Below are 576716 nucleotides of genomic sequence, written 5' to 3' on the forward strand. Positions count from 1 at the left end.
GACTTCTCGTTCGCCCCTCCTTATCTGCTCTCTGGGGTGCTCAGATCTTGATGGTACCCCGTAGCAGTTCTGAGTCCTCTGTGTGGGAGTTTCCCACTGGCTGAGAGAGCCTGAAGAGCTATGGTTTCCCTGCAGAGGGCCACCCCTCCCCCCTCTCTGGGAGCCGCACAGACCTGGATCGCTGATCTGATGGGGAGGGAGAGAAGTTCTCCTTACCTCTCCTCACTTCCTCTGGGGGCCCAGCATGTTCCACTCTCAGATGTGCGGCAGTGTGGATCTTTCTGATCTTGCTTTTCACTGTCTAGGATTCCGTTGTTGGTCTGTGACTGTTCCTTTTGTTGTATCTTATGGGGGAAGAGTTTACGGGAAAGCTCACTCTGCCATGACACTGACATCCTCCTCCCTGGATGTATTTTAAAAAAAGATGAGAAAATTCCTTATTTACGTGCTGCAGAGGTGATTCATGCATCTGACAATAGTTGGATTAGAGAACTCCTAAGGTCTGAGATTCTGAGCCATTAGGAGAATTCTCATGGATTCCAAGGGGAACCCATTTTTCTGAAAGCGTCTGCTGTGTTAAGAGCCAGGATGCTCAGTGTTCTACAGCCTTGACTTAACCAGTGTAAAATTCAAAGGCAGCCTCTCAGAGGTTAATCTTTGAACACACTCTTAGGCTTACTTACACTTTTCAGGTTGATGGATGAGTTTTTGTTCCGCAATGTGTCCAGTGATGCCTAAGCTAGTCATTGTGCAATTAGCATTAAATTAGTTATAGGATAAAATAAAACAAATTTGGCTTTTTGAAAAGGAGGACTTTCATACAAGGCCAAACTTGAGGAAAAGAAAGCTGGAGAACATTTCAACTCAAAAAGCAATTTACTTTGCAAAAGGAAGTTGGAAAATTACAGCCCATCATGCCTAACTACTGCACACATTTCCATTTGAATGCGAGCTCTCCCTCCAAGGAACTGTCTCCAAGTTCCTTCCACTTCACCTCTCAGCAGCCAGATTCCATCACTAGTGGCAAAACAGTCATCAGAGCAACATGATATTGTCCATTTCCTAACACGGTCGCAGGAGGTACTGACAGATTGAGTGTTGTAGAAAGTTCTGTTCCAGCAAAGTAATAGGCATCTGGTTGTGAAAAATAGGATGGAAGAGAATGTAGATATTCCCACAAAAGCTGAGTGAACTGAATGTGTTTCTCTCTTAAATGTCAAGGATTTAAAGAATATATGTAGATACCCTCCCCTCTAAGAGATGGGGTTTAACCATCCCCCCTCATCCAGTATAAGCTAGACTTAGTGACTTGCTTCCAAAAAAACAGAGTATGGAAAGGGAACAATAGTAACTTACATTGGAGGAAACCGGCAAATGTCATTTTACCCACGTGTTGAACCAAGTGACAACATCCTCAGTGATATCATCTGGGTGTCATGCTCCCTTGATATGTGATAGGAAGGGTACTTCCTCTCTGAAACCCATAACTCCAGTCTAATAATGAGAAAAATATTAGACTAATCCAGATTGAGGGTTATTCTACAGGATACTTTCTTAGTTCTCTTCAAGACTGTCATGGTCATGGAAAAAAAGGAAAGACTGAGAAACTATCAGACCAGAGGAGACTGGGGAGACATGACAACTAAATGCAATGTGGTACCCTGGATAGGAACTTGGAACAGAATGAGGACAGTAGTGGAAAAACTGGTGGAATCCAAGAAAGTCTAGACTTTACTTAATAGTGTACCAAAGTCAGTGTCTTAGTTTTGACAAATGTACCATGTTTTTTTTTTTTTCTTTTTGGTGAGGAGATCAGCCCGGTGCTAATATCCGCCAATCCTCCTCTTTTTTTTGCTGAGGAAGACTGGCCCTGGGCTAACATCTGTGCCCATCTTCCTCCACTTTATATGGGACGCCGCCACAGCATGGCTTGCCACGCAGTGGGTCGGTGCATGCCCGGGATCTGAACCAGCGAACCCCGGGCTGCTGCAGCGGAGCACTTGCACTTAACCGCTTGCGCCACGTGGCCGGCCCCAAGAAATGTACCATGTTATTGAAAGATGTTAACAGTGGGGAAACAGGGTGATGATGGTATCTTTGCAACTTTTCTGTCAATCTAAAATTATTCTAAATTAAAAAGTTTATTAAAAATGTTCAAGGATTTGGTTTTTCTTTTCCTCTGTGCAAATATCTCTTCCATGTCACTAATGGACTTGATCTATGCCTATGATTCTGACCTATCAAGTAGTTTTAAGGAAATCAGTATGTTCCTCACAAAGGAGGTCTACACTCCCAATTATATGGCTCAAACACCAAACTTTTGAATTGTATTTCTTAAGAATAAAAGGTTAGAGTGATCATTCATCTTCAACTGCTTGAGAGTTGACCATGGAGATTCTGAAAAAGAGAAGATCATAATGCTTAACCTAATTATATATAAAATCACTCACAACAGTCTGTATAATGGCACGATGCAATTATAATTACCTTTGGTAAATGCGCATAAAACTGGTTGATGTTAAAATGGTCGACTTCTTTTTGTGCAGGAATGAATAAAAGGGGCTTTAGATCTAATTCGGTCAAATATCCCTCCAAAGTGCGATAATGCCTTTGCAGCATCTCTGACTGATTGGAAGGCTTTCTCCTTTTCCTCATCTAACCAACTCACATCTGCCTGGTGAAAGGGAACTATGATTTTCAATCATGGTGAAGCTAGTGCTTTATTTACATGATTCATTGACCTTCTTCAAGAAGATAGGAGCCCAAACTGAAGACAGAGTCAGAAATAATTCATAAGATTTTTGGAAGAGGTTTCTACCCTGAAATTGGGATAGCCATGGCTAACCGAAATAACTGTTGCCTCTATTTGGAAGGAACTTCCCACTTCCTCATTGTCCATCTCTATTAACTTTATGTCCATAATGAAGCTTTTTATGATTAGATTTTCCCTCTCTTCTCATACCTCTCCCTGATCTCTCATTAACCATTCTTATACATTAAATTCAGTTTGAACTTGATTGTGATAACTTGTCAATATTTTTGTGTCCTTTTTGGCTTGTTTTGCAGCTGGATTGAGAACTTCTATACTGGTGGCATCCTTTGAGTCTCCCTCACCCATGGCTTAATGTATTAATGAGTATCAAATAATTTTCATACACGATTGCATGTGTGTATAGAAGGCTGGATAAATGGACATTCTGTCCAATTATTGTTTACGAGGGAAATCATGACTCTCTGTGACTGTACTTCTTGGTGACTTTCAACCACTAATTTTCATTGCATCCTGCTTTAACCTAGGCAGGGATGTGCCACTGGATCTCTGAGTATTGGTGTCCCAGCCATGTCTCTCAGATTCAGAGAAATGATTGCAGTCAAAAGCAACTTCCATCACCATGACATTTACTTGATAATCCAACATAAACCTGAATTTCAGAAAGGAGAATTGAAACAAATCTGTACTGCTTAAGTGGGGGCATTGAACTAAGAGCTTATTGAGTATCTCCTTAGTTCTTGGAATTCAGCCCTGGCAATAGAGGAGAGTTGCCTGATGTCCTCTTTGTGGGTTATGTGATCCTACACAGCTGCAAACACTTTTCTGGACTATTAAAATGTGACTTAACTGGCTAATTGCCAAACATTCAGGGCTTGGTTGCTGAATCTTTTAATAGACTACTTTTTCTCCCACTGTCCCATTATAATCTCTGACACTTGAAGACTTGATCCATAGTGAAACTACCACCTCTGCCCTTTCAAGCTCTTTTTTTCTCTTATCTTTCCCATTTATTTAACCTCTTGACTCATCAATTTTATAACTCACCCTGCTGACATTGATTTTCTGGAATCTTCTGGTTTCTTGGGCATGAACAACGAAAAAGACAAAATGTCATAAAAGTTTGTATTGAGCATATCTTCCTCTAAAAACAGTTTACTCTCTCTTACCTGCTCCTTATACTTCATCAAATATAGTCTGGGTTCTTGAAGAACCTAGTGTGAAATTATCAACAACCAGGAGGCATTTACTTCAAGTTAGGCAGTGTCCCTGGTAGAGTTCTAGGGTGACATCTGTGGGTCTTTATGGCTCCAGTATGGCTCCAGTATGTTCACATTTCCAAAGAGGCATCTAGGATATCCATAAATAGATGGTAGAGTCTATGTGAATTTAAGAATGCATTAAACAGAAGTTCCTATTGGTGAGGGATGAGCCTTCTCTGGGAGTGTGGTTTACAAAATACTCTCACCTGCACATGTTACCTAGCGATGGTTAAATTTTGAACACCTCCGTTCACTAAAGAAGGGATCAGCAGGACCTGTAATAGAGATACAGATGAAAAATAAACATTTATTTTTACGTCTTTAATTACTGGTAGTAACGTTACAGAATATTTGGAAAGATGAATAGGATGATTAATTTATTTCCAAACTGCTGTTTGTTTAGCAGTTGCATTGTGGTTATAATTAATATAAGAAATCTTGTAACAAATTCTTATTGCAGCTGGCCACATAGCACTGAGGTTCCCAGATATATTTGGTTGGAAACATTTTGCTTTGAAGATGAGAATTACTGGAATGGAAATCATGGTTGAGGTTTCTCAGAGGTGCTTGGTATGGGCCAGCTGGTCCAACAGGCTCAAGATATGGTTTGAAATACTTCTGAGATGTGCCTCATGAGATGAAGAAGGCATGCTATTTAGACAGGATGAGTAATTTCTTTTCATAGAAACTTAAAGCTGAGTATTGACAAGTGTTTTTCTGAGATGCTTACCAGCTATCTGGCCTTCAAACAAGGGAATAACTATAGGAATTCTTAATGTTTGATACTTGGTATCTTTAACCTTAGCTGTTGATGACTATATTTATATGAGTTAACTCACCCAGAAGTATAAGGGCTTTGTGTTTTGAATCTTGGCCATAGGTAGTGTGATATATTGACTCCTTCTTGTTACTGTTTGAGTTTTTTCATATGTAATATTGTGCTTATTATTGAGGTTAAGGTTTGGTTCCTCCTGACAGGTGTAATCAATGCCAGGGTAAATCTTTCACGAATGAGGTGGATCCTTGTACAGGAAATAAGAACATGGAAAGTTGCCATAGATGGCAAGCTAGTAAATCCAGTGTCTCCTGAATTTGCTTACTTTGGGCTGTAGTTTGACAAGTCTAGACATAATGGAGAGTGACCCCAGGTGGCAGAGGAAAGATGGCATCCACCAGAAGGAGGCCGACCAAGGGCATGGTGGGAAATCAGATCTTTTGGGAAACCCTAAGTAGAAGATGAGGAAACTGTACTATATCAGAGCCAAGCTAGCCATTTACCAAACCCACTTCCTCTTCTTTTAACACAGCAACTGGAGTCATGTGTAAAGTTTATGTCCTGGTTCTATAATTTACTCTCTGAGCAGCTCGGGAGGAAGGTGAATCCCCAGGAGCAGAGAATCAATCTCTGAGCTGCAGCTGCCTCTCTCCATGAGGTGATCCCCCAACCTTTCCCCCTAACCCAACCTCGCAGTGTTTGGGCCTTATTTTATTAATGGAGGCAAGAAGTTTCCACATAGGTTATGCTAACTCATCCATATGCCCTTTCCTTTTCTCTGTCTCTCTTTTTAAGCCAAAGGAGCTCATTATATTAGCTTAGTGCTTTCAATATTAACTCAGTGTTTTCAATCATGGGCAAATCAGGGAGAATATTAGCAATAAAACAAAGAAGAAATCTTTGCCTTCTAGAATGTGCTGGATGTTCTCCTTCAATATAACAGCTAATCACTGTAGACGGAGGAAGAATTAATAATCGTTCAAAAATATACATAATGTCTCATGCTAGACCAAAGCCACACCTTTAATTTAATTCATGGTTGTTGATTTATTTTCAAGCAATTGAGTAGATGGTGGACATAACTATAGAATGAAATATGCTACATGCAACTAGTTATTATTTAACCTATGTGTGAGTGTGTGTGTGTGCATGTGAATCTGATTGATCATATGTCTGATCCAAAAATCTAGTGCTAGCTTTGAGTGAAAGTGGAAAGCAGGCAGTTGTCTGGGAGAACTAATTTGTGGGATGAACAAAAAGATCCAGGCCCCAAAATATCTCTCTGACTTGGCTTTCACTGATCCCTGAAACAAGGAGACGTTTATTCCTTTGATTTATGTCATTATCCTCATTAGATACAATGGGAGGGATAACACGTTACATGGGTATTAGTCACCAATACATTGGTATAGTGGTTCTCAACCAGGGCCAATTTTGCATTTGGCAATGTCTGTAGGCATTTTTGGTTGTCACACTGGGGGTGGGGTGGGTTATACACTGGCATCCATCGGGTAGAAACCAGGGATACTGCTAAACATCCTACAATGCATGGGACAGCATCCCCACCTCACCTCAACGAATAGTTATTTGGCCCAAAGTATCAATAGTGCTGAGGTTGAGAAACCCTGCCTTAGTCATTGACAGATCATTTTGAGAAGGTAGTTAGCAGAGTGGAGGTTTTGAGAGAGAGTAAGCAGGGTGGACAGAAAAGCATTAATAGAAAATTGTGAAGTTGGAAGAGGAATGATGGGATATTTTCATGCCCCGAAGGCTGCTGGCTAACATCTGTGAACTGAAAGGGAAAGAGTTACTCCTTCCTGGGAAATATGCCAAGTATAGAGCTGTTCTTTTAAAATGGCACAGTGCTGTCTTAAGTTAACAAAGGTCAGGAGAGGTCACATGTTGGGGGGAAGAGCAGGGATCATTGACCTGAAATCAACACTGGCCTCTTTTATATGTCTCTCACTCTGTTTATTCTGGATCCCAGGGATACCTTTAGAAGAGCTTCATGCTCCATCTTAGATCTCTGAGGGCACACCCGAACTCTGAGACTCTTAGGCCTGTTTCCAGCAGGAGAACAGATACCACCACTCTCTCATCCCTCATTTTCAGAGTCTGATGCACTAAACAGCCACCGCTGGCTCACAATACCAAAATTAGAACGTTGGCTTCTTAGCATGAAGATTTTCTGTTGACCCCAGACTGACCTCATTGAATGCCAGAGGGTCATGGAGCTGGAAGGGGCCTGAGAAATCATCTCTTCTTATTCCATTAGTTGAAGCATGAGCAAATCAAGTAGAATCCAGAGAAGGTAAATGATTTATCTAAAGTCATATTGGAAAAATTGGGTTAGAACTAGGTTTACTGCCTCCAAGTCTGATGTTTTCTCTACTCTATATCATGTTGTCTTTTGCAAAAATCAGTAAGAGAGAAGCTCAGCAAAATCTTTGTGATATTTTGCAGTTTAAATCATTCGTCTAGATCCTTGGTTTTTTTTTTTTTTTTTACTGTCATACATTCCAAATTCAGTTCTTAGAAATCAAATTTTCAGTGCTTTTTATTGATTGGTTTTGAGATTGGTTTGTGTTTCAGTTACTATTGCTGTGTAACAAATTATCCCAATCTCAGTGGCTTAAAACAACCATTTCTTTTTCTCACAATTTGGAAAGGACTCAGCAGGGCAGCTCTTGCTTGGTGTCTCTCCTGTGATTGCATCGGAAGTTGGCTGAGGCTGCAATTGTCTGCAGGTTCAACCAGTATGGACATCCAAGATTGCTCACTTTCATGGTTCACAGCTGATATTGAGTGATCTCAACTGAGCTGAGAGCTTAATTGGGGCTGTTGACCATAGCACCATATGGGTCTTTCCATATGGCCTGGGCTTTGTTATAGCATGGCTGCCTTAGTGTAGTCAGTACTCTCACACTGTGGCTCAGAACTCCAGACGTCAGTATCTCAGGGGTCTGGGCATGAACTGCATTGCTTTTTATGGTCCAGCCTTGGAAGCTAAGCAGTGTTACTTCTGCTATATTCTATTTGGTAATAAGAAAGTCACTGGTCAAGATTCGAGGATACAGGCCGTAGATTCCACCTCTTGGTGGTAGGTGTGACAAAGCATTGGCAAACATGTTTTAAAATTGTCACAGTTTGGTTTCTAGAATCAAAGAATTTTCACTAAAGAAGCATTAGTTATTTTATAATGTCCTAAATTTTTTTTTTCAAATTTACTAGCTTTCAAAACTAATTCAGAAAATATGAAGAAAGGTGACTCTTGCTCTTGAACAAATTATTCAACTTCTTTTGGCCTCAGTCTCCTCATCAGTACAGTGGGAATAATGATACCTAAATTGCAAGGTGGTTTTGAGGATTAAGCACTAAATGATCTGAAACAAAGTGGACACTCAATGATAATAATCACAGTATTGTCGGCTGTATGGGTTGCTAATTCATAATCTGGTGCCTATGTCTTGATTCTCAAACTGTACAGAATATCTCTGAAGAGCAGCTTTTCAGAGTGGGCTGGGGAAGGCCATTACTTGCTAGGTTAGAGAGTATCCAAGTAGTGGAGCAAGGCCTTGAGATAACAGGGGTCCCTGAAATGGCAGACTTGAGGACACCAGGATCAATATTTCTTGCTTCATAATTGTGCTTTAGACCAGCTCGCTAAAAATTAGTTGGGTAGATAATCTGGAAAAGGGCATCTTGTCAGTGTTTTTGGAAACTGGTTGGTTCAGTGGCCTCACAGAGGCAGGGCTGATCCTCTCTATCACGGGTGCTTTTAATCTTTTATGTATGTTTTGGAGGTTGATGGATTCAGAGAGGATGAAGGCAGTGAATGGCAGCTGCCGGTTGAACAAGAAGGCAGCGGCTCACTTCCTTAACATTGGTGCGAGCCTTGGGTGGCAGGCACCTGGAAGTGTTATTTACTTGCTGTGTTTAGAATACATTCAGAAAAGCTGAAAACTGTTTGACACTTCTTTTCAATAATCCTTAATTCTAACCTGCAAGTTTTGTGCTGTAATTTGTCAACCGTGCTTTGGAGAGACTTCACAGCCTTCCTAGAAATAGAGACGGAGCCTGCTTTCCAAGGAGTGTCATTTAAAAGAAATCAGAGAACCTTTCAGGGAAGTGATGCTGTTGATTGCTGTCATTATTATTATAACTCGGAAACTTTATCATTTACTGAGCGGCAACAAGCGTGCTGGATGTTGACAAAGTACAGGATTCCAAATTGTTTCTGCCCAGAGGACACAACTTCACCATTTTCATATATTTTATTTATTGTTCCCCCTCCTCGAGAGTATTCTGCTAAACTGGGAACATCGTGATCTGGGTGGAAAATTGATGCAGACATATGTATCTTAAAGGATCTTTAGATCTATTTTTAGATTATCCACCTTTTGTTAGGCATGGCCATGACATATATTTATCTACCAATAGTTTGTTGAGCGTTTATTGTGACCTAGGAAGAGAGCTAAGCATTTTACATCCATTATGGTGTTTCTAACCCAGTTGTACCCATAAGTTAGGTACAATGATTAGTCCAATAATGTGAGTGAGGAAATTAAGTCTTACAGAGGTTACGGTAACCTATGTCTATCTGAATTAAAAGTACAGTCATGCGTCACTTAATGGTGGGAATATGTTCTGAGAAATGTGTCATTAGGTGACTTCATCATTGTGCCAACATCATAGCGTGTACTTACACAAGCCTAGATGATATAGCCTACTATACAGCTAGACTATATGGTACTAATCTTATGGGGCCACCATGGTATATGCAGTCCCTCGTTGACTGAAACGTCATTATGCAGTGCATGGCTGTACATCCTTTTAACTACACCCTTCCCTTTCTCTACCCTGGCATCACTGGCCTTCTTTATGTCCCTCATCTTTGCTATGCTTCTACCAGGAACAGGATTCTGTACACTACTCTCTTTTGCCCTATTTTGTCCTGAGCATTCTTCCCTCCCATCTTCACCTAGTTAACTCTTACTTATTCCTCAGCTCTCAGCTTTAGTGTTGCTTCTTAAGGGAATCCTTTTCTGACTCGTGTCAAATCATCCTATTTTATGGTCATATGGTACAATAACCCAGGCATCTACCCCCAGTTGCAATTTTACATTCCTTTGGGTGACTGTTTAGATAATATCTGCCTCTCCAACTAGCCCGGAAGCTCCATGAGGACAGGAACTGTGTGAATTCATGCTACCCATGATATTCCTGGCACCTAACACAGTACCTGAAACATGGTAAGTACTCAACAATATCTGCCAAGCCAGCCCCGTGGCTTAGCGGTTAAGCGCGTGCGCTCCGCTACTGGCGGCCCGGGTTCGGATCCCAGGTGCGCACCGGTGCACCGCTTCTCTGGCCATGCTGAGGCGGCATCCCACATACAGCAACTAGAAGGATGTACAACTATGACATGCAACTATCTACTGGGGCTTTGGGGAAAAAAAAGAAGGAGGATTGGCAATAGATGTTAGCTCAGAGCCGGTCTTCCTCAGCAAAAAGAGGAGGATTAGCATGGATGTTAGCTCAGGGCTGATCTTCCTCACACACACACAAAAATAAACAAACAAACAAAAAACAAACAATATCTGCCCAATGAATGAGAAATGGACCACGTTCTATCATGACCACGTGCTGGACCATCAATACCCTTTTACCAAGGAGGACGATCATTGATATTGTTAATAATTAATTATATAAGACCCATTATATGACTGGGACATTTGTCAAATTCCAGGATCCGAGAACCATGAGGAAATATCCTAGCAGAATTGTTTATTATCAAGGATCCATCTAAGACATTCTAGCCAGAAAACATTACATGCCCTTTTATTTTATTTTTATTTTGTAACATTTTGTTATGAAAACACATTACTCATCATCCAGCTTCCATAATTATGGCAAAATTCTTTCCTCACTATTTCCACCCCAACCTCCATCATATTGAAATAAATCTCATTTCATTTCATTCATAGATGTTTTAGTCCATATTCTTTTAAAACACCTCTTTCTTTTCAAATGAACCCATTTCAACCTTGACAGGAAGTTTTTCCTTTTACCTAAACTAAATTTCTAATGATGCAGCTTTTTCCTGTTTCCTCTTGTGTGAAGGTGGAGAACTGTTGGTCACCATTTTTGGTATAATAACGATTTTTAGTAATTGAAGTTTGTGATTAGTGCTCCCTTCCATCATTCATTACCAACTCTAAATTTAATAATGTCTTTTATTGAACCAATGGACCATCTCTAGGGAGTCTTCAAACTGCATGACTGGAAGAAAAAATTTATTTTTGCCAATATGGTTTTCTTGTGCTGTGAGCTGTGTCCTGCATTCTTGGCTCATGAGTTTGGAAGAGATTCTGTCTTATTCTTTAGAGATCAAGAATTAGAATTTCACGGGCTTGTTCTTTCAATCTGTGGGAACAGAGTAGCAGAGGGTAAGCAGTCCATTTCTGTGACATAAGGTGTTACACAGAAGGAGATGGGGATGGACTGTTTTTTTCTCTGTCCAGTAAAATTGGGCCTTGACTTGAGAAAACTAAAGAGGGACATAGGGTACTTCTCTTCCCTCCACTTTAAATCTGTGATGATATTGATGTTCCCTATTCAATGAGACAGTGCTTGGTGCATAATAGGCATCCCATATTTACTTGCTCAGTTGCTGGATTAACAGAAAACTTGAGTTGTGTATCTCGTAAACTTCATAACAACCTCATAAACCTTGTAACAATGTTCTCACTGGAATATACTTTAAGGTAAATCCTGTTATCAAAGAGAATAGGATAGCAAGGCTTTAGCAGATTGCATATTAATTTCTATTCCATTCTGTTCCATTCCATTCCATCCCATTCCGTTCAGTTCCGTTTTGTTCCATTCTGTTCCATTCCATTCCATCTCATCCTATTCCATAGCTTACCAAGTGCCTACTTTGTGCAAGATCCCATGCCACAATCTGGGGATATGCCAAGAGGAACAAGACAAAATACTTGCTCTAGAGGAGCTCACAGTCTAAAGGGAATGTGGAAGATTGAAAATGGCTGCAAATTCTTTTCTACTTCTCCAACTGAGAGGTAGAGCCTAACTCCCTTCACTTGAATCTGGGATATCATCAGTGGCTTGACTGATGAATAGAATGCAGCAGACATGTTGGTTGGACTGCCGAGGCTAAATCAAAAGAGGCCTTGCAACTTCCACCCAGTTCTCTTGGAATGCTTGGTCTAGGGGAAACCAGCTGCCATGTAAGATGTCCAAGTACCTTATGATTGTCATGCTGGAAAGTCCACATGTAGGCACCCTGGTTAACAGCCCCTGGTGAACCCAGTCCTCCAACTTGCCAAGATGACACCATCCCTGCCAAGGTGTCAGACGTGCGAGTGAAGCCACCATAGACCCTCCCGACTGGCCAGCCCATCTGCTGGCTAAGTGTCACCCAGTGACCTTAGTTGACACCATGGAAAGTCAAAGAATCTCCCAGCCAAGCTCTGCCCAAATTCCCTAGCTACAAAATCAGAGATATAATAAAAAGGCTGATTTTTTTTTTTTTTTTTGGTGAGGAATATCGGCCCTGAGCTAACATCTCTTGCCAATACCTCTTTTTGCTTGAGGAAGATTGTCCCTGAGCTAACATCTGTGCCAGTCTTCCTCTATTTTGTATGTGGGACACTGCCACAGCATGGCTTGACAAGCAGTGAGTAGGTCCGTGCTGGAGATCTGAACCCATGAACCCCGGGCCACCAAAGCAGAGTGTGCAAACTTAACCACTACACCACTGGGCCAGCCCCAAAAGGCCGCTGTATTAAGCCACTAAGTTTGGGGGTATTTGTTACCCCACACTAGACAACCAGAACAGGGAGGTAAGAAAACAACCAGGATCTAGTACGAATTCTAATAAAGATATGTACAAATTGGGTTGTGGGAAAACAAATGTAGAGCAAATAATTCTGTTCTCAGAGAGGTCAGGCCACTGCCTTGCACCACTCCAGGGGGTACCAATCATGTCATAGTCTATATGAATGGTGCCCCCTGGAGTTGTGCAGTGCCCAACGTGTGCAAACCTGTGGAAGTTTTAGGTAATGAGTGCTGGGAAGGCAGGTTATCTGGGAAAACGATATAGAAAGGGACCTTGAGTTTGGAATTGAAATATAAGTAGGTTTTGTGGGCTAAGGAAGGAGGAAGAGAAATAGTACTCTAGCAGTGAGGAAGGCTTTGAAGGCGCGCGTATCTGTAATGGGGTTGGGGTGTGGTAACTGGTCCTGTGTGGTTGGTCTGCTTGATACTGGAATGGGGGAGTGGCTGGAGATGAGTCTCACAAGGCTGAGCATTGTGAAGGGTCTGATTTACATACCATCATGAGGAGTCAGGAGGAGGAAGGCACCAGGGAGACATAGAAGATTTCAAAGCAAGGGAGCAAGAGTTCAAAACAGTATTTGAGAGAATTGCCGTTCAAAACCCCGCAGACTGTGAAAGACACTGTTTGTTCTTCTCGCTGCCTGTCTCTCCCTGAAACCTTGGCAGATCTGTTTTTTATAGGAAAGTCTTAAACACCAGGGGATTACTCAATGATTCGTTTAAAAGGATCATTAAAGGAAAATCGAGGCACATCGCATCTTGCCTTCTTTAATTGCTCATTTATTATTACTGTGGGTGAGAGAGCGGCTTTGTGTTATTCTTCTAAATAGAAGTAAAATATTTATTGGTACATATAGCAGTGCATAAATTAATGCCAGTTGAGATTTTGTGGAGTATTTTTTTCTCCACTGATAGCCATAATTTTTACTTAAAGAAAAATAATATTGTGCTGATCCCTTCTGGCTTAGTGCTGAGTGAGAGCATTATGAACTCAAAATCTGTATGATGATAGTGTCTCTCGGTTTCTGTGGGATGGCAGGATTCTGTTGGTGTGCTGGCCCTACAGTCTGTTTGTGGAATCAATTTCTTTCCTGTTTATTAAGACCATAGTGTTTGGCAAGAGGGCACGTGGAGGTGTAAAATTTTCTTCTTTTCTCTGTCACATCAGAATTCAGCAACAAAGTACCCAACTAAAGGCAGCTCTGTAAGTGAGGATATTTATTAGTATTTCACTTATCTGCAAGTCCACAAGTAGGTGTTGCATAGAGTTGGTTTGGTGTCTTAACCAAGTCACCAATGACCCAGGATCATGTCCTCATACAACAATGTCCAAAAACAGGAAAGAGAGCTTTTTTTGCTTTTTGTTTTTAATGTTTTCTTTTTTTAAATCCTGAAAAAAAGTCCTGTCTGGAATCTCTCAGCAGACTTCTACTCAGGTTTCCTTGTCCAGATCTGGGCTCATACTCACCTTTAAACCAATAACCCAAGAAGGAGAAAGGCTTAGGGGAGATGAACTGAGGCCCCTTCCCTGGGCAGGGGGAGTGTAAGCGCATACTCCATCAGCACATGACCACCCCATCCTTGAAACAAATGGGGTTTTCTTGGAAGCAATGACAGAGGAATGGCTCATGTGTGTGCAGCCAACTGTGTTTGTCACAGGTTAAACCAGCTTAGAGGTGGTGACTTAGTGCATTCCATGTGTCCAGCTCTAGATCCCTGTGGGCAGGGGCAACAGAAGCACATAAGACAATGGTTGTTCTCAGGGAGTTTTAGTGGGCATTGTAACAAAGCAGGCAATTCCTTAGCTTGAGAAATTGATTTAATAATATATATGGATTATCTGTTACACCTTTGGAGATGGGAAGACAGAGATGAAGACCTAGTTCTTGCCCACAGAAGTTCACAATTCCCTTCATCATCTGCTTCACTCAATCCGGTCACAGTGGGAGCAGTTTCATCTGCCAACGTCACCATGCTCTGTCATGCTTTCCCCTGAGAACACAGGGCTACAACATGCTGGAAGGCTCCCCCACACCCTTTCTGCCTGGTGTCTCAGATTCATCACTCCTGGCCCTGGCTGGGTTAAATGCTCCTTCCCTGGATTCTCCCAGCATCCAGGCTTACCTTCGTCACAGTCCTTACCACCTGGGTCCTAATTGTCTGCCAGCTGTTCCCTTTAGCCGGGCCTGGAGCCCCATGAACGCAGACTGTGTTTAGATCAGTGTGTATCCTGACTGCCTAGCCTGGTGACTGGAACATAGATGATTTCCACTGAACGCTGGTGGGATGAATGCATGAATAATTGAATGAAAGGAAATTAAATCTGGATCTTTTATTCCTCTTCCATCAGTTTCTACTTTATTAGTTTTTCTCTTTCCCTGTCTCTCCATTTCCTCTCTTATTTTCCTTTTCCTTGTTCGTTATTCATAATTAACTAATGAATGCAGCATTCTATGAGTTACATAATATTGCACAGCTTTGCTTTTATCTTTTACCGCCTCCCTCTTCTCATTCAGAAGAGCAATTATAGGGGTGCTAGAGGTGGATCCAGAAACGTCAGAGTTGATCAGAGACAGCATTCCAGGGACTTCGTTTTTTACTGAGCCATCTCTGAGTCCGCTTTCAAAGGGCTGGAGTCCTGCTATGATGTTGTGATCTATAATAAGATTATAATATATAATAATAATGTTATGGTCTTCATCCTTATTTCTGGCACAGAGCTCCTAAAACCCTTCGAATTTCCTAAGTGATGAGAGTGAGAAAGGTGTCTTTTGTTATGTTAACGAGGTGACTTTTGGACCCCACGTAAGGATGGGGGCTGGTTGCCAGGAGAATGAACTATGTGATTAGAAGTTTGGAACTTTCAGTCCCACCCCCTACCTCTGGGGAGGGGAGAGGGCCTGGAGTTTAAATCTATTGATTATGTAATGAAGCCTCCGTAAAACCCCAAAAGGACAGGGTTTGGAGAGCTTCCGGGCTGGGGAACATGTGGAGATTTGGAGAGAGTGGCACGCTCAGAGAGGGCATGGAAGTTCTAGGCCCTTTCCCCATACCTTGCCCTGTGCATCTCTTCTAACTGGCTGTTCCTGAGTTATATCCTTTTATAATAAACCGGTGATCTAGTAAGTAAAATGTTTCTCTGAGTTTTGTGAGCTGCTCTAGCATAGTAAGTGAACTAGAGGAGCAGGTTGTTGAACCTCTGATTTATAGCCAGTTGGTCAGAAGTGTTACCGAACCCCAAGGGACCAGTGACATGCAAGTGGGACCTTTTGCCCGGAGCCGTCTATGCCAATAGAACAAGACCAGGTTCAGAATAGCAGAGCAGAAACATTATTCCTTGATCAATGAATGGAGGAGGCAGAGCTTGTGCTCTAAAACACCTTCTCCCCGAAGGGAAGGTGAGCAAGGTTCCTATGGGATGTGAAGGAGGAGGGGTCTCTGTGTCATCGCTCGGGGCGGGGGCATTTGGGGCGTGCACAGATCTTCCCTTCTTGCACATAGCACGTTTTGCACACATTTCCTTTTGCACATGGCACCCCTTCACCATCTTGGACCTTTCTGGTTTGGACTGGTTCTGTGGTTTGGCCATCTGGCAATGTTTTGCCTTGGTTCCTATAAGCAAGCACAACTTAAAAACAAAGCATTAGGCATGGAAAACGTTTTTGGGGACTTCTCTGGGTGACAAAATCCCTCCTATGACTATGTCCTGCTCCTCATTCTTAAGGGGCAATGGATGAAGTTCTGTCTTCTGTAACTACTTTCAGTTGACCAGAGGTGTTGATATAGGGGCCCATAGAGGAGCAGAACTTATTCCTAGCAACTTTTAGATATGTTTGGTTGTCATCTGGTTGGACTCCCAACCTCTTGTATTCCTGGTTAATACCATTTGAAATCTAATAAATCTTTTGCTAACAAAGGAAACCAGATAGTTTAGGATGCAAGGTCCAAAGAGTAGAAGAAGCAGAATAGCTACCAGAGGCCCCAGAAAAGTGGTAGAAACCAAGTCAGGTTGGGAAAGGCCTGTCCGACCTCATTCCAGATCTGTTTTGTTAGGTCTGGTTGACCTTTTTCATTTAACCAACTGATATCTTTTCATAGCCTACTGGTGCTATAGATATGGGCACTCCAGGGGGAACACAGGTCAGGGTGAGGATAAGTACAGTTATGAGAGATGACAGAAGAAGGAGTTGTAGCCCTGATCCCTTAAACTTTACCCCATACCTTGGAGAGGCGAGACAGATTTGAGAGCTTGGCCTCCTGTCTCCTTGCTGATTGACCTCGCAATAAAGTCTTGCTTCCCTCAAAATCCGGTGTGCCACGGTGTTGGTGTCTGTGTGCATTGGGTGGTGAGTCCTTGCTCAGTAACAGAATCTGATGCTGTCTCCGGGTAGATAGTGTCAGAATTGAGTTGAATTGTAGGACACTCAGCTGATGTCCAGAGATTGTTTGTTGGTGTAGGGAACTCCCCCATCAACACACTTTGGAATTGGTGCCAGAACCAAAGACCAGCAAACTCCCCAGAATGATAGAATAATTGCTGCGCTGCTCCTTGGTTCCTATTCCAGATTTTGGGACGCTAAGGAGGGGCAGGGAGCACTGACATTGTGCACGTGTATGGATGATATTTGCTGGAGGGTGGCGTAGACTTGGGGACTCGAAGAATGGTGCCTTCTGTTAATGTTCAGTGCAGCTATGATGGAGGCATCAGCAAAATGCATGCTGAGGCTGCCCTCTCAGCAGGTCAAAGCTCCCAGTGGGCAAGGTATCAGAGCAAACCCCAGTTTTTTTCCTGGGCAAGTGTAGATATCAAGAGCCTAGGGATCCCCAGATGTCTCATCACATCTGAAATACAAGTTAAAAAGTTAAATTTTGGTCTTTTGTTCATCAGGAATTTTTTTGTATTAATTTTGATTTGTAAAACTATAGCATGAAAATATTATTTATCTTGATTGTTGCATTTTAAATTTAAAATTTTGTGCCCAAGCTAGTGCCTCACTCACCTCACCCTAGTTCTGGACCTGGCTGGAGTGTTGAAGTGTGACTTCCTGGAGGGTCTTAAGCCTGGGACCGAAGAAAGTGTAAGTGCCAGTCTGCCTTGGAGTGTAGTGTTGGACTTCATGGCTCCCTTGGAGTTCTTTATGGTTCAATTTGGTTCCATTCTGGAAAACATTTATTGGACACTTTCTCTGGAACAGCCCCTGTTCCAGGTGCTGGGAATACAGATATACACAAAACTTGGTCCCTTCTTTAAAGATTAATATTTAGTGGAGGTGAGGTGAGAAGCAAGATTGCACCCTACTGCCAATACCATGTGATAGGTGTGCTGTCAGAGCTGAGCCCAGAGTGACGTGGAGACAGGGGAGACCCCAAGCTCAGCTTGTGGGTGGGATGGGAATCTTATGGGAACCATAGTGCACTTGAAGGATGCGCTGGCCTTGACCAGGCGTCAGGAAGAGGAAATAGTGTGATCAAACGTACAGAAGCAAGCAACTACATGGTTTGAGCAGGAAATTATGAGTAGTTCCATGTTGCTGAAGCATATATTTTGGGCAGGGTTGTTGTAATGAATAGTGAAGCTGGAGAGATAAGCAGGACAAGATTATGAGGAGCTTTGGAAATCCAATTAATGAGCTATGGCTTTATCCTATATGTAATGGGGAGTTATTGAGGTCTTTGGAGCAGATGAGGAACAGGAGACTTACTAATGGGAAGATTAAAGCTTTGCCTTAAATAACGTACCTAAAAATACCAGCATATTTGAGTTTCCTTTTCTCCACATCCTTGCCAACATTTGTTATCTCTTGTCTTTTTGATAAAAGCCATTGTAACAGGTGTGAGGTGATATTTCATTGTGGTTTTGATTTGCATTTCCCTGATGACTAGTGATGTTGAGCATCTTTTCATATACGTATTGGCCATTTGTATGTTTTCTTTGGAAAAATGTCTATTCAGGGCGTTGGCCCATTTTTAAATTGGATTATTTGCTTTTTTGCTCTTGAGTTGTATGAGTTCTTTATATATTTTGGATATTGGTCCCTTATCAGATAAAAGATTTGTGAATATTTTCTCCTATTCTATAGGTTGCCTTTTCGGTTTATTGATTGTTTCCTTTGCTGTGTAGAAGTTCTTTAGTTTAATGTAGTCCCCCTTGTTTATTTTATTTTTTGTTGCCTGTGCTTTTGGTGTCTTAGTCAAGAAATCATTGCCAAAACCAACGTCAGAGATTTTTTTCCCTATGATTTCTTCTAGGAGTTTTGTGATTTCAGATCTTACACTTAAATCTTTGATCCATTTTGAGTTAATTTTGGTGAGTGGTGTAACGTAGGACTCCTGGGTCTATATCCAAAGGAATTAAAATCAGTATCTCAAAGAAATTATATGCACATTCATGTTCAGTGCAGCATTTTTCACAATAGCTAAGATATTGAAGCAACCCAAGTGTCCATCAACAGATGAATGGGTAAAGAAGATATATATATGCCTTATATATATAGAAAATCTATAATGGGATATTATTCAGCTATGAGAAAGAAGGAAATCCTGCCATTTGCAACAACATGGATGGAACTTGAGGGCATTATGCTAAGTCAGATAAATCAAAGAAAGAAAGACAAATACTGTATGTGGGATCTAATAAAGTCGAATTTGTAAAAACAGGGGTAGAATGGTGGTTACCAGGGGCTGGAGGGGTGGGGGAATTGGGGAGATGGTATTTAAGGGTACAAACTTGCAACTAGTAGATAAGTTTTTGATATCTAAAAATCAAATAGCATATTATAGTGCAAAGACCACTGGCCTGATTTTTAGGAAGCTGGCCTCAGCTGTACTTCAGGCTTTGCCCTATGGGTCACCTTAGGGGACTTGAACAAGGTCTCTCTGAACCTTGGTGTTCTGTATAACAAAGGGTAAAGTGTCAAGCATTGCAAGGGTCCCATAGAGCATCTACATAAGAGATTTGGTACTACCCTAGGTTTCTCTTGAGAAAATAAAAATTCATCCTTATCAGTCAGGGAAGTCTTTCCACCAGAACATTTTAGTGGATTTCTGTTTCTACTCTCTTTCTTGCATTTAAAAATAATCCAAACCCAATGAAATAACAAAACTGTACTAACTTGGCCCACAAAGATCCTTTCACTTGCTGTTTCTGTGTAAATTATCAATGCTTATTCTTTTGCCCATCTTGCTAATGTTATTACAAAATGGGTCCCCAACGAGGGGTCCTGAAGGGTAAATATGGAAGCAAAGCCCTTGGGAGCCTTATCTCAGTGAGTCCGCTCATTGTCATTATTGAAGGAGCACCCTGCAGCTGTTTTTTCTTGGAGGAAGTCATTCTCAATGGAAGGAAGCTCAGCCCTGCCATTTCCACGTACATCCCTGACCACACCGCCTCCCTCCTTTTGCATTTCTTCTTAAAGATGGCTGCCTGTGTTTTCATTGCAGAGCTCCTCTGACAGGGAGTCCACCCTGACCATCCTCCAGGTCCTCGGAGATCTGCTTTCTGTTGGTGAGTAGTCCATGCCCTCATCCCTCGTATAGTGGACATGGGGCCATGCAGCTGTGGTGCCTCCCAGGAACCTGTGTGTCCTGGGGGTTTGCTCCAGCTCCAGTTTTCTGTGAGAGACAGAATCACCAGCCCATCTGTTTTCATTGAGGTTAATAAGACCCAGAGTAAACTGGGCGGATTATACTTTGGGCTCTTCAGTCTTGTCACCCACCCAGAGGAAATTGGCCTCTGGGTGGTTATTCTATGGTGTCTCTTCTGTGAGGCCGAGGACCTCCAGGGGTCTGTGTGTGTGCTCAGAGAGAGCCAGCCCCTAGCAATTCCACCCTTCTTCCTCTGCTCCCTTCCATTGTGGCTGGGCTAACAGGAGCATGCCTCTGTTAGCTCATTTCCATGTAAGGGTCCTGTAAATACGCCTTCTTGGACATTCCAACAGTCACTCAGTTTTCATTTCTGTGTATGCCAGCCACATTGCATTAGAAAGAAATATTGACACCAAACAGACAATACCAAAATGAATGTCACTCCAAAGCTACAGAGCCTCAGATTACAGTTTCAGGAGGAAGGGTCCATTCATATTGAGGTTTTCCCATAGGCTGTGCTGCCCTCCAATGGCAGGGTGACTTCCCTGCAGTCTTCTGAGTGAGGTTCCCTCTGTAGGTGAAGACGCTTTCTTCTGGGGTAGTGTCATCTTCAACTCAGAGGTGTTTGAAACCCTTAGAATGAAACCTTGGCATTCTCCTGATATAGGTGCTGGTAACTGCTCCTTTAGTAGAGCATGCTACTTTTCATTAGGGTGAAATATCAGAGGTCTTATTTGCTGATAATATCCCACCCTGTTGGCTACATTGGTTAGGTCAAACACGCCCAGTGCATAGAGAAGCACCTACATTTCCTTCCAAGTTGAAATGTAGTCACTGCTGTTGAGCTTGTCCTGGGCCAAGGTCGGGGAGGTCCCTGTTGAAAACTGTTCTTAAGTAGAGAGACCAATATACCTTATCCTAGCCGCAGACTCTTCAAAACTCCCTAGATAGGATGATTGGACATTTGTTTCTCCAAGGATTACTCTGGTTATTTCCATATTTTCCTCTCATTGATTACTGAATGCCAGCACCAAAAAGTCATTGTATCATCAATAAAATTATTCTAGATAAACTATCATCCCAATCCTTGTTACAAATGATTCAAACCTGTAGCAGAGGGACACTGATATTTTCCCTTCTATTAAGTATGTGATTATCTGTAAGCCTATATGCATATTTATATACATGCACACACAAGTACACGCACATACACTGCGACTCAACAGGTTCTCAGGAAAGAGGACTTTAGGCTCCATTTATTATAGCTGCTGCAGAGGAATACACCTAGGTTCTTAAATATTCCATTATTTCCTCACTTCACACACAACCCCCACCCCACCCCGGCCCCTTACCTGATAGCACAATTTTACACAAGTTGCTTCACAAACTACACAATTTTGGTTTCTGGGGTGAAATGAACCAATCCTTGCTCTGTCTCTAGCTGTGAGACCTACTTTCTGCTCCAAGGAAATATAGGTGGTTATTTGTGGCTCAGCTCTCCTTTGCTTTCCCCTCAGGTACTGACCGGAGGATTCGCTACATGATCAGCAAAGGTGGCAGTGAAGCCCTTTTGCAGACCCTGGTGGACACAGCGAGGACAGCTTCTCCAGACTATGACATTCTCTTGCCCCTCTTCCGACTGCTGGCCAAAGTTGGCCTACGAGGTACCCACACCCACTGTGCCAAAGATGACTGAAAAGGCACTTCTGGGGTGGTTTCGTGAGAGTGATTTGGGATGCTCTTGTGGCGAAGTACAGGGAGGCAGCAGCAGGGAGGGCCTGGACCCCTTGGTGGTGATGGCAGGACCAGCCCCATAGGAGAGGTCATTGTGTTGTCCCAGATGTCAGCAAATCCAAGGTACGGTGCTTTGGAGAGGGCCCAGAGCAGGCATGGGCTACATGGGGCATGGGGTACACGTGGGGCAGAAGGGAGATACTCCAAAGCAGTTTTAAATCACTTAAAAAGTAATGAAACATTTCTACAAATACCATCTTACATGGAAGTTCGTTATATAAGTGCATTAGTTTCCTAGGGCTGCCGTGACAAATTACCACAAACTAGGTGGCTTAAAACAACAGAAATTTATTCTCTCACACTTATGGAGGCCAGAAGTCCAAAATCAAGGTGTTGACAGGATTAGTTCCTTCTGAAGGCTCTGAGGGAGCGTCTCTTCCACGCCTTCTCTCCCGGATTCTGGTTGTTTTCAGCAATCCTTGTTTTTTCTTGGCTTATAGGCACATCACTCCCATTTCTGCCTTCATCTTCACATGGCCTTCTACTTTGTGTGTCTTTCTTTGTGTCCTCTCTTCTTATAAGCACATTGGTCATTGGATTTAGGGCCCACCCAAATCTGTGTGACCTTGTCTTAACTAAATCCTCAAAGACCCTATTTCCAAATAAGATAACATTCTGAGGTTCCAAGTGGACATCAATTCTTGAGAGACATTTTTCAACCCAGTACTATAAGTCACACAGAAGCGAAGCTTCTCTAGCTGAAGGGAAGAAGGGGCCTAGAATTCTTTCCACTCACGCTCCATAACCATTTCTCTTTCATCATAGAAGACCCTGAACCACCTCCCTAAAACCCTAGAACTTCTTGGAGCACACTTTAAAAGGCTTGGGCTCTCAGGATGCATGTAAACATTGGGAACTAGTCATAACAGTTAAGCTCCAATTGTGTGCAGTCTTATATAGGTCACAGTCGAGAAGCTCAGGGCCTCTGAAAGGTGGACTCTTGATGTCCAGTGCAGGCAGTGGCAGCCAAGGGCACAGGGGCTCTGGGGTACTCCTTCCTTTCCATGTTTGGATCTCTGCTTTGAGTCCATTCAACAGTCCACAAATAGTGACTGAGACTGAGGCATCAGCCAGCACCTGCATGAGCATGTTTCAGACAAAAGCCAAAAAATTCATTCATTGGATACTCAATAGGTATTTGCTACATGTCTCCTAGGTGTTCTAGGCACTGGGAACACCATGGTGACCACGACAGATAAGGGGCCTGCTCTCATGGAGCTTACATTCAAGTGGGGAAGAGCAGAAAGTAAATAATTAACTAGATGATAACAGACTATGATAGTTAACTAGATGATAGCTATAAGGGAAAGAAAGGGTGGTGCTCCTGTAAGGTGGTGTAGTCAGGGAGAGGTGACACTGAACCCAAACTTGAAGGATGAGAAGAAGTCAGCAAAGAGAGGGCCAAGTGAACTCCAGGAAAAGACCCAAAGAAACATGATATATATACCCTAGTTGTAAACGGTGTAAGCTAGGAAGTCAGATCTGGGTTTTAGGCCTGGCCTTGACACTTATTAGCTGTGTGACCTGAGCAAGTTACTTAAACTTTCCGAACCGTTGGGTCCTCATCTGAAAATGGAGGTATCAGTACTTAATTCCAGGGCTGCTGTAAGGATTAAGTGAGGTTGCATGTCACCTGCTTAACATGTGAGGCCAGAGGTGTGACAAACAAGAGTTATGTAGGTTTCATAGGAGAAAGAGAGATGCGAGATGCACCAGAGCAGTGATTTTCAAGTTATGGACCTCGGTAGTACTATTGTCATAATTACGTCACCACAGCTTCTGCCGTTGAAAGATTGTATTCCTTGACGTTGACATTCAAGCTGTCTGGGGCTGACCTGAACAGAACAGAAATGAGGTTGGCTCCTCATGAATGAGGCTGGATAGATATCTCTTTTTATGAGGAAGGTAATGGGTCATATGAGTTTAGTCACAATCTCCTTGCTAGTGTCCTTTGGTCCAGAGGCAAATATTAGTATACCAGGTTTAGAATATTGTCTCTGTTTTACTCATTTCCATCTGCGATGACTCTGATAGTGATTATAGTCCTGCGAAAGCAAACATGATAATTTGGGCATTGCACTTTGGAAAGGACACAAACAAATGTGACAGGTGGCACCGTCACCTGTTACCATAGTGGGAGCCAGGAACATAGAATAAAATGTACTTTCCCCTTATTTTTTATGCTTATTTACTAATTATTAAAATGATAATGACTTACCTGCAACACTAAATATCAGGTTATTTGGATCAATAATTTAGAGAAATTTGGGGATAAAATTTTATTTTCTTAAATTGTATTTTCAGTTTTTATTATAAAGTTCTCTATCATATAGAAGGATGAACTCTTATATACCTATTGCTTAGATCTAACCATTGTTAACATTTTGCCATATTTCCTTCACTTATTTATTTTTATTTTAAATATTTTAAGGAAAATTACAGATAGCATTTTGCTCCTAAATACTTTCCAGTGCATTTCTTTGAAAAGAGACATTTTCCTGTATAACTACAATACCATGATCACAAATCTAACAAAATTAACAATACATGCATAATTTATGCAAATACTTGCATTTGGAGAAACTCATACCAGTTTCTCCAACTGTTCCCATGTCTTTTACAGACATGTTCGAAGAAGGATCCAATCAAGGTCCATGCACTGCACTTGAATGTTATGTAATTTCAGTATCTTTAATTCTAAAACTGTCTTAAAGGAAGAAGTTTATACTAAACTGTAGTTCATGATTTAGGACAACCAGAAACATCCTTACATATATGGGATGTGAGTCATACAGCCCATAAGGCTTCACATAAATATTACTTGAAGAATAATGGACCATACCTGTACCCTGAATTAACTCTTCTGAGCCACCTGGTTCAAAGGAGGACAGGATGGGGACATACTTAGTAGCATTTCCTACTAGATCTGAAAAGTCTCATTGACTATGGTTATCTTCCTCCTTCCTCCATCTTTACCTGCCTCTCCCCAATGTGTTGTACAACATTCAGAATTAATGTGTAACTAAGAAGGATTGATTTGTGTTTCTAGACAAAAAGTTTGGACAGAAGGCACTGGAGTTGGAAGCACTTGATGTGACATTGATTCTGGCCAGGAAAAACCTGTCGCACAGCCAGAACCTCCTCCACTGTCTCTGGGCTCTGCGTGTGTTTGCCTCTAGTGGTAAGCGACTCAACTGTGGCTCTCTGGGGTGGCTTCCAGATCCGGACTGGGACATCTGGAAACCATTTGGAGGTGTGGTTGGAAGTAGGGTTTGGGTGGAGCACGTATGCGGTCCTGACAAAGTAAATAAACCATGAGGAACCTCTTGTTCTAGAGGCGGTGGCAGTGAGAAGTTTTTTCTTCATCTCCTGCTCAGCCAGGGAGAACTCTTCAGCCTGTTCCTGAAGTTAGATGTCAATATTGTTTTCCCTTGGGAATGATGCATTATAGTACTCTAGGCCTCTCTATTAGTACTACAAGGTGAACAAAACCTATGGCAGGAGAGGGCAGACTTTATTTAGTCCTTATACTCAAGGTGCAGTGCGATGTGTTACACCTATCGAGAATGACCCTCACATCACAAAGCTCCCCACTGTATCCCTGAGATTACTCCTTGATCACAACTTCCTTTATCAAATTTTATCTCACAATGTTCCTCAACATAGTCCTTCAGGTAACTAGATATATCGTAGCATATGGGTTGATGTTTATTTGCCGTCTCCTGATTTGGATTATTTCTGATCATAAAAATCCTGTATTTAGACCTGCCATTTTACAGTGAAGAAAAAGAAAATGAAGCTTAAAAGAGTGAAGTAATTGCCTGAGTTCATACAGATAAGTCATGGGGGCTGAGTTTTAACTCCAAAATTCATGTTTATTCTACTCTTGATACGGAGATGGTTCTTTTTAATAGATTAGATTCTATTCTTCCTCTCTCACATATAATGAGCACAGACTTTTATTTCTTCTTTCTGAGTCCTTTCTTGCAGAATGAGAGCGACAATTATTTTGATATAATGCTCTCTAGAGGAAAGAGAGGGCTTAGAGCCAGGAAGACCTGGGTTTGACTCTGATTTTATTCCTTAAGAGTCATATGACATGGGCACTTAACCTGTTTAACGTCAATTTCTTCCTTTGTACCATTATAGTAGTGATAAGAGCTCATAGATGGGATGAGTCAGATAACGATCACAGAGATGCTGGTCACATAGTAGTTGCTCAATAAGTATCAGTTTCCTCTCTCTGCTCTACTCTTTTCCCTTAGTCCTCTGAAATAATAAGAACACACATGAAGGGAGTAAGTAGGTGACTTCTCCCCTAACTATCCTCAGAACTACTAAAATAGTAGGAACGTATTTTATTGGTTGATTCCATTAATAAACCTGGAGGACCCATAATGAGAGGGTATTTCTAGGGAATAATGAGGTAGAGTCTTGACTCCATGTTCACAGACAGAACCTCCACTCACCCTCATATATGTTGACCAGAAAATCAGAGAGTGTTTGAGAAAGGTTGAAAGGATCCATACAAACCTATCTTTAATAAAACCCATCTCTAAGTGAGGAGCTGTGGCTTTATGTAAAGGACAATTCTTATTAACGAGTAGCCAGGTGTGCTAACCCCATTTGGAGCTTGCCAGCAGCACAAGATTTGAAGTATCTCATTTTGGTTTCCTAAAGAATAATTGGGCTGAATAACTTACCTTCCTTATTATGTATATTGGTTATAGAGATCTTGAAGAATCCTTCAGCAGGGGGCTCTGAAAAATGCTGGGATTTGCCTGTGGATGCGAGGAGGTGGCCATTTGTCTCATATTCTAAGACGACATTTATTGTACCAATTAACTGTTTCATAGGATATTTAAAAAATTACACTATCACTCTCTATACATTGACTTTACTGATGAGAGGCAAGCAGAGTTCACAAAGCCTATGAAATGCTCTTTCTTTGATCAATTATTAGCCACTGTTGAATGTTCTAGCAAGCTTTCTAAACAGCTCCTATCTGCAGAAGGAGTTGGCTGCAACCATAATGGCTCTGTGACAGCCAATGAACACTTAGGCAGCTCTCTGATGGTCAATGGGGATGTTTAAAGAGCTGCCAGAGGTCTAACCTTGGGCAGGCTCCCAGCCTGGAAGAACGCAGTGAGGATTTCTTATTGTTATCCTCTCCCAATTCCAAGTCTAAAGTCTTCCATGTTATAATCCCTGCTCTTAAAACTATTTCTTCCCTAACTCTACTTCATACTAGAATTTTGCTGAATTCTTTGTCAAGAGATTGCTCCAGCGTGTTTTCCCAATTTAGAAGTAAGGACTGAGTTAGTAGCCACGAGAGTGGAAGATTGATGGGAAGGACTAGGATGCCAACCCCCGAATTTTGGGCCAGGCAATTACTGCCTGTACTAGCCTCGGGGGACATCTGCATAGAGGATGTTTTAGGAACATGCGCTCCTTGTAACAGCTAAGACATCAGCCTCAGTCTCTCTCTGGTGGACTGTACTGGGATGAACTATATTAAAGTCTTCAGATTTCCATTTATCCTCCTTTCCCAAGGCTTGGAGCAAGCCAGTATAAGCCTCCCTTGTTTCTCTCTCTCTTTGCTTCTCCATGACCTCTTTGTTCTCCCTTATGTTTCTGGGAACAAAGCAGGCCCAAAGCAGAAGGCATTCCTAGGTCTCTGTTTTTTTTTTTTTTTTTTTTTTTTTTTTTTGTGAGGAGATCAGCCCTGTGCTAACATCCGCCAATCCTCCTCTTTTTTTTTGCTGAGGAAGACGGCCCTGGGCTAACATCTGTGCCCATCTTCCTCCACTTTATATGGGACGCCGCCACAGCATGGCTTGCCAAGCAGTGCGTCGGTGCGTGCCCGGGATCCGAACCAGCGAACCCCGGGCCGCCGCAGCGGAGAGCGGGCACTTAACCGCTTGCGCCACCGGGCGGCCCCCCTAGGTCTCTGTTTTACCACATCAACGCAGTGGAGGAAAGGGAAAAGAGAGTCATACCTTGGAAGATGACTTTCTTTCCTTCTCTCGCTGAAATTTTTGCCCCCTGCCGAACTGCCTCTATTTTGTATCCTGTGGATTCCTCTTTTTTTTTTTTCCGACATGACCAGAGCTCTTCTTAAAGGGATCTGAGTGCAGTGAGGTACTGGGGATATTGCAGAGAGGCTGGAGCATCATTGCAGATGAGAGCAGCATCCAGAGATTTTGTGTCCTAAATACTTATCTGAAGCCACTGGCTGACCAGATACCCCTTTGAGTTTCTTTCTGTCATTCAAATCTATGACTATGTCTTAATAACCATCCAATTGGGCAAAAAAGTAAAAATTTCCCAGGCTAGTTACCTCTGAGCAGGAAGAACTGATTCTTCCTTTGATATTTTAATTGATAGAAGCATAGTCAAGTCTTAGCCTCAGTCATGGGAGGTCCAAGTACAAAATTTGTAGGGGAACTTGGAACCAGGGTGGAAAAGAAAGGGAGCTTTCTTCTTTATTAGGTTGCTCCTTAAAGTTTGAAAGGAGTCAATCCAAGTTGTATTGAACCTTAACTCATCCTCTTGTGACTTTTCTTCATTGTGAAGTCTCCAGGTGGCAGAATATGTCTAAGCAAGTGTTTTGTAAGATACTGGCAGTGTGTGTGCCTATGTGTGTTCATGCGTGTATGTGCATGTGTGTATGCATCGTTTGGGAAGCTGGTGGTGGGTGAAACAGCTTGGATTGAAGTCATTGCCAGAAACTCAAAGATCTACAGAAAAGGCTTCTGCTCAGTAACTGCCTTGACTATTCTAATTAAGACTACAGTGGAGAAGTGTAGTGGGCCATCAGAAAATGAAAAACATAATGTCGTGGCTGGGGCCCCCTTTGAGAAGAAGACGGTGTAAGAAGATAATGTGTGCTTTTCAGGTGATCGTAACTTCCAAGCCAGGGACAAAAAGACCACAGAGTTTTTTTGCTTTTAAGTTGCCTCTGGCAAGGATGGTCACGGACCTCCTCTATCTTTTAGGCTCACCCTGTAGCGCTGAAAATAATGCTTGGTTCAGATGGTTCACTAACTACTGTGCTTTTGTCTTTCTCAGTCACCACGGGAGCCATGCTGGGAATTAATGGAGCGATGGAACTGCTTTTCAAGGTCATCACCCCTTATACCCAGAAGCGCAGCCGAATAATCAGGTACAGAGCAATTTTTAAAGTACATTTGCCCTCTTTGTAATAGATACAGAAATGGAGATGGCCTCAAATATATTCTCATGGTGCTTCCAGTTCAGCTGAGTGATGACTTCCCCCTTGTATATATGGCACAATGACTTTATCCTACCTCAACTTGCGTCTCTCCCCACCCATGCGTCATTTCCTCTAATCCTCACAACAACTCTGAATGGGTATACTATTATCCTCATTTTCAGATGAGGAAACTAAAATGTGGAGAGAGCCTTATCCAAGGTCACAACAATAGAAAATGGCAGAGTTGGGATTTGAATCCAGATCTTCCTGACTCGAAAGCCTATGTTTTTTGCCTGAAGACCTCAGATCTCCCCTTTACTCAGAGCAACTCCACGATAGTGAGTTTAGTCCTTAAAAGACAGTCCAGAAATGATAGGGAAAGGTGATGCTTCTCACTCAGGGTCTCTAAAGAGTCAGCCAATTAAATTTCTGATATGAAATCTGGGCTTTACAGTAGTCCATCATGGTTGTGTGCCGGTTTTGAAACGTATTTTTGTGATTGGAAAATGAAACTCAGCCCATTCTCTCTGGCTCTGTTTGCTGGAGCGGAGTGAATCACAGACTTAAAAAGGGAGATGGTTAGACATGAAAGCTTTAGAGATATTCAGAACCATTAAGATCTATCATTTATGGGAGTGACTCAGCTAGGACCTTGAAAGAATATTAGAAAAAATTCAGCCAATTTCCAAGATATATGGGGTCGTTTGGCAAAGTAGAATTTCCATGCCCAGCCATGATATTTTCTGCATTCCAGCATCAATCTTAGGCTCATGTTCCACCTGATTATTTTTCTCTTGGGTCACCACAGTAACGCCATTATCATCCATTCTCACCTGCAGCTCTCTGTGCCAGAATTTCTTAGAGTGAAATGTGTTACATCTCAGTAAAAAAAAAGTTCCTCATCAAATATATTGAGAAGTACTGGGTTAAACAAAGTTAGGTGGATTTCTTTACTATACGACTTCTCAGAGCCTTTGTAAAGCCAACACACATTCAGAATATCCAAGATGGGTACATAGCATACTCTGTTCCAAAATGGATTTGGCCAAGGAACTATTTTTGTTTGGAGACCATCTTTTTTGGGGAGTCAGTATTCTATGTACCTCATTTTAGAAAACTCTCTTCTAGAGTGCAAACATATTGGAAAATGAGATTCAACTAAATTCTACCAAAGGATCCTCATCTAGTAAGGACAACACTTCAGTCACAAACTCAATGACAAAAAATTAACTTTCCTGATTTTTCTGTAATTATACTTTATTTCCATCTTAAACTTCCATTTATATCCATTTGGATATGTATGATTTGCATATGTCTGGTTTTTAGCATAGGGTGGAGACCTTAGCTGCTCACATCTACAGTCTTAACATTTTTTTTGATCACCAAACCATGAACTTTATCTTTTTGCCCTATTCACAAGGCCTATTTTAATCTGCTGCTGTTTCCATTCATCTGTTTGGCAGCTCAGGAATATGTGGTTATTCCTCCTACATTAAGTGAAAATCTATGTGATGTCTGTAGGGCCCATCCACATATGAATCGCACTCAGTCATCTCTTCTTTGCCACTCGGGTGCCATGTTATTGGAGGGCTTCTCTAGGAAGCCCTTGCCAGCTAACCTTGGCAGGAGGCCCCTCCCTTCTGGAGTCCTGATAGCTTTTATTGTCTTCCCATTCAGTCCTAGCTAGGGGGATTAAGCAACAAAGCAGAGAAGCCCTCTTCTCAGAGCCTCACGCTAGTTGCTATGTCTATTGCTCTTTTTCTCCTGCAAAGGGAGCTGAATTCAGGCACAGAGCTGATCAAGCTGCCATGGGAAAATGGGAAAGAAACACCAGGGATTAACAGAGGTGGATGTTTCCAATGACAAAAGGAACCTTTCAGGGACCTCAGATATATTTCCGCATTTCTGGTCTGTTCTGTAAAATTTGGGCAAGTTGATTCCCCTTCTTGGGCCAAATGCCAAGTTAAAACCAAACCTCCACAGAGGAGAGGCTTTCCCACCAGCCATTACAACATAGCTGTCATTGCCGTGATGTTTATTATGTGCCCTGTCCTGTGCTAAGCTCTTAGCATGCACTATATCATTTGATGCTCTCGTCTCCTCTGTGAGGCAGGTGTTATTTCTGTCCCCAATTTTACAGGGAAAACAAAATTGGAGCTGAAAGAAGTTAAGTAACATGCTGGGATTTAAGTGAAAGAGCTGGGATTTAAACGCTGTCTGATACATGAGCCTTAGCTCTTAAAGCACCACTGGAGTGTCTTATACAGTCACTTTCCAGCATTTTATTTCTAAACCACCATATGTAAGACAATCATAAGCGGTTAAAGTTTGTTTAAATTTCTGTTACCGTCTAAATGGCTCATACTCATGGAACAATTTGCTTAATGATAGGGGAGTCTTTCTCCTCAATTGAATGGCTATTTCCTCTCAAAGGCTAAATAAGTGTCTGTTCCCTTTGCTTTAGAATTCTTTCCCAACACTGCCTTGTTTTCTACCTTGGTCCCAGCCTCCACAGGCAAGATAAGAACAAAGGGGCTGAAATCGGAAAATCTGCATTGTAGCCTCTTTCTAACTGGTTCCTTGTGGAATCATTTAACCTTTCTTAACTGAACTTTCACATTTCTCAAAGTGTGACTATCAAGTTCTACCTCTTAGATTTGTCACGGGCATTAGGAAATAATGTGTAAAAATTGTGTAAGCTTTGATGTATTAATTGTTAATCATTATTAATACAAATTCTACTGGATACTTGGCTGCCTGCCTCAGATCAGGCAGCAGAACTAGAGGGGAACATGCAGATGGGAAGTTTTTGCAGGTACTCATCTTCTCCCATGAACTCTATCCCTCAAATGGTAACTAAGATGTCCCCAAATGAGTCCTACTCAACTCCACTTGGGTACCAGAACCTGTGGGTTTGAAGGGGTCTTCCAGAAAGGGGATGAAATAACATTTTAGGGGACATGAATAACTCTACTGAGTATCATCCTCCAAACACTAGCAAGCTATGGGAGAGTTATTCTGCATGCCTTTGTAGGAGCAGATGCCCAGTGTTGTGTCACTATGACCCCTCCTTGCCCTGTAAATTAAACCTGCCCTACTTCTCTAGCACAAACCTAAAATTAGTTGTGCAGCTGTCCTCCGATGAAGCCTTCTCTCCAGATAGTACTCAGGGCAAGATTTATGACAGAAGCCCCAACTGCACACCTTCTAGGGAGAAGGGGCATGCAGAACAATGCCACTAACCCTCTGTGGCCTTGTGCCAGCCCTCACTCCCAGAGGAGGCGGTTATTTCAGGCCTTCCTCACTTCCCAAATACCCACCATGCTGGCACAGTTTTACTGTCATATATTTGTATTGGCTTGCACCTGTTCCCTCATGACTGTCACCTTTGTCTGAGCAGTTCTTCTCAGACTTGGACTGCTCCCACAGCCCTCTGACTGGTCTTCCCTGACTTCAAAGCAATCAAGAATGTGTCCCAAACTCCATTTCCATCCCTATCTTTTATTCCTCCTTTCATCTCTCTAGCCAACTATCTCTGCAGGTGGCCTGCCTTATCTTGTGCAGATCTTTCTTCATGTGCTTCCCTTCGTCTGGAATGGCATGGCTGCCTTATTGAATGGTAGACATTCTCCCCATTCTTCTGGCCCCACCTGGTGATGCCTGCTCCACCTCACCAGACAGAAGAAATCTTCCCTCCTCAGTGCTTCTCTGGCGCTTTGTTCATATTTTCCCTTGGCATATTTCAGATTTAACTCTGTACTATATTGATCTGTGTGTTTTCTCTCTCCTCGCAATTCTAACCTTCCTAAAGGTAGAAATCAAATTATATTTATCTTTCTGTTCTCCATAAGGCCTACCCAAGTGCTTGGACAATGATAGGCTCTTAATTCAATTCAAAAGAAATTATTCAGTTAAAACATATTTTGTAAATAAAAGCTAGCAGTTACGGTGTGCAATAGTAGGTACTTCGTATTTATTACCTTATTCTTCCTTTATCCCAAGCCAACTCCACATATGAGGTTCCATCATGTCTAGACATGTTTGGGAAATGATGTGACAGGCCAACGCGGAATTCTATTGCATGAGGGACTGAGGTGCCTTCTGGAAGAGAACTCATTGTAAGAGAGTGAGAGGCAGCAACCATCAGCTTGAAAGAGAACAGTCTCACTCACTGGAGGGAAGGAGAACTTAGAGTCTTTTGTCTCTTAGAGTTGTATGGGGAACTGACCAAGATTGGCAAAAGAGAAAGATCTGAGTTCGAGGGGGTGTGAGGGGCAGCATTCACACAAAAACTTTGCTTATTATTTGAGATAGGCTTTCAGTATTTGGTTTTGTAATTGTTTCAGCTGGGGCTTCGGAATTTATGGGGGAGCTTTTTATAGACATAGGGAGGGAGAAATGACCCTGGGTCAGGGTGAGCTAGCTGTGGCTAGCTTGTTCTACTGTGGACAAGTTTGTTTATCTGCACCAGAGCTGTCTTTGAGCTGTCCAGATTCACTAAGTAGGAAAATTTATTAAGGCAAAGATGGATTGCTTGTCTGTGACTGACTCATCCTGTAACCTTAGAAAAGCTTGTGTTTGTTCCATGTCTCAAAACCTTCTGCTAGGAGCTGTACCTTTGTTCCCTCATTTCCAGGATGAGCCTCAGGGTTTTGGCAATAATAATGGCCATTTCCACTGTGCGTCCGCTTGACCATTTCTAAGGCATGGCCAATTCCCTCTGATCCTGTTGGATCCTCACACCATAATATTTAACCTAACATTAGAAGCTGAGCCATCAGTTGCTGTTATCAGCGTATCTCCTAGGATTTTACACTCTGCTGGCTTGCCTTGCCTCGCCTCAAAAACATCAGTCAGTCAGAAGTCGGTTGAGTCTCCCTAGCAGAGGCTGGTCCTTCAACTTCATTGTATTCCCTGACCAATGTATCACACTTTGAAAAAGAGGACTCAGGACTGTCCACAGGCTGAGATGCTTCCTTCATTCCTCACCTTCAGTTTTTCGGAGCTTTCCCAAGAACACAGGAAGTCAGGAAGTGTGTTGTTCAGGACCATGCTAGTCTCACCCTCACAAAGGACAGCATCTCCAATATTCCCACCCCCTCAATGTCCTGTCAGGTTTTCAGCAGGGTTCTCATGCTATGATTTATACTCTTCAGGCTCAGGGGTTCTGGGGGCCTGGGCTGCTATTGTGCCGTGGGGTTCAGAGACTGTGTGATCTACTTGGGCTTAAACACCTTGGCAACAGGAGGAGATGGATGTGTTGGGTCTTTACCAAGCCTCATCAGCAAATTCTTCAGCTTAGTCTCGTGTTGTCTGTCCCAGTAGCTCCTTGTGCTTGGAATAGTTTTAGGTTATCTTCTCCCTTCAAAGGCCCGATCTCAGGGCATGTCTGGCATTTGAGCTTTGCCTGAGTGCAGGATTACTGGGCATTGCTTCATTGGCAGCTCTTTATGGTGATTTCATCTTCAATTTATGAGCTATAAAAAATGTCCTGCACTTCTTTTCCCTCCCTACATATCACTATGTTTTCCCAGAGCCAGGCCTTCTGGGCTTTCTCCAACCATCACACCATTCCACTTTATCTGATCCTAGTAGCTGATAGATGAGTGGAGACTCAACCAAAGCTAATGGGTTCCCTGAGATCACAAGTGATTGGGTGACTCAGCTACTTTGTCACTGAGACAAAGAAGCAAATTTTTCTATTTCTCAAAATAGATACTGAATTTCTCCCTGGGTGTTCAGTTCCCTTTATTCCTCTATTAATGGCTTCGTGACTTTTGCAGCTCTTTATTCAATATAATTAGAATCTGTGGTCTCCAGGGCATGGGCTCACATTGGGGGTTCAGAAGCTGTGTGCTCCAGATCACTTGGACTCAAATACCTTGGATCAGGAGCAAAAAAATTCCACCCCAGCCTCACAAGTACTGATATTGGAGTGGACAACACAGGATCAACTTAGTGACAGAGTGATTAGTGCCTTCGCCACCTGACTCCAAGCCTGTAGCTATGGAATGAATAGTTTCCTACGTATTAAACCTTGGGCAAATAGGTTTGTGGGTTTAAATCCCTTTCATCTTCTTAAGAAGCCAGTGATCTCTCCCTGATTAGGGCCAGTCATAGATATTCAAGTCATAGGATCTAAAGTTGGAAGGTCCTTAAGGATCTGTTAGTCTAACTCCTTTAGTTTAAGATGACATCATTGAAACCCAGAGAGGTTGAACTAAGCCTTCTATCCTAATTTCAAGATACTATTCATTTCTCTAAGGTGCTCTACTGCATAATGCAAATCAAACATGCCCTGAACTAGAACTTTTAACATTTATTTGACAGCATTCTATGTGTCTGTCTTGGTGCAGGCATAGCGGTTTGAAAACAACAGAAGGTGGGCCCTGTTCTCAAGTTCCTAACAGTCTATGGCAACAATAACAATGCAGTGTGGTAGGAACTTTCTGACCCAGTATTGGGCTTGTGAAATGGGCCAGCTTCCTGTTCTATGGAAATGTTCTCATAATGCTTTTATCCAGAAATGCCCTTAGAGTTGAAGCGAGAAGGGCCTCTGCTCTGGGCCCTGTGCCTCAGGAGGCCCTGCACTTTGGAGACCTTCCTTGAAATGTATAAAGTCCTCCTCTGGTGCCTGAGATGGGCTAGGGTAGGCAGTGCCATCCAGGCAGGGCTCCTGGTCTCTGTTTCTCCCCCTAGGGGTGCTCTTTGAACCCCTGCCACCTGAGTGAGGTGGACCAGATACCTTAAGGAGGAGGACTCCAGAACACATGCATATGGGGTTGTCCTGAGATTCCACGGCCAGTCATTGATTCAGGGAGGACAGCCTGGCAAGCAGATCACTTTGTTGTCTGGTGCAATATTGCTTCCTCAGCATGACACGAGATGATAAACAGAACATTGCTGACATGCTGATTTTGGGTGCATCAAATTATTTGTATAGACAGAGGCTCCAAAAAAACAAAACAAAACTTCCTGGGCCCTGCATATCCTGGGATGGCCCTACATGCACCACTTCGATCTGGTGAAGGTTCTCTACAGAAATTCCACTTCCATCTTTATCTGCTGAAGTCTGCACTGCCCATACCTCTCCACGGACTTGCCCTCATTTTCCCTCTGGAGACCGGAGGCAGGCTCTTTGGAACTTTCACTTTCCATAGAAGTTAATCTTCTAGCTCAGCCTGACTCAGCAAAGAGCCTTTGCAAAGAAGTTTCTATCTTCCTGTACATCATACCCTCCTTACAATACTGTAACTGCCCACAAATATGTGGGAGAGGGGATTTGAAGAATTGGGGGGAGGCGCAAAAAGACTTATCAGTAGAGACCTTTTTGACCATTACCCTTTGCTTTGAGGGAAGTGATATTGCTAATAGGCCATTACAAAATTCTTCAAGGATTGATTCCACACTCAGACGCCACAAATTATAAAGCACGTGGGAGGAGGAAACATATTCTGCTTTTTCTGTGGGGTTGTGAGGGGGTGCCGTGTCTAGGGATGTGCTTATTTAGCAGAGAAAAGCCAATATATTAGCTGGAAAGAAAAGGGTCAAAAGGAAGCCATTACGCAGATGTGTAGCCATGTAAAGCTGGCTGCTTTTAAGAATTTAGGCAGAGATTGCAGGATGGGAATAGATTGGAGGCTTTCTGTCTAAGTTCAATTAAGTACTATTTTAATATTACATCTTATGTGATCATTAATTATATTCAACAGATCCAGTGAGAAAAATGGCTAGAAAACAATATACTGCCATTTAAAAGAAGTGAATTATTATAAATTAGGTCTGAATTTCTTTCAGGTGGTACATAGTAGGTATTCAATAAGTGCCAGCTAAATGAATGAACACTGTTGTTTTAGTTTGTCTGAGTTGCACTGTTTTAACCATTTATTCATTCAGTAAGTATTTTGGGGCATTTATTTTCAGCAGAGATGTGTGGGCTTTGAGATGAAAGTACATAGTCCTTGCCCTCAAGGAGCTTACAGATCTATGCACACATCGGCATGTAAACCAATAAGATAAATACTATAATGGCAGGATGTTCAAAGAAGGAAGATCTTAGTCTACTCAGGATTTGGCAAGAAGGAATTCACTGAGAAGGCAGCTTTTGGTTTGAAATAGAGAAGGTGTTTCCAAGATGTTAAGGTTGTAAAAGGAGAACCTTCCAGGCTGAGGCAGAAGCAAGTGCAAAGACAAAAAAAGCATGAAAAAATGGTGAGTTCATATATGGCTGGAGTATACTGTAAGAGAGTGAGGGCAGGGAGCTCACCCAAATTAATTTGGAACACTCTAATATCTTACTAGACAAGAAAAGAGTGTGAATATATAATTCACAAGGAGGAAATAGAAAAACTGATAAACTCATAAAAATATTCAACTTGCCAAAAATGAGAGAAACACAATTTAGATCAAGACACCAATTTCACAAATCTGAGTAGCAAAGATTTTGAAAAATGATATTGTTGGTAAGGATTCCATAAGATGGGCACTCATATATGCTGCCAAGAATGTACATTGCTAAAACCTTCATGAAAACAACGGGTGACGTATATCAAGTTTTTTCTTAAAAAAAGTTTCTATTCCTTAACCCAATTTTTTCACTTCTTGAAATCTGTCCAAAAGACTCATTGAGACATGTGGATGAAGATTTGTGCACAAAAATATCAATCAGTATTATTTATAATTATAAATATTATAACCAGAAAACATAGTAAAAGTGATATATTTATACACCATAACATTATGTAGCAACACACAAAAAATAGATTAGGAATGTTTGCCAGTGGTAATAGCTTATGATAAAATATTGACTAGGAAAAGTAAAGTTCAAAATTCAGTATGATCTCAACTATGTAAAAAACATGCACAAAACTTCTGCTTCAGACCAAGATGGAAGAACTGGGATCAGGTGTATCCTTCCACCTGAAAGAAACAAGACTACAGATAAAATATAAAACAATGTTTTTAAAGATACTAGACATTGGACAACGAAGGACAGTTGTCCCTGAGAGATGAACCCTTAAATTACCCCATTAATGTCTTAAGAGAATTTCCAGGTTGCAGTGCGGGGAGGGCAATCCCAGGTACAGCCTAGGATATGATCTGAGTTGAGGAGACAGAGTTGAGGAGACAGGGCTGAGAGTTTGGAGACACCAAGATGCCTAGCATTCGTAGGACAGAGTACCGAGGGAAGAGAGCTGTACAAAGAGAGAGAACTCTGGAGATCTTCAGAGGTTCTTCCTTAAGCATTTATCTGGATGTTGATCAGTGCATACTTCTGGGGAAACTACTCAAAGCAAGGGTAAGACCTTCTGAAAGGAATGGAGAGAACAATGCCTCATATTCACATAGGGCTGGAAGTAATGCTTGGTTCTACAAGGCAGACTGGAAAATCTTATGATTCATAGGGCATTGGGTAGTGTACACAGAAGAGTCTTGCCTCAGTAGTGGGGAGTAGTTAGCTCTACACTGAACACGGCTCTGGTCCTGCCTATCAAATATTAAAAGCAAGACCTGGAAGGATAAAACTGTTTCCAAGTAACTTAACTGCATCTCAGGACAAAGCTTCAGAATTCTTATAAGAATACAAAAATATTCAGCACTCAACAAGGTAAAAGTCACAAAGTCTAGAATCCAACAAAAATTATCAGGCAAGCAAAGAAACAGGAAAATACTACCCATAGTGAGGAGATAAATCATTAAACAAAAACAACCCAGGACTGAGGTAGAATTATTAGGCAAGAACATTGAAAAGTTATTCTAACTATATTCTGTATGTTCAAAGGTTAAGACACAGAAGATATTAAAAAAGGACCCAAATAGAAATTCTAGAGATGAAAGCTAAGTATGCAAGAGGTAAATTCACTGGATTTAATTAAGGCAACTTGGAAGAAGAAAAGATAAGTGAACTTGAAGACATAGCAACAGAAAGTTTCCAAAATGAAGCAGAGAGAAAAAAAGAGAATTAAGAAAAAAAAAAATGAGCACACCAGTGAATCATGGGGTAACTTCAAGCAGCCTAATATATATATATAATTGAAGTCCTTGGAGAGAGGAGAGAGAGGTGAGGACAGAAAAATATTGGAAGAAATAATGGCTTTAAGCTTCAAAATATGACGTAAACTATAACATCAGAGATCAAAGAAGCTTAATAAACCACAAGCACAAGAAACGTGAAGAAAACTCTTCTAAGATAATCAAATTGCTCAAAACTGGTGATAAAGAAAGAATCTTAAAAGCAGGCAGAGGGGCCGGCCCGGTGGTGCAAGCGGTTAAGTGCACTCATTCCGCTGCGGCGGTCCGGGGTTCGCTGGTTCATATCCTGGGTGCGCACCGACGCACTACTTGTCAAGCCATGCTGTGGTGGCGTCCCACATAAAATGGAGGAAGATGGGCACGGATGTTAGCCCAGGGCCAGTCTTCCTCAGCAAAAAAGGAAGAGGATTGGCAGATGTTAGCACAGGGCTGATCTCCTCACACACAAAAAAAAACAGCCAGAAAATAAAAAGACACATTATGCACCCAGGAACAAAAGATAAGAATACAATAGATTTCTCTTGGGAAACAATGCAAGTGAAAAAACCAGTGGAACAGTATCTTTAAAGTATGGAATTCTATACTTTCTTAAAATATCTTTCAAAAATGCAGATGAAATATAGACTTCAAAGATACAAAAGCTAAAAGATTTAGCAGCGACTCTCATTACAAGAAATGTTAAAAGAAAACCTAGTGCAGAAAGAAAATGGTACCAGGCAGAAAGATGTATTTATTCAAAAGACTGAATAATGCTGGAAATAGTAAATATCTTTGATTTTTAGTTTATTATTTTAATCTCTTTATTTATTTTTCTTTTATTTATTTATTTTGTTTATTGCAGTAACATTGGTTTATAACATTGTATAAATTTCAGGTGTACATCATTATACTTCTATTTCTGCATAGATTACATCATGTTCACCAACCAAATACTAATTACAACCCATCACCACACACATGTGCCGAATTATCCCTTTCACCCTCCTCCCTCCCCCCTTCCCCTCTGGTAACCACCAATCCAATCTCTGTCTCTATGTGTTTGTTTGTTGTTGTTATTATCTACTACTTAATGAGGGAGATCGTACGATATTCGACTTTATCCCTCTGACATATTTCACTTAGCATAATATCCTCAAGGTCCACCCATGTTGTCACAAATGGCAAGATTTCATGTTTTTTTTTTTATGGCTGAGTAGTATTCCATTGTGTGTATATACCACATCTTCTTTATCAACTTGTCCCTTGGTGGGCATCTAGGTTGCTTCCAAGTCTTGGCTATTGTGAATAACGCAAGTAGCAGCCTTATGTAGGAGATGTCCCATGGGGCCCAGAAGCATGATTCCCCCTGGCCACTAGAGCTGGGCACTCAAGGGGTATCCCCTGTGTGGGCTGTGCATTCCCATCTGCTGTGGTGGGCAATGTCTGATGTGCAGGGATGAGTGAGACTATCACGCAGTCCTGCTGCAATGCACAGCTGATGTATGGGGGTAGATGAACACACTTTAAAGACACAATTAGGTTAAAAAGTATGAAAAAGATACACTGAGCTAATACTAATCAAAATAAAGCTAGAGTGCCTTTACTAATATCAGATAAAGTAGATTTCAGAGCAAAAAATATTACCAAGGATAAAGAAGTTAATTTCATAATGATAAAGGATCAATTTATCAAGAGGACTTAAAAACTTTAAATGTTTATGCACCTAATAACTGAGCTTCAAAATAAATGAAGTAAAAACTGATATAACTGAAGGGAGAAATAGACATACCCATGATTGTAGTTGGAGATTTTAACAATCCTCTCTCAATAAATGATAGAATAAGTGGAGAGAAAATCAGTAAGGGTATAGAAAATTTGAATAATTCTGTCAACCAACGTGACCTAACTGATATTTATAGAATACTTTACCTACCAACAGCAGAATATACATTCTTTTTAAGAGCACAGGGAATATTTACAAAGATAGACAATATTATGGACCATAAAACCAGTCATAATAAATTTATAAGAATTTAAGGGATATAAAGTATGTTCTCTGACCACAATGAAATTAAGTTAGAAATCAATAACAGAAAGGTCTTTTGAAGAGCCCCAAATTTTGGATATCAGATAACACACTTTTTTTTAATTGCGGTAACATTGGCTTATAACATTATATAAATTTCAGGTGTAAAACATTATATTTCTATTTCTGCATAGATTACCTCATGTTCACCACCCAAAGACTAATTACAACCCATCACCACACACATGTGCCTAATCATCCCTTTCACCCTCTTCCCTCCCCACTTCCCCTCTGGTAACCGCCAATCCAATCTCTGTCTCTATGTGTTTGTTTGTTGTTGTTTTTATCTTCTACTTATGAGTGAGATCATATGGTATTTGACCTTCTCCCTCTGACTTATTTCACCTAACATAATACCCTCAATGTCCATCGATGTTGTCACAAATAGTTGAAGTTTTTAGTCTCTATTTCATTTATTTCTTCTCTGATTTTTATTATTTCCCTCCTTCTACTGATTTTGGTCTTTGTTTGTTCTTCTTTTTCCAGTTCTTTTAGGTGCACTGTTAGATTGTTTGAGATTTTTATTTGTCGAGTTAGGCCTGTGTTGCTATAAACTTCCCTCTTAGAACTGCTTTTGCTATATCCCATAAATTCTGGCATGTCGTATTTTCATTTTCATTTGTCTCCAGATATTTTTTGGTTTCTCCTTTGATTTCTTCATTGACCCAATCGTTCAGTAGCATTTTGTTTAATCTCCACATATTTGTGGCTTTTCTGATTTTCTTCCTATAGTTGATTTCTAGTTTCATATCATTGTGGTCAGAAAAGATGCTTGGTATTATTTCAATCTTCTTAAATTTATTGAGACTTGTTTTGTGGCCTAATATGTGATCAATCCTGGAGAACATTCCACGTGCATTTGAAGAGAAGGTGCATTCTTTGGTTTTTGGATGGAATGTTCTGTATATATCTACTAAGTTCCTCTGGTCTAACGTCTTGTTTAAGGCCAGTGTTGCCTTATTGATCTTCTGTTTGGATGATCTATCCATTGGTGTAAGTGGAGTGTTCAAGTCCCCTACTATTATTGTGTTACTGTCTATTTCTCCTTTTATGTCTGTTAATAATAGCTTTATATATTTAGGTGCTCCTATGTTGGGTGCATAGATATTTACAAGTGTTATATCCTCTTGTTGAATTGTTCCCTTGATCATTATGTAATGCCCTTCTTTGTCTCTTGTTATAGTTTTTGTTTTAAAGTCTATTTTGTCTGATATAAGTATTGCTACCCCAGCTTTCTTTTCATTTCCATTTGCATTGGAGTATCTTTTTCCATCCCTTCATTTTCAGTTTGTGAGTGTCTTTAGTTAGTTCTGACGTGTGTCTCTTGTATGCAGCATATATATGGAGTCTTGTTTTTTTATCCAATGAGCCTCCCTATGCCTTTTGATTGGAGCATTTAATCCATTGACATTTAAAGTAGCTATTGATAAGTATGTACCTACTGCCAATTTTAAACTTTTTTTCTGGTTTTTTTAGTAGTTCTTCTCTGTTCCTTTCTTCTTCTCTTTCTCTCTTCCCTTGTGGTTTGATGGCTTTCTTTAGTATTATGTTTGCGTTTTTTCTCTTAGTCTTTTGTGTATTTATTATAGGTGTCTGGTTTGTGATTACCATAAGGTTCATATATAATAACCTACGTATATAGCAATCTATATTAAGTTGACAGTCTCTTTAGTTTGACCTCTTTCTAAAAGCTCTACTCTTTTACTCCCTTCCTCCCACATTTTTTTTTTTTTGATATCATATCTAACCTCTTTTTTGTGCGTTTGTATCTGTTACCCTTTTATCATGGAAATAGATAATCTTTTCCTATTTGTGGTCTTCTCTTTCCCCCTTAAATTCCTTTAATTTTTGCTTGTCTGGGAAACTCTTTATCGCTCTTTCCATTCTGAATGATAACCTTGGCAGGTAGAGTATTCTTGGCTATAGGTTTTTTCCTTTTAGCACTTTAAATATTTTGTGCCACTCTCTTCTACCCTGTAAGGTTTCTACTGAGAAGTCAGCTGATGGCCTTATGGGGTTTCCTTTGTAGGTAACTGGTTGCCTTTTTCTTGCAACTTTTAGGATTCTCTCTTTAATTCTGGACATTTTAATTATGATGTGTCTTGGTGTGGGCCTCTTTGGGTTTATATTTTTTGGTGCTCTCTGTGCTTCCTGCACCTAAATGTCTGTTTCCTTCCTTAGGTTAGGAACGCTTTCATCTATTATTTCTTCAAACAGATTCTATGCCTCTTTGTCTCATTCTTCTTCATCTGGCACACCTATAACATGCATGTTAGTGCACTTGATGTTGTCCCAGAGGTCCCTTGGACTGTCTTCACTCTTTTTAATACTTTTTTCTTTTATCTGTTCAGCTTGGGTGATTTCTTCTAGTCTTTCATCCAGCTCGCTGATCTGTTCTTCTGTATCATCTACTCTGCTTTTGAGTGCCTCTAGTGAAATTTTCATTTCCGGTATTGTATTCTTCATTTCTGATTGGTTCTTTTTTATATTTTCCATTTCTTTGCTGACGTTCTCCCTGAGTTCATCCATTCTTCTCCCAAGGTCAGTGAGCATCCTTATGACTCTTTGTTTGAACTCTTTGTCAGATAGATTGCTCTTTTCTGTTTTGTTTAGTTCTTTTTCTGGGGTTTTATCCTGTTCCCTTACTTGGAACATATTCCTTTGCCTCCTCATTTTGCCTCTTTCTCTGTGCTTGTGTCTATATATTAGATAGGTCAGCTAGGTCTCCTGATCTTGGAGAGGTAGCTTTATGTAAGAGATGCCTTGTGAGGCCCAGCAGTGTGCTTCCCTCTCATCACCAGTTCCAAATGTTCCAGGAGTGACCCCTGTGTAGGCTACGTATGTCCTTCTGTTGCTCTTGCTGTAGGTGCCCAGGGAGGCTGAGCTGTCCCTCTGGCCAGCTGCTTGTAATGCTCCACTGCATATGGTTGTTGTGGACCCTTCAGTCTCTTTATTGGGTGTGGGGAGCCCCAGCACAGTTGGCTGCAAGATCTAATAGCACTTTCCTGTTGCAGTTTTTCTGTTAAGTGAGTAGGTCCCCAGGGTGGCTGATTGTTAGGCTCCAGGGCTTATAATTGCTGTAGGCCTCTGGCCTAGAAGGCTCTTGTCAGCTCTCTGAGGATTGCAGCTGGGTGGGGCCAGCCCCAGGCAAGGCAGCACACAATTGTTTCAGGTGTCAGAAGGTGGGTGGATCCCTTATGTGGCTGTTTGAGAAGCACAAGTCTTCTGCAGCTGACAAGCCCCACTGCCCACAGGGCCACACACATAGTCAATACAGTCCTGCCCCTTGTGTGTGCCCCAACTCACTGAAGCAGACCCAGTTGCACTACGGCAGAGGCCCCACACGTTCCACAAATGCCCCACACACTCCACCACCTCCTCACACACGCCCTGCCCCACAGAGGTGGACCCACTCACCTGGCTGCAGAGAATCCAGGCACCTAGCCTACGCAGGCCCACAAGTTGCCTGAGGGCTTGTTGTTGGGTGGAGCCAGTATCTAGGGCAGGCTGCTTGCCTTGGCTGACCTGGATTAAATTGGTGTAGTAGTGGGTGGGGCAGACAGTGGGATAGCAGGCCAGGGGGAGAACTCTAATGGCATCTGCCATTGTCTGCACCAGGTCACAACAATGGCTGCCAATGTCTCAGTCCTTGGAGAGGTCTCACCTCTCACTGAGATGCACCCAGAAACTATCAGGTAAGTCTCTTTTCACCAAAGGACTGTACACCGTTCTTTCTGGTGATTTTAGGTTGCTTTCTGAAACAGGTTAATCTGTGCATGGGCCCTTTAAGAGCCGGCTTTAATTTCCTTATGTCTCAGCTTTTCTGGGGGTATTTCTCGTTGTTGTTAGTAGCCAGCAAAGCCAGATATTATGACCCTCGTCTCAGTTGTGCTGGGTCCAAAAAATGCTTACAATGGCAACACTCCCTGTCTCAGGTCCCCTACTCCTCCAGGGAAGGCTGTGTACCTTTGGATTGCTCCTGGGCAGCTGTGAAGTGCTGTGGCTTGTGAGAGTGGCTTCTTTTTCTCTCCAGAAGGGAATTTCTGCTTCTTCCACCTTAGTCAGGACTGTCCTTTGTTGCAGGGGTTCCTCTTATCCAGTTTTCAGTTCTCTCTCAGGGGTAATAGTTAAAAGAGTAGTTGTAGGTCTGTTGTGTCTGTGGGAGGAGGTGAGTTCAGAGTCTGCCTATGCTGCCATCTTGACTTCTCTCTCTAAATAACACACTTTTAAAGAAACCATGGGTTAAAGAAGAAATGAAAATAGAAAATATTTTGAACTGAGTGAAAAAGTTCAAAATATTTTCTATTTCTATATTAATACAGCATATTAAAATCTCTAGGATGCCACATACTTGGGGGAAATTTATATAACTATAGGCATATATTAGAAAAGAAGAAAGTTAGAAAGATGTCTACTGAATGGCCTTAGATTCCACCTTTAGAAACTAGAACAAGAAGATCAAACCCTAGAGTAAGTAAAAGGAAGAAAATAAGAAAGATCGGATGGAAATCAATGAAATAGCAAAAGAACAATAATAGAGAAAAATCAGTTTAATCAAAAACTGATTCTTTGAAAAGATCAATAAAAGCGATAAAATCTCTATCCTGACTGATCAGGAAAAAAGTGAGAGAAGACGTACGTTACCATTATCAGGAATAAGAGATGAAAGTGCTACAAGTTCTATAGATATGAAAAGGATAATAAGGGAATATTATGAATAACTTTATGCTAATAAATTTGACAACTTATATGAAATGGAAAAATTCCTTGGCAGACATAAGCTACCAAACTCATTCAAGAAGAAATAGGTAACCTAAATAGCCCTATATTTATCAAATGAATTGAATCCATAGTTAAAATAATCCCCACAAAGTCCAAGTTCAGATGGTTTCACTGGTCAGTTCTACCAAATGTTTAAAGAATAGATATTAGCAATTCCACAGAAACTATTCCAGAAAACTAAAGAAGAGGGAATACTTCCCAAGTTACTTCATTTCAAGACATTACAAGGAAAGAAAACTACCAGCCAATATGTCTTATGAATAGAGATGCAAATATCCTTAACCCAATTTTAGAAAATTGATATCATGTATAAAAAGATCAAGACCAGGGATTTATCCTAGTAATGCAAGGTTGGTTTAACACGCAGACATCATTGCATATAATTTATCATATAAAAAACTAAAACAACCAACAATGTATTATTATCTCAATAGACACAGAAAAAGAATTTGACAAAATTCAGCGTCATTTCCTGATGAAAATTCAACAAATTAGAAGTAGGAAAGAACCTCCTTAATGAATCACATCTGTGAAAACCCTTAGGTAACAATATACTTAATGGTGAAAGACTGCTTTCCCCCTAAGATCAGAAGCAAGACTAAAATGTCCACTTTCACCACTTCTATTCAACATTGTATTGGAGATTCTAGTCAGGGCAATGAGGCAAGAAAAAATAGAGAGAGACATTCAGATGGGTAAGGAAGACGTAAAACTTACCCATCTTTATTTATTTGCAGGTGACATGATTGTCTGCATAGAAATTTTGATGGGATCTACACACACACAAAAGCTACAAGAACTATTAATTGAGTTTATCAAAGTTCTACAATGCAAAATCAATATACAAAAATAAATTATATTTCTATATAGTGCACCAACCCTTGGAAACTAAAATTTTTCAAAATACAATTTACAATAGCATCAAAAATATGAAATACTTAAGGATAAATCTGACAAAAGATGCCAAAGATCTGTACACTGAAAACTATAAAACGTTGCTGAAACAAATTTATGAAGACCTAAATAAATAGAGACATAGAGTTCATGGCTCAGAAGACTCAATATTGTTAAGATGTCAATTTTCCTTAAAATGGTTTGTAGATTGAATGCATTCTCAGACAAAATGAGGATTTTTTGGTAGAAATTAAGTTGATTCTAAAATTCATATGAAAATGCAAAGGACCTAGAAAGCCAATGCAGTTTTGAAAAAAAAGAACAAAGTTGGAGGACTAACAACACTGTATTTCAAGACTTTTAAAGCTACAGTAATCAAGACAGTGTGGTATTGATGTCAAGACTGACAAATAGAATAATGAAACAGAGTGGACAGTTCGCAAATAAACTCACATATATAGGGGCAATTGATTTTTGGTCTAGGCAAATTCCATTGAGAAACAATAGTCTGTTCAATGTATGATCCTTGAAAATCTTGATATCCATATGTAAAAGATGAATTTCAGCTTAAACATTACAACATAAACAAAGATTAACATAAAATGGATAATAGATCTAAACATGCAACCTGCAGCTATAAAATTTCTGGAAGAAAACATATGGGAAAACCTTGTGACCTTTGGCTAGGCAAAAATTCTTTAGATACAGCATTAAAAGCACAATCCATAATGTAACAAATGGGTAGATCGGACTTCATCAATGTTAAAAACCTCTGCACTTTAAAGACACTATTAAGAGAGTGAAGATACAGGTCACAGACTGGGAGACAATATTTGTCAATCATAGATCTCATAAAGGTGTTTCATTCCGTATATATAAAGACACTCAAAATTCAATAATAAGAAATGAACAATCCAATTAAAAAATGGGCAAAAGATTTAAACAGATATGTCACCAAAGAAGAGACACAGGCAAATACGCATATAAAACATGGTCAACATTAAAATTCATTAGGAAAATGCATATTAAAACTACATTGTGAAACCAGTATACGCCTATTATAATGGTTAAAATGCAAAAGACTGACCATCACAAAGGTTGGCAAAGATGTGGAAGAACTGGGACTCACACACTGTGTTGGTGGAAATGTAAAAATGGTACAATCACTTTGGAAAACAGTCTGGCAGTTTCCTAAAAATTGAACATATACCTAAAATATGACTATTTCTTTTCTAGGTATTTACTCAATAGAAATGATAGTATATCTTTGCAAAGACGTGTGCAAATGTTCATACCAGCTTTATTTGTAATAGCTGAAAACTGTAAACAATCCTAATGTCCATTAACTGGTGAATGAATAGAAAAACTATAATATTTTAATACGATGAAATATTAATCAGCAATAGAAAGAATGAACTATTCATCTATGCTACAACATGAATAAATCTCAAAATAACTATACCGAGTGAAAGAAGCCAGACAAAAATTTGCATGCTGTATGATTCCACTTATATAATAGAATTATATATTGAATATATATAGAATTATGTTAAATGCTAGAAAATGCAAAATAAACTATAGTGACAGAAAGCAGATGAGTGGCTATCTGGAGATGAGGGTTGAGGGTAAAGGAAGGGGGAGAGGGAGGGATTACAAAAAAGCATGACGAAAATTTTGGGCCATTATTTTGATTGTGGTGATGTTTCAAAGATGAATACATAAGTCAAATTTTATCAAATTATATACTTTAAATGAGTATAATTTATTGTATTCCAATTATATCTCAATATATCAGTTAAAAAAACAAAAAATGTTCTCTTTACATAAAAATATGTACAGTAAAATCTTTAAAGAAGGATACCAATAATTCTAGTTATTTCTGAGTGATGGGACTATAAATTAAAATGTTTTCTATAATTATTAAGCATTATGTTTATAATTATGAAAATTAAAGCTAAATGAAAATAGTAGCAGTAATGTCTAGTTTACAGAATATTTTATTTGATTGTCTGGCTACAGATACATGCACTGAAGCTATCAACACCATCATTGATCATTAGATCGCTCATTTATCCATTCATTCAAAAGACAGTTGAAGAGCAGTTTTGACTGATAAAGAGGGTTTAGCCCATCAGTGTTGGGGATGGGGAATGGAGGGAACAAAGCAGAGGATGTTTTTTCTGGGCAAAGTGAACCGCATTAGAAAATGCAGAGAAGCAAGAAACAGATTGGTTTGGGTGGGCGAACAGTTAGTTGGATGTTAATATAGGTGAAGTTTGAGATGGGTGGTAAGGGGAGAGAAAGATAGGAACCAATCCAGGATCTTTTCTCTATATCTTGTCTTCTCTCTTACCCTCACCTTTCTCCCTCCCACTTCACTTTCTCATCTTCATTTTTTATTTATTTATTTTTGCATGCTAGGGAAATTCTTTGCATTTTTTTTCAACTTGAATAATTCAGTTTTCTGCTATATCCTGTCTGAGGTTCATTGCCTCCAACAAAGTTTCAAATTAATAGCCATGTATTTCATATATATATTCAATTCTTTATATTCTTAGATTTATGGCCTCATGACAGTTTGCTCTAGGCTTATAGACGCAAATGTCCTCTAGAATATTCTTACCAGAAATCAGATATTTTAGAATTCATTTTCCTTTTCTAACTTACATTTACTCTACATCACAGCGAGGTAACCCTTGAGTATTAAGAAAACTGATTACCTTCTTCCTTTGAACTGAAGAATAGTTTTCTTTGCTGTTTCAGCCTTACAGAGACACTTTTATTCTCTTCTCAGTATTAGTTTGTAGTCAGTAGCAGTTGAGCTAGATTATGTTGGTGTTGGTGTAGGTCTCTACTCAAATATTTCAATTTTTGGATTCAAGCAGGATATTCAGGGTCAGATTAAAGAAGGGAAAAAAAAAGGTAATATTACCATTTTGTAATAGTAGTTACTATTTTGCCAGCTTAAAGATCTGACAACCTAAAGAAAGAATGTAGTGGAACAGGTCCAAAGCCATAGCAACAGGTTTTGCTGTTTTATTTCAGTATCATTGAGATGATGCTCCCTCTCATGGATAACTCTCCAGTTTGTGTGATCAAGAGCAAACCTTGGGGCTTCTGAGCAGGTGCGCTGGGAGGAAGGTGGCCACACTTGGGCTTGTCCGAAAGACTCCCATGTTGCTTTCACCTTGCATTCTCATTTCTCAGGGATAGAGGCTTTCTCCAAGAGTTTACTAGGGTCTCTGTCAATTTTCTTCTGGTTCAGTTATCGGAGATTCTTCTAAATATTTTACTTTGGGATATTCTCATTCCTGTTTTGAAGTACTGCTAAAATTTTTGCAATTTAAATATTTCTACAATACTTTTTAAAGGGTAAAATAATTTTAGACTCCGGGACATAGCAATAAGTTTTTAATTTCCATAGAATCTTTAAATGTTTATGCAGAAGGGAAAGTAGAAGGTACTCATTCCAATACTCTCACTTGATAAATAGAGACTCTGAGTCCAAAATAGGTGATTTCCTGTAATTGACACAGGTAGTGGGTAGAAGAGGTAAGGTAAGATTCCAGCTCTCCTGATAAGAATATCCAAGTCTATTTTCACCACACTGTGCTGCAATTTTCTCAATATTTAAAAGCAGAAATTATTAAATGACTAGAATAAATAAATAAAACATGTGCAGTGGACAGTTTTACTAGCACCTGAGGGCTCTAAAAAGGAAAGGGGTAGCCTCAGGCTTCTGTTTCCTCAAGGTTGAAATAATTTGTCTTTGAAAATGGCCCACACTAACCATGTAAATCATCATCACACATAGTAAAATCTCATTTTATGTGGCATGTTTCAGGCCAAATGAATCCCCCCAAAATGCTTTTCAGAGTTAATTTCAAGGCCCCCCAATTATATGATGCTGTTATGGAGTTAAATAATACAGTGGCAGGGTAATAATAATAAAGCATAAGAGGGAAAGTGGGAAATGATCAGGCAATAGCAATGGAGGAAAGCAATGTTTCTGAAACAAGATCAAGACTCAATGAGGCAGAGAAACAGGCAAGACAATTCCAGATGGCAGCAACCCACCAATCCTGAGCACATGTATAGCCCACCTCCATATCTTGGTAGCATTGGGTAATACAGCTCCAAGTTGCTTCATCCACTGGCATATATTTCTTAAGATATTAGGAGTATAAACTGTTATAGTGAGATGACTTCATATTTATAAAGATGCTATGTCCAAGAAACTCAAAGAAAATAGCTTTTAAAGAACTTAAATTCACTATTTTATTCTTTCTGTTTTTTGGAAAACTGAAATATTGACTTCCTGAATTTTGTTTGTGCTGGGGGTAAATGTTCACCCCAAGTAGTGTCCTTAAATTAGTATTCTTTTCTGATCCGCTTTACTGGTGAAGGCTGAAATGAGTTCATTGAACACTTAGTTGTTAGGTCAATATGATTCTGTTTTTTGAATCAGAAGTATAAGAGTATATTTTGGAAAATAATTATTAAATGCTTTTGATTTTTTTGGGGGGGGAGTTACATTTTTTAATAATGGAATGCTAAACAAAAAGAAAAATAAACTACAGCCACATTAAAAAATATGTTTGAAATTTGCAACCATAATGAAAAATTGAGTGGTTTTTGATTTTTGATGGAATTTATACATATTCTATTTTTGTACTTTTTGTTTCAAAAGGGCAAACAGCTTAAAAAGGGAATTCTAAAATCATTTTTGTTTTCTTAAAAGGGAAGCTCTAAAATAAAAATATTTTCTCTCTCTCAGAGTCAGCTTCTGTCCCTGAAAAGTACCCTTTAAGGGGTTCCTGTAGGGTGGGACCTCTTGACTGGAAGTGGTTCATGGGTGTCCAGGCCTTGGACAATTGAGTTTAATCAAATCTTTGGAAGAGGGTATATCTGACACGTCTCAAGATGGGTTTGAAAATATCATGCTTTGCAGCACAAAGCTCACCCTCACATAATGCTCAGTAAAAGGGAAAAATGGAGAAATTAATGACAATGCAAAGATTGCTCTTTTTTGCTATAGGCGCTCCAGGCCTTCCAATCCACTGTTTCAAGTGTAGGGCTAAATGTGAGGGCAAACCTGCTGTGGACGTGTCAAAATGTTTGCCATGGCAGTGGTTATTTTAATCTCAAGAGCCAATCTGACATGGAACCCTGTGGCCTCCACAAATGCGTAAATCTCACAGACGGTATCATTACCATGGGCTTTCAAGAATTTGAATCATCAGTATTAATACAAATGGAATATTAATTGGAAACCTGAGATGTGCCAGACATTTTCATGTACATTGTCTTCTTTAACTTTCACAAAATCACTGTGAAGTTGGCATTGATGCCTCCATTTTACAAATGAGGAAACAGAGTCTGAGAGATATTTAGCAACATGTCCAAGGTCTTACCAGAATGAAGATTCAAGTCAGAGTATCTGACTCTAAATCTCAAAGTCTGTTCATTATCGAATGCATGTTGGCTTTTCAATTCATTATGCCCCAGGCTATGCTCATTTCCAGCTATAATTTGAGAATCACTAGTCTATTATTGATACTCTTCTGTATCAAATAAAGCTAAAGCCCTTACATCTGCATCTACCTTTTTGCTTCTAAGCAAAAACATCCAAACTGCTGCGAACTCATATGTCCCTATGAAAGCTAACACACACCCAGGACCACAAATGCGTTAACCAGGTCTTACATAAGGTCGGGAATAAGAAAGGATATGGGGGAAGGAAAGACATTGTTTTACATTTTTTTTTTTTTTTTTTTGTGAGGAGATCAGCCCTGAGCTAACATCCGCCAATCCTCCTCTTTTTTTTTTTTTTTTTTTTTTGCTGAGGAAGATGGCCCTGGGCTAACATCGGTGCCCATCTTCCTCCACTTTATATGGGATGCCGCCACAGCACGGCTCACCAAGCAGTGCGTCGGTGCGCGCCCGGGACCCGAACCAGCGAACCCCGGGCCGCCGCAGCGGAGCGCGCGCACCTAACCGCTTGCGCCACCGGGCCGGCCCTGTTTTACATTTTAAAGTCTGATTTCTTTACAAAGCTTTTCTTTTTTTAAGTGGAAGATCCCTGCCCCCTTTCCCAAAGGATGGCTTACATGGAACTTCAAAATACAACACAGATAAGAGCTATCCTGTTGAGAGTGATGATTGAAAATCTGGAGTTCTGCCTTCTCTTTGCACACTAAACGTCTCTTCCTCATAACATTCTCTGGGACTCCAGGACTTGAAAGAACATGTATTGAAAGCCCTCTGAGCTACTGAAAATAATGTTAAGTTAGAAGTCATGGTTTTGGATTCAAGAGTTGGCTCCCCCTCTTTTGGTGACCTTAATCAAGTTTCTTAATTTTGTTGAGTCTCAATTTGCAGATTTCAAAATGGGTATAATACTTCTTTATCCTATAGGGCTATTGACAGATTTCAATGGGATGATGCATATAAGGGCCCAGAAAAATGGCTGGAACATAACAAGCCTCAATAAAGCATATGCCCTTCATTGCTCTTTCTCAGTCCCTTAGAACTGTTAAGATTATATGCAGGACACGTGACTAAAACTTTCACTTCTCAACCAATGCACCTCAAGATGTGTCCAATCCTGTTCTTTGGTTTGCAAATGCAACTATCTGTATTGCCATTTGGATTCAGCATCTCCCCTAAGCTTTTGCTCAAAAAGCAACTTCATTTTAGATTGCTTCATCTCCCTGTGACTTCAAACATTCCTTTAACGAGCAGTTGTTAGTGGTGCAGGGTTTTTTGGCAAGATGACAATTTGAGCCAGGGTGTTTAACTCTGCTGCTCCAAGATCATTATGGACATGATAAAGAAATAGACGATTAAGGGAAAATGTTGCATCAGGGTTGGAAATTAAGTAAGGGTATAATCCACATGCTAGAAGCTTCAAGACATTTCTAATACATATAGTACAGAAGGGTCCAGATTGAGGAAAGGATGCAAGGGCCACCTCACCACTCCCATTCTCAGCAAAACTGCTCTCATCCACTAATGTGGGAGGATAGCTGCCAAAATGAAGGAGGATAAAGGACAAGTGGAGAATAAGTATTAAAAAAAAAAATTTTTAATGGTGAAAATTTAAAATCACACACCAAAGAAATAGAGAACTAAGATGGATTGGTGGGATGCAAATTTATGTTAATTTATTCATTTTATATGTGGGAGGGGTCATTAATTATTTTTTAAAAGTCTGTTACAGGTTTTCTTTCTTCTTTTAAAAACAGTAATACACGGGGCCAGCCTGGTGGCATGGCAACTGGGTTTGCACGCTCTGCTTGGGTGGCCTGGGGTTCGCACGTTCGGGTCCTGGGCATGGACCGGCCCACCACACATCAGGCTGTGCTGAGGTGGCATCCCACATAGAGCAACTAGAAGGATGTACAACTCTGACACACAATTATCTACTGGGGCTTTGGGGAGAAAAAAAGAAAAAAAAAGGAGGAGGATTGGCAACAGATGTTAGCTCAGGGCCAATCTTATTCTTCTTCTTCAAAAAAGTAATACATATGTAGTGAATATCTCCTGAAATTCTACTCTCCAGAGATAAACTTCTTTGAATAGTTCCATATAAATGCTTTTGAATTATTTTATGCATACATTAACATGCATATATTTGTAATATATGTTATTACTATTTTTATTTTACAAAAACAAGATTGTCCTGAAACCATCACTCTTCTATTGCACTTTTTATTTAGCGATACAACACGAATATTTTCTGAGTTAGATCATAAACATCTCTTGCCATCTTTTTTTTTTCTAATTGAGGTAAAATTCACATAACATAAAATTAACCATTTTGAAGTTTACAATCCATTGGAATTTAGCACATTTCCAATGTTGGTAGTTCCCACCCCTATCTAGCTTTAAAATATTTTCATCACCCTAAAGGATGTTTTCATAACCACTAAGCAGTTATTCTCCATTTTGTTCTACCTCCTAGCCCCTGGCCACCATTAATCTGCTTTCTATCTCTGTGGATTTACCTATTCTGGATATTTCCTATAAACAGAATCATATAATATGCAATTTTTTGTGTCTGGCTTTTTTCATTCAGCACAGTGTTTTCAAGGTTATCCATATTGTAGCATATATCAGTATTTCATACTTTTTTATGGCCAAATAATATTCCACTGTATGGATATACCACATTTTGTGAATCCATTCCTCAGTTGATGGACATCTGGGTTGTTTTCACCTTTTGGCTATTGTGAATAGTGGTGCTGTGAACACATGTATATATGTATTTGTTTGAACATCTGTCTTCAATTCTTTTGGGTACAGTAGTCTCCCCTTATCCACAGTTTTGCTTTCCACAGTTTTAGTTACCTGTGGTCAGCCGTGGTGTGAAAATATTATATAGAAAATTTCAGAAATAAACAATTAATAAGTTTTAAATTGCATGTTTTTCTGAGTAGTGTGATGAAATCTTAGGCCATTCTGCACCATCCCATCTGGGACGTGAATCTCTTTGTCCATTGTATCCACACTGTGTATACTACCTGCCCATTAGTCACTTAGAAGCCATCTTGGTTATCAGATCGACTGTCATGGTATCACAGTGCTTGTGTTCAAGTCACCCTTATTTTATTTAATAGTGGTCCCAAAGCACAAGAGTAGTGATGTGGCAATTTGGATACGCCAAAGAGAAGCCGTAAAGTGCTTCCTTTAAGTGAAAAGGTGAAAGATCTCAACTTAATAAGGAAAGAAAAAGAATCATATGCTGAGGTTGCTAAGATCTATGGTATCTTTTATTACAATATATTGTTATAATTTTATTATTAGTTATTATTGTTAATCTCTTACTGTGTATTATAAATTAAACTTTATCTTAGGTATGTATGTATAAGCAAAAACATAGTATGTATAGGATTCAGTACTATCTGCAGTTTCATGCATCCACTGGGGGTCTTGGAATGTATCCCCCATGGATAAGGGGGACTACTGTATATACCTAGGAGTAGAATTTCTGGATTATAAAGTAATTCCCTGTTTAACTTTTTAAGGAACCACCAAACTCTTTCCCACAGCAACTGTACCATTTAATATTCTCACCAGTAATGTATGAAGGTTCCGATAATTTCTCCACGTCCTCGCCAACATTTGTTATTGTCCACTTTGAAAAAAATTATTTTTATAGCCATCTTAGTCTGAGTAGATGCTGGATAGAAAAAGCAACAAAGGTCCACAACATTAGGTAAAAACATAAGGCAAGATTCTCTGAGGAGCCCTAGGGGAAGTTTCCCATAGTGTTGCAGAATAATAACTCTGTAACCCAAACTCATCAGTTTTACCTAATATTTTTCTTTCCCTGGATGGGAAGTCATTATAAATGGCTGCTGGGGAGAAGTAAGTGGAGTGGGAAAAATGAACTCCTGGGGTTGATGATTTCTTTTGGGTTCCATCCTCTATCAAAGGGAGGATTAAAAGCTCAAAGATTCTTCCCATGTGATTAATATATGCTCTTACCCATGTGAAATGACCTCTGTCATCAGATTTCTAATAAATTCTAAAAGAAAGGGTGACCAACCAAACTGGTTAGACTGTGACAGTCTCAGTTTTGCATTGAAAATCTCGTGTTCTGGGAAACCCCTCTGTGAGATGTGAAAGGTCTTGGTTTCTGGCGATGGGCATGGAAAGTGGGAGGAAAACTACACAACTCATATGGTAACCCCCAAAACAGGGGCTGAAAGTAATATTGTTTTTAATACCAAGTGGATATGGCATAGACTGATAAATGGATAAATGAATATCTTCTGTAGTCACCATCGTCTCCTCTGACTGGTGATGTTGGCAACCATGATTTGTGTGTGGACTATCCATTGTTGCACCATTCTGGGTGGTGAGACTTAAGTGTGAATTTAAGTGCATTGTAATTGTGAATATTAATAGTCTATCTTTTTCAGTTTAATTTTAAACATTGTGAATATTGTGACTAGGTTTTCTAAGAGTCCAGACAACAAAAAGAGAATGATCACAATACCAATACCAGCATGACCCAGATATCCCTGGAAAAGAAAGCTAAATGATTGTGGAATTTCAATGACAGATGGAAGGACACATACCCCTGGATTAGGGAGGTAAAGAACCAGAATTAAGCATACTGCGCAATACGCAGAAAAGAATTTGGGATTGTGAGTGCTGGAGAGGGGGATGTAAAAACACATATGGTGCCTGAATCTTACAAGTCTGGAATGAGATAGTCAAGTGCTTCTAAGTCAGTGTAAAGATTTTTCATCTCCCAAAAGATACCAATGCTTACTTGAAAATAGTGGCCTCTGAATTGGCTTGAGCATACTGCACGAAGGAATACACATTATTGTGTTCTTTCCTTGAATGTTCTGTGAAACTAAGTAAAGTTACATTTCCTGATTCAGAGACTGCAATTAAAATATTCTGTGGTTGAACAAAAGGGGAAATTTGCTAACTGATCTGTTGTTGGCCCTCCACAGTGTAGAGCTGATTCTGTTAATTCTTATTAACAATCATGCTTTCTATAATATTGAGTAATAACAGGAATAAAAAAAAAAGTTCTCCCTAGCTTTTAGGTACTTTGGTTTGAAAAAATGGAGTTTCCAACCATCTTGATTTCTATGAGGAGTCTAATGAAACTGCAGAAAATATAAAATGAAAGGTTGTTGATAATCTTGTCCAGATGCAAACTAGACTTTACCCATCTATCTTCACATTTGGCAGACAAAGCTAATGTAAATTTTGACAAATTCAATTTAATCTATAACTCTTCTTACCAAAGAAAATGAAAAGATTTTACCTGCTAAATGTCCCATACATTTTGCACACAACATTGGTAAAAAGGGGTGTGTTTTGCTTACTTGTGTTATTGAGAATTTCAAAATAAAATGTTCTTTTTTGGTCACTTTTAAGTTTCTTCAAAACAGGCAAAAGCAATTAATAAAATTTTTGACTTTATAGAAATGGAAAGAGATAGCATCTTACAGAATGGCACATTTTGATACATTGTAGATGGCAACAAAAAAGATTTTAAGATGTTCGCCTGCTGTAAGACATTTTCAAATGCGAGACAAGAAGAATCTCCTCCTCTAATTTGGAAATACTTTGAGGATGAAAATGGGGCAAAGGATTACTTTAAAACAGAGATTTATATGCTGTTTCTTCAAAGCTGTTTGCTGATCTTTGAAGAAATATTAAGGAGCCTAGAAAAGGATGAAACAACAGCACTTGAATTGTTTCAGGTTGAGACAAACACTTATATGGAAAAAAAAAGACTCATTTTTTTGGAAAGAAGACTGCTTCAATTCATAAAAATGTCACCAGAAAGGGCAGCCAAATTACACAAGACTTTCTCAGTTTCTTTACTAAAATTGTAACTTACTTGAGACCCAACTTTGATTTCACAAGTTCAAATTACTTCTATGCTTTAAAACCATTTTCCCTGGGAGAAGTTTAACTTTGGAGTGTTTCAAAATCATGGACATCTTAGACATGGAAGATCAATTTAATGAATTTAAAGATGCCAAGGACCTCATGGAGAGACAACTAGTCTACCACAACAAGCTGGTAGTTGCGATGTGGATGGACATTTTTAGAGGACTGGAAACTAATTCCTACAAGTCTAAAAACCTGCTTTTGCTAGTAAATAAAATCTTAAGCATTCCATGCTTAAATGCTTCTGTGGAGAGGATATTTAGCTTGATATCGTCAACACCAGAAACCAAAGTAATATGGGCTTGATGAGAGCAGAGCTGCAAGACAAAATAACCTTTACATTTGACTGTTTTTAGTTTCACTACTACATAGAAGAGAATGTCCTAAAGCTTGCAGGCAGTTCAGAGAAGTATTATTAGAGAAGGATTTAGACAGATTACAACTATCCTATTGTATCATTGGACTGAAAGAAACGTGTTATTGTTACTTCTTATTAAATATAGATTTAAATATCTATTTAAATAGTCCTATTATATTTATATTTTCTTTTTAAAAGCATTATATTTATGTGTCTTAAGAATACACTTTAATATATATAGCATTATGTATATATAGCATAATTCTGTAATATCCAATAGAGAGTTTTAAAAGATTTAAATGAGTTGTCCTATCAAAGGGCAGAAATGAATATCATAAAAAAATTATTACACTTTTCTCATACACATTATTTGTTTAGACCTACTATTAATTACTACTAATTACAAATTTGTCTCATTTTTTGCTTAAATATTAGCATTTATATGCAATAATTGTGATATCTAATAAACATCTACTTTTCATGTTTTTATAGGAAAGTGATAACATATATTTATATAATTATTATGTATTATATTATTATGATTTTTTTCTTGTTTGGTATGGCTGTGTCCTGGTTTGGCTTTCTAAAATGTTGGTAATTCTACCTAGATAAATGTACTACAAACAGCTTCAGCCCCACCTGGGCTCCCTCCCTCTCTTCCTGTAGGATGCATAAAAACAGATAACTCACGCTGTGTAAAAACAGATAAAATTACAACACCCAGACTCCCAACTGAACCTCTGAAGGGAAGATTCAGCTATCAAATAATGTGGGGATGTACTAGTGGATAATTGAACCACATCTATATAGAGCCAATAAAGTATATAGAAAGGACTGTCTGGGTTAATATGGAAAGTAACAGTGTGGGGGAAAACCTCTAAAAATGCAAGAAAGCAGGCATTAAAAAAACCAGAAGAATCTAAGCTCAAGAAAACAGGACCCAAATGTTCAGTGCAGCATTATTTACAATAACCAAGACATGGAAGCAACCTAAATGTTCATTGATGGATGAATGGATAAAGAAAATATGGTGTGTGTATATATATATATATATATATATATATATATATATATATATATATACACAATGGAATATTTTTCAGCCTGAAAAAGAAGAAAATTTTTCCATTTGAGACAACACGGATGGACCTTGAGGGCATTATGCTAAGTGGAATAAATCAGACAGAGAAAGACAAATACCATATGATCTCACTTTTATGTGGAATCTAAAAACAAACAAACAAAAAACCAAACTCATAGATACAGAGGACAGATTGGTGGTTGCCAAAGGCGAGGGGTTGGGGGAGTGGGCAAAATGGATGAAGGGAGTCAAAAGGTACAAATGTCCAGTTATAAAATAAATGTCATGAGGATGTAATGTACAGCATGGTGACTACAGTTAATAATACTGTATTGCATATTTGAAAGTTGCTAAGAGAGTGGATCTGAAAAGTTTTCATCACAAGAAAACAAATTTTTGTAACTATGTATGGTGACACATGTTAACCAGACTTGTTGTAGTGATCATTTTGAAATATATACAAATATTGAGTCATTATGTTGCACACCTGAAACTAATATAATGTTGTATGTGAATTATATGTCAATTAAAAAAAAAACCCATGACCTATGAAACAAATGAAAATTCCCTACAACTGCTTTGCAGTGTAGAAGAATTTAAAAAGAGCGTGAATTCAGTTACTCAAGAGCTTGAAGATAAGTTGCTAAAACAGAATGAGCTGAAAAGGAAGATTACTGAGGAAGAAAAAAAATTAAGAGCACAAATCCTGCTTTTAAATGGAATAAAAAGAATGGGAATAGGATAGACACAGAAGAGAAGTGAATTCATGACTCAAAACAAAGGCTTGTAATAATAATCCTGAATACAGAAAAATAATCAGAGAGATTGATGAAATTAGAATGACATTAATAGATAAGAAGGTAAGAGATGATGTTTTAAATTAAGAATAAGTTGTTCCTCCTAAAGTAGAAAGTGAAACGATGGAACAGTTGTGAATGATGGAAAACCCTACCATGTGGCCTCAGAAATCCTGGGTCAGGCATCCTGGGACTAATGGAATGACAACCGTATGTCATCAGGAATCAGGCTCTTTCTATCTTTATGCTTCACCATCTTTAGCGTGTGGCTACTGAGCCTTCACGTACCGCTTCCACACTCCAGGAAGGAAGATGGATGAAGGACATGGGGCCAATTGTTTTCTACTAGTTTGTGAGTTTTGCATTTTTATGTAAGAAGGAATAAGCTCTCGCAGGGACTTCTGACTATATCTCATTGGCCAGAAATATGGCCACACCCAGCTTCAAGGATGTCTACGAAGATCTTCTAGTTTTTCACCCTCTATAGTTGAGGAAGGCAACACAAAGGTTATCTGTGGCTTTTGGGAGGCCAATCCAGAGCCATCTACCAAAACAGGAATTCCATAGACGTTGTCTAATTTTGATAAATCAATAAGTAGTAGTATCAGCATATTATTTATAAGCTTGGTGGTAAATACTAGAATAAACAGAAAAAATATTTGGAGAATTTGCTTTAAGGGAGTAAGACAAATATAGGGAGAAGTGTGGCACTGTGTTGTTGATTTCTGCATGTCTTTTAATGTTATCTGAATTTAAAACCATGTGCTTGTATTTCTATCATCTAAAAATGCAAACATCTTTGGGAAAAATACAGGAAAAAAGGGAAATAGACAAAATCATTAGATATCTTCCCTGTTGAACTCCTTGTCTCTCTCAACAAAATCAAAAGTACATATACAAAAAAAAAAAAAAAAGAAAAAATGTTTCTGTAAGTAAAATTCTAACTGAATACACTATTAGGATCTAATTATGTGTATTTAAAGTTCAAGATAACTGATAACTACTAGAAAAACAGAAAAGAAAAAGACTAATTTTTAAACCAGTAGAGGGAAAACAATGAAGCACAGAAATTTTAATCAATCAAATAAAAGGCAGGAAATAAAATAAAAAAGAATCAAGGAAAAAGAATACAATACAAGTGAAAAATACAAAATAAGGTAGCAGAAGTTCAAACATATCACAACAAATGTGAATAAACTCAACAATTGCAACAGAGAAAAAAAGCCAGCTGTATGATATCTATAGGAGACAGTCTGAAAACAATGTGATGCCAGAAACCTGAAAACAAAGACATGAAAACAGATAGATCAAGGAAATTCTAATGATGATGGCTACAGTAACAGCAATAGCATCAACAGCAACCACAAAAAAACCAGAGGAGCTGCCTCTTGGCCATTTGTATGTCTTCTTTGAGAAATATCTATTCAGGTGCTTTGCCCACTTTCTAATTAGGTTAATTAATTAATTTTTTGCTATTGAGTTGTAGAAGTTCCTTATATATTTTGGATATTAAACCCTTATCCAACATATGGTTTGCAAATATTTTCTCCCATTCCATAGGTTACCTTTTCACTCTGTTGATTGTTTCCTTTGTTGTGTGGAAGCTTTTTAGTTTGAGGCAATCCCATTTGTCTGTTTTTGCTTCTGCTGCCTATGCTTTTGGTGTCATGACCAAAAAATTGTTGCCAAGACCAATGTCAAGATGCTTTTTCTCTGTGTTTTCTTCTACTAGTTTCACAGTTTTAGATCTTACATTTAAGTCAGTAATCCATTTTAAGTCAATTTTTGTATATGGTGTGAGATAAGGGCCCAGTTTCATTCTTCTGCATGTGGATATCCAGTTTTCCCAACACCATTTATTGAAGAGACTTCCCTTTCCCCTTTGTGTATTCTTGGCACCCTTGTCGAAGATCAGTTGACCCTAAATTGCCAACAGCTTGGTGAAGAGGTGCTCAGCATCACTAATCATCAGGGAAATGCAAAGCAAAACCATAATGAGATATCACCTCATATCTTTTAGAATGGATATTATCAAAAAGACAAAAGATAACAAGTGTTGGCAAGGATGTGGAAAAAAGAGAAACTCTTGTACACTGTTGGTGGGAATGTAAACTGGTATAGCCATTATGGAAAACAGTATGGAGATTCTTCAAAAAATGAAAAATAGAACTACAATATGACCCATCAATTGAACTTCTGGGTCTAGAGCCAAAGGAAACAAAATCAGCATTCCAAAGAAATATCTGCACTCCCATGTTCATTGAAGCATTACTCACAATAGTCAAGATATGGAAATAACTTAAATGTCCACTGATGGACAAATGGACAAAGAAAATGTGGTATATATACATAATGGAATATTATTCAGCCTTAAAAAGGAAGAATATCCTGTCGTTTGCCACAAAATGGATGAAACTGGAGGACATTATACTAAGTGAAATAAGCCAGACAGAGAGGTAAATACTGCGTGATCTCACTTATATGTGGAATCCAAAAAAGTGGAGCTCAAAGAAGCAGAGAGCAGAATGGTGGTTGCCAGGGGCATGGGGCGGGGGAGAGGAAAGAGAGGAGATGTTGGTCAAATGGTACAAAGTTTCAGTTATGCATGATGAATGAGCTTTTGAGGTTTAATGTACAGCATGGTGATGATAATTAACAATACTGTATTGTATATTTGAAATTTGCTAAGACGATAGATCTTAAATCTTTTCAACACACATACACACACACGCATATACAATGGTAGAGGTGATGGATAGGTTATTTATCTTGACTGTGGTGATCTTTTCAGGATCTTTCTCACAGTGTATACATATGTCAAAACATCAAGCTGTACATCTTAAATATGTACAATTTTTATGTCAAAGATATCTCAACAAAGTTAAAAATAAAAAATAGATGGTGTGGTGTTAATATCAGACAAAATAAAAGTCAAGGCAAAAAGTATTAAAAGGGCAAAGGAATAACTTATGTTGAAAATAAGAATACACTAAGAAGATATAATAGTCATTAATTTTTTGCACCCTACAACACAGCTGCAAAATATGTAAGGCTAAAACAAATAGACCTACCAGAAGAATATGGTGACTTCAACAAACCTCTCTTAAATGCAATAGATCAAATAGAAACAAAATAAAAGAAGTTAAGAGTACTTAAAGAATAAAATGAACAAGGTTAATATAAATATATATACACATAATTTTCTGCTCAAAGAGCAGAAATTACACTTTTTTTCAAACACACAGAGATTACTCATAGAAACTTACCCTGTACATAAGTTCCTGCTATTATCACTGGTATTGAACACTGCATATGAAATTCTAGCCCATATACTGTCATAAGTGAGGGAGTTAAAATTATTGGAAATGAGGAGAGAAATAATTATTTGTAGATGACACTATTATCTGCCTGGAAAATTCAGAGTATGCATGTTCACTGGATGAGCTATTAAGATTAATAAGAAGTTTTGTGATGTTTTGTGTAATAAGATAAATACACGAATATTGATTGCTTTCTCATTTACCAAAAATAATCCATTAGAAAACAGTATTGGAAAAAGGGATTTAATTCTAAGTGGTAATAAAATAGTAAAACATCAGACCTGATGTAGCCATCTCTGCAATAGAGACCTATGTATCTATTGCAGGATGAATGGACCTCATCTTTGGTTCGGGGTAGCCTTACCATTGCCCAGTGTTTCTAGGGGAATTTTTCTAATGTTTGTTCCTGGAAGTCGTCTTTTTTTTTTGATAACAGTGAGACTAATCTTTATTCTAGATTTGTTAATACATTCAATCCATTTACATTCAAATCTTGTTGGGCTAGAAACCATTTTCTCTTTTAAAGATCACTTTGCCTATCTGCTCTGAACTTTTCTGTGTTACCTTTAACATTATATATATTAGGAAGTCTTATTGGTAGTATTACCTACCGATATTGGGAAGGTAATTTTTTAAGTTTATAATAAAATATAAATATTGTAAATGTATAATTTATAAATATATAATAAAATACTTTACGGTATAATTTATAAACATATATTAAAGCATTTTATATATTTACACAAATATATAAAATATATTATATATTAATATATTCTAAAGAGATCATATATATAATAAAATATAAATTTTGTAAGTTTAATTTATATAATCTAATTTTAAAATTAAAGCAATAATGATATGTACAAACATATGAGTGTGTACATACACATACATTTGGTCTATCACGTGGACCATTCTAAAAAAAGATAACATGAGTTTTGGTGAGGGTGTGGTTAAACAGGTCTGTTCATGCACAGTAGCTGTCAATGTGAATTAAAAGCCATAAAGTGTTTAATTGCTTTGATCTAGATATTCCACTTTTAGAATATCTCTTAAAGAAATGATCAGAGATCTAGATAAATTAATATTGAGACAACATTGTTTCAAATAGTAAAAGATTACAAGTAACTTAAAAGTTGGAACCATAGAGTATTGATGAAGTAGGTAATGGTATACATAAAATATATATACCATATTTTAGGAAAATGCTGAAAGTATATTATTAGGTGAAGAATGCAGATGTAGGTTATAAAATAGTGTGTATATTATGTGTTCATACTGTATGTATATGTATCCATATATACCTATCTTCTTGTTTAGAAATCTGTTGGTTCATCCATCCATTCCATCCATCTTTCTATCTATTGAAAGCTGGATTGATAGATACGAAAAACAGATTTTATTTTACACTTAATTTTTTTCACATTTTCTTTAGCTAAACAATATTTTAAATAAACCTAATATAGTATTGTTTAGAAAGATAAATAAATAATTCTGAGCACAGGAATAGTAGCACTTGGATTTATTTCTAATTTTGATCACACCATCTATTGTGATGGGAGTCTAAGGACTCTTTGGGAACCCTTTTCACCCCTGATGGGAATACTTTCCCTGGCTCTACTTAGAGATGTCACTGAGCGGAAGGTGAATTTGCCCCTTATTATTGCCCAGCTTCCCCAAAGCATTCCTTTTCCAACAAAGAGGAAGTGACCAGATGAACGACTGGTGGACTTGATGGAGCGTGAGCACAGAAATGGAGGCCAAAGAATATGATCATAGAAATGGGAGTTTGTGGTCTCTTAGGTGAAGATTTTTTCATTTCCTTGGAGTTCAGAATGATACAACAGAGCCATATAACCACTTTTTCAAATTAGAAGGGGGCAAACTGAGGGTGTCGCTCTGGTCCCTCATGGCTTTTCCTGATCTTGACCCCACAGCTCACTTGAGATGGGGCCACCTCTCCATTCTGAGTAGCTTTTGCTTAATGGCTGAGTTGAGGTGCTCAAGACTTGCATGTAGGCACAGAGAGAGTGACTGGTTCTGTGAGTCTCCCCTTCAGGGTGCTGGAAACCCTTGACAACATGGAGAAGTAGTTGGACATCAGATTAATGGACTGTGTTTCTTAACACAGTGAGAAGATCATTGTGTAAAGGATGATGCCTGAAACACTCTCTCAAGTGTACGTCACCATTTTAGCCAGATTTTGAAGGTTGTTCAAAACCTATTAATTTTGGAATATTTTCTATGTTTATTCTGACCATACCCCATCATAAATACAAAAGCTGTTTGCTTTAAGCAGTCACACTAATCAGAAATGACAGTCCCTTCTGGCCAGCCTGCCAAGCAAGGGAGGGGCATAGTAGGGAGTAACTGGGGTCTGCTTCCAAGTCCTCTATCTGGAGATGAGACTGCCGGGCATGGGGGAGGATTTTTACAGAGTAACACATCGTCCTGACACTGGGTCTTGATTTACCCATTTTTTATTTCTTTCTTTCCCTCCTACTCACATCCTCTTGGAACAACTCATTTTGTTCCTAACCTGCTCTGGAGTTTGTTTCTAAGTGCAAACCAGAAGTACATCTGCACTTTCTCAGCAAACTCATCGTTTGGCTGGGTTGCTTCAAAATTAGATTTTTCAAAAACCTCTCTCCTCATATATCAATTATTCCACTCCCTTAATCATCTTCCTCAGTGTTTTCCATGATCCTACTCATTTTTCAAACTGTCTGGGTCTGTGCTTCGGCATTTGCAAAAAAGGAAAGAGTGGTACATACCTAATATGGTGCAGTGTCTACTTGGCTGTAGTCTTGGGATCTTTCTCCCACATTTTTCCTTCTGCTCCTCATTTGCCCTGCCAGATGATAGCATTTCTTTCAGTTTAATGTGCTTTTGGATTTCTATGATGATGGTTTTAGAAGTAGAGCATCCTAGAAATCGATGGTCTCTGTGTCTATGTCCCTGCGTACCGGAAGACCTAACTTCCTGAAGCGCTAACTAGTTTTACAACTAATTAACCTATAACAACTTTGGTGATAACCCAAGAGACCAGATGAATTATACAATGAATTCCTGATCCCATGTTGGATAGTTTGTATGAGGGGAAAATGTGCCAGTACTCGGGCACAGAACAGACAGCCTTCTGTTCTAGTGGGAGTGCCAGTGGCTGAAATTTTACCCTATAATGATTTAACTCTCATCACAACCCCATCAAAATAGGCAGGAAAGGAACAAGCTAGCAAGATCTTAGACTATAGACATATATAGGGAAAGATATATTTCTATAATTTGTCAGTTAAGTCTTTCTGCAGAACCTGATACAAATATACTGTCTTTGGTATGTTCTCTTCCAGTTGTAGACATTATTTTATGATGGGGATAATTTTATTGTTTATTATAGTCACTAAACATGAGTGATTCACTTCTTCCATTGATCTATGTGGGTTTTTAAATGTCTCGCTCACTGATGGATTCTTTCTTTCATCACGCATTTATTGAGAGCTTACTATACGCTGGGAACTGTGTAGGCACTGGGGATGGGATAATGAGTAGAAATAGGTATGATCTTTGTCCTGATGGGTTTTATAAATTAGTAGGGAAAGATAGATGTTAATCATAATATCCTACAAATACTTGTAAAATCACAGTAATGATAACTGGTATTTGAAGGGTACCTCAGTGAAGGGCATGTGGGTAGGGTGTTCTGGAATTCTGATTGGTTGAATTTGCTTGTGGTCATCCTGGACCAAATGAGACCCACATATACAAATGTACTCTTCTCTGTGACTGCTCTGAAGGTGAGGTCATGTTGCATTGTCTGTTTTTCATAGGATTTGGTAGTTTTATTTCCACTTTGTACATAATTATCATTGTTTAGTTCATGAGATTCATCATATGAAAAGTCCACAAACATAATTCCCCCACTAAAATGATGCCTAGAAAAATTTTAAAAATATCGTAATACATGGGTGGCTTCTTGAAGCTCTGAAAATCATCTGTCTTGCTGGGATCCCATGTCCTTCTGATTAAAGAGCAATTCGACTCCAAATCTGGAGAGAAATCAGCATCCCTTTACTCCTAGAATTCACCAATAAATGTCCGCATGGCAAGTTTTCACTAAAGACTTCGGGCAAAGGTGGTTGTGATGGTACTTAAACCACAGGGCAGCATAGCAAAGAAAAAAAAAAGGATATTGGACATCCCAGATTTTAAAAGTCCCTCAAGCATTTCCTTCTGTAGGGAATTTTTGCTGCTTTTTTCTGTAGCTCAGGCTTTGTCATTTTCCTGTACGGCTAAGTCTATCCCAGCTACGCCCTGGGGGCGTCTTTCAACAACTATCTTCTTTTGTTGGGGATAATAGGGCTTACTGAAGAGAAAATCAAAGGATCCCATTATCAAATAAATTTGGAAAGTTCTGATTCAAATAAAATAGGGTTTTTTTTTTTTTTTTAAATAGTAGACTTGTCGGAGTCTTTAATACACGAATATATGTTGTAAATTTCTAGGACAGTGATTTTAAGTCTTTAAAATCATCTATTTTAAATATTTGTCAGAAACTGTATCTTTTATGATGACTTTGGCTACACATAGCACAAACTCTGACTTATAATGATTTGAGCAACAAAGAATTTTATTGCTTTCTGCAACTAGAAGTTCAGATGTAGCATGGTTGATCCCATGGCTCAGTAATGGCATCAAGGGCTCAGGTTTTTTCTCTCTTTGCCTCTGCCATACTCAGCATTGGCTTTATACTCAGACTGGTAGCAGTACGGTTGCAGCAGGTACAGGCCTCAAATCTAGAATGACAGTATCCTTAAGAAGAGGAGTGACCATTTCTTCCTAGGGCTTTTTCTTAGAAAAGAAGAGACTTGTTCCAGAATCCCCCAACAGACTATCTCTCACATGTCTTTGGCTAGAATTGGGTGTTAGCTTTATTCCTAAACTAATTCACAGCAAGGAAAACGGTTGAGCCCTCTCTTATGTACCTGGCTACACGTGGGATAAGTAGACACCTGCACAAAATTGAGGTTCTGTTTGGAAGGAGTTATGTGGAAGTAAGTGCAGAGCAGGCTGCTAATAATGTCCATTAAAGAAATACGTTGCTATGGACTGAATTTTGTCCCTCCCCAAATTCATATGTTGATGCCCTAACCCTAATGTGACTGACTGTGTTTGGGGTTCTAATATGATAAGACTGTTAGCCTTATTAGAAGAGGAAGAGGCAGAGATAGAGAGTGCACATACCCAGGAAAAGCCTTGTGAGGACATAGCAGGAAGGTGGCCATCTGCAAGCCAGGAAGAGAGCTGTCAGCAGAAACCAACCTCTTCAAACCTTAATCTGGGACTTCTAGTCTCCAGAACTGTGAGAAAATAAATTTCTGTTGTTTAAGCTACCCACTCTATGGTATTTTGTTATGGCAGCCTGAGCTGACTAATACACACATCAATGTGATATTTTAATTAAAATAATACAGAAATGTTCCTTCTCTATGCCTATTCCATCCCTGGAGATTGATGCTGAAAACAGTTTGTAGCATACTTTTCTAGCCTTTTTAGTGCTTACCAAATGTATGCATATGTTTGTGTGGATATATAGGTCCTTATATCATTGTACACACACACTTTTTGGTCATTTACTTTCTATTTTTTAACATTGACATTTTACTCAATGTTATGCAAGTTGTTTATTTTCACTCAACAAAATATATAGCCCTACCTCATTCCTTATAAGGGGTTGCATAGCTATATGGTACAGAGGTATCATAATTTCTTCAACCATCTTAGTATGGGAGGAGGTTGTGTGAAGTGGCTCCCACACTTATCTGAACACTGAACATCTCCTGGGATTTGTATTCAGCACAACACACATTTGGCCCTGCTGATCTAGAATTATAGGTTGTTTGTTGTTCTAAAGAAGATTTAACTTCTTGAGGCTCACAACATTTGACCATAGCAGAATGTAGTTGGCTGAGGTACCCAAAGGACATGATGACATAGGGCACTAATGAATGACCATGGGCTGGACAGTCACTATCTGGCTCCTGTGCATCAAAAATGCTGACTTCCCATTCTTTAGAGGACCAGGCACTTTGTTCTTTCATGTATGACACTGTACTGTTATGAAAATTGTGACATTACTCAACAGCTGACTTATTCCATCTTGGATGAATAGAATAAATCTGACTAATGAATTTACAGATAGGATTTTGGCAAAATAAAAGATTCTGGCCTTCCTAGAAAAGTTTTCAAATTTGTCTAATGTTTACAAGGAAAATTATTTCTCATAATTGATGTTATTTGAATCTAATTTTATTTATCAACAAACACTTTGCAAATGGAGAAAACCCATACTAGTAAGGTCAATTAAGCTTTAAACCCCTTTAATCCTATCAATGGACTTGTTAAAATAAACATGGGTGATTCTAACATGCCTGGGCTTTTACACAATTGCCCTGTTTGCAAGAGCCAAGATATTGTTGTGTTTATCATAGACAAAAGATGACCTTCACTTGTGGATTGGATTGATTTCCAACAGAAGGATTATTCTGTGAATCCAATTCCTATACAAATGTTGTTAATTGTTATACAAGTTGACTCAGTTGTTTGAGGGTCCAGATGCCGTGTTTTGGAAGGTTTCTCTAACAATTTAATTTTTCATTTCTTCATTTTTAAAGCCTCATTTTGGCTTGGATTTATTTTGGGTGACAGCACATATAAGTAGGGCAAAAGAAAAAGAACTAGAGTCATTAAAGTGATGGATCAGAGACTTAAATTTTTTTTAATGAACTTTCTCTCTTGATTTCAAAAAATTATGAGAAAAAATATCTTTCTCAAGTCCACTTAATCTTTAGCACCTCATTTATGTCATCTATGGTGTCTTTCTAGACAATGGTAACTTACAAATTACCCAGATTTCAGACACTGGAGGCTGAGATATTCCCCACGCTTCATTGTTTAAAGGTGTTTATTTTATAGCACTGTTTAGCTTGATTATATTATTTTTCTAGAGTAATAGCCACCAATTTTTCCATTAGCTCCCATCATGATGTTGCCTCAAAGAATCATGGATTATTTAAACTGGAAAAAAAAATAGTGTTCTTATTCAAACTCCTATCCAAACACTTTCATATATTAAAAGTGCATGGCATATGACATTGGTATAATAAGTATTATTATACTACTACAAATAATCAAAAGTATATATCAATCACATATAGTATGTATAAATACTTATATATGACAAAAATGCATATCTATTATTACCATCACACTTCACTTTGTTAACATAATTTTAATAATACATAGGCATAGTCCAGTCTATAGGTGTTCTAGAACTACTGTCGACTTATCTATGGGTCAACCGAGACCAGGAAAGATATTGGGGAATTCTATGTAGGATATTATGACATTTTTCAAATCTTCTCTTCTCAGCTCCGCACCTATAAGTAAAGGAAGAGTTTCTTGTGCTCTTATATTCAGGAAGGCTACCTTGGGTAGGGTGTTGATTAAAGATGTCATTTGACTATTATTCTAGTCTTTTAATTTGGATGTGACTAACAAGTGCGCACAATCTCCTGCAGCCCACATCTGAGACATTTGACCACAGAGTAAGAGCCTTCTTAAATGGAAAATGCCTTTTAGAAATCTTTCAGTCCACAAAGATGATGCTATCACATAACACTGTGACTCAGCAGGTTGACAGATCCTTTCCCTCGAAACATGCAGTCCGTGTCGTCCATCTTTACCGAGAAAGCTTTGCCCAGGGATTGGGTGGTGGCAGGTAGTATTTGTCTCCAACCGCATGGTGTATATTTGGTACCACCAAAGAAACCTCATGGCTGGAGGGAGGAGAAGGAAGAGAAATGGAGAGGTGCAGCATTTGAAAATATCAAGATTCCTATCTGAAAGTACAGAATATGTCCAACTCTTGGGCCACCCTGCGAATCTTGGGCATCCTTTTCATTTTCCAAAATCGTTTACGTGGAGCTTCAGTAACTACTGTCCTATCAGTTACTTCAGTAGGCTGCATGGGTCCAAAAGGGTTAGAAGCTCCTTCTCTTCTAAGAGCCTTTATAGGCAACTCACACCAAGACAGATAGACCTGGGCATATGTAGGGAGAGGTGCTGGCAGACAAAGAAGGCCAATTCGAGTCCATCAATTTAACTCAATTACAAAATTTTGATACAGACAATGTTAGAAACAAAAGGAAGGGGCACTTTCATATGACCCTATTTCCTTACTTCTTCCTTTTCTCTATTTTTCTTTCTTAATTGATTTCTTAGAAGAAAATTGTTGTGCTGTAGAATCGGCACCATAATTGGAATCAAGATCTGGGTTTAAATATCTGCTCTGAGAGAGATAGTTAATCTCCCCAATCTCAGTTTCTTCATAGTAAAACGTGGACAATCTCAGATATGAAAAAATTTGAAACGAGTAAGTAAGGGCTTGGCACAGAGCCTGTCACATTGTGAATACTCAGTGGATTCCATTGACTACCAATTCACTTTCAAAACGGGGAAGAACCTTCTGTTACGTGGGGGTAACATTTTATGGTCCTTAAAATAGCAAAAGTCCAATGTTTTTATCCCCTATCATGTTACTGAGAACCCAAGTAAAGAGGCTGGCCTATCATATTAGAAAAATTGCTCTCCACCCTACACATTTGGAAGTTGTGGGAAATTTTGATTCAGATAACATCCATAGAGACCTACCACATGTGAAGCCTTGGTGTTGGGTGTTGCGAGAGTTACCAGGGTACATCCTTTCCTTGGAGAGGATTAAGATTGCATAAGGGGTCTGAGGCAAGTGCATAAATTACTATTTAATAGTTACTATAAAAGGCACCAAGATGCTGAGGGGAATACAAAAGTGGGGAGCTCACACCTGGATATGAGAGTCAGGAAATGCTTCATGGTATATATCTCGGTTTGTCAATCAAGTATCAACATATTCTCAAAAGTCTGAGATCTTGACACAACTAAAAAAAATTGTACTTACACTTGAAAGTCACAATGTACTATCTTACCTAAGATATATACAAAAAGCTTGTCTTTTAAGTGATAATTTATAGTTGAAAATATTTTCATAAGACTAGCTTCTTAGGTCCTTGTTTCCCAAGCTGGCAGTCGGAATATTGTTTTCCTTTGCAAGGTATTTGTATATTACTCAAGAATAAGAAACTGTGGTGTTTCAGATAAGGGTGGATGGTTGGATAGAATTTTGACCCACAGCCTTCCTGGGTTTCTGATTACAGATTGACCCTTACGTGTACTTCAGCATCCTTTCTACTCCACCGCAGCTATTTCGGGGCTGTGGCTTCCTCCACTTTGTTTCATTTGTCAGTGGACTTCCTCTATATCTTGTCTTCCAAAAACGTATTAAAACTTTCGGTTGGCTGATGAATTCCCCCTTCCATTACCCCCACTGTTGTGAAGTTATTTGTTTTTGTATTTTCACGGTGAAATTAATGGAGTTTTGGGAGGAAGGGAAGTGAATTCATGTTATCAGTTTACTTTGAATGAGAAGCCCATATCTCTCATGCTACCTCTCTTTCCTTCCTTCCATCCATCCATCCATCCATCCATCCATCCATCCATCCATCCTATCTGCAAAGACTTGCTTAGGATACAATAGATACGAATGATTCAGTAATTCCAAGCAGAAAAGAAACAAAACTATGTAAACAGAAGAAAAATTTCTTCACCTTGCAATCTAGGAAAGCCACTAACCTTTTCATGGCGCTTCGTGATGAAGAATGAAAGATGAGACTTATAGTGGATGAGGGGTCTGGGAAAATAGCCAAGGTCTCTATAGGGAATCTGCAAAAGCAGGTGGACTCCACTGGTGGCTCTGGCAGCTTTACTACAAGCTTGTTGACCCACCTAGATGAATCCACATGCTACGCCCAGTTCTCAGTGGAGCTGAGTGACCTGCCCAGCACCACACTCCCTTACCCACTCACCACCTTCTTTGCCCCCTGCCCTTCTTCCCACCATTCCAACTCACTTCTTGTATTCTTAAAAGAAAAACAACTCTTCCTGGTGACACTTACTTTATGTGGTAGTGTGGGGTTAAGACTGAGGTATATTTAAGTTTAGCAGAAGATGTGGCAACCTATTCACTTATTAATTTATTTACCCACCAAACATATATTTAAAAATTACTATGGAGCAAGTGCTATGATAAGTGCTCAGACTTCAAAGATTGTAATATAGTTTCTGTCCTCAAAGAGCTTCTAGTCTAATGTGGAGTTAGATATATAAATAGATGATGTCCATGTTACGTGAAAATGCTGTACTAAGAGAAAGTAGAAAATGTGATGAGAACTCAGAGGAAGAACTTTACAGAGGCTGGAACTCAGGTAATGGGGGAGCTGAAGTTTGAGCTGGGTGTTGTAAGATGGGTAGGAGTTTGCTAGATGGAAAAAGACAAAGGAGGGAAGGCTTTCTAGAGAACGAGAGAACTGCTTGTTCAAACCTGTGGAGAAATGCAAGACTGTGATGTGTTGAGGGGAATTTCAAGTAGCATTATGTCTGGGATTCTCTGTGAAATTATGACCAATGTTGGATTTTATTGGTAATAAATCCAATCCTTTAAAGAAGTGGGATTGGCATCTTTTCTCAAGTCTCCCCTATCATCTGAGTTTTAATGAAGACACTGATTTCTAAAAGAGATAAATACTCTGCAGATGCTGGGAATCATAGGCATAAGTCCTGTCAATCAAGGAATGAGCACCAAGTCACTGTGAGGCTTTGAAATGGACACAAATTAATAACTTCCTTTGCTGTCTGGAACCTTAGATTCTAGTTTGGAGAGTCTCTGAAATCTCATGGGTCTCTTGTTAGGTGATAGCCCTTAATTTTAGTTAAGAAAGAGGAATGTGTATGAAATCTTTGCTTGGAGGTCCAGCCATCATGGCACTGTTGCGAGGCATCTTTGAGGGTCCTGAGCATTTGGCCTGAAAGAAAAGGCTCAAGAGTGTTTCCCTCACTTCTTTTTTTTTTTTTTTTTTTTGGTGAGGAAGATCAGCCCTGAGCTAACACCCATGCCAATCCTCCTCTTTTTGCTGAGGAAGACCAGCCCTGAGCTAACATCTATTGCCAATCCTCCTCCTTTTTTTCCCTTTGTCTCCCCAAAGACCCAATAGATAGTTGTCTGTCATAGTTGCACATCCTTCTAGTTGCTGTATGTGGGATGCCGCCTCAGCATGGCTGGACAAGCGGTGTGTCGGTGTGCGCCCGGGATCCAAACCCAGGCCGCCAGTACTGGAGCGCGTGCACTTAACTGCTAAGCCACGGGGTCGGCCCCGCTTCCCTCACTTCTTACTGAGAAAGTTCCTCAGCCAAGTCTACTGAGCACTTACTGCCTAGGTCTGTGTTTTGTAAGAGTGATTTGTAGACCAGCAGCAAAACCTGAGACGTTGTCAGAAGGGCAATTTCTGAGGCCCCAACCCTCACCTCCTGAGTCAGAAACTTTGTGTGTGTGTGTGTGTGTGGGGGGCTGTGTTTTGACCAGCCCTTCCGGGGATTCTGATGCACGCTCCAGTTTGAGGATCACGGGTCTGGGTGGTTGGTGATGAACTTTCCTGGTGCTATTCCCATGTCCTGCCAAGTGAGGGGGCACTTTGCAGGACTCTGCCACTCTCTTTACCCTTCTTTCCTAAAAGACCTAAGTGTGTTTTGAAGAGATGACTCATCATCAGCTCCAACGACAACTTTATTTGTAGTAAAATACCCAAAACATAAAATTTACCGTTTTACCCATTTTTAAGTGCACAATCCAGTGGCATTAATTACATTCCCAGTGATGTGCAACCATCACCACCATCTATTTCTAAAACTTTTTTATTGCCCTAAACAAAACTCTGTAACCATTAAGCAATAACTCTCCATTCGCGTTCTCTTCAGCTGGTGGTTACCTCTAATCTACCTACGTCTTTATGAATTTGCCTATTCTAGGTAGCTCACAGAAGTGGGACGAATCATGCACTATTTGTCTTCTTGTGAACGACAGCCTTTTGAAGTGCTGGTTGCATTAGTGCTGGGGGCTCTCAGCCTCAGTACCAAGTATGGGGCCGTGTTATACCTCAGCCAAACAGGCCGAATAATGATCAGGCCTATCTTTACTCTGCTGTTTAACTGGAGCAAAATCAGATATATTTTTGTTCATTCATTGAGTCAGCAAGTATCCATTGGATGCCTGCTCTGTGCTATACAATGAGATAGGGTACCACACCTTTTCTTTTGTGCTTCCAGATATTTCCAGAGAGGATTGTATCATACATAGCATTTAACTTATAAGAATTCAACTAAATGTGTGATACAGCAACTATTCTCCTACGATAATACAGCAAACATTCTGTAACATTTTATTTTGCATATATATGCATAATTATCTAGTATACTCATTATACATTTACATATACATATTACAATATAGGATTACAGTCACACATCCATGTATATTGTACTTCATGAATAATTTAAGGAAACCCAAGTGCTTTAAGTGCTAACTCAAGAGTCACACCCCTATATGGAAGGAGACTCCCCTGTTTGTGAGAGCTGATTGGAATCCCCACTCTGCTTCCCACTGCCCTCCCAGACATTAGCCTTTCCCATCCTGGTCTTGGGGATTCTCAAAAGCTTTTGTCTGAGCCCTTGGTCCTGATGCTGTTGCCCGTGGATTTGGAAGTACTTCAAACCCATTTTCCCTTTGCAGAGTTGCTGCTTCTGACAGACGAGGTGGGGTGTGGTCCTCCCAGCATTGGTTGCAGAGCTGTGCTCCTGGTTCCCTGGCTCGGGCAGGAGCACCCTCTCTCACAATCCCTGCTGAGTTTTACCAGCCAAACCAGTCTCAGGTCTAGGTTTCAATTTCTCTTATAAAAATTTCCCTCGATTCCGTGATTCATGACGACTCCCACAAGCTGTCTTTGACAGCATCTGGATAGAGTTGGGAGGAGGGGGGTGTTTCTTCTTCTTCTTTTTTTTTTTCTTTCCAGAGAAAAGTGGACAAGTTCCATGCTGGGCACAGGATCTGATTCGACCTTTGCGCCATATGTTCATGTTATTTTTTTCTTTCACCATGCAGGAGCCATCTCAGTTTCCATTTCTGTTTTCTTCTTTTTCCCTTGAAAATGGTGATTAGCAAGATCCATTTGTCATCTATTTTCCGCGGTAACCCGGCCTTGTGTGTGTGTGTGTGTGTGTACACTTTTATTCATCCTGCTATGTATTCCCTCTCCAGCCAGGCAAGAGGCCGGGCCTGAATCAGATGGCATTCTGAGCGCCTGTGCTCTGCAGGCAATGCGTTCTAGCCTTCATAAAAGTCCTCCTGCGTTATCCACCTGTTATTTAGATAACCTCTTTTTTTTTCCACTTTCTGTTTCTGCTGCTACACCCCTGCATCCCAAAACTCTAGAGAGGGTTAAATTCTAGGGCCACCTTCTTCCTTCTTTCTGAAAACTCCCTGAAGAACTTGCTGGCCCCAGTGCTCCACTTCCTGCTGGCGGCAGGGGGGAGGTGCCCAGACGGTGGGGTCAGACAGACTCGAGGCCAGGTTCCAGCTCTGCCACTTTCTAAAGTTACTTCAGGCAGGTTCGTTTACCTTGATTTGTCCCTTCATCTGTAAAGCGCGGATTCTTATGAGAAATAAGTGAGCTGATGTTACTTCTCATAGCAAGCTGTCAAAAAATCCTGTTAGCTCTAAATTCAAAACGTATCCATATTCTTCTTGAAAAGATCACTCCAGTTGTATCCTAAACAACTGTTTGAAGGGGACTTAGAGTGGATACGGATGCATTAGTTCTGGGGCTACAGCGTTAGTTAGGTGGCAACTGACATTTAGGTGATTTCTATTCGTTTAGATCTTTAATTTTTTTCAACAACGTTTTCTAGTTTTCAGTGTAAAAGCCTTAGGTATATTTTGTTAAATTTTTAACTAGGAGTTTTATTCTTTTTGCTACCATTGTAAGTGAGATTGCTATTTTAAATTTCATTTTGAACTATTCATTGCTAGTAAACAGAAATATAATTGATTTTTGTATATTGATCTTTTATCACGGCCACATTGCAGAACTTGTTTATTGGTTCTGATAGTTTTTAAGTGGATTCTTTGAGACTTTCTATATACAAGACCAAGCCATCAATAAATAGAAATAGTTTTTCTCCTGCTTTTCCAATCTGTGTGTCATTTATTTATTTATTCATTCATTCATTCCTAAATGCCCTGGCTAGAACTTCCAGTACAGTGTTGAACGGAGGTGGTGAGAATGGACATCCTTATCTTGTTCCTGATGGTAAGGGGAAAGCATTCAGTCTTTCTCCACTAAGTATCATGTTAGCTGTGGGTTTTAAGTAGATCCCTTTATCAGTTGGAGGAAGCTCTCTTCTATTCCTAGTGTGCTGATTGTTTTTATCGTGAAAGTGGGATGGATTTTATCAAACTCTGTTTCTGGGTCTATTGAGATGAATGATGTGGTTTTTATCCTTTATTGTGTTATTATGGTGGATTATTACTTTGGTTGATTTTCAGATATTAAATTAACCCTGCATTCCTGGGGTAAATCCCACTTGACCATCGTATATAATCCTTTTTATTTGCTGCTGTATTTGGTTTTTTCCACATAGCTTTCTACAAGTTTCCACTCTGGTTTGTCTCTGGTTTCTACTATTGCTTCCCTAGAGTCCTTTTTCTTTTTAAAGAGTAGAGTAGCCAGAGAAATCTTCTTAGAACATGTTAGATCAGTGCTCAAAATCCTTCCTTTGGAGTGAAGCGAAAGCCTTTATGGTGCTTTCCAGGCCCTCCACAAACGGTGCCCTGTTACTCCTCACCTCACTCCTACTCCTCTCTTCTCATCCTTTGGCTCCAGCAGCCCTGTCCAACTTGCTGTTCCTTGAACAGATCAGGCCTGTTGTCATCATAGAATGTCTGCACACGCTTCCTCCTCATATTCATATGGCAACTCCCTTCCCTCCATCACATCTTTGTTCAGATGTTGCCTTCTCCATGTGGCCTACTCTAGCCACCCTTTTAAAACTTGCAACCCATCCTTGCACATCTGATGTCTTTACCCTGTTCTTACTTTTTCTTTTTTCCCATAGCATTTATCACATTTTAGGATACCAATTTAATGTATTACTCAAAAATAATTATTGTCTATTAACTATTTCCTTTACCCTAATCCTTTGGAGTGCAAGAATCTTTGGTTTATCAGTTTCTCCCAGCACATAGTAGGCACTCAATGAATACTTGTTGAATGAATGAATAACATACATAAAACTCTTGACCAGAGCCTGATTTTTGGAAAAGGTTCAACAAATATCTGATGGTGTCTTGTATTAAAATACTATTAAATGGTGGGGTAGAATAATGCAAAATGAAATATTTCCTGTTTTCTGGAATTTGCAGACTAGAAGAGGAGACAGACATTAATAAAATAATCCCATAACTAAGTGAATAATTACAATTTGAATTGAGCAATGAGAAAAGGGGAAAAAAAGGATGAACACACCAATAAAGGACCTGGACCTAGACTAAAGGTCAAGGAAGTCATTCCTGAGGAAGTGACACCTAAGTTAGGATGTGAAGGGTAAGGTGTGTGCTCAGGTGAAGGAGGAGGGGAGGGCTGAGAGCATTTTAGGCTGTGGCATTAGCAACGACAAAGGACAAGTGACAGGAACATGTTTCAGGGCTTGGCCAAAGGCCAGAGGGGCAGAAGTAGAGACAGTATGAGAGAGTGGTATGAGACAAGGCTGCAGAGAGTGGCAGCAGGCAGCCTTGGTAGAGCCTTCTGGATCATGTTTCAGATTTGGATTTTTATCCAAGAGCAAGAGTGGGTGTGGAGGTAGCCATGTGAGGGGCCCTAATCAGATGTTCTTCTTGAGAAGATCACTCTAGTTGCAGCCTGAGGAACAATTTGAAGGGGACCTAAAGTGAATATGGATGGATGAGTTCTGGAGCTATTGCAGTAGTTAGGTGAGAGAGATTTGGGTGGTTTTAATTTATTCCATTTTTTATGCTTAACTGTATTTTCCAATATATCTAAAATAATTATGCAGCTCATATGCATTTATTATACGGGAAATTAAAATGTAAATTTCAACCAAGGACCAATAACTCTAGAAATTACATTTCTCAGTGAAGTACCAGACCCCCTTGTGCCTGAACTAGGGTGAAAACAGCAGAAAACAAAAGGAATGGACAAATTAAGAGCACTCTAGAAGTTAAAATGGGGGTGTTTGAGTATGTGGTGTGATCTAGATGGCAAAGGCAACTAGATGAGAAAGATGCATGCTCAGTCTCTGGGAAAGTGGCAGTTCCATTTTCTAGGAAGGGGAAGCCTGGAGAGTATCATGTCTTGGCAAGCAGAATATGAGGATCCTGGTATCTGAATGCTAAAAATTTCGAGAATCTTTGGGTGGTTTACAGACTCTAAGGTGGCCCCCCCATGATCCTCATCTCTTGGTATTCATGCCTTTGTGTAATCTCTTCCCCTTGAGTGTGGGCAAGGGCTGGGACTTATTCTATGGCAAAAATGAAGGCATGTTCCCCCCATGATTATGGTATGTTATATAAGACTTTGTCTTTTATACATATTTGCTATAGAAACTCTCCTTCTTGATCAACTAAGCAGTCATATTGTGGAAGCCCACACTGCAAGAAACAGTGGGTGGCATCTAGGAACTGCAGGTAGCCCCTAGGTGCTGTGAGTGGTCTTTAGCCGGTAGACAGAAAGAAGCCAGGGTCCTCAGCCCTACTGCTGCAAGGAAATGGATTCTGCCAACAGCCTGTTTGAGTTGGGAAGCAGACTCTTCCCCAGCCGAGCCTTCAGATGAAGACTCAGCCCTGGCTTACCTGGGTTGCAGCCTTGTAAGGCCATAAGCAGAGAATCTAGCTAAGCCATAGGGTTCCTACCCCACAGGCACTGTGAGATAATAAATATTTTAAGCTGCTGAATTTGTAGTAATTTATTACATAGCTAATATAGATGGCAATTGCTATATTTAGGCCATCTGGGCTACAGAATATTTGACTTCTAAGAGGTAGTTTGGTCATGTACCTGGGAATAGGAATCCATTTTTCTCCAGGGACCTCTCCTGACGGGCAAGTGACAATCCTGTAGGCTCACCATCTGCAAATACATATACGGAGATGAGCCCTCACTTTCTCACTCAGTACTGGTTCTACCAATGATGCCATTCAAGTTAATGTTATATTTCAGGGACTATGGTAGACTTTTAATTTCATTTAATTTTTCTTTACCTCACTCTGTACACTGTCCCTTACAGTTAGATCTTATTGTATCCACTTTACAGACAAGGAACTGTGAGCTTCGGAGGGATTAAGTAAACCTAGAACCTAAGATCACAAAAGTGGCAGCTCCAAGCTTCAAACCCAAGCCCTCTAATTCCTAATTTGGTAACTCAGCCCTGGCATTCAAAGACCTCTGTGGCTTGCTACCAATTGAGTCCTCTCTCCTTGTCTCCATGACTACCTCTGAACATCAAATCCTCTCAAGCTTCAGCTAAACTGTTCTATATAGGACTCTGAGTCAAGCTGGACTGGACTCAAGCTGGAGAAGCTGTTTGTTTCATTGGCTCTGTGACATATTGATCCTATGATCTTGTACCAGTCACATAACCTCTTGAACTGTACAATCCTTATTTGAATGATAAAGAAATTGCACTGAGAGATATTTTAGATTCTTTCTAGAACTATGTTAAGAGTAGAGAGAAGAATTTAAGAGCACTAGATCTAGAGTCAGACAGACGTAGACTTGTATCTCAATGCTGCCTGTTGCTAGCTACTGGAACTTGGGTCGGTTACTTACACTTTGTGGACTTCATCATTACCATTTGTAAAACAGGACTAATAATTTCACCCTCCAGTATTCCTGTGAAGATGAAATGTGATGTATAATCATGTATGTGGGACACTTAGCACAGTGCTTCGCATTTCTGGGGCTCCCCAGACAATGGTGATAATTATTAAAGACTATTATAAAAGCTCTTAAAATTTATTTCTACTTGAAGAAGTAAATTGAATTGTTGCAGCTCTGTGCCTTTTTGCTAAATTCTTGACAAGACAATATTTATAAATTTGCCAATGGTTTAAGCTTAGCTTTTTTTGAGGAGGAGAGTAGAAGTGACCTGTGACCTCTAGAATCTTAACTGAGTTATCTCACCACATTGTGAAAATGGATAGGATGGAGGCTGTTCTGCTTTGCCTTTGGATGTTGTTGTAGCTCTCTGGAAGCAGGATGTTCTTTAAAAATTTATTAAATGACCCATTCAGTGATGTAACCTCAGGGAAAGTCAATGGAAGAGGCATTTCTACTTTCAATCCTACATAGACGTCCCACTAGGAAGCTCAAACAATGTGGGATGATGGTATGGGTTTAAACTTTAAGAAAACAGTGCCCTTTCAAAAAGTCTTCTTCTATTGAATCAATGGAACTACCAGAACTACAGCTGCTAGAGGTTCATGTCCAGCAGGGAGCAGCCTAGCACCCCAAAGGCACTAAGTTTGGGGTCCTAGTTCACTCACTCAATGCAGTGGACTTGGTTTCTTGGAGTGGAATTAACTGAATATTGTCTTACTCGTTTAAACTTTAGCTGTATAAATTTTTGCTTTTTGTAGGTTTGACCAGAGGTTGACAAAGTAGTTGCCTCAGTTCTGATGGGTTTTACATTCTTAGTGTTATAAACTGGGGAGCAGGAGAGGAGCAGAGCACAAGCTTCTTGGTGACATTCACATGAGTGGCCCGGTGCCTGGATCCCAGCACCGTGTGGGAGATCCAATGCTTTCTGTTTGCTCATTAGTTGATTCCAGATGTTTGTTCTTGTTCATATCTTATATGGACGCTACACCTTAAACAACATCTTTACAAGCTTTTTTTTTTTCTTTTCTTTTCTCTATTTTTTTTATTTTTGTGAGGAAGATCAGCCCTGAGCTAACATCCGTGCCAATCCTCCTCTTTTTGCTGAAGAAGACTGGCCCTGGCCTAACATCCGTGCCCATCTTCCTCCACTTTATACAGGACGCCGCCACAGCATGGCCTGACAAGCGGTGCGTCGGTGCGTGCCCGGGATCCGAACCCGGGCTGCGAGCAGTGGAGCGCGCGAACTTAACCACTATGCCACGGGGCCGGCCCCACAAGCTTTTTTCTTTTTAAGGAAAACATTTACATCACCTTCCCAGTAGACACACATATGTGTGTATGTGCCTTGAAATAAAAGGTTCTCAGATCACTGCTAACCTTTCTAGATGAGATGACTCTGATATAGTCTACTCCATTCCCATTTATTCAATTTCATTAACAAAGCTAGTCAATACCTATTAAATTGATTTTACAATCCACTATTGGGTCACAATTTGCAGTTGGAAAAAAACTGTGCCTAGAAAATCGAATGACTTGCAGTATCAAAACTGAAGCCCCCCAGGTCTCTCCTACTTCCTTGACTGCACGTTCTCTAAGTCCTTTAGGTGTTCCTTCCCACTGGTGTTCATTCCCAGATGCTTTCCTGGGCCAGCCATCTATTTTGCTTTTAATGGAATTTCCTCACAGATATCACCTATTCCCGTGGCTACAACTATCATTGCTACTGCAGTGATTCGTAAATATATATCCACAACTTGGGATGCTCTCCAGAATTCTATATCTATGCTTCCTGCAGCATTCTCAATAGTTCCATGTGGCTTTGTCCCCATCATCTTGAGCTCAGCATGTCCCAAATCAAAATAATCTTCCTCTCTAGACACCTCAATTTTCCTCCTTAGTCAATTAACGGCTTTCTTCTTCTCCTGTTTACCTTGGCTAGAAATTTTAGGCTATCGTTGACTCTTCCCATTCCTTTGTCTTTCATAACTAGCCCGTCATCAAATCTTGTTAATTCTTTGCCCACAACCTTCCTTCACTTTTCCATCCTTGCCGCCATACCCCCTTGATCAAAAAACTTGAATGACTTCTTATTTCCTAGGGAATTGAATCTGAACTCTTTAGAATACTGGGCTATGACCTCAAACCTTATGTCCATCATTGTCATAAATGTGCCCTCTCCTGACTGCACATTGATCCCCCAATTAGGAGCTGTAAAGAAATAAATATTTTCAGGTTATTCAGGAATTAACCTTACCTCTTTGACTAATATGACACTATGTGTTTTATGCCATATAATGTCGCAGTTTGGATTAGTGTTTGTTATGTTATCATGTTATTAGGTGCTTTCTAGAGGGTTGAGATCTGGGAGTCACCTTGATCTTCCTCTCAACAGCAAAGAGTAATCAAGCCATATTGATGCTGTCCTCTAAACCAATTATTCTCCAACATTACTGTGCATATGAATCATCTGTTAGAATAAAGGTTCTGATTCAGCAGGCCAGAGGAGGGCCTTGAGAGTCTGCATTTCTATTTATCTCCCAGGAAATGCAAATCCACTGGTGGGAGACCCAGCCTTTGAGTAACGTGTCTCTAAGCCTCCCTTTCACCATCTCTCTCCCTTCTTCCTCCACACCACTCTTTTGGTTGGGACCCTTGTCACTTCAAATCTTCCTAACTGGTCTGCCTGCTGCCTGTCTCTCCCCACCACTAGTCTACCCTCATAAACCTATTATCTAATGGATCATTCCCTCATTGGTGATATCCCCAATGCAAAAGTGCCATGCAAACCAGAAATGCAGGGTTGCCCTTATAGACCTGGCCTGTGATCTAGGACGGAGCTAGGCACTCTGCTTGGTACATCCTCATTCTTTCTGTTCATGCTACCATGGTTTCCTTCTTCTCTGCTAATCCCCTTTGATGAACTTAATGTGGCTTCTCTGCTTTTCCCAAAAATGCTGATTTTCATTTTGCGCCAGCCTAAGCCAGTCCCTGTGCACTGTAACTCCTAGATTTTCCGCACTAGCTTGGACTCCCAGCAACACCTTCCGTGTGTTCCTTCTTAAATTCACTGTTGCCCAACTATGCGGGGTATAAAAGAGTGGGGCTGAAGAAGCGGAAAGTTGGTTAGAGGAAACCGTGGTTGGGAAGGATAAATGAAGTAGTCTATCAGTGGAAACCAGCCCTCCCTTCTTCTTTTTTTTTTTTTTTGTGAGGAAGATCAGCCCTGAGCTAACATCCATGCTAATCCTCTTTTTGCTGAGGAAGACCGGCTCTGAGCTAACATCTATTGCCAATCCTCCTCCTTTATTTTCCCCAAAGCCCCAGCAGATAGTTGTATGTCATAGTTGCACATCCTTCTAGTTGCTGTATGTGGGACACGGCCTCACCATGGCCGGACAAGCGGTGTATCGGTGCGCGCCCGGGATCCAAACCCGGGCTGCCAGTAGCGGAGCGCGCGCACTTAACTGCTAAGCCACAGGGCTGGCCCACGCCCTCCCTTCTGCCTTGCAGTTTTGTTGGTCCCACTGAGCTGGGGGTCTCCCAGCCGTGGGTTTGCATTGGGGCCTGTGAGTTTCAGGCCACTGCTATTGTAGAACTCCCTTATAGGTTATGGGAAATGATGATGTCTCAGGTGCCTAGTTTCTATTTTATTTGTATTCATTCATTTATTATTATTATTCTTTTTTACTGCTGGCTCTATTGCCCAATACTAGATAATATATCACAAAGAGATCGTCTCTCATCAACTGGGCGGAGGCCAGGGCAGGGCAAGTGTGAGCGAGATTCTGGAGAACAATAGATGGAGAGGAAACAGAGGTGGGATGTGAGATTCCTGGGTTTGGGGTCCCAGCTCTGCTCACACGTCTATGTAATCTTGGAAGGGTGATCCAGCCTCTTTGGCCTCAGAAGGATGCTGGGAACAGATTGTTGTTTAACAGGCTTTAAGGATAAGTTACTAGGGCTGTGCAGAATACTTCTATACTTAAAAAAAAAAAAAAGCAAAAAGAACTCTCTGTCCTAGAATCACACCATAGTGTCCTCAATGTCTTGAAGATTTCCTCTGCCCAGTGAGTGGGTCTTTGTGTGACCTTCCCAGGCTCAGGGAACAGACTGAAGGTCACTAAGACATGGGCCAAAGGCATTTTCATTCATATATGCCTCCCATTGCTACAAAGGCTGTGAAATTCCTCCATGACAGAAAACAATGAATTTGGAAGAAAAAAGGTGACAATCATTTTTCACCCTAAGGAACCAACCTCGCTTTGCAACGTGTGAACGCTGTCCAGTGTGTCTCCAGGGGCGTGAGTGTTTCAAGTTTGCACTGCACCGTTGCACTCAGCCTCAGGGTCTCACATCCTCCCATTCCATCCTCCAGAGTCTCCAGCGTTTCCAGGTATAAATCAGGACACTGACAAGAGCTCTGCCCAGTATGAGCAACAGAAAAACAAGGAGCACAGTGTAGGAAGTTGGTGGAAGGTGGGAGCAAGAGGGGGAGGGGAAAAAATTTTCAGCAATAGAAGGGACTCCTGAGACCTGTTTGCAAGACGGACACTTCACTCAGTGCAATGTCTACATTGATGCCTCTTTAATGGCCAGTGGTAGAATCAATAGAATGCCTGCTACCTGGTTAATAACGGAGCAGTTAGGTGGCAGCAATGAGCAAGCCGGCTACGGGATCCATGGGCTGACAAAAAGACCACTGAACATTGACTTTTTCACTTTTCTTTCTTTTTCCCCAGGGCAGCCACTGAAGTTCTGGCAGCATTGCTGAAATCCAGTAAGCACCTCTTTTGAAAAGCGGTTATTTCTTTCCCCTCTTAGTTCAGTGAAAGATATTCTTCTGTCTCCAGGGCTCATTTTCAACCTGGAAGGCAACAGAGCCATTCCGGGATCTTTGGGGTGAGATGGAGAATATTATGGCTGTTCCAAGCACAGGGCTGCGAAGGGAGAGTTAATATCTCTCTTCATGTGTGCGTGCCCGTACATAATGTCACCAAGACATTGACTGTAAAGGAAGTATGCTGTGTATCTCAGACCTGGGGTACTCTAGTTCCTTCTAACAGGACCAGCAGCCATCAAGGACTGTTGGAATAAACTCCAGGTTCGAGTGCACAAGTCCTATGGAAGAAAAGGTTATGACAGTGGGTGGGAAGTAGGATTCTTGCGTTTGGTTGCCAACTCAGCTCATGACTCTGTATTCTTGGGCAGGGCTGTTGGGAATTGCTTGGAAAGTGTAGATGCTGGTAAATTTATATTAAAAAGTTGGCTCTTTTCTCAGTTACTTGAGTGATTGCAAAAGAATAGCTCTGGGGCTCTGAATAATTTGAGGATTTTTTTTTTTTTTGCCTAGTAGACCTAGTCTAATTATGTTGGGAGTCAATTTCCTGTGTGCAATATAATAGAAGGCACAGGCACTTGGGAGTAAGGAAGTCTTAATGTTTTTATTTTTTTCTCCTCCTTACCTCTTCATCTATTTTAATTTGGCACCTTGGAAACCAGCCGCTTCAATTGTGATATTTCTTTCTCTATAGGGAGCCCAAGGCCTGTGGGTAATAGGTGAACTTTAATAAAACTTATAAATAAATAAATAAAAATAAAAAATACCTTCTCCTCCCAACCATATATCTCTGTCAGCTATAGGCACAGAGAAAGAGCCATATCACGTAGTGCGTCTCTTTGTAGATGGAAGAAAAAAAATTGTACCTTGGGTTCATTTGTTTTATTGGAACTTGATACCATATGCAAGTCTATCCACAGCTTTCTGACCTGCAGGTGGAGTCAAGGTGGTTAGAGAGGTTGGGGGTGCAGAGTGAGAGGTTATGAAGCCCTTGAGACAGGAGGACGTGGAAAAGTGTTACCTGTGGGTTATGGGGAGAGAACAGTTCATCCTTAAGACTGAACTTGCCTCAGGTTTGACGTCTTGATTCTTATTATTTACCTGCTCACTCTGGCTTCTGATTGTAAGGCCAGGTGTTTGACGAAACAAGGTGAGGGAGTTCTTGGGTGGCAGGAAGTAATGTTGCTGAGAATGGCTGGGTAAGCCAGCCTGTGAATGCCGTGCCTTGGGAAAGGAGCTCTCCCCGTAACGCCCCAGCCCTGCCTTGGCAGTAGAGGCCTTGATGTTTCAGAAGAAGAGAGCCCTGAGAGCTGAGAAAGGCTGGCTTACCTTCTACATGCACACACACCTTTCTCAGTCTGTAAGCTTAAAGTTGAGTGTCCTGATATACAATGTACCTGCCATGTGTAAAAATCTGAAAGTAGTCACATGCCATTTATTAACTATTTCCACATGCAATGTGATGTGTGGGCCCACAAGAAACCACCAGCCAGTGCAAATACTGACTACTTCAGGCTTAGAACATTTAGCTGGGTTTTCAATGCACTGGCTGTGCTTAGCAAACTAAGCATGCTATGCTGGGGCTCGGCTTTTAGAGTTTCTGACTTCTCCTCTCCCTTTAGAGCTCAGCTCAGATGCCATTTCCTCTGAAAAAACTTTCCCTGACTAGAAGACCAGGTTGGATGCCCCTCCTCTGTGCTCCCATCGGCTCTCCCATCTCAGCATTGATTACACTATATTAAAATTGCTGTTGTCCATCTCTCTTAGCCGACTGCAAACTATCATAGGAAAGTGTCATCTTTGTTGATCATCGTGTTACTTGCATCAGCACAATAAAGAGCCTGAAATATATATTTGTGGACTAAACTTTCAGATGAATGAATGATTTCTAATATTTACATGTATATAAATGGCAATACCACTCCCTAATACCTAAATCCAACAACCCATGCATAGAACATTTGTAGTTCTAATCTCTATTTGCTACACTAATAGACTGTTAGGGAGCTGATAGCCTGCTGCCTTCTGCATATAAGACAGGTTTTATTGTCCCATTAGAAGGAATATCGGGTTATTTGCTGATTATGCTGAGCTGTCAACACAGACTTTGGTCTGGACCTTATGTTCTTTACAACAGGAGAGAGCTGGATGAGAGGTTCTTTAACATTTTTTCTACCATGAAATACTCAGCCTTAATGTTTACCAGGGTTTCTCAACCTCGACACTATTGCATTTTGGACTGGATAGTTCTTAGTCGTTGAGGACTGTACTGTGCATTTCAGGATGTTTCAGCAGCATCCCTGGCCTTGACTCACCAGATGCAATAGCAGCCCCAGTTGCAATGAACAAAATTGTCTCTAGACACTGACAAATGTCCCCTGGGAGGTCAAAACTGCCTCCTGTTGAGAATCACTGATGTACATTTGACCACACACATGAGCTGAAGCCCATTCAAGGTTTCAACTGACCACTCCCCAAATACCTTTATTGGTATTTCATAGAATGCCCTTTTTGCATAATTGATCTTGAAGCTTCCCCAGTGCTGGCATCATTTCTATGGGTTCAAAAGAAGTAAGAAAGTCATTATGAACACGCAGCAATTATTTGAGAAGGAGCAAGTTCTAGAGATCTAGAGGAGGGCGAATAGATTCCACTACAAATGCCAACTCCCATGTGTGGGTAGAAGGATTCTGAGATCATATTTGAGCTCAGCAGGAAAGAGGGCTGTGTTTAAATAGCAGAATCTGTCATGGATTTGGGGAGGAGCAGTTACAGCACAGCAGGCAATTGCCATCTTTGTTCCACCAGCCTAACCAAAATGTTGCATGGCATGAAGGATCTGGGTATGGATGGTACCACTCCACTTAGGCTGGGATTGCTGGGGGGAGATGAGTGTCGTGGAATTCTCTAGTTCCTTTCTATTGTCTTCATGCAGAGTTAAGACCTGACGTGGAATGTCTGTTAATTTGGATCCCAGATAAGTTCATGTCAGCTGAACCAAAATGCAGGAAATCAATTTCTGTTGAAAATTCAAAACCTCACCTTCTGGCACTGATATCTGGGAGTCTTTATATGGACCTTTAGGCACGTTAAAGGCACATTCCTTTTAGCTGTTGATTATTCTGGCCTTGATGCTTGCTTGTCAGTATAAAAGTTGGCCATTGTAGTAGATCTCTGTAATTGTGTTACAAAAGGAAAGCATTCTGCAGTCAAAATAAAGCCAGAAGGACATATCTATTACCTTGGAGACAGTCAGTATTCCTGTGACAGTAAACAGCGGTGGGCTTGGAATCTGAAGTCAACAAAGCCCTATCAAGTAGTGGGTGGTTGGGGGCAATCCCCACCAGTAAGAGGAAAAGCAGGACTGAGAGATCTGGGAGACTTGAAGCCCTCCCTCACCACAAAAAGAAAGAGCTCCTGGTCACATTAGGACGATTTCGTTATTTTGCCTCGGTCGTTTCTTCCATCAAGTAGCTACTGCACAAGAAGCCAATGGAGGGTGAGTGGATGGCAGCAGGAGAAAAATGAACCAAAAGACTTCTCTTATCTCTTTCCCTTCCTGAGAAATAGCAGCATAAGCTTAAAAGTTCCAAGCCTCTTTCCCAATATTCTTTGCAATTTAGGATCCTAAAACTCATTGCTCATTCAAAGGTCATTTTTGTGTGTACACGGGCTAGAACGGTCTAATCCAAATCCCATACCTTCCATCGTATCAGTTCCCCTCCTCTCTACTCACACATCTGACTTACATTTGCCTGTATTAAAAGTTTTGCCCTTTTATGCTTTACCCTATGCAAAAACATTTAGCTTTTTATTACTGAAACTTAATAAAGCTTTGATTAAGAAATAGTGCTTCTTCTATTGCAGGCAATTTTTTTCTCTAATAAATCAAAACGTATTGTCTTTTGTCTCTATCCCTCTTGCTATCTGCCTCCACTCTGCCTTTCTCATCTCTGTCTCTATCTCTGCCTGTATGTCTGTCTCTTTTTCTTTTGTCCTCATTTTCTTCCCCTTTTCTCATTGTCCCCTCCACCTTTCCCCCTTTCTTTTTGCTCCCTAATACCTCTTCCATGAGCATTAGGTATAAATGCAGTTTAGAAAAATTGCAGCCTGGAAGGGCCACGCGAATGAGTGTGTGGCGATGGGATTATGCCTGATTCGTCCTGGCTCCAGTGATGAATCTTCAAATAATGCCTTGGTAGTAACCTTGCTGCCCAGATTTAAAGGTCATATTCTTGCAACAAGGAAACACCTGACACACCTTTTGGTTCAGGCCCTAAATCTTAATAAGGGAATGATGGGTCTACTTCAGACTACTCTCCTACTGAAGAATTTGCATTTAGAGGAGTCTGGAAGTTTGGAGAAGTGGGGGGATGGGGAGGGAGTTGGGAATAGGAGTAAGTTAGTAAAGGAAGGGAGATAGAGAAGAAAGGAGGAAGGGAGAGATGCAAGAGAGCTAATGGGAAGTTTGGCAGGAAGAGGAGACTCCTCACTGATCTTCCTGGATAATGCTCTGTCTGGCTGGCTCTCGGGGACAGCCATCAGCCTGTTGCTGTGGGAGAATAGCAAGGGAGGGCCTCCCAGTGCTACAGCCCTGATCACGTACAGACATCCTCATGTTCTCAGCGGTTGTGGCCTGGCACACAGCAATGCAGTGACCAAGAGGGCATGATGGCTAGAGAGTTGCTCTACTGCAAAACGTCAAAGAATGGGCCATTTCTGAGATGCACCAAACTGAGGCTTTTGTAGGAATTCTAGGAGTTCCAAGGAATTCTCAGAAAGGCAATTTATGTTTTAGGATGGTTGGCATTGTGATTCCTGTAATCTTATGACCATACACAAGTCGCAGTAGGTCAGCACAGCCTTCACGGGACTCGCATGTACAACCTGTGTTCCCACAAGGCCTGGAATCTGTCCTCCTGGCTTCAGGGCCTCTGACCTGCTTTGAAAAGCATGGTGCCCCAAGGTTCCGTCCACATAGTGTGTTTCCCCTTCAGTGTCCAGATGAAGGCCATGGAGTCAGACTATTAGAGTTGGAAAAGACCCTCAGGGATCCTTAGAGCAGTGGTATTCAAACTTTTTTTTTTTTTTGAGTAGAGAGCAAAGAGCCCTGTCTGTCCATCTCCCATTGGTTCTCCCCCAAGGTGGCCTCTGAGACACATTTACAAAAATATAGGGCTCCTGAGAACCCAGAAAACTATTCATCTTTTTTCAAATGGAAATATATTTGATATATAACATTGTGCAAATTTAACAATGCTGATTTGATACATTTATATATTGTAATCTGATTGCCTTTATAGTGATAATTTGCACCTCTATCATGTCACATAATTATCATTTCTTTTTAGTGGTTGGAATAATTGAGATGTAGTCTCTTAGCAAGTTGGATGTTTATAATACAATGTTGTTGTCTCTATCCCAGAAAACTGTTGGTCTTGTCTACCCCCTCCTCATTTTCACATGCAGAAACTGAGTCAGAGAGAGGGAATGACTCACCCAGACCTCTGAGATTTGAAGGCTTCCTGTCCAGCTAACTCCGGCACCTTCTTCAGGTCTCAGCACAATTATCTCTGTCAGAAGTCTTCTCTGAATACAACCCAACTCCCCTCTCTGCCCAGCATTAGGTTCCTTGTTAAACTTTCCACAGAACCCTATATTTATGCTTCTAAGAACTAACCATACTGTAATCAATGACTCCTGTATTTTTGCATATGTGTCCGTATATATGCATTTTTGTGTATGTATGTATGTATTTGTCCTACTGGGTGCAGCTCCACCAGGGCTGGGGTCCCTACCATATCATTGGGCTCTGCCCGGAGGAGCTGCTGACACACTCGTGTTGACTACGGAAGGATTCCAGTTTCCTGACTTAAGCCTCCTACATTTACTTTCAATATGCCTGAGTGAGGAAGCCAGCCTAATTTCTGTCCCTGGAAAGAATCATACTGTGGTTTGATTATAGATTTCTCTTTGTCCACCATAACTTCTGGAGAAGCATGCAGTATATTTCTGTGATGAGCTAAAAATCTGCTTCAAGTAATATTGATAGTTTTTTGCGTTTGTCACACGGGGACGGGCTGCTGTGATTGACTTTATATGAATGTAGAATAGCAAGCTACATCCGTCACACTGTTGGATTGAAATGACAACACAGCATCTGCCGTTCACTGAGTTCTTAGTGTGTCTGCCACTGTATATACATTTAGCCTGGCAAGGAGGTATTATAACCCCTATTTTACAGGTGTAAGAACTGAGGTTTGGAAAGCTTAAGCAACGCACACAGCTTGCACAGGCTGCAGAGCTCTCTGCTAGTCTCCAGGTGCCTGGGGCCCGAGCCCTGTGCCTGCCAAGAAGAGATTAACGAGGGTGGGTTTATTTAGCCCAAAGAAGATAAGGCCAAAAGCTGAAAGGAAGCTGAATAAATACTTTCTAAGTATCAAAAGGATTTTTTTTTTGGGTGGGAGCATCTGTCATTTAGTTCAGAAAAGAGCATTATACGGTCCACTCCATATAAGCATCGGAATGGGACCTGGTGAGAGGTGCCCAACACACCAGCGTGGCTGCGCGAGGGGCCGGAGCCTCTGCTGTGCGGCTGAGCATCAGGCGAGGCTGATGGATGGTGGGGTGAGGGAGAGGAAGGGAACAGGCACCAGAAGGATTACAGAATTCTGTTATGTCATGCCACGTTCAATTTGGCACATTGCATTTTTTTCTTGGCTCAAAGTTTAGTCCTCTCTGCCAAATACTTTTGTCTTTCACATGAGTACATAAAACATTTTAAAAAGTTTGAGCTAAAAGGATACTACCTGCCCGCCTTGCCGTGCTGCCCTGCCTGCTTTGTCAGACCGGTGGTTGGGCGGGCTGACTGAGAGTGGCCAGACAGCAGCACATGTAGTTCCTCTTCCTGCCATGTGGTGGTGCTGTTCTTTCAGTTATCTTGGCCGCACTGAGTCCAATATTTATTTTCGGTGAGTAATTTGTTTATCAGGAGGTTATTTTAATCTAATTTTGGCCATATTTGCTATTCCACACTATCTGTGCTTCCCAGGGTTAGCAGCTTGCATGTCTTGAAGGAAATTAGCTGAAGATGGTCTCAGAGGCATTTGCTCAGCCATTATTTAAGGGAGTCGGGAGGAGGCAGGGTGAGGGGAGCCCGAGGTTGGAAAAGCCGCCAGAATGGGTTGCATTCCCAGTGCTGTTAGCCTGATTGAGCGGGACTCACGGAGGGCTGGGAGTATCCCGAGCAGCTTTTTTGAGGGCTGCCTCTGGTAAACAGCAGCAATCTTGCAGGTACCTTTCCCCATCTCCTTTGGACTCTTCCGATAACCTGTATCTTCCCCGTCTTCCTGCCAAGACCAAATACTGCACCACTTAAGGAAGGTCTTCCCGCAGCCCACACGCATCCCTCACCCCATTGGTAATATGTTTCATGAACTGTTTCCTGCGAGCCCTCAAGAAGTGGCAAGAAGGGTGGGGAGTTGGAAGAGAAGCACTGTTCGTTAGAGTACCTTCACTGGATAATGATCACGACTATTAATTACAGAGCACTGGCACTTGCCAGGCGTTTACATTCCCATTTTATACACAAGGAAGGTGTAGTGAGGGGAGGTTAATGATCTTTCCCAAGGTCCCACGAGTGGTAAGTGGAGAGTTAAAATTTGAACTCAGTCGTGACTGTCTCCAAAGCAGAAAGCTTTCCTATTTCAAAGATGATTCCCACCCTCCACTCAGAGTCAGGAAGCCTGGACTCTGTTGGTGGGCTCTGTGACCTTAAAGTAGTTCTTTGTGACTGCACTTGACTTCAGTTTGGTTTTCCAAGAATGGGAGAGCTGCCCAAGATGGGTAGTTTGAGAATTCTTTTGTAGAAGAACTTTCCTTAAAACAGTGAATTCTTATGAGGAAATGACGCATCTAAGGTAGCAAAACTGAGAGCAGAAGTGGAAGACCCCAGTGAATGACAGCCTGGCCTTTCCCTTGCCACCTCCCTTTTCCCCTGACTGACACTGAGAAACTTCCATAGAAGTTCCTTGGGGCTCCGAGGAATCAAGTCTGAAAACCTCTGAAATAAGTATTCTCATGGGACGCTTTCAGAGTTGTCTGTTGTCTGAGATTATAATTTACAGATGGGCAGATGCATCTTTAGGAGGTTTGAAAAATGTGCTTGTTTTTACTATATGGTGACCCTAAGGAAGAGCTAGTGAGGTTTGACTGAGTGAGAGATCCAAAATGTTGTATGCATCCTCGAGCCCTAGTCAAGTAACTTTTGAGTCTCTTGGGATTAAGAGGCCTAATTGAACAAACTGAACCTAATTAAATGAGGGAAGTCAGCTTCCAGTGGGGATTATGATGGTTGGTAGTAGGGGCAGGATGATGAACCACCTTCCCGAGATGGCCAGGGTGTTCAGAGGCACCCACATGGGGTCTAACAGCTGTGGACGGTGGTGTTGAGTTTTTCCTGCCTGACACAAAACTGTTGGCTACATAAAATATTGTTGTAATAAAATTGCAACTAATCCTGGTTGTTACATCCAAGTAGGATATTGTCTTTTACCTGGGATCATGATCCTGTTCTCTGGTGCTGGTTTAAGACTGAGTTCTACTCTGGGGCTTTCCCTCTGGCCTGATTATCTGCCTGTAGGTCTGAGCCATAATGTTGCTTTGACAACAGTGTGAATGTGTTCAAGGAGGCTCAGGATTGTGCATGAAGGTGGTGTGTGTTTGCTAAAAGCTCAAACCTCTTACTCTTTGAAAGGACAAGACCTGGTGCAGAATGGTGTTTGCACAGTGGTCGCAATGCTGGCTCTCAGGAGACTGTGGATTCACATCGTGGCCGTGCTGGGCGCGTTCCTTAATGACTTTGTGCTACGGCTTCCCCATGAGTGAGGCAGGGAAAACGACACCGTCCAAGGACAGCTAGTAAGATTTGAACAAGATGATGGGTATGTAGTGGGAGTACAGTGCTAGATCTTAGTAAATCTCTGTGAGGATCAACTCTCCTTTTATGATTGCCACCACTTGGAAAATCCTGGGAGTTTCAGGTTTTGGTCGTTCAAGGGCATAAAGCCTGTTGCCATGTAAATTCATCTCCCGACATCTCCCTGAGCATTGGATGACACAGAGATAGTTGTTTTCAGTGTCTGTCTTCCCTCTAGAAGCTTTTTCCGTAAAAGGGGGAAGTAAATCAACAAATGCAGCAGATTCCTTCCATTGAGTTGACCCATGTGCACTAACATTGTTTTCATTCTGGGGAATCAGAGGTTAACATCCAGGATTGCTGAGCTCTAAATGTTTTAGATTTTAGACCTTGTATCATCCTGGCATAATGAATGACTGTCTATGGATTGACAAAGATAAAGTATCACAAAGATTTAAAGCGATAGACAAAAAGATAAACATCTTACGGGTCTGAAGGTGCACGGTAGCTTCTTCATCACATTCAGGATTGACTGTACAATTATTTGTTTATGTCAAGTGTAAGCCAGGTGCTTCTATAGACTTCTAGTCATGGCAGTTTACAAAGCACCTTTTCATTTATTATCTCATTTAATCTTCACTGTAGCTCTGTAAGACAGGTAAATATTTAACCATTCTATAGCAGTCGTTCTCAACATGAGTGATTTTGCTGCCAAGAGAGCATTTAACAAGGTCTGGACACATTTTTGGTTGTCACACCTGCGGGGATGGGGGTGCTCCTGGCATCTAGTGGGTAGAGGCCAGGATGCTGCTAAACATCCTACAACGCACAGGGCAGCCTCCCTCCCACCCCAAAATAAGATCCAGCCCCAAATGCCAATGGTATGAGTTTGAGAAACTGGAAACTGTTCTATAGAGAAAACATTAAGGCTCAAAGAGGTTGGCTGACTTGCCCAAGATTGTGCAATATGTACTTGGCATATTGGGACTAAAATCCATCCTTTCATTTCACTACCAGAGGGTTTCAAATCTTTAATTTTTTTTAAAGAAATAAAACAGTTTGTTTTAATTTTTAGATGAAATCCTTTGCTGCGCCATTGCATGTAAACAGATGATGGTGTGGCTGCTCTGGTGGCAGCGGGGTTAGAGACCCCACTCGCCTCTTCCTCAGCCCCTCCCCCTCATCCCAGGGGCACACAGCATGGCAACCACTACCACCCCATACAATGAGGCCCAGGGGACACTAGACCCCTCTTGGAACCCCCCCAGACCATCCAGATTTCCCTGGAGCCATTACAATTTTTTGAGGAGGGCATGACAGCATCGAGTTGTGCTTTAGTAAGATGTGTTGAGCAGTGGAGGAGAGCAGGAGGCATAGGGGCCAAGTAGAAGGCTATTGCTAGCACTGTTTAGGTGGGAGGAGAGAGGACTGGAAGGATCATGAATGACAGGAATCGAGTTTACGCAGGGAAGCACAGGCTCACGTTTCTGTGATTTTGTAGTGATGTGCTATTGGATGGCAAAAGGCCAGGGGACAGCAGGCCAGGAGCACAGGGGCGTATGCTCTTTGCCTTTCTCCGTGCACACTCCAGGCCTGGAGGCATAATGCAGCATGAACCAATTTGCACGTGATGTTTGCAACACTGCAGACCTGTTTTCCTGCAGTGCATATTTGCTTGTCTGTACTCTGGCTGGAAGCAGGGAACGCCACCGACAGACACGTGTCTCACATTTCAACTGACAGAGACAGGCAGGTGGGGAAGGTCTCGGTTCTCCCTCCTGGTGTAAATCCTGGCATTCTTCTTGAAGTGTTATCTTCTGATGAGTTGACCTTGGAGTCAGCAAAGTGAAACCAGGTGATGGTTTTCTACAGGGACCCAGAAGGGATAGTGGCTTGTCTGGGGGCTTAGCAAGTGCTTCTTTCCCCACAAGAATCTAGACTTAAAATAAGACTCTGGATGGATAGGAAAACTCCTGGGAAAATTTAGTCCAGGTAAAGATGATCATTCCTAAGGGCTTTCTTGCAGAGATGCCAAAAACAAATAACAAAAAAGAGAGTGGGGAAATCTCGGCCTGACATGTCCCCCAGCTTTCGGACAACCCACTGCGATGGATGTCAGAGGGGTTGGGGGTCCTGCATTCTGATCCCTGCCCTCCTGTTCAATTATCTCCTACTGCTCTTTCCTTCACTTTCTTCACCTGGCTTTAGCTCCCAGACCTCTTGTTATTTGCACTCACCAAGTTTGGGCTTTTCCACTTGCTCTGCTCTCAAGATTTCTAGAATTTTCTGCCCCCAGATCTCTGCATCCTGATTCCTTCCTACCAAAGTCTCAGCACTAATGCCCCCACCTCAAAGAGTCTTCCCTGACCACCCAATCTAAAGTAGCTGCCCTACCTGGTCACTCTGGTATCACTATTTTATTTTCACCATGGCACTTGTCATTACATGAAATTACCTTATTCATTTATTTTTGTGTGTGCCTATTTGGATCTGCATCTCTCCAGCTGCCCTTGGGAATGCAACCTCCTTAACAGCAGAGACTTTTTCTATCTTGTTTCCTGCTGTGTCCTCAGTGCCTACAACAGTGCCTGGCACATACTGGCACATAGCAGTTGCTAAATAAATGCTTGTTGAATGAATTAATGGTGGCGCCTTGGGTTTGGGGTGTATGAGCGTGGTTTTAGTTGATAATTTACTGTGTGCCTAGCCACAGAAGGATCTGGCTCTCAGGAAAAAATGTCTCTGCTTATTTGCATATGGAGAGCAAACCTCTCAAGTGATCACCTCTGGCTGGGAACCAACTCATTTTAGAGAATTATCAAACTAGCAATATTGAAAAATTAATCATATTTCCTCAAATCTGAGATGTCATTGACTATAAGATGCACCATCTTTTATGTGTCACTAAGAGTGAGAAAATGCTGCCAGTTATAATTGAAACATCATTATTGGTAAGAAGCACCTTAATTTTGGAAATGCTAAAATGTAAAAAAATATATGCCTTAGAATTGATGAAGTACAAGATGAGATTGATTCATCCTGTTGATGCGGAGTGCTGAATTGGAGGAGTTTGGAGTCTAGAGTATGTCTCTGTTAGTGGTCCCTTGTCTTGTAGCATTGCAGCCTAATGCCCTTCATTACATATCATCACTCTAAGGACAAGAGGACGAGCAGGGCTGTGCAGACGAAGAGGCAGATGTGAATTCTTAGGCTTTCCTAAGAGGAGAAATTCCTACGGTTTGGGAGTATATCTGTGGAAAGGTATTAGAAGGGGTTGGTGATTAAAGAACAAACAGTAGACGAGTCTAGATTTAAAACAATGCTATGAAGGATAATCTCTTGCCCTTCTCAGTCACTATTTCAGAGCTTAGGAAAAGCATCTTTAATTTTGTAAAGGCAGTCAATGGGAAAACAAGATTTGCTTGCAACCAAAATTTACTTTATAGCCAAGTTTACTGAAATGTATCTATTCTACAGAGAGAAAAAATACCTGCAAGCTAATTCAGTATCATTATTCTTATTTGAGCTCATGGTAATCGAGCATAATTTCCATCACTGATGACATTGAGATTAGTTATGTTTCAGTAGGTATGTTGCTGCTCCTCCTTTGTGAGCGAGTGAGCCACTACTGCAGCTACGGGGAGGAAAGGGTGAGAACTGAGTCATCCTCTCCTGCTCAGCGGCGTTGCGCTCTCGTTCTGGGCCTCACTTCTGGGCCGGCCTCATGGAGTCACTGGGGTGTCAGGGAGGCTCCCAACATCTCCTGCAGTGACTAAAGAACCATAGGCCATTTATTTGGGCCTTTAAACCTTCTCTAGTTTCCTGTTTAAAGTCAACTCTCACCATAGTTTAGGGCCTAGGAGGGAGAGGAGAAGATGGAGGGGAATTGGGTAGAGGGGCTGAGCCAAGTTAAATCTGGCTGAAAGCCAAGCACCTCAGGGCTCAGGTGTTCCCTGGCTTTATCTCCATTAGCCTTTCAGAAACATTCCTCAAGAAGCTGGTTCTCGGGCTACAGTTCAAGGTCTTTGGGTGCAAAAAGGGTAAACTATACTAACCAGCTTCAAGAGCTGCGGGGATAACATCATGGGATGTCGGCTTCGGAGGCAAATGGAGGAATCCATCTGAATCCTAGATATGCCATTTACAAGCTCTATGGACTTAGATAAGTTGTTTAACTTCTCTCAGCCTGTGTCTTCATTTGAAAAAGGAGGAAAATAATGCTTATCTCCAAGCATTTCCATGAGATAAATGAGATAATCATGTAAAATGATTATCCCAGTGCTGAGCATACAGGAAACATTCAGTACATAAATACCCTGTAATTGTAACTGGTGTTACTATGGCCGAGTAGGCAGCTCGTGGTTCATATGATATGATTTAGAAGTCTTGATAAAAGTCTATTTTGTCCAGAAATATCTTCTAGATTGACTCCTTGGAAAGACCACCAAAATAATCTGTTGCAAAGTGTAACAAGTGTATCGCTTGCTGAAGTTAGGGTCATTGTTATTTTGAATTTTAGTAATGTCTCTGAAGGGGGAGTTCAAGGTTAGACTATTACAGGATTTGAGTGCTGTAGTTCAAAGTAGGTCTCTAATATGGGATCCTGATGGAGATCAGACAATGTTTGTGATATGATTGCTCAGGGTTGGGGACACAGTGAAGGGAGGGTTTAGAAGCAAACATTGGAGAGTAAATGGAGTTGGATAAGCCCAGCTGATTGGTCTTCTGTTCTGAGAAGGGAGCTACTATCCTGAAAAGGACTAGCTGAATTGTCAATAGTTCATATGAATGGATTTTCGTGAAGTTCCTGAAACAGATGATAATGCTTTTTAATTTTCCTGGGCAAGTATTTCTTGGGATAGTAATGTCACAGTACCCTGTGTGATTAAAGATGATTTCTGTTCTCAGGAATGATGGGGGCCTGGAATCCTTATATTTACTCTTACTCATACACACCTTATCAAAAGCAAGGGTGGGCTATTAAACACTTAACCATTATCCACCAAGAGGATCTTAGAGCTCTAACCAGTTTTCTAAAAAAGCTTTAGTGTAGTGGGACCCAATAGAGGTAAATTTTGCCAGAGAGAGGAACTATAAAGGTCTACACTATGGACGCTGTCTGTATAGGCACCTACCTGGGATAAAATGGGGTGTGATCCTTATCGTGTGTATAGGAGGGTGTTTAAGGACAGATGGGGGCAACATAAAACTGGTGGCCATTTTGGGATGAGAAGTCAATTACATTACACGAGGATTGAAGAACTCTGATTATAAATTTTACTTATTTTGAAACTTTTCCTTGGGCTATTCCCACTGGTGAAAGGGTGTGAAGTTTTGGAGAAGGGAATTATCATTTATTGCGTACATACTTTGTGTCAGGTGCAATGCTATGCATTCATTCCTTATAATGGACTTGTAAGGCAGATGCTTTAATTATCTTTATTTTTTTAAATCTTGCTTTAATATTTCAGATGATGGAAATATAGTTCATAATGGCTAAGTAACGTAACCAAGGTTATACAGCTAGTAAATGGTAGAGCCAAAATTCAAATCTACAGCTATGTGACCCTGGAGCTCCTGTTCTTGCATGATGCTGTCAAAAGGAATATATTCATGTCTTGAGCATTCGGCATTTTGTTGTCCATAACAATAGAGGGGAAGTTGGAATAGTAGATAGATGATGCTTCCCATGAAGATGATGACAATTATAATAGACACCAGGTACTGGGTGCTTGTTATGCACCAGGCATCAAGCTATCTACTTTGTATGTATTATCTCATTTAATTTTCTCAACAACCCCACCAGGAAGGGATTATTGTTAGTTTTATTTTCAGATTAAGACGGCGTGATAGAGCAGTGAAGAAACGTGCTCAAGGTCACACAGCTAGAAAGTGGTGTAGCTCCTGGCCATGTGCAAGAACTCCAGAAAGACAGGTGACAGCTGAAGGGTCTGCCCACGGAGCAGCCCAGCAAGGCAGTGAAGGGCACTGAGTATGGTAGAGGCGAGTTGAGAGGCCCGCACTAACTTACACATCTCATTCCTAGAGCTGTGCTGTCAAAATGTCCAGCTCACTACTCTGCTGCAGGTTCCCACACTTCCTCTGCATTAGGTCATCACTTGACCCTAAAAGTGGTGGTGAAATTCCGAGATATGGGAAATAAAGTGTAGTGATGAAAATTTCCTTCGGTTTAGCTAAATAACAGGGGCAGAGTAGTAGGCTGCTTGCAGTATAATAATCTGGGTCTCCAAGCATTTCTCCCAGCAGGCTGTCTTGGGGCTGAAAATTCCCCCTGAGAAATTCAGTCTTTGATTCTTGAAGGCATCTAGGCTTTCCTCTTGAGAAGACAAACATCTTTATAGAGATGATCATGATCTCAAATGCCTTCAGGGGCTAGGCAGGTAATTCACTTTTGAAGGGGATGGGGTAAGACGAAAAAGGTGAGTTGGTTGCTATGGCAACCTGGAGACTGCTGCCTTGCCCATGGCCATTTACAACATGGCGTGCGTGGCCAAGAGTCTGTGGACCTCCAGTCAAAGGATAATTTTTTTGTCCTCCTGTTTATCAAAGTTCATTGTAGAATATGTGGGAAATAAAAACCTACAGGAAAGTCTAAATTAGCAAATAGAATCATCAAAACCATCCCCCAACCCCCATAAGTATTATTGATATCTTGGCATATTCTCTTCCAGTTTTTTTTATTTTTATTTTTACCTGAGTGTAAAAATCTGCATCGGTGGGGTCTGCACTAAAGAAAAACATTTGAACCTCAGTGAAGAGACACCTGGGGTAAAAATAAGGATATTGCTAGATCACATTTCAGACTGAGAATTAGCTACCAATGAGAACAATCCTCAGTGAGGATATAATCTGGAGAGAGAGAGGTAGAAATAGTGGAATATAAGAGGGTAAATCGGGGGTCAGGACAAGGACAAGTTCATGGATTTGCCAAATAAATCTGGCCAGAAAAGATCTTCAGCAGGAGGCCTCCAGGGAGGGGCTGATGGGGAAGGGGGCACCGGGAGCACCTTTAAGATGGCCGTATGGGTTGGGGGTTAAATTAAACACCCTTAGAACTCCTCTCTATCCATCCCACCCCCATCCTCCACTCAGTTTAAGATAAATCAATCTAATTAGGAAATTAAAAAAAAATTAATCAACAGGGATTTTTTCCCAAGAAAATATTAGGGGGAAGCCATTGATGTAAAGTGCAGCCATCTGTTTTGAGGAAGGTTGAGGGACACAGAGCCCTCCCCCTACCAAACCCTGAGCCCCCGCCCCCAAACAGTGTTCGAAACCCCACGTTTTCTCCTAGCTATTTGGCCTCCCTTGGAGAAGCGGTGTTTTCCTCTCAGATCTTCTAGAACTCCTGCAAGTTGCTGATCCCAGTGACCCTCATTTCATCCTTGGGCTCTCCTCTGCATTCGCTCTTCCTCAGTTTGACGAATCTCCTCTTGTTGGGTTTTAGATACCTATTGACTTTTGCAAAACTCCCCTAGCCATTCTCAGAGAAAGACTGACTGATTCAGGGTCGAGGGGGAAGGAGGTTTAGCTATTTTAGCTGTTAGTAAACATGACAGCTTGTTGAGGATTAAGAGGAAATCATGAATAAAATCATTGGGATTTGATAAGGGATTTTTCTCCCAGACAATTAAAGATTTTTTCCCATTATCTCCTCCCCTTCCCCCAAAAGAGACTAGAGGAGGAAGGTCATTAGGATAACATGTTATTAGTCTCATACCCTTAAAATAGATAAAAAACAAAAGTCCTTAACCCCTTCCCCACTTCCCCCGGGGCCTCTGTGCACTGTTCTGGCCAATCTGGCATCTTTTCAGCAGGCAGTACTTTCCTTTACTACCTCCTACTTAATCCTCAATTTTCTTTTAAACATCAGGTATTGGCTAGGCTGGAACCTCATTCAGGCAGTAAAGAACTCTAGTGCTTTGTGGCCGGGACCAGCCAAGGAGAGAAATATTTTTGATACAAAAGAATAATTCATTAAAGGAGGTAATGAAGGCGATTTAAACCTTCCACAAACACTTGCCGGATGAATAAAGCTCGTCACTCCTCAGTTCAGGGTCATGGCTGAATGAAATGTGGTAAAAAGAAAAAAAAATTAAACCAACTGCACAAATGGGTCAAAAATCTCAGGGGGGCTCAGTCAAGCCTGACAATTTGGAATTTGACAAACAAGCAGGAAAAAAAAAAAGAATTCCATTAATATTATGAGAAAACCCCTCTGGAATAGAGTGCTAAATTTCCATGTTATTTTTTCATTCATGTGCACTTACATGGTCTTAGGGAAAAATCTGACTTTGAGCTGAAATTTTGTTTATCCAATTACAGCTCAGGGGATCTCTCTCACACACACTCAGCCAGAAGCTTATGTTGTCTCATGAACCAGTGTGAACAGTTTGGATAAAGGAGGAACGCAGTAGTGAGAGGGCAGAGCTGCAAGATTTGGGCGTTTGTGCCTGAGAGGCAGCCGGTTGGAGTCCTGCAGTGCCCCTGGTCCACAGGAGTGGAGAGGACCAGGCATCTACTGGATAGATCTGAACTGGTACACATTTGTCCACCAACTTTGTGGCTTGAGGAATTTAACATGAAAGTGGCATGTGTTAACTGTTGAGAGAGGTATCTTGGACTATTCTTTCCCCTTTATTTCTTATGGAAATCTCTCTCTCTCTTCCTCTCTCCCCACACACAATTATAATTTTTTTCTGAACTATTCGAGAATAACTTACAGACATTCACATACTCCAATTGTGAATTTCCTAAAAACAATGACATTTTCTTACATAACCACAGTTTATCAACATCTAATATACATGGATATAATACTATTAGTTAATCTGCAGACCTTATTCAAATTTTATCAACTGCCTTTTGTAGCAAAAGAAAAAAATTGCTTTCTGGCTCAGGATATAAATTATAATTATATTTTGTACTTACATATCATGTCTTTTAGTCTCCGTTAGCTCAATTCCTTGGTGTTTTTACCTTTTTTTTTGCCTCTCATGACCTTGGCTTTTTGTGTGTGTGTGTGTGAGGAAGATTAGCCCTGAGCTAATATCCATGCCAATCTTCCTCTTTTTGCTGAGGAAGACTGGCCCTGAGCTAACATCTATTGCCAATCCTCCTCCTTTTTTTTTCCCTCTTTTCTCCTCAAAGCCCCAGTAGATAGTTGTATGTTATAGTTGCACATCCTGCTAGTTGCTGTATGTGGGACGCTGCCTCAGCATGGCCGGACAAGTGGTGCATCGCTAAGCCATGCTAAGCCACGGGGCTGGCCCCAACCTTGACATTTTTGAAGAGTATAGACCAGATGTTTTGTAGCATGTCCCCCATTTTGAGTTTGCTGATTTTCCTCCTGGTTAAATGCAGGTTATGCGTTTTTGGTAGGAGTACCATAGAAGTGATGCTGTGTCTTGCTCAGTGCCTCATATCTGGTGATGTTGACTGATCACTTGATTAAGGTGACATCTGCCAGTTTTCTCCACTGGAAAGTTATTATTCCGTTGGTAACTAATAAGTATCTTGTGGGAGCTACACTGGGACATCCTCAGGCAGGTGTGGCCAGGAGAACCTGTGACTGACATTGCCTTTCCCCGCTGGTTTCAGAGTCCAACAGCCGCAGGGCGGTGAACAGAGGCTACGTCACCGGCCTGCTCAGGCTGCATCAGGACTGGCACAGCCATGACATGGCCAATACCTGCGTGCTGACCCGCCGGGCACTTCTGCTCTGCCTCAAGCACATTGCTGCCCTCCGATCTGGCAGGGAGGCCTTCTTGGCAGCTCAGGGCATGGAGATCCTCTTCAGCACCACACAGGTAATCAGCTTTGGGGTCACCTCTGCAGCTGATGACATCTGGATGATTCCTGAAGCCCATCACTTAGGAATCATCCTGAACAGAACTGGGAAAACCTCAGTATGTTTCTTGCCTGCTATGGCCAGATGTTCTGGATTCAAATCCTCATTCATTCATTCACTCCTGCATTGATTGATTCATTTATTCAATATGTATTCATTGGGTACACACTGTATGGTGCTGTGGTTAAGTGTTGACTCTAAAGCTAGAGTACCTGGGTTCAAATGCCAGCCCCAGCACCTACAGCTGTGAAACTTTGGAGAAGTCGCCCAACTTCTCTGGGCCTCACATTTCTTCTTCTTAAAAAAAAAAGGAAATAATAAAATCTAGATTGTTGTGTGGCCTAAGTAAGTTAATGTAGAAATGTTTTGTGCTTAGCAGAGTACTTGCCATGCCTTAACTGCTGTCTGATTGTGAACAGTTATTGGAATAATTAGCACTGCGGAATCTAGTGGGGAATATGACATCGAGACCTCTGATCTTGTGGGGCAAATGTTCTAGCAGGAGAGTCAGACACTAAGGAAGCAAAGACTTTAATGAGGAAGATAATTTCGTATTGCTCTGTGAAATCGATAAAGTGAGGGCAAAGGTCTATGGTGATTCCCATAGGTGCACGGAGAAGGGGTTCTGTTAGAGAGGTCAAGTCTCCTCTGAGCAGGTGACACTTCAGCTGAGACCTGAATTATTGAAGGAGCTGGTCGTGCTGGGTTTAAGAGGAAGAACAACCCAGGCAAAGAGAATAGTACCTGCAAAGGCTGTGGCTTATCTGCACCCCAGTGGAATATGTGTCTAGAGTTTCCTGGATTTCAACCCAAATAACAAATTCCTTAATTTCACTCGATTAGGGCTAATTTACACACCATCATGCAACGCCACCTACGCCCTTGCTGCTGATGCTGTGAACATCTCCCATATATCCATCATCTGCTCACCCACCTTCTCCTGGGGCCAAGGCAGCCGTGTTGCACATGCCTTATGTTCCTTGCTGTCTTCATATTAGTCAGTCTCTGCACTTTCTTCCTCAGTCTCGTTGCTCTTCTCTGGACAGCCTCCAATTTTTCCTCTACCTGAGTACATCTGAGGTAATGAAGCAGTCAATGAGAGTGCTGTTTTCCAACCGTGGTATCTGTAGACTTTTCTCATTAAAAAAAAAAATAGCCTTTTTTTCCCCCCTCCTCTAAACAATAACATAATACTGTGCTGCAAACCAATATCTAATTTTCTGTCTGCTGTCACCTCTGGGTTTCTCTCCATCATTACAGCTTTCAAAGCTTCTCAGTCATGAAATAGCTGCATTTTACATTCTATTCCTCTGGATGAGGAAGTGCTTTGAATTTTTCCAAGCTTCATCTTACTTTGTAAGCTTGTGTCCCCCAAGTCTCTAATCTCTCCCAGTCCTAGTGAAACGCCCCCTGCACTGCTGATGCCTAACAGCCCCCTACTCCGGCTCGTGTGCTTCAGCCCGTTCCTCTGCTGTGTGCATTGTTGGTTGTTTCTCTGTTCTGTGTTAAAAAAACAATTAAGGGGCCAGCCCCATGGTGTAGTGGTTAAGTCTGGCGCGCTCTGCATTGGCGGCCCGGGTTCTTGGGTTATGATCCTGGGCGTGGACCTATATCACACTTGTCAAACCATGCTGTGGTGGCGATCCACATACAAAATAGAGAAAGATTGGCACAGATGTTTGCTCAGGGCTAATCTTCCTCAAGCAAAAAATAAGGAAGATTGGCAACAGATGTTAGCTCAGAGTGACTCTTCTTCACCAAAAAAAAAAAACCAAACAAGAAGAACAACAACAAAAACAATTAAAAGGACAATAAAGGAAGAAGATGGTGATCCCAGAGGTACATGTCTATGATAAGTAGAGAGTGGAGAAAATACCAAGTGAAGCCCATGCATGAAAGGGGCTGTGAGCCTAGAAGGAGGATCTTAGAAGCAGTTCCTCAGCAGGTCAATGAAGACCTCATCTGCTCTACTAAGCAAATTTACAGCAAGCTCCCAGCCTCCAATTACTGTGGGGAATGGAAGCAGAGTGTGAGTGGAGGTGGAATCTGCATTTTGTAGCCAGGTTTCCCCAGCCTGAAGAGCCTCCAGCGCCTGGCTATGAGCACAGATGCCATCGCAGCTGTGCTGGAGTTTGAGCTGCCCATAAATCCTCTCCCCTCTTCTGCCAGAGAAGGCTTGTGAGTCCGGGGTGGACAACTTGAGAACCTTGGCTCTACTGATGTCATTTAAGTGGCCATTTGTGAATTATAATGATGACGATGATGAGAATGGTGATGATGACGATGCTGCAGCTGAGGTGATGACAGAGATGGTGATGATAGTGATAATGCAGAGGAAGGAGGAGGAGGAGGAGGAGAAGATGAGATTTGTATTGAGTGCTTACTCTGACCTGGTTTAACAGTTTACACAGACTTTCTGATTTCAACATTTTAAAAGATTTGAAACCAGTGGTCTCACTCAAGAGTCCATGCTTCTGTCCACTGCACCAGTGGTTACAAGTTGGGTGTGCATCAGTCACCTGGAGGGCTGCGAGGGCCCCATCCTCAGAGTTTCTAATTTGGTAGGTCTGGGGTGGAGCCTGAGAATCTGCACTTCTAACAAGTTCCTAAGTGATGCTGATGCTGCTGGTCTGGGGATCACACTTTGAAAACCACTGTCCTGTACTATTTTTATTGGTGTTTATGATATAATTACAAACGTATGGCACATGAAAGTGACTGAGAAAGAGCTATTTTTGAGTCTTTCCCACAGCCTTTGCCCATCATGTTGTTCTTTGCCTTTCTGCTGAGGCCACTGCTTGCAGTCTCTCTCTCTCAATGACCCCATCTCTTTGCTGGGTTGCACATTCTTGCACAGATCCTCTAAGCATCCCTTAAATGTTCAGAGGATCAGATTGTCCATAATGCAGTGAGGGTGCTACGTAATGTAATGGGATTTTGTGGGAGCTTTGTATGAGGAAGGAGGAAGAAGGATGACAATTTGAATGTAAGGTCAAAAAAGAATCCCTACAAGGATGTCCTGAAACAGTTTGAGATAGTTATCAATTTGGAGAAATGGGTAATTGCAGATGCAACAAACTTGTATGAAAGAACGAGGTAAAGAGGCCACTCTTTGGAGCTAGAACAGTTTAAGAGACCTGAAAAGTTGCTAAAATGGGTGGTTTTCAAACTTGAGCATGCATCAGTACCTAGAGGGCTTGTTAGTATACAGATTGCTGGGCCCCTCTCCTGGAGTTTCTAATTAGTAGGTCTGAGTTGAGATACAAGGTTCTGCATTTCTAACAAGTTCTCAGGTGATGTCAATGCTGCTTGTCTGGGTACTTCACTTTGAGAACCACTAAAATAAGCAGTTGCATCTCTTGCCATATGCTCAGAAAGAGTGGCAGGCCAAGCCTTGATTCACCGGGACCCTTTTTGTCCACATGACCAGTTACCCCAGCATTGTGAATCTAAGGAAGGAAGGACTGAAACCTAAAGGGAATGTTACTCATTTAGAATCAGGAGCTAGACACTCTGGAGGTCAGATTGACTTGAGATCATTTACTATTTATTCAATAAATGTTTCCTGAGCCCCTACCTTGTGAACGGTCTTGGGGTTAGCTTATATAGGGAGTTCAGAGATGGTGGTAAAGTTCCTATCCTCCTCAGGAAGCTCACCATCTTATAGGGAAAGTCAGGATAACAGCAGTATAGGTAGCAGGTGAGATGTAAGAGTGGAATTGACAAAGCCGTGCAAAGGAAGGAGAGCTCCACTTGGTCTTGGTTGACCAGAGAATGCTTCGAGAAGGAAGTCATTGACATTTGGGTCAAGCCAGGAGAACACCTTGAAAAGCCTGAGAGAAACACAACTTGGTTTGTGCACTGTCCAGAGAAGTGCAGGGAGGTAGCCAGGAGGTAAAGATGGGAGAGAAAAGCAGTGTAGAACTAGTGGGACAACTAAGACATTCTGGAGAGTCAGGCAGAAGGAAAGACCTGGGCAAGAATGATCCAGAGGTCTCAAACCAAGAGTGTTTCCATGTACGACGTTTCTAAATTGAAGCTACACCGCATCTGTTCTTGACCTGAGAAATTGCCTATCTATGTTCAAAGAGTTTCTGGAGAGAGAGGATGGAGAGGGGCTACTCCCAGCTGTGGTCAAAGCGCAGCTCTCCGAGCTGAAACCTGAATGACAAGGAAGAATCAGTAACCTGGACATGAGGGATCCAGGGAGAGAAAAAAAAGGAAAATGTTAAGGCCCTCAAGTAGGGGGCTGGGGTGAGAGGTGGGCAAGCCTGAGAAACAGAGGAGCTGGTGTGGCAGCAGCATGATGAGGAAGAGCGGGGAGGGCAGGAGATGAAGTTGGAGACATAGGCAGGACCACAGCATCTAGGGCCTCCTGAAGCATGGCAAAGAATTTGGGTTTTGTTTCCACTCATTTTTAATTGCGGCAAAATTCATATAACATAAAATGGCCCATCTTAGCCATTTTTTTTTTCTTGAGGAACATTGTCCCTGAGTTAACCTCTGTGCCAGTCTTCTGTTTTGCATATGGGACGCCACCACAGCATGGTTTGATGAGTGGTGCGTAGGTCCGCACCCGGGATCCAAACCTGTGAACCCTGGGCGGCAAAAGTGGAGCGTGTGAACTTAACCACTATGCCACCGGGCCGGCCCCAATCTTAGCCATTTTTAAGTGTACAGTTCAGTAGTGTTAAGTATATTCACACTGTTGTATAACCAATCTCCAGAACTCTTTTCATCCTGCAAAACTGAAACTCTATACCTATTAAACTGATTTATGCTTTTAAAGGACCATCCTGGCTGCTGTGTGGTAGGGATAGTATCACAGGGCTCAGGAGGAGGGCTCAAGGGGTAGAGTTAGACTGTGGGAGTTTAGGTGGGACGTGCCCATGGCTTTGGCTAGTTAGAAGCAGAAGTGGAACTTAAACCCAGGACTCCCGGCTCTTAGTCAGACCCCTTTTCCACTACAATGTCTCATTTTGTTATGATGAGGGCTATTACCAGGACTCTGCCCTGAGTAGCAGTGGCTCCCTAATACTGCGTCCGGATTCTTATGAGATTTTATGAGCCTAATGATGCTTACTGAGGTCCCACTAGCTAACACTCACAGAGAGCTTACTATCTGGCAGGCACCTTGCCTACTTTTACTCTAAATCACACGCAGCCTGATGAGAGAGGTTCTGTTACTATCTTTGCTTTACAGATGAGGAACCTGCAGCACAGAGAGGTGTAGCAACTTGCCAGGGTTCTGCAGTTAGAAATCTTCAGCCCAGGATTTGAATTCAGGTAGTCATGCTCCAGGATCTGAGCTGTGTGTGATTACTCTGTCTTGCCTAGGTATCATGCAAGTAGGGTATTTATTATCCCAAAGCTAAGTCAAAGATGTTAACTGTGAATTGAATATTTTCAGCTCTCATATTTCATCATCTTTGCCAAGTAACAGGTGTCTTATTGGGAGTGATGGAGAAAAGTGAGCCTAAAAATCTCAGCTTTGCCCCCAATTCTGAGATATTTGTCCACAGGGATCTTATTTCTTGGAGTTTTTTCATCTTATGATACACAGCACAAGCTCCAACCCTGCACTTGCAGGGGCCTGAGAGTGAATGCCCCTTAAATTTTGCATCCTGGGCCCCTCACTAGCCTCACCTTAGTCCCGGCCCCGCACAGGACCTACCCATTAACACTAGGAAAATGTTGGTAAGTGGATCTAGGCATTTCTATTACCCTGGAGCCAAGAGTCACCTTTGCACTCATAAATGTTTTCCCCAGAGTGTAGCAGACACCAAATATAGCATTATTTCTAATGCCTTGGTTTCTGTAGATTTTCATATCCCCTCTATCCCCCACATTCAGTTCATGGTGTGGCCCAACTTGTCAGGACACTTGAACTTGCCTCCATCTTTCCACTCTCTTTTCTTCTGCACCATCCCATGTGAAGTAAAACACATTATCATCATTACCATCATCAACAACAATACTGACGATAGTCACAGACAGACCTGGCTGCCAAAGTGCTGGCGGTTTTGACTGAGTTCTCTGGCTTGTCCTTGGCTCTATTTCTGCTAAGTTTGGAGCTCAGAATATTACCTCTGATCACCCGTCTACCTCCTCTTTCTTCCTCCTCCATGCTCGGTTCTCTTTTTTTCCAATATTAATACTTTTCACTAAGCACTTGACACCACCTGACCAGTCCCAGGGATGAAAGAGCCTCAACTAATTCATTTTCCACGGAGAGCATTTCCTGCTGTTGGTTCAGGACACCTGATGGTACCATTTGAGCACACAGAGGGGGAGGTAGCATTCTTGATTGTATTAAGACATTTCTGGTCTGAAAGTTGGCTTACTTTAATTATATTTTGGAATCATTTGGGTAGTTTGAATTCATGGCTAAAAGTTTATTAACTCTTTTTCTCTGTGTGCTTTCATGTGGAGCTACCTATAATGTGGGCCTGAAGATACCATAGTGTGACATCATCACAGACAGTCGCTCTGCCCTGTGGCAAGTTCTCAGCATCCCCCATATCTACTGCTGTGACTAATTGGCCACAGAGCTTGCTGGAAATCCCTTAGGAATATCAGACTGGAGGCTCACACTGGTCGATTTTCTGTACCAAGTCAGTAGACAAAACATTTACTAAGAGACTGAAGAAAATGACCATGTTTTTGCCAAAGAGATATGCAACTACTCCCAACTCTCTCTCTCTCAATTTAGTAAGCTTGTTCTTACATTTTTCACAGTGTCTGAAAAGAAGGGTGTTGTCATGTTCCATCAGTATCAAAATGTTAACATTTGCAAACCCAATTTTTCTTTGCTTTGGGTAGCTACCAACAGGGATCAACACTGGGTTTTGAGAAGAGGCATGTTATTTAATTTAGGTACTTGGGATTCACTTAGTCTTTCCTTCTGACTTCATATTTTATCTTTTTCCTTTATATTTTTCTCTTCAGATAAGAGCTGAAAGAGAAAAGTAAGACTTCTATCAATTCAGCTACTCATTCTCTAATTTAGGCAATAATTCACAATGACTCATGGATGGCTGAAGGAAGATGCGCACCTCCTCCTCCCCTAGCTCTCCTGGATGACATCTTCCCTTAGGTGCAGCATCGTTTGAAAGACTTTCAAGTCTATTTTCAGACTAAATTCATTCCCATAACATATGAGCTATGAAAAAGAAATAAAAATGTAGATTATACACTGGACCAAAGCAGATTCTATATTAGACAAAATTCTACATTAGAATGTTCAAATTAGACATTCTACATTAAGGATGTTTACTATCTGTTTAGGCTGTGTGTAATTCATTATCTGAAATACTGTTATAACGGAACTCTCTACAAGATTTCAGTGTCTGATATTGTCTTCTCTTTGTTCAGAACTGCCTGGATGACAAAAGCTTGGAACCTGTCATCTCCATCGTGCTTCAGATCCTGAGGCAGTGCCACCCAAAGAGTCCTCTTCCCTTGGTCACAGCCAGCAGTGCTTACACCTTCCTTGTCCCAGGGATCATCGCCTCTGAACCTCCAAGTGTTCTAACGGAAGGTAAAGTAAGTGGGTTGCTATGAGCTTTATGAGGAGTTTTTACATTTTGGCAATATTTCAGAGAAATGTGGATGAAAGTAGAATCAGTTCTTTAATAGGCCAACCGTGATTGTCCAATATATGTATGAAAAAGCAAGTTTTTCGTATAGAACCTGAACAAATGCCACGCTCACTTATTTATTTATTTTTATTTTTTTGTGAGGAAGATCGGCCCTGAGCTAACATCTGCCAATCCTCCTCTTTTTTGCTGAGGAAGACTGGCCCTGGGCTAACATCCATGCCCATCTCCATCTACTTTATATGGGATGCTGCCACAGCATGGCTTAACAAGCGGTGCGTCGGTGCGTGCCCGGGATCCGAAGAGGCGAACTCCGGGCTGCGGCAGTGGAGCGCGAGCACTTGACCGCTTGCGCCACCGGGCCAGCCCCCCAAGCTCACTTATTTTGTCCTTAATTATTAACTGTTGCCACTTTGCCTGGTGGCCATTGAAAGCTGTACGCTCATCTCAGCTAATTAAAAAAAATCTTCTCACAATCCCATGATTAAGTTTCTCCACTGTATGCACTGGCTCTGGAATTAATTTGCCCTATGGATGCAATTGAAATAAACCTACTTCTGTTTACAACCCTATGTTAGTCATATTAGAATATTTGAAAGTATTATTATCCAATCTCCTGGAAGATTTTGTTGTCAAAAGACTGTAGTGCCTTCCAACCCCATCCTCCTTCCACAGAACAGATTTTCCATAGGTGTCATCTTGCCGCAATGGTACTGGATGATTTCTATGGACTTTTGTTGTAAACAAGTTCCTTCATATCAAAATTAGGGAGTGAATCAAAGTGCTAAGTTACAGCGAATTTTGCATGGATGTGATCTCTAAACTTTGCCAATGTTAGCTGCATAAACACTTCTAAATTGAGTGGAGGAAGCCAGAATGGTATTCATGTGTCATTTTATTCTGCAGTCATTTTGTATTCAATGTGGGACATCAATTTAGACTTCATGATATAGTGCTCTCATGTGCGTATGTGCACATGATTTACACATAGTGATAAATAGTAGAGTGTTTTGGGATATTGTACACTTAATAATGAGCCCCTTATTTGTGAGAGGAAGAAGTACTAACCACGGTGTGGTGAGAATACAAATCCAAGGCACAGGGGAAGCCTCACCCATTTTACCTCTTTTTCCCCACCCAGAGGATTTTGAAGATGATGGTGAGGAAGAAGTGGATAAAGATTCGGATTCTGAAGATGTGAAAGAGGAAGTAGGTACACCAGCCCTTGCTTCTAGTGATCGCCACATTGGCATCTTACAAAGGAAAATATCACTTTCTATGTTCAGCTAAGACCAGTGTAAATTTTAAGGACCTGCTTTTGTACTTCTACTCTAGTGCCTGGCAGATAGTGAGGCTCAGTAAATGGCTGCTGTTACTGATTTCCAAGTTTTCATCTTGGTAGGCCCAGTGCGATGTCTCATTGCAATGTCAGAGGCTATCCATTATTAAGGCATTAAGATTCCATCAGAATGAGCCTTAGGTAGATGCTTTATGCTTAAGGTTGGTATATTTAATAAGTCTGAATGACGTTCAGGCAAAGAGACAGTGGAAAGATTTTCTAGGAAACTTTTTCAAGGAGATCTCACTTATCTTCGTAAGTCACTCTTCTTATCTACCCGCTCTGCACAAGACCACTACGTTGTACAGTTCCATTTCCCTCGGAGTCTATGTGAATTTTGTTCCTTTGAGTTGCATGGTATACACTCTGGCCAGCCGCGAAGTGGTATCCTTTGGTCTCTATCCCATAATGACCTATCCTATAGAACAGAGATTAGCAAACTTTCTATGAAAGGCCAGATAGTAATTACTTTAAGCTTTGTGGACCATACAGGCTCTCTCACAACTGCTGAACTTTGCTGTTGTAGCACAAAAGCAGCCATCGACATTAGATAAATGATAGGGCATGGCTGTGTTCCAATAAAACTTTATTGACAAAAATAGACAGTGGGGCATAGTTTACTGACAGCATTTCTAGAAAAGGGTTTCTAAACCTTGGCACTATTGGCATTTTGACTTTATTCTTGATTGCGGGGGACTATCTTGTGCATTTTAAGATGTTTAGCAGCATCTCTGACTTCTACCCACTAGATGTCAGTAGCACCTACCCCTTTGCCATCCCCCCAGCCAGTCATGAACCAAAAATATCTCCAGGAATTGCCAAATGTCCCTGGGGGGTAAAATCACCCCTAGATGAGAACCACTGCTCTAGAATAATAATTTATTTATGAATTATAATTCTGTCTCTGTTTCTGTTGGTGGACATGGACTTGAACAAGCCCCTTCAAGTTAAAACGCCTTAATTTTGTCATCTGCAAAATAAGACTGGGAAGTAAATGCTACATTTTATGATATTTCTGGAGATGAAACCTGAATTAAAAATATCTGTCTCTCTATCTATTTATCTATCATCTGTCTATCCATCCATCTCCCTTTTTGCATCTCTCCCTTTCTTTCTTTTTCCCTCCCCTCCTACCTACCTATCTCTGTAGGGAGAAAGAAACTTTTTGAGTTCTCTATCATAATAATCACTCACTTTACTGATAGTGGTAGCAGACACATAGGGATTACCTCCTAGTCAGGTCTCCAGGTTAAGACTGCTATTGACTCTCTGGTGTTCTCAAGGTTTTGTTGTTAAATAGAATCATTTCTGAAGTCATCAGTAGTAAATTGGTTCTTTGCTGTGGCTCGGTGGTGCGGGCCTATGGAGTACCTGCTGAATTATTTGAATAACACTGTGCTGCAGCAGCCATTCATCAATGCCACTTTCCCCTCCCCTCTTGCTTGCTCTTTGATAACTGACTGTCTGATGCAGAGTGTCAGTCGCCTCTTGTATCTGATGTGGAGAGACAAGCTGCATGCCAGCGTCTGACTTCACACAGCATGGGGGGAGAGCTATTGGATATTCTCCTTTGTCCCTACTCTGCAGATGATGGTGGGTTGGGATGGAGTAAAACTGAAACAAATAAACAAATCCAGCTGGGGAAGAAACACAAGACAAATTGGTGAGGGTCTAGAAACTATTCATCAAAAGCCTTCAAGCCAAGAAGAAGATGAGAAATCAGTGCATAAGCATGAGTCGTGGAGAAACAGGGGAGCATTGGAGTCGGCTTAATTCTGGGAGGTCGCAAAAGCAAGGGAACTGGTGCTCCAGCAAACTGGTTTTTCTGTGGTGAACCCAGCAGCATTTGCTGCAAGACATGTGGGCAAGAGGCCAGGAGCGTTTGTTTGAAATGACCCAGGCCTTTAACTTGTGGCCTTTTCATTTGAAAATCTTAATAATTGAGACCAACCTCTTAGAAAGAAGGATTAAAAGAAGCTTATATCTGTATAGGGTCTTGAGAGTGGAAAGTCAGGTACTGTTCTTTGAAAACTGTCAATGTCAACTTAAGAAAAGAGAAACTTACAACAAATACAGACTAGATATTGGCCATGTTTTTTCTTCATGAACACAAGTATTAGATTTGGACAAACTCTGAAGAAGAGGAGGATAAACAGAGTGAATTCAAGCTCTCCCTTCCTTTCCTCCCTTCTTTCCTTCCTTTTTTTCTTTCTTTTAGATACTTTCTTGGATATGATCTATGCGTGAGGCAGCATGCTAAATTCTTAGGGATGGTAATGTGATACAAAAGCAAATAAGACAGTTTTCATCTTCAAAGAGTTCACATCTAGTGAATGTGAGGATTGTCCCTACCAGAGTTCAAATCACCACCTTCAAAAGGTGGTAAACTCAGGTCTAAGCCTGGGAAAAGTCAATATCGGAAGGGTCCAACTGGAGAGGAAGGGCCACAAAACACTGTCTGGATTAGGTGGGTACCGAATCCTAGATGATGAAGCTTGTCTGGGTTGCTGTGAGGACATAGAAGCAGGTCCATCCCTAAATAAATATAAATGATATTTATAAGACTACAGAAGGAAGTGAGAACCTGCCTGAGTGCCTGGAGATTCACAGACCAAGATTCAAACCTTTGAGGACAAGAGATGGTCTCTGTTACAACTACTCTACTTTGCTGTTGTACTGAGAAAGCAATTATAGACAATACATAAATGAATGGGTGTGGTTGTGTTCCAATAAAACTTTATTTACAAAAACAGGCAGTGAGCCATAATTTGCCAACCTATGCTCTAAGGCTAAGTAGGTCACCTAGCCATGTGGACAATGAGTTAGGCTGAAGCTCATGGGTTATATGACACTGCTTACTCCAGACACACCAACTTTACTAGCTGATGGGGAGCGGCTTCCAGATGCCTGCCAGGTTGTGTTTCCATTGGCACCACCCTGGGGCATGGCTGAAGCTGTGGTCAAGATGGTGGAGGCAAGGAGGAACTGAGAGATGAAGCTGGAAAGGACAAGAGTGTTGGGATCTCTAATACCAGGCTAAGGAGTTTGGACCTGGTGTGCACTGTATCTGAAAATATCACTAAATAAACCTCATGGGATCTGTTTTTCTTTTAAGTTGAAGTTTGGAGGAAAATTGTGGAAGATGAATGGACTATTGCATTTTCTTTTTTCCCTGGATCAGAATATAAACATTTATTTTGCACATTTATTTGATTTAGGGAAGAATAATCCAGGCCTTCAGGACTGCTAGATTTTTCCTTAACTAATCAAATACACTCCTAAAACATAGGGTAGATTTTTCTCCCCTATTTTATTAGGGAAACTTGATCTAGGAGAGACATGGAAAGATGAAGAGACTGGACTGTTTGCTCTGTAAGATTCTACAACTTTTGGAAAATACAGAAGTGTTTGGAAGAGGGTCACTATCACTGTTCAACTATTATGAAATGATCTAGAAGAAAAAACAAAGGGTCTGGGATTGTTTAGCCCAATGAAGAAAAGACTGGTGGTAACTTAGTAGACTTTTAAATGAACAACGAGATAAAGGTCTAATAGGAGGCTGCAAACTCCTCCCCAGAGCTCGTAAGGCTCTGCATAATACCTGCTTCTCGAATCTTCCTCTTATTCTCTATGCTTCAGACACCTTCTTTCTGTCAGCAAATTTAACCAGTTCCTTCTGCTAGTAACTCCTTTCCAAAGTCTTTGCATAGTCAGCTCTTACTGTCATTTAGGTCTAGTTAAAATGTTACGTTTTTCGCGGGGCTTCTCAGATCACCCCATCTAAATAGCTTACCATACCCCAGTCTCAGTCACAATCACTTCACCCCCTTTCATTATTTCCATGGCATTTATCACTGTTGGAAATTACCTTATTCACTTGTTTACTTTCTTATTTACTGTCTTCCTTCTCTCACTAGAAGGCAAATTCCATGGGCACATGGACCTTTGTCTGTTCCCCTATCACTGAGTCTTCAGTACCTACAGGAGTATCTGCTCATAGTAGGTGCTCATTAAGCATTTTTCAGAAAAGTGAAGGACCTAACAGCAAAGGTCAATAGGTGAATAGGTCTGACAATATGATTATGTTGATGAGAGTGGTGATGAGATAAAAAAATTTCTTTTATATCGTGCTTTATTGTTTACATAGCTCATCTCATTTTATATAAATTATTATTTATTTATGATGAGGGCTGATAAATACTGACATAAATGCTGAGAAAAGTTGTATATCTTCTTTCTTTTTATTTTAAAAATATAACCCAACCTATTAAATTATCCTTTGTATAGGCTAGCACTGTAATTTGGAGGCAAGGGAACCATGTCCTAGGATTCTGAAGAATCACATATGTAGCTTGTCTCGATGCTTCTCAGGGTGGCTTTCTTGATTGTAATATTTTTTGAATATTCCATTGTAGGATGATGACTTGGAAGCAGATGTGAACAAGCTGAGTTCCAAACCTGGTCCTGACCGGCCTGAAGAGGAACTGATGCAATATGAGGCGATGTGTCTTGAGCTCTCCTGTAGCTTTGAGGTAGGACATATGCCGTGGTTCTGCTCCTTGGTGATGCTTAATGGGGTCTTAGCAGAACCTGGGAGGCCAAACAGAGGTGTCCAGATGGAAAGCATTGCTGCTCATTAGCAATCTGCTTCTAGGATCTTTCTGAGAGAAGTGGAAGACTAAGCAAAAATGTGAAGAAGGTAGCTGAGCTAGGATGCATGCAAGGGTCCCACAGTCTGACACCTGACACCTAGGATGGAAGTTGGATGAAAGTACACATTGCTCCCTATTGTCTGGGGGGCAAGGTGCCCTGCCCCACACGCCAGAAAAGCAAGTAAAAATGCCTGATGATTTAATTGTTCCCTTGTCAAAATGCAAAAGTTGTACTAGATGGCTTTCTGATGGTGGCCAGACTGATTCCAGGGTTTCTGTGTTAGTAGAAACAAATGGAGAACCTTACACCTGGTGACGTTAATCTGGTTGCTAGTTGCTGCTGCTACTGCTGCTGCCACCAAGATTTTACACTTGCTTTTTGATCTCCATTATTATGACGCTTAATAAATCATGAATTTGGCCACCTCTAAAGGTACAAGCTAAGTCACATGTAAAAGGGAGTTAATATATTCTATTTTACTCCAGAAAGCAAAAGGGGATCAGTAAGTAAATTTTCAGGGATGGAAATTTCAATTCAGTGTAAGGAAGACTTTTTTTTTTTTAAATAGTCAGAATGATTCTCAAGTGAAAGGCTCTGCCTTGGTCTGCAGTGAAAGGCACCACCTTGGGGTGCAATGAAGTCCCTATGAATGAGGTTGTTCAACCAGACTGTAAATACTGGTGGTATTGCAGAAGGCATTCATGTACTGTATAGAATTTTACTAGACCCACCCAAACCCCTTCCAAACACGAGTTTCTACGATTCTGCCATTTATTTCTGACTCTTAAAGTCAGACCCTGGCTGACCTTGGAAAAAGCTTTCCAATTCACAGGATTTATGCTTAGCTCTGTGCCAGGAAAGTGAGGACAGGGATCAAATTGTATTCTATACCTGGAAGGAAACACTGACTGTGCTTTTCCCCTTTAAACCTGAAGGAACTGGAGTCCAAACCTGGAGATGATTTGAACTTTGAAGACACTCAGTATGCCAATCACCACCACATTCCGACTGCTGTCTTCCCGAAGAGGCATTCCTTGAATAAGGACCAAAGCTCGTGGGGGCGAGAAAGAGAAGACACAGTCCAGTCTTCCCTTCTGAGCATGGTTAAGATGGGGAGGTCCTCTGTGCATCTAGCCTCCAAAAAAGGCCCTGGAATGAACCCATACCGAAATGCACAGTCCAATGGTCTTGGAATAGATTCTTCTGGAAATGAAATCCCTGACATTCAGGCTTTCCTCAAAGAGGATGCTTGGGAAATAGATGTGATTTCCCACCCAAGGATGAATGCCTCCTTTTCCAATTCCACTAGGCCTAGAGATACTGTGGAAGTGATAGATAAGCTTCTGCAGACGCATCCCCAGCATGTCCCCTTCCATGATCCCTATCTTTACTTGGCCAAAGCGAGAAGAACCAGATCTGTGGCTGGCTTCAAGATGATGGCATTTCCTGATCTCTGGGGACACTCTCCACCTCCCTCTGCCCAGTCCATGTTGGAACGCAAATGTGGAATCCAAAGGTGATGGTGCTACTGATTTGGAACTTATATTTTTTTCTCTTCTTTAATACATTTATAGGTGGAATGGTTTGTACAGATAGTTCTGCTCTCTGTAGGAAAGTGAGCATCAGGCAGGGACATGTTGAAGCCCTTTGGGCAACTTTTGCCAAGCACACAAGCTTGCTTCCCTATTAGGACATTTCAGAACCATTGTAGGGTAGTGACAAGGATGTGTTTCCCAAAAAAGAATTCCTCGGATGATTCTAATGCAACCCCTTACCCCATATCCATTGCAAACTACTATGACAGGGAAATATAATCCAGTTTCTCTAAATACGGGGATCACTTCTCAAAGGAAAGTTCTCAGAAAAGACAAGTGTGGATTATTTGGGATCTCTTTTCTTGTTCACTGCAAATTGGTATCTCATCTCCTGTTAATGAGAGGAGGTGGTGTACCTCCATCCCACAGTCCCAGCCTTAAAGAACCTGGCTTGGCTAGGAGAATAGTTTTGCTGCATCACTGAGGATTGGATGGAAAACATGCATTCCCCAGGGAAGAAACATTGGGTGATGGATTATTCCCAGAATGCAGGAAAGGGAGCTTTGCCTTTGGCTCAGCATAGTGAGATTAAAATGAAAATTACTAAAGCTAATGAAAAAATTATTTTCCCTGAAAAAAAAAAAATTGAATATGCATTCACTAAGTTAGTGGAGTGAGTGTGCGTTCCAGAAAGTTTCCTTAACTTGTTTTGCATTTCATCAGCACATTGATGATGGATCCCAAGAGCCATTCCCAGTTGTGCTTCTGGCTGACATCTCTGACCTCACGCCCTGCACACTATCTACCATGTTCAAATTCCTGAGAGACACCCCACAGGGGCTGGCCCAGCAACAGCTTTCCCTTGGACAGAACGTGTTGCCCCTGAGTCCAGGCCTCTTGTCTACCTCTCCCTCCCTCTTCTCCCACCCCACCCCTGGATTGGAAATTCAAGGAGAGAATCTGAAAGATCCCTTGGGCTTACTTCCTCCCTTTTACTTAAATCTCCCAGATATTGCTGTTTCTCAGACAGAAGATTGACCTTAGTCTTCTAGAACAGACAGAGCCCAAGGAATATGAATGACATAAGAGTTCAAAGACTTATTGGATCCTCCCAGATCTCAAGGATGCTAACAGTCAATAATCCTAATGTCTCCCTCAAAACTGTCTCAGTGCAAAGGACCCTCTTATTCACACAACCAGAAACTTCCAAAGTCCCTTAGCTTCAATGCTGTTAACAAAATTCTCCTTCGAGCCAAGAATTCTTTAATGAAAATCTACATCACTGATTCCTACATGCCTGCTGCTCAGTGTAGTTTTATTTATTGATAAAGAAGAGAAGGAAGGAGGGCCACACTTTTTGCACCCTTTCAGCTCAAAGTTGGGGCATTATTAAACTTTTCTTTCATATTTCTTTGATGACTCTCAAGGCCCTTCCCATATGACCATAGGATGAGTGGGGGAAGGAGTGAGGGCCAACTCTTAAAATATTTCCAATTTTCCTTTCCAGGATCAAGATATTTGAGGATGTCCGGAGGCTCATCCAGCCAAGTGACGTTATAAATAAAGTCGTCTTCAGTTTAGATGAGCCTTGGTAGGTGGTCTTGAGCATCAGTGGAAGGGGGAGGTATGGAATATTCTGTTAATGATGGGAGAATAAGAGTGTTTTATGTTATCAATCCAGCCCTACTCCAAAAATCAGCATGATGAAAATTCGGGTTAAAGATCTATAAGAGAAAGCTTATCTCTAAGAAATGTCAAACTGTGCCCAAGAATAGCTATAACTCATATGTTCACATGTTTCTTATTTCATTACAGGCTTTTGCAAGACACTGCTTCCAATTGTTTACGGTTCTTCTCCAAGTTTGAATCAGGAAATCTTCGCAAAGCCATCCAAGTGCGTGAGTAAGTAAGGAAAGCCACAATGGGTAGCTCCTGGCAGCTCAAGAGAGCAGGTGGTGACCGTCTCTTCCCTATTCTCTTTTCAGTGGCATCACATTGGTAGCTTGAAATCAGCCATGGTGGGAATGTTTGTATGATGAAAACTGGCAAACACTACAAATGAAGGTTTTTCTCTTACAGAATCACTTGTTAAACATGGACCAGCATACCACTAGGGGACTCACTTGCTGATGTCGTAGCAAGGTGGAGACTAGAGATGAAATGTTATGAATATGCCTATGTTCCAAATAATGGGTCCATAATTGTGTGTGAGAGCACTTTGATTGGGCCGTTTATACTTCTGTTGATGCCAGGGCTGGTTCTGTTGATATGGCAGGGTCCCTTATTCCTGTACCTTCTCGTGTCTGTTGCTCCCATAGCTATGTATTTAGGTGGTAAAAACGTTGGGGTCCCCATAGAGAGGTGAGCCATCCTTCGTTCAAGGGAATGCTCAGTGCCATTCCTCTCTGCCAGAATCTATCAATGAGCTCTTATTAATAGAAAAGGATTTCACAGGCAAAGAAAGTCTAGGGCTGCACAAACTAAAACGAGGGAAATAAAACAAAAATTTCCAGTGACAGAAGAGACTGCTGTTCTTGCTATGTTAGAATTCTTTTTATTATAACATACCTAAAAGCAAGATATATAATCCATCTTGTATGGGTGTACTTCTGAAATCAACAGTTTAGAATAGTTAATGGTGTGGTGCTCACAGACTTTGGAATCAGACTTCACCTCTTTCCAACCAGGGGACTTTGAGCAAGTTACCTAACCCCCTCCATGCCTTTATTTCCTCACCCACGCAATGGGGACAGTCAAAGCAGCCATGTCACAGGGATTTTATGAGAGTAAGATAACACACCTAAAGCCCTTAGAATAGTCCCTAGCTCATGGTAAGTGCTCAGTCAACATTAGCTCTTACTCAGGGATGCATATTCACCGTGGCTAGAGCTCAGAACTTAGTAAAGCTCAGATTGGTTTTGTATCTACTTGAGGAGTCATTTCTGAAGTTTTCGTTTTGGAGGGGAGATGAGTGGACATCCTTTTTTTTGTACAGGGAATATTTCAAGGAAGCCCAACATATAAAACCAGTAGAAATTGAACTATTTGGGCTGGAGAAGGGAAAGGTAGTCAGGTGAAGATTCCTTCTCAGCCTTCTTCTCTTTCTTGTTTGCCAGCTCAGCTTCTACTTCTCATGGCTCTTGCTTTTATTATTCCTTCTGTCCATATCTCATGTTCAAAGCATCCAGGAGAGAAGACTTAATTAGGAGTCTCCCAGTGGGACAGTGATCAGTCCAGGAAGTGCCAAATCTGCTGGCCTTGCTCGGGTCTCTTTCTCCATGTATCTGCCTTTGGCCAGAGTGTGGAATCCTAAACCAATTGGTTGTGGTCAAGGTGACACCAAATGACAGAAAACAAACCTACTTATAGGCAAAGAATTTTTATGATCACATTTTGGACAGAGCATTGTGGGCATAGCAGACATTATGAATGGGGGTCATAGACTTTCCAAAATTGTCCTTGTGAGTACCACTAAGTGGGTTATGGTTCATTCGTTATATGATGAGCTCAATGGTTAGAGTGCGATGCTTATAGTGAAAGTGTGAGGGGTGGGACTCCACCGGTTAGCTCTACTCTGCTCTGATATGTCTTATACAAAGCTCTACCTTTCCACAAATCTCATTGTAGAATGCCATTTATCATGGGTCCAGAATGGGAGAGTATGAATGGATGAGGGCAAAACCATTACCTTTTCTAGAAGAGCATCTCAAAGAACATGCCAAGGACATGGGACAATAATATTTTCGAAAATGGAATATCCTGATGATGTTTCAAAACTGCGTTGCTGATTCTGTTGCTAAAGCTCCAAAAAGTCATTACTTTTGGAGACATAGTGACTGGGCGAGGACATGAGAACCTCCTGGGGTTCTGCAAATGTCCTATATATTGATTTAGATAATTGTCAAACAGGTGTATCCAATGAATTTGTCTAAATTCATTCAGTTGTACACTTAAGACTTGTGCTCTTTACTGCATGTAAATTAAATCAATTAAAAAGGGAGAAAACAAACACACAACTCCTGTATTGCTAGCCTAATTCATGTTTGTCACTTTGCTGGGGATTTACATATATTATACTACTTAATCTCTACAAACAGCACTGCAAGTTTAGACACTATTTCCATTTTCCATGAGGAAACTGAGGCTCAAAAGTAGTCTCTAGCATCAAATAGTACTGGTATATCCAATCAGATGTGATCGAATTTTCTCTAGGATATAGCGCACTTGCATTTTTTTAGCTGGATAGAAAATTCATTACAATTTTATAAAAAGATCTGCTACAGTTGTGTAACTGACTCTTCTAATACCAAAAACTTGCTCCCCCCATCCTCTGAATTTCCAAAGCCAGTGTCTAATTTTGTCAGATAAGGGTGACAACTATAACTTACCAGCCACCTGAGATCCTGGGTCTTAGATCTGTCATCCAGGACCAGAGATGTGTAGATTCTCAGTGTTGGAAGTGACCTTAAAAACTTTAACTCTCCAATCTTACTTCTGACTTTGCAGGTTTGAGTACGACTTGTTGGTCAATGCTGATGTGAACCACACCCAGCACCAGCAGTGGTTTTACTTCCAGGTGAGCGGTATGAGGGCTGCTGTCCCTTACCGCTTCAACATCATCAACTGTGAGAAGCCCAACAGCCAGTTTAATTACGGTATGAGCTCCTGAGGAATGGAGACTTTCTGGATGACACTAGGAATGATGTTACTTTGTGAGTGTTTGGATTATTACCAGAAGCCCTGCTTGGGTTCCTCAAGGGCTTGAGGTTGGGCTGACATATTTTGGTTGCCAGGAGTGGCAGAAAGGTGACCAACCTATGGGAAACTGCTTCTGTGGAAGGGGAGGCTGGAAATCCTTACTGTGCCGTGGAATGTTAATGCCACACATGACATTCTGCTACTTCCTGACTCCTCTACCCCACCTTGAACTTTGTGTGGTCGGTGAGCCCTCTCATTTATTCCTTCTCTCCATCTCCTAAATCCACAGTGGCAAATGTATTGACAGAAGAACAGCAAAATCCAATTGGACAACACTGATTTACGTTCTAAGAAACTCTGGAGAAAGTTTAAATTCTCCTGAATATCTGTGGCCATTTTGGAGGAGACATTCAAGGGACAAAGACTGACAAGTAGCCCATATTTATTTTGAATGTTTTTAGGAATGGGAAATTCTGCGTGCTCTTGCTGGCTCATATACCAATTTAGTGGGTGGCTTTGTGTAAGGAGTAAGTTATTTCTAGATCTCTAGGTCCAAGCACATGATATTGCCTTTATTTTGTACTGACTAAATAGACTCCTGCGGGTGTAGAAAGAGAAAATATGAACCTTGACTTTTGTATTCACTTTGTGTGGCTGCTGTAACTAATTGTCACAAACTTGGTGGCTTAAAACAGGACAAATTTATTCTCTTACAGTTCGGAGGTCCACAAGTCCAAAATCAGCTTCACTGGGATAAGTCAAGGTGTTGGCAAGACCATGCTCCTTCTGGAGATTCTAGAGTTTCCTTTCCTCTTCCAGCTTTTAGAGCTATATTCCTTGTATTCCTTGGCTTATGACCCCTTCTTCCATATTCAAAGCCAAAGCATCTTCAAATCTCCCTCTGCTTCAGTCACATTGTTTCTCCTCTGTGATCAAACCTCCTTCTGTCTCCCTTTATAAGAACATTTGAAGCGCATTTAGGGCCCACCAGGATAATCTCCTCATCTCAAGATCCTTAACTTAATTGCATCTACAAAATCTCTTTTGATCTAAAAGGTAAACATTCACAGGCCCCAGGAATTAAAACCTGGATATCTATGGGGGCCATTATTCAGCCTACCACAACTCTCCTTCCCTTTTCTCTCTCCCTCATGGATTAAGTCCTGCCTTTATTTTGTGTAGGGATGCAGCCAACTCTGTATTCTGTGAAGGAGGCTCTTCTTGGCAGACCCACCTGGATACGGATGGGCCACGAAATCTGTTATTACAAGTAAGTTAGAGTGTTGTTAGCTTCCTTTTCTCTGATCTTTCATTCTCTCTCCATTTCCTGCTTTTCCATGTTGATCTTATAAACCTTAGCAATCTGTGCTTGTCTGCTGTACTTGTTGTCATTCTGTTCCTACGGCAAATGCCCTGCCCTTCAGAGGCATAAGCACATTAAATGGGACCCACAGTAAGTAAATTCCAAGAAATATTTTTTGATTTTTCTGAAAAATCATCTATCCACATTTAAACACATTAAAACCTTCAGACCTTGTTGTTGGATATTAGAAGTCACACAGACTCAACCTGTGATTAGTGCATCAAGCCAGTTCTAAACCTCTTCCCATTGGTTCCAGTGAACAACAAGTCTGAGATGTTCTGGCCTATTCCTATCCATTCCTAGCTTCAGTTTTCCAAAGTAGATGAGAGTGAATATATGACAAATATACTTAAGCAACTGTTCCTATATGGCAAGATGATTTTCTGGAAAGAATAAAAGGGAAGGGTTTTCAAAATTGATCTTCAACTCTTGATCAGTAGCCAGTTTCATCAGTTTATCCTGTAAAGTTGTAATGAAATTTAAATTATCCATATCTTTTGATAAAAGAAATGGATTCGAGATCCATAAATTGCTTATGTGTGCATTTTCTTTTGATGGAAAATAAAATTCAAATTCATAAGAAAAAAAGGATAGGAATTGTTAGGAGAGATAGAAATTATGTGGTTCATTATTAGCTCATTGCTAGTTTCTTATAAAAACTGATAGGCTAGGATTTATTTTCTTGGATAAAATAAGTCTTATCTCTTTCTGAGATTACAAGAGTCCCCTTAAAAACTATCATCAGACATTCTTGAGTCTAGGATTGTTATCAATATCAAAAAGAAAGAGAGTATATACTATTATGCCTCTTGGCTTTTGAGACTGTGAGGACAAGAGCATTGATAGATAGAAAAGGTCAAAAATCTTGTTGCTCTATCAGACACAAAGGCAAAAATCACCATAGAGATAACAATAGTCTACAAAACACAGGGCCAGGCTGAATAACAATTTGTAGTAAAAGAGTTGGCAGTCATCAATCTTTGATGTATTAGGATATGGACTTGGATAGTAATTTCATTGTATTCTTTAGGACAGTAAGAAAAGATTACATTTCTGTTGGTTTTCCATTTACCTATATGGCTATTACTCTCTGGCTTCCCTGTCTTGAGACTCTCAGGATCTTTTTATGGTCCAAAGAGATTTAGACTAAAATCATCTCAAGGTGATAGAAGCCACATCAGCAGGAAAATATAATGAAAACCTAAATTTGGACCTTGGCATGTCAAGAATAACTTTTAGTGTCCTCCGGAAATAGTAACCCTAAATAAATGTGAAAGACCCGGCTTGCAGCCGGCTTGCATCCGGAGCTTAGGAAGAGATTGGGCAAACATAGCGTTTAGCATCCTTTCCCAATGGGATATTCCTCTCTCTGGAGGCTGCTCATCTTGGAAGTGGAGAATAAGGAGCAGGTTTAAGGGAACTAAGCATCTGCCAAAAGGAAAAGGAAGAAGAAGCCACATGTCTAAAAGCATAGCCGTGGCCTAAGGAAAGCCAATGTTAATGTTAATAGCTTTTAGATTCATTAACAAGACAATTGTTATGTGATTAAAGAGCAACAGAGGGGTAATATGAAAACCATGAATGTGTAATGTAATTCATTTTTCATATTCCAGTCATGAATACAACAGAGATGAATGGATAAGATTGTTACATTGTAATGTAGTTTGTTTTACAATTATTCACCACATTATGTTAACAAATTTCCAATAATGTGATCTCACAACAGGGTAGATATGTGTATCTCTATTCAAACACAAATCAGAACACCTCTCCCTACTGTAGAGTGCCTTAGTTTACACAATATATTTCTCCCTTTTCACCCATCACAGTCTTTGAGTTGATCTGCTTTAGAAGATTTCGTCGCTTCATTCTGCCTTTATTCTCTCTGGTGTATTAATCTGGAAGAGCTTTACCTCCTTATTTCTTTGTCTCCAATATGTCATCAGAAACTCAGAAGTTCTATTTCTATTATGCTGTTAAATTCCCGGATTTAGTGCCATGTTCTAAAGGGGTGCCAGGGTGCTCATGGTGGAGAGAACCATGAGCCATGGCACCTGAGTATATATATGGAGGTGAAATCAAAAGAGACACTTGGAAGGAATGGGATATTCATTTCCTTCAAAAAGTGACAGCAGTGATGATCAGTTAAGGAGGTGGGCTGACTGCTTTATGGGTCTGATCATCATCAGTTAGAAAGTGGTCTCCAAACTATTTTGATAAGATATATTTATGCATGTACCTCTAATATAGATTTGTTCATAAATTATTTTTAATCAATTATATGTACATCGCTATATTATGTTTAATCATATGCACATTACTATATATTATGTACATTAGAAAACACATAAAACGTTAAGAATTTTAAATGATGAGAAAAAGATGAAACAACTAATAATTTTAAATGTCTACCTAATTGTTAAATTTTGTATTATTGATAACTCAGGGCATTCTATATCCTTAGAGTTTACCATGAAAAATATAGTTGTAAATAGTCTTTTGGATAATTTTGAAAAATTTGTGTTAACTTCCCTGGTCCAGTTAGGTTATTTTTACACAAATAAGAATTGCTGACAAACAGCTAGTATTAGGAGCAGGAGGTAGGTCATGTGCATGCTTCCATTTTCTTAGTCATTTGTGCTTGAAATTTAATATTATCATCAATCTATGGCTTCTATGCAGAATTAAAAAAAAAGCGAATAGTCTATATTGCAAAGTTTAGTTTAATTTAAATAATATGATCTGTAAATCTGCTACAGTAGGCTTCTGCAAACTTAAATGCCTTTCCAGAAGCTAAAAGCAAAAGAATGAGGGAGGTGGTGAGCTATTTCCACTCGTCCCTCAGGAAGCCTCCTATGTAGCAATCGATACTTAACTATCTGACGTATGGAAACCACAGATGTAAAATGTGATGCATTTTTTATATTTCAGCCCTGGAAAACAACAGAGAAGAATAGATAAGATTGCTGTACTGTAATCTAGTTGGTTTTATAATTATTCATCACATTAGGTTGACTTGGACTGCATAAGGGCCGTGGTGTTGATCCCCATATTAAACCTTAGACAACTTGATTTCCTTCTTATTACCTAGCTCATAATAAATTTAAGGAGAAATTCTAATATGCTCTCCCTGTGCTCAGTCAATCATCTTGCCTTTCCCCTGAAGACCCTCCTCTCCTCTGTCCCACCCCCCTCTCCCACCCACCTTGCAGACCACTAGGCCGGAAAATAAAAAGTGAGGGAGGAACATAAATGGGCAGACTCGTTTTTCCAATCCTCTCATAAAAGTAAGCAAGGACAGTTTTAGTTTCTGCTTTATTTACTTCTCTGTAGTCTGCTTCTCTCTCTAACGTACATACCTCACACCTTTTCGAATTCTTTCCCAGCTCTGGTGTAAAGTAATTTTGGTGCTGAAGGGCAGAGGGAGGGAAGCTGCATGCTCAGAGTGGCCATGTAATACACAACGGCTGATCTCTTCTGACATTTATCTTGGCTCGTGAGAGGAGACGGAACAGCTCACTCATGAAGATGAATGTCATACAAGAGGTCTGCCATCATGCATCCTTCCCAGGGATCTCAGGAGAGAGATTTGGTGTTATATAGAATATTAGAAATGCTGCAGACACAGGGAAGCCTGGTGACTTGGCTGCTCTGCCTTATTAGATCCTGTTGAGTGAAATGATGTACCCTTGTTAAACAGAGCCATCGCCATTATAAGATTATCTAATTCACTCTCTGTCTTGGCATTTGCTTATTTCATGCACACATAGAAAAAAAATGACTTCCCAGCATATTTTTAAGTACAAATGGAAATAGATTGAATTCATAACTATGCATTTGTGTACTTTGCTCCTTGCTTCACTGAAGGCTTTATGATTATAAAAGTGCAGATTCTTCTGAAGATAAATGGTTCAGGGAATGGAAACACAAAGGAGAGCCTTTTAACTGTGGAATGGCTAGATCTAACCAGCCTGGGTCATCTTTGACCCAAGATAAACTATTTAGGATCTGGCAAATCTGAGAGCACACTTGATTTTCATCAGCCTTCTTCTCCACCTAGAAGGGTAGATTGAGGAGAGAAAGCTCTTGGAATCAAACCTCTACCACTCATTAATGGTGTGATCTTGGGCAAGTTATTCTAAGCTTTCTCAACTTCATATTCCTCATCTGTAAAATGGGATAATAATAGTATCTACCTGATAGAGCTGTTCTGAAGATTAAATGAAATGAGATAAAACACGTGGAAAGCTTAGAACAGTGTCTGGTACATAGTAGGTGTTCAATGAATGTTAGCAATTATTATTAACAATTAGTGGAAACATTTAGTGGCATCAAACACCAATGGCATAAAGAATCGTAATGGTATGGATCATTTTCACCAGCTCTCACCTGGATGATTTTACATTCTTTCTGTTATTTTAGACTTTATAGGCATCCCTGATTTATGAAGACCAAAATTTCAAATTCTTACTTGCTGATTTGGGCCAAAAGACCTCTTGTCCTTTTATCCATTCCTAAGAGAGGTGATTTAATGAAAAAAATCTTGGTTTTGGAGTAAGCCCACACCTGGGGTTGAATCCTGCTTACTGTGCTCATTGTGTGGAGTTGCTCAAGACATTTAACATCTGTGAGCCTCAATTTCCCCATCTGTAAAGTGTGTGTAATAATACCTTGAAAGGATATCATTAGGATTGGAGATAAAATACATTAAGCATTCTAATTGTTACTCCTGGAGTCTAAGGTCTAAAAGAGGAAATGCTTGAATTGAGTCTTGAAGGAAGAAGATGAGTTGGCTGAATGAGGAAGAAGGAAAGGGTTTTCCTTACAAAGGAAGAACATGGGAACCATTTAAAATATGAGGGATAAATGTTATTGCCTTGCAAACATCCCTCAATATGTTCACGTCATAATTGGGAAAACAAAAATAACTTGTTGATGGGCTCTTACTTCATCATGGACAAATTGAATTGTAGCAAGCCAAGTGTTTTCCTTTAGAGATATATCAAACATTTCACTTTGAAGAAGGTGATCTTGGGAAAGTTTAAAAGTCTCGGAAGAGGAAGGTTTCGCTAGAGTAGAGTTATCTGGATCCTCCTTCTACAGTATGGCCACCAGGATACGCCAGCGGGGAAGCCTGACACTTGCTTTCGGTTCAGCTAGAGTTTAGACCCTGGACTAGGGTTGTAACTGAATCTCCTTTAGCTGAACCTCATCCTAAATGAGGTGATAACCATTTTTCTTAAACTCCACCAGACTGCAGCCATCCTGGAGAAGGCTGGCTTTTAAGTGGGGAGATTTTAGTCTTGCCCATGAGAATCTTGCTCACTAAGCCACAGCAGGTATGTGTGTGTGGGTTGGGGATGTGAAAAGATAGATTTCATATAGCTAAAACTACCATTCGAATTCTTTACTCTTAAATCACTAGGACCTGGGCCCACAGAAGCTCAGAAGCTAAGGATTGTCCCATTTAACTTCTCTTTCCGTTTCACTGTAGCTGCTCCTTCCCTGGAGTCCAGGTTTGGTTTGAATTGCAGCAAGAGCATAGGGGTGGGGATTTCACATTCTTACTTTCTCTCTCTTTCTTGCTTTCTCCTGTGGCTGGTGGGGTAAGGTTGAGTTGGCTTAGAGTGAATGTGCCTGTGATTTCAGTGTCTTAGTAGTAAAGAGGCAAGGCTCAAGTCAAAGGAGAACACTCCCATGGGCCCTCAAGGGCATCTATTAATCTTGAGGAAAGGTGCAGGCTCTGTCTCTACTGTTTGTAGGTGAAGAACTTGGGGATGGTGAGGCACTAGATGTGTGTTTCCCCCTGCCTTTACGTTCATGAATATGTACATGTGGGGTGTGTGTGCGTGAGTGTGCACATGGATGTGTGCTGTCATACATGTATGCTTACAGATGAAGCTCTCTTCCATATTTTGATTGGTTGTCAAAATTTTGAACATTTTGACTGGCTCATTTCATTTCAGTTGGCTCTTCCATTGTAGAAAGTTGTAATTGATTAGGTTCAGCTAGGTGTAAACTGAATGTGTGTTTGCAGTGGAGCCTTCACTAGTGAAATCAAAAAGAGAATAAAAGGTACAGCATATGTGGCTTGCATGCTTTCTGACCTACCATCTGCTTCTTTATGTACTTTCTAATAACCAGAGTGCTAGCCCTGGAGAAACTACAGAACTTTGGGGAAATCTGGAGAAAGTAGACTCAATTAGGTATCAAGATATAGATGGCACCACGGGTGAAAATGCCTTTTTGAAGTTTCTAGTTCTGTAGTCACAAAGGAAATGAGTCCTATTAATGTGAGGCTGAAAAGCTGGGTGAGATAGTCACTTGGGGCTTACACTGTGGTATCCTTCTTTCCCTAGAATGAGCAAGGCCCCAGGACGCTGTGTTGGCAGAAACTGAGGCAAGAGAAATATATCAGGCCATAGTCCATGGGACAACCAACATCTCTTACTCTCATTCTTAGTTTTATAAATATTAAAAACTCACAAAACCACAAGAAACAAGACAGTAGATTTCTATTTCTTCCTCTCTTGCTTGCTTGATTGTTTTGCTTTGGTGGGGTGGCACGACGGCAGCAAAAAGTCAGAAAAGAATAATCCATATCTTTTACATTTTTTTTAATTAATTTTTTTTGTGAGGAAGATCAACCCTGTGCTAACATCTGCCAATCCTCCTCTTTGCTGAGGAAGACTGGCCCTGGGCCAACATCCGTGCCCATCTTCCTCCACTTTATATGGGACGCCACCACAGCATGGCCCGCCAAGCGCACCCGAAATCCGAACCCGTGAACCCCAGGCCACCGCAGCAGAGCATGCACACCCACCCGCTTGTGCCACCGGGCCGGCCCCCATGTTTTTTATATTTTTGAGAACATACAGAATAATTATGTTATTTTTCACCTCTCCTCACCCTTTTCCCCAATAAAACCCAGAAGCACAATGGACCAGTAAGCCAATGTTGTAAATGTTCAAGGTGGAATTACATCTTTGGTGTCCGGGTTGATTTTGCATTATAATGTAGACTTGATGATAACATTTCTCAGGAAAGCCTGCACAGCTGTCTCAGCATCAACAGGCAAAGCGAGAGCATAACTGGCAGTGTGTGGGGAAAATATTGCTCAGAACATACTTCTGGGTGCAATTTACTTTGATACTGTTCTCTGAAGTATCAAAATTGGTTCTTCATCTTTGACAAAGGAAAATGTGCACTCTCAAGCTATAAGAAGCCAAATCACATTTGGGGTGACAAATGTGTTCCTTTGGGAAGCAAGTATTGTGTAGTGAAAAGAACAAAGGCTTTGCAGACAGACAGATCTCGGTTCGAGTCTTGTATGGACCACTTACTAGCCTTGCGACCTTTGACAAGTTAATTTTTCTAAGCTTTTGTTTCTTCATCCACACAGTTGGTTCTTGCAATGATAACATAACATGACATGTGTTAACTGTAGAGTTGGAACTCAACATATAGTAGTGATGGCTTGAGTTAGAACTCAGCATAGTAGTGATTGCTGATAAACCCACTTGGCAGGTGGAAGGGAAGGATGAGCTGTACTCTGTGTGATCTGGGGAGAGGGAGGGGTTGGAGGAACCCGCATTTGGATAATAAAGGGTATGTCTGCAATAGACTCCCAGGAAAAGCAGAATTATTCACATTTTCCTCTATTTTCTAGCTCAGTGACTCTATAGCCTTCATTTTCAGACACAGCAAGGAAAGGCCTATGGCATATATGCCACAGTTGGAAGACAGATGGACCAGCTTAGATGTTGCTGATCTGGCTCATGACCTGGCAGTGAGCTCACTTGTACATTTCTCTGTTTTCTAAATTTCACCCAGTGTTTCGAGTGAAGAACATTTTGCCAGTATATAACACCAGAAGTGTATAGCACCTCGAACCCCAAATGACTATTCCCCCACCTCTCCCTCATTCTCCTCTCTTCTCCTTTCTCTTCTAGAAATCATTATCGCCAGAGTGCAGCTGTCACAGGGGGAGCGTCTGGGAAGTGTTATTATACCCTCACCTTTGCTGTCACCTTCCCGCACGATGAAGATGTCTGCTACCTGGCCTACCACTATCCCTATACCTACACAGCCCTCATGGTAACTTCCTCTTTACAGCACTACCCCAGGCTCTTGGAGGTTTCCCTGGAGACATTCAGGAGATATCCTGGTGGGGAACTATGGCCTTCCTAAGGGAGCCAGGGCTTGTTGTCACTGACTTGGTGGCTTTATATTTGTCCCACCCCCTCCCTTGAACAGAGCATGAGGCTAAGGCAATGACCATGACATTCAGAAGGCCCAAGTGGCATGTGGTGCTCTCCATCAGCAGGTTGAGTGTAGGAGGCATGGGAATTTCTTAGGGGTTCTATAAGATACCCTCAAGTTAAACATGAAGTAGGAGCTTGGAGTGGGATTATCAAGTTGAAATGGTGTAAAACCATAAGGTAAGATGAGATGCAGATTTGAAGGACATCAATTCACTAAGAGGAGGGAAACAGAAGGCAGAAAGATGAAGCTTGGAAAAACTCCCTGGGTCTGTGTGCAAGCAGCCACTTCAGCTTTCCAGTTGTTCCCATGACCATGGGCTGGAGGCTGCCAGAAGGTTTGAGGCTGGACAAAAAGTGAAAGAATAAAACACCAAATCACTGCAAATGAGGGCCACAATCTTTTTATGTGAGGAGTGGAGTGTACGTCAGTCCAAACTGAAAGTTACCATTCCTATGTCTGTCAGGCCCTGCAAAACATTCGTTAGACAAATTTGAGCAAACTGCATAAACCATGCAGTTTTCTGTCATTTAGAAAAGTTCGCAAACTGTCCCTTTCCCCTAGCTATTTCATGGATATCCTGAGGATTAATGAACTAAAGTATCTTTTAGAAAGCGCTTTCATCCTCTGTGTTAATGCAAAATGTTATTAGCATATTTATAATAATATGTGTATATATGAATGTATATATCACTTAGCCTGAAGGATGAACATTTTCATTTTAAGTCTGTGATAAGGAGTTGGAAAAGATAATAACCAAGAACATTTTTGCCTTCAAAAGGAATGTTCAGGTATAAATGAAAATTTTTCTCCATCAAGAAGGATTATCTTAAACCACTTGGCTAACTGCTTCGTGAAAGAGCATCTGTCCTTCTCTTCATATGTTGTCTTGCCTAAAGAGAGATTTTTACTGTTTCCCAGATTGAAAAAGATACACAACTGGTATTATTTGTGTATCACACTTAGAGATCTCAAGAAGTTAATACAAGAAATGTGCATCACAAGCTATGCTGTAACAAGTCATGTTTGTTAGAAAACATGCTTGTTGCCTTTAGGGACCCAGAACAGGACAGATTCATGATCCCCTTCAACAACTGTTTTTATTGTCTTGCCTGTGAAACACTGCACGTGAAAAGTCTACCAGGGAAGGCAATTCCTTTTTGAATGTGTCTTTGTCTTTTCCATTAGGGGAATGATCCATGGGTCCAAGACATTGATCTTTTCACTTGTTAGAATATCTTAGACCTTGCTGAGATTCTCAGTAGCAGTTAGTATATAAAACTTTAGAATGCAAGGGATTGGGGAAATTGTCTAATTCACCCTTATTATTTATAGATGCAAAAATTGGGGTGTAGCAATCTCACATCTAGCTAGTAGCCAAGCAGGGGACAGAGCACCAGCCTTTGACACCTCTTCTTGAGCTCTTTCTACTTTACTGCAGAGGAAGTGTAGAAGAAATTCAGAAGAACTTCTGCTCTTGGATCAGATCAATGTCCTTGCTTGCTGTGACATACAATAGCTACTACAACTGCAGTCCACTTTTATAGGCACATGTCGTCATCAAGTTGTGTGGTTATATAATCTCTGACGGTTAAGTTCAAGTCATCAACCCGTGGTTTTTATCTACAGTGCTGAGTGCCATGAATATGGTTCATCTGGGTAGTATTGTTCACCAAACATGGTCCCATTCTTATTCCAAAATGCTCTGTTGGGTTCTAGCTAGATGCCTACAGCTGAAACTCCTTCAGCCAGGCCTTGACTGTATCTGGCTTCTTACTTTGAATTTGAGGCTTTGAATAAGATTGTAGGCACCTAGCAAGAACCCATCAGAGCATTTTGGGATAAGAATGGGACCATGTTTGCATGTTTGGTGAATAACACTATCCAGCTGAATCACATCCATGGCACTCAGCATTATGGATGATAACCATGGGTTGATGACTTAAACTCAACCACCATCAGAGATTATATAATCACACAACTTGATGATGACATGTGCCTATAAAAGTACCTACTGCAGTTGTAGTAGCTATTGTACATAATAGCTTGTGCCTCTGGGATTCACTTATTTTTTGTGCTCGTCAGACCAGAGCACGAGGTCTACAGTATACAATCAACGAATAGCTCAAGAGCCACTGAGTTCAACGTAAGGATAATTTCATCTGGAGGGGGAACAAAAACATAAAAAGGCAAACCCCCTTCCCCCAGACACTTGGTCTCTATGAGAGAGAGAGAGAGAGAGATCTTGTTAATTGATGCTTATTGGCTTGTTACTTAGCCTATTGACTGTGAATCTCTTCCCACTAGGGAAATTTGAGGAGAGTTAATGAGAAAGAGAGACAGGAAAAGGGATACCTTTTCATTTCTCCTAAATGAGTAGAACAGAGTAAGAAAGACAATTTGTTACTTGAAGGTGAAAAATGCATATACTCAATTTTAGGTTTTACATTTCCAATAACGCATGGTCTTTTGTCTTCTCTAGGTTTAAGACAATAATTGACTCTGTGACTTCTCTTAGAAAACCCTTCTTCCCATCGTGGACAAACTGAGTACATTCTGTAATGTACACTAGTCATTTTTATTTTTGGACATGTCCTAAGGAGAAACAGTTTTTCTTCCAACATATCAGTGATAAATTAAATGTGAATGATACCCCAAGGGCAGAATTAACTGTATGTTACTTGGGGGTTATGCTGAGGGGTGGAAAATACATTTCTATGTGGAATTCACAATTTGTAAATCTCATAATAAAGATTATGTTTAACAGTTACAGACATTTTTATAGCAGAGGACATGTATGTTGGATGTTTTTCAACATGAATACAATTTTGCAACTTTAAAAATTTCATTATTCTCTTATAATAAGAGAATTAGTATTTGGTTCTTTCGAATTGATATCTTCCAGATGCTTGCCAGGAACTCTGCTGGATAATTGTCCAATTATAGTATTAAAATAAAGCTAAAAGAAAGAAATACAATATTATTGTAATAAGGAAGCAAACAAAAGGAGTTCTATTTTAATCATCCATATCAAGCTATCAGTAATTGTAATGATTGTTAAAGTGTTGTTAGCAGTACTTGTTAAAGTATTTGGGTTATGTTATGGATTGCCCCTAGGTAGCCAGTAGTATTGGTTGAAAATGGGGCCCCAAGAGAGTTTCTCATGGACATTTTAAAGGGTAAGAAAATGAGATCTCACTGAGAATTATAACTGTATGAGTTGGCAACAGACAAGAAAAGTGATCATAAGTAGATTCTATACGTTGGGAGAGCTTAAGGCTCTTAAAGGGTAGAGCAGGGTTTTTCACCAGACATATATACACCTACTGTGGTAGATGCTACCACCATTATCTGTAGATATGAAATGGAGTGTAGCGTAGGATGAGAAAGGGAGAGAGGGAGAGAGAGAGAAAGAATAGAGAATTAGAATGTCATATGCACAATCTCTTATGAAGGGCTCGGAATAAATGAAGAGTTTAAAACATGTCAGTTGAGAAATGTTGACTTACGTGTGGTAGATCAAAGATGCAATGAGCAAGTCATAAATCAGTGCTGTCAGATAATCAATAGACAGGGACCTATCCTTGTATGGGCCAAAGCAAAGGACAGGCACCGATAAAGGGTCCTGATGTGAAGGAAGTGAACAGGAAAGGCCATTTTGAAGGAGCCAAGATGTGCATGAATGGTGAAGTCATTGGTCATGAGGACCCTTGAATTCCAGGGTCTTGAGCACAGTGTAAGAACAAGTTTTGGAGTCAGACAGGCCTGGATTTGAGTCTGAGCTCTCTGTTTTCTTGCTGTGTAGCCATGGGCAAGCTATTTAACTTCTCAGTGCCTTGTTTTTCTCATCTGTAAAATTAGAAACATAAAAGCAATTACTACATGGGTTGTTATGAAGATTAAACACATGACATGGATTTGATATGTGGGAAGTGTTAGCCAAGCATCTACATCTGGCAAGCAATACTAGATAGTAACCAGTAGAGCATTTATTCTCTTTTTTATGATGATGTGTGATCATTTTCTCCATTTGACTGATTGGAAGATACCCATTCCAAAATATAATAAAATAAAAATTATGTAAAAAAATCCAAATAAAGGACCAAAAAGAAATAAATACATAGGCTACTGATGGTTGTAAAAAAATCCAAATGAAGGACCATGAAGAAATAAATTCAAAGGCTACTGATGGTTGTCTTAGGATGGCTGATTATAATTATTTTTTCTTTACTCTCTTTTCCAAATCATCAGCAATATAACTTCATTTATTTTTTATGGAAAAAGGATATTAAAATAATCTTTTCTTTGTAATTGGCAAATCTGTGAGTAGACACCTAGAGACTAATCATTTCTCTCACTTAAGTAAGTCTGCTTAATGTCAGGAGAGTGCTATTGGCAGACTGGAGCAGTTTGAGAAAGCTCATTAGAACCCGCTTACAGCATGTTCTCTTGCTTTTATTTAGCTTAAAGGTGTCATTTGTTCTCTTGTGATGAGAAACCTTCGATTCTCTGATGAGTGTATTCAAGTGACAACTGAGAACTAGGCAGTACACAAATAAAATAGGCCATCTTGTTGGGGGTGAGCTTTCTTCTGAATCAGGGGGCCAGAGAGTGCAGCAGTTTTGGGGATAACAATAAGAAATGAACGATTTTGAGAGCATAGTGCTTCTCACTTTATTGGTAGCCATCAGAAGGGTAACCTGCTGAGGTCAAGTGAAGTCTTTTATGGAAGTTTTAAGGGAATAGCTGATAAAGGGGAGGGTCAGAAGACTCCTGCGGAGAGGCACCGGAGAGGTTGCAGGCTAAGTTATCAGCCTGATATCTTTCATGAGTGGGTAGGATTTTCTTTTAAGAAGACAACCTCTCTGGGGGTTTCCATAATTGCCTTGAACTCATTCCCATTTTTATAGAGAAACCCAGCCCTGTGGCTTCTGTAGGGCTGTAATTACAGTTGGTTGTTGGCACACGCATTCAGAAGTCCTGCTTCTCTCATCAGTGATCCCAACAATATCCAATTAGACCTGGCCTTGCTGGACCTGAGCTGGGAGCATTCACCTAAAAATCATTTTCAGGAGAACAATACAAAGCCATTTTTGCAAAAGGAAATCCCACAGAAGTTTATAATTGGTTTACTCCTGGGAGTCTTCTGTATGGCTGGGGACAGAATAATGCCCTAGGAGTAGAGAGGTTACATGTTTGGAGCAGGTGGAATGGGGCAGAGATTTCATTGGGAGGGGCAGGACGATGGTTACATGAATAATTTCAGTTTACAGAAAATGAGCTTAAGTTAAAAGATGTTAGGCATTTGTCGAGTTGTAATTTTATTGATCATAAAAAATGTAATAATAATAAAATAAATTAAGAGAACTCATAGAAGAAGAAAACTTTCAAACTTTGCTTTCTCCCACATTTGCCTCCAGGGAGCACATTAAGGTGACACTGTTTTCAAGGACAACGTTCATGGGCACAATGATGCTTTTTTTGACTTTTTTCGCTTGTGACTAATTGTGCTTGATGACTTCCATAGACAAACCTGCTTCCCACATCTGAGTTATAAAATCTAGATTTTATTATTTTTTAAGACTCGACATCAGACACCAAAGAGCCATGGCCTATTTGTAACTTTGTGACATCACTGAATGATGGCCAGGAGTTTTCTTGAGAAGGCTCTCCACGGCCTCCCCCTGCCACGCCACGCCCCGCCTAAGGACTCTTGTAGCCATAATAAAATGTGAAACAAATAGCTTTGATGGCAAAAAAAAAAAAACCTTCATAGAAACAATTCAGCAAAGACAGTGCTTCCCCAAGCATATTCTATAGCACTCCAGTGTCCTGAGATCTTTAGAGAAAAAGGGTTTAATGGTCATATAAATTCATGAAGCGCTGTGCGCTGGTTTTCCTTCTAAGAGTTCACAATGCATATTGGCATATTAATGACTCTGAAAAGTTCTGCAGCCATGGCACTGTTTTCGTTTTCCTTAATTCCCATGTTCCAAGTGCTTGGGCTGTGAATTTCCCGCCCTTCACCTCCCTGTCCACACCCCAGCACTTAGTAACATCTGCAGAATACGTTTTGGGAAATGCTGTAGGAAAGAGTATTGATTTCCTAGTTTAGGGGCCTGGAATCTTGATAGTAGTTGTGAGGCAGAGTCCCCTTAGTCTGAATTTCAATAATAAATGATATCTGTAGCAGCTTTCACCTAGAAATTTATGAAAGTGATTAAAATAATTTATTTATGATCACAGAGAGTATCATCTCTCCAGGACTTCATTCTCTTAACTAAGGTGCTGGATTTTCTCTCTACCAGGATGGCTGAGACATGGCTGACATTCTGATGGGGGCATTTCCATTCTCATCCTGTGCCGTCTCTCCTGGGATCCCACATGTGCCCTTCCTCTATCAGGGCTTTAATTACACTGATTTTATATTGATTTTCTTTTTAATACATGACTTTCTTTCATGAGCTCCTCTTGGGAGGATGTTTTTCTATTCCCTAATGGTTTTATTTTTGCTGTTTTTACTTAAATTTAATTTCATTTAATTGTTGTCAGAAAAAGTGGTTTGTACAACTTTTACTTTTTTTTTTTGAAAATTTAATGAATTTTTTTTATAGCCCTGCACATGATTAATTTTTGTTACAGTTCCATGGACGTTTTCTGTAAAGACAAAATTTGACATATATCTACAGAAAACAACATTGTTCAAATACTCTATATCATTATTTTTGTGTGATTGATTTACTCAAGACTGAGGTACTGCCTAAAAGTCTCCCACTCCTGGTACAATTTTTTCCCTTCTGCCATTTTTGCATTGTATATTTCAATCTTATGTTATTTGATTCTTAAGATTTATGAGTTTTATATGTTCATTGTGAATTGTGCCCTTTATCAAAATAAGATTTTTAAATCCCATTTAATGCACTTGGTCTTGAATATGACTTTGTCATATATTACTATTGCCATGCTTGCTATAATTTATGTTTGCTTATCCTTTTAGTTTCAATATTTCTCTTTTAAAATATTTTAGTGGAGGCAAACAAAATAAAGAGATGATTTAGGAGTGTTTTTCATACATATCATGGCTTTCTTTTCTTCTCTTTAAAAGTACCTCTTATATACAATATGCAGTGGGATTTTAAAAAACTAATCTGAAAGTTTTTGTCATTTAATAAGGCTGTTTAACCTACTTATAACAATTTTTGGTGTTACTTCTGTCATTTTGGTTTTATGCTATTTTCCATGCTTCATTGATTTTCTTTCTTTCTCTCTACTTTCCCTCCCTCCCTCCCTCCCTTCCTTCCTTTCTTTTCTTTCTTTTTCTCTCTCTCTCTTTCTCTCTCTCTCTGTTTCCTTCCTTCCTCTCTCTCCATCTCTCTCCCTCTCTCTTTCCCTACCTCTCTCTCTTTCTTAGGCAACATGGAATGACCATATTTTCTTTTATTTTTCTACTCAGTGTTTACAATTCTACTAGTGTTTCCCTTTTAGTTCTTAAACATATATGAAATAAACATATTTTCCCATCAATAATAACAGCTAAAATTGAATGATTCTCACATAACAAGCACTTTTCACATATAGTACATGGCTAAATTATAGCAAGCACTGAATGAGGTAGGTAATGCTATTTTTATGTATGTTTTAAAGAGGAGAAAACTGAGTCACAAAGAGGTTAAGGGCAGAATTTACATAACTTTTCCAGAATCCCTAGGGAAAATTTGAACCCAGGCAGTTTCACTCCAGAGCCTGCCCTCTTCGCCATCTTGCTGTACTGCCTTTCCATTCTCAAGAATTAAATAATATTACCATGTCCACTTAAGTTGAAAAAAATATTTTCTTTTACTTTATTCCTCCCTTACACATCTCTTTTTAATTTCATTTTAGAACTAGATGATGACATTAAAATTTGATAATATGTATTTTCTCCCTAGAGAATTATTTTTTATGTTTGTATTATGTAGTAACCATGTTTTCAATAGTCATTTAGACTTAAATCTTGTTTAACTGTACTGTCCTTTTATATTGTTCTTTAGTTTGATTTGGGGGCAGTGAAGTATCTCTCCAAGTTATTATTTTCAGTAAAGATAAGGTTATATGTTTTCTGAGCTCTTGCATATCTGAGCCTGTAAGCTACATTTGCTCATGAGCAAAAACTTGTCTGGTTGTAGGTTTACTGAATTATAATCTTTTCTGCTTTCAAACTCTAAGCAGCACTCCATTTCCTCTGGCCTCTAGTATTGCAGAAGGATATGACCCAAGAATGATTCTTTGTGTATATATATATATGTGTATATATATATATGTGTAGATGTATAGGTTTATGTACACACACACGCTCACTTTTTAAAACTAAACATAATTGTAGGGTGCGACCCCCATTCTGCTCAACAAGGAGTGGTAGTGTTGGGTTTAGATTGGCAGTCAATCACACAAGACTAGGCTTTACACAAAACCAAATGTACTCATCTTTGAGAAAGGATACATGGCAAGTGACAACACAGCATGCAAGGAAGGGGCTTAGTGATGGTCTCTGGACTCCCAGGCACAGCTTCCTTTGTCCTAGTCACTCTTCACTAGGGAAGTGTGTGGTCATGAGTGATGAAACTGAGTGCACATGGACCATCTTAGCCTGGGAAAGCCATCAGCCCTGGGGTTTCTTCAGCTTTCATACTTAGCTAGTTATGTAGGTCCTTTGGTTGTGTGTGATTATGTATATACAATCAGTTAGTCACCTTGTCTCCTCAGGGGTATGAGACTGCCTCCCAATCTCCAGTTCAGGTGCTCCTCATCAACACCTAGTACTCATGAGCAATGAACAATCACAAGAAAGAAGTACAAAGTTTTGGTCAGATACCTGGGCCTTAGCTGAATTCTCATTTATTTGTCTGGGGTAGACATGCTCCTTACAATTCCTTTACTTTGTATTGTGCCAAATGCTGAGTTTCTAAGACAGAGCTGAGTTTCTTTCTTACCTTGGTGTGCTGGACAGAATAATGGCCCACAAAGATGTTCATATCCTAATCTCTGGAACCTGTGAAGATGTTGCTTTACATGACACAAGGGACTTTGTAGATACGATTAAGTTAAGGATCTTGAGATGGGGAGATTATTCTAGATTATCAGGTTGGATCCAATGTAATGACAAGGGTCCTTATAAGTGAAGGAATGAGACAGAAGAGTCAGAGTCAGAGAAGGAAATGTGACCATGGAAGTAGAGGTGGGAGTGATGTGATTGCTGGCTTTGAAGGTGGAGGAAGGCACCAGGAGACAAGGAATGCAGGGGACCTCCAGAAGCTGGAAAAGGCAAGGAAATGAGGTTCTTTTGGAGCCTCCAGAAGGAATACAGCACTGCTAATACCTTAATTTTTGCCTAGTAAGAATAATTTTGGACTTTTGACCTCCAGAACTGTAAGATAATAAAATTTGTGTTGCCTTAACCTACTAGATTTGTAGTAATTTGTTACAGCAGCAATAGAAAAATAATACACAACAAGGGAGAAGGTGACAGAGTCTTGATAGTGTCTCAAAGGGGGAAGGGCAAAGCTGGGATATTTATGGAGATAAATATATTTATTTAAAGTCTTGTTTAAAGGCAGATATATTAATGTGGGGGTTGATTAGCATTGGGTAAAGATCATGATATAATGCTTTAAGATTGGTGGATACTGTAAGGCAAGGATCTTGAGGAGAGGGGTTCCAAGGGTTTTGATCGAAGACTCAATTGATGCTTTCTATTGAAGAGTTGATGAGATGTTTCTGGAATGAACAATAAATTTATTTATAATTTTTGTTTTTCTCGGCAAGAGTTTCCTAGAATAGTAAAGTTATATTGTTGCAGAGAGGGAATAATAAAGCCAGTGTTAATGTAGGCCGTTGGCTGTGTGGGGATAGATGATTTGGGGTCTCAACTGTAAGGAGGATATGACTCAGGGTCACACTTTCAGGTATCCCTGAGGCTAGAGGAAAGGCCACAAAATCATCTGGTAATCTTTTCTTTCCTTGGAACTTTTTTTTTTCCTTGCAACTCAAATATTTCAATAGAGTACAGGTAGGTTTTAGTCTATTTCTTCCACAATGCTAGGACTTTTACTTAGTCTAGGAAGTTCTTTTTCTTGTTTCCTGGTGTATTTGTTTTCTATTGCTGCTGTAACAAATTATTCACAAACTTAGTGGCTTAAACAATAAAAATTTTTTATCTTACAGCTCTTTAGAAGTTTGACATGGGTCTCATTGGGCAGAAATCAAGGTGTTGGGGCTGAGTTCCTTCTGGAAGCTCTTGGAGGAGTCTTTTCCAGTTTTAGAAGACACCTCATTCCTTGGTTTTTGACCCTCTTCCTCTGTCTTCAAAGCCAGCAACAGCAGGCTGAGTCCTTCTCATGCTGCCGTCTCTCTTGTTCTCTGCTGCTGGGAAAAGTTCTCTGCTTTTAAGCTCTTGTGATTAGATTGGCCCAAACTGTATAATACAGGATAATTTCCCCATCTCAAGTAGACCTTAATCTTAAACATATCTGCAAAGTCCCTTTGCCCTGTAAGGTAACGTATTCACAGGTTTGAAGATTAGGGCATGGACATCTTTGCAGGAGCCGTTATCCTGCCTACTACTTCTATACTACATCCTTTTCACATGTAAACACTTCCACTACCTTTTGAGGGCAGCACTCCCCTTTTCATAATATATTTTATGACTATTTTATAAATATTTTCATAGGATTCTTGTTTGTTTCATTTATCTCACAGGCTTATTTGTCACAGAAACAAGCTGGGCATTTTCTCCTTAGCCCTATTAATACACCTACTTGATTGCAGTGAAACTTTAGATCTTCAGCTGGAAGGAAAATTTTTGGTCACTAATGTTCTTGTGTTGGAGAGGGGCAGCTTCTCTCTCTCTGGTTACTGAGGTCAGTGTGTCACTGTTGTCAGGGTATGCAGTGAGGGTGGCAGGGAATCTCTTAACCACTTTCTGACTAATCTCACTGTTTGAGTTAGTGAAAATATCTTCAGAGGTCTTAAAGATTGTTGACCAAGAGTCCTAGTTTCAATGGTTATTCCATTTTTGTATCTTCTGTGTTTTAAATGAGTGTTTAAATGGGAAAGTAGGGTAGGAAAAATCAATTGCTACTAGTTAGTTATCCTCTTTGCTTAGCATTCCCCCTGGATCAATTGCTTTCCATTTTCCTTCTGTACGCTTACAACTCTCCTTACATTGCTGGGTTCTAATGTGCTATGTGCTACTGAAGCTCTCTGTCTTGTATTTCTGAGCACCCTGGGTGTGCTCTCTCTTCATGGTAGCCACATTCTTTATATGCCACAGTGATGGGGAGGATGCTGTATGCCCCTCCCTCTTGCTTTCAATGCAACTTAAAAACAGATATTATATTATGCGGACATGTGGGAATGATGCTTCCTGTTCAGCCTCACTGAACTTCTCCTAGGTGGTAGGAAGAGTCCCCTTTACAATCACTTACTGCCCAAAATAGGGCAGATTAGTTTAGCAAAAATACTTCTAAACTACAAGGAGTTACAGGAATAGAAGCTTTGTTGCTGTTTTCTGTAGCTGTTATCATCAAAAACTTGAATAGTATGCACTTCTGCTTCACCTCTGCTCCAGACTCACCTTGACATCCTGGAAAAAAGTGTGAACCCCAAGCAGGTCTACTTCCGGCAAGAGGTTCTCTGCCAGACGCTAGGAGGGAATTCGTGTCCACTGGTGACCATCACGGCCATGCCCGAGTCGAACAGTGCTGACCATCTGGAGCAGTTCCGTGAGTAAAATGAGGACCCTCTTCTCTGAAGGTCTGATGGTGAGGGGGCGTCCTCCCAGTCTTGGAAGCACTCTGTCTCTTTGAGATTAGAAGCTCCATAAAGCGTTGTGAGTGGTCTATCTTTATAGAAGTACACCCCTAACTCTTCTCGGCATGACACAAAGGGCAAATGTTAATGTTGCTCTGTTGTTAAAAGGAGAAAAAACAAATTGCAAACCATCAGGGAGATGAAAGACTCATTGGAATTGAGAGCAGTTTACTAGTGACAGTCACATCCTCTTCTAGAACAGAACCACGGCTCTGAATCACATTTCCAACCTCTAATCCTGGGACTTTGTCACCGTGCTTACTGCCATTATACGACTCCCACAGTCAGTCAGGTTTGGGAAGGAAGGAAGTTGAGCTTTGGAGCCCTGGCTGGAGAATCCATTGGATAACCTGAAGACCATTTGGATCTGAAGGGCTGATGGTGTGGAGGAGGCTCTAGCTAAGAACTGTAAAACCAAACCAAAACACACACCCACCCACCCACACAAATGCCCTTTGCTGTTAGAGCCTGAGCACGAATGTGACTCACCTGTAATCAACCAGCTTTTAAAGTTGGCTTCTGATGTAATTTTAGAACTTAGGCAAGAAAAACCAAACAGAATGATGATGCTTTGCAATACAGAAAAGTTTGGGAGATGAAAGAAAAGAGTGGGGAATAAAAATCCAGTTAATTCCTCCCCAGAAGATGCAGCGTTACATGATGAAGTGCTAACTGCTTTCAGGTGACTCTATGGTGGATACGAAATGTAATTTCTCACAGCCCATCAGCATCTGACAATGGATGCTTAACAACCTGGCTAATCAACAACTGATTATCCCATCTGAATTAATGAGGCCCTAAAATGCTTTAATGAATAATAAGGGATTTTCCAAAAATTCTCTTATGTGTGTTATGCATCTAAGAGCAATTTCTGTAACAGTCATGGAGTCTTTCACTCGCAGATGAGCAGTTCTTGGAAGTTAGAGACAGTAATCCTTCCAGTGCAATGTTCGTTGAACAATTATTTATTTAAGAAAGTGGATCTATGTAAGTGTGTGTTTTGCAGGTGCAATTTCTAGATAGGAGCTGAGCAGAACCCAATGCATAATTATGACATGGAGCTGCCTCTGGTTTTGCATTTTTGTTTATGGTGACATTGATGCTTTTGTTGATATTATAACTACAGAGATCATTCTTACTTTAAGGAGAAGACTTGAAACGTGGTAAAGGCCCCTAAGTAGTTTGGCACTTGGAATAGTTCAGTTAAAAAAAAGAGAGAAAAGATCTCTTAGCACACCCTTATATGAATCGAAGGAGGCTGGTTTCTGCTTGCTTTGTGAGATTAGTAATAATAAATGTACACTTTCATTTATCCTTACTGTTTTCTCTCTTCAACGTGTGCTAATATGTCAGCTGTTGTTTATCTCAAGAGGTGTCCTGGGCAGGTGTGGAGAGGGCCCATATAATGGTGAGATGACCCTGTTCATTTTCTTTTTGGCATAATAGACTTGCAAGCACCATCATTGAGCTGGATCCTGAGGAAACCAGGGCTCTGCCCTAGGAAAAGGGACTAATTAGGGTCATCTTCATAGGTGTGCCAGCTATACAGCGTGCAGGTCCCATGCTTAGAAGGGCCTTGCACTTTGTTTAATGCTCTTCTGTTACCATCTTGAAATTCTTAAAAAAGTTTTTTTTCAAGGGCCCCTGTATTTTCATTTTGCAATGGGCCCTGCAAATTGGGTAGCTGGTCCTGGGATTAATCTAAGGTCATGGAGCTAAAAAGTGACAAAGGCTAGTGCCCTTCCTAGGATACCCTCCTCTATTTCCAAGTCATGCAAGAAGAGTTCCAACCTATTTTGCCCGTGCACTGAAAGTCTGCTTTGTATGGATCCTTTAGCAAATTGGTATCTTTCATAATGGGGGTTGAATTTAGGAATCTCCATTTTACAGATGAGGTAAGTAGGACTCAGGAAGTTAAATACTATGGTCAGTGTTGGTCTCCGATTTCTGATTTTGTGACTCTGATTACAGAGTCCATACACACAGCAAGTGTGCAACAGAGTCGTCAGAACAGGTGTTCAGCATCACCATTTGGGCTCCACTCTGTGAGCCAGAACTTCCTCTCCTCCCTGTTCTATGTCCACACATTATTAGAAGCTGGCTTAGTTGCTAAAGCAACTCACACTAAATTGACCACAAATAAATATATTATCCTCTTCCTGCTCATAATGAATTTTATTTTCGTTTTCTAACCCAATGGAAGCACTTTCATGGTGGATGTTTCAGACTGTGGCAGGAAGGAAGGGGGAGAGAAGATTCATACCCCTCAGATTCCAGCTCAGAGCTGAGATTGCATGGCCTCGGCACAGTGATGGGAACATAGTCTCAGACGGGCTCCAGAACAAAAAATTTGCTCTGCAGGTTGCAATATACGTATATGTGAACACATGCCATTGCTGTGCTTCTAAAAGAAAAAAAACACAGCACAATATAAACACCATTTACCCTTGAAAATGCAATTAACCATGCCTGTAAATCAGAAATAAAACCACTTAACTTCCTTTAAACCACAAAATGTGATGCACTGTTTTCGGAGGAGAAAGTAGCTAATGTGCCAGCAGCTCAAGACTCTCCTTCCTCCAGGCCTCCCTCCAAGTGAGCTTCAGTTGTCTTACCTGCTTCCTCCCTCCCCGGAACTAGGCCAGCTTGGGTGTGCAGTTGTATTTAGCTGTGATTTGGCTAGTTTCTGGTTCAGCGGCTGCCACTTAGCTCTCACAGGGAGGTATTTGTGTACTGAAAGACTTTCTTTCCACTGTGTAGGATTATCACTTCAGTCTTGTTTTAGAAACCCAAGAAATAAGAGAATGGGTATGAGACCCAGGGAGAAGGCCCCTGCTCGAGACTGGTTCCCCTGGTGGTCTGGCCTAAAGTCCCGGGGCTGGAGATTATTCAGGACAATTTATTGATTACTTTTGTTCTTCCCAGGGTCTGGGCTCCAGAGAGTCTCCTAGAAGGCTTAATTTGGGTTGATTTATTTTTCAAAAGCATTTTTTTTTTTAAAAAAAGCTATTTTTCTGGAAGCATTTAGCCTTACTTTCTTGATAAATATATTTTCAGTTCAGTGGTAGCCAGATTTACCTGGTGTATCCTTTATCGCTATCTGGAGAATTGAGGATGGGTGCCTTCTCACAATGCTCCCAAGAGAGAACACTCGCTACTTTACAAACCTTGAGATTTGAGCCCTCAGAGCCAAAATGCTGCAAGATCTCCAAAAGCAAAGTCACTCTCTGCCCTTTTCAGTGGGACAGTGAACAGGGAATTTCTCTGAGAAACTGTCACTGAAGCTATTATGGAAGACACAGACTTGAAGAGAAGTTGGTGATGAAAGGGAGCTGTTACAAAAGGACAAACAGCTCATTCTGCATCAGATACTCTTGGTGGATGAGGCATTGGGGAACGGGAAAGTCCAGGCCCTTCCTAACTGGTAGGATTCTAGATGTCAAAGGAACCCTGGACGTTTGGGGTTTGTAGAGCAGAGAATGAGTGAGGACGAGTCAGCAGAATCCACGAGAATGGGACAAAGGCTCCAACAGGAACAGAAGGCATCAGAAGACCAGATCTGGGGATAGGTTTGGTAGGCAAGATCAATCCAGAAAATTGTTACTAGTGCTTTCTGAGACCAGTCTCCATTGGTTAATGATGTCCTGGCATAATTACACTCAGCCTCGTTGAATCCTTTAACACATTGTATGTTAATAGGTACTTTGATTAGCAGATACTTTGAATATGCAACTTCCAAGCAGAGAGCTGAAAAGTCCTATTTTCTTTAGTCTGTGTACTCTTCAGGAACAGGTGTGTGTGTGCGCGTGGGCGCATGTGTGTGTTATATGTTGTCTGCTTTCTTGAATTGAACAGAGAAAAGATGCTGAATTTAAGCAGAGCTAAAGAGCAATCTGGAGTGTAAAGAAAATCTTTGGGGGTCCTTGGGGGTTACTCAAACTCTAGTGGAAGTGAGTGAGAAACCCAGTGAGTGGAATGGTTCTGCCTCTTCCCAGGCTCAGCCATTCCCTCAACCATGCCTGCTTTCTGCTTCTTGCAGAAGCGCTGCCTGTGCTGTCATGAGCCTCTGTACTTGTCCTGATCTCCATTTTGCAGATGGCGCAGTTAAGGCTCGCTAAAGGTAAATAACCAGCCTGAGGTGCAATGGCAGTGAGTGGTGCTCAGGGAGGAGCGCCCAGGCCTCTGTCCTGCAGTCCGGGAGATCACCCTCCTTTAGGCTCTGCCCTCACGGGGAAATTCCCCAGAAATGCACGTGATCAAAACACACTGCTTATTCAAGACCCCCATCATTTTGATAACTTTTCCATCTTCTCCACATTTCCTCCATAACCTCCTATTCCAAATTACCGTTTCAGCCCAGAGAAAATTGGGTCCCTTTTTGGTTTAGGGAGCTACATCTCGGTGATGGATTCTTCATTTTTCTCAGGAGCTTTATTGCTGAATTTTCCCCTTTGGACATCTATCTATTCAGACCCTACAGCAATATTGTCTTGACTGTCAAGAGCTAGCCAAGAGGAGGAACTAATGGGTGGGAATTTTCTGAGGGAAAATGTCATTCTCTTATTAGAAACTCTCTTTCTCCAAGTGAATGGTCACTGACTGGTGAGAAGTCGGAAACAACAAAAGTGGATGGGAGGGGATGGATCTGCTTTTTTGCAATCAGAGACATCTCCATCCTGCATTTATTATAATCTAAAAGAGCAGAGTCTACCCTGTAGATGTCTCTGGAGGTGAGACAGTCTCACTCCACTGCCACAGTCTCCTCTGGCTCACACACTCTTCTTTCCATGGGCCTGAAGTGGGGGAAGCAAGAGGCTGCATTTACAGTTGTTAAAGAATACCTATCTCTTTTTCTTTTTCTTAAAAATATTCTTACAAAAGGAATATTCTATTCAGCCTGCCATTATGCTAAAAGCTTTTCCTTGGAAGACAATAGCTGTTCTCAGAAAAAAGATTTACATGGGGTCCCGAGGGTGTAATGAGCTACCACAAGGCACCTGCCTCATGTTGGGAGTTGTCACTTGTAAGTGGTTTTAAATTAGAACAGAGTGGAAAAATACACAGTTACAAAATTCCCCTTTTGGCTTCTTTGGGAATCATTTTCCATCCTCGCTGGCCTTTGTCTCTTTCTGAGACACCTGATCAGGTATGAAGAACAGAGCTTTCCGCTGGGAGAGCTGGAAGTGACAACAGTGGTCCAAGGAAAGCAGAAACTCAGGTGAAGTGAAAACCTCTCACTTCTGGAAATTTCTGGATTTTTTTTCCCCCTAGAGGCATGTGGGGCCAGATATTGCTAAGGGATCACTGAATTTTAGAGCTTAAAAATCCATAAAGAGGGGCCGGCATGGTGGCATAGCGGTTAGGTCTGTGTGCTCCGCTTCAGGGGCCCAGCATTCCTGGGTTCGGATCCCAGGTGCAGACCTATGCACAGCTCATCAAGCCGTGCTATGACAGCGTCCCGCATACAGAATAGAGGAAAGAGTGACACGTATGTTAGCTCAGGGACAATCTTCTTCAAGCTAAAAATAGGAAGATTGGCAAAAGATGTTAGCTCAGGGCCAATCTTCCTCACCAAAAAAAAAAAAAAAACTCCGTAAAGACTGCTGAGTCTGGATTTCTCAATTGCTAGTGAGGGACTGACGCTCACGGGCATGAACTCATCCCTCTTGGTAACCTAGCTGGCTAATGGCAGAGGTGGCTCTGGACCTCAGACCTCTTGTCTCCCAGGTAAATCATCTTCTTTTCTTTTTCTATACAGCACTGCTCCTGACAAATGTTAGGACTGAAAAAATGAACTATGAGAACGTAAAGACTTCTCTCTATGGAAATTTTTAGTAAAAGGAGTTACAGTTAAAGAAACTGAACTATGCCATTTTCTTGCCTTGGGGTTTCCTTGTCTTCAGGCAACTGGGGCTAAGAACCATGGTAGATATTAGGAATATAAAGATAAATATTATTTACTCCTTCTCATTGAGGCATTCACAATCTACAGGAACTGTGTGTATGTGTGTGTGTGTGTTTGTGAAAGTCATGTAAACAGGTCATTATGATATAGCAAGTTCTACCAGAGGGATAAACAGAGTTCAGTGGAAGCACAGAGAAGAAAGTGTTTGTCTGCATGGTAGAACCAAAGGAGGACGTATACCCACAAGAGTGAGCTGTATAAATCCCATGCACGTGGTCACAGCTTTGCTTTCAAAGAAACCTCAGTTGAGCATCCAAAAACTATTTGAAGAACAATTTGGATCTTTCTTGAGAAGACATGAAAGGGAGAGTATATAAAAACATCCAAACCATCTTAAATTTGTTTTTCCTCATCTTTCTTACTGTCATTTATCAGCACATACGTAAATAGTGGTTCACAATAATCCCACTTTCTTTCAATACAAACCCTCAAAACTCTATGACATTTAGGCCAGTGGAATATCTCCTTTCTGCTTCCCATTTTGGTCTGTTCACTCCAAGAAAAGAAAGGCCAAGAATCCTTCTTCCTTCCAAGGCTGGTTGAGGACATGGGAAAGATTGTAAAATCTAGAGTTGAAAAGCTTTGCTTATACCGTTTCGTGTACGTATTTTACTCTTACAAGGTTTTTACATAATGTCATTTGGTCCTCATAATTCCCTTGTGAGTTGAGGAAGAAAATAATTTTTACACTCATTTTGTAATGATAACACTGAGATTCAGTGCAATTGCCTTTTGATCTGCATCGTGAAGTCAGAGTGCTACATGCAAAGAAATGGGGGAGTGTGTTTTCAAGTAGGAAAATAGCATTTGCAGAGGCAGGGAGGCCTGTGAAAGTCTCAGGGTGTCCGGACTATACGATGGTGGATCGATTATGGGCTGGAAGATAAGGTGGGAAAGGTAAGTTGGGCTGAGTGATAAAGGAGCTTATTTTTCCTGCTGGGAAGTTTCTCCCGAAGGCAATGATGAGTTAATAGGATGTTATTCAAAGCAGAGAAATGACAAGATCAGATTCATTTTAGAGGCAAATTTTGTGGCAGTAATGTGAAAGGAAGTCTAGACTGAGAATAGTGGGGCCATGGAGCCCCGCATGGAGGATTTCTTAAGCATAGACCCTAGATCCAGACTCGCTGAGGTTTTCTAATCTTGGCTCTGCCATTTATCAGCCTATGACCTTGAAAAAGATGCTTAAACACTCTGTGCCTTGGTTTCTCTATTTATAAATTGCGGATAATAATTGTACATCCTCTTTGGGGCAGTCTGAAGATTGTAGAAGTCTTGGAACAGTGCCTAGCACATAGTGGCTGTTCAAGAAATAACCGCAATTGCTTGTCATCTTTATGGATGATGAGGTTCTCAAGGAAGATAAGTCTATGGAAATGGGAGGGAAGTGTCTAAATTTAGGAGACAGTTCTAAGTTAGAAGTGAGAGGTCGTGGTGGTTGATGGGGCGTAGGGATAAAGGGCAAAGAATTGAAATATTTCTACTTTGGGGGATGGGTGCACAGTTTCAGGCCAACAAAGAAATTCATGAAAGAGTAAGACTGTTGTGGAGGGAAAATGAGTTCAGTTTTGGAAATGTTCATTTTCAGAGGCCTGCAAATTATATAAGAACTTAGTCTAAACGTAATTATAAAGACAATATGCTATAAAATATAATCTATTTCCGAGGGAAATAAAACAAATTTTGCATTACCTGAATAATTTTCTCAATTAGCAAGAATACTAAAAGTTGACTATATGTGATTACTGTAGCAGAAACACGTAACATATTTCATCAGAATCAATCCCAGAATGTTCTATCCTATAAATGTGTTCATGAGGTATAACAATTTATATATTTTAATGTAATTAACTGTTTGTAGAGTGTTTACACATGATTAATTGTTCCACACAACAGCTCTGTGTGGTAAAGAAAAAAAGAGAATTATATTTATGATCTCCATTTTTAGATGATGAAGTTGAGGCCCTGAAAAGCCATATAATTAGTAAGAGCTAGAACTCAGATTTATCCCAAAACTGTCTGAATCTTAAGCTTCATGACTCTAAACCTCTGCACTCTTCTGCCTCTTCTAGCTGTGCAATAATGGAGAAAATCCTTTACCTTCAAGATGCAATTCCCTGTGTGTAAAAATAATTGTTTATACTGTAAGTATTATGTTCTAGGCATCTCCAGTTTGTGGGTCCATACGTGGTCATGTTAGCATTAATAACCCCTGTAATTTTAGTAAAATCTAAATTTTACTGCCTCTACAAGACTCTGCATGCCTTTCCTACCTGTGTCCTACCCTTTGTCACTCAATACCCTTCAACCACACTAATCTTCTTTCTATTGCCTGAACACAGCAACCTAACTACCTCCCCTGGGCTCCTGCATTTGCTGTTCCTTCTGAGTGGAACACTTTTCCTCCATAGCTCGGCATGGTTGATTTCTTCTTGTCATATATTATCTTAGCTCAGGTCAAGGAAGCCTAATGTTCCCCCACTCAGAACCTCTTGCTCACATGACTTTGTTCTATTTTCTTCATAGCCCCTATCACTGAGCTCCGTGAGATCACAGACTGTAGGCTGTATTTTTTTCCCCATTGCATCTCTAGGAACTAATGGTCTCTGCACAAAACAGGTGCACACTAAATATTTTTTGAACAAATAAATGAGATCCTTGCATCTATTCTTGCTCCCACCCATAATGTAAGGCCTTTAACTCCTCTTGAAATGTTACTTGTTTCCTAGTATTTCTTGGGGGACCCAAGGGTGGCCCTAAATGTGCTCATAAAGCAGACATTGGCTATAGTCCCCCCTTATGGGCCACTCCATTCTTCCCTGATGATGGGGCTTCTCTTGATAGTTGTCTGCTGCCCTTGTAGCTACTAAAAGGACTCTTACCACTGTCATTGCTGGGTTTTCAGAGAGTTGCTGGATTCCATGTAAAGATGAGGGGATTAACACTCTCCAAAACTCTATGCCATACCTCAACATTGCTTGGCACCAGTCTCCCCAAGTTTCCTGTGAAAACACCTCCTTCTTCACAGGCTAGGCGGGGACCAGATGGCAGCCCATGCCTCTGTCATCCAGATGTTTTTCTCTCTCAGGGTCCCTACACGTAAGACACAAAAACTTAACTCAAACTCCTCATTTGTCTTCTAGCCCCAAATGCAAAGGCTCCCATACCAAACAACACATGCTCTGAAGGGTGGGACATCACCATCCTACCAGTTCAAACAATAGTCCAACTTAGACTACTAGGTTGGGCTAACCAGGTGATACTGATTTGTATATTTCATGGAAGCCTCACAACACGACCGTGACTTTGTTATTAAAATTTCCATTAAGATACATTGTTTTTATATAACAAAACAATACAATTTATTGTTTATGGATACTTATGTGCATAGCAGAAGTATAAAACCTTGCTGAAAAATGATAACACCAGATTCAAGACAGCGATTCCATCTGAGGATGGAGGGAGCAGAAAGGGAAAGAGAAATGGGTCTTAAATCTATTGGGGAGTTTGTATTTCTTAAATAAAATGAGTTCTAAGGAAAATATGGCAAAATGTTAACAACTTTTAAATCTGGATGAGTAGGTACATGGGTCTCTGTCATATTTTCTGAGTCTCCAACTATATTTATATTTCATATTTAAAATTTTTTACTCTTTTTTTTTTATTGGTTTATAACATTGTAAAAATTTCAGGTGTACATCATTGTACTTCTATTTCTGCATGGACTACATCATGTTCACCACCAAAATACTAATTACAACCCATCACCACACACATGTACCAAATTATCCCTTTCACCCTCCTCCCTCCCCCCTTCCCCTCTGGTAACCACCAATCCAATCTCTGTCCCTATGTGTTTGTTTATTGTTGTTATTATCTACTACTTAATGAAGGAAATCATACGGTATTTGACCTTCTCCCTCTGACTTATTTCACTTTGCATTATACCCTCAATGTCCATCCATGTTGTCACAAATGCCTGGATTTCATTGTTTCTTATGGCTGAATAGTATTCCATTGTGTATATATACCACATCTTCTTTATCCATTCATCCCTTGATGGGCACTTAGGTTGCTTCCAAGTCTTGGCTGTTGTGAATAATGCTGCAATGAACACAGGGGTGCATGTACCTTTGCAAATTGGTGTTTTCAAGTTCTTTGGATAAATACCCAACAGTGGAATAGCTGGATCATATGGTAGTTCTATCCTTGATTTTTTGAGGAATCTCCATACTGTTTTCCATAGTGGCTGCACCAGTTTGCACTCCCACCAGCAGTGTATGAGAGTTCCCTTTTCTCCACATCCTCTCCAACACATATTGTTTCCTGTCTTGTTAATTATAGCCATTCTGACGGGCGTGAGGTGATATCTCATTGTAGTTTTGATTTGCATTTCCCTGATAGTGATTTTGAACATCTTTTCATGTGTCTGTTGGCCATCTGTATATCTTCTTTGGAGAAATGTCTGTTCAGGTCTTTTGCCCATTTTTTAATTGGGTTGGTAGTTTTTTTGTTGTTGAGATGCGTGAGTTCTTTATATATTTTGGAGATTAAGCCCTTATCAGATGTATGGTTTGCAAATATCTTCTCCCAATTGTTAGGTTGTCTTTTCGTTTTGTTGATGGTTTCCTTTGCTGTGCAGAAGCTTTTTAGTTTGATGTAGTCCCATTTGTTTATTTTTTCTATTGTTTCTCTTGCCCGGTCAGATGTGGTGTTTGAAAAGATGTTGCTAAGACCGATGTGGAAGAGCGTACTGCCTATGTTTTCTTCTAGAAGTTTCATAGTTTCAGGTCTTACATTCAAGTCTTTAATCCATTTGGAGTTAATTTTTGTGCATGGTGTAAGGTAAGGGTCTACTTTCATTTTTTTGCATGTGGCTATCCAGTTTTCCCAACACCATTTGTTGAAGAGACTTTCTTTTCCCCATTGTATGTTCTTGACTCCTTTGTCAAAGATTAGCTGTCCATAGATGTGTGGGTTTATTTCTGGGCTTTCGATTCTATTCCATTGATCTGTGTGTCTGTTTTTGTGCCAGTACCATGCTGTTTTGGTTACTATAGCTTTGTAGTATATTTTGAAATCAGGGAGTGTGATACCTCCAGCTGTGTTCTTTTTTCTCAGGATTCCTTTAGCTATTCGGGGTCTTTTGTTGTTCCATATAAATTTTAGGATTCTTTGTTCTATTTCTGTGAAAAATGTTGTTGGAACTTTGATAGGGATTGCATTGAATCTATAGATGGCTTTAGGAAGTATGGACATCTTAACTATGTTAATTCTTCCAATCCAAGAGCACGGAATATCTTTCCATTTCTTTGTGTCTTCTTTAATTTCTTTCAGAAAAGTTTTATAGTTTTCGGTGTACAGATCTTTCACCTCTTTGGTTAAGTTTATTCCTAGGTATTTTATTCTTTTTGTTGCAATTGTAAATGGGATGGTACTCTTAATTTCTCTTTCTGCTACTTCGTTGTTAGTGTACAGAAATGCAACTGATTTTTGTATGTTGATTTTGTATCCTGCAACTTTACCATATTCGTTTATTACTTCTAAAAGTTTTCTGGTGGATTCTTTAGGGTTTTCTATATATAAAATCATGTCATCTGCAAATAGTGACAGTTTCACTTCTTCCTTTCCAATTTGGATCCCTTTTATTTCTTTCTCTTGCCTGATTGCTCTGGCTAGGACTTCCAATACTATGTTAAATAGGAGTGGTGACAGTGGGCATCCTTGTCTGGTTCCTGTTCTTAGAGGGATAGCTTTCAGTTTTTCACCATTGAGGATGATATTAGCTGTGGGTTTCTCATATATGGTCTTTATTATGTTGAGGTACTTTCCTTCTATACCCATTTTATTCAGAGTTTTTTTCATAAATGGATGCTGTATCTTGTCAAATGCTTTCTCTGCATCTATTGAGATGATCATGTGATTTTTGTTCTTCATTTTATTAATGTGGTGTATTACGTTGATTGATTTGCGAATGTTAAACCATCCCTGCATACCTGGAATAAATCCCACTTGATCATGGTGTATAATCTTTTTAATGTATTGTTGTATGCGATTTGCTAGTATTTTATTGAGGATTTTCGCATCGATGTTCATCAGTGATATTGGCCTGTAATTTTCTTTTTTTTTTTGTGTTGTCCTTGTCTGGTTTTGGTATCAGGGTAATGTCAGCTTCGTAGAATGAGTTAGGGAGCTTCCCCCCCTCCTCAATTTTTTGGAAGAGTTTGAGAAGGATAGGTATTAAGTCTTCTTTGAACGTTTGGTAGAATTCACCAGGGAAGCCGTCTGGTCCTGGACTTTTATTTTTGGGGAGGTTTTTGATTACTGTTTCGATCTCCTTACTGGTGATTGGTTTATTCAAATTCTCTACTTCTTCTTGATCCAGTTTTGGAAGGTTGTATGATTCTAAGAATTTATCCATTTCTTCCAGATTGTCGAATTGGTTGGCATATAGCTTTTCATAGTATTCTCTTATAATCTTTTGTATTTCTGAGGTGTCTGTTGTAACCTCTCCTCTTTCATTTCTGATTTTACTTATTTGTGCCTTCTCTCTTTTTTTCTTGGTGAGTCTAGCTAAAGGTTTGTCTATTTTGTTGATCTTTTCAAAGAACCAGCTCTTGGTTTTATTAATTTTTTCTATTGTTTTTTTGGTCTCTATTTCATTTATTTCTGCTCTGATTTTTATTATTTCCCTTCTTCTACTGATTTTGGGCTTGGTTTGTTCTTCTTTTTCCAGTTCCTTTAGGTGCATTGTTAGATTGTTTATTTGAGATTTTTCTTGTTTGTTGAGATAGGCCTGTATCGCTATAAACTTCCCTCTTAGAACCGCTTTTGCTGTATCCCATAAATTCTGGCATGTCGTATTTTCATTTTAATTTGTCTCCAGGTATTTTTTGATTTCTTCTTTGATTTCTTCGTTAACCCAGTTGTTGTTCAGCAGCATTTTGTTTAATCTCCATGTATTTGTGGCCTTTCTGATTTTCTTCCTATAGTTGATTTCTAGTTTCATACTGTTGTGGTCAGAAAAGATGCTTGGTATTATTTCAATCTTCTTAAATTTATGGAGACTTGTTTTGTGGCCTAATATGTGATCAATCCTGGAGAATGTCCCATGTGCATTTGAAAAGAACGTGTATTCTTCGGTTTTTGGATGGAATGCTCTGTATATATCTACTAGGTCCATCTGTTCTAGTGTGTCGTTTAAGGCCAATGTTTCCTTATTGATCTTCTGTTTGGATGATCTATCCATTGGTGTAAGTGGAGTGTTAAAGTCCCCTACTATTATTGTGTTACTGTCTATTTCTGTTTTTATGTCTGTTAATAATTGCTTTATATATTTAGGTGCACCTACATTGGGTGCATAGATATTTACAAGTGTTATATTCTCTTGTTGGATTGTTCCCTTGATCATTATGTAATGCCCTTCTTTGTCTCTTTTTACAGTTTTTGTTTTAAATTCTATTTTGTCTGATATGAGTACTGCTACCCCAGCTTTCTTTTCATTGCCATTTGCGTGGAGTATCTTTTTCCATCCCTTCACTTTCAGTTTGTGAGTGTCTTTAGGTCTGACGTGTGTCTCTTGTATGCAGCATATATATGGGTCTTGTTTTTTTATCCAGTCAGCCACCCTATGCCTTTTAATGGGAGCATTTAGTCCGTTGACGTTTAAAGTAGCTATTGATAAGTATGTACTTACTGCCATTTTTTATCTTTTTTTTTTTCTCAGTGTTTTAGTAGTCCTTCTCTGTTCCTTACTTCTTCTATACAGAATTGATGGTCACTTTAGTTTGACCTCTGTCTGAAAGCTGTACTCTTTAACTCCCCTCCTCCCTCCTTTTATGTTTTTGATATCATATCTAACCTCTTTTTTGTACATTTGTATCCATTACGTTCTAATCATGGAAATAAATAATTTTTCCTATTTATGGTCTTCTCTTTTCCCCTCAAATCAGTCCCTTTAACATTTCTTGTAGCACTGGTTTCTTGGTGACAAACTCCTTTAATTTTTGCTTATCTGGGAAAATTTTGATCTCTCCTTCCATTTTGAATGAGAACCTTGCTGGGGTAGAGTATTCTTGGCTGTAAGTTTTTTCCTTTTAGCACTTTAAATATATCGTGCCATTCTCTTCTAGCCTGTAAGGTTTCTGCTGAGAAGTCAGCTGATAGCTTTATGGGGTTTCCTTTGTATGTAACTTGACATTCTCTTGCGGCTTTTAGGATTCTCTCTTTATCTTTAATTCTGGACATTTTGATTATGATGTGTCTTGGTGTGGGCCTCTTTGGGTTTATCTTGTTTGGGGCTCTCTGTGCTTCCTGTACCTGGATGTCTGTTTCCTTCCTTAGGTTTGGGAAGTTTTCATCTATTATTTCTTGAAATAGATTCTCTGCCCCCTTGTCTTGCTCTTCTCCTTCCGGGACACCTATAACATGGATGTTAGTGCGCTTGATGTTGTCCCAGAGGTCCCTTAGACTGTCCTCACTCTTTTTAATTCTTTTCTCTTTTACCTGTTCACCTTGGGTAATTTCTTCTAGTCTTTCTTCCAGCTCACAGATCCGTTCTTCTGTATCCTCTACTCTGCTTTTGAGTCCCTCTAATGAATTTTTCATTTCCAGTATTGTATTTGTCATTTCTGATTGGTTCTTTTTTATATCTTCCATTTCTTTGTTGACATTCTCACTGAGTTCATCTATTCTTCTCCCCAGATCAGTGAGCATCCTTAACACTCTTAGTTTGAACTCTCTGTCAGGTAGGTTGCTCATTTCTGTTTCACTTAGTTCCTTTTCTGGGGTTTTGTCCTGTTCCCTTACTTGGAATGTATTCTTTTGCCTCCTCATTTTGCCTCTTTCCCTGTGCTTGTGTCTATGTATTAGGTAGGTCAGCTACGTCTCCTGCTCTTGGATAGGTGACCTGATGTAAGTGATGCCTTAGGAGGCTTCCAGCGTGCTTCCCTCAGTTCTCAATGTTCCAGGGGTGACCCCTATGTGGGCTACGTGTGTCCTTCTATTGTGGCCTGTTAGCTCTCCCTATAGGCACCCAGGGAGGCTGAGTTATGCTCCTGGCCAGCTGTTGTTATGCTCAGCTGCTTGTAGTTTTGTGGGCCCTTCAGTCTCTTTATCAGGTGGGGGGAGCCCTAGCACAGTTGGCTGTAAGTTCTAATACCACATTTGTGTTGCAGTATTTCTTTTAACTGAGTAGGCCCCCAGCGTGGCAGGTTGTTAGGCTCAGGGCCTTACAATTGCTGTAAGCCTCTAGCCTATTAGGTCTCTTGTCAGCTCTCTGAGGATTGCAGCTGGGTGGGGCTGGCCTCAGGCACAGGAGCACCCAATTGTTTCAGGCTTTGGAAGGTGGGGCAAACCTCCTATGTGGGTCTTTGAGAAGCACAAGTCTTCTGCAGCTGACAAGCCCTGTTGCCCACAGGTCCACACCACTGCCAACACAGTCCTGCCCCGTGTGAGCGCCCCGACCTCCCCAAGTGGACCCAGTCTCTCCACGGCAGGAGCCCCACACACTCCGCCACCGCCCCACACTCTCCACCCGCTCCTTGTGCACACCCTGCCCGCTCAAGTCGGCTCAGTTGCCAGGCTGCAGAGAATCCAGTCACCAATCTATGCAGGCCCACACGTTGCCTGAGGGCGTGTTGTTGGGTGGGGCCAGTCTCTAGGGTGGGCTGTCTGCCCTGGCTGAGCTGGATTAAATCGGTGCTCTAGTGGGTGGAGCAGACCCTGGGCTAGCAGGCCTCAGGGAGAACTCCAATGGCGTCTGTGTCAGCACGCTCACACCAGGCCACAACAATGGCCGCCGCCAATGTCCCAGTCCCTGGAGAGGTCTCACCCCTCACCGAGATGCACTCAGGGCCTATTAGGTGAGTCTCTTGTCACCAAAGCACTGTGCACCTTTCTTTCTGGTGATTTTAGGATGCTTTCTGGAACGGGTGAGTTTGTGTGCGGGCCCTTTAAAAGCCAGTTTTAGTTTCTTTGTGAACCGGGTTTTCTGGGGGTCCTCCCCACTGCTTTAGTAGCAGGCACAGTCAGATATTATGCCGCTGGTCTCGATTTTGCTGGGTCCACAAAATGCCCCCAGCGGGGGTGCTCCCCGGCTCAGGGCCCCGCGCCTCCAGGGAGGGTGCGTACCTGTGAGCTGCTCCCGGCAGCCGTGAAGCTGGCGGCTTGTGAAGGCGGTGTTTTTCCTCTCCGGAAGGGGGTCTCTGCCTCTTCTACCCCAGCTAGGATTGTCCATTGTTGCAGGAGTTCCTCTTATCCAGTTTTCAGTTCTGTCTCAGGGGTAATTTTTCCACGAGTAGTTGTAAATTGGCTGTGTCTGCGGGAGGAGGTGAGTTCAGAGTCTGCCTACGCCGCCATCTTGACTCCGCCTCTCTCATATTTAAAATTTAAAAATTAAATTAAAAATGCCAAAATGTCATCCTTGTTCTAAAAAATTGATAAATTAGAGTAAAATGTGAAAATAACTCCGTATTTCTCCTATTACTACTTCTCAAGCAATTGCTGTTAACAGTTTCATGTTTATTCTTCAGTACACCAACACACACACGTACACACACACACACACTCACTCACACATAAACACATGAACTCATACATATCGAGTCTTGAAATTTAGATAAAATGGACTTAAATTACCCTTCCTGACAATTCTGTCCTATAAGAAGTCCAAATCTCTTCCCTGTGAATTCTGAGAATTGACGACCTCACCAAATTCTGTGCCACCAATTTATACTCCCACCAAAAGCATAGATTATTTTCTTCCATGCCCCAATCCACAATGGATTTATCAGTCTCCTACATTTTCCTACCTATTAGTTAAAAAAAAATTAATCCCCCTGCCTCAAAACACCATTTCAATGTTATTTCAGTTTAAATTTCTTTGAGCATAACTCAGATGGTCCATATTTTTAAATGTCTTTTATATTTCTTCCTTTTAAATTGCTTACTTTTAAAATCATTTGTCTATTATTTCATTAGATGCTTTGTCATTTTCTAAATGATTTATTAGGAGCTCTTTGCATATTAGAAATATTATTCTTTGTTAAACATTAATTCATTCATTTAGCAAATATTTATTGAGTATTGATCATTGTTCTAAGCAGAGGGGATAGAGTGTTTGGCTGGTGTTTTCTCCTAGTCTGTCACTTCTTCTTAAATTTGTTAACTTTTTTGCTTAATTTTTGTGGAGTCTAATATAACAGTCTTTTCCTTTATACTTGTGAAAGTAATGTATTAGGGAAAAAATTTCCATTTAAAGGTAATGGAAGTAAGACGCTGTGAGTTAAAGTGACTTGTGCGTGGTTCCATAGCTATTAAATAGAGAGCCAGAAATAATTAAAATTCTTAAAATTAAAATAATTAAAATTCAGGTCTTCTATAATTAGACAAAGTACTTTATTTTTAATGTAATACTTATAAAGGAATTCATATAGCATATAGGTCTAGATTAAACAACTACAATAAAATGGACACCCAAGTATATAATACCCAATTTAAGAAACACAGCATTATCCATATTTTAGCCCCCTACGTCTCCCTACTGTTTCTGCTTCAGGGAAACTACCATCCTGAATTGTGTGTTAAATGGTCTCTTGCTTTTCTTTATATTTTTTAATCACATATTTATATATCTCTAAACAACTTACTGTTGAGTGTACATGTATATATGTATACAGTACATATTGTGATCAGCTTATTCTTTTTGTTAAAAACATTTGAGATTGAACCATGTTGATATGTTTGAGTTGACATCTAAGTCGTTTATTTTTCATTACTGATAGTACTCCTATGTGTGAATTGAAGTCAATCTATTCATTTTACTGTTGATGGCTGATTGGAATGTTTCCAGTTTTTTTTCTCTTACAAACGGAATAGGGTATCTTCATGTTCAACTTGGTAATACCAGTGTTCTGTAGGATGGTTGTGCCAATTTACACTCCCATCAGCAGTGTGTGAACATGCCAGCTGCCCCACATCTCTCCTAACACTTGGTATTGTCTGACTTCAATTTTTGCCAATCTAGTCATGTGAAATGGTATCACACTATGCTTTTAATAAGCATTTACCTTATGACTAGTGACAGTAAGCATCTTTTTATATTCTTAGAAGTCATTTGTATTTTATTAAATATCTATTTTATCTCAATTTTGTGAAATGACACTTTTCCTGCTGGGTAAGTTACATTTATAAATTTGGTATAAAACATATGTATGTCCTATTTAGTACTTAATCTTTCTCTCTTTTTCTTTTGTTGAGATTTTTGATATTTATATTGTCATTTTTTTAGGATTAGGTTTATTGTATACTTTAGAGACAGTAAAGCAGAGTTTTTAAGGTGTACAATTTGATGAATCTTGAAAAAACTTATACACCACCACTATAATAAACATATAGAATATTTTCTTCACCTTGAAATTTTCCTTTGTACCCCTTTGTAGGCAATCGCCCCTCTCCCCTGTTCCTAGCCCTTGGCAACTATTGACCTGATTTCTGTCCCTATAATTTTGCCTTTTCCAGAACGCCACATAAAAGGAATCATACAGTCTGTAGCCTTTTGTTCCTGTCTTCTTTCGCTTAGCATATTGCTCATGAGATTCATTCACATTGTTTGTGTGTATCTGTAGCTCATTCATTTTTATTACTGAGGATTATTTTGTTGAATGGGTGTACCACAGTTTGTTTATCCATTCACCAGTTGGTAGACATGGTTTTTTTTCCAGTTTGATTATTATAAATAAAGCTAGTATTAACATTCACATATAGGTCTTTGTTTGGATATATAGTTTCATTTATATTGGGTAAATAAGGTAAGTGTATGTTTACTTTTCTAAGAAACTGCCCAATTATTTTACAAGGTGGTCATTCTATTCTGCGTTCCTACCAGCAATATCTGAAAGTCCCAGTTGCTCGACATCCTTGCTAGCATTTTGTATTTTTTTTAAAAAAAATTTACTATTCTAGTAGGTATGAAGTAGTTTTTCATTGTAATTTGCTTTGTATATCTCTATTGATTAATGGTATTGGAGTGTCTGTTCAAGTTTTTTGCCATTTCTTTATAGGACTATTTGTCTTATTGAGATATAAGGCTTCTTTGTTTATTCTGAATACAAATTCTGCATCAGATATGTGTTTTGAAAATATTTTCTCCCAATCTATGACTTGCTTTTCATTTTCTTCATAGTGTCTCCTAAAGAGTGGAAATTTAAAAATTTGATGACATTTCATTATTCTTTTACTTTTTTTTTTTTAACTTAGGGTTAGTGCTTTATGTATTCTAGATAAGAAATATTTACTCAACTCAGTGGTTCTTGACTGGGGACGTTTTTGCCCCTCAGGAGACAATTGGCGATGTCTGGAGACATTTTTGGTTGTCACAACTTGGGGGACGCCTACTGTCTTCTAGAGGATAGAGACCAGGGATGCTGCTAAACATCCTGCAATGCACAGGGCAGTCTCCCTGAACCCACCCCAAAATGTTAATAGTGCTGAGCTTAAGAAATCTTTGCCTAAACCAAGGTCATAAAATTTTTCTTCTGGAGTTTTATAGTTTTAGATTTTACATTTGTGTCTATGTCAAGTTGATTTTAGTGTATATTATGAGGCATGGATCAAGAATTGAGGTTCTTTTTAACTTTGTTTTTTTTAAAAACCTTGATTCACATGACCTTGCTATCATTTTTACTTTTAGTAGCTTTTCAGGTAGTTTTTTCTTTGTTAATTTTCAGCATATAACACATGCATGTCATCTGTGAATAAAGATAGTTTTATTTCTTGTCCATTTTGATTCTTTTTCTTTTTTTTTGTCATATAATGCTGCCTAGGAACTTCAATATAATGTTGAAGTGGAAAGACCTTGTTCTTGATTGTAGAGGGAAATTATTTAGTCTTTTACTATTAGCTATGATGTTATTTGTAGGTTTTTCATGGATGTCCTTGAGAAAGTTGTGTTCAGTTTTTACTTTGCTGAGAATTTTTATCATAAATGAATCACAGATGAAAAATCATGTGATTTTTCCTTTTTAATTTGTTCATATGGTGAATTATATTGTTTGATTTTTAATTGTTGACCCAACCTTGCATTTCTGGGAGAAACTCCCCTTGGTTAGGATATATTTTGCTCTATGTTTATAAGGGATATTGGTCTGTGATATTTATTTATTTATTTATTTATTTATTTATTTATTTATTGTGAGGAAGATCAGCCCTGAGCTAACATCCATGCTAATGCTCCTCTTTTTGCTGAGGAAGACTGGCTCTGAGCTAACATCTATTGCCAATCCTCCTCCTTTTTTTTTGTTCCCCCAAAGCCCCAGTAGATAGTTGTATGTCATGGTTGCACATCCTTCTAGTTGCTGTATGTGGGACATGGCCTCAGCATGGCCGGAGAAGCGGTGCGTTGGTGCATGCCTGGGATCCAAACCCGGGCCACCAGTAGTGGAGCACATGTACTTAACCGCTAAGCCACAGGGCTGGCCCCCTGTGATTTTCTTTTTTTCTAATATCTTTGTATGGTTTTGGTATCAGGGAACTACTGGCTTCAGAAAATGAGTTGAGAATTGTTTTTATATTGTGATAGAGTGAATAATGGCCCCCAAGATGTTCATATCCTAATCCCTGGAACCTGTGAATGATACCTTATATGGTGAAGACTTTGCAGATGTGATTAAATAAAGGGTTTGAGATATGAAGATTATCCTGGATTATCTGGGTGGGGCCTTCACAAGATTCTTTACAAGAGAGGCAGGAGGAGGTTACAAATAGCAGAGGTCATGGGGCAGAAGCAGAGGCACAAAGATAGATGCTACACTACTGTCTTTGAAGATGGAGGAAAGGGTCATGATCCAAGAAATACAAGGAATGCAGCTCTAGATACCAGAAGAGGCAAGGAAATGGATTCCTTCCTGGAGCCTCCTGTAGGAGCATCACCCTGGCAACACCTTGGTTTTGGCCCAGTGAAACTGATTTCATACTTCTGGACTCCAGAACTGTATAAGAGAATAAATTCATGTTGTTCTAAGCCACCAAGTTTGTGGTAATTTGCTACAGCAGTCATAAGAAACTAATGCATATGATCACTCTCAATTTTACCCTTTCTGGTCTATTTTATTTATGTTTTTTAGATCCAAATTTTTACCTGAAATCTTTCTTTCTGTCTGAAGAACTTGAATATTTCTTGTATTACTGGCAGATATGCAGGCAATAAACTCTCTAAGCTTTTATTTTTATGAAAAGGTCTTTATATTTCATCTTATTTTGGAGGATATTTTTTCTAAGTATGGAATTCTAGGTTGACAGTTTTTTTTCCTTTCAATATATTAAAGATGTTGCTACAATGTTTTCTGGCTTGCATAGTTGCTGGCAAGAAGTATGCTGTAATTCTTATCTGTGCTTCTCCTTCTGCTGTGTTTTCTTTTTCTCTGTTTGCCCTCAAGATTTTTTCATTATCTTTGGTTTTCAGCAGTTTGACTGTGATCTATGAAGGTGTGATGTATGTATGTATCATTTATCCCGCTTAGAGTTCTCTGAGCTACTTGCGTCTGTGATTTATTTTTCATTAACTTTTGAAAAATTTCAGCCTTTATCTCTTCAAATATTTATTCTTCCTACCAAGAGAATCATATCTGATATAATTTTAAAAAATTTATAGCATTTCCATTTGACCCTTTTTTAGAGTTTCTTTCTTCCTGCTAAAATTCCCCATCTGTTCATTCATGTGTTCTTTCTTTTGCATGAGATCCTTTAGCATATTAATCATATTTATTTGAAAGTCCCTATTTGATAATTTCAACATTTGAATCTTCTCTGAGCCTGTGTCTGCTTTATCTCTTGATAGTGTTTTTTTTAATTGAGCGTTGGGCATTCAATATGTGTAGAAGAATATTAGGAAATGAGATCGATATCATTCACACTCAGTAACGGATCTGCCTCTTCTTCTGTCAGTGTGGGGTGTAGTGAATCTGGTCAGGAGTGGGTTTTGTTCTTCTCACTCACAGGCTTCAATTTCCTCTAGTGGTGGCTGCTAGTCTCACTTAATTAGTGTAGGGCCTAGGGTGCGGGGGCAGTGGTTCTCCATGTTCCTGCTCCACCCTCAGCTTTCAACAGCACGTCTGCCTCATGGAGGACCTATGCCTCCACACTCTGTTTCCTCCCCCAGGAGCAGACAGCTTTTGCATCTACCCCTCTCCCAGAAGCACTAGATAGTAGTCTGGGCCCTGAGAGCCCTGGGTGAGAGGGTTTGTTGCTCCTCCTACAGCAGTTATATGAGGATCCAAAGAAGCAGGTGGTGTTTTTGCCGGTTCATCAGTAGCAGCTGACCACCTTCTGCTTGCCTGTGCCACTGTGTGTGTGTGTGTGGGCTCCTCCTGTCCTCTTGCTCTGCAACTGATCCAAGGAGAAGATCTTGAAGGTGAGTGTGAGCTCCCCTTGTATAGGATCCATTCCAGTTGACACACTATCCCACACATGGCTTTCAGGAATTTCTTAAGATTTGACCTGCTTCTATGCAGCCCCTTCTTCCTCCTGTGCTCCAGCAAAGGAGAAAAGTTTGTGTCTCTCTCCTTGTAGAGACTTATTACTTTTTGGAATTCAGTTCACTTGTCTGCTTTGTGACATTAGCCCCTGATAGGTTCAAGAAAAGTTATGAGGAAGAGATTATTATATTTTTTGTTTCATGGTTAGGATGGGAACAGCTGTCTCCAGTGGCTTTCTAAATGTTTCCTTTGAGAAGGGTGTTCAAAGTAGTCTGTTATTCTTCTGTTGATGGGGATTCTCACCCCTTGAGCTCTCTACTTAACATCCCCCACTCTATTGACTTTTTAGTTTCAATTATTAGGTTTTTCACTTCCAGAAATTTATTTAATCCTTTTCTACATCGGTGTTTTGCTTTTGTAAGCCTCGTTCTTTGGTCATACCTCAACTTTCTCTTTCATTCCTTTAAAAATTAAACATAATTATTTCATATCGTTTCCCATAAATCTAATATCTCACGTCTTTGCTACTCATAGATGCCTTTCTGTCTCTGCTGCTTCTCACTCATGGAGCCTTGTTTCTTGGTTTGTTCTGTGAATTTTGACACTAAGCCATTCATTTTACTTGGAATTTTATCTGTGGGAAATTTTTGAGGCCAGAATTGAGACTCCTCTATTTAAGAAAGTATTTGTATTTGCTTCTTCTAGTCATCTGAGGATGCTAGCAAACTGAGATGACTATAATACCTACTTTAAATTTGGAGGACCACATATGGATCATGAATTCAAATGTAAGTGAGAATTTGCTTGTAATTATACATTCCCAGGGAAAATTTGAGATAAAGAGACGTACTTGCTCTCCCTTTCTGTGAATTGAGAATGAAGACCTTTGGGGTCTCAGCTTTATGCAAGTTATTGGATACCCTACCATGGGTGAGCCCTCTGCTTCACTTCTCTGTGTCTCCTGCAGCCTTCAAAGGAGAAGCTCGAGGTCTCCGAGGCTTGGTAGAAACCTTCGAGGGGAAAGTATGCTTTGATGCTTGCTTACCTTTCAAAGTTTCTTTGGTTTCACCCTGTTTTTAGCATCTATGGATTTTGTCTTTTCAGACCAGCTCAGCAATGCATTAAAAATACTTTTGAAAAAAATATTTTATTTTAGCATTTTGGTTGTTTCATTTGGAGGATTGTTAAGAATATTTAGTCTATTATTCTGCTGGAAATGGAGTTTCTCACTCCTTGATCTTTCCACTTTACATGCTACTTCTTTCCATTAGAAAGGAAAATGAAAGTCTATTTTTTTGTTTACTATAATGGATAATATGAATTTGAAAGTCTTTTTGTGAATCTGAAATTGTGTATCTGCTATTCTATATTTAGAATTGACATTAGTCCTGCTGAAAGGATACTCTTTCTTTTCTGATTCTTGGAATACTTTTTTTTTTTCCTTAGCAGAAAGTAAGAACCTTAGTAAAGAAGTATTTTGGAATTTCTAGATTAAGAATCCAACCAAGGACAAGGTTTTCTCCAGTGCTTCCTGCCTATTTTGTTTGACATCATCAATATCAGCAAAAGAGTGGTGTTTTGGTTTTTATGTTTCTTGCCTTTCAGATGAGTCATTCACATAGAGGCACCTCCTCTGTCTGATTTCAGTCACCCATATCCAACATCAACACCACAAACCTCAAAAAGACAAGTTATTTGATCCATCCCAGTTGTTCTGCTCTGTGAGGCTGGAGGTGTCTCCAGCTGTGGGAGGAACTCCTCGTTCCCTTGCAGCTGGTGGAGATTCTCTTGGTCCTCACGGTGGAGTTTCTAAATAGTAACTTCCAAGGTAGGTGTACTTAGTGTAATTGGGACAAGGAATGATTCTCAGCATAGCTGATCAATGTTCCCTATGCTCTCAAAAGACCAGGATAGAGGGATACAATTGAACCTGGAGATGGATCCTAGCTGTTCTTCCATAATCAATGTTCATGGACCCACTGGGATCCTTTATTCCACTCTGTTAGAGGTGAATGATCAGTAATTATGACAGTAGGGACTCCCTCCTACCCCAAAACAAAGCATACACAGTCACACCGCAAGCCTGACTTACAGAATGCTGAGATTGTATTATTATACTTTTTCTCTCTTCTTCTTGAAAGTAAGGATTGGATTTAGTGGAAGAAAACTGATGCAAATGATATGGCATTTTCCAGTTTGTGGTGGTTTCCTACTCTCATTCTCCCAAAATTGTAAAAGGGAAGTAGCTGGCCAGACAGGCTTCTGTAAACAAAAGACTTTTGAAGCTATTACTGGGAAATCACTTCACTGATTCCAGTTGCAGGAGAGATTCAAGAACAGGGGTTACCGACTGAGTCACTAGGCATATTAGTTTTCCGAAAGGCAATAATTAAAATGTATTTCCATAGCCACCTTGGTAATGATCGAGTGATGGAGTTCTCCCCTCAAGCTGGTGTGCTCAGTGTTGCCTTTCCCCAGCAACAGACGAGTGCGTTAAAAGCTTGCATCCACAACTCAGAGGGAAATGCTGGTGCTCCAGTGTTCCATGTGCACTTTCCCCGCAGCTGGTTTTCTGTGGCTCATTGAGCATTGAGTCTAGGTGGCAGCTGTGGATTTTGACATCCCAGGATTTTATAGGGCAAGGGCATCCTCAACATGTAGAGATGTGCATCTGGGTTAGAAGTGGCTATTCATGAAACTGACAGGGTAAAACCCTAATTAGAAAGACCAGCAGGGCTCCCTGTACCCTAGGATGCTTCAACAGAGCTGTCACTGTCTCCCTCAGGCGGGATCATCGGGCTGGAACACTGAGCAAAAAACATTTTGTTCCATGTTCAGCATAAAACTCCCATCATTAGCAATGTGACAAGTGAAAGGAGGACCTGCATGTCAAAGGGCGAGGATTCATGCATTGTGGTTGTGTGAGTGATTCTGAAAACTTTCTGCTGCTGGAGAAGCAGCTTTTAGCTTCTGGAAGATGCCATTGGACGCTTGTAGAGTAAAATGGGTCTGCCTCTCTGGTTTTCAGCAGTGTGAAGCTTAATTCAAGGTTTTGGAAACACTTTAGGCTGGGAAAGGGATCGGAGGGCACTTGAGTTTGAATCATGATTTTATCTTAATATTTTGCAGGGCTTTTTCATTTTTTTTAAAACTCAGTTTTTGGTCTTTAAAATGATGGATTGTAAGCGACCAACTTCTTTGTTTAATATATAATGTATCCCTGTTTATATAATGTCTGAACTCTTTGGAAAAAACAAGGAATTCCTACATGCCAAATTGCACTCTGAGTACACTTGTGCAAACAGCATTTATTCTTATAACTGAAAAAAAAAATAGCCTGATCGTACGGCAGTTTCTTAAGTTGTTATGAAAAGCAAGAGTCCTTATCTTAATTTCTTTTCAATCAATACCAATTCCTAATTCACAAGGAAAAGAAGCGGAATAGAAAGTGTCCTCCTTTGAAGGAAGCTGTGATGTAGTGATTTGGTGGGTAGCTTACACAGTTTAATTAAGCACTCTGATTAAATCAATATGTATCCAATAGTTGAGCCTGGCAATCAGCTTAATCTCATTAAATGTTGTTCAGGCCCCAATAATTGATTAATAATACATTATCGTTTATGAATTTGTGACTTCAAGTTATTATAATTGTGTCTGCTTTGTTCACAGCACCTGCTGCCACATGTTAATTATGAAATGCTTAAGCACTTTTCTTGGAATAACTTTAGAGATAAAGCTGATAGGGTTTTTAATGAAGTAAGATTATCTTAAGTTCAGAGCTAGTCAGTATGAGCTAGGCTTTTTCAACCTTGTATTGTTGAATAAAATGGAGTGGCATTTGGCTTTTTAAGAGCCAAGGCTCTAAGAATTAAAAGACAGAGTTGGAGGGCAACATGCCTGAGTTGGATGGTGAGCGAAAAATGAGGTGGGTGATGTCAGAGTCATAAGCTAGTGGATTCTGCTTATTGAGCAGGACTATGCTTTAACCAGTAGGGAGTGGATCACCTGAAAGAGATGGGTGTACCCATTGTCAGTTGTCTGGGGCAAGAGGTAGGTCCTCAGAGAAGAAATTTTATAAATATTTTTTTATACCTAATATATTAAATAGTCTAAAAATAAAGTGTAAATAAAATTGACAGTGTGCAAGATCATCCTTGGACCTTGGGAGAGGAACAACACTTTGGGACTTTTAACATCAAGGAGATGTGTTAGTCAATCAGCAATTGACACTAGGGACAAACTTCTCTTTCAGCTGAGATCGTACCAAAAAGTTATGCAAAAAAAGATGCCTACTATGTGCCACTAACTGAAACAGGCACTGGCTGTATAGACTTAATTCCTGCCCTCTTGGAGTTTAGTCCATTTGTCTTTGAGGTTTGTGTATGCCCAAGGGTATTTGGAGATTCTAGTGGAGGGTTAGGCCTCTCTTGGCTAGAGATAGGAAGCATGGGAGCCATTCAGGGAAATGTCCTTTAGAGGAGCCTTGGGCTGAGGAAGAGGAGTTATCCCACCTAAACCAGGTTAGTCCTCTGCATGCTACTTCCCTCATCTGGCTCCATTTGGTTATTTTTGCTGGGTAGTAAAATCTTGCTTTAGCACTCCAGCAGTCTCAGCTGTGCCAGAGAAGTCAAGACAGGAGTTGGTAATGAGTCGACACTTGAGGTCAAGCATAAAAGGAAGGGACAGTGTCCCCAAGGCCAACCTGGTTAAGGCAGCACAATGCATTCGTGTTTGATGCTCAAGAGGACAGCAAAATTTGGGAGACAAGATGAAGTGAGAAGTCCCACGGCCCCATCCCACATTGTGAGTCTCTTCCCACAGCCTTCCTTGAAGGACCTGGGCTTGATTTTACTGAAGACCTCTGGGGAGGCATTGTTATCACCGCCTCTGATTCCTGGCACTATAGGAGCTCTTTGCTCCAGGATGAATGGGGGCCCCCACTTAGAGCAGCAGCTGGCTCTCCTGAGAGATTGCTCGCCCAGTGGGATGTCCGTTTGATCCCAGCACCCAGTCCAGAAACCAGAAGAGTAAGAAATAAGATCTAATCTTCAGGCTCCATCTTTTCTTTTTGTGAAATCTACTAAAAGCTGCATGTTTTCAAGTGCATGTTTTTCAGGAAAGAAGACATTTTGATAGAGTGGGAAAACAGGTTTGGCATCAGACCTGGGTTGGAATCCTGGATTTTCTGTGTGGATTTTGGAAAGTGGCTTAAACTCTCTGAGCTTCAGATTCCTCATCTGTAAAACGGGGATGATATTGTCACCCTCATAAGGTTGTGGTGAAGGTTAATGCAGTAAGGTATATTTTCTTAACCCAGTGTCTAAGAGAGGATGCTTGTTAAATGCTCACATTCATATTCTCTCACTCTGCCCTCCTTGTCTATTGTAAGCTGAAGTGTAATCATCCATTTTATTTGGTGCCGTGTTAACATTCATGTTAACCCACAGCCTTCCCAATTGAAGGGCCCAGGGTGAGACTCAAGTGGAGAGAGAAGCTACTCAAATGTAGTGTCAAGAGCTATAGCCCACATGTGGGTTTTGGAGTCATTCTGATCTGCACTCAAATTTGGGCTTTCCCTCACAGTAGCTGGGTAGACTATTGTAAAAAGGTTGACTGTGGGCAACGGCTGAACTGAACCAGCCTCAGTTTCTTCATCGGTAAAATGACACCAGTAATATTTTTTCATACGACTGTGGTAAGGTTGAAAAGCATCAGTGCACATAAAGCACAATGCCAGGCACACAGTAAGTGCTCAGTAAAAATCAGTGCTCCACCTCCTTCCTGCTCATTTTGTATGGGCATACTACAGCTGGTATTTAGCTCCAAAGTGGCATTGGTCAAAGACGAGAGTATAACCTTTCTTATTTGTAATCTCAGACAATATCAGTGGGCAGGAAATAGCAAAGCATTACGAAGCATCCTATCTCAAACAGCCTAAGGCTCCCGGGGATAAAAAAAACAAACTTGTCTATTTTTGATACATCAAGTTAAGAACACCTTTTGGCAGAGATTGAAGCACTATCTTATTCATGTTGTCCAAATGAACCCACACGTATTCAATTTTAGTTTAGACAGTGGATTTCCTTCCATCCCTGACCCTTTCTTTATATCTAGCTTGTCTGCCATGAGTGGACCCATGGAAAGTGCCTGAAAGGGTCCCATTACATTAACTAAAGTGTTTAGATGAAATTACAAGGGAGAAGTGTCCTGAGAATACTGATTGTGTGGAAGCAATCTCTTAATAGATTCAACTGCTGTTTCTGAGGTGAAATAGATCCCAATTCATCTTTGGAGTGAAGGGCTTCTCCAGAGACCCCAGATAATTCTGTAGAACTTTCTTTTTTTTTTGAGTTGTACTTGGTTCATCTTTGTTAGATTCTCCCTCTTTTCCTCTCGCTCGGTTTATGCTAAATAACCACACCTATCCTTGCTGTGGGCACATAGGCACAAGCAGTAAAATACAGGGATGAACAAAGTGGGCTCTGAAGCCCAACTGCCCTGATTCTCATGCTAGCTCTTCACTTTGTAATTTGAGTGTCTGTTAGAGTTAGGTCTTAGTGGAAGTGATTCTGCTTCAGAGGATTTGGGAATCGGGGGGTTGCTCGACATTCTGCAGGCTGAAATGCTCTTCCTATTTGATGGTATTTTATCTGTGAAGTTGGAAGCATGTTCCTGGAAAGGAGGTCATGGGTTGGAGGATGTAGAGATGACAACATCACCTTTTCCATCTCATCCTGATTTTTATCTTTCTTCACTGTGCTGATAGTGCCAGTCGGAGCTCTACTTTGTGAATCTCGATTTGGTCAAGTCACTGTGTGTCCTCCTTGATCTCAGCTGGGTGCTGGGTCCTGATCTCTGGCTTCCTCTTCTTCTCTTGGAGGGAGAGACTAAACCCTGCCAGAAGGATGCAGTCCCTAGAGAAGGAGCTGTCTTGTGTAGGATGTTGGTGGAAATTCGTGCTGAGACTTGCAGGGCTATGAGCTGTCCTGTGGACAAGCAGAAGACGTCAGCCTCCCTGGCTGCTAGTCTGGCATCTTTCACTGTTGCCATATTCATTCACAACATTTATAACATGCAATTTGGTACCTCTTGCCTCTCATCTGCTTCCTGCTTCTCCCTCCTCTTGATTTTTTCTTTCCAAGGAGATTTGCATGAATTCAGCCTCTCAGTACTTTTCTTAATGGAAGTGTCCACAAAACACTTTAAATCAACCTAGTGTCCAGCTCATCTGTTTCCATAGCAACCGATCATGAAGTCACAAACAGAGGGTGATGACTTGAGGTGGGAATTAGGTGTCAGGAGAGCAGATGGGGTTTTGGAAAAAAGAAAAGAGAAACAATATCCTCTCCACACAGAGATTTCCTTGGTAATAAAGAACAAGGGAGAGATAAATAAAGAAGCAATGAGAGAGAAGAAGAATCATTTCCAAACGGTGTCAGAGAAATTAGGGGTGGAAATTACCAACACTTGGAGCAGTGTTTGTTTCCTTTCAGGCATTATGAATGATGAATCTGCACAACTCTCCTGGAATGATGAACTACATTCAAGATGAGGAAATCGAAACTTCGAGAGGTTAAGGAACTTGACGGACTGTGAAGGATGCCAGGGACAAGCTTTGAGAGGAGGGTTGAGCTGGTGTCCATAATGAAATGGAGCAGGGATCAGCACACTTTTTCTGTACAGGGTCAGATAGTAATATTTTAGGCTTTGTGTGTGAGATGGTCTCTGTCTCAACTACTGAACTCTGACTTCATAACACAAAGGCAGCCATAACCAATACATAAATGAATGGGCGTGGCTGTGTTCCAATAAAGCTTTGTTTATAAAAACAGGAGGTGGGCCAGATTTGGCCCAAGAAATCCTTGAAATAGAGGATTATCAACAATAAACTCCACATTTAAATGGAGAAATTCTTGATGGTAATACAGACACCAGACTTATTCCTGGGACTTACTGATGTGTGCATTATACTGTCATGAGTGGAAAGAATAGATGGGTACTAAATAGATGGGTCCCAGCTTCTCCACTTAATTCAGCACACATTTGTTGTGGATATGCTTCACAAAATATTCTGTTCTGGATGTTGGGAATGCAGCAGTGCATGAGTCTCTGTCATTAAAAATTTTATGTTCTAATTAGCTGTGCTAGCTTGGGTCAACCATTTACCCAACATCAGCCCCAATTTTCTCATAGGGAAAACTCTCTAATTTTTTTAAATCGTGAACCATATTATATGTACAATACAATCTATAATATGTATATGTAGAGCATAAAAGAATAAAATAAACACATATTTTCCCACCACCCATGTTTAAAAAAAAAGAACATTACCAGTACCTAAGAAGTCCCTTGTGTGTCTTTCCTAAGTCTCATTATCCTTCTCTTTCCCACAGAATTTTGTGTTAATTATTTCCTTGCTTTTCTTTATAGTTTAACCACATAGCTATATTTCATTTAAAAATGTATAACTTAATTTTGCCTCTTTGATTTTTTTTTTTTGTGAGGAAGATCAGCCCTGAGCTAACATCCGCGAATCCTCCTCTTTTTTTGCTGAGGAAGACTGGCCCTCAGCTAACATCCATGCCCATCTTCCTCCACTTTATATGGGACGCCACCACAGCATGGCTTGACAAGTGGTGTGTTGGTGCGCACCTGGGATCCGAACTCCGGGCTGCGGCAGTGGAGCGCGCACACTTAACTGCTATGCCACCAGGCCGGCCCCCGCCTCTTTGATTTTTTAATTATTGGAAACATGGCGTGGTACTCTCCTTTGACGTGCATCTTTTACTTAAGGTATTTAATTTATTTATTTACTTTTGCTGAGGAAGATTGGCCCTGAGCTAACATCCATGCCAATCCTGCTCTATTTTGTACGTGGGTCACCACCACAGCATAGCTGATGAGTGGTGTACGTTCATTCCCAGCCTCCAAACCCGTGCACTTGAGCCACTGAAGCGGAGCACCCCAAACTTTAACCACTACCCTACAGGACCAGCCCCTTAAGGTGTTTTTTTGAGATTCATCCATGCGGATGTGTATAGCTATTGATAAAACCTGGGGCCCAAAGATCACTAGAGCCAGACCTGTAGACAAACAATGTTAGATTTATTAAGTTGCTGCAGCAGGGGAGCATCATTGGGCATTTCAAAAGGGGAGTCACGAGAACCTATTTGGAGGGTTTGGATGCTGGAGTTGGTCATAGATTATCTCAGCAGGGATTGGTCAGAATTTGTAAACCAGGTTGCTGGAATAGTCAGTGATTGTATCTTTAGAACACATGAGTCTATGTAGAGATTCTGGTAGATCAGTTTATTTGTGGTTTTATCTTGGAATATATGGATCTGGATAAGGTGGTATTAGAAGAGTTTGAGTTTATAAGCTCAAACTGGGATGCACATCATGGCTCAGTTGGGCACAGTTTATCTTTCTTGTGAGTCAGAGTGTGTTCTGCAAGTCACAGTTCCTGAGTAATTAGTTTCCCCCTTACAGCCTGGCTGCCAGAAGGGGCATTAAAACCATTTTATCACTGTAGTTTATTTTCATTGCTGTATATTATTCCATGTGTGAATATATCCACAGCCACTTATCTCTTCTCCTGTCGATACATTTGGACTGTTCCTGGATATTTGCTGTTATAAGCAATGCTGCTATTGATTTTCTTGATGTGTAGGAAAGCCTTTCTAGGCTGGGCATATACCTGGAAGAGGAATCAGTGGAGATAGGGATAGGCAGACGTTTAACTTTACTGGGAAATACCAAACTGGTTTCTGAAGTGGTTCTACAAAGTTATCTTCCTGCCAGCGGTAGATGAGAGCTAGTGTTGCTACATGTCCTTGCTAATACTTGGAGTTGTCAAACTTTCCGATTTTTGCCAATGTGATGAGTATGTGGTGTTGTCTCATTGTATTTTAATTGATATTATTTTGATTATGAACAAGGTTGAACATCTTTCCAAATGTTCCTCAGGCCCTTTGAATTTCCTCGTTTGTGAAGTGTCTGTTTTTCCTTTCATTTTGCTATTGGTTTGTCTTTCTCCCGCATTCTATGTGGAATCCTTTCCTGCACTCAAGTGCAATGCCAGCTCTGATATAAATCACACTTTTAGAGGGATGTGGGCCTGTTTCTGGTACCATATTTTTGATTCATTGCTCTATTTGTCCATCTCTGTGCCCATATCATATTACTTTAATTTCTATCACTTTAAATAAATCTTGGTCACTAATAGAGAAGTCCTGCACATTGTTTTGCTTCTTCAAGAATATTTTAACTGGTCTTGGCCTTTTTCATGTCTAAACAAATTTTAGTATCAGCTTGTCTAATTTGAAAACAAAAATATAAAAACACTTATTGGGATTTTATTGAAATTATATACCTATCAGGGAAAAAAATGACACTTCTTTGATAGCAAATACTCCTGTCCAAGTAGGTTCTAAGGACATGTTATATTTCTCCATTTGGGTAAGGTTCTTCAGTAGTTTTTCTCAAGTTTCATGTTTTTTGTATTAAGAGCTTGCTTATACGTCATAATTTTATTTTTGCCTACTTTATGCACTTTTGGGCTATTGTAAATGATATATTCTTTTAAAATTCCTTTTAAAAATGATTGCCACTGGGGCTGGCCCTGTGGCATAGTGGTTAAGTTTGATGTGCTCCGCTTCAGCAGCCTGGGTTCGTGGGTTTGGATCCTGGGCGCGGACCTACACCGTTTGTCAGCCATGCTGTGGCAGTGACCCACATACAAAATAGAGGAAGATTGGCATGGATGTTAGCTAAGGGCTAATCTTCCTCAAGCAAAAAAAGGGGAAGACTGGCAACAAATGTTAGCTCAGGACCCGTCTTCCTCAGCAAAAAAAAAAAAAAAAAAAGATTGCTACTGGTAAAAAGAAATTAGATTAACTTTTATATATCTGTTTTGTATTCAGGAAATAGAGTACTTTTAAAACTTTAATAATTTTTCTGCACATTACTTAGAGTTTTCTATGTGGATAATCATATCATCTACAAATGATAGGGTTTTTTTCCTCTTCATTTCTAAGTGTCATATCCTTTATTTTCTCTTGTTTTTAATACATTGGCTTGGACTTTCAGAACAATGTTTTGTAAAAATGATGATAGTGAATGTCTTTGTATTTTTCTCACCTTAAAAGAAATGCTTTCAACATTTCAGCATTAAGTATGATGTTTACTGAAGGGGTTTGTGTGTGTGTTTGTGTGTGTGTGTGTGTGTGTGTGTGTATGTATTTCATTTATGAGGTTAAGGAAGTGCCATTCTACTCCCCATTTGCTAAAAGATTTTTAATGTGAATGGATGTTGAATTGTATTAGATGCTTCTTTCGACATCTATTATGATTATCAGATAGTTTTTCCCCTTTAATCTCTTACTGAGATAAATCACATTAATTGATTTTCAAATAATAAACTAAACTTGCAATTCTGATGTAAACTCATTTGTCATAATATATTATCTTTTTAATACATTGCTTGATTAACTTTGCTCTTATTTTATTTAGGATTTGCATATATGTCCCTGGTTTTGAAAGGCTTGGAATTTTCTTCTCTTTTGCTGTCTTTGTGTGCTTTTGGTATCAAAGCTGTGTTTGTCACTTAAAATGAGATGAAGGCATATTCCTTTTTTGTTGTTTGTTTGTTGTCCCTATTCTCTGGAAGAGTTTGTATAACATTAGAATGATCTCTTTCCTACATGTTTGGGAGAATTTGCATCTAGATTTCTCTGGGTCTGGTGCTTTCTTGTGAGAAGCTTTTAACCTATTGATTCAATTCCTATATTGATGCAATAATATTTTTTGGTTTCTCTATTTCTTTTTGAGATGTTTGGTAAGCTTTTTTCCTTGTAATGTGTCTGTTTAATCTAAGTTTCAAAAATTGCTGGTATAACTGATCATTTGTCTTTTTATTTATCTGTTTAAATTCTTCAGCTTGTTTAGTTGTCTTTATTTTTGTTGTTAACATTGTTTATACCTTATTCTTTTCTGATATAATCATTGAAGGCAATCCATTTCCCTTTAAATACTTCTTTAGTTCTATACCACTGACGTTTCTATGTGGTATTTTTATCTTCTACCAGTACTATATTTTTTCTAATATCCATTATGATTCATTTTTTGAATCATGAATTGAACCATGAATTGTTCAGTGGTTTCTTTTAAATTCTTAAATATATGGAGTTTTTCTAGTTATCTATTTGATATTGATATTGAATTAACTTTATTATGAACAGAGAATTTCATATGCCTGTCACTCATCCTTTGATATTTATTGGGGCTATCTTTATGGCCTAGTGTGTGGTTGAGTTTTGTAAATATCTCATGTGTGCATGAAAGGAATGTGTATTCTTTAAGTATTGGGTGCACTGTTCCATATATATGCTTTAAATCAAAGAAATTATTTGTGTTGTTTGAATCTCCTATATCTTTAATAACTTCTTTTTTTGGCTGCTTGACCTATCAGTGCTTGAGAGAATTGTGCTAAGATTTCCCATTACAGTGACAGAGTTAATTTTTCCCTGTTTAGTTAACAAATTTTGTTTTACCTGTTTTGAGGCTATGTTGCTAGTTGCATATAAACTTAGAATTATATTGTATCTTCCTAATTAATTGAAACATTGATCATTATGTAGTGATCTTTTTTATCTCAAGTGCCTTAAATAGAATATTGTGTCATAGTAATAGCTCTCCTTTAAATTTTCTTCAGGTTTATTTTTATATTTGACTGCAATATCAATTTCCAATAGTGTATGTATTTGGAGTCTATTTTATTATGTCAATCGCTTCAGCTAGTTTTTATTTGTAATATCTCATTTCTAGTATGCTTTATGAATATTGATTATAAGATGCCCATTTACTTGGAACCTCATCTGGAGGAACACTTTGTAATTTGGATTGAGGTTACTCCTGAGAGAAGTTTTTCTGGCAGTCACCCAGCAGCATTTTCAACATGGGTCCACTTTAAGTTAAATTCTTGGCTTGGTGGCTTTCAAACCATGTAGGTAGTATGAATTTGGACTAAAAACCAGCTATCCATGGACGCTTTCCCAGATTAGCACCAGAATCAAGTCAGGTAATTTTTCTTGCCATCCTCTTTGCAAAAGTTCTTTGTTTCTGGTTCGCTTTTGTATTGTGTGTGGAGCCCTTTTGTGTACTAGCTTTCTGCTGTGGTCTCCTGTTAAGTTCCCTACCTCGACCAGGCCTTGAGCTTCTTTTTTCTCCTGGGCCCTGTGCAGTTGTCAAAGCAGAAACTCAAGTTCTTTAGGGGTGAGCAGGAAACTCTCAGGATCAAAGATGGCTTTGATACTCACTTATTGCTCAGGTTTTCTGGTTTAATTCACCGTGGAGCACAGCACATTTCTTTTCCCAGGCCAGGTTGGTGGTGCTTTGTATTTTATCCACCTGTTCAGTTGCTTCTGTGGAGAGGTTGAATGAGGGTATCCCATCAACCATGTTGCCAGAAACAGAAGTCTGTTTGACAAATATTTGTGATGTCCTATTTTCAGGGTGCTTGTGGGGATCAAGAAAATAATATGTACTTGGCTTTTCCATAGTTACATAAATACTGAATAGCATTACCATTTGATTTAAAACATGTCAAGGAAACTTCATGCCTGGAAAGAAAATCCAGATCAACTCACTTCATTGTAAGGTGGCTGTATGAACTTCCATATTGCCTATTGTAATGTTCAAGAGCCGTATGATAAAGCTCCATCCACTGGCAGGAAAGAGAATCATTTGATTGGCAGATGATGCCAAAAGTAATCTGACTAGAGACAAGGGCATCCGAGGTTAAATAACTGCCAGTGCAAAGCCCTGCTTCGACCTTCGTGCTAAATGTATTTGGATCTCTGGGTTTAATAGTGATACTCCTCACTCAAGCATAGAATTAATCTCTAAAAGGCTAATGCCTCTGACTCCACCTTGCTTGGCAATCTCTATATCCAACACAGTCAGTGTGACCTCTGAAACTACTCCTTTTACTCAACTAAGGTCATGGACCATTGGTGCTCAGTTTTGTGCAGTATTTTGCAAACTTAATGGACTTACTACTGACCTCTCTTCATGGTGTTTCTCCTTTTCTGTATGCAGTCTGACATATCTTGCTTTTTGGAAGGGATGTAATTTACTAGGTATTAACCTATATGTTACACTGTCATACATCTTGGGACCCCAGGTAACGGATGGTGATGTGCACAGAGAAGATTGTCTGATAATTTCTACAGTGAGATGTTTCATGTGTTATAAGAAAAAATAGAATCATAGCATGTCTCATTCAGTCCTTCATTTGCTAATTCCAAAATAATTATAAGAGTGCTTATTTAGAGCCAGGCACTGGGCTAGGGATTATATACATAGTGATGATTAAGACATAGTCCCCTTCCTTAAGAAATTAATGTTTTCTTAAGAGGAAATACACAAACAAATAGTACATTTAAGTGTTGCAAGCACTATGATAGAAGTTTATGCAAATTAGAGGTGAAGTATAAGGGAAGTAGTTGAATACGATACCCGGGAGGGAAGTGAGGAAGTCAGATAAGGTTTGAAAGAGCCAATGATGCTAGCACTAATGATGCTAATGATGGAAGCAGTGTAGGTGTTTCCCAGCATGCTGGAGTGGACAAAGGGCCTTCTCTGGGCTGAGAGATCATAGTGAGCAAAGGTCCACTGGTGGGAGGCAGCTGTGAACATGTCACAGCCTTCATTCATTCATTCATTCATCATTCATCATTCATTCAACCAGTTTGTATTGTGTATCTGCTAGGTGCCAGGTGTTAAATATATAGATATGCTCTCTGATCTTTTGCAGCTTTTAGACAGTCAATAAAGCAGGAAACAAATAAGTGAATAGTCATATAGTGTGATAATAGCCATAAGGAAAATAAATAGGTTGTAGTGATAAAAAATAAAGTGGGGCAGTGATGGAAAATCATTTAGATAAGGGTGTCTCTTTGAAGAGGCGACAAAAGCCAATACCCTAACAGCAAGAATTTGCCATTTGAGAGTGGGGGTGAGGTGGGATGGAGTGTGGGGAAGAGAGTCAGAGGGTTACAGGCAGAAGGAACAGCATGTGAAAACCCATGTGGCAGGAACCAGTTTAGTGTGTTCCAGGAATGAAAAGGAAGCTAAGGTGGCTTCATTAAAGTGCCCAAGGGGGAGAGTAGCAGTAAATGACGTTGGATGGGTAGGCAGGGGACAGATCTCGGGGGCATTGCAGACCAGGCCAAGCAGTAGTTTTGATTTTATCCTCTAGGTAGTGGGGAACCTTTGAAGAGTTTTGGATAAAAAAAGTTATCGACAACTACGATTTTAAAAATGCTACTCTGCCAGCAGTGGGAAGGAATGATTGGAGGGCTAGAAGAGCAGAGAGAAGGAGATCACTAAGTGATTCTTGTAAGAGTATGAACAGGAAATAATTAGTGTAAATGGGATCAGAGAAGAAGAAACGTGTAAGAATGTTTGGGTAAAGAATGAAGAGGGATTATAGATAATATCCATGGATAGATGCTGGTGCTATTTTTTAAATCTCTAAATTCAGCAGGAGTAACAAGTTTTGGGGGAGGACAAATGAATAACTGTTAGATGGGTAACCCTTGAGGTCCTGAGAGTGTCAGGGAAGAGAACAGCATTCAGTGGACTTGCAGAGCGATTTGGAGCTTATGAGAGCAGTCAGGGCTCGAATCAGAGATGAACACAGGTTTGCCAGGACCCCTCCTTTTCTGTAACCTGTTGACCTACCTGGTGGGGAATCAGGTTCCACATCTGGGGAGACCTCACCTCCGCTGCCAGCCAGGTATTGCTATGCTGCTGAATCAGCCAGCCCTACAGCCCAATCTCTGTCTGTATAGCCCTCTCCCAACCCTCTGGCAAGATGTACACAGATCAGTTAATGTCCCTTTCCTTAGTACCTCCTGGTTTGTTTCACCAGGCAAAACAGTGGCCTGTAGTGGAAATCCAGGAGGATATTTTTTTAGTGGATCGTATAGAGCTCACAGAGTGGTGCAGTGTTGGGGTGGTGGGACGAGGGAGATGTTGTTGTTTCATCTGGTTTATTTGCTCTTTTGCGTCTAGATAGAAAGCACTTTATAGACTTATGCCTTTGAAAGAATGATGGCTCACCAGAATGATCCCTTTCTTCAAATATCACTTCTTAATTCCTTCCAATTTTCTCTGCATCTCCTGCGCTCAAGCCCCCAATCCAGTACCCCTCTTGCTCCCTGAGAAAATCCCAGCCCTTCTCATATGAGCAGAAAGTTCTGCTCCCTCAACTCATCCTGTATCTCCCTAACTTGATCACATATAGTTTCATATAGATGCTAAAGAGCTGTTAGCACAGCTTTGGTCCCGTGAGTGAAGGAAAGAGATGCTCCAATTCTGGTTCATTCTCTCCATCAACAAGTGATTTCCTCATCATTATGTAGGAAGCAAGCACACTTTGTCAAGGTGAACACTTCTTCTTTTCTTTTGTCCAGACAACACAGTTCAGTCTCGTATGAGCGATGGCCAGCTCTTCTGTTAAGAAGACATTTTCCTGCCTCCTTGTGAAGGAAGAAATTCAGAGCTGTCGGGCTACACTGGCTGTGAGTGCCTCTCTCTTAGCCATCTGGGGTGGATGAAAAACAGTTCTATTAGGTTCTTTTTTATTTATGTATTTTTTTTCCAAATAGAAGGGAGAGGCATATAGAGGATGGTTTTCGGTTTATTCCGCAATGTAAATAAAGTCGTCAAATATTGCAGTGAGGCAAAGTAAGTTGAGGATGGAAAAGAAGAGGAGATTCATTTCCTTGGCTAGGGAAGTTTGACCCGTGGGAAAGAAGACAATGGGTATTGTCTTATTTTGAGAAACTTGATTGTTAAGGGAAAGAGACATTAAGGCAATAATTAGAGAGGATTTAGGATTGAGGGAGGTTTATATTGGCTTTTTGTTGTTGTTTTTCCTTGTTTTATTTAAAGACAGAAGCATTTGAGAAACTTCTAAAAACTTCTGGCTGGAGGGGAAGCGAGTTTTGAGATAAAACGATTTAAAGCACAGCCCAAACTGGGCATGATTGACGAGGAAATGTTCCAGAGAAGCTAGAAGGGAATTAGAATAGATTAATCATGAAGAATTGAAAAAGAAACTCTACCTTGAGACTGAAGGAAAGAAGGTGAGTTTTAGAAGGAAAGGGAGACAAGTTTATGGATACGGGAAGAGGAAGTAGAAGGTCACGCTCCATAGCCTTGATTTTTTGTGTGAAATAGTATGAGGTCATCTGCTGATGGGTAGTAAGGTGGGAGAATAATTTGAGGAAAATTGTCAAAGTAGAAATGGTCATTCAAGGGAATGTGGGAAAAAACTGACCAGAGATGAGTGACAGAGAGGGGCTTAAGGACCAGGGAGACCATGGATTTGTGTGGGTCCATTCTATGTGGATGGGTACTTTTCTCCAGCAGTACTCAGCAGGTCTGGTGGAGTTGAGAAAGTCAATGGATGGACTGACCCAACGTTGAAAGTGTGTAGAACAGGAAGTGGAAAAACTGGGGAATAAAAGGACATTTAGGTCATAAACTCCTTGTTGTATAGAGTTGGAGCCAACTAAGTTCTTATCTGATAAATTTGTGATATTTCAAACAGTAAATAACAGATTTTTTTTTCTTTTTTCACTGAAGTATAATCACTCTCCTATATCCTGTTAGTTTCAGGTATATATCATAGTGATTCTATATTTGTATTCATTATGAAATGATCACCATGATGTCCAGTTACCATCTGTCATAATACAAAGTTATTACAATATTGCTGACTATATTCCTTATGCTGTACATTACATCCCATAATTTATTATTTATTTCATAACTGGAAATTTGTACCTCTTAAGCCCCTTTACCTATTTTGCTCCCCCCTCCCCAGTTTTCTCCTAACTCGTGGTAGCTAGACATGTTGTCCTTTACTTAGAGGGCTGAAGGTTACAACACTTCTGACTCATTCCCTGATAATAAATTTTATTCTTTGGATGCAGAAATTCTGGTCTGAATACAAATGTCAACGGAAATTAGTTTAGTTTTGCTTGTTTATTCCAAGAAGTGATGGAAGCCACATAAGAGAAGATAAATCTCAGGCATATATGCCCAGGAGAAATGTTTGTATACTTAGTGTTTGCTTATGTTTTCCTTGAGGCGTCAGCTGCTTTTTCTATACATGTACCTTTGTAAGCATATGGCATTTTGAGGTGATTCATAGAAAATTCAGTTGAGTCTGTTAATTGCCAAAAGAGACAGTTATAAAACTCAGAAAGGAGACAGAATGTATCTGCAAATGGACTTCAGGCAGGTGTGGCTCGCCTAATTACTTGCTGATGGAAAAAGCATGCCTATTCTAATTTATTTGCCCTCTAGTCATATGATATGAGGAGTCTCAGCCACTGTCAAATGGGATGTGTTGTGGTCTGTCTCTCTGAGCAGCTTCAGGCAGTATGTTTTAAAGGAAAGAGTGATATGGTTTAGAATCCTGGCTTCATAGTTAGGTGGACTTCAGAGCTACATGAATTTGAGCAAGTCTTTGTTTTTAAGCCTCAGTTTAAAAATGAGGCTCATAATACAGAAGTTTTTGTTATTCTGACGACCAGATAAGTCAAGTATTAAAGCACTGATCTTGGTTCATGGCCTATGGATATTTGTTCTCCTCATTTCCTCCCTCTGACCCCCACCTATAGAACTTCTAGCCCTAAATATGGGAGACCGAGTTAATGCTCATTGTGGTTCCTCTAGAACAAGAACTAAGACAATAAGATCAAAATATCACAATTTAACAATTATAAGTAGATAGAAAGAGAGTGATAAAACAAGTGTAGTAAAATGTTAAGACTTGGGAGAATCTAGGGGAAGAGTACACAGGAATCCTTTGAACTATTTTTGAAACTTTCTGGAAGTCTGACATTATTTCAAGATAAAACTAAAAAAAAAAACAAAAAAATCACAATTCAGAAGGAAAACACACCCAAACATAAAAGAAAGGAAAATGCCTGAGTGTCAGAAATAAAGGAGAAATAGTGGGCCTGTTTGACTGTCTTGCAGGCAGCTTGTGAGAGATGCATGGATATGAGAACAGAACCAGGTCACAAGTGGAGATCTGTGGAGACAGGCCACGGGCTCTGTGTGGCATGCAGTAAGGACAAGACTAGAGGCCTGTGTGTAACCAGGATGTGAGGCTGGTAGGAATGTCCCCCTCATTGATAGCACAAATAAAAGGACCCTGCCCTCCACCTTAAAGAAGCAAAAAGGACGATTCTCTCTCCTAGAGCTTAGATGGGGAAGAAAAATTCTCCTGAGAGACACCAAAGCCCCAGACTTCTGCCGCAAGAGCATAATACCAGCTTGGTATGAAGGAAGTGGGGAAATTAATTTAAAGACAGATCCTGGTAAAACTCATTTTCTACCCAGAAGGAGGCACTGCAAAACTACTTTTTAGCAATACTTTCACAACCCAGACCTACCTAGCTTCTGCTGCTGCTGATAAAATGTACACCCACAAAAGGAAATGATGTACCATGAAGGAAAATCCAAATCACAATAATCAGGACTATTGGCTCCTAAAGAACTTGAGATGATAGAACAATCTGAAAGAGGCTTCAAGTCATGCACCTTTAAAATGACCAACAAAATGAAAGAAGGAATAGAAATCATGATGATAGAATAGGAAACTATGAAAATCAACAGGCATATTTAAGAAAAGAAAGCAAATACATCTTTTAGAAATAAAAGAAACATATTCAGTGGAATTAAAACCACAATTGAGAAACTAAGCAGCAATTTAGACACAGTTGAAGAATTTAAGAAAATCAAAAACATATTTGAGGCCATAACCTAGAATACATGACCTAAAGCAAGGGGTGGATGCTGGGAAAGAGAGGCTGAGAGACATGGAAGACAAAATGGGAGGGTCTAAGTAGCTTCAGAAGGAGAACAGAGAGTGGGAAGAGGCAATATTCTAAACATATTGGCTCGTGGTCTTCCAGAACTATGAAAACAATGAATCCTTAAATGGGGGATAAAAATAACTTTGCCCTTGGACACACTAAAGTGAAATTGCAGAACACCAAATATCAAGGGAAATTCTTAGAAGCAATCAAAGAAAAAATACATAAAATGATATAATGCCTGGTAATTATTTTTTAAAATTCAGAAGTTAAGTAAAGTGTTATTATGAGAAAGTGGCAGAAAACTATAGAGGGAAATGGTGAAAAAGAGAGAGAGAGAAGAAAATGTAAAAAATAAAAGAAAGGGAAAACTATAAGCGTATTAAATAGAGGGATCCACAGGACTTGGGTTAGGAGACCCTACCTCCTGGTTGGTCACCATGGGAATTTGGCTAAGTTACCTATTTCTCTGATTAAGAACATGCATGGGGGGCTGGCCCCGTGGCTTAGCGGTTAAGTGTGTGCGCTCCGCTGCTGGCGGCCCGGGGTTCGGATCCCGGGCATGCACTGATGCACCACTTCTCCAGCCATGCTGAGGCAGCATCCCACATACAGAAACTAGAAGGATGTGCAACTATGGCATAGAACTATCTACTGGGGCTTTGGGGGAAAAAAAAAGGAGGAGGATTAGCAATAGATGTTAGCTCAGGGCTGATCTTCCTCACACACACACACACACACACACACACACACACACACAAAAGAACATGCATGGGATATTTTCTGTTTTCGTTTTTGTTTCAACAAGCCTCAACCATCAGCCATCTACTCGTCTTACACAGTGATTGTTCTTTTCCGCCAGCGTCCAGTGTGCCTGTGTTGTGAAACTGTTGGCACAGAGAGGTGGGAAGGCATGAAGTCAGCTTGTCATACGGCAGGGAGAAAGGGTGGAGAAATCAAGAGTCAAGGGAGCCATAAAAACTAGCTTCTGCCTGCTGCTTCAGAGCGCCCCAGATGTCAGGGCCCGACTGAAGCTTCGAGATCAGCGCAGCAGTGGTTTGTGCAGAGCAGCAGTGCCCAGCTGATCTCTCAAACTTAAGATTCTTTCTCCTTCTGCTCCAGGCTCTTTCTTCAGAGCTGCCTTTTGCCCCATGGGGCTGGGTTCTGTTTCTGGAGGTCTTGAACATGCTTCCGTTTTGAGTTGCTAATCATCACTCTCTGTATCTTGCAAGAGATGCCCCTGAGGTTTTGCCGATTCAAGTAGAACAGAATATAAACTTATTATGGAGCATAAAACATGAGAGAATAAAACTGAAACAAGCTCAGAAAATAAACTGCATTTAGAGCTAAATGAATAATCTCCACTTCTTGGACTGACTGGAGCAAGGGGCTTGTCTGGAATAACAACTGTTACATGTGGTTGGATCGGATTGTGCTTTTATTACCCAGTGGTCTGGCTTCAGCATGAAGAGGCGTTAGGGGTGTTTAGTTAGTGCAGGGTTGCTGGGTTGGCTGGACACTCTCCAGCTCTGATCCATGATTTATACCAATATGAGAACAGCAGGCAAGACTCTGCCCATTATCAGGGCCCTTGCAGATGGATGAAAACCTATCCCCCTAAACCTCTTGGCAGAGACTTAATGGGGACTTTTCATAGTTCTGAAAGCAACATCAGACTGGCCACTGCCTTAAGAGAGAGATTGATGAAAGGGGCCCCAGGCAAACTGCTATTTTGACACATGATATTTGCAAACCTTTAACCTAAGCAGGAATTACCCTGCCACTCACCTCCCCATGTATGAATAGTCCTCCAGAGCAGAGAAATTGTCTAGGATGTTGGGAGGCACTCCCAAGGACTCTGGCTGTCAGGGAATGGGGACAAGAATTATCATTACTCTCAAGAGTGAAGCATTAGGTGGACACACAAAATAATTAATTTAGAAATCCTGAGAGTTTTGTGCTCTCAATGGTTCTCTGTTCTTTTCCCTGCTCATTTCCATAGTAAATTTGCACAGATTTACACTAGTAAACCTTTGTAACTGAGTTGCCATCTGCTTCTCATGTGGTGTTTTGTTTACGTGCCTGGATGTTTGCAGAAAGCAGACAGACCTATTCATCCATGTTTTGCAAGAATCTATTGTGCTGCCTGGCACTACTAGTAGGCATTTGTATGTTTGTTTAAGGAAGGAATGAAAAAAAAGAGAAGGAAGGAAAGAGGTAGAAAGACACATGTAGGGTATTATTTTAACTTATTCATTTATTTAGCAAATATTTATCAAGTGCCTGGTATGTGCCAGATACTATTCTGGGCAGTGGAGACAGAGTAGTGAGTAGGAAGCAAAATAGATAAGGTCCTGCCCTCTGAGAGCTTACATTCTAGAGAGGGAACATAGACAATAAACACATAACTGGATAAATGATGTGTCAGGTGGTTCTAAGGGACATGAAAGAAAGCAAAGCAGGGTAGGGAATGGGGAGAGCCAGAGGGACATGGGCTCTGTGTTGTGAGAGGTGGTCGGTGAAGCCTTCTTGAGAAGGTGCCAGTTGAAGAAGGGAGACTTGGAGACCCATTCCTGGCAGAGGAAACAGCAAATGCAAAAGAACATTAGGAAAAACATATTTTAAACCCTGAGACAGGAGTGTGCTTGGTGGGTTCTAATGAGGGAGGCCAGTGTGGCTGAACGAAGAGGTAAGGTCTGAGAGGTGGTGGGAGCTGGCTCCTGCAGGCCCTTGCAGCAGTTGTAAGGATACCAGCTTTTCCTTTGAGTGACGTGGCACCATTGGTGAGTTGAAGTAGAGGAATGATAGGGTCTGATTTATACATTAAAAGGATCACTCTGGCTGCTTTGATGACACTGTGAAGGGGTAAACATGGAGCAGGACACTGCTGAGGAATCTATTGCTTTGATCAGGTCAAGACATAGTGGTACTTTGAATAGAACAGTGGAGGTAGGGAGGTGGTTGTGTTTTGGATCCATGTTGAAGGCAGAGCAACAGATTTTGCTGTTGGATTGGATAAAAGATGTGCAAGAAAGAGATTCACCGAGGATGACTCACTCTCCAGGTAAACAATTTGGATGGGCTACCAAGCCTGGAGCTAAGACCAGTATAGAAACTGTCCTCAGCATCCAGGTGAAGCTGGAGCTTCCAGTACAATGTTGACTGCGAGCGGTGAGAGTGGATATCCTTGCCTTGTTCCCAATCTTAGAGGAAAGCATTCAGTCTTTCATCATTGTATATAATGTTAGCTGTAGGCTTTTTGGAGGATGTAAGCCTCTATTTCTATTTTTCTAAGAGTTTTTATCATGAATGGGTGTTGAATTTTATCAAATGCTTTTTTCCTGCGTTAATTGATAGGATCATCTGATTTTTCTTCTTTAGCCTGTTAATATGGTGGATTACATTGCTTGATTGATCCTTCACTTTTGAAGGATATTTTCACTGTGCACAGGATTCCAGCTGACAATTCTTTTCTTTTAGCACTTGGAAAATATTGTGCCACTTCCTTTTGGCCCCTATGGTTTTGATGAGAGATCCACTATCATTCAAAATGTTTTTTCCCTATAGGTAAGGTGTTGCTTCTCTCCCATTGCTGTCAAGATTTTTTTCCCTTCAGTTTTTAGAAGTTTGATTATGATACATCTTGCTGTGGATTTCTTTGAATTCATCCTGTTTGGAGTTTGCTCAGCTTCTTGTAACTGTAGGTTGGTGTCTATTGTCAAATTTAGGAAATTTTCAGCCATTATTTCTTCTAATATGTTTTCAGCCCTGCCTTCTTTCTCCGCTAATTCTGGGACTCCAATTATATGATTGTTACATCTTTCATTATTGTCCCACAGGTTTTAAGGATCTGTTCTTTTTTTTTCAGCCTATTTTCTCTCTGTTGTTCAAATTGGGTAATTTCTATTGTTCTATCATCAAGTTCACTGATTCTTTCCTCTGTCCCCTCTATTCTGCTGTTTAGCCCATCCATTAATTATTTTTATTTTGATAATTGTATTTTTCAGTTCTAAAATTTCTATTTGGTTCTTCTTTATATCTTCTTGTTTGCAGAGGCTTTTTAATTTTCATTTGCTTCAAGTGTGTTCATAATTGCTCACTAAAGCATTTTTATGAGGGCTACTTGAAAATGTTTGGCATAAAATTCTCATATCTCTGTTTTCTTGGTGTTAACATATATAGATAGACCTTTTTCAGGACAATCTTCCTGTTTTTTTGTGCGATGAGTGATTTTTGACTAAAACTTGGATGTTTTGAGGTATTATGTTATGGGATTATGGATCTTATTTAAACCTTCTGTTTTAGCTGGTGTAGTGGGTTAAATCATGTATCTCCAAAATTCATGTCTATGTGGAACCTCAGATTGTGATCTTATTTGGAAATCAGGTCTTTGCAGATGTAATTAAGGGTCTTGAGAAGAAATCATCCTGGATTAAATCCAATGACTGGTGTCCTTATTAATAGAGGAGAGGATACAAAGAGACACATGGAAGAAGGCCATGGGAAGACAGAGCCAGAGGTTGGAGTTATGGTGTCATAAGCCAAAGAACACCTGGAGCCCTCAGAAGCTGGAAAAGGCAAAGAAGGATTATCCTCTAGAGCTTTCACAGTGAACGTGGCCCTACCAGCACTTTGGTTTCAGATTTCTGGCATCCAAGAGTGTGAGAGAATACATTTCTGTTATTTTAAGCCACCAAATTTGTGGCAATTTGTTATGGTAGTCCTAGGAAACAAATAAAATGGCTTCCTCTGGCACTGCCTAGGCAGAGGAAGGGATGGGGGTGCCACTTTGTAACTACTATATAAGTGTAAAAGTCCCAGTTCCCTGCTTGACCTTTGTTGACCCTGAGAGGAGGGGGCCTCTGCATTACTGTTGGTTGGGGGTGAGAGTTCTGATTCCACACTAGGCCTCTGCTGATGCCATTCTGGCTGGGAGGGGCCAGGTGCCTCATTACTGCTCCCCACATGGCCTTGTCTGATACCATGGGAGAGGGTGGCCTCATTACTATTGGGCAGTGGTGAAGGCCCTGACTTTCATTAGGCCTCCTCCAACACCACCCCAGCAGGGAAGGAGCAGGAACCTCAGTACTGCTGGGGTAGGAGTGGAAGTCCAGTCCCCCCATTTGGTCTCCCTGACACTACAGGTTGCCTACCTGGCCTTGTCTGACATCACTGAGGGGTAGAAGGAATGGGGGTTTGGGGTGTCTCATCAGGGCCTGTCCAGAGTGGAAGTCTAGTCTCCCCACTTGGCATTTGCTGGTGTGCGTAGGGCCTCAGTGTTTTCTGTGGTGTTTGGCTGGAGTAGAGTGGTTATTATCTAAATATTTTCTGACTTGCTAGACTGCCCTTTTCCTGATCCTTTGACTAGACAAAGCAGACTTTTGTTGGGGCTTTTTCATCTGTCCCTGTTGGGTTTCTGGGTTGCTGACTTGTTTGGCTCCAAGTTTGGGAAACAGGAGGCAAAAAGAAAACCTGGGGAAATTCCCTCTATGTTGTTCCTCAGGTCCTGAGGTCCTTAGCTGATCTACCTTCTCTCCCTTTTTCGGAATCATCTTATGTTTGTTTTATACATCATGACCAGAGATTTTAGTTCTACTTAGTGGGAAGAATAGAGAAAGGTACACCTACTGTTTATTCTCAGAACTGGAAGTCCTTAGGATACCTTTACTCTTGCCAGATGGTAGAATTTATGTTTTGTGTTCTTTCTTGGTGAGTATCATCCTCAGACCCTACAGAAGTCTAGGGAATCGTGTTGGATCAGAATGTTAATTACGAGCCCATAGACCAATCAAATCCCCCAAACTTAGGAGGGCCATGAACCTTAATGGAATTCTGGTCAGATATTTCCTTTGTCCTTTGCTTTTACTTGTGATTTTGCCACTTGAGTCATTGCCTTCAGGAAGAAGGGAAATTGATAGTAATTATTATTATTTTTTTTAAAGAGAGCCATCATTTTAGAATTTTCTTAAGCATAAAATTTCTCAAAAAAGCTAGCCCTTCCAGTGTGAATAAAATATTGTTTAGTTTATGTGAATGTTTTCATGAACACAGGTGTTAAAATCAGTGATTACTTATTGAAAGCCTGGTTTGTGAAAGGCAGGGGCTGGTGCCCTCCTCCATGCTTTTCTCATGCTAATAAAAGTCAGTACCTTAAAATGGGCCCTTTCTCAATTGTGTTCTCAATCCTGGAATCTAACGTCCTTTCTTTTTTTTTTTCCCCCAAAGCCCCAGTAGATAGTTGTATGGTCATAGGTGCACATCCTTCTAGTTGCTGTATGTGGGACGTGGCCTCAGCATGGCTGGAGAAGCGGTGCGTTGGTGCACACCCGGGATCCGAACCCGGGCCGCCAGCAGCGGAGCACACACACTTAACCGCCAAGCCACGGGGCCGGCCCTAACGTCCTTGCTTTACTGCCACTGCTCTGTCTGCCCAGCACTCACTGTGTTCTTGAGCATTGTTTAAGCCTTTCTTGGTGTGAGCATTGGGGAAACGGCTGAATTCTGGTCATTCTCTACACACTGTTCATAGTTGTTTGATTATGAACTTAATTATGTTCCTTGACTTGTATATATTGGGACAGCTTTTCTCAGAAATATTATATACTGTGTGAAACCAGAGCTATGTTTCCTATTTCTCTTCTACTTTTTGAAATGATTAAGAAAGTGCGGGCCAGATAATTGATTGTGAAATGAGTTAATGAAGGAAGTCAAGAGAATCTGACCTAGGGGTTCATAATGGAGACTGACAATCATGTTTTTATTCCATTAGACTATAGCCATCCATCCATCCATCCATCCAACAAACATATGGAAGCCTGCTGTGTATTACATACCTTACTAAGCATTGTAGAGATTTCAAAAATGAATAAGAGACAGAGTGACATAGCGATTAAAAACTCGAGTTTCAGAGTCAGAAGGACCTGAACTTAGATGTCTGATCTGCCCCATACTAGCTGTGTCACTTTGTGATTTATTTGATAAGCTTTGATTTCCTTGCCTATGCATTTGTTATGAAGGTTAAATGAAATAACAAATGTGTAGGATACCTGGTGTAAGTAGGTACTCAATTTATGTTGGTTATTAACAAATCATGCCTTTCTGCCTCCAAGGAGTTTATATTATAGTAGACAAGGAAGGATATACTCAAAGTAATTAGAATATTTTTAGATTTACCATGAGAGCAGCATTTTGTGAATTCAAAGGAGAAAGCTCACTTCAAACTGGCAATATGCTGTATAACTTAATTTAGTGTACTGCTGCACACCAATCAGACTGGTGCACACAGACAAATGGTCTTCACTAAATTAGAGGGAGAACTGGGCATCAAGGATAAAGGTGGGTTTTACGAATGTTTTTGGTGTGCTGGACATTTTCAAGTTACCCCCTCCAACACCCTCTGTCTACTCTCTAACCCTGAAGAATGACTTTACAAATTGGAAGGCCGATCTTTATGGTCTACACCAATGGAGTCCTTTGCGGGAGTGGCTTTGGCTTGGTTTGGCCAATGGGAGATTACACAAAAGATTGGAGAAAGGGAGGAGAGTGAGATCAGAGTATTTATCCTCCCACCCCCCTCTTTGGCTGTGGGTTGGCTGCATCTCTCCTCTGAAGGACTCCTGACAGGCTCCCCTCTCTATACCGGTACCCTCCCTAGGTTCCAGTGATGGCTCCCTCCCCTTGTGCCTTCAGGCTTAGGGGTGGTCACAGCTAACTCCAGGATCCTGGACCATCTCATGCTGATTCCTCCAGTTTCTCTTGCTGTTTCCTACCAACTCCCTAACTGATACCCTGGTCTTCTCAGAAATTATTCTTGCTCTGCATGTCCTCACAGGGCAGATGCCTCATCGTAGAGTAGACCAATTCAAATATCATCGAAGTCGTATCTGAGCTCAGAAAAGCATGGATTAAAAGGGCCTTGAGAAATTTTCATGGGAAGAATTGGAGATTAGAAGAGGAAGGGAAGGTTGGAGAACTTTTTTATCTTAAATGAATTCACTGGGGAAATTTGCACCAACTTTTTCAGTGCCTGTGGGTTCTTAAGTTTCTTCCTTTTTAGAGAAATCCATCTCTTTCTCTAGAATGTGACCAGCAGGCCCTGTAGTTGCTGCTGCTTTCAGGGCTTCTAATCACCTGTGTGAACGTCTGATAGGGCTATGAAATATGGGCCCTGAAGGCCTCCGAACTGCCTTTTTCCTTCCTCAAATGGTGAATAATCATTGAACCGCTCCACAGTTTCTGATATGAAGTTCAAATCAAGCCATGAAAAAACCCATATTTCACAAGGTAGCATATTTTTGGTTCCTGGCAGTAAATTTTCCTCACTCTCACCGTGCTGTGGGAAACATTTGGAAAGGTCAGTTTGGCACCCTGTAAATTAACCAGAGGACCATTGGAGTTGAATGAAATCTATTGTAAATGTGTATTGATGGGCATAGCATGGGGCGGGGGACATGGCTCCTGTGCCAGAGTGATTTGGACAAAAAAGCAGAATTGCACCACGGGCCTCAGAATCACTGTTATTGTCACGCTGAGTGATCACTGGACTGATGTGATGAGACAGTGGTGGGAACACTCTTTTCAAAGCTTCCTTTGGAAGGTGAGTATTGAACTTCTGCCGATGATCGAACTGATAGCTCGGTGTCATGCGGTCATATTATCTCAAGTGTGAGTGTTGTTGCTTTGTTGCACAAATCCAGAGGTGAATGGAGCCCTGGTGTTGTGCAGTGTACAGCCTGTGCATCCATATTGGGTGGCCCTGTAGTCATAACACTCTGGGTCTAGAAGGAGGCAGCATATTCCAGTGGCTAAGAGTGAGGGCTCTGAGGTCAGATGGACGTGGATGGAAGCACAGATCTTCTACTTGCATGCTGTGTGGTCTGGGGCATGTCTGTTACGTTTTCTGAGCCTCAGGATCTTCTATCACTATTCAAAAATAGTGGTAATAACAACACCTCCATGTGTGGTTTCGATTATGAAATCAGATAATGCAAGTAAGGCTCTTTGCTCAGCATGATAAGAAATTCCTAAATGTTTGCTATTGATGCCCATTCTATTTAAATTGTAGGCTCGTAATGGGACTTCAGACCCCAATATGGCCAGAAATGATAATGATTAATGGGAGAACACAGAAGGGAACCTGATCTGCCGTTCCCTGCTCAGAGTCCTTAGTTCATACTTGACTCTTTCTCTTTCCTCAGGCATATAATGCCATCAGTGAGCATAGAGGGAGATGACTTTTCCATGATCAATTAATTATTTATCAATCTATTCATCCATTTATTCAAAGCATATTAATTGAGCACCTCTTCTTTCTCAGGCACCATTTTAGGCTCTGGGGAGCAGCAGTGAACAGAGAAGACAATACACATGTCATGTCCAAAGCCCTTTACGCAGTGCCGGCCTGCCTGCTGGAGCAGTGTGTTGACCATCTCCAATGTCCCTGCTCTCATTTTACCTGCAGGGAAACAAGTGAGAGAGAGAGAGAGAGAGAGAGAGGGTGGGGGGGAGAGAGAGAGAGAGAGGGAAAGAAGAAGAAGGAGAAGGAGGAGGAGGAGGAAACACTCAGAGAAGACTTATTACGGACAATAAAGCTAGAATTGTTAGTCAAAGGCCTTGACTCTTTCCTCCCTTTCAGAAGACTGCTGCTGTCAAGCCATCCCATTAGTGGTTGCCTCTTAACAGTTTGTGGTACCAATAGTCAATCAATCAGCAACAATTAATTTCACACCTGCTACATGCCAGACACTGGGCTAGGCACAAGGATTACTGTGGTGAACACATCCGAAGTTTACAGTTTAGTAATGAATACAGATGTTAAAGAAAAATTGAAAATAATGACTTAAATAATAGCAAATGTGCAAAGAAGTACAGAATGCTATGGCACTTAAGACTGAGAGGAAAGAGTCAAGGGAGGCTTTCCTGAGGAAGGGATATTTAAGCTGAAACTTGAAGGATGAGTTGGAGTAGCAGCTGACGGGCGGGTAGAGGGAGAGCAGCTTCTGCGATCTAACCATTTCTAAAAGAATAAAGATGTAGGGCTATTTTTCAAAGTAGTCTTTTTCCATCAAAAGGTCTGGCATGGAGCCTGATGATTGGTTGGCTCAGTAAATATTTGGCAGGTGACAGAATAAGTGGATGGGTAAATCAATAAATAAATGCATGCATGCATGAATGATATCCTATAGTGGAAACAACCCTGGAAGATTCTCTGGATCAGGGTAACTGGGATCTCAATAGGTTGAGGGGAGGAAGTTATTTGCTATCCTTACTTCTTGGCCTTGGCCCTCTTCTCGTTGCTTTTTGCCTGTTGTACTTTCTCTCTTCAACCCTTCCTTCCTTTTTCGCTGGACATGAATAGCACCTCCTTTTAAAAAGCACTTAACTGATACAGGATGTGATCTCATCCTTTATGGTCCAGTGAATAGCAACATGGTAATCTTGCATGTTGAAGAGGAGGAAGCAGAACTCCTTAAAAATGGACCTCTTTAAGTTAGTTGTGGCTCACTAGCCCACAGGAAGAAACTTGTGTAAACAACACTGCTATCGCAAGAAGCTTTAAGAATCGATGCTAACGATGTGCCATACAGCGAGACTCTGCCTTTGGGTCTGAACACTGGCTGGTTTGTGTTGATCTATTGTAGGCCAAGTTGGAAGGCAATGAAAAATTACCCCATTTGGTGCCTCATTTACACAATATGGATCCTGGTGGAGCTTTGAGGGCTTTATTAATAATAGCATCTGATGGTTTATTGGACATGTGGTGGCCAATTACGGGATTTGACAGTGCGAGGTATATATTAATGACTTATTAGGGTGGACCTGGCTGGTAATTGATCACTAATGAGGCCGACTGGCTTGCATCTAGGCAAAATAAGATTTTGAAACTCTTTTAGCTGGCCCTGCATGAATGCCTTTGGAGGAGTGATCTTCTAAATGGGTGATAAATATTTCATAAAGAACATTTCACAGCACCCATTTTACTAAAATTTTTAAGGATAACTAGATGGTTACTGGAAAGTCCCAGTTGGTGGTTGCCTTTGCTGTTCAAAATTCTCGATGTGCAAGATTGGCACAGAGTAACTGAAGTCATTCCTGCCTTGATTTTGCTACCCATGACAACAGGGCCATGTCTAAATGACTGAGAGTGTTTTCCCGGGATGAGTGAGTTGCTGGCAAGCTTTGTTGGGTTCACAGAGACAAAGCATAGTTTATGCATGTTTCTCAAATGTCATAAGAAATGAACTATTTCAAGCTACAGCTATGATTGCTCATTGATGTGAAAGTGAAATATTTTCCTTCCTTTTAGACCCCAAATTAAATAAATACATGAGTTCTTAAAGATGTTGCATGTGTATGTTTTCTATAAAAATGCTCTGGGTCTGTTTTGTAAATTTTAATTTTCCACCTGACCCTTTTCTTCTTTATATTAATGAATTTCACCTAATTGAATCAGATGCCACAACTGACAAGTGTTCTTTCTGATTTTGAGTTTCATATCCCCAAGAAGGCATTTTCTCAGTAACACTTAGCAAAATGATATCTATCAAATCACTGGTGCAGTTAGAATTTAATTTGCTCTATCAGCTACCATTGTCATGCTACTTAACCTTAAAAAAAGTAATTTTCTTCAAGACTTCATAATTCCTTTTACATTTCTTCTTTTCTCACTGAATTAATTTAAAAAACTCTTAAAGAAGAAAGGACTGGGTAAGAGTCGTTCTTCACAAGGTGACAGGGGAAGGGAGCCTGTGTGTCCCCTTCTTTTCCAATTCACCCTTACCTAGCTTTCACCTACCAGCTGGAATCCAATGCTTTCCATGGCACCTTTCCTCCTGGTGCTAGCCTACAGAGTCCCCTTAAGGAAGGGGACAGGAAGGTACTGGCAGGGAATAGGAGAAAGGAGGGGAAATGGAGGAAAGGAGAGGCAGACAAGATAAGAAAATAAAAGGATAAAAAAAACAAGAGGGAAGAAATAACAATGAAGAGAGAAGAAAAATCAAGAGGGAGGAATAGCTCTGAAAAGTCAGAGAAACCAGATCCCCTTGACCCCTTCCTGGTCTGTTAAAGCCTTTACTAAATACTCAACCCACATTAATTTCTTCCCTTTTCTGATCTCTGTACAATGATGGTTCTCAACTACAAGTGATGATTCCCCCCCTAGCGGACATTTGGCAATGTCTGGAGACATTTTTGATTGCTGTAACTTGTGTGTGTGGTGGGGGCAATATAGTGGATAAAGAACAGGTGTGCTGAGTTGAATAGTGTTTGCCAAAATTCATGTTCATCTAGAACCAGTGAATGTGACCTTATTTGGAAATAGGATCTTTGCAGACATAATCAAGTTAAGCTGAGGTCACACTGGATTAGGGTGGACCCTAAATCCAATGACTGGTGTCCTTATAAGAAAAGGGAAATTTGGACACCGAGACACAGACCCAAAGGAAAGACAGCCATGTGAAGATGGCAGTAGAGATTGAAGTTATGCTGCCACAAGCCAAGGAGTGCTAAAGATTGCCAGGGACCACCAGAAGCTGGAAGAGGCAAGGAAGGATTCTTCCCTAGAACCTTTGGAGGGAACATGGCCTGCTGATACCTTGATTTCAGACTTCTAGCCTTCAGAACTGTGAGAGAATAAATTTCTGTTGCTTCAAGCCACTCAGTTTGTGGCCTTTTGTTATAGCAGCCCTAGGGATGCTGCTAAATATCCTACAATGCACAGGATAGCCCACCACAACAGTGAATTATACCGTCCAAATTTTTGATAGTGTCAAGATTGAGAAACTCTGCTGACGAGCTTCACTCTGTAGCTCTCATTTAACACTTTATTATATATGTTTTGAGGCAGTATTTATGTTTGCAATTTTTTACCTGATTCCTATGTTGTTTAACTTTTTGTGCCTTTATGTGTCAGCATGTCAAGTAAGTTGTTAACTCTTAGATGGCAGTGGGTATGCATTTCCTTCTTTGATTCCTTTACAGTTAATTGATATGCATATAGCAGGAGTTCAATAAATGCTTCTTGAATAAATGAATAAATGAACAAAGATTGTTAGCACATGATCGAGTTATAATAGCAAAGGTACACGCAAGTACAGAATCCTATGGCACCTGTCTCCACTCATGTCAACAGAATATGTTCTGAGGTTTTCAGGTTGTACTTTCTCAAGTTGTGATTGATGTTCCTTGCGTCTGAGAAGTCCAGGTGGAACCTGTCAACCCAGCAAGGAAGTCCTGATGTGGATGAGATGTAGAGGAGGCGTGGTCTGTGGGAAAGAGCTCTGGATTGGAAGGCAGGAGAAGGGTTAATTTCCAACTCCTTGGGCATCTCACGTGTTCTCTCTGAGCTTAAATTTTCCCATCTATGAAATGAGAATAGTGAAATCTAGCATATAGAGTTGTTGTGAGGATCAAGCAGCTTCAAACATAAAGAGCCTGACGCAGGTACTAAATATATATTTTATTTTTTATCAGTGCAAAACCTGGGACAAGCATCTTTCCCTGCTTCAGGAAAGTAGCACAACCAGGAGATGTAAACATATGCACGATGGAGTTGTGAGTTTTGCCTGGGAAGAAGAAAATGTGGAAGAGTGAGTAATACTGAGGACTGAGTACCTGCTGCGTGCCAGGCGTTTTCACGCTTTCTCATTTGATTCTTAGGACAACGCTACGAGGTCGCTATTCTTAGTTTGACATGGGGGACGTGAAGCACACAAAGAGCCACAGTCAGTAGTGACAGACTCACATTTGGTTTTAAAGCCCATGATATTTCAACTGCACTTGCTGCCTGCCAAGCTTACATCGAAGGTCCTGAGTGGTCGTTTGATAAATCAAAGAGAGGTGATGAGCCCACGTAGCACTGAAACAGAGGATATCAATATGAAAGTAATATGAAGTGAGCATGTGCTTATAGGATGTCATCTCTGTGTGAAGACAACGTTCCTGGCCCACTCGTGCTGTGCCATGTATCTGGGCTGTTTCTCTCTAACGGTAGTAGTAAGTTAGTGCTGACCACTGCCTGGTCCCTAGCATGCACCTGCAATAAGTTAGGTGAAGGTTGATAGTAATAGTGTGGTCTTACAGCCATAGAATAAAGAGAACATGACCGGCCTTGGCCCCAGGGGTTCCACAGGGCACTCTGCTGAGTTGGTTGATCTCAGAAGTATGGCTAACAGAACTAGAGCATGACAAGGTTAAAGGTCTGGGAAAAGATATTGGGTATCAAGTGGCAACCCTCAGAAGAAGATTCCAAACCTTCTAGTTAATGCTCATATGAGGATTTATACCCTGGCAACTTCTCTATGAAAATGTCTAGATCCTGGTGGGCTATGTTGTGATGGAAAAAATATGTGGATCCATGGGAAAGTTTTCAGCAGAACATTTCAAAGAAAAAATAAACAGGTGCATATAAGTGATATCCAGTGAATAATTTTTATATAGAGACCAGAATTGAGACAAGGGAAAGCCAGTCTGATATTTGACTTATCTGAGTTAAGCATATTCTGCATGATTATGGCAGGTCTGCTATCCAGGAAATTTATGTTGGAAGCCCATGTGTAGAGGAAGCTGGGTTTTCTTCTATCACTGATAGAGTACCAGTGGTACTCTGGTACCAATTGTACCATTGAAGGTTGAAGGTCACACCTGACACACATGATGCTGTAAATCTTGCCTTTGTATGGTCCAGCTTTCATCCCTCAGTTCATGTGGCATCTGTAAATCTGATCACATGTGGATACTGAGGATTACACTTGACCGTTTTTAAAGGGCTGACAAGGGATGGGTTTATCTTATGATGATCATCACTGAGGACTTTTAATAGTGTTTTTCTTTTGCCAAGGTGCTACAAGAGCAGATGTTTGATCATTAGAGGAAAGAAGGTTAACTTCCTACTACCCTGTTATCAAATAATTTAGTAACTGATGTCTTAATTCTAAAAGTTTAATGTTTCTAGATTTTTTTTAAGTTTATATCCCAAAGGGTCAGATATAAATATATTTCAAAATTTACTTCCAATGGGAACAAATGGCCTTGGGATTCTTCTTCCTTTTTTTACACCTTCTGCCTTTTCTCCAAGGTGAGACCATTTATTTCTGTATGAATGATGACATCAAAAATATTTTCACACTTTTTTCTGGTTTATCTAGTTCTGACAAAACACACATGAAGGGTGTTCCTTGAGTTTTTAACTCCTGTTAGAAGTAAATTCCATTGTACCAGACACAGGACTTATGGATCTCCTCAAACATTCTGCCTTTTTCCTGTGGGAGGTGCTGCTCACCTTCTGGACAACATTGCAGCCACTGCGGGCTGACCAGTCATTTGTTCTGGGAAGGCCAAGCCCTCTCTTAGGCTGCTCCTGAGCAGCTAGGCTAACCAGCAGTAAGCCTGGAGTTTCCGATTTTTCCAGCCGTTTATGGACTTGGATCAAATCCCACAAGGAAGGTGTGTGTTGTGGTATCTTAGGACATTAAAGCAACAAAGACATAGAGGAGGGTTTAATACCCTATGAAGTGAACTCTTAGCAACTGGAAACAGGAGACAGGAGGGAGATTGTCAGACAAATTATCCCCCATTCCTCCTTTCTTTGACTACTTGGTCATATGGTTTCTCTTTGCAGCTTGTCTGTAGACAACCTGCATGCTGAGTGACCTGTTCTATATATTCGTAGAAGGCTGAGAGTCATCATGGTTATTATGAACTCAATTGTGTCTGACCCAAATTCATATGTTAAAGCCCTAACCATCAATATGACTCTATTTGGAGATAGGACCTTCAGAGAGGTAATTAAGGTTAAGTGAGGTCATTAGGGTGGGGATCAAATCTGATAGGACTGGTGCCCTTATAAGAAGAGGAAGAGACGCCAAAGATCGATCTTTCTCTCTCTTTCTGCATGAGCACAGAGGAAAGGCCATGTGTGAACACAGCAAGAGGGTGACCACCTACAAGCGAGGAGAGGAGAGCACTCACCAGCAAGTGAATTTGTAGGCACCTTAATCAGGGACTTCTAGCCTCCAGAATAGTAAATGCCTGTTGATTAAGCCACCCAATTTTTGGTATTTTGTTACGGCAGCCCAAGCAGACTAACACAATGGTAATGCAATATTCTCCTTGCTTCACATATTTCTTTATGAAAAGAACTTTAATTCTTACCCATCTCTATTTTCTAGACCTCAGGCTAAGACAAACCTCTTATGTTGAACAGAAAATGGCTTAGTAGTCATAAGAAGATCATGCATTGAACTCTGTTCTATAAATGTCAGAAAAAAATGCAAAGTTTCTGTTTTAATTATAAAAGAATAGATGTTAAAATTTTCCTCTTGGGGAGTATGTCATTCTTTTTATGAAGCATCTGTTGCAGTATTGCCAGTTGAAAGAAGCTCAGGGAGATGCAGAAATGATTGACCCAAAAGGGTCAGATGGGATTTTTCAATTATTGCTCCTTGGTCCAACAATATGTCATGCATTGTAGCTTTTCCACCATACTTTGCAGAAGAGCTGAGTGAGAGAAATCAGTTGGTTTGGCAGTGGGCTATTTGAAAATACTCAGGCTGTTGCCAGGAAAAGAATAAGACAGAGTTTCACAAAACTCTTTGTGAAATTAAATTGGCCATGATCAGGACAGTCTTACAGCTTCAATCTGGTTGCAAGCCTATAAACAAAGACCATCAATACAAAGCACTGTTCTTAAATGTGAGGATGTATCTAATGGGCTGCCACCAAGGTCAGCTCTAGGTCAAGCTTCATTTACTAATGAAAGGAAAAGTGAGGACTATGGAGAACATTAGCGAAACCCGTCATGATTCCAAAGAGGAAGGCCCTTCCTTGCCAGGAGAATGAAATAAACGTCATTCTGATTTCTTCACATTTAGAAAGCTTTGCCAATTATTTTCCAGTATATGTGGTTTTATGATAAAATCGGTGATAAGGGAAATAATGAAATGGCAGAGAAATGCAGGTACAAGAGAGGTTTATCTTGGAAACTACAAGACGTATCATCCAGATGAAAGTCACTAGAATTATATTTTGAGGGAAAAATACATAAACAGCCACAGAGAAAAGATTTGATAAAGAGAATATCCAACAACCGAGTCTAGATTTTTAGGGCAGTATGGAAACAAAATTAGAAACAAGCAACCAGGTGTCCCAACACACACCTGAGAGATGACAGTCACATGAGAACCAGACCATGCAGTTGTGTTGGGCAAGGAAAAACTACAGTAGTGGTAGTTGTTATGATAAACTTGATGCAGCCTTGACAAAGCAGCTGCTTTTTTATTTCATTCATGGTTCTAGACAGAGTGTACTGATTATATCACAGAATGATACTTTAATTCCAGAGAGGGGGGCTCTGTGGAGGATATTAATGAGGCAGATGATCTGTGCTTAACTTCCTCATAGAGGCAGACACTAAACAGCATGGCTGTCTTGAGTTCCATAGGCTTGAGCAGGGGATATGCCCAGACTTGGCACATGGAACAACAGAATCTGCCCTTATCCTAGAATCTGATCCCTGAGGGGCATCCAAGTAGACTGAGAGTTAAGGTAAAATTGCTCTAAGATGTGGTTCAGGTAGACATAAATAAGAAGGAGGTTCATTTGGTGATTTGGAAAAATATATGGAGAACCCAGGGGAGGGCCAATATAGTCGTCTGATTGACAATATGATGATTCTGAGGCATTAGATAGTTGATAGTTAGATTCTTGTTAGCGGATGAGGTACAAAGATGAGTTTTTAACCTCCTGGATGAGACACACCAATGGCCACAACCCACTCATGTTGATTAGATTGCAGCACAGGTCTTTGGTCTTTGCCATTGTCAGTAATGTTTCAGGAATTGAATGTGGATGAGGGGAAGTCATCAGGATAACCAATGGCTAAATAAGGTTAAGAGGATTTAAAAATGTGAAAGATGATATCAAAGAGAGAGACATCTTCAAGTGATGTGCATAGTTCTGGATTATTAGCTAATATTCCTGAAATGTCAGTTGAAGTTCAGTGTAGAAAGGAATTTTGATTATATATTCACTGTGGTAGGCCAGATAATGGCCCCTCAAAGATGTTCTTGCCCTAATCCCTTGATTCTGTGACTAGGTTACTTTACATGGCAAAGAAACCTACAAATATAATTATTATAGATCTTAAAATAGGGACATTATCCTGGATTATTAAGGTGGGCCCAATCTATTCACATGAGCTCTTAAAAACAGAGAACTTTCTGTGGTGGAATCAGGTGTGGTGGAAAAGGAGGCAGAAGAGATGTGGCAGAAGATGTCAGAGAGACTGGAAGAGTGAAAAAAACTTGATGTACTGTTGCTGACCTTGAAGATGACGAAAGGAAGCTGAGGGAGGCTCCTAGATGACAGCCAACAAGGAAATGGGGACCGTGGCCCTAAAACAGCAAGGAACTGAATTCTGCCAACAACCTGAATAAGCTTGGGAGTGGATTCTTCCCCTTAGTCTCCAAATCAGAGCCCTGGACAGATGACACCTTACTTTTGCCTGATGAGACCTATGTTGGGTTTCTAACCTATGGAACTGTGAGACAAATTGGTTTTGTTTTAATCCTCTAAGTTTGTGGTAATTTGGTACAGCATCAATAGAATGCTAATGCATACTCATGTCTATGTTTACATAGATATATGTATAATTTTTTAAAATGTGTGTATACATACAAATATCTTGGGAAAAGTGCCATATACTGTATGACATACTAGAATAAATAGAGTTCATGAGTATATGCAGCCTTGTGGTCAAATGTTTCTGGCACTCACGGCCAAGGGTTGGTCTGGGAATGTGACGCACTTTGATCATTTTTAACTTCTTCAGTCTTTGAAGAGAGAAATTCCATGTGTGAGATTATCATACTATCCGCTTTTGAGAGCTACCGGCTCACAAAAATTGTCAGAAATTCAAACTCAGCTTCAGCCTTCCCCCAGGCCTTTGCCAAATTTGATAAATTTTCCAGCCAATATACATGCATGTGTGTGTATTTGTGTCTACACAGTGTATATGCATGCAGATATATAACTCGCATTTCCCAAACAATTTTTTAATTTGTTAAAAATGGAACTGGAAATCAGCCCTACTGAAACACTGAAATCTTTGCTTCCTGTGGCCTGGGGGCATAGCAGGTGAAGGAGGATGTGAGGATTTTGTTTCTATCAACACTGAGCCTGTCCTTTTCCTAAAGTGATATCTCTTGCAGGATTCCCTTGTTCGTGATTCTCTGTGCTTTGAAAGCTCACCCATGAGTTTATGCAGAGAACACAGCTTCTGCTGCTTTCTTCTCAAACATCCTGATTGTCAGACTTGAGTGAAACGTTCATGAGAGCCACCACTCTGCTTTTCTATCTCCTCTTCAGCACCAGCCTGGATGGACAGCCCCCCCAGGTGGCTGGGCAGTTGGTGTGCGTTCCTTATGTAGTCAACAGAGGTGTATTCTATTTTTTAAATCTAAGTGTGGATGCTGAAAAATGCTAATTTATCATAAGCAAGAGCTGGATTGACAAGAAGCACGGCAGCAGAAGGAGAGGCCGTTTGGTGAGGCAGGGAAGGGGGAAAGGGAATGGAAGTGAGAAATACAGAGACTGATTGAGAATTAAACCAAAGAGGTTAAATTAGAAATTTTGGGGGTTAACGCAGAGAGGGGCTTGGATAGAACAACTTGCGAACAGCCTTGTAGATTTATATCTAGGAAGATAGATTATGTATAGTTTTCTTAGTTAGATAATAGGGAAAAGGAAAAAAAAAAGTAGTTCAGGGAGTCACATGCCTTCCAGGAAGATCAATTAATGCCCAAACCTTGGCTCTGTGTCTTCAGGAACAATAAGGGTAGCCTTTGTTTTTCTGAAGGTGAGGAGCAATAAAAAGGCAGCTTGCTCGCTCTAGGCTAGAATGTACGTGGAACTTAGAAGCCGAGCCCAAGTTATCTCTGAGAGTGAATCAGATAGACTCAGCACAGATGATCTGCAGAGACTTTTTACTCTACGAGTTGCACTGGGAGGATGTGAGAAGGCAGGGCTACAGTTCCCATGACCAGGGCTTTCATTTGGAGCAAGAGTTGGGGCTTACCTTACCCAATGGTAAATGGGGAGGTGCTCTTTTTGTCGATATCTCTGGCATTTCGTTTTGCAGCCTCTTCTTGGAGCATGATGGAGAAGTAAGGTGATATTGATTCTTACTTTACATTTGAGGCAGCTGAGTCCCAGCTGAGTGCTTCAATTTTCCAACATCACACAGCACCATCCACCCCAACTGACCCAAGTACTCTTCATTTTTCTTGAGTCCTATAACCTATTTCTACTCCCATATTCCCTGAGGATAAACGCATTTCCTGTTTTCTGTGCAGAAACTGTGAGACTATCAATGTAGAGCTTATTCATGGGTGAGAAAACATTTGAGAACTCAGGGAATATTTTAGCTAGAACCAAGCAACTCAGTTGGGTGTAATTGCTATCTTCAGATATTTGTTAGAGAGTCATGTAAAACAGGGATTTACCTAAATCCCTCTGGTCCCAGAGGGCAGGTGCAGGATTGAGGTGTAGTAGTTATAGGAAAACAGATTTCAACCCAGGATAGAGAAGAATTTCTTTCCAATTTGAGCAGTACAAAAATGGAATTAACTCATTTATGCAGTAATGAGTTCTGTGTCCCCTGGGGTAATTAAGTCAGGGCTGAATGATTGTTTTCTGGGCATACCGTACAGAGAATTATAGAACTGGCATAAGAGTGGAGTGGGCTTGTGCTTAATAACTCAAATATTGATATTTGTTGTTTCCCTCAAAATTAAAACTATTCCACCCGAACTTCTTTACCTTCTCTTCCCTATTTTTCAAATTTACTCTTCATTTCTACTCTCCATCTAAGCTTTTGTTCCCATATGGAATGATAAGGGACCTTTTGGTTGCAAAGTCCAGCTTACCTTTCTGGGCTCAATCCTCTCTTCTACCATTTCCTTTTTGATGTATTCATCAATTTGTCTTTCCTCCTTTTCTAATATCTCCTTCTCCAGTGGGACTTTCTTCCTTTTAACTTACTACATACTTCTTTCTTCTAGAACAATATTCTCTTTTTTGTGCTTCCCCTCACATTTCCATTCCGAATCTTTTCTTTGCCTTTATTGAGGTAACATTGGTTTATGACATTATATAAATTTCAGGTGTACATCATTATATTTTGAATTCTGTGTAGACTACAACATGTTCACCACCCAAAGACTAATTACCATCCATCACCATACACATGTCCCCTGTCACCTCTTTCACCCTCCTCGTTCCTCCCTTCCCCACTGGTAACCACCAATCCAGTCTCTGTATCTATGTGTTTGTTTGTTGTTGTTCTTTTTATGGTCTATTTATGAGTGGGATCATATGGTATTTGACTTTCTCCTTCTGACTTATTTCACTTAGCATAATACCCTCAAGGTCCATCCGTGTTATGTTGCAAATGGCAAGATTTCATCTATTTTTATAGCTGAGTAGTATTCCATTGTGTATATATACCACATCTTCTTTATCCGTTTGTTCCTTGATGGGCACACAGGTTGTTTCCAAGACTTGGCTATTGTGAATAATGCTGCAATGAAAATAGGAGTGCATATATCTTTATGCATTAGTGTTTTCATTTTCTTTGGATAAATACCTAGCAGTGAACTAGCTGGACCATATGGTAGTTCTATTCTTAATTTTTTGAGGAATCTCCATACTGTTTTTCATAGCGGCTGCACCAGTTTACATTCCCACCAGCAGTGTATGAGAGTTCCCTTTTCTCCACATACTCTCCAACACTTGTTATTTCTTGTCTTGTTAATTATAGACATTCTGATGGGTGTGAGGTGATATCTCACTGTAATTTTGATTTGCTTTTCCCTAATAATTAGTGATGTTCAACAGCTTTTCGTGTGCCTGCTGGCCATCTGTATACCTTCTTTGGAAAAATGTCTGTTCAGATCTTTTGCCCATTTTTTAATTGGGTTGTTTGTTTTTTTGTTGTTGAGATGTATGAGTTCTTTATATATTTTGGTTATTATCCCCTTATCAGATGTATGTTTGCAAATATCTTCTCCCAATTGTTAGGTCGTCTTTTCATTTTGTTGATGGTTTCCTTTGCTGTGCAGAAGATTTTTAGTTTGATGTAATCCCATTTGTTTATTTTTTCTTTTGTTTCCCTTGCCTGGTCAGACATGGTATTTGAAAATAAGCTGCTAAGACCAATGTGGAAGAGTGTACTGCCTATATTTTCTTTTAGAATTTTTATGTTTTCAGGTCTTACATTCAAGTCTTTAATCCATTTTGAGTTCATTTTTGTGTATTGTGTAAGATAGTGGTCTACTTTCATTCTTTTGCATTTGGCTGTCTAGTTTTCCCCAAACCATTTATTGAAGAGTCTTTGCTTTCTCTGTATTATGCTCTTGGCTCCCTTGTTGAAAATTAGCAGTCTAAGATGTGTGAGTTTATTTCTGGGCTTTCAATTCTGTTCCATTGATCTGTGTGTCTGTTTTTGTGCCAATACCATGCTGTTTTGATTACTGTAGCTTTGCAGTATATTTGGAAAACAAGGAGTGTGATATCTCCAGCTTTGTTCTTTTTTCTCAGGATTCCTTTAGCTAATTGGAATCTTTTGTTGTTCCATATAAATTTTAGGATTCTTTGTTCTATTTCTGTGAAAAATGTTGTTGGAACTTTGATAGGGATTGCACTGAATCTGTAGATTGCTTTAGGAAGCATGGACATGTTAACTATGTTAATTCTTCCAATCCAAGAGCATGGAATATCTTTCCATTTCTTTGTGTCTTCTTCAATTTCTTTCAACAGTGTTTTACACTTTGCAATGTACAAGTCTTTCACCTCTTTGGTTAAATTTATTCCTAGATATTTTATTCTTTTTGTTGCAATTGTCGATGGGATTATATTCTTAATTTCTCTTTCTGCGACTTCATTGTTAGTGTATAAAAATGTGACTGATTTTTGTATGTTGATTTTGTATCCTGCAGCTTTACTGTGTTCACTTATTGTTTCTAATAGTTTTTATATGGATTCTTTAGGGTTTTCTATATATAAAATCATATCATCTGCAAATGCTGACAGTTTTACTTCTTCCTTTCCAATTTGGATCTCTTTTATTTCCTTTTCTTGCCTGATTGCTCTGGCTAAGACTTCTAATACTATATTAAATAAGAGTGGCAAAAGTGTACAACCTTGTTTGGTTCCTGTTCTTAAAGGGATAGCTTTCAGTTTTCCTCTGTTTCCAATGATATTAGCTGTGAGTTTGTCATATATGGCCTTTATTATATTGAGGTACTTTTCTTCTATACCCATTTTATTCAGAGTTTTTTTCATAAATGGATGCTATATCTTGTCGAATGCTGTCTCTGCATCTATTGAGATGATCATGTGATTTTTTATTCTTCATTTTGTTAATGCGCTGTATCTTGTTGATTGATATGTGGATGTTGAACTATCCCTGGAATCAATCCCACTTGATCATGGTGTATCATTTTTTTAATGTATTGTTCTATTCGATTTACCAGTATTTTGCTGAGGATTTTTGCTTTGATGTTCATCAGTGATATTGGTGTGTCATTTTCTTTTTTTGTGTTGTCCTTGTCTGGTTTTGGTATCAGGGTAATGATGGCCTTGTAGAACAAGTTAGGGTGCTTCCCCTTCTCTTCAAATTTTTGGAAGAATTTGAGAAGGATAGATATTAATTGTTCTTTGAATGTTTGGTAGAATTGAGTTTCATTTTGGGGGAGGCTTTTGATTACTGTTTTCATCTCCTTACTGGTGATTGGTCTATTCAAATTCTCTATTTCTTCTTGATTCAGTTTTGGAGGGTTGTATGATTCTAACAATTTGTCCTTTTCTTTTAGATTATCCAATTTGTTGGAGTATAGCTTTTCATAGTATTCTCTTATAATCTTTTGTATTTCTGAGGTATCTGTTGTAATTTCTCCTCTTTTGTTTCTGATTTTAGTTATTTGAGCCATCTCTCTTTTTTTCTTGGTGAGTTTAGCTAAGGGTTTGTCAATTTTGTTCATCTTTTCAAAGACCCAGCTCTTAGTTTCACTGATTTTTTTCTATTTTTTTTTTGTCTCTATTTCATTTATTTCTGCTATGATTTTTATTATTTCCTTCCTTCTACTTATTTGGGGCTTTGTTTGTTCTTCTTTTTCTAGTTCCTTTAGGTGCACTGTTAGATTGTTTATTTGAGATTTTTCTTGTTTGTTGAGATAGGCCTGTATTGCTATAAACTTCCCTCTTAGTACCACTTTTGCCGTATCCCATTTTTGGCATGTTGTATTTTCATTTTCATTTATCTCCAGATATTTTTTGATTTCTCCTTTGATTTCTTCATTGACTCAATAGTTGTTTAGTAGCATTTTGTTTAATCTCCACATATTTGTGGCTTTCTTGATTTTCTTCATATAGTTGATTTCTAGTTTCATAGTGTTGTGGTCAGAAAAGATGCTTGGTGTTATTTCAGTCTTCTTTAATTTATTGAGACTTGTTTTGTGGCCTAAGATGTGATCTATCCTGGAAAATGCTCCATGTGCATTTGAAAAGAATGTGTATTATTTGGTCTTTGGATGGAATATTCTATGTATATCTACTAAGTCCATCTGGTCTGATGTGTCATTTAAGGCCAATGTTTCCTTATTGATCTTCTGTATGGATGATCTATCCATTGATGTAAGTGGAATGTTAAAGTCCCCTACTATTATTGTGTTACTGTCTATTTCTCCTTTTATGTCTGTTACTAATTGCTTTATATATGTAGGTGCTCTTTGTTGGGTGCATAGATATTTATAAGTGTTATATCCTCTTGTTCAATTGTTCCCTTTATCATTATGTAGTGCTCTTCTTTTTTTTTTTTTTTTGTGAGGGAGGTCAGCCCTGAGCTAACATCCGTGCTAATCCTCCTCTTTTTGCTGAGGAAGACCAGCTCTGAGCTAACATCTATTGCCAATCCTTCTCCTTTTTTTCTTCCCCAAAGCCCCAGTAGATAGTTGTATGTCATAGTTGCACATCCTTCTAGTTGCTGTATGTGGGACGCAGCCTCAGCATGACCGGAGAAGCGGTGCGTCGGTGCGCACCCAGGATCCGAACCCGGGCCGCCAGTAGCGGAGCACATGCACTTAACTGCTAAGCCACTGGGCAGGCCCTGTAGTGCTCTTCTTTATCTCTTGTTACAGTTTTTGTTTTAAAGTCTAATTTGTCTGATATAAGCATTGCTACCCCAGTTTTCTTTTCATTGTCGTTGCATGGAGTATCTTCTTTCATCCCTTCACTTTCAGTTTGAGTGGCTTTAGGTCTGAAGTGTGTCTCTATATATGCAGTGTATATATGGGTCTTGTTTTTTCATCCAATTAGCCACCCTATGTCTTTTGATTGGAGCAATTAATCCATTGACATTTAAAGTAGCTATTGAAAAGTGTGTACTTATTGCCATTTTGTTACTTTTTTCTGGGTGTTTTAGTAGTTCTTCTCTGTTCCTTTCTTTTTCTCTTGCTCTCTTCCCTTGTGGTTTGATGGATTTCTTTGGTTTTATGTTTGGGTTTCCTTCTCTTAATTTTTTGTGTATTTATTATAGGTTTTTGGTTTGTGATTACTATGAAGTTTATAAATAATAACCTGTGTAAATAGCAATCTATTTTAAGTTGATGGTCTCTTGAGTTTGATTTCTTGCTAAAAGCCCTACTCTTTTGCTCCCTTCCCTCCACATTTTATATTTTTTATCCTATTTAACCTCATTTTTGTGTCTGTGTCCATTAACCTTTTAAAATAGAAATAGATAATTTTAATACTTTTGTCTTTTGACCTTCATATTACTTCATAGGTGGTTATCTGCTACTTTTATTGTATATTTGCCTTTACCAGTGATTTTATTTACTTATTTATTTATTGCTGAGGAAGATTCACCCTGAGCTAACATATGTTTCCAATCTTCCTCTTTTTGCTTGAGGAAGATTCACCCTGAGCTAACTTCTGTGCCAATCTTCCTCTATTATGTATGTGGGTTGCCACCACAGCATGACCGTTGATGAGTAGTGTGGGTCCTCCCCTGGGAACCAAACCTGGGCTACTGAAGTGGAGCGTACCAAACTTAACTACTAGGCCTCGATGTGGACCGCTATGTTTTGATAATTTTCTCATTCCTATTTGCGGTCTTTTCTGTTCCACTTAAATAAGTCCCTTTAACATTTCTTGTAAGACCAGTTTATTAGTCATAAACTTTTGTTTTTGCTTCTCTGGGAAACTTTCTCTCTCCTTCCATTCTGAATGATAACCTTGCTGAGTACGGTATTCTTGGCTGTAGGTTTTTTCCTTTTGGCACTTTGAATATATTGTGACTCTCCCTTCCAGCCTGTAAGTTTTCTGCTGAGAAGTCAGCTGATACGCTTATGGTTTTTCCTTTGTATGTAACTTGTTACCTTTCTCTTGCAGCTTTTAGCATTCTCTCTTTGTCTTTAGTTCTTGACATTTTACTTATTTATTTAATTTTTGTGAGGAAGATCAGCCCTGAGCAAACATCCATGCCAATCCTCGTCTCTTTTTTTGCTGAGGAAGACCAGCCCTGAGCTAACATCTATTGCCAATCCTCCTCCTTTTTTTTTTTCCCCTCTTTTCTCCCCAAAGCCCCAGTAGATAGTTGTACGTCATAGTTGCACATCCTTTTAGTTGCTGTATGTGGGACGCCGCCTCAGCATGGCCGGACAAGTGGTGCGTTGGTGTGCGCCCAGATCCAAACCTGGGCCGCCAGTAGCAGAGCGTGCGCACTTAACTGCTAAGCCATGGTGCTGGCCCGTAGTTCTTGACATTTTAATTATAATGTGTCTGGGTGTGGGCCTCTTTGGGTTCACCTTGTTTCGTGCTCTCTGTGCTTTCTATACCTGCAAGTCTGTTTCCTTCCTTAAGTTAGGAAAGTTTTCAGCTGTTATTTCTTCAAATGGATTCTCTGCCCCTTTGTTTCTCTCTTCTCCTTATGGGACACCTATAATATGGTTGTTACTATGCTTGATTTTGTCCTGGACGTCCGTTAGGCTGTTTTCATTCTATTTAATTCTTTTTTCTTTTCAGCTTGGGCGATTTCCCCTAGACTTTTGTCCAGCTTGCTGATCTGTTCTTCTCTATCATCTACTCTGCTATTGATTCCCTCTAGTGAATTTTTCATTTCCATTATTGTATTCTTCAATTCTGATTGGTTCTTTTTTTATATTTTCCAATTCTTTGTTGAAGTTCTCACTGTGTTCATCTATTCTTCTCCCAAGATCAGTGAGCATCATTATGACTATTAGTTTGTACTCTTTATCATGTAAATTGTTTATCTTGTTTCATTTAGTTCTTTTTCTGAGGATTTGTCCTGTTCCCTTATTTGCAACATATTCCTTTGTCTCCTCATGTTGTCTATTTCTCTGTGCTTATATATATGTATTAGGTAGATCAGCTATGTCTCCCGAACTTGGAGAAGTGGACTTATGTAGGAGATGCCTTATGAGGCCCAGCAATGTGCTTCCCTCTTGTCACCAGTCCCAAATGTTCCAGGAGTGTCCCCTGTGTGGGCTACATGTGTCTTTCTGTTGTGGTGGAGTTGCTCTTACCGTAGGTGCATGGGGAGGCTAGGCTGTCCCCCTGGGCAGCTGGTCATAAGGCTCAGCTATGTGCGGCTGCTATGCTCCCTTTAGTCACTTTATTGGGTGGGGAGAGCCCCAGCACAGCTGGCTACAAGGTCTCATAGCACATACCTGCTGTTGTTTTGTTGTTAAGTGAGTGGGCCCCCGCATGGGTGGTTGATAGGCTCAGGATCTCCCAATTGCTGTCAGCCTCCAGCCTGCAAGGCTGTCATCAGCTCTTTCAGGAGTGCGGCTGAGTGGGGCCGGCCCCAGGCACGGCAGAACACAATTGTTTCAGGTGTTGGAAAGTGGGGTAGGTCCCTTGTGTGGCTGTTTGTGAAGCACAAGTCTTCTGCAGCTGACAATCCCTACCACCTGCAGGCCCACACACCCCATCAATGCAGTTCTATAGGCACACATGCTTTGCCCCACTGAAACAGACCCACTTGCTCTACTGCAGAGGCCCCACTCATTCCATCAACTCAGGCCTACCCTTGGTACATGCCCTGCTGCACCAATGTGGACCTCCTCACCCCGCTGCAGAGGTTCCACACATCCCACCTATGTGGGCCCACAAGTTGCCTGAGGGCTCACTGGTGGGTGGGGTCAGTCCCTAGGGCGGGTTTCCTATCCTGGCAAAGCTGGATTAAATTGTTGCTCTAGCAGGTGGGGCAAACCCCTGTGCTAACAGGCAGGGGGAAGAAGTCCAATGGTGTCTGCCAGTGTCTGTGTCAGCATGCCTGTACTAGGTCACAATAATGGCTGCTTCCAATATCTCAGTCCCTGGAGAGGTGGTCCCAGCCACCTCCTGCCTCTCTGAGATGTACCCAGAGCCTATCAGGTGAGTCTTTTTCATCAAATAACTGTGCATCTTTCCTTCTGGTGATTTTGTGTTGCTTTCTGGAACAGGTGTTCGTGCGTGGGCTCTTTAAGAGAAGGCTTTTCTTTCTCTTATGTTTGATAGCTTTTCTGAGAGTATTCCCCGATGTATTTAATAGCCAGCAAAGCCAGATATTATGACACTCTTCTCAGCTGTGCTGTGTTCAGAAGCTGCTTATTGTGGCAAAGCTCTCCCGCTCAGATCCCCACTCCTCCAGGGAAAACTTCATACCTTAAGGTTGCTCATGGCTGTGAAGCACTATGGCTAGAATGTGGCTTTTTCCTCTCCAGAAAGGTATTTCTGCCTTTTTTACCTCAGTTAATGCTGTCTCTTGTTGTGGGGGTTCTTTTTATCCAGTTTCCAGTTCTCTCTCAGGGGTAATTGTTCCAAGGGTAGTTGTAAATTGGTTGTGTCCATGGAGGAGGTGAGTTCAGAGTTTTCCTACACTGCCATCTTCCCAGCCTAAAACCCTCCACTCTGAATCTTTTCATGAAGCAAGAATTTGTTTACACTTCATACCTTCATTTCCTAATTCATGCTCACTCCTTAAACTCTTGACATATGACTCTTATCTAACCATTCTACTCAATGGTGGGTATGTAGGTGTTTGTTTTAATATTTTTTTTAACTTTCCACTTTTTTAAAAAAATTATCAAAATAATAAAAAATTCCCTCTAGACATCCTAATTGCTAAATCCAGCAGCATCTTAATCTTTGTCCTCTTTGAATTCTTCATGACCCTTTGGTACAGGCGAGCATTCCCTCACCTTCTTGAAGCCCTCTCTTCCCTTGACTTCTAGGGCAGGATTATGCTCATTCTTTTTCTATTCCCCTTCCCATTTCCTAATTGTGGACTCCCCAGAGAATAGTCTTCACCCATTTTTTCTCTCTCTGTGTTTTACCCCTCAGCTATATTATATGTTCTCTCAGTTTCAGCCATAGACCTGTATGTAGATGGCTCTCAAATTCACTAACCTAAGCCCTGACTTCACTTTTATTTGCAAATGCCTGCTGGAGAGCTCTCACTGGTTCCTGTAGGTATCTCAAAGCTAGCCTGGGAAAACCAAATCGATAACCTTCCCCCTGCTCCCTAATTAGGTCCTCATACTCATTCCTTAATTGCCCTTCATGATACCGCCATTATCCACACTATTCAGGTCCCAAATTCTGTAATCAGAGTTGGTTCTTCCTTCCTCTAACTCTGTAATCAGTGCCCAGGCTGTATGTCCTACCTATGATTCCTTTCAAGTAAACATCCTCCTTTTCTATTCGTGCCACCTCTACTTTAGTGTGGAGTTTCTTACCTCTCCTCTGAACCTTTGCAATATCTTAACCCATGATCTCCACACCTACAGTCTCTGTTCTCTCCAGTTATAATTTACATATTCTGAAATGACCCTTCTCCTCTTCAAACACCGTCATTGGCTTTCTTTCATTGACAAAATTACATACGGTCTGAAATTCAAGGTCCTCCACAGTACAGGACCCAACTCTACATATCTTAATCACGGCTAAAGCAGCTATTAATAATAGTTAACATTCATGAGTGATTACTCGGGGCCAAGCATTGTGTGAAGTGATTTTAACAACCTTATGAAATAGGTGCTATTATTATAATTTAAGTAATTTGTCAGTGGTCATGGAGTTAGTAAGCATTTGGGCCTAGGTGGGGTGATTCTAGAAACTTCAACCATTCTGATGTCCTATTGGCTTTTGGCCTGCTTGCACCACATGTAGTGTTATAATCTGGAATTTTAATGCATCTGTCATTGACTTTGACCCCTCCTCGACTGGTATGTTTTTCTACTGATTTTGTATTAGAATGTATCTTTTCTCCCAAGGACTCTTTACTGATTCCTGCCCGCTACTTGAAATCCCAGATTATTTACTTCGTGCTTTTATATACAACTTCTGTAAAATAAAATTTATGGTAATGTGTATCTCTAGCTTCTCAGCTCTGATATTTATCGTCTCCTTAAAGACAGAGACTGTTTGTCAATCACCTTTTTTATTCTTTAAGTGACTTAGCAGAGCACCTTCCTACAACATAGTAGGATCTTCATTTAAATGGAATTGACTGATAGCACATTAACTAGATATCAGATCTTGTCCTAACTCAGGACAGTGCACCTTTCATGCTCTTATGATTATTACTTCTAGCACTAGTGTTTAGACAACCTGAAGTAGCCTCATTGATTTATATGTCACTGATATATATACATATATATCATTGATTTATTTACACTTCAAGAACTGCCCTTCTAAGTGAAGGAAAGAAAAGTCCCATTTCTACAACAGACAAGTGATCATACCTGAAGCGAGAGCCACATCAATGTCCATATGGATGGAAAATTAAGAAAAAAATTGATTAATTAGAATGAATAGCCTAATTTTGATCTCCTACATCAGACAGAAGAGTTTCATTTGAGCTATTCAAGTTGACATGTAATGGTCTGAACTTTTTACAGAGGAGTTCATTTTGAGGAACTAATTTTGAGTTCCCTGAATCCTTCTGATCCCAAAATCTTGAGAGGGGAAAGCTGACAAGGAGGATACGATGGGCACTTGGCTATTTGCTGTAGATCTCTGTGTCTCAGCTACCCAAGAAGGAGGGATGCTGTTGTCCCAGCAACTGTCTGCACGGGTGAATTGGAGTGGACCATTTGGGTAGCCCTGTTTTGGAGAGTGGGTGATGAATTTTTGCCTCTCATATGTGAAACTCATGCTTTTGGTCTCTTTCTGCACCCATTCTTCTCATTGCAGAGCTGCCTAAGATTATCAATATTTCTGATTTTTTTTCTTTATCCCTTTTCCTCACTCAACCCTTTGATTTTCTCTCAGTCACACCTGTTATTTGTCAGTTCTGCTTTCTAAGAGCCTTTAAGTTTGTTTGGTGTGTGATGAATAGATTTTTTTTAATGTTTTGTGACAGAAAATTTCTGAGGTAAAGGAGTGATAAATATCAAATCAAGTGGAGGCCAGAAATTTAATTTTCCCTATCAGGGCCAATCTGTGCTTCATTTTATCCTGACAAAAATTGATATTTTATCCTTGTGATAATGGAAGACTGATTGCAGTGCCTTTTCATAATTTTCAAAAAAAAAAAACCTCTTTCTTCCCCCAGAGAAGCTTGAATCAAAGCAGAGCAGATTCCGTGCACAATGTGAAGAAAGTCACCTTATATTCCTTCAGGCCTTTGTGTCCCCAAGCCTGGCAGCAAGTATTTCCATAAAGTTGCTCAGGTTCTTGATTTAATGTGTTGCTTTCGGGTTTTATCTCTGGTTCTTTTCAAGAAATTTATCTAGCCACGACAGGGACATGAGCCTCTCTCACTTTCTTCATCCAGCTCCATTTCATAAATTAAGGAAGACTTGAGAAGTCTGAGATTATGTCTGAGAACTGGCCTTTTAAGTTAACTCATTAGAACTCGGCTAAGACTAGAATGGGACAAAGCAGTACTCATTAAACAAATACTCATGGTTTTTCACAAACACTCATAGGTCTGAGTCAGATAACATTCCAAGGGCTCTTTAAATATTAATTAATTTAATGATTATAATGATCCTATGATGTCAATCTACTTTTTATACCCACTTTACGTATGAGGAAACTGAGGCATAGAAAGGTTAATTAACATGACTAAAGTTACTAGCAGAGGGTGGAGCCAGGGTTCAAATGTGGCAGGCTGCCAGGATCTGGGCTCTTAAATCACTTGACTATGCTGCCTCCATATTAAATTGTTCAGTTATCTTCGCATCTCCCTTAGCATCATCTGTCTCTCACAGATACCTTTTCAGTTCTGTGTTGAGTCTCTGGACTACTCTTTTAAAGAATGTTGCAAACTGTATTCTTCCAACTAATTTTTCCAGAAGCATTCAGAATATGTTGATTCCCAAATTCTAGAATAACTTCTGCTTGAGAGATGTAATCTCAGCTCTGTCAGAAACTAACTGTATGGTCTTGGGGAAAACAACTACTCCACTGTCTTGTCTGTCTGTAAAATAAGGTCAGACTGGGCTCAGTTATTGTTTCTGCTCTAACAGTCAGGTGTTAGGATCCTAAACTTGACCCATATTCTTTGGGGGCACCCAGGCTTTATAGACCATGCTTAGAAATCGATCTCAGATTTGGAATTTAATTTCTAGAGGGCTGGAGTCCCATTAAAAACCTTCTCCCAAGTCTGCTCTATAGAACCTATTAGTATACTGACTGCCCTACTTTGGTGGCTTATTAGGCTATTCCTTATGTCCTTTTGATAGATACTCTTATGGTGTATAGTTATATATAATAATATATTCCATTAGGACAAAGAAATAGATGCCTTATGCAGTCATCAGAGACTAAATTAATGGGAGGCTAAGAAGTCTTTTGGGGGAAACCACTAATAAGTTGGTTTTTAATTTCCTACTTTGAACAAAATACATGATATGAAGCATGGTCCTGAGACAGAGCACCTTGAATGGTTACTTAGTGTAGTGCTTTTGGTGTGAGAACCGTGGATGTCTGAGGCTCATAGCATATAGCTGATGCCATGCCCCCTGATGGCATTCTCTGAGGAATCGCCATCCACATAACCTGCTTCTTTATAGGCTTTATCATCTGGAGTAGGACTTATGAGGGGAAAATGTGTTCTTAAGTTACATGACTTCTTATTTCTGATTACTATCTCATGTTCTCATAAATCTAAGTATCCTTATGCAACAGATTATAGATCAATGGGTCCATGATGGGCTTCATTCATCTGTGAGTACCTTGAAATTATAGGCATATGATGTGTATGTGTGTGTGAATTCGATTCTGACTCCTAGCAACCCTGTGTACAGCAGAGTAGAACCCTGCCCAGTTTTTTGGTGCCATCTTCTCATCTTCCTCTGCTGTATCAGAATGCTCCAGCTCTAGTCACAGGGTTTCATGGCCAATGTTTTTGGAAGTGGGTGGCCAGGTCCTTCCTCCTAGTCTGTCTTAATCTGAAAGCTCCATTGAAACCTGTCTACCACAAGTGACCCTGCTAGTATTTGAAATAGTGGTGGCATAGCTTTCTGCATCATAGCAACATGCAGCTGCCACAGTATGGCAACCAACAGGTGGGTGACGTGGTTTTCTGAAGAGGAAATGAACCTGGGCTGTGGCAGTAAAGTGCCAAATCTTAGTCACTAAACCACCAGGGCTGGCGTGTGTGAATTTCTGCATTTTAAATTTCATCTCATTCTATGAAAATCTGAGCATTAGTTAAGAATTCTTTTGGAACCAAGTAACAAAATTCAGTTCAAATTGGCTTTAGCAAAATAGAAAATGTACGGGCTCATGTAACTCAGAAATCCAGGGGAAGGGAATCTTTAGGCATGGTTTATCCAAGGACTGGACAATGTCATCAGGATTTATCTTTTGCCTTAGTCCCCAGCGGTGCTCCTCCCTGACTGGGATTCATTTTAGGAAGGTTGTTTCTGCTTAGTGACCTTCCTTCACCCCTAGAGCTCCAGGCTTATATTCTAATACTTAACAATTCCAGTGTCGAGAGAGCCTCTTTCCCAATCGGTTGAGTACAAGTCCTAGAACTACTTCTTGATGGATTGATTTAGGTGCTAGTTTTTATCCAGTCATGCTGGAGAGGTGGGGTGATGAGAGAATATGCAAGTTTCCCCTGCCTGCAACCCAAGGGTGAGGTCATACTCACTGAACTATGTGGACTGAAAGTGGGGAAGCAATGGTTCACCAAAGAAAATCAGGTTTCTATTAACAGAAGAAAGAGGATGGATGGGGAGGGGAACACGCAAAACCAAGATATGTCATCCATAGGATGTGATGGTCAGCCCCTTCCTCCTGTATTTACAAACACCATCTAAGAAAAAGGCTTTTAGGACACGTTTCTCACGCTCTAAACACATGACATTGATAAAATATAAAAATTTAGCAAACAAAAGAACATAGGCTCAAAAATAAGAAAAGTATTGACCACAAATAGATCAGAAATTCAAAACATTAAGGAGGCCTTAAGTCAATGACTTGCTGGGCTCTGAGGATGGAAAGAGAGAGTAGCAGCCAGCATTTTACTCCCAGGCTATTTTTGCTAAAATTGCTCCACGTGAATTGGGGGCCTAGAGCCAGGCTCATACTTGATCACAGAGGCTGAAGCTGGGCTCTGCAGTCCTCCCACAAAGGAAAGTGTATTGAAAAGAAAATAGTTGCTGACTCAGTGCTTAGGGATTTGGCTTTTCAGGATTCTGTGAGCCTAGAAAGCCAGGAGGATAAGCAACCAGAAACAGCACTGAGATGTGATAGTCCTAATATCACCATGGGTGAGGAGCCCCCAATGCTTCCAGACTAGAGATATGGTGGTGAGCGGAGGGAAACATAGTCCTACTAGATAGGAATGGTGTGCATAGAAGGAGAGAGAGAGAGAAAAATATAAACAACAACAAAACACTCTCAAAGTAAGTCTACAAATCAAAATTTGAAAATATGTGATAAGAAAGATAGCCAAAAAATCAATAGAAAAACCACAAATTCACCCCAGGTGATATCAAATATACGAAAGTTTCATATTGATTTTAAAGTTACTATGTTTAGGATAGTAACTTTAGAGTGATAAATGAAGAAATAATGCCAGTTAAGAAGAGCAAGAAAAATGAAATGAAAAATAGGCAGAAATGAAACAAGAATAGGTAGATGTGAGAAATCACTAATTGGAAATCTTGTAAATGAAAAACAAATATAGTTTATTAAAAAAAGTAAATGAGACCAATTCAATCCTAGACACAGTTGAAGAGAGAATTAATGAATTGGAAGAAACACTCGGAGCATAAAGAGAGAAAAGGATAAAATATCTCTCTGAAAGAACAGTTAGAGACATGGAGGATATACAGAGGGGCCCCAACGTATGTCTAACAGGGCTTCCAGAAGAGAATGGAAGGAATGATGGAGAAATAATATTTGAAGAAATACTAGCTTAGAATTTTGCAGAATAGAAGGAAGACTTGAGTCTTTTAGAAGTGCATTATGAATAACAAACAGGAGAAATAAAGATAAACCTACACCTAGAAACACCACATTTAAACAACGGAACGACAGGATACAAAGAAATTTTAAAATATTATCCAAGTAAAAAAGATGGATGACTTTCAAAAAGACAACAATTGGGGGCCAGCCTGGTAGCATAGTGGTCAAGTTTGCGTGCTCCACTTTGGCAGCTGGGGTTTGCAGGTTAGATCCCGGGTGCAGGCCTATGTACCGCTTATCAAGCCATGCTGTGGCAGGCGTCACACATATAAAATAGAGGGAGATGGGCACAGGTATTAGCCCAGGACCAATCTTTCTCAGCAAAAAGAGGAGGATTGGCACCAGATGTTAGCTCAGGGCTAATCTTCCTCACACACGCATACACAAAAAGATAACAATTAGACCAAAAGAAACTGATCAGCAAGAATATACAATGTTTTAAAAGAAAATGAAGTAAATACAAATATTTTAAATCATAAAAGAGGAAGAGAATTTACCAACCAGAGCTTCAATAATAGACCAATTAGCAGATGTACTTCAGTAAGAATAGTGAACAAGAGATAGGAGGCGTGGTATATAAGAAATGATGGTGATCATAGAAATTGACAAATTTTATAAGAAAACTACAATAAAGATTGGCTATAAAAACTAATTTATTGTTTAATATGATAAAATAGACTCTAGACAGCAATAACAAGATGAGAGATGGTATTTAATGGGTACTTATAATATGCTAAAATTCCTGTCATATTTTTGGGGAGGGACTACATTTTGGATAACTTAAAATTTTGTTCAGAAGATTTATAACATAAAGATAACCACTAAAGGCATAAACAAAAAATTTTATAACTTTGAATCTAATAGAAAAAAAAAAAGAGTGCAGACCATGTTAAACTCCATTAGTCTAAGCATAGTCTGGGAAGTCGAGGAAAAAGCATCAAAGAAAAAAAGGATGTAAACACAAAATAAACTGGTTGAAAGGAATGTATATACATATCGGTGATACCAATAAATATAATTGGATTAAGTCAACTATTTTTGACATCAGATTGATTAAAAATGAAATTTATCTCCATCCTGCTGACAAGAGACATACTTAAGATGACCCTCAAAGAAAGTTTGAAAATATAAACCAAAAGCAAGCTTGTGTAGTAATATTAATATCAGATGAGAAAGAATTTAAGGAAAACTTATTAGGAGGGATAAAGAGGGCTACTACAGAAAAATATAGTCATTATGTACTACTATTGCCCTACCAACAAGCAAAACCAGACAGAGTTACAAGGAGATGATCCATACTGTGGGTGATTTAAACAAATATATCACATTGGTATATATAGAATTCCACCCCCAACACGTAGATTTACAAAATCTAACCATAGTCTAGGTCCCAAAAGAAATATTCTCAGGAAATTTTAAAGACATTTGTTATGTTGTGTTATATCCGTTTGTTATTGAAACAGACCAGGTTTTATGAGCAGAGGGCAATTTAATTCCATATCAATCACACAAATATTTACAAACTTAATTCTTCATTAAGAAAATCACCCTGGAATTTTAAAATGTCTTGAACTGAAGGACAATGAAAATACTACATATCAAAGCACGTGGAGTGTAGCTAAAGTGGTCATTGAAACAATTTTTCTGCCCATTACGGTGCTATTGGACTCTGGGTAATATTCCCCTGTGGCCTGGGGTGGAGATTCACTCTGCAGCTGCCCAGTAAGTTTCATGAATCTGGTTTATTCAGTTTCTCCGACTGCTCCTCGTCTTCTCACTATTCCCATTCTTTAAGGGCCAGATAAGCAACACCTGACCAGAATACAGCCTCTGATCCCCAACCTGAGCTGGTTTATACTCCTTTATCTCTACCTGTCTGCTCTCACAGCACATCTCAGTCTGCCTTAGTGTAGACCTTACTCAATCCTCTCTTCTTTCCACTAGCTGTAAGTCCTTGAAGGAAGAGATCTTTACTTTTCCTGCCATGCTCATGTTAGGGGACTTGTGTGTAGTGGGTGTACACATGGTAGAGTTCACAGACTTGAGCTGAGTACTTCATTGACCAAGGAAGGCATATATATATTGTTCCTCTACATGTGAAGGCTGTTGGCTATGTGGGTCTGGAATTCAGAGCAGAGGTCAAGGCTGACCTTAAGAGTCATCCGTGTTCAGATGGTATTTAAAGCCTGGGGATTGTATAAAATCATTTAGGCATTGACTAGTGTGAGCAGAAGAGAAAGCCTGGGTTTAAGCCCAGAGGAATGGCAGTACAGCGCAGTGGGGATTAGGAAGAGGGACTGGCAAGGAGGATTGAAGAGGAGCAGCTGGGGAGGTAGGAGGAAAACAACAAACTTGGAGAAGAGCGTGTTTTAAGGAGAGATGAATTGAGCCAGATGTAGCTGATGGGTAAACAACAATGAGGCCTAAAAGGAGTCCACTAGAGTAAAACAATGGATGTCAATGGGGACCTTAGCAAGGTCAGTTTTAAGGAAGTGGGGAGCAGAATACTAGATTGGATTGAGCTGTCTGCATGACTCTGTGCAGAGAGTCCACTCAACCTGGAGTGTCTTTTCCCCCACCCTCAAGATCTGGCTCACAGTAGCCCATCCTCTGTATATACTTTATATATATTAAATGTATTTTACATATATATGTACATGTATACATATACATATATAAAACATGTATATGTATACAGTCATGCACTGCATAATGATGTTTTAGTCAATGATGGACTGCATATATGACAGTGGTCCCATAAGATCAGTACGATATAGCTCAAGTGTGTAGTAGGCTGTACCATCTAGGTTTGTGTAAGTACACTCTCTGATGTTCACACAACAATGGAATCTCCTGATGATGCATTTCTCAGAATATATTGCCATCGTTAAGAAACGCGTGATTATATATATAATCATTATTACATTGCATATATGTGATTTATACATACATATAAGATCATACACACACACACATATATATAAATCTTTACATATGTATATAAGTCTTTAACACACCACATTGCATCATAGTTATTTATGTATTTAACTCCTTCACCTCATCCTGGCCAGGAGTCTGAGAATTTGGGGTCAAAGACCATTTTGCGTGTGTGTGTGTGTGTCTCAGGTTCCAACACTGTATATAGCCATCTGGCTCTAAAGTGTGTTATCTTTCCCCTAAAAAAAAGCTTTTTGTGCGGGTGATGCCATTCCAGGCAGGGGATGCTGAAGGGAGGTGGTGTGGAAGGAAGGAGAGGTTGAGGCGATGGATACTGCCTCTTTCCATGCTTCCCCGGCTCCAACATATAAATCTGTTTAGCACAACCTTGGTTGGGTCTGTTGGAGACGCAGACAGGGGCTGTGTGTATGGGGGGTTGGCAAGAGGAAAGGGGCACAGAGCCTCTTTGTCAGAGTAGCACCTGCCTGCACACCTGCAGTGGCCCCTTCCATCAAGAGGAAGGGTCCCAAGCATTCTTCAGACGTTGCTTGTGCTCTTCTGCTTCCCCCCAACATTTCCCAGGAAAGTACAGTGCTAAAGGAGCCATAGCTGCTGGGATTTGCAACTGAGTGGGCTTTCATCCTGATCTAATGTGCCTGGGGTCAGGGCAGTGCAGGCCGGCGGGACCCACCCTCATCTTCAGCCCTTGCCTGGGCACTACAGGAACGTAGGTTCTATGCACGCTCCATACTGTGCTTTTCCAGGGTTTGAAATGACAATGTCTCAATCAATTCAGTTAAGGGCGGCATCCACTCGATTTGCTTGGTTCTTGGCCTCCAGTGTAACAGTAGCTAAGGTCGAATGTAGATTTTCTTTTTTCTTCTTTCCCTCCTTTATTCTATCCATCCATTTCTCCCTCTGTGTCTTTTCTTTCTTTGAGTGTCTGTCTTTCAATCTTCTTGCCTACCTCTTTCTCTCTCGCGTTCATCTTCTATCTGTTTCTCCCTATTCACACATACACACCTTTGCATAAATGCAAATATATGAATATATAGTTCATTCAGGTTTGGAAGTGAAGACTTTTGGCTCTTTCTCTCATAATTGCAATTTTCCTGGCTACCTCTGCTCTGTCAGTTAGGACCATATCTGAGACATGTCTCCACAGGGGAGGCTGCTCTCTCAGCATCACCTCCAGTCTGGCTGGCTGGATTCTAGATGCTGCAAAGGTTTCTCTGGAGAAATTAAAAAGCCAGGGAGTAGGGCCCACATGGCTCTGAACAGAAGGTAGCAAGGTAGTCAGGTAGTCATGAGAAGAGAGAGATCCCTCCTGCCCCCACAGACCTGGGAATCCAGCTGCTACTGGGTGATAAGAGGGAGATTTGTATCCCAGAAGAGTAGATTTGGGTCAAAGTACTGGGCAGAACTGATCTAACCCTTCCAACCCCTTCTTTTCTTTCATTATTCTTATTCTTATTTTTTGTTAAAAATCTCTGACATGTAATTTAATAGTCTAAGCAATATGAAATTTTGAAACTGGTCCCACATCTCTTTCAAATAGCATGAAGCCTAAAGGATCATTATCTTTATAAATATAGCTCATCAACCCTCACTTAATTAACTCATTGTGGTTTAATCCACACATCCCAAGGAGAAGTTTGGTGATGTTCTGCTTGAAATTCTCTGCGCTGAGTTTTTATATACAATTTGCTTTAAAAGTGTGCACCTCTTTTAATGTGATTAAATACTTCCCACAAAGAGGCCTTGGCACCCTTCCAACATTTGGAAGCTCTGATGTGACGGGCAGAGAAAATAACCTTGACGTGCTGGGGCCTGAGATGTGACAGAACAGAAATGGCCCAAAGTGGAGGTGAAGGTGGGATGGTAGTGGGCTTGCCTCAAAGGCTAGGATCAGTGGTTTGGCTCTATGGATGGGGGTGTTGGGGAGTCCTATATGTCAGAGATAAAATCTCTGACACTTAGCAGAGCTGAGAAGAAGGTGCTGCAGGGAGGCAGGTAACTCAGGGAGAGCAGTTAGCAGAATGGGAATTCAAGTCAGAAGACCAGGCACAAAAATTCAAGACCCAGGTGGAGATTCTGGGCATCGTAAGGTCGGGAGCCTTTAGTCACAGATGTTGGTAATGGAGAAATAGTCGGAGACAAGGCACTGCACGGCACGGAAAGACCGGAGGCTGCTAGGTGTCACAAGTCAGCTCTGGGTTTAAGTTCTTATTGCGCTATTTGTAAGAAGTCTGTCCATGATCATGATTAGCATCTGTCAGCTATTTATTTTACTTAAAGTGGAGCCATTAAAACCCCTTTGCTTTGTTATGGTGAGAATTAAGTGAAATTATGCTTGCAAAGTGCTTAGTACAGGGCTCGCTGCATAGAAGCTCTAAAGAACCGATATCTCCCTCCTGCCCAAGGCAAGGCCCTCTGGCACGAGCTCTAGGAATGGAACTTGACTCTCCATCAGAGTTCTGCATGGGAGTTCCTGCGGGTCTCCAGCCCAAGCATGACTTGGTTTTAGGTTTGGACAGAAACTAAAGTCCAGGGTGGTTACTTGAATGGTGAAGGTTCTAGCAGTTTTTAGAAGCAAAGCCAGAAATATAACTCAGCTTTTCTAAATTCTAACCCACAGGCATCTCCAATTAAGCACCTAAATACTTACTGATATCAATTGGAATTTACAGTGAAATAAGATTTGCATCTTTGTGAGGAAACTTCTGTTGATTTATTACAGAGCCTATGAAGATTAAGTGTAATTTTATGTCTTGTGAATACATTTTTATGGATGCCCTAGAGGTCTACATATTTGACTTTAATGCTTGCATTTATCCAAATATCATAAAAGTAATAGTAAGAACATATGAAGGAGAAGATGTGATCCAGGTGGCACCTTCTTCGGGGCATGTGACTTGTCTTGTTTATACACTGGTGATGATGAAATGTTCTGATTTACGCACTTTTCCATCCCAGTCCCTATGGCAATGACAGCGATGACTGGAGTTATAGAACAATCTGGCTGTGGAATGGAGTGAGCTATGCTGACTGTCGTAAGCCTATGGGTTGGGATCACCAATCATACCCTCGCCTCATGTGTCTGTCTGGTCAAAAAGGAGACCCTCAGAGTCCTTGACTGTCCTTCCAGTCCCTCCTTGCTCCTATGTCAGTGTGCCTCCAGTCACGGGTATACCTCTTGTGAGACTATCCCTTTGGAACTGGCTTTCACATAATATGCAGCAGAGCTTAGTTAAGACTGTAGGCTCCGGAGCCAGACTGCCTAAGTTGGAATCCAACCTCTATTACTTGCTTTCTGTATGACCTTGGCCAATCACTTAACTATACTGAGCCTCAGTTTCCCAACCTATGAAATGGTGTTTACAACGGCACCTTCGTCATAAGCTATTTTGAGGATAATTTGCATTAAAATAAGCAAAGTGCTTAGTTAATGATGGACACATGGTAAGTGTTCCTTAATCTGTTATTATTCTCTGATCCTAAAGCTACTGATTCTTCACTTTCCTTCATGGAATCCTCCCCCTACTCAACCACTTGAGATTCAACCCTTTCCCTTGTTTTGTGGCCAAATCCAAGGCAGCCTGGTTGACCCCTAGTGAGATCAGAGCTGGGCATGGATTTGCCTTGAAAAGTGCGGAACTTAAGATGATGATTTGTAGCACCATGTTGAACTCCCTGAACTCTACTCTTCCTTATGTCATGTCAACATTTTCACTAATCCATCTCCATTGCCCTGCACCATGCCTGATGCAGAGAGAGTGCTTAGTGAGTATGCGCTGACTAGGTGGACAAGTACATATGTGTCACTATTCAGTGAAGAAGTGCGGTCTGCTGTGTAGCTCTGAGCTAGTCCTAAGACAGTGTATTTAGCATTCTGGTTTCTTCTGTGTTATTTTCCTACTAAATAGTTCACTATGTGACAGGAAAGGGTAAGAGACCTAAGTTTGTGGGCCGTGGAGGAAGGGGAAGTGGAAGAACACCATAACCAACAAGGAAATGTGCTAGTTTGGGCCCTGGCCAATGGCAAGGCCAGGCACATGTTGGGAACAGAAGGGCAGAGTCTTATCTGACTTATTCACATTCTCAGAGTCTGGTGAAGCCAGGCGGCCATACTGCTTGGGACAAGGTAGTGGGTCCTGCATCAGGTTGAATCTGAGCAGGTGTTTATCCAAGGTGACCCATGGTTGTGTGAGCAGATGGAGAACAGAATCTTGCTAGAGAGATGCCACAGTTTTAGCCGGGGATATGGTATGTGTTTTAAGCCTGAATACTAAGCCAGGAACTCAATGGGACAAAGGAGAAGAAGGATTGATGTCAGAATCAGGGAGGATCATGAGCTGGATGAGAAGTGGGTCGGTGCTAGATGAATGTTATCACTCAGAGTTAGTGAAACCTCAGAATCTGAAGGAAGGGTCCCCACACTTCTGATAACCACCAGTAAGTTTGGGGGTTTCCCCAAACCACCTGCAGTTTGGATAACTTACTGAGGACTCAAAGAACTCACTGAAAGTAGTCCAAATGCACTCTCTGCTTGTCTTCTCCCTGTGGAGTCATGGACAGCAGTACCTCCTCCCCGCCGTGGTGTATGATGATACGCGTAAAGTATTGCCAACCAGGGAAGCTCACCTGAGCCTTTGTGTCCTGAGTTTTTACTGGAGCTTGATCACTTATTGCACATGTGGCTGACCTGTAGTCTCCAGTTCCTCTCAAGGAGGTGGGAAGTGACACAGCACGGCCCAAAGCCCCCATCATAAATCACATGTTAGACTGTCTGGTGGGCAAAGTCCCTAGGCAAACAAAGACACTCCTATCAGGAAGGATGTTCCAGGGGCCTAGGGATCACCTCCACGTAGTCAAGCGAAAAGGCCAGACTTCTATTTGGGTAAAGTTAATTCTTCACTTCAGAGTTATTAAGTCTTCAGTTACCCTTTCCTGAAATCATCCCGTGGATGTTGGCACAAGGGCAGAAGCAGATTTAGAGACTATACATATCAGCTTGTGACCTTCTGTAGATGGGAAAGCCAGACAGGGTAGGCCTGGTCCTTACATGTAAAAATTATAAATTATTATGTCATGAGAATTATGTTGGCTGGTTTTTTCTGGCCGGGCCTAATGGGGGATGAACCACCATGAATCCAGCCCTAGCCTTTGCAGTCTGATAAACTTGACTTTGTCCATTTATCCAGGTAGATTGGATTATATGGGTCAAAGTCACAAAAAATGGATTTTCAAAAAATCACAATCAAATTTATTAATTTGTAATTAAATCACTCACTCATGTATGTGTGCATACCTTTACTGAGAACCAGAATGGGTCATGCCCACAGGGGGTCCCAGGGCTAATAAGTCATTCACTCAGGACATCAAAATATGCCCCAGAAGGCAGCTTGGTCAGCACAGAATCAGAGCAAAGAAAGTTGCCATTAAGGATATGGTAGTTCTCACAGCCTGACGGACTGGCCTTCTCCTCTCCAGCAGCATATTTGGTCTAAATAACTCTTCCAGACTTCGAAAACCAGAGCACAATTTCTCCGGGTCAGTGCTGACAAGTCCTGAGTTTCCAACTCTCCGTTTTCATTATTTCTTATCGGGTCCCAAAGGCTTCTCTCATCACATTATTTTATATTACAGTTTACAAGCTTATTTTATATAAATGACATTTCAGAGTAACTGGTTCCCGGCATGTTAATTTCGCTGATGAGCTAAAATCTAAATCACCTTGTGGACTGGGTTAGTACTGCTTTCATCCAGCCAGGGGCCGCCGTGCTCACTAGTCCCAGGGAGCCAGACTTCCCCCCCAGATGCCAGGACTTGGTGATTTGGAGCCCAACTTCAAGCCCTCCATCCTCATCCTCCTTAGATACGCTGGCAGGTGAGTGCTTTGTATAATTGCCTGGGGGAAAAGCTCACACTTATGAGATGTATCTTCTACTGTAACCCTCTCCTCCTTCCCATGGTAGAATAGAGACCATGAAAAAAATAATAATAGTAAAAAAATAGATTGTTATTTCTGGGTGGGAATTTCAAGTTCTTGTGTAATATCCAGGCATTACATGCTTAGGCTTCATGCTTCACTTTGCCTATGGGAAGACTTGGCATCTAAATGGGGCTCACACCACAGTGTGTACATATGTCTTTATAATATAAATATATAACAGTCTACATAATACAGCAAAGAAACAGTGGGGCAAATTTCAGAGTTTAAAATACAATATCATCATCTTTTTAGAGCCGGAGTCACCTTAATGTGCTGTCTGCCTCACTCAGACAAACTTTAAAATAATATCATATTTCATGAAACCCTATTAAACTGTCACATAAATTCCCCTTATTTCCTTTTCCCGTCAATGCTGATTACCATGGAAGATATTTCTGTGTCAGTGGAAATTCTCTCCCTTCCCATCAGCCTCCTCCTCTTGCCTCTTTCTTTTGGGGATCTGTCTCCAGAGGGCAGTCTCCTAGGGACCCCCTTGCTTCTCCAGAACAGAGGGAAATACAACCGCCTCGCCAACCTTGGTGACCCGGGGCTAGGTTTCGCATAAGCTGTGAACAGCTTGAGCTTCCAACTGGGCTTTGAAAGAAATGCTGACTTCACAGGGGCTTACAAATAGTTACCATTTATTGAGGACTTACTAGGTGGCTGGCTCAGACTAAGCTCTTTATGTCATCTCCTTTAATTCTTACAACAACATAATGAGGTGGGGTTACTATTAATATCCCTATTTGATAACTGAACAAATTGAGGCTGCATGTAAATAACTTAAGCAAGGTCAGGTTACAAGTGAAGTGCTAGGACTAGGATTAGGGGTGACCAACTGTCCCGGTTTGCCTGGGACTGAGGGGTTCCATTGGACAAGGGACTTTCAGTGCTAAAATTGGGACAGTCCTGGACAAAATCAGAATGATTGGTCACCCTAATTTAGATCCCAGTCCATTTGATGGCTGAAAGCTCTTGGTCTTAACCATTATGGACCCTGACTCCCCTGCATGGAGCAGAATATAATATAATAATATCACATGAATTAATACAACAATACCCACTCTTCTCTATTCCCATCTTTCTGTATTGTGTTTTAGACAAAAGTTTTAAAAGTCAAATCTGAATGATTCTCATTCATACTAGATGTGGCCACTCAAATAATTCATTCATTTGATTTACTGTAGCCTGAATAATAATATAATTTTCCTTAATTAATAATTATGCTACTTAGCTAATTACTTTTATTGAGCCATTAATGTGTGCCTTATACTTTGCAAAAGCTTTAAATGCATTATCATATTTAATTTGGACAGCAATCCAATGATGTAGGTACTCTTTTTTTTCCAACTTTATTGAGATACAATTAACATATAACATTGTATGAGTTTAAAGTGAACAAAGTGATGATTTGATACACATGTATGTTGCAAAATGATTACCACAGTAAGGCTAGTTAACACATCCATCATGCAGTATTCTTTTGTCCCGCAGTTTTGCAGATAAGGCCCTGAAGCTCAGAGAACTTAAGTGACTGACCACAAGGAGCACGCAGACCTGGGATTCTAACCCAAGTCTGAGGCCAGAGAGCTGGCTGACACATATTGGAGCACAGCTTATCTGCCCTACGAGCTTCAGGGCTGTCTTCAAGTGCTCTGCAGCAGTCCACTCTCACCCATGTAGCTGTGTCTCACTTCAAAAAACAACTGCAAGGATGTTAACTTTGCAAAAAGATTCATAGCAGGTGGCTTCAAAATTGAGAGCTCTCAAAGTAAATTTAAATGATGACTTGATTTTTTAAAATATCCATTTACATGCAATCTGCAAAGCCCACCTCTGACACAATCCCTTGGCATGGCCTGGGAGATTGTTTTAAACCAAGGCACTAGTGGGATGTCATTTGGATTGTATTAAATGGCTTCCTGGGGACCTTTAAATCTATATACTGCTTAGGAAAAACTGATGACCAAAGATTCTCATGTGAAAGCATCTTTCTACTTTGGGCACACGGTCCCCTCCTCCCTCTCTCCGTCACTCCCATCCATCTGTCCATGTCTTTCTCTCTGTTTATTGAGTGTCTGTCTGTCTTTCTCTCTGTCTCCAAACCTGAAAGAGGAAAAGAAGTAATTCATTAACTTCCTTAATTCACAAGGCCATCCATGCACATGCATGGTTTAGAAATCTACTTTGGAGCCATGTCTCGATGGCTGCTCAGTAGAACTTTTAAAATTCTTGCTTTGAGTGCCTGCCTGATTCTCAGACAGGGCGATGTTTCTCTCACTAGGCTTTGTTCCTCTAATCCATATTTTTTATAAAGTATGTGTATGCAAATGTGTATAAATGTGTGTGTGCACATGTGCATATCTGTGTATATACCTGTCAGTCACTGTGCTGATTTCTAGTTCCTGGGGAAACAAAACTGAATTAAAAATACCCAGGGCCATTTTAAGATCTTTTTGGAAATGAGGCACTTTAAGAGTTGGAGGCCACATCATATATCATACTAAAAATAATAAAATGCACTCACATCTCACATTAAGTATCTCTTTTCACTGAATTTGAAATAATCTGATGTTTGCTTTTGCAATTATTTGGCTGTGGGTGATTCTTACTTGACAGTTGGCCGTGGCTCCTTAGCCATCGTTGTCGGTAATCGGGAATTCCTGCAAAGTGTGAAAATCTTACCTACAAATTACTTTCAAAGATAAAATTTTTATGACTACTAAATTTAACAATTAATGAAGTTGACATAATCTGCTATTTTTTGGACAATTAAACATTTATTTCAATTTAATAGTTCATTTTCATATTTTGGAGGCAACATATACATTTTTTCAGGTCTTGAATACTTTTCTGAGATTTACAAAGCATGTTGGCACCAGGCATTGTGGCTAGGGGCCCGTAGGGTAAAGGATCCCACACATCCTCCCTGCCCTGAAGTGTGTTCCAGCTACAGACAGATATGAAAGCAAGAAGTGTAAGGCAGGGTGGACTCAAAGGGTTCCTGCTATGGGAGAAATATGTGCCAGGTGGCATAGGAGCGCAGACTCGGAGTATTTAATTCAGACTCTGAAAGAGGTAAGAAGGAAGGTTGTCTTGAAATGAGTGCAACTTGAGCTGAACTTGAGCTGGTCCAGCAGAGAGGGCGTGAGAGGGCGTTCTAGCAGAGGGGAGAGCCTGTACAAAGACACAGAGCAGAACAGAGCACACTGAACTGGGAGACTGCAAGTGGTGCTCTGTGGGTGCGTGCGGGTGCTGATGTGGGCGTGGCAGGGCGGGACAGCCCCCCATTGGGAAGGCAGATCATGAAGGGCCTTGTGGCCTAATAAGAAGTCTTAGTTTTATCCTAAGGGCAATGTTGGAGTGGCACTGAATATTTTGAATGAACAGGACTAGAGAGGATGGGAAATATCCCAAAAGGTGTATTGGAGGCAAAAATGACAGGACTTGGTAACTCGCTGCTTGTGGGGTAACTCTGTGATGTGGATGTCTGGTGAGACTTCCCCTTTTCTAGTTGAGTTGACTGGAAGGACAGGGATGCTGTGCCCCTTCACCATCTCAGGACACCCAGGGCAGCTGAGTTTGAACCCATATGCAGGGGCCATGTCTCTAACCAGTTGTCGCAGGCAGCTGCTGCCTGTGCCACAAAGACCTGCAGGGGGGTTTCAGGAAGGCGGAAGGAACATTGAAAAGAGGGGCCCAGAAATAAGTGTTTGATCCTAACAGAAGCCCAGTTTGGAAGCAGCAAAAGGCTTTGTATGCTGATCTTAATTTCTCATTTTCAGGCCTAAAGGTATCACTAATATTCTGTCAGGCTCTCTGACCAGACCCACACCTCACACACTCTGTTGATTCCACACATTCTGGGAGCTCTTGGCCTGCCAGTGGCTTTTTCTTGTTGCCCAGTCATCTGTGAATACACCTAATTCAGAAGGTGAATACATTTAAATGGCTTAAACATAAAAGGCAGGTTGCCAAGCAACTGAGAATCTGAAATGCCCTTGTCATGTTATGTAAGTGAAGAACTGGCAGGTCACCACTGTAGTCATTTTGATTGGAACAGCAATAATAATCCGCTTTCTCTTTCTTTTTTCTCTTATTTCTTAGCTCACTCATTCTTTCCATCTCTTACTATAAACCAGCAGCTCAGCCTTAATTTTAAAATATAATCGCTCTATTCCAACCAACATGTCCTGTAACAGCTCTTGGTTCTGTTTGTGGAGTAACTAAGCAGCAAGATCACTTTCCTATTGCTGACTCCCCCCATTCCTTAAACACCTCCAGGCTCCCAAAACAACCTGTACCACGCCAACCTTTGCAAGAGTAAAAATTTCCACATCTCAAAGCAGGTAATGTAGCTATTAAAATTTCCTGGCACTGTTTCAGTGTTAAACTGCTCTGTTCCAGTATTGGGTGGTGACATATGTTTTGGGCTTAAGACTCTTAAATTTTATCCTCCTACCTTATTGGTCCTTATGACTCACTCCCGTAATTTATTCATCGTGCGGTTTGCACTTGGTGGTTTTTTTGCTGTCTTAAAGAGCTGGAACTGGAAAGGGTTTGGGGGAAGGCTGAGATTCCTGAAAGATACTGCACTGAGGAGAGCAGGCTTTCTGTTTGTAATTTATAATTTAAAAAGAATCATCCTGTTTGCCTATTTAAAAATGTCCATTGCACTTGAGATCACATATTTTTCCCCTCACTCTTCTCATCTTTTTCCTTCCCTTCTTCACGGATGTGTAATATCCTGCAACAAGATCGCCCGAGCAACCCATTGTAACACTGTAGGGCAGAAACTTTGCTTCTGGAGGAAACTCTGTCTTTGGAACCAAGAGCCTGTTCCTCCAAGGACTTTGGATTCTTTTCCCATTCAAATACGTTCAGGCAAATAATGTGGGGAAGAGCAAAGCAAGAAACCCATTGTATGTGACCTGGGAGCAGAATTATTCACTAGAGTATTTCATAGTTTTCTGAGCAAAGCCAATAGCTCTTTGATCTCTTTCTTCAAGATTCATATCTTTTGGTGCCTTATAATATGCCTAAACCTGGCGAAAGCAATGCAGCATAACAAGGTGGGATGTGTTGGCTAAGTCTTCATGGAGCATGAAAATGTCTACTTCCCATCTCATTTTGGTTATTTGTGTTTCTCGAGGTTACTGTGACACAGTTCTGTCGAGGTAGAGCTCAGGCCAGGAGTTCTGGCAGGAGATGACTTGAGCCTTGGCTGTGTCTTTACAAGACATCTGTTTGGAAACAGCTGGAAGTGCTTTGACCCCACCTTCAGTGGTCTGTAGGTGCCAGAGCCCTCCTGAGACCTCTTGGAGCTTGGGGGAATTAGCTATTGCTTTCCTCCAGGCAGGATTAATTCTGCTAGGGAGGTGGGAGGCCGAGGAACCAGTACCCTGGGGCACCAGTGAGCCACCAGGGCCCAAGCAGAATTGCAGACATCCCTAACTGAGATCAGCTGATGGATTGGTGGGGGAATGCAGTAGCATCTGTCTGCAATTTTCCTGATGCGATTACACACTTCTCCCAAGGGACTGTGGTTTCTGTATGGAGTAAATTTCTCAAACGCAATACCATATTACACTGTATATGTTATGTATCATTATAGCACAGATGTATTATTTTTTATTCCCAGCATATTATACTATAACAAAATCTCTCCCCAAATCTGTACAGTTTGATGCAGATGAGGAAATGCAGATGAATTTGCTCATATTTATGCAGAGTCTAAAATTGTTATCTCAGCCTCAATTACACCACTTCCTCTTGGTTATCTGAAAATTGCCCAGGAATAGATTTCTTGATTTTCTTTTCATTTATACCCGTATCCAAGCTCACTTTCTTATAGTTCAGAGACAGAAGAGCACAAAATAGGAAGAGATTTCCCTTTGCAAAGAAATATGAGTTTGTAATATTTCAAAATTGGATTGTTTCAGGGGAGAGAAGGCAATGAAACAGAATGTTTTGTTTGGGGGTGAAAGCCTTATACTTTTGTTCATTTTCTCAATGTCTCAACTATATTCCATTGGAGTATAATAAATTATTTCTATTAAGTGTGGTGAAAGGTTTCAGTTAGAGAGTTGATGCAGGGTCTAGGGCTGTAGTGTTCAATTTAGTAGTCACAAGCCACATGAGGCTCTTGAGCAGTTAAAAGTGGTTAGTCCTAATTGAGATGCTCTGACACTGTAAAACACACTTCTGATGACTTAGTACAAAAAAATGTAAAATGTATCATTAATAATTTTTATATTGATTACATATTGAAATGGTAATATTTTGGATCTATTGGGTTAAATAAAATTTATTATTAAAATTAATTTTATCTTCTTTTTTATTTTTTAAAAGTGTGGCTACTAGAAAAAATAAAATGACCCATGCAGCTTGCATTATATTTCTGTTGGGCAGGGAGAGCTTTGCTGCTCGAAGTGTGACCTTCAGACCAGCAATGGTAGCACCACCCAAGAGCTTGGTAGAAATGCAGGGTCTCTGGGCCCACCCCAGACTCCCAGAAACAGAATCTGTATTTTAACCAGATCTCTGGAGGATTCACATGCTCAATACGGTTTGAGAAGCACTACTCTAGTTGAGGGAAGTTTCTAAAAGACCAAAATTCTTTCACACCAAATAAATACCTTTCTCTGGCGGGAAAACTGGGAGTTCTTTGAGGACATGCACTCTGTCTGAAATGCCTTGGTATCCTCAGTGTTTGATATAGTCCTTGGCACACAAAAGGTACTCAATAAATGTTGAATAAATGAATGGGCACCTAATCCTGCCTACCACTTCATGATGGAAACTTTCTTAATGGTCACATAAAGTGAAAGAATCTGAGGGGTGACCACTATTGAGGGCAAATAATTGAAAGTGGTCTATCTTCCATGGCACCATTTTGGTATCGGAAACAGAACAATGTGTTATTGTCATATGTGAGGAACCTAACTGGCCTCCTTCTCTGGACTTTGAAAACATTACTCTGACTATGGTATAGAAAATCATCTGAAATCCTACAAAAGTAACTATATTATGGTACTGCCCTGCTTAAAACCTCCATGATTTCCCGTCACTGCTATGGTATTTCTCTGTAAGACTTACGTAATCTGGCTCTTGTCCACTTCTCACACCCTATACCAGCCCAGTTAACTTTATTTCTTGAACTGGCGAAATTTCCTCAATCCAAGGAGGTCTCTACTTAGATGTCAACTCCTCAGAGAGCCTTCTTTTGACCATCTTTTCTGAAATGATGACCCCACCCCTCCTCTGAATTCTCTGTTGCCTCCTGGTGCTTTATTTCTCTTAATAGTCCTTAAATGATGTTGTTGTTTGCCTTCTCCATAAGAAAGCAAGCTCCTGATGGCTAGGATTTGGACTCTTTCACTATTATAGCTCCAGTCCCTATTATAGTGCCTGGTGCATCTTAAGAGCTCAAAAAATACTTGTTGAATGAATGAATAAGTGAATTTTGAAAGAATTAGTGAGATATTTAATATGTTGTGACACAACTACGCATGGAGGCATTAATTACAGGAGCTAATTATAGTTAATTACACTCATCTACTCAGCAAACATTTTCTGAAAACCCGCAATGTACACAGCTTTAGGAACAGAGAAATAAGGTAGAGGAAGCAGGCAGGTAGTGGAAGAGACCGAACGAGGAACTGGATTATAAGGTCACCTGGAGAACTGCATAGAGATACGTGGACAATGTACATCTGGATAGTACTAGAAACACACATATGTCATAGGACCTAGGAGAAGGGAGTATTCTCTCTGCCTGGGGGAGTCAAGAAAGCTTCAGGGTGAAGGGCAATGAGTTTGACAAGCAGAGAAGTGGGGAAGGATTTCCAACTGGAGGGAATAGCATGGGCAACAACACAGGGAAAAGACATGCTGTGTTTTGGGAACAGTAAAAAGCAGAGTGAAGAATATTTGGTTTAGGAGTGACAGAAAATGAGACCAGACAATCTGGCTGAGGCCAGCTGGTAGGGACTTTCAATGAAGACTCTATAAGGAATGTAGACTCTACTACAGTTTATTACGTGGAAGGTGATGCAGTCAGATTTGGGTTTTTCCATTTGTTTTTAGATCTCTTGGGCTACTGCGTGGCTGGACCAGATGGTGAGGAAGAGGTTGCATGCATGTGGTGAGGAAGAAGGAGGGATTGTGTGATTGCGAGAGGAGGATTGAGAGGGGTTGGGGCCTTGAAGGTCCTGGGAATTAGAGAGAAATACATTTTACTTTAAAATTGCCCTCCCTGCTGTGTGTATTTCTTACAATTTGTGAAAAAGTTTAAAAGAGTTAAGAGAAAGAATCATGGGCTGCCAATTGGAAGATCATGATCCTCAAATCAATTTCTATAGCTCATCATTACGAAGGGCCCATGCCTCATGGCTTCCTCCCTGCTGCCCCCAAGAATCCTCAGTGAGGAGAGCGGGGCCGTGAGCATCTCCTTTTCCCCTCTGTCAGTGCATAAGCACCCATGTCTCTTTGATGAAAACCAAGAAATCTCTTCACAGAAAGACGTTAGAGCATCTTGAGCTACGTGTCATTCATTTGGGGGTCTGGAGGTCACACCTCAGTCTTGGAGAGGAAGTCAGATGGCAAAGATCTATGAGGGACAAGATCTGAGGCCACTTCTTGTCCCTGGAGGAGGGTAGGGATGAAGATGAGCAATTCGGGGTGAGCTGAGGATTTTACCTCAGCATTTGGAGCAACCACGAATGAGAACAATTTGGAAACTTCAGTCTGGTCAATTTCTTATTTTGATGGCACATGGGCCAGAAAGATCAGAGCTTAAGAGTTTGTAAAAGAGGGCATGTGAGCAGACAGACCATCTTGATCTGGGAAGGAATTGTGCCCCAGTGGTCGGGAGCAGCAAGAGGGATCCAGCCCACCCTGGTTGTTCTGAAGCTGATTATTAGCAGTGATTACCTGCCCTATTTTCTTCTGCTACCACCCGACTTCTGACTACGTTACTACTTAATAGCACTTGCCTCTGAATACTGGAAAAAGAGAAAAAAGAGATGAAGCTTCATGTAATTTTGCTTCTTGTTAGGAGCTCTATTAAAAGAATACAGAAGAATATAATGGAATCAAAGAGGATTGAAACCATTGACTAAAAAGTTTTATTTTTATTTACCATAGTTCACATTGCCATTGATAATCACTGAATTTAGTGCTGCCAAGACCTAAGAGAGCCTTGCTTTATAGGACAGGACCTGAAATTTCAAGAGTTTAATTTTCCCAAATCCATTCAGTTAGCATGAGGCAGAACCAGGCCTCAAACCCAGCTTGCCTGATTCATAATTTACATGGCACTTGTTTTCCCCTCAATATATCATCCTGTTTTGTCAAAATAGGATTTGTTTCAGCCTTCCTCTTAAGTACACACACAGAATAATACATGGTCAAATGAAAGGAACGCTGGATTTTGATTCAGAATACCTAGATTTTTCTCTTGCTTTCTCTCCTTTCTAACCTTATGAACAAGAAACGAATAATCCCTGTTTTGCCTGCTTCACAGATTTACTCTGAATACTACAGGAATAATGTAGGTGAAAGTGCCTTCTCAGCTGCAAGTTTCTATAGAAATGTCACGAATGAGTTTACATATAATCCCACACATTTTAAAAGAGCTGGCCAAAATTATTTGTTAATCTGTCAGAGATCTACCAGTTGTGATAACATTGAATGAATTTAAAGGACTCTTTTATTTCATATTATTGAGGAAATTTTAAGAAATTAGAAATGTATGAGGAATAAGTGATATAACCTTTGGAGAGAAAGGAATGCTTCATTATTTGCAGATGTTAGGATTGTCTATCTGGAAATTTCAACATAATCAACAGAAAACTTTAAAAAAAAGGAGTCTAAGAAAGTTCAAGAACTTGGAAATTCCAATGAATTCCATTCTCCCTTCTTTTGGAAATCATGGTAAAAAGAACATGTATAATAGAAAACAAAACACAAATTCCTATTTCTGCAAAATGAGGCTATAAACCTCTGAGAAATTGTAAGGGCTATTAAAATCATCCAAGTTCTTGCAAGATCTATTGATGGAAGGAACATGGAAAGAAATGGAAAACAGAGAGTTCAGTACCAGAGATGATGTGGTCCTATACTCGGCAAACCTATTATTTAAAACTGAAGATAAGATGAATTCATTTCCAGACAAATGAAGGAAACACAGAAAGGGAGAGTACTCACTGCGAGCAGACCCATACTTCTAGAAATACTAAAGGGTGATTTTTTAGGCAGAAGGAAAATGAAACCCAATGGAAGCTTGTAGATGGCAATAAAGAGTGAAGAGTTATTAAAAGGGTAAATATATAATGTAATTGAAATGAAGATAGACTTTATAACACAATAAATATAAATGTTTTGTGAATTTTAAGATTTATAGTTGGAATTGAAATATAAATATAGTAGATTATGTTATACTATGATGCAAAGGTACATGTTGCAATCTCTAAAGTAATAATTAAAGAAGAATAAAGGGATATATTAGGATAACTACCAAGCTAATAGAGGAGAAAAAAGGACCGAAGGGAAAAAATACCCAATCAATCCAAATGAAGACAAAATAGGAAAGAAAATAAATTATGCAATAGTTAAGATGAATGAAGAGCAAATAATAAAATGATAGTATTAAACCCCAAAATGTCATTAATTGCATCAAATGTAAATTGACTAAATACGCCAATTAAAAGAAAATAAAAGAATGTTAGACTGAATAAAATACAATATCCAACTACATGGTACTTCCTAGAAAATAAGTACCTACTGAAAAATTATGGAAAGGTTGAAAGTAGAGGGATGAAAAAAGGTACACATTGTAAATACCAAGAGAAATGCAGGCTGGCTGTATTAATACAGACAAGGGAGAAGCTAAGGCAAAATTCTTTGGTAAAAATAGAGAAATACGTTATAACAATAAAAAAGTCTAGATAGTTAGGACAGCATGACAACTCTAAATCTGTTTTCAGTTAATAACATAGCTTTAAAATAACGAAAGAATTGACAACATTATAAGAGAGAAACAGACAAATCCAAAATCATTTTTGGAGACTTTTAATATACCTCTCTCAGTAACTCAGAATAAGGAGATGTAATATCAAGCAAGAATATAGAAAATATGACTAACACACCTGATCTAATATTGGTGTATATGGAACATTGCCCTCAACAACATTCTTTTAAGCACATGGATAACATTTATAAAATGCCATCATATGCTAGGCCAATGATCTAAATATCATTTCAAGTTCTTTGGAAAAGAATAAAAAGATTAAAATCAAAGAAAGTGGAAGAAAGGAAAAATAAAATTTAGGAGCATAAATTAATGAAAGAGAAAATAATTGCAAAGTAAAGAATTAGCTTTTAGAAAAGGCTAAAGATGATATGCTCTTTTTGAGACTAATTAAGAAAAAAACCCCTCTATATCAGAAATAAAAACAAGAGACCATCACTAGAGATTCTTAAATATAATAAGAGGGATTTAAAAGCTACTTTCTGCCAACAAATTTGAAAATAGAGCTTTAAATGCAAAATTACAGAAAAGTATAATTACCAAACTGACAAAAGATGAAATAGAAAATCTAAATAGTTGGATTTTTGTTACATAATTTGACTATGTTTTTAAATAATTGGGATTTGTTATTGTATAAGTTGGGTCATTATTAAAATCTTCTGAGAAAGAAAATTCTAGGCTCAGATGGCTTCACTAGGAAATTTTACCATAAATTAAAGGAAGAAATATTTCTAATCTTTAAAAATATTCCACAGAAAAGAAAAGAAGTAATGCTTTCCACTTCATCATAACCTTGATACTTAAGTTTGACAAGGACATTACATGAAAGAAAAATTACAGGCTGATCTCTCTCATGGGACACAGATGCAAAAATCCTAAAGAAACAACTGAATCCAGAATTACATAAAAAGATAATATATAATAATTAAATTGATTTTATTTCAGGAACGTAAGGTTGGTATAACTTGAAATAAAACAGTCAACATTGAAATAAAATGATGCCTGAGATTTGTTTCAAAATAATCCTGTGAGAAGTGGAGAGCATGTGGGAGTGTAAATGAAACAAACATTGCTGTGAATTGATAATTGTTGTAGCTGGGAGACAAATACAGTTGTGTGTATTTGAAGATGTGTGTATATAGATGATTATAACAGCTTTATTCATAATAGCCCTAAACTGGAGATAACTCCAATGTTTATCAACAGATGAGGGAATAAAAAAATTGTGGTGTATCTATTGCTATGTGGTGCGCTACTAGAATATAAGTCAGTGGCTAAAGGAACAAATTATTGATGCATGCAACAACGTGGATGACTCCCCAAAGCATCATGCTAAGTGAAAGAAGCCAGACAGAAAGGTTAGGTGCTGTATGAATCAATTATTATGAAATTCCAGAGAAGACAACACTATAGAGACAAAAAGCAGATCAGTCGTTGCCAGAGGCTAGGGATGGGTGAGGGGATTGCCTGTAAAGGGGAATGAGGGGAACTTTTGTGGTCATGATCATAGTGGTTTTACAGCACTGCATACATTTGTCAAAATTCATTGAATCGTAAAATCAAAATTGGTAACATTTATTGTATATAAATTATACCATAAATAAAGCTAATTAAAAAAGAGAGATGGAAGAATCTTTATATATTGATGTAGAAAGATCTCCAGGATATATTGGTAAATGAAAAACACACAGTGCAGAAAGTGTATATAGTATGCTATCTTTGGTGGGAAACATTAGTACAATGTATATTATACAATGTATAAAAATTTTCCCACCACACCTCTTTTCGAATTTTGTCTTTTCTCAGAATCTTCTTTCATTGGTATTTGCTTTTCCATTTCTGTTTCCTTGTCTCTTTCCTCACCCCCTTGCCCTTCAGTCAGGTCGGTTTTTACCCACTGTCTTCCAGAGTTAGGGTTATGTTAGCTGATTTGACCTTGAAATCACAATCTGCTCTTTTGGCCGTTTCTCTCACCATTTAACGCCACTATCTGAGTCTTCAGCTCCAACAATAACTTGCATCTAATCACATCCTTGCATAATGATTTTCCATAGTGCTTCTGTACTTTACAAGATTGTTTCCAAACTCTTTAGCTGGGTTACCAGGCCTGCAGGAACAGGTACAAACAGCTTTGTAGCTTCACTCCCATTCTTATATTCCATAGACTTAGTGCTTCTGTCATATGAAATCACTTTGCTTTTCCTCAGGAATTTTGTGCTTTATGGCCTTGTTATTTTGCAAATACGTCTACTTAGCCCTTTTCTATCACCTCCCTCCTTTCTTTTCTTCATCCGTCAAACTCAAACTAGATGAACCAGATCAAACATCACCTCTTCTGTGCAAATTCATTTTTTCCTTTTTCTCTTCTGTGGTTTACTACTATTTGAAAATATTTTGCCTTTATGAAAATTGGCATGATTTCTGAAGAGGCAAACATTCTAGATAGGGATAAAGAAGATAAAAAATTTGCTCAGATGACCTCCACTCACAGATGAGTCTCTATGTATAGATACCTCCAAGTAAATGTTAAAACTACACACAAATAGATCCTTCTGTGATAGAACTCTGCCTATTTTTTTCACTCATTATGTCACAGATATCTTCTAATGTCAACAGAAAGAGATGTGTGTGCCATTTTTAATGGTTGTGTAGTATTCTGTTTTATGTACCATTTCCTTAACTAGCTTCCTGTGGATGCACATTTAAGTTATCAGTTGCTCTCATTATTATAAATAATGTTGTAATGAGCATTCCACTGTGCTTTGAAAACGTCTTGACAAATGTCCCTGATCACATTGGATGATAATCATCCATGTGCCTGTCTTTTCCACCAGACTATTATTAGTTCCCTGAGGCAAAAACCATTATTTCTCTTGGAATCTCCAGAACCTTGCAGAGTGCCAGTTGGAGCTTAATATATGTAGTTGAAAGAAAGCAGGAATAAATGGATGGATGTTTGTATAGTTGGGTACACATGTGTGTCATCACACATGTCTTAGGTTCTTGCTCAGCTTTTCATTGGCGTTGAGCCTGATATCTCTTAGGCATTATATAATCCTCTACTTGTTTCTAACCTCTTTTTACAGATGTCATTACCACTGACATAAATTCAATATGTAGCTTTAGGAATTAGAATACTGCCAAACCACGACTCCCTCATAGATTTTGGTGGCCTCTGGAATAGATTTTATAAATTGCAGAGAAAAATAACTGCAGGCACCTGACACTCTTTGCCCTACCCTAAGCAGAGATTAGTTATGAAAAATAAAATTGTCAATTACAAGAAAAACACATGATATGTGTGTTGCATACTATTTACAGCTGTTGTCTATTATGGGATCTCTGGACCATCATTTGCTGCTACAGCTGAATGGTCCCATAAGTTTAACTCACCAATGCGACTGCAAAATTGTCTTAAATCACGGAAAGGAATAGAGGAAAATCCACTAGAAATGGCTAAAATGGTGCTTATGTCTTCATGAGCACTCACAGTTTTCCTCATTTGCTTCTTCAAGATGCCCAGAGCAGCCTATTAGGTCTTGTGGTGTATTACAATGTAGCAGATTATCAACCTGACTCTCCAAAGGAAACAAACATATTGTTGATGACTCTTTGCAAGGGCTGCATTTGGCTTATTGACTAATGCACTACATTGTACTGGGTGTCGGGTAATGGGAGCCAACTGGCCCAGACAATGAGAGTGTTCAGTTGGTGTTGCAAATTTACAAGAGCTTAAGCTATTTTTTATTTCTTCTTGCTGGGCTGGGAGCACTTACTATTGTTGTTCAATATGCTGTAAATGAACGTAGTTCAAAAATCACAAAGAGAGTGATATGGAATTATAGAATTGAAAATAGCCTACTGATTGGGTACAAATTCATCAAGCCTCTTTATTTCTCAACAAGCTTTTTATTGGCATGCCAATAAAGCTTGCTTTGGAAGGAGTGAAAATGATTGTAAGCAAATGATATAGTGGGAAAGTTGACCTTCAGTTAACTTCAGCTGTGCTCAGCTAGCTAACTGTGTATCTCCCCCACAATATGCTTATTTATTAAGTTCTAGTTAGCAAATCATTAGTCTTACATGCAGAATACCCAATCCAATACTGAATTTCTTCAGCAACATATGTAATTTATCAGGTAGAAAATGGTGAGACTGGAATTTGAACTCTGGAAATACAGCTCTAAAAGTTGTTCTCTACTCCAGTAGGCCATACTGTCTCTGATGAAACAAATCTACAATAATGACCTATAATAATGTCATAATTATTTTCCTTTGGCATATCTTTCTCCTGCTGAAAAACCACCCTTGACTCTCTATTTCTTAAAGTAGTGGTTCTCAACTGTTCTTTTATGGACAAATATATCAAATATTTTCATTACAACTCTATCTTTCACTCTTTGCTTCCAAATCCAGAAAGCATACCTGAGTTTATGCCATCCCAGGTAATATTATTATAGGGATGACTTTAAATCTATTCTTATAGTCATGTAAGTTAGACTAGAGTTTAGCAGGATGTAACAGAAATGTGATTACATTTGACTAGCCAAATAGTGGTTTATTGGCCTCAACTATCCAGAAGCATTGAAGAAACTAGTGAAGATGTAATGTAGCTACTTAAGGACTTTTTCAAGAACCCAGACTCTTTCTACCTTTAGAGACCATCTTATCATGTGACTTTGATTCTCAAGTTGGCTTCCTTACCTGAAAATATCATATCTATGCTCAACGATGGAAGAAGGGCAAGGATGAAAGAAAAAAACCAAGAGGGCATTTGCCAGGTGATATTATGCACTTTAATCAGTTTTCCAGAAAGACTCACCTCCTGCTATCATTTATATCTCATTGGCTACCACTCTATCACATGGCCACTCCTACCTACAAGAGGATTCACAAAGCTGGATGTTCTTTCTTTCCCTCGACAAATCAGGGATTCTAGTATTAAGAAAAAGGCTATTGGACAGGCAACCAGCAGTTTGTGCCATATGTGTATGTGTATATATATATATATGTGTGTGTGTGTGTGTGTGTGTGTGTGTGTATATATAATGTGTATTACATGCCATCAAGTCAGCTTTGACTCCTGGTGACCCTATGAATGAGTGACGTCCACAATGTCCTGCCCTCAACAGCCCTGCTCAGCTCCTGTAGACTCGTGCCTATGGCTTCCTTTTTGCAGTTAATTCATCTCATATTTGATCTTCCTCTTTTCCTGCTGCCTTCTACTTTCCCCAGTGTTACTGTCTTTTCCAAAGACTCCTGCCTTCTCATGATGTGCCCAAAGTAGGACAGCTTCAGTTTTATCATTTTTGCCTCCAGTGTTATTCAGGCTTAATTTGCTCCAGGACCCACTTGTTTGTCTTTCTGGCAGTCAGGGCTATCTATCTATCTTTCTTTCTTTCTATCTATCAATCAATTATAACCAAACATTTACACTTTCTTTAGTAACCAATGATTCTTCAATAGACCCCATCACTGACCATGGCATGCCAGTGAGTAAATCCCTAAACAAAACACACACGGAGATCTTACCAGTTTGACAGCAGCCTACTTTTCTAAATTCATGTGCCACATCTTCAGTCCTTTGCTTCAGCCACTTATAGCTTTTCTTTATTCTTGAATGCACCAATTTTTACTCTTCTGTGTTCTTTGCATGTATCTTTTTCTTATCTTCTCTCTCTGGTTAGATAGCACTTATTCTGCAAGACCCAGTCCAAATAGCATCATGTCTCTGGAAATGTCCTTACCTCTCAGTCATATCTATTTTTGGTGCCTTGTATACACCTCCACTAGCTCACTTGTCATTCATTCCTTGCATGTTTGTCACTACCAACAAATGCTTTGGCCTCTTACAGAACAAGGACTATAATTTATTCAACTTTTTCTACCAAGTGCCTCCTGCAGTTCCTGGAATATGCCCAAGACGCCTGCTTAAGGAAAAACAAAACCGAATATTATCCCCAACATACAAATGATCTACCAGGAGCTGAAGTGACCTGCTCTCAGCATAGTCAGTAAAAATGCACTGATCCATGCCCCTTAAACCTGGAGCTCAGTGGCTGTCACCAGAAAGAGTGTTTTTTGTCTTAATTGATGATAATAGTAATATAATTATTAATTTAAAAGTTTATTTCTTTGTATCTTCTGTTACCTGTTCATTAGCTCTGTTATTGACTGTTATTCGGTTTTGTCTTTCTTTGTACAGATTTAGAGACACAGTTTATTCCCTCAAAAAGACTACTGTTTAAGGGAAGAAAAGACATATTTAACTTATAGTGATTTGAATGATATGGAAAGAAATGACTAGTTTAACTTTTAGGCTGTTTAGTGGCTGGGGTATTTATACTTGGCAAACACTTAGTTCTTGTCATTAGAGTGGGTTTAGGAGTGATATGGAATTGGGTTAGGATACAAAAGGAAGACAGAGTAAAAAAACACAGAAATTGGACCGGGGTAGAGCAGACATGTTGAGTTGCTAGTGTGATGTCACATCTTCCCCCTCTTTCCCCAAGTACATGGGGGACAGACATCACTAATCAATCAAAACACGTTTTCCACCTGAGCCAAGGCGCGGTCTCAGAATACGTCTCAACACTATGATGCTTCAGATGTCTTCCATCAACAAAGGAAGGAAGACTAGCCTATCCTTAGCTCATCAAAGCATTCTCCAGGTCTACTCATGTCAATACGCTCCCTGTGGTTGGGCAGAGAGTGTTCTCTTGATTCCTTTCACAACATGAAGAAAGTATGGCAACTCCAAGATTGAACTTCCAGGTGCTTCCCTCTTTTGTCAAGTCTCTCTCAAGGATTGGATTCATTGTCTTACAATCATGAAGTTCCCAATACAAGTTCTGTACTTGACTCCTATTTCTACTGGAAAATGAGAGGGACCATCCTATCCATAGACTTTATAACTGAGAAAGGAGGGAACTAGCATGTATTCAATGGCAAGCAATATGCCAAGTGCTTTATATTTATATCTTTTTGTTTCTATAACGATCACACGAGGTGAGTATCACTGTCACCATTTTACAGATGAGAAAATTGCCTTAGAGAAATTAAGTAATTTGCCTAAGATCTTACAACTGGTGAGTGATGATGATAAGATTCAACCTCAGATCTGTGACATGCAGCGTCATGCTATTGGACTCTGGAGAGTTAATTGATTCTTTATGGTCTTGATGAAATCTTCTTCTTGGCTTCTTTTCATACCACTAAGAACTTATGCTTTTGATAAAAGCCTTGAGATTTAAGTTTATACTTTCTTGAACCTTGCAGACTGTAGAGGCAGATGGAAAATGGATAAGTGTAGATCAGATATATATTAGAAACAATCAACCTATTTCGGACTTCATGACAGTCAGGTGTACTTCTGGGTCCTGGAGATTGTCTTGATGGAAATGGAAAGTGTAGTTAGGTTTAATTTTCTTGTGTCCCTTTTTCTGCAGGGAAGCGTCCATACCAGGTGATCACCGCCCGAGTTCATCCAGGAGAGAGCAATGCCAGCTGGGTGATGAAGGGGACCTTGGAGTTCCTGGTCAGCAGTGACCCTGTGGCTAGGCTCTTGAGAGAAAACTTCATTTTCAAGATCATCCCCATGCTCAACCCAGATGGTGTCATCAATGGCAAGTATGTCAGGCACACGACTCGACCTGGCCCTCATTTATGTCACCGTAGTAACATGTTGTCATTTCGCCCAATGGATGTGATTGGAGAGGCCTTGGTGCTCTGGTAGAAAGAAATTCACTTGGGCTGCTATGAGCTGGTACAAATAACAACATACTCTCCATACACATTGATGTCAGTCTCATTGTCTTTTAAATAGAAAGGCATAGGTTCATAGGCAATTAATACCAGAGGGGTGCTTAGAAATAATCTAGCCTAAGAGTCCTTTTAAAAAGGAGAAAATACGTGTCCAGGATGATCAAATGACCTGCCCAGGTCACATAATTGTTTAGCAGCAAAGTCAGGGCTCAAACTATGATTTCTTCACAGCTGAGAAGTTGTTATTTACTTACTAACGTTTACTGCGGAGAAATCTTTATTTTCAGTTTTATTTTACTGGATTCTGGATACAGCTATAATAAGGGTGTCACCTCATCTAAATGGAAGGGCTGAAATGGTTGAAAAATGGCTGTGGAATGGCTGAATGTGGAATGACTAAAAAATGGTTGGCTGCAAGAGAGAAGATAGGGGTGGTGCTTCTTGTTGCCTAGCCCCTACATGCCTTTGGATTATATAACGGGAAAGATGAATTCCAGTGATCGATGAGGTATGTTGGAAGGGGTCAGCGTTTTCAGGGTTTGTGAGCTGAGGTCCAGATATCAGAGCAGGTCCCTAGGGTCCCACGGCCAGTGGGTGGGGGTGGCAGGATTAACATTCACAAATACCTGTCTCAAACTCTGTGGAAAGAGACTAAAGCCCCTTCCCATGGTAATAGATAATTCTTTTTACTATAGAAATGGATGTTATCCTATGGAAAAAACAGAATACAAGATAAACAGAAAAATTGAAAGAAAAAATAATTCCCAAAGCTAAAAATGGAAAAGAACTTACAATTTACTGAGGAAGATTGATCCTGAGCTAACATTTGTGCCCATCTTCCTCCATTTTGTATATGGGATGCTGCCACAGCATGGCTTGATGAGTGGTGCGTAGGTCCGTGCCAGGGATCCGAACCTGCAAACCCCAGGCTGCTGAAGCGGAATGTGTGAACTTAACCACTACGCCACTGGGCTGGCCCCAGAACTTACAATTTAAAATATCAGTATTAAATAAGCAAAAACACAAGTTTAGAAAACTGAGAAAATACAGCAACAATAAAAAAGTGAAACAGAAGAGATAAAATTAGAAATATAAAGATAAAAGAAAGAAAACAAAAATTTCAAAGAGAAAATTACAATGACTTAAGAGAATGTTTTCAGAAAAATAAAACGGTAATGAATTTTTTTCAGAAAAAAACTAAGTAAATGTTAAACAGCTGAGAATAGGCTAGCTTCAAAGGATAAGCACACAAAAGAATAAGTTAAAAATATAAAGATGATAAAATATAAAAACAGGATCAGCATAAATTCCTAATGGTAAAATATGTTAAACTATGCCAAAATGCAAGCAAGTCAAAGCTGTAGACTGTAAAAACAAAATTTCAATAGATACAAAAAAAAAAAAAGAAGAAGATAAGTAAGGCATGCATGTGTTCCTAGTGTTTCCTAGTTTTGTAGCTCCCAGACTCCATGTTTTTTGGAGGAGGTTTTTGATGGGCAGAGAGCAGAGTCCTTCCTCTTTGCCTATGGTGACTGGTTGGTCTTCAAGCGCTTGTGAGGAGTAGGAGGACAAGTCGCTCAGTAAGGAGCATCACTTAGGCCTCTGGCAGCAATTAGGCGTCTTAGATCTCAAGCTGGACAAAGCCCTAAAGCAGTGTTCTTTCCCGGTCCAACAGAACTCAGCTGGCTCCTGCCGTGTGCTCCTTTAGCTCTGGAGAAGAGCTCTAGGACATAGTGAACGGCTCCTCCCCGCTTGAGGGGCCAAGCATTTTACTAACAAGCTTTCTCAGCCCAGATGGATGGAACACAACCATGCAAGCCATCTTGAGGCACATGATCCTGTTTCAACATTTTCTCAAATGAATTGGCTCTTTTCTGAAGTTTCTCCTTCCATTAAATTGTCTAGGGTCTAGTAGAGAGTGGAAGGAGCATTGGGTTCAAAGTCATAACTCTAGTTTGGAATTCTGGCTCTTCTCCTGACTTACGTGTTTTTTTCTGCTGTTGGAAGATGAAGATAACAGGCTCACTATTGACCTGTCTGGGAAGAGATCTCATAAGCCCAAGGCAATATTTAAGCTCAGGGTTAAGTATTGTAGTTTCTTCCGTTTCAAGTGCTCATACCTCCAAATTAGGGGCTTGATCCAGGTCTTTGGTTGAAAGGTTAATGTGGTCTCAGTCATTGAGCATCCTTCTGGCCTGGATATAGTTATTTCCAGCTCACAGCTGGTTGCTTTGGACTCCCTAGTGGCAGGCCAGCTTCTTCTCAGTGACACTGCCATTCATCATCATTACTATTATTTATTATGACTAAAATTACTCTTTTTATTTGTATAGCATCTTTCATCATAGAGCTCAAGGCACTTTGTAGATCACTTGAATCACCCAAACAATTTTGGAAGGGACTTGGAGATCATAGTGTTATTCTACTGATAGGAAAATCCACAGGTCATAGCACACCATCATCAAAAGAGTTGAGACTGCCATGGATGCATAACATCTCATGATAAAAGAGCTTGTAAGTCTCAGCTCATGAAGTCTTCTTAGAATCTACCTCACATATGGTTTATGTCACTAACTTCCACTTGAACTCTTTCTGTGATTGACATTCCATTTCAGGGCATGCCTATTCCATTGTGCATAATTAGGTGGACTTGTGTTTTTCTGTGTTTTGATCTTTGCCCTGTGAACTTCACACATTTTAGCCAGTCTTACCTTGGGGTACCCCATGGGCAAAATCTAATCCCCTTTTTATATGCCTTAACTTCCCCATGTGAAGTCTTCTCCAAGTTTGATACAGTTCCTAAACATTGCTTATGTGATATTGTTCCTGAAGTTCTGATCTTCATTGATTTTCTCTGGACACATTCTTCTTAATAGGCTTCTTAAAAGTAATAGAACTGCCCTGTGTGTGGTCTGATCAGCAAAGAGGCAATCTTTGCATAAAGATTAGAGAGCCTAATCTGAACTCGGTATTTAACTTACTAGACCAGTACTCTTCTTTTACAAGTAATCATGGCCCCCCTGGAGTTCGCAAGAATGTGTAAAAGTAGAGTAGTTTCTTTTCGTGGTGATGGTAATGGAGCCTCTGAGGATGGCTGGGAGGTTTTGATAACTGTGGTCAGGGAGACAAAGCCAGGATTTTCTAGCAAAACTATGGTGGGTCTTGCCAAGTCAAAGATCTCTTAGCAACACATGTCTGTAGCAGGAAAACAAAATACAAAGGTGGTTTCCAGAAGAATCAATCTACCATCTTGCTGGCCTGGTAGTTTGTATTGAATTGGGCTGAGTTCTAAATAATCCAGGAGGACCAGTGCAGTGGTCCCTTGACTCTTATAATTCTCTCCAACGTGGGCTAAAAGAACAGGAAGTCAACAAATTGAGTTAGAGCAGAAGTGATAATGGTGGCTTGATTAGAGTGGAGAGTGGGGAGAAGGTGGTGATTCCAGAACTGTTTAAAAGGTAGACATGACATGAAAGTGAGGAAGAGGAACAAATCTAGCATGATTCCCAATTTTTGGACTTGGGTTGTTGGGTGGATGATAGTGACAAAATAACTTTTATAAAGTCAACACACAGCCCAACATTTGATTCACAAGAGAATCAGAGGATATTGATTCTTAGTATATACTCAACTCTACAAACTTGATTATCTCCTTCCAAGGCCATTGTAGAACAGAAACAAACAACAATAAAGAGAAAGGGGCATGCTATTTGTAAATACACCACGGTATTAAGAGGTAATAGCTGAATGCTCTAGGGAAAACAAATAAAACTATAAAAATCAGATAAATAATTGTGACAATTTTAACTATCTGGGACCATTTAAAGTTAGTGCCAATAGTCTGTTACTCCGCTGTGGGTTGTGAAGGCTTTATTTTACTACAATAAAGGCACTCATAGACTTGATCTAAAAAAATTTATTCAGCACCTTTTATGGGCCAAGAAAGAACCTTGCTCTTTTACATATATTTTCTCATCTAATCATAACTATGGCCCAACAAAAGTAGATCTGTCTTATTTCTAGATAGGAAAACTTGAGTACACAGGGGTGAGTCTTGGGTACAGTTTAAATAGGTGGTGTTACAGAGCTAGGACTAGAACTTCTGTCTATCCTCACTACTTTTCTGTGGAGATTTAAGGGCATTAGAATAAAAGAACCTTAAAATGTTCTACCTGGGGGTGTTCTTGTATATTATTTAGCCCCAGTCCTTCAAATGATAAGGAACCTGAAACTAAAGGGGTAAAATGAGTTATCCAAGGTCACATAGCTAGTTTAAGACAGAAATGGCATGAGAAACTGTCTAGATAATTAAAACACTCAGGCACACCCATACGCATACACACATACCCACGCCCAAGGTTCTAAGACTAGCTTGTGATAGAGCTGGGATTTGAACCCAGTCTGTTTAGCTCCAAAGCCCATATTAAGTTTAGTCTATCAGTTCTTCCCAGCCTTGGATGGAGATACAAGTAGAGCCTCAGCCCCCATCAACAGGCAGTCTCTGAAATTAGTCTTGTTGACCCAGACCTTCACATTTCCTGGGATGAACCAGGAAGGCACAGCCTTTCCAGCTTTTTGTGATTTTGGCCAGGGATGAATGAACTGGTTCATCCTCAGTCTTTTTTCTTAGAATTTGAATTCTCAGCTTGGCTTGGGCCTCAACACTCTCCTTTGTCCTGCCAGCTTTCTGCATTGGAGAATACATCCTTTCCTGTGGCTGCCAGCTTTTGGCTATAAACAGCACCCAGCTGACTTTGAATATTTTTTGTCATGGGGCTCCCATTCCACTGCCCATTCTGTAGTATATTTTCATTCAACTATCAGAATCAGAAAGGCTTATGAGTATCTCCATTGGGCTCATTTCGCCTTTAGGCTGGGCCATGCCTCTTCCTGTTTTGATATGTTCAGGTTCTCTGATTTGGCCTCAGCTCTGACTTTTTAATATATTTCAAATCTCTTCAATATAATAACATGTAACAGTGGTTCTCATACTTTTGGATTTCACAGATCAGTTACATTTGAAAAAAATGAACTGTAATAAATATGTATTTTCTTTTTTTTTAAATTTGCACAAGTAACAATGGAAGATACTCTCTGAGCTCCCAAACAACAGACTGGTGAGATTTTCAACATTAGGTTGCTTGAGCTGCCTCCCCACCTACATACAATCACACAAGTAATCCAGGGGTTTGTGCTGCTGGATCTCTAGGTCATGGCAGTGAGCACACTTGCCACTTGTACTACGATACATGGCACTGCTGTCCATGAAGGCTTCCCTGTGGGTAGAGAGCAGTGTAGTCATTGAATGGGTTGGTTATTCCCATTGCCAATCATCCTGGAAAGGAGCAGATCCTAGAACTAGAAAAGATGCCTGAAAAATAGGCCTTAAGGGGGAAGAGATAATTCTCCTGAGCTTGAAATTAGAGAAACTCTGGTCTAAGCAGAGGGGTCCCCCAGGTCATAGAGGAAAGATGGCACCTGCCACATGGAGGAGGCCAGAAGAGGCAATCCCTTAAGTGGCCACTTGAGAATGAGAACAGCTATACCAATAATCAGTTTTAAATTTTCTGTGAGTAGTTATCTTCTGTTGTATCATTTATTCTTTAATAAAGTATTAATAAGCCTTTCTATCTTGTTTTAGCTGTGCTATTAGGATTTAAAGTATCTATGCCCAAGATTGATGAAGGGGATAAGGGGCACTTGTACTTAGAGAAATTCCTAAGGAAACAGTGAACAATAAGTACTATAGCTAATATGTTTTAAAAAATGTGCTGGGACATTTAAAAAAGTGAAATAGCTTTATTGTTTTCTAATTATAAAAATGATACATAATACAGCTGTGATAATAGGTGTTTCAAAAGATGAGATTTGGTTCACATAGGTGGTAGAGTCAAAGTTCAAAAAGGGGATGCAAAAGAAACCAAGAGAGTAATACCTGCAGAGGTGGGTATCGCCTACAACAATGGGGGAAGTAAAGGGAAGAGGTGGAGTTACCAAAACCCGTGAGGCTGGTATTTGGAACTCTGAGAAGGGAGTCGGACCTGGAAAGGGCTCCAATGGGCCAGGAGGCATAGCTGCGAGGGTGAAGGAGTGTAGAGTGGCCTTTATCAAAATGGCAAGGAGATGCATCCCACCTGCTGCCGGCACCTGTGAGAAGGTACGGCAATGCTGGTGCTGTGTATCTAAGATGCAGGGGTTGAGCTAATCGCCTGCTGTTGCTCTAGTCTCATTAACTGGAACTGGAAAACAGAAAGGGTGTCCTTTTCTTCCTCCTCCTGCCTTCCTATCTCCCTCTAGTGCCTCTTGTTGGCAGAACCTACCAGAAAGCCAACTGGCAAGGGAATCCGAGCGTTGTAATTTGCAGAGTTTTAGCTGCAGTGTGACAGAGCAGAGTATAGGATTGTAGGCTGAGAGCTCAGAGACAACTGGTGAAAGACAAGCACAGAGCGTCCCTTTACTGAGTGCCCAACACTCTAGCATCGGGCTTATTACTGTGTATATGCGACTTCTTTGTTTTAAAACAATAAAATGGTTTTATTGTTTCCAATGGAAAAAAATGGTACGTTTTTATTGCAGAAAATTCCAGTGTAGATAAAAAACTTAAAGAAGACTTTAAAAAGCGCCCAATTCAGGGCTACTGCATTGCATTACTCCAAGGGGCATCATTCGCATTATAATCTATGATAATTACATAGTGCCTCCAGAATTTTGTAACATAGAGGCCCTGCCTGAATCAGGCTGCTCAGAGATAAACACTATTAGCAAGATGAAGAAGATTCATTAGCCATTTGTTTGTAAATCGACAGCTTCAAGTATATCAGCTATTTCTTTAAATATATTTCTGTATGTATACCCATTTTAACTTTCATAAGACAATATATTTTATAGTACAGTTTATAAACTAAGAACATTTTCCTTTGGCAAAGAATACAAATGGCATTATTAGTTTTTAAAATAGCAATCTCATAGTATTGATAGGCCATAATTAATTTAAACAATTCTCCATTATAAACAATAGGTGAATGTTCTTGTTATTCTCTTGGTGAGTTTCTCTAGTCATTTCTTTAAGATAAATTCTCAAAAGTAGTCTTTTGATCAAATGTTATGTGTATTTTATGTTTGATACATATTCTAGATTACTCTATTTAGAAAATACACAGATGTATATTCCTATCATCGATGGATGAAAGTGCCTGGTTCCCATACTCTTGTTAATACTGCACATTATCAATCTTTTTATTTTCTGTCAATCTGATAGGATAAAAAGATGATTTTAACTTTATTTTTTAAACTTACAAAAAAAAGTAGATATTTTACTCCCATTTGGCAGATAAAAAAAAAAAAAACTGAGGCAAAAGATTGGGTGACATACACGAGGACAGCCACCTATCTGACATTTCAGAGTCAGGAATTAAAGTCAGGTTTGCCTGGTTGGAGAACTCGTGTTCTTTCCTCTTGGCTATGCGGCCCCACTTAAGTCAAAGCTTCCAGACAGTCATCCTGGTGACTCACCTCTTGAATGTTTTTGGCGTAGAACTTGAGAAGTGGTAAGTGCTTAATACATGTTTGTTAAGTCTAGATCTTGGTGCACCTGACCGTTCTAAAGTCTCTTAAAGTGTGGCCCTCCAGATAGGTCATTCCAGACCAGAGCAAGGGCTTCTAAATGGCTTTGAGCCACCTCTGTTGACAATGAACTGTTGGTTACATATTGAGTTTAATATTAGTACTTTAGTATTGGAGTACCACTGATAATGTCTTACTACAGGTTAGATTGGAAGGGAAAATTTGTACCCTACACTTTTGAGGTATGTTTTTTGTTGACCCTGTGGGCATCATAATTACTTAGCATTCTCCATTTCGTTCCCCTCCTTTTAGTCAGCATAAGCTGTCTTGAAAGAACAACTGATGACACATCAGGGAGCCCCATTTTATGTCTGGGCAGTCTCCAACAGGCTAGGGAATACTAAGTATGGGGCCTCTGGATCCTTCCAAGCAGGAAGGATTCATGCCCTTAGGGCTCCTATTGGATCACGTGGGGAGTGATTCGCTCTTTCATGGACTGGCTGTCTGTATTTGGCTTCTGAAGCACGGATTTTCTGTATGCCTCTGAGTGTGAGTTCTGCAGTGTTTTCTGCAAAGCAAGGGCAGAGGATCAGGGCTCCTTTGTGGGGGAGAGACGGGGCGAGGGGCAGGAAAAACCAGGAGAGACAAATAAAGACAGAGGGAGACTAGCTATCAGATGGTCAGCCTCCCAGTAAGTCTCTCCCTCTTTCTCTCACTCAGCAAGGGACTGTGTCCCCCTCTCTGAAGGCTTAGATGATCACAAGCTGAAGAGCCAATCAGGAGAAAGTTCTACATGCTCTGTGGCCTCTGGGAAGCTGAGTGATTGAGTCCATATTGTCTGTAGAAATGATGCCAATGGTCATGATGACATGACATGACATGATATGAGAGTAATACTCCCCTTTGAACTTTCGTTCCAAAGTTTCACTCCAAATTCTCCTTTCAGAGAGGCTGGGGGAATCCAGAGCTCCTGCTGTGGAATCTCCCTATGGGATGTTTGCTAGCCAAAGACCATGTTTCTTAGTAAATTAAGCTTCGCCTATACCGGTCCTCTGTTCCTTCAACATAAAACTCAATTGCTCTTCCTTGGAGCTGACAAAGGAACTTAAACTTGCAATCACGTACTTTTAAAATTTAGATTGTTTTGTTATTTGTACTGTTTGGAACAGAGTTATCAGTGGATGGTTATTTTTGCTTTATTTGTTTTTAGGAAAATTAAAATCTTTTTGGACATGGAGCAAAGGTTGGATATTTGGATGGAGATCAGTCTGGGTCTGGTCCTACCCTGTTAGAGTGTCTGTGTTAAGAGGCTTTGGGCAGAGGTGGGCAGAGGGTACTCAACTCTTTCTCTTTGCTTTACTTTTCTTATATTGGAAAATGGAGAAAAACGTTATTCTGATCCAGAAGGGATAATCTGGTTTGAAGAACTGTAATTTTCTCTGTTTACCTCCTGCCCTCACTGGAAAAAAAGAGGAATGGAAGTCTTGGCCCATTTTGAATGCTAAGATATTTTCCTAGACACAAAAAGGGAACAGTTATAGGACTATTTTAATCTCATCAATTTTTTTACAACTTTATAAACTGAAAGACAGATACATATTTAAAACTCTTTTGAAAGATGCAGAAGTAACTGTTTTCTGTCTTAAATTCTTTCCTTGTAAATGTCTGTCAGTAATTCTCAAATCATGGTCTGTAGGGATTTTGTAGGACATCTGTGCTATTTCTTCTAATAGATGGAAGGAGGTAGAGGGGCCCATGAAGAACATGGCATTTGGTGTAACTGTCCAAACCTCTGTACATACACCGTAGGAATAATATGGGCTAGAAGAACATTTGAGGGTCCTGGTTCTAGAGGGAAATGCGACACACTCAATCTTGCTAATGAACTTGTTCATAGAGATCAAAATAAAAATTATTTGCTCTGGGAATTCATAAGGTCCTGCTGCTAAGTCATTTGCATAGTGTTAAATGATGCATAGTACTGGGGCTGAGAGTTCTCTGGGTGTGTTCCCAAGGGCTTCCTTGCCCACACCCAGTTCCTGCCACAACCTGCACACACAGAGGGAGTCAGGAGCTTGAGTACTCCATTGGCCTTCCTCAGACGTTGCAGTTCTGAATAAATATTACTATTTATTATTCCTAAATTTAGGGTTATTAATTATATCAGCATAAACCTAATTTATGCCATCATAAACAGCGATAATAAATGCTGCCAAATGCTAATACCCAGCTCTTGCCAACTGTGCCTGTAGTTGATGGGTTCCCCCGCTCACTTCCCAGAAGCATTAAATTAAAAATGATTCAATGTTACAGAATCATCGATCAAGTTGAGACTGAGGCTCTTGGGGAAATGCGCTTGTTTTGTTAAATGCTTTGCTCCCTCATTGGATGGGCAACTTCTGATGTTTGTCTGCACTCCAGTGTTCCTCTGTTCCTTCCCCTATAAAAGGAAGAAATGGGGGCAGGGATGCAGGCGGCGAGGGAGGTGATAGGCATCTGTTCTTTCTCAATTTCCCCTTTAGACATCTCTCTCCTTCGCATCCCCACTCCTAATACTTTCTTTCAACATACACTTAGAAGTCTTTATAAAGCAAACCCTTGGGTATAATATAAATGTGTTATTTCTCAATTCCCATCACATCTACCATGTTTTAGTGATATATGTTACATGGCTCTCTAAAAATGCATGAAAGTCTATAACTGGAAAATAGGAAGCACAGCCCTGGCAACCCCCGCCAGCACGGTGGGGGCTTTTTCTTTTGCCACTTACTCTAGGAGTGCTCTGCTTTTGTGAAGGAAGAGGGAGAGCCTGTCCCCTTGTGATCAGAGCTATAATAAGATCTCATTGCCATTCTCAAAACCATGTGTACTTTTCCTGCATTCTCCTTGGCTCCTTCTTTTTTCCATCTGGGATGATTGTGATGGTGATGTAGTACAAGGATTTCCCACCAGGCAATCAGAAGACCCGGGGGGGGGGGGGCCTCTGTCAAAACTGGCTTCTTTCCAGCCATGTGGCTTTGGATAAGTCACTTAACCTCTCCACTACTGTTTCTTCAACTTATTAAGGGGCTCGTAAGCTCTAACTACTGTACCACACCTGATTAGTATCGTAATCAAATACCAAAGTACTTTGAAAACTGTTAAGCACTGTACGAAAGTACAAAAGTAAAGGTTCTTCTGATTGTGTTCTGATGCCTGAATTTCAGCGGTGGGCCGTGCAAAGCTCTTCCCAACGGCCAAGCCCAGCGGGCTTAATGACCTCTTTCCTGCTTCCATTTCTCAGTTTCAGATCCAGGATACGATATGGCAGTGGGATAGAAATTCTGCAGAGGGAGGGACAAGGTCAAAGGTGAGAAAGCCTCCTTTATACTATACATATATATATATATTTTTTGTGTGTGTGAGGAAGATCAGCCCTGAGCTAGCATCCATGCCAATCCTCCTTCTTTTGCTGAGGAAGACTGGCCCTGGGCTAACATCTGTGCCCATCTTCCTCTGCTTTATATGGGATGCCGCCACAGCATGGCCTGACAAGCAGTGCCTCAGTGCGCACCTGGGATCCGAACCCAGGCCGCCAGCAGCGGAGCACACACTTAACTGCTACGCCACGAGGCTGGCCCTACACATATTATATATATATTATACGTACCTTACCGTCTATATATTATATATATACGTATATATTTTATATAGTCATGCATCACTTAACAATAGGGATGCATTCTGAGAAATGCGTCTTTAGGTGATTTCATCATTGTGCAAACATCATAGAGTGTGCTTACACAGACCTAGATGGTATAGCCTGTTACACACCTAGGCTATATGATACTAATCTTATGGGACCACCATTGTATATGCCGTCCGTCATTGACTGAAATGTCATCATGCAGTGCATGACTCTGTGTGTGTATATCTATATCTATATCTATATCATCTATATCTATATCTATATCTATCTATATCTTACTAAAGCTTTGATTGTCCTTGTGATTGTGATTTTAAATTACGGAGTGGGTGTAGGATTGAATAAATTGTATAAAATATACAGCAGTAGATAAAGCTTGGAACTGGAGGAATTCAGCTAATGTCTTTTTCCCTCCTTTGCTTACTCTTTAAATAGATTTAGTTGTTCCATTGGAATGGGCAAAAACCTGGCTTCTTGCATGTTAGAAGCCAGCCTATAATCAGCTTCAGCCTCCAGCAGGGCATCTCCAAGAGCTTTTCTTGGTGTCTGTAATGAGCAGTGTCTGTGGTTGTGGAGTCTGTCTTCCCCAGCCTGGGGAATGCCTCCCTGGTGTGCCCAGCCTGGGCATCACAGCCTCTTTGCCTACCCACCCATAGAAGCCTGGGTTCCTATGAAAGTGCGCCCCATCAGGAAACAGAAGGAACTGCACCTCCAAGGCTGGCACCGAGGAATTGCCTGGGAGCCTTATGCTCTGGGTCCTTCTGCCTGACAGGCCAGAGTTTATAAAGAGGAAAGTCAAATGCAGCACATAAACCTCAGGAATGTGGATCCACCATCCCTGCCCTGACTTCCAGGTTGCCTTTTCCTTGGTTATTTATCTCTCTGAGCCACCTAGCTCTTTTGAATTATTAGCCTTATTCCTTTATCGCCCTGCTTCCTTCTTGCAAATATGCTCCTATACATCTTCACTCTGCAGGAAACACTTTTTTTTCTATTTACAGCCTCTCCGTGCTCCTCATCCCTCCCCCTGGCCCAATAACGGCCAAGGAGATAAATAAGAAACATAACTCTTTTTGGCTATTATTTTTTTTTCTTACTTTGCACAGTAATGTATATAATAACAAGAAAACAAATCTTATTACTAAAGTAATTACAATAAATAAAAAATGAGAGTGGAGCTTAAGGAAGGGGCGTGTCACGGGAGTGATTGCAACAGGATTTTTAAAATTTAATTTACTAGTGACACTCTCACTGCTCTGTGGATGCCTCGTTTAGGAGACTGTGTCCAATTAGAGAGTGTTGTTATTGCTCTTTGAATACACCCACCCCTAGCTGACTTATACCTGAGGTCTTTAAGGAGGAATTTGGCTCAAGGAATCCCTTGAGAAATATCCTTGTCAGCAGCCGTGTGTTGGGAACGGCAGCATTTAGCATGTTAAGTTGTGTAATCATCAAAGCTTGGGAACTGCAAGCAACTGCTCGGCATCCTTCCCTCTGACTGTAGAGACTCTTCCCCCTAACCATCCAGGCAGATGGGTATTTGTGAAGCTGTCACTTGTGAATCCCGGAGTAGAGGTCATAGTGCATTCTCTAGCAAAACATGTCCGTGCTAAACAATTCTTAGAGTTAAAATGTTTTTCCTTGTAGCCAATCTAATTTTATCTGAAAGCAATTTATGTTCATTTGTTCTTGTATAGTCCACAGTGGGAATGGGAACAGATATTTTTCTTCATTAATTATGACTATTACCCTGTTTATGATAGCCATCTTTCCAAGTTTTTTGGTATTTGAGTCACTTTTCTTTTTTAACCTAAATCGTGTGTGGTCTGTGTTTAGTCTCAACATGTGGTATTTTTTAACTATAATATAATTGTCACTGGTTGGTTTCCTTAACCTTCTCCAAGTTATTCTTGAGTGTGGAAGGCAGATTAGGCATGGCGTAATAGCTTTGCCATGCCTCTTAGCATCATTTTTCAACATCATCATCACAACAACAAACACACTTATTAATTCATTATGTAGGTATGTGCTCTTCTAACTTATTCTAGCTGATTGGTCTTAGTCATCCGAAATCTAGGACAAATGCGTGGTTTAAACAGATATTACATCACCTCCTCTCCTAGCCATCACCACCACCACCATCTCCACAGTCACAACCAACAGCAATGACAAAAAAATGGCAAATAATAATCAAGTATTTAACGTGTGATTGACAATGCTAAACATTTTACATGCATTATCTCTTTTAATCCTCGCAACAACCCTCTGTGGTAAGTACCAATATGACTTTATTCATGAGGAAACTAACATTTTAAAGGCAAAATAAGTGTCTAAGGGCCTACAGAACACAGATAGTAATTGAGTGAAGAGGTATTGAATCCAGGTGTATGTGTATGTGTGTATGTGTGTATATGTGTGTGTGTGTGTGTGTGTGTGTGTGTGATTCTAGAACCTGCCCGCTTATCAGTACGTTGTACATGAAATCAGAAGTTAATAGAATCCTATGTCAGTGTTGGAAGGTCTCTTGCGTTTCAACAAATCTAGTCCCACCTCCTCTTTATAGAAGAGAAAAAGGACGCCCAGTAAAGTTCAGTGGGTTTTTAAATCCTCACAATATTAGAAGTGAATTTAGAGGCCAGGCCTAAAAATTCCTCCACTTGAATGGCCATTGCATACAAGGATAACATATTTACAAACTATGAAGACATTTATGCATAATTTTATGCATAACCTGATGAAATTTAGGCATATAAATCAAAAAGAAGTACTTTCTTAAGACAGAGAATGCAGAGAGTTCTGCACAGAAAAGGATAAAATGTTAGAACCCTTCAGCCTGTCTAAGATGGCTTCCTAGAAGTGGTCAGACACCAAAGAAAGTTTAAAAAGGAGAGGCAGAGGCCCTTGGAATGAGAGTGAAGATTTTTTTCAGGCCAGCATTTCCTAAACTGGGTCTGAGGGACACTAGTAGACTGGTGATGGTATGGTTGGAAAACATGTTTCAGATTTCATGTAAATAGATTCTTTATTGCATAACTTACCCATTTTATTGAAATATTAACATGCATGGAGACTCTCCTATAGGGGGTAAAATATATGGCATTTACTGAGCGTTTTTTGCACAGGGTCACATTTGTTGATGTATACCTAGAAGATCTAGAGAAATATTAGTAATCCCTCAACTTGGGAAATGTTGCTCCAGGCTTGTGACTGAGATGCAGACATAAAATGAAGCCTACTTATAAAGGAGGACATTAGCATAGAGACTGAGAACATGGATTCTGGAGCTGGATTGCTTGGGTTTACCACTTATTAGCTGTGTGACCTTGGACAAGAAACTTGTCATATGTTGGCTTATCTGGGAAACAGACTCTGAGATGGAGATTTGCTGAAGAAGGTTTACTGTGGCATGTTCTTGGGAATGACGCCTGCGAGGAGGTGGGGGTAGCTGGGTCAGGAATAGGGTAGAGTCGAATTGTGATGCAGTTATTACAGAGGCCTCAGGTGATCAACAGGGAACTCCGTAGTGGGATGGCCTTTTAATGTCCTGAATTAAGCAAGTGGACTGAGCCTTTCCTTTGGACACCCCACCAGTGACCAATCATTGAATGTGGGCTGCCTCCGGGGAGGGGGGTGCAACCTTGGGAAAGGAAGATTCCTTTGGCTGAGGGTAATTTCTATGGGAAGTACTCAGCTGTGAGCCTCAGCAGCCAACAGCAGCTGAGGAATTGAGTTCTTCAGTACTAAAGGGGCCCTCTGAGGGACACACTGCCGTATCCACTGTGATTTACTTTCCTTATCTGTAAAACGGGGATAATAGTAGTACCTTATTAATAAGGTCATTATGAGTTAAACAAGTTATTGTACAACGTGCCTAATATTTACTAATGCTGTATAAGTGTTAAAATAATTAAGATAAAAAATAATATTTAAGATACATTCTTGTTTATCATGCAATTCACATTTATAGTTAAGACAGCGGAAACCGAAAGACCAAAGAGAATGTATTTTTTATTCCTGGTGAATCGAAAATTTTATTGCCTGTATGTTACCATATATTCACACCAGTAGGCCTCTTCATAGCTTTCTTAGGTTGGGACAAAGAGGCTATTATTACATCTTCTGGTGTATTCTTTCCCTAATAACGTAAATCTCTGAGATGAGAGCAGTTCACTTCTTCAGAAGGCACTCCCTCGGGCAGTTCATGTATTTGGCAAAGAAAACAAAATTCAATCCAGGCCAAGATGTAAGTTGAAATGAGGTTACTAGATATTGACTAGTGCCTAAGAACTTGATTGTGATGTTGACCTCATCTAAAAAGAACTGTATCCATGGAAGAGATGGCCTGTCCTAAAATGATGTCAGAAGATTTGAGGCTAGATGAGCTGAGATCTTTTTCCAAGTGCAGTGTTAAGTGAAAATGTCCAAAGTTTGGGCTGTACTTTCCAATGTCATGGCAAAGAATTCCAATGTTTGTGAGTCCTGATTAGGCTGGGCCTGTCTCCAGAAGGAGACTGCAGCACATTAATGCCCATCATTTGTAGTAGCAATTCTAGACATTCAGACAGCAAGACTCCCTTCAACAGTAATCAAGGCCATTGAAGTCCATGAGATCTAATGTGGGGAAGAATTTTTTTTAAATGTAATTCAATATCTAGCTATTAATCTAGCTATCTTGACACTGAGTTATTGGATGTTCTAACTCAGTGGATTTGGCCACTGAGAGACTTAGCACATAATGCGTATAATGTAATGGATATCCTCTGAGAAACAACTTATTCTCCTTGGTTAGGTCATTTAAAGGCATTGCATAGCATAAAATAGATGATATATATCTAGAAGAATATTCAGAATTATTTGATTCAACCCAGTATTTCATTGTACAGATAAAGAAATAAGCTTGGAGATTTGATGCCACTTATAAAAGGTTACCCTGTTCCCTAGCATAGATGATATCAAGTCAAAAGACAAATTACCCTTCCATTCTACTGATATTTCCATGAATGCAATTTCTCTTGGACAAACATCTTATCCCTTACGGATTATTCCACAGGGGAAGATAGTGTGAGTTATAGGTGAATATATTTCTGTGACTTGATCATACAACCGTGGAATCTTAGGGAACTTAACATTTAGTCCAACTTCTCATCCCATGCTTGATATTCCTTTATGGCATTCCTGCCATGTAGCCCAACAGTCTGTGCTTTAGCATGTTCATAGCATGTGAACTTATTTTCTCTCATGGGAACTTATTCCATTGTTGATAGTCCTTTTAGGAAGTCATGTCTTGAACTATGCTAAAATATCTCACCTTGAAACTTCTACTCCTGATGCCATGTAGAACAATCTGAACCATTCCTCTTTGGACCTTTACATAATTGAAGACTGCGCTCATACCACTGCCATGAGTCTTCCTTTCTCCAGGGAAAGCCTCTCTAGTTCCTTCCACTTCTCTTGTGATGTGTTTTTGGATTATTCCACTGGCTGATTACTCTCTGAATTACCTCACTCATTGATTCGATAAAAGTTTATTGAATATCTGGTAAGAGACATTGATAAACCTGTGAATGTAATGGTGAACAGAGTAAGCTCTTCACGGAATAGAGATGGAAAAAGACAATTAAAAACAGTATAATATAGGATTAGAAGTGATTTTATAGCTGTTAGCTATAGAGATGCCCAGAGGAAGGATGCCTAACTTAATCTTGGGATCAAGGGTGACTTCCTGTGGTGTCTACATTGAGAGCTGAAGGAAGAGTTAGCCAGAAGCAAAGCATGTGTGGGACAGTAGAGGTAGGGAGGTGTGAGAGTGTTTTTTTTTTTTTTTTTTTGGTGAGGAAGATTGGCCCTGAGCTAACATCTGTGCCCATCTTCCTCTATTTTGTATGTGGGACACCACCACCATGGCTTGATGAGTGGTGCGTATGTCCGCACCCAGGACTCAAACCTGCAAACCCTGGACCACCGAAGCAGAGAGCGTAAACTTAACCACTATGCCACTGGGCTGGCCCCTGTGAGAGCTTTTTAAAGGAGAAACCAGCATGCTCAGGAGTCTAGGAATATCTAGGTCTCTATTAAGGTGGGATTCCCAGAAGACCACCACTATCATTCTGAAAACCCAACTGCTATTCATGAAGCCTGAAGCATGAAGCCTTAAGCTCTTTTGATGGCCTAATCATATTGCTAACTCATTTTCAGTTTAGTGTCTAATAAAGTCCCAAAGTCCTTTTTTATGCTAATTGCCATTAGAGTGAATGTTTCCTGCTACATCACCGTGTAGTAGATCTGGATGGACCAAGTGCTTGAACTCACACTTATCTCAATTTCATCTGATTAGCTTCCATTCTTAAGAGACCGCTTTGGATCTTGAATCTGCCATCCATTTCATTCGGCTATCTCCTAATGTACGTGGAGCCTTCAGTGCTGACAAGAATTTCTTTCATCTTTTTATCATGTCATCAATACATTTGTTGATCTTGAGTAAACCAAGTACAATATACTAGAGTACATATCACCAAAGACATAGATCCATTTGGTTATGATCATTCAACCACCTTCTAATCTATTTTAGTGCTGCCATCAAACCTATCTTTCTTTATATAACATGCAAGGATATCTTGAGAGACTCTTGCAAATTCCTCACTGAAGGCCTGTTAAACTCTGTCTCCTTATCTAATAACCTGTCAAAGTGTGAAATGAAGTTGGGCTGGCACAGCTGGAACAATTCACTAAGCTGTTCTTGGTGATAGTTGCTGGTTTCTACAATTTCTGCTTCCTTTTCTAGGGGGCCCCAAACTTCCCCGTTAATATCTTCCAGAATTTTGCTGAAGATCAGTGTCAAGCTCACTGATCTCATCTGCCTTTTTTCCTTTTCAAAAATGGAGGGGCACTTGCCCATCTCCAGTCTTGTTGTTTAGAATTCTCTGTAGATCACTGACGTCGTCTCAGGGTAGGCTCAGCCACAGCCTTTGAAAAGTGAATAGGAGACCTCAGCTCTCGACTGAGGGGGACTCAGACTTCTTAGGGGCACCTCTGATAATTGGGAGCTTGTAGTTGTTCGTCTTCCCTGTCTCCAGAACAGACCATTCACCATGCTTGTCAGGATGATTTAGTCTGGGGGCGTGAGAACTGCAATTCTCTTGACCTTCATTCACTGAACTGACATGATACACATGGGTCAAAATCATTGTGGTTTCATGTGTTTTAATCTAGAACATTATTTATTTTACTTCTATTGACTTAATACTCTTTGGTACCAATAGAGTTCCCTCTTGGATATGATTAGATCAAAGATTGTAAAGACTGAGCATTTTTGATAGTGTAACACATTATGAAAAATATGTCCTGCATATCTTAGGCACTTTTTAATGTGAAAATGTTATCCACATGTGGTAAGCTTGAAGGAGTTAAACAGCAAAATTCTAGACTAATAATATAACTTGGGAAGTGACTTAAAGTCAATGATTCCTACATAGCGGGAGAGGCTTTTTCTACAAAAATTGTTTCCTTCTTCACTTAAAATTCCGGTAAGTTGTATCAGTGATTTTCAAATATGGTTGATCATCAGAATGCCCTGAGAAGCTTTCTAAATGCACAGAGTACAAAGTCACCTCCTAGAGTTTCTGATTTCTGATTCAGGAGGGGGAGGTAGGGTCTAGCAGTCCGTCTTTTTAATATACTAGATAATTCTGAAAATAGGCTAATTGTATGCTACTTGTCTCTATAATCTTTCTGACTGTCACACTGTCAGGATTATGGAGAGAGGTTGTGAGTATGGGCATATATGTGCGTGTGTGTGTGTATCTATGTGTATCTTGTGTGTGTGTGTGAAAGAGAGAGAGAGAGAGAAGAAACATAAAATAATACATATGAATAGAACTCACCAGGAGAAACAGGAAGAAGCCATCTCCATGTGAGAGGCAACAGACGTTTTTCTCAAAGCATCCACTAGAGATGAGTTTTGCCACATTTCTGCTATCCAATAGAACATATGTAGCAGAGCATGTGTAGTAGAAAATAGAAACCAACATAAAAATAAGTCAAGCTAAGACTCTTTACTTAGAGCTTGAACATGGAAGATTTGTAAACAGAAAGACTGAGAATTCTCTGAAGTTGGTGTCAAAGCCCTCATAGAAGGAAATATCAGTTTTGCAACTGGCCAGTATGTGACAAATTAGCATGGAGTACGAAAAGGTTTAGTGGACAACCTAGAACCAACTTCAGCTTCAACAAAGAAGGGGATTCTGACAGATCCAGGACAAAGAAAATCTCCTTAGCCAGATCTGTCAAAAGATTTTACCTACTCCTTTGTAAAGCAGTATGGAAGGTCAAAGAGTTCCTTCAGGTAATATCAACCTCAGCCAGCTAGAACCAGCTGATGACTGAAGCCTCAAATATGGTGGGCAGTGTGAACAGTGGGAATGAGCTATGTCCCTGCTTAATGTAGCCCGAGGGAGGCCTGTTCTGCTCTGAGAATGCAGTGCAATATCAATGCACACCTCAGTTGGAATCCTCTATGGATCCTGTACTAAAACTGCCCAAGTGGGGCTACTCAGTTATTTATTTTGTCTGTTTTGCTATGTATTTTGTATTTAGTTTATTTAGTTTGGGTCAACTGGTGATCATTTAAGGAAAGAAATTTGTTTCATGTTTTCTTTGTCACTGAATTACTCTGTTTTTGACTGAATTGATAAATCATTACTGGGGTAGACACTGCATAAAAATATTTTTCATGGGGAGAAGGAAAAAGAGGAACAGTTCATGGAATGAAATTATAAAAACTTCATTTTATAAGGGTGATGACAAATGTGCCAGACCTTTTTGTAATACCCATAACCAAGAAACAGAAATTGCATAGGATGAATATTAGTGCCTTTCGTAAGATATTTTAGTGCATACTGGATGTCATTAATTAGGCAATATTTCTACGAGTTTGAAACTAGGACATCTCCAGAGTCTTAAATGACATTTCCAGCTTTATACTGCCTTTCAGTGTCTTTTATGTTATTTTATTTTTTTCAGTCTATGTTAAGCATTTAGACCCATAATTTATCATAAAATAAGCTCTGCAATTTTCGTACATGGTTTTAAGAAAACACTCATTGGCATTTTGCAAGAGTGATCATTCATATGTTTTTGACAATTTATACCAGTTTTCTCAGGGCAATCCCAGTTTATATCTGGTTTCCCAGTGTAATTATTTAGTGGTACACCCTTTTGTTCTCAAAAGAGTGGGTGGTATTTTATGTGGCCGCCTAAACGGGGTTAATTAACTAAGTCACAACTTATTAGACTTTAACGTCAGCATTAGCGGATTCTCTGCTTGATTGGACCTATTTTTCCCAGCTGAGTCTTCTCCAAGAATTGAAACTCGTGTTCCCAAACTTTTTTTGGAGTCCAAAAGTGGTGAACATCAGAGAAGTTGGCAAAGCATAAAGGCAAAGACCTTCTTGCTTTTCTTTTCTTATTCTTGACCTGGTAGAGAGAAGAAACATACAAAAAAAAAGGAGTCTGCAAGACTCCAGGGGTCTCTGCCCTCCATCTTACAGATGATGACACTGGGATTCAGAGAGGGTGTGTTGCCTGTAGCCAATGGATGGCTTGTCCCCCAGAGCAACATGCTTTTCAATTCTATCAGCATAAGAAAAGGTCCTAAATAAATTCATTAAAAGAGAGGGATCTGAAAAACTGAACCAACAGGAAAGTAAAAAAAACAAATCCAAATGAAATTCTGGGCATTTGGAATCCTTATCAAGGGCAACTTTGGGTAGAAAGCCTTTAAAACAGAGAGGAGGATAAAGAGGGAACTCCTGGCATTCTCCAGCACCAAAAGCAGGACCTTGGATTGAGGCACCATATTCATCACAGCACATTAAGTATCCCAAAGTCGGGGGATATGTTCAAGAGAAATACCCTAGGGAAGGTCAGATCCAAATCTTCCTTTTGACATTCCCTACTTTCCTTCTCATCTTTTTTCTATATACACTGGGTTCTTTAACTGCTATAGTTAGAAATAACCTATTTTTTCATTTTCTGTTCAGGGACAATATCCAGAAGAAGGTACACTTTGTGTTTTTAGTATGTGCTTAATCGTTATTTTACTAGTTGATTTGAGTTCTATGTTTCTTCTGAGAAAACCAAGTAGAGAAAATCTGTAATAGGGAAGACTGCGAGTAGAACTAAGGCTCATATATTCATCACAGGCCTTGTCGGTCATGAGGCTGGACTGACAGCAGAGTTCACAGAATAATATCTGAAGGTCATTAACAGTACCGTGGATTCCTACTGCCTGGAATGAGTTAGGGATGAACTAAGTTTTTCTAAAAGCAGAGGGCTACATGAAGCCCTTTCTTACCCTGTGATTAAATAACTTTGCCCTTTTGGAAGTTCCTGTCCTCAGCTACACTGAAAGAAAAAAAAATAATTGAAAGGTTCATCTCCTAGGCAGTAGTTTCTTTGAGAACAATCTATGGACAAGTGAAGATTGAGAAACAGAACAGACATGAGGGGGGAATTATGGCTGCTGACTTCATAGAGGGTTATGGAAACAAGTATACAGTGCCCTTCCACTTCACTGCACTCCCTCACAGAGGCATTGCAAAGAGCACCCATCCCCTGGGTCATTAGGTCATGAGAACCTTAGGTCTGGAATAGAAAGCTAGGTGGTCTTTCTGTTGGGAGGTTTCCGTCTTGCTCTGGGACTGTGGGAAAACAGATATGCACCTGTAACTCTAAGCTGTGGCTTAAAACATGTCAGATGCGGAAGCTTTGCCTCTGCCTTCCTCCAGGGCCAACCTTGTGGCAAAGCTATATGAGATGGCCTAGTCTACCACGCTGAAATTGAAGAAAACTCTAAAACTCCACCTTTGCAACACATGTATGATGAATAGAAGAGAATAGGAAAGCTGTGATTTTTCTTTGAAAGGAAAAGTTTAAAAAAATGCGTTGAGCATAATGGACTGTCGACCACACTATCGAACGTGAAATTATAGCTGGGCCCAGCAGACTCAGAATGAAAATTTGACAGAAAGGGCAACAGCCAAGTGTTGTACAAATGCTGCCTGGGATCATAACTTCAATTCATCTCTGAGGAATCAGCATGAAAGTTCTACTCTCCCGGATACTCATGGCCCTATAATTTCAGGCTCTGTTCTCACCATGTGGGTGAATACAACCTTGAACCATGTCTACATTTTTCATTTTATTTCTGGCAAATGAATTCCTCACAGGACATGTTGTTTGTGTAATCAGGCATCCTTATCATTGCCTTTGAGCTTTGCTGCTTATGATGCCAAGATAGCTAGAGACATAAATAAAAAGGAACCGAAGAAAAATCCATGTTGCAACAAATAGCAACAATATATTGACTTTGATAAATATGCTTTACTCTTGCCCACACTGGCCTGGAGTTCAGTCAACTATTTATGCTTCAATGACCGAGGTTGGGGCTGCTCTTCTAGGAGATCAGTGCAATGAAATCTAGCCTATTTTGATTCCAGCACTTTGTACTTGGAAATAGAGTATCTGCTTTGACTTATCCAATCTTTGAATTTCCAAGACACTGCAAACTAAAGCATAATATTAATATTATTGTATATTTGGAGAGTACTTACAAAATGCAAGTCATTATTTCAGTGCGTAGACTTTAGTTGTGATATATAGGATTTTCTTAACACAGAATTTGCTCAGCACCCCAAGGCAGAATTAAGTGATTAAAGAAATATGTATATATATATTTTTTTGCCAAGTGCCAGACACTGTTCTAGGTCTTAGGGCAGCAGATACATAATCTCGTTTTAGAAAGCACACAATCAAGCTTGAGAGACAGACCCAGAAGAACTAATCCCACACATCATAATGCATGTTTTAATGGATACATCAGTAAGTTGTTGTGGAAGCAAAGAAGAGGCACACAGAGAATTAATTTTGCTTCAGAGGAACAACAGAAGTATTACAGTTTACAAGTGGTAGTTAGGATTTTAATCTGGACTTTGAAAAAATAAAGACTTTACAGAACTTGTGAGGAAGTAAGGTTGGATTATAGTTTAACTTTGTGTTATATGTTTTTAAAAAAGGATTCTTAAAGTGAGTGTTTACTGTGTGACAGGAATGGTGCTAGCCACTTAATACTACAAAAGCCTATTCTCGTGACAACTCTATGGGAGAGGTAATATTAAAATCCCTATGGAGGTAAGAAAACTGAGACTCAGAGAGGTTAAGCAACTTACTCAAGGTTACACAGATACCAAGTGGTGGAGCTGGGATTTGAACCTGGTCTGTCTGACTCTGGAGTCCCAGTGTATCATGACAGCTCTGCAATGAAGACAGAGGTATTTCACTCAACAAGTTTAAATGATCAGTATTTTAATGGGGCCTGTTTGCTTATAAACAGTGATCTTATTAATCAGCTAACCATGTGTGAGACCCCACTGTGAATCCAATTTCCAGACCTGGGCCTGGCATGACGTGCCTGACTTGGAAGCTGGGACTTTCAGTTTCAGTGTCAACTTCTCTACTCAAATGATCTTGGAAAGGTTACAAAAAATCAGAGAGCCATATCTCCTCATCTTAAAATGAATATAGTGATTCCTCTGTTATGAAGTATTTAGTAGGATTAAGAGAAATGATGCATATGGATGGCTTAGCACAGTGCCTGGCACATTCATGAAGGTATCGGTTACTATATGTCACTAAGTAATTTGCAATCTAGCAATTCAAATGATCCTAACCTTTGCATTAAAGCCATCCTCAACGTTTGCTTTTGTCTCAGTACTAGAAAGTAAAGGAACTGCATGTAAAACCTTTCTGTAACTCAGACCGACCTTCATCCTAATTAGTCTTAGTTAATAAGATTTTGTTTTACTTTATTACTAATCCTGGGTGTTTATGCGGTGTCTGACAAGCCATAGGATTCCGCATGCATTTTGAAATGTTAATGCTTACCTAATAGACTGTGTCAGCGTGCGGACTGAATTGTGGTAATTACATTAGAGCCCCACTGTGGAGCTAGGGGGTGTGATCTCCTTTGAATTCCCCGAGTCTACCTTCCATGATGCCATCAGTTGAGACTCCTGGTTGCCCTGACTTGGGTATTTTAAATAACTTCAATTCTTTCTCTCCCTGCAGCAGCTCTGAACATTCCAGGGCTCTAGGACTGGGCACGGAGTCCATGACCGTTGTGAAGCTCCTTTTCCACCAGCCATCTCTGAAACTCTGAGACTCAGCTCTTACCCTCCCCTCCTTCCCCCAAGTTGGGGTCCTCAGTGCTTCTCAGTGCCCAGAACTGACCTTCAGCTTGTGGCTCAGGATCTCATTTGCCCAAGACCCAACTCAGATGCTTGAGCGCATCTTGCCCTGGCATCCAACCTTCTGACAAACGACTACAACAAGCCAAATTGCCATTAATATAAACTAATTTTAATACATTATTATTAACTAAAGCTCATACTTTATTCAGATGTCCTTAGCTTTTCCCTAATGTACATTTTGTCCCAGGGCCCCATCCATGAGACCGCATTACATTTAGTTCTCATTTCTCCTTAGGCTCCTCTTGGCTGTGAGTTTCTCTAACTTTCTTTGTTTTTGATGACCTTGATATTTTTGAAGAGTGCTGTTAGGTATTTTGTAGAACATTCCCTCATTGGGATTTGTCTGGTGTTTTTCTCATTGTTAGACTGGGCTTACAGGTTTTACCACAGAGTTAAAGAGCCATGTTCATCACATCATATTAAAGGTACTTACCATCAACATGACTTATCACTATTGGTGTGCACCTAGTTGAGCTGGTGCTTGTCAGGTTTCTCCACTGTAAGATTACTCTTTTTCCCCCGATTTCTATACTGTACTCTTTCTGACCAACCTTTTTCACTTAAATAATATCAAGTCACCACCAAGGATAGCAGAGATAAAGAGGAGCTTAGATAAAAGCCTGAAGGAGGTTGGGAGATCTAAAGCCTGAGGCTATTCTGTTTTGGGTTTAGTTTTTGCCTGGGTCCAGTGGCTGGGAAAATTGACATAATATTTTTTGAGAACAATGAGGAGGGGGCCCCTGGCAGGTGGCTGTAGGCCAGTATGTCAGCATAGGGACAGGCACACTGACTGGAGTGACTCCTATACTCCGACTCCCTCAAGGTGCTGGCAGGGCCAGGCTGCAGGCCCGCTAGGGGGCCGTGCTGGAGGTCAGTCCTGGTGATTACATCAGGGCTGGCTTTCACCTTGACCGGGTGCTAGGAACAAAGTGGCCAAGGTGGTTCAGCTGTGGCTCAAGCCAGGGGAAGTCTGACAGGCACCAGCTCAGCCAGGTCAACATCAATAATGGTAAGTCATGGTAAGACTGAGGAGAAGTGACCCAGCTGACCTTGGAGAGATAAGGATTCTCAGTGAATTCCTTGAAAGAAGATGAAGTTCCTTTCACTTTCTTTTTGGCCATTGGCCACATATTTAATGGACAGGTAGAAGAGCTTTAAACAGAGTTCTGGATGGATGGCATCATTCTAAATGAGCTTGTTTAACTTATTCCAGAAGAGAAGGGTGGCAGCTCCTGTTCAGGGCTGTTCCATGGAAATTAAGTCAGTGTTTATAGTGGGAGGAATCTCAGAGAAACATTAAATGGAATACAGCCATCTGAGGAAATCAGTCACTCCAAAATCCTCCCCTTGACACACAGATCAGCAACTTTGAGTGTGGTTCACATTGTGAGAGCCTCTACATTGAAGGCTGGGTAGGGGTGTGTCTGGTGAGAACTCTGGCATGTACTGTGTGGTCATTGGACCCTCCAGGGAGGGCACCTCTCAGCCTAAGCTGCCAGTGACAACATACACTCAGTCTCCAGGCTTCAGCCTTTCTCTGTTAGATTTGATGAATTCATTAATGTCATTTAGTGGATTCATGTATCCACTAAAACAATCCAGAAACCAATACTAAGTGAAGGAGGGAGGAGGGGGTGGGGATATACAGACCATCTGTCTTGGGTAACTCTCTTCCTTCTCCATCTCTGTAGCCCTTTCTCCTAAGAGACAATGATTTACTGAAACATAAGCCATGCGACTCAGTTTGTAAGCTTTCCCTGATTGTATTCCACCATCTAAAGTGGGACAAGTGCAAGTCATTCTAGTTGATCCAGACTGTGGAGGAATCTAAAGGCATCTTAAGACTTGTCCACATACCCAATCGATCCTTTTATTGTAGCTGAAATATTTGGTGGTTCACTTACCTAGTCATTTCAGCTTTTAAACAAAATGGAGTCTAGGTAGTTACTTGACAAAATTAACCTTTTTGATGACTGTGCTAACCATCTGGATCAATCACCACCGTGAAACCAGTTGTCCACATAAGCAGAGTTTTATGAGTCTTATTTCCTTTGACCTTTATTCTAACTGCCCAGTTATCTGACAACATGCGTCTAAAAAGTGAAGAAGGTCCACTTGCTTTACACTGAATTCAATAATATCTGACCTTGCTTCTCAGCTGTAGAGTATATTGTTTAGATCATGAAATTGATGAGGCGAGGAGGAGAGATGCTGAGAGGAAAATAACCAAAAGGCAGTAGGAGCATAGGAAAGGCCTCCTAGTGCAGTTTGCTTACATTTAAATTAACTGATGCTAATTTATTTACTTATTATATTTATGGGATGCACCCATTGCTTATTAGCCCCTGGATACATTTTAAGAGGATCATAAAAAGAGACACTCCTTGTCATTATGGCTAATTAACATTCAAATTGGCTAACTAACTAACATTTAAGCACTAAGAATAAAATCCGTCATGGGCCAGTCAACATTTTCATCAAATGTCCTTAAATAGAATCCATTAGTTGGTCCCTTCTCCTCTACTTTTCTACCTGCTGCCAAAATATCAGGCACCAGAGAATGTTGGATTTGATCAGGGGAACTATATTGTTACCATTGTGACAATTAATATCCGATGTGTTTCTGGGTGCATACAAGGTAGTATGCAAAGCTTGATTAAATGGACATGGCTTCCTCCCAGAAGTGGTTTATAGTCCGGCTGTAATAGATACAGAAAAAATGAGCACATAACATTCAGGGTTTATATGTCCTATTGTTCTGGATTTGTTTTGCTCACACAGCCACAACAATTACTGAAGCTTATAAATTAGGGTGTGCGTCCAATAGTAAGTTTTCTTGATTGAATATATATGCTGCAAGGTCCTTGAGCTACTATAAATCCATTCAGTTGAAACATATGCAGGACAGAGAGAAATACTGATTGGACAACTCAGAGGGTTCTTCTCATAATTTCTAAGAGGAGAGGAATAGAAAGGGAAGCAAATTCATTTTTCAGTCATTAACCTACCCAAGTAAATCTCTATATAAGCACAGATGAGTCCCACATTAAAAATATGTCCATATTAAGTTTTTCTTCCTTTCTCCTATTTGTGTTCTTGACTTTTTTTTCATTGTTTCAGCTCTGAGTTGAGGTTATGCTGAAGGCAACTCGGGGAAACCGAGACCAGGCAAGGAGAGGATAAATTTTGAACTATAAAGGTTTTTCACTAAGTATGGTGGGCAGGCTTATTCTTGCTGGGTGAGGATCAGGCTGATGTCACCAAATGAGAGCTAATATTTTCACCTTAATCAGACTTTGGGTAGATTCACATTTTTAAAGAATCTTAAGTTTTAAGACATTAATGCTGATCCATTTAGGCTAATTTTTCAAGAATCATTTCCATGTGAATCATAAATTCAAACCAATTTACAGATTTGTGGCCCTGTGTCATTTTATTAAGACTCAATGGGCTTCTTTAGAATTGAGAACATCTGAAATTGGTTTTCAGGTTGGTCACTAATCTAGTGTAGCCTAGAGGTGAAGCAAAAGGGCTCTGGAGCCAGAATTCTGAAATTCCCAACCTGGCTGGTAACGTTGGGCACATTAGTTAAGCTCTCTGAGGCTCAGATTCCTTACCAGTAATGTGGGGTAAATAATAGAACCTATCAATTAAATGAGATAATCAAATTAAGTGCTTAACCCTCTGCCTGGTATATAATAAATGCTCAATAAATCTTAAGATATTGTTAATATAGTTAATTACCAATATCATAACAATGTAATAATAATTAACAACAACTATATTGACTTCTTATTGTAGCTAAAATTTATTCTCCCGGTAGTTCATCAGATTTTAAAGAAGCATTTAAATTCAGTTTCTTCTCCCAACTTGGTCCTTTGAGTATCTCCTTGGGTTGACTGCAATGGAAGCTTCTTAGATTTTTCTTCCAGTCCTTCCTTCTCTCCCCTTTGCCAGCCCATTTCTTATGGAACTCCTTAGTTCTTAACCTTGCAAGCGTATAGACAATTATTAACCTCCCCCTCTCTGTGATGGTGGAAAGAGTGGATTTAGGGAGGGGGGAATCTAGTGGTATTCTATTAAGGCTATACTTGGTGGAAGTTCCATCTCCTGTGCGTCACTAGAGTCAGATGGGGTGGAGGAGAAAGGGGAAGGCTGCAAAAAATGGTAAGCCAAAGAAGAAATTCAAAATAAGTTAGTAAAATAGGTAAATATGGAGAATCACAAAATTAAGTTAATGAAAAAAATAGACACAAAATGGGATAAGTACAGGGCCAGCCCTGATGGCCTAGTGGTTAAAGTCCAGCGTGCTCCACTTTAGTGGCCTGGGTTTGGTTCCTGGGTCCGAAACCACACCCTGCATCTAACAGTAGCCGTGTTGTGGCAGCAGCTCACATAGAAGAACTAGAAGGACTTACGACTAGAATATGTAACTATGTACTGGGGTTTTGGGGAGAAAACAGAAAAAGAGAGAGGAATATTGGCAACAGATATTAGCTCAGGGCAAATCTTTCACAGCAAAAAAAAAAAAAAAGTGATCAGTGTGTCCATTGGGTGTGTGGCAGCAAGTTTCTTGTTGAGAAAGATGGTCTCGTCCAAGATTGGCTTTATATGCAAGAAGAGTTTGGAGGCCAGGAAATTCTGGCTAGTTTCCATCCATTCAATGAATATTTAATGTTTTCCTACTAAGTGACAAGCACTATGGTAAGCACTGTATAGAGTGACAAATACCAGAGGCATGGCCTTTGCTTCAATGGCCGCTACACTAAGTTAATGGGAAGAATTACATAGGTAATAATTAATATTAGTTGGCAACCATGATCTCAGAATTATTATTTTACAAATAAAGCAGAGCAGCAGCTGTTAATACGGAGTAGGTACCCAAAGTTAATTATTTGTAATGAACCAGCTAAGGAAAGACTGAGGAGGGAATGTATGAATAGTTTTAAGAGAGAGTGCCTAAGGATTTGCTTATCGTTCTGGAAAATGACTATGGGGGAGTAAAGAATAAATAATTACCAAAGTTAGGACTTCTAATCTTTTCAAGACTCTGCAACTCCACCAAAATAAAGCAAACTGGCCTTGTCAAATCTTGAAATACCGTCATCATGCAGAGAGGCCTGAGCAAGTTTTTTATTTTGTTTGCATCAAATGACTTGGAACTTCTTAGAGGTTTTCCATTGAAATCATCTTTAAAACAGGCTTTCTCCCTAGTTACTATCACCAGAGAGGAGGACTCTGAATGGATTATTGTTTGTATAATTTTATAAATTTGCTCAATTTAAGGACACTGAATTTGTGTGTTAAAGTATGTACTAGAGAGGTGAAATGAGAAACATTGATGATAAATATTGCTGTCAAGTATAGAATTCTAGGTATCTTGGTGCTTTGACCTCAACTCTCCTCCCCGAGGCCTGGTATTTATAGAAATAATATTGGCTTTCTGTGGAGCACTAGCGCAGTGATCAGCTACTTCCTTTCCTCGATGGAGACAGGAGAGAGAGCTGTAAATCAGAGAGACAGCGGTGCTCCGGCTCCAGGGCTTCATTGTGTTATCACTATGAGACATTTATTGAGCACCATAATTTCAAGAAACAGAGTGAGGTGCAGTCTCTTCTCCACAGGCCAGGGCCTTCATGGGACTACCTTAACCTGTCCTTTCCATTCCTTTCTCTCACAATATTCACCTGATAACCCCAACTTAGCTGGGTCCTGCTACCTACTCTGGCACAAGCTCAAATGATCCTAATCCTGGTAAGTGACTAATGAGACTGCCCATTTTACAAGAATATCAATAATAACTTCAACTAATACTAATTGAACACTTTGGGGTGGTTAGAGGGTCAGGTGATAAAAAATTGAAAAAAGTACAAATCCTACTCCTAAGAACTCCCCTTCTCTTCATCTGTTTCCTCCTACCCTTCTGTTCTTATTACAGGTGGCTGGATAGAGTGGGGGTTAAGAGTGTGAACTTGAGCCATCTGTCTGAGGTTAAATCTGACCTCCCCATTGCCAACCAACAGTCACTGGACAAAGTATATAATCCAGTCAAGTCTCAATAAAATGCTTAATATTGGGGAGCTCAATATCTGAGCCCAGTGCTCTCCAATCACGTGCTCAGAGCCAATTGGCACACTCCCTCGCACAGGAACATGCTTTGTCCCTTTCCCTGCTTTTTTTTATACCACTCACTTTATCAAGAATGACCTCCTAGTCCCCCATGCCCCAATCATCCAGGGTTACCAGATTTAGCAAGTAAAAATACAGGACACCCAGTTAAACTTGAATTTCAGATAAATGACACATAGTCTTTTAGGATAACTATGTTCCATGCAATATTTAATGGGAAATACTTCTTCTAAAATTTTATCTATTTATTTAAAATTTAAATTTAAGTGAGAGTCTCTATTTTACCTGGCAACTCTCTCTCCCTCCCTCACTCCCTCTTGCTCACCAAGTCACAAGTGTTATTTAAAGTCTTGCGTGGAAGTGGCAAACTTAAATGTCTTAGTGGCCAGGCTGGGAATGCTCAGGGGTGAGAGGAGCCTGGTGAGGGTGTCATAACTGGGAGGTGCGTGTAGAGCAGAGGCATCTCATCTCCAGCTCATTTTTTCTACGTATGAATGTGGAACTCGTGTTGCTAGCTGTTCCTAATTTTCAAGATTAGTTGGAAATTAGAAAAATAAGGTATGTGTTATCTGCCAATATTTAAGTGTTGAGACTAGTTAGGTATTTTAATAATTAGCCATGGGTCACAAATGTGCAGACTCTGGCCAGGACAATTACATTCTCTCCATGTAGACTTGCTCTGATGCCAGCCCTAGAGGTGGCATCTCTTTCAGCTGAACTCCATGGGTGGCTCCATTTTGATGGCTCAGGATTTACGGCAGTATATGGTAGATCTCGATTTTTTCCAAGAAGCCTATAAACTCGAAGATAGTAGGGACAATGTTCATCTTTGATTCTCCAGGGCTTACTATTTAATGAATTATCAGTTGAAAGAATGAGAGAGTAAGTGAATACATAAACAGGTAAGTCAATTTCAGTTCAGCCAGATTCAACTCAGATTGTCAACAGGGCCAACAAAAGGAGTAAGAAAAGTGCAACACTGAGCAAAGCACAGAAATCTATAGATTCTCAGACGATGACCAGCCAGTGCAAGTTGATTCCATTATGACGTGGCTCTACTTTATACACACTCTCTTTAGGCGTGGTGAAGTGAGTGAATTTCTTCTCTCTGCAACAGCTGCATTCCTCGGACCTCAAGCAGCCCATGGCAGAGAGGTTGTATAAACAGAAGCATGCCCAGTTTACTTAGGGAGGATCTTTATGTCAGTTCACACAGCTCAGGTGAGAACAGCCAATGGGACCCTGAAGGGGCCTCTAGTAGGTGCCCTAGCCAGCTTTATCTCTGGAGTTTCAGCAGTAAATCTTGCTCTGGAAAGAAATTAATTTTAAGTTCCTCAATATTAATAAAAGCATTAAAGACTGGTATAATAAAAGTTTATTGACTAATTTCCACCATAATTTGTCTGTGATTCCTGTGCAGCCATATTATATTTTTATGAAATGGAAACAGTGTGTTCGTAGGCTGCATAATAATGACAGTAAAAGAGCAAATGATACTTTGAAAATCATTCATTGGGATCTGAGGCATTTTGGGTGAGGAAATTTAATGCTATTTTCATGGGGGATACATAGAGTAATTTAAGAAAAATAATAAGTGAAATTGCCCAACTGGGGAAATGCTAAAAAGTACATAATAAACTCGTGGTTAGTTCATATATTATTTGGTTATACTAAAAAGTAGATGTCTTTGTAAAAGTCTTCTAGATCACCAAGAAAGGAGAAGTTGAGATTTTGATCAAGAATCTATCATCAAGGCCTAAATTGACGTGTGTGGTTGTCCTACCCCTGCCATGGGGTGGAAGATAATAATAATAATGATAACAGGACTTGTAATAGTGAATGAGAGTTGACTGCATACTTTATTTCAGGCACTGTGCAAAGAATTTTATAGTTATGATCTCATTTATTCCTTGTGACCACCTGATAAGGTCAGTTTCCTTATTAGACGAGGAAACAGGTTCAGTGTTTTGCCCCAAGACACAGAGCTAGTGAATGACATCATTAATACTCTAACCCAAGATGGAGCACTTACTCATCAGGCATTTAATCCAGCCTCCTGCTATAACACTGCAGCATGGACATGATAGGAATGGAGCCAGGAAGCAGCAAACTCTGAAACACTCTCATGAGTGACAGTGAGGCCAAGGAACACAGTTGGAGTAAAGTACCTTTCATCAGGACATGAGATACCAAGAGTTAAGTGGAATGAATATTCGAGTCAGAATCAGTATGGGAAACAAGCTCAAGAAACGTCACCATCAAACACAGTGGCAGGATGGACAAGAGTCGGAGTCCCACAGTAGAGTGAGGGTCAGGAGAACTTGGAGGAAAGCCCTAATCTTTGCAATTAGAGACGTGGTTGATGAGCAAAGCCAGGAACCATCCGACTGCAAGGACTCAAGAAAGATGACTTGCTCAAATCCAGCAGAGGAAGCCTTGCTGGCACAGGACTGTTTTGTAAAGGGCTATCAGTAGTCACTGTGCCATGTGACTGTCTGTATTAAATAGCCCTGAGAATGATGGCTGTTCATACAGCAAATTGGGATGTCTGGATATGACTGTTACTAATCATTGAAGAATCCTTTAAACTAGTGAAGTCCGAATCTGACTTTTTTTTTCATATTGACCTAATATTTTGCCTTTGGAACTAAAATCTTCAACATCTCGTGCTATGGAAAGGAAAAAAAACATTCCAGCAGCTCTCTCCATATTCCTGCTTAAATAAGGTTTATGGCCTTTTGAGCAGAGACGAACACATAGAGTGGACTGATCCTAATGGCTAATTCTGTTTAATTAATGACTTTGAGAACCATAGATGATGATATGAGAGTGGGTGTGGCAATAATATAGCTATCCTTCTAGGAGACTATCCAGGTACCTGTGCCAACAGGTCCATGCCAAGGCCCCACCATAAACCTAAACATACTAAATGACTAAATGGCAGTGTTTACACTTCTGCACGGGGGCATTGTATCCTCGTAGAATAGATTGGGCAGCTTCCCTTCCCCAGAATCTAACAGTTGTCCAACCAAAGTGTCAGTTCACTGGGTTGAATGTAATCATAGTAGAGTTGGCAGGTGGAGTTAAGGCAGCCCCTTCTGTGAGCCAATGGAGAGATTAGCCTAGCAGGACACCAACCCAGCAGCCCAGTGTCCAGCAGGGTTATCAGGCACTGGGATGAGATCAGTTTTTGGAGAGGGCAGGATTAGAAGAGGTTAAGGATAAGTTCCAGTCATGCTCTGAAGAGCTCTGAGCCTCAAAAGGAAAACAGTCAAACCATAGGAGCAGGGGGCAGATGGTAACACAACAGATGAAGTGTGGAACATTAGGAGCCCAGTAGGCTCAGGAACTGAGAGGGGAACAAAAAGCAAAGGTAGGCGGGAACAAAACCTGGGTTAAGGCAACTGTTTGCATGGAGCCAGGAGGCTGTGCCTGGTTGTCACAGGGTACCAGCCATGTGGTGCGTAGTACTCAAATGGATTTAAGGCACATGGTCAGGTCAGAAAAAAAACATCTCTGTCTTTGAATCTACAGGAGCAGACTGAGAGTGGAGTAGGTGATATTTTGCCCCACTCCTAAATATATCCAGGGCCACATTGTAATATAAAGAGTTATCTGAGTAGAGTATGGTGGAATGAGCATGAGTTCAGAATCAGAGCTGCTATCAAATCCTGGTCTCATTTGTTGCTGCCTCTGACACTTTGGACATATCCTGTCTAGACCTCACTTCTTCATTTGTAAAGTGGATATAATCACATCTACTTCGCAGTGGTTTCTAAAAATTGATTGAGAATGTAAAGCACAGAGTCTGACCCAAAGTATATTTTTAATATTGCTATTAATCATAATCATAATCGTAATGATAGAGGATCATTTTAGATCTTTCCTTATTGGTAAGCGACTTTCTCCTCCTTCATTCAGTCCACCATTATGCCTCTGGGAAATGGGCCAGGCTGAAGGTGACTTTGGGTAGGAAAGAGATGTAACAGTGGGGGGGCCAATGCTAGAAAGGAAGAAAAGTAAAAAGCCCCCCTCTTGCAGCCCTGGTGGATCACAAGAAGGAAAAGAGCGACAGCAAGAAAGGCAAGTGGTTAGTCATATGCATCCTGGCCTCCACTCTGAGGACTAAAGATTTTTTTTTTTTTTGGAAAATATGTTAGAGAGGGGTGAAGAGGAAGCAGAGGAGGTTGTGTTTCTCTCTCTATTTAGAATCTGAAAGAAAAAGCAGAGAGCTGAGATTGCTGTGCAGGAAGGTCCCTCAGCAAGGCCAGGTAGCTGTGGAAAAGTAAAAGTGATGGGGCAGTGGAGTGGGTGCTGTTGCCACCCCATTCAGATTGCCTTGATTGGCCCATGCACCTCTCTCTGGATACTGTGTTGACTGATAACAAGAAACCGTTGTCCCTTTCTCCTGAGAGTTGCCTTCAGGCAGACAGGTCGCTGAGCCAGGGAGCATGAGTAGCTCCCTCTCCTCCCTCAGCCCCGTGGCCCTTGGCTAATGACTGGCTGCACAGGGCGTGCAGGCCTCAGCTGGGACTCATGACCCTCAGTCAGTCTGTGGCCTTCACTTCCCTGTGTGATCACGTGATGTGAGTCTCCTGATGAGACCACATTCTTGCTAACTCTTTTCTTTAATCTGTCTGGCTTCCCTCACTCTCCTTTTCTCCAAAGAATCTCCCATCCCAATAAATCAGTTGGATAAGAATCCTTGCCTCAGGCTCTGCTTTTGGAAAACCCTAGCAAAGACAAGCAGTGGTTATGAGAGAGAGAGCCGAAGTTAGCCTCTTCTGATGTCCCTCAGCTTCCATGTGGTGGGAAAGGATCTGCAAATTTCCACGTGACTCTCAGCGAATGGAAAGTTCCTGGGGATATAGATGGAAAGCTTGCCAGAAAGGTTCACCACAATAGTATAAAGTGAGCCTGGGGCAAAAGGCTACCTGGGGGCAGGCTGTTTGACCCACAGCCTGAGTTGGAGCTCCGGGCACGCAGAACGAAGGTGGCAATTAGGATCCTTGAAAACATTGTCTACGCAGCAAAAACAGAGTGTAAGAGAACAAGCTGTGGCCTCCAGCAGCAGAAAAGAGAAGAGTGTCTGGGCCAGCACCAGAGGCGCCTGCTTTAGTAGATACTAGCAGCCCACACCTACAGGTCGTTAGCCCTCTGCAGCCCAAGGACTAGAGTAAGACCAGAGACCTCCTGCTCCCTATGCCTTCCCAGTCCCTCTACAACCAGATGCCATCTTGGGCAAAAGGAGAGAGAAGGGAAAGAGCTCTAATAAAGAGTTGAATTCTGAATTGACTGAGTTTTTTCCCCAACAGAGTTGTTTTAAACCCCCAAAGACAATTTAAACTGAAAGAAGTTGAGATATCCCAAATTGGAAATTTAAGATATTCCTTATCCAGTGGGATGAGGGAGGTGTCTTTTTAGGAGAAAAGGAAGAGGCCACATGGTCTTTGCATGTGTGAGGTGGAGTGTGAGTAAATTTGCGACTCTGTCCTGTGAGTGTTATTATAACTGTGAGCATCATTCTGCTTCCCATGGGAGTGAGTGTGCGTGGAATCAGAGGCCTGGGAGATCAACAACGATCACATTGGTGCTCCACCTGACTGAGACTCATCACTGTAGGGAGACATGGCTCCCCAGCAAGCTGACAGGAGTAGCAGGTCTACCATGGGGATCTGGAGAGAAAGTATCCATAAAGTGTGTGAACTAGTGATAGCCTTTGGTGCTTACAAAGATGTGACTTGTTGCTATGGCGATACTTCTGGGATGAATGGATTATGACAGGAAATAACTTGAACTCTTTTGCTTCAGCCAAAGCAGGAACAGCCATAAGTGAAGGTTTGGTCAGGGGAACTTCTCTTCTGGCTCAAGCAGTAAACTCTCTTCCCTTCAAGGACACAGCAGGGCAATCCTGTGTCAATTTGGATTTATAGGTTTCACCACTGAACACTCCTCATTGTGAAGCATGGCAGATGCCCACCATACGCCATAGAAAATAAGCAAGAGCCTGCTAGGGAGTGTGGTAATAGACTGCAGCCTGCATTTTCTGCCTCCCACCCTAGACCTACCGTCCCTTTTTCTTCCAACCTGAAACACAATTCTCTTGTTGATTTTCCCCTCCACCTGGCCTCAGATGAGTTCATTCATCCATTTATCAGGAACAGGAGCCAGTTGAAACAAATAAATAAGGTGCAAAGGAAAGAGAACTCAGCATCCCAAACCCCTCCATTGAGCTGTGACTCAGGAATTACAGCACATTGTATTAAACCATTTCTTCTTGATGCGTTGGGGCCATGTAAAAGCTGACAGTGACATATGGGAAAGGCCCTGTTAGCAGGACTGGGGTTGTTGTGTGATAAATGACACAATATGTCAAAGAACATCTGTTATCCATCATGTCGGCTTCCAGGGAACACTGGGAATGAAGAGAGAGAGAAAGAGAAAGAAAGATGGGGGCTGATGGGGAGGCGGCTGAGAGGTGGGTGAATTAAGAGGCAAGACTATACACAGCTGGAAGAAGATAGAAAAAGAACTCGCTAACCCTAGGAAGGCAAAAGTGACTCGGAAGATGAGCTAGCCAAAAGGAGTCCCTGCAGCAACCCGCCACTCTCCTTGTGCCTATCTCTCTTTCTCTTTATTTTTTAAAAATTTAATCTGTTGAGGGTTGAGTGTATTAAACCGTCAGGCAGGCAGGTGAGGGATTGGAGCTGGCTGTACAGTTCTGTTCCTTTCATTCTCCAGACACGCCACTCTGGAGGTGTGCTGGATCTCCAGGGCCAGGCAGGCTCATTTGAGCATTCTGCAACTTCATTGGCATGACAAGCTATATTAGAATTGTCCAAGTGAATGCTCTGAATCCCAGGTTTGAGAGCAGGTTTTGTGCCGGGAGGGAACTTTCGTTTTGGATTTCTCAGCATTTCATCTTGCTAACGTTCCTGTCATAGTAATGCAAATGCCTGTCTTCTGTATCAGGATGCAAAGTTTCTGATTATTTTATGTCATCAGAGGAAACTTCCATTTGTTTTGGGTTTCTCTTTGTGATATTATGTATGCAACTTTTCCAGGATGGGGCCAGGGACACCCAGGAGGATAAATGGATTCCTTACTCCCTTCAAAGGTGCGACTGCTCATCATGTTATCTAAGAAAATAAATCTGTATTAGTGAGTCTGATAGATCAGAACCAGATATCCCTAGAGCTTATATGCTTTTATTTTAGATGAGATTGGAGGCAGAAACACCTAGTGAAAAAAATTACACTTTAAATGTTTACAGAGTCACTTTCCTTGGTACTCGTATTTCTTTCTAAGTATTATTTTATATGTTTTTAATATATATATGGATTACTTTCCTGTGTTGTAATAGTAAAGAAAGGCACAGACAGGAGTAAGATGCTTTGATCCCCTCACCTGGGATCACCTGGGGAGGTTCTATAAGATGCAGATCCCAGACTCCAGAATGAGGTTCAGATTTGGAAGTTTACAGATAAGGTCCATAAATCTGAATTTTAAAAAATTTATCCAGTTGATTTTGATGGTCAGTATAGTGTACATATTGGTTTATCATAAGCATCAATTTTAGCCTCCTCCTGCTACCAGTACCCAGATTTGCCTCTGTGTGTTTATCCCAGTCACTTCTCTACTATGCAGTTATTTTTTGAGATAGACCTGCTCTTACACCATTCAGGTCAATGGGAGAGAGTGAATCCTAAGACCTAGAGCTACTACAAAAGTCTCTTCTCCTCTGAAGGCAGTGGATGAAGATGTGAGGCCTGGAATTGCACTGGACATTGTGTTTGCTATAGCCAGGGAAAGCCTTGAGCTGCTGGGGGCTGCCACATACAGCCTGAGAATGAAGCCAACACCATGGAAAGCAGAGTGGAGAGATGGAGAGAAACTTGGTGAATTGACTGAGCTTCTTGATCAGGCTTGTCTGACTTGAAATCTATGGCTGTATGTTTCAGTAACATCAGACAAAGTGTTTAAGCCAATATGAGTTCGGTTTTAAATCACTCAAAACTGAAGGAGTTTTACCTGATACAAATCACTAAATTTAGAAAACTGTTCTAAATCTCCTTCCAAACAGGTAGATAATCCAAAATTAGTGTCAACCACACACTTGATTCTAGTTATACTTATTGAGTACCTGCCAGAGCCAAGTACTATTTAAGGGCCAGTGTGGACTATCAAGAGTTGTGAAGCCCAGTTCTTCTCTTCAAGATGCTGAGGGAAGAGAGGGACATATGCCTCTAAAAAAAAGCTAGTAATATAAGACAACGTAAAGGTGACAAAGAGGAGTACAATCAATAAATAAAAGGATGTCAGAGGAGGAAGAGCTATGAGCCAGGAGGTAGCATTTGAACTATTTCTCTTGGCTCCCAAGAACCCTCCAGCCATCACTGTTTACTAAAAAGGGTTTTTGTCTCCTTTCTTGGACTACTCTTGGGTAATTTCTATGACCAAAGAGAAGATAAAGCAAAGATCACTTCTGTTTAAGCAGGTACCGCCACACTTGAATTAAGGAAGCTGACACCATTGAAGGCAGAGCCATGAGTAGGTAACCAGTACAAGGAGGAGAGTAAATTAATTACTTACATGAATTACTGAATTTAAAGACCCAGCTTCCCACCCTTTGGCAGTTAAGGGGCAACACTGGATTTTTTTTTTTTTTTTTGTGAGGAAGATCAGCCCTGAGCTAACATCCATGCTAATCCTCCTCTTTTTTTCTTTGCTGAGGAAGACCGGCTCTGAGCTAACATCTATTGCCAATCCTCCTCCTTTTTTTTTTTTCCCCCCAAAGCCCCAGTAGATAGTTGTATGTCATAGTTGCACATCCTTCTAGTTGCTGTATGTAGGACACGGCCTCAGCATGGCCGGAGAAGCGGTGCATCTGTGTGCGCCTGGGATCCGAACCTGGGCCGCCAGTAGCGGAGCGCGCGCACTTAACCACTAAGCCACGGGGCCGGCCCATCAACACTGGATTTTTAACAGTGGAGTGATGTCCTGGTCTGTCTGGGAATATGAATGTGGCAGTCATGTCTATGGTGTATTAGAGAAAGGTGAATCAGAAGAAAGGAAGATCCAGCAAACATCTAGCCTAAAATATCTTCAGTCTCTGACTAAATGTGGGAGCAATCAGATTGGTAGGGAGGGGCCTGAGGCCATTAGACACAAGAGTATTTAGCAAGTGATTGGTTGTGGAGAGTAAAAGGCAGGGAAGGAAATCAGATGTGATTTTGAAAATTTTAACCTAAGTAACTAGGGGACTTAACTGTTTAAAATTCAACTCGAGAGCAAACACAAAAGTTAGGAGAAGCTGATTTTTGGAGGAATAGAATACTTTCAATTTCAAATATTTTGAATTTAATTGGCTGTCAAGTCATCTGTGTGGAGATATTCCTGGCAGGTACCTGGGAATTAGGATGTAGTACACCAAAGGGAAGCTGAGGTTACAGATGCAGTTTTTGCAGTAACACAAATAGTTAAAACTGTGGGAGTAGATATAAAGCCAAATAAAGATAGAGAAGATGTGAGGGTCAATGACAAAACATGAGTAAATTTCTGGAATAAAAGGAAGAAATGGACTCAGAAAATGGAGATGAGTTAGTCAATGAGGTAGTACTAATAATAACCAAAATAACAACCAGAGCGATAATAACCAGGCGTCAGACACTATGCTCTAAACTCTACACAAATACATTTTTGAAAGAACAAGAGTATCTTTTCATCCAAGCAAAGAAGAAAGGGTCAGAGGACAGATGTAACTGTAGAAAAATGTAAGGTGACTTGTATTGGCTGTCTTTGAAGTGAGGTATGAGATCTTCATCTGGGGGGATAGGGTTCTGTCCTTGAGAAGCCTATGCTATGGAGACAGAAAGACCTGGATCTGAATCCTTGCTCTGCATTTACTCTGTGTGTTCTTGGTCAAGTGGCCCAGTTTCTTCTTCTATAGAAATGTGGAGAATATTTGCTGTTATGGACTGAATATTTGTGTGTCCCCCTCCCACACACACACAAATTCGTATGTTGAAGATTCAACCTCCAATGTGATTGTATTAGGTTAGGAGATGGGGCCTTTGGGAGATGATTAGATTTAGATGAGGTTATGAGGGTGGAACCCCCATGATGGGATTGGTGCCCTCATAAGAAGAGGAGGAGACACCAGAGCTTTCTCTCTGCCATGTGAGGACACAGAGAGAAGGCAGCTATCTACAAGCCAGGAAGAGAGGCCTCACCAGACAGAGAATCTGCTGACACTTTAATCTTAGACTTTCTAGCCTCCAGAACTGTGATAAATAAATGTCTGTTGTTTAAGCCACCCAGTTTATGGTATTTTGTTATAGCAGCCCAAGCTGACTAAGACATTTACCTACCCCACAGGCTCATTGCAAGGATTAAATAACGAATACTTGGTACAATGCTGAACAAAATGTCTATTAAGGTTGTGGAGAAGGTGGGAGGCCCCAGCTGAGACTAGGCAGCATGACATGCCATGCATCTAGTTAGGCCAGCCTTCTGCTCTTCAGTGAGGCAGATTCCAGGATGCTGTAGACATGCCTATGAGTGGAGCTGCCAAAAAATGGCATACCCAATCCTCACACACAGGAGAGCCATACTTTGGTTTGCTACTACGGTCAGGGACATCCATGGCTCTGTCTTCAGAACATTAAGCTGCAAATAAACTCTCTCTCTCTTTCATTGGCCTGTTCCAAAGAATCAACAGAGGAAATGTGGTATTTCAGGGTGCCCTTTGTTTACCATCTACTCACCTAGCCATGATCCTTCACATCAGCTTACTTCAGCAGCTCATGAATACTGTGGCCATGGATCCCTAGTGCACCTCTGACTCCATGAATGTTGGCCTGATGAAAATCATGTTTTCTACGTGTCTGGATAAATGGATTGTGGCGTGACAGCCATTTGGTTCAGCCACTTGGTGATACATGGGGCCCATTTTCATGAGGGATTTGACTGTTGGCTGTCTAAGTCAATAGTGCTCATCCTTGACTGTCCAGGAGACTCTCCCTGATGTTTTTTAACTCTATGCTTTTTCATTTTTGTTAAATCTCTATCCTAAACCTAGTGCATTCAAATGGGATTGGGTCATGTGTATTTTTATAAAGCTCCCCGGGTGATTCTGTGGTAAAGTCACAAATTTAAGGAAAGCAGTCTTTAAAAAATTGAACTGGATTTGTTTTTTGATTATTTGTTCTTGAATGAAATGTTTGGGACCACATGTTTTCTGTCTTCTAGATTAAACCAACAGTAATTTTAAACATATTTGTCCTGTTTATTCTGACTGGAGGGTGACCCCTTGCTTATCCAAAACCTAACTTTTTGATTATTATTATTTGAGAATAGAGTCAAAATGATATATTTTGGGTTAGAGATAGCTGGGTTCAAATTTCAGTTCAGCTTGTACTAACTGTTGCTTTGGGGACATTATGTCACCTCTTTGAGCCTCATCTGTAAAATGTAGATGATATCCACATCACATTTAGGGTTATAGGAGATACCGTGTACAATTTCCCCAGCTTAGTACCTGGGTATGGAATGTACTTTAAACGATAGGTATTATTATTAATAATTTAATTATCTTCATTAGTTACTGATTAATCAATAAATATTCTTACTGCACTATCCTTGTGATATCCCAGATATTTGTAGATTCAAAATGGTATTTTCACCTGGGATTTATCAGCAAATAATATCTTCTAGGACATGTTTTATGTTTTGATGAATATCCATCATTTCTTTGAAAATGTTCATTTTCAGACATGTATGCATATGCACAGACCCACTCATAGGCATTAGTTATTGACTTACTGTTTTTAGAGGTTCATCACTGAATATTTTTTACCTTCTATAAGATTGTGTTTCTGCTATAACTCAACTGGTTGGATGCTTTCTTTCCCACCCACTAAACTTTTGTGAAGTGTGACTTTCTCAGCACTTTTTTGGTGTCTTATTACCTTTGTTTTTTTGTTCTATCGTTGCTTGGTAATACAAGCTAAGAAGAGAAAGAGCATAAATGAGGGTTGGGGGGAGAGAAGGGCCTCAGTTACTTCTGGACTATAGGATCTTTGAGGATGGAGATTGTGTCCTTTCCATTCTTGTATGCCCTTAATAGTTGTTTAAAATAAATATTTGTTGAACTGAAATTACATTAGGCTTCCCCTTTATCAAAATCTTCTGGAAAACAGACTTACTACATTTCTGAATCTTTAATTAGTTAATCCTTGGCCACACATGTGGTCATTTGTCAACCTTTGGCCAGAGAGGGCTTGGAATTTTGATTACGAGTTGTGTTGAGACTACACACTATGGAGTAGAGGGAATTTCTCCAAAGGAGAATCCAGATGCTGCTACCAAAAGGAGAAATGGATGGTAGAAAAAAAAATTCACGTCTCCCCTTCCATCTTCCCTTACTTATCAGGGACTACCTTCTCAATGTCTTTCACACGTCTCCCGTTTTCTCTAGACTTTGGTCTCTGTTCTAATCTGGCTTCCTAACTACTTCTGTTTTCTCCCAATTTTAATATGTTTTGCACATATTTGTAAGATTAAACACATTTACCATATTTTGAAGCCTTCAGTGACTTCTAATCCTCACTGGATAAAGTTTGAACTCCTCTGCCTACAAGGCCCTACAAAATCTGTCTCTTATTGGCATTTATGGTTTGTTATTTAGAAATCTCTGCCAAAACTAGCTACTCAATGAATTGGCTCTTCTATCCTGAAGACGTCTTCTTCCTATTGCTGGAGGAAACCTATCCCAGGCAGAGTAGCTTTTTCCTGAACACATCATATAGACTCATTAAATACCTTAGGAATGATCTGAGCATAATCCCTGGACTCATCGCCTACCATTCCTGAAATTCTCCCCTACCCTCCCTCCCCACCCTACATGCCCATCATGCTGAAAATCTTACTTATAGGTCCCTCGGCTGGCCAAGTGGCCACACTTTGTCCCTCTGTACATGCTGCTCCCCTCCTAGAGTGTCCTTCCACAGTCTCTCTCCCAGACTGACCACTATCCTCTGTACACCGGTCTCAAAAAAACTTTCCCTGACTTCTCCTGGTGAGGGTGAAGTGCCTTTCATTTGTATCCCCATAGTGCTCTGTACATTCTCTTATGACAGTGTAGTGTAAATAGCCATTTACCCTTCCCATCTCCCCAGCTACACCAGGAAATCTTGCATGGCAGAACTGGGCCTTCTGGGTCTTTGCCTCCTGTCCTGGGGACGCACTTAGCCAGTGTAGAAGTTCAAAGATGGTGTGAGCCTCACCAGTCCTGTTTAAAAAGTCCGTCAATGGCTCTGCCTCAATCATAGTACACACCAATGTTCTTATTGAATGAAACAAAACATTCCACAAAACATGGCCCTACTATGTTTCTGAGTCAGCCCTGGTGGGCTAGTGGTTAAGATTTGGTGCTCTCACCACGGCGGTCTGGTTTTGTTTCCTGGTCAGGGAACCATGCCACTGTCAGTTACCACACTGTTGCAGCTGCATGTGGCTATGATGCTGAAAGCTCTGCCACTGGTATTTCAAATACCAGTAGAGTCACCCATAGTGGACAGGTTTCAGAGAAGCTTCCAGACTAAGACAGACCAGAAAGAAGGACTTGGCCACCCAATTCCAAAAAAAATGGCCATGAAAACCCTGTGAATAGCAGTCCAGCATTGTCTGATTCAGCCCCAGAAGGTGAGAGGAAGGTGCAAAAAGATCGGGCACGGTTCTGCTCTGCTGTACACAGGGTCACTAGGAGTCGCAATCAGCTTGACAGCACCACCAACAACAGAAAGCTACGTTTCTGACTTCATGTCCTCATGCTGTCCCTGCGCCTCCCACGGTGTTTCTGCCATGCTGGCCTCCTTGCTGCTTTGGGGATGTACCAAGCATGTCCTAGACTCATTCCCTTTGTACTGGCTGTTCTCTCTGCTTGGAATGCTCTGCCCCTGGTATCTACATAGCTTGCCTGCTCAAACATCTCTGCTCAAAGCTCACCTTATCGGAGAGGCCTTCCCTGACCAACTGATATCATAAAGCACTGCCCTTCACAGTACTCTCAATCTGCCTTACTCTTCTTCATTGTTTCTCCAGCACTTAGCACCATCTGATGTGATATATGTTCAATGGCGTATTTGTTATGCGTATTACCTCTCTATATGGTAGCTCCATCATGCCCACGGCTCTCTCTCCAGCTTCTGTAAGGTTGCCTATGCCCTCAATTACTATTTGTTGAATGAGTGAATATGTGCTAAAGACAAGAAAAGGTGTAAGGGAGCACAAAGCATGTAAAATGACTGTTCAGTATTATTGAATATAGAGATCTATTCCCACCAGCCATCCATATTCCCCTCTCCACATAAAGAGACAGACACCTAAATAAAATATAGATGCATGTTCCTGAATCTTCAAATCCGATACAGGCACAATGGTATTAATAATATAAAATACATCATGTCTGTCCTCGGTTCGTGAAGGAGATTGGGAGAGGAGAGGAGAAGGCCTGAGAAGGCCCAATATTTTGGTAGCTTGATAGAGGCATTTTATCCCAGAAAGCAGCCTGACGTTTATCCAGGATAGCCTGAATTTACTGTTGCAGTTACCAGCAAAAAGCCATCAGCTTTTAGAGCTTTCTCATCCATAGGAAGCTGGTCAATTTATTTTATTAGAATATCTTCCAGTGCCTGACCCTAAAATAAGCAATTTCAGTGTTTACGCTCTCAGTGGCAAGCTAATGAAGAGGTCTTGGCAGCTCCAGCCGAGCCCTGGATGTCTGAGCAAAACCTGGGAACAACAGCAGCAAAACCTCCCGGTCTAGCCCATTGGAACAAGGTTTTTATCTAGTATTCTTTTTAACATCTTATTGGTTTTGTGAATAGGCAATTAATTTAAAAAATTTTGTAGAGCTTCTCTTTCCACCCTCTGCTCCATCTGGTTGATAGATGCAACTTGCCTTCTTTAGAATAGTCTGCTATCTTCACTCTTTCATATTTTCTTCAATTTCTCCCACCCATCTATGTGTCTTTTGCTTGCTTTCTTCACTCAGTGCTGAAGGCTTCTTGTGATTTCTGAGTCTATGGGGAAAACCTTAGAAAAGCTCTGGTATAGGTGCACGCAGGAAAAGGGTTGTAAAGCTTCTGGGAGTCCTGTGTCTGTCCACATGGATATCCCTTCAGCCTCGTCACTAACAATTCTGCCCATTAAAAATGCACCCACATTGTACAGTGAGGGATGGTAATTAGTCTCTGGGTGGTTATCATGATATAGTTTACACAGAAATCAAAATATAATGATGTACACCTGAAATTTATATAACATTATAAACCAATGTTACTTCAATAAAAAAAAAAAATTCCCTCTAAAAATGAACCCAAGTGTTGCCAAGAGCATAGAGCAATTGGAACTCTCCTACACTGCTGGTGGGAGTGTGATAGGTACAGACTCTTGGGAAAACATTTTTGAAGTTTCTTTAAATTAAAAAATATACTTATCATATGATTCAGTAATCCCACTGCTAAGTATTTACCCAAGAGAAATGAAAACACATGTCTACATGATTGTTCATAGGAGCTCTATTCATTATCACCCCAAACTGGAAACAACCCACATGTTTATCAACAGATGAATGGATAAGCACATTAAGGCATATCCATACAATGGAATACTGTTCAGCAATAAAAGGAACAAAATGCTGATATGTGCTGTAACATGGATGAACCTCAAAAACATCACACTTAGTGAAGGAAACCAGGCAAAAAATGACTACATATTGTGTGATACTATTTTATGAAACTATTGAACAGGCAAAGCGAATTTCAAGTGAGAGAAAGTAGATTGATGGTTGACTGGGGATAGGGATGGGACTATTGACTGCAAAGGAGAAGGAGGGAACTTTGTGAGGCAATGAAAATGTTTTATGTCTTGACTGTGGTGATTTCATGGACACATACACTTGTGAAAATGCATCAAACTGTACCCTTCAAATGGGTGCATTTTATTGTATGTAAATTAAACCTTAATAACATTGATTTAAAATAAAAACAAAGCAAAACTAAAACAATATGAACTCATGTTTAAAGTCTGTTCTCATCCGAATCCTTCATCTGCCAAGCCCTCTGTCCAAAAGGAACTCTTGCTTCCCCAAAACTCTACGGACCATTTACACATCAGGAGAGTTTTAGAACACTTCATTAAGTTATTATAGAAAAGCAAGCTCTGAATTCAAGATCTGGTTCTGCTAGCCTCTCCCTTTGAGATCTCAGGAATAGCAACTAATGATAAAAGCAATAAAAATGATGAATATTTATTGATTGCTTGAAATGCCTGGCATTTGTAGTGCTTTACCTCATTGCGTCAAGTTCTTAGCACAGTGCTAAGAGGCACACCGTGAATATTTATTGAATAACAGGACAAACCTTCTAGCAATGTTATAAATGTGTCATCATTGTATAGATAAGGAAACTGAAGTCAGAGAGGTTAAGTGACTTTTCCAAAATCTCTGAGCTAATAATTGGCAAAGCCAGGTTTCAAGTTCAGGTCTCTAGCATTTGGTTTTCCATTATATTAAAATTTGATTTAATACAAGGTATACTGCTTCCCAATTGGTTGCTCTTATGTAAAATTGTTATTATATCTAGATCATGTGCCTGTGTTGATGATCAAATAATTTGAAATATGTGAACAATCTTCATAAACTCTAAAGCTTTGTAGAAATACAAGAAATAAGCAATATGATTAAGTGTAGAATTTGGTTCTCTTTTTATCTATCATAATAAGAGCTAATATTTGTTGAGTGCTTACAATATACCACACACTGTTTCAAGTGCTGTATAGCATATATAAACACTCAATTCTCATAAAACCCTACGAGTTAGGTATCGTTCTCATCGTCTTCATTTTATAGGTGAGAAAACAGGTTCATGTAGGTTTTCCAGTCACAGAAGCAGTAAGTGGCAGAGCCAGAATTTGAATCCGGATAGTCTGTATTGAGAATCTCTTAATCATTACCTTATACTCTCTCAACCATCCATCCATCCATTTATCTCTAGAACAATAGTTCTCAGCATTTTCTCTTGCAGCATATCTGACAAATACTGTTCATTCAGTGATACTCTTCACACCATTGTCATTCATGTCAGTTGACTGCATAGATTAGCAGACTGCAAGTCATGCAGTTTTCTGTGTGTCAGTTGAAATTTCAACCGTTTTCTTATTCAGGATGGAAACTACTGTTCTAGATTAAAACAACAACAAAAACAAACAAACAAAACAATGCATGGTTTGACTTTTATTATTGCCAACCGGAGTTAGTTAAATTTAACTAGTAATTCACATCACATTTATCTGGATAATGTGATCTTAAATTGAAAAAACACAGAGGACTAACTCCTCCAGAAATTCATCCTGCCTATTCCATCCGTAATGGTTTTTTCCCCTTTCTGTTGAAAATCTGTTGGCCAAATCTAGTATGAGATTGCCAGATTTTGACTCTTCAACTGAATGCTTAAGGGGCTCATGCCCAGCAGTTCATTAACTTTCTTCCCAAGGCCCATACAGTGCTGGGCACAGTAGGTGATGGTGCCTTCCAGAGAAGCTGAGAAGAACCTCTGACCAGTGTGGTCTTCAGAGGAGAAGTCTTCAAACGGCCTGAGTGGTTTATTCTTCAGATTGACATCCATGTCTGCAGGCTGGATCTCACATTTGGACAAGATTCCCAGATGAGAATAAGTTCAGAGCAGGTCTGGTCAAAATCACAACTTGATTAGGATGTGTCTGTGAGGAAACTGTGATTAAGCATGCCTCTAGAGCAAATAAAATTTAATATGTTTCATGACAGTTTTGATGCTTCAATTTAAGAGAAGAATTTTTGCATTTTTTTATGTGTGTCAGTTTTACTTGATTGGTTTTATAAAACAGAGCATACCCATAATGGTTTCATGTTCGGTCTTTATAACTTTTGCTATTATGTTGACTAAGGTGGTATGGCCACCATTTGAACATCGCAAAAAAGGACTGCCCATACTCTGCAGACTGATATATTTATTAGCTGTTCATTACAGATTCATTAAAAAATATATATATACAGAGAGAGAGAGCACACACTGTGTTTTATCTAGCAAATAAACTGAATGGGCAAAATCCCTTTCATCATGGAGCCTAGCCAAAATTACCTTTTTTTTTTTTTTCCTGAAAAGCTGTGCAAAGGGACAAAATGAAATATCTCTATCTCTATTATTTTTTATTTATTTTTACCTAAATAAATCAATATTATTAATGTTTTTCAGTACCAAAGTAATTTCTTCATTAAAGGCTAAAAACTAGAATCATGTTTTGATTGGTTAGGTATGCAGCAAACTTCGATCTTTTGTGGACATGCACAGAGGGCTTTTTGTTTGTACTAGGGCCGTAGCTGACACACAGTTTTTTGACTCGGTCAGGTGAAGAGGAGGGTTACTCAACAGGTCTGACTTCAGATCCCACTGGGAACAATTCTAACAGCTGAAGTGTTCTCTGCTTCCTGAAGAGGGCAGGAGGTTCAGGAATACTCAACACAAAAGGGATCATTATAAAGTTTTGTCTTATTCAGGAGAATCTTGAGGCAAGAAAGCATAATTAGAGTATCTATGTCTAGGGGAAAGTGTCCCTACTATGCTTCAAACTTCACATCTTCTGGAAAGATTTAAGACCAGTCTTGAGACCAAACAAGATTAGACGTGTTCTGGGCAACACTCGCAGGCTACGTCTGCCTCGTAGTCACGTTGTGCAGGATTATGCAGGTTTCTTGGCTTTGTGGGTGTCAAGGGATTATATAAATTATCTACTTTCATAAAATTCAAAATAAAGGCTCATTTTCTTCCAGTAGAAAGGAGGATAATGTTAGAAACACAACCATAAGTTCTCCTAATTCCCCTGCGTCTTCCTTGGGCCTGGGATGAGGGAGTGCCCCAGATTCTTCCATGTGGGTCCTTGGCCTCTTTCAACTTTTAGTGCCTTCAACCATGTGAGTGGTCCAGTGTAAAGGGAACACTGATGGAATAAAAGTGGAGAGAATGAGAGGTGAATAGTAGAAAGACAGCCCTGCGTTCCTTGTTGGAAAGTAAACCGACTGCCCCCTTAAATTGCCACTTTAAAAAATGAGTTAAATAAACCCAATAACAAGGCTCAGAAGCCTGGTGGAAAGGTCAACTAGTATGACTAGGTAACAATCTGAAGAAACATGACAATCAAGCCAGTTTTCCCCAACATTTGGAGGATAGGTTTCTTTAAAAAATTAAAACTTCAAGAAGTGGACTATAAAATAAAAATAATGATTACATTAATTTTATTCTATAAAACATAGTATTGTAATTAATATATTATGTCATATGTAAGACTCTATATTATGCTGTATTATGATAATTTGCATTTATGTACCAGGCACTGAGTTATTCACTTGCATCTGTTTTCTAATTTATATTTCTCCCAATTACTGTATGTGAGCAATAGTCTTATTTGTCCCATTTAAGAGCTTACAGAGCTCACTGAAGGGCATACTACCACTGAGTGCCTGCAGCAGTTGATTATCCTAGGTTGTAGACTATGGGGAGAATTTTTAGGTTTATAGTAGGCTATTATATGTAGTTATGTATTATGAGGAAAATGAGGTTGGTAAGAGAATAGATGGGAAGTTGCAGCCAATTTGCAGTAGAGGCAAATAGATATATCAAGGCCCCATTGAACACTGCTCAGTCAAAACCTTTAGGAATTAGTTATACGTTACAGGATTAGTTAATCATGAACTTGTAACTTTCTCACCTTTTTTGCCATAAAACTTAGTAAAGTCTCATCCATATCCTCAAGTGAACTACTGCTCCACAGTATGCTTGCTCACAAATTATAGTTTGACCTTAGCAAACTGGAATTTTCTTCTGCTCTCTGGGTTGTATTCATTTATTTTGGAATGCAGCTTTTGCCTTCTCAGCCTATGTATACACAATAATCGTGTGAATGGAGGCACCCTCTAATAGTGTCCACCTCAACGAGGCGATCTCAAGGAGAATAGACATATTGTTATAATTTTCACTGAAGGTTCACATTTTTGGAGCTTGCTGCCAATTTGGTAAAATGAATAAGTATTCCACTACTTCTGTTCTTCCATTTTCCTCTGGTCTTATTTCATTTTGACCAGGGAGCACTCATTCAAATACAAGAAGGAAACAGAAGCCACAGTCAGTGCAGGTGTTCATTTGTCCCCTAGATCTACTCCCATAGTCTAAGCTGGCCTAAAAATATGGAGCAGTGAAATCTTCATGCACTAGGCTTATATCAAAAATTGAAAATAAGTTTCCTGGGGCCCGCCTGGTGGTGTAGCGGCTAAATTTGTGTGCTCTGCTTCGGTGGCCCAGGGTTCACTGGTTCAGATCCTGGGCACGGACCTATGCACTGCTCTTTAATCCATGCTGAGGCAGCCTCCCATATAGAGCAACTAGAAGGATGTACAACTATGACGTACAACTATCTACTGGGGCTTTGGGGAGAAAAATGGGAAAAAGGAGGAAGATTGGCAACAGATGTTAGCTCAGGGCCAATCTTCCTCAATAAATAAATAAATAAATAAAATACAATAAAAAATAAAAAACAGTCCTTAAAAAAAAAAATGTTTCCAGGGCCAGCCCGGTGGCATAGCGGTTAAGTGTGCGTGCTCTGCTTTAGTGGCCTGGGGCTCGCAGGTTTGGATCCCTGGCGTGCACCAATGCAGTGCTTGTCAAGCCATGCTGTGGCAGGCATCGCATATAAAGTAGAGGAAGATGGGCACAGACGTTAGCCCAGGGCCAATCTTTCTCAGAAAAAAAGAGGAGGATTGGCATCAGATGTTAACTCAGGGCTAATCTTCCTCACACACACACACAAAAAAAGAGTTTCCCAATTCTCACTTTTATACCTCGTTGGGGTAAAAAGAAAGATGTGATATATCTCAAAGATATATATTTGAGATCCTATGAAATTTTGCTCAATTTAAGCCTTGATTCTGTTATATAATTTTACTTGCTTCCTTAGGAAGCAATCTTTATTGTGGAATTAGCTTACTTAGCTACAGTGCCTAGGGACTTGCTACATGTTTGAAACCCTGGAGAATTTCAAAATGAGGAAAGAATTTAGAATCAAGGCTTGAGCATAAATTGATGACAAGGGCTTCCTGCTTCTGCAGAAGGTAGAAGGAAAGAGCTCAAAAGTTGGACCATATTTGTGTCAAGACCAGGCCAGATAGACTCAGAAATAGAAAAGTATTTACTGGATACTCAGTTCAACTTGGCCTCCTGGTCTTGGGTGTCAGTTTCAGCTGCTTAGACCTAAAGGGATAAATTGTGCGTTAAAAAACATAAATCGGTGCCTGTTGAACATACAGCTTCCCAGGTGCGTCCCCTGCAGACTCGAATTCAGAAGATCTGGCGTGGCATTTGGGAATTAGCATGTTTAACACATACCCCAGGAGATCCTGACCATTGGAGAAGTTGGAGATGCTCTGCTGAGAGAAGGAAGATGTGGCCTGGCAGAGTTAATTGGACTTCCCTGCGACTTTCCCTGCCACTTCCCTGGGTCCTCACTGCTAGTTCTGCATCGTTGACTCTTCAGCTCAGCACAGCCTTCACTGGGCTCCCAGCATCTTCTCCAGCTCTTGTATGCCCGTCCTGTGTCTTGGGTCACAGTCACTTACTATTTTACTGTTAACCATGAGTTTTGTTTCTGTCATTTTGACCCATGTGAGAGTTTGGCAGTTTACTGTCCAAACAAACCATTTCCAACCCAAGAGGTTAAATGATGATATGATCTTATTTTCTTGTTTGTTTGTTTGTTTGTTTTTGGATAAGTGTGCTAAACAAACGTATTCTAGGTCAGTGGACCTCAACCTTGAATGCGATCTCCTGGGGAACTTTACAAATTGTACCCACGCCCCCTGCCATGATTCTGATGTCTGGGGCATGGCCTGGGCATCACAGTCTTTAAAGGCTCTAGGTGCCTCTAATGTGGCCCCAGAGTAGAGACCCACTGCTCTAGGAAGTCCTGCAACCACTGTACTGGTCCACAGGAGAGTACAACTGGGTTTCTAACAAACGTGGCTTTAACTATAGAAACTCTGAGCCACCTTTGAAGAAATCAATCAAAGAAGCATATTGCTCACCCAAATTCTCTTTTCCAGGAGAGAAGAATTTGCAGTGAACCCCTTTATGCCTAGTCACCCTTCTTCCCGAATCCCCATCCAAGAAGAACATGCTACAATATCTGGTATTTATATAACACTTGTCTCCCTGGAGCACACATAGCATGCAGATTTGTTTTAAGATCTCATTAATCCTCATGGATGTTTTATTTAAGATTTCACGGGAGTATCACATCAATGTATAAATGTTGAAAACACTATTTTAAAAATATATATAAGTGCCATATGATTTTTCTAACTTGATATTTACATCCCATAACCGTTCATGTATATATGTGTATATATGTATATATAAACCACATAAAATATATATATATCTATAAAACACAATCCCCCCAAATGTACTTTCATTTATCAATATTTCTTTTCAAAGACTTCTTTTACTCTTTAGTGCCCCATTTTTTCTTTCTCTTTCCCTTTGCAAGAATTTGCATCTCTCTTTATTGCTGAAATTCCCATGGTGGCACTTTTGGTTGGCTCACTGTGGTTGTTTATTTCTCGTGTGCCCACAGTGGCAGTCGTCTCATAGTGATCAGACTGTTGCAGCATCCATTGCTTGAAACCTTCCCATACAGTTGCTGGCCGCCTTACTCAGTCCATACAGAGTCCTTGTTGTCTGGTAGTCCTTTTCTTTACTCAGTTGCCTACAAACTCTGAGTAGCTCCATCAGTTGGAGTGTTACTCAACTGAGTAACACATCAGTTGAGTGTTAAAAAATGGTAAACCTAATTGCCAGCATCTATTTCAAAAGGCAGTGTCGTGTAGGAGTTGAGAATATACACTTAGGGGTCAGACAGAGCTGGGTTCAAATCCTACTATTTTCTAAGTCTATGACGTTTCTGAGCCTCCTTTATTGGGTTGTTGGGAGGATTAATTCAGATAATCATGCATTGTGTGGAGTGTGGTGTATCTGATGCATGGTGAGTGATCACTAACTGGTGACGTTCTTATTATCATGATTCATCTTTGATGCTGCCAAGTCTTCAGGTTTCAGCCCAAACTTTTCCTCTTTTTTAAGATCTTTTCTAACTCTTGCAGGGAAACTTCATGACTTGTTTCCCTATTGCCTCATTTCTCCTTGTTTATACCCCCTTTACGGACATTTTAAAATTTCCTTTTGCTAGCATTTCTCTGTCCCCTAGACTGTGAACTCTTGAGAGGAGTGATGTTACTTAAATCATTGTGTCCCTACTGCGAGAAATACAGTGTATCATGAAAGTATGGGGACAGGCAGGAATTTGCTACTTACAAATACTTGGATGATTCACACTGAGGCCTTAGATAAAAACTGCATGTGAGTTTCTTCACTTGCTATATAAGAAGAAAGCATTGGACAAGGCATTCAGGGCCTTAGCCACTTTTTTCTAACTGATCTTAAATTGGACCTTCACACAAACCTTGCAAGGTCTGGCTTTCAGAATGAAAATCTAGAAACTCTGTTCATTGCAAAAATTTTGGCATACTGAAGCTCAAATTACTGAGTTCCTCTAGAGAAGGAGCAGCACAGTTAAGCCGAAAGACTCCACTGCCAGAATCTGTGCTCCAGACGTTGGCTCTCTCGCTGTGGTTCAGGTTAATTCCAGGGGCAGGTCACGTTCCCCACAGAGGGGCTTGAAGACATCTGTTGTGGACATCGTGCAAGTTTGCTTGTTGTTTCTCTTCTGAGGAGAGAATCATTTCACGTGTCTGGTAAGGAGTGTTCAGTGATCTCATTATCAGCCCTCGCTGGCCCTTTGGTAGTGGAGCTTCCATTCTGATGGGATCTGAACTGGGCTGAGACTCTCACTAATAAGGCTCCTGTGCTTATTTCCTCCAAATTGCAGTGTTCATATTTATGGCAGTTCCCTTCATCACCAAGGAATAATGAGCAGGGTTTGTAAATTCCTTAGCTAATCATTCAGTGATCTCGATATTAAAAGAGTGTTGTGCACAATAGATGTGGGGGGGGGGCGCATGGAGGAATTAGGAGAGATGAATTAACAATCTTGAGACTGAATGGGAACAGACTTCATCTCCCCTCCTCGAATCTAATTTGGCTAAATGAAGTGGGGAAGGCTGAGCAGATTGTGATTGATATTTTTAAATCTTGTTTCCAATACTTGGTGAGGACAGAGGGTTACAGTGCTGGTGGCTTCTTTGTGTAAACTTGGCCTTTTTCAGGGCATCCCATTGCTTTCATTTTCAAAGGAAGATGTGAGCCGGAGTGGAATATGCAGGAAACTGGGAGCCATTTCAAGGTGATATAATGTGTTGAAGGGTGAACCCCCCCCCCCAAGATATGTGTATAAATTAACCCAAAGAACCTGTGATTGTGAACTTGTTTGGAAAAAGAATCTTTGCAGATATAATTAAGGATCTCAAGATGAGATCGTCTTGGATTATCGGAGGGGGCCCTAAATTCAATGACAAGTGTCCTTAGACAGCAGAAAAGATACACAGAAATGAAGGCCATGTAAAGACGGAGGCAGAGACTGGAGGGATCAGCCACAAGCCAAGGAATGCCAGGAGTGACCAGAAGCTGGAAGAGGCAAGGCGAGGATCTCCCCAAGAGCCTCTGGAAGGCTCACAGACCTGCCCACGCCTTTATTTCAGACTTGTGGCCTCCAGAACTGTGAGAGAATAAACTTCTGTTATTTTAAGTCACTAGGTTTGTGGTAATTTGTTCGAGCAGCCACTGGAAACAAATATGGGTTAACTAGGATGTATACTGGGGGGCAGAGTGGCCGAGTTCATGGGCTTTGCTGATTAAAAGACTTGGTTAACATGTAGGGTCTCTTACTACTTATTAGCTTATATGGCCTTAGGCAAAAATACTCTCTTTGACACCTGATTGGTTGCCTCATTGATAGATTGTTTACTCATCATGTAGTCAGTAATTTATTCAACAAATACACACTGACTTCCTTCTGTGCTCTGGCCACTGTGGGAGGCATTGTGGTAAGTAGATGCAGTTCCTAACATTAAACGATTTTACATCTAATGAAAAGAGACCAGCTATTACAGTACGTGTTTGTTAAATTTTCTTTTATCTAATTATAAATATTCTAATTGGAGAAAATGCTAATTGAAGAACATTTAGAAAATATAGATAGGCAAAAATAATAAAGTAAAAATAACCCATTACCCCAACACCAAAGGATTAATCTCAGTTAATATTTTAATAGATTTCCTTCCACCTAATTTATAAATAGTTGTACTTTTATGAAAATTTGAATATTGTATCCTACTTTAACATTATGTTGAGTATTTCCTCACGATATGAAATATTAATTTAAAATATCATTGTAATAGCTTTACAAAGTCCTTTCTAGAGAGTACCGTTCCCTGAATGGGTAGCATTTAGGTTTCACCCAAATTTCTTATGTGCACAAAGATAGATTTGTGCCCTGGGAATTTGCTCTAGCCCAGACAAGGGGCACCTGACCCAGCTGGGAGGCATCAAAGAAAGATTGAATGTGATGGGCATAATGCAGCCCACCTTACAGGGCCATTCTAAGTATCCAATGAGATAGTCCAGGTAAAAATTTCTTCTTTGGTGCTTAAGAGGATTTCTTTCTTTCAAATCTATCATCTATCTGTCTATATCTATCTATCTATCTATCTATCTATCTATCTATCTATCTATCTATCTATCTATCTCTGTCTGTTTATCTATCTATCTATCTACCTAGCTATCTCTCTATTTATCTATCTTTATATCTATCAATTTATCTATCTACCTCTCTCTCATCTATTAGCTTTGATTTCTAATAAATAAAAATTAAAGTAAAAAAGAAAAGCTCAAAAAATAAAACTAAATTGCCTGTAACCACTGTTAATATTTTGGTGTGTAAACTGTCATCGTTTTGCAGGTGTATGTAATATGTATATTTTTGCCTTTTTTTCCAAAAAAAAAAAGATCCTGTAGTACACATTTTGTGTTAATCTTGTTTCTTTTCCTCATATCAAAACTTTCCTTCTGAGACATCATTTTTAATGACTGTGTAGTATTTTGGCACAGGGATGGAAAATAATTTATTTGACCACTATGCTGTTGTTGGAATGTTAGTTACTTCCATGAACACCGTTGTTGCCAATCTTTGCAGATGCTGTTGATTATTACTTCAGGATTAATTCCCATAATGGAATTTCTGAGTCAAGCTTCTTAACATTTTTCTTGCTTTTACTAAGTTGTGCCAAATTGCACTTGGACAATAGTCCCCACTTGCGCTTTTACTTGAAGTGTGTGAGAGTGCCCATGTCCTGAATGTCTGTTCTGAATGTCACAGGGAGGATATTCAGACTAGGGATATTTAGGGAATGGTGAGCAGTCTAGTCTGGTGGAAGCCTGGGAAGAATGTAAAGGGCTTTGATCAACATGCAAGAACTTTGAAACTTATTCTAACAGCAAAAGTACTATCTGGGTATTGACGGGTTTTTTTTGTTTTTTTTTCCTGCCATTACATGCTGGTGACTATTTTCAATGGGTAAGATTTATCAGTCAAAAGGAAGACTGTGTTATGAAAGCAGACAGGAAGGAAAAAAGAGTAAAATGTTTTTGGTGAAATGGAACTTGAATATAACAGAAGAATGAGAGAGAGAACAAAGAAAAAGTCATTCTCCTATCTTGATCCTTTGACATACTTAGAGGACTTCTGAATGGTTTTGTGACAGTAATGATAATCACCGTTTATTGAGTAACTCTTATGTGCTAGATGCTTTCCTAACCTTTTATTCAATGTCCATAACAATAGGTAGGTGTTTTAAACCACATATTATGGATAAGGAAGTCAAAGACTAGTAAGGTCATATACCTTGTCCAAGATCACACAATTTGTAAAGTACAGGGCTGGGAATAAAACTTATGCTGTTTGCTTCCAGATCCCATGGTCTTACTACCTCCCTATACTTAATATGAGGGACTTCATGAACAGGACATTCTTGGTTCTCTTGTTAACTCATGTCTCTGAGACCCAGGGCATGGTGGGCTTGGGTTCACATGTGCAATGAGTGCTTAGCAGAGTTACCTGTTTTGCACATTATTTTCTGCAGATTCTGCCAAACCATCATCTTAGGACTAAGTGGAACTTCAGTGGTCATCTGGTTCATTGTCCACTCTACAGAAATCCCCATTCAGCATCTCAGATAGAGATATTTTCTGCTTCAAAACTTTACGGCATTACACTTGAACGTTTCATTTATTATGGTTGAAGAATGGAACAAAAGAGGGAAAGTGGCATTTGCTTCTAGAGAGGTTAAACATTGAATAGAAAAAGTAATGTATAGATGCTGCTAGGGATAAGTCCAGTGGTCTGCTGTGTTGTTTTCAGCCTTACCCATCTTTCACAGCTTAGAAACGCCCATGCTAAGGAGAAAGAAAAGATGTATTCCTGACCCACAACTGGGATAAGTTAACCTACTTTGGTAACATGTATAATCCTTTTGAGCTCCTTGGAGGAAAGATGCAATATGCATATAAAATAATAGCAGAGCTAACCTTCAAGCACTTCCTGAATGCCCAGGTGTAGTTTCAGGCTTAATGAATTTGTGTTAGTAAAATATTCTGAGATCCCAGTTGAAGAGAGCTAGAGAACACAAATGGTTATTAATTATTGTTATTATCGATTCCTGCCCAGAGTCATGGAGATTGATGGTCTCTGCCATGTTTTGTCCCCAGGAGTGTAGCTCCAGTTGCCAGTCCGTGCCCAATAAATGCCTAATCCGTTAGGAGGATTAACTCTACATTGGATAAAACAAAATAATGATTGCCCATAATCTCTTCCGAATGAACTGCTTTTTCCCTCTCCTATTTCATCTGGTGACTCTTGATATCTATCATGAAAATAAACTGCACTAAAACCCTTCCTGGACCCTTTGTGTTTTATATTGGGTAGCAGTGCGAAGAAACTTCATGGATTTGTATCATCTATATAATATAAGAAGAGGAAGAGGGAGGTTTTGCTTTTGCCTAGTTTGTGTCATATGGGTCAGCTCTTGCCACCCAGAACATCTACACTAGGTGTATATACAGTCCACCTTGACCAGAATTTTTATCAATTACCTTATTTTAAATAGTCTTCACCATTCCAACAGAAGTTTCAGCAGCCAAGCCAAAATATGTTTCCTCAGTTTCACGCTTGCCCCAAGGAGGCACAGGGAAAAGTTGGTGGCTGTTTAACTCTGCCCCAATCACTGTCTATTGTTGTTGGCTGAGAAAAACATGGTGGAAAGATTTGGGCACACGGAATGGTTCAAGTGCATCTCAAAAGTGATTACAGAAAAGTTTCGTTGGTTTGCGAGATACAAACATTTAACTGTTAAAATAAACAAACTTCTGCATCCCTACAATTATTGCTTGCCAATGCAGATGCAGCTTAAATGAAGCCCAGCTCATCTTGATGCTGTGATGATGTCTCCAAATGATGCTTCTTGCTATTTTAACCAGAGAGGGAGCAGTCGGTATTCAGCTGAATGATCTCATGACAATATCTTCCCTGTTTTCCAGGAGAAGATTGAAGGACATTTCCAAGCAGGTTAACAAGGACCTGCTGATTCAGGGCTGGAATGGGTTTGTTTACATCTCTCCACTTGTCTATCCATGAAGAGCCATTCTCTTTTATCTGCCAGCCAATCACAGCCTGCTAGTGTAACATCTGGCTTGAGCAGCTGCCAAGAGAGGAAGCACACTTTCTGTTCCCTCAAGCAAGTAGCAAGTGTGTGTAATTGAGAACCTGTAATTGCAAGTATGCACAGACTTGGGCGGAAACCATGAGGGGAAGCTGAGAGAGGAGACGAGGAAGCAGGGGCAGCCTTTGTGTGACTGCTCAGGTAGTCCGAGGTGGAAAGAACTGCACAGGGAGGAGGAACAACTCAGTTTCATCTGTACATCTGAAGTTATTGTAACATGTGTCCGACAATACCTGTGCCACTTTTTAATTAAACTAAAGAAGGGAAAACATAAAGAAACCTTGATGTTTTCCCAAAGTGAATATGTAATGGATTATTTATGAATCTAGGAGGCATCATTTTGATTCTATGACTTAGTCTCCCCTGAGCCCAAATTTATTCTTAAGGAGGCATGTGGCAATTTAAGGTAGAAACTGGTTTGCTGCTTCTACATTTCTCTGCAAGCCTGCTCCCCTCGGCACTCTGAAATGCTATGACCTGAGAAGAAGATGCATTTAAAGGGCAGTCTATTATCAATTCCATATCTTCTCAAGAAATTCCAAAGCTTTTCTTCCCTCTCCTGGGGTCTATTTCCTCCAAACTCTACCTGTGCGTCTCCACCAAGACGGATGCTATAAAGTTACTCAGAGAACGTTTTCAAAGCTTTAGTTGAGGTGAGATAAGAATCACTGCAGGTGACTGAAAAAGTTGAAAAGTTTCCTAGATTGTTTCAATGTGCCTTGCCTTCTCCACACCCCCCACCTTACTCAGAACCTCTGTCTTTGTGAGTTTCCACCTGCTGTTGGCTTGTGAAGCTGAAGGACAGCTAACTTGGAGCCTCAGTTATCTCTGAGAACTCTTCACACAGAGAAGAGCACATGTGAGGCCAAGCACAAAGCAATAGGCAAAGCGGACTGTGCCAAGTGTTACAGTCAAAGCATCCTGAGCAAGGTGTTTGTTCATGTTTTGATGATCCTATTGAACTTTTGATTGGACTTGATGACAGCATGCTCAGGACAAGCACAAAAAATAATATTATTCTAGAAAATTGAGATTGCAGTTGAGCATTTCATGGTACATTGTTTTTAATGTGGTGATTAGAGGAGGTGTTAGATCCACTTAGCCAACAAATGTTTACTGAATGCCAGGAACTTTGCTATGCATGGAGGGTATAATGGTGAACAAGGCAGACATAGTCTTGATGCAAAATAAAATAAGTGTTCTGAAGTAATGCTTTCTGATGGATGATATCTTCTCTCCCAGGAGGAGATAAATGAACCAACATGTGAAGGATGAGAAGGAGACAGTGTTGGGACAGGTGCAGTCCAGTCAGATGGAACAGCATGTTCAAGGTCTTGAGGTGGGAAGAGAATGCGGCACATTTGAAGAACTGAAGAAGACAAGAGTGGCCCCCAAGTAGCAGGTCCTTAGAGGTTCCCTGAGAAGCAGACTGAGACAGTGATGTATGGGCAGGAAGTTGACTGGTTAGTGTGTTCGGGATCAACGCTTGTAGCGGAGTAAAGGCAGCGGGATTGGGCAGAGGGAGGAGTTGAATGAACTGCAAGGCAGTAGCAACAGAGGCCTCAGCTGGTCCCTTAGATTGCTCTGCAGCTGAAATATTCTTCAGAGCCCTGAGGCTGGGGGGCCAAATCTTCAAGTTCCTGCATAGATTATCTTGTAGGTGGCCCCTAGGGAAGAGGCATGACCAAGGGTAGGACAGATTTTGGGGGCTGAAAGTAATTCTCAGAGAAGCAGTCAACTTAGAGCTCTACAGGCTCTTTTGGAAACGTTTACTGATCGGTCCATTCTGGATAAAGGGATCTTTCTGCAGTTCTCAGTGTATATCTTTTGTGCCCTTGTAAAACTACCTGGAGGGGTTATTGAATTCTCTACTGTAAAGGCAGAGTAAGAATTAATTTTGAATGGATGAATGAAAATTAAATGCACTTTAGTATTGTATCAGGAGTTGGCAAACTATGGCACACAGGCTAAATCTTACCCATCGTCTGTTTTTGTGTAGCGCACAAGTTTAGAATAGCTTTTGCATTTTTATTTGATTGAAAAAAAATCAGAAGAAAAAGAATATTTTGTGATATATGAAAATTATGTGAAATTCAAATTTCAGAGTCCATAAAAACAGTTTCACTGGAACACAGCCATGCCCATTTGGTTAGCTATCCTCCGTGGCTGCTTTTGCACTACAGTAGCAGAGCTGAATAGTTGTAGCAGAGACTGCATGGCCCGCAAAGCTTAAAATATTTACTGTCTGGCACTTGACAGTAAGAGTTCCTATGACTCCTGACATACACCAAAAATAAGCATAATTTTTATATATAAACAGTAAAGTCATAAGTTGAAATGTTCTGATATTGGCTGTTAATGTCTTATCCTTATTCAGATGTGGCTTTTGAGTAGCACTTCTCAAACTTTGCCCAAAGTTGACTGCAGATCTTGTTAAAATGCAGATTTGAATTCAGCAGGTCTGGGGTGAGACTGAGATAACGTGTTTATGACAAGCTTCAGGGGATGCTGACGCTACTGGCCCACAGACACACTTTGAGCAGCGATGGCTTAGAGGATGCTCTCTTCCCTCTTATTCTGGTACCATCTTGATTGTTCCTGAATCGAGGCTGCTTTGGTCTGTGCTGGTTTTGTCCCAGGCCTTGCGGTACAGTGATGTGCGAGAGCAAATGCAGGCTCTAGGGTCGTAATGCTGGGTGCACACCCTAGCTCTACCACCTGGCTGGGTAATTTGGGCATGCTCTTTAAATCATCTGTGCCTTCGTTTCCTCTTTGGGAATATTGAGGAAATTAAGTTCTTCTCTCAAAGTGTAGCTGTGAAGATCAAAACAGAAAATCCATGTAAATTGCTAACAATGATGTCTGGCACGTAAGAAGTACTCAATTATTGTATTTGTAACTATTACTGTTTTGAATAATTAATACTCAAAAAATAAGAATAATTCTTACTCCCTTTGTCTGTGCTTGCTCAAAAAATCTGATTTTTAAATTTAAAGTCTTAATTATATATCCGAGAAAATTTTTTCTGTCCTCCAGTATGCTTTGTAAAATTTCTAGCATTTCTTTACAGAATCATCTTTCTATTTTTCTGTCATTTCTAATGTAGCTCTGTTTTGCTTCTCTGTTTCATTTGCCTCTTCTCTACTGCTTTGCCAAAGAGTGTGTATAATTTACTGTTTTGTGTGCAAATCAAACTTCCAAGTTAAATCAAAACTATAAGAGTACATCTTTGGGCAACAATCAAGATGATATGGTACTCTTTCAGTAACCATGCTGAAGTCAGATATTTTGCTGTTTAATAATTGACATTCATTTTCATGTAGGATTACACAAACTCACAAATATGTGTGCCATTTTTCATAATATATTAAAATGTATGGATAAGAAACATATTATTGTTATTTTTTGTGAGGATGACTAGCCCTGAGCTAACATTCATTGCCAATTCTCCTCTTTTTCCTGAGGAAAATTGGCCCTGGGCTAACATCTGTGCCCATCTTCCTCTACTTTATATGGGACACAGCCACAGCACTGTTTGACAAGTGGTGCATCTGTCCACACCCAGGATCTGAACCCGCGAACCCCGGGCCGCCAAATCAGAGTGTGTGAAGTTAACCGCTATGCCACCAGGCCAGCCCCTATTATTTTTTATAGTACCAGATCTTAAATCTGTGGTCATTAATTTCTTTTGGATCGTGGATCTTTTTGAGTATCTGATGAAACCAATGATGTTACACCAGAAAAATGCACGTACACATTTTTGTACACAAAATTTCTGGAGGCCATTAACCAATATGAAGGGTCTGTGAACCTTAAGTTAAGAACTCCTGATTTGTCACTTTTCACAGGCAGGGATTGGATCTTATCTCTACACTTATGTCACATCTCTGCGGAGCCTGGCACATAGATACCCAATTGATTCTTGTCTATTCGAGCATGACTTCTATGAAGATGACTCCAAAAGGTCTATCTTCAGCCATGAGTTTCATCTTAAGTACCAAATACATGTACCCAACTGTCTTTCCACCTCAATCCAGTTGTCTTTCACCCATCTCTAACTCAAAATGTCCAAAAATGCAAATCTGTTTTCTCCCTGAGAGAGTATGGCCTTTGGAGACAGAACTCACTCCATCTAACCCAGTTGACATTGAGTAAGTGTCATGCATGTACCTCTGTTTCTATTTCCTTCTCTGTAATGCAGTGGTAATCATGTCTTTGCCAGGAGAGTGTTGGAAACCAGAATCTCCTGCCCAGGACCTATCGATCTAATACTGCTAACCCTAAACTTGTCAGAGCAGATTGCCTCAACTTTATGAGGATCAGAATAACATTAAGGATCTTTTCTACCAGAAATCCCTCTTGAACCTCCAGGCTGGCTCAGTCTCCTCCTGCTGGACTGTGGACACATTGATCTTGCCTATTTATCAATCTATCTGCCCTCTCCTCAATCAGATGGCAAAATCCGCAAGCAAGGAGACTACGTACTATTCATCTTTGTACTCTCAAAGCCTTGCATAATTCCTGGTTCGTAATAAATATCTGTTAAACACAAGATAGCATTTGTAAAATGCCTTCCGCCACCTGGCCAATACTGGATAAGTTCTCCTCTCCTGATTAGCCTCTATCCATGAGTCCAAGCTGGACACCTAGAGTGGTTTTCAACTCCTTCTATCCATTACTCCTATACTCCTATTTTAATCAATTACCCAGTCTTGGTGATTTTACCTCTTTAATATTCCTTCTTCCATCTTCACTCTTGCATGGTTTACATTTCACCATTTTCTGCTTAATTTTTAACACTAGTCTACTAACCAACTGTGTTTTTTTTCCCACTCTGTCTTTCCACTAGAGGTTGTTTTCTTTTGATTCTAAAACAACAAATATGAATGCATTACCCCTTTGTTTAATGATCATCAACCCACAGGTTTAATGTGAATGTTCATGAGCCCAACCCAGACCTATTGAAAGAATCCGAATTCTAGCACTGTATATTTAGCAATGCTCCTGGGTGGTTTGTATATCCTCAGATTGGAGGAGTGCTGACTTAAATTAGCATTTCTTAAACTTTCCCTCAGATCCTTCAGACTTGTGTGTTCAAATGTAAAGTCCCAGGCTTCCTTGCATAGGTTAGGGTTCAGGAGAGTTGAAGGAGAACTGGGAATCTGCATAGTAACCCCCTCCCCAAGTGATTCTGAGGCAGGTGATCTGTAGAACCACCTGTGAGCAACCCTGGCCTAAGGAACTAAACTTTAGAATCATACCCAAAGCTCTTCAGAAACCTTGACTTTGTTTCTTCCTTCTCTTCTCCCCCCCATACACTAGACCTGCAGGAAGACTTGCATAGCAACTCAGGGGCAAGGCATTGACATCACAGCTACCTGGGTTCAGATCTGGGCTCTTTTATTTACTAGTTATGTGAACCCTAGTCAAGGTTCAATACACCTTAGTTTCCTCATCTTTAATTTGGAGATAATTATATAATTTCTGCCTGCCAATTTTGTGCCAAATGTTAACTAAAGATAAAATATGCAGAATTCTTAGTATAATGTATGGCACATTATAAATCCTCTGTAAGGGTATCTATTATTCACCAATCCTGATCTACACTGTGGGTTTTTACCTCTTTATTCTTTTGCTCATATTGTTTCTTCTGTCCATTTGCCTTCTCTTCAGTTTTTTTCCCTCCTACTTCTGTATCCTTGTAGGACCAGGGTGCCTTACTCCTTTTCTAAAATCTTTCCTAACTCATCCTACTTCTCCCATCCCCTACTTAGGTAAAAGTCACTCTTCTGACTTGTGCTTTTTGAATCACATCATCCTAATCGTTGTCATATTTCATTACGGTCAAGTGTATGTTTGCCTCATTGGCAGGATGGTGAAATCCTTGAACATACAGACTCTGTCTATTCATCTTTGTAACCCAGGCACTTGGCACAGTCCATTTCCCAGAGCAGGGACAAGACAACTGTCTCCTCCATGAATGAAAGAGATAAATATACCAAATACAGTTTTTATGAGTAAAGAACTTGAGGATAGCTATGAGAATACCTTTTTATATTATTTAGAAGCTTTATTATAATTTTATTTTCTGTATTTCATTCCCATAAGTAAGATATTGGTCAGTACTATTAATATCCATGTGTCTTTTGAGATTCAAATGCTCTCTCTCCCTCCTTATGTCTCCTTGCTTGTGGACACATGGGTCTCAGCTATGCCTGTCAATATTTACCCTACTGCTGCTTATGCTTTCCTTCATCTTGGATCTCTGCACACTGATTCCTGGTGACCTTTGACGATATCTTTACCTGGTGGCCCAGTTCCCAGCTTGAGTCCTGAGTGCCAACCCTACCTGCAGAGCTTTCCATATTCTTCTCTTTGTATAACCTGCTAGATGTTTTTCTTCGTGTCATTTTAGCCTGTAGGACTCAAATGGTACTGCCCACTCTTTGTGTGGAATTGGCTAGGATCTGTAGTCACCCAGTTCTCTATGATTTTAACCAATCCTCTAGCCCTTGGGCCTGCCAGCTCTTTCTTGCTTTGATCTACAGTCTTTCCTGACCTTCTAGAAATGGCACCAGAGGGCATTCTATAATCGAAAATGAAAGAGTGGAAAGGTCATGTCATAAGGGAATGGCCACAAGGTGTAACATTTATCCGGAAACAAGTTCAGTCCACCTGGAATCTTCTCCCTTCCTATTCCTTTGCTTGAGTAAGGAGCTTCCTTCCTCCAAGGGCAGCTGCTCCCCAGCCCCATGACAGCTGGAGTGAAGTCCTAACACTGTGGTGCTGACAGTGCAGTTGACTCCATTGCCAGTGAACAGAATGATGGTGAAAAGTATAATTAATGAATGATGTGACATTATGGACTCATCAGGAACATTTTGTACTGGGCTGGATCAATGCAGAATATGGGCCGCATAAAGACACTTCATAGAAACCCAGATGCCTGTGGTAATGAAATGAGCTAAAAATTTGAAAAGAAAATGCCCCTTGGGTTTTTTTAAAGCTAGTGGCTTCGATCGAAAGGGAGATGAAGGCTCAATTGGCAAGGAGGCCCAGGCCTGTGCCAGACAGCAAGGCTAATGCATTTAGGTAGTCCCCTAATCTTATCTATGAAGGACCCAACTGTGGGATTAATATTATTTTTCCTGCAGTTGTCCAAGGACTCATCCAAGAACACTACTCCACGTATTGAATACTGAATTTGTCCTTTCTGTAAGCAGCCAAACTTATTTATTTGGAATTTAGTCTCTGAGCTGGTGATCCTTGGGAAGCGAGGAAAACCAGAAGCCTGCCTAATGAAATGGAACATGTTAGACTTGGATAATTGTTGAGAGGACACTGGCTTGCAGGGCAAGTCTGTTTTATGTAAAGGGTTCTCAAAAGTGTCTGGATGGGTTTCAAGTTACCCTCTTCTGCTTTCTTCTAAATGAGTGGGTTTCACCTGGTTGGAGCAACGAGTGAGCGCGCTAAACATTGTTAACTAATTCCCAACTTTTTTACTCAGCCCCCAATTTAGTTTCCGGTCATATTGGCCCACAATTTTAGTTGTGGTGTTTCAGCTAAACAACAGCTGGGAGTTGACAGCAAGCCAGCTGCAGCCTGCTAGAGCAAACACTTGAGCTCCTAAATGTATAAAAATGATAAAATGACTAGACATATAGGTTTCTAATTGCAGCCAGGATTCTGCATCTGGGAAGTCACCAGAAGATATATATTCTGTGTTGTAATCCAGCAATCATGCACTCCACCCCAACTGAAAAGCACTTCCCTTTCCGCCACCCCCAAGACTGCTGCCAAAATGTGAAGTCCAGTTCCAGCTTGCAAAGTACGTTCACTTCTTATTAAGGAGCTGACCCGGTTCCAGATTTGTAAATCCAGCCAAGGATTGAGCCAGGGAGATAGATCAATTGAAGTTTGAGGGGGACATGATGATAAGGTAATGCCAGGAAATAAGACTCAGATGCAGGCCTAAGATGAGCTCTATGGGGGTCACAAAGGCAGCCCCCCAATCCAGCACTGCCAGCAACACCATACACAAGATTCAGAGCAGAGCCTCTTGTTTCCACCTTGAACTTTCTGACACATCCCCCTCCATCCACTCCTTCCTTCCTCTCTTGCCTTCTTTTCCTCTCCTCTCTATGCATATGCCCTCCTTTCTTCACATAATCACTACAACTCATGACCCGTCTCTGTCGGGCTGATTCCAATGATGGGAAATATTCCTCTTCTTTGAACTTCTCTCCCAAGCATCGAGAGGGCTTTCTTCTTCCTTTGTAGCAGAAATTTCCCTTACATCAAATAGTCATCCTTCCACCTCTATAGTTAATCTTCCAAGCATTTGTTCTTGATTTGGGGAAAAATATAACCAAACTTTTATAGTTAGTGTTCTTCTGCTTGAAATTTGGCTTTCAAGACTATCCTTTCACTGTGTATTTAAAAAGCTGAGCAATTTCTTTGTTCTCTCATTCCCTGGCATACTGATCTTCAAGCTGTTGGACTAACTAGTCTTAACAGCAGAAGGGCTGCAGAGCAGGGGGAAGAGGGTTGTGAAAAAGGAGGCCAAGTAAGGAAAGACGTCTGGGATAGTCTGAAGTGCTATCTGGCTACTTTGTTGGGCCCATCACGCTACACTGCCCTGGCTTATTTGCTTTTTTGTGCTAGACCAAAAGCTCCATAAAGAAGGGCCTTCTATTTGTCTTGGTATCTTCAGGGTCTCACACAGTACCTGACATCTGACATAGACTTAAAACAATGCTTGTCAATGAACCCTGAAAGAGTGAACTCCAGTCAAATCTGGTTGGATCTGTTTGTGCTAATAGTAATGCCCTACATTTGTAAGATTTTCCAGAGTGTTTCCACATGTATCGTTTTTCTTGATGTGACTATTAGTGAGTTGTCATTTTTTTCTGCACTTTTGTGAATGAGCCAGAAATCATAAAAATAAGCAATTTGAGGCAGAGAATTTAACCGGAAGCAGCAATGGCATAGACGTTTGGATATATCACCTATCTGGCCTATTGGGGTCTAGATCAGAGGTCAGTAACCTACAACCTATGAGCCAAATCTGGCCTGTGGACCATTTTTGTAAATAAAGCTTTATCGGAACACAGCCATGCTCATACATGACTTAATGTCTGGGGCTGCTTTCTCACTACAGCGGCAGAGTTGAGTAGTTGTGAGAGATGGTGAGGTCCACAAGGCCTAAGATATTTACTGTCTGGTCTTTAAAAGAAGTGTGTTGACCTCTGGTCTAGATTTTACTAATAGCAGGTTGCACACGTCACTTTTAAAGACGTCAAAGAAGGTTGGGAAATTCTACCTGCCTTCGGAGCCCCTCTTGATTGTTTGGTGGTATTTTCTGATTGATGACTTAAGTAAAATACTTACTTAGAAAGAAAGATCAGAGAGTAAACATGGGAAAGCAAATAAAGAACAACATGGAATCATCCTCTTCAGGCAACACCTGGGTAAATGCACGCTGGAGTACCCAGGGTTTTTCACTTATGTTTGTTGTGATATCTCAAAGAGAACAGCGTAAGGCACTCCTGAGGGCCCATTGTTGCACGAGGCATCTGTGATGTCCCACTGAGGCATCCCAGCCTCCCTCCTTACCTCGCACTTTCTTTTATCTTTACAACTGAGAAATCACTCCAGATGCAGCTCTGCGGAAAGTAACGTAATTAGGTACGGGTGCCTCCTCTTGCTCTTTCATCATCTGTGGAGTGGGTGCAGTCTGCCTTCGCTCTGAAAACTTAATTTTTTTCCCAATGGATTCCTGAGGACACTGAACATATGGGACCTCTTGCACCTGTAGGCACTTTAGCAATTTCCCCTGATGAATCCATTTGTAACCCTCTGCTCAGTTACACCAATGGGTTCCTGTTTTTTTTGCAGCCTCTGAAAAACTTTGCCATTCACGGGGCCAGAGAGTCATGAGATATCTGGTTAGCTGTGGGGAAATTTTTGCATTTGGATAATTTTTTAACTTTGATAAGTTGAGATGGATTTTCCTACAGGCAGATACTTTTTATTTATCTTCATGACAACACCAATATTCCAGAACAAGTCCAACCTGAGAATTTGCAATTCACCTCTCTATCTTGGCGGCTGTCATATAGCCTTGCTGTTTTTATCAGTGAGTTATAGATGAGGACACTGATTACAAACTGGCTAAGTGACTTCAAGATTGGAGTGAAATCCTGCAAATAAAGAGAATATTAAAATATCCTGTTTCATAGAGGCAGCTGCTATATTAAAATAGCACAGACTTTGCAATAAGAGAACCTGGGTTCTAACCACAGCTCCATCACTTATAAGCTCCAAGACTGTGGTTGATTTGCTCTGTGACTTCTCTGAGCCTCAGTTTCCTCTTCTCTGAGATCTGGGTGATCACAACATATTATTCTCACTGAATTCAACTCCATTCCATTCAATTTGACAGAATTCTGTGGAGTATTTACTTTTTCTAGGCTCTTTGCCTAGTACTGTGGTTATACAAAAATATAATCCTTTCTCCTTAAGAGTTTACAGTGTGTTAGGGAATCAGATACATACAAGGATGGTTTCGATATAATTTGGTATGGATCATACAGGATATGATCTGAATTCTATAGGGATACAGAAGTGGGATATTTTGCTCAGTCTGAGTGTCCAGGGAAACTTCCTCTGAGACATGATACCTGAGCTATGATTGGATTAGCGTCATCCAGCTAAGATAGAAGAGAAAGATTATTTAGATGATGACCATAGCGTGAAAGAAATAGGGGGGACATGAAAAAACCTTGTTTATGTGGAAAACTCCAAAAGTTTTGGCAGTATTTGATTGTAGAGAGAAAGTTAGTGTCAGGGTATGTGGCTAGAGGTGCATGTAGGGACCAGGCCGTGAAGGGCCTCGTGAGACTTACTAAGGGGTTCGAACTTTATCCAGAGAGCTCTGGGGATACAGTGAAGCTTTCTGGCATGGCTGTGACACAACAGTGCATTTTTCATCAAACACTCTGGTTATTGTGTGGGGGCACTACTCAAAGAGGCACAAGTTTTAAAGCTGAGAGATAACACTTTCAGCTTTAGGGGAAAGGGATATACCAGACCTGTGGCAGAGGAGACAGAGAGAAGGGGCATGATTTCTAGACGCCAGTAAGTATAATCATTAGGGGAGAGAGATTGATTGGATGTGGTGGGTGAAGAAGAGGGATATGTTTATACCGATAATTAAATAAGCTAACATGAATAAAAGCATTGTGTAGATAATTAAGCGCTAGATAAAATTCATAATTTTTTTAGTCATCGTTCAAAAAATATTTAATGAGGATATACTCAGTTCTAGGCCCTAGGCAAGGTTCTGGTTATATGTGGGAGGTGGGAGTACAGAGAACAGAAGGTAAATAATATTTACAAAAAATGATTTTATTCTAGGCACTGGCCAAGTATCATACATTCATAAATTCTCTTTGTTCTTACAATAGTTCTTTGAGGTGGACTTTACTTCCATTTATGCATGAGGGATGGAGACTTAGAGATGACACATATACTGCCCTCAAAATTCTCATAGACTAGTGGGGAAAATTTGTGTAACTGGAATTATAACTCACTGTAAAAGAAGCCATGATAAGGGTCTACATGGAGTGATGCAAGTATACAGAAGAAAAGTGCTGAGTTGTATTTGGGGAAACCTTCATAGAGGAGACAGTGCCTGTAAGGTGAGTAGAAACTGTCCATGAGACAGGACGGGGCAGCCAAAGGAACCACAAGTAGAGAATATGACAGAATATGTACTGGAACTGCAATGGTTCAGTATGGCTAGTGAAGTATAGAGGGAAGTGGCGTTGGATGAGACTGTATGACACGCTAGATCTGGGCTTTATGGTAAAAGCAATGGGAAAGCAGAGATGAGTTTTAAACAAGTGTACATTAAGATAAAACATATTTTAGAAAGATCATTTTGATGGCACTGTAGAGAGGATGAGGAAGATTGGGAGAAGGCAATTTCTAGGTAAGAGATGGTGGGAGCTTGGACTAGTATAGTAGAAGTAGAGATGAAGCAAGACCAACATTTAGGAGGTAGAATAGAGACAAGCTGGTGACCAGGGGTTATAGGGAGAGAGGGATTTAAGGAGTCACTTAGTTTTCTAACTGACTGGGGGTTGGGTAGGTAGTCTCCAAACAAAGATGGAGATTATAAGAAGAGGAGTATTTGGGGGAGGAAAGAGCTTGAGGGAAGGACATTGAGAGACATTTAGAAGAAATGGAAGAAGACAGACTGGTAGAATGTGAATGGTGAGGGAGAGAGAGAAATTGAGGAAGTGTTGAGCATGCCAAAGGATGATGGCATCATTTATAGAACAAGATAACTTGTTGTCAGGTCGAGCCTCCTGACTCCTTGAGAACCAGAAAAGAATGCCTTGAGCCCACTTTCCTCTTGTGGAAGTTTATAGTCCCTCAATATTTCCAAGATTTTGTGAGGCTTGCTTTCTTCTGTGATGCTGTGGGTTTTTACACAGTATTTACCTATATGTGAAACTGTTCCCTTTACTTGTTCCTGCAAAACATACAGAGAAATATTCTTGAACATTGTAGACTCGACCCAAGAGCTTGTGATCAGATAGTGGTCACCATGGACACCGTGACACAGAGCTCCTCAAATTATTCCTTTACAGTCCTGTGCTCGACAGTCCCCTTGGCCTTTCTCCCCTGTGGCATTTGGCCTCATATCAACCCTTGACTCCTGTCTTTATTCCTTCCCTTCACGCTCCTTTGTTTTCTCTTCCTCTTCGCTCCTTTTCTGGAGCCACAAACCACTCCCCAAACCTCCCCCCTTGCAGGCAGAGTGGTTCCTCCTTATTCTCTGAACCCTTGGTGCTCACTGACACCTAGCCCTTGTGACCTTGGGACAAGGGGTGAGGGGTGGGGGAAGCCTCACCTTTTACTCTACGTATTTATCAAGTATTTCCTTCTAAAGGTAGTTCAGGTACTGGCTGTAAATAGATTATATCCTACCCACTTCATTACGTGATACATACAGCACAGGGGTGGTGGAGGGGTCATGTTTGTATAGGAGGATGACCGGTTTTATTTTACACAAATTCCATTTGACATGTCTCTGGAACATCAGGGTTACTCTTATGGTTGTAGCTAATTTCACTTCTAGAATGCTTCTATAAAGAGTAGAATTTTGTAGGTCATCCCGTCCTTTCTTTAATGTTCACACCTAGGAAAGTTGGCTGTTGAGTATCATCCTTCTCCCCTCTTCACTGACTGTTCCCTTGCTGGTTTTGTAGGTTCTGCAGGACAATGTCTCAGTTCTGGGCTGAGGAGCTCAGTTTGTCTTAGCGGGCTGTCCTAGTGGGGGTGAGACTGTGTGTCTAATACACAGGCTAGGTAGTTCGCAAGATTAAAAATCCCAGTTCCATTGCCACAGGCTGCACCTTCATCCTGCTAGCTGTCTCAAAGGTCTATGCCATTGATCACGAAGTTAAACAGGTATGACCCTGAAAAATCTATCACCACCAGGGGAATGTCAGCTTCTGCATCAGCACATTCATTAGCCATGAAAATTCTTCAGCTAGTACTGGAATTTTTGCCTGATTTTTATGGCTGGGGTAAAAGGGTCAGGACCCTTTTACTTGTAATAAAAACTCACAAAGACTAGCTTAAGTCAAAAAGAGAATCAATACTCATTTATCAGAAAAATACAAAGAGGCATTGGTCTTTGTCTCCTCTCCCCATTCCCTTTAAACCTCTCCCCTCTCTTTCCTAGTTATGCTTCCCAGATGGTAGAAAAGATGATCACCAGAAGCTTCAACTATACATAGACTTTTAGTACTCATGGTTTCCAGATAGGGTTCCTCTTCTTTGACAATTTCAGCAGCCGTCCTGGGGAAGGCTTTTGATTGGCACAGCTTGAGTCATGTGCATATCCATGAACCGTTCAGTGTGTTTGAAGGAATGTGGCACTCTGATTGGCCAGACCTGGGTCGTGTGTTCAGCCCTGGAGCTAAGTGTGAGTTGAGCCTCTTCGGAAGCATTGAGATTGAGCGTAAAGAAATAATGGTTCACCCAACACATACTGAATTTATGCTTGTTATCCTGATAAGCAGGATACAGTCCTGGTAGAGGTGGGGTCCAGTCCTCACATCCTGCTCAGCTTCTGTTAACTCTTCTCTTAGACACTGGACGCTGATCCCATCCCGCCAAGTTGCTGAATGGGATCCAGTAACGAGACTGTCTATAGATATTGCAGTGCCGTAACTACCTGAGGATGGACATCAACAATGCTGCCATAGTGTTGTGACATCAACACAGTATGGCTGCTGCCATCTGTCCTCCTCAGTGAGCACTTTTATTTAGAACTATCCTTGCTTTAAAAATATACATATTTTGTTGTTTACTTGAGAGCATGGATCTTTGAAAAATGTCTCAATAATTCTCATTCCATTAAGGTATACCAGGAACCATTATTATCCACGTGGTGTTTTGTTTTATTTGTGTGTAAAATAATTTAAACATATAGCAATGCACAGAGAATAACGTAAGGAACACACTTAAAGCTAATGCTAATATTTAACAATTTTTTTTTTACATATTTGCTTCAGGATTTTATTTTTAAAGAAAGAAAATATTGTAGGTAAGGGCTGAAGCCCCCTTGGTATCCATTCAAAATCCAATTTCCATCCTTTCCTCTCCAAAATTACAACTATCTTGAAGCTAATGTCAGTCATTCATCTATCTTTCTGTCTGTCTGTCTGTCTGTCTATCTATCTATATATCTGCTTCTGCTTTTGGATTTTTTCCTTTGCTTTCTTTGGTCAATTTTTCTATGCCTGTATATGGCTAATTTCCAAGGTTTTTATAGAAAATGTTAATTAAAGTTCTCTGTTAATTAAAAGCAAACACACACACACACCACTCAGAAAAAACTCTACAATTTAAAAAAACCTTCTAATGTAATTTTTTCCAGGTTGATCTATCAGCTTTTATGAGATGTTTTGTTAAGAAACTAAAAGTCCCACTCTGATTATGATTTTGTCAATCTCTGCTTGTAATTATTTTGCTTTTGTATATTGAAGTGATGTTGTTAGGGGTGTACTCACTCACGGTTGTGAGTTTCTCAGCGCATTGTTCCTTTAAGAATTATATTGTGTCTCCCTTTATCCTGATTAATAATTTTGCCATGAATATTTTTTCATGTAGTAGTAGCTGTTAGAGGTTTGTCCAACTTACTAGTCATTTTTCTCTATCTTATTTTGGGTTTGCTGATCATCTCTATTTTCTTTTCCCCTTTCATTATTATTATTTTTTTTTTGGTGAGGAAGATTAGCCCTGAGCTAACATCCGTTGTCAGTCCTCCTCTTTTTGCTGAGGAAGATTGGCCCTGGGCTAACATCCGCATCTGTCTTCCTCTACTTTATATGGGATGCTGCCACAGCATGGCTTGACGAGCAGTGCCTCGTTCCTGGCCACCAAAGCAGAACATGCGAACTTAATCGCCATGCCACTGGCTGGTCATTTTTTATTCATTTTTGTATGTATTCCATTCACCTTCTTTCTTTTATTTTTACTCCATTTTTCCCCCTTGATCTTTGATTTGAACAAAACTCATTTTATTTTAACTCTACCGGTTTTTTCTTTTAAAGATTTTATTTATTTATTTATTTTCTCCCCAAAGCCCCAGTAGATAGTGGTATGTCATAGCTGCACATCCTTCTAGTTGCTGTATGTGGGACGTGGCCTCAGCATGGCTGGAGAAGCTGTGCGTCGGTGCTCACCCGGGATCCGAACTCGGGCCGCCAGCAGCGGAGCGCGTGCACTCCACCGCGAAGCCACGGGGCCGGCCCTCTACCCTGTTTTTTTTTTTTTTTTTTTTTGATGACAATTGGCCCTGTACTAACATCTGTTGCCAATCTTCCTCATTTTTTTTTTCTCTTTTCTCCCCAAAGCCCCAGTAGATAGTTGTATGTCATAGTTGTACATCCTTCTGGTTGCTCTATGTGGGACACTGCCTCAGCATGTCTTCATGAGCGGTGAGTAGGTCCACACCCAGGATCCGAACTGGTGAACCTCAGGCCACTGAAACGGAACATGAGAACTTAACTGCTATGCCACAAGGCCAGCCCCTCTACCCTGTTTTTTAAAATACAGCTTGGCAATAGAAATTTGATAAGCATTATTTTATTATATTTCTACATATTTTATAATTTCCATCATTATTTCTTTAACCCATGAATTGATCAGATTCTGATTTTAGGAGCCAGACAGTGGTGGTAGGGGTGGTTATTATTGTTGGAATAATTGTTCTTATAAACTTTGAGGTGATACTTGGTTTCTAATTCAATTCCACATGATCAGGATTCCATGAAGTAGTTCTTTAATATTTACTGAATCTTCTTTATGACATAGTACCTTACAAATTTTTAGGAATGTTCAATATATGGTATAAAAATAGACATATTCTCTGTTGGGGGAAGAATTATTTAAGATCAAGCTTTTTGATTGTGCTATTTAAATTTTTATCCTGCTTTTTCTTTTATTTTTTTCTATTTGGCCTATCAGTTTCTAAGGATGTTAATTAAAAATATGCCAATATTATTTGTCCTTGGAACTATTTTATCCTGTCCAATGTTTTTGCTTAAATTCACTTCCTTCCTAATACTAGTATCGCTAAATCAGATAAAAATATGCCTAGTGAATCTTTTTTTCCCCCAAGTTTTTGTTTTCAACCTTTCTTTTGTAATTTGTTTTAAATATTCATCTTCTAAAGATTATATAGCTGGGGTTTTTGTTTGTTTTTAGGAAAAACCAATAGATAGTTGTGTCTTTTAAAAGATTACTTAATTTTATGTTTATTATGAACACTAATCTATTTGGATTAATTTCTTCCGTTTTAATTGTGCTGTTTATTTAACTTATTTTTTCTTTGCTTCCTTTTTTAATCTCACCTTCCCTACTTCCTCTGGCTTATAAATTTTTAAAGATTCCTCTGTCTTTCCCCTTCAGGAGTTTGGAAACTTCTAATTATATTTTTATTATTTTTGTGATTTTCCCTTAATTACAAAATATTGAAGTACAATATAGATACAGAAAATTGCACACAGCAAAACATGAATTTCTCACAAAATGAATGTTCATGTAACTGCCATACAAGAAATAAAACATTTCCAATATTTCAGAAGCACAAAGCATTAACACATTTGAAAAGTAAATCTTTAAAGTTAATTAAATTTCTTAAATTAGCTAAAGCTTTGTGGTGTCTCTATACTTTCCTAAATGAGATGAGGACATTAGCAAACTTAACTAGCCATTAAACACTCTTTCTCACCTTCCTTGATGTTGCTTTTAATTTCACTTATTTGAAGCAAAGAAAGTCAGCTATTTTATATTCAGCAGTTACATAAATTTACCAATTACATCTCATATCCTCTCTGTGTGCTTTTTTTGCTTCTGACTAAAGTATAACCTTTAGTAGTTTTTTCAGTACTGATTTGTGAGAAGTAAACTCTAAACCTCGTTTTGTGTCTGAAAATGTCTTTATTTCATCTTAATTTGAATGATACTTTATCTAGATATTAAATTCTAATTTGACAATTGTTTTCCCTCAGTATTTTGAAATTTTTTCTCTGTTGCCTTGAGTTATTTATTGTTAATAATGTTAAATCTGCTCGTAATATAATTGACGTTCATTTGAAGAAAATTTGTCTTTTCTATTTGACAGTTTTCAGGAACATTTCTTTTTATTTTTGCTGTAGCATGTTCTCTGTTTTCAGTACGGCATCTCACCCTTCTCCCATATGTGCCCGATGTCCTTGTGTTTGGGGCCTGTATAATTTAGTCATTTGAGAATAAATGTCCAGTCTTCTGACATGAAGGGGAAGAGAAGGTTGCTTAGTCATATAATCTGGGGATGGGATCTGAGGGTCTGATTGCTTTCGTACAGACAGTCAACCAATACTGTGTTTGGAAATTTTCTGTATGTCTTGCAGTCAGAGATAACCTGTAGCATCCAATTTCTGATTGTTTTCTCTTGTAAATTGGCTTGCTTCCTTTCAGCATATAAGTTTGAGAGACCTGATCTGCTAAATCGCATACCACTAGACCATCTGCTTTCAGTCTCTCAACATTTATGTATTTCTTGTCTGTTGTCATCTCCTCTCCTATTTTCTGTGTGTTTTGAAGATTTATAAATATTTTTAAAATCCTTTAGAGTAATTTTGGAGGGGAGTTCCTTGAGATATAATGGATGAGTGCATATATTCAATCTTCTGTCTTTAAAGAAAAATCCTGTCCATTAAGATTTTACAAACATTGGAAATTCTATTAATGGAAGATAGAGTCCCTCATTTCATAATTAGAAATATCCCATTGAGACATAGCACATTAATTTATAATTATAAATGGCTGTTATGCTTTCCTCTTTATAATTGACCCCTGATTCAGGATTAATTGCTTCCACATCTCTGAGCTATTTTTATGTTGGCTGTGAGAAAGCGGAGTAATAGTAGGGTTTGTGGCCATGTTGACTTGCCAGACAAAAGTGGACTACTGAAGAAAATGCTGCTATTTCCTTCTTCTGAAGAATAGACAGATAAACATCCATCATGTAGGTGGGACTTAAGAGCGTTATGGGGCCAGCTGATGGCGTGAGCCCTGGAAATTCCTTTTATGATGCATGGGTTTGTGGAAGGGAGCTTTGTCTTAGTCTCATGGCTACCCAATGATCATTAGGTTTCAGAGAACTTACCAGCATATTATCATTGACCTCTGAAAATGATGGAGATTCACAAAAAAAAAGTTGAGGACAAGTCAAAATTCCTGATATAATTTAAGCAAGACTCTTAATAAACAAGTAGAAACAAGATACACAAAATTAATGTAGTTCGTAAAATAAGTATGTTCAGTATTTTAGATGCATTTAAATGCATCATCACTATGACTTTGGTGTATATGAGAAAATTTGAGAAGCAAGCTGTGCAGCTTAATTTCTAACATTATTCATAAAGCTCCTCTACATTCATTTCCAAATAGATTATTAATAAATAGGAACTTGAGCTATTTAAAAAACAAAGAAAGTTGAGGATAGGTTACTCCAAGTTTCAGTATGTAAATAGGTAGACATATGTTGATAGAGTAAAACCTTAGTAATTAGGGGGCTCATTAATGGAGATCTGGAGCTTGTAATCTATTTTTTTACAATTTTTGTAGTTGCATTTTAAAAATTGGGGTATAATCCACGTATCATACAATTCAGCCATTTCAAGTGTAGATTAAGTGGTTTTTAATAAATCTGCAAAGTGGTACAACCATCACTGCTATCTTTTTTCAGTACACTTTCATCACCCCAATAGAAACCCTGTACCTGCTAGCAGTCACTCCCCATTCTCCCCTCCCCACAGTCCCTGGAAATCAGTAATATACTTTTTGTCTCTATGAATTTGCCTATTCTGGACATTTCGTATGAATAATATCATATAATATGTGATCTTTTATATGTGGCTTCTTTCATTTAGCATAGTGTTTTCAAGGTTCATCCATGTCATTTCATGGTTTAGTACTTCATTCCTTTTTGTGGCTCGATAATATTCCATTGTGTGGATAGACCACATTTTGTTTATCTATTCATCAGTTTACAGACATTTGGCCTGTTTCCACTTTTTGGCTGTTATCAGTAATGCTGCTATGAACATCCATATACAAGATGTGGACATATTTTATCAGTTTTCTCAGGTATATACTGAGGAATGGAATTGCTGAATCATATGGCGATTCTAAGTTTGACATTTTAAGACACTGCAAAACTACTCCAAAGTAGCTGAACCATTTTATAATCTATTAGAATGTATACGTTTCAATTTATTTGTCTAACATTTGTGATTTTCTATTTTTTTTAATTTTAGCTATCCGTGTGGGTGTGATATGGTATCTTATTGTGGTTTTGATTTACATTTATGTAATGACTAATGATGTTGAATATCTTTTCATGTGCTTATTGGTCATTTGTATATCTTCTTTGGAGAAATATCTAATCAAATACTTTGCCCAGTTTTAATTGAGTTGTCTTATCAGATATATGATTTGTGAATATTTTCTCCCATTCTGTGACTCGTCTTTCACTTTCTTAATAGTATCCTTTGATACCCAAGAGTTTTAAATTTTGATAAAATCCAATTTATCTACCTTTTTGTTTGGTCACTTTTGTTTTTGGTGCCATATCTAAGAAACCATTGCCTAATGCAAAGTCACAAACATGTACTCTCATATTTCTTTCCAGGAGTTTTATAATTTCAGTCCTGACATTTAGGTCTATGATCCATTCTGAATTAATTTTTGTGCATGATTTTCATAGGGATCCAAATTTATTCTTCTGCATGTGGGTATTCAGTTTTCCTAGTAACATTTGTAGACAAGACTATTCTTTCCTGATGGAGTTGTGTTGGCATCCTTGTATAAAATCAATTGACAAAAAATGTAGGGATTTATTTCTGGACACTCAATTCCATTTCCATTGATCTACATGTCTATCTTTATGCCAGTACCATACTGTCTTGATAACTGTATCTTTGTAGTAGATTTTCAGATTAGGAAATATGAGTCCTCAAATTTTTCTCGTTTAAGATTGTTTTGTCTCTTCTGTGTCCCTTGTATTTCCATATGAATTTTAAGTTCAGATTGTCAAAGTCTGAAAAAAAGTTACCTGGAATTTTGACAGGGATTGTGTTGAATCTGTGGATTAATCTGGGGAGTATTGCCATTTTAACAATATTAAGTTTTCAAGTCCATGAACAGAGGATATCTTTCCATTTACTTGGTGTTCTTTAATTCTTTTCAATTATGTTTTGTTGTTTTCAGTGTACAAGTCTTGTATTACTTTGGTTAAATTTATTTCTAAGTATTATATTCTTTTTGATGCTATTATAAATAGAATTGTTTTAAAATTTTATTTCCAGATTGTTCATTGCTGGTTTATGGAAATACAATTGATGTTTGCACATTGATCTTATATCCTGCACCATGCTGAATTTATTTATTTATTAGCTCTAATATATTTTGTAAATTCTTGAGGATTTTATATATACAAAATTATGTAATCTACCAGTAAGGATAATTTTACTTCTTCCTTTCCAATCTGAATGCTTTTTATTCATTTTCTTGACTAATTTCTCTGGCTAGCATCCTCAATACAATGCTGAGGACATGTAACAAGAGCAGACATCCTTGGCTCATTCCAGATCTTCACTGAACGTTTTCAATCGTTCACCATTAGGTATGATGACACCTGTGGGTTTTTCATAGATACATTTTATTAAGTTGAAGAAGTTCTCTTCTCTTCCTGGGTTTTTGGATGTTTTCTAGCATAAAAGGGTGTAGAACTTTTTAAATGGTTTTCTGCATCTATTGAGATTATAATGTGTGTTTTTCTTCTTTATTCTATTAATATGGTGTGTTAAATTGATTTTTAAGATTGATTCAATTTCATGTTGTACAAACCTTCCAGTCCTCTAGAATAAATCCCATTTGTTTGTGGATAAAATGTATAACAATTTTTATATGCTATTGCATTTGGTTTGATAGTATATTGTGGAGGATTTTTAGATCTATATTCATAAGAGCAATTGGTCTTTAGTTTTCTTTTCTGTGATATTTTTGTTTGATTTTGGTGTCAGGATAATACCAGACTTGTAGAATGAGTTGGAAAGTGTTTCCTCCTCTTTTATGTTTTGGAAGAGTTTGTGAAGAATTGATTTTAATTCTTTAAAAGTTTAGTAGAATTTACCAGTGAAGCCATATGGCCCTGGGATTTCTTTTGTGGGAAACTTTTTGATTATTAATAATTTATTAATTCAATATACTTGTTTATTATAGGTATATTCAGATTTTCTATTTCTTCTTGAGTCGGGTATTTGCCCATTTCCTCTAGATTTTCTAATTTGTTGGTATACAATTGTTCATAGTATTTCCTTATAGACCTTTTGATTTCTGTAAGGTCAATAGTAATGTTTCCTCTTTCATTCCTTTTGTAAATAATTTACCTTTTTTCTCTTTTTTTCTTTGTTAGTTTAGCTAAAGGTTTATCAATTTTCCAAGAACCAACTTTTAGTTCATTGAGTTCTCTGTTGTTTTTCTATTCTCTATTTCCTTGATTTCTGTTTTAATCTTTATTATTTCCTTTCTTCTCCTTGCTTTGGGTTTAATTTCCTCTTCTTTTCTAGTTTCCCAAGGTGGGATGCTGGGTTATTGATTTGATATCTTGCTTCTTTTTTTAGTATAGGCACTTGCAACTATATACTTTTATCTAAGCACTGCTTTTGCTTTATCTCATAATTTTTGGTACATTGTGGTTTATTTTTTCATTTCTCCTAAATATTTTCTAATTTCTTTTGTGATTTCTTCTTTGAATCATTGATTATTTAGGAGTACATTGTTTAATTTCCACGTTTGTGAATTTCTCAGGTTTCCCTTTGCTATTGGTTTCTAATTTCATTTCCTTTTGGTCATAGAACATACTTTGCATGATTTAAATCTTTTAAATTTATTGAGATTTACTTCATGGCCTATCATGTGATCTATCTTGAAGAATACTCCATGTGCACTTGAGAAGAATGTGCATTTTGCTGTTGTTGGTCTATGTGTTCTATAGATGTCTGTTAGCCTAATTGGTTTATAGTGTTTTGCGTCTTTGTTTCCTAGTTGATTTTCTGTCAAGTTGTCCTATCCATCACTGAAAGTAGGGGATTGAAATCTCCAACCGTTATTGCTGAATAGTCTATTTCTCACTTCATTTCTGTCAGTTTTCACTACGTATATTATGATAATCTGTTATTAGGTTTGTATATTTTTACAATCGTTATATCTTCTTGATATATACATATTGATTTATATAATGTCCTTTTTTGTCTCTTGTAACTGTTTTAGAGTTAAAGTCTATTTTGTCTGCTGCTAGTATAGACACTCAATCTCTTTTGTTTGCTGTTTGCATGGTATATCTTTTTCTATCCTTTTACTTTTAGCTCATTGTATCTTTGAATCTAAAGTATGTTTCTTGTAGACAGCTTATAGCTAGAACACTTATTTTAAAAAATCCATTCTGCTAATCTCTATCTTTGGATAAAATGGTTTAACCCATTGACATTTAATGTAATTATTGATAAGGGAGGATTTATGTCTACCATTTTCCTATTTTTTCCTATATTTCTATGTCCTGTTTTTGTTCTTCCATTCTTCCATTACTGCCACCTTTTATGTTATATAAATATTACCTAGCATAATGTTAATCTATCATTGCTTTTACACTTTTTTCGGAGTTCTTTTCTAATTATTCACCCTGCGGATTATAATTAATGTTTTAATTTATAACAGTCTAGTTCATGTTAATATAAACTTAATTACCATAGTATACAAAAATTTGCTCTTATATAGCTTCATTCCCTTCCCCTTTCCTTGTGCTATCATAAAAATTACATCTTTATACATTGTATGCACATCAACACAGTTTATAATTATTAATTATGCAATTGTCTTTTAAATCAGGTAGGAGAAAAAAGTTACAATAAAATATATCTATACTGTCTTTTATATTTACCTGTGTAGTTACCTTTATCGGTGCTTTTATTTTTTCTTGTGAATTCTCTTTACTGTCTAATGTCCTTTCATTTCAGCCTAAAGTTTTCCCTTTAGAATTTCTTGTAGGGCAGATCAGACAGCAGTGAATTCTCAGTTTTTGTTTATCTGGCACTGTCTTAATTTCTCCTTCGTTTTTTAAAGGGTAATTTTGCTAGATATAGGATTCTTGGTTGGCATTCTTTCCCTTCCAGCACTTTTAATATGTCTTCTCATTACCTTCTGGCCTCCATTGTTTCTGATGAGAAATTAATCATTAATCTCATTTTGAATCTCGTGTATAGGATTAGCTACTTCTATTACTGCTTTCAAAATTGTTTTTGTCTTTTTACATTTTGATTATAATGTGTCTAGGTGTGGACTCTTGAGTTATCTGTCTTACAGTTTGTTGAGTTTCTTGGGTGTGTAGATTTATGTTTTTCATCAAATTTAGGAAGTTTTTGGCCATTATTTCTTTAAATGTTGTTTCTACTTCTTTGTTTCTCTCTTTCCTCTCTTTCTGGGGATCCCATTACGTGTATGTTGGTATGCTTATTGTTGTCCTAAGGGTCTATGAGACTCTGTTCATTTTTTAAATTATTTTTTCTTTCTGTACCTTAGACTAGATAATCTCAATTGAACTATCTTCAAGTTCCCTGAATATTTCTTTTGTCTGCTCACTTCTGTTGAGCACCTCTAGTGAATTCTTTATTTCAGTTATTGTACTTTTCAACTCCAGAATTTCTATTTGGGTTTTTATGTAATTTCTGTCTCTTTATTTATAATCTCTATTTGTTGAGACATGGTTCTCATGTCTCAACTTTTCTTTAGTTTTTTAGACCTAGATTTATTTGGTTCTTTGAATATATTTACAATAGATGATGTAAATCTTTGTCAATAAGTCCAATATCTGGGCTTCTGCATGGACAGTTTCTATTAACTGCTTTATTTCCTATATATGGGCCATACTTTCTTGGTTTTTTGCGTGTCATAATTTTTTTGTTGAAAAGTAGAAATTTTAAGTAACATAATGCTGCAATTCTGGAAATCTGTTCTTCTCCTATGCTAGGTTTTTTTACTAGCTTTTTTGGACTAATTCTGTGAAGTCTGTATTACTGGTCATGTGTGGCCACTGAAGTCTCTGCTTGACTAGCTTAGTGGTCACCTAATTATTAGAAAGAGGTTTTCTTAATTGCCTGGAACTAATAACTCCCATAGACTCTGCTGCAGGGCTTGTGTGCATTTTGGGACATGACTACAACACTCAGGGAGTTGACAACTCACTGCCTTAGTCTTTAATTCCTGCTTATGCAGAACCTCAAGGTTAGTCACAGATGAGACCCCAGGGCCTTCTCAGGTTATTCCTGAGCGTGCACACAGGCCTGGGCATGCACACAATTCTGTATATATGCATATCCTAGGAATATATTGGAGCTTTTCAAATCCCCCTATGGAGATTTCTTTCCCCAGCTTTTAGTTTTACGTTTTTAGTTAGTCTATTGTTTGCCCAACTACTGTCCACTGCCTCAGACAGCCATGATGTTCAGCAATTGCCTCTGATAGTTTTTCACAAATGTCCCTGGGAAAAAGGTTGTTTCCACTTGGCAAGCTCTGGGTTAGGTAAAATAAAGACCAGTGCTGCTGATTCCTTTTGCCTGTGATCAGGGAACAAAGCTAACCCTCATCCAATGGCTTTTCAACAAAACAACCTTATTGAAGAGTCTTGACACAACTTGCAAGACATCACTAATTGGCTTTCATTTGCCATCTGCTACACTATCCCTGTCAGAGCCCAGTAAAATGTAAATCCAGAACAGATGACAGAGTGAAAGGAGAAAATAACACCTTCCTGATAATTGTGGCTACCCAATCTGGGTCCTGGAGGAGGGAGCCGGTAGCGTCTGAAGGATTGCTTCTTGTCTTGGGCTAAAGGGACTGGCATTGCATGAATAAACGTGTACGTTTTATTTCCTAGAGTTTTATTTCAGATCTTCTCACTTTGGAAGAGGAGTAAGGAAGAAGGAAAATAGATATTATCTTATATAGGAGAATTTTTCTTGTGAAATATAATGTTGACAATTATTCTCTCTGATAAAGAGATGTAAAAGTCATATTAGCTGTGTTTTATATTTTAGTTGAAAAGATATGATAGATCAAAGATAACTTTTTATTCTAGGTCCACGAGACCTAGCTATAAAGATGTTTTAATTTCTCATATTACTAAAATGACTCCCTGAATAAAAGGATGCAACTAAGCTACTAATGACAAACCAGTCTGATTTTATTCTGGGTCTTAGTGGAAATAAGCTGAATTAAAGTAACTTCAAAGTTTTTATGCAATATCTTTGCGGCAGCTAGACCACTGCAAAGGACTGAACTTACTGAATTTACTTCTTCATCGCTAAAAAGATGGGGATCTGACCATTGTGTGCCTGGAACACAAAGAAACTAGTGTGGATTGAGTGAAGTGAGTCAGGGGAAGGGAAAAAATAGTAGAAGATGAGAGTAGGACCGTCTAGGGTGGATATCATTTAGAATGAGACTGGAAGTCACTAGAGGGTGTTGAGCAGAGAAATGGCAAGATTCTCAGGCTGTTGTATGCAGAATAGACTGTGAGGAGAGTGGTTAGGGGTGGTCAAGACTGGAAGCAGTGAGGCGGCTCTTGCAGTGGTCTAGGTAAGAGATGATGGCGGCTTAGGCAGGGTGGTGGTAGTGCAGGTGGTGAGTTATAGTCTATTTCTGAACATATTTTGAAGGCAGAGTCCATAAGGTCTGCTGGTGAATGAGATTAGGGGTATGAAATAAGGAGATGTCAAAGAGCACTGTAAGATATTTGGTCTGAGCAACCAAAGGAACGGGGGGGCCAGTTACTGAGAATAGAGAGAAACTAGTTAGTGCTCCCTCCTTCTTTGTTCATGAAGCCTAATAAATAGTTCCTTTGCCTTTTTAACTTCCTGGAATTATATATGTGTGTGATTCAGCTGAACAACGCAAATGGGCTACAGAGGAACTGGATAAGATTCCAGCCAATATGAAACCTTTTCTGCAAGAAAATGGTATGGAGTATGTCAAGAGAGCATGAGGACAAGTAATGAGGAAAAAAGAAGATATTAGAAAGTCGTGTTTTAGGTAAAGAAATTTCCAGGTTTTCTCCAGGCCACCTATTTTCAATTTAGTGAAAGAACTGGGTTCAAATTCTAGCTTGAAATGTGTAACTATGGATAGTTATTTGAGCCTGCTGAATTACAGTTTCTTCAGATATGAAATGAAGACTGTTTTGAGGATTAAGTGATAAATATAGCTTTTTTCCCTTGTTATTTTTATTTTCCTCTCATGCTTTACTGAAAGTCTGAAAAAAGAAAACAACCCTATATTGATGGCCTAATTTGTCTTTAAGCTTTTATATAACAAGTAGTTATTGAGATTCATTAAATGCAGGACATGATAATAAGTATTGAAACAGATTCAATAAACATACAAAATATAATTTATTCTCCGATGATTTATAATCTAAGCATGTAGTTTAGTTAAGTGGAAGTTCAAGACAGTTTTTCATGGTGATGCAAACATGAATGCTATAAAGAATTACTGTAAAAAATGCAAACATTTATTGGTCACTGATTATGTACTAAGCATTTTTGCTAAGTGCTTTCAGTATGTTATGTCACTTAATTTGAAGAAACAAACAGATGAAATCTTGTGAGTTAAATATTAATATTACCCTTAGGTAGAAATTGAGAGGCAGCAATATTCTTCATCTGATATTGAGGAGTCTTAAACTTATCGAGGTTAAATAATTTGGCCAAATTTACACAGCAAGTTGCAGAATCAGACTTGAACGCATACTGTCTGACTCTGTTGACTATACACATAAACTGACCTCCATTTGGTTTTCCTAAGGGAGTTCAAAGGTTGGAGAAATTGCTGTGGGTTGGAGTAGTCAAAGAAAGTCTCATGAAAGGGGCAGGGCTTGAGAAGTTTCCTGAAAGATGGGTAGACTAAGAAAGAGAGAGAGAAGAAAAGGATCGAATTTCAGACATGGTTCCATCAGCAGTTGAGAGAAGTTGAGAGAGCACAAACCGTTCTGAGAACAGCAAGGAAATCTCGCTTGCTTGCAGCACTGGGTTTGTGTTGGGTGGTAATAAGAGATTGAGTTGGATTGGTGAGCTGAGCTGAGACAAGTTTGTTGAAGGTCTTGAATGCCAGCCAAAGTAGTTTACATATCTTCCGTTGTGTGATGAGAAGCCATTGAAAGAATTTGAATATCAGTTTGGAATTATGTCACATTGGGAGAAAAATGCTATGAGAGACAAGAGATGAGACAACCAGTGAGGAGGCAATTGCTGCCATTCAGATACGAGCTGGTAAATCTTGGACAATTTTTCTCCTTACGAATCTGTGTTTCAAAAAATAAAACTGTATAGCCCACCTCCCTGTCCTCCTCTCCCCTTGTGCATCTCTCTCTCTCTTTCTCTTTACCTTTGGAAGTCTTTATTAGAATTGTGGATTTTTAAAGGAGAAAGTCACCTTGGATAGAGATCATGTGTCCTAATCTTTTTTTTTTTTTTTTTTTTTAACAAATGACAACTCTGATTCAAGCAAAATTAAGGAACTTGTCCAGGATTACATGGAAGCAAGTTTCAAAGCCAAGACTAAAACTCAGTTTGTTTTCTGACTTTCTCTTCAGCATTGTAAGTGCTATCATTCCTGTCTTTCCACTTTCTCCTGCCAAGACTTCAAGGAAAAGAAGTTCTAGAGGTCCCAGATGATTCTTTCCACTCCTTCACCTGGGATGGTATTGGCAGTCAGTAATGCTTGCACGGGATGAGGTGAATGTTTCCTAGCTACTGAAACTCCCAATCAGCAGAAATTATTTTTCTACATCTGTGTTCCTTGCCCCAAGAGACTCATCTGGATTCTCTTATACACCAACGTTAAACACATTGACATCCTCTGGAGAAAGCAGAGAATCCCCTTCCTTGCCGCCTCTACTAGTTAGCTTAGCAGGGAGGGGAGGAATTGTCACTCTCTAGAGACACCTTTTGGCTTGATGAACTCATCAGGGAGATGTAAATGTCCAGTCTGCTTTCCAGTCCATAAGGAAAAATTACCTTGATATGAAAGAAGCCTCTGAGGCATGGAAAAAGGGGACAAGTCAAGAGCTATGAATTCTTTCCATTCAGGAGGAGAAACATGGGGTGTTATTTAGTCTTATGGTCCACTAAGCTACTGAGCTTCTTTGGGAGATCTCAGCTGTAAACTTCTTTATCCACTCTTGCTTTAGGAATAAGAAAATGGAACTCCCATTGCAACTTTATAAAAAACAATTTTTGTTTTTCTTCATTACATGGATTTTTTTCACCAAAGGTTTCTCTCTAACAAGGAAAGTACTGTGACTTTTAGCCCAAAGCAGACTGCAGCAGTACAGAGACCCCTGCCAAGACAGAGATGATCAGGAAAAATCAATATCCCATAATTAAATCTGATGAATTGACAGTAAATAACAAAAGTCATAGTTTTAATTTAGATATTGACTGCCCAGAGGAGAAATATTCTGACAGCAGTAGAATGGGGAATTGGTTTCATTTATTCCTAGATAATGATGAATTAGTTGCCTAGCACATGCTGGTCACTGTACTGGGATGGTTGGTGCTGAGAAATTAATAGAACAAGGAGGACATAATGTCTGCCTTGAGCTGCCACTTGATGAGAATCCCCAGAATGTAAATTCTTGGTAGGGCTTGTTCACTGCTGTAATCCTCAGGGTAAGAATAGCATCTGACACATAGTAGATGTTGTAACAATAAGTATTTGGTGAATTGGTAGATATATGTAATTTTAATTTATATATAATTTTATTAGTAGATGAATATAATTTTATCCCTTACACCAACTCATTAAATATGAAGGGGAGTATTAATTTTACGTATGAGAAAACTGGAGACTATGATGTCAAAAGACTTCTATAGCTAGTGATCAAATCATGGCATTGGACTCACAAGCCATCAATTATCAAAATATGGAGCAGTAAAATCTTTTCTTCAAAGTTTGACTCCAAAGTTAAATGTGCAAATCCGATAGAAGCTGAGAAACACTGGTTCGTGTAGGTGTGGGAGGCAGAGATCCTCCCTTTATGTAGGTTTCTTCCCCACTGTTCATCCACTGAGGACATTGGATTTATGCTGATATGGCAGTTAAGACTTTTGGGCACTTTATAAGTAATGCTCTTCTGTGTTAATGTAGTTTACTCTGGATTCAGAAGCTAATCTAGCTGTGTGACATTAGGCAGGTTACTTAATCTCTCTAATCTTACTCTGTTTCCTCATCTACAAAATGGAAATTATAATAACAAATGCCTATAGGGTTACTGTGGAGATTAATGGAGATAATGCATATAAACAGATAACAAAAGACTAGTACAAAATAAGGACTCAATTAGTGTTAGCTATGATGGTATAATGGTGATGATAATGGTGATGATGATGGTGGTGGTTGGTGACGATGGTGATAATGGCAATGATGATGATGATGCTGGTGGTTGGTGATGATGGTGATAACAGTGATGATGATGATGGTGGTGGTGGTTGGTGATGATGATGATGGTGGTGGTTGGTGATGATGGTAATAATGGTAGCCAAGAGGAACTGCTTTTGATAATCACCTGAACTCAAACAAAAAGATGAGGTGGATCTCATTTGTTTTTCACATGGTGATAGAATCCTTCAATGTTAAATAAAATCTAATAATTATCTATCTTATTTTACATCACAGACATGACAACTAAGATAAACATAAACATTGAGAATAGTGTCTTTTTGTTTTTGCAGTGTCAGAAAGCATTTGAGGGTCTTAAAATCTATTTTGCTATTTTGTTTGTTAACAAAATGTTAACAAACATTTATTGAGCACACTTCATTTAGGACGTTTCAAACTATATAATTAAATGCCATTTTATTCATGTTAATATACATTTATTAAATAATTTCCATGGTCCAAGTGTTCTTCCAGGCTCTGGAGATTCAGAGATGGACAAGACACCATGTTGTCTTAAAGGACTGAATTCTTTGATGGAGGAAACTATAATAATAATAAAAATAATATAATAATAATAATAATATTTTATAATAATATAAAATAAATTCTGTGGCAGAAGTATCCTTAGACTACTTTTATAAAAATTGAAAATGTCTATGTCTCTCTGGTCATTTTGCTTATCTGAATTTGTTGTCTAATATATGTCTAAGGACAGGCTCACAGGGATAATATTCCCAGAGTTCTTCAATATTGATAACAATATGTTTGTTCCTCTTTGTGTCTGAAGATCAGTTTTGCCGGGTACAAAATCTTTGTCTTGTGTTTTCTTTCTTTTAATATCGTATTTAATTCTTTGAACATCACTATTTAGTTTTCTTCTGAAGCATTGCTATAAAAAAGGGATAATCTAATTTATCCTTTTTAAGTCACATGCATTTGTTACCTAGGTTCCTAATGAGTTTCTTTTTCTTTAAAATCCAGTAACATTACTAGATAAAGTCTTGGTGTTGGTTCTTCTGGACCAATATTCTAGCTTATGTGTTCTGGACCAGATACATAACTATTTCAATATGTAGCTTTGAATTTTTTGATTATTTCATGAGAGGGTTGTTTTTTGTGTGTGTGTGAGGAAGATTGGCTCTGAGGTAACATCCATTGCCACTCCTCTTTTTGCTGAGGTAGATTAGCCCTGAGCTAATAGCTGTGCCCGTCTTCCTCTACTTTGTATGTGGGATGCTGCCACCGCATGGCTTGACAAGTGGTGCATAGGTCTGTGCCCAGGATCCGAACCTGAGAACCCCAGGCCGCGGAAGCGTAACACGTGAACTTAACCGCTATGCCACCGGGCTCGTGCCAAGAGTTTTTTTAATATAGGTTTTAGTATTTGTTCTGATTCTTGGCTTTTTCTTTCTCAGGTGCTCCTGTTATTTGTATGTTGGACATTGTTTGCCTATCTTCGATATTTGTCACTTTCTCTTGAATCCTTTTTATCTCTTTCCTTGTTTGCTTAGGATTAAAAAATGTTTTTCTTTTCATATTTTTCTCTTGAGGCATTATTTGTTGTATTTATTCACTGTTATGTTCTTTCTAGGCTAAGTTTCATTTATAAAATGATATTTTCTTTTTCCAACCACTTATTGAGTTGTTACCTCACTTCTGAGTTTTTCTAATTCTTACATATATTCTTTCATGAATTATAGAATTTATTCCTTTTTAAAATTCTAACTTTTAAAAATTGTTTGTGTTTTTCTTTTTTCTTTTTTTGTGAGGAAGATCAGCCCTGAGCTAACATCTGCCAATCCTCATCTTTGTGCTGAGGAAGACTGGCCCTGGGCTAACATCCGTGCCCATCTTCCTCCACTTTATATGTGGATGCCGCCACAGCATGGCTTGACAAGTGGTGCGTCGGTGAGCGCCCGGGATCCAAACCGGCAAACCCCAGGCCACCTCAGCGGAGCGTGAGCACTTAACTGCTTGTGCCACTGGGCCAGCCCCTTTTTTTTTTGAAATAATTTGTCGGTCAGAAAAGTCATAATAATTATACAAAAAAATCCTGTATATCTTTTACTCACCTTCCTCAAATGCTAACATCTCATATATCTATAGTATAATGACCAAAATCAGGAAATGAACATCAATACGCTAGTATTAATTATTCCACAGACATTATTCAGATTTCACCAATTGTGCCAACAATGTCCTTTTCCCAGGATCACAACATTGCATTTAGTAGTTATGTCATCTCAATCTCCTTCAATCTAGAATAGTTCCTCAGTCTCCTTTTGTTTTTCTTGATCTTGACATGTTTGATGAGTACTGGTCTGTTATTTGGAGAATGTGACTTAACTTGGGCTTGCGTGATGTTTCTTCATGATTAAATTCAGATTTTGGTCTTTGGCAAGAGCACCACGTAGGTGATGTTGTGCTCTTCTCAGTTCCTCGTATCAGAGCATCAGTGGGTGTGTGATATTGCTATGTGTCACTGAAGGTGACGTAAACTTTGATCGTGTGGGTAAGATGGTATCTGCCAGGTTTCTTAACCAAAAAGTTACTATTTTTCCCTTTGGGAATTAACAAGTATCTTGTGGGGAGATGCTCTGAGTCTACCTAAATGTTCTGTTACTCATCATACTGTCACCCACTAATTTTAGCATCCATTGATGATTCTTGCTTGCCACTATTACTACTGTGATGTTTGCCAAATGTAACTTTTTTATTTTCCTTCACTCCTTCTATATTTACTAACTGGAATTCTACTGAAATGAAGTATTTCTTCTCTGCTATTTATTTATTTATTTATATCTGTACAGACTTATGAAAATTTACTTTATTCTAAGGGCAATAATATGTTACTATTATTATTGATTTTATTGTTCAAATCTTATCATATTTGGTCATTGTGATTGCCTTGCAGGTGATTCTTCTGTCATTTCAACATGTCCCCATTATTTTTGAGTACTTCTTTATTTTCTGGTACCATAATATGTTCTAGACTGATAATCTTCTTTCTCAGCCCCCCCCCCCCCCGAAACCAGGCATTTCTTTAAGAAGTCCTGGTTCCTTTGATTAAATAATGGTACTTAGAAACTGAGATCTGGACATGTTATATGTTCATTGCTACTAGGGTGTTATTATTTCTAGGTCCTTCCAAAAGATAGAACTGGGAAATAGTTATACGAACACAGACACATTTGTATCTATTTCTTTACCTATCTCTTTATACAAAATCGTGAGTTCATGCTGATACCTCTGATTCCAATACAACATTACAGAGTTTATTTATTTTTAACTCCTTTCTTTTTTTAAAAAAATTTTATTTATTTATTTATTTTCCCCCAAAGCCCCAGTAGATAGTTGTATGTCATAGCTGCACATCCTTCTAGTTGCTGTATGTGGGATGCGGCCTCAGCATGGCTGGAGAAGCGGTGCATCGGTATGCGCCCGGGATCCGAACCCAGGCTGCCAGCAGTGGAGCGTGTGCGCTTAACCACTAAGCCACGGGGCCGGCCCTTGTAACTCCTTTCTGTGACAATGAGAAACCTGGTTGTTATTATTCATAATAGATTTACTTATTTACTCAATCCTAGAATATACACAAAATAGTTTTAGAATTGCTAGCTCAGAATGCATACTGCTGTGAAAAACAAATTTGTGTGCTGTTGTTTTTGTCTTTAGCCTTACAGTATATAGCCACAATTTTGTTTTCTAAAGTTACTTAGGTCAGTTATTTTTTTCTTATTTCCATCAGTGTTATTTATTTGCCATAGACTTTAATTTCATTTGTAACTGTTTGTAATCCATTTTGGGTTCTATTCATGGTTCTCTCATGGTTGATTATATTTATATATTTATATGAGTACGTAAAACATTAACATGGTTCTAAAAGTTGGAACAATACAAAAAGGTATGGTCAGAGAAGTATCGCTTGTCCTTCATCCGTCCTACCCCATTCCCATTCATCCATTTTTTATACCCTGCGTCCACCTACCTTCTGTAAGTAATCAATCTAAATTAGTTTCTGATTTATCTTTCTTGTCGTTTTTTGCACAAATGAATAGATGCATGTATATTTTCTTATATTGCCTTTATTCTTACATATGCGTTTTATATTTTATACAATTTTTTATCACTTATCTATATATCCTGAAAATGACCATTCCATATCAGTTCACAGAGACCTTTCTCTCTCTCTCTCTCTTTTTTTTGTGAGGAATATTAGCCCTGAGATAACATCTGATGCTCATGCTCACTTATATGAGCATTTACTTTTGTATGTTAACATTATATCCTGTTACCTTACTGCATTATTTATTGTTTGAGTTAATCATTGGCTTTCTAGGTATACTGTCATATCATCTACAAATAGATATGATTTCACATCTTTACCAATTAGTATGCTTCTGATTGATGTTTCTTGTCTAAGTTCATTAGATAGTACTTCTAGTTATATGTTGAATAGTCATGGAGATAGTGGTCTTCATTACCTTGTTTCTGATCTTAGTGGAAATTCCTCTAGTGTTTCTCTGTTAACTAAGATTCATCCTTTAAGATTTTAATGATTTTTGGCTTTAGTGATATATATATATATAAAATATGAAATTAGAATTGATGGATACTTTCTAAACACACACAACCACACACACACCCTCACACAAACAGAAAGTATCCATTAAGTCTTATTTTCTTGATTATCTTTGTCAGGAATGAATGTTGAATTTTTTCAATGGATTTTTTTTTCTTTTTTTAACTTTATGGAGATAATCGTTAGTCCTTGATTTTTAAAAATTTTCTTTTATAATTTCCCATTCTAACAACTTTTTGCAAAGATTATTAATGGATTTAAAATTTCAGAAATTAAACAAATTATTCTTACTCATATCTGGTAAATAATATTATGTATCCAAAATGTCAGCCGGTTGCAATAGGCGACTTGAAGTGATTATTGACTGGCTGATCTCAGAATTGGTGGCACAGCCTAAAGTTTCACTGATGACTAGTGTGTGTTTGGCAAATTCTTCACAGATAGTTGTTGGTCTCAAGATATAGCTTTAGAAAGGTCTACCTTAAAATATTAACTGTTTCAATGGGAGCCATATCTGTTTTTATTGAGTCAGTTGTATATGGGATCAAGTCCTGTGTAGAAATGTGAATGAACTGGTTCCATATTCTTGATTTCCACAAGTGATATTGTAGGGCTCACACTGTGTTTGCCAGGCCGACCTACCCCTCAATCCTGTCTGGTCTGATTGCAGCTTGTCCTTCCTTATTATCTTTTGAGTTGTTCCATTGGATGTTTGCATATTATGAAGTCAGACTTGTCAAGATAACTTAGAGAAAACACGTTTTCATCTTAACTCTATGTTGGTTTTCAAATTAAAACATGCAAGAGACTAACACAATATTGGGGAAAATGGGTGGACAGGTAACGGGGGGTGGGGGGCGTCTCTCTAAACTTTTGGAGCTGGCGCTGCTCTGGGTGTGAGATGCTAGAGATTCTAAATAGCCTGGGTTCTAGGTTCCTGGAATTGTGGTGGCAATAAAGCCCTTTATAAAGTACATGATTCCTTTGTAAGGGTTAATTTTATTTCTTTCCTTAAGGTATAGTATAAAGCACTGCTTCTCACAATAAATGTGCATGCAGATTCCCTGAGGATCTTGTTAAGATGCAGATTCTGGGGTGGGACCCAAGCTTCTGCATATCTAACAAGCTCCCACAGGATGCTGATGCTGCCCTTCGGTGACCATGCTTTGAGGAACAAGGGAATAAAGAACACCTAGTTTAGATTTGGATTGATCTAGGTTCACGTGTCAACTCTGGGTACTTTATTTAACAAAGCTGACATTTGAACTTAGGTCAGTTCTCTGCTCCATCTTGTAAAGACTTGGGCTTTCCTATACCTGGGCTCTCGAGTTATCAGGCCTCGGGCAACACATTGCTGGGTTCTTGGGGGTGTTGAGAGACATTTGGGTTTGGTCTCTTCTATTCCACTGCTCTCTAGATTATTGACTGTCTGAGGATTTTGCATGACAAAAAATATCCTGAAGATAATGGTATGTCCTTGGCAACCCTGGTGGTTTGAGCTTTACAACAACTGTGGCCTTAAGATGAAGCTGCCTTTTGGTCTTCTCTCTTTCCTCTCTCTCCATCTAAGGAACATTTATCTGAAAAGCTCTGGGTGCAGTGTCTGGCTGATAGTGCCCCATGCTGTTCTGTCGTGTTTCTAAAGCTTCTGTGCTTCTCATTACCTTTATCAATATTCTCCTCGTGCACCCAGGCTGCCTCCTGTTAGTAGGACGTGCAGTGAATGGTGAAGCCGCTTGCTAAATCTCAAACATGCTGCCTCTCTTTAGACTTCAGAGCTGGCTGTGCCAGGGGCACTAATATTATCAAGCCTGGCGTCATTCATTCAATCTGATGGGCCTCATCTCTCCATTTCTCAGTCACGGATGGGGGATTTTTGAATCATTTTATTGTCTGATTTTAGCTTTATAGATTTTCTGTTAGGAAGTGAGTCACTTTTCCTCTTTCTTTCTCTGACTACGGTCCTTCCTTTGCTTCAGGGGTCCTGGTAGCTCAGGGTCTGCTTGTCAAAGCCCTTGGTTATATTACTTGTTTCTTAGTCTCTGGTCAGGGTAATCCCTGTTCTCAGTAGATACATAAAATCCACAATTAATGTTAAAAGAGTGATTTCTAGTGATGTCACTTCCCTTTAGTCTGTCTGGCATTTAAGGCTCTCCTTTACTCGGGATCCCATGCAGTTGGTGGCTTCTGTTCAGTGACCTGTTAGGACTGGCCCTGCTTATTCACTGCTGGATAATTTTAGCCGAGATGCTTTCGTTTGGTCATAAAATTACCATATTTTGAGGAGATCAGGAACTTTTTTTTTTTTTTTAAGGGAAGGAGTGTGTCTTACCAAAACCTGCAAGTTTAATGGTTAGAGCTCCTAGACACAGGATGCGAAAGCCTGAAAGGAGCAGGCAGAGAATGCGTACGTGAAGAAATCAGAGGTAAAAATCGGGAGTGAGGGTGCCGGAGGCAGAGGGGAGGGTGCACGCCCCACCTAACACATTCAAAGTCGATGTAAAGCAATCGGGCCCAATTCTGGTCAGGGCTCCTCCTTATTTTTATTTATTTATTTTTTTGGTGAGGAAGATTGGCCCTGGACTGACATCTGTGCCCGTCTTCCTCTACTTTCTATGTGGGAGGCTGCCACAGCATGGCTTGATGAGCAGTGTGTAGGTCCACGCCTGGGATCTGACTCTGAACCTGTGAACCCATGAATCCTGGGCTGCCGAAGCGGAGCACATGAACTTAACCACTACGCTATCAGGCCAGCCCCACTGGGATCCTCCTTTTGAAACACCTCTTGGAATCTAGGATCTAGCATTAGGGGGACCAGCTGTCCTGGTTTATGGGAGACTGAGGGGCTTCTTGGGATGTAGGAATTTCAAGGCTAAAACTGCAACATTCCTGGACAAACGGGATGGTTGGTCACCTAGATCTAGCACACTTTGTGCATAGAAGCTTTATCTTAGACTGTAGTTAAAATAAAGCTTTTTTTAAAAAAAATCAGGAGGACTAATTGGATCAAATGACTTCACCTGTGAAAATCAAAAGGCAGTTTTTTTTTTTTTTTTTATCTGTAAGTTTGCAATTTTCAGTGGGGAAAAAAATAGCACAATGCTCACCATTTTATTCTCCTTATAAGCAAAGCAGGACTTCAAACTCTGTTTGAGGGATGACCCCTTTTCAGAAATGAGAGGCACTGAATTTATTGCCAGCCAGTCATAGCTGTCCATCTGCTAATTCTCTCCACATAGAGGGAGCAGCTGTCATTTCAGAAATGCTACAGTAGATAATAAGATGGTGTGCATTTCATCTTCAAATGCTTAAAACAAATCCCTGGGAAGAGCAGCACCAGTTCCTCTGACTACATGAATCTCTGATATTTTTAACACAAATGCCAAATGGATTTGGAGATTGGAAGCACATGGATTTGCTTTAAAAGGAAAAGCACTCAAGTTAGGTGTAGTACACATTGTAATAATCTGCAATTGCATAGATATAGAATGGCTGAAGCCATAGGCACACACAGAGATACTCTCAAAATCACAGCCACTCATAGAGCCCTGGATGCAAAAACGAACATATGGGCCTCCCAAATCCATACAACCTACGTGTACTCAAGGAACTCATCATTGTCTCCATCCCTGCAAAACAAACAAAATTTAACCCCAAACTAACAGCTTCCCTATCTCACATTGGCTCAATTTCTCTCCAAATCCATGTACTTTGATCATCTTAGATGCCATCCTTGCCTTTGTATTCTTTAACAGCTTAAAGTCCAATCAGCAATTTATATTTGTAATTCCTTTGCATCTTCTTAGATGATTTTTTTCTCTTCAGTCCCATTGTCTTCCACCCTTTAGCATGCTCAAGTCAACTGGCACTTATAACTGACCACAGCCTCTTGTCCAAGGTTCCTAGCCAAGATTCTTCTCTCTTCCAATCAACCTATATATAGCTCCCTGATTATTCTTCATAAGGAAAAGAAATTAGGATCGGGTAAGGAACCAAGGAACATAGTCCAAGTGGTTCTATGCATCCCTGAGCACTATAGATATGGATGATGTAGATACAGATATAGATGGGGATGTGCATGTGGGTATAGGTATAGGTGGGGACATGTCATGGATATGTATATAGATGTGGATGTGACATGGATATAGATACAGGTGGAGATAAGTAATAGAGATATTTCTCCATGGAGATATCTATAATATATATCATTTCATTTGATCCTCAAAATAATCCTGGGAGGTAGGTTAGGTATACCAATATATTTTGCATGTGAGAATATTGACTCTCAAAGAGGCTCCAAAATCCCATACCTGGTGACAGAGGCTTATTCTGATTGCAGCACAAAACTTTATTTTTTGTATTTTTAGGAATTATAATCTAGAATGAATGGTATTTCTGCTATGTGGTAACCTATGAGCCTTTTCCATGTAGACATGGTCCCTGAACGTAGTCTCCACAGAGCATATGGAAAGAAGAGGTGGAGAAAGTTGACACAGGGTTGCTGGCTGTTGGACACACAGAATGCCTGCATCTTCATTTACACCAACAGAAATGCTCTTAAGGGTCCTCGACTGATTTCATCAATTTCGATGTTACAAGGGAAAAACAAATCCCGAGTATTGATGAGAATCCAGGTCAAGGCAAGGAGAATCACAGAGCACTTAAAGAGAATCCTGAGGTTCTGGGATGTTGTTCCTGCAAGAACCTTGATTTGAGAAAAGAATTCATGTAAACACAGCAAATGTGCTCAGGAACAAGTCTGGGATGCCTGCTTCTTTCCGTTGCTATTGGCATTAAAGATCTGCTTCATATTTTATCTTCATCCTTGGTCGCCAGACAGAACAGATAAACCCTATTTCTAGATGTCATTCCTACTAAAAAGAGGAAGGGGGAAAAAAAAGCAGGAAAAGAACAAAATGTCAGAGAGGAAGATGCAAAAAACCTACCATTTCTCAAGTCAAAATATTTTAACGGTGAAATCGGGATAAATTATTAATCTAAAGATTTTCGGTTTCCAGTGATCTGTAAGAGAGGGCTGACAAGCAGCAGGAAACTAATATTTAAAGATAATTTCAGAAACATGAAGATGAAAAAGTGGTGAAAAGAGGAGGCTGGACCTTTTTCCTTCTACTTCCAAGATTTATTGAAAATAGTGGTTTTTTTAAAAAAACAAAAAAAGTATCTGATTCTACATTTAAATGCTAGTGCATTTATTCATTCCAAATTATTGACTGAATACCAACTCTGAAATGGTTACCATCTTGGGGTTTTGATGGTAACAAAGAAACCGTTCTTGCCCCCAGGAAGCTCGAAGTCTTATGGGGAAAGCAAGAGAAGTTAAAAGAAAAAAAAAAAAAAAAGAACCCATCTCAAGTGGTTTTATAAGAACTCTCATTAAGGGGATGTCAGGATGCTATTGCAACACACAGGAGCAGAACGTAACGGCCTGGGGACTAGGGAAAGTTTCCCTGCAGGGCTGATCTCCTGAAAGTTGAATAGGTAGGAAGGGATGGAGCTGGGGGGAGTATTGACAATGGACCACAGGCACAAATGCTTAGAGGGAAACATAAGCAATTTGATTGAGCTGGAGTACAGAAGGACAAGGGCAGTAGGAGATGGGGGTTCGCAGGGCTAGGCCATCGAGATGCCATACTGCCCCTCCCACTCTGTGGCACCTTGCTTGTTAGCCCTATGGAGTAAATAACATCCTAGCAGGACTGCTGGGAGTCTCCCTTGAGCATGGGCTGCACTTGGTAATCTCTAGTGGTCTTGGGCTTTTAGGACAACCCTACCTGACAGCTCAGCATCTCAGCTTCTTTCCCTCTGAATTGAAGGCAGTGCTATTACTAATCAGCTGTGTCATGTTTGTAAAGTAACTCGATATTTTCAAATGTGGACATCTCCATTTCCCAAATGAAGGGATGTGTGATTTTGAGCTAATTTCTAGCTCTAATATTCCATGATGATGTCTTTGAAAAAGATATTGTGGCTCTGTGGGTAGATGTCAAGCTTTCTGTTCATCTGTATGGACAGAAAGGAAGCAGTGTGATAGGAGAAAGAGCTTTATTCTTTTTCAGAGGCAAACAGACTTGGATGTGAAGCCTAGATCTTAGTTATGTGATCTTGAGCCATTTATTTAATCATTTCTAAGCTTCAGCCTCTTCATTGGGGTGCAATAACATCCACCTGGCAGTTATTGGGCCAGCTGGAAATATCATATGCAACACACCCAGCATGATAGATTGAGCTCAACTTATTTGTAGAATTGAGGGTCCCAGAGCCTAGAGAAATTTTCCAAATTTGTTCTCCATGGATGTATACAGCAGGGAACTACATCTCCCAAACTTTTTCTTAAAATGCTGATAACCCAATATCAAGTCAAATATGGTTTCCAGTTCTTTTTGGGGCTGTGAATAATCACGACACTTTGGGAGCTTAAAGGACAGATCTGCAGCTTTCTGGACATCTGCAATTGAAGCCAATTGGGCAGAAGTCAGATTCATTAGTTTAATTGTTTGTCTTGTCGAGCTTTATTTTCTCAAGTTATTTTCTTCTAAATGTGTATTTATTTGCTTGTTTGTTCCCACAGTCACAGATGCTCACTGAGAGGAGAGGATTTGAACAGACAATGGCTCTCTCCCAGTGCTCATCTCCAGCCAACCATTTACCATGCCAAAGGACTCCTCTACTACCTGAGCAGCATCGGCCGGAGTCCTGTGGTGAGTCACTTCCTTCTGCCTCTATACTTTTTTCTGGTTCCATCTACCTTCCAGGAGGCAGATTACTTGCTATCAAAGCAAGAAAACCAGATACAAGCTCAGGACCTGTGTGTGACACGCTCTAATGGGGGATGTATTCATTTCCTAGGGCTGCCATAACAAAGTACCACAAACTGGGAGGCTTAAAATAACAGAAACCTATTCTGTCACATTTTTGGAGGCTAGAAGTCTGAAATCAAGGTGTGAGCAGACCAGGATCTCTCTGAAAGCTCTAGGAAAGAACCCTTCATTGCCTCTTCCTAGCATCTGGTGGTTGCCAGGAATCCTTAGTGTCCATCGGCTTCTGGCAGCACAACTCCAATTTCTGCCTCTGTCTTCACATGGCCATCTTTCCTCTATGTGTGTCTGTGTAGAAATTTCCCTCTTTTTATAAGGACAGCAGTCATTGGATTAGGGCCCACTCTAATTCAGCATGGTCTCATCTTAATTTGATTACATCTACAAAAATCCTATTTCCAAATAAGGTCCCATTTACAGATACTGGGAATTCAAGCTTCAATATATTTCTTTGGGAGCTACAATTTAACCCACAACAGGGTTAACCCATTGGTTCAATACTTATTGGTGAAAACTGGGCAAGGAATTGCATTTCTTCCCATTTCCTGGATCTTTATTTTTCTGTTTTTTCAGTTATTGGTCAAGAAAGAAAAGTATATACCTAGTAAATAGTGTTTGGAAAAAATCCTCTAGGTGTTCATATTCATGTTCAACTAGTACTTATTAAATTCCAAGATGATTCTGGCACCGTTCTATGCATATTTCATATCTAGGCTTTTCTACCAAGCCTACAGCAACTGTGCAATTGATAAAGAACAGACTATTTGAAACCAGAGGCTTAGGCTCGAGATAAGAAAGGAGGCAATGGTAGCCAAGCAACTGTATGAAAACAATCATTTACTGACTACAAATTGTAAACATACCTGTCTGCATATGTCCAAATTTAGAGTGCTTACCTAAGCAAAGGAACTTAAAATAGCCTGGAGAAGCTCACAGATGGGCCAACTCAATCACCTCTACCATTAACCACTTTTTGACATATGCTGTGTCATCAAAACAGTGGCACATTCAGTGAATATCTATTGAAACAACGGATATCTAATACAGAATCTTATTTAAATCTCAAAAAGATTAGGTCAGTGATTTCCCTGAGGTCACTGGGAAGTGTATGGCATTGTTGAGATTCAGTTCTGATCTTTGTACCCTGTGACCCCATTTCTCTTCATCACTTACTCTTTGAGAGTGTTTTGGGGGTCCTCAAGACTATCCTCAGGTTCAGTGATTCTCTGGAAGGACTCACCAAACTCAGAATAGCTGTTATCCTCATAATTATGGGGTATTACAGTAAAAGAATACAGATTGTAATCAGCAAAGGTAAAAGGCATGCAGGGCAGAGTCCAGGAGAGATAGGTGTAAGTTTTCAGGTGTCCACTCCCAGTGGAGTTGTTTGGACAGTGCTTAATTCTCCAGCAATGATAATGTGATAACATGTAGAGTATTGCCAACCAGGGAAGCTCACCTGAACCTTGGTGTCTAGGAATTTTGTTGGGGTTCAGTTGGTAACCATGAAGTGCCCCACATGGCTGATCTTAGTAACTCAATCTCCAGCCCCTTCAGAGGTCAAACTGACACTTTGTGGCCCAAGACCACACCATAAATTACATTGTCACCATTAACCATCTAGCATGGCCCAAGCCCTCAGGTAAAGAAAGACACTCTTATCCAGAGGCATATTCCAGGGATATCATAGTGATCTACCACGAGCCAGTCAAGGGCCAGACCTTTCTTTGGAATGTGCAGAGTTTGAACACATCAGACTTGCTGAGTCAACCCTTTAGTGCAAAAAGAGCAAAACATACCCCTTCGCCCTAAGAATCCTTGTTCTACTCTGGTCAAAATGCTCAATATTTTCTGCTAAGCCTTACCTTCCCATTCAAGGAGACGCGGTAATCTATTCTGTCTATCCTCTAGAAGCAAGTTCACGGCCCGCATAGCAGAGCACGAATCTCATGGTCAAGGCCTGGAAAAAGTGTGTTTTCTGAGTAGAAAGCCTTAGCCTCTGGAAGGAGAGAGAGACTTACAGGGAAAGAGGTCCCTACCTGATACACATTTAAACACACACATATTCAACCCATAATAAACAGGATTCCTCTCTGCTCTGACAACTCTAATTGAAGAGCAGAACAATTATTTTAAACCATGACAGGTGAAAGGCTTGTTTAAAAATATAAATAAACATTAATTCGCTGTAAACATGACAGCCACAGACTTATTTCCTGCTGGGACCATCTGAGAGGTGGGCGAGAAACCGCTGAGTGCTAAATGCTATTCACAGTGTTACAAAGCTCTCTAATGGGTTCAACATCACCTTTTAGTTACCTATAAGGCTATATTTAACCAGCCTCCTGCTGATAGCAGAAGCTGTCACTCATTCAGTACTCAGGCTTGTCCTGTAATGGGGAGATTTCCACTGTCAAGATTGACTCTTTGGCTACATGGTTGCAGATTAACTGTGACTCTACCCAGCCTCTGACTCTTATGAAAATATTTCCTGAACCATCGGGAAGCCACTTTCTGGTGGCTAGGAGGTTCTACCTATTCTTAATGGTACTCAGCCATCTGTCTAATGGTGGGTAGAATAATATGAACTCCTGGGACCAATGAAAATGTGAGACAGTGAGAGCAAGCAGTAACCTGATACTGCTGGGGATTGCTAAAGACCAGACAAGTTATTCAGTTTATAAGCAAGATGGCAATATTCACATATTGTTTCATCCATCATTCCATCCATCCACCCAACCATCTATCCATCCATCCACCCATCTGCCCACCTATCTCTCCATCCATCCACCCATCCATCTGTCCTTTCACGGATCTGGGCAGTCATCCATTCATTTACATGATGCATATATAATCAATCACTGTGCTAGGTGCCAGGGGGACAAAGCCAATTGAAAAAAAAAAAAAGTCCTTTCCTTTGAAGAGTCCATAGTTTACTTTGGTAGAAAGTGGAGTCAAGTCTGCAAAGAAACCAATGTAGTATAAAATGGTCAAAACTGTAACAAAGTCGTGTGTGTGTTGTTGTAGGAACACAAATACGGGGATGAGTCGTTTTCCCTCGGAATTATGGAAAAGCTAGAGACTGGAGGTGCCATTTGAGCTGGGCTTGAAAGACGAGTAACAGTTTTCCTTGGTTTTTATTATAGTAAGGCTGAGGAATATGCTTTCTGCAGAGAGTCTACAGGCCTGACTATGCTCTCTTAGATCTTCTGCTTTGTGAAATTGGAGTTCTGGCAGGTTTTCTATGCTTGGGGTCACCACACAGGGCAAAGGAAAGGAAGCTTTTCATTATCTGATGGCAGAGACTCATCTGATATCACACTGACCTTATGGTCCTTTTCCTGTTTTCTTTTTTTGCTGAGGAAGATTCACCCTGAGCTAATGTCTATGCCAATCTTCCTCTATTTTGTGGGTCGCCAACACGGCATGGCTGCCGATGAGTGGTGGTAGGTCTGTGCCTGGGAACCGAACCCGGGCCGCTGAAGTGGAGCACACTGAACTTAACCACTAGGCCACAGGGCTGGCCTTCTTATTTTCTTGAATTCCGATTTTTTGTCTCTCTTGTTTGTTAGAGGGTCAGGACATCTGCTCCAGATGTTGGATCCAAAAACCCAGAAACATAGTAAATATTGATATATTCCTACATTGGAAAGCTATTGGCAATAAAAAATAAAACAATGACAAAAATGACCTACTGATATACTAAACAATGTGGATGAACTTCAGAAACGTGTTGACTGAAGTACGCTAGACACTAAAGAGTATGTATACTATGTTTCTATTTATGTAAAGTTCAAAATCAGTAAATCTATAAAGATAGAAATCAGAAGAGTGGTTGCCTCTAGAAGGGTATTAACTAATAGGGGCCAGAAGGGAACTTTCTAGGTTAGTGGAAATGTTCTATATTTTGATTGAAGAGTGAATTACACGAAAACTCATTGACTTGTACATTCAAGATCTGTGCATTTCGCTCTGGGTACACACTTAGCTAATAACAGAAAGTTAAGGATAAATTAATCAAAGCAAAGTTACAGAGTGTTGAAATGCAACTAGGAGATAAAGGGGCTGCCCAAAATAAGACCCACAACTTAAAGGCATGCAGTTCAAGCCAAGGAAGACATCATTGCTAGAACAGAATAGAAAGCCTTTAGAAGAAGATCTATTTAGAAGTCAGAAAGATCCAGTCAGAGAAAAGGCATGCAAGCAGAGAAGCCCAAAGAAGCAGACAGGCCCAACAGTCAGCTAAGTGGGAGGCCTTGAATTGGTTCCTCTTTGTTGAGCTCCCCACAAGGTTAGAAGGCACCTAGGGGACAGTCAGGCACAGCTTAGGGGCATGGAGGAAAGCTCTCAGGCTCCAGCAAGCACCCGGGAAGCCAGGCCAACAGCCTCTTCTGAGTTGCTGTGTTGCAATGGGCATGGTCCCTGTGCCACTGCAAACACTCTGGGTTTCAGAATTAGGAGAGGCATCGATTCCCATCCTCTTGGCTCTCACTATGGGAGCGTGTGTTGGTAAAGGGATTTCAGTGCTCTTTGAAGAGCTCATTGATTTCCTTTTACAACTTGCACAAACTAAGCCGCTTTCTGCCAAGGGACAGGGCGGGCATATTTTGGTTTTATTTTTCTCTAGAGCCCAATGGAACAGAATTTTTAGCTACTTAAATGATTTTCCTGGTCTTATTCTGTCCCACTGGCATATGTTTTTAGTTAATCAGCTTCTTTTAAGAGAGGCACAAAAGGAGAGGGCAAGAAGGGATGGCATTTCCCATCCTAAAACCTTGTCTACAGGGGACTCAAGTTCATCTATACATACTATTTATTTTGTCTCCACGTTATTCCCCAGAAGTGGCAGAAGAACAAGTGTTATTTTTGCTTATTTTCGTTGACTCATGCTAAGGCACTAAATCTAGCATTCTTCTCTTTTTGTATTTGAGGATATAACAGGGAAAAAGAAAAAATAAATCCTGCTGCCATAATTGGGGGAGGGGTACAGAATGCCCGTGGAGGTTCTGGGTAAAAAAATTTAAATTTGATTCCATATTCTTTTATTTAAATTGGTTCCCATGCTAACAGAATAAAGATTAAACAGTTGTTCTCTAACCTACTAGAAAACGTGTTTTGTGTGTATTTTTATAGACACAAATACTCCAGATTTAAGTGAATTGCTAAAGTTTCTTGGATAAACTTATGTTGAAAAGTGAAGGGAATTTTTCCTCTTTCTCCTTTGGTAGTATCTCCAATGTACCTTCTATGTATCACAGAGCTGGAAATCTAGGGTCCTCCGTATGCCACAGGAAGGGCCAGATTTTTCAAAGAAGTCTGAGCAAGTTTCCTATTTTTCACTTTTTATGGGATGGAGTGAGGTGAGGAGGTGAGGTGGAGGGGAAAATAGGAGGGTAGTTGCCTGGATCACTATTTCCCTTCAGCCCCGTGAAGCTGCCTACAGCTGGTGGAAATGGGGAGAAGGCAAGAAATGCGTGGAGGGCCAGATGGACTAGATTTTCTATAAGCCTCCGTTAACCTTAGAAGTCGAACCTCTTCTGAAAATTTGGATGATATCCTCCTTTCAGGACTTTTTCGCTGATTAAGGATGAGTACAAAATCTTAGCACTATGACTGGCACATATCAGGCATTCAAATAAATAGCAGACATTAAAATTATTATTACTTATCAGAAAGGTACTATATACAAAACAAAGCCATATATTAGACTGTATGTGTTTGCATTAATTTACATGGACTCTTTCAGTGTAATTGTAATATTTTGGAAAGAAGGCCATTGTAATATATAACACTGGGATGGCAGAAAACCTCCTCCAGCATTATATAACATATAATAAAGGGTCCCACTGTGGGCAGTCTCATAACTGGTTAGTTATTAATGCATTCTGCTGAGTTTAATGTGGAAATTTTCACCCCAAATTAGCCACTGGAAGGAGCTGCTTTTCTAAGGCCATGTTGGAACTTTGGCCCATAATGGCCCAATTTAAGTGAAAGTTTCTCACTTTAGGAAAGGGAATGGAGCAGAAAATCCCTTTTCAGGTAGTTATAGGAATAAATTCTGCACACGCCCCCTGTGGTTAACCTCAGCCATGACTAGATGTTGCAGATAACTCAGATGAAACACTTTAAGGAGAGAGCATGGCTGTCAATAAAAGGTTTGGGAGATGTGGTCTTGCAACAGGGCTCTTGGAGGATAATTGAACATGTCACCAATATCATTTTCCTCACAGAGATGTTTACTCCACTCAGGAGTTTGGGCTGAATGCTGCCTGCAAAATATTGTGCACGAACTGGAATCTCCAGGGCTTTAGAGAGCCTTGCTTGGTTTAATTGGAAGCACTGCAGTTCTGGGTTTCCATCACATTCCCCAGAATTTGCCTCCTTGCAGCTCCAGCCTCGCCTTCATTTTCCTGTGGCAATGGTATAAATAATGCAGAGCTCTCACTGCTGGGAAGCAGGAACAAGACCCAGATGTCAGGAATGGAAAACACAATAGCTTCAAGCTGGCAAAGCAGAGCGGTAAACACAATCAGTGAGAGGTGGGCCATGGGGAGCGGGGGAACGGCTAGGGGAGGTGTGTTTGAGATGGGGGGGGTAACCTCTTGAACAAGGGGCCCAGTTAACTTGCAGAGGAACCAGAATAGGACGAAGGAATGGAGTGGAAAGAGGGGAAGGCATGTGAGGAGCATAGTAATGTGGCCCTGAGCAGACTCTTTGCTGAGCAAGCAATGATGGAACTCACGTTTGCATGAATTAAATTAACCTTGCAATTTAGCTCAGACGAGAATTCATCGGAAAAGGTAGTAGGGAGATGCATAAGAGCCTAATTTCAAAATTGTAATCCAATGCACACCATGTACTTTGCTGATGAAGAAAGCGAGACACAGGGGTATCAGTTTAGCCCAGAGCCAACAAGTTAAAAACTAACCACTCCAGCTCAAATAAAACAAAACTTAACAAAATGAAACCTTCAGATCTACATCTCTTCCTAAGTTCCTTGCCTTGAGGAAAAGCACAATCATCATCATTTCCTTTTTTTTTTTTTGTGAGGGAGATCAGCCCTGAGCTAACATCCATGCTAATCCTCCTCTTTTTGCTGAGGAAGACCGGCTCTGAGCTAACATCTAGTGCCAATCCTCCTCCTTTATTTTCCCCAAGGCCCCAGTAGATAGTTGTATGTCATAGTTGCACATCCTTCTAGTTGCTGTATGTGGGACGCGGCCTCAGCATGGCCAGAGACGCAGTGTGTCGGTGTGCGCCTGGGATCCGAACCCGGGCCTCCAGTAGCGGAGCACGCGCACTTAACCGCTAAACCACAGGGCCGGCCCTTGCCTATTACCTTAATCTGGAAATCCAAGTGTTATTCTTAACCTCTTCCTCACTGAGTCCCTGAATCCGTTTAGTCTTCAACTCCTATAGATTTTACTTTATTGCTCTCTCACCAAATGGTCTTTCTCTCCATACTTACATCTGCTGCCCTAAGCTAGGCCCGTGTCATCTCTGGCTCAGTCCCTCCCATCCATTCTTCTAGTGATCTGATCGTGCTGCTTTTCCATGCTCAAATACTTGAATGGTTCCTTCACCATCTTCAGGAAAATGTCCAGACATCCTAGGATGGCATACAAGTGCATTAATGATCTGACCACTGTCCACTTTGGCAGATACCTAAGATCCATTCTCCTTTCACTCTATAGTCTTATTGTGAGTGATTGCGGTTCCTCAGATCCATAGCCCCTTCTTCCTCATTTTCTGTTTGCTTGGATAGCTCTCACTCGGTAGGACTCATCTTAAGTATAATCTCCCTAGGGAATCCCAGGACCGCCACATTGCACACTCATTCATTTGGAGTACCATGTGAATGATGCCCCTAGAGTTGTGCAACGTACCCTTATTTGGGTTCCCAGAGGACCCTGTGCTTTTCTCTCTCTCCTCTCCTCTCACTACAATACAATCACCTCTTTGGCTGTGGGATCATCCCAACAAAACAGCTCCTGGAAGAGGCGATATAGAAATGAAGTGTTTTAAAATGTGAACTCTGGATTAGAGCAAACTGGTACTCAAATATTTGCTCACATACTTAATAGCAGTGCAAACTTGGGCAAGCCTGCACAAGTTACTTATTTTATCTGAAATTCAGTTTTCTCAGCTGCAAAATGGGAATGATTCTAGCACCTGCTTCAGCATAAGACAATCAATATTGAGTTTTTAGCACAGTATCTGAAGCATCTTATGTCTTCAATAAATTTACTATTGTTGCTCTTGTTGTCATTGTTATGAAGGGCAGTATTATGTTATATTAAAATTTTAATTTTTCCTGCCACACAGTGGGCACCCAGCAAATATTTGTTGAATCAGTTGATGAATAAGCAAGATAGGGCCATTGGCTAACCCGTGGCTATTGGAATGCCATAATCGGGCACACTTTACACTGACCTGGTACAGAATTTTAATGAGAGGAAGTTTAAGTATTACAAATTCCAGTAGGAAAGAAAAAGCTTCCTCAACTGAAATAACTTGATAATTTATCTTGTAATTGCCCCCTACAATTTAGGGGAACACATGTTTCTTATAATTAACTGGCATTTATTTTTAGGGATGTCATTTGAGCAACAAGCAGAACAATATCTCCATCTCCTTTATATTGAATCTTCAGGGGCCACTAGAACTCCTAGGGCTGAGCAGCCCTCATTCCCGGAGGTGAATAGGTCTATAATTTGTCATTTACCTCAGCTTTCAGAGTCTATAAGTATCAGAAAAAAAGCTCTTTTCTCCAGTTGAATTCAGCATTTAAGGAGCGCCTGTCACCACTTAGGCATAGCTCCTGGCTTTATTGAGAAATCTGTTGCTAAGACACAGTCTTAATTTGTTTGCACACTTTTCATAAGGATGGTGGGTGTCTATTCACAGAGAGAAACTGAGGCATAAGAGATAAAGGTGGAAAATTCATGACAGTAGAGGATTAAACCTCAGACAGTTATTTTATTGGTTCCCTTAGACTAGAGGCTTTCAAAGCGTGGTCCTGGGACCAGGGGCTTCAGCATCACCTGAGAGTTGTTAGAAATGCAGATTCCTGGGCCTAGCCCAGACTTACTTGAATCACAAGATTGCTGGGGAGTGGCTCTCAGTAGTGTTTTAGCAAGTCCTCCAGGTTATTCTGATGCTTGATAACTCGTGAGATCCACTGCTCCAGACTCTAGACCGGAACAGTGCTTCTCAACCCTGGCTGCACCTGGAAAACTTTTTAAGCTCCCACGGACCTGGTGTCACTGCAGACCAATTAAATCAAAATCTCTGGAGGTGGGCTGCAGGCACTGGTATTTTTAACATCTCCTCAGCTGAGTCTAATACATAGAGAGGATGGAGAAGCACAGGCCTAGGGGATATTTTTGTTGGAAATAACAGAAACCTGCTTAAAGTGTCCCAAGTAGTAAGACATAGAGTTTTGAAGGAAAAAAGTCCAATAAGGTCTTACGGGAACTGGAAAGCTCCAAAACCCCAGATAGTGCTTGTTTCTATCTCTCATTTTTCTCTTTCTGTTGGCCACATCTGTTTTCTGCTTTTCTCTGTGTATTTGCTTAATTATCTCCCCCTTTACGAAACAGCTTACTCTGCTCATTCACTCTTTCCACTCTTTCATTCTTTGTCTTGTGTCTGGTTTGACTTGTCATTGGACCAACTCCTTCCTCCTCGACTCTGCATAACCTTTCGGCTCCAACACCCACAGCTCAGTGATATACGGAAGCTGGAGAGATTTATTTTCTCATAAGACTTCATCCTGAAACTATGAATTAAGGATCCCACATAAAAAATAAAATTGTTTTCTTTTTTATTGAAGAGAAAAATTACTTAAAAAATACTTTTCTGATAACAAGAAATTTAAAATGTAATTTAAAAATCCCCTGAATTATAATCGTAGTGGTCTATTATTGACAAATAAGAGAAAGGTGGGAGGAAAAGAAGGTGGACATAGAGAACAGTGTTGAGTCTTTTAGTTCTTAAATCCTTCATCTCACAGATACTTGGTCTGTCCAAAAACCTACCTACTGCCTCCTGATCAAGTCAGTATTCCTTATCTGGCAACAACCTTGATTCTGGAAATCAGTCCTGACATGAATTCTTCCCTACTTATGTAGTTCGCCATCAAAGCAACATAGCTTATCAGTTCTAACCTGCCATCAAAGAGTGGGTCTTCGTCTTCTCCTACGATGACTGGGCAGACCATTTCCCTATTTGTCCTTTTATTTTTCTTTCACATATGTGTTTATTTCTGGCTCTATGCATGCACCCTGAGTGTCCTGGGATCCGTTCCTGTGGTCAACAGCTTCCTATTCAATCAATGAACTATAGGACTTTATCATATACCAGAAGTAGGCTCAGTCACCACCTAGTCTAATTTCTCAACCAACAACATCAGTGATAGCAATTTATCTGGATTCTGCTGAAATACTTCCAGAGAGGGAAGTTTTTTAAAGTGTGACACAGCATTGCAAGACAGCTACAACCATAGAAAGTTATTTCTTGCCAGTAATAGATATTCAACTACTTTTGAATTTAATATGGAGCTGGAATCTATATCTGTATTATCCTTCTTTTTGCCTTATTCTGCTCTTTGATAGCAAATACATTTATTTATGTTCCAAATGGGAGAATTTGGCAGTTTGGGCTCTGCTATCAAGACCGCTTGAGCCTTCTTTTTTCTAGGATAAGCATCTTCAGTATCTTTAGCTGTTCTTTGTTTATAAACATTCCCATTTCTCTTAGCTTTCTGGTTCCTCTTTACTGAGGTATCCTAGCTTGTTCTAAAATGCCACACTCAGAATTGAAAAACATTATATTAGAAATAAATTGACCAGTATGAGGTACATTGGACTGATTGTTCTCCTAATATATGACCACTTTACTTCTCCAGAAGTAATTTATGATTAGATTAATTCTTGACATCCATGGCCAACATCCATGGCTACTGATTCATTCTGAGCAAACTGTCATCTAAAACCTCCGGATCTCTCATTCAAAACTACTTTTTAGCTAAATATCTCTATCCTTTACTTGCGCCACTGTTTGAACCTAATTGTAGGATGCTACATTTATTCCAGTTTAAGTGTTTCTATTTCCACTAACTCTGCTCTTTTTGCCACTTACAGTTCCTGCTCTTACTATTTTTACTCTGCTATCAATTGTCCTCAATTCTTATCATTAGTAAATTTGATAAACACCTTCAGTTACCTACTCTGGGTCCTTAACTTACTATGCGAAGGCTACATTTCTAGAGATTAAGGAACAAATGTGAAGAAATACCTCATTAGAATACCAGGACGTCTGTCTTTTTGAAACACACAAATGTATATTTATCAAATGTTAATTTTAAGTACACAGATCGGAACTGTATAACTTGATAAATTCTCACAAAATGAACCACCAATCAAATCAAAAAACAGAACAGGACCAGCAACCCAGAGACCCTGGACAATAATACTCAGCTCTCTACAAACATAAACACTACTCTAATTTCTATCATCATATTAGTTTTGCCTATTTTTGAATATTATATCAAGGAAATTATATGGATATACTCTTGTGTCTAACTGGTTCTTCCATTCTCAATGCTGGATAGTATTCTGTTGAATGATTATACTACAATTAATTAATCCATTCTACTGTTTATGGTTTTAGACTAGTATAAATAGTGTTGCTATGTACATTCTTGATATCTTCTGGTGCTTCATATATGCATTTCTGTTGGGAGAGTTCTAGAATATATGTATATTCAGCTTTAGAAGACACTCCCAAATTGTTTTCCAAAGTAGTGGTATTGATTTGTAGTCTCACAAGCTGGGTTTGAGAGTTCCTCTTGCTCCATACCCTGGCCAACATTTGGAGTTGTCTGTCTTCGTGATATTAGCAGTCCTAATAACTCATTAGATGCAGTGGCATCTCATTATGGTGTTTAAATTATATTTTCTTCATATTAATGAGATTGAGTACATTTTCATTTGCTTAATAGCCATTTGGACATTCTCTTGTTGAAATGTTAACTCAAGTTTTTTGCCTATTTAAAAATTGGGTTCTCTCTTTTTCTTGTTGATGTCTATAAATATATATAAACGTATATATATATATATTTCTCTATATGAGCCATTTGTTGGATATATGTATTGCAAATGTTATATCACTCTTTGGTTTGCCTTTTCACATTCTTCATGGTGTCTTTGGATGAACAGAATTTCATAATGGAATATATCTAGTTTTTAAGTGTTTTCATTTATATTTTGTTCTTGTTTGTATCCTTTTTAAGAACTCTTTTCAAACTCCAAGGTCATACGTAGTAGCCTGTGTTGCCCTCAAGTAGCTTTATTATTTTATCTTCCATGCTAGGATCTACAATCCATGTGGAATTTATTTTTTAACATATTATGAAGTAAGGATAAATATTTACTACGTTTCTTACATGGGAATCCAAGTCTTCTAAGACCATCCTGTTCTCACTGCACCAGAACATCAACTTTGTCATAAATCAAGTGACTGTATATGGGAGTCTCTTTCTGGAATATCTATTTTCCTCTGTTGATAAATTTATGTATTCTTTCACTAATAATACTGTGTCTGAAATACTATAACTTCAAAACAAGTTTTGATATCTGCACATAATTTGTCCAATTTTCTTATTCTTTGTCAAGATTCTCTCAGTTATTCTTGGCTCTTTGCATTTCCATATTAGTTTAGGATCAGCTTGCAAGTTTCCACAAAATGAAAAATAAAACAAAGCAAAACATCCTTTGTGGATCTTGATTGAAATTGCATTGAACCTGTGTAGATAAATTTGCTAAGAATTGAAATTTTTCATTTTTCTCAATAATGTCTTGCATATCTTTAAAATTATTCTTATGAGTTTAATGCTTTTATGCTACTTTACATACTATTTTTAAATTCAGATTTTTATTTGTACATTGATAGCATATATGAATGCATTTGATTTTTATATGTTGACTCTCTAACTTGTTATTTTGAAGTAATTTGTATGTACAGATTTTTGATATTCTATATATTATAATCTTTATGTAGGAAAATGTTATTTACTCCTTTCAAATCTTATACCTTTTATTTTTTCTCTTGTGTTTATTATTTTTTCTCTTTTCTCAAGTGTATCATCAAATACAATTGATATTAGCACCAGGTCTTTCCTGATTTCAGGGAGGAAACAATATTTCATCAAAAATTATGCTATCGGTTATTTTGTAGATAATATTTATTAGATTAATGAAATTCCTTTCTGTTCCTAGATTCTAAGAGATTTGTTATTATTTTTAAATAATTTTTGGATATTGAATTTTATCAAATATTTTTTATGCATATTTGATGATTATCATATTAGTTCCTTCGTTATTCTGTAAATGTAGTGAATTACATTGAATTATTTTTGAATGTTGAAACAACCAACCTTGCATTCTTGATTTTAACTAAATGTTATGATGTATAATTTTTTCACTTTTTATTTTGAAACAGTTTTAGACTTACAAAAAGTTTCAAAAATAGCACAAAGAATACCCATATATACTTCATCCAGTTTCCCCTAATGTTAACATTTTGCACAATCATAGTACAAGTATCAAAACTGAAAATTCATATTGGAACAATACTGTTAACTAAACTACAGACTTTATGTGGATTTCACTAGTTTTTGCACCAATGTTCTTTATTTGTTTCAAGATCTAATCCAGGATTAAATCCTATTGTATTTAGATTTTATGTTTTCTTAGTTTCCTCCATTCTGTGGGTCACTCAGACTTTACTTGTCTCTTTTGGCCTTGACAGTTTTAAAGATTATTGGTCATTCTTTTACTTTTCTTCAGTAGGACTTTATTGTCAATATGTCTATTATTGGTGATGTTAACCTTGATCACTTGGTTAAGGTGGTGTCTGCCAGGTTTCTCCATTGTAAAGTTACTATTTCTCCCTTTGCAATTAATAATGTCTTGGTGGAGATACTCTGGCACCATGCAAATAATCCTTTTTCTCCTCAAATTTTTCTCACTAAGTTTAGCATACATCAGTGGATCTTGCCTGCAACAATTATTATAGAGATGTTCTAATGGTGATCTATTTACTTCATTCCTTCTATATTTATTAACTGGAATTCTTCTGTAAGGAAGAACTATCCCTTCTCCTGTATGTATGTGTGTATATATGTATGTTTGTATTTAGGCAGGTATTCGATCAGTTTTTTATGTCAGTACAGACTCATGGATACTAATTTTATTCTGTGGACTATAATCCTGTACTATCATGTTCTATTCTGTTGATCAAATGATTCCAGCTTTGATCATTTGAAGCTCTGTGAGGTTGGCTCCTGTGCCCTTTCAACATGACCCTTCCTTTTGAAATATTTCTTCACTTTCTGGCACCACCAGATGTGCAACTCTCATGTTATATGTTCTCTGCCTCAGCCCTGAAGTCAACTACTTGTCCAAAAAAACTCAGTTCTTTTTATTGGAGAATGGTATTAGAAGCCAAGATCTGGGCATTAAATGTGCTCATTGCTACTGAGGTGAATTAATTTCTAGACTCTCTCAAAGAACAAAGCTTGAAAATATATATCTGTACTAACTTATGTATACACACATCCGTTTTTATTTCTGTATTTATCTATCTGAAGATATATTTAAAAAACCAAGAGTTTGTAGTGATACCTCTGATTTCAAATCACTGCCAGAGGGTTTATTCTAGCCTTCATATTTTCATTGCTTATAATTTCTTTCTCCAACAGTGAGAAAAGGGGCTCTCATAGTAAACAATATATCTATTTATTTATTCATCCCTGGTATACATATAAAGTAGTTTCAACATGACTAATCCATACCCCTGTAATAAATAAATTTATTAACAAGAGTACAGTGTTTGTGTACAGTTCTTTGTCTTTATTCTTATAATACTATTTGGAAAATAGTATTTTCCAAAGTAACCTAGCTTAGTTCTTTTCTTCCCCACCCCATTAAGTCTGATTATTTTACTCATTTGTAATACAATAGGTCCATTTGTTACACTTTCTATTCCATTTTATTTTCCCCACCCTCTCATTCTAGTCGAATGTTTTGAAAATTTATATACAGTGAAATTCACCCTTTTTAGTGTATGGTGTTATGAGTTTTGACAAATACATGGATTTATTTGCCAGCCACCACGGTCATGATACAGTACAGTCCTATCATCCCAAAACATTCCCTTGTGCTAGATTTTTGTAGCCAAACCTTCCCCCAACTTCTTACTGGCAATCATCAATCTACTTTTCATCCTTATAGTTTTGCCTTTTCCATAATGTCATGTAAATGGAAGTATATAATATGTGACTTTCTTGTTTTGTCTTCTTTCACTTAGCAAAGTGTATTTAAGATTTATCTGTGTTGCATTGTGAATCCATATTTCACTCCTTTTGTATTAGCTGTAGTAGTATTCCATTATAAGGATATGTCACAGTTTTGTTTTTTTTCAATCCCTTCCCTATTTGAAAGAGATCTGTTTTAGTGGTTTTGAAGGTTTTGGTGGTTGTGAGTAAAACTACTGTAATCATTTACATAAAAGTTTTTATGTGAACATACATTTTCACTCCTCTTGGGTAAATACCAAAGGGTGGGATCAGTAGATTATGAGGTAAGTATGTGTTTAACTTTGTAAGAGACTTCAGAATGATAGGCCAGCAAATATGGAATTTGGTCTTTAGTTTGATCATGTCCTGGGGCTTAAGCACTGGCCAATGGGAAATGGGGTGCTAGTAATCCATGTTATGCAAGACATCACAGTTAATCATGTTGTCAGATGTAGTTGATTGTGATGAGGTGTCAACTCAGCAAGTGATTTGGGAGCCCAGGTGTCTTCTACAACTGACCATTATGATAGTAATAAAGCCTATAAGCACTTAGATTTTTGAATACATCTGAGTATTTACAGAAAGAAAATGACAGGGTTAGATTCCTTAACTTTCAGTTCAATTTATTGTTTGAAAACCAAAGAGCTTCTATGACAACCATAAAATAATGTTTTATTTCCTGTAGTCACAGGGCTGATTTTGCTAATTTTTAAACAAAAAATTAATTGTGAGTTGCTAAATTACCAAAGACTATTGCTATGTTTCTCACATGAAAGTTAGGAACTGATTTTCAAAATGAGATTCTGGAATGGGGGCATATGGTTGTACCTAAATGAAACCTACAATCTTGAACCTCAAATCATTTGAGCCTCACTTATCAGTGGAAATACTATCTGAGGAAACTAGTCTTTCTGTGCTTAAAAATCCTGTGATAACCTCACCTGGGGCTGACGCCTTGAAAGAGGATGCTCATCTTCTTTCAGATGTACTACAAATACCCCATGTTGCCCCCTGCTCTCATAACTAGGATCAAAAGTCAGCATGATCCTGGAAGATAAGTACACATTATGAATCAGGAGGAAATTGCACACCAAAAGAATTATAAGACTTTATTAATATACACCATCAAACCTGGGCAAACCTACAAACCTTGTGTAGGAATCGATTGTAAGAGTGTTAAACTAATAAGGGCAGGATATAACACTAGTTTTTGCCGACTTCATTTATATGACTGCAACATTCTAGAGATTTCAGATGTACTTTGTTAGCTTGAGCAGGTGGAGGTGGATCTAACAGCTTAATTGGTTGGTTGACCGAAACTTGTGCTCACAGTAGCCTATATTTAGTGAGGTTGAGGTGCCAGAACTTCCCTGGCATAATGTGGTGAAGGGAATCCAAAATCTTAGGGAGATAGGAACGTGGATTGGACTTATCTTGTGAGATCTACACACTCACCTCCCATCTGTGAGAAGGCTCAGAAGACACTCTCTCCAATAAGGCAATAAGAAATACATTAGTGGGGGGAGCATCTTAATCCTTGAAAAGCTCTGTAGTTGCTCTTCTTTGAAGGCCAGGTCTGTAGGGGATGCCACTGTTGAGATGGGGTACCTGATTTTGACAGAAATTAAGGAATCCCAGAGTAGCAGAGGCCAAGCACTTAACCACCAAAAAAAAACACGGCCACATGAACCAACACATTCCTCTTTACCTCAGATCATACTTCATGTTCTGATATGTGTTTTATCTGATAAATAATATAGCTACTCTAGCTTTCTTTGGTTTGGTGTTTACATAGTATATCTTTTTACATCTTTTACTTTTAACTTATCTAAGTCTCTATGTTTAAAATGAATTTCTTTTAGAGAAAATACATTTGATCTTGCTTATTAACCAAATCGGAATCTACCTTCGGATAATATTATACTGCTTCATGTGTATTATAATGACCTTACAACAGTATATTCACAATTTCTTTCTCCAAATTTTGTTCTATTATTGTGATATATTTGCTTTTATATATACTATAAACATACACTACATTGTGACTATTTTGCTTTAGACCCTCCGTTATGTTTCAGAGAAATTAAAATCAAGCAAAAAGAAATGAAAAAAATTTATTTTACCTTTGTGTATTTCATTTCCAATACTTCGATTCAAAGCGACAGTGACTTTTTGAGATAAAAATGATCTTTGTGCCCCCAGACGTCTACATCAGGAATCAGAAAAAATAGATGCTTAGCGTCAAAGGGGGCCATATTCTCCAATGCCCTTTTCATATATGGCCAAGGAGGATAATGGGAAAATAAGCACTCCCAACGGCAGAGGAAAGATCTATAGAGAAAAAAAGACTGGAGAGCTATTGACAGGGGGCGGAACTAGGGCGTAATCAACCAGGAGTCCTACCCGCGATATATAGGAACCTCACAATGTCTGCCCATTATCGTTTCAGAATTGTTATGAACCAGTGACAGCTGTGCTCATCCTACTCATTCCCTTTCAAACATGAGTGTTTATTGGGGTTAATATTTCCTCATTCAACCATTATATATTGCTGGGTGGAAGGCAGATGACTTGCCTTTTTTGTGCGTAGATCAGGAAGAGGCCCATATGGGGTATAGAAACTATTGTGGGGTCTTGGACTGAGAGTTTGATACTCTGATAGGACGCGATCTTCAGAGTGTTTTTCTTGGGGAGGAGGGGAGAGTATTTTGAATGTGGAAGGGAGGGAAGCAAATATTTAGACTAAAAGGACAGATTATTTTAGTGCTTAGCTTTTGCTGGTTAACAAACCACCCCAGAACTTAGTGGCTTAAACAAAACCTATGCAGTATTTTTAATGATGCTGCATGAAAATCATCCAGGTAAACTGGGTGATTCTTCTGGTCTGAGCCAGCTTGGCCAGGGCTGGATGGTCTAAGACGGATTCATTCACAGGTCTGGTGATTGGCTTGATATCAGTTAGGTCAATGCAAGATGACTTTGTAGCACGTCTCTCAGCATCCAGCAGGCTAGCCTATGTTCCTTTACATGACAGTTTTTTCAGGGTTCCCAGGAGCACCTAAACAGCAAGGCCCAATGTGCAAGTCCTCTATAAGCTTCATTTTGTATCATATTTGCTAATACTTATTGGCCAAAAGATTTCACATGACTAAGTCCAGATTCAAGGGATGAAGAAATATTCCACCTTTTGGTGGAGGTGGAGTATAGTCTATTGCAAAGGGGCAAGCATATAGGGATGGGGAGAATTTGAGGTCATTTTTTAGATTTTCTTATTTTTTCTCCATTGTTAGCGTCTCTCCTTATAACAGGATTTCACATCACTGCCCATTGTCATATGACTTACAGAGCCTCTTTGTAGGAGGAATATACTTCCTGACCCCATCGATGATAAGATTGGCCATCGACTTGCTTTGGCTGATGGAATGAGAGCAGATATGATGTTCGCCTTGCTTCAGTAGAAGCTTTAAGAGCTATAGCATGATTCTACCTTTGACCTTTTTTCCCCTCTGCCACAATAGTATTGAATTCCAAACTGGAGTTTCTTCTTTAGCCTGGATCCTAGAATGAAGAGGGCATGCTGAAAAATAAACTTTGTTTGCTAAGCCATTGAGTTTGGTGGTCATTTTTTACCACATTAGACCCTAGAGAAAAACTTACAATGATTTATTGGCTTCTCTTTTTTATATTTAACCTATTCCTTTAAATGGATATTTCCTATTGACTTTTGAAATTATTTAAAACTCTATTTTTTTTAAAAAAGGCTTTGTTCCTATTTTCTCTTCTAATTTTGACCCTGTCTCCTCCCCAGTCACAAACAAATTTCTCAAAAAGGCTGTGTGTGACTCATATTTCCTCACATCCTGTTCAGTCGGAAGCCCCTTCCAATCTACCGTTTTCCCTGATAACTCTACTAACACAACTGTTTCCAAAGTCACCAATGATCCCCACGTGGCTGGTTCTGTTAAGTAAACAGTATCTGAAAAAGTTGACATTTTAAACATTTAAGAAATGAATAGATCTGATCTGGATTTACTTTCTCCTTTGTTTGGCCATTGTAGGTCTTCTGTGACTTCCATGGCCACTCCCAAAAGAAGAATGTGTTCCTTTATGGTTGTAGCATCAAGGAGACCTTGTGGCAAGCAGAGTCCACTGTGGGCACATCTAATCTCTCAGAGGATGTCAGCTACAGGGTAAGTCACTGGGGAGAATGACACCAGATACTTTGTGTCCATATTCTTGCCTTTGAGACCCATGCCCCATCCATTTTCTTCCTAAATAAGCATTTTGATTATTTTAACTATAGGATTATAATACAAGCAGGTTAGAGGCATGTGTAACGTCTTTACATTTTTGATGAATAATGGCTTACTGCCTGGTTCCTCTGAATTTGTTTTCTATATGATATGATATAGTGCAAAGGTCATGAGAATTGGAGACAAGACTCCTCATTTTAATGCCTGGCTTTACAATTATTAGCTGTGTGACTGTGAGTCATTAACGTTGTCACCTCTCTGAACTGCCATTCTGTCACCTGTAAAATGAGGATAGTAAAAATACTGTCTCTATTACATGTTTATGGAAGGAACAAAATGATATTGAATACAGAAGGACAAAAGGATCTTAAATAAATATGAAGACATGAACAAATTTCAAGCATTAGACCATCCACATCCCTCTGTGTGAGCATGCTCTAAGAAGCAGAGCAGTAATCCACTGAACCTAATTCTATTTTTCCTGGGTTCTAGTGGTTAGAGCTCAACTATTCCCTCACTGAACTAAATAGGACGTTAAGGAGGGGTAAAGAAGGAAGGACTCCCCCTGTCAGGATAAAGTCAACAAGCTATTGCTCACTGGGAATTAGGAAGAGGTAGAAGAGGCCAAGTTGTCCAAATACAAAATAAAAACTGACCTTTGTTTCAAATTTATGTAGGAAAAGGAGAAAAGTTATTGTATTGGAAAAACCTACAGTTCTCCTCCTGTGTCTTTCTCCTTTACTTTCACACAGAGCACTTCAATTCTGACACTTTTGGTCACCAAACGTGTGGGATTTTTTTCCTCCACCAAGCAATTCTGCAACATCAGATGGGTGTCCTATAATTTAACTCAATTCTGACATTACCTACCTGGATATAGTATCAGGTCACACAGGTTAAGGGCTCAGTCCCATGAGACTGAGCCCCACTTCAAAGACCAAAGGCCAATTGCAAGTAGTATGTCCCCAAGTGATCCACAACTTCCATCCAACTTGGCTGTAAATTGGAAGTTCCCATGATCTTCTCCTCCTTGGATTTGATTATTTGCTAGAACAGCTCACAGAAATCAGGGAAACACTTACTTATGTTTACCAGTTTATTAAAGGATACGATAAAGGATACAGATGAATAGCCAGATGAAGAGATACGTAGGACGAGGTCTGGGACGGTCCGAGCACAGGAGCATCTGTCCCTGTGGAGTTGGGGGACACCACCCTCCTACTCTGTGGATATGTTCGCCCACTTGGAAGCTCTCTGAACTCTAAACTATTTGGATTTTTATGGAGGCTTCCTCACATAAGCATGATTAATTATTAACTCCATTTCCAGCCCCCTCCATTCTCTAGAGAAGTGGTGATAGCCCCTATCCAGGAGCCATCCAGGAGCCCACCCAGTCACCTCATTTGAAAAAAAGATTCTCCTAGTGGTCTTATCACTTAGGAATTTACAGGGGTTTTAGGAGCCCTATGTCAAGGACTGGGAATGAAGAAGAAATATATATTTCTTCTTATAAATCACAATATCAAAATTATGATGGTACCTACTTCTACTAAATCCCTTATTATTCTGGAAATATGAATTTACTGTGTACAAAATAGCTTTATCCCCAGGATTAATGAGTATTAAAAAAGGCAAAAATCTGCCAAACTACTATTTCACCTGGAAATACTTCCCCTGTTCCCTGAGTTGGTCTTCACCCTCTTCACTCATGTCCATCAGAAACATTACTGCTGCTGATCAGTAGAGTTCCTCCAAGGCTATCAGAGCAGAACCAACAGCTTATGCCAAATGTCCTATTTACTCTAAGGTGCAACCAGAGTAACGGGAATAAACCTCAAGAAGCTTAACTGCTTAACCTTACTTAGGAAACTAATTTAGTAAATCAAAACATTCATATGGGCAGGTCATGATGACCTATAAAAAATTATCTCTTATGCACAGTACATCTTAAACTAAAAGAATCTACATTATCCAATCTTAAATATAGAGTCAGCTGACTTTTACCTCTCTTTTCCCCAGAGAAAGTAACAATATTCATGGATAATTCCCTAGACACAGGCAGAGATAATAAGAAACAGAACCTTAAGAAATCTCCTGTATGAAGCTGACATGAAATAGGGCAGAGGCCAGGTATCATAGGGAATTACAGGATGGATTCTTATCCTCTGTATCTCAGTTTTAGTGTATGACTCAGATTGTTTAATTAATAAATTCAACAAATATTTTGAGGCCCACTTTAGTGTCAGGTAAGGTGAAAGTCACTAACAATAGAAAGGTGGATATGCCAGTCTCTGCCAATGAGAATAAGCTCAGTGTATTTAATAGCAATGCTATTGAAAAGATTAATCCATCTAGATACTGATATTCATCTATCTGGTCCATTAATTTGGGCCTTGTCAGTTGGCCTGAGCTTCAGTTCTCTCCCTTGTGAAATGAAGAAGTTTAATTCTATAAGTTTATTAAATTGAGCTCTTTGACGCTCTAGGGTTCCTCAAGGTGATTTATAGGCTACCATGAGATATGCAGATGTAGCAAAGTGGGTAAGGTTTTGGCCCCATCCCTCACTGTCAACCCAAACAGCCTTGCTTTTTGGGCTGCTACATAATATGTAGCTCCTTCTATCACTGATATTCTAAATCTAGGGCAAAGTGACCCATAAATGGGATCTTGACACTGGTTATATCAAGTCAGGGTGCTCTAGAGAAAAAGAAACTATATATATATACATATAGAACCTTTATATATATAAAATAAGGAATTGACTCATGCAATTATGGAGGCAGAGAAGTCTCATGATCTGCCATCTGCAAATTGAAGATCCAGGAAAGGCAGTGGTGTAGTTGAGTCTGAGTCTGAAGGCCTGAGAACCAGTGGAGCTGATAGTGCAAATCCCAGTCTGAGTGCATGAGAAGGCTGATGTTCTAGATCAACCAGTTGGGCAGAGAAGGGGTGAATTCTCCCTTCCTTCACCTTTTGTTCTATTTAGGCGCTCAATGGATTGGATGATACTCACCCAAATTGGGGAGGGCAACCTGCTTTACTGAGTCCGCCTAGTCAAATGCTAATCTGGTTTGGAAACACCTTCACAGACACACACAGAAATAATGTTTAGCCAAATATCTGGGCACTCCATTATCTATAAAGTTGACACATAAAATTAACCACCATACTGTTGTTCTGCCTATGTTTTTTGTGGAAAAGGATCTTGCCAGAATTGAAATGACCCATTTATTTACAGATGGGGAAACTGAGACCCAGAAGAGAGTATCTATGTAAGATAATTTAATGTTATAGTCATGATATCTGCCAGGAGTCAGCAGCTAAGAGGCTGACTCTTACATTCATATCTAAAATAGAAGAATTCTAAATATGTCCAGCTTATCAGAGGCATTTTTGTCCTCTAGCATTGATATTAAAGGGAGAATTGTATACTGTATTATATTTCACATTTCACTCTACAACATTGATTCAATTTAATTAATCAACTTTAGCGGAAGTACTTGCAATTATGGTGGTATAAAGAAGTCAATGAATCCTCTCTGCAAAACATAAAAGTAAAACAGGACAATATGTCAAAAGCAAGCATTTCCCAGGACTCTGAAAATTGACCAAATGCAGACAACGAATTAAGAAGCATTTATTCTTGAAACTTGCTAGAGCTTCATGTAAGAACATTAGGAGTCTATGACCTTGGCTGGGGCTGCTCCTCATTCTTCTCATGCCCACATCTTGACTAGTCTCTAAATCCCTGCCAGGTCTGTGTTGAGGCTATGCTAAGTGCCAGCTCCTACGTAATCCCCTATTTGTGCATAATCTTATTTATTCTTTGACACCACTCTAATAGAGAGATATTAATTCTCCCATTTTACAGATGAGGAGCCTAAGCCTCAGGGAGGCTGAGTAGTTTATTTGAAGTTACACAGAAAGTACGTGGGGAACTGGACTCAGCTGGGGTCTGTCTGGCTCTGCCCCTCCTGCTTTTAATGCTTATTTTGTAATGCTTGGTATTTAGTGTCCAGGTGGGGTTCTGGGTTGCAGTGGCATCTATCTGCTCCTGAATAGAGTCTTTACTATGCATTCTGAAGGTTACTTTTAGAAAATGAGAAAGAACCACAAAAAGAAGTGAGTTTTTCTTGGGATGTGTTTTTCATAATTAGAAATAATATTATAATATATTGGATGCCTATTACACATCGGACATCTTGTTTAAACCTCTTTGACACTCTTGTGGGATAGTAATAGCTCATTTAAGAAGCAATTTTTATGGTGGGTAAACTAGCGTGATCTGAATAAGAACATCTGGGTTGACGTTCCGGCTTTGTCCTTACCATCTCTGAGACCAATGGAAAAAAAGATACTTAACTTGTCTGGCCTCTATATTATAAGATAATAATAGAACTTATCTCAAAGACTTGTGATGATTGAGTTAAAGCATGCAAAATACATAGTAAGCATTCAGTGAAAAGATATTTGTTATAAATTTCAAGTTTTGGAAGCTGAGATTATGTTTAAAGGTGCTGAGAAAGTGGCAAGGAAAGATTTGAGTGTCCCAAGTGTTTATTCCCACCCAAGCTGGGAGATCCCGGGAGCATTGAAGCAAGGCTCCAGAAAATCAATGCCTATGTAGAGTTCATCTGTTTCCTATTCATTTACAAAACAAACAAACCATCTCCAGTTATCATAGCTATCATCCTCCTCATTTCCCCCTCTAGCATAGATCAATTTTTGTGAAATCAAAAGAGAAATAGAATGAGGACTTTACTGTAAATGCAGTAGTTCTGGAGTCCATCATGTAATGAATGGATAAACTGTCCCTGTGGAGATGTAAGAGGGCTACTCCAACTGCACCTTGTAAATGTCACATCCTCCAGGCTCCATGAAGGGATCATAGCTTCTAAAGCTCTGCAAGATATGCCATTATAGTAGTCCCCCCTTATCTGTGGGGGATACATTCCAAGACCCCCAGTGGATGCCTGAAACTGCAGATAGTACCAGACCCTATACATACTATGATTTTTCCTATACATACATATTTGAGGTGCGATAGCAAAACTAGCATGAATTTCTTTTTCTTTCTTCACAATTTTGTGGATAGAAGAGTCATTCTTACCATAGATCTTGGCAACCTAAGCATACGATTTTTCTTTCCTTATTAAGTCGAGAACTTTCACCTTTTCACTTTAAGGAAGCACTTTATAGCTTCTCTTTGGAATATCCAAATTGCCAGCGTCACTATTCGTTGCATCACTACGCTTTGGGACCATTATTAAGTAAAATAAATGTTACTTGAACGCAAGCACTGTGATACCAGAAACAGTTGATCTGATAACCAAGTCAACTACTAAGTGACTAACGGGTGGGTAGCGTATACAGCATGGATATGCTGGACAAAGAGATGATTCATGTCCTGGGTGGGATGGAGTGGGACCATGTAAGATTTCATCACACTACTCAGAATAGTGCACAATTTAAAACTTAACGATGAATTGTTTAATTCTGGAATTTTACATTTAATATTTTTGGACTGCAATTGACTGTGGGTAACTGAAATCATAGAAAACAAAACCTTGGATAAGGGGGGACTTCTGTAATTCGAACATGTGGTCATTTGGACAGGGAATGTACTAGCTAAGAAAACCAGGTTCACTTAAGTAACAAAGGAGAGATGTCAGATTAAACTTTTTGCAACAAGCTAAAACATTGATAAATTACAACCATTTTCAAGTATTCTCGGTCATTTTAGTTGCAGTATATATGAGTAGTCTTATTTATGTCTATTTAAGCAGTCCCCTAAGGGTCTGGACTAGCAAATTCTATTTATTTCAGCAAATAACTATGGAGTACCCTCTATGAACAGCACGGCTTCATGTGCAGAGATTTTCCTGTGACTAAGACACAGACTTGCCCTCATGGAATTTCTGGGCTGAAGAGGAGATAGAAAATAAACAACTGATTACATAAACAATACTTTAACTGTAATTGTGATAAACACTTTGAAGGAAAAAAATGGGGTGAGAGATCCTAGGGAGAGAGACAAGAATGGATAGATGAAATTAATTAGGAGGCAGTTGTAGAAACTCAAGTAAGGGAAAACATTAGCATTTCATTTCCATTGTTTAAGTGATGCTGTAGGTCTGGAGGCTATGTGGGAACTTATAGATCAGAGTAATTATATTAATAATTATGTTAATATATCCTTATATATCCTATGTCATTTATAATATAATTAATTATATTAATCCTTATATTAATATAATTGACAGTTATTTTAAGCATGGGGGCAGTAAGAACCAGAGATATTAAGAGATTTGCTCAATGTTCTAGAAATTAACAAAACTGCATTTCTTTAAATATAATTCCTTAGTTCATATTCTCGTCAACGTGTTCTGCTTCTCTACCTTCTCCCTACACTTCATTCAAAAGCCTGAAGTTTCACTGTTTGTTATCTAATGTATATAATTTTATATTATGTGCTAGGTTGTGGAGATTCTGTCAAACTGAAGTGAGAGAACACTACTGGTTCTCTCAAAGGTTTTGGTTGTCACAAAAGTTCTGGGCTGTCTGAGTGTAGTACTACTGCTAACCCAAAGACTTGATGTGCTGACTCTGAGTCACAGTCCTTGGGGGAAAGGGGAGGTCCAGTGTCTGGGAGCCCCCTCTGTCAATCAGAGACTGGCAAGGGAAGCAGATGCCTTCTAAATGGAGATTAAGTGGTCTCACATAGAGCTTATCTACCCTAGGAAAGAGTGTGATATATGAACTCAGAGAGGATGGATTTTTAGGCGTTTTATAATTGGCCTAACCTCAGATCTATGGATCAGAGCATGAGACTAAAAAGTTCATTTTGGTGGTTACACTCTCTCAGGAAACAAGTGAACTTTGTTTGTGCTCCTGCTCAAGAATCATTAACGGCCTGCATGTCTAAGTGAAGAGTTCTTAGTTTGACTCTTAGAGCTAGAAAACAGTGAGGCTGGGTGGAGCTACTCTCTAAATTTTGAGTCCCTGTGAAGTCTGTGGCTTTCAATGGGACTCAACTCAGTAACGTGTGAGGCTGAGCATATGCGTGCAACATCGGTCCACAGCGATCCAGAAGGATGGAGCCAAAAGATCATGGTCTTTGGAGTTGGCCAGGTTGGCATTTGGCTCCCATTCCAGCCACTTTGTGGTTGGACTTAAGCTATTTCTTTCTAACTTATCTAAGCCTCAGTTTCCTCATCTTTAAAGTGATAAAAAAAAATTGGTATTCTTTTCCTAGTGTTGATATAATATTTGTAGTACCATACATTAAGTGTTTGATATACAGTCATGCATCACTTAACTATGGGGATATGTTCTGAGACATTTTGTCGTTGTGCGGACATCATAGCATGTACTTACACAAACCGAGATGGTGTAGCCTGCTACACACCTAGGCTGTATGGTACTGATCTTCTGAGACCACCGTCGTATATGCGATCTGTTGTTGACTGAAACATCGTTATGCGGCACATGACTATACTGCAATGCTTAACAGATGTTGAGAAGTTATTTTTTATGATGCATATCCCCAATCACCTGCAACTCATCATAATTTGATTTTTTTTTTTCATTGTAGACTCTCCCCAAAATCCTTGATAAGCTAGCACCAGCATTCACAATGAGCAGCTGCAGCTTCGTTGTGGAGAAATCCCGAGCCTCCACAGCCCGGGTAGTGGTGTGGAGAGAGATGGGGGTGTCCAGAAGCTACACCATGGAGAGCAGCTACTGTGGCTGCAACCAGGGCCCCTACCAGGTATGTGATGCTGTGGGATACCCATGCTTTTTGTACACCAGCAGTACACTGTAATGGGGAGCTATCACAGACCCCTCATTCCTGCTTTCTTGCCTGAAAGAGGAAGAAGTCTCTAGGTAGAGTCTAGCCCAGCTCCCCGATCTTGCAGAAGAACTAGTTCAATGGTTGCCTTCACCGGCAGCACAGTCTGTGTTGATCCTGGAAGCAATTCATGCATGCCTGCTGATTTGGTTTCTCAATCATCTGCCCTCTCCAGCAAGCAGCAGGGACCCTCCGTCGGATGTGCACCCCCAGCTTTTATAGAACCTCTGCCTGGCCCTTTATATGCATGGGAATCTGTTGTTACTTTTTGCAACAAGTGGACTAGTCCCCTATGCATCATAAATGGCGTAGGTCGGTGTATAGATATTGTCGATACCTATGTGTATTTTGTTTCTCTCTCTTCTCTGCTTATCTAAATCAGAAGCTCTGTGTTATCGTGCTGTCACACAGCAAGTGTGTGCTGTGTGCATGACGTGGGTCTCCCTAAGATGAGTGGGTCTAGGATTCATGCTCTCGTGTTGAGGGAAAGGACTCGTATAAATCGCATTCTTTCTACAGCTATATTAACTGCGTGAGCAGCTGGATAGCTGCTACAGCAGGCTGTTCTAGCTGCTCTTCCCACTCCCCCACTAGAGGAGCATAAATAAGGGACATTGTGACAGTGCCAGAGTAATAGACTCTTTTAAATTTGTTAGGCAAGCTGGCAGACTACTCCTTGGTGACATCCATTCAATGCCAAGAATACCTGGACCTCACCAGCGTTAAAGCTTGTTGTCTTGGCTTTCATTCTCTCCTGGAACAGCCGGGAAGCACTTGGCATCTACACAGTCTTGTGCTCGTAGAAATCTGTTAGCTATCAAAGGGAGTACAGGGACTGACAGGTGATGAACATTATCTCACTTCCCACCTGGCCCAAGAGGTTTTTCAACATAGGGCTACTGAACCACCCATTTTGACCCATTAATTCTGTTAAATAGCCAGTTAATCTAAACAGTTGCTTGAAATAATTGTTCTATTATTGGATTAATAAACTATAAGATTGAATTAATCCTTATTTACCCACATTAATGTTGATGCAGAATAAGAAGAAGAGTGAGATCGTTGGAGGGGCTTAGGATTGGGCAGCAAAAGACCTCACTCTTCCATTAACTACAGTGGTGCTGCAAGCCATTTACCTCTATGAACCCCTATGTTTTATATATTAAATGGAGATCTTAATAAGGATTCCCCTCCTCTCAACTACAGAAGATTTTTGTGAAGACCAAAAGAGAATGCATATGAGAATGCATACGAGAATGTACTTGGAGGTTGTGTCATCAAGAATCTGTTCACTCTCTTGGCATTCAAAACCTATAGGATTAGAAAAAATAAACTTAGAATATTGCAGCTCTAAGGCCTTAGATATAGACTTGTGCCTCTCTAGCTGTATGCTTCTTGATGGAAGGGGGCCAGTCACTTGTTTAAAAGACAACTCTATGCATCCTTCACAGATTTATTGGATTGGTGACTTTCATTGACTTTGTTTCTCCAAGGACCAATTCAGGTTTAACAGCTTCTGGTCACATAAGTATCAATGCCATTCACGATAAATCAACTGGAAACTCAAAGTCCTTTGGAGCCGTTGTTTGGAAACTAAATGACTCGTAGGTTCGATGGAGGTTCCACTCTCCATCATCCATGCAACATACACAGTGCCTGTTGAAAATGACAAAGAATGAAAGAGGATTGCCTGATGGGATGGCTTTCAGATATCGGCCCAGCATTTGCCCCGTGAAATTTTCTGCATGATCTTTGCATGAGGTCTCTGTAAGAAAGAATGGAGAAGGACTGGCTAGGGAAAGGAGTAATGGTGCCAGACCTGGTTTTGCTTTAACAATCCCATTCTCTATATGAAACGCCTCTCCAAATGGATTGTTTTTCTCCTTGTCTTTGTTTTTCTGTCCTTACATACATTGTTGAGTAACTGAGCAGAATTGCAGACAGTGAGCAAGAGGGTGGTAAGTAATTTTACATATGGGGGGCCTACCCCAGGGGAAGGAAGCCAGCCCAGAGTTGGGTGTTTTGGTGATTTTTTGTGTGAGGTATATAATGAAGTCTATGAGCTACAAAGCAGTATAGAAATTTCCATTCTGAACATATTGCAAATGATTTCTGTACATTGAGAAGCTGAATCCCAGTTGGGTCCTGAGGTTATTATTCTAAGGTCATCTTTCCATTTTTTGTTTAGCATTACCATTTATCCAAAAGATGGAAGATACTTAAATACACCCACGAGGGGCATTTCTTCCTTCCTTCACAAGAATATAAATATTTTTGCAGTTTCTCTGGTTAACGTGGCTTTAAAGTAGTTCCAATCATTTCTCCCCCAGCACACTAAGTACCTGATTTGTTAGTATTGAAATGAAATATCATTTCTAACGGTGACATTTATGTTGGAACTGCATTAAAGAACATAAGCTATTACTTTCAAATTATTATTAATAATATGATATTTTCTCTTCTATTTTCCAGTCTATAGTTGGCTAATTTAAAAAAAATTTTCTCGGGCTTTTGTTTCTTTGGGATATAGTCTCTGCTGCTAGGTTATATACTTAGATCCATAATTTGTTATTTAATGTGGAAGTCCCACCCACTGAGGGATTTACTTTACCTATTAGGGACTGCCCCAAAGCTATTGAGGCTATTGAGGGGAAAAGCCAAAACTGAATGAAGCATCCTTTGGGGGCTCATTTTTTAGAGGCATCCAGTCTGTGTGGACAGCTGTGTGCTTCACACAAAGTGCTTATGACCTTGGGTCACAGGCATGGTGTATTTGCACATACAAAGGCATGTGACTAGGCCCCGTGGGCTCTTGTGGCTTAGGAGGATATTGTGAGTACTCCCACCCAAGCAGGCTGTTGACATACTCCTTGGCAACGCTGCTGACTTGTGGAACGGCAGAGTGGGTCTTAGTCAGAGGAAGGACAGAAGATGGGTGACTCAGCTGAGGTTTGAAGAGTGACTCAACTGGTGTTTAAATTCCCTACCTGCAAACTACCTCCCTTGTATTGTGGATCCTCAGCAATCCATCCTTCCCACCACAACAGAGGGATCTTTCAATAACCCAAACCTATTCAAGTCACAGTATTGCCCATAATCCTTTCAAGTGTCTTCATTACATCTAGATAAAATCTAACTACTTGTCGTATGACATGTAAGGCATTTTACAATGTCCTCATTCATTCTTTTTTATACTCAATACCTAGTTTAGTATAAAGTAGGTATTAAAAATATGTGATGATTGCCAAATGAATGAATAAATTAAGTGAACAAATGAATGAATGGTGATTTCTAGGCAGTCAGATGATTATCCTCTCTGTCCATGGATAACTAGAAAAGGAAAAGAAGTCATGATGGTCCAAATGTGATTAGAAGCTATTCTAAAATGGAGATTTTAAGAGTTGTTGCAATGGGTAGAAATGGAAAATGTGTGGATGAGAGAGGGAAATGCATAAGCATGCAATGCTGAGACCTCGCAGACTTGTCACTATATACATGATTTGAGAGCATCTAGTGGATTCTTTCCCAGAGTAAGACGATTCTAGTCCAGGTGTGGAATCTCACATGGCCACATTCTAACAGCAGATGATGATTAGACAGAAAGACTTCCACTCGTACACATGGGAGATGTGGCGATGCACTTTCTAGACCCCTCTTCAGGACGCAGGCACTCATTTTCCCAGCTGCTCACAGCTGTGTCCATCACCAGAAATTGTCTGTAGCTGACGGAAGCTGCCTTGACTTTGGCAGTCAAAGCTTTGGCTCCTCCATGCGAGCAGCTTGCATCCAATGGCTGGTCTGTGTGGCGGTACAAAGGCCTGGCCTCCTAGCTTTAGTTGGGAAAACTCCAGAGGGCCATTCCAGCTCCAGAGCTCCCTGTAGAATCAGCTGGGGCCTGTGTTTGCAGTTGTGTTGCGATTCAAGTTCCTTGTCTGCCCAATTCTGCTTTCCTCACCACTCACAGGTGTTCTGGGGATCACTCTCTAAAAATCTTTCTGCAAAACAACATTTAATAGTATTTCCAAAAGGGCTAGATTAGAAAACATAAATGTTGGAACTTAGCACATAAGCTATTGAAGATGGTTTGATAGGGCTGAATTTCATAGAAAAAATTAAGTCATCTGAACTTGGCTTTCAAGGCTCCCAGCTACCTCTCGTTCACATTCTGCTTGCCTCAGTTATTCAGGGAGTGAGGCCCCTCTGGAGAATTAGGGACTGCAGCTTGGTTCCGGGACTCTTGCCCCAGTGCTCTATTATTGCTGTGGTCCAGAAGGGAGGCTGGGTGTATTAGTTTCCCATGGCTACATAAATTTATTCTCTTACAGTTCTGGAGGCTAGAAGTCCAAAATTAAAGTGTTGGTAGTTCTGCATTCTCTCTAAAGGCTCCAGGCAGAGAATCTGTTCCATGCCTTTCTTCTAGCTTCTGGTGTTATCAGAAATCCTTGGCGTTCCTTGGCTTATAGAGACATCACTCCAGTCTCTTCCTTTATTGTCACATGGCCTTCTCTACTTGTATGCCTCTGTCTCTGTGTCTCCTCTCTTCTTCTTATAAGGACACCAGTCATATTGGATTTAGGGCCCACCCTACTCCAGTATGATGTCATCTTAACCAACTACATCTTCGAAGACCTTATTTCCAAATAAGGTCATATTCTGAGGTTCTGGGAAGGACATAAATTTTGAGGAGGCACTATGTGACCTAGTACACTTGGGTCAGGCAAGAAGGTACAGAATCCACAGGTTCAAGAACCAAAAAGAGGATTTTATTTTTGTCTTCCTATTGCCATGCTGTGAAGCCCCAAACAAATTATAATAGGTCTTGTTTTCTCTCTACCTTATGACCAAGAAAATGAGAAGTTTTAGATTTTCTTAGAAGATCTTGGAAGACAAGTTTGGGAGTCATGCTACGTATAATGAATGCTGATTAATGCTGCTCGAGTATTACAATACACAATGCCCTTTAAGTAGCAATAATAACGCACAAGTCTATGGTATTTACTGTGCTTAAGTTTTTGGCATGTATTAAATTACTCCATCTTTTCTACTGCATGACAAAGCACGGCAAAGTCGGTTTTATTATCATCATCATCGCCTTATTTTACAAATGGGGACACTTAGTCAGAGAAGTTAAATAACTTGCTTAAGGTCACACAGCTAGTAAGTTTTAGAACCAGGATTTGAACCCAGGCAGGTGGGCACTGGAATCTTTGCTTTTACCCTCATGCTTTGTGCCTAGCAGAATGTCGTTGGTGAAGGGAGCTCTGGGCTTTGGAAATAGGAGACTGGCTTCTGCTCTTGGCTGCCATAGATCTGCAGCAACAGGTTTCTTGTTTATAATAGGAAGACGTAATTAGAACTAAGAGATGGGCATGGTCTGTGCTAAATTATGCTTGACAAAGGCTGCCTTTACTGGGTATGCAAGACGCTTATGGATCACCTAGACAAGGGCAACCCAGCGTGATTGCGAAACCCCTAAAAGTCTGCAGCAGCGCATTCTGGGTATGTGCATTTTTCTAGGGAGAAAGTACTCTGTTTTAAGCACCAATTAGCTAGTTCTCAGGAGTCTTTGTTCTATCCATCACATCCCCCTCCCCCCACCCGCATCCTATCTTGACCTGTTTTCTTTTTTTACCTTTCCAGGGTAAACATGGAGGGATTGGAGGAATGTAACACCTATGAAGTGGCAGCTTTCTATCAGCAGGGGAAATGGGGGAGCAGAGCTAGTCTTCAGTAAAACAACCAACTTCCCCTTTGTATTAGATGCCCTCCTGCACTGCTTCCTATACTCATTTCACTTCCTAGTGACTTCTTTCCCTTCCCGTTAGAGAACTATTGCTCTCACACAGATCTTTGGACTTGCATAGTCTTTGTTTGCAGATACCTCTCTTCCCCCACATGTCCTAAGCTGCAGACTCACCTGTACACCTGGGTATACACACACATTCTTTCTCTCTCTACCACACACACATGTGCGTGTGTGTGTATCACACATATATACACATACGTACGTACCGTGGTTCTCAATCATTGATTTGTACAGGAGACATAGCTTGTTGTTTAGTGTGGGTGCCTGTGTCAGACATTGGGTTCCAAGGAGAGCTCTGCACTGAACCGTCGTGACCTTGAGACAGTTACCTGACCTCTATGAGTTTTACCTGTAAAAATGGTGTCCCTCACAGTTCCTGCTTCATGGAGATATTGTCAAGACTGAATGAGGTACTGCCTGTAAAACATTTGTCGCTATTTTCATAGCAAACACTCAATACACGTTTATTATTTGTATTACTATTGGTTGCATGTAAGAATTTTCAATGCTGGTTTTCTTTTTTTATTTTAAATGATGACACTTAGACTTCAACCCTTATCCAAAATTGTCTTATTCAGACCTTCTTAATTAGAACCGTTGGGGTTGGAGATTAGGTCTCTGTGATTTTATTAACTTTAATGTGAAGCCAGGGTTGAGAACCATAGATTTTTGGCTTTTATAGAGACTGATATCCATATACCTATATTTATAGAATTAGCCATACAAAGCAACTTCTGTAAGTATTATCTAGACATTTCCTCCATTATCTGCCCTTTATTCTATCAAACTTCCCATACGGTCTAATCTTTATTAGAGCCAAATCGTATGTGAGGTCCTAGGAAAGGGAAAGGGAATTTATGAGCATCTTTCTAGGAGAAGAGTAAGGAAGGCATGAGGAGTGGAGGGCAGGACAGGAAACAGATTTAAATTCCTCCAAAGACTGCTGAATTTAAAAGCCTATGCTAATCAGGAGCATGATTCAAGAGTATATTTAGGATCACTGTTCTCTTGGAAGTCATTTCCTTGTTCTACGGGCAGCCTCGTCTTGGCATATAACTCTCTCTGAGTTTTGAATGGGAGTGAGGGGTATCTTAATTTCATTAATGCCATCTGAGGAATAGTATTCCCAAAACTCAATGTGCATAAGAATTACCTAGAGATCTTATGTGATGCAGATTTCTGAACCATGTCTCCAAGTGATCTGGGGTATGGCCTAGGAATCTACATTTTATCCATTGCCCCTGAAGATTCAGAGCCCAGAGGCCAGTCACTGAGCGATGAGGCAGGATACCCAGATTTACAAGACAAGATGGTTTTGAAACTAGTTTTTGTAGTCTCTGTTTTTGTTCTCTTGCTCCTGATCTGCTTTGGGCTATAGAGAATTTTCCCTGGCTTTTGTCATAAAGTCTCAAATTCCCTGCCTCCCCTGACCCCTCATTTTTGTCTGCATGTGTGTTTCATCTGTGCTTTTAGGTAATTGGCTTACTTCTCCCACAAGTGTTGTATTTAAAAACTATCTAATATCTCAGTGAGAATTTAAAGATGTTTTTGTTTTTGTTTGTTTGTTTTCTAGCTCCTGGGACATCCCCAGGTCAAGATTTCTTAAATTGCCTGTAGAACAAAAGAGTCTAAGAACAGATACAATTATATACAGAACTGTTTGTTTGCCTATGTGTACATTTTTCTGGGGAAAGGTTCTATAGTTCTTAAGATAGTCTTAAAAGAGTGGGAGACCCCCAAAAAGATTAAGTGCTCATGCCTTAGTTTATTGAATCCAAGATCTCCAGAGGGCCCTTCACAGCATCCTCACTTCTGCTCTTAAATCAGCTCTAGAAGTGCTTGGCCTGACTTTGTGAAAATCAAAGGGAGTCTGTAAATCGCTGACTATTTCTGCCTACTTATCAATTAGCACAAGAACAATGATGCATCTCATTAAATGTGTATTGGAGTAACTTGAGTGTAAATCTGTGATTACGGACGATGCTAATCTTTTCAGGCTGCTGCTTCTCGCATGTGGTTGTTTAGACTGAGCAACAGCAGCATCAGCTTCGCTGGCACTTACTAGAAATGCAGAATCTCAGGCCCCACCTACTGCATCAAGATCTGTGTTTGAACGAGATCCCCAGGTGATCCGTGTTCCCAGGAAAGTTTGAGAAGCATTGGTTTAGAGCACCCTGGGTCGGCAGGGAGGTGAAAAAGGATCAGGAGTCAAGATAGGCAAATTGGGGGGCTCTTACTTTTCTGTTAGGGCAAGGACATTGTTCTCAGAATTTTTGTGAGCTAGAATGAGATGCCGTATGTGAATGTGATTTAAAAGTTGAAAGTAATACCCAATATGAGACATTTTGTTGAACTGTGCCAACATTTTAATGCTAGATGTGTTTGTGTTTCTTTTTCTCCTCCACCCCATATACTCCAACAACCTTACCCTCTCTAGGACTTAGAAAAGAAAAGAACAACTTTCCAAATGCCTGTTTTGTCATTGGAATGCCACTTCATCCCTTTGTAGATACAAATATGAAATCCAGATATTAATCTATCATTTTAATGTGAACCACTATTTGAACCATTTGTGTCAATGCCTTTTCCTTTCTTAGAAACTGTGATTCAATAAGAGTTGCCTTGGTGTTCTTTTTTATTTTTTTTTAACTTCTTTGCATGTGATCTCAAAGCACATTATGGGCCGTTTATTAACTCACTGCAAGCTTAATGACGTAGTGAAATATTGCCCTCATTCTGTAGCCCTTAAATCCATATGTCTGTCAGCAATAGGATAGAATATTAAAAGGAATTAAATAAAAATCAAGAGGCAGAGATGCTAATAAGGTTGCCAGCAAGGGCCTTTCCTGGGATTACTAAAGCCCTGGGAGCTATGAATTTTAAATGCCCGTTGTAGAAAATGGTTCACTGTATCAAAAATAAGGCCAGAACCTGGCATGCGGGATAATCCTTTAAAAATAATTTGGTTTCAAAGGACCAAGAAGAAGAAAGGATGGTTTATCTCTGTAAATCTTACTCTCCCCACGTGATCAATGTAAATGCAATAAGCCAGATACCCTAAAGGATCAGATATAAAATCAGAGGAAGGATTGATTTAATCAGGGGTTTTATTTAGCTTGTAGCGTAGGGAAAAAGGACTGGCCAAACCTGAAATGCATTTCTTTGCTTCTTGGTGCATGACTGAGTTCCTTGGAGTAGCATCTCCTCACAAATGTGCTGAGAAAGGCAGAGTCCAGGCTGTGAAAGACTTAGCCACAGGGTATTCTCTCTCTATGAAATGGAGTGGGCCCCAGACCACAGGGCCCTCCCTTACTATGAGGGGCAGGTGATAGTTCTTCCAGCTAATTTTTCAATATTCTCTACCATGTCTTCACTCCAATGGAGTGGACTTGAACATTTCTATTTTTAAAAGTAAGGGGCTGGCCCTGTGGCATAGTGGTTAATTTTGCATGCTCCATTTCAGCAGCCTGGGGTTTGCAGGTTCAGATCCCAGGCGTGGACCCACACCACTTGTCAGCCGTGCTGTGGCGGCATCCCACATACAAAATAGAGGAAGATGAGCACAGATGTTAGCTCAGGGCCACTCTTCCTCAAGCAAAAAGGGGAAGACTGGCAACAGATGTTAGCTCAGGACCAATCTTCCTCACAAAAACAAAAACAAAAAAACCAGAAAACAAACAAAAAGAGCTAAGCAATACTTCTCTTTATATGCCTGTGTTCCCTGAACGTAAATAAGAGAACATTTTAAAATACTTTGAACCCTGTTGTTAGAAGGTAAGCATTAGACATTTTTATATAAATTTATAATTGTTTCCTTAATTAGTTAACGTATTTATTGGGTATCTACTTTGTTTGAAGCTGAAGTTTATGACTGGAGACAGATATAGAAAACTAAAAACACTTAGTGAAGGCCAGATATATAGTCCATTCGTCATCATTCTTCATTCATTCATTCTTTCTTTCATTCATCATTCAATAAACATTTTAAAAAAATCCAGACAGTATGTGAGGTGCCAAGAATATGACAGAGAATGGAAATGACAGCTTCTTACTTTCCGAGAGTTTATAGTCCAGCCAGGAAGGCAGTTAATTAAGTCAGCAATAACAGCAGAGAGTAATATGAAAACAACTGGGTGTTATAAGAGAACACAGAAGGAGATAATTTAGGCCTTTGCTAAATGTTGGTTGAGTTGAATATGAATTATGCACAAGTTATTTTTTTTGTGAAATTGGGGGAGGTGACTTATCTGGTAAAGCAGAAGGTAATTGTTTGAAAGTAGGGTAGAGTCAGGGCGTTCTTGGTTTTTCTTTCATCCTAGTTTCCTCTCATGCTACTTCTGGTCTCATTTCATATTTCTAAATCGCACCACGCAATTCCACGCCAGGGTGTGCACTATGCTGAATCTGAGTACACCGGGGTACTCAAGTACATTATCCTACTCCTTATAAGTACAGCATGGCCTCCTTAGGAACACACTGAAATCTACTGCTGGTGTTTCCATGGAGCTTGCAGTTAACTACACCTCCCTGAAGGCAAACATGGAATTGGAAAGATCAAAAATGTTTCAAAATCCTTCTTAGACTGATAATGAGTAATAAACTGCAAATAGAGTAACCTTGATTATTTTATGAAATGAATTTCTGGCTATATACCCCTAAGTATTCCTGAAAACAACAAAAACCACAGTAATAAAAACACTTTGCTTTTGCGTAGTGATTTATAATTTATAAAACACTTTCATAAACTTTATTATCTCTGGTGAGCCAGAAAACCACCATAGACCAAGTGTGAGAGAAAATGCAAGTGAGAGATAGGGAAAGTGAGCCAGAGGTGAGATGAAAAGTAATGCAAAGTGTTGCATTATTGCGCTGGTCAAACAGTCAGGTAGGTTTGGTCAGCTATGTGGGATGTGTCTGGATAGCCTCTATGTGGAACAATTTCCCGGAGGAGTTGTTGAGAAGAAAGAAGGACAGACTTATCTGCCTGCTGCACACAGCCCTCCTTCCTGTTTCCCATTAGTCAGAGTGTGTTCCCAAAGAATTAAACTCACGTGTCCAGATTGCACCATCTGGCCCCTTCTACAGCCACTCATCCAAGTCTAGAAATGGTGGGAGAAGCCAGAAGCTCAGGGTGGGAGGCTGGTTGGCCTGGCTATATGGTAGTGGCAATGAAGAAAGTCCTCTTAAGAATGCAACTGGTTAACCCCAGGGTTTGGAACTGGGAGGGCCCATGCAGAACTGGTGGCACCTAAGGCAAAGCTTGCCACTGGGGGTCCAGGAGCTGATGTCACCTCGGGGAGGCACCTAAGATATGTCCTCTACAATTCCCAAGAAATTTTTTTAATATTTTTAATTATGAAAGTTACAGCACAAATGGACAATGTTCAACTAAAATATTCATAACCTTTGATCCTAAAGTTCTACTTCTAGAAATTTAATTCCAGAAGTACACAAAGATACATGTACAAGGATGTCATTGCTTGTTAATGGTGAAAAAGTGGAAACAACCTTAATTCCCATTAGTAGAGGATCAATGAAATAAACAATTGTCTGTTTGAACAATGGATGACTCAGACAGAAGAATGAACATCATATATTTACATGGCCTTTAGCATTTCTGTACACTGGCTCCATCATTCATTGACTGTATTTTGGATAAATTATGTATTCTTTATAACTTTAGTGTAGTCATCAGAAAAATAAGAATAATTATTGTACCTTCTTCAGCATATTTGTATGTAAAGCACTTAGTATAGTGTCTGACACAAAATACTAGCTAATCCTCATCTTCACCATCATTATCATCATCCTATCATCTCCCTTATATATGTTGTACTCAGCCTACTGATGTGAAAACTGAGTTTGAGAAAATTTAACTGGTATTCCAAATCCGTGACAACTTATCAGTGGTGGGACTAGAATTAGAACATGCTAAATTCTATGTTCCTTGATTACACCACATTACTTCATGCTGATGAAATTTCAGGTGTCGCAAAGCTGGGACAAGCAGTTGTGTTACATGGCAAAATCTGTGTCTAAAAAAATCTTAGCAAAATGGAATCCTGGGCAAAATATCAAATAAGAACTTAATATGGATAATTGGGAAATTCAGCATTTGGTTAAAACAGAAAGAAGTCACTCAAGTACAGGAAAGTTTATAAAAAATATTTAGGGATTTTACTTACTGGTAATATAATATGATTGAAATGTGAACTAGGACTGTTAAAAATGTGAAATTAGATTACATTAAAATTATCATAATGCTTAAAATGAGAAAGCTGATATTTCTGCTTTCTCCGACTCTAATTGTGCTGAGAAAAATGTGTTCCATTCAGTAATATGACTCGATTTTGGTGCACTTCAGGGAGAATTGTAGTAGAAGTCTGCAATGGTCAGGGAAAAAGAGGCTTTTGAGCCATCCTAAGGAGGATGGAGTTTATTTTCAAAGATAATAGGTGTCCATCAATACGATTTAAGGAAAGAAGTAATGGGATCATATCTGTCTTTTAACAGCTGTGTGCTGAATGGGGCTGGGGACAGGGAGGCCAATTAGAAGGCTATTGTAATAGTCCGTGGTTGGAAGGAGGACAGAGGCTTTGGAAGGAAACAAGAGAGACAAATTCAAGAGATATTCAGGAGGTGGAATTGACCAGAGCTGATAGTGGGCTGGATGAGGTAGTGAGGGATGAAGAAGAGGGAAAAGTGTAGGATGACTCCCACGTTTCTGGACTGGATACAAGATAGGAAATGTAAGAAGGGAAATCATCTTGTGGGCATGTGTGCGAGAGAAGAGATGATCATATGCATCAGGAAGTGACGCATAGGCAGGGAAACTAACTACTTTTTTGCATGTTACAGAAGAAACTAAGAAGCAGAGTTTGGTTTGATCGATAAACCATATGGCCAGTTCTGAGAAATTCTTGATTCTGTGATAGACCACTAATGGAAGAGAATGTGAAACTGCTGCATTAACCTTATGAGGGCCTTGCAACATGCACTCATTACTGCTTCAACACACCTGACCTTATCCTTGTTGCAGCCTAATTTAAATTCTGATTCTTATTCTTCTATGCACTCCAAAATTCTTATAATAAGGTTCCTTATTGCTATTAACTTCCTAATGTAAATCTGTATGTTTGGTATTATTTTGACTGAAGAAAGAGGCTCTGATACATACATACATACATATATATATATATATGTGTATATATATATATATATTTTTTTTTCTAACTGTATTAAAGTTCAGGGAAAAATATTTAAACATCAATATGGCCCATAAATGAAAGAACTATGTCTACCATTGCTTTTGTCACTTTGATGTTTCTTTCCAGGCTTTGATCATATGCATGTCTTTTACAGACTTGTCATCAATCAATACATGTATTTGTGGATTACTCATTTTTTAATTAACATTGTTTCATAAGAATTTCCCACATTTCTCTCAAGAGTTCATCCTTCTAACAATTACATTTTTTTTCCAACGTTACATTTATTATAGTACTATTTACTTAAAATTGTTAGACATTTAGGTTGCTTCCAAACTTTTGGCTGTTTTATACAACTCTAGGAAGAAGATCTTCATGTATAAACTTTTCCCCACCCACCACCAGTGTTTTCAACTAATAGGTTAGAGTTCCAAAGGGGCATTGCTAGGTCAAAGTGTATTTAAAAAACATTATGGAACTTAACATTACAAAATATCATACACCAACTTAAAACCTGGCTTGGCCTTGACACTTTGCTCTTGGTCAATATGAGAAATTGCATTTTCACTTGGGTGTTTTAGTTTAACCATATATGTAGCACATTTAAGCCGAATGAATGGGCAACTCAGCATAGGAAGGAAGGCAGAATGGAAATGGAATGGCCACTTTTATTTTAAACATTTTTCTCAAATTCTGGCATCTCTTGATTTTGGTAGATTCCTTCTGACTTTTTCCCCTCAGATCAGCTAATGGCAAGATCTAGTGGAAACATTTCTTAGAAGATTTCTCTTTCAGATACACATTCAGTCATAGAAAGGAATTCGTGGGTTTGTCAATTTATTTTTTAGTTTTGCGAAATGACATCCTGAAAGAGGCCATTGAAACAACCATCAGGTTGACTTCCAAATCAGATCATCATTTTATCATTCGAAATCTCATTTACCACTGGCAGTCATTGCCACTTACCATAACAAATCAATTTTTGTGTCCTAACACTCCTCAGGCACTCCTCAGTCACCTATGAATGGGCTGAGTACAGCTGTTCATGAACAACTCCAAAATATAACATAGAAATAAAATCTTTCTCTCCCCTAAATTTCCTTGATGTAGGTACTTCCTCACTGGCTCAACATCAGCATAGAAATAAGACTATTTGTAGTCTTCGTCATGAAACATTAAAGAGAATATCAAGGAAGGTGGTGAAATGGGAACCAGTAGACTTCTTCTCCTTATCTAGGACAGAAGATATGAGTTTAATTTGGATTATGAGGTTCTTATGCAATGATTATGCATACATGTTGGCATGAGATGTTAAAAGGATTTCTGAAGCAAGGATGATCTCTCTAGATCGGAATTTCTCAGCCTCAGTACTACTGACATTTTGGGCTGGATAATTCTTTGTTGAGGGGGCTCACCTGTGCATTGTAGGATGTTTAGCAGCATCCTTGGCCTTTATCCACTAGATGCCAGTAACACCTCCTGTGTAGTGACAACTAAAAGTGTATACAGACATTGCCAGTTGTCTCCTTGTGGGTCAAAACCACCCAGTATTGAGAACCATTTCTTACCTATAGATGTTTAGTTTCCCAGGTCCCATCTTTGAGTCTTGGTTTCCCTCTCTGAAAAATCAGAGGATTGAATTGGATGATGCCCAGTTATCCTCTAACGCTAAAGGTGTTTAAACATGCCTGAGCCAGAGAAATGGACTTACTCTCTATATGATCTTTCAAATCCTAGACTTTTGTGATTCCTGAAGTTTAAAAATTGCAACAGTTTTGACAACGTTTTAAAAGAAATACCATGGTGTTATGAGTCGGGGAACGTAAACAAAATCGGCTACTATTTTCTCTAAGAAAAAAACAATCTTTGGAGACCAGAACTAGAAATTTTACTTGTACTAATGCCCTAAAGTTTCAAGATTGGAAGCAAGCTGGAGTATGAGGGAGTCGAAAGATTGGAGAAAAATGGGCAAAGCTAAGAATAAAATAGGAGTGAAGGCAAAAACCAATAGATTTCAAGTCTGAAAATACACACATCACTCTTTTGAAACGTAAAATAAACTAACGAGAAGAGAAAAAGGTTCAAGAAGTCCAGGAACTGATTTTCTAAGAGCACATGTTTCCATTATAAGGCTTATTCTTTCATCACTTAGTTGCTGAAGTTTTACAAAGCTGGAGGCTAGGTGTGAAATCCATGAGGGTAGATGGAAAGGAATGATTAGTAAATTCAGAACACTGGTGAAAAATAGAAGCTCAGAAGTTCTAGAATGACTGTGAGGGTGGAGCAGGAAGAAGGTGATTAAGAATAGCAAGCCACGCTCCTCATTCCACTGCCATTACCATGGAAAGGCCTTTTGTAATGCTCGGTGTCCATTTGGACACACAGGCGTGCTGCCAGATAGCATGCCCCATGTGCCAAATAGAACCAATGGATTTGAGTCTAGCTTCACAGGCAAGAACATTCTCATCTGAGAGAGAACTCTTGACAAAATTGAATCAGAAAGAAGAGGAAGGGATCTTAAATCTCTCTCTTTTGCTTTCTCTCTCGCTCTGTCTCTCTCTCTCCTAACCCTGTACTTCAAAGCTATCCAAGCAAAGCAACATCTAAGAGTCATGCTGTAGGCATTCAAGAATGTGAATGATAAGAAATGCTATTTAAGTGGTTGCCATGAACTTAAAACCTAGCTTGGCCTTGACCTCATAATAAATCATAATACTTGTTGAGCTTACTATGTGCTCTTATGTTTGCATGTGTTAGATTAACTGTCAATATGAACCTATAAGGTGGTTGCTATTTTTTCACCTACCTCTTAGGATAAGGAAATTAGAGCAGAGAGCGGTTAGGTAACATGTCCAAAGTCACACAGAGAAAAAGTTGAAAGAACTGGGATTTGAACCCAACCAGACTCATTCCTTGAGTCTTTGCTCCTTACTGCTATATCATACCACTTCTTGGAGCATGCTATAGCATGGTCTTACTTCACCCTAAGTGCCACTTTATGAGTGGGTATTATTTTTATCGTTTCTTTCACAGATGAGGAAACTGAAGTACAGAGAGGTTGAATCATTTGTCAACAGTCACATAGAAATGAATCTAGGATTCAAACTCAGTTGGACAGCTCTCAGTCTTTGCTCTTACCTCTGTGCTCTTTGCCTCCTTTGTAAGAGCCACAAGGACTTGTACTAAGCAAGGGCACAGTGAGGTAGACGTAATCAGAGTCACACATAGGGTAGCATACTTATTCAGAGAAGGAAGGTATTACGTTTGATTGCTTGGAAGGGGATATCAAAGAAGGCTTCGTGGAGGGGGTGGTATTAACTAGGGTTCAGGGAAATGGGCCTAATTTTATAGGCAGAAGTTGGGGGGAGGGCTTTCCAGGAAGAAGCAACAGCATAAGCAAAGGCATAGAGATTGAGTAGGGCAGAGTAAACTCCTGGAAATGTTGTTCAGTTGGTAGTGGAGAGATTTAGGGCAGTGACAGCGGTATACCCTTTCCTCCAACAGATATGCTATGCCTTTCCTGAAGATTTTCTTGAAAGTCCAGCAATTCAGGGAAACTCAGAACTCTGAAAAAGAGTTTGGATCAGAAAGAGATATGGGCACACTGAGCAAAGTCAGTACTTTTGGACAGCCTCAGAAGGTGACCAAGAACAGGGAAGATGCTGCCGTGGGGACCTGTATAGTGATCACCCAGCAGTAGTTGGGCTGGGTTACCTCCCAAAGTGGGGATTGTTAGGATAAAAATCATGAGATGAGACTCAAACCTCAGTAGAAAGCTTTCAACTCTTCTACAGGCCGTAAGGACTCACTAGAAAGCCAGAGTTATCTTTAGACACCTTTCTTTTTCTGAAACAAATAACTAGTATGTAAATGTATTTATATGGAAAGTATTACTAATAACTAACATATATATGCTGGGCACTATTGTCAATGATTCTAAATATTAACACATTTAAAGGCATCAGTAATGTTTAAGATTAATTGCATAATTGGCAAATTACATTTAGGGATAAGAATAAAGTTCATGAAGAGAATTTAAAAAGTCTGCATTACACCATCATTTATAGAACATTGTGATATTTGAAATCAGAGTGAGCCTGAGTTGACTGCTCTATTGACAGGGAATATAATCTCTTCAGTGAAGGTGAGTAAAGAATCTAAGCTTTGGTGGCCGCGGTCTCTTAAGATGTTATCAAAGATGCCTGACACAACTGGTCTCCTCCAGTTATCACTATCTGGAGAAGATTCAGCCAATAGGAATCCTGCCGGCCCAAACAATGGGATGTGTTCTGGTGGAAGGAAATTGACAGCAGTGGCGACTGAGGACAAGCCTGCCTTCTGGGCCTTGCATGGAGGAGTTACTGCAGGGAGTGAGCCCCGGGATCTGTTGGATTTGGCTTCCCAACACTTGTAACAAGGCTGAAGCACACATACACATAGAACTCATTTGCCTGGGGTCAGGCACCACGGCAACCACACCCTGATCAAATCTAGCCCCTGGAGTGTGTGTGTCACGCCCTCCGAGAGGGAGCATGGCAGGCTCACCTCCCTCCAAAGCGGAGCTGGACTCCTGGTGTCTTCTGCTTGCAGTCCAAGTAAGCTTTGTTTTTAGGTCTCCCTCTCAGGCAGGCATCCAACCTGACCCTATGAGGAGGCAGCAATGACTGAACAAAGATCCATATTTGTTGAGAGTGACTCTCCCTAGAAAAAGCTGAACAAGTGTCCTTTGCTTTTCATTAAACTTTTGTTACTCTTTTGATTGCAAATAATATGTTATCAATGTTCACTGAGAAAATACTGATTGGGAAAAGATATAAAAAATATTAAACATCCCCCATCCACTTTTACCATTTTCATGTATATCTTTCCAGAATCTTCTTTATGTATATATATGTATGCTATGTGCATAGGCACATATAGATAAATATTTTTTAAAAATGTGAATAGCTTATAAATGTTGTTTTGAAATCTATTGTTTTTGGGTATCTTTTTATTTTGAAATTATTTCAAACTTACAGAAATTTTACAAAAATAGTGTAAAGTACTGATCACCTAGATTCTCCATTAGTTGGCATTTTGCCTCATTTGCTTTATAATTCTCCCCCTTCTTCCCTTCCTTCCCTCACTCCTTCCTTTCTTCCTTCCTTTCTATCATCTATTAATCTACCTCTATATCTATATAATCTATCCTCTATCTGTCCACATATTTTTTTGAATCATTAGAGAGTAATTTGTAGACATTCATGCCCTTTTAGTGTGTATTTTCTAAAAAACAAGGACATTTTCTTATATATCTACAGTAAAATATTCTCTTATCAAATCAGACAATATGCATTGATGCAATACTGTTATTTAACCTGGAGTTCATATTCAAATTTCATCAATTATCCTAATAATGTATTTTATAGGTATTTTTTCCTTGTCTTGGATCCAGTCCAGGGTCACACATTTAGTTGTAAGTCTCTTTAGTTTACTTTACTCTGGAGCAGTTTCTTATCCTTTATCTCTTAACTTTGATATTTTAAAAGAAAATGTCCCTCAGTTTGGATCTGTCTGATTGCTTCCTCATTGTTAGATTCACTTGATGCATCTTTGGCAGGTAGGTCACAAAAATGATGTTGTGTCCTCAATGCATGTTATAATCAGGAGGTACACAGCGTTGCTTGTCTCAATATCAATGATGTTAAATTTGATCACTTGGTTAAGATGTTTTCTTTCAGCTTTCTCCACTGTAAAGTTACTATTTTCCCCATTGTAATGAATAATTTTCCTTTGGGCAAATATTTTGGGACCATGTAAATGTCCTCAAACAGGACATTTCTCATGAAACCACTAGTTTAACACTTACTTAGGATTTTCTCATTTCATAATTACTTCAGATCTACTAATTAGCTTTCTATGACAAGAAGGAACTTGGTCTTCCCATCTTTTTATCTATCTAGCTATCGTCTATCATCATCTATTATCTAATCAGTATGGATTCATGGATTATTAATGAGTTATAAGCCATCAGTGTCATTTATTTTACTGCTCAAATTTCCCCGGATGAAGTCAGAGGGAGCCCCTTCACATTACTTTCCTTTTTCTTCTGACTTGTCCTTATTATTCTGTGAGCACTTTTTTAGTTTTTGGCACCACAAAATATTTCTTGCTAATTTTGTACTTTCTCCATCCTAGTTATATAATCTGCTTTTCCTCCAAGGAATGTTGGCTATTTTTATCAAAGAAAAGTATTTAGAAGCCAAGGTCTGTGGACTAGGTGTGCTCATTGCTACTGATGTGTCTCATCAGTAGGAGATAGGAAATATATACAGCATATACATAACCATGAGGGCATTTGGAAACCTCCAATTCAACGCTAAATGGTACATTCTAATCTTCTTTTTCTTATTTTTTATTAATTTTTATTTATTTATTTATTTATTTATTTATTTATTTATTTTTTCCCCCCAAAGCCCCAGTAGATAGTTGTATGTCATAGCTGCACATCCTTCTAGTTGCTGTATGTGGGACACGACCTCAGCATGGCCGGAGAAGTGGTGCGTCGGTGCGCGCCCAGGCTCCGAACCTGGGCTGCCAGCAGCAGAGCGCGCACACTTAACCACTAAGCCACGGGGCCGGCCCGCTTTTTCTTATTTTTAACTGTATTTCTCAACAGTGAGAAAATGAGAAACCTGATGAGATAATTGAGGAAATTTCTGTATTATTCAGTTAATAGATGAATTGCATTGACTAATTTTTAAATCGACTTTATTAATGTTTAATTTACACAATAGAATGCACGGTTTTACCTGTACTGTTTGATGAGTTTTGTCAAATTATATACTGCTTAAACCACCAACCACAATCAAGATATAGCATATTTGCAACATCCCCAAAAGTTCCCTCATACTGCTTATAGTTAATCCTCTGCTACAGAGATCAGCTCTAGGCAACCACTGATCTCTTTTTTGTTACTGCAGTTTATATTTTCCATTTCTAGAATTTTATATAAATGGAATGATAAAATATGTGCTTCTGTTTCTGCTTCTTTTGCTCAGTATGATGCTTTTGAGATTCTTCATCTTATGTGACATTGATTAATTTTTCTGTGATAAACCAACCTTGCATTCCTGGTATAAACCATATTTGTTCATGATTTATTCTATTTTTATGTGCTTCTAGAGTCATTTTGCAAGTATTTTGTTAAAGATTTGTGCGTTTATGCTTTGAAGTATATATATTTTTAAAATTTTATTTCTTGTGTTGTCTTTTAAGTTTTGCAAACAGGGTAATGTTGGTAGCAGAAAATGTTCTTTCCTCCTATATTTCATTAAATAGCTTGGAGAATAATTGGTATTATTAATTCCTCAAATATTTGATAGAATTCACCAGTGAAATCATCTAGGCCTGGTATTTTCTTTGTGGGAATGCTTTTTTATAATGAAATAAGGCTTTGGTCACTTTCCAGTACCTTCAAATATATATATTTTTAATTTTGTCCAATATTGAAATTTGTAATCTGGGATCAGGTTAGTATATGCACATTGCTCCTTCATTATCAGAAGCATAACAAAGTAAGATTTAATTTCTAAAACTCAACAATATATTAGAACATATTGCTACATCAATAAATACACATGAGGACTGTAGAACATTTCATGCATGTATGGCAATTTATTTACCTGATTTCTCCACTTATATACTCACATTCATTTTCTTTAAACCCACACTACTGAGGCCTTTTTTACTCCAATGACATTGCTAATGTCAAGCTCATTAATTATCTCCACATTGCTAAATCCAGTGGTCAATTCTTAGTCTCTCTATCACTCGACCCATCAACAATATTTGACTAAATTGATTACTCTCTCCTTCGCAATATGCTTTCTTCACTTCGCTTTCAGGACGCTACCCTATCCTGGTTTTCCCTTTCCTTTCTGGTTATTACTTGTTGATACCTTTTGCTGATATCACCTCCTGTGCGTGAACTTTTAATGTTGAAATGACCCAAGACTCTGTTCTTAGTCATCCTGTCTTCTCTCTACCCTCTCAATCCCTTAATAATCTCATCCAGTTTCATAACTTTAATTGCCATTTATATGCTGATAATTCCACATTTATATGTTCAGCTCAGAGCTCTTTTCTAACTCCAGACTCTGAAGTCTCCCAGACATCTTAAACTCTTGATGTTCCACACCGAGTTCTCCAAAACCTGCTCCCCCAAATCTTTACTTTCATAATAAATCCCAAATCTTATCATTTTTCATTATTAACTATTACCACCCCTCCCACCTCCCATTTCTCCCACCACTGTCAGAGTCTGAGCCACCGTCATTTCTTTCCTGGATTACTGCAAAATCTCCTAACTTTGAAGCTATTCTCAAAATATTCATAGTATGATCCTTTTAAAACCACAGTTCAGTTATGTCATTCCTCTACTCAAAACCCTGCAATGTTTCCCCAATTTACTCAGAAGAAAACCCAAAGTACTTACAACAGTTTACAATCCCCTACGTGACCTGCTCACTGGTGCGTCTCCTCTTCATTCACTGCTGTAAACACTGTAGGTTCCTTATAGTTCCTTGGAAATTTCTCATGCACTCCCACCTTAGGGCTTTGCCCTAACCATTCCTACTTTTCCCAGAGATCTACATGGCTAACTAACACCTTCAAGTCATCACTCAACTCTCATCTTCCCAATGCGGACTGCCTTGACCACCCTGTTGAAATCTGTAAATGCCTACCTTCTCAGCCTCATAGTTCCCAGTTCCTTTTATCCAGATCTCCTTTTTTTTTTTTTTTCATATCACTCATCACCTTCGAATATTATAAATTTACTTATTTTTTATATTTACTATTTTTTTGTCTGTACTCCTGATAAAATTTAATCTTCTCAAGAGTAAAGACCTTTGTCTGTTTGGTTCACTAATATATTGTGCATCTAAAACAAGAACAAACACATAGTAGATATTCAATTAATTTATATTGAATGAATGATTTAGACAAGTTGTTCCCGTTTTCCAAAACAAGATGGATCTATCTATCACATGTTTATCTGTCTGTCCATCCATCCATCCATCATCTATCTATCTGTATCTATATCTCTATTAACTATCTGTATCTATATAACCACCATTTTCTATCAGTTTTTGAGCATTTACTCTGTGTTAGGCACAGTGTTAGATACAGCAGGAAAAAATAGAGATACAATGATGTGCTGGAGTCACTCATATCAGCTTGATAGAACTGACCATTAAATATTCAGGAATTTTACAAGTTAGTTGTTAAACCAGTGGTAGCTTGAAATTGACCATAGCAAGAGCATTTACATCATAGGAATTGGAAAATGCTACAAATCACAGCTTTTCTCGTCACCTCCCAACCCTAGAATCAGTTTACCAGTGTTGATGTAAGTATAAGAATTATCTCTTGCTATAAAGCAGTTAAACTCCTAAGCATACAGTTCCTAAATATAGTACGTAATAGAACTCAACATGATACTTACAATGGACTCTTGCACTATTTACGTTTTGTGGAAATAAATGAAGAATACCCAAATGAGTATAGAGAGCATATTTATTCAGAGCTTGCCATAGCAAGAGAATCAGCTACCATCACTTGTATTTGGCTGAGACACAGAGGCTGTCAGATAGTTGGAAAACTTTATAGTGAGAAAAGGGGAGGGCTTCAGGTTAGATGTTGTTGGCACAAAGAAAGTGGATAGATAGAAATGGGGTAATATATTTGATTGGTTTGGGAGAATATTTGGCTTTCTCTACTTTGTCCTGAGTTGGAGGGGAGAGAGGGGCAACAATTGGGAAGCTGGCCATCGTTGACCCAGTCCTGACCATTCTGGCTGATTAGTGCAGAGATTATGGTTTGCTTTTCTGGGCTTCTTATGTGGATCAGAGTTCTATTTTCATATATGGTCTGCCCATTGTCTATTTATACATTCAGTCTCTCAGCCCTCTGTTTTGGTCATTCTTTTGCCTGTGAGAGTTTGACCAATTCAGAGAAGGCTAGAATTCCAGATATTCACTTCTCAAGGATTATCACCATTGTCAGCTGTATTGTGAGATCTTCTTGACCTTTTTGTTATAATATCATCATGGTGATCATTTGGTGAGACAGTATCTGTGCAGAAGCATTTAAAACTCTGAATAGAATGCAATGGACCAATGTTACTGTGACAAAAACAGCCACTAATATTTCCTGCAAGATGCTTTGGACCCAAGAATCCCAACTGTCAAGAGAACAATTCCAGAGGCTATGGGTATCAACCTTATAGATCTAAGTAGCCTTTTGCTTAATGCAAGGTATAGCCTGTTCTACCTTGCCTGTTTGATCCAAGTACAAAAGAAGCAATGACACAGATGCCACTGTGACTAGCCCACAAGAAATTTAGAGCAATGCAATTGTATATCACTATTCGTGTCAACAAGTGAGATGGATCTATGTTCCATCTAGGGCAAATGTAGTATCCTTAATGATTTCTGCCAGAGGTAGTGATAAGTTTTTTACAGTTTTATTTCTATGTGTGTGCCTCCCACTGTTTGGAACACTGCTCTGACTATTCTCATAAACAATGGGTCAGTTTAAAACATGGCAGCATCTATGCTAGGGATATAATATTGAGGTGACTTATTTAGACATGTTAGTGGTATTTAAATATAAAAAAGCCAATTTAGGTTTTGTTGCTCTTTGGGCAGTAAAACTATGGCCAACTGTTGAATGTCACTATAAGGATGAGTTTGGTATTAACAAGAACTATGAAAATGGAGCAGACTGCCTTGAGAATGTAGTAGGCTTCTTGCTATTGAATGCTTTCAAGCAGTGGTTACCACTGTAGGAATATCTTTGGGATGGTGTATAATATTCTAGTTTTGAATGGGAGGTTGAAATAGATTAAGTTTAATGTCTCTTTCAATGCTAAGAGTCTATGACTCAAGGATTCTTGAGAGATGTTGATTGATGACTAACTGCTATAAGAAAAAGAGAATGACTTATTTTAGGGAAATCATATGGAGGAAATAGAGATTGATTTCACACTGAATTGGCTTTTGCTTAGTTTCTGAGCCAGAGTTATAAAGGGAAATTCACTATCCTTATGTTGTTTCATCTGCCATATAGAGTATTCCATGTCTTCCTTTAATAATTTGGTGTATTTTCTCTTTAAAGACTATGTGAATCATATAACTGAAAATGTTCCCATTTTTGTTTTAGCTGGCATGAAACCCAGGGGCAAATTTTCAGTTAAACATTTTAACTATGTAGGTTTAGATTGCCTCTGTATGCCTTTTCGTCCTTAGCTCCTATTCTAAATGCCATTGTCTTGGCTCTTTATTCTCATGTTTGGAATTTATTTATATTATTCATTCTTCTAAGTGCCTTAAGTCCTTTGTGAAATGAGATAGGAAATGGATGAATGGCTGGATAAGTGGATGTATGTCTAATGACTTGGTAAATTGGTGTTCTTTTTGGTAAGTGCTGGTAAGTAGTGATGTCATCATGTTCCATGATGATCTAGTAACCTATCCATCTCTATCATTACCAGCAATTTCCTTCGTTAACCAACATCCAAGTATCCTCTTCCCAAGATAGGTTCCCATTTTGATAACCATCAGCCTTAATCCAATACTTACTCTGAATAGTGGTGATAAACAATGGAATCCAGTTGGTTAATAGCAAATTGAGTGGCAAGGTGCTAGGCCTTGTTTTGCGTATCATTATTAGGATTCAGTAGATGCTAGATATATATGAGAAGGTGTTTCTCACAACCTAGGCCCCCAGCTTGAAATTAAAACTTATAAAAATACCAGCTGAATTACACGTAAGCTATTTAAAATGGCTATACTTAGTCCCAAAATAGTGGTGGACTTGATCTGTCATCTTTGTTAGGCTGAACTTGGAATTACTTCCACATTAGTAAAACGTGATTGCTTCTTTCCAATTATTAGTGATCTGAGCATGTCTGAATGCTGTGTTCAGTTCTGGGCCACATCCTTGGGGAAGGACACCAACAAACTGAAATGGGTTCAGAAAAAGTTAAAAAATTGGTGAGGGGCATGTCACAAATTTGAAGGCATGTCACATGTTACTGCCAGAACTGTGACTGCTTAACCCAGAAAAGTGATTACGCTAAATTGACGTGGTTACTTCTTTCAAATATTAGACTTGAATTCGTCCACTGTCCACTAAAATTTGTACATGTAGTCTTCTAGAAGTACGAATACACCTGTACAGCTGATATATGTTCATTATACCAAAATGCACATCGTGAAGTGCCCAAAAGATTCTAAAAGATCTTTTAAAAGGTCTGTATGAGATGTGGTTTTCTGTGTACTGCCATGTGGCAACCTGTCTGTCAAGACCCCTCTGTACACACCTCCTAGACTGCATTCTGGGGAAAGTTATTCTCTGGCAGTACTGGGGTAGATTTCATCTGTCACTCTGTCAGTTTTTTTTTTTTTCCTACTGAAGGCACCTTAGATGTGTAGATTAGGAGAGACGCTTGCAGCCTGGGAACTGGTTCCTAGGACAGGAAGTCGAATCAAAAAGAGCCTGACTGGGTACGACTGCTTTTCCTACCCTTGTCCCCACCCCCAAAGCAACTCCTGGATCTACTTTTGTCTCTAAGCAGTATTGTAACAGGAGGATGCAAAAGAGAGACAAATGGCTGACTCGCTCTTTCAGTGGCATAGTCTCAAGGAATCTTACATCTTAAACCTGTGGACACTCCTGTATTTGACTAGGGAGAGCTGATGCTGATGTAATCAGGGCAGAGGAGGAAGTCTCTACCGGTATTCCCCGTAAGCTCTGACATTCTCCAGGGTGCGGAGTCTGCTTGACTTCATTTGTAATTTCTGTAGACTTCTCCTTTGTGAAACTCTACTGGATATGAAAATGCCCTAAGATTGGTGGTAACTAAAACAATTTCATCACATGTGTTTTTTTTTTTTTTTTTGTGAGGAAGGTTAGCCCTGAGTTAACATCCTTTGCCAACCCTCCTTTATTTTGCTGAGAAAGATTGGCCCTGGGCTAACATCCGTGCCCATCTTCCTCCACTTTGTATGTGGGATGCCTGCCACAGCATGGCTTGATAAGGAGTGCGTAGGTCCGCGCCCGGGATCCAAAACCACCAAAGTGGAGCAGATGAACGTGACCACTTTGTTGTTGGGCTGGCCCCCATCTGGTTATTTGCAGTAACCTCCAGCTAGACCCCATAGAGCAACAGCCTGGCAGGAAGGCCCATTGTCCAAGTGGGTGGTGGGGATAATATGGGGACAGTTTGCTCACTGATAGTGATAGTCATTTGGTTAAAAGTCATTTGGGTAAAAGAGGAGGTACAGAGGTACGTAAGATTAAGAATGATCAAATTCTTCTATAGACAGCCAGCACTCAGCTGAAGGCTATCAAATCCTTAAGCCAGGTATTGTGAAAATAGTTGGGCAATATGTTATTTGATTTTATTTTTAGTACATTTACCTTTCCAATTGTATATTGCTTATGCTAATAGTACAATTGATTTACATTTTTTGAAAGTTGGATTTCTTGAATTAGAACTGAGGTCTTGAAAGCATAAAGTATATTAGACAAAAATTTAGCTGTCAAGTTAAGCATCAATCATGTTTTAGTTGGGCAGCATGGGTTAATTAATTCAATGAATGAGTAAATAAATGATCAAATAAATGATTTTTTGGGAAAAGAAATGATTAAGGTGTTTTCTGTCTCTGGAAGGATAGACAAATTTCTGCCCAGCTAATTAGGAAGAAGGCATGAATGGTGTGCTATGGAAACAGAAGGAAAGAAAGGGAGGCATTTTAACTGATGTTTTAAGCAAAATCTTCAGTAATAACATATTCCACTTAATAGCAGTTTTAATTTCCCAAAGCCCTCTACATTCACCATATCACTTTATTTTGAGGTTATTTAGGTAAATTATTGTAATTATTCTGTTCAATAGATAAAGAAATGGAGATAGGTAGGGTAAATAATGTGCTTAAAATCACACAGCTGGTTAGCAAAAAGATTGAAGCCAGAACCCAGTCCTCTTGGCTTAGCCACATCCTCTTTGCCCTAGATCACCTTGCTACTCAAAATTTAGGAATGATCTCCATCCAATTTAAGCCACCAGTAGCTAAGTGTATCTTGATTCTTTCTTTCCTTACTTCTTTCTTTGTTTTCTTCCTTCCATCCTTTCTTCCTTCTTTTTCCTTCTTTTCTCTCTCTTTCCCTACATTCCTTGCCTTCTGTTTTTCTTTCTCTGTAATACCATGACACCAGTAGCCATTAGTAATCTCTTTGTCTGAAGAACACTTAGGACTTATAAAACCTTTTCATCCCTCCTTTCCCATTCTGTATGGCAGCATGGCTAGTTAGCGTGGACTTGAAGTTCTAAATATATGTATTTGGCTTTGAATACCAAATTCCCAAACCCACACTTACTAACAGTGACCCTGAGCTTTACATTCTTATTAATTCATCACGTGAGGTATGTGGGAGTGGAGCTAGTATAAAAATAACTCCTTCATAAAATTATTCTGAGGATTAAACTTGATCATTATGTAAAGTGCTTAGCACAACTGCTAGCACATCGTGAGATGTAAGTACTCAATAAGTGGTAGCCGTTGCTGTCGTGTTGTTGTTATGCTCACCAAGAAACAGTGAAATTGAAATATGAAAAAAGACAAAAATCCATCCTCATTTCAAAGAATAGGAGTGGAGTCACAGGATATACAGCACTGATTTAAGATCAAACCCAGGTATTAGGCCCCTTTCTGGCCAAATCCCAGTCAATTTTAATATCTTCCTTGCATATGAAAAGATTTGTAATGGGTTGAAAAGCACACAGCTAGTGGGGAATGCATGAACGATCTAGTTACTAATATATTTGTGGAGTCATAATCAGGATTTACTGGAATGGGTAGCTTCTATTTTATCAACAAGGTGGGAAATTATTTAAAGATCAAGACTTGACTGGAGAAATGTCTTTAGAATTTGAAAGTGAGAATGCTAAAGTTAAATGTATTACAAGCAAAAGAGAAAAGGTCCCGAGGTGGGTAGGAGGGAAGACTTTAGTCCTGGTTTTTGTCTCTTGGAGTCAATATCAAAGGTGTTCCTTCTAAGTGGAATTCTAGGATCTCTGCTGCTGCAGCAGTGGACCGGTGGAGGCCCTGTTCACAGCAGTGACACATCTTAGATCGGGCCTCTCACCCTGGCTGCTGACAGATTGTTGGGTGTGGACTGGTCTTGTAACTGGATATGAAGCTGCAAGCCAAATGCTTCAATTACAGTTCAGTAAAAAGCAATGACAGGATGAAGGCAGGATAGGTCAACGTCCATTTGGAATGTGTGGCAATTTTTGGCATCACTCAACCCAAGGAGTTGGTTTCAGCTTATTCTCAGAACTGGAAGGTCTCTTATTCCTCAGCATTCAACTATCCCTGGCATCAATTTCTCCACATTGCTTTGTAGGCTTTCTTGGCTATTTCCTTCTAAATACAGGTTTCCTAAGTTACAGCATTAACCCTCCCCTCTAAAAGACCCACTAAACATCCCACTTTTGTATGTTAATTATCTTATTTAAGAAATAGTTGCAAGCTGACTAAGGAATAGTGATATAAAATTCATTTAAGTTTTCTCTTAGCATTGTCATTTCCTGCCCCTTGCCTCCAGCATCTGGGCACTTGGCTACAGGCTTAGTGTGATATTTCAATGATGCGTGCTTCCTTTCTTTCCTTTTTTCTCCCCTACTTTCTAATACTCATCCATTTGCTTCCAAGATGGGCATTCTGCCTAAGAATGGGATCAAACTGGCACATTACCTACCAGAAAAGGAATCGTTGTTTTTGGAGGGAAGCATTGAATTGAATCCCTCAGAAGGGAAGCCTGACCCCTTCCCTGTCTTCCCACCCTCTCCATCTGGAAGAGAAGAGAAACAAAGAGATTTGGGAGTTGCCAAAATTTAATTACTTCTATTGAAAGTGCCAAAAAAATGTGAAAGCTTATCCTTTAGTGGAAGGAACCCAGAGGGCCCTATGGACGTTTGCAGGAGTCTGTTTGCCATTTGTTTTTTCTCTTTTTTTCTTTAGCCCCCAAGTAGCAAATTTCCACTTTTCCTTTCCGGGGAAGAATAAGGACAGATTGTCCCTTTGAGACTTCAAAAGGGTGTTTCAGATTCTGCCACAGGAGACAGAACTGTTGAGCCATCCTCAAATACTTCTGCATTAAGATCCGTACAATCAGAAACTTTAGGCAAGCATTTGCTTGCACCATTAGCTCGTCATGTCAGCCATCTACCCACACAAATTGTCTTAAAATCACATCCGTCTCTACTAACCCATCGGGAGCTATCTCAGCAGATATTAAAACAGGTGATTTTTTGTTTTTGTGTGGGAGGGGAGCAACAAAAACTTAACAAGCAAAGAAACAAAAATTAGAAAATTGTACTATGAAAGTGTAGGCAATTAGAAGACAATTAATGTTATCATTAAACAACAGTTATTAATTATTTACCATATGTCAAGTCTACACACTTTCATGTATCTTATAGTTATTTCTCACAACAACCTTGTGAAAAAAGATAATACTCCCAGTTAATAGATTCAAAGAAAACTAAGTTTTCAGTGAAGTTAAGAGTCTTGGCCTATGTCACCTAGCTAATAAAGAGCAGGGCTGAAATTTCAGTCCATGTCTTTTGATCCCAAGGCCGGTCAATATCATTTATGCCTCAGCTAACTCTCAAGTATGCAGAGGGTAATTGAGCTTGGGGATTGCCTCTGCTTTATTTATATGCCTTTTCTCTCCCCGTGGCATAGTTCCTGTGTGTTTTACCTTTTAGCAAAACCCAATATTCTTGGGTTGGCATCTACGAACCCCAAGGAAGAGGAAGAAAAATGATCTCTGCTACTTGTTAGAAGGTTGGGTGGGTAGGTGATTGAACCCAATAATTAAAATTATGTATAAATAATCAGTGAATTGCAATAATTGCTATTTTCTACCTTTCATATCAAGTAGTCAAAACTGGTGACATATAGATAAGTTTATTTCAAAGAACACATTTGGAAGTTGACGATAGTAAACAGCATTGTTTGAAAAAAATAAAGGTAACGTTCTCCCAGCTTTTAGCAATAAGAATTGTCTTACGAAGTAAAGTTCTTTTCATTACAAATGGGATATAATAGGATTTCTGTCTTGTCAGTGACCCTTTAAAGAGCCAAAGGAATCTTATACCTTTCTTTAAGTTTTTTGTGAAATCTGTGTGATTTGCTTTTTGATTTCTTATGTCTCTTTCTTATAAATCTTGTTCTTTGTGGATTTATTGCACAAATCTGGCAGCAGCTAGAAATCGTCCTTTGATACAATGCGGGTACTAAGCATTAACTTCTTCTGCACTGGAGGAAATTTATATGGAGGATGATGGTGCAACTGGGGACTGGAAGCAAGTGGACTTTCTATTTCAAGAGCTTTTCTCTTTTTAAATCTATGATGCATCTGATCCCTTCTTAAAATCACATGGAATATAGAAATTGCCCTTAGAAGTTAAAACATTGGTTTTGCTCGTCCAGTATTAGTTAAAGTCCAGGTTTTAATTTTGCAGAATGTGTCAAAAAGTTCATATTGTACTGAGATTGTGTGTGTGTGTGTGTGTGTGTGTGTGTGTGTATGCGTGTGTGTGTTGCCTGGGATTGAGGAGACAGCATGAATGGGAAGAATAAGAAGAAGGGAGTCTGGATGACAAAATTTTTCTAATTACTGAATTAGTCACTTTATATTCTAAAGACTAAAGTCTAAGATTGACTACTGTGGTTCTGCTTAAGCACAATGGCATATTTGGAGGGGTGGCAACATTCCTTCTAGCACCTCCTTAGAAACAGAGCTATGGTGTATTTGGCAATGGCACTCAACAATCTGGGTTTTCTGTGCAAATTAGTTTGGGTAAAGTATTCAGTAAAGACATAGAAACGGGCAAAATTATCTTCATCTAATTAATACTTGGGGGAAAGGGTATGAAGAGGCTGTTTATTAGCGTCTGACACTTATTAGACACCTAATAATTGCTGAGTGACTCACTTTTAAATAGCATTTATCTGGTTTCGTCCTTAATCTTGCTGAAAATAAAGTGAGAGTAAAATGGTGTTTGGAGACGAGACTCAGAACCAGCCCTTGCCTCCTTCTTTCTAATCTCCTTGAAATTAGCATGTTTTGTGTTTTTAAAAAAAAATTAATACGTTTTTTGAGCAGTTTAGGTTTACAAAAAAATTAAGCGGAAAGTAGAGAGTTCCCACACATTCTTTCACTTTCCCCTCTAGTTTCCCCTATTATAACATCTTGCATTATGTGGTACATTTGTAAAAACTGATGAGCCAATATTGATACATTATTATTAACCAAAGTGTGCAGTTTACTTTAGAGTTCATTCTTTGTGTTGCACCTTCTATGGGTTTTGGACAAATGTAGACAACGTTACAGTATCATACAGAATAATGTCACTGCCCTAAAAACCCTCTGTACTCTGCCCATTCATCCCTCCCTTGGCAACCACTAATCTTTTTACTGTCTCCATAGTTATGCCTTTTCCAGAATGTTATATAGTTGGAATCATTCAGTACATTCACATGGCTTCTTTCACTTAGTAATATGCATTTAAGTTTCCTCCATGTCTCTTCATGGCTTGATAGCTCATTTCTTTTTAGTGTTGAATAATATTCCATTGTTTGGAGGTACCACAGTTTATTTATCCAGTCACCTACTGAAGGGCGTCTTGGTTGCTTCCAAGTTTTGGCAATTATGAATAAAGCTGCTATAAACATCCGTGTGCAGGTTTTTGTGTGGACCTAAGTTTTTGACTCCTTTGAGTAAATACTAAGGAGCAGGATTGCTGAATTGTATGGTTAATATTTATGTTTAGTTTTGTAAGAAGATGCCAAACTGTCTTCCAGAGTGGCTGTACCATTTTGCACTCCCATTAGCAATGAATGAGAGTTTCTGTTGCTCCACATCCTGGTGTTGTCAGTGCTTTGGGTTTTGGTGTTGTCAGTGCTTTGGATTTTGTCCATTTTTATAGGTAGGAGTAATATCTCATTGTTGTTGTAATTGCAATTACCTAATAACATAGGATGTGAAGGATCTTTCCATATGCAGCAATGTGTATATTTCTTTGGTGAGGTGTCTGTTCAGATCTTTTGCCATTTTTAAAAATTGAGTTGTTTTCTTCTTGTTCAGTTTTAAGATGTGCTTTGCTTCTGATTTCTGATGTCTCAAAGGGAGTGTCCTATGACACTATGAAATTTGCTATTATGCAAATTTAATGTTTCTCTAACTGAGGTAAGCAAAATCTAGGCAGTGCATGGATATATTGTCAGAGGTTTACAAATTATTACATTGTTTGAGATTATGCCTGTAAACCATAAGAGAAGCATGCACAGAATAAGCTGGAGGACCAACTTATAACCAAGTACCATCATCCACATTTGCTACCTGCATCTCCATTGTTATTTAAAATAATTGCTTTAACACCAATGACACAACAATGAGATAATTCTTTTTTAATGCAATATTTTTAAAACCAAGGTCCATGAACTCCTGCTAATCTGTGGATATATTATTTGGGATCTAGGAGAGTTTTATCCCTTTATTCACTGGTGAGAAACACCAGAAATATCGTTGCATGTCTTTGATCTCAAGTGACAATAATTTTCACTATGCTAGGGGAGGACTTGCTTTGCCTTGGCTAAAGACAAGAGTTGGACAGGCGGGAGGGCCAGCTCTTTTTCCTTTCCCTCTAATCCACTTCTCAATCCTCTTTAATCAGGGGATACAAGAGCAAGGAAGAGTGTTTGACCAAACTCAGCTTTGTCTTTTTCCCTATTGACGAGACTCTATACCTCGAAACATGGCTCAAACTGTGTAGACTTGTAACTTCTCATTGGCAAGTAAAATGCTTGGGTCCTGAGAAATATAAAGGAAATGGAAGAAGTGCAAACAGAGTTTTGCCCTGGCTTCCCTGAGAGTCTGCTGTATGTAACATGAGGCTGAACTGCAAGATTCCCAGCGGGGACCTGGCAGGTACCCCACCGGGGACCTGGCAGGTACCTCACCAGGTGATGGTAGCAAGCTGCAAAATATTGCCCATTGGAAAGGGTGGCTTTCTCAGTGCAGTCGTCACATGCTGGAATGTAGCCCCAAGTCAAATCTTCTGATTTTTCAAGGGAAACTGCAAATCTGATTTTAATATGAAATCTAATTTTCCAATATTGGCAATGAATTCATATCTTTTTAAAAACCCTATGAGCTTAATAAAATATACCTTTGGCTGCTATCTGGCCTACTACACAGCATCCAGTTGATAACTTCTGCTCTGCTTGGGTTCACTTTGCTGGTGATTTGCTGATGAGAAATTGCACTTTGACAAACACAAGGTGGCTATGTGGAAAATGGCACAGGAGGCACCTTTAGTGTAATTTTGTAAACACATTACTTTAATTATGTTCAAACATATTTACACCAAAACGTCCTGGTTGGCTCTTGTGAACATGTAACGCTCCATTCTCTTTCTGCGTGCTACCTGGTCTGACTCACACACTCACACAGAGAGATACATTCTTGAAGGGGTTGCCGTCTTTACCTGGGTAGAGATTTATAAAACTGGCCTTCCTCTTGCGGATTACTAGATCTCATGCTCTGCGAAGCAGGCGCAGATGAAAGGAGAATGCTTACAAGGAGAGCAGGATGGTGGTGGGACTCAGAGCAGAAATCCCAGGAGGCAGAGGTTGCTACCTGCAGGGGCCGAAAGGTCAGCCATCAAGTGATGATCCATATCTCTGAAGCTCTGTGGAAGATCAACGTGGCCATCTGAGAAACAGTGCCCTGGCCAGAGAAGTCTGGTGCCTGGGCTGACCCATACTTCGTGTATACGTAAGCAGCTGTGGTAGGGAGTATTGGTACCTGTGGGGCAGGGTATATGGAGGTCTAGCAGTTGATTTTGCTTACCTGCTCTTGAGCTTAATCCTGTCTCAGTGGACCCAGGTTACAGAACTTGATTATGGAACACATTGCACTGTCTCCCCCAACCACCTCATTCTCAGGCAAAGCTCCTTGTTTAAAAAATCCATGTGTTCTAATATGTGACTTGGCACAGTAATTGGTGATCATGTGAGAACTGTCACCACAACAGCCATGTGAACAAAACATAATCTCTCAAAAAGACACGAGGAAAGAGGATTTTTAAGTGACATACTCTTATAGAAAAAAACACAGCAAAGCAAAACAAAACAACAACCTGAGTACCTAGTGGAGATCATAACAACTCATCTACTTTTCCCCCAAATGCTTATTAAATACTTGCAATATGCTGGCGTTTGCATTCTGTTTAACAAACCCTATCTCAAATTTTCATTTTAACTTTGATTGTACCCATTTTACAGATGAGACCAAGCATCAATGCATGAGACCAAGCATGTCACTTGCATAAGTTCACAAAACAAACAAGTGGCAGAACTATAAATGAGAAAAGACCATGTGTGCCCCCTCCCCCTTGCAATGGCACACCAAACCTTTAATGTCCCTTTAGGGCACACGAAAATATATATTTTTTTCTATTAGGAACTTGATTAGACTACTGGTTTAATAACCAGGTGATCTCTCCTTTCTGTAGCATGGTCAATTCAACTGAAGACAGTCATTGCATCTCCTTTGCCATGATAGAACTGTAGTTGGGAGAAGTGTGGGTCACCAAATTTCACCAGTGCCACGCTATGGGGTTAATGCTATGTAAGAACCAGTCTGGCAGAACTGCCAGGAAAGAGGAACACTTAGTCAAACAACTGGTTCTTTGGTCCACGTGATACTACACAAAAGTTTATGATCAAGCAACGCTGAATTCTTCCTCTTAAAGAAGAATGAAAGTGTTCAACATGTAGCACATGGGTTTGAAATGTTTACCTTGGGTCCTTAGTTGCCAAGAGACACTTTCTTGGATGAGAATGAGGCATGTACCATGGTGATAGCTAAGAAAATTAGCTTGTTTTGCCCCAGAGAAAAATAGATAAGCTAATGAAGTTTTCTAGACTAACTAAATAATGCAGTTCTTTAAAACTTCTGTCTCAGAGTGGAATCTTGGACTTTTCCCCTCTGCTGTCAGTCAGTGTTTAAAATGGGAAACACTCGAATCTGGTTCCTAAACCATTTCCAGCAAATCTGTGAGGGAAGAAAAAGGATCTCTGATTTAGACTTTGAATGTAAAGCTTCATTTCACACTCTTTTGAGACTTTCCAAGAGGCCTCCAAAATCAGCTCTCACCTCATTTCCATAAGCACATTTTTTCTTCCTTCCCTTCCCCCCATTCTCTTGCTTTTTGCCTTTTATTAAATATTTGTAGAGGTCATGATATAAAATAGACACTGTACTACACTCTAGACCAGTGGTTCTCAAAGTGTGGTCCCTGGACCAGCAGCATCAGCATCACCTGGGAGATTGCTAGAAATGCAAATTCTCAGGTCCATTCCAGACCTGCTGAATCTGAAACTCAGGGGTGGGGTCCATCAGGCAGTCTGTGTTTTAACAAGCCCTCAGGTGATGCTGATGAATGCTCAATTTGAGAACCACTACTAATGTAGGCTACAAAATTAAATGGGACTGGTAGCTGCCCCCTGTAGCTTACAATTTGGTGATGGAAACAGCATGAAAATTATTGGTATATGATAAATTATGTGATATAGGTATGCACAGAGTGTGTGGGAGAAAGAAGGGACAATAAAATCAAAATCAGTGTTTCAGAAGAACTCCCATGACACTTTGAATTCACTCTCTTTTTATTTTCCAAAGATTGTCATCTATAGATCACATATTTGCATAAATCCTCCTTAATTAGCCACACCCCAGCCATTGCTCTTCTGTCACACCAAACAGGGAGAAAAATCCGAACTCCTTTTCCAGGATTTTTCAATATAGAGGGTATGAAACATACTTTCAATATTTTTATCCATTTGGAAGCCATTCAGTTTTTCTAGAGTGTAGAATTTGAATCCAACCAAAAATCAAAAGAGGTATAGAGAGAGGATATTCAAGAGTTTTCAACAATATGGGAGGCAAAGCACTCATCTCAGATGCTGCAAGATACCAGTGCAATGTACAACAGGATGTGGAAATCTTTGCTGATTTGTTGCAGCCTTTTCTGCAAGGTGTTTTTTTTTTCCTCCTCCTTGGTAACCTAATCAGAAAGCCAATTTACATTTCTGTGGGATTTTTATTATCATTATATTTTTCTTAAACCATGATATTCAGCAAGCTACGGAGGCCAGAGAAGTAGTTCTTATTAAGAAAGCAAGCCCATTTGTGAGATGCTGTGAATACAGCAGCTACACATAAAGGCTCAGAGGGGGGAGTTGACTGTAAACTCAGGGTGAGTCAGCAAAATGACAAGATTGCCAAGAAAATTAATTTGATCTTGTGCTGCATTCATAAGTGGGCTGGTATTTAAAATGAGGGGCAGGCTGGTAGTCCTCTCCTCTGCAGGGGTCAGAACACACCTGGAGTATTGTGTTCTGTTTTGAGCCTTATTCTTTAAAGGAATTTAACAAATAAACTCAAAATTTAAAACCCAAATTAGACTCTTGCTGCTCTGCCTACTGAATGTGAAGGAAAGCGAGAATAATCACCATCAGCTGGGGATAAAATCTTCATCGTGTTCGTTTCCTCTTGGAAAGTGGTGTGGGGGGAGAAGAAGGGGGAGACTCTGAAGAGATTGTGCCTTTGACCAGAAGGAGCTGAAATCACCTGCATGAGTCTTTGAATATACAAATGGAGCCCCCTAGAACTGAGTCTGAGAGAAGGAGCTGAAATATTCTTTGCTCAAGTCTCTGTCCAAATATCCCTCTCTAGGAGGTCTTCTCTGATCTTCTGATTTTAAAAAGCATCCCCCTCCCTCCACACTCTACCCCTTTACTCACTTTATTTTTCTTCCTAATGCTCAACAGTACTTGACAACCTGTTGTGTATCTATTTGTTTCCTCTTTGTCTCCTCAACTGGGCAGGGACATACCTGTTGGCATTCATCTCTGTATTTTCTCCTAGAGCAGTATTTACACATAGTAAGTTCTCAGTATTTATTGAAAAAAAAAATGAAGAATACAATGGGAAAAATGTTTTTTCTCCTCCTGAAATAGGAGAGAGGTGAGATGAGAAAGAGGATGGCTGGTGATGAGGTAAAGACCTGTGAGTTTCTCTCTTTCTCTGTAAATTGAGGAAATGTGGTGTGTACCATGCTTAGGCTGTGATCAGGAGGAAGATCAAGGAATAACCTCGGTATGAACAACCAAGTACAAGGCCGCAGTAAAAGCAGGGATCAGAACCGGAGGGCACTATGAGATTAGAAACCTCCAAGAACTGCAGCATGGCGACAGCAATCGCTGTTTGATGGACTTGAAGGCAATCCTACCCGCATCTAACAGGGTGATGGGATGCTGGTTGACATAGCTGGAGTGGGAAGAGACAATGACTGGTGTGTTGAGAAGACTCAGAGCTGCATTGTTGGATGAATAGCAGGAAGAATGGGGGACATTTAGCACAGTCGGAGAAGACTTGCTATTAAGTACTCAAAGGCTGTCATGTGTAAGAGAGATTAAAATTGTTCTGTGTGTTTACAAGGGCTGGGATTAGGGATAATAGGGGGGCAAATTACCGGTAGCCGGACATCAGATCACAGGAAGTAAATACTTCTCAAGAGAATACAACTTCCTGATGTAGGCATGACATTTCTCAGGAAGATAAGTGTCCTGCTGAGGGATGTGAACAATCAGTGGTTAGAACCCTGCTACAGAAAGTAGGGTCTACAGACCAGCACCATCTGCACCACCTAGGGGCTTGTTAGAAATGCAGAAGCTCAGGCCTCACCCCCGACCTGCTGAATCAGAATACATAGCATAATAAAGTCCCCAGGTGATTCATATACATATTAAAGTTTGAGAAGCCCTGAGTGAAATGAACTAATACTGGGGATGTTATTAAAGGAAATTCAAATCATTAGTGGATGAGTGGATTCCCTTCCGTCTCCTGGAGTAGAGGGGGTTAATGGCTGTTGTAGATTCTGTGTGGTAAGCATAGGAGCTAATTCCTCTGAATTGTTGAGTTCAATCAAAATGAAACTTAGGAAGGACAGAAGAAAGTGCACCTCAGAACTAGTTACCTGGCTCCAAACAGAAGATTCTATTTTAACCTTAATTAAGCATCTATTGTGCTCTGTTAGACACTAGGATTAAATAAAAATAAATAATATATGCATTGAGCTCCATACAATAGACTATGTTACCCTCTACCCCTAATGGTTGATATCATCTACTGACCTGGGTGCCTGCCCCTTTATTTCTAGATGAATTTAGCTCCTCCACACTGTCAGTTTATCTCAACCCTGCTCCTTTCTTAATTCTTGGTAATATTGCTATATACATAGATGACTCTGCCAATATCCTGGGTTACTGTTAGTTGTTCTATTTTTTTTTCATATTACCTAGCAACTTCGAACATTTTTTTATCATTTTTTTATTTTATTTATTTATTTTTTTTGTGAGGAAGATCAGCCCTGAGCTAACATCCATGCCAATCCTCCTCTTTTTGCTGAGGCAGACTAGCTCTGAGCTAACATCTATTGCCAATCCTCCTCCTTTTTTTCCCTTTTTCTCCCCAAGGCCCCAGTAGATAGGTGTATGTCATAGTTGCACATCCTTCTAGTTGCTGTACCTGGGATGCCGTCTCAGCATGGCTGGACAAGTGGTGTGTCGGTGCGTGCCCGGGATCCCAACCCGAGCCGCCAGTAGTGGAGCGTGCGCACTTAACCGCTAAGCCACGGGGCGAGCCCCCTATCATTTTCTTATTTAGCATGTGTATTATCTGCTTTTCTTTCACTAGAATATATATTTCACTAATACAGAGATTTTTGTCTGTGTATACCCTGATGGAGTACTGATAAAATAGTTCCTGGAGTGGGGTGGGGGGGAGGAAAGTAGGGAGGACCCTTGATTTGTAGTGTTTGCTGATTTCTGTGGTGTAAATACTCCCATCATGGCTAATTTCAAGCTACCTTTGGAACATCACAGAATGTGGCATTGGGGAAAAATGTGTGCAATCTCTTATGAGCTGGACTGAGCAGGCTCCATCACACAACTGGTCCCAAGAATGTAGAACAGTACCAACACTGAGTACACACTCAAAAAATAATTTTTTTACTTAACTAAATACGGGATGGAGTGGAGAAATAGATATCAAATCTACTAAGAGTAAGAAGAAAGTGCTTTGTGGGCAAAGAAGACAGACAATTAATCACGCCTTTGAATACCTATTGGCGTTTCTTTCTGAATGTGACAGGGTCAGCTGGGTGTGGAGTTGACCAGGGAGTGAAGGTAGTTCAAAGGGAACGGGTGAGGTGGTTCTGGGATGAGAGAAAACTGGAGCTGTGAGAGTTCATGGCATGGCAATTTGGATAAAATAATTATGATACCAAGAGTAGGGGTTTCAGGAGAGGTTAGAATTAGAATGTCAAATGTCTTGAATGATGTATGAAGCAGCATGCTCAAGCTGATGGGGGGCCATTGAAGAAATCTAAAAGTGAGAATAACGTTAGCAGATTTGCCTTGTAGAAAGATTCCTCTGCCGAGAATGTGGGAGATTAATTCTAGCATTGGAGGTTGAATAGAAGACAGGGAGACAAAAAACAGGACTACTGACAAAAATCAGTCTAGAAAACGAAGTGACGAGGCACTCTGGTAAGACCAGAGCAGTAGGAATCAAGATATGAAAGCACATTTGAGAGCTATTTAGGAGTAGATTTGACATGGGTGGTGTGCAATGGGATATGGGGTAGGAAGGTAGAAGGTAAGATGATTAGGAATTTTGCAGCTTGGGATGATTCGATGGTTATTGTAGCTTTAAGTGAAATAGTCAACACAAATTGCAGGAACAGATGTACAGGAAATGAAAAGAGTACTATCTGTGATACGTTGAGCATGAGAACGCCACATGCCATCCAGGTGGAGATGATGCAGAATGGTGAAGACAATGAATGTTCCATGGACTTTGAAGCAATCTTATCAGGATCTAACAGGGCAATGGGACTCTGGTTGACATCTGGACAGCTGGAGCTGGCGCCAAGATATTGACTGGCCTATTAAAAAGATTCAAAACCACAGAGTTAGAAATGTGGGTTTAATGTTGAGAGGTCAACACAAAGAAATAGATTTAAAGTCATCAACATCTAGATAAAAGTCAGGGAGCAGATGGATACTCAAGGAGAGACATTTGCAAAATGAAAGATTAATGAGGGTGAACATTTTGGATATACATGCATTTAGGGGGAGGGGGTGTCAGTAAAGGAAAACATATCAACAGGACAGAAAGAGAAAATACTCCTAGGGATGTGGAAGGTAAACCACAGAAGAATTTCAGGAGGTGGGAACAGGGAGATTAAGTTGATTAGAGTATCGAGTACTACAATACAGTAAGATGAAGATGAAAACTGGTCATTGGATTGAATTGGTGGTCATTATGAGATGTTTCTGTAGAGGTCAGGAATGCATAAATTGCAGAGGGTTAAGTGATAAATGGGAAATGAGGCTGAAAGGAATGAGCAAGTAGAGAACATTGTCTTAAAAATGCCTGACCAATGGGTAAATACAGAACTTGACACCTCCTGTCTCATTTTGTTGTTGATTTGACTTCCTATTGACACTGGCGAAGCTGTATCCTATGTTTGTATAATGTCAAATCATTTACTATTTCTCCAAATTCATAGATTTGGGAATATTATCATATTTGGCTTTATATAGACAAAAATACTAAGTTGATTAATGAATTTTTACCCGTCACTTGTAAATTTGTTACATTTTAGACATTTATATCGTCTGTCCATCTCTATCCCAGTTTTTCCATCTTTTTATAAATTATACTTAAAGTTGATTTAAGAACAAGAAAAATAAAGAAAGAAATCTACAGGGCTCGTCATGTATCTTTAGCTCTTAGTAAACGTTGTGAAAAAGGACCTTTGCTACTTGGTCTATCTCTCTGTCACCAGGAACGATTGCTCGCTGGTAGAAAAGAATTTGGGTCATGATACTTTACCATTAATAAACATGATAATCGCCTTTCCGATTTAAATATTGCCTCCTTTAATCTCTCTCTGCTCAAATGTAGGAATCATCTCAGTCTCTTCCTAGCATCAGCAAACTACCTTTGGCCTGCCCTGCCCTTTGATCTGGGATTTCTAATTGCATTCCATAAGGGGTCCTGCTTTTACACAATTTATTGACCCTTTGACGGGAATTTGGGTTAGTGTCATTTGACAGAATTGATGTGTCCTGCAATCTGACAGCTCTTTGGATGTCAGAGTCGATAGCCGAGAACAATATTCCTGTGACCTTTCAGAGCCACTGTTTTCCTTTGCTTTAAGGACCAGACAGAAGAGATTTGAAAGAACTGCCCAAACTGGCTTTGACAGTGGGAGAAATGATGCCTCTGACTAAAGTTAGAAGGGCTTTACATTGAAAATGTGAAACTCTCTAAAAGAGAGTTAAGGATGAGAAATTACATGAAATTTTCCCCATCTACTAATTATTGTATATATGTTGATACCCTGTAATTTACGATTAAGTCTGACATCTGGAAATACAAGTAGCATTGTTAAATTTTAGTTCAGTTGATGAGAATATGGTGTTATCATAATCATGATCATAGACTTGTTTTTACATATTAAGTGGAACTGTATGACATTGCTGTTTTCATAGATTGAAAATGGTTGATAACCTCAATTGCATGTGGTTCAACTTTGGAGACAGAGAGAGAGTTAGCTTATTGTCTCAAAATGCAAGTACTTGGCAAGAGAACTTTGATAGTAAAGTGTTGATTTGCCGTTTAAAACACAAAAACACTTTATTGTTATTGGATCAATGATTATATAATATTAGTGAAACTAATATTTATTGAGGACTTTCTATGGATCTAATATTTTAAATATTTTATTTAATCATAACATTTCTTTGAGGTAGGCCTTTTTATCCTCATTGTGAAGATGCAGATCAAAGAGAGGGAATGAGTATCATAAAGCTAAAAATTGATTAAGCAGGGCTTACCACTGCAGTATTCTTCCACCTAAGACTTACCCTCTCTCATGGAAACTGAAGTCTTTATGGAATATTCAATAAAGGGGGCAAATTATAAACCACAGAATCACTTTTTAATTCTAAAATGCAGGAGACTCCATATTTCTGCCAGAGAAGAAAATCTAAATAAAGAAAAAAGAGGTAAAAACAAAAACAAAAACAAAAAAACATGTTTGCATAGTCTTGCCTTTAAATAATCGCAATTTTGGTTAAGAACTACAAACTCCTTTGCACCATGGTTTTCTCACTTGTAAACCATTAGGATTAGGCTAAGGTCATTCAAAAGACCCTTCCCCACTCTTGATATGGCTCATTAAATTTATGATGACACAGGCAGGTCTATTAAGGTATTGAAGCAAGTGGAGCTAAAACGTCTTTTTCAGGTTTGGTCCCAGGACCACCCTCATCAGACTCACTTGGGGCTTTTATTAAAAATATAGATTTCTAGGCTCCAGCTCCAGACCTATGAATGAGAATCTTTAGGGATGAAGACAGGGAATCTGTATTTTAACTACCTTTCCAAAAGCCTGGCATTTAGTAAGTGCTATATAAATGACTATTAATACTGTGATATAAGCACTACTACTAATAATTCTTGACACCTCACCTTTGAGAACCATTAAACCAGAGAGTATCATACAAAGAAGACATGCAGGGTTATTTCTTACTGAACTCCCATCCCTCACTCCTCAGAGAATGGGGAAGTGGATCAGAGCTTGGTCTATTGCGAACTCTGGTAAAGAGTTTACAGTTTATTCTAAGAGTCCTTATTTTGGTCTCTGTGGATCCTGCTGCTTGCTAGGGACCCTGCTGCATCCGGCACTTCCCTATTTTGCTAGACCGCTGACATTAACCCTTTCCCTTGGGCTTCAAATCCTGCCCTTATTTTATAATCACTCCTCCCTTCAGAACTGAGAACAAACATAGGCTGTAAATGTCATTAGAGACCATTTAGGTCCTAAAAGATTAAAAAAATATGACTTTCAATGTCAGAAAATTTTGTGGACCCTTCTATAATTAAGAGCCCCAGGGATCAGTGGCCAGAGGAAGCACTGATCTAGTTCAAACCTCCTCATTCATTCATTTAGTCATTCAAAAGCTAATATGTATTGAGTGACTGCTAAGAGCAAGACATCATGCTAGGCCCAAGAGTTATTTATTATCAATTATAGTGTCAAGCACATAAAAGGCACACAATACATCTTTTTAAATAAATGTAACATCTATCCTCACCAAGCCTACAATATCTTCAATTTACAGACGACACAAGTGCACTGCGTGTCTGTCCTAATATCAAAGATCACCTACGAATGGAAGAGCCTCTTAGGATCTGACTTCTTATTTCCAGTTCTTCCCTTTCTTCCTGCTTCTGTCTCTCTCTCTTTTAATATCCTAAAACAAAATGAAAAGTTCAGTGGAAAATGATAAAGTTCAGATTTCATTAGCTTTTTATATCCCTGTTCCTTGGGGAGAAAAATCACATTTTTGGGTGACCTTTTTAGTTAATTCACAGCCAGGAGAAAATCACCCTTAGTGTCTTTTCCATTTATAGTTAATTAGACTCTGCTGGTAAGCATGGTCCTATGGGGAGGACTGTGCTGTTGGGGTGAACAGAGGCAGAATGGCTCTCACCCTTCTGACCTCTGGTTCCCAGACCATGGGCTACCGAGGCCAGTAGAAGAAGAGGATGAGTCTGTGATAAGCACTGAAATAGACACCCAGAGGGAGAAGGCCTACTGCTGACCTACAGTAGGATCAGGGAAGTCTTCTCAGCAGAGGGAACATTTAGATTAACGCTTACAGCACACGACCAGGCTTTTGACAAATGGAGCAAAGGAGGCCCTTTCAGGCAGCATATGCAAAGGAACTGAGGTGTGTGTGCACATACAGAGAAAATGGGCATATTCTTGATTTCTGCAAGTGTCTGCTCCTGGATATTTCTGTACAGGGTTCAGTCACTTGTATTCTATCAGAACCCAGTCTTTCCCGATCAAGAGTTTTCCAGACTCACCAGTATTAGCCACATAACCATTCTTCCGGACAAGCTGGGTCATGACTGACCTCAGAGTGTTTTTATTAAAACAGTGTGGGCTCCAGTAATATCACTTATTTGTGAGTTTCCCAGATGGAAAGGGTATACCAAATTGGTGGCGCCAGGTACAATTCCCACGAATAGAAGATGAAAAGAAAGATCTATGAGGTCACATCCAGTCTGTCTCCTGAGGACCGGGGCAGGAGGGTTCCAGGATGTATTTATTTTCTGGCACTCTGTCCAGCATAGAGGTACATGTTTACATTTATATAGCACCTTTTCCCAAAGGAAATGACTTCACTTGTGGAACGGCGAAAGGTCACTTGAAATTTGAGTTACACAGAGACTCAATAAACTTCACAGTGTGAAGAGGTTTGTGCTGAGACTCAGCGTATGCTCCTCTGTGGTTTCATCCCACCACTCCCACTTACCCACTTGCCCATGTAAGCTTCTCTAAGCTCCTCCATGCTGGCCACCTTGGTCTCCTCTCAGACCCTAGGGGAGGGCTTCCCTGGTGACCTGAATTATCACCTCGTCAACTATACATATTTAGCGCTTTTAATCTGTCCCCAGAAATTAATCCATCCTCTACATGCATCACTTTCATTTAACCCTTTCATCAGTTTCCTACCTCACTCTGGTGCATTGCCACCTTGTGGTTTAAAGTGCTTGGAATAATCTGTCTTCTCAGTAGAGCCTTATAAAAGAGGACTTTGCAACCTGCCAGCCACGTGATTTTTCCTCCTCTGAAAGTGAACTTTTTTTTTTTTTCTTGCTATAGCATTGCATGACCCGTCTAAATTCGACCTGCTGCCTGCATGTCTCTTTTCACGACTCCTTTTCGAGTTTGCTCTGTGCTTTGAATATTTCCCTTCAAAGGGAGCGGCTGTTCTTTCCCTCCAGTTAAATCTCTCTTTATTATTTTCTGCTCTCGTTGCTATTGCTGCTAAGCTCCTCTGCATGTCTCTTCTTTCTTTCCTGGCATTTGCAACCCTTTCAGTTGGAATCACCTGAGAGTCTCCTTAGTGTGAGGTCTTCTTTTGCACATCAGGCGTGAATATAGATGATAATATGACCAAAGGTAACAACCAGGCTTGCAGAATTCATTTGGTTATGGGGCTCTGCTTTTAAATCTTTCTATAATGTTAATAACGTGTCAAGCAAGGATGCTATAGAATTCTGGGAAGTCAATTGGGATGGTGGAATGAGTGCAGGCTGTGGTTTCAGCAGACCACGTTTGAATCCTTGCTCTGCCACTTACCACGCAAGATTTTGTATTAGTTAAATAGGTTACAAATGACCACAAACTGTGCGGCTTAAAACAACAGAAATTTATTCTCTCACAGTTCTGGAGACGAGAAGTCAGAAATCAAGGGTTGGTTCCTTCTGGAGGCTGTAAGGGAAAATCTGAGCCCTGACTCCCTCCCAGCTTCCGGTGGTTACCAGCAACCGTTGGCCTCCCTTGTCTTGTAGACAGCAGACTCAGCCTCATCTTCACCTGGCCACTCTTCTGTGTGTCTGTGTGTTGTCACTTCTTCTTATAAGGACACCAGTAATTGGATTTAGGACCCACCCTACTCCAGTATGATGTCATCTTGAAATCTTTAACTTAATTTCATCTGAAAGGACCCTATTTCCCAATGAGATTACATTCACAGGTACCAGGGGTTAGGACTGGGGCATATCTTCTTAGGGGACACTATTCAACCTACTACAATCTTAGTCAAGTTATTTATTCTTTCTGAGCCTCAGTTTCCTCACCTATAAAATAAGGCTAATATTGTTAACCAGCCGAGCTGTTGAGGAAAATAAATCACAAGTGTTTGGAAGGCCCCCAGCATTATGGTGGGCATATAGTAAGTGATCAGTAAATATTTCTTCCTTTTTCCAAAATTCTAATTCCTCCTTTGGTCTGACACTTTCGAAAACAGATGTGCTCTTATTTTACAGACTGGAAAAGTAATTTTCACAGATCTGGTGCTATGTTCCTATATGAAATTGAGAAATAAGTTTCCCTCTGGTAATTCACCCACAAAACAAAGTTGGAAATTTGGGAGAGGAAGGAGTTCAGACAAAAGCCAGGCAGGCCTATTCTTTTCATCAGTAAATGTTTTTTGAGCACCTACTTAGTGCTAAACACTGACTAGTGGAGACAAGCACCCAGGCCTCATGGAAAGAGAGATAATAAACAATAACACAATAAATATGTAATATAATTCCAGGTAGCTCTAAAGAAAATGGAGAAAAATAAAGCAGGACAAAGGGGTGGAGCATGATGGAGGGGAGGAAGAAGGGTATGCTTTGAAAGGTAGCATTAAAGGCAAGTTCTGAATGAAATGAGGGGTCATTCCATGCCAGGGGCTGGGGGACACACATTCTCGGCAGAGGGAGGAGCAAGCACAAAGGCCCAGGGGCAGAAGGAGGAAAAGCAGGAAAGCCAGGATGTTTAAAGCCCTGGGATGTGGGATAGCGATTGGAGGAGGTGAGAGGCAGATCATGTAGAGCCCAGTAAGCCAAGGTCGAGGTTGGACCTGTCACGAGTGCCAGGGAAGATCCAGTGTGGCTGGATGAGCACAATGTCCAAGGGCAACAGCTACCACTGGCTGCAGTTTGGAAAGGCAGCCAGCAGTGTAGACCGAGACCACCACAGCTAGTTCTCGCAACACTGGGCGATTGTCTAGGTTACACTGAACTCTGCCTTCCTTTTCCAACTCTGGTCTCTCTCTATTGTCCAAACTGTTCTCCCATAATGGGAGTCTCACCATCTCCGGATGCTTGTTCTTGCTCTCTTTATTTTATTTTTATTATGTGATAGAAGTAGGCAGTAATATTCCAAGACCCTTCTGGAAATCAGCATATGACAAAAGATGCATTCAGTCTGTCAGTTCCTCCAGTACAAGTGACATGATAGTGCTTTTCTAAATAATTTCACAAAATTACAAATCCTGTTAAGTGAGGTGACTTCCGCTGACAGCTGCTGCTGTCTCTTCACCTGAAGCTGCACTCTGCTGTGGTCTGTTGTGCACTTCGCCTAGAAGTGGTTAGGCTGCATTGCATTCCAGTCTCGTGGACTACGGTGCTCAATTATTTAATAAAAAAATGTTTCCTCAAAGGATAAAAGCAAGCATGAAAAGATGAAACTGGAACTAGAGGACTTTCCAAAAAAAGAAGAAAAGAGGCTGTGACTATTGGGAGGAAGGAGAGAGGGAAAGAAAGCTGAACAGAGGCATGGCAGTCAAGGAAAGCCCAAACGTGCGTGAATAGCATTGTCTCGTTGCGGTGTAATGAACTTGCCTACATCAGTGCACACATGTAGAATCCTGTCTTTAAACTTCTCTAGGAAGGCATTGAGAGGTATGGTTCCTTGCTCCTGCTGTTGGAGACTCACTACATATCAAAGCAAGTCAAATTAAAATTTTATGTTAAAAATATGAGATTAATTTATATTGATAGATCCAATTTAACCCAACAGCATATGGAGATTATCAGGCCTTGATCAACCTGCTCAGCATGGGACATATTCAACAGTTGATAACATTTATTGAGCGCCTACAGTGTACAAGGAGCTTGACGGGTTGGGTAGGGTGCTATGGAGGGAAAAACATGGCCCCTGCCCCCTGGAGGCATTCCGTATTGATTCTGAGTCATTTCCCGTGGTTGTGGGTTCTTTTTACCTCCTCTCTCTTGGAGGTCTTCTGGATTAACCAAGGCCAAAAAAACTACAAATAAATCTAATTGAGGTAGAAGTGGGGCCAGGCAGGAATAGTGAATAGAGGAATGGTGAGATGAGCTGAAAGTCAAGCAGCTCTCACTTCCCCTATACCTGTCCCATACACTCTTTGTTATACAAAGGGACACTCTGCTGTGATGAGCCAGCCTGGCCACAGGGTGTCACAACTGCCCCAGAGACTCCTTGATACACGGGAGAGAAGGTCTGAAAGGTCAGCCACCAGCTGCTTGTAGCCACCACTCCTGCCCACATCTCTAAGTGAGTCAGCCCTGCCTCAGCCCAGCTGCTGCAGAAATCATTCAGAATGCCACAGGGCCCTGCCACAATCCCTACAAAATTGCTCTCCAGGCCTTGTGAGGTTCCCTGTATAACAGGAGGGGATCTAAATGCTGGCTGCCCCCCTGAGTGGGGTGAGGGGCTGGGGACAACCCTAGGCCTGCTCAGAGCAGAGGTCTTTACTTAATAGGACTCAGTTTGCCATCGGAGGGATTTGCCTCATTCATTGGAAAAAGACCTGGCAGAGAGTCAAGAGACAATGAGTTTGGTGTTGGCTCTTCTTTCTTCAAGCTAGTGACCACAGCGCTGGGCCTCGGGATCTTTATCTGTAAGATGAAAGCGAATTGTTTCAACTACCAAACCTTAGGGAATGATCTGGAATGTGTTATTTCGCTAAGTGTTTCAATTTCATTGTCTTATTTGGCCTTGACAGCTTCCAAGGTAGGAAGAATTAGCCCACTTTTAGAGACACAGAAACTGAGTTTCTGAGAGATTAGCGAAAGTTAATGGAAAGGTCATATAGGGTAAACATTTTAATCTAGATCTGCCTGGATTAATTCTGCCATAATTAAGATGTTAGTTTACAAACCACACAAAAATCTCTTGTGAATCATGGGCACTGAATTTAAGACATGATGAGATAAAGGGCACAGTGTCTAGATCTGAATTAAACTCTGTGAAAGGCACATTTTGGATCTTTGGGAAAGAGGCTAAATTTGATTTGCGAATCAAATGTTAAGAACAAAACAGGATCATATGGAAAACTAATTTCAATTACATTCAACGAATATTTAATGTGTTTCTCCTCTGAGAAAGTTATTGATTAGGACAGCAAAAGGCACGCAATCCTCAAGGGCAAGTGATAATCCGACCATGCCAATACCCAAATGCAGAAGAGAGTAACCAAGGGCCGGGAAAGAAGACACAAAGTACTGTTGGAATTCAATGGAGAAGGAAACCATAGCCCATTGGTGGAACTAGGACAGCAGCATGGAGAAGGTGTTATTTCAGGTGGATCTTAAATAATAATAAGATATCAACAGGTAATAATACAAAGGATGAACAAACTGAAAGGAAGAAACACATGAACGGAAGTAAAAAAAAAAAAAGTTGCGTTTGGACAAGTTTTCTTGGTGGTCTGTTTTATTGATGTTATGGAGCACATGGGGAGATAGACCCAGAGAAGCTCATTTGGAATCATTGTGGAGAGACTTCCTAAGAGACAACTCTGAGATTGGTGGACAGGAAGCAACCAATAAGAGTTTTGAAGCGAGCTAGTGATGTAATTTTTGTGTGTGTGTGTGTGTGTGTGTGTGAGGAAGATCAGCCCTGAGCTAACACCCACGCCAATCCTCCTCTTTTTGCTGAGGAAGACGGGCCCTGAGCCAACATCCACCGTCAATCCTCCTCCTTTTTGTTTTCCCCTTTTCTCCCTAAAGCCCCAGTAGATAGTTGTATGTCATGGTTGCACATCCTTCTAGTTGCTGTATGTGGGACACTGCCCTAGCATGGCCGGACAAGTGGTGCGTCGGTGCGCGCCCGGGATCCGAACCCGGGTCACCAGTAGCTGAGCGCATGCACTTAACCGCCAAGACACAGGGCCGGCCCCACTAGTGATGTAATTTTTATAAAGACTTTCTTTGTTTATTGTATTGTATTGTATGGATTCTGGAGACAGGAGAGGGGGAGGCCACATAAATGGTTAGTGGAATAATCTTTGTTAGAGATAATGAGGGCTTGAACTAATCTGCTGGCAGTGGGAATGAAAATGAGGAGATGTTAGAGACACCGAGGTATGAACTTGAGGACTTGGCCTCTGATTAAATACAAGTTCTGGGGTATTGGGGAAAGGATAAAGAGATGGCTGAGGTTTTGAGCCTCAGTGGAAAATGAAGGTGCTATTAAGAGAGGCAGACAAATCAGGAGGAGTGGGAAGCTTTGAGAAAACTAACAGGAGGAATTATATAAAGAGAAAAGAAGATGGAAAAACATGAAACAGTAGAGAGAACTTACATGATGGAGTGAAAGTGAGAGAGTAAAGCTAATAGAAAAGACAGAAACCCCTAGCTGAGGCAGATTACAAAAGAAGAGAGTTCCTAAAAAGACGCAGGGTCAGTAGTGTCAGATACCTTGGGGATTAAGGAGGACTGAGGCAAAGCCCCTGGATGTGCTCCTGAAAAAATCACTGCTGGCCTTATGTGAGTGTTGTTTTAGCATCACTCTCTTTCTCTCCCAACATAGAGAAGCTCTGTTCATCTGTGCCTTTATATTCTAGCATCTAACACAGTGTCCCACCCATCGAATGTGTTCAGTGAATGTTTGCTGAACAGAGAAAGGAAAGCACACAAACACAGTGCTATTTAGGAAGGCTGTGGGCATGGAAATGAAGTTGTTAAAGAGGAAGTGGCTTCTGAGTAAGAGCAGGCAATGGAGTATCCTCTGTCTTTCCAAATGGTTCTGAAGGGAGAGACTGAAGGCAGCCCCGGGCTAGCACGGTCCTTCTCAAACTTGACAATGAATCACCTGTGGGCTTGTTATGTGGAATGCTGGTTCCGACTCCCAGAGTTTCTGATTCAGTAGATCTGGGGCAAGGCCCCCAAATTTTTACTCTAACAAGTTCCCGGATGGTGTCAGTGCTGCTGGTCCAGTGACCACACTTTGAGAACCACTGAGCTAGTGAAAAAAATCCCTGGATATTCAGTTAGAATACCTAGATGGAATCCCAACTCTTTCTCCTATTTGTTGTTTGACTTTAGAATTCTCTCTGTGCCTATTTCCTCGTATGTAGCAAAGGGATCTTACCTATAACATAGGGATGATAAGAGTGTTAAATGAGATCTCTCTCACAGTATGTACCTGCGATGAACTCAACGTTTTTGCTGAACTCAAAAAATTTTTTTAACATGACAGAGACTGGAGCTCGAGAAGGTAGCATACAGGAGAGAAATATTTTTATTTTGCTTATTTAAGAAATGGAGAGATCTATGCATGTTTGTGGGACAAAAGATTTGGTGTGAATCAACTGATCTCTGTGAAATAGCAGATGATTTCAGAGCTGGCATGCATCTTGCATATCCGTCAGTCTGTCTTCCTGTGTGAGCAGGACTTACAAGCCTGAAGGCAAGCTTCATCATCTTGCTCGTACAATGTTTGCCATAGTATCCAAACCACACACATTCAGAAAGGGAAGGCTAAAATGAAGCACCCTTCAAATCATACATGGATGAGTAATTTATTTCCAATAAAAATGGAGATGAGGCTGGAGCTAGATAACCATCAGGTTGGTCCAAGGTATAAAGGTTTAATTTTTTATGTTTGTATTTAGTCATTTTTATGGTACTGGCTTCCCAGCTCATTTCTGAATAAATCCATGCAGCACTGAAACAAATGCCAGAGAAACAGAAAAAACCCTCTCAGAATTTCCCGTCCATATTTATAGTGAGTTGACAGATATTGCATTTCCTTCATTTCAGGCCCAAATCAATTCATTGCTAAAAGGAAAAAAAGGAGAGAAAAGAAAATAGATGAAGAAGAACAATTTGTATGGGGCTTCTGGTCATTATCCTTCTGTTATAACTCTCATTAGTAGAACGAATTAACATTACATTAATAAACACAGGAATAGAGGACACAGCAACTAAAGCAGATGCTTATTGCAATTGCAAATGTATTGCTGCCATTTCCTTGTTAAATCCGGCGTCTTTAATTTTTCAATTTAATGCTTTGAAGAGACTAAAATATTCTCCTTATATGGATCCCCCTTCTCTGTGGTCAGGATGCGGGTCATAGGTTGAGAGGGAATGGCTATATGTCTGTCCAGCTCCCTCTGTGTGTAAGGAATATGACTGTGCCTTGCTTGTGTGCCTTGGGCATTATGAACCCAACCTGGGTCCTTTACATCCTTATCTTGTTCCTCTCTTGGCTATTGGTGAGACTGTGGGCCAAGCACTGACAAAGAGAACCAGCCTGTTCCATGATAGTCTGTGGACTTCAGCTCTGAGGGATCATGTCACTGAACTGCCAGGGACTCCTGTATGGCTCTGCCGTCGACAGTGGATTAAAATGGAGACTGAGAGAGCAAAACAAAGGCTCTCTGGACTGCATCCCAGACTTAGAGAAGGGAAATTAGGGGCAATAGTGCCAAGGTGGAAGGAAGAGAGGGGGTGTTGTGCTTCTCCAACATTAATCTGCTTATGAATCCCCTGGGATTTTGTTAAAAAGCAGAAATGATTCCTCAAGCTACCATGGATGCAGATGCTGTTGGTCCCTGAACCACAGTTTGAGTTGCCCTAGAACTTCTTTCTCTTACCCTGGCCAGTGGTGAGTTTCAGCTTCTTCAGTTTAACCTCTGTCTTCTGTGACAAGAACAACTAGAGCTTTGCTCGGATAGCTCCAGAAGACCACATAGCTTTTCTTTCAAAGTAAAAGAAAATTAATCAGCAGGGTTGGAATCATATAGGGAAAGTCCTTGATTTTTTTTTTCTTTTTTTTTGAGAGGTAGAGGCAGGCAAGATCATGAAGCAGTAATAATTGTGTAAAGATAACAGTGGAGTTTCCCTCATTGTTCATTCTAACCCTAGTTATTAGTTTTTAGGAGTGGCTTCCTCATGTTGCAGGTTCCTAGAAGGAAGCAGGGAGAGACCTGGGTTTGGGGAGGAGAGCAGGAGTCACATTTATTGAGCACTCTTTGTGCTAAGTTTAACAAACATTTCAGGTTTTACTCTTAGCAACAGCCTTAGCAGGTCAGTAATAACATACGTCAAAGATAAAGGAACTCAGAGGGACTTAGACAGATTGAGAGACTTGCCCAGAGCCAAGTTTACTAGGAAGACCTACAGCCCATATTCCTTTATTTATAAAAAATGCTGTTTCTGCCTTACTCATTCTTTGAGACCTGTAGTTTTATTTGAGGCCTACTAGTATCTTTTATTTCTCTCTTACATTATTTCCCATGAGGTATGTGCAACAGCCTGAGTGCCAGAACCTCCTGAAAACATGAGCACACTTCCCTTATGGGATGAGGGGAGGTTTCCTGGTCTCACAAGAGTCCCCAGGGAGATGCACAAAAAGGCTGTTAAGGGTACCTGCAGGGTCCAGTGGCCCCTCCCAGCCACCCCCAGGTCCTGAGTCTTCCTCTGTGAATTCTTTCCTTCCATGGAAATGGTAGCTCCTTTGAATGCCTCTTTCTCCACCCTCCTGCTCCTTTTGCTGAGGATTTCCGGAAACTAGCAGTCCTCCTTTGTCCCCACTGAGTTCCTTGCTTTTCTAGTAATTTTAAAAATTAATTGGGTCCATTTGATTTACATAGTTGCCCACATGACAGAAAGAGAAAGTTATGTGGACCATGCAAACCATTCAAATTGCTCAGATCTTGTTCGTGGATGTCAAGATCCCCCTACTACCATCCTCACAACCATGACAATAACGAAATCTCATCATATTTATTTGCACAAGGGCTGCCTTTGTTGTAAGCTCAATTAGCCTGTGATATTATTTAGATAGGGTCACCTAGAAGTAAAGGAATCTGAATAAGTGTATTAATTAACACTACTCTTGAGATCCATGCCTAGTGTTGAGGGTATCTTCTACCAGCATCATTTTGTTTTCACAGTTAACTTGCCAAAAATATTTTGCTAATGATATTGCTGATTTCTTTGTTATCCTTCTTGTCACTGTGGAGATGTTTTACTTCACATTAACCATTCTTGGTTCACTTACATGGTTCAACTATGAACCGAAAAGTGTAAAAAAAACCCTAAAATATTTGAAGTCAAAATGGATGAGAACTTTTTAGACTTGATGAACATCGTGAAACTTAATATTAGGTAGACATAATCAACTCTTCAATTCTTCATCGATAAGTAAAAATAAATCTACAGTTAGACACATCGTAGTAAAAATCCAGAACAATTAAGATAAAGAAAATATCTTGAAGGCAATTAGAGAGAAACGATAGCTTATCCAAACATCATTTAATACTTACAAAGAAGAGGTACATATCTAAAAAAGGAAAGCTGGGTTGCGTAACAACGAGTTGATGGAACTTAAGTGAATCGTTACCTTTTATGGCTTCTTACACACGCATTAGTTATTGTCTATATTATTAAGATATATCAGATTAGTTTTGCTGTGTTTGCACCATAAATTATTGTTTATGCAATATGGTCACATGCTCACAATTTAAAAGAAAAAATATATATCAAGAGGATATTGGTTACAGATAAAGTGGACCATGACACCTGACATCATGGATTGTCTTTTAGGTACTTTATGTACTGGAAAGTGCTTAGCAGAAGGCTTCACATATAATGAGCTCTTAATAAACACTGCTGAAAGAATATTAGAATTCTTAGTCTTCAACAGAATTCTTATTTTAAAATTTCCTAGTCTTTTTGATAGATGGTTTCTGTGTGAGATGAATTAACCCCAGGAGAGTATAAAGGACCATTCTGTGATATCTTGGAAGACAGTCTTAGAACTTCTTTCTTGTATTTACAACATAGGATTTTAGTTTTATACAGTGTATGCTGCATTTTTACTGTACTATGTGTATGTGACTTTATAAATAATCCATCACACATAAAATAGGATGAATGCTAAAATGCTAATAAGTATGCAAAATCGAAAGTATACCGAATACCACTATGAGATACCACTTCACACTCATTAAGATGACTAAAATAAAAAAGACAGACAATAGCAAAGGTTGACAAAAATATGGAGAAATTGGAGCCCATATATAGTCTTGATGAGAATGTAAAATGGTGCAGCCACTTTGGCAAACAGTCTGACAATACTTTAAATCGTTAAAAATAGAGTTACCATACGACCCAACAGTTCTACTCCTGTGCGTATAAGCAAAGGAAGTGATAACATATGTCCACACAAAAACTTGTACAGGGATATTCATAGCAGCATTATTCACAAGAGCCAAAAACTAGAAACAATCCAAAAGCCCAACGAAAGAATAAGCAAACGTGGTATATCCATGCAGCAGATATCATGAAAAATAATGAAATACTGACATACGCTACAACATGGATGAACTTTGATAACACGACGCTAAGTGAAAGAAGTCAGACACAAAAGGTCACATATTTTAAGATTCCATATATAGATTACATCCAGAACAGTCAAATCCACCAAGACAGAAAAGAGATTAGCGATTATTTGGAGGTGGGGGGAATGGAAAATGGAGAGTGGCTGCTAATGGGTATGGGGTTTCTCTTTGGGGTGATGAAAGAGTTCTAAAATTAGATAGTGGTGAGGGTTGTTAAACTCTGTGATAAAACTAAGAACTCTTTTAGTGTTTTTAATTTTTAAAAATGTGTTTGAATAACACTGCTTTAGATAAACTCATACAAACTGGTTGAAGCCAGTATAGCTGAGAAGACCATGAGAGTAAAAATGTTCAATTCCATTTGTTGCCACATTTTTTTCTCTCTTTTAAATAGCACAATCTCTAAAAGATGTTTTTCTTTAAATTATGCCTATAAGCAATGATTGAACATGAAATGGCATGTTCCATTTTGTGTATCCTCATGGTGGTCTAAAAGGGACCCCACTGGATGTATATTGAGGAATTAGAAGATGCTGCATAAACTAAACTAATAAAATTGTTCTATGAATTAGAAGAAAAATAATTTTATTAGATTTGTAATAAATTCTCATTTAAGGGACTATAGAGAGGAGAGAAGAATGAGCTCTTAATATTTTCTTCTATTTAAGCCTAAAAGACTCAGAGTTTACCCATAATTCCACTTCTTGCCCTATTTTTGGATGGCAGGGAATATGGTCTTTTTTTTCCCTCTCATTTCTAAATAATTATCAAGGGGAAAGTACTGTTGGCTTAAACTGATATTGAGGTTGCTGTGGAGGTAACTTAGAGGAACAGCAGGTAGATGGAACTGTTTTAGCTCCCTGGTTGAAGGCTAAATTAACAGATCCAGTCTATCTGGTGTTTTTCTAGAGTGGTCATTTAAGGATCCCGATGTGTTTGACAGTTACCCTGAGTTCTTACTCTGGGAAAATTGGTTCTATAGGTGTGTTGGTACTGGGAGTAAATGCAGCTTTTGTGGGGACTTCACCTGAATTTGGGGGATCCTCTACAAGAAAAAGATTACAAATTATAAATACAAAAATACTAACAAAAGTGAATGTTTATTTAGAATTACAAAAGCTATAACAAATCACACAGGTAAAAATGCTGCCAACTCCCACCAATATGAAATCTAAAAAAATAACTTATTTCAAACCTTGTGTCTCTCCTGCCTTTCTCTGCTCTCAGTGCCAGGTGCTGTAGGATCTATTTGGAACACAATAGAACTCCTGGCCCTGACTTTCATTCCACAGTTGGAAGTAGGAGAATTATTGGAAGCTCTTTCTACACTGGGATGGTAGCAATGACTTAACTACACATGGGATTCACTATGAACCCCTGGTACCACTAACCAGAAACTAAATATAACCCAATCCCACTTCTCCACAGTGTGGTGCCCCAAATGCCATGGACACCACCTTACCACAGCACAGGAGGGGAAATGTGATGGAGGGGAGTGGGAAACTGGCATTATCAGAGAGGAGAAGGAGGGCAGTATTAACCCATTGCTATTGAAATACCTACTTCTGCAAATTTTACACTAGGGCTCTGGACGGAGTCTGTGAGGGGTCCTGAAACTTAAGCTTTTGTAGCTTCATGATAAATATGTCTCCACTGAGTCCTTTTCAGAGATATTTTACAGATGTCCATTCAAATAAATCTGTTTTCCCGATCTCATCTGGGCAATTTTATAGGAATGACGAGTTTATAGGTTGCTTTGAAACATTCCAGTTTAAAATAGAGTACAGAGGAAGAAGCAGCATGAAAAAAGTATTCTTTGTCAAGACATATTTTCCTAGAATATCCTCCACTTTTTAAAAAATTCCTATTACTAGAACAGAGATGACAAATTTGTTTCTTTTCCTCATAAAATACATTAAAAAAACCCAAAACAAATCCATCGAAATGTCCTCACTGTGGGAGTATTATTAGATTGCTGAATCATTGTGAGTCGGAAATTTTAAATCTTATCATATCGGCTTAAGCATACCATGGAACCATCATGGTTATATATCTAAAGGTCAGGAAAAGATCACATTCTTTAATGTATTTAAGTGAAACACCATGAAACCATCTCTAATGACTCATCAGGCACAATTCAGTTGTTGCATCCATTCAATCTATCTATATTAGTGTCAATTACATGTAGGGCTCTGTGTTGGACCTCAGGTGAATTTAGAGATTTATAAGACACAGACCCTGTCCTCAAGGAGCTCATAATTTTTTTAGGCAGAATGACGTATGTATTCAAGTAACTATAATAAAAATGCTGGGTAACAGTTAGATATAAAGAACTCTGAAAATTCCAAAGAGAGAGAGCATCACCTAATCATTCATTTGAGGATGGAGGGTGAACAAAACATATTTGGTCCCTGACCTCATAGAGTTTATAATCTAGTAGGGAAGACAAGCATTACACAACTCCACACGCTCATAAATATATAATTGGGAGGCAATGGAAGGAGGCCCGTTGTTAAATTGGAGGGTCATGAAGTCTGAGAAGGTGACATGTAAGGGAGACCTGAGCACTGAGTGTGAGTGACTTGGGTAGATGGGGTAGAATGTTTTAGGCAGAGAGATGCACAGGTGTGAAAGTTCTAAGGCAGGAGAGAGCTTGGTGAGTTTAAGGAACTGAAAGAAGCTGAGTGTGGCTGGATTGTAGTGCGTGGGTGAGAGTGGCAGGAGGTGGTTCAGAGAACAGGGCAGAAGCTAAACCGTGAAGGGACTTATAGTCAGGTTAACAATTCTGTGCGGTGGGAATCCTTTGGAAATACAAAACAATTACTCTTGTAAGATGTCGAGTATGGATTGGAAGCAGAAAAAAGTCCTGGCAAGAGGTTACTGGAGTCATCAGGAGAGAGACTATGGTGATCTGGACCTGGGGCAGAAACAATGAGGGTGGGGGTGAGAAGCAGTCAGATTTTGGAGGTAGAATAGATGACACTTGGATATGAATTGAGTGGGGAGAGTGAAAGGGAAGAACCATGCCAGACTATTTGTTTTTATATTATAATCTTAACTCGGTGACAAGACTGTAAGCTCTTTGAGGCAGTGGACAAGTTTTCTGCTTGATTTGTGCTCTCAACAGTGTTATGATTGTTGAAGGTGGTTAAGAAATATTGACTTGCAATTTGCTGTACTGCATAGAAAACCTAGTTCCCCTAGCCTTCTGCTCCTCAGAGATCTCTTGTTCTCTTTCCATTACCGTGTATTTGCTTCTTGATCAGGACCTTGGAGGAAGGACAGGAAAAAATATCCTTCACATCTTGCACTTCAGGGCTACTTATTGTCCTCTTCTAACTTAGCACAGGCTGAAGGCACATAACTATTCCTGCTATTTTGGATACATCCTGCTATGGTGGCCATTCTAAAAGGGCTATCCAACATGGTAGCAGTTGGTACCCCAGCCGAGATAAAGAAATGTGATACAGCAGTCAATGTATATACTGTTGCACAGTTACCAGAGGAACATGACTTTAAAGTGTCCTTATATGCATCTTGAACATTTCTATGAATACTTCAATGAAAATGGTGTGGGATTTGGCACTTTTTAGTGATCTTCAAAGGAAGTGAGGCTCTGGATTTTCCCTACCATCTGCATCTCCTGGCCAGTCTCAGGATTATGAGGGCTTCAACAGATCTGCAATCATTTTGTTCCTCCATCTTGTGGGGAAGCAGGTGTGGGTAATGAGCTCTGAGGGCAAAGCAGTTGCTCCGGCGGGTGCATTGGACTTGCTGGATGGCCCTGGCAGAAGCAGCATTCTCCTCCGCCTTGGAGACCCGTTTCAGTCCTGCTTGCTTTCTCTACATTCAGCTGCAGTGTCTAAGCAATCGGACAGGAATCTTGCATTAGGAAGAGGGTCAGGTTGATTTGGAGGAGAGATGAGAAACTTCTGAGAGAAAGAACAAAATGGAAAGAGAGGTAAGTGTGTGACTGGATTAGCCATCTGTTACTGAGTAACAAATTACCTCAAAATTTGGAGGCTTAAAACAATACACATATATTACCTCAGTTTCTGTGGGTCAGAGTCTGGGTATGGCTTCACTGGGTCCTCTGCTTCAGGGATCTCCCACAGGCTGCAATCAAGGTGTCAGCTGGTCTGTAGTCATGGTAGGCTCAACTTGGTAAGAATACACTTCCAAGCTCACTCAGCAGTTGTAGGTAGAATTCAGTTTCTCACTGGCTGTTGGCTGGAGTCTGCCCTGCATTCCTTGATGTGTGGAACTCTTGCTTTACGGATGTTGCAACTCACTTCATCCATCCGTGTAAGCGAGAAGGCAGTAGAGAGAGTGCTAGCAAGGTAGGAGTCCGAGTCTTTTGTAACCTAATCATAGAATTGTCATCTCATCAGCTATGCTCTACTCTATTGATCAGAAGCAAGTCACTAGTTCCAGCTTACATCCAAGAAGAGGGTATTATACAAAGGCACAAATACAGGACATGGAGATCATAGAGGGCCATCTTAGAAGTCTGCCTACCGCAAAGACTTTGAATTAGATCAAGTTGCAGATATTGCAACTGTCCTGGCAGGGAGGGAAGAGACGGAGTTTCTTTGGTAAAGACCTTCTCTCCTACCTAGAAAGGACTCCGAAGTGTTACTCTCATATTGAGCTCTGATCTAGGTCAGATTAATGTGGTGACCAAAGAAACAGTCTGGTAGCCACAAGTGATTACTTGTTGACTCAAGTTATTTACTAATGTTTCTCAAACATCAATGGAGGACACGTTCTTCTACACTACAACATCTCCTCTGAAACTCCCATTTTTTCCCCCACCCGCTTGCCTCCTCCATTACAACATGGTTGCTTTAAAATTGCTCTCTTCCTGTTTCCTCCAAACAACTGCCCTGATCTCGTCCTTTCTTCCAGTTCTAGATTACAAAAGTACAGAGAAAAGGTGCAGCTGCAGCACGGAATTGGTCTGGCAATCGCTGAACCCACTTTGGAGAGTGAAGAAGGGGTATAAACAGAGTAGGCAGAGCAAGTTCTCTTTAGCAGGCAGGGGAAGAGGAAAACTGGAAGCCCACATATGTTAATATTTTCAGTCTCATCACATAACATTTGTTGGGTGCAGGTTTTATCTCTCTAAGCAGACTGTAAACTCTTTGACAGCATGTCCTTATCTTCTGCTTTCTTGTATTCCTCCCCAGCAAATGTTGGGCTGAGGTGGGATGAGTGGATGGCATGTGCACTGGGCTGTGACATTGTTTCCATTGGACTGAGTGATTAAAAAAGATAATGTGTCTGAAAATGCTATGTAAATTGTAACACTCTATATACATGTCACAGTTATTGTTAGTATCATCACCATCATCATCATCATCCTATAGCACATTTTTTATGCACCATCTGCAAAAATAGGCCCTCTCCTAGATAGATGCTCTGTCTAAACCATTAGAATTTGAGCTCAATGGAATAAACAATCCCTTCCAAAGATACATTGATCCTTTGCTTTACAGTTCAGGAGTATAAATATTACAGAATGGGAATATCACATGAATGACAATTCATGTTTCTAAATATTGTATTTTTTCTGATTATAAAAGCAATCAGGTTTATTGTGTGCAATTTGGAAATAAAATGAGAACACAAAAGAGAAGAAACCACTGTCAACATTTTACCATATTTTTTCTGCTCTTTGTATATATGTGTATATACATGTATATGTACATTCACACAGATGTGTAATATTTGTGCATGCCCAGATATGTGTGCGCATAGTTACATATATACATAGATTTTATGTCTTGCTGAATTTATAGTCTATCATGAGCAATTTCTTATATTATTAAATACACTTGAAAATATTATTAGTGACATAATATTCCATTCAAATATAAGTAATAACACGTTTAACCATTTATCTACTTTTTGGAGATTTAACTTTCTACCTCTTTCCTAATATGAATGATGTTCCAGTTAATATTTGGCAATAAACCGTTGTCTACATCTCTAGTTATTTCCTTTGGAGTCTTAAAAGTTAAATACCAGGTCAATGGTATGACCTTTTAAAATATTTTTATAAATTTGGCAAAGCATTCCTCTGGAAAGAATTTGCCAGTTTACATTCTTCAAGGAGTCTAGAACGTTGCCTCTCTCTTCCCACCCTCAACTGCATCAAATAATATCATTTTTAAATTTCTGCAATTTAATAGAAATATACTTGCATTTTGTTCTAATTGTATTTTTTAATTACTGAGGTTGGTTTTTTTCTGTATGTTTTTTGGCCATTTCTATTTATTCTTATGGCTTATTCATGACTTTTACCAAGTTGGCTCTGGATGGGTCTTACTGTTTTCCTTCTTAATTGATAAAGTCTCTTTAATAGCTTATTTGAACCTTTTGACTATCATATTACAATCATTTTTAAACTATTGTTTGCCTTTAAGATTTTCTATATGGTGTTTTTGGCATCTAAGTAAATAAATTCCTTCCATAATATTTATTAGAGCTAGTGTTCCATATTCAACTATTTTTCCAAAATTATTAACCATTGTCACTTATTTTTGTTGTAAAATATTTCTTATGCATGCAAGAATATATAAAATATATATTAAAGAACGTGTAAAGTGTGTGTGTACTGTTTGAATGATAACGATAAAATGAACACTTCAGTTTCCACCACTCAATTTAAGAAAAGGAACAAATGCCAGTACTTGGCAGCCCTGTGTGTTCTCCCTAATCACATGACTCTGCTCCAGCCCCCAGGGTAACCCCTCTCTTGACTCTTATGATAGTCATTTTCTTCCCCTTCTTTGTGAGTTTGCAAATATGTGTGTATTCCTAATCAATGCAGTACATTGTTTAGTTTTTCTGGTATTTGAACTTTATGTAAATGTAACCACACTGTGTGTTTTTTTCTGTCACTTATTTCTTTCATTCAGCAATATATAGTTTTAAATTGCCCGTGTTGACGCATGTCACTATAACTCTTTTTCTTTGCAGTATAGTGCATATGCCACAATTTATCTATTCATTATACTCTTAATGGATTTGGGATGTTTTCATGTTGTTGTTGTTGTTTTGCAATTACAGACAATGTTGCTTTGAACATTCTTGTAAATGGCATGTCTCCTGATGCACATTTGCAAAAATGTCTGTAGGGAATATATTGAGGAGTCAAATTGTTGAGTTCCAGCATAGGAATATGTTCAGTTTTACTGGATGAACACCAAACTGTTTCCCAAAATGGTTATTCTAGCTTTCTGCCTCTCCAGCAGTGGAGAAGTTTCCCACTTCTTTTCTTGAACAACAGTTAGAATTTCTGAGTTTTTAAGTTTTATTTTTCTGGTGGATATGAAATATTATTTCAATTAAAATTTTGCTCATTAGTAAATGAGAGATAGCACCTTTCACATGTTTAGGAGTTATTCATGTTTTCTCTTCTGAGAAGTGTTCAAATTTTTTGCTCATTTTCCTGTTTTTTTTAAATATCTTTTTCTAATTGAATCACAGGTGCTCGCTCTCTATTTTTATTCTAATTTTTTGTCATTATAAGTGTTGCAAATATATTCTTCCTATTTATGGCTTGACTTTTCACTCTCTTTATAATATATTTTGATTGATGAATAGAAGTTCTTAATTTTCCATAGGCAGGTTTATCAATCTTTGCCTTTATGATCTGTTCTTTTTGTGCCTTATTTTTAAAATCTTCAATACTTTCTGAAAGGAAGAGCTCTATTTCCTCCATACACTGAATACTTCACTTCTGACACCAGATGTGTGGGTTTTTTTCCAGATCGACTAATTCTCTGACACCAGCTGAGTGTCCTACAATTCAATTCAATTCCGACACTCTCTTCAATCTGACACTATCTACCTGGAGTTAGCATCAGATCCCATAGGTTAAAGGCTCAGTCCACGATACTGCCCTCAACTTCAGATGTCAATCGCAAGTCTGGGCCTCCAGTACATTCCACTGACTGGCTATAAATCGGGGGTTCCTACAAACCATTCCTTAAGTTTGATAATTTGCTATGATGGCTCACAGAACTCTCACAGGGAAACACTTACTTATATTTACTGCTTTGTTATATAATAAAGCATATGGTAAATGACACAAATAGACAGCCAGAGGAAGAGGTATATGGGGCAAGGTCCAGAAGGTCCTGTTCCTGTGGAGTTGGGGTGTGCCATCCTCCTGGCATGTAGATGTATTCACCAACTAACTAAGAGATTTTACCCGCATGCAATTTTTTCTTTAAAAATTATTGTGGTGATTATTTTTTTTTTTTAAGTTTTACTTATTGTCATGAAATATTATGTTAATATATTACTAAAATTAAACCACCTTTTTAATACTTGCATAAATCCTGTTTAGCCACAGTGAATTATTCTTTACATCACATTGAATCCTATTTGCTAATATTTTATTTAGGATTTTGCATTCTATGTTAGCAATTCCATTTGATTTCTTCATTCAGTTTTATAATTCGGGTTGTACTACCTTCACTAGAAGTGCTGAGTAGCTACCATCTTTTTCTGTGCTCTAGAGGAATGATTTTATTTTATTTTTTATATTACACATAACAAGAAAACCAACTCACACTGTTTTAAAAAAATAAACGTGTTTATGTACTTATATACCGGATGGTAAAGAGGTTGGCTGGGTTTTGAAGTTAATTTGATTCAGTGATGATCTGACATCAGTGACTTGGTTTCTTTGCACATCTCCATTCTGCCGTCTGGAGTGACAAACTTTTCAGGCTGGCTTCCTGCGTGGACGCAAAATGGGTGCAGCAATTTCAGGCATCACATCGTTACAGCCCATTGTTCAGAAGGAAAGGGCTGGCTTCTATACGGTCTGGTAAGACAGAGGTATCTTTTTTTGAGACGTCCGTAGAAAACCTCCTCTTATGTTTCATTGTCTCGAATTGAATCATATGTACTTTCTAGCCCTGCAAATGCCATGAATTGATTGGCTTACGGATGGGTCACCTGATCCAATCATGATAATAGGGGAAATCTTAAAACAACCAGAGCCCCACCCTAGTGGGACCACTTCCCAGGGCTATTGACAGTAAGGGAGGGATAGACAGGATGTTGAAAACACAACCTCGATATTCACTAAAAAGAAGTCCTTTAATAATTGAAAGTGTCTGCCTTTAAAACCATTTAGGCTTCTGGTATGTTTTGGACATATTTTTCTACCTTTATCGATCTAGTTAGGTTTCCTATGTCTTATTGAGTCCATTTTGTAATTTATTATCAATTCCAAGGGTATCATTCATTTTGTCTTGGTTTTAAAATATGTTAACCAGTGTTTTGTATGGTGTTCTCTTATTTTAAATGTCTTATGTGTCCCTATATCTATTATCATATCCTTGATTTTCTTTTGGAATAAATATAATAGTATTGAGGGTCTAATTTGGGTTAGGTATTGTCAAAGGAGTTTTACATACATTATCTTGTTTCTAATTTATCTCTTTTTCTTAATTAGATTTATAAGTCTTGTTACAGTTTTGGGTTTTTATCTTTTTTTTTTTTAAATAACGAGCGCTTTGATTTACTTATGTCTGCTGGTTCTCACATTTTTCAATAATTAATTTTTGCTGCATTTTATCATTTCCTCCTGTTTTCCTTGAGGCTGCTTTTATATTCTTTTTCTAAATACTCAAGGTAACTTAAAAATTTTTTTTCCATTATTTAATAACAAAGTATTAAGTATCTGAATTTATGTATGCTTTTATTTATTATGTGGGTTTATCATATGCTTATTTAAGATAGTTTCTAACTAGTCTACTATTGTATTATGCACTTATTCTTTGAATCAATAGGCCCTTAGGAGAGCAGCTTTCAATTTCTGTGGCTAGTGCTTTGTAGAGTTATTTTTGAAATTTCTACTCCTACTGAATCTTGAACAAATAATATTAGTCTATAAAATGTCTACTTTGGGGAACTTATTGCGGTTTTGTGACCCAATAAACATAATTTTTTTTAAACCATTCCTTTCAGGATTAAAAAGAAAAGCTAATTTTTCAGTTTGTGGTATACAAAATTAAAGCTATGTCTATTCACACACTTTTGTTAATTATCTTAATCCAGTCATCTCTCTCAATATATATTTTTGACTACTTTATTCATTACATAGTGAAAGTAGGGAAATTAAAGCAACTCTAATTATATTTCTTTTAATTTCTTAATTCATTTTATTTTGACACATAATTGCTTAATTAAGTAATTGATTTCCTAAGTAATATGTGAATACGTATATCACAGCCCCTGAGTCAAGAAATAGAACATTGCTAGCTCAGCCTTGTGTTCGCTTCCAGTCACTAATTCTACAGGTAGCTGCTATCCTTAATTCTAAGTGCAGAGATCAGTTTTGTCTGTGTAATGTCTCATGTCTGGCATCTTTGATTTGTTCATATTTTTTGGGTGAAATGTTTTATTAAACAATTGGCCTTAACTCTTTAAAAAAAGTTTTTAATATCAATTGAGAGACCAGAAAAGCCAACAAGCAAATAAAAAACTGAAAGACTATTCTAGATCAAAGGAGAATAAGAAGCTATGGCAACCAAATGCATGATTAAATTGGAGAAATTTGAGTATGAGCTGTACATTAGTTAATATTATTTTATCAATGCTAAACTTTTTGAGTGTGAAATGGTCTTGTGGTTACATAGAAGAGTCTCCTTGTTCTTAGGAGATGACATGATTATGTATTTAGGAGTTAAATATAGGGTCTGCAAGTTACTTTAAAATAGTTTACTGAAAGTATTATATATACACGTATATTTGTGTGTGTGTGTGTAGAAAGAAAATAATGAAATGAGGTAAAATTTTAAAAATTAGTGAAGGATATATTGGTGTTCATTGTATTGTTCTTTCAACTTTTCTGTGGGTTTGAATTTTTCAAAACAGAAAATTGAGAAAAATAAGCATGTATTATGATTTAAACCTAGCTTTTAAAATCTGGGAAATAGATTTTCTATTGTGATTTCATTTAGCATATGAGAAAACTAAGGCTCAGGGGAGTTTGGTAAATTGCCTAGAGTGTGGCTGTGGTGGCTAGGGCCCAAGTCCTCTAACCATCTCCTATGCTCTTTCCAGGAAAGCCACAAGGACACTGTTGATTGACAGCTCAGAAAGGTCAAAGTTCCTGGAATTTTATAGTAGATAGGGACTATAATGATCAGCTAATAACATACTCTAATCTTGGAAATGATGTCAAGAGGGGTCAAGTATTTGGTCCAAGATCATGCAGTGACAAAGGGATGACAAAGCCTGCATGACAATCTTGGTTTTTAGGTCAATATTATTTTCACTGCACCACCAAAAATCTGGGTTTTTGCAGGAAGAATTGTGCAAAAAAACCCAAAACATTCAAAATCCTCCACTTGATTTTCAGGTTTATGTTTGACTTCTGACCACATGTCATTCAGGCATTGTTTATTGCTTGAGTTGAGAACATTTTGTATAACTCCTCTGAATGTGTAATATCCTTGCTTTCTTTCCCTAGCCAGGTTGGGAGTGTATCTTGGCATGTAGCAAAATTTCTAAATGTTTATTTCCTTGTCTTACATCAACAGTTTGCTGAATCATTTACTTTTTCCCTTTGACAGAGTTTCAATGCTGTCAGTAGAATATGCATCAGGGCAGAAGGGAATTATCATGATGTCAAGCATTATGGGTAATTCCACGTAAATAGTTCTGCTGAGAGCTATGCTGACTTGCCTGGCGGCACTAAAAACTCCAAATGGAAGGCTTCCTTATGTCTGGTTTTGTTAATTTCAGTTTAGTGGCTATTAGAAGAGTTCTTGGAAACAGGTATGTGGGACCCTCGACAGTCCTCTTGAACTTGAGAGTACTATCCAGTCTCGTTTATCCTCTTCTCAGAGAAGTTTAGTTTTCAATTTCTTTGTTTATATTATCCACATCTTTTTGTTTACTTTTCCTTGGCCCCCAGGTTTCCCTGAGCGGAAAAGGGTATTTCTAGTGTTCCCTTCCCACACTCAGACTCTGAGCCCTGCAGCTTACATTACAATTTGTACAATTTTCAATATACAATGTACAATAAATACATGAATCATATAGATTATAAGAAGGTGATAAATGTTATTAAAATAATTAAAAAGAAAGATTTGGGATTACCTGAAGTGGAGTGGGGAGTATCATTGAGACGGTGACATTTAGGTGATGATTTAAAGATGTGAGAGGGGGCCAGCCCTGTGGCTTAGCGAGCGGTTAAGTGCGTGCGCTCCGCTACTGGTGGCCCGGGTTCGGATCCCAGGCGCACACCAACGCACCGCTTGTCCGGCCATGCTGAGGCGGCGTCCCACATACAGCAACTAGAAGGATGTACAGCTATGACATACAACTATCTACTGGGGCTTTGGGGTGAAAAAGGGAAAAAAAGGAGGAGGATTGGCAATAGATGTTAGCTCAGGGCCGGTCTTCCTCAGCAAAAAGAGGAGGATTGGCATGGATGTTAGCTCAGGGCTGATCTTCCTCACAAAAAATAATAAATAAATAAAAATAAATAAAGATGTGAGAAAGTAAGTCATGCAGATATGTGATGGAAGAACATTCTAGAAAGAAGACGGGTCAGTACAATGGTGCGAGCATGTCTGACATTTCTGAGGAACATTAAGGTGGTCAGTGTGATTGGAACATTCTACATAATGAGTAGAATAGTAGGAAATAAGGGTTTGACCAAGGGCCAGATCATGTCAGGTCTACTAGGCTATGATAGAGACTTTGGATTTTTTTTCTGAGAAAATGAGAAGCCAGAGACATGATCTGACTTTACATTTTGAAGGATTCACTCTTACGCTTTTTTGAGAACACTGTTTGCGATGTTGGAGGGAGAGTAGGAGGGAAAGGACTAAGGGTAGAAGCAGAAAGACTAAATAGGAGGCTACTGCAACTACCCCAGTGAAGGTTATGGTGTCTCGTCCAGGGTACTAGAATTGAGAATGGTGAGAGTCAGATTCTAGATATATTTGGAAGGTAGAGCCAACAGGATTTTGTGATGAACTGGATGTGGTGGGTTAGAGAAAGAGCAAGAATCATGGAAGACTCCTAGGTTTTTGGCCTGACCTATTGGATAGATCAAGTTGCCATCAATTGGAATGGGGAAAACTATGGACTTAACAGACTTGGAGCAGGTGGGGGCAATATAAACAATTCAGTTTTCATAAATGTTTAGTTTGATGTTTCCATTAGATATCTAAGTAGCGATGTGTACTAGGCAGTTAGATCATGAGCCAGAAGCTCAGAGGAGAGGTCTGGGCTGGAGATACAAATTTGACTTAGTCCTGGGCACTCTGTCATTAAGAGTTTGAAGTGGAGGAACTAGCAAAGGAGATTGAGGAATGAAGTAGGAGGAAACCCAGGAGATGAAGCAGGAGTGTAAAGTCCTGGAAGCCTAGTGAAGAGTATTTTAATGAAGTGGGAGTGATTCTCCATGTCATGTAAGGCAAAGTAGATGAGGAGTAATAATCAACCATTGGGTTTCATAAAATGCAGGCTATTGATGACTTTAGCATGAGAAGTTTTGGTAGAGTGGTGAATGTGAGACAATAAAGTAGGAAGTGGAGTTTTGTTACAAAGGGGAACAGAGAAATGGGGCCACAGATGTAGGGAAGAGTGACATCAAGAGATTTTTTTTTTTTTCAGATGAAGTAATGATATTATGTTTGTATGCCAATAGGAATGATCTGGTAAAGAGAAAAAACCAATGATGTAGAAGAGAGAGGCAAGAATTGCTAATGAATGTCCTTGAGTGGGGAAGAGGAGATGAAATCTAATGCAAACATGAAAGGATTGGCCTTAGAGACGGTCGTGGATAGTTTATTCATAGTAACACGAGGAAGGCAGATGTATAAAAACACATTCCAGAAGGTGGGTAGAAGAGATCTTGAGAGTTTTTGGAAGATCTTTCATTTCTTCAATTTTGTCAGTGAAATTGGTAGAAAGATCAACAACTGAGAATGAGGATGGGGGAAGAATCTTTGAAGGTTTCAAGAGAAAGGAAAAGGTGAGAAATGGTTCAATGAGTCTGAGAGGATAAATGGATAAGACAAATATACTGTGATCGCTTAGCAGCATCAAGAGTCTACTAGAAATTTTTAGTCATTAATTTAAAATGATACCAGTCAGAAGGATGATGTGTTTTTCCCTTCCCATGTTCATTTACTCAGAAGCAAGTGTGGAATAGGTGGTAAGGAAATGGGAGCTGAAAACATATGCAAGTGACTGATTATAATGACTGATCTTAGAATTTAGACTAGGTAAGGAAAAATAGGTATATTCAAAATTAACACTTTGTTGCGTTTCCTTCTATCTTTTTTATTCACAGGACAAGTTGGATTTAAAAAAATAATAATAATTATCCTGGATTGTGTCCTTTCATTCAACATTCTTTCACAGGCATTTTAACATACTCTAGTTTCTCAAAGGCTAGAGTGTATGTATCCATTTCTCTTTTGGGGGGCATTTAGTTTTGTGAAAGAGACTGCTAGTTTTCCTCAAATATTCTCCCATTGTTTAACAGTAATAGAATGACTTTCCCTGTTTTTAGTTGTGTACGTGGCCACTGAAATAAAGACTGTTTGTCAATTGCCTTATAGCTAAATGTGACCATGTGACCATCTTTGGACAATCAGGTGAAAGTGTATATCATGTGTCAGTCACCTGGGACCATAACTTCGACAATGGAAGGTATACAAATCTATGTGATAGAGAGAACCTGTGTTTCTGACACCATGGGGTAATAATTCTGGCCAAAATAACTATGAAAGAGAATTAACTTCTTTTATAAGCCAATGTCATTGTAGGTTTTTTGGGAACTCACAGATGAATTGCAGCCAACTCATAGCACAAAAGTCTAATATATCCTTTGTTCCTAGGTCGAGCATCCAATTTTTTGTTTCTCTTTAGTCCACATGAGACTATATCAAAATAAAATCAGAAAAAAAGACATTACTTTAAAAAGGGCAAAGAAAAAAAACCACTTAAATTTAAAAACTATAAGGTGAAATGCCTGTAAAGTTCAGATTTGTGGCCCTCCAATAACTGACATTAAATCGCAGATTGGCAGGCACACAGCATTAGCACACTATCTAGAGTCTTCTTTCCTGAGCTCCCTCATCTCTCAGACCTATGGATTCTGAATATAGGTGTACAATTTTCTGTAGCCTACAGCTAGTCTTACCCATGCTGCTCTCCGCCAAGGACAAATCCCAAATAAGTCTGATTTGGGGATTTCATTGACTTCACAGTTCATTGGCAGAGCAGTGATTCTTGTAAAACCCTGTAGTTAGTGAATCCCTTAGCACTTCTTGGTTCAAATCCTCAAATTGGCTTGCTTCTGAGAAGAAATCTGATATTCCTCACTTAAGTGTCTTCAAGACTCCCTTTCTCATATCCCTCTAACATACAACTCAATTAAGTAGTTCTCAAATTTTAATGACTGTGAAATCCTCTTGATAAAAATGCATCTCATCAGACTACAGCCTCAGGGTTCCTGATTTGGTGGATCTGGGGGTGAAGCCCAGGGTTAGTCATTTTTGACCAGTGTCACCCCATGGCTCTGATGTGGGCACTGCATGGATCATATTTTGAGAAATTGCATAGAGGCCTTCATGGATCTTGACAGTCTCCAATTCAACTGTACTCTTCATTGTGTGAGATAGTCTAACAAATGGATGATCGTCACTATTTTTCCCTATTCTTTCCCCAGTATGCTAAAAGAGAAACATCTGCCAAAATAGTAACTTGGACACCTTGTACTTAAAGCCCAGTGCACTTCAATTTAAATGTTATTTTGGGATCAAAAGATTGGCAGAAAATATTTGGAGGCAAACCAGTTCCTCTGTGTCTCTTGTTCAGCTCAAACAGCACGGGGAACTTTAGCAACTGTGACATGAGGCCCACTTAGTGAAAAAGGGGACAGAATCAATGCCCATTTCTGAGGTTTCTACAGAGAAACACAAGATCTCTGTCTCTTAGTTTTTGTTGCTGTTGTTGTTGAAGATCTGAAGATAAGAACCAGGCTTTAATGTTGGAAGGCAGAATTTTTTTAAAAAACTGTTTTTCTGGCTACCAGAGGTTTTTTTCCTTCTTGGCTTAGAACTCCTAGAAAGATGTTGTCCCAGGATCAATATAAACATACTGAGATGTGATTTAAGTGCTTCATATTTGACAGCTATATGTGTTCCCCCTCAGGTGGTGGATGGAAGCATTTGTTGGGGTAAGACTTGCCTAAAACTACTCTACTGACTACCCATTTGCTTTCCTTTCTTAAAAATCTCACAACTTTTAATTTCTGAGACTCCCGACTTGAGATTCATTTTGATGGAATTGAATTAATTATAATTACTGTGTTTGGAGTTTTCTCTTTGAATTTTATGAATAACTTCATTAAATCTCCCCAACATTTGCACACAGACACACACACACACACACACACACACAATTTAGTTTGTGTAAAGTAGTGATCTAAACAGGGGGAGCTTTTGCCCTTACTCCCCTGCGAAGGACTTTTGGCCATATCTGGAGATTTGAGTTTGTCACAACTAGATGGCGGTATTACTGGCATCTAGTGGGCAGAGGCCAAAGATGTTGCTAAACATCCTGTAATACACAAGACAGTCTCCACAACAAAGAATTTTCCAGCCAGAATGTCAGTAGTGCTTAGGTAGAGAATTCTGGGTGTAGAGACTTGCAAAGAGGTTATCCATGACCATGTATATTCCTTTTATTTTCATGAAAAACTAGTTCACCCATCAACCAATTGGGATATTGCTAAGTAGCCTTTTTGCATTGTCTTCCCGTAATCCCCTCAATTGTAAACCAAAATGAGTTAAGTCAGCACAGATATCCCAAGAGATCGTGATTCACAAGTAAGGAATAGTTAGTTCTAGTGTGGCAGGCTCCCTCCACATCTATTCAGTGACCTCATCTTAAATTATGGTCCATACACTGCTCTTTAGTGCCTGCCCATTTCTCCTTTCCCTGCCACCCAGGGCGTTGGGACAGACTTCTTCCCAAATCCTGTAATACCACAAAGCCTCTTCTCTTTATATTATTCTCAAGGCCTAGCAGGACTTTTTGTATTCAGGCAAATAAACACGCTACCAATAATCCAATAAAACCTTTACAGACATTGGATATAAACCATGGCAAAGAGCAGTGCACAATCTATAAATGCTGGCTTCTTTTTTATAAACCCTGCACTTGAGCCCTGAAAGCAACACAAATCAAAGCTAATAAAAGCGCCAAGCTTCTCCCCTTATTGTTCGTAATGCGTTGATTCACCCTACCGATGATGCTCCTCCCCTAGTGACCACAGGCTGTCTGGGTTCCCAGATGGAAGAGAGACGAGAGGCATATGGAGTACAAGGGAGAGGACTAGTTTCAAACATGTCTTTAATCAGGATGACTTTCCCCTTTGGTGCTCAACAGCTGCAGTCAGGTAAGTGCCATCACCTTGAGCCATAACTAGCCAATGTCTCATGCTCCGGGAGACAGAACACAAACACAGCTAAATCCTGGAGCTCATTTTTTTTCCAGCTGTGTTTCCCAACTCTTACTTTATGAAGCAGCTGCAATTAGTCTATGCTATAAGTGAAAACAGATTAGAACTGATGAGTGTGAGTTGTTTGATAACAAGCTTGCCCCAAAGCGGAGGTAAGAGGAAACCCCAGTTAGATGTTAGTCCTCTCAGAGGGAAAACTGGATCTTTGGCAGAAAGCCTGAAGGGTTTTGCTGTAAATCAAAACACTAGTATTTTATTCTGAGCCACGAGCTGAGATGTCTCTAGGGGCCAAACAGATGACATAAACTGGTGAAAAGGAGGGGAAAAAGGGAAAAAGTTGTGGAGGGGTCTTTGGTCATCTAGATATATGTCTTGCTTACAGTCTCCACCCCTCTCCCAACAGCTCCACAAAATTGTTGGAACATAGAAATGTGTTTTCAGATCTTCCCATTTTTAAAAGATATATGATAAACACTAATTTTGAATAGAAACACTTCCAATTTTTATAACATGGGTAAGTAATTTCATTTAGAAAAAAACTGCATGGGCCAAAAAACAAACTAAAACTTATCTGTGGGCTGGATCCAGCTGTAGGCTGCCAGCCTGGGTACCACTCTTACTCATGGTCTTGTATTCAATGTATCTTCCTTAAAAAGAAATAGCTGGGGGCCGCCCCCGTGGAGTAGCGGTTAACTGCGCTCGTGCTCTGCTGCTGGTGGCCCGGGGTTCGGATCCCGGGCGCGCACTGAGGCACCGGTTGGCAAGCCATGCTGTGGCGGCGTCCCATATAAAGTGGAGGAAGGTAGGCACAGATTTTAGCCCAGGGCCAGTCTTCCTTAGCAAAAAGAGGAGGATTGGCATGGATGTTAGCTCAGGGCTGATCTTCCTCACAAAAAAAAAAAAAAAAAGAAAAGAAATAGCTTCTGATGTTCGTTAGCCCCAGGACCCCGATCAAAGCTTTACAGGGTACATCATAGTGTTTTTTAACTTTCACGTTAGGACTCACATGCATTCCCAGAAGGTAGAAGATGGCAGGTGTCAGGGTAATTTGTTGGCATCCCTTTTCATGCCAAGCTTGTCCTCTATGTGTCACTGAAGCTCTCCTTTGGGGAGAACGGTGGTCATTGACCTTCCATTCCCCTTCGTGGTAAGGCTTTCCTGATGATCTGGCCCTGTCGAGTCAGCCAGCCATGGCGAAACAAAGATTACACACAGGCTTCCCTTGACTAAAGATGCCAGTAACCATCAAAATCAGATCAGAGCTTCATATAGCCGCAGGCACCAAGAGGTTGCCACTCTGGAATCTCTCTTGATCTGGTTTTGCCATGTTGGAATGCAACGTCTTCTCAACAGCTCCTGCTTTTCAGAGCAGCATTACAGAAAAGCAGTTGAGAACAGCTTATGTCAACCAGAACTCACCCTCACAGCCTGCCAGGACAGGTGCTGCATCCATAGGGAAGGTGCAGGAAGGGTGGTGAGGAAAGGGCTTATTGGATCAATTGGCACAATCATTCCAAATGCATCCAGTGGGACAAATCTGGGGCTGATCCCAATCTCTGGAAATGCATTCTTCCCTGGAAAGATTATTAGCAAGGAGATGCAGGTGTTCAGGGAATGAAAACAAACCGTCTCATTTCTCTTTGAATTGTGAACACCTATTAGCAATCTGCCCTCCCACTGTTCCCCAACTGTTGGAGCACAACTGAGTACACAGTTGGAGATAGAAACCAGACTAGCCGATGGACTCTGGGTTCTGTTTAACTATCAATATATGCAATGATGATTCACTAGTAAGTGTTTGGTGGAAAAAACATAAACATATAAGTAAAGAATGTTTAAGTTTCCCCACACTAACGTTGAGAAGTAGGTAATCAATATTTTCTCTTTATTGTTCTTTCCTCCCCCTTTCTCTTCTTCTCCAAATATTTGTTTAGCATCTTCTATTGTGCACAATTCTGGACACATCTAACTTCTAGGAGGGGGCTCCCTTACCGTCAAGACCATATGTGTTGACAAAAGGAATATACACTATTCGGAACATTAGAAATGGCACATGTGTGTTATTAGATGTTCAATAAAGTTGTTGCAGCAACTGCTGTTATTGTCATTACTGTTCCTTGTGAGAGGGGAAGTTGTTACCTTGTAGTAGTCGGGAAATGTTCCAAGAAGATATATAATTTGGATAGTTAGGAGGAGAGGTAATTGGGTAGGGTGTTGGGACTGGACTTGGGTAAACATTATGAGATACATCTGGCTGTGGGCTTAGAGGTGATTTGGCTGGAGAAACAGGTTCCTATAGATATAAGTGTGATAGATCAGAAAGACTAGCAGACAATTCAAATGTTGGACAACTTAGTTCACCTCCCTGAGCATCTGTAAAATGGGGATAATAGTGCTTACTCCCACTGAGCTGCTATAAATATATTATATATGTTATATATTATATAATATATTATAAATTACATGTTATATGATATAGCATAAATTACATGTTATATAATATATATTGTTATATATATTATGAATATAATTAAGTAAAATAAGTAATGGAATAATGTGCAGAGCATGAAGCATGGTGCCTGGCCCTTTTTTTGTACTCTCAACAATAGATTAAATCATGGAGGTATTTGTTTGATTTGTTTGGGTATTTTTCTGCTAGCCTTTGGTGATGGAAGCTGTGATTTATAGGAAGCTGTCATTTTATATAAAATACTCATAAACTACTTTCAACCATTTACAACTAGGAGAGGGTAAGAAACTGTGTACAATATTAAATTTTGCATTAACAATTTGAAATTTCTATTAATTTGGGTATGGCTAGCATTTCTAGAAAGAAAGAGTATGCCAACAAAATTAACAGTGTTTAAAAAGCACATAGATACCATCCTGGGGCTTTAGGAGGGGTTGTTTCCATTATTTAGGAGAACAACTTCACTGCTAATGCAATGTTATACAGTTCTACAGGAAATACTTCTTGCCACTCATGGAGGTCCTAATTGTAAGTTATTCTTTTCTCTTCATTAAACTGAGTATCTAGTGGACTTCTACACCACCAGACTTTGTAGTGCATTTCTAAGTCCTTTCTGCATCAAAAAGTAATAAAATGTCTTTAAAAATACGACATAGTTCTGATTTGACTGACCATTGATCTCCGTGGCCCGGTTTTCTTGTTATTTTGTTCATAAATCTACACAATTTCAAATTCAGTACAAATAAGTGCATATTGAGTGGAGACTTCCTGGAGACCCCCTGCCTTGAGGAACAGGCCTTAGATTTTGTCCTCCTACGGCTATGTGAATTTCCCAGTCCTTGGTCTCTCCTGGACGTTGTCTGCCCTGTCTTTTCCCCTTTCTTTGTTGAAGGTCTCTTTCTCTAGGACATCTGTTGTGGAGCCTCTCCTTCACTACTCCCTGAGCTCGCATATCCTCCACTGTTTACCATCCAGGAGAGAATTCTGGAAGGGGGAAATGGAGGTAGGAAGTTGAGGTGGGCTTTTGTAGTGCAAAACAGCCTCATGCTTTCATATTGCTGAACCTTTTAGTAGTAAAATGTGCTCAGTGGCTCTTTTGCCTCCTTAGTGAATATTAGGAGGGTCCTTTCTTTCACTTGAGCCCTACTTCCAGGAAGAGTAGGACACAGAGAGGTGGGAAAACTCCACCTCTCCACACAAGGTGTGAAACACAAGTCAACTGAGAGGAGCTTTTATATCAGAGACTTTTGGTATCTCCTTTCTGAAATCCTGTTTTTCTTTGCCTTTCCTTTTACCTGCTCTCCCGGCCCTCTATCTTACCTCAGCTATGTAGGTTCCCTGAGACTCTTATTTCTTTTGAAGATCACCTGGTTCTCTACTACCAACTATTGCTGCTTCTGAGACCTTCACCTTCCTCATTTATCAGTTTTATTACTTTTGCTGATATGCTCAATTATTCATCCTAGTCCTTCACTAAGCCCTAAGCAGCCTTTTCTCTGGTTCCCCAGAATTATTTTGAGGGGAAGCTGAGCTAGGACACAGGTAACTGCACAGGACCCAAAGGACAACTGAGTCCCTTCTGGCCAATTGGTTTTCTGTCCCCAGTAAGCACTGGTTTCCTCCTGCTTCTGACACCAGCTTTCCTCACTTCATGAGAGTTTCTGATTAGTATTCTGAAAGAGAGTTCTCTGATGGCATTAGTGGGAAAGGAGACTGTCAATTTATTTATACCCAGCCTCAGGGCAGAAACACTGTGCATGTGTAAAGCTATTGAGATGCAGAAAATATTGTGTGCGTATATATATGTATATATTCATATCAACTAGAGATGACATTTAGACTGGAAATCCATTGCCCTATGGATTGGAAAAGTGACTAATAGTAGGATGTAAAAATGCCAGAGAAAGACTTGATGTTATTGCTAAATGGAGGTCACTTTTTCAAACTCATGGTTAATAATTTCCTCTGGAAGTGCACTCTCCTATATAGGTAATCACTGTGTCATTTGTCTGTGGACTTGTTCTGCCCTAACTTGAGGTGGTGGCCTGGCCTCATGTCATAGGGAAGGAGACATCTTTGTTAAGTCACCTACTTCTGGGATTGACAAAATGGGTCAGTGGCTGGGGCATACCAAAGGGAAATAGGGAGCAAAGGCTTCTGGTGGGCTAGCAGCTCTGAGGTCTTGGTGGAATCACCCTGATTGTAGGGTCAGGGGAGCTGAATTTGGGTTCCAGCTCTCCTGCTTATTGAGGGTTCAGCGAGAATCTTATCTCAATCTTCCCTCAACTTCATCTTTAGGATTGTTTAGGATTAAACTATGTCACTATCTATCTATCTATCCATCATCTACCTATCTATCTATCTATCTATCTATCTATCTATCTATCTATCTATCTATCTAGTTTATAAATGTATATAGCATCTATGTGCCTATAGTATATTTGTATATGTAATGAGAGAACATGATCAGCATAAGTATCCAGGTTGGGTTAGATTATCTTTTATGTATTCTCATAGTGTCATATATTTTTTTGGTCATGGCACTTTCAAATCTGTATTAAACCAATTATTAATGTAACTCTTCTACACTAAGTTCCATGAGGGGGCAAGGGTTTTATCCTCACCCTGAGAACAATATAACAATGTCTAGCACTTGGAAGGAATTTACTATATATTTTTGAATGGATGAATGGTAAATCTTAAAGTTTGTTAAGTCTTAATAAGAATGAGCTCTATTAGGGTTTTATTTTGTGACTAATGGACGCTGACATCTCTAATGGTCTCTTTTGATTGTGGAGTAATTAACAAGATTCAATAATATTCTAGGTGCTTATATTACTAATTGTTGTTATCCCATTTATTTTTTTAGCTGTCTCACAAAATGAGATTATGAGCCCCATTTTATGGCTGTAACTCTTGAGGCCTCCTGGACCTTGGTTCTAGTCAGTGTTCCTCATTTGTAGAGTTACTCTTACCTTGAAACGCAGGTCTCAACCTCACCCAGGATTGTCTAACCCAAAGCTTATATGGGGATGTGGATACAGAAACTCCGCAGCAGAGTTCCTAGGCTGGCGTACATTTCTGACGTTTGCCCCATCACTCCCACTAATAATCTAGTAATCATCTGGCCATGTGTTTGGGGTTTGATTTAAAAAATGTGGTCATAGAAACACTAAGGAGAGCAATTTTCCATGTGTCAGGGCAAGGTGAATCATAGAATGTTAGAAAGTGGAGGAGTATTAGAATTGGCAGTTGGACCTCACTTCCAACTTTATCTTACAGATGTGGTAAATAAAGTCTAGCGAGACAATAGAATTGCCCAAAATTACACAGGAAGTTTTTGATGGGACCAGAATTATAATCCAGGTCCTCTTATTGCTAGCATAATAGAATTTTGATTGAGATTGGGGACTTTCCCTAAATGTTTTAATCGCAGCTTGTAAATTGTAGTAAGAGTCATGAAACACTCCTTCCCATTCTAAAAAAAAAAGGTCCCAATGAGTAGACACCTTCTCAGGGCTTACTAAAAGGAGTCAGATTTGAGCCTACTATTTCTTGCATTACGCCCATATTCCAAAATACAGGACGGAAGACTGAGGTGGGGGAGTGGAGGAATAGTCATTAAGGTCTCATGCAAGACCAGGCTGTTGGTGAGAATGCTTCCTGCTTCCTTTCTCCTGCAGAAGCTAAGTGTATGGGAGCTCCAGGGTAGTTGGTGATAGAGACTAAAGATGCCTGCAAGAAAGGAAAACCAGCCTTTCTTTTCCAGCAGGATGGATGCTGGCTGAGATATAGAACCTATAGGTCCAACCTTCAGTGAGGGAGCTGGGAGCCAAGAACTGGGTGGTTGGTGGAGACTGGGCTGACAAAGAAATTATGTTACCTCCCTCCACCTCCCTTAAACCTCCCTCCAAAGAGAGTACAGATGTCTCTTGCCTCTGTCATGACACCTAATTCTTACTCTTAAGTAAGAATTTTATATTTAGGAATTTAATTTTAGGCTCAGAATTGCACGTCCTGCAGTTAATGCCATTTCATAGGCAGACTCCTATTGTTTCACTACTTATTTTATAGCATTTTTAAATTATTTTTTGCAATGTCTAGTTGGGAAAAGGATACTTTAGCGTTGCCGACTTTCCAGTAAAAGGGGTCCCAAGGCTGTGCTTAAAATGACAATAAGATTAAATGTCTCTATTGTGTGGGATTGGACCCTAAATAATCTGCCATAGTGCTCACCAACGGTATGTTGAAGACCCGAAGGAGTAAACAACTAATAAATGAATGAAGAATCCTAATAGGAACGTATCCTACAGTATTTGCATCAGTAAAGAGCCTGATACATAAACTGACTATGAAAGGTCCATATATTATTATTGTTACACCACATGGCTTCAGAGCCAGACAATTTTGGGTTCAAATCCCAGGTCTTTTACTTACCAACTGTGTGATCTTTGACTAGATATGTGATTGCTCTATGACCCAGTCTTCTCAGCAGTAAAGTGAAGATGTTAACATCCTCTTGTACAGGGTTGTGATGAGAATTGGAGATACTGCCTAGGAGGTTCTTAGCAAAATGCCTAACAGAAGATGTTCAATAGAAGCCTCCCTATTTATTCTGCAAATACTGGTCAATGTCTAATCTGTCCCAAAGTCTGAGTAAGGGGCTAGGTACAGACACATTCACAGGACAAAACTCCTTTCCTTAAGAAGGTCGCAATTTACCTGAGTAGAAAAAGAAAAAAATAGTCCTACCTAAGGAACTTAGTCTGGAAATTAAGGAAATGATTAATAAGCCTTCCCTTTTGGAGTGATGAAAATGCTCTACATTGTCATTGTGTACATGCTTTAAAATGTAACATTTACACACATATATTTGTCTACACGATTATCATCTTTTTAAGAAAGGAACTCAGCTCTTTATTATATGAGTTGCCTACATCTTCAGGCACCTCCATGAACTGTGGGTTGTCAGCACAACGGTTTACTCAATGGATTGAGGAAAAAATATGAACAATTATTAGTCCACTTGCCCTGAAAGTTGGTTAGAATCTTGCTTCCATTTGATCAGAGACTATAGCCTTCAATAGGATCAGTTACAACATTTTTTATAAATAAGTTTGTGTAAGAGACTGGGAAAATCAATGCAAAGACCTTGACTCTTGTATAGAAAATCCAAAGTATAAGAGTGGATCCATAGCATAGTTGAGTGTTAAAATTACCACTGAAGTTCCCGGGTATATAAGCTGCTGAATACTAAAAAGAGTTGCTATAAAAAAAATTAGGATTTTCAAAGGAAATGTTTACTATCGAATACCATGACTTTTGAACCCTTTAGCCAGATCAAGAATGTGGAAAGAGGCCAATGTAGAAAGACGGTTGGTAGAAATAAAATGTTGAGGGCTCCACCCTATCTCTCCTCCCCTGCCTTAGGCCTGGAGGTGCAGCTTCAATAGATCACTGGAATAACCCTACATGTGACCCCTGGAGTTTGGGAGACATAGTGAGTTAGGGTTGGATTCCCACCCAGATAATCTAGAGGATAAGCAATACACTGAATAATTGCGTTGATGGTGGGTCATAGACATCACTAAGTTGGAATCAGTTCTCTGGGCAAAGGATGCTGTGTGTTGCCCTTAGACCAGACATGTGTGACTTGTGCAAGAGGGAAACAACAAAGGGCCATTTCAGGCTCCATCCAGTTGAGCCATCTAGAGGGGTAAAGAAATGCCAGCTACAACATGAGAGAGGGAATGCTCTCTAGGGACCGGGCAGCAGAGTCTCAAGCAACCACCTGGAATTAGAGATCTCTTGCCCATGTCAAGAGAACTGGAAGTGAGGAGACCCCGTGATGGGAAATAGCAAATTATACATCTGTCCTCAGACAGCCTCCACAACATAGAGTAATTGCACCCACTGTGTGAGACTGGATCTTTCCCCCTTATGAGCTCTCCTTGGGTCTCACACTGGAGGAACCCAAAATAGCAGTAAATGAGTTTGAAGGAGGTAATACCTCATACCTCCCTCTCCAAATCCCGGCCTCATTCAAGTTGCCAGTTCACTACCAACCCCAACTAGGAGAAGCCTTGCCTTTGAGTAAAGATTAAAATATCTATTTGCATATTTCACAAGATATTTCTAATTTGAACTTCTATCATTTAAGAGCTAGAAGTCATGAGATCTGCCTGTGAATTCATTCAGGCGCAAGAGGAAGATTTCTTTCAATGAATAAATCTGGAAGAAAGGTGTTTGAGATATAACTCCAAGCACTGTGCAGGTTACCATAACATGAATGAGTTATGGTAACATCCCTTTTATATCAGCAGGACGCGTGTTGGTCAGCTGTTTGTACTACACAGAAAGGAAAGGAGGATGTTTATAATGATAGAAGGAAGCCAGAATTCCTTTTTTTTTTCTTTTGTGAGGAAGATCGGCCCTGAGCTAACATCTGCCAATCCTCTTCTTTTTGCTGAGGAAAACTGGCCCTGGGCTAACATCCGTGCCCATCTTCTTCCACTTTATATGGGACGCCGCCACAGCATGGCTTGACAAGTGGTGCGTTGGTGACCGCCCGGGATCTGAACCGGCGAACCCCGGGCCACCAAAGCGGAGCGCGCGCACTTAACTACTTGTGCCACCTGGCCAGCCCCAGGATTTTTTAATTAAGAAAATTCCCTGCCTCATTTATTCCCAATCCCTCCTCTCCACCCCTGCCCTCAAGAGAGGCCTAGAAGGCCTGAAGATTTCCAGATTCCTGATCTTTTCTCCAGAATTTACTTATTCTGTCTCATTTCTTCCATCCCCAAACCTCCACTAAATGGCCATGTAGCATTAATAAGCAGTGAAAGACTTGGTGTTATTTTGTTTATTAATGGGAATTATTTAAACAGTTATTAGTAAGAGGCATCTGAACAGTTGTCAGATTGATGGAGGAGATGATTTGAAGCAGGGAGATTTTGGTTTCCTTAAAATCAGACCCGGCCAGCATCCAGGACTCTGAGGGTAAAGGTGTGAGAGACTTGCAGGTGGATCTGGTGCATCCTCACCACATGCCCAGGATCAGCTTCTGTCTCCTATGTACAGCACCAGACGCTTTTTTTGTGGAATTTCAGCAGTATACTCCTATCTTCTGCTACCTGCAGCTGCATCGTGAACTGCTAAGTCTCTTTCATTGACAATACACCCCAGTTCTTTCGCCAACAACAGGCTTTAACCTGAACACTCCCCCTTATGTAAGAGCAAGACAGCTAAACAAGGTTGAAGGCAGGAGGGAAGAAGACAGGACTGATTGGAAAGAGTTCCATTAAAAAATAAAACATTTCTCTCCATCTGAAGTGAACAAAGTCTGCTAACACGTATCCCACTTGCTGAGGTTTCGAGCTGTTCCCTCCTGAGCACTTGAGTTTCAAAGCCATGTGGGCCTATGGTAGGACTGTTTGCTCTGTTGCCAGAGAAATTACAGCCTGACAGTGTTAGGCTCTGTTACTGTTTTTATTACTATTATTATTACTTCTCTGATCATGGATGCTGAAGCCCTGGGTACACAGACGTGAACCCTGGGGAATCACAAAGCCACAGGCACCCCATTTGCAATCACTGCTCGGCAGCTCTTGGATTGACGTGGATTTAGCATGTTCCCTTTATCTTATAAGCAGAACCAGAGGTGTTTAGACTTCTGCCCATAGAAAAAAGAGGATGCCCTGCAGAAAATGTCAGCTCTCCACTCCAGGCAGCTATCAGGATAGAAGGAGAGCTGCCTCTTCATTTTCATCTGGAGATCTACGTGTATCACTTGACTGGGGCCTCCTGCCTGCAACTGGGCCCTTGAGAGGAACATTCACAGCCAAACTGTTTGGGGCCTAGACGTGAAGCTCTGGACAGTGGATTCCATCATTGCTTTGCACACAGCAAAAATAATTTTCATAAATAAATTTATGAAACAAACAAATTTCTCCTTGCTTTCTCTTTATGTGCATGTTTTAAAATGCAACATATACATGTAGCATCAAATTTTCAAACTGTTTGCAGTTTGGTAGATATCGTTGCTGAAAAATAGAGCAAAGTTTTAGAAGGATTAAGACATAATTCTTTTTCTTAAGATTAATTGTATTAATAATCCAATGTTGTCAATAAAATTTTCATAGTGATTTTTTTAGTTCAAACATTTTAAAATTAACCATTATTTCTTAATTTACTTATCAACTCAACATAAGACTTTTGTACAGCAATCTCATTGCTTTTAAGCTCTGAATGATGACTTAGTTCTCTGCATTTGGTCAGGCCTCATTTGCTGAACTGAATATAAAGTTGTTATATTACTTTTGGTCAGATGTTATCTCTTGAATCATAACATCACCTCCTGGCCACACATACATCTGCAGGCCCTAATGGATATTAGACCCTCTTCCTGTTTATATTTGTTTTCTCCCTACTCTATCCTTCTCCAGAGTATTCAGTCAAGCAAAACTTGAAAGGAAATAATAAAAGTATCAAAGAAGGAGTGTTGGTGACTAGAAATGCTCAGAACTTGAATGTCTACAAGGGTCAGGCGTGTAAGTGCAAGGGGCTGGGTGAGTGTAAAACAGTATGCATTTAACTGTTATTTTGCTACACTTGCTTCATTATACCACCTTTAAAACACTGAGCAGAGCCCAGCAAAGTGACTAAACAAAATAAGTCTATAGGTACACCAGTTTCAAAGTCCAGCCAAGGCCAGAACAGTTATTCTTCCTCTGAACATCAAAACGTTTCCCATTTCAGTGTATGTCCCACCCTTCCTAATAGGCTGTAAGATCCTTGAGGATTGACATCTTCTCCTAGCTCTTTTGATGATGCTCTGAATGCTCACCCTGCACTTTAAAGTTGCACCCTGTGCCATACACTGTGCTAGAGATGTAGAACTCAAGGTGGTCTTTTGGGGGTGGCAGGCACATAAATCATCTTTGAAAGTAGGGAACATGCTTTTTTCTTCCCAACTCCTAGCACAGGTTCATGTATATAGTGAAAGCTACATAAATGTCCATTAAACAAGTGAGTAGAGAGTAGACTCTCATAATTATTTGCTGGTGATGATAATGCTGACTGAGACCAGTTGCCAACCTTCAGAAAACCCTGTAATTCTTTATGAAGCACAGGACACCTCCTAAAAGATATCTGTACATAAATTTGCATGCAATTTGAGGGGAATTATCAACTGTTCATGTATCCCTATTGGTCAATGAAACCCACTTAGAAACGTCTTGGCTGGAACAAGCAAATGGGCCCCAAATAAACTGGTCTAGGGTTCTGGGAGATGGTGCTAGTAATGGTGATGGTGCTAAGGTCTCATCAGGGTGTAGGGCTCCCCAGGAAGTCATTCTGGTCCCCTTGGACTGTTACGTTGCTCTGTCTCACTTTCTGACCAACTCGCTTGACTAGTCAAGTCAATCTTTCTTTTGTGGGTGATTTCTCTTTTCTGCTAAAAGCTCTGAATTTTTTTTTGTCTTCAATTCAACCTCCACTTTCCATAAAAATTGTATATACTAGGAATATTATTCCTATATCTCACCTCATCCAATAACTTTACTTACATAGGTGGATAAAAGCTCTAACTTCCCTTGAATGTCAGTGCTCAGTGCTTCATCTGTCTGTGTTTTCTCCACATCAAATTGACCAGGTCACTTTGGAAGAAAATAAAGAATCAAGTTGGAAGAAAGAGAATGAAAACTAAGCAAAGATGAGTGGCATTTATATATGCACATACATACATACATACATACATATATGATCTGCACAGATTCTGCTATGCCCTTGTGTGTAATAGAGCCTGTGGAAAAAAGTGCCTGAAATTCTCATTTATGGAGCGTCTACTCTCTGCCTCTGCACAGGGCATGTGCACATTATATCTCATTTAATTGTCACAGAAGTATTTAAGTGATAGGCAATATTTTCCCATTTTAAGGATGAAGACATTGAGCTTGAAGAGGTTATGTAACTTGAACGTGGTCATTTGGATGAGAAGTGGCAGAGTTGAGATTCACACCCCAGTGAATCTGCCAAAATAGTCTTTTTGAACTACTGAAAGTAGAGGCCTTGTTGGGGAGTATATTCTGGAACAGTGCTGCTCAAAGTATCTGGTCTGTGAACTGTTGATCCACCTGTTGCTGCAAAGATTTAAGGAGCTTGTACTAGGATATAAATGAACATAACCAGAGTGCCTCCTTCCTTGACAAAATCAGCTGAATTAAAAACACGTGCTTAGTTTCATAATTGATTTACATCTGGGCTCAGGCTCCTTATTTCATCACAAATAAGTGTTCATAACCATTCAGAGGCAAACACTAATCTGGGGACCATGCTTTGAGAAGCACTGGATTTGAATATTATCATGATGCTCTTACCCTGCAAAAGCCATTAGCCATCCAGCGTGACCAGTGGAGGCATGTCTGGTGGGCCGCTCTCCTGGGAGACACCGTGTGTATGGGAAAGTTGGGAATGGCAGCTTCATGTTGATGTTATTCTACCTTTTTGAAAATAGTTTATTTTGCGTCCATTCTCCTCTTCTGACAAGTAGACTGGGTGCACTTGCATGGCCTGGTGAGGAGCATGGAGGCCAGGGTAAGAGTTAGGATTGATATTCCACTGGTGTGCACTTGTATGGCCATGCTGATTGTTAGTGTATTAAAATACTTTCACATCTGTGGGTTAATAGCCACTGCTCATGCCCACCAAGTGAAGCCCCCCACCCATTCTTTCACTATCCTGTTCTCCCTCACTCCTCTTCCATGATCCCCCAGGACCTTATCGAGATTCAGAAACTAAAAGAGTAAAACCTGGCAAAGCAGAGCTCTACTCCACTGCTGTGACCAGTACCTGTTCTAATTGGTTATTGTCTTTTTCAGATGAGTTTTTCAAACTGTTGTATATAACTCATGGGCAGAGGCAGCAGCACCTTCCCTCTTTTCCCCCCATCTGTGGCACTAGAAGGAAAAGTCAAAATTAGACCTGAGAGAACTCATAGGGCTAGAGAGATTGCTCCTGCTAGTTGTCATACAAGATGGTCTGGGGCGGGTTTCAGAAGCCAAGGGCAGAGTTAAGGGATCAAAGGGCCAGGGAAGTTGAGTGCAGGGGACAATGGGTGGAAATAGTGAAGGAAGATGACAACCTACTATTGCCTAAAACTGGGCTCTTGCATGTCCTTGGTGCCATGTTGGGCTAGCCTTGGTTTCTTGGTGAGAAAGGGAATGGAGAATTTGGAAAGATAGGACTTACGGGGGCACATAACCTATAAGAAAAGAGGACCTCCAAATCTCCAAAAGCTTTTATTAAACAAATACAGTCGTGTGTCACTTAATGACAGGGATATGTTCTGAGAAATGTGTCATTAGGTAATTTCATCATTGTGCAAACATCATAGAGTGTACTTACATAAACCCAGATGGTATAGCCTGCTACACAGCTACGCTGTATGGTACTAATCTTATGGGATCACTGTCATACATGCTGTCCGACATTGACTGAAATGTTATGTAGCGCATGACTGTGTGTGAAGTTTAAAGCCTTGTGTATTGACATGGACATTTGATTAGTGTCAGAGGAACATTTACTGTAACCCTGATTCTACTGGTACTTAGCTTTGTAACCTTGTATAAGGCCTTGCCAGTTTATGAATCTATAAAACAGAGAGTTAAGCTTGCTATAATTCCTCTCTGTGCTCAAAGACTAGGCTATCTAAGATACAGTCTCTGATTCATATTTACCCTCATATGTGTGGTCCAGAAAGAAATGGAAAGGCAATCACAGAGGACTTAGCTGTCTGCTGTGTCATTCATGGCTTAAGCACAAATTCACCAATAAAAGACCCAGGGAAGGTCCAGCATAGATAAAAAGGACACGTTTGAAATCCAGCCTACACCTTCAGCCCTGCTGTTCCAGTGAATATAGGGCCTTTTTGCAGTTACTAAGGAAACTATTGTCAGTAATGGATTAGGAAGCCTGGGCGGAAAGGATGGACACAGAGAAGCTTTGTACAGAGGAACCTGTCGGACGGAGTCTGGCAGAGACACCAACATGCTTAGTGATTGATTCAGTCCTCAGTGTGAAAGCATTCGAGTCCATTTGATAGGGTCGATAAGCTGGGAAGCCAAGGAGCCCGTCTACTGGCCCTCTCCTTCCTTCTCTGCCGCCTGTTAGAGTTCACAGACCTACATGGCTGGATTGGCTTAGTGTTGACTCCTCTGCTGGGTGCCTGTCAAAGTGAAGGATGTGCAAACTTAATTCAATCCAGTCTCTCCAAACTTGTTTAAAACTCTAAAAGTCACTGTCTCTCAACTCATGCTGGCTAATACCAAGGGAATAGATTTCTTGTTGCTATATGTTTACTAGACCTTATGTTGCAGGATGTTTACTCCAAAAGGAATGTAGGCACAGGCCCAGTGACCCAAAGAAATGAAGCGGAATCTAGATACCAGGTAGCGCATGTAAAAGAAGAAGCACGGACTCGAGAAACTAAATATGGCTAAGCAGGCTTTTTATGTGACTTTTGTCATTACTAAATATTTAAATTAAAATATTTAATTTAAATTTAATTTAACAATTTATAAAAGGGAATTTTTAATTGAATTTTACTTATAAATTTAAAGTCACATGTTATATAAAACATCATAATTAACTCAGATATACTGCTATTTCCAGGCTTATATGCATTGCTTAATGAAATATGAGTAGCAAAAGCAATTACTTATTTTTCATGATAAAAAATAAAATAAGGAAAACAAAGAAAAATTTAAACCATGTGCCCTCACCATGCATTTCTTTTTGTGTGTGGTTTTAACAGAATGTTTTTTTTTAATTGGGGTAAGATTGGTTTAAAACATTGTGTAAATTTTGGGTGTACGTCATTATACTTCTATTTATGCATAGATTACGTCATCTTCTCATGTTCACCACCCAAACACTAATTACAATCCATCAGCACACACACGTGCGTAATCATCCCTTTCTCCCTCGTCCCTCCCCCTTCCCTGCTGGTAACCACCAATCCAATCTCTGTCTCTATGTGTTTGTTTGTTGTTGTTTTTATCTATTACTTATGAGTGAGATCATATGGTATTTGACCTTCTCCCTCTGACTTATTTCACTTTAAATAATACCCTCGATGTCCATCCATGTTGTCACAAATGGCTGGATTTCATCATTTCTTATGGCTGAGTAGTATTCCATTGTGTATATATACCACATCTTCTTCATCCATTCGTCCCTTGATGGGCACTTAGGTTGCTTTCAAGTCTTGGCTATTGTGAATAATGCTGCAATGAACACAGGGGTGCATGTATCTTTACGAATTGGTGTTTTCATGTTCTTTGGATAAATACCCAGCAGTGGAATAGCTGGATCGTATGGTAGTTCTATCCTTAATTTTTTGAGGAATCTCCATACTGTTTTCCATAGTGGCTGCACCAGTTTGCACTCCCACCAGCAGTGTATGAGAGTTCCCTTCTCTCCACATCCTCTCCAACACTCGTTGTTTCCTGTCTTGTTAATTATAGCCATTCTGACGGGCGTGAGGTGATATCTCATTGTAGTTTCGATTTGCATTTCCCTGATAGTTAATGATGTTGAACATCTTTTCATGTGTCTGTTGGCCATCTATATATCTTCTTTGGAGAAATGTCTGTTCAGGTCTTTTGCCCATTTTTTAATTGGGTTCTTAGTTTTTTTGTTGTTGAGATGCATCAATTCTTTATATATTTTGGAGATTAACCCCTTATCAGATGTATGGTGTGCAAATATCTTCTCCCAATTGTTAGGTTGTCTTTTCGTTTTGTTGATGGTTTCCTTTGCTGTGCAGAAGCTTTTTAGTTTTATGTAGTCCCATTTGTTTATTTTTTCTATTGTTTCCCTTGCCTGGTCAGACATGGTATTTGAAAATATGTTGCTAAGACTGCTGTCGAAGAGCTTACTGCCTGTTTTCTTCTAGAAGTTTCATGGTTTCAGGTCTTACATTCAAGTCATTAATCCATTTTGAGTTAATTTTTATGTATGGTGTAAGATAATGGTCTACTTTCATTTTTTTGGACGTGGCCATCCAGTTTTCCCAACACCATTTGTTGAAGAGACTTTCTTTTCTCCATTGTAGTTCTTGGCTCCTTCGTTGAAAATTAGCTGTCCATAGGTGTGTGGGTTTGTTTCTGGGCTTTCGATTCTATTCCATTGATCTGTGTGTGTGTTTTTGTGCCAGTACCATGCTGTTTTGGTTACTATAGCTTTGTAGTATATTTTGAAGTCAGGGTGTGTGATACCTCCAGCTTTGTTCTTTTTTCTCAGGATTCCTTTGGCTATTCGGGGTCTTTTGTTGTTGCATGTAAATTTTAGGATTCTTTGTTCTATTTCTGTGAAAAATGTTGTTGGAACTTTAATAGGGATTGCATTGAATCTATAGAGTGCTTTAGGAAGCATGGAAATCTTAACTATGTTAATTCTTCCAATCCAAGAGCATGGGATATCTTTCCATATCTTTGTGTCTTCTTCAATTTCTTTCACCAATGTTTAATAGTTTTCAGTATACAGATCTTTCACCTCTTTGGTTAAGTTTATTCCTGGGTATTTTATTCTTTTTGTTGCAAGTGTAAATGAGATTGCATTTTTAATTTCTCTTTCTGCTGCTTCATTGTTAGTGTATAGAAATGCAACTGCTTTTTTGTTTTTGTTTTTGTTTTTGTTTTGTGAGGAGATCAGCCCTGTGCTAACATCTGCCAATCCTCCTCTTTTTTTTGCTGAGGAAGACTGGTCCTGGGCTAACATCTGTGCCCATCTTCCTCTACTTTATATGTGATGCCACCACAGCATGGCCTGACAAGCAGTGCGTTGGTGTGCGCCTGGGATCCGAACTGGCGAACTCCGGGCCTCTGCAGCGGAGCGCGCACACTTAACCGCTTATGCCACTGGGCCGGCCCCACAACTGCTTTTTGTATGTAGATTTTGTATCCTGCAATGTTACCATTTCATTTATTACTTCTAAAAGTTTTTTGGTGGATTCTTTAGGGTTTTCTATATATAAAATCATGTCATCTGCAAATAGTGACAGTTTCACTTCTGCCTTTCCAATTTGGATCCCTTTTATTTCTTTTTCTTGCCTGATTGCTCTGGCTAGGACTTCCAATACTATGTCAAATAGGAGTGATGAGAGTGGGCATCCTTGTCTGGTTCTTGTTCTTAGAGGGATAGCTTTCAGTTTATCACCGTTGAGGATGATATTAGCTGTGGGTTTCTCATATATGGCCTTTATTATGTTGTGGTGCTTTCCTTCTATACCCATTTTATTCAGAGTTTTTATCATAAATGGATGCTGTATCTTGTCAAATGCTTTCTCTGCATCTATTGAGATGATCATGTGATTTTTATTCTTCATTTTGTTAATGCGCTGTATCTTGTTGATTGACATGTGGATGTTGAACCATCCCAGCATCCCTGGAATCAATCCCACCTGATCATGGTGTATAATCTTTTTAATGTATTGTTGTATGCAATTTGCTAGTATTTTATTGAGGATTTTTGCATCAATGTTTATCAGTGATATTGGCCAGTAATTTTCTTTTTTTTTTTGTGTTGTCCTTGTCTGGTTTTGGTATCAGGGTAATTTTGGCTTTGTAGAATGACTTAGGGAGCTTCCACTCCTCTTCAATTTTTTTTTTTTTTTGTGAGGAAGATCAGCCCTGAGCTAACATCCATGCCAATCCTCCTCTTTTTGCCAAGGAAGACTGGCCCTGAGCTAACATCCATGCCCATCTTCCTCCGCTTTATGTGGGACACTGCCACAACACGGCCTGACAAGTGGTGCGTTGGTGTGCACCCAGGATCTGAACTCAGGTTGCCAGCAGCGGAGCGCGTGCACTTAACTGCTACGCCACAGGGCTGGCCCCTTCAATTTTTTGGAAGAGTTTGAGAAGGATAGGTATTAAGTCTTCTTTGAATGTTTGGTAGAATTCACCAGGGAAGCCGTGTGGTCCTGGACTTTTATTTAGGGGGAGATTTTTAATTACTGTTTCGATCTCCTTACTGGAGATTGGTCTATTCAAATTCTCTATTTCTTCTTGATTCAGTTTTATAAAGTTGTATGTTTCTTAGAATTTATCCATTTCTTCTAGATTATCCAATTTGTTGGCATATAGCTTTTCATAGTATTCTCTTATAATCTTTTGTATTTCTGAGGTGTCAGTTGTAATTTCTCCTCTTTCATTCTGATTTTATTTATTTGAGCCTTCTCTCTTTTTTTCTTGGTGAATCTAGCTAAAGATTTGTGAATTTTATCTTTTCAAAGAACCAACTCTTGGTTTTATTAATTTTTTCTATTTTTTTTTAGTCTCTATGTCATTTATTTCTGGTCTGATTGTTATTATTTCCCTTCTTCTACTGATTTTGGGCTTTGTTTGTTCTTCTGTTTCCAGTTCCTTTAGGTGCACTGTTAGATTGTTTATTTGAGATTTTTCTTGTTTGTTGAGATAGGCCTATTATGCTATAAACTTCCCTCTTAGAACTGCTTTTGCTGTATCCATAAATTCTGGCATGTTGTATTTTCATTTTCATTTGTCTCCAGGTACTTTTTGATTTCTCCTTTGATATCTTCATTGACCCAATTGTTGTTCAGTAGCATTTTGTTTATCACCACATATTTGTAGCTTTTCTGATTTTCTTCCTATAGTTGACTTCTAGTTTTATACCATTGTGGTCAGAAAAGATGCTTGGTTTTATCTCAATATTCTTAAATTTATGGAGACTTGTTTTGTGGTCTAATATGTGATCAGTCCTGGAGAATATTCCATGTGCATTTGAAAAGAATGTGTTTTCTGTGGTTTTTGGATGGAATGTTCCGTATATATATACTAAGTCCATCTGTTCTAGTGTGTCATTTAAGGCCAATGTTTCCTTATTGATCTTCTGTTTGGATGATCTGTCCATTGGCGTAAGTGGAGAGTTAAAGTCCCCTACTATTATTCTGTTGCTGTCTATTTCTCCTTTTATGTCTGGTAATAGTTGGTTTATATATTTAGGTGCTCCTACATTGGGTGCATAGATATTTACAAGTGTTATATCCTCTTGTTGGATTGTTCCTTTGATCATTATGTAATGCCCTTTTTTGTCTCTTGTTATAGTTTTTGTTTTAAAGTCTATTTTGTCTGATATGAGTATTGCTGCCCCAGCTGTCTTTTCATTTCCATTTGCATGGAGTATCTTTTTCCATTCCTTCACTTTCAGTTTGCGAGTGTCTTTAGGTCTGAAGTGTGTTTCTTGTATGCAGCATATATATGGGTCTTGTTTTTTTTATCCAATCAGCCACCCTATGCCTTTTAATTGGAGCATTTAGTCCATTTACGTTTAAAGTAGCTATTGATAAGTATGTACTTACTGCCATTTTTTAACTTTTTTCTCAAGATGTTTTAGTAGTTATTCTCTGTTCCTTTCTTCTTCTCTTTCTCTCTTCCTTTGTGGTTTGATGGCTTTCTTTAGTATTATGTTTGGGTTCCTTTCTCTTAGTTTTTTGTGTATTTATTATAGGTTTCTGGTTTGTGATTACCATGGAGTTCATATACAGTAACCTACATATATAGCAATCTATATTAAGTTGATGGTCTCTTTAGTTTGACCTCGATCTGAAACCTCTCCTCTTTAACTCCCCTCCTCCCACATTTTATGTTTTTGATGTCATATCTAACCTCTTTTTGTGCATTTGTGTCCATTACCCTCTTATCTTGGAAATAGATAATTTTTCCTATTTGTGATCTTCTCTTTCCCCCTTAAATAAGACCCTGTAGCATTTCTTGTAGTACTGGTTTCTTGGTGACAAACTCCTTTAATTTTTGCTTGTCTGGGAAACTTTTTATCTCTCCTTCCATTTTGAATGATAACCTTGCCGGGTAGAGTATTCTTGGCTGTAGGTTTTTTCCTTTAGCACTTTAAATATATCGTGCGACTCTCTTCTAGCCTGTAAGGTTTTTGCTGAGAAGTCAGCTGATAGCCTTATGGGGTTTCCTTTGTATGTAACTTATCTTTCTCTTGAGGCTTTTAGGATTCTCTCTTTATCTTTAATTCTGGACATTTTGATTATGATGTGTCTTGGTGTGGGCCTCTTTGGGTTTAACTTGTTTGGTGCTCTCTGTGTTTCCTGTACCTGGATGTCAGTTTCCTTCCTTAGGTTAGGGAAGTTCTCAGCTATTATTTCTTCAAATAGATTCTCTGCCCCTTTGTCTTGCTCTTCTCCATCTGGGACACCTATAACACGGATGTTAGTGCACTTGATGTTGTCCCAGAGGTCCCTTAGATTGTCCTCATTCTTTTTAATTCTATTTTCTTTTATCTGTTCAGCTTGGGTGATTTCTTCTAGTCTTTCATCCAGCTCGCTGATCTGTTCTTCTGTATCCTCTACTCTGCTTTTGAGTCCCTCTAGTGAATTATTCATTTTCAGTATTGTATTCTTAATTTCTGATTGGTTCTTGTTTATATCTTCCATTTCTTTGTTCACGTTCTCACTGAGTTCATCCATTCTTCTCCCAAGATCAGTGAGCATCCTTAACACTCTTTCTTTGAACTTGCTGTTGGGTAGGTTGCTCATATCTGTTTCATTTAGTTCCTTTTCTGGGGTTTTGTCCTGTTCCCTTACTTGGAACATATTCCTTTGTCTCCTCAGTTTGCCTCTTTTCCTGTGCTTGTGTCTATGTATTAGGTAGGTCAGCTCCGTCTCCTGACCTTGGAGAGGTGAGCTTTTATAAGTGATGCCTTATGATGCCCTTCAGTGTGCTTCCCTCTCGTCACCAGTTCCGAATGTTCCAGGAGTAACGCCTGTGTGGGCTACGTGTGTCTTTCTGTTGTGGCAGGGTTGCTCTTCCCATAGGTGCCCAGTGAGGCTGAGCTGTCCCCCTGGCCAGCTGTTGTAATGCTTAGCTGCTCGTAGTTGTTGTAGACCCTTCAGTCTCTTTATCAGGTGTGGGGAGCCCCAGCACAGTTGGCTGCAAAGTCTAATAGCACATTCCTGTTGCAGTATTTCTATTGAGTAGGCCCCCAGTGTGGCTGGTTGTTAGGCTCACGGGCTTACAATTGCTATAAGCCTCTGGCCTTTAAGTCTCTTGTCAGCTGTCTGAGGATTGCAGCTGGGTGGGGCTGGCTTTCTGAAATGGGTGAATTTGTGAGTTGGCCTTTTAAGAGCTGGCTTTAATTTCTTTGTGAACCAGCTTTTCTGGGGGTATTCCCCAATGTTGTTAGTAGCAAGCAAAGTCAGATATTATGCCACTCGTCTTGGTTGTGCTGGGTCCAAAAACTGCCTATAGCAGGAGCACTCCCCGGCTCAGCTCCCCCAGCCTTCAGGGAAGGCTGTGTACCTTTGGGCTGCTCCTGGGCAGCTGTGAAGCGTTGCAGCTTGTGAAGGTGGCATATTTTTCTCTCCAGACAGGGACGGGATTTTCTGCCTCTTCCACCTCAATTAGGATTGTTGTTTGTTGCAGGGGATCCTCTTACCCAGTTTTCAGTTCTCTCTCAAGGGTAATTTTTCCAAGAGTAGTTGTAGATTGGCTGTGTCCATGGGAGGAGGTGAGTTCAGAATCCGCCTATGCCACCATCTTGATTTCTCTCTCCAGGCAGTGGTTCTATCACACCATGCATTTCTAACCTCTGTTAACATTTTAGTGCATTTAAATCATTTAAAAATTTTTCAGTAAAATTGGGATCATACTGGATATACTATACTATAGTCAACTTATTGCATTTTAACACTATATCATGAATATATCCCCATGGTGTTGTCTATTCAAAACACATCATGATGTTAATATTCCATGATGTGAAGACACTCAAATTTGTTTGACTAGTAATATACTGGTGCACATTTAGGATTTTCTCTGTTGTTCATTTTAAGATTATTTTCTTAAGATTAAGATTAATTTAAATTGTTAACTCCAAGAGCTTAAACATTCTTAAAGCTTTTGAAATATATTTCCAGATTGGCCTGTGGAAATACTGCAGTGATGTGTACTTCCACTGATAACAGACTATGGTGGTGCTGTGTGCAGCCCTTGACCAGCAAGACCATTATGATGTGGGGAGTGAGGGTGAACTTGTATTGACAAGCAAATCATGCTATCTTCTTGTTACCTTAATATGAATTTTATATCAAATGAGGTTTTTTTTTTCTTTATATCAATTACACTTATTTTGTTGTTTTCTTTTCAGTTTAGTTTGTGATACTTCAGGCTATTCAGATATATTGACATTTTATTTATTCAATCATTGATATTTTCTTTTATGGTTTCTTCTTTGAGAATATGCATTGAAAGGCTTTCTTCTGGTTTGGGGATGATAAAACATATGAATCTATATTTTATTCTTTCTCTAATCATTCAGTCTTTTTAACATATAATCCTTTAATCAAAATGGAATAGTTTTGTATTTGTGGTAAGGTTTTCCCCTAAGATATTAACCAATTCTTTTTGTTTTATCTCCATCATAATCCATTTCTTGGTGACTTGAAAGACACCTTTATCATAAGCAAAGCTTTACGTAGTCCACAGTCTTTGGTGTTTTCTGTATTCTTCCCTTCATCTGCTGCCATGTTTTGCCTCAATACCATAACATTTAATTATTGTAAGTGAATAAGGTCTTTTGCCTATCTGTAAGGGAAAACCCCCATTACCATTTTTTACTCTTTATTCCAAAATTATTCTTGGGTATTTTTGCTATGTATTCTTCTAAAGTGGAATTAGTTTGTCAAGGCTGCAAATCCCCATTGGAGTTTTGTTTTCCCATGCTGTGATAGACTAATATTAGGAGAATTGATATTGCATTGTATTGGGCCTTGCTTCCCCAGAATTCAGTGTATTCCTTCATTTATTTAAATTTCCTTGTTATCTCTTGGTAAAGTCCTGGGACTTATCATATAACCCTTGGGGTATTTATTATTAATTCCATTTCTAGATATTTTATAGTTGTGTTGCTACTGTGAATAGAATTTTTATTATACTTAATTTATTTTGCTGGTTTATAGACAGAAAATTGATTTTTGTATATTTAATTTGTAACCTGTCTGCTTACTCAATTCTTGACTTATATCTAATAGATTTTCTGTTTCAGTTGATTACTTTGGTTTGTTTTAGTACATAATCAGTCTTCAAATAATGATAATGATTCCTTCTTTTCTAATATGTATGACTCAGTTTTCCTTTTACTAAATTCTTTGGAATTTGTCAAATAATAGTAAATAACAGTGGCAGGAGCAGGCCATAGTTTTGGCCATAGTTTTAATGAGGACTGTGTGTGTCAATTATGATTTTGACTATTAGTTTTATACTAAGCATTTGCTATTATCACTGGTAATAATAAATACTTGTATTATCTGCAATGGGCCAAGTACTGATCTAAATTTTTATACATATTAATTCACTGAATTATCTCAGCAACTCCATGAGATAGGTGGTATTATTATTATTATTATTATTATTCCCATTATACACATGAGAAAATTGAGGCATTGATAGGAAAAATGACTTCCTCAGTGACCATATAGTTAGTACATGGCAGCACTGGGAGTGAGACCCCAGCAATCCAGGCCTCAGGCCTGTGTTTACCCCCACCCTGCCATGCTGCCCTCTCAGGTTTAGGAATTATCCCGTTGGGCTCACATACTATGACTTGTATCAGAAATGGATGCATCTATCCTGAAGTTCCTGGTTTTTTCTCCTCTGCCTTTTGATCTCTTTATGTATAAACATTTATGTTAGTAGATTTCTTCGTGACAACCTCTCCTTTCCATTCATCGAAAGATACTTTCTAGATCATATTGTATAATTATTTTTATGTATTCCTGTTTCTGAACATAAACAACATTTTCTTTAATTAGGAGACAAATATGTATATAATCTATCTATGCTATCTTATCTATCTATAAGTGAGGTTGGTTTGCTGCTTTATGTGCTATAATGATCAGTTTTTGGCTTTAGGGTTATGCTAATATTTTTCCCATTTTTTATTGTGTAATAATTGACATACAACATTATATTAGTTTCAGGTGTACAACATAAGGATTGGGTATATGTATATACTGCAAAATGATCACCACAAGAAGTCTCATTAACATCCATCACCACATATAGTTACAAATTTTTTTGGTTGCGATGAGAAATTTTAAGAGCTATACTCTTAGCAACTTTCAAATATACAATACAGTATTATTAACTATAGTCACCATGCTGTACATTACATCCCAGGATTTACTTATTTTATAACTGGAAATTTGTACCTTTTGACTACCTTCACCCATTTTGCCCACTTCCTACCCCTTGGCTTTGGCAACCACCAATCTGTTCTTGGTATCTAAGAGTATGTCTTTTTTTTTTTTTTTTTTAGATTGCACGTATAAGTGAAATAATGTGGTATTTCTCTTTCTCTGACTTATTTCACTTGGCATAATGCCCTCAAGGTACATCCATGTTGTTGCAAATGGCAAGATTTCCTTCTTTTTTATGACTGAATAATATTTCATTGTATATATATACACCACGTTTTCTCTCTCCATTCATCTCTTGATGGATACTTAGCTTGTTTCCGTGTCTTGGCTATTGTAAATAATAGGGTTATGCTAATATTTTAAAAGAAATCATGAATTTTTTCTTTATCTATGTGTGGTTTGTGTTAAGTTCTTCTTTTCTGGGTTTATCTTCCTGAGGCCCTCACACATAAACAACATTTTTGAAGTATGATATTTTCTCCTCAATTCTATAGGTGTTGCCTTATCGTCTTTGGTACTTAGAAGTGTGAGCAAATTTTAGGCTACTTAATTTTGATTATTTTTTAGGGGTCCTAATACTTTTTTGTTTTTATTCATTAATTCTATCTCAAATATTTGGTGAGCCTATTTGATCTGCAGACTCAGATTTTTTTTTTAAGATACAGAGAAGTTCTCTCTTCCCTTTCTTCATCCTCTTTTCCCTCTTTTTCCTTATTCTTGGCTTCTGCTATGACTACTATAATATCAGAGTCTGAAACTCCAAATGGGATTAGATCACTTTTCCTGAATCTGTTCTAAAATTCTTATTTATATATTTAACTCATCAATTTTATCTATTTTTCCCTTGAGATAATGGAAAATTTCTTGAGGTTGTCTTCTATATAATGGGTTTTATATTCTACATCGAAGAGTCTGATAACTCTTTCCATTTGGCTTTTAATATAGAAATTATATTTTTCATCTTAATAATAAAGTTTCTTCTGAGCTCTTATTATTCTTTTTTTATGCCTCTGTCATACTTTTATCAATGCAACATACTCTTGATTCTTTCTGAGAATATAAACAAAAAATTTCCCAGATTTTTCTCATTTCTGGCAGTAAATCTATTTCATAAAAAGACATTGTTTTGGTGTATTCAGAGTGCCATAGTTGTAAAATCTTTCCTCTGTGTATGTTTATAGATGGTGTTTAATGATGCCCAGGTTTATTAAAACAAAATAGACTTTGCCAGAAATTGTTGTAAGTCTTTTGGGGCAGATACTAATTCTATTTGCTTATAACTTGGGCTTGGGAACAAAACACAGAGGTGTGTGCAGGATTTGAGGACTGATTGAAGACCATCACATAAAGCTGGGACCTCCAAAGATGACCACCGTGATCAATGAACTGGTGGAAAATTGTGGTTTTTTTGCAAAGTAAGAAAGTGGGGATGCTTGACTCTCTTGTCTATGGCTTTGGGTAGACCAGAAAAAAATAGAAAACTCTTCATTCATAATTTCTGAACACAGACCGTCCTTTAAGAAGGTTTGCAGTCAAAATTCAAAGGTAGTGTGTAGCCCGGAAGTCCTCAAGCAAAGCTTTAGCATGTAGTGGTCCCTGATTGGTAGGCCCAAAGTAACTAGGGGAGAAAACACACTTCCTCTCTGGAGGAAAGAGCACTAAAACCAATCCACAAAGACTTTCTTCAAGTTCAAAAAAATATAAATTTAGAATCTTTAAAAATCATAAAATATTTGAGCAAACAAGCCTACGTTATTGACCTTAAACAGAAAAATCAAATTAATGAGTGATGCCCACAAAGACTATATACAGGGATAATCAGGTGGAAAATATAAAATAACTGTGTTTATAGTATTTCAGAGATAGTTTTTGAGATGGTTAAGTTAAAAAGCAGATTCAATAAAGCTGAAGAGAGAATTATTAAAATGGAACATTGATATGAAAAAATATTCAGAATCACACCGATAGAAATAAAAAATATGAAAGTAAAGAGATGTGGAGGGCAGAGTGAAAATAAATACATTTAATAGGAGTGTTAGGCTTATCTTTGATTTCCTTGACAGGGAATGGGGGAGAGGCAATAATCAAAGAGATAATGGGTAATGTTTTTTCTAAAAGTGATGAAAGGCACCAATCTTTAGTGTCAATAAATTACACATAAAAAATAAAAATAGATCTAAATGTTCTTCAGAATATAAAAGATAGAGAAGATCTTACAGACTGCTAAAGGGAATTATACTACTCATTTATTGGCATACTGTATAGCTTTTTAAACATTTTTCTAGGCAGCAGTAACTTTTTAAAGTTTTTGGTACGTGGATGTTCTCTTGATTAGGTGATGGAGCCTCTTCTCCTTCAAATTTTTGTATTTATTGATAACTCATAGCCATAATGTTCGGGGTAGCCGCCTCTGCCTTCATTGCCAAGTCTTCACCAGAAATCACGTAATTACATGCTTTGTATTTTGCTTTTTTTCCACCTATCATTAACTCATAAGCATTTTCCATGTTGGTAAATGGTTGCTATAATTATCATTTTAATGGCTGCATTACATCCCATCAAATTTATTCCATTCTAATTTCCTCAGTCATTTCTTCTTTATTATATATTTAGGGTTTTATTTCCTTCAAATTTTGGTTATTATGTGTAGTCTTGACATAATATACATTTTATGCATATAGCTTCCCTTTTATTTTGAAGAGTTCCTTAGGAAAAACCCCCAGAAGTGATATTATCATGTCAAATGTCATTGTATTTTGACAGAGCCAGCTTTTATCATAAGAGTCAGCACTAAGTATTACAATTTTGAATATATGTCCACCAATTTTCTGGGTGTAAGAGGCATTTTTATCTAAATAATATAATAGAATGTTTTCCCATGTTTGTTTATTAATTGTTTTTCCTCTTTTGCTTACCAATTATCAGTACTTGTGCTTTTTAAACTTATCTTTTGTAGCCCCTATATTTGTCTTACCAATATGTAATTTTCTGCAATAACACAAATGTTCTTCCCATATTGATTATGTTAAAAATTATGTAATGATAAGGATGGTAGTGAATTTAGAGTCAAATGTGTATGTGAATTTGACTTATTTTGGGGTGGATTATCAAGAAAAAAGTTTTTAAAACATGTCAAAAATTGTGCCTTTGAATTTGCTTACCAATATGGTACATAGATAAGGATCTATACCTTCTAGCAGCATTGGTATCTGAATATTGGTGTGACAGACATTGTTTGTTGGCTCACCTGACACTTATTGCTAACACTCTTCTCTCTTACCTCTTTCTTTTGAAGAGGTTGGACAAGCTAAAATATTCAGTTCCCAGACCATTGTAAAGCTGGACTTGGCTCTAATTCACAGTTCTGGCAAGAGTATAGTGGTGCCTCCTTCCCTCATTTTCTTTCTCCTTTCTTAAATGATGATGTACTGGCTGGAGCAACAGCAGCCACCTTGTAATCACGATGAGACAACCAGCAGAATGGCAGATAGAATAGCCCTGATTTTGTTAAGATGCCGAAATAATGCTATGAACTTCCTACCCCCCAAAATTATGATGTGTGAAAAATAAACCCACTTTTTTGCTTAAACCACTGTAGTCTGGCTTTCTGCTATTTTCTGTGGAGAACACTTTCTATTAATACAGTCAGGGAAGGAGGGGAGTTGGGTCTCTGTTTTGTTAAGACTCACTTTTAAACTAACCCAAGCCAGCTTTCTTCAGAACTTGCTGCTGTGAGTCTGTGATACCCGACCAAAGTAGACATCAGAATTTCTAAATTTCATCTATCTGTTTCCCAGATCATATCCGGAGATGTGAATGTGTCATATTCTGCAGCAAAAATAAAATTAAATTAAAATTTAAATATGCTCATGACATTTGGCAATGGGAACATAATTTAAAGGCATTCATATACTCGCTGCTCAGAGAAGTCAACTTCAACTTACAGATATAATGTATATCCAAGAGACAGCCCACGCTTGGCTCTCCAGATCCACCCACTTATAGCCATTACTTCTTCCTTAACCACGTATGAGGATATGTCGTATGACAGGCTGTGTGCTCCATGCCAGGGATGTAAAGAAACAGATACTGCTCAGTCCTTGCCTTTGAGGACTTTACTTCCAAGATGGGTGTGGGAGGTGAGAGGAGGCCATTCAGATAAACAGATATCTTGGATATTGTGTGAGAATAAACAGAATAGAGTAGTAAGGAGAGATTAATAGTAGAGGGCAAAATGGAGTAAGTGACTTGCCCAAAACCCCACATTAAATAAGTGGTACAAGTTCCTTTATATGAGGTCTTCTGGACTAGCCTTTTTATGATGCCAACCGTTGTTTGAAATAAATGAACCAATATCTGGGATATGGAAATAGTTTTTTGCATTATAAAAATGCTATTATTTTGGCTGTTGTGGTATAGAAGTTGACTAATATGAAGGAATTGCCCCTGACCTATCAATATGGCACATGTTATGAGATTTATTTCCCCTAAGAACTTGTCCTTCTTTTGACCTTCACAGACACCTGTTATGTGCTCTGCTGGATACTGGGGTTACACATATGTATCAGGCATGCTGCCTGCCCTGAGGGGCCGGATTCTTGTTCATGTTCTCTTTGTCTACTCTCCCTTGCCACCAGCGAGGTGGCTGACGGAGGAGGAGGGTGTGACTTCACTTCATTCCTTGCAACCAAGCCAGCCATTCTAGAATGAAGGAAAGCAGCCAGGAAAACAGGGTGGAGGAAAAGAATCAGACCTTAGAGCTTTAGCACATGAAAAGAAACTCTGAGATTTTTCTCTGTTTTTAAAAAGTGATCTTTTCTATTGACTTAAGAAAAATAACTCGTTAAACATCTGTCTTTCTCTTCCCACTGGAGTTGTTTATGGAGAAACAAACTTCCCTTAACTCTGAAGTAATGCATCCTTTCTTTAGGAAAACAGGTGTCCAAACATGCAGCAAATCAGATTTTCAAACAGCCAAAATAAATTGGAGGGCTTTCCACTTTCCTGGATCATTTTACCTAGAAATTTTTTTGTGAGGCTTACACTCTCCCAGTTTGGAATTTTGATTTTCCTTGGGATGCTTATGACCAATCTTTTTTTAATTGTTACTATCTCATCCCTGTCCTCTATATCACTGTTATTTGGATGTGAAAATCTATTTTTTGAAAAAATAATATTCAACACTTGATTCTTTTTCATTTAGGAGAAATGTACTTTATAAATATGAAGACCTCAGGACCACATTGAATTCTGTCATAACAAACATCTTTACTAGAAAGAAGGAAAATGAAATTGAGCTAATATTGATCAATATTGTGAGGACTTTGAAATATTCCTCATCACTGGGCCTGAGTATATGGAGGGAAGAATTAGCATCCCATTTTATAGATGAGAGAATCAAGCCTAATAGAGTTCATTAAATCTGAGATGACACAGTCAGAAAATAGCGAAATTAGGATTCAGATCCAATTCCTATCTAATTAAAAAAACTATGCACTTTCTACCTCATCATGTAACAGAGTCCCTCCTATAGCACTTTATGTTGAGTAGTCAAGTCAGAATTCACTGACTAGTCTCTATTACTTACTAGCTGCGAGGCTAAGTGGATAAAGTGTCAGTTCTATGGGTCTAAATCTCCTTCTCTGTGGGAAGGAGAAAATAATAATAAAGGGCTCAGAACAGTGTCTGGAACTTAGTAAATAAAGTTGATTGTTAATGTTAATATTATCTGTTACTTCATGGATAATAGCATAGAGTACACGTCATGGTTTTGCTTTCATGCATTCTCTGAGCACAGCTGAAAAGGTGGTTTTAAATGCACTTTTTTTTTAAGTTTCAGTATTATATATGAAGGATCTCCCTCATTCTTCTCTAATGGTTGATAAATTTATGAGGGAGAAAGGATATCGCTTAGTAAGATTGTTTACAAGCTTTTGTTTTAGCAGTGAAACCCTTCTTTCAAAATACAGATGGAAGTACTACTGCTCTGACTGAGGTGAGGGGAGATGACTCCTGGATCTCCATCTACCTTTCTGCCCTTTAGTACCCCTACCAGCTCATTACTGCCTTGGGAGTACTTCTGGGAAACCCTGGATGTCAGTGTAATGCAGACTGAGAAACACCAACCCACAAAACACACCACAAAACAACTTGGACAGTGACTGATAAATACTATTAACTCTCAATTTCTGTGATAGGCATGTGTCCAGGAGCCTTTCCTCCCAATCTCAAATTGTCTCTACTCAGTTCCCATTATATAGTCACTGTTGACTGCTTTGTTTAACTGGCAGGGTCTACAGTTTGGTACCAGTGAACTGGAGGAGATGGGAGCCATGTTCTGCTTGGGCCTCCTCATCTTGGAACTCAAATCCGTGAGCTGCAGCCATCAACTCCTGACGCGTGCAGCAACTCTACTGAATGCCGAGGAAGAGGTTCTGGACCACCACCTCCAGCGGTAAGATGCTCACAGTGGCTTGAGGGAAATTTAGACCTTTGTGTTCCCATGGAAGACTATCTCAGAAATGAAAGTCAAGTGGACCTATGGGTCTTTGACAAAGAAAAAATATGGAGGGGTCACCAAATGAAAGTAGGGGCAGTAGTTCTCTACTGGAACCAGACCTGGGACATTCTCACTTCTTGCTGAAGGCAAGGAGGATGCTGCCTACTTGTACGTATAAATGCAAATATTAAGCTACATGTATTTACAAATATGTATTATTAATAAATTTTGCTTATGGTAAGGAAGATGCAGCTTGGCGACACACATGCACATCTGCATATGCTTATATTTGCCAGTTAGGTGTTTATACAAGTACAGATATCGTTTTGCAGCCATTACTCAGCAGAAAAAAAAAGGTGATCTCACTGCCAATAACTAGGCACCTGGGGACAAGAAATTTTTACTCCTCCAGTTCTTTTTCTTTTTTTTTGAGGAAGATCGGCCCTGAGCTAACATCTGCCAATCCTCCTCTTTTTGCTGAGGAAGACTGGTCCTGGGCTAACATCTGTGCCCATCTTCCTCCACTTTATGTGGGACGCCACCACAGCATGGCTTGACAAGCGGTGTGTGGGTGTGCACCCAGGATCCGGACCCCAGACCGCTGCAGCGGAGTGTGCGCACTTAACCGCTTGTGCCACCAGGCTGGCCCCATTACTCTCCCAGTTCTTAAATAGCAATGTTCCTTCTCAGAAGATGAGAGGAACCACCTGAAGATGATGAACACATTGGCACAGAGAACTTGACTAACAGCCATGGAAGGGAAAGGATGGATCTCTGAAAACTGTGAGGATCATTAGTCAAGAAAGAGAGGGAGCACCATTATCCAAATGAGCCCTTTTGATGCTTTTTACTGTAGACAAATATTTTAGACTTGACCAAAACATATTCAGGGGCAAGGAGGGAAGATATAACGGCACTGTGAGAGAAGAGACGATGTCAGAGAAGTCCAGGCAAAGTCATTGGCCCATTATGAGCGAGGGAATGGATGGTAGAATTGAGTGGGGAGAAACTGCCTGCTGGTAAATGAGGAAACATCTCATACATTTCACGTCCCAAGGCAGAGAGAAAGCCGTTAATACTGGGGCCATCTTATTTCTAGCTCATTTTCATTAATTTTCCACCTGCCACTGTCAGGCTGCTGTTCCAGTGTGACTTCTCACCAAATGGCCAGTCAGGCCTAGAAAGATTTAGCAGTGTAAATTAATACTGCTTTGGAAGGCACTGGTTTCTCTGAGACTTAATTACCTAAATGCAGTAATTAACTTGCTCATCACACTATGCTATAGATCACAGACTATGGAGACTTAAGTAAATCCAGACCTCTTTCCTCTCTAAGGACGCTGCCGACAATTTCTTTTGTTTTGACATCACAACGGCTTCCGTCTGCCCCTACTCCCTTCAACACCCCTCAGTGCCTGAAGGCTTGGCGTGTTTGGCATCACTGTGGTGTTTCAGCCCCTCTCTCTGACAGCAAGTGCTTCCACCTGCCAGGATGTATATTTCAACTGGTCCTTTCATCTTTTCCCTTGCTAAGCTATTTTGGGTGCAGGCGTGCCTGAATTTTCTTTCTTGTTTTCTTTTTCTCCCACCATCTCCTCTACTGCTCATTGAAGGAAGATTGAGCAGACCTGGCATTGCTTGCTTTCCCGGAATTGATTGTGCCCATCTGTTTGATCCAATGCAGTGAGGATTAGTTGCCTGTAAACTGGAGCAAGAAGAAATCTATCAAAGAAGTGCCTTTTCTAATTCCAGTCTAAAGCATTTGGTGTCAGGCTCCAAATACAATGGGCAGCTATGTGGGTTATCATAAGAACATAGTAGTACCTTCCCTCCATGTCATCCCACACAACCAACTATTCATTTTTCAGTTGCAACCAGTCCAAGGATATGGAAACCTGAGGTGCTCCCATCACCTCTGACCCTTCTTAGTCTGGTGCTGCTTCTTAAGGGCAGGGTACTTACACTTGGCATGTGATTAATATGTGTGTTTTGAATATATTTGAATTAAATTTGAGAAGCATGGAGTTTGGTGGAGACCACAAGATGGAAACTGGTTATTTCACCCCAACATGTGTATCATAATGTAGTTTTCTATTCATTGAGGCAGTTGACCAAAACAGATTGTGGTCCCTGCCCAAAGGACCTGAAAACCACATATTTGAGAGGAAAATCACCCTGAAATGTCCTGACCCAGATAATGTTTCAGCCAGTAAGTGTATATTCATTAAAGGATGGCAGAGGGGAACTTAATAAAATAAAATCTATTGGTTTGAAACCAGCAATAGGCTGTTTGAGTACTTTTTGATTAGTTTCTGATAAATAGGCTAAATCATGAGCTATCGTAATCAGCAGAGCGAATCCTAGGAATTTTGTTAGCAACAGGGTTTTTATTATAATATGAAAGATGTAACTAGTGTTTGTTGACACAACTCTCCTCTGCTCTAAAGAGGAGACCCCTGCCACCCTCCTCCCCTCCTGCCTTTCTTGGGTGTATTCAGTATAACAGGGTTATATACTTCAGGAAGATTCTTTTTTTGTTGCATAGAAGGAAATAATAGAGAAAAAAAAATAGGGCAGGCTCTTACCTAAAAGTCTACTTTAAAGGCATGTGAGGACATAATATTTTGAATCTCCTCGACCCCACAGAGTGTCAACCCCTGAAAGTGATGTTCTGGGAAGATAAAGTGTGCCTGTATGCTGTGGACATCGGGTTTTTTGACAATAGGTTTCATGCCTCATTTACCATAAAAACAATTAGAGTGTAGTCAACATCCACAGAGCAACTTCCCATTTTTCATGAGCAGAGAAGGAGCAGAGATGGTGGATGTCTGCCCAGTGGCTGAAGCTTAAAATGAAGTACAAGCACTCTTGTTTGGGTTCTTCTTTTACAGTTCTCTCCCTCCCCATTGCTCATTTAAGAAATGTCTATGGCCTCATTAAGGCGTCTTTTGATATTCTTTCCTTTCCTCTTCCTTTCTCCTTCCTCTCAATCTTGTTCCTGGAAATAATTGTGTGTGCACTGCAGGCATGCTAAGCTGCTTCTTCAGGAGGCGCCGTTTATCCACTGTGACAGGTCTTTTGCAAAGTCATTTAACAGTTTTGCCGAGTCAGCTGCTGTTCATCTCGATTTGTATCCCTCCATTGCCTCCTGCTCTTCTCCGCTGAGCTCCCCTATCTCCATTTGTCCCTCCATTAATAACAAGAGAAAGTTCAGTGTTCCTGAGCTGTGTCATAGGAATAGCTCACAATCTCACTTATTCTCCCAAATTATAGTCCTATTACTTTAACTGGGGCTCCCCCTAGCATGAAGATAGGTTAGTTTAGTCCTGTCTTTAGTTTGATGAGACAACACTAAAAGAATAAAAATATTTCATAGACTTTAGAAAACATAACCATATTTTTAATAATTAAAATATACTTGATTTTCATTAAAAAGTAGTTTGTCTATCTGAATGAGAAAATATAATGTGAAAAGCACAAAAAATTACCCCTCTCCATGTCTTCAATCATCCATAAGCCAACTACCTATAAAGAACCATGTCAACATTTTGGTGAAATTAGGTTATTTTTTCACCAATGAGTAAACAGACGTTAAATACCCTTAACAACGATGTACAGGAGTTCTCTTTCCTGCAACTTTATGCAGACTGTTTTTAATAGACTTTATTTTTTAGAGAAGTTGTAGGTTCACAGTAAAGTTGAGAGGAAGGTATAGAGAGTTCCCATATATCGCCTGCCCCAACCCATGCATAGCCACCCCAATTATCAACATCCTCCACCAGAGGGTACATTTAAGACAATCAATAAACTGACATTGACACATCATTATCACCCAAAGTCTGTAGTTTACCTTAGGGTTCACTCTTGGTGTCGGATGTTCTATGGGTTTGGACAAATGTATAATGACATGTATCTATCATGATAGTATCATACAGCGTATTTTCACTACCCTAAAATTCCTCTGTGCTCGCTCTATTCATCCCTCCCTCTTCCCGCTAACCCCTGGCAGCCACTGATCTTTTTGCTCTCTCTATAGTTTTGCCTTTTCCAAAATGTCATATAGTTGGAATCATACAGTATATAGCCTTTTCAGATTGCCTTCTTTCTCTTAGAAATATACATTTAAGTTGCCTCTATGTCTTTTCATGGCTTGGTGGCTAATTTCTTGTTTGTTATTGTTGTTAGTGCCATCCACTCGATTCTGACTCCTAGCGACTCTGTGTCCAGTAGAGCGGAACCCTCCCTAGTCTTTTTGCACCATCCTCTCACCTTGGGGCGCTATATCAGACAATGCTCTGCTGCTATCCATAGGGTTTCATGGCCAATTTTTTGGAAGCGAGTGGCCGAGTCCTTCTTCCTCATCTGGTGGACATGGGTGACCCTGCTGGTATTTGAAATACTGATGGCATAGCTTTCAGCATCACAGCAACACATAGCTGCCACAGTATGACAACTGGCAGACAGGTGGTGTGGAAATGAACCCAGACCATGGTGGTGAGAGCACTGAATCTTAACCACTGGACCACCAGGGCTAGCTCATCATTCCATTGTCTGGATGTACCATAGTATACTTATCTATTCACCTACTGAAGGACATTTTGGTTGCTTTGAAGTTTTGGCAACTATGAATAAAGCTGTTATAAACATCTGTGTGCAGGTTTTTGTGTGGACATGAGTTTTCAGCTCCTTTGGATAAATACCAAGGAGTGTGATTGCTGGATTGTAAGGTAAGAGTATGTTTAGTTTTGTAAAAAACCACCAATTTTTCAAAGTGGCTGTACCATTTTGTATTCCTAACAGCAATGAATGAAAGTTCATGTTGCTCCAAATCCTTGTCAGCATTTGGTGTTGTCAGGGTTCTGGATTTTGGCCATTCTAATAGGTGTGTAGTAGTATCATACTGTTGTTTTAATTTGCATTTCCCTAATGATATATGATGTCGAACATCTTTTCATATGCTTATTTGTCATTTATATATCTTCTTTAGTGAGGTGCCTTTTAAGGTTGTTGATCTATTTTGTAATTGGGCTGTGTTCTTATTGTTGAGTTTTAAGAGTTCTTTGTATATTTTGGATAACAGTTCTTTATCAGATATGTCTTGTGCAAATATTTTCTCCCAGTCTGTGGCTTGTCTTTTCATTCTCTTCACAGTTACCTTTCACAGAGCAGAAATCTTTAATTTTAATGATGTTCAGCTTACCAATTCTTTCTTTCATGAATTGTGCCTTTGGTGTTGTATCTAAAAAATCATTGTCAAACCCAAGGTCATCTAGATTTTCTCCTACATCATCTTCTAGATAAACTGCTTTGCATAAAATCTTTGCATTAAAATTTTGGCCATTTTTAGGTGAAAATGGGTACTGTTTTAATTTACAGTTTGATCTTTTCTGTTATAGATAAAATGCTTCTATATCATTAGTATTTATTTTTTTAATAAATTTCCTGGGGATGTCTTTTTATTTTTATTCTTTTAATAATCATTTTTTAAATTTAAATTTAAATTTAAGTTTCTATGTTAAAGATATTCAACTTCTGCTTCTGTCGTGTCAACTTCTGTCGTGTGTATTGCAAATATTTTCCCATCTACCTTTCACATTTTTTTTGTAGTTTATTGACATTGGATGTTTTTGTTTTTATGTAGGCATGATTATCTCTCGTTTTTTGTTGTTTCTTTTGCCTTTGATAAACCAATCCACCTAAGTCCAATAACAAATATTTTCGCACACACTGTAAAAATGTGTTAATTTATCTGTTATTAAACCAAGGTAGGTAAGGTTATCATATTTACATATTATAATTTCTTTCCATTTTTTTCTACTGAATAATTCTATTTTTCTAAATTGTTAACCATTTGTCCTAGCAATTACTAAATAGTCCATCCTTTGTCACTGATTAGTAATGTCAGTTTATTGTATAGTATTTATGTGTGCATGGACGTGGGTATATTTTTTTGGTTTTACATTCTGTTCTATTAATCTGTTTGCCAGAAACGCTTTTTCAAATAGTGGCTGTGTAAATTAAATATATAATATTGGAAGCACCACCTCATTAGTATTTGTTTAAAAATGTGCTTTGCGATTTTCCCTTCTTTATTTTCGCTGATGAACTCTACAATGAGTTGTTAACTGTGCAAAATGAAAACACTGGGATTTTAACTCAAGTTGCGTTAAAATTATAGATTTTTTTTGGTCTGTTGATGGTTTACCTATATTGCTTTTTGAAATCTGATATTTTGCTCCACTTATTCAGATCTCCTTTGATATTCGCAGATAAAGTATTACAGAGGTTCTTTTTACACTCTTTTCCTAACTTCCTAGATACATTATCATAATCATTTAACTTTAATAGTTTAAATTTTCTTATTCTCTAAAAAAGGTCTTTTTCACTATATTTTTCTAAGTGGTTGTCTTAGTAATATAGGAAAATTCTTTATTATTTGTATATTTATTTGTAATTTCACTGAATTCTGTAGTTATATTTAAAAGTGTTTCCATGGATTTTTCTGTTTTTCTAGATAGATAATAGTATCATTTATACATTTTGACAATTAGCTTTGCTTGCTTTTTATTCTTATCTATAACCTTGGCTAGAGTTTTGAGAACATTGTTTAAGGATGATGATTCTGTGGGCATCCTCACTGTGAACCTAATTTCAAAATGAGAATGACATTAAGAATTTAAGAATTAGGTAAAATGTCTGTTGGTTTGTTATTAATGTTCAATGTCTTCTTTATGAATTATTCTTTTTTCCTAGCTTATTAATTAAAGAAAATCAAGATTGAATGATTGATTTTATAAATTTTTTTGGTATCTAGAATAATGATTATTTCTTTGAATTAATATACTCTTAAATTACGCTAATAGATTTTCTAATATTCAGTCATCCTTGAATTTCTAAGGAAAATGTATTTGGCTATTATTTTATCATAGAGGTTGATGTTATTTTCTGTGAATTGAGGAGTTTTGTGCCCGTATTTGTAAGTAAGTGAAGTCTGTGTTTGGTCTATATTGTTCTATGATCTGGAACACTTTAAATTTCCTAGGATTTATCTGCACCTTGAACACATACACATTGCCTATAAAATCATCTGTGTCCCATTTATTTGAAACAAAAACATTATTTTTCCACTTCTTATTTTCCCATATAAGCATTATGTATGGAATTTAGACTGTCTGATAGTCATATTCAGAGCATTTTAATATTCAACTCCATGTTTATTGCTTTCATTGCTCATCTATAGCCATTCTGTCTACTCATGAACTCATTCTTGTTTTTCAATGTTGATTTATCTCACATTTTTCCCAAGAATATCTTAAAAAATTTTTTTTTTGTAAAGTAAATCAATGGTATATTTTTGGCATATTAATATATGTGTGAATATCTTTCTCTTTCCTTTACATAGGAATTCCACTTTGCTTGTCTAGAGATTTCATTAAAACAGTGTAGACATGGCTCAGTTTACTCTGATATTTAATCCTGTAGTAGTCAGTGTAATTTTTCTTTCTTTGTATGTACTCTGTTTTTCTCTGTCTTAGTGGTTGTAGTAGTTTTTCCTTCTTCATTAACATAAAAATTATTTTTCTACTACAACAAAAATATTTCTTCTCTTTTTTCTTCTTTTAGATTTAGATCCTTTTGATTGATTTTGAATTTGAACACCCCATCCCCTTCTGACATGCCTCTCAATTATAAGGTAGCAGTGATTCCACTCTAAGTCTTCATTCTTCTTTCCCTGGAGTGTTTGGTGTCTGCTTTCCAACTTCTGTATCTCTCATCTCTTCTCATCACTTTTATCTCTTCACCCCAGTTCTCCAAATTCTAGAAGCACGTCCAAAGTTTGTCCTCATAGATTCAATTTTCTGCAGCATGGACTCTCCTCTTTGTTGATAATGTGTTTTAATTTCAGTTATTATACATTTATTTTACATTTATATTTATACATTTTATTGCACCTATTTCCTTATCTCTCATCAGTTTCCTTTTTGTTCATGTTTGCAATAGAGTTGGATCTTTTATCTTTTCGATTCATGTTGCATAGATTTTTCTTTTTTTTAATTTTCCTAATACCTTAACAGGGGCTACCTAATCATGGCTTCTGTTTCCTGTGACTAGTTATTTCCCAAAGGGCACCGTTGCTCTGTTGGTTGAGTAAGGCGTTCATCTCTCAGGCATCGCAGAATATTTTACCCTCTGAGTTGTTATGATTGTTACCTCCTCCTCTTCCAACTTTTATATCATTAGTTTTTGTTTATTCATCTTTGAATCACTAGAGCTCTAGTAAGGCTTATAATTGCTCAACAATCCAGGGTTTGGTTGTTCTTTTTAAACCCTTTTGTAGTCCAGCTGGATGCAGATAGTTCCTCTTGTTTTAATATGAAGTAACCTGATTTAGGTGATGCTTTCTCTTCAAGAATTCATGGTATTTTGGCTTTTTCCTGAGAGTAAAGATTTGGGATGATTGCATTGGGGAAGTTAAGGAGAAAAGACATGAAAAGTTCTGTCTGTATCTCTGGAGACTCTCTGTCTCAAGATAGTTAATATTTGCTGAATGAATATATGAATTAATTGAGATATAATATTAGCAATAAACTAGTATTCAAAGTAACTTCATATTTGAGAATCCTATAGGGGGAAATTAATGACAATTGTGATGATGATGATGACAGAAAGTTTTTGTATCAGTGACATGTACTCTTCTAAGCAATTTACTTATATAATCTTATTTAAGCCTCTCAAAACCCTATGAGGTAGGTATTATTATATTCATATTACAGATGAGTACCTTGTGAATCAGAAAGACTATGTGGCTTGCCTAAGATGACAGAGCTGGTCAATTATAGAGCTGTGATTTGAAACCAGGCAGTTTGCTAAAGAATCAGTACTCTTAATCACTAAGATACACTGCCTCTTAGTAGATAATAATAGTAGGTAACACATAATAAGCATTTACTCTTTGTCATGTACAATGCTAAGCACTATATGAATACCTTGTTTCTTGTTTTATCTTTTAAACTAGGGGTTGGCCAACTTTTACTGTAAACAGACAGATAGAAAATATTTTAGGCTTTGTGGGCCATATGATCTCTTTTACGACTACTCAGCTCTGCAGTTGTAGCATGAAAGTAGCCATAGACAGTCTGTAAATGTATCGGCATTGCTGTATTTCAGTAAAATTTTCTTTACAAAAATTGGCAATAAATAGTATTTGTCCCAGTGAGCCATAGTTTGCCAACTCCTGCTTTAAACAATTCTTTGAGGTAAGTATTATTATTATCTCCCTTATAGTGACAAAGAAAGTGGATCTCAGAGAAGCAATATAACTTGTCTTCTACACAGCTGGTAAGAATCAGATAGGTGTAGAACCAGGCAGTATGACTCTGCATCCCCAACATTTAACCACTACAAATACTAAGCTGTGTGGAGTTTTAGATGACCAATGAATGACACCTCTTTCTTCTCTCATGAATTCTGAGCCAAATAAGAAATAGAGCACAGGAGCTAGATAGTTTGAAATAAAACATACCTGCTTTATTACTGGTAATAAAGAATTAGAGAACATGGCCCGACCAGAATTGAACTTCCCTACCTAGAACTATAGGGGTAGAGCCTGCCTTGCTAAGCTTATCTTGGAGAGGAGTAATGAGTGCATCTTGAATTCACATCTTGCTGGGAGAGAACAAACATAGAGGGCCATGAGCTGCTCATGCTCACTCAGCATCTTTTCCTAACTCACCAAGCTCATGGCGCTCTTTCTCCCTTAGGGAGAAGTGAATGAGAACAGGAAGTAGAGTACCAATGTCTATGGGCTGAAATGAGAAATGTTGGAATGGAGAGAATGGTTCCCCCAAAAGTGCCATTATATCAAAACAAAGGATGGAGGCTCAGTGCTTCAGATTGCAAATTACACTCTATTTCCATCAATTCCAATTATTGCTACATGGCACTTTTGATAAAATTTCCCTTTCCATGTCTTCTGTCACCTTAATTGTATTCAAATAAAAAAAAAATTAGCCCATGGTGTCTAATCTTTGAGAATATTCTTAACTTCCTTCCATAGTTGCAGGCAAAGAAATGCCCAGAGGCTACAAGGAGGGAAATGTGGGAATGCGGATCAGCCTGGGGATCTTTTGAGACTGTGAGTATCACATGTTGCTTTAAAACATTAAATGACTCCCTAATGAGTCAGGGAAAATGAACTGATTAGCCAGGAATAAGTACTAATCTTAGCTTGGGAGAAAAACAGTAACAAAAAATCCCCAGTTTTGTTAGTAGTTAAAGAAAAGAAAATTCAAATATTTTTGGTATGATTTTATGCTGATTTTTCTATAATAAGTAAATAAAAATAATGAAAATCCAATGTTAGTGTGTCTATGAGGAAAGAGGTTTAATAATATCATACAGCTATCTCTAAACTGGTTTACTTTCCCCTGGAGAGGAATTTGGCAACTTGCAAGAAGGTCCATAAAAAACTCCTATTTAATCCTTTGTTTCCAGCTTAAATAACCCTCAAGAAAATAAACTTATCATAAAACAATATTTAATATGTAGATATTTAAAGCAATGAGGATTATATTCCCAAATAGATTTAAACAACCCAAATTCCTAGCAGTAGTAAAAAGAAACACAATATTCTTGATTAATTTTCTAGACTACTATGAAACCATGAAAATAATGAGTATGTCAATGTATATATGAAATAATAATAATAGCAAACATTCATTAGAACCTTGCCATGAACCAAATGCTGTGCTAAGCATTTTTTAAGTATTATCTCACTTAATCATATAAATAATCCTGTTAGATAGATGCTATTACTAACATCCCCTCTTACAAACAAGGAAATTAAGTCTTATGGAGGCAAAGAGGTTTGCCAAATGTCAGGAATCTTCTAAGAGACTACTGGGTTTTGAACCCAATTCTGTCTAACTCCAAGGCTCAAGTTCTTGATTTCTATGATATTCAACCTTTGAAATACTGGAAAAAAAAAACAACACAGAATAATTATTGGTATACACATACTGATTGTGACTTCAGCAACATGCAGAAACATTGAAAGAAGTGGGAACCATTAAATGTACAGTCTAAAACGAATTTAATCTTATTAGTTTCTTTCTCTGTACAGTTCCTAGAAGTATGTGTTGGGAGAATGTATGTCTGAGTGTGTTTGTGTGTTAAGTTTTAAAATCTGAATGACTTGGGCTTATTTTGGCCCATAAATATCCCTTGATGGTTTTAGTACTATTCAGAAAAGATCAATATATATCATCATAGGTGGACTGTATGTCACCAGAGGTTGAATGCATCACAACCCGTGCAGATAAGAATTCAGAAGAGAAAGATGAAAGAGATTGCAGACAGACAGGAGTTAAAGTGCATTTTCTTTGTATTGCATTTGCTCTTTGCAAAACGTTACCATCTAATAACAACCATGAAAGTGAAGGTAAAAGAATTCCTGTTTTACAAGTGATTCCATGGGAGCCCAAGGAGTCTAAGTGACATGCTAGGTGTAGTTAGTTAAGTGATTGACCCATTGGCAGTCAACACTGGGGATCTCATTCGTCTGTCTCTGCTCAACCAAATGAACAGCTGGTCTCTTGCCTATGAATCTATAAATATCTGAAAATAGAACAGGCTACCAGCCCCTGGAAAAGGATTTCAATCAAAAACTCGCTCTTCCCACTCTCTATATCAAATGCAGCCTTTTGCAGCCCTTGCCTTTTATGGCTGTTAATTCTAAAAATGGAAGGCAAATAAAACCTTTGAAGTTTTCTCAAATAGGAGAGGCTGTTTTTATTTAACAAGGTTTCAAATAGCCTGGCATGGGTGGTCTAAGTTAATTCAATGGCTTTTCATTAATTTTGGGAGTAGTAACTTTTTCTCTTTATTCTTAATGTTGACTTTCTCTTTATTAAGTAACCTTATGACCCCCTGTGGCCCTTACAAAGAGCTAGCCCTTTAGTATTAGGGTGCAAAGCCATTTCACCTATAAGAGTTAGTTTACCAGATGTGGTAGAGGAAAACAAAGTATGGATATGACAACAAAGACAAAAGGAGGAAGGAAGGAAGACAGGGAGACAGGAAGGGAGACAGGGAGGGAGGGAGGGTGGACGAGAGGGAAGCTGTTTCACAGGAGAAGAAATCACAGTCACAATTTTCAGACTAGCACATCCTTATAGGGGTAAAGATAATTGTTGAAAGTTTACATTTTTGGTTTGTAATATCTTGAACTTACAAGACTGATGTAGGAGAAGGAGGGCTGCTTTGAAGTTTCTGTGAATGTTTCCATGTTTTGCCTGATTTCTTTATCCTGGCCAGTTATCCAACTCCCCCCTCTTAGAAGGGAATCAATTAAAGAAACCTAGACACACCCACTGCACCCCAGATGAAATAGTCTATCATGGTTTTTGCTGTCCCACAAATTTCCAGGAAGCCGTCGCTTTACTACTCAGCATGGTTTTTATCAAGGACACGCGGCTTAGCTTCACAGAAACTCAGTTCTCATTCGAAGTATTCCTGCTGACAACAAGCTCTGTGACTCTGGAGAGGTGCTTTACCTTGTTTACTTTCAGATTTCTTAGCTTTGAAATTAAAGATCTTTAAATTCCTTTCAGCTGTGATCTCCTATGCTTATACTCAAGGCTACAGCCATTGACATCCTCCCATTCCATCATATGCAGTAAGGTTGTGACCCTGAATTCAAGATATAAAAGGCAAGACAGTTGAATTATGATAAGAGGCACAAAGCACATATTTGATTGAATGAAGATTAAATTTTATCTCGATGCCTACTGTGTAGATAATAAAGGGACAGAAGCTTAACAGTGCATAGGTAACATAAAGAAGATACACATAAATGATGAGGAAAAGAGAGCAGAAAATAAAAAGGTGTGGTCAGAAGTGAATGTTGCAAATTTGAGCAGAAATAATGTGGTGGGGAAGGATGTCAAACCAATTGCCCAACGTCAAAAGTGGAGTCTGATACAAGATGACTCTTTAACAGGGGCCTTAAATATTCTTAACAGGAATTGTAATATGTACTGTTTTCTGTTCATAGAGGTGGATGCTTCGGGGAAAGGAAGGAGTTTTGATTCACTTCTGCTTGGTCACTTTAATTCCTTTAGACGAGTTTGTCCAACTCAGACCTCAAGTATGTCCTAGTAAGAAAAAAAAATATCTTCAGTCATGTGATAGCTCCTCACAGGCTTACTGATTCTATTAGTGGTGAGAGATGAGTCTATTGGAAAATGGAGATAACTTAGTCAGCATAAGCCGATATTGTTTCAGTACAATGAGAGTGGAAACTAAATTAGAGCCAATATACTTATGATGACTTGGTATTCATCATTTTGTTATGTGGCTTTGAATCAGGGAAGCTGACTAGTTCCCTGTGCTTTTCTGGTGTGTGACAAAATAAACACAATGAAGAGATGGAACAATGATTATAGAATACCTTATGCCTGGAAGTGTGATAAGGATTTGATATGCATTATCTTAAATAAAGCAAGCCTTAGGAAGTCTTTATTATTATTATTGTTATTAATTGTTATCTTATAGATGAAGAAATGGAGACTTAGCATGCTAAATGTTTGTTAAAGCCAAGCCACTACTATATGGCTGATCCATGATTCAAATACAGGTCATTGAATCCAAATTTATTATCTTTTTTTCCCTGAAATGTATTGTAAGTTGTTCTAAAAAATATATCCATAAAGCAGTTTCCAATACAAAGAGGAAAACTTAGGCTATAAAATGTGATCAATATAAATCAGTGTTCTTAACCAAAGAGCCGGCTCTTCTACATTCAGTGCAAAAGTCATAACATCCTCCATGGTAGGGAAATATACATGCAAATACCTCCCAACATTCTAAACCTTTCACTCACTGTATGTGCAAGGCTGTGAAGCAAAACTAGCTAACCTGTCCTTGTTGTTGTTCTTTTTTACATATTTAATTGTTTGGAGATAACCTGGAGAAAGTCAAAGGAACTTCTCCTCATTCTAAACAAAGCATGTGCAATTACTTTTTAGGTCTACCTAATATCCGTTACTGAAGGTTTACCTTAGGAAGGATTGATTTAACTTTTGGAAAGAGGGCCTGGAGAAGTTGAATCGACTCTGTCTCCTATCAATGAAGTGCTGGGGACACGTGGAAGATTTGCATTCCAGTGTCAGCTGTAGTTTAACCACTCAGCATTAGTGCAGTGGGAAAAGAGACACCAGAGAATTGAGTATAGAATTGAGAAAAGCAGGAGTTAATGGACTACTGATGATAACCAATGTTTATTGATTGCTTAGCATATTTAAAACGCTATTTTAAGCTTCTATTCACATAAGCTTTTTTAATCCCCACAAAGAGATAAAAAATATTCTGACCCCATTTTATAGAGATGAAATGGAGCCACAGGGAGTTTAAATGACTTGCCTCAAGTCATTCAGCCAGTAAGTGTTGGAGCTGGGATTTGAACCCTGGCAGTCAGACTCCAGGACCAGCATGTTTAACTGCTATGCCAGTTCAAGGCAGTAGTGGTGGTTTTGTAAAATTACTCAATCTCTCATTTATAACTGATTTGTACCTGTGCCTGTACTTGTTGACCTTGTCAGGAAAACAAGCTGCTCTTTATGAATTCCAAGTCTGAATATTGTGTAAAGAGAATGAGAGGCTTATTAAATCATTGGAAAGGCTGTGAGGATAAAGGCACGGACTCTGTGGCCAGTTAATGTTCAGCAGCAAAGTTAGGAGTTTTCAAGAGCACACCCAGAAGCTGCTGTGAATCTCAAGAACTTCCAGGACACCCCCTCCATCTGCAGGGTCCACTGGAGTGCTTCTGAAGCAACTGCCCTCATCTACCTCTGTGGCCTATAGCCACGAAGAAGTTGGCTGGCTAAGGCTTGCCTGAATGCTGGTGAGACCCTCATGTCTATTGTCTCCTCATTCATTTACCACAAATATGCCCAGGAATAATGGGCTCTCCTCTTCTGCTTCCAAATGTGAGAAATAGATTGGTAGAATCTAACTCAGAACCTTGAGGAACCAGAGAGAAATGATAGAATTATTATATGGCTGAGTACTTTGTAATATTTTTAATATAGTCACGAGTGACTATAAAATAAAAATGAAAGTCATGACTTGCAAATAGACAAACGTATGGCTTCAAAGCAGAGGTATGATTGCTGTCGGAATAAAGCATAAGTTAGTTTTACAAGATCCCATGGAGTATAATGATGGTAATTCTTAAATCTGCACATTTTTCTTGAGTTCTCTATGTGTACATAATGGTTACAATAATTTTAATTTGTCTAATTCTTCACTATTTTCAAGTGGTTCTATTTCCATTTATGACAACTCTGTGAGGGCCCTTAGGTGGAAACTGGGCTGGTGAGAGGGTGAGACACGCACACACATAGGCAGCAAGGACTGCACAATCACATCTTGGGATTTGTAACAGATGTCCCAGGCAGAGTTCCCCCACATCCAATAGGACAGTTGATACTAATTCCATTGGCAACACAAAGCTGGTGTCTTCCTAAAGATCCTAAATTTTCTTAGCAGTAGAAATAAGAATACGATCAGGAACCTTAAATTTGCTAAAGAAGTTGGAATTTATAACCAACACTAGGAGAAACAAAAAGCATATCTAGTTATATTTCAGGAATGAATGCAGCTAAAGGGAAGGCACACACTTGGTGTTGCACGTGATTGATGCTTGAGGAGGAGGTCTTCTTTGACCCATCGCAAGCTTCTTTCTTCACTGCATAAAAAATGATATTCAGACTGAGAAGGAGGAAGAGGAGGAGAAGGAAGAGAGGATGAGGAGGAGGAAGAGGACGAGGAGGAGAAGGAGAATAGAACAAAACTTGCTAAGAAGGAACAGATGTCAAAGGTGGGAGAGGAAGTTTAAAAGGATATGTATAAATGAGTTCAGGGTTTCTGGACTGGCTGAATTAAAATGTGATTCTGGGGAGCTGGCCTGTGGCTTAGCGGTTAAGTGCGCGTGCTCTGCTACTGGTGGCCAGGATTCGGATCCCGGGTGCGTACCCATGCACGGCTTCTCCGGCCATGCTGAGGTGGCGTCCCACATACAGCAACTAGAAGGATGCGCAACTATGACATACAGCTATCTACTGGGGATTTGGGGAGAAAAAGGGGAAAGAAAAAGGAGGAGGATTGGCAATAGATGTTAGCTCAGAGCCGGTCTTCCTCAGCAAAAAGAGGAGGATTGGCACGGATGTTAGCTCAGGGCTGATCATCCTCACACACACACACAAAAAAAGTGACTCTGAAATAACATGCAAATTAGATTCTCTAACTCCTGTCCAAGATCTTTGAGGCGATATATTTGTAAACTGAAGTTGGGCAACTATTATTTTACTGTCCAAAACCAAGAAATAGGTATAGTCCCTCAAATACAGGCAAATGAGTGTGATGCAGATGTCAGGAAAGCACAGGTTGGATTATTAAGGGAGGTTTATTAAGTACTTAGGAAATCAACTGTACATGTCTAGAAACTACCAAATATTTCCTATGAAAGAAAATGCTCGAACAAATCTGATTTTATTATAGCTTTATTGAGGTATAATTGGTGTAGAATATGCTGCATATACTTAAGGTAAGTCATTTGTTGAGTTTTGGCATATATACATACACTCATGAAGCCATCACCACAATAAAAATTACAATCAGTCTCATCATCGCCCCAAATATCCTTGAGTACTTTGTAATCCATCCCTCATCCAGATAATCACTAATTTGCTTTCTGTCCCTATATATTAGTCTGTACTTTTAGAATTTTATATAAATGGAGTCATACGGTATGTGTTCTTTCCCCCTTTTTGGCTTTTTTAACTTAGCATAATGATTTTGAGATTTATCTGTGTTCTAATTTGATTCTATTTTATCTTTTATGTGGTTACTAGCCAATAGATCAAAGAAATGTAGAAGAAATTGCTTACCTGTTCTTCAGCCAGATATTCTGTTCTTCTAACAGCCTGCGATGGATCAGTCCTAACTCAAAATTTTTTCACTAGTTTTTCCCTCTGCCTGATATGCATTTCCTGCAGATGGTTGCATAGCTGGCTCCTCCTTGACATTCAAGTCTCAGCTTAAATGTCATAATCTCAGCTTAAATTTCACCATCTCAGCGAGATTTTTCATGACCGCTTTGCCTAAAGTAGCATTCCTATGACACCTGTAATTCAGTATCATCTGTCTCTCTGAGCTAGAATGTATAATCCATAAGAGAAGAAACTTTATCTGTCTTGTTTAAAGCTGTACTCCAGGCACCTAGAACAATGCCTGATGCATAAGAGGTAATCAATAAATAAATGAACAAATAAATCTTTTCCAAGCCTTTCATCTTATGTTTATGGGAAAATATGGAGACCTATGAGTTGAATAGTAGTATAATTCAATGCAATTGTTATTAGTTGAGGGAGTATATTCGAAGTATGCTTATTAATGGATATTTTTCAACCTGGTTGTGGATATATATTCACAGCTTTCCCTTAAATCCTGTCCTATTCCACAATTTTTATTCATTAACAAATATATAGCACTTAGCTGTAACTATAGAAACAATGATTGTTCCTTTCTATATAATGTGAAGCTACAACACATAATGCTGGTATAATTGATATTCTAAAATATATTTACAAATTGAAATGATGGATGGTACTAAAAAGATGAAACTAGATAAGAATAAATTCTGCTCCAAGAGCCCCCTATCAAGGGCACACCCCTTTGGAAGAGTACACAGTTGTCTGTATGGGGTTGTAATTGACAGTGAGATTAATAAAGCTCCGTGTGCTAAACTTGCCAAAGTTCTAATGACAACTCCACAGCTTTGGTAGAAATATAAAATCCAGAGTTAGACACGGAAGGGTTTCCTTTTGCTTTGCTCTTATCAACACAAATCCTAGAGTATTATGGTTTATTCCTGAGCTGCAAAAGTCAAAACGGGTTCAGTGGATTGCATAATATTTGTGACAATAGTATTGTAAAGAGTAGTGCATGCAATGAATGGTAGAAGGAATGGACAGTGCTTATTATGTTAGCTGTCTTCAAATAGTTCCCTAATGAAAAGAAATTAAAGCTAGTCCTGGTTTGACTTGGAGCAGGGAACTAATATCTCTTACTATCTGATACTACCTGGTTTGCTCAGGAAGACCTATCTGATGGTCAGAGATACCCAAAGACAGAATGAGCTCTTACTGACTTCAGGGACACACAGTGTTTGGAAAGGCTTTGTAGGAGAGACTTATGAATGTGATTTGCTACTGGGATGATAGCATATTTAGAATCTATGCCAAATCTGAGATATAAATTAAAATGTATCATGATATAAATGAAGCTATTCATTTTTATCTAATTCATTTAGTGTGGCATTTAGTCCATTCACCTTTTTAAATAGGCGAAACCCTAAATTCTTTCCTAAATTCCTTACTGATATGAATGACCCACTGCAGAGGTAGGTTTGAAGAGTGGCAAAGATACGGGGATTTGTCTGAAATGTTATGTTGCACCATTAGGGGACAAAGAAGAATCTCTTTTTTAAGCCGGAAAAGACCAGTTTGTAGTAGGGTGTAGGGAGGGGATGTTGGAGGCTTTGCTTGATGGAGGTCTTAGTCACCACAGAAAATCGTTCTTTGCTCCTCAATTTCCATTCAGTCGAGTGGTTTGTGTATTCACTTGCTGAGAGGGTACTGTCCAGCGGCATGGGTGCTGAATTGTAGGGCTCCTGAAGGGAAGTTTTCTTAGCAATCTCATTAGTAAAATGAAACTGCAGGCGATAAGATAAGCTTTCCCAATTTATTTACTTAGGCGTTCTATTTTTCAGAATTGTATTATTATCCAGGGAAAAGCATTAGCTATTGCTGTGTCTTTCTTTTATGTAGACATTTATTTCAAATTGTAAGAAGTACAAAACATAGTAATCCATATTAAGGTGTAGGTTGCATTTTTTTCTGGACAATTTTCTCTGTTAACAAGAAGTAGAGACAAAGGAAGAAGAAAGACATATTTTTTGTTACGTGATGTGGAAGCAAAACTATCTCTAAATAATACTGTTGTGTTGTGTATTCCTGGAGGTACTGACAACTCCTTTATAAGGCAAATGAACATTTCAGTTAAAGTTTGCAAGCAAAACACAAGGCTAGTTACAAAATATTCTTTTGTCCCTCAGCAAACTGCAGGGGGCAAGAGTGAGCTTGTGTAAGCTCTAAGAGCCTAGACTTCCTTGGGTACTGTCTTCTCACATGTGTTTTTAAATCTTCCAACTTGTGATTATTATTTTACAGAACTGAATTAGTGAATCATTTTACATAGCACCATTATGTAAAATAAAATGATACTTTGTTTCTCTGCATTGGCCAATTACTGGGTGGAGAAAATTGGACTCCTGAAAGACACATGTGTGCATAGTTTGGTAGATTACAGCAAAGCCTTGTAAAATGCTCCCAGATGTTTGATGCGAGAGGGAAAATGCCAGGAACAAGGAGCAAATTGAGGTAGGTTTCAGACATTATACAACCTATTGAAGTAAAAGCTAAGAAAACAAATGAGATCAGAGACATGAAATCCCTCTGGAAGGTCAATAATCGTAGAACTTCACTATATATATTCCCATTTGCTTCTGTTCTTTCCCCCCTTTTGCCTGAGGTGATTGTACAAAATATTAAGGAACATTATTGCTAATCCTTAATAAATAGTACATTAAATACGAACCACCTCATCTTTTCAGCACAAAAGGCCAAAGGACTGCAAATGGACAAAATCTGGACTGGGTTGTTTTTTTTCCAGAGCGTGGTCCCTTATCTAATCATCAAGATTGCCTTTCATTTAAAGGTTGACAAAGTGGTTCCTGATAAGAATTTTGCTTTTCACAAGTTGAAGCATCATAACTAGGGTCTCTTTATAACTTCAAAGAGCAATTGAAGAGCCTAGTCCTCCTTTGGTATGAGGTCTCTTAAAGTTGAGTATGGCAGAGCCAGATAAAGAGTTGTAAAATTGGCCTCCTTTGAGTGCCACGATTATTCTTGAATCAGTCCATGTTCTAGGACCAAACAGCTGGTACATGCAAAGGGGTAATTGAGGAGAGTTCAGTGAAGAGGCTATTTACCAAGGCAAGATTAAGGGAACCAATAAAGAAAGGATGGTGAGGTATCCTGGGAGAAGCAACAGCGGGAAGATAATATCAGGTAGATTTATCTGAGGATGGAGGTAGAGGATAGAACCAGGGAATAGTTGCCTAACCTGTGAGAGCTATATCTGCAGAAGAAGGGCTGTCCAACAGAGACTGCCTTAGGCAGAGTAATGCGACTACTGCCAAACAATGTCTTCACAGGGAAGGAGATGGGGGAATAAACACCATGCCTCTTCCTCTTACTAACTCCTGGTCTCCTAATTATGTCACAATTTGTCCAAACCCAACCAGTAGCCAAGCAAGGAAGCTTGGTTGAAGTGGTCCTTGAGGTCAGTTTCCTAGGACACAGAGCAGGATGGAAAAAGATGAAGAGCAGACCTGGAGGGGAAAGTGGAGAAAATATAGTACATTCTACATTTTAGTTTATTTATTCTCTGAAATACCTCCCCAAATGATTAGTTTCTGTGTTTTATAGACAAATATATTGAGATTTGGAGTGGTTAAATAATATGCCCAAATTTAAATAAGGATATTTCTGACTTCAAACTTCTTGTTCTTTCCCCTATACAATGCCACTGCTTTTTGCCCTAGTGTTTCCAGTGATGATCTTTAAGGAAGATAATCCAAAGAAGGAGAAAAATATATTGTTATATCACCTCTCCTCTTTATTGACACCTACTTTGTATATAGTGCTGATCGTTGTTTTCAAAAAAGAGACCAGCTGAATCAACAGAAGTAGCTCATCAGAACTTCTCAGACAAGGAAGCTCAATCCTATTGTTCTCTGTCCTGCCCTTTATCCATTGCTGTAGTTTCTCTGAGTTGCCTAATATAGGCAAGAGGAATTTGAGCCAAGGATTCTGAGCAAACCCTGAAATGCCATTCTGGGAACTTGTGCCATTAGTAAAATGGATCTTGAAGCCACATTGTGAAGGTTGTAGACAGTTAGACCACTGCTGACAAATTGTAGATTTATTTATTATGTTTATTTGGTTGTATATGCAATTTAGACTTCTTGTGGACTTCTCTTAGTAAGATGAGACTGAATCTCAGTTTTCAAGACTTTACCAAAAACTGTAAAACCTTCTTTTAAAATAATAAGTTGGGGAGGTCAAAGAATTGAATCTTAAAAAGCAGGAAGATAAAGTATTGTCAATCTCAAGCGACATACCTGTCATAAATTTTTTTACTTTTTCATTTTATTTTTAACTTTTTATCTTTAAATAATTTCAGCCTTACAAAAATGGTGCAAAAAACATCCATATACCTTCATCAAGATTCCTCAAATGTTAATATTTTGTCATATTTTCTCCCTTCCTCCCTCTCTCACATGCACACACATACACACAGATACACATTTTTTTTTTTTTTCTGGGCTATTGGAGAATAAGTTGCAGACATAATGGAACTTTATCCCTAAATATCTCAGTGTACATTTCCTAAAAACAAGAATATTCCTGTAGATAACAACAGTATAGTTATAAAAATCAATGGTAATCGATACAATAGAAATAATCTACATATCTTATTCAAAATTTTAAAACTGTTTCTGTAATGCTCTTTATAGTGAAAGGAAAAACCAATTCTTGGGTGCAGGATCAAATTCATAATCATAAAGTTCATTTAGTTGTCAAATCTCTGTAGTTTCCTTTAATCTAGAACAGTTCCTTGGTCTTTACCTTTTATGACCTTTACATTTTTTAAAAGATTTCAAGCTTTTAAATTTTTTAAAGATTATAGGCCAGTTATTTTGGAGAATGTCTCTCAACCCTGGTTTGCCTCCTGTCTTCTCATGATTAAATTTAGGTTGTGTACTTTTGGCAAGAATCCCACGGGAATGGTCTTTGGTCTTTGGTCTTTTTCAGTGCTTCACATCAAGAGGCACATGATATGCATATTTGTCCCATTACTGGTAACAACTATGATCACATGTTTAAGGTGATATCTGCCAAATTTCTCCACCACGAAGTTACTATTTTCCCCTTTTAATTAATAATAAGTATCTTGTGGGAGGATGCCCTGAGACTATTTGTGCTCTCATATAGTTTTCATCAAACATTCACCCACCAGTTTTAGCATCCATTGATGATTTTTTTGCCTGAAACAGTTATTATTATGGTGAAAGCCAAGTGGTTATTTTCTAACTCCATTATTCTCTCTACATTTATTAGTCGACATTCTACTGTAAGGAAGAGCTATTCCTTTTTATTATTTATTTACGTCTGCATGGATTCATGGATTACTATTTATTTCAATGAGTTATAATCAATTACTATCATTATTTATTTTGGTGCTCAAATTGTTCTAAATTTGTATAGTGGAAATTCCTTCGTACTGGCTCCTGTGTCCCTCTAACATGCTCCTATTATTCTTTGAGTATGTCGTTATTTTCAGGAATAGTAATATATTCTAAGTTTGTCTTGTACTTTCCTTGATTCGCCTCTGGAATCATCCATTTTTCCAAGGATCCCTGGTCCTTTTGTGAAGATGGTGTTTAGAAACTAAGATCTAAGTGTTAGGTGTGCATATTACTTTTCTAGCCGACTGGACTAATGCACACACACACAAACACACACACACACACACCTTTATTGAAGTGGTCTTTCTGTTGACAAGGAATAGTTTAAACAACAATGTATAGCCTTCCTTTAGGAAAGACATAAACGTTTGGCATTAACAACCTCTAAATTATAACAATTTTCAGTGGGGAAAATTTGGACCAAGAAAAAAGAAATAACACACTGAGCCTATAGGCAAGGGTGTTTGCTACCTTGCCATTCCATTTTCTTGCCTAGAGTGTTCCTAACTTTCCTTCTCTCAAGCTTCACTGTTTTCAGAGATATTTCTGCATCAAGTCTAGTTCATCACCAAGAAACTTGATATCACCAAACTTCATATTCAGGGTTGGGTTACATCCATTTATTCAAGTGAAAACATTAGTGTTTGAGATGATGTTTATCAGCCTCCACATACAGTCCCAAGAGACAGACAGAGTCTGCAGGCATAGGAATGACATGAGATGCTGTGAGCCTCAGCATTCTCCCCACCCTTGTCAAGGGAATAAGATGCTGGAGGAGCTACTCTATAACTGGCCCATGCTCATTCCCCAGTGAGTTCCAGGTGCATATTAACAGTTTAACTTTGTTAAAAAGGTGTCAGCCTCGCATCATTTGCCTTCCATTAGCCACAATTTTTTTTAATTTTGTGCCTGCTTTGAAAAGCAAATGATGACATTCTGCTGGGAGGATTTCAGCTTGTGTGCTCTTTATAAAGGAAAGAAGTGGAGTAATTATCACTGAGAAGGGGAAAAGAGAGGATATGTTTTTCACACTTGGTGTTTTTAGAGAGCGTGGGGTGTGTGTGTGTGCGTGCGCGCATTGGGAGGCTATACTGGGGAGAAGAGGTGGAGGGTGGAAAAATCATGATTCTGGTTCTGTGTACTCATAACACTGAACCAAGAGTTGTCAATAATTCTGAAAATCCTTCTAAATAGGAAGAAGAATTCACTGTGTCATTAAAAATGACCAAGAAAATTGTGCTGAGTGTGTGAAGGATATATGTTGTCAGAAAGCTGAATAAACCAAGATTAGATCATGAAACAGCAAGAGGCTTCAACTCAAGGTTTAAAACTTGTCTTATGAATGGTCTGAAGAAGAGATGAGGGCAGGAGTGCAGGTGAAGAGAACCAGATAGAATGATAAAACACAAGTCTCTTTTCTGTTCACCTCTTTCCCTTTCCTTCTTACTCCTTTTTATTTGATCTATCACAACAAATTATCACCAAATTCTGTTATTCCTTCCTCCAATCAATAGCTTATGCTAAACAAATTCAAATATCAAAGTGTATTTGAAAGAGATATACAAATGAATAAAGTGAGTTTTTTTCTTTATTTTGGAAACTGAAATTATAGTAAATAATCTAGGAGAGATATAAGATTAGTATAATAGAAAAAGGAATTAAAAACCCATATGTTTTACATATAACCATCCCCCATAGAGTAATAAAAATATTTACTTTCATCAAGTCCACCAGAATGGGACTCTAGGAAGACAAGGCTTATCTTTTGTTTCGTTCAGTGTTGTGTACCCAGTCCCTTGAATAGTTCTAGACATATAGTATATGCTCAATAAACACCGCATGGATAGATGAGCAGAAGTGTTTACATGAGGAACGAAAGTGTTTACACCTTTTATCATCATTTCCCTCCCCTTTGTAAAATTATAGTGGACTCCACTTCCTCCTTTACCATAAGCTCCTTAGCTCCCTCTACCGTCACTCTACGGGAACTGCTTTCAACAGGGATAACTCACTGCTGCCAAATCCACTTTTTTCTTTTAAGTCCTCAATACAGTTTCCTCTGTGCATGGAGTGCAGTAGTTCATTTCTTCCTCTACTTTTAAACTCTCTTCTTCCTTTACTTTTCTCCCACACTGTACTTTTCTTGCATCTCTTCTGGCTCTCCTCCTAACAGTCCGAATCCTCGGTAATGCAGTAGTTCCCCCTTCTCTGCGGGGGATACATCCCAAGACCCCCAGTGGATGCCTGCAACCATAGATAGCACCAAACAGTATATAAACTATGTTTTTTGCTATACTAAGCACTTATCAAGCACTGTGGCCATAACTTTTGCAGTTAGAGGTACAACAGCAAAACTAGCATGGATTTCTTTTTTCTTCTTCACAATTTCAGGGATAGAAGATTCTTTCTTACTGTACATCTTAGCAACCTCACCATACCATTTTTTTTCTTTTCTTATTAAGGTGAGAACTTTCACATTTTCGCTTCAAGGGAGCACTTTATGGCCTCTCTTTGGCATATCGGAATTGCCAGCATCACTACTCTTACACTTTGGGGCCATTATTGAGTAAAATAAGGGTTACTTGAGCACTGTGATACCACGACAGTCAATCTGATAATAGAGACCGCTACTAAGTGGCTAAAGGGCGGGTCACATATACAGTGTGGCTATGCTGGACAAAGGGATGATTCTCATCCTGAGAGGGATGAAGCAGGATGGCATGAGATTTCATCACACTACTTAGAACATTGCACAATTTAAAATTTATTAATTATTTATTTCTGGAATTTTCCACTTAGTATTTTCAAACCTCTGTTGACTGCAAGTAACTGAAACCGTGGAAGTGAAACCACAGATAAGAGGGGACTACTCTATGGTTCATTTGGTCTTCTTATTTTATTTTATTTTTTTAAATTGTATATATTTAAGGTATACAACGTGATGATTTGATATCTGTAGTGAAATTATTATACTCAAGCTATTTAACAAATCGTCTCCTCCCATAGATTTCAGGTGTTCTCATCACACAGACACACACACACACACACACACACACACACACACACACGCACGCACATATTATTTGGCCTTCCTCTTCTGCTGGTGTTTCCAGGTGTTTCTTAGCTGCCTTTTCTTTTCTCTTTTTTCTGCCCATTCTCCTGGGGTGATCACATCAAACTCCATGACTTGGACTATGATGTCTATGCTTAAAAAATACCCTTCAAAGAAGTGAGTATATATGGAAAGAAATGTAACCCAAAGACTGAGTCTTGGGGCACTCCAACTTTTAAAGGGCTGGGAGATGAGGAATAATTACAAAAGAAGAGTGAGAATTTGTGGCCAGAGGTTTTAGATGAAAATCAAGTGATTGTAGTGTCCTGGAAGACAAGAAAACTAAGTGTTTCAAGGAGGAACATTGACAGGATATTGTTAACTGGGTAGAGTTATGACAATGGATCAGCATTTCCAACTATGGATGTACTGTTCTGGTCAGTTCACACTATTACAAGTGGTAATAGCATTTTTGTTTCATTTGTTATTTTTTTAAGTGCATGAATAAATAGATAGATAGATATCATGTAAACAGGACTGTATAAACTTGGTTTGAATACTGGTTCTGTCTCCTATGAGCATAGCATGGTGGTAAGAACTTGGACCCTGAAGTCAGATGACCTGGCTTTAAACTCTGGCTCTTTTTATCAGCAGATAGTGTGATTTTAGGAGTTCTTTACTCTGTTTAAGTCTGAATTTCCTTGTCCATAAAATGGGAGTAATAATAGTACCTCTTTCATAAGGTTGCTCTAAGAATTAAGTGAAAAAATATATAAAGAGCTTAGAACAGTGCCACACAGTAAGCACTCCATGACTATTATTCCATCAGCTTATGTTTCATCACTTGTTGAATGGGCATAGTAAATAGTTCCAAACTCATAGAGTTATTGTGGAAATCAAGCCAGATTATCTATGTAAAGTGTTCTGTGCACAGTGAGCTCTCCGCATATGTTGACTGAATTACTGATAAATATGTTCATCATTGGCTATGAATTAAATGACCCAGCCACTCAGTTTATCCCTCAGTTGAGCACTGCTAGTGGTTATGGGGATGTAAGCATTACACAGCTTTAAATTGTTTTATTCTAAGTCACATGTTTGGTTTATACTCATAATGTGCTGTGGTTGAAGCCAGGAAGCATAAGGATCACTGATGTGCATGCATTTTCACCGGATCTTTGAGATGCAATCATCTGATCAAAATTCTCATAGGGCACATCAAGGTGTCTCTAGTGCTTTGAAAACCGACGTTAATAGGAGAAAATTTAGTGATGATTATATCAAATTTGATTTTCATTTGGGGTGAATAAACACTATCCTCACAAACAAGGTGTTACATGTGGAGAAGTGCTTGCAAATGGAACACTGAAACCATCTCTCTTATCTTTTGGAAACAAATTAAAAAATAAATAAACAGTTTTCTAAGTATGAAATGCAATAATTCCACACATTAGGTCTGAGAAGCAATGTTTAATTTCATGGTTTAATTTCAATCTAAAACCAAATATTAAATAACCTGTATCAGTTATTGAATGGAAAAAGTAAAATTTGTCTATATGGTTTATGAATATTCTTGAAAGTTATAAATTAACCTTATCTTATAATATATAATACTTCACTGATCAAATATGAAATATTGCTTTTTACCTCAATCAACTTGTTATTGTCACAATAAAAAATTGCAAAATATTTTGAAAAATCTTAGACTTTTACAAAATTGTATATGATTGTGAAATGAGTGTGTGAGGAAAAAAAGGCTAGGAGAAGCTCTATTTAATCAATAGTCACAGAGGCAGAACTCAGATTCTTCGACCTGGGCTGTTAATTTTGGGGGGAAAGTTAGCATATAAACCTTTTGAGTTTGATTATAGCACTTAATTATGATAATCACTGCTACCCCTCTCCCTCCATCCTGTGCTCATCTCCTAGAGAACATCCTCTTCAGGAAAGCCTTAAGTTTGTTCTGTAAAACCTACTATAACATACCATAATTGCAATTCATTAAGGCTCATAATTTATTCTACAATAAAGGGTCTTAAAACTTTAACATGTGGTCCACGTAGGCAGTTAACACACTGGCCACCTCCCTGGGATCCAAACACCATGCTTTTGTTTGTGCCAAATTTTCCTGCTGTATTTTATTAAAATCTGTCCTTGAGAATTTCACAAAGTAAGCATATTCAGCGGAATATGCATTTTGACTAGCCCCCAATTTAAATCCAGACACTTCCACTGATTTGTTGTGGAACATTAGAAACACTACTTAATTTACTTGACTTTTTTATTTGTTTATTTATTTATTTATTTTTTGGTGAGGAAGCTTGGCCATGAGCTCACATCAGTCACCAATCTTCTTCTTTTTGTTGAGAAAGATCGGCCCTGTGCTAACATCTGTGCCCATCTTCCTCTATTTTGTATATAGGATGCCTCCACAGCATGGCTTGATGAGTGGGGTGTAGGTCTGCGCCCAGGATCCGAACCTGCGAACCCCGGGCCACCGAAGCCAAGCATGTGAACTTAACCACTACGCCACCAGGCCAGCCCCCTTCACTTGACTTTTCTTAACCTCAGTTACTTGACCTATAGAATCATATAGTTTCCTATGGAGAGAAAAAAGTGACGTGTGGACAATGTAGTCAAGGAGATAAATGAGTAGACACAAAAGAGAGGGAACTTGCATGAACCAATGATGATAATGCACTATGAACCAAGGAATATAATTAACTCACTTCTCTGTCCCTAAGCTTTAAATCTCTCAATCTGCCCATCTTTCTAGCTTTGCTAGCTGTCTGCTAGAGCCTAGTGGGGCACTTCACATGGTGGGTACCTAACATATGGGGGTTCCTTTTTCTGCTTCCCCAGCTCCATCTTTCTGCTCACAACACCACATCACCTCTGCATCTGTGCACAACACCACATTAGGGAACAAAGATCCACTCTCACCAATGAATTGAAAAATAAGAATAAACATAAATACAGATATGCAGTAAGTTATTTTTTCTCAATAGTGTTGTGGAAATGACTCCCAGTTTATCAGTTGACAGTGCATCTAAAACTATTACTTCCTAGTCAAGCAAAGAGGAAAGACTATGTTTTCATGAAAGCACATAGTTCTGCTCTCCATTTCTTTTTCTGCTTGCTCAATATAGAGGAATCATTAAATGAAGTGTGCGCACACATACACACACACAAACACACACACATGCACACCCTTCATAAGCTCTAAACATAATATATTATAGAAATGTAATAGGATATTACATGCCTTCCTCCAACAACTTTTTTATAATTTGGAAAATAGGCAAAGCCAAATGGGTAGAATTTATAGGAACCTCACCAAAGAAAGGAAAAGCCCCACAAGTTCAATGAAAATCTCTTTTCTGTATAAAATGTTGAGGGAACATTGAATAAGGAACATGTTGGATTTCCTCCATGACAAAAACTGTTACCTGAAAGAGTGTCATGAGATCTTCTGAAAATTTTGCTAAAAGTAGAAGCCAAAATTGAGTTTTATTTTTTATGGAGATTAGGAGCTAGATATGTATTGATGAATTTTTAAAGGACCATACTTGATTAGACCATGGATGATTGTTCCTGTATGAACTGAAGTTAGAAGAGGAGGGTTAATAGATGGAGGTAGGAGGCATTGGTCCGACATAGACTACAATTTCTCTAGCCACTCGAGTTCAAAACTTTTGCGTTCCATTTAATTTGTGCCCTTTATTCTTTTTCCTTCTCCAATTAGTGGCTACATCTGGCCAATTTCCATTCTTAATATTTTCTGTGCCAATCCTTTCAATGTCATGGGCACTAACACATGTAGGCTGCTATGGACTGAATTGTGTCCCTCCAAAATTCATATGTTGAAGCCCTATCTCCCAATGTGATTGTATTTGTAGATAGGGACTTCATGAAAGTAATTAAGGTTAAATGAGATCATAAGGGTAGGGTCCTGATCTGATAGGATTAGTGCCCTTATAAGAAGAGACACCAGAGAGCTTGCTCTCTCTCTACACACATGCACCTAGGAAAGAGCAGGTGAGCACACAATAAGAGGGTAGCTGTCTGCAAACCAGAAAGAACTCTCACCAGAAGCTGAACTCTTGGCCCAAACCAAGACCTTGATCTTGGACTTTCCAGCCTCTATAACTGTGAGAAAATAAATTTCTGTTGTTTAAGCCTTCTAGTCTATGACATTTGTTACGGCAGTTCAAGCTGACTAAGACATAGACTGATTACAATATTCCAAAATCAGTGCTATTATATATTGTGCCATATTTAAATAAATCTTCACAAAAACCTTATGAATGTGGTTTTATTACAGAAGAGGACTTTAATTTTCTAAGAAGTTAAATTATTTTCCCCCAATGCACAGAGCTAAAGATGACAGCTCTTTTTAAAAAGTGTATTTCTTCCATTCTAGCACCAACATTAGCACCCTAAGCCAGGCCCTCCTTGTTGAGTGGCCTACTTGGCTTCCAGCATCTCCCTACAGCTATCCAGCACCCTTGTTAATTTTGTATACTTATCCAGTTCTAAAGTATCCATTTTGTTACTTCTCAAAAGTAACTCAAATGAGCTCAAGCTCATTTCTTGCACCTCCAAGAGGTGGACAGCACCAGCCCCAAATCCTTAACCTGTCTTTTAAGGTGTGTTCCAATCTGAGCCCACTTAATTAAAATATATTACCACTTTCAAGTTTCTGTGTCCAATCTCTGATTCACCTCACCATACCAACAATACACCACATTCAACCTTGTCTTTATGATCTTATCTATGGCATTCCCCTCTTAGAAAACACTTTCCTCTCCCGTCTACACATAAAAACTCTACTCATCATCTAAGGCTAAATTCAATCCAACTACTTGTATAAAATTTTTCTTATGTCAATCTTTGTTGATCCTCTTGCTTAGAACTCTTTCAGTTTGTGTATGTGTGTTGCAATGTATTACCTTTTTACTATTTGGTTGTGTATTCTTCCACAGTTGTCTTATGTTTAAGAAATTTTTTCCCTCCAAGAAAGAAAAAGAAAACTTAAATGCACAGTTTAAATCTCTAACAAACCAACCAACAAATCTATTAACCAAGAAGTAGTTACTGAATACCTACTATGATCTAGGCTTTGCAAAAACTGAAGTAGCATTGGATATAATTGTACCTTATCCTTCCTCTTTAGTGTATTTCATAGCTAAGCCCAATGCTCCAAAGACACTCAATAAATGGTAGATCAATTTATTGAATGCATCATGATATTACTGCTCTGTGCTCAAGAAACCAAAGAATATCTAATCTTTGCTCTCCAATGATACTGACAAAGGGTCATGAATAGAGTAGCTGTAAGCATAGGAAGACAGCAGGATGTAATGGAAGCCATGTGGACTTTGGACAGAACTGAGGTTGAATCTTATCTCCATCCACTTCCTCATTTTATTCCCACAACAAGTTATTTAACTTTTCTCCACCATAGTTTCCCTATTTAAAGCTCCCAGCACAGATCCTGGCTCATAGAAAATGCTAAAAATCTTCTAATTGCTGTTTGTGGCCATTGGAAATCACTGTGTAGAAAACCGTGTCATTCCTTCACCCATACTGTATCTATTTCTATTGCTGTTCCAAATTTTTCCTACTTCAAAGATGAGCGATATGCATAACTGGTTCTAAAACATAGACAGATTCCTGGCCTGGCTTTGAATGGGGGCAAAGAGAAAAAAATTTGGAGGAGATGTACTACAGCAAGGTATTATTGAGTAGAAGTGTTGTGTTCAATCACTTTTCATCATACACATCTTCTCTATAGGAAGCAATATATTTGCTCAACTTAAAGAGAAAATATGAGACAGCCAATTCTACAGATGCATTACAATGCTTTGGAAAGGATACAGTTAGACAAAACACCTAGTATCAATGGATTACATCTTGAGGTGAGGCACCTGATTAGAGAATCCATCCTTTCACTTAGTAACACCTATTAAACCTGTTTTTAGATGGGAATCAGAAAATATAATGAATGATTATATAAAACTGAAAATAACATCCCACTATTTTTTAAATCAAAAAATGAATGACTGTGGACCAAGTTAGTTCTATTATTTCCAATGGGAGGATAAGTTAAAGCTCTGCTCAGCATTACATTTGGAAAAGTGAAATTTAATTGGTGTGAGACAGCATAGATTTGTGAAAATAAATCATGTCAAACACATTTGATTACTTTCTAAAATTAAATTGCTATTGGACTAGGTAGAAGAGGAAACAAGTAAATTCAATATAACTGGATTTCTTTTAAAGCTGCCTGGCAACGTTCCTTATCAGTGTTAAGCATACGGATTAGTTTCAGATAGGTTTATGAGTAAATAGTCAAGTGGCAATAGACAATGGGTGCTGGGGTTGAAGATCTAGAAAGAAACATAGCAATTCTTTGGAATGGCTGAAAAAGCACAAAATGCCAGAAGTAGAAGCCTTTAGAGGCAGAGAGATTTGAGGTCAAATATTGGCACTGCCAATTACTGACTTTGCAACAAGTCATAACCTTTCTGAACTTCAATTTTCTCATCTATAAAATAGAGAACATAATAGTTACCTTTCAGGGCTGTTGAGAAGAACAAATTAGATGGTTTTTAGAGAATGTAGCTCAGGGCCTCACATATAGCAGTTATCCATGTAATATTTCCCACTGTTGTTCTAGACCTCTTATGACAAGATAACTTCCCCTAATCACACAGGACTCTAGGAAGTTTGGGGAGGGGACTGCTTCAATATCTGGTCGACACTCTGGGTAATATTCAGGTCCAAGCTCTGTTGTGTCCTTGAGCCCTTGGTAGCTTATATATGTTTTGAGAATTTCCCTTTGAGTAAACACCTGTTCAAGAGATCAGCACTGCAAAGCCCAGCTTAGTTCTTTGGAAAGAAGAACCTTGAGAAACTTGAAAATCTTTGCAAAAATTCTAAGATAAAAGCTCCAACAAGATCAATGAAAGCCTTTTAGGAAATGATTTCTGTAGTAGTCTACACTCTGTGGTGAGATATGGCAGGAAGCCTCATGTATCCACCCTGTCACTCTCTTCTGTTGCTAATTCTCTGCATAGTCTTTGCACTATCAGAGGCTTTTCTCATTTACTTCTTTTGTGTGCTTGCTTATTCACTGTCTCCTCTCCCAGCAACGTAGGTAGGCACTGTGAGAATACGATTTTTTTTCTACCTTGTTTATTGTAGGTAGGTCCTGTGAGAATAAGATTATTTTCTATCTTGCTCTATTCCATGAGTTGTGAGCCCTTAGAGTTCCTAGCCCATTTACAGTTGTTAGTCCATTGTAGGCACCCAAATAAACACTTTTTGAATGAATTAATAGCTGATGGCTTAGAACAGGAGTTAGCAAACTGTGGCCCTCCAGCCAAGGCCAGCCTGCTGCCTGCTTTGGAAAGCCTACAAAAAACACAGCTACACTCCCGTTCATTTATATGTTGCCTATGTCTGCTTTCCTGCTATGGTTGCAGAATAGGTGGCCTGGTTACCCACAAAATCTAAATATTTACTATCTGGAACTTTAGAGAAAAAAATTTCCTACACCTGGTTTAGGAGATAGGAATCAATAATGTGATATCATCACCATCATTACTATCATCGTCGTCACAGCAGCTCTCAAAAATGCCTTACACGGACTAGACATTTTAGGTGCTATTATTTGGTCTCTTAACAGCCTTTGCAAGGTGGGTCTTATTTCCTCTACCTTGCAAATGAGGAAACTGACTACTCAGAGAAGGCATTTCTATCAAGATACAGAGCTCAACAGTGTCTGAGCTCAGATTCACCCCTCCTCCATCCCAACCTGTCTCACCCCAAAGCCTTTGATCTTTCTGCTATACTAAGCCACTAACATTGTTACCATGGGCATTTTAAGTGACCATGAGAAAGTCATTTAAATTCTCAGTGTCCCCATTTCCTTTTCTTTCGTGGGTTTAGGGTAGAAATAATTAAAACACACAAAACAAAACAAAAATAAACAAAAGTGTCCCAGCCTAGTTTTGTAAGTTAGGTTGCCGTGAATTGTCATTTCTCTTTATTATGTTTCCTTCTTGGTTTGCTTGTTTTTAGTAGAAGGGATTATAGAGGTGATGTGCACATTTTTTACACTTCTCATAGACATTAAAGTAGAGGGAATGTTAAGAAACTGAGATAGAACTATTTCACAGGATAAACTTGGAGAGATTAGGCAAATGGGCTTCAAAGTGGAGTATGAAATTTAATGTGGCTAAGTGATGCGCTTGGGTGGAAATAATGCCCAGGCTAAGAACAATCTAAATGGTGCTTAATTAGTTAATATGGCAGAGAAAAAAGATCCGCGTATACTCAGACAATGAACATTTGCATTTTGGGTTCAGTGTGCAGCGATGATGGAGAGAGCTAATGTGCTGTCAGCTTGTGTTCAGAGGGCCGTTCTATTAGTCCTGGGATACCGGGCCTTTGTAAGGCGCTGATTAGAACATACCAAGGCATCTGGTTCGATTCTGCACTCATTAAGTAACAAAAGGGATGGGAAGTCTATTTCTAGGAGCTAGAAATGACTGCCAAGAGTTTCAAGACTGTTTGGTAGTGAAGATGACAGCAAGAGCCAGAGCTGAAGCTGAGCCTCCTGAGCAAAAGCCCTTGTTTTTAGTAGAAGGGATTATAGAGGTGATGTGCACATTTTTTACACTTCTCATAGACATTAAAGTAGAGGGAATGTTAAGAAACTGAGATAGAACTATTTCACAGGATAAACTTGGAGAGATTAGGCAAATGGGCTTCAAAGTGGAGTATGAAATTTAATGTGGCTAAGTGATGCGCTTGGGTGGAAATAATGCCCAGGCTAAGTACAATCTAAATGGTGCTTAATTAGTTAATACGGCAGACAAAGCCTCCTGCCCTCTCCAGCCTCATTCCACCCTACAGCCCTGCACTCGCCAGATGAGTTCAGTCACATCTGCATGGTCAGATTCTAACAGACACTACCCTACAATGTAGTAATGGTGTGTGTTCCAACCCCTCACACAGAAGGTACAATTATGCTTGAGTGTCTGTCTCTCCCTTAGAAAGTCAGCTTGTTGGGGTCAAGGGCTTTGTTTTATTTCCATGTGTATTACCGGACCCTAGTCTTCCCTTCCTTTCACACAGAATCTTGATTTTGCCCTTTGCTTTTTTCTTTTCTTCCTCTTCAGCAAGGCAGGAGGCTAAGTATAACTACATCATTAATTATAAAAGAGGCTGAGGAAGGACAAAGATAAAAAAATTCAGGCAGCATGTTTACAGAGAGTTTTTGTGAGGGAAAGAATGTTTGGGGTAGAGTGGAAGAGAACATTGGAATGAGAGGAAAGTGTATGTTATGAAGCATTGCTGTGAATTATGAATGGGGCCTTCTTAATTTCTAAAGTATATAAACACATATGTTAAGTTGCTTTTTACTTAATTATGGCTATTGAACTGCATTTCTTTAAACATAATCCCACTCTTGGTCTGGCCTGCATTATTAGAATCATAAGCGTTAAATTGGTATCCCCAGTGCCCAATATAGTGCCAGACAAATTGTGGAGATTAAAGAATGTTGTGAATAAATGAATGAATAAGGGGAAGAATAGAGTGATGGTTACTACAGAGTGATCTGATAGAAACCAGACCTGTGTTCCAATACTCTTCAAAGTGTTTCAGGTCAGCGTAATAAATTAGTTGTGGAAGCCTAAAGCACCGCTCCTTCAGGGTGTATAACTCACCACGACATGATTCAGGAGCTTGTTCAGCTCTATCACAAGAGACAAAAGTGAAGGTGAACAGGGTAAAAAGTCAATTTTTCTTCTTTCCTTTTTTTTCATTTTTTCTTTCTTACCATAACTATTAGAATAAATCCCCTAGAATTAAATTAGTCATGAAAGAGCTATAAAGTAGACACAGATTAGTGGAGAGTTCAGTAATTAATTAGCATTTGCTCCAGTTTAGCATGCCATTATTTGAGAGAGCAAAATTATGCAGCGTATGTGTACTTGTGTCTTTCCTTGACCACACACAAAAGCTGGAGGCATGAGCAACAAGAGGAAAGAATAACCTATGTCAGTAGCTGAATTTTTCCCCTTTCTAGTCAACATATTATATTGAACACTGGCTAGGAGGCACAGGACTTATAAATATTTCTATGACCTCCTCAGAAGCTCATATAGTGTTGGGGCAGGGGTGTATGCAAACACGAAACTAATTATGAGGCAGTGGTAAGGGGCCCAAGAAATACAACCCATGTGCCATTGAGTTTCAGAAGAGGGTAAAGGCACATTTCATTGGTGACAGGGATAAAGAAGTTCAAGGCTTAGGAGATATTTGAATCAGACCCTGAAGTGTAGCTGAATGTCAGTGGGCTGGAATGAGTGGGGGCAAGCAGGGAAGGCAAAAGACAGGATGGGAAGCATGATACAGATTCAAACTGATAATACAGGTAAGTTATCTGTGGGCAATTCGACTGGAAGAGAGGCATTCAAGCAGTTTAAGCTCTGGGGAATTTGGGGCAATGACTGCCATATCAAAGCCATCAGTGTGTATAGATACCCAGGGGCCTGAGAGTTAACAGAAATGGTGGGTCTAGATTGGTGTGAGACAATAGGGAGTGGTAGGGTCTGTAAGAAACTGAAACTACTGAGATTCAAGTGTTTAAAAACCAGAGCATGCAGACCCTGAATGCCCATTTGAACCATTCAGAGTGGTTCAGCTTTCAAAGTCCTCTACTGTGGAACAAGGTAATGACCTTGTTTTCAACGACCTTCTGAGAGTCAGTACAGATTACAAAACAAGAAAAATCCTCTTACTAATGTTTCTGGGTTTACTGCCTCCTCAGTCTACCAAGACATAAAGGATCCTCTCAGGGGAAATAAGCAGGAAGCTGTGAGTGAGAAATCCCTCAGCATCCTTCCTCTGCTTGAGCTTCCTCGTCTGATGTTCCCCAGCAGGCAAGCAACCAGCCTCCACTCCAAGTGTTTTAAGCTCTGGGCTCACCACTTGAAACTTCTGGATTATTGAAATTTAGCATTGCTCAAATAAAGTTAAATATTTTAATGATCTTCTCTGTGGCCTTGCCTCCACATCCTACCAGGCATCTGTACTCCCCATAGCACTTCTGCTGGTCCAGAATTGTGAATTTAATTTGCTTTTAGGAAAGGAGACATGGGAAATTGACCTGACCCAGCAACTTGACTGATTTAAGCCTGAAAAGCCAAATGCTCAGAATGGAGTTGTCCTGCCAATTCCGAAGTCAGAGAATGGGGGAAAATAATCTAAATCCTGTGCACTGCATTAGTGGCAGAGACCTATGCACCTGCTATTGTTGCTGTCCACTATTCCTATAATGGCAATTTTCCTTATCGTACACACAACAGAGAAGCCACAAGGAAAACAGCTCTGATGAACTACTCTTTGGTACCACAGCTTGTACTCCTCTCCCAGCTTCTATCTGTGGTCTCCTCATAGAAGGAGAGCTTAAAGCTGAGTATTTAATACCGAGAAATGGGAATTTGCAGTTCTCCAACTCATAATTGAACTGATATCATTTTATTCGTAATTTGTTTTCACTTTGCCATTCTTCATAACCAGAATAGTTACTGGTTGACATGAAGCTGATTATTAGGAGTGAAAACTATATTAATCTTACTTTCTGAAGTCTTTTGGGAAAGAGGATAGCTTGGTGGATCTGTTGTTTTATTTGTAAGGTTGTATTACTAAGTACAAATGGCTATAAGAATTTAAGAGAATAGAAAGGAGGAGGAAAGTAAAGCACAGGAAAAAGTATATTTGATAAGTTTTAAATGATCAATTTGTGGTTTTTTAAATAGGAAAGAAGTCCGTCCTTTTCTCTATTGCATCCTGGTTTGCTAGTCTGTTGACTGTAATAGTAATCTGTGCTTTGAGCATCTGCTACTTAACATACAGTTTAAAAGTAATTTTTATTTTTTCCCCTAGTCTTCTGAAATACGTTCTTTTAAAATATTTTCTCCAATGGTAATGTCCTAAGTGTATTGCCCATGAGAGCTACTCTATACCCTCTATGGTAATAATGGGACAAACAGTGGCATTTCCTCTCTGCAGATCTGCCAGGGATTACCCCTCCATTTCTGGAACCTCCCTACCATTCCCAGTCCAGGTGTTTCTCAAGAGGATTGCATTGAAGTTACTGTGAGGCTTGCCAAACCAAACACACAATCTAATCCCTTTTTCTAGTTAGCATTGCTGTGCAGGGGAAACCTGCAAGGCTGCTCAAGTGTAACAGAGTCCTATGGAGGGCTTCAGTTTATGGTGTGGAGATTAACATCTCTTCCAGGACTAAGTAGGGTCCATGTCACCTTCATTTCATGTGACATTCTGACATTTCATTAGACATTCAGTCTAATTTATGTTTGAACTGAATATGTCATTGAAAATCACTGTTTATATTTTCTATAGCTTGGAAGATTCCAGACCGAGATTAAAAATAAATAAACAAATAATCAAGACTTGTAAAAATTTCAGTTATGAAAGATGAATGTTTTCAAAATCTGCTGTACAACATAAGGCCTATAGTTAACAATACTGTACTCTGCACTTTAAAAAAGGCATTAAGAGGGTAGATCTCATGCTAAGTGCTATTACTGCAAACAAGTAAACAAAACAAAAACAAAAGAGCACAAGGAAACTTTTGGAGGTGATGAATATGTTTATTATCATGGTTGTGGTGATAGTTTCATGGGTGGGTGTATGTCCAAACTTATCAAATTGTATGCATTAAATATGTGCAATTTTTATATATCAATTATACCTTGATAAAAGTGTAAAAAAAAAGAAAAGGGCAAGCAGTTGGGAAAGGTGGCAGAAATAAATGTCCATAGATATCTCCAGAAAACGTAGAGCCTTCAGCATGTGTAGGAAGGACTCCTGGACCTGAAACAATCAAGAAATTTGGTTCAGGAGCTCTTAACTTGAATCTCAATGATCCCAAAGCCATTTTGGTTAATATTTGGAATAGATGCATAAACCAAATTTATTTTCATCTACAAATTGTTAAATTTTAGATAAAGCATCAAGATCTCATGGATAGATGGGAATCTACTTGTACGAGGTGGGTTAAGAGCTCAGACTCTGAGGTCAGAGAGCCCGGGTTAGAATCCTCTTTCTGCCATTTACTTGGTATGTGATTTGGGACAAGTTGTTTTATCACTCTGTGCTTCAGGGCTTTTTGTTTTGACCTCTAAGACACAGATAACAATATAACCTAACTCTAAGAATATTTTGTGAAATAATCCATGTGAAGTGCTTTAGGCAATTGCCTGACATATGCAAGTGCTCAAATATTAATTATTAGTAAGGCAAGATGGAAAGATGTCCAAGATGACAAATGGTTCAGAGGAGAAGACTGAAGAAATTACAAGGGAAGGGAAGGGCAGGCAAGGAGAATTTGAGACAAAATGAGAGGAGAGTGGAGAACAATTGGAAGAAATGGGATAGCGCTTCATAATGAGAAGTTTCTGTTTCATAACCTCCACTTCTGTAAATGAAGGTAACATATCAAGGCCAAAGCAATAGGCTAATATGGGCAATGTGGAACCTGACAAATTCTTCTGTTTCACCTACTAACCCCAGGGGAGAATGCACTATAAAAAGGATTCATAGGCTAAGCAAAAGGGCACCAGTGATCCAATGAGGAAGGACTCAAGACTAGAAAGTATGACTTTAGGGTCATTGCAAATATAATGAACACATGTAGTTCCTCAATAACAATCCTTACATAACCCCTCATTTTGAGGTTCTCAAACTCTTTGTAGGACTTTTCCCAGAACCTTCCCCTGAGAGCAGAAGTGGCCTCAGCCACATGGGAAATCAAAGGGTTGGCTCCTTGGGAAGCTTGTCTGAAATTCCTCTGATCAATCTGTGCTTCAGGGATCTTTTTCCTCTTCCAAAATGATACCCTCCTCCCCACAAGAGAAATGGGATTACAACATCACAACCACCTTTAAGACAGCAGCTTTGAGAGAACTAAAAACCTTACTCATTATAGGAACATGAGAAGAAATATTCAGTTGTCTGTGTGTGAGCAAGGCAGCCAGGGACCCTATCACTGAAGTAAGGCTGATAACAGTTCAGCTGGAAACCATCCTGTGATGGTGCAGAGGCAGGCAAATAGTGTAGCTTAATGAAGAGCAGTCAGAAGAACAATCTGCGCCCAAAACCAAGGGAGATGAGGAAAAGATGAGACAGGGTTTGTCTAGTTAGAGATGTGAAGGGAAAATAGTGCTTGAAAAATCTGAGGTGAAGTTAATGGTTGGAGAAGGGGCATAGAGCCAAGAAACTGCAGGAGGCCAAGAAATGAAGGATTTATTTCTTTGCAAATTGTATTTTGTAAATCTGTGTTTTGAACAGGAAAACAAATGAAATAAGACTTTGGATGGGGGGAACAAGGAAACAATGATGATCCCACCAAAATAACCATTGGCTCCAACTCTCTTAAATCTAAGCATTTCTGAATAAATAGAACTAGAATCCCTGCATCTGATACTCTTGAAAGACTTGGCCTCTAGGCTAACTGCCTAAAGAAATAAACGATCCATCCCTCAATACTCCCCTACCCCACCAATAGTTTCCCTTTTCTCTCCAAAGAGAGAAAAAAGCCGTTAATGGGAATGACTTGCTGGGGAAGCTAAGATTGATATTCGGTAAGTGATGGAACAAATATAATGAGACAAAAATCTGTAAGCATTTGAGATAGAGGAATAATGACCAGCAAACCAAACTACAAGTCTACAGGGGAGAAATTATGCCCCACTCAGGTGTTAGCCTTTTCTTCTCCCGAACAAATGACAAGAACAGTGGTGTGGAAAAATCGGCAGCAGTTAAATAGGAAACAACTCTATTTTTAGATCTATATAGCCCCAGTTCTTTGCTACCCTCCAAGCACTTTACATATATTAAGATAGTTAATATCAGCCCTGAGTAGGGACATGTGATAAAGATGGGGTAGAGAAAAATCCACCAAACTTAAAAAGAAGTACCAAGCATCTTTACAATGGTGGTTTAAATTCTTCAGGAGTGAAGCACTCTTTGCATTCCTTTCTGTGCTTATAGAGCTTGGTAAATTTTCCAGTAAAACCAGACTTCATCTTGAATCTTTTTTCTCTGACCACTAGGATTCATCATTCGTTCAGTCATCCCTGCCCTCCTCTTCCTTCCTTCATTCCTTTTTATCCTCAATGAAGATAATAAGGTATGATGGAAGGCACAGGAATTTTGAAGTTAGCAGACTTCATTTTGATTACCAATACTAAAATATATTACTTGTGTGAACTCGGATGTGGTCATCAGTCTTTCTAGTTCTTGATATATTCCCCCTTCAGATGGAATTATTAATCCTATCCAGCAAGCTGTAAGGATTAGGATAATATGTGTCAAATGTTTGGCACATGTAGTGCTCTCAGTTTCCATGACATCACTTTCCAATCTCTCTGGTCACTGATTCTCAAGCTCCTTTGCTGTTTCCTTCACTAGCTTTCTCATCAACCACTAATTGCTAGTTTGCATTAGGACTTGATCCTGAGTCCTCAGCTTTTGCTTATGTATGTCCTATCCTTAAGGGATACTATTATGTTCAAATAACAAACTTATATAGATTACGGTCAAACTAATATCTCTAGCCTTGACTTCTCCCCAGAGCCCCATACTTGCATGGCCAATCACTTCTGTGACAGCTTTTCTTGGATAACTCAGACTTAGTTTGACCCATGGTGATAAAGACCTTTTTGTTCACCTCCCAACCCTGCACCTATTCCTCCTTAGATTTTTTTAGCTGGATAAATACACTAGTATCTACCCAATTATCTGGCTCAAAATCTAGGAGTCATTTTTGATTTCTTCACTTTCTTTCTGTTTCCTTTCTGTTATTTCTGTCATCAAAATATATCTTGAATAAACCTGTTTAGTTTTATTTTTATTGCTACAACTGTATAGATTGTATTAAGGTTCCCAAGTATTCCTTCTCTCCTTCTTCTGCAAAGGATTGACTATGCCCCTTCCTTGCCATGTAACTTGTAGGGCCTCCCAAGAGAGGAATTTACTTCCCTGCCCAAAGGCCCATTTGCAATATGTGGTCATGGATGTAAAATGTGACCTGTTCCTCAGCTGTGAATCATTCCTCTTGTCAGGCATGCAATGGGCAATAGTTATCTATAACATGAGTTTTACCAGACAAGTGTAATGGAGGGGAAGACAGCAAAGTTGTTGAAAGCAAATGTCAGGGGTGAATATAATGATGAACCATGGAATATAAGCTGGATAAGAAGGGAAGTGTGGATGTGAAAGAGATGAGGGTCCTGAAGAGTTGATAGGACCAATGGAATGGAGGTTCTGGAAGAGTTGAGAATTATTGGAGTTAAGATTCTAGATGGTGGTTGCTGGAAAGATAAAAGATGCTTGAAAATAAGATTATGGAGAGGTGAGATTATTAAATAAAAAAGGTCTCAGATGACCTTCAGGAGTGAATAGATGAGATCAAGGACAAGGCCATTGGAGGTAAAGAAACCAAGGAACTAAGGGACCAGGATGTTGGTGGGGTCATTCATGTGAACTTTGAAGTCCTCCAGAATTGCAACAAGTTTTGGATTGATTCAGTGATAAAATATTCAAGGAAGGAGGAGAAGTGACCTTAGGTGTGTAGGGGACTCTACCAGGGAAGGATATCAATAGTGAAGGTATAGTCCTTTGCTACAGACATCAAAGGAGGTGGGGCGGGTTGGAGTTTAGGGAGGAAGAAGGAATAGTGACCTGGAGGTGATAATGAGGAGTAAGGAGGATATTTACTCCACTTTTGGGATCAAGGTATATGAGATATGAGAAAAACAAAACAGCCACTATTTGAGAGTGCTGCAAGGAAGATAGTATCCTTGAAGGATACCAATAGAGCTAAAAGTTAAATCTGGGTTGAATAAATGAGTGAATGCAGAGTAGCTATTATTGAATTTCTTTTAATTGCCACTATATGAGAGGATAAAGGAGGACAAAATAAGTAAATAATTTCATTCGAGGAGCTCACAGGAGCAGAGATAAGCACAGAGACATGTTTTAGGTGTTATGGGAACACAAAAAGAATCAAGTAACTCTTCCAGAGTGGTGCAGAGCCCTGTGGTAGGTTAGAGAAGTTTTCTTAGAGAAAGGGATGGTTCAAGGATAAGTAAGTAATTGCTGGGAGGTCAGTTTAGAAGAGGAAACAGCCTGGGTAAAGTCTGATAGGCATGAGACCATCGTGCAATACAAGGCCCAGCCTAAGAGTTGCAGCTGCTTCTTTTACTGATGTTGTATCAAGAGACAAAGGCATGCAGAGAATCTCTAGGCAGCTATTGGTATGTATTATCTTCACACGTATGTATGTGTGAGTATGGCTGTGTGAGCATAGGTGGCAATTTTTCACGTGGGATTCTTTCTCTTCTAATATTGCACACTCTTGCAGAAACTTTCCTTTGTAAAGTGAGTTTTCTTCTCCCTGGCAGAGCGTAGGGAGATATGAGCTATCGCTAAGTGAAACCCAAGGTGACATGTTGAGTTGTGTTCTGGTGCCACCAGCAGGTATACACTGCATGCATGTATGTGTTACCATTTGGATGAGTCAGCCCTAAGAGCAAAGGCTCACAAACACATACATCAGTGAATCTTGTAGATGTCACTTAGGCCTTCTAAGTATAGCTGTGATTGGAGGAAGAACCCACTGGACTGTGAGTTCTTGAAGGTCTGATTCACATCTTATTCATCATTGTGTTCCCAGCACCTAGTTCAGTGTCTGGCATAGAGCATAGACTCAAAAACCATTTAATGGTATTTTATTCACCAATGAACCCAAGGAACAGAGAAACATGAGAAATCATTCAGCAATACTGTAATGAAATATAATAGTACAAGCCTAGGAGTACATTGTGCTCTGTACATTTCAAGACTTTTAAACATACGTTGACTTATTAAATCCCATAAACAATGCATTAAGTTATATGGCATGCTTATCAACTTCTGATTTACATATCAAAAACAGTCTCTCCATTAACAAGAGAGAGTCAAGGCCACAGAATAAAACTCAGCAGAGCTGGGACTGGATTTCTGATCCATGATTCAGTGCTAGATGTTAGATCTGGAAAACTGCATTGTGCTTTAGCAAAAAGAAAGCCAGGGCTAATTTTGGCTGCATCAGACAGTTGGGTTCCCAATATGGGATAGTTGGAGGAGAGTGGACTTTGGACTCAGGCGCAACTGGATCCAAATCTCAGCTCTGGTTTCTTGAGTTATGTGATCTTGGGCAAGTTAACACACTTCTTCGAGGATCAGTTTCTCCATTTGTATCAAGAGAGCAATTGCATCCAATGTGTGAGGCTTTAACTTAGAGTTATACAAGATAATGTGTATAGTGCTTGGCACAATAGTAGACACTCAAAACTGGTAGTCCTACATATCATTATTATCATTAGATGCACCATGTTGGTAACAGTTAGTTTGTGACAAGGCTTACAACAGTGAATGGTGGGAATGTGATTTTCCTCATTGGTCAGATGCGCGTCGGGCACTTCTACTCTCCGTGTCTTAGCACAGTTAAGAATGTACTTGGAGAAGAAGGATATGAAAATGCAGACCACATTGTCTCTCCCTTCTAGACTGTGTTGAGTCAAAGAGAAGGAAGAGAAGGAGTCATGCAGAACTCAGAATGATGGGGATGCTAAAAATGACACTAAGTCAAAAGGTGCAAAATTGATGAAACAATGGCCTAAGAGGGAATGTGATTGCACTATTCCAATGTTTATCGAGTGGAAAAACCTGGGAAGGTGTGAGACATCCTGCTGTATTCAGGGACCTTCCACACCACAAAGTGACAGTGAAATTAAGACTTAAGAAGTCTCATGGCCTTGAGACTGGCTCAGTGTGTGAATTCAGAGGCATCAGCTGAAGTGTCAAGCAGTTAGCACATGGGCTGGCAAAGGCTGTGTTGCTCTGAAGGAGGTGCCTTGGGAAGGAGATGTCATTTAAAAAAAATAATTTAAATTTCTGTTTAATTCCCATGTCTTATGCCTCTGAAAATAGACTATCAATTAAGGAGAAAGGTTTTTACTAGACAAGGAGAAAGCATGGGGATAGTACTTCCCTAAGACCTTGTTACCGTTTCCCGTGACAAAGAAACTAATTGTTTTTAGATTCATTATCTCTCCGAACTAAAACGTAAAGAAAGATCGTCAGAGCCGAGTGCAACTGACACTGGAAAATAACAGAATTTGTCTAATCATAATGGGATTTTTTTCCATGGAGCAAAAGTTTGATTCTCATTTCTCAATTTAAGGACACTAAGGATTGATAGACTCTGAAAATCATTGAAGATTAAGCTGCAAAGACCCCACAGATCATTAAGTCTATCCTCTTATTTTATAAATGAAAGGACTGAGGTCCAGAGAGGCTCAGTGACTTGTCCAAGGTTATCCAGTGAGTGTATTGGGTAACATCAGAACAGGTGCTCTCAGGATGAGAAAACCTGGGTGTATACTTAGCTCCTACACAGACTTACTCTGTACTGATAAGCAAAGCTTTTGCAATAGCCAAGTTTCTCAGTTTCCCTATACGAAAATTAAATACAGGGAGATTTTGTTTAGACTTGACCTCACTCAAAAATATGCACTGAGCCTGGACAAAATGGACTATGTTCTTGGTTCCAAAGGCATTATATAAAAACAAGTAGATATCCCTCTCCTTTCTGGGAAACCTCAATTGGGCAAGTTCATCAGGGTCTGACAGAGTCGCTGCGCTGGTAAGGATGTGCCTGTTTCACGAATGTGATAAGTGAGAACCAGAAAAACTAAGTAACTACATCTCAGTTACATAGGAAATAAATGGTTCCGGGGGACCTGGGGCCTTTGGCTTCCTGCTGTAAAGTTCTTTTTATTCTGTCATGTGACATCATTTAACTATCAGCAAACTGGAGTTTACAAAATTAGTTCCTCTCTTTTTGCACGAAGAGATGAACTTCTAAAGGAATTCCATTTGCAAGTCAACATGGTTCTTGCTGGCGATTTACAACTGCCAAGGGTTAGGTCATGAAGGGGCATTCAGGGGCCGCAGCCAGTTACGTGGCCCCACAAGTATTAGCAGAGCCTACTTTCTCACCTCTAGCCACTTTTCAGCTGCCTTGTCACTCAGAGCCCTGTGGAACCATGTTGAAGCCTGAAGCTAAAAGAAAAACTTTGCCTTTATTTAAAATTTTGATGTTATGCTCATTAGGGATTTTTTGCAATAATTTTGATTTTAAAAAATATTCTATTAAGATGCTGTTTATCTTGATTACTGAGTTTTTTTTACACTCCCTTACATTTTGAGCCCGGGATTCTAGATTGGATAGAATTCCATGCTTCTCTTGACTTTCTGAGCTCTTGGGTCAAAATTCAGATAAAATGAGTACCTTCCACCCATTTTCCAGAAGACTCTAACCTACACATCGAGATTCAGTTTGCCTTAAGAAATGGACTCATGCAGTCATGGAATGTAAGCTCCATGCAGACAGGGATTTTGAGCATTTTATTCTCGGATGTATCAACAAATCTTAGTCCAGCACTTAGCAGAATGTAGGAACACAATTAATAGTCGTTGATCAAATAAATAAATGCAGTGAAATTCTACCATTCTTTGTGTTTATGATCTGCTAGCATTTTATTTAAGTTCCCTCCAACAGTCTCATAGGCCCATAACCAAGTTCTGGCAGTTCTTTGAGAACTGGGCTCTCTGTCTTGGCTGGCTGCTAGAATATTCGAAGTAGATAAAGAGGACAATGGCAATTTTAAAACAATCCGGCACTAATGTTAGATTTTCATTTCAGAGGAGCTCACATGCCTCCACTTGTTCATTTGGCAGCCGTGGCCTTGTTTCCCCATGTTTCTGGACATAGAATTCTTCATTTGTCATCCGGCAATAGCAGTAATAGCAGTAAACACAAACAGTTTGGTAAGGATTAAATAAGAATACATGGGAGTGGACCTTATAAGTGGTAAAGATAACACAAATTTAAGAGTGTATAATTACCAATTCCCTGCAAAGGCAAAAATCTTCAAATTTGTACTTGTATATAAACAAAATAGGGGTTAAAAAGAGAAAAGCTATGATTATATGCCCCAAATCGTTGCATTATGTCTGTGGCCTTTCTGGACTGATACTGGCCTCAGCTGGGCTTTTCTTTCCTACACTGACGGATCTAGAAAGAAGATTCATGTGCCTGCGAGTCCTCTCTCAGGGAACCTCCATGGGTGCGGGAGGTTGGGGCGCTGCCTGATTCTCTTGCTCTGACATCCACATGCAGCCTTCCAAGATCCTGAGGCTGGAGATTTCCCCTTTATGGTTGAAAGCAGCAAATGCCACCAGGGATGCCCAAATCATGCTGTGATCTTCTGCCTCTTTCTTTATCACCAGCAATAAATAATCTGCAGTGAGATTTTAGCTGCCGGCTCAGGTGATGATCTGCCAAGCAGCAAAATCTGCTGCTTTTTTCAGCTTTGTTCTTCTGGGGCTCTATCAGATCCTGCAGGGCCAACAAGAAGGAGATCGTCTTAGTTTTCTTTCCCCTTTCTGTAATGCTGGCACGTGAAACTTGAAAGCAAGCAACAAGCAAAACTACAGAGGAGGAAGTTATCATTTTCATATAGGAATTTTTTCTCCCAGCCAAACTGACTTTTGAGATGCAGGGTTAAGTCATTGGCCTGAGACAACCTAGTTCGAGTAGCTGAGTTTTTCTGGATGCCTTTGAAGTAGAGGTTGCTTGTGGGTAAGGCAGCAGGTTTGGGAGCCAGGGATCTGGGAATCTTGGGGGGTAGTAGGCCCTAGAAATGTGCTACAAGGCACTAGCTTAGCTATTGTGCCTGAATAAGGAAAAACCTCAGCCATTTTCATCTTATTTCCAGCCTATTCTCCCTTCCCACATTTACTCAAGTGGCATTCCTCAAGGGCACTGCTTTGCAGCCACTCTGCTTTGCCTGGTTATCACAGGAAGATTGAGAGGAGCATTTGCATAACTGTCTTATAAGGCAGGTTTTTCTATTATTCCCATTTTGCAGATGCAACTATTGAGGCACAGCAAGGTCTTGTCTAAGATCGTGCAGCCAGTAAATGGTAGAGTCAAGTTTTTGCTGCAGGCAGCGGGGCTCCAGGGTCTATGCATTTGATCTAGTTTATTCAAATAGATGATAGATGTATGTGTGTGTGATTTTATCCACGTTTATAGTTGTTCTCAGTAAGTGGTCAGTCTGATACAATCCACTCCATCAGAGCTGGAGATAGAAATTTTATGTGATATGATTTTACAATTGTCTTTAACTGTGTAGGTGCCATTGTCAACCCTCTTTTCTGATCCTGGTTCTTCAGCGTTCCTGTTCGTGCTGTGAACTCCCTAATATTTTTTCCGTGTATTCCTAAATCAGATTTAGTTTCAGTTTCTTGCACTTAAAAGCCATGATTGATGTGAAATATTACAGAGATTAAGAAAGGTAGTACTCCTTTGAAAATGAAGTTCTCTTATACAGGGTATGTGGCAAAGAGTTCATTTTTCTGAGTTTTGGAGGCAGTATAGTGGAGTAGTTAATAGAACAGACTCTGAGGCTAGACTTCTTGGTTTTGAGGAATTGATTTCAGGTTTTGCCGTGTATTACCAGTGTGCCTTAGGCAAGTCAGTTGATGTACCTATGTCAGTTTCCTTATCTTACCGTAGGAAAATGATAGAATACCTCTCATATGTTTTTCTGTGAGCGTTAGATAAGAAATTCAATCACTGCTTAGAATACTGCCTGATACATAGTAACTACAATATAAGCATTAACTACTGTTATTGAAAGCCCAGGAATTTTTTTGGAAATATAACTAAGATGTATTGACTGCTCACTATGTAGAAGGCATGGTGCCAATCATTCTGCATGAGCTCACAACAATCTTGTAGACGGCTGTCATTAGCATATTTTATAGATGAAGAAACTGATGCTCAGAAAGGTCAAGAATTTCACAACCAGAAATTGGCAAGTTTAGTATTTTTACTAGTTTGTCTGTATCTGATTGCAAAGGCTCTTCATCCTTCATGTCTGTGAGATCTCATTTGGGAAGGGGGGAGGTCATTTGCATGGGGCACATATATCTAGAGCATTCCCCATTCACACATATACTGGTAATGAGAATAGGAAATCCTTCTCACCATTCTGTAACTGAACTCCTCCCACCTATGCTAGGTCTGTGACATCTCCAGTGACCCCTTACATGGGTTGAATCTGATGCCCTCTGATGCCATGTAAAGAAGGGAGATGACTTTTTATTGAAGCCATAATTTGTGCTGGACACTGTTCTAAGCAGTTTGCATGTCTTTTTTTCTTTTTTCAAATGCTCAGGCGATAAGCAACCCTGGGACATATGGACAGCTATATTCATTTTTGATGCAAGAAACTTAGATCTCAGAGGTTATGAAACTTGCTCAAGGTCACAGCTATCTAGAAGCATAGTCAGGATTGAAAACCAGGACTGTGTGACTCTAAAGTATATATTTCTGATGTACTATGACCATGAGCAAGGTTCTCCAGTAAGAAAGATGACTAGAGTGGTAATGGAATCATAATTCAGGTTGTAGGGAGAAGAATGGCCTGATGGGTTTCGTGCAGTTTATGACAAAGAGTGACAAGGAGATCTGTAGTTGGAAAAGATGCACAGGGTTGTAGGAAAAGAGGTGATGAGTAAAATGATGTAAGTAGGTAAAGAGAAGTGTGGACCACGTCCCAGATCTACAAGGGTTGAGGGCTGAGGGGTGCAAGGAAAGCTATGGAAAAATGGGTGCCATTGCTTTGCAGAAACTGCATCTCGATGCTGGCTCTCCTGCCTGCTCAGAGCCACAGCGAGCCACTTCCTGCTGTGCAGTCAGTGTCACTATTGGTCCCTTTGCTTCCTTATTGCAACAAAGCAATAAAGTCACCCCAGAAAAAAGGGGGCAGAAACCACAGTGGCTCTCTCCATGATGGGGCTGGACAACTCCTTCCCACTGGCTGCTTCTTTGCCATTCTGTTGTTCTTAGATTGATCCTCCGTAGACAAACAAAAAAGAAGACAAAAGAGCAAGACTTTCCTCCCATTTCTGCCATTGTTACCTGAGTGAGCTGATGAGGAATATGCTCTAGAATGGGTGAGGAAAAAATTAAGAGAATATAAGAGAAACCATAATGTTCTCCTTACAGGCTCAAGATACATTTTCATCCAAGTTCCATTTTCCTTTGTGCTCATGATTTGATATATCTGTAGTCATCACATTCAATGTGAAATAAGAGCATTGTTCGTTGGCTTATAATTATATTAAAGTTGTTTCACACACACGACTTAAAAAAATGCTGAGTGGGCAGATTTAAAAGGAAAATGCACATATATTTATTGAAAATAATTAGGACAGTCTAATATATATATTCTATATAATATATATCTAAACCTCTTCTTATATTCCTACTACACCTTTTACTGCTATTAATACCTTCTATTTTTAACTCTTTAGATATAGAGATGTCTTATATGTATGCATGTATAGTTACATATTTATACATAATTATGCGTATGCATATATTTCTTTTTACAAAGCACTTCGTATATATACACTTTTTGTCTGCATACTTGCTGCTTTGGATCCTTTTTGTGTGTCTTTTTTTTGAATACGTCCATAAAATATTTATTAGGAGCAATCACAGAGACTGAGTGGGTTTCCAGTCACTTGACTTTGGGGAATAGCTAACATCTGGGGGTCCCTAGGCAGGGAGATGGCTTAGAAATCGCTGACATTGAGCATTCAGATGGACATTTTAGGAGGTCTTAACAAAGCTTTTAGGAGATAGAGTTGGTCTTTTACTTGGGAATTCTTTTTTTTTTAATTTATTTATTTAAACTAAACAAAGTGTTCACCCATTTCTCTCACCCCCCACCACCCCTTGCCTCTTGCAGCAACCACCAATCTGTTCTCTGTATCTATGAGCTTTTTTTTTTTTTCGATTTCACATATAGGAGAGATCACATGGTATTTGTCTTTCTCTGTATGAGTTATTTCACTTAGCATAATGCCCTCAAGGTCCATCCATATTGTTGCAAAGAGCAAGACTTCAAACATTATTATGGCTGAATAATATTCCATTTTACACATATACCACAATTTCTTTATATATTTCATCAATGTATCCATTGATGGACACTTACATTGTTTCCATATCTCGGCTATTGTAAATAACGCTGCAATGAACATAGGGGCACATACATCTTTTCTAGTTAGAGTTTTGTTTTCTTCAGATAAATACCCAGAAGTGGAATTGCTGGATCACAGGGTAGTTCTGTTTTTAGTTTTTTGAGGAACCTCCATACTATTTTCCATAGTCACTGCATCAATTTACATTCCATGAACAGTGCACGAGCATTCCCTTTTCTCCACATCCTCGCCAACACTTGTCATTTGTTGTCTTTTTGATAATAACGTCTTGCACAGGTGTGAGGTAATGTCTCATTGTGGTTTTGATTTACATTTCCCAAATGATTAAGGATGTTGAGCATTTTTTCATGTACCTGCTGACCTTCTCTATGTCTTCCTTAAAAAAATGTTTATTCAGATCTTCTGTCCAATTTTTAATTGGATTCTTTATTTTTTTGCTATTGAGTTGTACGAGTTCTTTATATATTTTGGATATTAACCCCTTATAAGATATATGATTTGCAAATATTTTCTCCAATTCAGTAGGTTGCCTTTTCATTTTGTTGGTGGTTTTCTTTGCTGTGCAGAAGCTTTTTAGTATGATGTATTCCTACTTATTTTTGCTTTTGTTGCTTTTGCTTTTGGTGTCAGATTTAAAAAATCATTGCCAAGACCTGTGTCAAGGAACTTACTGCCTATGTTTTCTTCTAGGAGTTTTATGATTTCAAGTCTTTAATCCAATATGAGTATGAGTTAATTTTTATGTATGTGTAAGACAAGAGTCCAGCTTTATTCTTTTGCATGTGGCTGCCCAATTTTCCTAACACCATTTATTGAAGAGATTGCTGTTTCTCCATTGTATATTCTTGGCTCCTTTGTCATAAATTAACTGACCATATATGTATGGGTGTATTTCTAGGTTCTCTATTCTGTTCCATCAATCTATGTGTCAATTTTTATACCAATACCATACTGTTTTAAATACTGTAGCTTTGTAATATAGCTTGAAATTGAGGAGCATGATGCCTCCAGATTTGTTCTTCTTTCTCAAGATTGCTTTGGTTATTTGGGATCTTTTGTGCTTCCATAGAAATTTTAGGATTATTTGTTCTATTTCTTTGAAAAATACCATTGGAATTTTGATAGAGATTGCATTGCATCTGTATATTGCTTTGGGTAGTGTGGACATTTTAACAATATTAATTCTTCTAATCCACGAGCATGGACTATCTTTCCATTTATTTGTCTTCTTCAATTTCTTTCATTAATGTCTTGTAGTTTTCAATATATCAGTATTTCGTCTCCTTGGTTAAATTTATTTCTAGGTATTTTATTCTTTTTGATGCAATTGTAAATGGATTGTTTTCTTAATTTTTCTTTCTGATAGTTTGTTATTAGTGTAAAGAAATGCAACACATTTTTGTGTATTGATTTTGTATCCTGCAAGTTTACTGAATTTGTTTATTAGTTCTAACAATTTTTTGATGGAGTCTTTAGAGTTTTCTATAAATAATATCATGTCATCTACAAATAATTACAGTTTTACTTCTTCCTTTCCAATTTGGATTTATATTTCTTTTTCTTGCCTTATTGCTTTAGCTGGGACTTCCAATACTATGTTGAATAAAAGTGGCAAGAGCGAACATCTTTGTCTTGTTCCTGATCTTAGAGGAAAAGCTTTTAGCTTTTCACTTTCAAGTATAATGTTATCTGTGGTCTTGTCATAAAAGGCCTTTATTATATGTTGAGATATTTTATCATAAATAGATGTTGAATTTTGTCAAATGCTTTTTCTGGATATATTGAAATGGTTAAACGCTCTTTATCCTTCTTTCTGTTAATGTGGTGTTTCCCATTGACTGATTTACAAATGTTGGACCATCCTTGCATCCCTGGAATAAATCCCACTTGATCATGACGTATGATCCTTTTAATGTATTGTTGAATTTGGTTTGCTAGCATTTTGTTAAGGGTTTTTGCATCTATGTTCATCAAGGATATTGACCTGTAATTTTCTCTCTTTTTTTCTGCATCCTTGTTTGGTGTTGGTATCAGGGTAATGCTGGCCTCACAAAATGTGTTTGGAAAAGTTGCCTCCTCTTTTATTTTTTGGAAGAGTTTAAAAAGGATTGGTGTTAATTCTTTGAATGTTTGGTAGAATTCCCTGTGAAGCTGTCTGGTCTTTGACTTTTGTTTGTTGGCAGGTTTTTGATTACTGATTCAATCTTTTTGTTAGTAATTGGTCTGTTCAGATTCTCTGTTTCATCATGATTCAGTCTTGGTAGGTCGCACGTTTCTAGGAATTTGTCTGTTTGGTCTAGGTTGTCCAATTTGTTCATGTATAATTGTTCATAGTAGTCTCTTATGATCATTTGTGTTTCTGTGGTATCAGTTGCTACATCTCCTCTTTCATTTCTGATTTTATTCATTTGAATCCTCTCTCTCTTTTTTTTTCTTTTTTTCGTTGGTGAGTCTAGCTAGAGGTTTGCCCATTTTGTTTATTTTTCATAGAACCAATTCTTAATTTCATTGATCTTTTCTATTTCTTTTTAGTCTCTATTTCATTTTTTCAGCTCTACCTTTGTTATTTCCTTCCTTCTACTAACTTTGGGCTTCATTTGTTCTTCTTTTTCTCATTCCTTGGGGTGAAAGTTAGGTTGTTTATTTGAGACTTTTCTTGTTTCTTGAAGTAGGCATTCACCACTATGAACTTCTTTCTTAGAACTTGATTTCCTAGACCCCATAAATTTTGGCATGTTACATTTCCATTTTCATTTATCTCAAGGTATTTTTTGATTTCTTGTTTGACCCGTTGGTTGTTCAGTAGCATGTTGTCTAATCTCTACATACTGGTGAATTTTCCAGTTTTCCATTGTAATTAATTTCTAGTTTCATACCATTGTGATTAGAGAAGATGCTTAATATGATTTCAATCCTCTTAAATTTATCAAGACTTGTTTTGTGGCCTAACATGTGATTGGAAAATGTTCCATGTTCGTTTGAGAAAAATGCGTATTCTGTTGCTTTTGGATGGAATATTCTGTATATATCTGTTAAGTCATCTGGTCTGATGTGTCATTTAAGATTGATGTTTCCTTATTGATTTTCTGTCTAGATGATCTATCCATGGATGTAAGTAGGATATTAAAGTCCCCCAGTATTATTGTATTGCTGTCTATTTCTCCCTTTAGGTCTGTTAATATTTGCTTTATATATTTAGGTGTTCCTATGTTGGGTGCATAAATATTTACAAATGTATATCCTCTTGTTGGATTGACCCTTTTATCATTATGTAATGCCCTTCTTTGTCTCTTATTACAGTCGTTGTTTCAAAGTCTATTTTGTCTCATATAAGTATAGCTATTCCAGCTTTCTTTTGGTTTCCATTTGCATGGAATATTTTTTTCTATTCCATCACTTTCAGGCTGTGTGTGTCCTTACATTTAAAGTGTGTCTCTTGCAGGCAGCATATAGATGGGTCTTGTTTTCTTATCCATTCAGCTATTCTTTATCTTTTGATTGGAAAATTTAGTCTATTTACGTTTAAAGTGATTACTGATAGATATGTGCTTGTTACCATTCTATTAATTGTTTTCTAGCTGTTTTTATGGTTCTTCTATGTTCCTTGCTTCTTCTCTTGCCCTCTTCTTTTGTAGTTTTAGTACTTTCTTGAGTGGTGTGCTTATATTCCTTTCTCTTTATCTTTTGTGTATTTATTATAGATTTTCGCTTTGTGCTTACCATGAGGCTTACATACAACAACTTTTATCTATTACATGTTATTTTAGGTGAGTAAAAACTTAAGTTTGATCTTATTCTAAATATGAACAGTTTTATTCCCCCTCCATGTTTTATGTTTTTGATATCACATATTATATCTTTTTATTGTGTGTATCCCTTTAATTATTGTAATCATAGTTACTTTTACTATTTTTGTCTTTTGACCCTCATATTAGCTTTATATGTAATTAACTTAGTACCTTTACTACAAATTTACTTTCCCAGTGAATTTATTCTTTTATATGTTTTCTTGTTACTAGTTAGCACCCTTTCTTTTCAGCTTAAAGAAGTCCCTTTAACATTTCTTGTAAGACCCGTTTAGTAGTGATGAACTCCTTTAGCTTTTGCTCGTCTGGAAAACTCTGTATCTCTCTTTCAATTCTGAGTGATAACTTTGCCAGGTAGAGTGTTCTTTGTTGGAAGTTTTTTTCTTTCAGCATTTTGAATATATCGTGCCACTCCCTTCTGGCCTGCAAAGTTTGTGCTGCAAAATCTGCTGATAGTCTGATGGGGGTTCCCTTGTATGTAATAAGTTGTTTTTCTCTTACTGCATTTATTATTCTCTCCTTGTATTTAACTTTTGACATTTTAATTATAATATGTCTTGGTGTGGGTCTCTTTGGATTCATATTATTTGGAACTCTCTGGGCTTCTCAGATCTGAATGTCTGTTTCTTCCTCAAGTTAGGGAAGTTTTCAGCCATTATTTCTTCAAATAAGACTTCTGCCCCTTTCTTTATCTCTTCTTCTTCTGGGAGCCGTATAGTGAGAATAGCAGTCTGTTTGATGTTGTCACATAAGTCCTGAAGCTATCTTCACTTTTTTTAAATTCTTTTTTCTTTTTACTGCTCTGATTGGGTGAGTTCCACTGCCCTATCTTCAAGTTGACTTATCCTTTCTTCTGCTTCATCTAGTCTTCTGTTGAACCCCTCTAGTGTATTTTTCAGTTTAGTTATTGTCTTCTTTAGCTCTGTGACTTCTATTTGGTACTTTTTTATATTTTCTATCTCATTGTTGAAGTTCTCACTGTGTTCATCCATTCTTCTCCCAGTTTGGTGAACATGTTTATGACTATCAGTTTGAACTCTTTATCAGGTAAATTACTTAACTCCATTTCATTAAGGGTTTTTTTTTTTTTTTGAAGTTTCATCTTATTCTTTCATTTGGAGCATATTCCTCTATATTGATGTTCTGTCTTTGTTTCTATATAGTAGACAAAACAACCACCTCTCTCAGTCTTGAAGGAGTGGGCTTCTATAGGAGATAAACCTTTTTGTTAAGCCCTGCCCCAGTTCTTGATTGTCTCTCAAACCTCGATGCTTGTCCAAGCACCCTGTTTTATTTTTAATAGCTCCTAGTAGTTGAGGATTGCCAAAGGGGAGGATCTCTGCACTGAGATTCAGGCTAACTGGAAGCCAGACTCTCAGCCAGTATTGAAGGGCAGCAAGCATAAGCCCCACTGGCCACCAGAGCCATATGATCTGGAGGGGTCCCTTGGGCAGAAATGGCAAAAATTGGGGCTCCAGACAAGTATATAAGCTCTTTTCTGGGAGATAATGGTGAGCAGGAACAAGGCAGAAGGAGAGCACCAAGATGGCATCCACAGCCTCTGTTCCTTGAGAGCAACTCTGTAGGCCACTAAATGTGTGGCAAACCCAAAGCCTGTCCTCAGTCTGAAGCTCCAGAACAAGCAAAGTGGCCTCCTTCACAGAAAGATGGACATGAGCCTCAGTCTGCTATCTATACAGAGCCCTGCCTGCCAAGATCTGTCCCTCTGATTGTCACAGTGCTGTGGGATCCAAGAACACAAGTTCCTCAGGCCTCCAGAACCAGGTGTTCAAGGAGCATCCCCTGGGCATCAGCTGTAAAAACTGGGTATCAGAGGTATGTAAACCAAGGAGACACTGGTTTCTGGAGTGCAGCAGAGGGTGAGCATGAAGATAGTGCCTGCCCTCTGATGTCTCTGGAAAGGATTACAGTCAGCCCTAGATGTGTGTTTAATTAAAAGCCTACCCCTCAGGCCACAGTCATGCTGACTAGCTAATAGGCCTTCTTCACAAAAAGACCAAGCTCCTGGGTCTGTTGCCTCTTGCTGTGCCTTGTGGGGTGGTAGCTGTTTAAGAACTCTTTCTCCATTGGTTACAGTCCGGTGAGAACCCCTGAGCATGAGCCCCACTGGCCACCAGAGCCAGGCAATGTAGAGGTGTCCCTTGGCAGCATTCACAAAAATTGGGGTACCAGAGAGTGGTATGAGCTCCTTTCTGGGTGACACCAATTATTACAGTCCCAAGTGACCAGAAACACAAGCTCACCTGGCCTCCAGATTCAGGCAATCAAGAGGTAACCCCTGGGTGGCAGCCACAAAAATCAGAGCATCAGATTCATGTAAAGGCTCCATTCTGGGAGATACTGGTGCTCTGGAGCGCAGCAACGGGAGAGCAAAGGATGGTGCCTGCCAGTCTCCATCCCCAGAGAGTGTTTCAGCAGGCTCCTAGATGTGTTAAGTTAGATACCTGCCCCTCAGGCCAAGGTTTTAATATTAGCAGCCGAACCCCCTTCACTTTAATTCTGTGTGCAATTGGCTGCCTCTGAGCTGGGGCCTGGGACAGGTAAGTCTGAGGATGCAAGCCCTTTAAGAGATGTTTCTCAGATCACTACTGTCTTCTGGGTCTCTAGATGCAAGCCCTATTGGTTTTCAAAATTAGATATTTTGAGTGCCTGTCTTAAAAGTTGAAATGCCTGATGTGGGCTTTGAACCCTTCACTCCTCAAGAAGCAGCTCCAAGTTTTGAGCTCCCCCTCGGTTGTGGGTGGCCACACTGCGGGTAGGGTTTGTGATGAGATTGTGTTCCAGTCTCTCCTCCCTGCTTCAATGTGGTTTTCTTCTTCTTTGCCTAATGTGTAGTCATCACTCAGCCAGACTTTAGTTTTTTTAAGAGGAAATTTTTCCATATGTAGCTGTAGACTCAGAGTGTCTGTGGGAGGAGGTAAGTTTGGGGTCTTCCTATGTTGCCATCTTGAATAGGAACCTTGAGTGTCTTATCCTGCCAAATGGTAGTAAAATTTTAAAAATTTGTAAAAGTACTTGGCACAAATGTGCTTTTTTTTTCAATTGTTTTATGTAGGTCATAATGGTTTATAACATTATGTAATTTCAAATGTACATTACTCTTTAACAGTTTCTCTATAGACTGCACCATGCTCACCATCAATATTATAATTTTTATCTGTCACTATATATATGTGACCCTTTACCCCTTTTGCCATTCTCCCAACCCCCTTCCCCTCTGGTAACCACTAACCTGTTCTCTTTATTCATGTGTTTGTTTGTCTTCCACATATGAGTGAAATCAAACAGTGTTTGTCTTTCTCTGTCTGGCTTATTTCATTTAACATAATACCCTCAAGGTCCATCCATGTTGTTGCAAATGGAATGATTTTGTCTTTTTCTTATGGCTGAGTAGTATTCCATTGTATATATGTATATATCACATCTTTTTTATCCATTCATCAGTTGAAGGGCACTTGGGTTGCTTCCACATCTTGGCTATTGTGAATAATGCTGTGGTGAACGTAGCGGTACATAAACCTCTTTGGATCATTGATTTCAAGTTCTTCAGATAAATACCCAGTAGTGGGATAGCTGGATCGTGTGGTATTTCTACTTTTAATTTTTTCGGAAAGCTTCATACTGTTTTCCATAGTGGTTGCACCAGTTTGCATTCCCACCAGCAGTGAATGAGGGTTCCCTTCTCTCCACATCCTGTCCAACACGTGTTATTTTTTGTCTTGTTAATTATAGCCATTCTGACAGGTGTAAGGTGATATCTCATTGTAGTTTTGATTTGCATTTCCCTAGTAATTAGTGATGTTGAACATCTTTTCATGTGCCTGTTGGCCATCTGTATATCTTCTTTGGGAAAATGTCTGTTCGTGTACTCTGCCCATTTTTTGATCGGGTTGTTTGTTTTTGTGTTGTTGAGTTGTATGAGTTCTTTATATATTTTGGAAATTAACTCTTTGTCAGATATATGATTTGAAAATATTTTCTCCCAGTTGGTGGGTTGTCTTTTTGTTTTATTCCGGGTTTCCTTTGCCTTGCAGAAGCTCTTTAGTCTGATATAGTCCCATTTATTTATTTTTTCTTTTACTTCCCCTGCCTGAGTAGACATGGTATTTGAAAAGATGCTGCTAGGATAAATGTCAAAGAGTGTACTGCCTATATTTTCTTCTAGGAGTTTTATGTTCTCAGGTCTTACATCCAAGTTTAATCCATTTTAAGTTAATTTTTGTGTATGGTGTTAGATAATGGTCTACTTTCATTCTTTGCATGTGGCTGTCCAGCGTTCTCAACACTCTATTGAAGAGACTTTCCTTTCTCCATTGTATGTTCTTGTCTCCTTTCTCAAAGATCAGCTGTCGAAAGATGTGTGGTTTTATTTCTGGGATTTCAATTCTGTTCCATTGATCTCTGTGTCTGTTTTTGTTCCAGTACCATGCTGTTTTGATTACTGTAGCTTTATAGTATATTTTGAGGTCAGGGATTGTGATGCCTCCAGCTTTGTACTTTTATTCTCAGGATTGCTTTGGCTATTTGGGGTCTTTTATTGTTCCATATAAATTGTAAGATTCTTTGTTCTATTACCATGAAGACTATCATTGGGATTCTGATTAGGATTGCATTGAATCTGTAGATTGTTTTAGGTATTATGGTCATTTTAACTATGTTTATTATTCCAATCCATGAACATGGAATATCTTTCCATTTCTGTACATCTTCTTCAATTTCTTTCAATAATGTCTTATAGTTTCCAGTGTATAGGTCTTTCATCTCTTTGGTTAAATTTGTTCCTAGATATTTTATTCTTTTTGTTGTGATTGTAAATGGGATTGTATACTTCACTTCTCTTTCTGCTAGTTTGTTATTAGTATACAGAAATGCAACTGATTTTTATAAGTTGATTTCATACCCTACAACTTTGCTGTGGTTGTTGATTATTCCTAATAGTTTTCTGATGGATTCTTTAGGGTTTTCTATATATAGAATCATGTCATCTGCAAACAGTGAGACTTTCACTTCTTCCTTTCCAATTTGGATCCCTTTTATTTCTTTTTATTCCCTCATTACTCTGGCCAAAACCTCCAGGACCATGTTGAATAGGAGTGGCAAGAGTGGGCACCCTTCTCTTCTTTCTGTTTTCAGATCGATGGCTTTTATTTTGTCACTGTTAAGTATGATATTGGCTGTGGGTTTGTCATATATGGCCTTCATTATGTTGAGGTACTTTCCTCCTATACCCACTTGATTGAGATTTTTTATCATAAATGGATGTTGGATCTTGTTAAATGCTTTCTCTGCATCTATTGAGATGATCCTGTGATTTCTATTCCTCATTTTGTTAATGTGGTGTATCACATTGATTGATTTGCAGATGTTGAACCATCCCGGTATCCCTGGTATAAACCCTACTTGATCATGGTGTATCATCCTTTTAATGTATTGCTGTATTTGGTTTGCTAGTATTTTATTGAGGACTTTTGCATCTATGTTCAACTGTGATATTGGCCTGTAATTTCCCTTTGTGTTGTCCTTGCCTGGTTTTGGTAGCTGGGTAATGTTGGCCTCGTAGAATGAGTAAGAAAGTGTTCCATCTTCTTCAATATTTTGGAATAGTTTGAGAAGGATAGATATTAAATCTTTGAATGTTTGGTAGAATTCTCCAGAGTAGCTGTCTGGTCCTGGACTTTTGTTTTTTGGGAGGTTTTTGATTACTGTTTCAATCTCTTTACTTGTGATTGTTCTATTCAGATACTCTATTTCTTCTTGATTCAGTTTTGGGAGGTTGTGTGAGTCTAAAAATTTATCCATTTCTTCTAGGTTATCCAATTTGTTGGCATATAGTTTTTCATAGTATTCTTTGATAATCCTTTGTATTTCTGTGGTATCTGTTGTGATTTCTCCTCTTTCATTTCTAATTTTATTTATTTGAGCCTTCTTTCTCTTTTTCTTCATGAGTCTAGGTAAGGATTTGTCAATTTTGTTTATCTTCTCAAAGAACCAGCTCTCAGTTTCGTTGATCCTTTCTACTGTGTTTTTAGTCTCTATTTCAATGAGTTTTGCTCTAATTTTTATTATTTCCCTCCTTCTTCTCACTTTGGGCTTTGTTTGTTCTTATTTTTCTAGTTCTTTTAGGTGTAGATGAAGATTGCTCATTTGAGATTTTTCTTGTTTGTTGAGATGGGCCTGTATTGCTATGAATTTCCCTCTTAGAACTGCTTTTGATGCATCCCATAACAGTTGATATGTTGTATTTTCATTTTCATTTGTCCACAGGTATTTTTCAATTTCTCCTTTGATTTCTTCATTGATCCAATGGTTGTTCAGTAGCCTGCTGTTTAGTCTCCACATGTTTGTGACTTTCCCAGCTTTTTTCTTGTAGTTTTCTAGTTTCATAGCATTGTGGTTGGAAAAGATGCTTGATATGATTTCAATCTTCTTAAATTTATTGAGGCTTGACTTGTTTCCCAGCATGTGGTCTATCTTTGAGAATGTTCCATGTGCGTTTCAGAAGAATGCATATTGTGCTGTTTTTGGATAGATTGTTCTATATGTATCTATTAAGTCTATCTGATCAAGTGTTTCATTTAAATCCACTATTTCCTTGTTGACTTTCTGTCTGAATGATCTATCCATTGATGTAAGCGGGGTATTGAGGTCCCCTACTATTATTGTGTTGCTGTTAATTTCTCCGTTTAGGTCTGTTAATAGTTGCTTTATGTACTTTGGTGCTCCTGTGTAAGGTACATATACATTCATAAGTGTCGTGTCCTTTTGGTGGAAAGTCTCTTTTATCCTTATATACTGCCCTTCTTTGTCTCTCATTGTCTTTTTTATCTTGAAATCTGCTTTGTCTGATATAAGTATGGCAATACCTGCTTTCTTTTGTTTGCCATTTGTTTGGAGTATCATCTTCATTCCTTTCACTCTGAGCCTATGTTTGTGTTTAAAACTGAAATATGCTACTTTTTAAAAACCATGAAGGGCTTTGCCCATAGCCTGGCACATGGTAAGTGGTCCATAAGCAATAGCAGAGGTGCCTTATCTCACAGGTACGGGTGGTAGAATTTCATTCAAGTAGGGATGATGGTGACTAGATGCCTTTTGTGCTTCATTTGCTCTTGATTCTCATTGTTTGTTCATTTAATTGTGCAGGAAATATTTATGGAGCTGTTAATATGTGCTTGGCATAGTGTTTGGCAATGAGAACACAAAGATTACTGTGGTAAGGCCTATGACCTTAAAGAACTCAGTCTAGTGGGGGAGAGAAATATTATTTATTTCTAGATAAAATTTATTGAACATCTATATTATACTTGATGTTCTGCTTAGTGTATTTATATATATTATCTCCTACTTAATCCCATTAACAACTTTTTGAGTGAACTCTGTTAGCAATTTTTTTACAGAGAGTGAAAGTGAGACCTAGAGAGCTTGACTAGCTTTCCCACTGCCACCAAGATGATAAGTGATGTCACTGGAATTCAAGGTCATGCCCATGTAAAGTCACAGCTAATGCACTTCCTCATATTGTTAAACCATTTGGCTCTCCCAATAACCATATACTATACCAATTCATCCATTTTTTCCTCTTAATGTTCATGTAAAATTGGACACTGTTTACCTGGGGAATCTGTGCATAATGAGTGTACATGTTGGTAAGTGTGAGCAGGCCTACAATAATTATATGTGGCTACTAGACATGTTTATGGGTGTCCTTTGAGCATTTTTAACTGGGATGTATCACATTTGACACCATCATTTATTGTGTTTGATCATTTCTGGTATATATATTTGCTTCTCAATTCGAGTGCAAGTTCTCTGGAGGCAAGAATCATAGTTTATAATATTTTCCCATTATGTCTCCTTCTTCACACTATTTATGGGGCATTTATACGCCCAGTACTATGCTGGGCACTATGTGTAGAAGACACTGAGTTTATGACGCATGCCTTGTCTTCAAAGAGCTAATAGCCTTCTGGAGAAGATGAACATGTACAAAATAAGACTGAAGTCATGTGCTGAGTGGTGTGGGAATGGGAAACACAAATTCTGCTAGAGGCTGGGGCAATGGAAGTAGGAAGGTTGATGGAGAAGTAATTGGGCCTTGTGAAGTTTCATGGAGGAGGTGACCTTTGAGCTGGGCCTGATCAGGTGAACAGGATTTTGCTGAGTAGCGAAACAGCAGGGGTGATTTCTATGCCAAGGGAACATCATCTTTGCCAAACATGTTAAATGAGAGCAGCAATAGTGGTGACTTATTTCAGGTGCTTTAGACACATTATTTCTAGTTATGACAACACCCCTACAGAGTCAAGGTTTTTTTAAATCACTGTTTTATAGATGAGAAAACCAAGGTTTCAAAAGTGTAGCAAAGTACCTATGATACCTCAGCTTGTGAGAGTATGAGCCAGACTCAGGAACCAGATTGTTCCCTCTATAACCACATTGCACTGGAAGAACTGAGCTTTCAATCATTCTCACCTAAGAGTTGCAGTGGGCTATGTTTCAGAATAAAGCTGGGAGAATGAGATCTAGGGGAATGAGCAGAGCTGAGTGTTAAGTGGGGCTTCAAATGGTTGAAGTCCTGCCAACTGCTGCCCTGCCCCTTTTATATTTCTCCATAAGGGAAAAAGTGATTCCATTTTTAACTACATGGGGTTCTCTGGTTCTGCTCACTAAGGCTGTATTTGGCATGTTTCGTTGTTCGAGATGAGTCCCTGTCAATAGAATGTTGTCTCGTGTGATGTGAAGTGGAATACTAAAGTCAAATGAATTTGGGAAACCTGACTTACGTAAGAAAAGCAAGCGTCTCTATTGCAGACTTTGTCAGAGCCTTTAATGTGCTGGAGTGCATTGTGAAGCTCCAAAAGGTGGAAGTTGTGGGCAGATGATTTGACCACGAATTCCCTTGTCTCTACCTTTTATAAAAAATTTCCCACAGGATCAATCATGATTAGTGTTCCTTGGGGAGGAAAGATTAGACATGTCAGAGTAACAGGCTACAATCATGGTTTGCAGTCTCCAAAAGACCTGGGTTCAAATCTGAGTTCTGCCACTAACTTGCTGTATCATTTCCCATAAGTAACTTATCCACATTTAGGATAATAGACTCACGCTTGCACTTAGAAAGTAGCAAGGAATGGCAGTTATTATCATTATTATTTTTATAATGATCACTTTCAAAATCAAATGCACTTAGGATAAGGAAGGATGGAGACATGATTTGCACTTCTTAAACTGTTCATCTTGCAGTAGGATGGCGGGGAGGGCTGGACACCTCAAGGGTTGTGTGACACTAAGATTATAAAGACCCTGCCCCTGCAGCAGGGTGGCCTAATGAGTAATTGAGCCCTGCTATGAAGAGAAAGGTTTATGGTTTTCTCATACTGTATGTGTTTGCAGCTGGCTAGTTCTGATAACACTCTTAAATAACCCCTTTCACCTTTAAAGCCTGATACATTCGCCTCCTGTTTACTATTCCAGGAGTTCTTTTGCTGTAAAAATAACCTAGCTTTAAAAAGGCAGTACTGTTGTTTTTTTTTTTTGTTTTTTGTTTTTAAAAAAAGAATAAAAATGCCCTGGCTAGAGCCTCAGTAATCTAGAGAATAGAAGCCATGTCAGGGTGTTTCACTATAGTCTAGATGGTCTTCCCTCAGTGAAAAGCTGGGTAGTTTGTCTCTTTCATTATAAAATATAAAAAATGAAACTCTCTGTCTGGATCCTCCATTTTGGATAACCCCAGACATTCCAGATGTAAGAGCTCAGGCTGAATCTTATTAGTTGACTGACCATTAACTGTTCTGAGCATCTATATATGTAAATTGAAGAGGTTAATGTGTTTATCACTACAGCCTGCCCACCCACAAAGTTCTAAGATTCTGTGTAAAAGTGCTGCTAGGCATAAGCCACGCTGTTGTCCTCTTTTAGTCTGATGATCTGGTGGGAGGTTCTGCTAACATTCAAGTAGATTCAGGTTAACCCAAAATTGTCCCTGATTTTAAGGCGATTGCTGTCTAACTGGAGACATAAGACTGAAACAGAAAACAATCAGCCAGTGTGAAGTTGAGTGGTAATTACAGCACACATATTGCAAGTGCTTGTAGGAGATTAGTAGACAGAGAGAGATCACTTTAGTTTAGTTCAGGAATGGCCTCCAGGGGAGGTGGGTAGACAGATGGTTGAATATTGGATGGATCAGGATAAAGAAGGTATTTGATCAGCATCCTTTGATTTGCAAGGAAAAGGAATTGACTTAAGGTATCCCAAGTGAAAAATAAAGTTTTAATACAAGAATAAGGTAATTTTGCAAATTCCAGATAGAAAAGGAAATTCAACCAAATTTTATGTGAATAGAAATTGAGAAATGAAATGCGTCAGCATCCACACATAATGCTTTCTCCAGCCCCCAAAGAACACTCAGAGGCTATTTACGGATCCTCAGGAAGGCCTGCTCAATCTCTTTTCTCTTGGGGGACAGACTGCTTATTCTTTATCTCACACAGGGTCTCACCCAAATGGCAACTTCAGCTTTCCGTCGACAAAGCTCCTCTCTCTGTGGGCAGAACCCTACACATCATTTACCACTAGCCAGTCTATTGATTGCTTCCTCCTGAGTTAGGGGCTCAATGTGTTCTAGTTAGCCATGCCTAGGGATAGGGTTGCGTAGTACTTTTTGTTCCAGGGGCTGAAGGCAGGAGTGTTTATATTAGCAGGAAATTTTTCCTAACAAGGAAGATAAGGGACACCACTAGTACAAAATGTCATCCCAGGTTAAGGAAAACAAGGAGCAGAAATATTGAAATTGTGAAGAGAATTGCCCAGCTAGAGTGCACAGTGGTCTAAGGCAAATCTAAAAAGGAAAGATTCAGCCAGATTAGGCATGGCTTTGAAATTCCAGTAAATGATGAATGATTAGAAAGAGAATAAGCGCCAAAAATGTAAAAAAAAAAAAAAGGATAATGAATTGTTGACCAGAATGATGGGGAGACTGTTCAAATCTTGAAGTGTGATAAGACATCACAGTTCTGTATGTTGATGGGGCCCTCTTAAATTTTAGATCAGCAGGCAATCCAGCAAGAATGTGAAAGAAACTTTATATATTATGCTAATTGACCTTTGAGGAAAGAATTTGGTTCTTTATTGAATTTTAAAACACCACAGCTTGATAGAAAGGAGACCAGGCTCAAGTTTCAAATTTGGCTTTAACGTTTGCTAGAAGGCATGTTATTTAACTTTTTGGTTTAGTTATTCAGTCTGTAAAACAGAGGGGCAATGCTTACATCTAAGACTTATTTTGAGGGTTAATGTAATGTGCCAGTATAGTGTCTGGTGTATGGTTGATATTTTATAAATGTTAATTCCTTTTTCCCCCTAATCTTCTTTAGATCTAGGTCCATATTAATTCTCCTTATCTACTGGGAATTTTTTTCTAACTATGGGTGGTTTAAAACTTATGTCAGGCTAAACATGATGAAAGCGAAGGTTAAGGCTCCTTGAATGGAGAGGAGGGCTGAGAGGCTGGCAATGACTCGGAACCAACAGTGAGGCATTGAGCCGTCTATGCTCATTGATGACATGGGCATTCTTTTTATTGAGTAGAAATAAAGAGAAGTGACCCAGATCAAAAAACACCAATTGTGTCAGAGCTCTTTTCCTTGAGAATTTCCATTGTGCACTCTTTATGAGCTTCTACAAATGGAATCAGACTGCATGCCTTTTCCAGACACCTCAAAAGAGAAGATTGATTAAAATTAGTTACAGATGAAACAATGCCCTCTGCTTGTGTGGAGTCCCTTTGTAAAGAAATAAAAGGCAGGAGTGACCAGACGCTTCTCTGCTCACACTTTTGCAAAAGCCAAAAGTTGTTACTCTGATAATCTGATCTTATATGTATTTGCCAATGATGTCTTTAGCTTGTTGTTCCCATGGGCTTGGAGTATCGTGAGGTCCAGTTATGGGATGCAGGGAAGGAAGGGAAAGCGCCTACCCCTCATCTTCTGCTGTCCCTAGGTTCTGCCAATGGCCCTTGCCTGTCCAAGTTCTGTCCCTGTAGGTCACTCTCCGAGCTATGTCTTTCCCAGGATTTGCCCAGATTGTCACAGAAGGGAGCTGGCCCCTGACATGCCTGCCATTAGCAGTGTCACAGAAAAGAAGCCTTTCCCTGCAGTGCTCTCTTTGTTCCTCTGATAGATAGAATCATGGTAAATACAAGTCTCCTTATGCAGATCAAATGGCCCCTGCTGATCTCTCTGCTTTGGTCTGTTACTCATCAAATTAAATTCTGCATTGGAAAGAGTCAGAAGCCTACAGGTAGCTTTGTTCAGCAAATAATGAGGAAACCAAACTGAAAATCGACATACTTTGATGCTTGTTATATGGACACATTCCGTGGAATCTGTAGGGGTAATAGTTAGCATACACAATTTATTCAAAGATATTTTTCTTTTATTTTGTAGTGCCTAGTCTTAAATTGTGCCTAGAGCCGGATTCAGTAATTATTGACTAGATAAATGGATGCATTTTGATAAGCCTCAAAGAATTTTGCTGAGAAGATATTAAAGGCTTGAACACTATAGCTCCCGAGGACACTCACACTCAGGTTACATTCATTTTATAAAAAATTATTAAAAAAAAATTATTTATTTGTTTAAACAGCTTCATGGAGGCATAATTTACATAACATCAAAGTCACCCACTTAAGTACATTATGACTGATATTGCATTTATTCTTGACCCAACTTTTATTATAATGAAAGAAGTATGCTTCTCTGAGAGAATCTGTAGCAGAACATAAGGAGGGTAAAGGTTATCATCAAAACTGTAACTCTCCCAGGATCCCAGAGAACAGTGCTTTCTTGCAAATCTACTTGGTCTCAGAACTCCCTGGTCTGCTTTTCCTCTTGAAAGGCTGGGCTTCTGGCAGAAGAGCTCCCCCTACTATCAGGTTGTGAGATGAAGGAATTGCTGTGGCCTTAGTGTATGTAGGCCCTACACCTACATACTCTTGAGAGTTCTCATCTAAATAGTTCAGTGGATCTCAATCAGGAATGTGTTTAAGGAATAGATTCCTGAGTTCCACCTCTGAAATGCCTAGCTCAGGAGGGCTAGTGTGGGCCCAAGGAAACTGCATTTTAGACATGCTCCCAAGGGGGTTCTGATGCAGCTGGTCTCCAAGACTGTTCTATTCTGAGAGTATTCTGAGATTCTCTGAAAGAATTTATAGCAATGTCAGAATGATTATGAGTTGGAAATGTTGACTTCATTGGTCTAAATAGTTCTAGTTTTATCTACCTAACATGGCTCTTCTAGAGCATCTAATTAAAGACATACACACACACACACTTTATTTATTTTTTTGTGAGGAAGATCATCCCTGAGCTAACATCTGTTGCCAATCCTCCTCTTTTTGCTGAGGAAGATTGGCCCTGGGCTAACATCCATGCCCATCTTCCTCTACTTTATGTGGGACGCCGCCACAGCATGGCTTGACAAGCAGTGCATCGGCCCATGCCCAGGATCTGAATCTGTGAACCCCGGGCCACCAAAGCTGAGCACACAAACTTAACTACTACGCCACCAGGCCAGCCCCTACACTTTATTTTTGACCAAAAGAGAAGGCAAGATGTTATAGGTAAGTAATGAAAAGTAATTTAGAGGTTAAATACATATAATTTTCTTGTGAAAATAATTTTTTAGAACAATGCCATACCTTGTTTAAATATATATAACCACCCTTGAAAATGTTAGCTGAGCCTAGGTCCCTGCTGGGAAATGAATGGAATGGAAAATTCAAGCCTGGTCTAAAACACAAAAACATTTCCAATGACTAGTCGTCTCCAGCCACCTTAGTTAAGGCAGGCCTTCCTATTGACAGGAATAATTAGCTTTGGAAATAAAAGTTGATATAGAAACCGAGGACACTAGCTGATGAGCCTGCTTTGCATATTTATATATTCTGCCAGGTCCTTGCATTGCGCTTTCTGCTCAGAATAAATTTGCCTTTATTGTTTGTCCCGGCCTCCCCCATTCTCACAGAGCTCCTGCCGTGCCAAGAGAGATATGAAAAAAGGCCAAGTGATCTGCTATTGAAGCTGGAAGAAATATCTCCCTTCCAGTGACCTTCCTAGATAATGAGCAGATATGGTTTTCTAATATAAAGGGAATAAATCAAGGAACATTTCAGGGAACTGGGACAATAACAGTGGACTCCAAGTCCATCAATTCCAAAAGCAAAGGGCAGAGGCACCTTTCCCTATAGATCAATGTTAGACTAAGACAAGATGGGAGGCATTCACCCTTCAGGGGGAGGGGTTGCAAATAGATCCTCTTCCCCTCCCCCTCTCCCACCTTGCTCTGAGTCCTGGAACTAATCTGGGAGAAAATCACACCTTCACAGGATGTTTTCTGTTGATTGAGCTAATACATGGTTTTGAGAGATCAGCTGTTTACCTTTGTGTTTAGCTCATTTTAATTTTTTGCTGTGAATTCATTGCTAGACACGGGTGCCAGATCGGTGTCATTTTGAAGGCTTCTGTTGATCTGCAGAGTAGTTCTGCCCTGCTCCTGGCCTTTAGCTACAACCGTTGGTCTCTCTGCAGAGGCACGTTTTAGGGATGGGGCCAGAAGAAGAGTCAACCAAGTGTCAAGGGCCGGGTAGACCATTGGGTGAAGACAAGTTCACGGGACATCTCTGCCCTAGACCTATTGCTGCTCACCTGACCCATTTGTTATTTATGTAGCCTCATAATACACCAAGGAGAACAATGAAGGGAAGTATATTTAATTCAGGGAACAATGTCCGGTATGTTAAGAGTAATCATATAGATAGTTTTGATAACAATAACTGCTGTTTACTGATATCTATTGTTGGGCATTGTGCCACATCTTTCTATATATATATGCATATATATAGTATATATATCAACCCTTAAAGGGGGTATTATTAGCTCCATTTTACAGATGGGCATATAGAGGCTATGTAAGTTTAAGTGACCTGCTCTGGGCCACACAAGTGTGGAAAATATTAAGTGAAGCATATTTTACTTAGGGCTGTCTGACTCAAAGTTCATTCTTTTAAGCATGCTTCTATGACACAGGAAAGGATATCCATAAATGGTCTACAGAAGAACTGTAGAGAATTGGGAACTACCCCTCAGAGGAAGCTCAGTCTTTTCTGAACCTTGTGTGGAAACCAGCCATTTGCACTAAAATCTTGGTCCAGGTGAGATGGCATAGAGAACTTAATATTTTCTTTTTTTGCAAGGAGATCAGCCCTATGCTAACATCTGCCAATCCTCCTCTTTTTGCTGAGGAAGATTGGCCCTGGGCTAACATCCGTGCCCATCTTCCTCCACTTTATATGGGATGCCACCACAACATGGCTTGCCAAGCAGTGCGTCCGTGTGTGCCCGGGATCCGGACCGGCAAACCCTGGGCCACCGCAGCAGAGCGCACACACTTAACCGCTTGCGCCACCGGGCTAGCCCCGAGAACTTAGTATTTTAAAACATGATATGGTGCATGTCAGATTTCAGAAATCACACTAATCACACTCATCTCATCTATGAGGAAACTGAGACCTAAAGAGGGAAGTGGTATGTCCGAGGCTGAGCCAATGCTGAAACTCAGGTCAGTGGTCTTCATAAGCCTCTTCCTTCCATTGGTACCCAGTCATCTTTTGTTTGGGGCAGTTACAACGTCTTGTTTAAGTTGGTAAGATCCATTTAGGTCATCTTTCCTGTAAGACCTGGAGAACTCCAGGCACCTTTGTCTCATCATGCCAGCGGTCAGCAATAGACGTGAGACAGGAGCCCATGACCCACGTCTGGGCCCCAGAACACATCTCCTTACTTATTCTCTCCCAGATGCCCTAATCTGGGAGAGATTGATTAGAGTGTGGGGCTCCCATTCTTAGATGTTGTGCTAAAAAGCCAGAGCAGTGCAGGACAGTGACCAATTTCCTCCTTGTTGGGGCTTCCCATGGTTACTCCTCTTACTCAGTACTCCTTCCCAGTGAAGGCCTCCCCTCCGCCTCTTTTCTCTCTTCCCTAAAGTTTATTCTCTACGGTGTGACAAAGAGAGATTTCTAAAACACACCTGGCTGTATCCACCCCTATTGAAAAGATGAAGTTGCATCCTCTTCCGTGTCCTTCTTAACGTGACTTATGCAGGACCCGGCAAAATATGGTCCTTCCTTGTTCTGTAAACCCCACCCATATTGAAATGGTTTTATTTTCTCAAACATGCCGTAGTTTCTCTTACCTCTGAGCCTTTAAACTTGTTGTTCCCACTGCCTAAGCCATCTGCATAAGTCTGGCTAAGTCCTACTCATTCTTGAGGTCTCAGTGTAAGCATCACTTCTCTCAAGAAACTCACCCTGGATTCCTTATTATGTGCTCAGAACATATGTTGCATGTACCCCAGTCCTAGTACTTATCACCCTGTATTGTCATTCCCTGAATGTGCATATCAGTCTCCACCTATAGACTGTGCGCCCCACGGGGCTGGGAACCATGCTTCTTATCTGATTCACCATTATGTCCCCACTGCTTAGCACCAGGCCCAGCACAAAGCTTAATGGATGTTTTGTGAACAAGTCTTCCCTTTTCTTTAGTGTTCCTTTTGCCAGCCACTGTGCCTAGTGCTGGTGACAAAATGGAGAGGAAAACTAATATGTGCTGACCTCATGGAGCCTTTAGTCTATCGGTGGAAACGCATAACTACACAGCTACATAAACACATGCAATATAATTACAAATTCTGATCATTTCTACATGAAACATCATAAGAAACCTTATTACGTGGTGGCCTAAACTTTTTCAATCACGGGTTGACATTGTTTAGTGATCACGCTGTAGAAGAGGTCGGATGAAAATGTGTTCAGTAATGTTCAGTATCTCAACTATTAAGTGGCATGCTCAATAGCATAATGGAAATTGGGAATGGATAGATCTGGCACCATCCAGTGTCTCAGCTTTCACAGCCTCCCAAGCCTACGCAGCCCAGAATGCCAGAGGGAGCACTCTTATTCTTCCCCTTGTGAGAGAGTGTGAGCTCCAAATACAGGCCAGGGATTCCTGCTGCTTTCACCTGGAATCCATAGTCGTATGAGAGAAATGTGGAAGTATTTTCCTACTTAAAATAATATTCATTAGATACTTTATAAAAAGGATTTAAAAGAAAACAATAATGCCCATGTCTCCATTTTCTATAAAGTTGCTGATGACATTTTGTAGATTAAAGAATTACATATGCATAGTTAGTATTTGGAAATGGCAGATAAAAAATGAAGTGTATAAAAATTATAAAATGTATATAAAAATTACAAAATATATAAAAGGTGTAAAAGTGTAAAAAACATGAAGCAAAACTTCTTGCTAAAGGTAATGATTCTTAATCATCTCTTAAGATTCCTTGCAGAAAATTTTCTAGTCAAGTAACAGTATGTGTGTATAAATACTGTTAATACAAAAAGGAATCACAACATACACACTTGTTTTGTATTTACTTTCCCATTGAACAATATATCCTGATAATCTCTCTGTAACAACACACACAGAACAACCTTGTCTTTTTTATCAGTTGTGTATTATTCTGTTTTATGGCTATAACATCATTGATTTAACTAGCCTCCCCTTGATGCACCTTTGGATTATTTCCGGTTGTTTTTGTTGTTGCAGTTGTAGTTTTTGCTTTTAAAAACAATGCTGGAGGAAACATTCATTGGGATTCTCCTTCTAGTGGTACTCCAAAATAAATATTAAGCACTGGGATTGCTGGTAAGGCTTATGAGCATTTTATATTTTGCAAGATTTTGCTAAATTATCCTCCAAGTCACATTGATGAGTGTAGTAGGAGATCCATTTCCGGCAGCCACTCCAGCGATGTTGAATGTTCATTAATCTAATAGGTGAAAAGTTGTATCTCCTGTTTTTATTTAAATATCATTTTTATAAGTGAGACTGCACATCTTTTCTTGTTTATTGGTTTGCATATATCTTAGGATGCTGCCTTAAAATCAGCCAGAAACAATAGTTTTTGTTTTTTTTCAAGTAAATCGTAAATACAGACAGGATACAGACTGGATACAGACAGGCAATGGTAAAACAGGTTTCAAAGAAAAACATGTTTTAATCATGGGTCCTAGCGTCTTAGAAATGCTCATTCAACATTAAAGGACTGGTACTCTATTTACAAGCCACACTCACACATTTATTGAAGTTGTTTAGTAATGATCTTTCCTAAGCAGCACTTTATTCACTTGGTTCAATTTGTTATATATATGGAATAAATTAACTTTCACCTTATGCTATTCTGTGAATCACACTCCCATCCCAGTGGCCCATCTTAGTGAGGAGTTAATATTCCATAGGCGGACATTCTGGAACCTCCAAATCTCTTTCTGTGCAGCGTTGCCATGATGGAGACCAACAGGCTAAAGGAAGCCTTCAGATTGTGCAGCAGTTATTCCATTAGCTCAGAGCTCTGCGCCCACCACCTTATCTATTCCAATTTTCCTGTTTTTCTGCCTATCCATATTTCCAGGCTTGTTGGAACCAGCATTTGTAGCCTGTGGGTTTGTGGTGTGCTGGGTGTTGAAGCAAAACAGATGTGTTTCTGAAATATGTCTTAATCCATCCAGGTTTTTAGAACAAGGTCATTCATCTTTTATGTGGTATAGGAGGGATTTCCAGGCACTTCCCCAGGTACTGAGTTTGATTCAAATGATGTGGAGATGGAGAGGGAGGCAGATTGTTTCCTTGTTGTCACCACCTTGCAGGATCCCATGCTCTGGGGAGAATTCAAGAGCTCAGCACCTCAGCCTGTCTCCTCCTCCCAATTCCTGTCTCATCTCCAGGGGTCAGAAAGCAGGCAGAAAGGCTCCCCTTGCCCTCTTTACTGTTATATTTGTTTTTAAGACCGACGTTAGGGGTGACCGCCTTACCCCACTCTCCAAGGAATAGATGCATTGAGAACTATACTTGGGGAGAAAAAGGAAATGAGATGAAACCAAACTCTCTGGCCCAAACCTTTTGTGTTTTATGCAGAGTGGTTATATTTGTGCTATTTTTTCAGTGAGTGCATTTCCTGAACCAAACACCAAGGACATATGATTAGATAAGGGACAGTGAATTTGCAGAATTAATGGACCAGAATATTGCAATATTCACGTATAAAATCTCCTAAGTACAGAATAACCAATCTATCTTTCCTTCCTCTCTCCCTCCTTCTCTCTCTTTCTTCTTCCCTCTCTTCTTTCCTTCAGTTCCTCCAAAATCAAGGCACTGTTTATAAGAGACTGTCTTCTCTGCTCATCCCTGACAACTCCTGCCTTTTAAAATCATGTTGTTCTGTGAACTTGTTGCCCTTCCATATAAATCTGTTAAGAGCAGAGACTAAATGTGGTTAGAGAATGTGTATCTATGTTATATAGATAATATATTATGTATATTATTATATTAGATGGTCTCGATGTGAGCCCAAGTAGCCCTAGAACAGGGCTCTCCCTACTCAATCTCCATTCTAGCCGTGCTTGCCAACGAGTCTGGCCAAAGATGAAGCACCAGATAAATGTTCAGGTCAGCTCCAAAGAGTTTCATTTTCCACAAACTTGCTTAGGGACACAAAAGAGTAATTTGAGGCAGAAATCAAGGCTGTCTTTCTTATTGTAGACTGTATCTAGTGAGATGGTACTAAGGAGAGAGGGGAATGATGCCCCTTTGTCTCCCCTGACAACACTTGTCCATGGTAAACTCTGAATGTCAGAACACTGAATGCTGAACATCTGAAGTACATGTCTGCCTGCGCTTAGATGCAGGTCTCCCTCTATCCTGCTGCCTTGTTGGGGGCCCACTGGCTCTCTATAGTCAGATATAAACGACTTGAGAGCAAAGGCTGCTGAACTCCCACATCTCCTGTGATCTAAGCAACAAGCTCTTGGGTAAGTCTTGTTGAGCATCTTACTATTCACACTGTGCCATAACCACTGTTGCTCACTTCAGCACAAGAGAAACCTAAATCATGGAAACTAGATCATGAATTTAGTTTCAGTGAAACAACAACGTTTATCATACTACATTATAATGATGCATTCAAATTTTATTAGTTTCATAGTATAAGAGCTCTAAAAATAATATCATGTTTCATTTTTGTGCAGATTTAAACACTATTATTTTCTAAAATTAAGTCAACACCTTGAAGGGAACATTTATCTTTAAAAGGGATTTGTGCTTACTCCAAGTTTGAGAAACATAGCCTTAATCAATACTACCATCCATTTCTTCGTGCATGTATGTCTTGCTTGCCCAGCTAGATTACAAGATTCTTGAGGGCACATCCCATGACTCATATGAGTTTTGAAATCCCAGGGTACCAAGGAACTTAAGTGATGCTCCCATGATATTGATTAGTTAATGGTGCTGTCTCCAGGTGCAGGCTGATGTTGGGTTTTTTCATTTGCTCTGCAATTATTCAAGGATTGAGGGAGTTGTGTACAGGTGGCAGGAAGAGGTGCATATTTCAACTCTGTTGTGTCTGTTCTTGGGTCCAAAGGGCTCCTGACCCACCGATCCTTGGCTGAGCTTCCTGCACGGTTTTGATGTGCACGCCCCTCCCAATTGGATGAGTGATTGGCACACCCTGAAAGCATCAGCCAGGCCTCTCCCTGGTGTCATCTTCCATTCTGATGTCCAATTGTGGCTGTGCAGTTTTATTGCTGCTGATAGCACTAATATCTCTACATAAAGTGGTTTCTTTGTTCCCATCCTTTTATCCTTTTGTATTGCTCTTTCAGCAGTGCTGACCTTTTAGCTTGCACATGTTGCCAAGCTTGAGAGAAAATCCAATCTGTCCTTCCCTTTACCTGGTAACTGCTGCTCTGTCTCATTCCTCTCCCCCTCTCGCTTCTCTCTTATCTCCTTCTTTTCCTCTTCTGGCCTTTTGATTCCATTTTCTTCCCTGTAGCACATTTGGAGCATTACTAGCCAAAGAGGACAAGGGGATGCATGACACAAAGTTTGAGATTTATCAGAAACCTTTCATTGCAAAATGATGGCATGGGAAATTGCATCATCATCCATATATTTGTCTGAGAAAGAGACAGCAGATGGATAAAATATTTATATATTGACAGACTTTTATACTGATGTCTGCTCTATGGAAAAGACAAAAGTAAGAGAAGAAAGGAGGGAGAAAGATAAAGGAAGGCAAATAAAAGTGGGGATGGATGAGCTAGGGCTTTTGGCTGCCTTTCCAGGAAGCATAGAAGAAGTCAGTCCATCCTGCCCCTGTCCAAAATCAGAATGAAAACATTCAATACACTATAGAATGGGAAGTGAAGAAAATTCTATCCTATGTTTCATTTCAAGTCCAGGTTATTATTATAGCTGAGTAGCAGAGAAACTAGGAGCCCTGAGAGTCCATGAGAGGGAAAGCCTTTTCTTTTGGGTTTAGAGTGAGCAAAGAATACAAGAAAATGGCACAGAAAAGGTCAAAATCCCAGAACAAATCTGGTTGCCTGTCTTCCCCAAGAGGTGAAGGGGAAGAAGACCATCCTCTATGTACTCTGGGTCCTTTCTGGCTGGGCTACAAATTAAATTGACATAAGACTGAATAGCAGGAGAAAATCAAACAGAGCTTTATAACATGTATACATGGGAGAAACTGGGGAAACTGACTATCTCGACAAGGTGGCGGAGGTTCTCACCTTAAATACTACTTTCAGCTAAAGACACAGGAGGATGTTGTGGGTGGGAGAGTCAGATATGGGAGATTACCAGAAAGAACAGTAGACAAGAGTATGCAGATTTAAGTCCTAGCCTTCGCACTGATAAGAGTTTCTAGAGGTAAGATCATCCCCCCTTCTTCCTGGTACAGAGAGGGAGATACCTTTACAAATGGAGATTTCCCTTATAAATGTAAATGTCTCTTAACAAAGGATAACTTCTACTTTTCCTTGGAATGGGCTTAGAAAGGACGTTCTCAGTCTATCCATACCCAGAATTAAATTCTTTTAGGCAGTTCGTGTGGGGTGGGGGTGGGCTGCAGTGAGGTCAAAGTTTCTTTCAAGGAAAATAATCAGGGTAAAGAGACATATTTTGAGGTGGCCAATTCTGATCTCCCACAGAGGCAATGGGCGTTGATGTCATTTCTTAAAGACCTTTTATATTTTTCAGAGATAAAGTACCATTCATTTTAGATTGACCTTAAAATTCTCCTCTTCCAGGAATTCATCCCTGATTGACTGCCCTCCCTTATGTCCACCTCTATGACTACTTGCCCTTTTATCTTACTTTTATGTGCATGTCAATTTCTTCTCTTGTGCCTCTATATCTTTACGTGCTTTCCTACCTGGCTGTTGAAGGTAGACACTGAATGCTTTGATTTTAGTTTTTATTTAACTCTCGTCTCTTCCCAGCTACTACTTGACAGGCTGTTGTGCACGCTGGCTTTTCACGTTAATTGACTTCTCTCTAGCACAGAACTTCCTGCTTCACGCTTACTAAGGAAGGGAGGGGCAGCATGGAGAAGAAGGACCTACCAGGACAATCAACCAGTCCCAATATGCATGGACTTGTTTCCTGAGACATGGCCCCTAAGAAAGGATATCCATTAAAGTGACAATGAAAGAAAGTGGCTGGAGGCTGGGATTTTCCCACACCATTTAACCAAAAGCCCAGATGTCTTGGATGCTGTGCCATTGTTTCTCAGCTGGGAGCAGCACATATCCAAAGGGCATCTGGAAATATAGTGATGGTGGTACAGTCAATTGTAAGTAGTCATGATGGCTAGAGGGTGAAATGGGTAATATTAGCATTTACTATCAAGGGCCAGGAATGACAAACACCCTGAAATACGTAGAAAAGGCCCACACAATGAGATATGTCCCCCACAAAATTCCATTAATGTCCCATTCAAAAAAAAAAAAAAGAACAACACGACTACATAGCTGTTTTCTCACAAAATTCCCAGGCTCCAGGTAAGGTTTGCTGTGAAATCTTCAAATCCCTTTGTTCATGCATGGATTTTCTAGAGGAATCACTATGTGCTGGGCACTGGGGATACAGTAGTTAGTAAGATGGATAGAGCCCCTGTCCTTACAGGTGGGAGATATGAGGGAGACAGAAACGCTACAGTCCCATGTTCTGAGTGTTTTAAGAAGGGAAGTGCGGAGTTCCATGGGAAGGTGTGGAAAGGATTTGACCTGGGTTAGGGTAGTCAGGGAAGGTTTCCCTGAAGAAGATGTGAGGGTGAGTAGGAGTTCTGAGGGTGAGAGAGAGAGGGCATAGGGTGGTACGTCCATGTGGAGGAGCCTCTGGAGGAGGCAGAGGAAACAGCTCACGTGACATCCTGGAGATGACTGAGCTTGAAGTACATTAAAGGAGAGCTGTTCAATATGGCTGGATCCTAGAGGGTAGACAGAAGAAGGTAAGGGAGTTGTTGAGACTGGACAAGTAGGCAGAACCCATCTTATAAATAATGGTAAGGAGTTTAGACTTTATCAAGAGAGTAATTGCCAGTTAGGGGTTTTAAGCAAGAAAATTGGCAATTCACATAGCTCCCTCTGACTGTAGTTTGGTCCAAGATGAGTTGACCAAATTTAAATCCAGCTAGCGTGTCTTTTTTCTCTCCATCCTCCACTCATTTTGTCATTAACTAGGTACCTCGAGGAACTCAAGTGTGGGTTTGGAAGCATTTAACTGGTTTTCCAAATTGTTTTTTCCCGTTTTGTTATGTTAAGGAGATGCAACCACCAACCACCCTGAACCAGACCAAGCCTTGCCACAAGAGCTAAGCCCATGACCTTTGCCTTGTTTTTAATGCTAAGATCTCTCCAGGAGGAGCTTAGGCCTTATCACCATAATCTGCAGTGCATATAGAAGCATGTTTTCCAACTGAGCCTGAGGAGGCAAATACCACCCTGTCCCTTTGAATATTTATTCCCCATCCAAAATAAAAGATCCTTGCTTCCTTTTGTTTGGGACACCATGACTTTGGAAATGATTCCACATGGTCTCTTATTTGCTGAAAATACACTTTACTTTGTGAGACAACTTCCACTGGCGTAGAGTCTTATTTAACTCCTCAGGAGGCAAACCCACTTGATTCGGTAACAATTTCACTTGAAACTAATTATGCAACAGCAGCTTCCTACAGAATTCCACACCTTGGGTTTTGAAAATTGTTCATGAGGCAGAGAATTTATTGATAACTGTTAACAGCATAAGGTTTGCCCTGCATTTATAAATTCATATAACGACTGGGTGTCTGGGCAAGTTTACTCATGACTAACCTTAGATGCTGCCTTCTGAAGCTGCGTAGAGAAAGTGTGGTCCTCTGTCCATATTTCTTGTGTCAGCTTGATGTTGCTCTTCTTGCTGAATCTAAGCAACCAGAGAGTTCCTCCACATTCTCTCATTTTAATCTCACAGCAAAGCTACAGGTAGGATGAGTGGATAGTATTGGTATTCTAGTTCTCACAGATGAGGAAATGGATCACTTCCTTAGCTATCAACTTTAATGTCCTGCTATGAACTAGAAGAGTGACCTAATTTTTACTGAGCAACTGCTAAAGTGAAAAGTACTTTCCATTGCCGTATTTTGATCCCCTCAAAGGCACTGCTGGGAAGGATTTATTAACTTTGACTTCACAAAGAAGAAAACTAAGTCTCAGTGGGGTTAAGTGACTTGTCCAATGTTCCTGTAGCTCTGGAATACCCTTGGAAAACAGAAAAGAAAATGGATATGTTTGGTTTAAATGACAAATGGGCTTGTCTCTCCACACATTTTTTGTCATTTTCTCCATTCCCGAAAGTTGTCTTGGCTATGTCCTCCTAGACCCTCAGGCTTTCCTTTTTTTCCCTCCCTCCAGTTCTCTTATCTGGCCCATTATGTCTCTCTAAGCTGATTTGTAGTTTCTAGTCTTGAACTATATGTGTTTCTGCCACGATGACTCTCTGCTCTTTTACCATAGTGTAACAGGAAATAATTGCAGATCTGAATTTCAGAGACCCAGAATCTCTTCCTGACTTTAATCTTGAAATGTAAGGCAAGTGATTCTGGGTATTTCATTCTACTTTCTGGAAGCTTTCAAAGCCCCTTCTCTGATGCAGAGATTACCACTCCTTCTCTTTCCTTAAAGTAAGGGGACATCTTAAGACAAACAATCATCAGGGCTTCTAAAGTGCTATCTGTGTATTTATTTTCACTCCCAGTCAGTATCCCCATGGCTTTCCAATGCTCTTATGGTTAAAACCAAAAAATTACTATGGCCTCCAAAGCCCATCATGGTTCACACCCCTGCACCTCCTGCTGCCTCTTTTGGCATCATAAAACCCTTGGTTTCTTGTGCTCCGTCTCCATTTACCTTCCTTTTGTTTCTCAAACACTCCAAGCTCCCTCCTTTCTTTGCCTGGAAACCTCTTACCATCCTTCTAGTTAGCATCTACTCATTCTTTCTATCTTGGTCAGTGATGACTTCCTCAAGAAAGCATTTCCTGGCTCTTAGAATAGCTCAGACTACTATATGCTCCCAGAGTACCACGCATCATTCCTTTAAAACAGTACTCAGTGTTATTTGCATTTAGTGTTGTGATTAATTGATTGATGTCTATCTCATTCACTGGATTATAAACCTTGTGATAAAGACTAACTTGGCTTTTGCATACCATTGGAATCTCAGTAACTGGCACTTAGGTGCTCAATGGGCATCTGTTGAAAATTTGAATGAGTGCTCTGGATTATATGATGGGTGACTCAATTGCCCTTTGAATTGTTCTTATCCTGGTGTCAAGGATCCACTTCTGTAGGAATATAAAACTAATACTACATGAAGCTAGAGAATATGATCAGGTTTGATATAGATTTCTGTGAATTGAAGGAGTTTTGAATTGCATCTTCATACGGAACTCTGTTCCTATTCAGATCAGTTCAGAACTCTGTATTTAATCCAAAATATTACAGGCTTCATGTTTAGTTCAGAACTCCTAAATACTATGGGATTAATTTATGCTTTTTAAAGTTAACTGGCCAGCAGAAAGTGAATGTTACAGGAGAAAGCATGCAGGGCATTAGTGTAGGACAGTGGCTATAAGGCCAGGTTCTAACATCAGACTTCTTCAGATCAAATCCTGCTTAATGATATGTGATCTCGTGTAAATTATTTAGTTTCCCTCTAAGTGTGTTTCCTCACTTGTAAAACAGAAGTAAGAATAGCAACTTCCACCTAAAATTGATAAGGATAAAAAAAAATAATCTTTGCAAAGTGCATAGCATGATACAGGGCATCAAATAAGTGTTTAATAAATGTTAGCCCTTATATAATTAAAGGATTAATATATTATTAAATTATTAAAAAAACAATAAATATTAATTGACTTGCTTTGGCTTTCTTCTGAAAATCACAGACCCAATCTCCTTTTGCAACATTCCTATTGGAAAGTCATTTCCAATTTTAGGTGACATAAAGATATTCATTGAAGATATCGATAATAGAATCTTGAAAGATGTTAAAATCTTTTAACAGAAAACAAGCAAGTAGATTCTTTAAGGGAGGGGAAAATCATGATGACTCCACATTCTTTTTGATGATCTTCATGTGATTCTAATTTCTCTTTGCCCACAATGGGAACATTTTTTGTCATCACTTTTTTAAATTACAAACACTCCCTCATTATGTCTGGGAACTTATAGTAACCTTATAACCTTTCCTAAAGGAGTAAAGGCAGGCACTCTGACATTTGGAAAAATGAGGTGTGCACTTATTTTTAGACTGACTGAAATAGCAGCTGCAGGTTTCATTTATAGGAACTGTAGGAACCTTCTCCTATGTCTGGGACAAGGTAATGACTTCTATGAAGTAATGACTTTGCCATCATAAACTTTATCCTGCTGATGATTACCTACCTCTTTAGTGGTCTTGTATTATGCTATTTTGTCTTTTTAGTATTAAGAGAATGAGGTCCCGGTTGTTCTTTACATTTTATCATTTCTTTCTTCTTGGGCTGGAAGAAAATGAGAAGCAGGGCAGACCATCTCTCCTGGCTAAATTGTTCCTGGCTAATAAAACTGCAGGAACTGTACGTTAGGGTGTCTTCCATAAATCAGCCTTGGGGAGAATTAGGTGCTGAGAGATGGAGGAAAGATGTTTAATCATCACTTGTAGGAAATCATTAGCTGCACACCCTCATTCCACTACTTGCCCATTCGTCATTCCCCAATCGCTAGTTTTCCCCCAGACCATTAACATTTCTCAGTGACTTTCTAAAAGCAGAGAAAAACCACAGAAGGGGTGAAGTATAGGCGAACATTATGGAAACACACCACTGAGACGTGTCTCTGCTGCTTGCCTCCTGCTTCTGTGAATGTAAATGGACCAACGTAAGAACAAAATGATCCATAACTCGGACAGCCAGATGCTGCCACGAGAACTAAAGAAGCTTCTGCCTCCTGTTTGCCTCTTCCCTCTGTAAAAATAAATAACCTGGTCTCCACCTAGATATCTTTCCTTTGGCAAGGTGTAAGACAGCTATGTCTTTTCTTCCTTGTCATAACCTCATGATGGACAAGGAAAGTGAGGAGGTGAAGTGGTTAGTGGAGGAGTGCCAGCCTTGGGAAATTAATTGTCTCCCCAAATTTGCCCCCCTATCCTAGAGAGGGAAAGCTACAACCGAAGATTTCGTAAGGTCTACAAATGAGTGAAGCGGGAAGTTCAGTAAAATTGAACTGGTTCATTGACTACATGGATTGGTGAACACCCTTAAAAAGCTTGATCCAGTAGTAATGAATACACAGACAGCTCTGTTCCGCAATTTTCAGGAGGAAATAGTATTCTAGCCTTGTCTTCTGCTCCTGGAGTGTACTTATTAATGCTAATGCATATACACAAAGGGGTTTTAGGAGCCTTTTTTTTTTTAGATGATACCCCAGGTCTTTGCCTCTGATTGGTTCCTGATTTATGCTTAACAAATTAGAAAAATAAAAAATATAAACATTATGCTCATTTTAATGAAAAAAGCATATATATTGAAAGAAGTTGGGGAAATAGATGAAGTGGCTATAATTCTAAGATCACTTTCTAGGAGGTCAGTAGGACTTTAGAGATTGTGGTCCCTGGTTCTTTATCATTATTTTACTTCTAAGCCTATAATGTTCCTTTTTTGTTGATGGAGGTGAATGCCTAATACAACTCTTACCTTTTTTGGCCAGGATTACTGTCATTTGTCAGGAGATGGATCAAAAATGAGATGACGTGTGGGACAGATATTTTCCGTGGGTAGGATATCAGCAGACTGAAAGGTTGGGGGGACAAATGTGAATACTTGTGAAAGATGGGCAGAGGCAGAGGGAAAAAGAGAAATTGGCATGCTTGTAGGATCTCTCTGAGGAGCAAGAAACTGGGTTGGATCAGAAAGTTAGTCCAGCTGCCACTACTTGGAACTGTTGAGGCTTTCAATATATTTGCTTCCAGAAATAAGCCAGGGATTGGAAGGGAGGGAGACAAAGGCGGAAAGAAGCAAGATAGTATAGGCAGCTGTACAGGTAAGTGCAGGATGATAAAATATGAGCTTCTTATGGATACGACCATCTGTAGTAAAAGTTTAAAAACATTGACAAGATAGAAACATGCTCTTAGAAGGAGTTAGAAATATTGATAAGATAGAAATGTGCTATTAGAAACAGTTACCAGGAAGACGAGATAGGGATAGGATGTGGGCGTTGGCTGAAGTATTTAACTGAACATGTCTAATGCTGTGTGTGTGTGTGTGTGTGTGTGTGTGTGTGTGTGTGTATTTAGGAAGGATCTGAGACAAATGTGTAAAATGTTAACATGGGTTAAATCTATAAAATGGGTACATGTGTGTCTTATAAATCCTCCATACTCTTCGATATATTTAAGTTATTTTTTAGGATAAACATTTAAAAAATAAAACTAAATGTATTGTTTATAATCTACAAGAATACTGATAATAGTGTTATAGGTTTGATAATCTACAAAGACTTCAATTTCTAACATAAATTTCTTAAGGTCGCTGTGCCTCAGTTGCTGACGTCATTAGAAAGTGAAATGTCTAACTCATTTATGACCAGGAAGTATTTTAAAATCTTGCAGGTGAATATTAAAGTGACTTTTTAATGTTAATTTGAGCCACCTTTGAGCTGGGTGGATGTAGATTATACAGAAAACACCTGATCAATCTCCACTGTAATGAACCTATTTCCAGACAAGGATAAGGAGCACTGAGCCGCTGTAATCAGTTACTGGAGGATGCCTTTGATTCCCCAAGAGAGGTATTCCCATCGCAGGTGGGAAGATGGGAAGGTGGCAGCCTTGTGTTCATAGGAGAAACTAGAGGGATAGGAAACCCGGGGTGTATCTTATGACTGGAATGAAATTTAACTAGTTCTATTCCATATCATGATGCAGGTCCACATTAGGATTACATGTGTTGTTTTCCACATTTGAAAATGTTGTAGATCCTGAAGAGGCAAGCACCTGATTTATATTTTTCTGACAGGCGGGATTCTCTGTATCCAGTTCCCTTGCCTTATTCCCCCTGCAATAAATCTTTTTTTTTTGTTGTTAACAAATAATCATTGTATTCCTAATAAGTACCATGTACTGTGATAGACGCTGAGGACACAGAGATACACTCGACCCAGATATGCTCACAGTCTAGTGAGAGAGAGAAGCAGGTTCCAGACAACTGCAATCCCGGCAGGTAAGCTGTGCTGTTGACACTCAGTGTACTGGAGGTGGGGCAGGAAGGCACCCAAGTTACACCTGGTGGTTGGAAGAAATGTCCAGAGAACGCAGCACCTGCGGAGGAGTAGCTATTGGCTAAGTGAACAAGATGAGAGCGTGTGTCAGTGAGCGCTCTCCAGCGAATCTGAACCAATATGATAGATAGAGATACATGTAAAAGGAGATTTATTACAGGAATTGGCTCATGTGATTATGGAGGCCAAGAAGTCCCACCATCTGCTGTCTACAAGCTAGAGACCCAGGGAAGCCGGTAGTGTAATTCAGTCTGAGTCCAAAGGCCTAAGAAGTAGGAGTGCCAATGTGTGAGGGCAGGAGAGGATGGATGTCCCAGCACAAGCCTCCATCCTCTGCCTTTTTGTTCTGTACAAGCCCTCAGAGGATTGGATGATACCCACTTGCTTTGGTGAGGGTGATCTTCTTTACTCAGTCTACCCATTCGAACGCTATTCTCTTTCTGAAACACTCTCATGGGCACACTCAGAAATAATGTTTTACCAGCTATCTGGGCATCCCTTGGCCCAGTCAAGTTGACACATAAAATTAACCAACACAGGGAGGAGTATATTCCATGTAGTAAGAGCCATACTTTTCTGGAGCTCTGAGGGGCTGAGGTACAGGCGATAGTCATGGCATGCTGTTGAAGTTTTTCGAAGTGGTAGCGACTAGACTTCTGTTTTAAAAATAAAATCACTGTCACAGCAGTGTAAATGCTGCCTTATTGGAATATGAGTCTGAAGACTGATATCTGTGGCTGGGAAATAATTTATAGCTAAGGGAAACATAAGAAGTAAATAAAAAGTAACCAGAATGACAGGGATCTGACATGACACTCTGGCTTCATGTTGTTTCAGTAGCTGGAGCTAGAAAGAGTCTCTAGGCTCTTTGTAAAAAAGGAAGAGCTGAACCTAGCTTAGTGAACAATTATTTGCTTTAAAGTACTTTTAGCTCTTTAATACCCAGGTTTATTGTAATATTTCATAATAATAATGATAACAACAACAATAACCAACACTTACTGAATTTTTTTCTACATGCCAAGTATTGTTCTAAGAGTTCATGTGTATATACTCACTTAACTCTCACAACAACCCACTGAAATAGGTTGCAGTTATTCTCTCATTTTACAGATAAAGCACAGAGAGGTTAAGTAATTTGCCCAGGATCACACAGCTAGCCAATGAGTATAGCCAGAAATCAAACCCAGGTGGTCTGCCTCCAGAGTCCATACTCCAGAGTCCATATTTTCCTCCAGAGTCCATACCACCTCCTATAGTAAAACCATTTCATGTTTCCATATACAAATCCATTCTGCTATTTTTGCTTATTTGATTGTTTATATGTTATTTAGAATTTGCTTTCTTTAGACCAGATGCTGGTTTTTTTATAAATATGGTATAACCTGAGGATTTTAAGTCTAACTCTGCATCCTAGACAAGTTAATAATTGATGTTATCATTAAATTCCTTGGTAATGAAATTATTTCATTCAACATTTTTATTTCATCCTAGACCCATCAATTATAAGAGATATAAAATTTATGGGAAAAGATAGATGGCCATGTCAAATTGTTTCTAATATAGGAGAACAAGTCATAGTGATTTATATTTCAGTGCAGAGATTCCCTTATTCATCCATCCATCAATTCATTTATCAAATATTTATTGAGTGTTAACTATATGCTGGATGCTGCCCATGAACTCAGAATATAAAGTCAAAAAAACACAGTCCTAACCCTTGAAGATCTCTCAGCCAATTGGGCCTAATCAAATTCCTATTTCTGCTGCTCTCTGTGATGGGAGGGACAGGGCAGCAAGAATTGGGCAGAGGCTCTCTTTTATTTAGTTAAGCCAAGACTATGAAATCAAATGATCATAGATGATAAGCATTTTTTTTTTTAAGGAATAATTTTTTTTTTTAAAGAAAAATCTTGGCAAAAGAATCTCAAAACACACACACGCACGCACACACACACACACACACACACACATAAAACTCTGCTCTGAGAATCTGCAGGACAATCTACAGAGCCCCTTTTAGAAATCTGGCTGGGTGAAGTAGAGGAAAGATCTTTAACTCTGACATAAGGATTTAGGGTAAGTTGGCAATAAGGGTGATATTAAAATTTAAGAGGAAACTTATGTTGTGTTCAACAGTAATCTTGTTTAAGAATTAGTGACAAAGTCTCCGAAGTCTAATGCTTACTTCCCTTGAACTATTGCTTAAAGAAGTAACAATCTTTTTAAAACGTAATTAGTAATATAAGTGAAGTTCACATTTTTAAATATATTTCTTAAAGAATGAAATACTATGCAGATATAAATCTTGAAAATCTAGAGAAATAGATACCCCAAATTAACCTTTGGTCACAAGCGTAGCAGCAATGCAGGCGTTCTGGGGATGCATCTGTGAAAGCAGGGACAGAGACGAATTGGCCTTTGTCTTGTGCCATTATAAATTATTCTGAAATAAGTCAAGCTAAATAGGAAAAGATAGCTTTTTTCCACTCTTCACTTGTTTGTATTCCTCTTCCTATGAGAATTTTAACATACTTTTTGTTATTATTAGATCCCCTAATAATAAATGCGGAAGAGACTTGTTACCCAAAGCCTGGTTTTAGTTTCAGGAGATAGCAAATATTCCAGAGGTAAATGGACACAGAATCCCATATCTTGACTGAAGGAAATAATATAGCATTTACTGAGCTCCAAACAGTTTTATATTTATCTCATTTGACTTACAGCTCTCAACACTTGTCATGGATATATTAATATTCCCATTTTATAGTTGAGAAAATTGAGCCTTCCTTCTGAGGTTTTTCCCAGGATCACACAGTCCATCAGAGTAAGAATAGAGGTTTTAAATTCAGATTTTCTGTTACCAAGACCAGTGCTATTTCCTCTTCTTGATGTTCTTACCAGTGGCTTCCTGTAAGACATGCCACTGTCTCGCTGATGAGAAGCCAAGTAACCTTGTATTCTGTTCAAATGTGAGACTTTGCAGGACTCAACCCAAGAGTAGTAAAGACGTAGACCTCTCCATCCCCTCCCCGGAGAATATTTGCTTATATTCTAAAGTAAAAATGGGATTTATTCCCCACCCCCTAACGTCTCTCTGTCTCTCTCTCTCTGGAGGGGAGGATGTGTAACCCACCAGCAGCTCTGCTCTCAGGTTCCTCTCCTGTGATATACCCACTGCATGTGCAGGAGCCATCAAGCCCTCACTGCATCTGGGGATTGGGCACTGGGAACCGATGTAACATATTGCCCTGGCGGCTGCTTTTGTTGTGAGTAATAAACTGTCTTTATCTCTGACCCGGAGGTCTCACCTTATCTGGCAAGTAGGTTACAATCTCATACCCTTCACAGCGTCTGACATAACACCATGTCTTAAATGTTTAGTCTCTTTAGCCATTCACTCATCCGACAGCTTTTTTAAAGAGCACCTGTTGTAGGTGAGACATTCCTCTAAGGCACTGGGACACAGCAGTCAATTACATAAAAGAGTTCCCTGACTTAATGGGGTTTACATTCCAGGGGATGAGTAAATAATACACAAATAAACAAATTAAAAAGCTATTTTTTTATCTGGTGATAACTTATGTGGAGAAAATCTAACAGTGCAATGTGGTAGAGACTGACTTGACTCAGGGCATACCCCAGTCTAGACAGGTGGTCAGATACGGCCTCTCTGGTGACTGGTGAGATAATTATAATAGGACAGTGGTACTTACCTGGGGTTGATTTTGTCCCCACAGGAGACATTTGTGGTTGTCATGACTGGAGGAAGGTGGGATTACTACCAGCATCTACTGGACAGAGGCCAGGGATGCGGCTAAACATTCTACAATGCACAAGATCGTCTCTCACAACAAAGAATTACCTGATCGAAAATGTCAATAGTGCTGAGATTTGGAAACTCTACAATAGGGTAACAGGGCTGCATCAGAAGTAAGAAAGAGACTGTGACTGCACAGATGGAGGGTTAATAACTCACTGAAGGATGACAGGGTTGGTCAGAGAAGCCTTAACTAAAGAACTGAGCTTTGAGCTGAATCTTGAAGGATAGTTAGGGGTTTTCCAAGTAGACGTGGTGGACATTATAGGAGTAGGCTCTCTCAAAGGCTGGAACAAATGGCACTGTTTTCCTGCCAGAGAACTTCCTGAGCCCCAAGGATACTGGGGACCACACTGTAGACGGACATAAGTAGTAGTCAGAGTAAGGGTAGGGATCTGTTCTCTCTTAAAACTTTTGAAAGCACTTGGTCTGAAATGCGCTGTGGGCATATGTTTGCACAGAGCAATGACATACCTACCATGTTCAAACATCTTCTCTGTGTTGGGGACAGGGGGACAGACTGGCCAGCTCTTCTCCATCTTGTTTTCTGTTCCTCGTGGGCACACAGCTAGATTACCTGTCTTAGCCGCACTCTCAGGTAGCTGTAGCCATGTGACTGAGAGCAGCCATGGACTGTGGGCAGGAGTGAAGTGTCCACCTCCAGGCCCTGCTCATAACGCCTCCCATGTGAGGTCCTCACTCTCTTTCCTCAGCCACTGGTTGAAAGCAAAGGACTGGAAGGCCGTGAGGATGGAGGGTCACAAGATGGAAGGAGGCTGGCCTCTGAATCGCTGTGTGAAAGACCAAGCACTGGACTTGCCTCAAGCGAAAGCTAAGTTTTTATGGTATTAAGCCACTGGGATTCCAGGGTTTGTCTGTTATAGTAGGAAATGCTACCATAATTAATCTAGATAGTGCTAGATACTTAGGTACATTATCCCTACTCCTTTCAATGACCTCGCAATACAGGTGTTATTACCCATATTTCAAAAATAAGGAAAAAGGGCTCAAAGTGGTTAAGAAACATAAGCTAGTAAGTGGGGAGAATCAGGAGTTAAATGCCTGCCCTCTCCAATACGCTAAGTAGCTATGCACTTCCCCTCTACAGGAACTAGTTTTGAATGACTGGATAACTTTTTCCAGGGGGAGCTTCTCTGTAAATATTTGGATCTTTCTATATTTTTTCTGGTTTGGAGGGGGACCACGTAGCTTTCTTTCAAGTTTCCATGCCTGGTTTAATATACCAGTGCAACATTCTCATCACTTAAAATATTTGACCCAAGTACAGGAGGTCGCATGGTCGATAAATAGAATCTGCTCTTGCGTAAGTGGTACCTTGCTCGTCAGACACTCACAGATGGATGAAAACAAAACTTTCACAAATAGAGTTGCTTGTAATTTTCCTTAACTTTTTTCCTTCAATGAACTGAGATTATACATGAAGCAAAGGACCTTCTGTCTCTCTCAGCCGCTGAAAGTTGCATTTCATTTCCTAGTTACAGAGTTTATTGGTCCCCAAGGCTGCTGGAAGAAGTTACCAGTAGCCAGACAGTTATTAAAGGAAATGGTGTTTACATGTACCAGACCTGGGAAATCCTGGGAGCTCTTATGTGGACAAGGATGAGGTCAGGGCCTGAGAGTGGCAGCATGTAGATCTTTGAAGCAAACCATATGAAAAAAAAAGGAAGACTGATGTGACAGGGTCTCAGAGTGAGAAATGAGGCTGGAGAGACACCGTAGTGGCCTTGGGTTTTCAATCTGTCCAGCATCTTTGGGAAACCATCTCTTCGTCATTCTTAGTCCTTGAAATTAAGTTGCGGCTGAGCACCACCTTCTGCTTCCGAGATTGGGCAATGCACCCAGGCTTGACCCATCACTTCTTTCTGTCTCCATCTCCCACCTCTGTCCCCAGCTACAGTGATTATTATAGGAATAGGCATATTACCTAAGCATCACCAATAGGAGTTATCCCTGGGATGGTTCTGGTGCTGTCATGGGAAATTCTCTCTGATTATAGACATATCTAATTATCTGGGCTAGATAACCCTTGGGATATTAGGGACATTCCTTAAGAAGAGCCTGTTTAAGATTGCAGGCTCACAGAAGAAAGCAATATTAGAAGATATGAAAAAAAAAACCAAAAAGCACACAGAGGAAATTGGTTAGCCCTAGATATAGCCATAAATGAAGTCGATCAAATGCTTTAAGCTTTTGGTTTTAGGAGCCATGCATTTCCTTGTTTTGTCTAAGTTACTTTGAGTGGGGCTGTCATTTGCAACTTAAAGGCATACATATTGTGCATGTTCTTCTAGGCCAGGATAAGGCTTTGGATCTTTTTTCCCCAGCAGCAATGAGAAGTTGTTGAAGGATTTAAGCAAGCAAGAGTCATGCTCGTATTTGTGTTTCAAAGAGACTGGACTGGCTCCATTGTGGAGAACATAGTTAGAGGGCCAGAAATGATGAGAGTAGACTAGATGGGGGGTAATTATTGTCATCTAGGTAAGAGAGGTTAGTATTGTGGATTTGAGTAGTGGCGTTCAGAATGGAGAAAATAACACAAGTTAGAGAGATACTTAGGTATAAGGGTATAGAATTAAATGAATGTATCAATGAGTTAAGTATGGAAAATAAGAAGGAGAGAGTTATTAAGAGTCACTCCTAAGTTTCTGACTTGGGAAAGTGGTTGAATTAGAGAGTTGTTCAAGTAAAAATACAGAAACCTATAAGAATAAGAAATCTGGAGAGGATGTAAAGATCATGAGTTCACTTTTTAATATATTATGTTTGTGGTGCCTTTGTCACGTTCATATGGAAATTTCATTTAGACAGAAAGTTGGGCCCGAGTTTCAGAGAAGAGCTCGGGACAGACGATACACATTTGCAAGTCATCTGTGCATTGATAGTAATTTAATTCATGGGCATGCACGAGATCACAGAGTACAAAGTTAAGAGTGAGCAGAGAAGAGGGCCCATGGCTGGGTCTCAGGTATTTACTGGGTCCAATATTTAATAACTAAGCAGGAAATGAGTCTGCAAATGAAGACAGAGAAAGGCAGCCAGAGAGGTAGGAGGAAGTCAAGGAGGCCGTGTGTCAACTAAGGCAGGAGAAAGTGTCTGAGGATGTTGAAGTCAGCATTGCTGATTGCTGCCGACAGGTCTAACAAACTGAGAACTGAGCAATGCTAATCAAATTTAGCTACATGCATTCCACTGGTGACCTTAGGAACTGTTTCAGTAGTGTAATCAGAGCAAAAGTCAGAGAGAGTGGGGTGAGGAGTGAGTGAAGAGGGAGGAAATGGAGACGGGTCGTCATAAATAATGCTTTCAAGCCAGTAAGCCCTTCACATGCAAAAATGAACCAGCAGCAGCTAGATGCATGCTTGACAAATGGAGGTTTTTGGGTTGGATTTGCCCAGATTTCTCAGAATCAAGAACACATGTGTGCTTGGCTTTTTGTCCATGGTTCAGTTATGTTCAACCAACATTTAATGCAGAGTCAGGCTCTGCATTATAGAGTTGAACAAGACTTGGTTCTTGGCTTTGAGCAACCAGTTGTCTAGATGAGGATGTAGACCTGAAAAGACAGTATTCTAATTCACGTGGTAATTCAGTGAAGGAATAGAGGAGATGCTCCTGAGAGAAACTGCAAAGGCCTCTTGGAGGAGGTGACAGCTTGAAG

The 576716-nt window shown here is 39.6% G+C and overlaps 1 protein-coding gene across 1 annotated transcript; it reads left to right on the top strand.

The window, feature by feature from the left end:
• The first annotated feature begins 20112 nt into the window (after positions 1-20112).
• On the top strand, positions 20113-380903 carry AGBL1 (AGBL carboxypeptidase 1). Its single transcript, XM_058540551.1, has 20 exons — positions 20113-20171; positions 21769-21915; positions 25095-25226; positions 29117-29210; positions 86639-86676; positions 105275-105483; positions 112899-113064; positions 114264-114331; positions 118877-118993; positions 120050-120630; positions 122157-122240; positions 122465-122551; positions 125156-125304; positions 126530-126617; positions 134663-134807; positions 146578-146731; positions 252054-252234; positions 353218-353347; positions 372884-373015; positions 380673-380903. The coding sequence occupies exons 2-20, from the start codon at positions 21792-21794 to the stop codon at positions 380901-380903; spliced, it is 2910 nt and encodes a 969-aa protein (XP_058396534.1). The 5' UTR covers positions 20113-20171; positions 21769-21791.
• Positions 380904-576716: the final 195813 nt, after the last annotated feature.

Source organism: Diceros bicornis, chromosome 5, assembly GCF_020826845.1.
Source record: "Diceros bicornis minor isolate mBicDic1 chromosome 5, mDicBic1.mat.cur, whole genome shotgun sequence".
Taxonomy (NCBI): domain Eukaryota; kingdom Metazoa; phylum Chordata; class Mammalia; order Perissodactyla; family Rhinocerotidae; genus Diceros; species Diceros bicornis.

Bases quoted from the DNA above. Each gene is read 5' to 3' on its own strand.
- AGBL1 (XM_058540551.1), top strand. From the start codon at position 21,792: ATGATCAGCAAAGGTGGCAGTGAAGCCCTTTTGCAGACCCTGGTGGAC. The intron at 122,552-125,155 runs GTAAGTAAGGAA...CTGACTTTGCAG, and splicing joins AAAGCCATCCAAGTGCGTGA to GTTTGAGTACGACTTGTTGG. The intron at 373,016-380,672 runs GTAAGTCACTGG...TTTTCATTGTAG, and splicing joins CAGAGGATGTCAGCTACAGG to ACTCTCCCCAAAATCCTTGA.